Source organism: Schistocerca americana, chromosome 1 (assembly GCF_021461395.2).
Source record: "Schistocerca americana isolate TAMUIC-IGC-003095 chromosome 1, iqSchAmer2.1, whole genome shotgun sequence".
Taxonomy (NCBI): Eukaryota; Metazoa; Arthropoda; class Insecta; order Orthoptera; family Acrididae; genus Schistocerca; species Schistocerca americana.
In genome coordinates, this window is record NC_060119.1 from 837,999,321 (window position 1) to 838,576,036 (window position 576,716).

The 576,716-nt window shown below is 43.4% G+C and overlaps 1 protein-coding gene and 1 non-coding gene across 2 annotated transcripts; both read right to left on the reverse strand.

Moving 5' to 3' along the window:
* Positions 1 to 17,195: 17,195 nt before the first annotated feature.
* Positions 17,196 to 400,022, reverse strand: LOC124546658 (cytochrome P450 306a1). The gene is made up of 8 exons (XM_047125053.1): positions 399,928 to 400,022; positions 343,600 to 343,928; positions 134,410 to 134,555; positions 75,506 to 75,696; positions 45,935 to 46,226; positions 33,989 to 34,135; positions 26,153 to 26,327; positions 17,196 to 17,697 (listed from the first exon to the last, which is right to left on the reverse strand). Exons 2-8 carry the CDS (start codon positions 343,919 to 343,921, stop codon positions 17,519 to 17,521), a joined length of 1,452 nt encoding a protein of 483 aa, XP_046981009.1. The 5' UTR covers positions 343,922 to 343,928; positions 399,928 to 400,022; the 3' UTR covers positions 17,196 to 17,518.
* On the reverse strand, positions 246,281 to 246,355 carry Trnap-ugg. The gene has a single exon. It is a non-coding gene; the product is annotated as a tRNA-Pro (tRNA).
* Positions 400,023 to 576,716: the final 176,694 nt, after the last annotated feature.

Genomic DNA, 576,716 nt, shown 5'->3' on the forward strand with positions numbered 1-576,716 from the left:
AGTTAGCTAACTCCTGGAAGTAATTTTCTTACAGTAGTCCCAGTGTTTGAGTTACTGCGGCGTAGGGTTTTTATACGCCTCTTGTAAGAAAACTAATACAAACTCAACTAACTTTTTCCTAAATAAACCTTCTCTTCAGCCTAAACGTCTCTGAATGCTGTCAAGTAATGTAACAAGCATTAGGCGTGGTTCGTCTTAGGTAGTGCAATGAAGGATGTGAACTGCGTCCATGTTCCCGTTCGAACAGACTAAAGAAATAGCTCGCGCACATACATACACACACACACACACACACACACACACACACACACACACGAGAGCGAGGGACATACTGCCGATTAACGGTTTGGGCCGGATCTGAACTCTTAACTCGAAACCATCCATTTCTCGAATAACGTAGTTGTCGAATATCCAGGACAGGATATCTCGGATAGCGAGAGCATCTCCACTGAAGGGCAAGGGTTCTGGTTTGCTACATATTTTTAATCTGTCCGACAATCACGTAAATACAGCCAGATATTTTATTTTGTGAATGCCTGTTTTATATCCATTTGGGGACCGGAAACGTCACAGACGTTAAGATATACTGTTTCATCTTTGCTGGGTAGTAATAATAATAATAATTATTATAATAATGGGGTGTGACGAGGGCCTCCCGTCGGGTAGACCGCTCGCCTGGTGCAAGTCTTTCGATTTGACGCCACTTCGGCGACTTGCGCGTCGATGGGGATGATATGATGTAGATTAGGACACTTTTTTTTTTCACTAGCTGCTTATATTTTATGACCCACCGTCTAATTTCTTATGGTGGGTCGTATATTGCCACTTAGCCGCTGTGACTGGGTCCGGGGTCCGCAGTGACTGAAAGTAACACCACACCGGCTCCCGTCCCCACTCACACCGTTGCTGGTGTCCCGCCACGTGGGGGCGGGCTCTGTTTAGATCCATTTGATATCTTTTTTTTTGTGCAGCATTAGAAAAACTTATAACTAATACAAAATCAAGTAAGATATTAATAAACAAAACGAAATTAAATATTTAGAAAGAAGGAAGGAAGAGAACTGAATGGAGAAGTTATAGGTATAATATTGCCCGGTACCTGGTTGTGGGCGGCGCCCCGGGTCTTGGAATGACCCTCAAGACGCTGGCCGTTGCTCACCATGCCTTTAACATCTATCATCCTAAAAACTACCTTAACTAGAAGAGATTAGGGCACGTTAAAGCTAGAAACTAAGACTAAGACCTCCATGTCCAGCCTGCTAAACTATTTACGATATACAATAGAGAGGTAACTGATTTTGTGCTTGGCTCAAAGTTGCTAATGAAAGGGTACTCGTGGTAAAAGTAATAAGGTACCGACGTTAACGGTTTGTGTTGAGCCTACAAGGCTCCTAGTAGAGTACATCAGGCGCAAGCACCTCCCGGCCCCGCCGACAACACGACCTGAACGGTGGTTTTCCGCGATCTACCATAGGTATCCGTCGGGTTGGGCTCAAAAGAGAGGAACCAAAATTAAGATCCTTCCATCCAGGACGTGCGCCGCCTCTTACCAGGGAGGCGTAGGTCCCTTGAAGAGGTGCCCAACTTTAAGCTTCAGATGAGAAGTTCTTAGTATAATGGAGGTTGAGGTATAGGCTGTGTAGGTTGGTTGTACAAACAGTTCACACTGAGCCAATGAGACTTACAATGATACGTGGTGTGGCAGTTAGCACCTTCCGGCCCCGCCAGCAACACAGCCTGAGCGGTGGTTTCCCCGATCTACCATAGGTATCCGTCGGGTTGGGCTCAAAAGAGAGGGACCACAATTAAGATCCTTCCATACAGACTGTGCGCTGCCTCTTAACGGAAGGCGTAGGTCCCTTGAATAGGTACCTAGCTTTAAGCTCTTATTGGACATGGAGATGCTGTTAACTATTTATATATAAGGTGCAATCTGTTTTTAGGATTGTGTGTGACTTGTGCACCTCTTGTCGGCTGTTCCACTCTGTTCTTTGAATTTGACTTGGTTGACACTATGGATCAGCCGCGCTGGACGCTTCAATATCTGTGTTGGTGCCCTGGTCTGTATCTGTTTCTTCTTCATCACTCGTGGTGCTAATCATATCTGTGTCCCCCTGGGCATCGTGATGTCTGTTTGGACCGACTTGCCTACGGTAGGGTCTGTTGCGCAAGTATTCTATTTGTTGGATCTTCGAGATTTCGTCCGTTAGTTTGTTGAGTTCAGTCCACCTTTCCGGGTCGCGTATTATGGCATGTAGTTCGTTCTGTGTGTTCAGGCGATTTATGTGTACTGTGTGTCTTATGTTCGTGCGTTGTCCGCAGAAGAAGACAGTATGTTCAGGGGAACCTTCTTCCCCGCATGTGCATCTATTAGTCTGCTGCAGACTCACGCGGTACAGGTGCGTGGGATAAGGGCCATGTCCTGTGATGAAATGTACCATACCGCGGCTGGGATCAATATGTTTTAGTTTTAGTTTGGCCTCGACGTACAATGGTTCTGTTGGTTGAGAGATTTAACCTGTGGGCCCACGTACTGGCAGCAAAGCGTAGTACTGACTCGAAGAGAGCGCAATGGTATGTTCGTGTCACTGACAGGGGTAGTCTGAATTGTCCGAATTTAGCCTAGCCAGTTTGTGTAGTATCTTTTCTGCTTTGTTTGTGCATATTCGCATGTGTTCGTGGAAGTTCAATCGTTCATCAATGTATACTCCTAGATAGCGTGTGACTGCTAGTCTTTTTATGTTTGTGTCCCCTATTTTGACTATTGGGTTCCTGCGCAGGATACCCTTTAGCAATGTATAAGTTGTTTTGTTTCCTGCTATCTTTAATTTATTATCTGTGCACCATTGGGTTATTGTCCTAAGTGTTCCATTGGCTCTTTCTTCTAGCTGGGCACGGTTATTTGCTGAAACTACGACGAGTAGATCATCAGCATAAGCGACAGCTCCATCTGTCAAGATGTGCTCCTCTAGTAACTGTAGGAGCGGTTCTATAACTATGTCCCAGAAGATGGGGCCGCAGATCGACCCTTGTGGACAGCCTTTTGTAATTCGTTTAATCACTTTCTGTTTGTCCATTTGCCAAACGACCGTTCTGTCTCTGCAGTAGTCCATGAAACTATTATACAGAGACTCCGGTACCTGCAGGTGTCTGAGCCTCTTGAACAAGGCCGGCCACCAGAGGTTGTCGAAGGCACCTGAGATGTCTATCATAATTGCAAGTGTGTATTTGGAGGGTGTGTCGTGTACTATTTGGAGTGCTCTGTTAATTGCGTCTAGATTTCCCTTCCCTGAAGCCGTATTGGTGTGGTGTCAGTCCCCGTAGTGCTCGGTGTGCTTGTAGTCTTTTGCAGAGTAGTTTTTCTTGTACTTTACCGAGTCTATAGATAAGGCAAATTGGTCTGTATGACTTGGGGTCTGATAGGTCTTTGACTGGAGCTTTTTTGATGATAACCACCTTAGAGGTCTTCCACACTGCAGGCATACGGCCCAGCCTTAATGCATCGTTTAACAACGTTGTGAGAAACGGGGTGATCTGCGGTGCAATTTGTTTCAGTACCTCAGAGTGGATACCATCCGGTCCAGGCGCCTTTTTGTTTTTGAGTTCTGAGATCGCTGTCGCCACTTCTTCTTGCGCAAATGGACAGGTGACGGTTGGTGTGGTGTATACTGTGTCTACTTCGCGTCTCAGTGCTGCATGTTGTGGTGTGTCTGTGTCTGCGACGTCGTCGGGCAGGAGTTTGCTCAGCAGGAACTCCGCTGTGCGTCTCCAGCCCTTAGTCATCTCACCATCCTCCTGTCGCAGCGTTCCCAAAACCAGTGGGCTCTTAATTTTCTCTGTCACGATTTTGTATGGTTCCCCCCAAATATTTAGTTGTGTTTGTGCTGCTACGTGGCTGTTCCAATGGTCTTTCCTGGTCTTATTCAGCTCAGGTTTATATTTATCCTTGGCAAGCCGGTAGTCGTGCAGTCGTAACTGTCTTTCTCTATCTGAAATTGCTCGTTGGTAAAGTTTACGTTTACGTTTTGAGTCTTGTTTGAGTCGTGTTAATTGTGTAGTCCAGGGAATATTTTGGTGTTTTGTCATTCTTTGTGTGGGTATGCAGGTGTTCTGTGTGTGTGTGATGATATCTGTCAGCATGTGTGCTCTGTAATCAACACTGCCGGTGATGTCTTGCGGTATGTGCTCATGTATTTTTTGTCTGACCCTGTCCCAGTCTGTTTTGTCAAATAATAGTCTTTTTGGTAGTGTTTCTGTGTTGACGTTTGGTGTGCCACTTAAGGTTAGTGTGATGATGTTGTGGTCGCTAGCAGTGATCTGGTCATGTACGGTCCAGTCTCGTACGTGGTTGATGGCGGCATTATTAACGAGGGTGATGTCTATGTTTGATGAATGACCGTTGTGTCCGATGTGAGTCGGGTGATGTCCTTCCTTGGATGATGTCATTTATTATTCTACCTCTGTCGTCAGTTCTGTCTGAATGCCACAGGGTTGATCTGGCATTTATGTCTGCACAGATGAGAAGTTTTTTGTTGCCAGCGTATTGCGCAACATCTCTGATAAGGTCTGCGTATGGTTTGATGCAATGACAGAATTGGGCATACAGCGACGCGATGATCCAAGTATCCCCCTTGTGTGTGACTTCAACTGTAACTAGGTGCTCGGAACAGAGTTCTGTAATTTTGACTGGATGTATTTCTTTGTTTAGGATTATGACAGATGCCATGCAGCCTGTCCCCTCCGCAACTGTCACCGTACTTGGAGGAAAGTTGGGGATATGCCCTTGTCTAGTGTAGGGCTCCTGTATGCACAGAATGTCACTTTTTAGGTCACGTAGGACCCGTGGGAGCTCCAAATTTACAAGTATACTCCGCATAGCATTAAGGTGTGCTATTAGCAGTTTGGGTGTTTAACTGTGGCGTAGCACTGGCTGCCAGTTTGACTGTAATCGAAGTATGTTCTCCCATGAGCCCTTACGTGATCCTTGTAAAGCTTGTCCATATCGAATGGTTCCTCCATGCGGGCGCACACCTGCATGAGCAGGTCTAGTAGGCTGTCTGGATCTGTTGGAATATTCTTCGTTTTGAGAATCAGTCTATCGGTTTGCTCTGATGTCCGGAAACAAACAGATTGGCCGTACGGGTGTAGGGTGCGGATGAGCATCCGCTGTGCCGTCTCTAAGATGTCTCTTTTTTCTAGCCTACTTAATTTTACATTTATATCTAGCTTGTCGTAACTAAAACTATCGGTGTCGATGGCGTGTGTTGGCGTCTCTGCAGCCGTGACGTGTCGTGATGGTGTAGTGGCGTTGTTGTGCACCTCTGCGGGGGGCGCTGGATTGACTTCCTCGTTGGTTGTTGTGGGGGTTTCCTTGGGCGTCGGCATTGAGGTGGTTGGTTGGGAGGCTGCGAAGGTGTTGGTATCATCAGGGGTATGCACTTTCGTATCACTAGGTTTTGAGGCAGCCTGCGATTGCCGCGATTGGTCGTCACACGCTTTCACTTTCGGGACTCTCTTAGGCTGTTTGGGTTTTCTATGCGGTTTTAGTTTCCTAAAGGCTGCGATGATTCGTTTGTTTTTTGTGTGTGTTTCGTTTGTGCAGTCTTGATGTGTATCAGATGTGTTGGTTGTTTGTGCCTCCATTCTGCATTGATTTGACGTGATTTGGTTCCCACTTGACTGCTCGTCTACGCTACCTGTGACAGACATAACAGCTTTTGGTATTTTATGCGCACTGTCGCCTCTGTTGCCAGACCCTCCGCAGACTTTTGTTGCGGTTGTTGCTGCGGCTTTTTGTGTGGCATTCGTGGTGTCTGCCGGCGCTGTGGCCTGTTCAGGGTCGGTATTACGGTTTCGAATATCATTGTTATGAACACTACAATCTCTGGCGTAAGGGCAATAATAGACGTCGTCTTCTTCCTCTGTCAGTGAGTCAGAGAGAGTTATTTTGCGTTTGATTTGATTACAGTCTGAGGTGTCTGATTTGTCCATGTTTTCCGTTTGGACTCCAGTTGTGCTTGCTTGCGTTACGATTGTGTTTAGCACCGTTGGGTTCAAGGTCTCACCTTGTATGAATTTGATTGGTTTGATGCGTCCTTCGCATTTTGTAGTGTCGTATGTGCGTCGTTGTGCTGGAATGGACGGGTGATCTTGAGTGGTTAGCAACGCTGTTTTGTGCAGTTGCTTTGGTTGGTCATGTGTGGTATGGTTTTCTGGTCTGTCGGTATCAGGATTTGGGGTTATCATGTCTATTCTCAGTAGTTCGTCTTCGAGTTCGTCTATCCTGTTCATAAGGGTCGTCTGGAATGTCATCCAGTACATTATTTGTCTTTTGATTAGTTTGGCGGCAACACCCAGTCCCTGAGCGGAGAAAATCTCCAACCCAACCGGGAATCGAACCCGAGCCCTTATGATTGACAGTCTGTTGCGCTGACGACCCAGCTACCGGTGGCGGACTGCTGGGTAGTAAGTAGATATCTATCACACTGCTGGGCAGTGGCATGAATAGTCACCACAACGCTTGCTTATCTTATTTCGAAGGGGCACAAGAATGATTTCTATATGTGAGTTCGCACTGAATACATAAAACCTAGAGTATTTACATAGTACATCCATATACTGAATTTCATGGCTGCAGTTCGAAACATTTCACTTCGGCAAAGGATAATTCGATGATTTTTTTTTTTTTTTACGAATATAACAGGAAGTTGCAGTTATGGTAAAACGGTACGACGTAGGTGACAGGGTTAAGATGCTCTACTTTCGAGTTTTGTTCTGTGGCCTGCTGTTTCCACAGACGAAAACTGACATTCACTAGTAATTATATTAGCCTTACACGATGGGAAAATAAGTATCAGCTGTGTAACGATAGCAGAGCTGTACTCCTCTGTGATCTGATATTGGAGATTTGTTTGTACCGAATTACCATCTGTTTTAAGAGACTGTGTCAAGGTCTCTGCAATAATTTGTCTCTTTCACACTCATCTTACCTTCAGTTCTAAAATGTAAACGGTTCAGAATGTGCAAGTGTTTCACCGGGCATCTATAGCTTTGGTAGAAGTCCATGACGCTTTTAAAAGCTATCCTTAATTAGGGACGGAGACTACACTCTTTACGTAACTCCTCCGCGGGTTGCCTGAAATCTAAGATCATAGGCGTTGCTTCTCGGGCGGAGCACAACGAAGCAACAACTTTGAGGCATGCTAACTCAGTATCGCTATGGAGATATACTACAAAACACATACTGGATTAGTCCTTTGTTACTCATTTTAACTGGAAGCATCAGACATTCCTTCCGTCGTGGACGACGAAGAGGCTGTCATAGCGTTCCAATTGCTGCAGAGGTTGTATGAGTCATAACCCAGCTAGCTTTTAATTCAAACAGCACTGAATGCTATTACTGGAGAGAACGGAGGCTCGCGAGGCTGAACTTGCCTTTGTATCTTTTACACTGCGAAACTGAAGAAACCGTGCCTCAAACTGGCAGTCACCAATGCCTGAAATGTAAGAACATAATTCTGAATCTCGTGTGGAAATAAAAGTGAGCTGCAGTTTATTTGGAATTGCAGATTGGTAACTTAAAAAATTTACCACGGACACAACAAAGGCGCTGAGAGTATCTGAAACAATAGTTGGGACATCCATTTATAGGTACCCAATGCATATGGGGAACGCTCACCGCGATTCACCTGAAGCACTACTTTGCAATGCTCGAATGTATCTGTAGCTGCATTGACTGGCAAATAAGTAGTCTGTAGTACTCACGCTCAACTGTAAATCATCAGTAAACACTAGTGTGCAGGTGAGACAGGGTACCACTTACAGTATTCTCCCGTTTTGGTGCTCAGGAGCAACACGGCAAATGTTATCACAGAGGACAATTACTATCTCGTGAGCGACTCAATGAGAGGCCGGTAACTATCAGTACTTAACAAACCTTTCGCTGTAATCACGCCGGCGACGAATTGTTGCCTAGGATCCACGAGACATCAAAAGTGCTGAGAAGCCACGGCATCCTCGTCAGTAATCCATCAACTTGAAATGTACCACTCATCCGTTCCTCGGCGCTTCGGTGGCATCGCACCAAATCACAGAGCTCCTATATAATAGGGTGAATCGTCCGCCATGTTCTTCCCAAATCTGAGGATTCCGCCACGTTTACCTTGTGAGTAGTTAACCCATTCGCGGAACTTTTTTACAATATTTCTTATCAAATATTTGGTACTGAACGTATCTACATCTAGATTGACACTCCGCAGTCCACCTTACAGCGCGGGGCGGAGGGTATCTTGTACCACTACAGGATGGGTCCAATAAAAATGCCGTGGATGAGTGGATACGATGGGACGTGAATGTATGCATATAACCAATCCCTCCTTCCCCATGAACCATGTACCTTGCCGTTGGTGGGGAGGCGTGCCTCAGCGAAACAGATGGCCGTACCGTAGGTGCAACCGCAACGGAGGGGTATCTGTTGAGAGGCCAGACAAACGTGTGGTTCCTGAAGAGGGGCAGCAGCCTTTTGAGTAGTTTCAGGGGCAACAGTCTGGATGATTGACTGACCTGGCCTTGCAACATTAACCAAAACGGCCTTGCTGTGCTGGTACTGCGAACGGCTGAAAGCAAGGGGAAACTACGGCCGTAATTTTTCCCGAGGGCATGCAGCTTTACTGTATGGATAAATGATGATGGCGTCCTCTTGGGTAAAATATTCCGGAGGTAAAATTGTCCCCCATTCGGATCTCCGGGCGGGGACTACTCAAGAGGACGTCGTTATCAGGAAAAAGAAAACTGGCATTCTACGGATCGGAGCGTGGAACGTCAGATCCCTTAACCGGGCAGGTAGATTAGAAAATTTAAAAAGGGAAATGGATAGGTTAAAGTTAGATGTAGTGGGAATTAGTGAAGTTCGGTGGCAGGAGGAACAAGACTTCTGGTCAAGTCAAAACAGGGTTATAAATACAAAATCAAATAGGGGTAATGCAGGAGTATGTTTAATAATGAATAAAAAAATAGGAGTGCGAGTAAGCTACTACAAACAGCATAGTGAACGCATTATTGTGGCCAAGATAGATACGAAGCCCACGCCTACTACAGTAGCAGAAGTTTATATGCCATCTAGCTCTGGAGATGATCAAGAAATTGAAGAAATGTATGATGAGATAAAGGAAATTATTCAGGTAGTGAAGGGAGACGAAAATTTAATAGTCATGGGTGACTGGAAGTCGAGAGTAGGAAAAGGGAGAGAAGGAAACGTAGTAGGTGAATATGGATTGGGGCTAAGAACTGAAAGAGGAAGTCGCCTGGTAGAGTTTTGCACAGAGCATAACTTAATCATAGCTAACACTTGGTTCAAGAATCATGAAAGAAGGTTATATACATGGAAGAATCCTGGAGATACTAGATGGTATCAGATAGATTATATAATGGTAAGACAGAGATTTAGGAACCAGGTTTTAAATTGTAAGACATTTCCAGGGGCAGATGTGGACTCTGACCACAATCTATTGGTTAGGAACTGTAGATTAAAACTGAAGACACTGCAAAAAGGTGGGAATTTAAGGAGATGAGACCCGGATAAACTGAAAGAACCAGAGGTTGTACAAAGTTTCAGGGAGAGCATAAGGGAACAATAGACAGGAAAGGTGGAAAGAAGCACAGTAGAAGAAGAATGGGTAGCTCTGAGGGATGAAGTAGTGAAGGCAGCAGAGGATCAAGTAGGTAAAAAGACAAGGGCTAGTAGAACTCCTTGGGTAACAGAAGAAATATTGAATTTAATTGATGAAAGGAGAAAATATAAAAATGCAGTAAATGAAGCAGGCAAAAAGGAATACAGACGTCTCAAAAATGAGGTCGGCAGGAAGTGCAAAATGGCTAAGCAGGGATGGCTAGAGGACAAATGTAAGGATGTAGAGGCCTATCTCACTAGGGGTAAGATAGATACTGCCTACAGGAAAATTAAAGAGACCTTTGGAGAAAAGAGAACCACTTGTATGAATATTAAGAGCTCAGATGGAAACCCAGCTCTAAGGAAAGAAGGGAAAGCAGAAAGGTGGAAGGAGTATATAGAGGGTCTATACAAGGGCGATGTACTTGAGGACAATATTATGGAAATGGAAGAGGATGAAGATGAAATGGGAGATACGATACTGCGTGAAGAGTTTGACAGAGCACTCAAAGACCTAAGTCGAAACAAGGCTCCGGGAGTAGACAACATTCCATTAGAACTACTGAAGGCCTTGGGAGAGCCAGTCCTGACAAAACTCTACCATCTGGTGAGCAAGATGTATGAAACAGGCGAAATACCCTCGGACTTGAAGAAGAATATAATAATTCCAATCCCAAAGAAAGCAGGAGTTGACAGATGTGAAAATTACCGAACTATCAGTTTAATGAGTCACAGCTGCAAAATACTAACGCGAATTCTTTACAGACGAATGGAAAAACTGGCGGAAGCCGACCTCTGGGAAGATCACTTTGGATTCCGTAGGAATATTGGAACACGTGAGGCAATACTGACCTTACGACTTATCTTAGAAGAAAGATTAAGGAAAGGCAAACCTATGTTTCTAGCATTTGTAGACTCAGAGAAGGTTTTTGACAATGTTGACTGGAATACTCTCTTTCAAATTCTAAAGGTGGCAGGAGTAAAATACAGGGAGCGAAAGGCTATTTACAATCTGTACAGAAACCAGATGGCAGTTATAAGAGTCGAGGGGCATGAAAGGGAGGCAGTGGTTGGGAAGGGAGTGAGACAGGGTTGTAGCCTCTCCCCGATGTTATTCAATCTGTATATTGAGCAAGCAGTAAAGGAAACAAAAGACAAATTCGGAGTAGGTATTAAAATCCATGGAGAAGAAATAAAAACATTGAGGTTCACTGATGACTTTCTAATTCTATCAGAGACAGCAAAGGACTTGGAAGAGCAGTTGAACGGAATGGACAGTGTCTTGAAAGGAGGATATAAGAAGAACATCGACAAAAGCAAAACGAGGAATGGAATGTAGTCGAATTAAGTCGGGTGATGCTGAGGGAATTAGATTAGGAAATGAGACAAAGTAGTAAAGGAGTTTTGCTATTTGGGGAGCAAAATAACTGATGATGGTCGAAGTAGAGAGGATGTAAAATGTAGACTGGCAATGGCACGGAAAGCGTTTCTGAAGAAGAGAAATTTGTTAACATCGAGTACAGATTTAAGTGTCAGGAAGTCGTTTCTGAAAGTATTTGTATGGAGTGTAGCCATATATGGAAGGGAAACATGGACGATAAATAGTTTGGACAAGAAGAGAATAGAAGCTTTCGAAATGTGGTGCTACAGAAGAATGCTGAAGATAAGGTGGGTAGATTACGTAACTAATGAGGAGGTATTGAATAGGATTGGGGTGAAGAGAAGTTTGTGGCACAACTTGACAAAAAGAAGGGACCAGTTAGTAGGACATGCTCTGAGGCATCAAGTGATCACAAATTTAGCATTGGAGGGCAGCGTGGAGGGTAAAAATCGCAGAGGGAGACCAAGAGATGAATACACTAAGCAGATTGAGAAGGAAGTGGGTTGCAGTAAGTACTGGGAGATGAAGAAGCTTGCACAGGATACGGTAGCATGGAGAGCTGCATCAAACCAGTCTCAGGACTGAAGACCACAACAACAACAACCAAACCCAGCAACGCTCATACCACGTGTACGCCATCCATGTGATCCACATCGTTTCAGAGCGTAGTGCAGACTGTGTTATTGTGAGCGGAGCACTGCAAAGAGGACGACGTTACTCGCAGTGGAGCAGCGGGTGTTCGCTGTGGAAAGTTACGTGACAACAAAGTCGTGGGAACGATGTGATCGGTTGTTTGCTGAGACCTTTAAAGGTGTGAAAGTGACAGTAAAGAGCGCCATGCAACAGTTAATCCGAAATGGCGTCAAGCGGGGATCTGTTTTGAATAAGTCTGCTTTAGAGTTCTAGCGAAATGACCCGACGCCTGTCGCAAGACACCGGTATATCATGTCGATAATGCGGACGTATATTCGACCTGGACATGCATCCCTACCGAATGTCTACTGTTCATGCATTAAAACCAGCAGATGCTCCTCAGCGTCTCCAGTTTTGTGTGTGGCTGTTCACTGAGATAATAATGAATGGCTTGAATATGGATCTGTTCCTTATATCTGATGAAGCCTGGTTTCACCTGATTGATTATGCCTGCTCAGAGAATCACAGGTTCTGCGCAGAGAGAATCCTCATAACTTCCACGAAACAGCACTGCATGATCAGAAGATTGAGGTTTAGTGTTGCTGTGTCTGAACGCCGCATTGTTGGTCTCATCTTCTTTCATCAGACGCTGACTGTTTCGTTACATTGCCATTCTGTTTGCTATCGATTGATTTATCGTTCCCATTTTTTATATGTAGTTCACTTTTGCTATCTGAGTTTACATATTGTCATTTGGAGATAGTGAGTGGAGCTGTGGGCGCTAGAAAATGGAGTGCTAAGCGGACAAATCTGAACATTTACGACATATTCTTATGCTTGAGTTCAGTAGAGGGTTGAACGTAGCGTAGGCAGGAGAAACATTTGCGTCGTGTATTGGGATAACGCCTTTGAAAAGATCACGCTGCTACAAAGACGTGCTCCCTGCATTCCGCGCTGTGAGCGATTTTGTAACTGCACTGCTCGCCTGTGCAGACACATTGTGTTCCGACTGCTTTGACACTCTTTATCATTCGATTCCACAAAAACTATTTTGTTCAAAAATTAGATTTTTACCTATCTTCTTGACTGATACCTTCCCCCCATAAATGACTTAATTTTGTTTCGATGTTCAACGCAGTTATTATGCAGCATTAAATATAGTAAACCATTGCACGAAATTTTGAAGAGTTTGCAGAGGTAAAAGTCCATAGAGTATACTTTCCGGATAGTCGATTTTAGTTGCCACAATGTTGAGAATGAAATGTGGACAAGATACCTATATATTTAATTTAATTTAAGTACCACATAAGTGTCGTATGTAATATTGAGAAATATTCCACCTTTCGCGACTGTAACAAAAGTTTTACTTACACTGGGCACGTTTGGCTTTATTTTAAAGCACTTCAATCAATCAAAAGGAAGTAGACAAAATACATTAAACAAAACTGTGGACTTACAAAAACATTAGGACTTGAATATACCGTCTGTCAGTGAAGTGCTCAGAGCTATGTCAAATATAATTTTGTGTGTGGCACATAAAACAGCATTTATTTGCTAAAACACTGATGAGCCAACACAAACGTTGAATATTGTGCTACCGCAGCACAAAACTACGAAAGGTGACTTGGCAATGGAGGACACAAAATACATGATGCTTCAAAAGAGAGAAACGCGTCTGGTCTAAATAAGTCGCTTATTACAGTTGCAGAAGAGGGATATATTTCAATACCATTGGTAAAACTGCGACTGTGGAACAAAAACAAGAAAGAGAACATGAATACCATTGTGTATGTGCCATCCCTTTTACCGATGGAAGTGCTTTAAAATAAAGCCAAACGCGCAGTGTGTAAATAAAACTTTTATTACAGTCGCGAAAGACGGAATATTTCTCAATAATACATACGACACCTATGTGGTACTTAAATTAAATGAGATATTGTTATACAGTAAATATTATATGAAATTTAGGTATCTTGTCCACATTTCATTCTCAACATTGTGGCAACTAAAATCAACCATACGGAAAGTATACGCTATGGACTTTTACATCTGCAAACTCTTCAAAATTTCGTGCAATGGTTTACTACATTTAATGCTGCACATCAAAACAAAATTAAGTCATTTATGGGGGGAAGGTATCAGTCAAGAAGAAGTGTAAAAATCAAATTTTTTGGCCAAATAGTTTTTGTGAAATCGAATGATAAGTGTGTCAAAGCAGTGGGAACACCATGTGTCTGCACAGGCGAGAAGTGCAGTGATGACAAAATCGCGCACAGCGCGGAATGCGGGGAGCACGTGTCTGCAGCAGCGAAAAAGTTAATGAAGAGGCAAAGCACTAGAAATTTCATTCAAACGAATAAAATTCGTGAAGTAAGACACTCCAATATTGTTTTTAAATTAAGAAAATATTAAGCACCACACAAGGTTTGAACTCATAACCTTTCACTTGGCAGCCCAACACCTTAACCGTTTCACTATCTCACCTCATCAGACAGTGTAACTCCATAAGGACTCTTCACGCAACTACTTATAAACATTGTTGGTACGACTATGAATTACTCATGCTTCGTCGAAGTACGATAGGAAATAAACACTTACCGCTGTTGTTTATTGCGAAAAAGCAGTTCGTGAGATTGAAACAAACACCTTTCTTCGCTATCGCGTGAATTAGGAGTCTTATTGCTTGTTTGGTTTAATTAATAGAATATGAAGCAATTGGTATAAAGAATGCTTTTTCCAAACTTTCTATAAAAGAAAGTCTGCTATCAAGACATTACTTTTGTTCTATTACTTTATTTATGACTGAACGTTTCTAAAACTGAAGACACTCGTCCGTGCTCTGCACTGCAGTCGAGATGTGGCAACGTCGTTCTCTGTTCATTGGCTGACTGTGTTTTGTGACGTCAGATGCGCAGAACGAACCTAAACTCGGCCGCCAAGATATATGACGCGCACTTTAGAGGGTCGCCATACGTGCATCTCTGCTTGGTGTTCAGCACCGACCATTCCTATCCTGTATCGTTACTAGTGACAAGGAATTTCGTCTTTATGCTAACACAATGAAAGGAAAGGAATGTTCGAGCCCAAACAAAGCAGCCACTCCCCGTACAGAGATCTGCGAGCATCTATAGAACATAATGTTATGCGCCTATTGGAGCGGCGACGGTGTGCCTGTACTACCATTTCCTTTTCCGTGGTGTAAGCATCACTGCTGACATTTACTGCCAACAACTGATACGTCTTGCAGACGCAATCCTAGAACAACGACCAGGAACACTGCGTGAAATGATGCAACTTCTCAAAACGCCCGCTCGCATTCTGCTAGACAGACAAAGAGACAGTAGACAGGAATTGGGTTGGGAAGTCACTTCGCAGCCACCTTACTCATCTGACCTTGCGCCCAGAGATTTTCACCTTTTCCCCTCTCTATCGAACAACCTTCAAGCAACTTCCTTTCTGGATGAAAATGCTCACTGAATATGGTTCGACGAGTTCTTCGCCTCAGAATGACATGATTTCGTCAGTCGTGGAATTGAAAAGTTACCGCACAGTTGGAAGACTATTGTAAATAGTGAAGGACGGGATATTTTATTGGTGACTAAAGTCTGCAGTACGGGTGTCTACTGTGTTTATTAAACTTATGGGAAAACGTTACGAACTTAGGCGGCAGTACTGGGTGCATCAAGAAGAATCATCCTATTACAAAAATAAATAAATAAATAAATAAATAAAAGATAAAAAATTAAAAAAACGCAACTGTTATGTTATTTGAGATGTGTGCGTGAACAACGTACCGTTGGATAGAGTAAAATCTCGAGTTTTACATGGTTCCCGCTAGGTATCAGGATGTGAACGCACTTCAGCTCTAACAAGAATGGTGTCGGGACAAGAGGTAGCGTTTTGAGTACTACGTCTTGCGCAGTGCGGATCAGTAATAACTGTTCAGCGTAACTTTCATACTAGGTATAGTGTGGATCATCCTACAGAGTAGAGCTTTAGACGATGGAATTAATAATTCCGAGAAAAAGGTGGTTTTTGTGTGAAGGCAAATCGCCGGGCCGTCCACGAATGTCTGACACAGACGTCGAACGGATCCGATTCACATGGAGTCCTCAGAAATAGGTTCGCCGTGCAGCTCGACAGCTCAACATAGCCCCAATGTCCGTCTACCGTGTGTTGCGTCGACGTTTACACATGAAACCACACAAAATTCAGCTACGGCAAAGTCTTAGTGAAGGTGACAAACAACAGCGTATGGAGTTCTGTAATTTCGTTCTTGACAAGATGGGTGGATGACAGTTTTCTACTACGCTTAATGTTTAGTGACGAGGAAACATTCCACTTAAATGGAAAGGTGAACCGTCATGATGTGAAAATATGGATGGAGTACGGAACAACCACATGACGTTGTTTAACAGGTGAAAGGGACTCTCTAAAATTTAATGTATTTTGTGCAGTTTCATGGGAAAGGTGCATGGTCCATTTTTATTTGCCGAGAACATTGTTACAGGCAGCAAATATCTCTATATGCTTGAAAACTCTTTTTTTCCACGGTTGGAGACTGATTCGAACGATTTCATTTACCAATAGGATGGGGCACCGCCACACTGGCATCTGGAAGGGCGGGAGTTTTTAAATCAAAGGATTACTGAACGATGGACCGGTTGCACTGGACCAAATGATTCAGCCTTACATTACTGGCCTCCGAGTTCCACGGAGCTAACTGGATGTGATTATTTCTTGGGGGGAGGGGGCGGAGGGGGTTATAAAAGACTGTGTTTATGTGCCTCCGTTACCAACAGCAATGAATAAACTAAGACATCGCACAACAGCAGAGGTGGAAGTTGTAACTCAAGATATGCTCGCTGCAGTGTGGGAACAATTTCAGTACCACACTGATGATGAGGATGTTTGGTTCGTGGGGCGCTCAACTGCACGGTTATCAGCACCCGTACAAATTCCCAACCTTTGCTCAATCCAATCTCGCCACTTTCATGAATGATGATGAAATTATGAGGACAACACAAACACCCAGTCATCTCGAGGCAGGTCAAAATCCCTGACCCTGCCAGGAATCGAACCCGGGACCGCGTGCTCGGGAAGCGAGAACGCGACCGCGAGACCATGAGCTGCGGGCTAATACCGCAATGACACATATCGTGCATCTCAAGGTAGCCACATTGAACACCTATGAAATGGTACGAAAGAAAAAACTTTTTGAGTTCCCCATTCATCAAAAACCAAAATTCATTGTGTGTATTTATTAATTTCAGAAATATAGACGTGCGAAATCGGATGATTCTTTTTGATACATCCTCTATTTCTCATGCACTAGCCATGGGATATTGCAAATGTCAGGAAAAGGACAAAAAGTAATACAGTCAGTAAAGGCCGGGGCATGGATTTTGCGTGAAGATGGATAAGGAGTCAGTTCTTTTCCATTAGGTTGCGAATGGTAGGCGTTAATGTTTTTTGAATATTTACATAAACGTAAGACACAGTTAATACCATTCATTCATTGTACATATGTAGCGTTTTATTAAAGAAATGTATACATTTCGTCACAGATAAATGCTACTCTCTTCTTATAGCCTTGAAAAAATTGACTACTTGTCGGAGGCGAGGTAAAGAAAATCAAAAGAAAAGCTGTTTTTTTCTGTCACATGATGCTGTCATGGCAAAATATCCAGGGCAGATGTGGGATGTTGTAAAGGGAGTTTTCGGTCAAATACGATTATCGAGCCAGTGAGTGGATACATATGACTTTCTTTATTAAGCTATGAGAGAGAGAGAGAGAGAGAGAGAGAGGGCAGAGAAGATGGCGCGGGTGGAGGCGGTCAGCGGGGGGTGAAGCGCAGAGGCTGCGGGGGCGGCGTCAGGGTGATGCCGCAGGCGCCGCGCAGGTCCGGCCCGGCGGCGGCGTCGGGGGCGGAGACGCGCAGGCGCTGCAGCAGCGCGCCGCAGTAGAGCCACAGCACGACACGCGCCAGCTCCTCGCCCACGCACATGCGCTTCCCTGCAACACGCACGCACACAGCGTTCAGCGCTCCCACTGACAGGCTACAACAGATGTGGGTAACAACGCTGCGAACGAGCCAAGCGGCACCACTCCGTTTCTTTATGATGTATACACAGCACAACATGTCGTTCTGGAGCCTTGAAATGTACACAACTGTATTTTCTGGCGCTTAACCTAGCCCACATTACCACATATCCAAATCCACAATGCTGATAAAGACCCCAAGTTCGAGTCTCGGTCCAACACACAGTTTTAATCTTCCAGAAAGTTTCAAAACTGCGCACACTCGTCTGGAGAGTGAAATAATCATTTTGGCCACTTACCGCAGCTAATGTCGTTTCGTCCAGGGTTCCAGGTCTGAAGAGACATTGAATAATAAAACTTTACGCAATGTTTTCCTATCAAAATTTCCTGTCACATTAAAACAGTGTGCCGGAACGGCGCTCTGCCCAAGAACTTTGCCTATCGCGGGCAACTCTCTTACCGACTGAGTTACGAAGGCACACCTTCCTACCCGCCGTCACAGCTTTGCTTCTTCCAGCACCCCTCTCCCTTTCCGGACAACAGTAAGCTGGTTCAACTGAATGTACATTACAGATGTTACGCAGGTGTAGATCGTTCGACAGGACGTAGCAGCGAGAAGAGTGCATCGAACGAGTCCACCGATCCTCAGAGCTTACGTGGCGTGGCGTGAAATCCCACGACAGACAAATTACGTGACGTTTTATTCCATAGATTTACTCTGAGCGTTTCTTGGCGGACCCGAATTAATTCTCTGCCCCGCTACAGTTGTGCTGATGGGACGCCTTCCAGTACTCCAATGTTAATATGAAAAGCCCTGTAGCAGTTCAACTGCCTTCAGAAAGACTTCCAACTCTAGCCAGTTGACTGGAATCTCCATCTGACTCCTTGTAACTTCTGCCGAAAACATCCACGCAGCTATAGAGGAATACAGTTAAACATATACAGGTAAAAGACATGCGGAAAAACAGTTCTCTAATCACCAGACACAATGGAATCTATATGCTTAAATTAAATCCTGCTAGTTCCGTTTCGCTAAGTGAACACTACCTCTAACTAACGGTTCCACGCTCTTATACGGGGCGTCCCAGGAGTAATGGTTAGCATTCAGGGATACGACAGGAACGATCATTCGAACCAAATAGTCTAGTAAACACGAGCTCTGAAATACATAACTTAAGAGTTAAGAGCACTTCTTCATCTTCGATACTGTGAAACAGATCTCTTCTACAGTAAGCCCTTTGATTTCCGTATTTTGGGAGGAGGTAATACTCAGAAAAAACAGAAAAGAATTTCCAGTAAACATGGGCTCTGGAGTGCATAGCTTCAGAGCTATGAGCACTTGCTCAGTGGAAGAGAAGTTCTGCATATCAGCCAAGGTTGAAGCGCCACTGCTGTTTCGGTCCAGTTGTTGTTTTCATTAAATGGTTATTTGGTATCGTTAGCTGGGATATCAATAACCATTCTAATGATTATAAAGAATCCGCCTCGATTGCAAATAGAATTCGGATGTCGACCTAGGTTTCGCCGCGGATAACCACGCCTTCTTCGAAACACACTAAAACTACAAACTTCCTGAAGAGGCAATGTCCAACATTAATACAGAACGCCCAAAAGGGTAAAAGACTCGCATAAAATGTAAAATAAACGGTACGTGTGTACCATGTCAATAGCTGTACTTAGCTCGAACGTCAGAAGCGTGCTTCATCACCTCAGCCAACGTTCGATGGGCCGCGGGGTCTCAGGTGTGCGCGTTCCGTTCTGACATTCTCACAGCCTAGCTGCCGGCGCCACCTCAGTTTACTTGAGAACCCGCGGCCCACCGAACGTTGGCTGGGGTGAGGAAGCACGCTTTTGACCTTTGAGCTAAGTACAGCTGTTTGACATGGCACACACGTACTGTTTATTTTACATTTTATTCGAATCATTTGCCCTTTTGGGCGTTCAGTATTAATGTTGAACCATGCCTCTTTAGGCAGTTTGTGGTTTTAGTGTGTTCCGAAGAAGGCGTGGTTATCCGCGCCGAAACCTAGGTCGATATCCGGTTTCTATTTGAAATCGAGGTGTGTTCCTTATAATCATTAAATTATTCACGATTGCTGACGCGCTCCAATGTTAAAAGTTCTCAATAACCATTCTCCTTTTTATTGACGTACTACGCCTGGTGGCTGAAAAGGTGGCCTCTTTTGTGTTTAATTTACATGTAACGCTCCTTTTCTTCTCCGCTCTGCTTCCAGTCTAGTGTGTTTGAGTGTAAGAAAGTGAGAGATAGTGGTAGTAGAGTGGAGTTTGTACCAACTTAATCTTGTAAGCAAGTTCAGCAGAGGGAAACTAGCAACAAAGATAAACCAAGTTAGCAGAATAGAAGGTATCAGGATGGTCACTGCCGAGGAGGACCAACTCCCTCTACTCGGTCTGACTAGAGAACCGTTGCCCTCTAGTTTTGTCACACGAGGCAGTCTTGGGCTGGCTGGCGAACGGTGAGGACGTAGTAGCTCTATGGGGCTCCCCACATTACAGTAAATAGAAGGTACTGGAATGTGTTGTTTAGTCGTACAGAATGCTAATAAGTTTCTTTCAGAGTCAATTTGGTCAGAGTAACTTTAAATGATGTCTTAATTATCAAAATTTAGTGGATTGGATGGTAAAAGAAGGAGACTTAGTCGTGTGTTAATGTGTAGCGAGGACCGTAAGTTCACACTCTTATCTCGATTGCAGGGCGTTTTCTCAATGTTTCGTTTTGTGTGATCTCATTCTGTTGCTGGAACGGAATACTTTTGGTTCATTACCTTATCAATTTCAGGCTTTTCTTTGTATGCAGTTCTTGTCCATATGCCGGCTCCATTTGTCGCGAACTTGCCTAACGGTGCTCAGAGTTCAAGCTAGTGTGCTTCTGATTGTGTTCTAAAGTTTATTGAGTGAATATGATTGTAACCATACTATTTTTGTGAGGGGAATTTTATCGAATTTTTGGTGTTTTCTTTGTGACTTGTGTTCGACCATATGTTCTCGCCATTTGTCTATTCTAACGTGGCTCAGATTACGTTGGTAAGTAACTTCGTTCCAGTAGAAGCTTATTCAGTTCAATATTTGTCAGGATATAGCCGTTTTGCGTGGAAATTTTATTTAATTTGTGCCGGTTTCTTTGTGAATTTACCCAACCACGAGGGCACCCCAGTGCTACCTGTTAGATTAAACCTGTGTAGTTTCTGTCCCCATGTGGCATTTCGCACACTGCAAAGTTAAATAATAGAGTACGAGTACAGCCAGCGACCTTTTGTTTGACATTATTATTTGTTTTTTCTATGTATGCCACAGCAATGCCTCGGGGACGTGCATGGCGACGTCGCTGGCGGCGCAGCTATCCTGTGTATCGGAGTCTGAAGGCTATTGATATTGATTTGGCTGGACAGTTCAATAAACAACAGTTAATTGGAGGTCCGAATGTATTTCGAGGACTCCATTTGAACTTAACATGTGATGTACAAGCTGTATTTGGAGGGAGTACGTGGCTTACTCTAGCTAGATTGCACTCTGTCACAATCTGCTTGCATTACAAGTGTACGGAGAGAGATATTAGTGCACCAATAGGACCTCCCTCCCCCCCCCCCCCCCCCTTTCTCCCAATCGCCCCTTGTCTTCGTATGCCAGTATCAGATTCGGGTCCATGTGAGCAGATTTCATCGTGTACCTTCATGTTGCTACTGAATTTACTGGGAGAATATTATTCGGTTTAACGTAAACTGACCAAACAAATTTAATCAGTTGCATGTACTTCCACTAGTGGTTTCATAAAAAGAAGTGAACAGCGAAGGAATTAGATAGTACGTGTTTGCCAGCTATATATAGCCGAGTTGAGATCATACTTTACATAATTTGCTCGTAACATTACACAGTTTTTGGTACGCGTCCAATATTGCGCTAACCGCATAGGCGTGGATCTGAAGTAGCATGCTTGTTGTGTTAATGAGTGCAGTGTACGTATTTTACCCCCTGTCCCATCGATAACTCATATGTGACTACAGCCATATTTCTTTAGAGAACTAATTGAAAAGTTTTTGAAGGTCTTACCACTCTGTGGGCTTCAATATAGAGGCTAATTGTCACTTTAGTGTTTTTCCTGCTTTAGAATAAAATAAATGTGAATCTCAGCAAAAGTAAACTTTTTTAATTGCTGCTTCCCCTCAGCTAAACCCGAGGAAAATAATTTAACCCCATGATCATCGTTGTTGCCATTATTAATAGAGGTGTTATGCTGATTATTTAATCAAAGTAAGAATTCTAAGAAAAGCAATCTTTGGCAATTTCAGAAAGTGTTAAATGATGATGATGACGATGTTTGGTTTGTGGGGCGCTCAACTGCGCGGTTATCGGCGCCCGTACAAATTCCCAACCTTTGCTCAGTCCCATCTCGCCACGCACATGAATAATGATGAAAGGATGAGGACAACACAAACACCCAGTCATCTCGAGGCAGGTGAAAATTCCTGACCCCGACGGGAATCGAACCCGGGACTCCGTGCTCGGGAAGAGAGAACGCAACCAGAAAGTGTTAAGAGCTCCCGTCTTGTACGTACTGTCTCATGGTAATTCGCCAGTCTAGCGTTGTCAGTTGCGTTCCTAATTAATTTCTATAGTAATTTTGTGAATAGGTTATATTCACCTGTAAATAAAATAGATTACCGGGCCTATTCACTGAAATAAATTCGAGTTCTAAGCCATGGAACATAACGCGCAGTAATACAAGGACCACGCCTGGCAGTGGGCAGACATTCACTATCTGTAAACAGACGAACCAGGCGATAAACTTACAAGGTGTAAAAGTGCTCGTAGGTCTTAATATATGCAACCCATGTTTACTGGATATTTAACGAGAGAAGTGGCGCTGTAGTTAGCACACTGGACTCGCATTTGGGAGGACGACGGTTCAAATCCGCTTCCGGCCACCCAGATTTAGGTTTTCCATTGTTTATCTTACACAGGCAAATGCCGAGATGATTCCTTTGAAAGAGTGCGCCAATTTTCTTCCCCATCCTTGAAACAACACGAGTCTGTGCTGCGTCTCTAAAGACCTCGGCGTGGAGGGGACAATGAACTTCAATCTTCCTTTGTCAACGACATACCTACTGTACATTTTTCTTGGTTTGGTCCATACTACCATCTCTCATAATATGGAAACCAAATAAAGTGAAGAGCCAAAGAAACTAGTACACTTGCCTAATATCGTGCAGGGGTCCCGCTACCTCACAGACTTGCCACAACACGACGTGCCATGGATTTGACTAATGTCTGAAGTAGTGCTGGAGGAAATTGACACCATGAATCCTGCAGGTGGTCTATAAATCCGTAAGAGTACGAGGGGCTGGAGATCTCTTCTGAACAGTACGTTGCAAGGCATCCCAGAAGAGTGTTCCTGGAGCCACTCTGTAGCAATTCCGAACGTGTGGGGTGTCACATTGTCCTGCAGGAATTGCTCGAGTCCGTCGGAATATACAATGGACATGAGTGGATGCACGTGATCGGACAGGATGCTTACGTACGTGTCACCTGTCAGAGTCGTATCTAGACGTATCAGGGGTTCCATATCACTCCAACTGCACATAACCCACACCACTACACAGCCTCCACCAGCTTGAACTGTCCCGTGCTGACATGGAGGGTCCATGGATTCATGAGGTTGTCTCCATACCCTTAAAAGTCCATCCGCTCGATACTTGAAACGAGACTCGTCCGACCAGGCAACATATTTCCAGTCATCAACAGTCCAATGTCGGTATTGACGGGCCCAGGTGAGGCGTAAAACTTTGTGTCGTACGGTCATCAAGTGTACACGAGTAGGCCTTCACCTGCGAAAATCCATATCGATGATGTTCACTGAATGGTTCGCACGCTGACACTTATTGACGGCCCAGAATTGAAATCTGCAGGAGTTTGAGGAACGCTTGCACTGCTGTCACGTTGAACGATTCTCTTCAGTCGTCGTTCGTCCCGTTATTGCCGGATCTTTTTCCGGATCAGCGATGTCGGAGATCTGATGTTTTACTGGATTCCTGATATTCAAGGTACACTATGAAATGGTCGTACGGGAAAATCCGCACCTCATCACTAATTCGTGCGTCGACACCAAGTTCAAACTCACTGAAATCTTGATTACCTGCCACTGTAGCAGCAGTAACCGATCTAACAATTGCGCCAGACACTTGTTGTCTTATATAGACGTTGCCGCCCGCAGCGCCTTATTATGCCTGTTTACATAGCTCTGTGATTCTAAAGTCACTATACATTCTGTACTTAAACAAATTTTATTAACCAATATGTAATGGCACTGCAACTTATTTTACAATAGGACATAATTTCAGTGCATTTCAATGTGACCACCTTGCATGTCTAGGCACGCCCCCCAGCGCTCCACTGTAGAACAAAAAACCTTCCCAAGCATATCTGGTGTAATCTCAGCAGCTGCGGCTCGAATTCGCCGTGTTAAGTGTTCAGTGCTGCGGAACTTCACTTGGTATACCTTAGACTTAATAAACCCCCGTGCAAAAAAGTCTAAGGGTGTCAAGTGAGGATAGCGGGGCGCCCACATCCGTGGAGAGGCACAACCAATCCATCTGCCGGGAAATGCTTGATTCAGATAATCCCGAGCGACGAGGGCAAAAAGGGGTGGTGCATCATGATGTTGGAAAAACAACGGTATCCATCATGCCATGAGATATCAACTAGGGCTTCAAAAACTGTTCCAACATGTCTAGGTATGTGGTTCCAGTAACGGTTTGTTCTGTGAAGAAGGAGGCCCGTACACTGTTGACCTCGTTATCCCTAACCACACATTCACTTTTGTTGTGTCCCGTTGCCACTCCTGCAGCACACTTGGTTGTTCGTCTGCCCAGATTCTGCAGCTGTGTCTGTTCACATGTCAACAGGTATGAAATGTAGCTTCATCACTGAACAAGACATTTTGCATCAAATTATCATTTTCCACAGCTTGTAGCATGTCATGACACATAGCTTGTCTGGGTGCGTAGTTCTCCGCTTCAAGCTTATGTACGACCTGGATATGGTACGCACGTTTGTGCAGCTTGTAACGAAGAACTCTCCATACAGTGGTTTGAGGAATACCAAGCTCTCTACTAAGTCTACTAGTAGATATGGAAGGGCTATGTGCGGTCGCATCCTGCACACTTTGCACGGCGTCTGGCCGGCCGATGTGGTCGAGGGGTTCTGGGCGCTTCAGTCTGGAACCGCGCGACCGCTTCGGTCGCAGGTTCGAATCCTGCCTCGGGCATGGATGTGTGTGATGTCCTTAGGTTAGTTAGGTTTAAGTAGTTCTAAGTTCTAGGGGACTGATGACCTCAGATGTTAAAGTCCCATAGTGCTCAGAGCCATTTTTTGCACGGTGTCTGGCGTTATGGCCGGCCTCCCTGGACGTTCTTCATCTGCAACACTACCAGTACGCTGGAATTTATTGACTAGGGTCTTGATAGCAAGCCTGGTGGGGCCTGTTTTCAGGAATCGACGGGCGAAGTCTGTCCGCACCTGTTAATACGTCATTCCACGAAGAAGAGCAGAACCAACAGCGATTTGTTCTTCTTTGGTTAGCATTCTGTCGTAGTACTCGCAAGAAACAAATATTCCGTTACTATATCACTGAAATGTATAGTGACTTTAGAACCACCCTGTATTTGAGTACGCATGCCAATACCAGTTTCTTTGGCGCATGAGTGTAAATGTGTTTCACAGCATCGACGACGAAGAAGTGCTCATGTGCACTTCAGAGCCCATGTTTACTAGACTTTTTTTAGTTAGAATCATCGTTCCTGACTATTCCTCCTAGAACTCCCTTGTATAAGATGTCTCTTCCTATAGAGAATTTGTAAATTCACTAAAAGGCAACAATCGTCTGGAAAAATGGAATAGGTCTAAACAGAATTCTACCCCACAAACCGGAAAGTACTTCTGGTTCTTGTAATTCTTCAGTATTTAAATAGGAACTTTGGTGAGCGCGAAGGATCTCGTCAACTTCTGACTTCGCTCCTCTAAATTCCCGTAAAATCTAGCCGTTCCAACCAGTCAAACCCAAGATCGGGCGCTTCCATTGGCCGTTTTTTGATCTCGCTAATAGCTTTCTGTAAAGTGCTGTTCGCTGCAGGATTTCCATAAGCTTCTTTCCAAAAATGGGAAGTCAGACGCAATAGACCTCCTTCCAAATCCATTTTCGAGCATTAGGAAAAGATCAAGCCATCATCTCCTGGTTAGAGGGACCTTCTTTTCCACTGACCACGGAAATAGGCTCCGGCGCATGAGCAGCACGCAGACGAAACCAGGAAATGATATGTTGTGCAATGACTACCAATGTACACCCTAAGGTTGAAAAGGAAGGAAAGCCGAGAAACGAAAAGAAGGAAGTAGTGTGAGCAGCAGCTCCTCTTACCTGTCTGGAAAGGTATGAAGTTGTCGCGGCGCACTACGTGGCCGTCGTCGTCCAGGAAGCGCGCCGGGTTGAAGCGCTCTGGCTCGGTCCACGCCTTGGGGTCCATGTGGATGGCCCACAACAACGGCAGCACCATGGTGCCCTTCGGCACGTGGAAGCCGCCCAGCGTCATGTCCTGCGGACAGACACCGCACTCAGCGCGCTCCACGGTTCCCCCTCCACATTTACGTCATTAATACGAGGGTGATTCAAATGAAAAAATTAAGTATTTTTTGAAATATTATTTATTGTGCAGAAGTGGTACAAAGCTGTATCACTTTTCAACATAATCTCCCCCACGCTCAATGCAAGTCCTCCAGCGCTTACAAAGTGCATACATTCTTTTAGAAAAAATTCTTTTGGTAGTCCGCGCAACCACTCATGCACCGCGTGACGTACCTCTTCATCAGAACGGAAGTTCTTTCCTCCCATTGCGTCTTTGACTTGTCCAAACATATGGAAATCACTTAGTGATGAGGAATGGCGCCATCCAGACCACCGTAATGGACTTTAACTTGGCCACAACACCGACGACGAGTAAGGTAAGTTGTCTCCTTTGCAATTGCAAGTATTTTTGTAACCCTCTTATTTTGTCATTGCTGTAGTGACCACCGTAAACATACTCATAATGCCCGCCACCAGAGTTGCATGATTGATTTACGATCGCACGTTCGATATGTATCGTTTGGACCCCGCGGCTTCGATAGGCAATCATTCTTGCTGCTGTGACAATCATGCATCACCGTGCTTAACCTTCATTCGTCGATGAATTTCAATAGGTTTCACACCTTCGCTACGCAAAAACCTAATAACAGAACGCTGTTCTTCCCTGGTGCAAGTCGCAAGTGGGGCGACCAACTTACACTGATACTGCAACGGTATGTGTGCATCTGCACTATGCTGCCACCTACAGGCCATTCTGCACGCTGTTTGTAGCACGCTTACCAACTTACAGTATAACGGCGAGAAATTTCGATTTGTTATTACAAATTTAAGGTTTTCATTTGACTCACCCTCGTACTTTGTTGAGTAAGATCTGAATACGATATGGATCTGGCTACCCGTTGACTTCCTGAGGCGATGTTCAGAGATAAGTCATTTCTAAATGCTAAACTACTGCGATTTCACGTTGAAGATTTCATTTTCACGCACGCGGAAATTATTCCGAGCAATTAAGTACCTAATTTACAGGTTGGGACTACAGCTATGGAACGTTCTCTACTGAGCTACATTTATCGACATTTGTGAATGTTTCAATGGAAACCGCCCGAGTTCAGAATCTATCATCTCCTTAGTAAGCAACTATTTCGTACATCTATGGAATGTCATGTGCTGGACATCATCTATCGATACTCATCACCATCTTTTTGGAAATCGTCCTGCTGCTGCACCTTTTAAACAGCGTACGCCGTTTCCATAGAAACCGACAACATCTTAACTATTTTTCCAGCACGCCCCTAGAGAACAACCTATACACAACGAACGTGATGTCTATTTGTTTCATTTTTAAAGTTCTTAGTATATTTATTTGACAATAGCTGGAGTAACAAGCTGTTTCTTCTTTATTATACAATTATTCTACGTAATTTTGACGTTCTATTTACTAATAAATGCATCTTTTTGAATATAATTCTTTCAACTTATGCCTGATTCGCTAATGCTGACATCATGCTGTCAGCAATAGGCGGAGACTCCAGTATTTAAGAAATACCTGCGCTACCCTCTCCAGCGGTTAACTATGGTCATTCAGCGGTTCTTTTTCCGTGTACAGCTATTGTCCATCAATATGGGTAATATCTATGTTCTATAATTTTATAGCTAATTTTAAGTTCATTTTTTGTGTCTCTCTAATTTATATCCTATGTCATATTACAGTTTTGAAGGTCTGAAGATGATCATGTGGTGATCGAAACCGGTCACGTTGTATAAACGTCTGTTTAGATTGTTTTGCCGGCCGAAGTGGCCGCGCGGTTAAAGGCGCTGCAGTCTGGAACCGCAAGACCCCTACGGTCGCAGGTTCGAATCCTGCCTCGGGCATGGATGTTTGTGATGTCCTTAGGTTAGTTAGGTTTAACGAGTTCTAAGTTCTAGGGGACTAATGACCTCAGCAGTTGAGTCCCATAGTGCTCAGAGCCATTTGAACCATTTTTTTTAGATTGTTTTAATAATTAATTTCGAATTCAGTATCCGATTCGGGGCTAGTGGTCATGTACACGAATTGCAATCCGTAAGATGCAGCTGATATAGTTTTTTGCGTGATAAAACTTGTGAGAAGGAAGGAGACCGGCCGCTATGGACCACAGAAGTTGCCGTCAATAAGAGATGACGGACTCCGTATCTGAAGGCAGAATGCACCGTACATCTTTGTGTTGAATACTGGCACAATGTTGGAGTCCTCCTACAACTCTACTGTCGCGAAGGGTACAACGGATAAGAAAACAAATACGCTGGTTACTATGTATTGAAAATACAGTGGTAACTTCATTGGCAGCAAGTTGTTCATCTCTGTGCACTACAGTTGGAAGTGTGTTTCAACATCACATTGGATTAACGCATGCCGAGCCGGTCACTGTGGCGATTCTAGCCGCTTCAGTCGGGAACCGCACGACTGCTACGGTCGCAGGTTCGAATCCTGCCTCGGGCATAGATGTGTGTGATGTCCTTAGATTAGTTAGGTTTAAGTAGTTCGAAGTTCTGGGGGACTGCTGACCTCAAATGTTAAGTCCCATAGTGCTCAGAGCCATTTGAACCAGAATTGATTCCAGCTCTACCGGGGAAGCTGAAGGACACAACAGAAATTCTTCTTACAATACAGAGAGCTGTATTCTAACAGGCCAATACCAAGACGAAAAATGGAATTGTCTTGTAATAAATTTATGCCTATGGCAACCTACCCGAAAAAAATGATTAAAAGGTAGTCCAGAGGCTAAAAGAAATTGTCATCTATTGTTCATCCTGTTGTCTCTGGATGTTCCTCTAATTTTGTTGTAGGTAACTAGCTCCTGAGTTTGGTCGAGCAGTGAAAAAAGCTGAATTTTGTTAAAATTTGTGTAACACCATGAATTCCGACAACGGGATGATTCCACACTTTGAACTGCAGAGTCTCTTTTCATAGTACTGGCGTTTTTATAGAAAATCAATTTTGGTAATATTGGTTCTCTGTTGTGTAGATTTAATCATTCATTTGTATCATTGTTGGCCAATGCGGAATACATTTAAATCACATATGACAACAGTTTATATCGCAAGAATTTAAACGAGGGTAATCCCAAAAGTACAGTCTCCTATTTTTTTATAAGTACAGAACTCTGTTTATGTGGCAGTTGGTCACACAGTTATGAAGAGTGCTTCACGCGCTGTGTGTAAGCATGTGCACGCCGCGCTGAGGCGCTCAGTCGTGGCTTGGCAGCCGTTGAGAATGGAGCTCCCATTGGATGTTACCGTCAAGTGCGAACTGCGAGCAGTTATTAGGTTTTTGAACGCAAAGGCCCTGTGCCGATTGAAATCCATCGCCAATTGACGGAAGTGTATGGTGAGTCGTGCATGGATGTCAAAAACGTTCGTAAGTGGTGTAGAGAGTTTGCAGCTGGTCGGACCGAAATTCACGACGAACAAAGGAGCGGGAGACCGTCAATTTCTGAGGAGACAGTGTTGAAGGTTGAGTAAAGCATGTGCGAAGATCGGCTGATCACCCTGGGTGATTTCTGCACGTTGGTTCCTGAGGTTTCCCGAGGCACCGCTCACAGAGTTTTAACGGAAGCATTGAACTGCCGGAAGGTTAAAAAATGGTTCAAATGGTTTTGAGCACTATGGGACTTAACATCTGAGGTCATCAGTCCTGTAGAACTTAGAACTGCTTAAACCTAACTAACCTAAGGACATCACACACATCTATGCCCGAGGCAGGATTCGAACCTGCGACCGAAGCGGTTGCGCGGTTCCAGACTGAAGCGCCTAGAACCGTTCGGCCACACCAGGCGGCCTACCGGAAGATGTGCGCAAGGTGGATGCCACTCTTCCTGACTCAGGACCACATTCGGCAACGAGTTGATGCTTCCCGCGCATTTCTTCACCGCCTTACAGGACAACTTTCTTGACTCAATTGTCACGGGTGACGAAACCTCAGCATACCACTTTACACCTGAGACCAAGCAACAATCACGCCAGGGGCGTCATCCTTCTTCGCTGCATGACGGCGAGCTGGTGTAACATGGACATACAAAAACTGCCTCAGCGTCTACAAAAATGCATCGACAGAAATGGTGATTATGTCGAAAAATAGCTAAATGTTCAAGCTGTAAACTGATGTAAACCATTGTAGAAATAAACAGATCTATGTACTTATAAGAAAATAGGAGACCTTACTCTTGGGATTACCCTCGTAAAAACCCTAGTGTGTGATTTTTTTTACTGTAGTATTAATATCACTTAATGTAATTATAGATAATAAAACAAGTGCAAGAGCGTTTTATCTCTTTTAAACTGATTAGAAAAAGATTGTACCACCTGCGTATCAACGAACGTGTGTGGGCTTAAATGCAAGTGCAGCGAGGAATGAAAGAACAATGCTGAAAAAGCTAAAGCAATTAACGACACTGTGAAATAAAAGCAAACCTCTAAACAAAATAAAGGGAATCTGTTCGAAACTGCAAATATGTGAATTCAAAACTTGCTCTGGATATCATTTCTAGCATGTGGATCCAACTAGCATGCTGTCCTGAAAGGGCTCCTCGGGCTTGTCTCGGTCTTCCATATAGCGCCCTCTGAGATCTTCCAGTGTGCGAGGAAAGTTCCTACGACAATGCACAGCAAGTTTCAGCTGGTCCCAGTCATCTGCAATATGTTATCACTAGTTTCCCCGTCTTAATTTTACTGCAGTTAATTAAAGAGAATTTTGCATCACAGGTGTTTCGTATTTATTTACAAAACATATTCTGTAGTCTTTCTGAAAATATGGATACATATGTTTGTATGTTAGCACAGTTTGGTTGTTAGAGATTAAAAAAACAGTATTTCTTTATGAAGTTGGTATGTAATTTTTTTTACCATGTTTCTGTCTCTTATTCACATATTCTGCAAGCCAATGAACATGAGGCAGAAACACCGTAAATCAATTACATGCCAATTTTATAAAGAAACACTGTTTTTTAATCTTTAACAACCAACGTGTACTAACATACAAACATAAGTATCCATATTTCCAGAACGACTGGAGACGATGCTTTGTAAATAAAAGTGAAACGTATCTGGTGTATCAAGGCCGGGATACGAACCCGGATCTTCCGCTCTCGAGGCAGATGCACTGATCACTACGCCAACCCGGCACAGTGGCTTTGCACAATGTTACGGAATACCCTAGCACGCATACTCCTCAATATAAATTTCCATTCGCGCCTATGGACACTCGGAATTCCGTCTAAACTCGAACAAGATTGCAGAGGCTCCCCAGCTGTATTGGAATAGCGCCTCAGCATCGAACGATTGAAACTATATCGCACCAGGGACGTTTCAAGTCGCAAACATGTATGATGTGTATATGCAGCCTGAAGTGATGAATGTAATGGGAATTTAGATTTAGAAGGGAGGCGTGCTAGGGTATTCCGTGCAATTGTGCAAAACCACTGTGCAGGTCTGGCGTAATGGTTAGTGCATCTGCCTAGTGAGCACGAGAACAAGGTTTGAATCTCAGCCTTGGTACGAATTTTCATTCGTCGCTTCAGTCTGCATTTATACACCAAGTACAATGACGACTAAGGGAAACGCATTGCATTATGAATGATTTCAAGACGGTTGCATATACTATCAAATGGTTCAGTGTGTTCTCGTCAAATATTACTATAAAAACTCACAGTAAGACGACAAAAGTGCCCTCATTGCAAGGTGCAATAATATTGGGGACGACTCATAACTGCCTGGTGTAAACTTTTAATGACCCTTCAAGCGTGTTGACAGGACAGTGTACATAAGCCGCGTTGTGCCATTCAGAATTAGAGGCGTAGCACACCATACTGAAGTGCAGTAATGAGACACTTTCAGCTCTATTTCAGAGGAGGCTGGATGTAGCGTTTTCCTGTGATGAAAAGGATAGTGAAAAAAAGCCTTCCAATTAAAAGAAAAATGAGTCATGAGGGTGGTGCAAAACGTTTCAAGTAGCTTGTCTGAATAAGTCGTCATTCATATGAAACCTTTTTGCTCCTGCATGATGATTCTTTTATTTACTCTATTGTAGCACTTCGCCAATTTTTATAATGTTCACCAAGACAGATGACTGGAAATAAATTTATCGATAAACGCTGGGGTTACACATTGGAACATTTTGAAAATGAGCAACAGGAAAAGACAAGTAAATAGGAAAATGTACACAAACACTATAAACTTTCTCTGGAAACAACACGTGGTGATCTTATGCGCTAAAAAAATCTGTCGCCATATTTTAACACCTTGTTCAGAGTGGTATGGTTTCATATTGTTGTTAATTTCGTAATCGCTGTTTAAACTACGTCAAACAGACGGGAAAAGCAAATTACATGTACTCAATGACGGATTACCTCAGGGCTCTGTTCGTGTCCCAGTGTTATTCAACCTATACATAGCTGACCTGCCGAATTTGTCCTGCCGAAAATTTCAATATGCAGATGACCTGGCAATTTCATATCAGAGTGAAGACCTGTCTGAATGTGAAGAACTCTTAACGAACAGCCTTATTAAAATTTATGAGTATTTTGGGACATGGCGACTGAGACCAATGTTTTTAAAACCGGGGTAAGCCTGTTCCACCTCTCTAATCGCCTTTCATCAGCAAAGATCAGTCCAAAGTTCGGCCCTTTTGGCACAGTCAGATACAACGAAAGCCCAAAATACCTAGTAGTCAGTCTGGACAAGAAGTTACAAACATGAGTGAACCTTGTGAGAAAGCTGGCAGGCAGTACATGGGGAGCAACCACATTAGTCCTCCGAGGAGCATCCCTTGCACTGGTATACTCTGCAGCAGAATACTGTGCACCAGTTCGACTCCGAAGCACCCACGTAGTGAAAGTAGACGTCCAACTGAACTCAGTCATGAGTATAATTAGTGGTACAGTCCGGTCTACTCCTACTTGCTGGCTACCAGTGCTTTTAAACATCTGTCCAACAGACCTCCGTCGAAAGGCTGCTCTTTGCAGCCTCTGTCAGCAAGTTTCTGAAAACAACTCGATCCCTCTTCATGACGATTTGCTATCACTGCCCAGGAAACGCCTCAAATCTAGCACACCAGCATATGAAATGGGAGTCCAAATGCTATCCACAGGATTCGACCAGAATGCACAGTGGAAACGTGAGTGACAACTCGAAACCACGAACTTGCAGACAATCCAACAGTTCCAGTTCCAGGCTTCCACCAAGCAAGGGAGGTGTGGGTGCAGTTAAACATATCTGCCTGAGGAAGGTGGGTGCAAATACAACTTGCACAAGTGGGGCTTTTCAAGTGACAGTGTGTGTGACTGTGGTGACACCCAAACAATGAGCCACATTGTGAATGAATGTCCAATCAGACGCTTCCCTGGTGGCATTGTGAAGCTCCATCAAGCATCCCACGAGGCACTCCGCTGGATCGAGTCCATCAACATCCGAGTGTAGTATGGGCCGTTTTAAAGCTTTTGTACTGTATGCAATGTCACATGCTCATTTTTATACATATTTCTTTGTTCTGCTAAATGTGTATTACTGTAATTTATGCATACGATAATAATAATAATAAGAGTGGTATGGCGTATGGAAAGCGCGGCGGCCGCTGCCTTGTCGCAGCACTGTGAGTACCTGGAGGACGCCGTGGGGGATGCCGACGGGCACGACGGTGCGGATGCGCTGCGTCTCCAGGATGGCCGCCTCGAGCCGCGGCAGCGACCCGCAGTCCTCCAGGCAGGGCCGCCGGCCCAGCGCGCGCAGCTCCTCCCACACCAGCTCCTGCGGACACGGCACGAGGGCGAGGCACAGAGATCAGAGCTTTGCTTCCTGGCTACTTGCTGGTCGCTTCAGGGGGAGTGGGGGTGGTGAAGGACGGCGACCTTGACATTGTTTCTATTCAAACGTACTTCTATGTGGGGAAACCACAGTCACGACGCAAATAAGTGGATACACCTGCTCATTTGATTTTATGTTGACTATGCTACAAATATAGCACCATTCTTATCCGTCATCTATCAGAGATCATTAGAACGGCGGAAAGTTCCACGGGACTGGAAGAAGGCCCACGTCATTGCAATCTATAAAAAGAGTAGAAAATCGGATGTACATAATTACCGGCCAATTTCACTGACATCGATTTGTTGTAGAATCATGGAACATATTTTGTGTTCAGACATAACGACCTTTCCAGACTCTGAGAAGCTCATCTGCAGAAACCAGGGCGGTTTTAGGAAGCAGCGGTCATGCGAGACACAGCTGGCCCTCTTTGTGCATGATATACAACAGGCTCTAGATGCCGGCTCCCAGGTTGATGCCATGTTTCTCGACTTTCGAAAGGCGTTCGACTCAGTTCCGCACTGTCGCCTGCTACAAAAACTGATCGCTTACGGTCTATCCAATAACATATGCGGTTGGACGGAATGTTTTCTAACAGACAGGGAGCAGTATATCGTCCTGAACGGGGTAACTTCAACAGAAACAAGAGTAACATCAGGTGTGCCCCAGTGTAGCGTAATAGGTCAGCTGTTTTCTACGATTTACAAAAACGATCTGGTTGATGGTATTGACAGCGGCCTTAGACTGTTTGCCGATGATGCTGTAGTCTACAGGAAAGTAGTATCACACGAAAGTTGTGAGCAAATCAGCGAGGATTTGCAGAAAATAAATGCGTGGTGTAATGTCTGGCAGTTATCTCTCAATATTAGTAAGTGTAACCTACTGCGTATAACAAGGCGAAAATCCCCATTAATGTACGAGTACAAAATAAATGATCAGTCTTTGGAAGCGGTAACATCAGTCAAATATCTGGGTGTGACTATTCGAAATGATCTCAAATGGAATGATCAGATTACACAAGTAACGAGTAAGGCGAACTCTAGATTGCGGTTTATTGGTAGAATCCTGAAGCGATGCAGTCCTTCAACAAAGGAAATATCTTACAATATGTTGGTTCGTCCGGTCTTTGAGTATTGTTCGTCTGTATGGGACCCTTACCAGTTGGGTCTGATTCAAGAGACAGAGAAAGTCCATAGAAGAACGGCAAGATTCGTGACTGGTACATTTACCCATCGCGGGAGCGTTACAAATCTCATAGAAAGTTTGAAGTGGAGCACACTTGCAAAAAATATGGTTCAAATGGCTCTGAGCACTATGGGACCTAACATCTATGGTCATCAGTCTCCTAGAACTTAGAACTACTTAAACCTAACTAACCTAAGGACATCACACAACACCCACTCATCACGAGGCAGAGAAAATCCCTAACCCCGCCGGGAATCGAACCCGGGAACCCGGGCGTGGGAAGCGAGAACGCTACCGCACGACCACGAGCTGCGGACAGCACACTTGCAGATAGACGACACGCTAAACAGAAGGGGCTGCTCACTAAATTCCGAAATCCAATCTTCACCAACTTTCAAATCACGTAATGATCATCATTCAAAGATAAGGGAAATAAGAGCTCGTACTGAGGCGTTCAGACAGTCGTTTTTCCCTCGCGCGATCAGCGTGTGGAACAGAAGGGGGAAATATGACTTAAGCGCGAATTGTGCCCTTCGCCACACACCGCTTGGTGGCTAGCGGAGTATATACGTAGTTGGTAGTTGTAGATGTAGATGTTTTGTTTTTCCCGCACTAATCGTCCTCGAACCGGACGGATTTAATAATTTGCCAATGTCTTTGCTAACGTGTCTACTTTGCACTGAGTCCTTTCTATAACTCGCACCAAGCTAGTGGAAGGGTGCCAGCGCATTCCGTTGCGGAAAGCTGGGAGGGTTGTGACCTAATACGACCTAAGTCTGCGTTACTGTACTGAAGCGAGCAGGTTACAAGACGTCCAGAACGCTACTGCTCCCGGGCCTGGGACATTGTCAGTCCAGCGTGATACGAGGCCCGGGCCGCCGCAGTGGTCAGCTGGAATCACGCACACAGTGAGAATAATAATACGTTTCTTTAACAGAACTCATACATCAGCCTAAGGCATCGCTACAATGGCGTGTGATGTCTTCATGCAGCCGAGCTCACACCAGCATTAACACGGTGGCGTGCTAGACGTGCAGAGATGTCACCTGTCAGAGTTGCTCGCATCAGCAGCCTTAGAAACGAGGCAGCGCCAGTTTCTCACAGACAGCTTAAGACGCGGAAGCATCGACCACCAACACTCGGTGACAACAGGTCAGGAATGAAGCATCCTCAGTCTCGGTCGGTGGACCGAGGACCCTGGGAGTTATCTGCTGGCTGACCTCAGGCGATTCCAAGACACAACCCAGGCGTCTTTGGTTCACTGACCGAGTCCGAGGGTGTCTCATTCATAGCCTGCTTTCTCCTGGTGTTGGTGGTCGGCGCTTCCACGGCTTCAGTTGTTTGCGAGCCGCTGGTGCTCCTCCGGTTATAAGGCTGCTGACGCAAGCAACTTCGACAGCTGACATTCTTACACATCCAGCACGCCACTGTTGTTACGCCGATGCGGCCTCGGCTGCGTGAAGACGTCACACACCACTGTAGTGGCGCCTTCGGCTGCTCTATGAACCTTGTAAAGAAACGTATAGTTGTTGTCACTGTCTGTGTGATTCCTCGAGCACCGAAGAGATGATTAATCATACCAGCTGCCTTGTCTTCCATCCTGCATCAACAATGTGGCTTGTAACGACGTCAACAAGATTCGGAACCATCCTGACCCAGTTACAACTTCTTTCCTGCCTCATTTCTGTCAGTCTGTTGACACGCAGAAATCCAGTGGTGGTGATTATAAACGTACAAATTAGGGAAAGAGAGTAATAGTGCCTTTTCTGCATACAGAGGTATACCACAAATGCAATTATCTAAGCGTTGCAGATCACAAAGTAGTGAGTGTCGTGTTTTGCCACCATACTTTCGGTAGCAGATGTTACGCTGTTGGGCACAGGGAACGAAGGTTACATTTTAAGGTATCATCGACGGGAAGCGTATTAGAGACCGACCTTATGACAGATCTCGTAGGGATTTTTAAACATAATTCCATTTTACTGTCGTTCTGGGCGTGAGAAGTCAACTTAATATTCGTAGCTTCGACAGGAACAGCTAGCAAAAGCCGATCGATAGATATGAAGGAGTTTTCCGTCGACAAAGATCAGACGCGTCAGGAGCTAGTTGCAAGGCACAGAAGCAGTGTAAAGCAGCACGAGTAAATGCCACGTGGCGGGGCCTGGTGACAACTGACACCAAGGAGTATGGGTATCTGAAACCCCGCCCCGGTAGCTGAGTGGTCAGCGTGACAGAATGTCAATCCTAAGGGCCCGGGTTCGATTCCCGGCTGGGTCGGAGATTTTCTCCGCTCAGGGACTGGGTGTTGTGTTGTCCTAATCATCATCATTTCATCCCCATCGACGCGCAGGTCGCCGAAGTGGCGTCAAATCGAAAGACCTGCACCAGGCGAACGGTCTACCCGACGGGAGGCCCTAGCCACACATTTCCAACGTACCGAATTCGTCTATGTCAAGTATCCGTCAGAAAGTACAGTATGGAAAGACCTCTATTGCGATTACAGAAACGTGCACTATTGTTTTTAATGGTTTTACGTGTATTACTTTCAAATGGATATACTCCAGTACCATTGTTGATATTGTTAACGGGAATCAATTCAAAGTTAGTGATGATCTCTGAGGAGCGTGCTCATTGACTTTCTAACAACTGAGAAATTGTTTACTGAACTGAACATTGCTTTAGCTTCGATGATCAACGCTATGAATGTATGTATGTTTGCCCCAAAACTACAAACAGCAAATGAAAAAAAGAAAAGAGGAAGTTCGCAATCACCGGTTAAAGGTGTATCAAACAGCTGTCACTATTTGTATATTATACGGAGTGGTATGCTTCATTTTACATGAACTAGCTAAGAAGGAGCATTATAAAACAAGGGTAGTACATTTGTTGAGTGCAGACGGAAAGCAAATGCGAAAACTAATTTCTTCAGCCACGTACGAATAACATTTGAACCATTCTAAAAATAATTCAACTGGTATTGTGTCATTTTTTTTACTCTTTTGTGAGACCCGAGTGAAGTGCTTCACACCAGAAACGAAACAGCAGTCAACGCAACGGCTGTCTCCCAAAAGCGAAGGAATAAGCAGATTTCATCCGCCGGAAATATTATGACTTGTTTCCTCGGACGCAAAACAAGTCATCTTGTGGGCTGTAAAACAGTAACTGGTAAATTATGGGCAAATATTCCATATCAAATGGATAAAAAGAGTATGCGAGAAGAGGGGTGCATCGCAAAATTTAAAACTAATCGTCTGTAGTCAGTAAAATGCATTTGTGCACAAATGTACTTTGGAAACAGGTAAACTGGCTAATTTTCCATACCAATCGTTGACGCATCAATTCTATTCCAAAGAATACCTAGTATTTCATGTACATTTGCTGTCACAGAAATTTCTGAGTTGAAAACTTCGTAATCATGTATTTTGCACACCTTCCAGAATCACTTCTGAAACTGAATTTATTTGAGGAACGCTGTACGCAGTCCCTGCTGTAACAGGAAACTACTTCGAAAAATACGAACAAAGTTTTTCCCTGCCAGACAGAAAACGTTTAGCTTTGGCGATTGTGGTGATGCACGACGAAGCAGGTAGGAGGGGTGGTCATAAATTTTCAATGAAATTGGTAATCAATTTTTTTTGCAGGTCATCTTTTCAGTCCTGGTACACAGTGGGATTCATGCGCTACAGTTTCGTGACACACTTGTAGAGTAGCCAAATAAAAAGACCTTTCTTAATCTAAACCTAACGTCCCACTTATCTAGTACCCTGGCTGTCCCCATCCATCAAACAAAAACGTCCTCAAACTCCTTCTCTGTTGCTGCTGTCCGCCTCCGCAACAATCTCCCTGCACTCTGTACACACTTCAGTGCTCTGTTGCTTTTAGGAAGAAGCTGAAGCTCTTCATTATGTCACCACCGTAAAATTCCCCCAGGAATTAACGCACACAGACAGTTTTATCTGTGATTAACTTCTCACGGTCAGAGTTGACACCATGTAAAATTTTTTAAAGGACATCATATTCGCCGTTGACTGTAGAAGTTATTTGTTTCACAATAGTAATTTCGGCCTTTGGGCCATTTTCAAGTGGTACTGCAAACAATTTTCCTTCTTCACATGCCAGAGTTTAAAATCCTCCGACATGTATACTTGTCGTCGTCACAGGTATTTCTACAGTGAAGAGGCCTACTTCTGACGATGACATCTACATGACGGAGGATTTTTAAGTGTGGCATGTGCTGAAGCAAAATCTTTTGCAGTACCAGTTGAAAATGGCCCAAAGGCCGAAATTGTAATTGTGAAATAAATAACTTCTACAGTGAACGGAAAATATGATGTCCTTTAAAAAAGTTTTCCCACTGTCAAAACAAAAAAGCAAATGCTCTCATCTCTTCCCAGCTTGGCTCGTTTCTCATTTTATTATCAGTCGCGTCACAGTTTTTACCACTACTATCATTAATTGTGGTTTTATCTCCTCTCCCCCCCCCCCCCCTCGACCCCTCTCTTCCTCTTTCACTCTTTTCTCTTGTCCGCTACTGCTAGCGCTGCTAATTTAAATCTACCTTCCTTTAGTTCATATTTATTATTCTATTTCCCATACACGAATGTAAACATTGCATTTTTCCTGGACTATAGTAATTTATAAATGTTGTGTCCATACACATTATAAAAATGTATGTATGTATCTATGTATGTTCCACAACTCCTCTTAAACCACACGACCGATTTCAATCAAACTTAGTACACGTGTGATTTACTGTATCGAAAGAATCTGTATGAGGCTAAGAACCAAGTATCAAAGAGGTGGGGATGAAAAAGAAGTGTAGTCCACGACGCGCGAGTACTCACACTTTATTCATTCATTATTTGAGAATGAGAGGACATGGTGGCTTGCAAATAACTTTACACATAATTACAAAGCTTTATAATACTCTTTCTCGGTGACGTCCTACACTGAATGTTGAAAGGAAGAAAGTTTATCGCTTACTACATTTTTGATGCTTAGGCAGTAAAGCTGCCGCTTCGGGCACGACCTTATAATTCACACGAAAAGTTCCGAGTAAAAAGCACCTTGTAAATCTGTGGATCAATTTCAACCAAACTTGGTATCTGTAGTACTTACTGTCTGGAAAGAATATTGTGGAGGAAGAGCCAACAGCCTCCTACTGTGGTAGGAATGACAAAGTGGAGAGAGAAAGGGGTTGAAGAAGGTGGACAGAGAGAGGGGGAAAGAGGTTACGGAGAGAGGGGAAAGAAGCGGATGGAGAGAGAGAGGGGGGGGGGGAAGGATATGGACAAAGAAAGGAAAGAGCAATAATGGTCTAAGAGATGGGAAGGAGGACAGAGCGGCGGAGAAAATGTACAGAGAGAGGAGGAGGAGGAGGAGGAGGAGGAGGAGGAGGAGGAGGAGGAGAAGGAGGAGGCAGTGGGGGAGGTGGAATACGAGAGGGGTGCGCAAGAGATAGGCTGACTAGCATTAGTGGGGAGGGGGGTTGGAAGGAGGAGGTAGTGAGAGGGGGAGGAACGGATGGACAGAGAAAGGAATTAGGAGGATTCTAGAATAAAAACAGTCATGGTTGCGAAATTATTTAATGTTAATTACACGTTTAATTCCTTCGGGGCATCATCAGATGGTGTAAAATAACTGGATATGTACCCCATATAAAATGGAAAATGGACACAACAGTAGCTGGATGTGAAATCCAGCCGTCATAAAAACATATCCAGCTACTTCTGGGTTCCATTTTCCATTTTATATGGCTTGATGGGTTTTATATCATGCTACTTCAATCTGATGCTGCCCCAAGGGGAAAACGCGTCATTGGTACTAAATAATTTCGCAACAAAGACTGTTTTTACTCTGGAATAATTCGAAACTTGTTGGAGCACTTTGCCACAATGGAATGGAGTACTTTCTTGAAATAGGAGTAGGATTACAGAGAGCAGGAGGAGGAGGATACGGACAGAGTGAGGGGAAGAGAAGGTGGGCAGAGAAAGGAGGGAGGACGAGATGAATTAATACACTACTGGCCATTAAAATTGCTACAGCACGAAGATGACGTGCTTCAGACGCGACAGGAAGAAGATGCTGTGATATGCAAATGATTAATTTTTCAGGCCATTCACACAAGGTTGGCGACACCTACAACGTGCTGACGTGAGGAAAGTTTCCAACCGATTTCTCATACACAAACAGCAGTTGACCGGCGTTGCCTGGTGAAACGTTGGTGTGACGGCTCGTGTAAGGAGGAGAAATGCGTACCATCACGTTTCCGACTTTAATAAAGGTCGGATTGTAGGCTATCGTGATTGCGGTTTATCGTGTCGCGACATTGCTGCTCGCGTTGGTCGAGATCCAATGACTGTTAGCAGAATATGGAATCGGTGGTTTCACGAGGGTATTACGGAAGCCGTGCTCGATCCCAACGGCCTCGTATCACCAGCAGTCGAGATGACAGGAATGTTATCCGCATGGCTGTAACGGATCGTGCAGCCACGTCTCGATCCCTGAGTCAACAGATCGGGACGTTTGTAAGACAACAACCATCTGCACGAACAGTTCGAAGACGTTTGCAGCAGCATGGACTATCAGCTCGGAGACCATGGCTGCGGTTACCCCTGACGCTGCATCACAGACAGGAGCACCTGCGATGGTGTACTCAACGACGAACCTGGGTGAACAAATGACAAAAGTCATTTTCTCGGATGAATCCAGGTTCTGTTTACAGCATCATGATGTTCGCATCCGTGTTTGCCGACATCGCGGTGAACGCACATTGGAAGCGTGTATTCGTCATCGCCATACTGGCGTATCACCCGGCGTCATGGTATGGGGTGCCATTGTTTACACGTCTCGGTCACCTCTTGTTCGCATTGACGGCACTTTGAACAGTGGACGTTACATTTCAGATGTGTTACTACCCGTGGCTTTACCTTTCATTCGATTCCTGCGAAACCCTACATTTCAGCATGATAATGCACGACCGCATGTTGCAGGTCCTGTAAGGGCCTTTCTGGATACAGAAAATGTTCGACTGCTGCCCTGGCCAGCACATTCTCCTGATCTTCACCAATTGAAAACGTCTGGTCAACGGTGGTCGAGCAACTGGCTCGTCACAATACACCAGTCACTACTCTTGATGAACTGTGGTATCGTGTTGAAGCTGCACGGGCAGCTGTACCTGTACACGCGATCCAAGCTCTGTTTGACTCAATGCCCAGGCGTATCATGGCCGTTATTACGGCCATAGGTGGTTGTTCTGGGTACTGTTTTCTCAGGATGTATGAACCCAAATTGCGTGACAATGTAATCACGTGTTTGTTCTAGTATAATATATTTGTCGAATGAATATCCGTTTATCATCTGCATTTCTTCTTGGTGTAGCTATTTTAATGGCCAGTAGTGTACAAGATTGGAAAAAATAAGCACTCGGGTAACACTGACTACTAAGCTAGTTCTGTATTAAATCTAACGAATAAAACGGTATTCTCAATACAGTATTCATCTTTTGGATCTGCAGCTCTTGCCTTTCTTTCCGTGTTTACAGTTAAATTGTAGGGTACAGGTTCTGCCTTTTTGCAGACACACTGTTTTTACTTTTAGCCCAAATATGTTTCAGAATCTCTGTGGCTTCATCAGTGGGATTTGGTTTATTGAAAACTATTAAAAGTGGACATATTTTTGGTTGTAACTGATCTAACGACGAGAGGCGTCAAGAATGTTTTTGTCCGTTTTGCTTCTTACCGTGATTTTACATTATATCGTTTTGCAAGACCACCTGTACGATCTCCTGCATTGATATCTCGTCATCTGCAAAGCAAACGATGCAAACGTGAATTCATCGGCGAGTTAAGACATCCCTTGATTTTTACAAAACGTTTTGTTAAATCACGGTAACAAGAAAAACTTTGTTGGATCATTTACATCCTAAAATATATTCAATTTTTACAGGTTTGAATAAACAAAAATGCACTGATGATATTACAGAGGTGCTGAAACATGTTTGGAAAAAAATCAGTGTGTATGCAAAAAGGCGGAACCTATACCCTGCTCAATGTAACATTTAGGGTGGGGCAAATGAAAATGGCGTGGAGAACAGAGTTACAGGGTACAAAGAAACACAGCAGAAGAAAGAAAATTCATACTAATATGTCTGTAGCAGATGTTGAATGTGACCACCAACCATCTCTTGGCACTTCTAGTCCCTGGTCAGCAAGGCGGATAAAAGCTGGATTGCTAGAACTACTGCAGTTTCATCCGAAATGTTCTGCAGGCGTTCTTTAAGACCAAGTGGGTTACTGCGATACACCTTAGACTTGAGGGCTCCCCACACAAAGTAGTCGCACACTGACAGATCAGGTGACCTGGGTGGCCAGCTAGGGCCGCGACCAGACTGACCTCTGCTGACAACCCCTGTCAGGCGTGAAGGCTGTGTAAATGTGATTCTTGAAGTTTTCCCGGCGTATTGAATGTTCGATGAGATTTCGGGATTGCAGCCGGATCATGTTGACTTCTTGCCACGATATTTCGGCTGGCAAGAAGGTGAGAGTCCGTCACTGGAGCCTGCTAGTTCCCGGAGTCAACTTTATAGCAAAAAATTGGCACGAAAACGCATGCGCATTGGCCTCCATCACAGGAGCGTCCTCTATCGAAATCCGCGCCCTCTGGAGCTATTGTTCTATCTGTGGCGCGCAGGTGCATGCGCATACGTAAAGGTGAAAACTACATGTGCGTCCTCTGTCGGAATGCGCGCCTGCGTCGCTAAAAACAGGCGTCAGATGTCGCCAGACATTATGAATAAAATGTCTTCTCTCAGAGGAAATTAGAGAGAGATCACCTGGTCCCAAACCTTTTTCAGTTGAAAACCGCCATCACGATTTAGAAAATTTAGCGCTAGGCGTATCTCCACAGATTCTTTAATTACGGAATCCCAGAAAGTTTTCGTTGGGGCCAAGATTTTCGTGGCAGAAAAATCAGTAGCGTGTCCTGTAGTAATACAGTGCTCAGCTACGGCCGACTTACTGGGCTGCGAAAGGCGAGTGTGGCGTTCGTGTTCAACGCACCTTTCGTGTACTGTGCGGGTCGTCTGACCGATGTAAGCTTTGCCACATTGGCAAGGAATTTTATAGATCCCGGCCTTCCGCAGACCCAGATCGTCCTTCACTGAACCGAGAAGGGCAGTAATCTTCGCCGGTGGCCGGAAGATTACTTTAACTTGATGTTTCCTTAGGATTCTGCCTATTTTAGATGAAAGGTTGCCGACGTATGGAAGGAACGCCCTGGATTTGAATAGCTCCTTATTCTTGATTTTGTGGGTGGTTACGTTTCTTCCTTCTTAGCGCCGTTCTAATCTGATGTGGAGAGTAACCATTACCTCTAAACACCGACTCTAAATGTTCCAGCTCCTTTGTAAGGCTGTCTCCATCAGAAACAACATGATCCTGGTGCGCCAACGTTCTAAGGACGCCGGTAGTTTGTGCAGGATGATGACAACTCGACGCTCGCAGGTAAAGGTCTGTATGTGTTGGCTTACGGTAGACAGAAAGTCCTAATGACCCATCCGCTCTCTTAGTAACCAAGACGTCCAAAAACGGCAAGCAACCATCCTTCCCTATTTCCATCGTAAACTGGATGTTCTCGTGGACTGCATTCAGATGTTGTAAGAACCGTGACAGTTCTTCTTCACCATGGGGCCATACCACAAAAGTGTCTACATATCGCCAGAAAACTTTCGGTTTAAGTTCTGCCGGTTTTCAACTGGACAAGTCTTGGGACCCGGTGACTTCTCTACGTTCCTCATAGAGAAGAAATTTATTCATAATGACATGTCTGGCGAAATCTGACGCCTGTTTTTAGCGACGAGGGAGCGCATTCCGACAGAGGGCGGACATTTAGTTTCCACCTTTACGCATGCGCATGCACCTGCGCGCCACAGATAGAACAATAGCTACAGAGAGCGCGGATTTCGATAGAGGACGCTCCTGTGACGGAGGACAATGCGCATGCGTTTTCGCGCCAATTTTTTGCTATAACGTTGACTCCGGGAGCTTGCAGTCTCCAGTGACGGACTCTCACCTTCTTGCCAGCCGAAATATCGTGGCAAGAAGTCAACACGAACCGACTGCAATCCCGAAATGTCATCGAACAGTGTAAATGTGCTCCAGGTTCAGCTGTATGGGCAGTTGCTCCATCCTGTTGGAAGTAACTGTCGGTATTTTCCTACTCCGGTAACGCTGCCACAGATGATTTAAAAATCGTATCCACTCGTCCGGTCCACTTTTATTTGCCACACGTTGTAGAATATACAGGATGCCTGGTTAGATGCGAGAGGGTACTTGGTAACCCTAATCTTGCCAGGTTGAATAAATCAAAATAAATTTCTACCTAGTTTTTTGGGTCCTCTTGCGGCGTACTACGCTACAGTGTTGTCGGGATTATGAAGGAAGGGCTGCAACCAAACAAGAAATTAAGTGCGCGATTTTAATTTTTCGAGGTGACGATAAACTTTGACTACCCGTAGTACGCTCAAGGAAGAAGAAGTGCGGATGCGTGGGTGCTGACCTGCTCGTCTGGGTGCGCGGCCATCATGAGCAGGAACCAGCGCAGAGTGGTGAGCGTGGTGTCGAGGCCGGCGCCGAACATGTCGGCCATGAGGAAGTTGCGCTGCTCGTCCGAGTAGAAGTGGTGGCCGGGCTGGGCGTCGAGGCGGCGGCGCGCGCCCTCTGCCAGGAAGGCGCCCAGCAGGTCCCCCTCGTCCTGCCCGTGGGCCGCCGCCAGCCGCGAGTACAGCTCGTGCGTCTGCCGCTGGCCCTCCACCAGGAAGCGCACGTTGCGCCGCTGCTGCGGCAGGAACCTGCAGCGCGAAGGATTACCGTCAGCCGACTCAGTGTCAAAAAAATACAGTTACGAGTACCTCAAATTTAACTGTTTGGACTGCCATTAGCAGAAAACAAAACGTTCTTCGCCCCGTTCTCGAAGCTCCCTAGCCCGCATCTCGTGGTCGTGCGGTAGCGTTCTCGCTTCCCACGCCCGGGTTCCCGGGTTCGATTCCCGGCGGGGTCAGGGATTTTCTCTGCCTCGTGATGGCTGGGTGTTGTGTGCTGTCCTTAGGTTAGTTAGGTTTAAGTAGTTCTAAGTTCTAGGGGACTTATGACCACAGCAGTTGAGTCCCATAGTGCTCAGAGCCATTTGAACCATTTTGAAGCTCCCTACTTAGCAATCATATACAACCGCTCGCTCACCGATAGATCTGTACCTGCAGATTGGAAAATAGCGCAGGTCGCACCAGTGTTTAAGAAGGGTAGTAGGAGTAATCCACCGAACTACAGACCTATGTTATTGACGTCGGTTTGCAGTAGGGTTTTGGAGCATATACTGTATTCAAACATTATGAATCACCTCGAAGGGAACGATCTATCGATACGTAATCAGCATGGTTTCAGAAAACATCGTTCTTGTACAACGCAGCTAGCTCTTTATTCGCACGAAGTGATGGCCGCTATCGACAGGGGATCTCAAGTTGATTCCGTATTTCTAGATTTCCGCAAAGCTTTTGACACCGTTCCTCACAAGCGACTTCTAATCAACCTGCGGGTCTATGGGGTATCGTCTCAGTTGTGTGGCTGGATTCGTGATTTCCTGTCAGGAAGGTCGCAGTTCGTAGTAATAGACAGCAAATCATCGAGTAAAACTGAAGTGATATCAGCTGTTCCCCAGGGAAGCGTCCTGGGACCTCTGCTGTTCCTGATCTATATAAATGACCTGGGTGACAATCTGAGCAGGTCTCTTAGGTTGTTCGCAGATAATGCTGTAATTTACCGTCTAGTAAGGTCATCCGAAGACCAGTATCAGTAGCAAAGCGATTTAGAAAAGATTGCTGTATGGTGTGTCACGTGGCAGTTGACGCTAAATAACGAAAAGTGTGAAGTGATCCACACGAGTTCCAAAAGAAATCCGTTGGAATTCGATTACTCGATAAATAGTACAATTCTCAAGGCTGTCAATTCAACTAAGTACCTGGGTGTTAAAATTACGAACAACTTCAGTTGGAAAGACCACATAGATAACATTGTAGGGAAGGCGAGCCAAAGGTTGCGTTTCATTGGCAGGACACTTAGAAGATGCAACAAGTCCACTAAAGAGACAGCTTACACTACACTCGTTCGTACTCTGTTAGAATATTGCTACGCGGGGTGGGATCCTTACCAGGTGGGATTGACGGAGGACATCGAAAGGGTGCAAAAAAGGGCAGCTCGTTTTGTATTATCACGTAATAGGGGAGAGAGTGTGGCAGATATGATACGCGAGTTGGGAAGGAAGTCATTAAAGCAAAGACGTTTTTCGTCGCGGCGAGATCTATTTACGAAATTTCAGTCACCAACGTTGTCTTCCGAATGCGAAAATATTTTGTTGAGCCCAACATACATGGGTAGGAATGATCATCAAAATAAAATAAGAGAAACCAGAGCTCGAACAGAAAGGTTTAGGTGTTCGTTTTTCCCGCGCGCTGTTCGGGAGTGGAATGGTAGGGAGATAGTATGATTGTGGTTCGATGAACCCTCTGCCAAGCACTTAAATGTGAATTGCAGAGTAATCATGTAGATGTAGATTCCGTCGCGTAGCGCGGACTCTCAGTTTTGTCTGTTGCAAGAATCCACCCAGTCGTACAAGAAGCACTCCGTCTTCAGGCCACGAGTGGCCTATCGGGACCATCCGACCGCCGCGTCATCCTCAGAGGAGGATGCAGATAGGAGGGGCGTGGGGGCAGCACACCGCTCTCCCGGTCTTTATGATGGTATTCTTGGCCGGGTCGAATATAGAAGGCGAGGAAAAAAAGTTACTTGACGTCCTAATTAACAAGGAAACGTTTAACGGAGGACCCGAATGAATACTCGGTACTGCTGCACTTCTTTTTTCCTTTATTGTTATTTCATCCCCCTCGGCACATATGGGCAGGTGTTGGGCTCTTAGCGCCACAATATTCTTATTACGACGAAAATTCGGAATAACACAGGCACTGCAATAGCGTACTTATCCGCCGATATCAAGCAGGCGACTTTCAAGTAAAATGTCTCATCTGTACGGGAATAAGCCTAATCTATCTAAGAGTACAGGTTGTAGATGCATTGTTGACGACATATGGCAGTTTGAGCCAGGCCAAATGGTAAGGCGACCGCTCGCGGTAAGCGGGAAATCCGAGTTTGCGTCCCGGTCCGGCACAAATTTTCATTGTAGTCATTCCACTCTGATGGTTGTCCATATTCACAATAGCGAATACATTTAACTTACTTCATACGGCTGTAATCCCCGCAGTGCCTGTTCCTTTGGACGTTCATGCATGTCCAAAGGAACTTTGCATCATAATTCAGGATAACATAGGAACTGCAATATCTTAAAAGACCTGCGTTGGGTGAGAAGTTGAGAATATTTTTCATAGGGTTCAGGGGAGTGGGCAAAACTATAGGTATCTTTTAGGTACGAAAACTACGGAGGTCATAGGTTGGAGATGAAGTGGATAGTGGGAAATACAGGTGGTGGGAGAGACAGAGGGTCAGGAGTACTATAGTGTGTGACTACGGTAGTGGTTACAAGAGGAAAGGAATGGGGATGGGTGGAGAGGAAGGAGGGAAGAGGAGCATAGATGTGGAGTGGGAGTACTATCGGGGCAGGCCTCAGTGTGTAGGATAGTAGGATAGGGAGCTTGTGTAGGTGTAGGGATGGTGTAGGGTTCGGCTTGTGAAAGCGCAGCGAAGTACCAGGGTTGACGATCAGAAGAGAGACTAGAAGGTTATTGGAATCTAGTTTGCAGATAGTATAGGCAATGCACTACATGGTGTTCGAGGATTTGGAGGGAGTTACAGAACTTTGGTGCGACAGACTTCTATGCAACATCTGCATAGCACAGGATAGGTCACATAAGGGTTTTTTAGGTGAGAAAAATGTAGGTGTGTAATCCCAAAGTTCAGCCTGTAATTAGGATTAGTAGTTTTAGAGTAATAGCTTTCTGTCGAATGGTTAGTATGTGACGTTTCCACGTTAGCTGCCTGTTGAGGGTTAGTCCAACATATTTTAATGTGTCAGTTACCTGGTTAGGATGCTTGTAAACGGTAAGGTAGAGGTCATGAAAATGGAAGGTGCGGATAGTTCGTTAGATAATTGTGGCCTGGGGTTTGGAGGGGTTGACCTAGAGGAACTGATTGAGATGGATTTGGAAGGATCATTGGGATTTCTGGAGTGTAGGGTAGAGGCCGAGGGAAGTAGTGTCATTAGCATACTGAAGGAGGTTGACTGGTGGAGGTGGTGGGCGTATCAGCAGTGTAGAGGAGATAAAGAAGAGCAGAGAGGATGGGGCCTTTGGTCACGTCTGCAGTGGGATGGAAGGTACAGAAATTGGTGTTGTTAACGCGACAAAAGGATGGGCGAGCAGATCGGAAGGATGAAATAAGACATAGTTAATTGAAAGTGCATATGTCTGGAGATTGAAAAATAGATGCCATACACTATCGTAGTCTTTGTCTAGGTCGAGTGAGGTATAAATAGCGGATATACAAGAGTTGAGGTGGTGGGATAGGAGATGGATGAACTGCAGGAGCTGCACTTGTAAAAGCGCCTTATAAAACTACCTCTGCCTCACTTTGATCTACGAGAGCGTATAATGTTTTTGGTTATTTCGCCTTACGCCAAGATCTGCTGTAACGTTGTGCAATATAGGATAACTTGGCGATACATACTGTATCGTGACCACGCGCTGTATGCGTGGTCGATCGCAAGAAACAACGGGGAAGTGCGTTTCTGCTCTCGTATAGAGAGCGTGCGAACTCTAGCGGATAGCCTTGTGACAGTCTTCAGGGAGTAAATGGTTACGCAGCAAGCAGCGTGCTAATCTAAAGATGACTGAATTTAGAGCTTCAGGATCTAGGAAGGGTAACTGTAATTGTTCTGTCGTTTGTTGTAACTTCACATGTAGCAACTCTGTTGCTGAAAAGAAGTTCTCCTTTCCGAATCCAAAGCAACACGCAACTATACTGAAAGCTAGGAGCATGGCATTGAAGAGGAATACAGCTGATGGTAAAATATTGTCGCGGTTGTAGTCGTCGTTTCATTAACGGTGTGTCCGCAAGAGAATCAGACAGCTCAGAGCATGTACCAAAATTACCGTGGCTGGAAGGTGCAACAGAAAATATTACTGCGAGATACAAAAGAACAAAAGAGACACACAGCAGAAAAGAAGATTCTGCGAGAAACTACAACTATGTACTTCTCTGTGAATCTGGAAGATGCCAAGCAAGTACCCATACAGCGAACAGTAATTTAAATCCTTGTAGTAACATACACATTCTATTTTCTAGATTGAAAGGTAGCTGCGAAGCGGAAATTCAAACAATGTTTTAAAGCTTTAAAATATTGCTGAACTACAGACAGCAATAATAAATCCATTGCTCTCTCAGAGTTGACATCTGTCCATCTACAACATCAGAACATGTATGGATGAAGGCAATAAAGTCGAAATAAGTTTATATACCAAAATAAAATGTCATCAGCATACTATTTTACAATTCTCTACGTAACGTTCATGTCTCTCTCTATGTAGAATACCGGACTCATTTCCGTTTTACACTCTGAAAGCCACTATAACTTACGCTTATAGTCTCTGACGATGTACCCACGACTTCTCTGGACTCTGAGTGGCCAGTTCTGAGAACAGAGATTCCAGAACAGCCTGACACGAATGCTTGGCTTCTGTGTGCTGGTGGGGCGTGCGGTGAAAGTTGTTCGTAGTACGGTATCGTAGTCTCAATTATATAGTTTAATCAGCAATCACTCTGATGATGATGACGTATGGGGAAAGACATACATATTTTGAGAGTGTGTTATATTCTTTTTCAATTGTGTGCTTAATTCACAGTGCTTGTAATCAAGTGTGGTACACATTGCACTGCGGCAGTTAACGAAAGAAAATACACTCCTGGAAATTGAAATAAGAACACCGTGAATTCATTGTCCCAGGAAGGGGAAACTTTATTGACACTTTCCTGGGGTCAGATACATCACATGATCACACTGACAGAACCACAGGCACATAGACACAGGCAACAGAGCATGCACAATGTCGGCACTAGTACAGTGTATATCCACCTTTCGCAGCAATGCAAGCTGCTATTCTCCCATGGAGACGATCGTAGAGATGCTGGATGTAGTCCTGTGGAACGGCTTGCCATGCCATTTCCACCTGGCGCCTCAGTTAGACCAGCGTTCGTGCTGGACGTGCAGACCGCGTGAGACGACGCTTCATCGAGTCCCAAACATGCTCAATGGGGGACAGATCCGGAGATCTTGCTGGCCAGGGTAGTTGACTTACACCTTCTAGAGCACGTTGGGTGGCACGGGATACATGCGGACGTGCATTGTCCTGTTGGAACAGCAAGTTCCCTTGCCGGTCTAGGAATGGTAGAACGATGGGTTCGATGACGGTTTGGATGTACCGTGCACTATTCAGTGTCCCCTCGACGATCACCAGTGGTGTACGGCCGGTGTAGGAGATCGCTCCCCACACCATGATGCCGGGTGTTGGCCCTGTGTGCCTCGGTCGTATGCAGTCCTGATTGTGGCGCTCACCTGCACGGCGCCAAACACGCATACGACCATCATTGGCACCAAGGCAGAAGCGACTCTCATCGCTGAAGACGACACGTCTCCATTCATCCCTCCATTCACGCCTGTCGCGACACCACTGGAGGCGGGCTGCACGATGTTGCGGCGTGAGCGGAAGACGGCCTAACGGTGTGCGGGACCGTAGCCGAGCTTCATGGAGACGGTTGCGAATGGTCCTCGCCGATACCCCAGGAGCAACAGTGTCCCTAATTTGCTGGGAAGTGGCGGTGCTGTCCCCTACGGCACTGCGTAGGATCCTACGGTCTTGGCGTGCATCCGTGCGTCGCTGCGGTCCGGTCCCAGGTCGACGGGCACGTGCACCTTCCGCCGACCACTGGCGACAACATCGATGTACTGTGGAGACCTCACGCCCCACGTGTTGAGCAATTCGGCGGTACGTCCACCCGGCCTCCCGCATGCCCACTATACGCTCTCGCTCAAAGTCCGTCAACTGCACATACGGTTCACGTCCACGCTGTCGCGGCATGCTATCAGTGTTAAAGACTGCGATGGAGCTCCGTATGCCACGGCAAACTGGCTGACACTGACGGTGGCGGTGCACAAATGCTGCGCAGCTAGCGCCATTCGACGGCCAACACCGCGGTTCCTGGTGTGTCCGCTGTGCCGTGCGTGTGATCATTGCTTGTACAGCCCTCTCGCAGTGTCCGGAGCAAGTATGGTGCGTCTGAGACACCGGTGTCAATGTGTTCTTTTTTCCATTTCCAGGAGTGTATTATGGCGTCCCTTAGAGCTACGCAATTATTCGTTGCCAATAGCGTATCGATCCTCATTGCTGTCAAGTTGTTATCAACGGACAGACAATCGGGCGATATCTTCTGCGAAGGAGACACAGATATACAAGAGGTTTACGTGATCATACTTCAGACTTTCTGGGATGACGAAGGAGGGTAAATCACCAGATGCGACATAGTCGCGTATATGAACAGTGATCCAATACTGTCCAATGATTTTTATTCCAGTCTTTGATCACAGTATCAATTGTTTTGATGATGACCGGTTTCAGTCAGTAATGACCATCCTCAGATCTTGTCTACACCATGTCCTCAAGTGATAGGGCCGTAATTGCATCGTTAAAACATATAAATATACCCAGCACAGCATCGTCACATAGATCTAGAATAAGGTGAAGAATAGGCCACATCTTCCACACAGTCATTTTTGCAACTGATGCCATTACGGCCTTATCACTTTAGGACATGGTGTAGAAATGATCTGAGGATGGTTATTACTGACTGAAACCGGTTATCGTCAAAAGATTTGTATTGTGATCAAAGACCGGAATAAAAAACGTTTGTAGGGTAAATCAATGTGAGGTAAGGGAGTCTAGTCCGGAAACCACCGAGTCGAGAAACAGAAGCGAACTTCTACTCAAGTTCTGCCTCGCCGCTAAAACTTAGGACTCCAACTTTCGAACGTTGATCATGAAATGGAGAATTCCTGCTTAATTCTCCCCACCACCCACAGGAAGTCTCGCTTCTTGGTGGACTACTAACGGCGCGCGTACCTTGGCATCAAAGAGGCGAAAGTCCCAATTCTCTGGTACAATAGCAAAGAATTTCATTTACCTGCAGAAGTTTCACTAGGTGCTACATTTACAACAGTTGTTCAGTATGGTGTCCCCTAGGGTCAACGCAGGCATGTCTTGTTAAAACGAAGTTCTGACGAGTCCCTTTTAATATCCCTGGCGGCGTTTGGACAGTGCCGTAGGCAACGAGTATTCTTGCCAGTAGATCCTCCGCACTCTCGACAGGCACTTGATTCACAAGACTTTTCATATGTCCCCACAAGAAGAAATCAAGTGGGGTGAACATGTTGGCCACGAAACAGAATCTCTCCGCCTTTCCACCTTTCAGGGACCTTCATATCCACATGTTCACGAACCCTCAGCCCAAAGTGAGGTGGGGCACTATCACACTGGAACCACATCCGCTAACGTATAACAAGTGGGATTTGTCCCAGGAACATCGGTAATACGTCTCTGATAATCGGTAGATGGATTCCACTGTAAGAGGTATCAAAAATTTATAACTTTCGACTCGGTCGTTCCGGACAGGGTCCCTTACTTCAAATTGATACATTTACCCTTCTCCACGTCACTGACAGTTCGCTACATCCTCACAGAATCACCCTGCGGAAGACGCTGAGTGAACGAGCAGAAGTTTCGTGGTGTATCCTGATGCGTCGACGTCCAGCTGCAATGCCCACGTCTGACTGTTTCGAACGATCCACATTAACAGTTTTTGGCAGTAACTTCGAGTGAATTGCGTGTCACTATAATAATACCTTGCATCAATCCAACTGCTTTCGGAAATATAAGTGCTAACAATCAATACGCGCCTTCACCTAGTTTCTCACAATTTTCGCGAAAATCCCCACAAACGTAAATAAAGGTAAACAAAATATAATAATGTAGATTCACCCTTAAATCACAGATGTATTTATTTGCTTCAATGAGACATCAGCAAGTCCGCATGTTTCATCGAACTAGAGCTAACTATTGGCTACTCGACCTGATATAAGGCCTCTGGCTAGAGATCAAGCGCGCACACACAACGCTCTACTAAAAAAAAAAAAAAAAAAAAAAAAAAAAAAAAAAAAAAAACGGAAAACGATTAATCATAATTTTTCAGTGCTCGCAGCAACGCACTTGGTAATTCTTGTACGGTTTAGGTATTAGCAGAATAATTTATCGTCTACTGCGGATAACTAACCATCGAATTCGATAATAATAAACACTTCCGAAAGTCGCCCTCGCCCCATGCTGGCATCCCATACCCACGACGGCAGTCCGGCGACGTACAGATTTCGCGCCCCTAGAAAGTTCCGTTTCAACGTTACACGCAGATTGCAGCTAACCTCATTGTTTCTCTGTTATCACTACTCTGAAAAATACTGCCTCCTCGCAAAAGATCTGGGAAATTTTTTTTCCCGTTTCACACTTGCAGGATAAGAAACTGACGTCATGGAAAAGTCTCTAGTATGCTCTGACCACAATACTTTATGCGAGTTACGCAGCCGAACACGTCAGGTATGTGGTCACCCTCGCTCTGCCAATGGTCTCGTCAAAGAGGCCAGAGGAGTTGATACGCTCTTTCCCTTGGGGTGAGAAACTGCCCCTAAAACGAAGAAGAATCAGCAGTGGCCAACGACGTGAGGGTGCAGAAGGCAATGGCAAACAGTACTTCACAGATAGATAAGTTACACTTTTTAGCAGCCACTAGCGGGCTCAAGTGTAAATTCCAGAGCGAACTGCGGTCAAACCGTGACAGTATTTGACTTGACAGGCATATTCCGATGTGTTAGTGCATTTCAGAATTCGTGGCCAGTTCAAAAATTACACATTAGTGGAGCATTCATTGTAAAAACGCATTGGTGATCGACGAATTGAGAAGATGATACGTGACCTGGCAAAGGATAAATCTGACATTTGGGTAGAGATAATGTTATAACCAGGTTAAGGGCCGGCCGCGGTGGTCTAGCGGTTCTAGGCGCTCAGTCAGGAACCGCGCGACTGCTACGGTCGCAGGTTCGAATCCTGCCTCGGGCATGGATGTGTGTGATGTCCTTAGGTTAGTTAGGTTTAAGTAGTTCTAAGTTCTAGGGGACTTATGACCACGGATGTTGAGTCCATAGTGCTCAGAGCCATTTGAACCATTTTGAACCAGGTTAAGGCAGCAAATGTTATTATTATTTATGATATTTAATTATTTTATAAAGACAATGAAGTTATTGATGAATCCTTTGAGGTCAGAAAGTACCAGACGGTAGTGCACGTTTTGTACAACATTATGAATTTCAAATATGGCGTATAAGTGGCGATGCACACCACTATTGGGAAACACAATACATCAGACTCAGCAGCGTCAGAAAACATTAGCTATTGCGCGAGTGAGCAGAATAACTAAGTACTTAATTAAACAATCAAGCCTATCGTTGTTTGAAACATGAAACGCAAATTCGGCAGAGTAGTTGGTCTCTACAGGTAAGTACGCAGATAAATGTATAACTAAGTCCAGGCGACGCTGTACGGAGTGTTACGAGGTCTCTCTCTGGAACTACGGGAACTGATGGGTGCGCTCCTCGCAGTGTGGGTGACTTGTTGCTCCCTGCCTCTAGAGAAGGAAGCACAACGAAGTGTCGACCGATTACTGGAAAATCCGAAACTACGGTTTAGTCTCCGACAGCGGTCGTGGTGCTCGGCTACCTCTTATAACGAGACATTACCCACTCGGCCTCATTTTGTAAGGGGAAAAAAGCACCCCAGAGCTCGATCCCGCCCGAAAATCTGGACCATAATTCTGATAGCACGCGTTTATGTTCTTTCGACTGTACAGCTTTTAAATTTCAAGGGCACGGATAGTTTTCACTCGCTCAGTCCGACGGTTGAAGCCTAATGCCCAGAGCACGAAGTGCTGTATAGAGGAGCGAACAACACGTTTTTGAAATACTGCTGTGACATTGGTAACATGCTTTGTTCATTATGTGAAAGTGCACGGTTTCTAACTTGTAACTTATGCTAGAGATCTCTTTGCTTTGAACACTTCTGTGTTTTGGATGAAGTGTACAGGAATGAAACGAATGAATGTGTTATCAAGACATGGCTCTCATTCAAAGTGGTCGAAAATTCTGTTTTTCTTTTATTGTATTTTTTGAAAGGTATATGTGTCTAGGACGTTGGGACGAAAAGTTTTTTAATCCGTGTTTTACAACGCTTTCTAACGCCCATTGTTCGAAGCAGTCACGGCCGCAGTGTGGCGCTCGCAGCCGGAGACGCACGCCCGGCTCAGGTAGAAAACTTGTCGTGGCTTGACACACATTCACAAAATGATATATGTTTCAGTATGCATGCAAACATATTCGCCGAACGCAGTTTATCCAGCTCAGCCAGATCGTCTTTCCTCGTCAAGAAGAAAGAGGGAATTGCTCTCCAGGACCAATTCGAGTTGGAGGAAGGGTCGATATACAGTTCTGTAATTGCAGACTAAACGTAACGAAAACACTTTTTTGATCAAATTTTGATTGAAACTGCTGTAAACATAATTTTCGGTCCGCCATATTGGATTAGCTATTTTGAATTTTGAAAATCTAACTTCAGATATGTGTACAGCGACATCAAAATTATGTAATAACATGTTGTTTTTATGCAAACTGAACTAATAATACGTATAAAAGTATTCCCTATACTTTTTCTCGAGAACCGATTTTTTAAAACTGAGTGCAGCATGAAATAAAAGCGGTTCAACCTGTTAACGTCTGCCTTTGATACCCGAAAACTAAACACTTTTCTTGGAGGATTATCCCTATAATATATGGAATTTGCTAATATTACTATTTTTGTAAAGCCATAAAGAGTGAAAGAAACCTCCAAAAATCTATCTTATAGTTCCAGTTAGCACCATAAGGTTAAATTTAAGGTTATTCCATTGTGGTTAGGTATAACCTCCGCTAAATTTAATGTAGTATCGACTGATGCCATCCATTTTCGATTTTAGGTATCTCCTGAGGGTCAACAATGCACGCAGACTCTTTACTTCAAACTCGCAGGCCTTTGATCAAACCATAAATACCAGCGTCGTTTTGTTTCTTTTTTATTTAGACTACAAATCCGCTCTTTCTTTATCAACTACCGCCGGCCGAAGTGGCCGTGCGGTTAAAGGCGCTGCAGTCTGGAACCGCAAGACCGCTACGGTCGCAGGTTCGAATCCTGCCTCGGGCATGGATGTTTGTGATGTCCTTAGGTTAGTTAAGTTTAACTAGTTCTAAGTTCTAGGGGACTAATGACCTCAGCAGTTGAGTCCCATAGTGCTCAGAGCCATTTGAACCATTTTTTTTATCAACTACCCTGTTGTTATTATCTTCTGGATTTTAAGGCTGACAATGTTAAAGTGAATTACATACATACATACATACATACATACATACATACGTACATACATAATTACCTTTGCTTGGGTTTACTCATTTTGATTTTCAGGCGTATATATACAGGGTGGTCCACTGATCGTGAGTGGGGCAAATATCTCACGAAATAAGCGTCAAACGAAACAACGACCAAGAACGAAACCCGTCTAGCTTGAAGGCGGAAAGCAGATGGCGCAATGGTTGGCCCGCTAGATGGCGCTGCCATAGGTCAAACGGATATCAACTGCCTATTTTTAAAATAGGAATCCCCATTTTTTATTACGTATTCATGTAGTACATAAAGAAATATGAATGTTTTAGTTGGGCCACATTTTTCGCTTTGTGATAGATGGCGCTGTAATAGTCACAAACATATGATTCACAATTTTAGACGAACAGTTGGTAACAGGTAGGTTTTTTTAAAATTAAAATACAGAACGTAGATACGTTTGAACATTTTATTTCGGTTGTTCCGATGTGATACATGTACCTTTGTGAACTTATCATTTCTGAGAACGCATGCTGTTACAGCGTGATTACCTGTAAATACCAAATTAATGCAATAAATGCTCAAAATGGAGTCCGTCAACGTCAGTGCATTTGGCAATACGTGTAACGACATTCCTCTCAACAGCGAGTAGTTCACCTTCCGTAATGTTTGGACATGCATTGACAATGTGCTGACGCATGTTGTCAGGCGTTGTCGATGGATCACGATAGCAAATATCCTTCAACTTTCGCCACGGAAAGAAATCGGGGGACGTCAGATTCGGTGAACGTGCGGGCCATGGTATGGTGCTTCGACGACCAATACCCCTGTCACGAAATATGCAATTCAATACCGCTTCAACCGAATTCGAGCTATGTGCCAGACATCCATCATGTTGGAAGTACATCGCCATTCTGTCATGCAGTGAAACATCTTGTAGTAACATCGGTTGAACATTACGTAGGTAATCAGAATACATTGCACCACTTAGATTGCCATCGATAAAATGGGGACCAATTATCCTTCCTCCCATAATGCCGCACAATACATTAACCCGCCAAGTTCGCTGATGTTCCACTTGTGGCAGCCATCGTGGATTTTCCGTTGCCCAGTAGCGCATATTATGCCGGTTTACGTTACCGCTGTTGGTGAAGGACGCTTCGTCGATAAATAGAACACGTGCAAAACATCTGTCATAGTCCCGTAATTTCTCTTGTGCCCAGTGGCAGAACTGTACACGACGTTCAAAGTCGTCCCCATGCAATTCCTGGTGCATAGAAATATGGTACGGGTGCAATCGATGTTTATGTAGCTTTCTCAACACCGATGTTTTTTAGATTCCCGATTCTCGCGCAATTTGTCTGCTACTGATGTGCGGATTAGCCGCGACAGCAGATAAAACACCTACTTGGGCATCATTTGTTGCGGGTCGTGGTTGACGTTTCACATGTGGCTGAACACTTTTTGTTTCCTTAAATAACGTAACTATCCGGTGAACGGTCCGGACACTTGGATGATGTCCAGGATACCGAGCAGCACACGCCCGTTGGGCATTTTGATCACAATAGCCCTACATCAACACGATATCGACCTTTTCCGCAATTGGTAAACGGTCCATTTTAACACGGGTAATGTATCACGAATTAAATACCGTCCGCACTGACGGAATGTTACGTGATACCACGTATTTATACGTTTGTGATTATTACAGCGCCATCTTTCACAAAGCGAAAAAAGTGGTCCAACCAAAACATTCACATTTCTTTACGTACTACACGAATATGTAATAAAAAATGGGGTTTCCTATTTTGAAAAACGCAGTTGATCTCCGTTTGACCTATGGCAGCACCATCTAGCGAGCCAACCATAGCGTCATCTGGTTTCCCCCTTCAAGCTAGACGATTTTCGTTCTTTGTAGTTTTTTTTGTTTTATGCTTATTTCGTGAGATATTTCGCCCGGTCACTATTAATGGACCACCCTGTATATACAGGGTGAGTCACCTAACATTACCGCTGGATATATTTCGTAAACCACATCAAATACTGACGAATCGATTCCACAGACCGACCGTGAGGAGAGGGGCTAGTGTAATTGGTTAATACAAACCATACAAAAATGCACCGAAGCATGTTTTTTAATACAAACCTACGTTTTTTTGAATGGAACCATGTTAGTTTTGTTAGCACATCTGAACATATGAACAAATACGTAATCCATGCCGTTTGTTGCATTGTAAAATGTTAATTACATCCGTAGATATTGTAACTTAAAGTTGACGCTTGAGTACCACTCCTCCGCTGTTCGATCGTGTGTATCGGAGAGCACCGAATTACGTAGGGATACAAAGGGAACGGTGATGGACCTTAGGTACAGAAGAGACTGGAACAGCACATTACGTCCACACGCTAACACCTTTTTATTGGTCTTTTTCACTGACGCACATGTACATTACCATGAGGGGTGAGGTACACGTACACACGTGGTTTTCGTTTTCAATTACGGAGTGGAATAGAGTGTGTCTCGACATGTCAGGCCAATAGATGTTTAATGTGGTGGCAATCATTTGCTGCACACAATTGCAATCTCTGGCGTAATGAATGTCGTACACGCCCAGTACATCTGGTGTAATGTCGCCTCAGGCTGCCACAATACGTTGTTTCATATCCTCTAGGGTTGTAGGCACATCACGGTACACATTCTCCTTTAACGTACCCCACAGAAAGAAGTCCAGAGGTGTAAGATCAGGAGAACGGGCTGGCCAATTTATGCTTCCTCCACGTCCTCTGAAACGCCCGTCGAACATCCTGTCAAGGGTCAGCCTAGTATTAATTGCGGAATGTGCAGGTGCACCATCATGCTGATACCACATACGTCGACGCGTTTCCAGTGGGACATTTTCGAGCAACGTTGGCAGATCGTTCTGTAGAAACTCGATGTATGTTGCAGCTGTTTGGGCCCCTGCAATGAAGTGAGGACCAGTGAGGTGGTCGCCAATGATTCCGCACCATACATTTACAGTCCACGGTCGCTGTCGCTCTACCTGTCTGAGCCAGCGAGGATTGTCCACGGACCAGTAATGCATGTTCCGTAGATTCACTGCCCCGTGGTTTGTCAAACCCACTTCATTGGTAAACAGGTAGAACTGCAACGCATTCTCTGTTAATGCCCATTCACAGAATTGCACTCGATGATTAAAGTCATCACCATGCAATTGCTGATGTAGCGACACATGAAACGGGTGAAAGCGGTGACGTTGCAGCATGCGCATGACACTACTTTGACTCAGTCCACCGGCTCTCGCAATGTCCCTTGTACTCATGTGTGGGTTCATGGCAACAGCAGCTAACACACCAACTGCACCCGCTTCTCCTGTGACGGGCCTGTTACGGACCCGTTTGCGTGCTACGACCATACCTGTTGCATACAGTTGGCGGTAGATGTTTTGCAATGTGCGGCACGTTGTCCGGGTACCGTTCTGCATACACCCTGCAGGCTTCAGCTGCATTTCGTCGACACTCGCCATAGATGAGTACCATCTCCGCCTTTTCAGAGTTCGAATACACCATGGTCACAGTTCCTACAACACTACACTATCACAGACGTCTGGTAACACGGTGTACTACAGTTGGTCTGCGTGCGGAGACGAATGCAGAATAACAATGGCAGCAAGCGCTACATGCGGACACTGCGACAGCTAGACCAAACCACAACAGTGCACTACAGCCACGTTCGTAAACACGGTCGTCATCGTAAACAGATGCTGCTCGCCGACCGTGGCCCGTGTTTGTTACGACACGCAACTGAACGCCGGAGGTTTCAAGCGTCAACTTTAGGTTACAATATCTCCGGATGTAATTAACATTTTACAATGCAACAAACGGCACTGAGTATGTATTTGTTTATATGTTCAGATGTGCTAACAAAACTAACGTGGTTCCATTTAAAAAAACGTAGGTTTGTGTTAAAAAACATACTTCCGTGCATTTTTGTATGGTTTGTGTTAAACAATTACACTAGCCCCTCTACTCACGTTCGGTCTGTGGAATCAGTTCGTCAGTATTTGATGTGGTTTACGAAATATATCCAGCGGTAACGTTAGGTGACTCACCCTGTTTATGCAGAATATCAGTATGACAATACTATTAAATAATAATGGACGTATATTATTGTGAACCTGTGTACCGTTCTCATATTATTTACCTAATTTTCGGGTAGAGTAACACATGTTCTTGAGGAATATTTCTTAACACGTTGGTAGATGTGTCTACTTCCCCACTCCTCTTCCCCCGCCTTCAAGTTCCCGCGATAGGAGGGCTCTGGTTGTCAGTCCGCTGTACAGTACTTCTCACTGGGGCAATGGGAGACTGCAACAGCGCGAACACGGCGGACTGGGTTACGAACAGATAGTGGGCGTGAAGTTTAAAAGTTGTAACTCAGAAGGTTACAGCTGCGCGCTATCAGAAGTAAGGTCCAATTTTTCGTTCGGAATAGACTGCAGAGGCTGGTATATCTTGCAACTGTACGTTTTTCTCCTTAAAGTATGAGGTCGAGTTGGTGATGTTCCCTTGTTGAGGGCAGCGCCTTGTGTGGTGCCCAACAGGAGGTCACAGCACGCGGCAGCTCGCTGTCAGCCGTAAGGATTCGATGCGCTCGCAGCATATCAAAGAAAGAAAAAGGCAGTGCTTACCACCTGAGAGGCCGATGATCAAACCCTCGAGTCCGAAATCTGCAGTGTCTCTGTTCTGGTAAACTAAACAGAATAAATAATAGTAACTGATAACTATTCTGATTTCAGTTTGGAGAAAAAAACCTCTTATTTCCTCTTAGTCATAGTATCATACGATCACCAAGAGTTTGACGCTCTTAGTACATCTCTCAGAGATACAGTTGTTTTCTCAAGAGATCTTGATTATGTAATAAGAGGTCGTCGTGAGAGGAAGAAATTCCACTGATCAAGTGAAAAGTGGAGATCGAGAGCCCTCTCGGGCGCCTGTAAAACATGACGCTCATGCTGGCTGGTATTTTGGGAATGCGTTCCGTATTGTTAGAAGCTTTTGAATAGCTACGGAGATGCTGATTTAACTGTAAACTGCACTCCAGTGAGAGCCAGTTTCTTAAAGATACGTAATTTCTTATTGGTGGAGACTGTGAGCAATTCCTGTTTCTTAGATTGAAGGCTTAGATACCTTGCAGGAATAAATTATTACTTCGAATCGGCGCTGCCGCCGTGCAGCACATTGACCTCGTAATGGCGTCGAAGAAAGTTAACCGATCGTGATGTGAGATAATCATCTCGGTGGCTGTTCGCAAACTCCGGTACGGAAGCACATCGAGAGCATGTGTTTGTGAAAGGGTTGACAATTGCTGTATTATGGAGGGCAGTTTGTTGTTGCTTGTGAAAGCAGTTTCTCACCAGACTTGGAAATCTGTGTTACATAAGCCTTCTTCAAGTATAGGCTTCTGTAATGAAGCAGCGTGTGCAAACCTCGCGATCAACATAGACTTACCACAAAATACTCGTTTTCAGTGGAAGATAAATTAATGGGAAAATGCGAAGTTTCCTTGTATATAACTGAACTGTAAATTCAAAATCGATTTGAAATGGCTGAAGAGCAAATAATTAGAGGCCACTGTAGAGTGAAACTAGTGAGTAAACAACAAACCCGTACTCAGTGCGATATCTTTCAGCAACTCTTGTTTGTCATTAGTTCTATACTGCAGTTACCTCAGTACGTTATCTACTGTTTGGAGCTAATGACAAACACGAGTTTCTGAAAGTACTCACGCTGAATTCTTGCATATGATGAAAGGATTTTAAGTCTGGAAAGAGTTGATAAGGAGTTCTGTTTTTATATTTTCACAATTTAAATCATTCGGCTTACTCTTACCTCTTCCTTATCTAAAGGATTTTAGGAGACTTCATGAAGACTAATATCACACAGATCCTAGTAACCATCTTAGCGTCTACTACAGCCTGTTCCCATTTTATTGTTTATTTTTCTATTCATGTTACTATGCTGTTATCGAAAGACCATACTCTCTTTTCCAAGTCCGTATCAAAGCAGTTTCTATTTTGTTACATTTTTGTTTTCTTCGCATTTCGTAACCAGGCAACAAATACATTTCGCAACTTCTTACTACATACATCTTCCATTATTGTAATTTCAAGCTCCTAAAATTAATTTCAGTGTTTTTCGTCATCATCAACATGATTACCTACCGAACATCAAATACAGATTCATTCTGAAATCAATTTTTCATTCGTGAGTGGACTTGCAGTACATAGTTTCATGTGGTTTCTGCGTTCCTTATAAATGTTTCTGAGAGCATTAAAAACGGCAAACGGTTCCGCTAAAACACAGCAGGTTAATACATCGAAGTTCATACGCTGTATGTTACCAGATCTGAAAGTCAATATCGGTGATAAAATCTCTGTTATGCTGAGTATAACCGTTTATTTCATCGCTACCATTAACAGTCCCCCCCCCCCCCCCCCCCCCCCCCCATGAACCATGGAACCTAGCCGTTGGTGGGGAGGCTTGCGTGCCTCAGCGATACAGATAGCCGTACCGTAAGTGCAACCACAACGGAGGGTATCTGTTGAGAGACCAGACAAACGTGTGGTTCCTGAAGAAGGGCAACAGCCTTTTCAGTAGTTGCAGGGGCAACAGTCTGGATGGCTGATTGATCTGGCCCTGTAACAATAACCAAAACGGCCTTGTTGTGTTGGTACTGCGAACGGCTGAAAGCAAGGGGAAACTACAGCCGTAATTTTTACCGACGGCATGCAGCTTTACTGTATGGTTAAATGATGATGGCGTCCTCTTGGGTAAAATATTCCGGAGGTAAAATAGTCCCCCATTCAGATCTCCGGGCGGGGACTACTCAAAAGGACGTCGTTATCAGGAGAAAGAAAACTGGCCTTCTACGGATGAGAGCGTGGAATGTCAGATCCCTTAATCGAGAAGGTAGGTTAGAAAATTTAAAAAGGGAAATGGATAGGTTAAAGTTAGATATAGTGGGAATTGGTGAAGTTCGGTGGCAGGACGAACAAGACTTCTGGTCAAGTCAAAACAGGGTTATAAATACAAAATCAAATAGGGGTAATGCAGGAGTAGGTTTAATAATGAATAAAAAAATAGGAGTGCGAGTAAGCTACTACAAACAGCATAGTGAACGCATTATTGTGCCCAAGATAGACACGAAGCCCATGCCTACTACAGTAGTACAAGTTTATATGCCAACTAGTTCTGCAGATGATGAAGAAATTGATGAAATGTATAATGAGATAAAAGAAATTATTCAGGTAGTGAAGGGGGACGAAAATTTAATAGTCATGGGTGACTGGAATTCGAGAGTAGGAAAAGGGAGAGAAGGAAACGTAATAGGTGAATATGGATTGCGGCTAAGAAATGAAAGAGGAAGCCGTCTGGTAGAATTTTGCACAGAGCATAACTTATTCATAGCTAACACTTGGTTCAAGAATCATAAAAGAAGGTTGTATACGTGGAAGAATCACGGAGATATTAGAAGGTATCAGATAGATTATATAATGGTAAGAGATTTAGGAACAAGGTTTTAAATTGTAAGACATCTCCTGGGGCAGATGTGGACTCTGACCACAATCTATTGGTTATGCACTGTAGATGAAAACTGAAGAAACTGCAAAAAGGTGGGAATTTAAGGAGATGGGACCTAGATAAACTAAAAGAACCAGAGGTTGTACAGAGTTTCAGGGAGAGCATAAGGGAACAATTGACAGCAAAGGGGGAAAGAAGTACAGTAGAAGAAGAATGGGTAGCTCTGAGGGATGAAGTAGTGAAGGCAGCAGAGGATCTAGTAGGTAAAAAGACGAGGGCTAGTAGAACTCCTTGGGTAACAGAAGAAATATTGAATTTAATTGATGAAAGGAGAAAATATAAAAATGCAGTAAATAAAGCAGGCAAAAAAGAATACAAACGTCTCAAAAATGAGATCGACAGGAAGTGCAAAATGGCTAAGCAGGGATGGCTAGAGGACAAATGTAAGGGTGTAGAGGCTTATCTCACTAGGTGTAAGATAGATACTGCCTACAGGAAAATTAAAGAGACCTTTGGAGAAAAGAGAACAACTTGTATGAATAGCAAGAGCTCAGATAGAAACCCATTTCTAAGGAAAGAAGGGAAAGCAGAAAGGTGGAAGGATATATAGAGGGCCTGTACAAGGGCGATGTACTTGAGGACAATATTACGGAAATGGAAGAGAATGTAGATGAAGATGAAATGGGAGATTCTATACTGCGTGAAGAGTTTGACAGAGCACTCAAAGACCTAAGTCGAAACAAGGCCCCGGGAGTAGACAAAATTCCATTATAACTACTGATAGCCTTGGGAGAGCCAGTCCGGACAAAACTTTACCATCTGGTGAGCCAGATGTATGAGACAGGCGAAATACCCTCAGACCTCAAGAAGAATATAATAATTCCAATCCCAAAGAAAGCAGGTGTTGACAGATGTGAAAATTACCGAACTATCAGTTTAATAAGTCACAGCTGCAAAATACTAACACGAATTCTTTACAGACGAATGGAAAAATTAGTAGAAGCCGACCTCGGGGAAGATCAGTTTGGATTCAGTAGAAATGTTGGAACACCTGAGGCAATACTGACCCTATGACTTATCTTAAAAGAAAGATTAAGGAAAGGCAAACCTACGTTTCTTGCATTTGTAGACTTAGAGAAAGCTTTTGACAATGTTGACTGGAATACTCTCTTTGAAATTCTAAAGGTGGCAAGGGTAAAATACAGGGAGCGAAAGGCTATTTACAATTTGTACAGAAACCAGATGGCAGTTATAAGAGTCGAGGGGCATGAAAGGGAAGCAGTGTTTGGGAAGGGAGTGAGACAGGGTTGTAGCCTCTCCCCAATGTTATTTAATCTGTATATTGAGCAAGCAGTAAAGGAAACACAAGAAAAATTCGGAGTAGGTATTAAAATCCATGGAGAAGAAATAAAAACTTTGAGGTTCGCCGATGACATTGTAATTCTGTCAGATACAGCAAAGAAGTTGGAAGAGCAGTTGAACGGAATGGATAGTGTCTTGAAAGGAGGATATAAGATCAACATCAACAAAAGCAAAACGAGGATAATGGAATGTAGTCGAATTAAGTCGGGTGATGCTGAGGGAATTAGATTAGGAAATGAGACACTTAAAGTAGTAAATGAGTTTTGCTATTTGGGGAGCAAAATAACTGATGATGGTCGAAGTAGAGAAGATATAAAATGTAGACTGGCAATGGCAAGGAAAGCGTTTCTGAAGAAGAGAAATTTGTTAACATCGAATATAGATTTAAGTGTCAGGAAGTCGTTTCTGAAAGTATTTGTATGGAGTGTAGCCATGTATGGAAGTGAAACATGGACGATAAATAGTTTGGACAAGAAGAGAATGGAAGATTTCGAAATGTGGTGCTACAGAAGAATGCTGAAGATTAGATGAGTAAAGGAGTTTGTGGCACAACGTGACAAGAAGGAGGGACCGGTTGGTAGGACATGTTCTGAGGCATCAGAGGATCACAAATTTATCATTGGAGGGCAGCGTGGAAGGTAAAAATCGTAGAGGGAGACCAAGAGATGAATACACTAAGCAGATTCAGAAGGATGTAGGTTGCAGTAGGTACTGGAAGATGAAGAAACTTGCACAGGATAGAGTTGCATGGAGAGCTGCATCAAACCAGTCTCAGGACTGAAGACCACAACAGCTACAACAACAACCATTGACAGTTCGCTACTAACAGTTTCATTCAACACACTATGGTTCTCGTGCTGATGTTTACCCCTCAAACTACATTTGCACTCTACAGGATAAAGTTGGAAAAATCAGTGAAGTCCGACGTTTAGATTGCCGTACTTTGCGCAGATTATTTAGTCACTGTGAACGGCGCACTATCAACCATTGCACTGCACACTCTGGCTACGTCCCAAAGAACAATGTGGACCATCGGCTTATGAGTTGCGTAAATTTCACGAAGCGGAATGTTTATTCGTTAGTTTATTGATTGTGTAATGCAGACTCGCTTCAATTTAAATGGCTCTGAGCACTATGGGACTCAACTGCTGAGGTCATTAGTCCCCCAGAACGTAGAACTAGTTAAACCTAACTAACCTAAGAACATCACAAACATCCATGCCCGAGGCAGGATTCGAACCTGCGACCGTAGCGGTCTTGCGGTTCCAGACTGCAGCGCCTTTAACCGCACGGCCACTTCGGCCGGCGCTTCAATTTAGCAGGTAGCGTTACGTAATGATATATACTGATCTTATCCATTATAATGCAAATGACCGTGACTATGGTAACGCAAACTGAAGTATATATGCTACCTTTGTCACACAACAGCTTATTTAAAAGTATGCAGTATGCCATTACGGATCCTGTGGATCATCATCAGTTGCTTTCTTTCAGTGTCTACATGTGTGTTTGTATATCTTTTCTGGAATCTTGTAAATAAAACCAAAGTTTTATGTAGCACGCATAAAGAAGATATGACACTTACACGTCATTTCGTTTACAGAGATGCTATGATAACACTGAGCAGTACATTTTAATGTATACATTTACATAGCATTTACATAAATTTAAACATACAGCAAATTTGCTGAATGACAAAACTGCGTTATATATGCACAACTTTCTAAGCACCTTTTCGGAAGTGCTTCTGCTAAACAGTTAACGGTTTCGATAAAGAGAAGCTCTGAAACTAATAGAAATTGTGTAGACTAATACATAAAAGTCTACTATCACCTGTAAGTTTATACAGTTAAATATATCGAGATGTTGTGTCGCAAGCGGGCCGAAGTGGCCGAGCGGTTCTAGGCGCTTCAGTCTGGAACCGCGTGGCCGCTACGGTCGCAGGTTCGAATCCTGCCTCGGGCATGGATGTGTGTGATGTCCTTAGGTTAGTTAGGTTTAAGTAGTTCTAAGTTCTAGGGGACTGATGACCTCAGATGTTAAGTCCCATAGTGCTCAGAGCCATTTGAACCACTTTGTAAGGGCGTCGTGAATGACAGTAAAAGAGGTCCTGATATGGAATGAAATGGCACTCGAGACCGTCATCCCCGGTTGTCGGGGTGGGCGACAGTCAGATTGGTATCCCACCATTGCCTTGGGGTGTCTCCAGACACGTCTTCACTAGTCATCGGGACACCATTCGAAGACAGACTGATCAATGTAGACAGTTCTATTCCAGTCAGTGAGATTCCATACCGGAGACATGTATCGATTTTGATAAATCCAGGTTCAACAACCCTTATAAACAGTTACATGAATACTCCGTAAGAAATGCACCTGAAGATGGATCCAGAGGATCCGACGTGTCAGACTGCGTGATTTAAATAAAGTTATTTTGTAACTGAAGGGGTTATTCACAGATGTGGAGGCTAGTCATAAAATTACAATTATAACCTCATAAAAAGTCTAGTTACGTAATTGATGTTTTGTTTGTTTGTGCATCGATGCATATTAAATCCCTGTCCCACAGTACAGCAGCACGCCTCTGGAGGAGCCAGAACAAAACGCCACAGCCCGCTCATGAAGTGGAGTGGAGCGTCGTGCGGTAATTCGTCTTCTGCAATTGAAGGGGGACAACAGTGCAAAAATCTATGCTAAATTGGTAGAAGTGTACAGGAAGCATTCATCTCTATATGACACAATGGTTAGATAGAGTAGTGATCAAACATGTCTTGATGACGAAGAACGAAATGGCAAATATCTCTCTGTGAGGAAATAGGAGTGGAGGCCCTGGTGCCCCACTATCAGTGTGTCACAATAAAGGGGATAGCGTCTAACACTGAGGTAAAGGGGTGGATCCTTATTCTATGACAGAGCACAACTGTGTAAACTGTAAAGGTATTGGTTTTAATGCTACAATTTTATCACAGAAATACACGCATTTACACAGTAACAATGTTAAGACAGTTGTCAAGATAACACATCTCGTCCTCAGAAAGTGAAATAATCCTAAACACAACAATATTAAATTTTAACTAGAAGTTTCTTCACAAATTTATTCTTACAGCTACGTCATGATGTTGGCCAGTACTCTGATAAATCATTTGGTTCCGGTTCTGAGTTCGGTACTATTTAGGATGACAATCAAGTCTACAGAGGATGGTTAGTTTTGTGACAAGCTGAGCAAAAGATTACCCAAGGTCGCTCGAGTTTACAGTGGTCGCAAGCTGGTGAACCAACAAATTACGCATCTGCTCTTATATTTACCTTAGCTGCGATGAGCTTACGTCTGTATGGCTGCTCTCGTCCTCTGAAACCCCTATAAAAGCTAATAAAAAGTCTTTGCTGATTTTTTCAGTAGAAGCTCTCCTATGTTTCCCATTAGGCGAGAAAACATGTACTCATCCGTAATTTTGGAATATGGCGATATGCACGCGCACGGCTGGAGCAGCGTGCATATTACAATGCCCTCTCAGTTCTCACAAGAACAATTAACTAAGTGGCTGGTTCGTTTCTCCGCAGTTGGAGCTCAACGATGCTGTAGCTAATATCAAGCTGAATGTCAGCTGCAGTGAACACAGTCTTCACACAGATTTCTCCTCTGCGTCGTACAGAGCGTGATGCACCCCATTCTGTACTTGATGCCAGTTCAGAGGAGAGTCCCCGAAATTTTCGGTCTTGTCCTTGCCGTATTAAAACTGTCTCCCCACCAGTGTTGTTTTGTGCTCCACATCACAGCTTTTTCTGAACAATAGGAGCGTTCCTCTTGTTTTGTGGAAACTCTCTCTGCCACTCGCAAGGGTCCTACCATTAAACTGCATCGAAATCTCGGCACATTACTTCTTCCTAGTTCTTATCCGCCAATCGGAGATTTTGTGCCCACCCAGACGCCTAAATGTTACATGTGTACATCCTGACCGTACCATGCACTGTTTATGTGATAAACTGCGTCACAGATTTGTTCGTACCCATTTGGAAATTCCGAAACGCAGTTTTCTAAAGCTTCTTTCCGTCCTGTTCTGGTAGCTTGCTACTTGCTCTATGGTATGAGTCACCTGCTGCGCGTTCGTTGACTCCCGCCATTGGACGTCCCCCTAAGGGTTTTCCGTCGTACCGTCCGTGGTGCGTCCTTCACGCCTGCTTCCAAACAAAACGTCCTCCTGTTTCCCACAGCTGCTTGTTTCACCTTTTGCTCATTAACAAGCAGTATATAGGAGGTTTAGGACGGGTGGTAGGAACAGAGCATCAAGTGACATTATGCTGAGTGCACTATGCGAAAGTTACCTCGAGCAATTAAACACAGAACCGACTCGTGGAGATAACATCTTGGACCTACTGATAACAAACAGACCCGAACTGTTCGACTCTGTAAGTGCAGAACAGGGAATCAATTATCATAAGGCCGTTGCAGCATCCCTGAATATGGAAGTAAACAGGAATATAAAAAAAGGGAGGAAGGTTTATCTGTCTAGCAACAGTAATAAGAGGCAGATTTCAGACGACCTAACAGAGCACAACCAAAATTTATGTTCCGACACTGTTGAGTGTTTAAGGAAAAAGTTCAAGGCAATCGTAAAATGCGTTTTAGACAGGTATATGCCGAGTAAAACTGTGAGGGACGGGAAAAACCCACCGTGGTTCAACAACATAGTTAGAAAACTACTGCGAAAGCAAAGAGAGCTTCACTGCACATTTAAACGCAGCCAAAACCTCTCAGAGGACAGGTAGTTCCAGTTTTCAAGAAGGGTCGTCGAGAAGATGCGCAAAACTATACGCCTATATCTCTGACATCGATCTGTTGTAGAATTTTAGAACATGTTTTTTCCTCGCGTATCATGTTATTTCTGGAAACCCAGACTCTACTCTATAGGAATCAACATGGATTCCAGAAACAGGGATAGTGTGAGACCCAACTCGCTTTATTTGTTCATGAGACCCAGTAAATATTAGGTACAGGCTCCCATTTTCCTTGACTTCCGGAAAGCGTTTGATACAGTTCCGCACTGCCGCCTGATAAAACAAAGTAAGAGCCTACGAAATATCAGACCAGCTGTGTGGCTGGATTGAAGAGTTTTTAGCAAACAGAACACAGCGTGTTGTTCTCAATGGAGAGACGTCTACAGACGTTAAAGTAACTCTCGCGTGCCACAGGGGAGTGTTATGGGACAAATGCTTTTCCCAATATATATAAATGACCTAGTAGATAGTGTCGGAAGTTCCATGCGGCTTTTCGCGGATGACGCTGTAGTATACAGAGAAGTTGCAGCATAAGAAAATTGCAGCGAAATGCAGGAAGATCTGCAGTGGATAGGCACTTGGTGCAGGGAGTGGCAACTGACCCTTAACATAGATAAATGTAATGTATTGCAAATACATAGAAAGAAGGATCCTTTATTGTATGATTATATGATAGCGTAACAAACACTGGTAGCAGTTACTTCTGTAAAATATCTGGGAGTATGCGTACGGAACGATTTGAAGTGGAATGATCATATAAAATTAATTGTTGGTAAGGCGGGTGCCAGGTTGAAATTCATTGGGAGAGTCCTTAGAAAATGTAGTCCATCAACAAAGGAGGTGGCTTACAAAACACTCGTTCGACCTATACATGAGTATTGCTCATCAGTGTGGGATCCATATCAGGTCGGGTTGACAGAGGAGATCCAAAGAAGAGCGGCGCGTTTCGTCACAAGGTTATTTGTTAAGCGTGATAGCGTTACGGAGATGTTTAGCAAACTCAGGCGGCAGACTCTGCAAGAGAGGCGCTCTGCATCACGGTGTAGCTTGCTGTCCAGGTTTCGAGAGGGTGCGTTTCTGGGTAAGGTATCGAATATATTGCTTCCCCCTACTTATACCTCCCGAGGGGATCACGAATGTAAAATTAGAGAGATTCGACCGGGCACGGAGGCTTTCCGGCAGTCGCTCTTCCCGCGAACCATACGCGACTGCAACAGGAAATGGAGGTAATGACAGTGGCACGTAAAGTGCCTTCCGCCACATACGGTTGGGTGGCTTGCGGAGTATAAATGTAGATGTAGATCAGTGCGTTAATACTGTCGATTGAGTCTCATCTCTTTCCTTTTCATATTTATAGGCAAATCTGCTCCTTTCAAATGGTTCAAATGGCTCTGAGCACTATGGGACTTAACTTCTGAGGTCATCAGTCCCCTAGAACTTAGAACTACTTAAACCTAACTAACCTAAGGACATCACGCACATCCATGTCCGAGGCAGAATGCGAACCTGCGACCGTAGCGATCGCGCGGTTCCAGACTGTAGCGCCTAGAACCGCTCGGCCACTGCTCCTTTCCCCGCGAAGTAAATTAGGTGTCATATTCAGCTTCCCGTTACGATGTATAAAACTCTCATGTAAGCTGCGAAATTAACCTTCATTTTAATCTGGCACCTTAGAAGCGAAAAAAGAGGAAATCAGTCATGGATCAGTTTCAAAGTCTTGCACGACATTTTGAAAGTGACAAAGGTCGCCGCTCCCAGGGTTCAATTCAGGGTGTCAAGCCAATTCAGGTGACTTCCTTAGCCTCCTTGTTACAGTGGATCAGTGCTGAGTATCATCACAACCCCAAAGCAAAGTAAGCACTTGAAATTTTGATTCGCCACCGCTGAGAAAAGATAAGACTCGGCTGTCATTGGATGCTGACAGCTTTTTTTGGAACTGCTGTGGTGTGGTGCTACGCATGATTTTAATTTTTTACTTAAAATCTTCTAAAAAGCCTCCGGAAAACTGCATTAGCTGTTGATAATCCTTTATTCCAAGGTTTTACACGACCGGTGTCGAGATATTCTAATCACGAATTCACATGAAAAAAAAAACTGTAAAAATGTACGATAAGGATTCGCACAAATCAATAATAGCAAGAATGTTGAGAAGACCTACTTGTATCAGAAAAAGAGGCAGTGAAATACCCACATAGCTAATTTAATATGATGCCATTGAAATAGCACAGTCTCTCAACATTCGTATGGCACTTGTCTTCAGTATTGCCAGTTAAAATGGATGTTGATTAATTCACGAAAACCAAGAATTAGTGGTTGTATGCCGTATAACGGAACACTGCCAGTCACACTTATGGACCTAAAAATGGGTCATAGCATAAGAAACCTGAAAAACTGTAGTGAAATTAACTTTAGCTAAACAAAGGAATGATGGCTCACCAGTGCTGCAAAACATGTGTAAACAGAAAAAGCCACATGTAGTGACTGTGGCTGTGCCTGCAGCAGAAAGGTCGTACCACCACATAGAGGTCCAGAGACGGCCAAGTGTTGGGGAAAACTAACGTTGGGCAACGCGCCGCTAGAGAGCAAGTGAGAAGTAGCAGAATATGTCGATAGAGATAGTGGAAGAGGCGAGGAAATAGCAACGGTAGTTTTTTAAAGCCAGAGTTTCGAGCCGTTACATGAACAGAAATGTATACGTAGAAGAAAAAGGGCACAAGTAAAATAGGATGCAAAACCCGTATAAACAACCATCATTATATGGTGAGACATCATTTCTTTACTTTAGCTTAAGTTAATTTGCTTGTTGGTTTTCAGGTTTCTTACGCTATTAACCTTCTTTAGGTCTTTAAACGCGACTTGCAGTGTTCCATCATACTGCTTAAAAACCACTCATCCTTGTTTTTCATTTTCTGGATTGCTCAACATCTATTTTAACTGGAAATTCCGTGGATTTTATCCAAATCTGAACGTTGGCAGACCGTGCTATTTCAATGGCCTAATGTTAATTAGACATGTGAGTATCTCACATCTTCTTTTCTGATTTAGGTACCCCATATTTTTGGTTTAATTTGCTCCTTATCCAAATTGTCTCTAGAAGCCCGCTCTATAAAATCGTATGCTAACGGATTACGCTCGTATGTGACAATTCATGGCAGGGGAATACTGCCAAAATCTCCTAAGGGGTGTATCTGTCCAAAACAGTGTTTTTCCTCCAGAATAACTCTCCTGCTCGTTCTACAGAGGACACAGCCAAACCCCCTACTCCATTTTTGGGATGCACTATTCTGCCTCACCATACGTGTACTGGCACACAGCCTTCTTCTTCCTCTTTCCTCGGACGGTAAACCTATTCATGACGAGGCATTTACACAATGACGACTGGGTGGTTTCAAGATAGGACATTTATTGAACAGCTAACCAAGCTCTCCGCCAAGTCATTCATCGCTGTGAAAAATGTGGTGGTGGTGTTTAGTGTTTAACGTCCCGTCGACAACGAGGTCATTAGAGACGGAGCGCAAGCTCGGGTTAGGGAAGGATTGGGAAGGAAATCGGCCGTGCCCTTTCAAAGGAACCATCCCGGCATTTGCCTGAAACGATTTAGGGAAATCACGGAAAACCTAAATCAGGATGGCCGGAGACGGGATTGAACCGTCGTCCTCCCGAATTGTGAAAAATGTGTGCCATTGAAAGTTAACATGTATAAAATGTCCATCACCTAGTTTCGTAATCACAAATCGACTTTTTCGTGGTGATAATTAAAACTTTATGACTATTCCGCGTCCGTTCACAGCGAAAGGTATTAACTGGAGTCGCTGAGTAGCTTGGACGTAGAGCTCCCGTCGGCAGGCTACCTGAGGAAGGGCAGGAAGTTGAGCGGCCCGGCGACGCCGATGAGCCTGGTGCCCTCCTCCTGCAGGTGCTGCAGCCAGCGCCACACCGGGTCGTCCTCCGCGTAGGTGCGGCCGAACACGAGCGCGTTCATCACGTTGCCCACCGAGTGCTGCAGCGCCGACAGCGGGTCCACCGTCTCGCCCTCCAGCTTCTGCACAAAAACACCAGCGGGCGTTAGACATACAAGATATGCTTAGTGATAGGCAACTATGTCGTTCGTAGGGAGGCAATTCCTGACAGGGTAAGAAACAACTAACGTCTGATAGAATGATAATCTCTAAATTTACAATTTCCGTGACTCAAGGCACTGTATTCATGCAGGTACACCTCTACAAAAGACCCACTATCACAAAAAAGGTCTGATGAACAGTACTGCTGCCACCATGTGGAACAGTACCACCTTGTAGCAGGAGAAGGCGTGTTTCACCTGCTCAGATGTACTGCACAGGGTGATGCTTGATTTTAGTCACCCCTCCATCCCCCAACCCCTTTAATATGGAAACATAGCAGTGTTTTCCGTTATTACCTTAAACCTATGGCAGGTGACCTTATATCTATAATCACAATTTTTAATTGCATTATATACATAATCTATGTACAATAACGTGAGGGTACTACACAGCTGTGTTTTTTGAACTGTGGGCCTGGAAACGATGGAGGGACTTCACCCCGCCGTAGCCCTCAGTGGGGCAACAGGCCACAGCAGTCCACCCACCCCACCGCCGCCCACATTGTACCCAGGGTTATTGTGCGGTTCGGCAGCCCAGTGGACGCTCTATTTCTTTCGGTTGAGGATCCATGGCGCGAACAGCCTGAACAAGCTGGTTCGACAGATTCTCGATTGGGTTTAAATCCTGTGAGTGTGGTGGCCAGGGAAGTGCGGTAAAATAATCATAATGTTCCCAGAATCACGCACGTACACTACAACCTGTGTGAAATGTTGCACTGTCTTGGTGTTAGATGCCATCGTGCCGAGGAAAAACAAACCATACGCAGGGGTGGCTGGCTCTGAACACTATGCGACTTAACTTCAGAGGTCATCAGTCGCCTAGAACTTAGAACTAATTAAACTTAACTAACCTAAGGACATCACACACATCCATGCCCGAGGCAGGATTCGAACCTGCGACCGTAGCGGTCGCCCGGTTCCAGACTGTAGCGCCTAGAACCGCACGGCCACTCCGGCCGGCCCGCAGGGGTGAACATGGTCCCCAAGGATAGATACATGTACTTGTGTTGATTCGTTGTGCCTTCCAGAATGACGAGATTCTGTCTTTCGACATACAATAGTAGTCCCTCCTGGTTGACAGGTGTTTCCTTTCAGACTGTTCATGTCGCACACGCCAACGGTCATCTGTCTGATGGAGCATAAAAAGTGATTCATCTGAAAAGACCACCTGTCGCCACTCAGTGGACGTCCAGTTGCCGTATTGGCGTGCAAATTTCTGCTTTCGTCACCGATATACAGCAGTCAGCACGGGTGCATGAACCAGTAGTCTGCTGCGTATGCCCATACGCAGCACCGATCGCTGAACAGTCGTTCAGGGGACACTGTTGATAATCCCTTGGTTCATCTGGGCGGGCACTTGAGCAATAGTTGCACGTCTATTTGCCTGCGCGCATCTATGCAGTCATCGTTGCCACTGTTATCTATGTCCCATGGTGCACCACAGTTGCCTGGCGCTGGTCTGGGATAGTGCCATTTTGCGATGCATAGTATACGTTAACCACGGTGGCATGCGAACAGTTTACAAACTTAGCCGTTTCGGAAATGCTTCCACTCTTGGCCCGAAAGCCAATAAACATGCCCTTCTGGGCCTCAGATATATCGCTGCGTTTCCGCATTACAATGACTACAATATTTCTCTCCTCCGCCCCCCCCCCCCCTCCCTCAACACGCGTTATACGCCACCCACTGTTAGTGCTGCCGCCAGCCGTTTGTGACTGGTTATTGCACGTTGACGGCGAAAGCAGGTTGTGGTCACATTCATACGACAGGACCGTGCATATGACACTGAAGAGCCAAAGAAACTAATATCGTGTAGGGCCACCGCGAGCACGCAGAAGTGTCGCAACACGACGTGGCATGGATTCGACCAATTTCTGAAGAAATGCCGGAGGGAAGACACGATGAATCCTGCAGGACTATGAATAAATCTGCAAGAGTACGATGCGGTGGAGATCTCTTCCGAACAACACGTTGCAAGGCATCCCAGATGTGCTGACAAAGGTTCACATCTGGGGAGTTTGGTGGCCATCGGAAGTGTTTAAACTTAGAAGAGTGTTCCTGGAGCCACTCTGTAGCAATTCTGGACTTGTGGAGTGTCGCATTGTCCTGCTGGAATTGCCGAAGTCTGTCAGAACGCACAACGGACGTGAATGGACGGAGCTGATTAGACACGACGCTTACGTACGTGTCACCTGTCAGAGTCGTATCTAGACGTATCAGGGGTCTCATATAACTCCAACAGCACACGCCCCAAGCCATTACAGAGCCTCCAGCAGCTTTAACAATCACCTGCTGACATGCAGGATCAATGGATTCATGAGGTTGTCCCCATACCTACACACGTCCATCCGGTCGATACAATTTGTAACGCGACCAGTCCGCCCAGGCATCTTGTTTCCAGTTATTGACAGTCGAACGTCGGTGTTGATGGGCCCAGGCGAGGCGTAATGCTTTATGTCGTGCAGCTCAAAATGGTTCAAATGGCTCTGAGTACTGTGGGACTTAAACTTCTGAGGTCATCAGTCCCCTAGAACTTAGAACTACTTAAACCTAACTAAGCTAAGGACATCACACACATCCATGCCCGAGGCAGGATTCGAACCTGCGACCGTAGCGGTCGCCCGGTTCCAGACTGTAGTGCCTAGAACCGCTCAGCCACCCATGCCGGCTATGTCGTGCAGTCATCAAGGGCACACAAGTGGGCCTTCGGTTCCGAAAGCCCAAATCGATGATCTTTCGTTGAATGGTTCACACGCTCACACTTGTTGATGCCCAGCAATGAAATCTGCAGCAATTTGAGGAGGGGTTGCACTTCTATCAGTTTGGACGATTCTCTTCAGTCGTCGTTGCTTCCGTTCTTGCAGGATCTTTTTCAGACCGCAGCGATGTCGGCGATTTGATGTTCTCGGAACACTCGTGAAAAGGTCGTACGGGAAAATCCCCACTTCATCGCCACCTCGGAGATGATGTGTCCCATGGATCGTGCGCCGACTATAACACTCAAACTCTCTTAAATCTTGATAACCAGCCACTTTAGAAGCAGTGACCGATCCACCAACTGTGCCAGACACTTTTTGTCTTATATTGGCTATACCGACACAATGTGGGGGCGAGCTGCTAGATTTGTTACCGGTAGGTTCGAGCAACACGTAATTGGTACGGAGATGCCTGGGAACACAAATGGGAATCCCTGGTAGGAAGGCGACGTTCTTTTCGAGAAAAACTGTTGCCAAAATTTAGAGAAGCGGCATTTTAAGCTGACTGCCGAACGATTCTACTGCCGCCAACATATATCGCGCGTAAGGACCACGAAGATGAGATACGGGAAATTATGGCTCATACGGAGGCGTACAAACAGTTGTTTTTCCCTCGCTTTATTGGCGAGTGGAACAGGAGGGGGAAATGAAAAGTAGTAGTTCGGGAACCCTCCACCACGAACCATACGGTGGCTTGCGGAATATCTATGTAGATGTAGATGAAGATGTTCTTGGAGGTATAATTATTTGTCTGCAAATGAAATAAATACCGATGTAATGTCATTCAGCACACTGTTGTAGCCCGCCACGGTGGTCTCGCGGTTCTAGGCGCGCAGTCCGGAACCGCGCGACTGCTACGGTCGCAGGTTCGAATCCTGCCTCGGGCATGGATGTGTGTGATGTCCTTAGGTTCGTTAGGTTTAAGTAGTTCTAAGTTCTAGGGGACTGATGACCACAGCTGTTAAGTCCCATAGTGCTCAGAGCCATTTGAACCATACTGTTGTCAGTCATCAACAAAAATGCTCTTGTGTGGCTAACAGAGCATAGGTTCATGTTAAATTTCCCCAGTCAACCTATTGCAAAATAGGAGAGATTACGAACAGGCATGGGATCATTTTTAAATTGATTTCAGGAGAAGAAAAAACAGCAACTTTAGGTGATGCAGAATTTTGAAGGAAAGACACCATGTGTAAACTGGTAGAAAAATACAGTCCTGAAAACTTGTACAATGCAGATGAGACGGGATTGTTTTATCAACTGATGCTAGAGAATATGATGGCATTTAGAGGAGAATGGTGTAAAGGAGGGAAACAGTCTAAGGTACGCCTAACTGTTCTTCTCAGAAGCAACGAGTCAGGGACACATAAATTGACACCACTGGTGATCGGACGATCAGCAAACCCCCGGTGCTTCAGAAATGCAAGAAGCTTACCAGGTAAGGGGGTACATACATTTTATTTTACCTTCCTTCAACTTATAAGGCAATTCAATACGGTATAGCTTCAGCTCTAGTGTTTTGCAACAGTCATGTTGTAAAACTAATTTCTATTATTGCAGTCAATCACAAGGCAAATCGAAAAGCATGGAGGACGTCTACTCTTTTTAGTGAGTGGCTGCTTTCGCTTGATAAAGAGATGTCGCCGGCCGAAGTGGCCGTGCGGTTAAAGGCGCTGCAGTCTGGAACCGCAGGACCGCTACGGTCGCAGGTTCGAATCCTGCCTCGGGCATGGATGTTTGTGATGTCCTTAGGTTAGTTAGGTTTAACTAGTTCTAAGTTCTAGGGGACTAATGACCTCAGCAGTTGAGTCCCATAGTGCTCAGAGCCATTTTTTTTTAGAGAGATGTCAGATGGTTCAAATGGCTCTGAGCGCTATGGGACTTAACATCTGATGTCATCAGTCCCCTAGAACTTAGAACTACTTAAACCTAACTAAGCTAAGGACATCACATACATCCATGCCCGAGGCAGGATTCGAACCTGCGACCGTAGCGGTCGCGCGGTTCCAAACTGAAGCGCCTAGAACCGCTCGGCTACCTCGGCAGGCTAAAGAGATGTCAATGAATAATAAGAGAATTGCATTGCTGGTGAATAATTGTAGCGCGCACATCAGCATGCCAGCGCTGAAGGACTTTGAACTATGCCACTTCCCTCCGAACTGTACTTCAATTGTTCGGCCACTAGATATGGGGATAATTAAGAACTTTGTTTTAAAGTACCGTTCACATTTAGTTCAACACGTGATCGCAAACATTGAAAGAAAGGTGAGCAACCTCTACAGTTTCAATGTGAAGCAGGCTTGTGACATCTACATCTACATCTACATCCATATTCCGCAAGCCACCTGGTGCTGTGTGGCGAAGGGTACCGAGCTACTGAGCGTCTCTCCTGCAGAGTCTTCCACTGGAGTTTATCTATCATCTCCGTAACGCTTTCGCGATTACTAAATGATCCTGTAACGAAGCGCGCTGCTCTCCATTGGATCTTCTCTATCTCTTCTATCAACCCTATCTGGTACGGATCCCACGCTGCTGAGCAGTATTCAAGCAGTGGGTGAACAAGCGTACTGTAACCTACTTCCTTTGTTTTCGGATTGCATTTCCTTAGGATTCTTCCAATGAATCACAGTCTGACATCTGCTTTACCGACGATCAACTTTATATGATCATTCTATTTTAAATCACTCCTAATGCGTACTCCCAGATAATTTATGGAATTAACTGCTTCCAGTTGCTGACCTGCTATATTGTAGCTAAATGATAATGGATCTTTCATTCTATGTATTCGCAGCACATTACACTTGTCTACATGAGATTCAATTGCGATTTCCTGCAGCATGCGTCAATTCGTTGCAGATCCTCCTGCATTTCAGGACAATTTTCCATTGTTACAAAATCTCGATATACCACAGCATCATCCGCAAAACGCCTCAGTGAACTTCCGATGTCATCCACAAGGTCATTTATGTATATTGTGAATAGCAACGGTCCTACGACACTCCCCTGCGGCACACCTGAAATCACTCTTACTTCGGAAGACTTGTCTCCATTGAGAATGACATGCTGCGTTCTGTTATCTAGGAACTCTTCAATCCAATCACACAATTGGTCTGATAGTGCATATTCTCTTACTTTGTTCATTAAACGACTGTGGGGAACTGTATCGAACGCCTTGCGGAAGTCAAGAAACACGGTATCTACCTGTGAACCCGTGTCTATGGCCCTCTGAGTCTCGTGGACGAATAGCGCGAGCTCGGTTTCACATGATCGTCTTTTTCGAAACCCATGCTGATTCCTATAGAGTAGATTTCTAGTCTCGAGAAAAGTCATTATACTCGAACATAATACGTGTTCCAAAATTCTACAACTGATAGACGTTAGAGATATAGGTCTATAGTTCTGCACATCTGTTCGACGTCCGTTCTTGAAAACGGGGATGACCTGTGCCCTTTTCCAATCCTTTGGAACGCTACGCTCTTCTAGAGACCTACGGTACACCGCTGCAAGAAGGGGGGCAAGTTCCTTCGCGTACTCTGTGTAAAATCGAACTGGTATCCCATCAGGTCCAACGGCCTTTCCTCTTTTGAACGATTTTAATTGTTTCTCTATCCCTCTGTCGTCTATTTCGATATCTACCATTTTGCCATCTGTGCGACAATCTAGAGAAGGAACTACAGTGCAGTCTTCCTCTGTGAAACAGCTTTGGAAAAAGACATTTAGTATTTCGGCCTTTAGTCTGTCATCCTCTGTTTCAGTACTATTTTGGTCACAGAGTGTCTGGACATTTTGTTTTGATCCACCTACCGCTTTCACATTAGACCAACATTTCTTAGGATTTTCTGCCAAGTCAGTACATAGAACTTTACTTTGGAATTCATTGAACACCTCTCGCATATCCCTCCTCACACTAATTTCGCTTCGCGAAATTTTTGTTTGTCTGCAAGGCTTTGGCTATGTTTATGTTTGCTGTGAAGTTCACTTTGCTTCCGCAGCAGTTTTCTAACTCGGTTGTTGTACCACGGTGGCTCTTTTCCATCTCTTATGATCTTGCTTGGCACATACTCATCTAACGCATATTGTACGATGGTTTTGAACTTTGTCCACTGCTCCTCAACACTATCTGTACTTGAGACAAAACTTTTGTGTTGAGACGTCAGGTACTCTGTAATCTGCTTTTTGTCACTTTTGCTAAACAGAAAAATCTTCCTACCTTTTTTAATATTTCTATTTACGGCTGAAGTCATCGATGCCCTAACCGCTTTATGATCGCTGATTCCCTGTTCTGCGTTAACTGTTTCAAATAGTTCGGGTCTGTTTGTCACCAGAAGGTCTAATATCTTATCGCCACGAGTCGGTTCTCTGTTTAACTGCTCAAGGTAGTTTTCAGATAAAGCACTTTAAAAAATTTCACTGGATTCTTTGTCCCTGCCACCCGTTATGAACGTTTGAGTCTCCCAGTCTATATCTGGCAAATTACAATCTCCACCCAGAACTATAACATGGTGGGGAAATCTACTCGAAATATTATCCAAATTATCCTTCAGGTGCTCAGCCACAACAGCTGCTGAGCCAGGGGGCCTATAGAGACATCCAATTACCATGTCTGAGCCTGCTTTAACCGTGACCTTCACCCAAATCATTTCACATTTCGGATGTCCATCAATTTCCTTCGATACTATTCCACTTCTTATCGCTATAAACACGCCTCCCCCTTCACTGTCCAGCCTGTCTCTGCGGTATACATTCCAATCTGAGTTTAGGATTTCATTACTGTTTAAGTCTGGTTTTAGCCAACTTTCTGTCCCTAGTACTATATGGGCGTTGTGACCGTTTATTAATGAGAGCAGTTCTGGGACCTTTCTATAGACGCTCCTGCAGTTTACTATTAGCACATTAATATTGTTATTCCCTGTTGCATTTTGCCTACTCCTACCTTGCCGCGCCTCAGGAGGCGTCTTGTCGGGCCTAGGGAGGGAATTCTCTAACCTAAAAAACCCCCATGTGCACTCCACACGTACTCCGCTACCCTTGTAGCCGCTTCCGGCGTGTAGTGCACGCCTAACCTATTCAGGGGGACCCTACATTTATCCACCCGATAGCGGAGGTCGAGAAATTTGCACTCCAGATGTCCGCAGAATCGTCTGAGCCTCTCGTTTAAGCCTTCCACTCGGCTCGAAACCAGAGGACCGCGATCTGTTCTGGGAACGATACTACAAATAGTTAGCTCAGATTCCACCCCGCGAGCGAGGCTTTCCGCTTTCACCAACTCCGCCAACCGCCTGTATGAACTGAGGATGACCTCTGAACCCAGACGGTAGGAGTCATTGGTGCCGACATGAACAACAACTTGCAGTCGGGTGCACCCAGTGCTCTCTATCGCCGCCGGCAGGGCCTCCTCCACATCTCGGATGAGACCCCCCGGCAAGTAGACGGAGTGAACACTGGCCTTCTTCCCCGACCTTCCCGCTATTTCCCTAAGGGGCTCCATCTCCCGCCTAACGTTGTAGCTCCCAATCACTAATAAACCCCTCCCCCCGTGTGCCTGCTCGGACCTTGCTGAAGGAGCGGCCACATGTCCACTCACAGGCAGAGCGGGCGATGCCACACGGCGAGCTTCCACATTGACCCTCCGCCTCGTGCGCCGCGAACACCGCTGAACCCGCCACTCCCCTTGGGGAGAGGGTGGCCCAACGGCGCCCGGTACCGGCGAAGATGTCTCGACAGCAGGGACAGTGGGTGAAGCATGTAACACCTGGGGTGTACCATGCGATGCACCAGACTCCGCACTGCCGCTACACTCGGAGGCAGCAGCCTGAAGACGGCTGACCGCGGCCATCAACACGTTCAGCTGTTCGCGAACAGTGGCCAGCTTGGTTGGTTGGTTTTGGGGAAGGAGACCAGACAGCGTGGTCATCGGTCTCATCGGATTGGGGAAGGATGGGGAAGGAAGTCAGCCGTGCCCTTTCAGAGGAACCATCCCGGCATTTGCCTGGAGTGATTTAGGGAAATCACGGAAAACCTAAATCAGGATGGCCGGACGCGGGATTGAACCGTCGTCCTCCCGAATGCGAGTCCAGTGTCTTACCACTGCGCCACCTCGCTCGGTCCAGTGGCCAGCTCCTGCGTCCGTACACAGCAGTCACACATCCTATCCATCCTAAGAAATCAATTTACTGTAGAGAGTTAATCAACTTTTAACTAGACTGCTAATTCACTAAAGGCGGCTGATAGTTGACTAAACTGTGGTTACTACACACTTCTTGTAGAAAACAATGAAAATAGCACTACCTGTCTCTGGACTGTATTCAAAACAAACACTAGCACTACTGGCACTGTGGTTGACTAAAGGGACTCTCTCTGACTGTATTCAAAACAAACACGAAATCTATGGAACACTACTACTAGTACTCGACAATTAAAGTTTCCTAAAAGCAGAAACACACCGAAGAAGGAATGACAAGTAAGAAAAATACAGTTAATACTTAAATTAACGTAGCTCGCTGCACAGCAGACGTGACACAGACGGCAGTTCCTGGAACAGTGTACAGTCGAATGTGATTGTGCACTGCTGGAAAAAAGCAAGAATTTCCGAAAGTAAAGATGTTAATGAGAATGGTGTGGTGGATAAAATAACTCAGGATGATATTCAAAGTGATCTGAAGATTTATTCAGCAGTTACTGGTAAAACCATAGATGCTTCAGTAGTCGAATACTTATCAGTGAATGATGAGGCGTTGGTGTTTGTGGCAAATACAGACGAATTTATCATCGAACAGTTAAACGGTAATTCGACTGTTGAAGATTCTGACGACGACAGTGATATGATAAGTGCGAATCCCCTCATCTGATGGAGCTAATAGATCAGTTGGACATCATTCAGCACGTAGCATCTTCAAGTTCCAGTGTTTCAGCGCAGCAATTGATTGCGTTAGAGGATATAAAGACAATATTCCCAAGAGAATCCTTAAGAAGAAAGAAGCAAAGGAAAATAAGTGAATTTTTCTGTACACAAAAGTAAGATAATCTGCACATATTCTGAAGTGAACTAAGTGTGTTTCATTATTCGTCTTTTAACGTTATTTTTCGTCAGAATAGTGCGACAGTAACGTACTTCTCAGCCACGAAAACACGGCTCCTTGCTCCGAGTCACGATAACGAAATCGTCTCGTTCAAGCACAATGGCCGGGTTTTCTCTGTGTATATACCGATGGCTCCAAAATTCCGTAAGAAGAGTGTACAGGATGCGCTTTTTTCTGGCCTCAGATCCATATCCGCAAAACCTTCAAACTGCCTACGAGCACTTCCATTTTTACGGCGGAGACAGTGGCAGTTTTGGAAGCACTTAAGTTTGTCTCTGGCACTTCCTTCCCCAAGATATTGATAGTATCTGACTCGCAAAGCGTTCTTAAAAACATTCAGTACAGTCGATGGAACAAAACAACCGACAGTTATATCTTGGATGTGATATCTGAATATATTCGCAGCACACGCACGGGCCGGACGATCCATTTGTTGTGGGTACCTTCCCACTCTGGTATCCTCTATAATGATGAAGTTGATGCATTAGCCAGACAAGCGGCAACTTTAGGCACCGTCCTCGATCTGCACCTTCCTTATACAGACTACTTACGTGAAGTCAAGGATCAGGCAAGACAAAAACGGCAGGAAATGTGGAACGTTTCTCAACAGACAAAAGGCGGTTATTACGCAGTGCTACAATCTCGGATTCCTTCACAGCCGTGGTTCATGAGAACACATCTGGCCGGATCAACGATTTCTACCATCATAAGACTCCGCTTCAATCATGCCTCTTTCCCACAACATCTACATCGGATCAACGTTTACTGTTCACCAGCATGTGAGTGTGATCCTGAGTCGGAAGCTGATGTCAACCACATCGTATTTATGTGCCCCAAATTTGACCGTGAACGGTTGGTCTTTCTGAAGACATTGCTGAGTATGGGCTACCATCTTCCTCAATCAGCTTCTTCTCTTTTGTGCACTAAAGACGTTCGTCTATATAAATTGATAGTTAACTTCATCAAGAGTACTGGTTACAATCTGTAGGTTTTAATGGTGTACGTAAATTATAAATATGTCTTGCTGATGAAGATATTTCAGAATTGGTGTGAATTGTAAGCCAAGACACTTTTAATTATTTTACAATTCAATTCAATTTTTAAAACACTACGTACAAAACTGTAACAGTTAAGCTTTTTATTCTTGTAAATATGAATTTCTGTATTTGTTTATTGAATTATGTGTACATTGTCACTATGTGTTGCCGATGGCTAAATTGAGTACACACTCAAAGGTCAAATTAAAAAAAATAAAAAACCTCCTTATAACAATAACCCTGGTACAACAATTTAATTTTAATGGTCCCATGAAATTCGTTATATCGAGGTTTGACTGTATTGACAATGCACTCATGAGCCCGGGAGAAATTTATTAACAGTGACAAACGGCTGTGGAAGCCTACGCTTACATAAACTGCTTTCACTCCAGTTTCAGAAAAAAATTTAAATTTTGTCGGCTAATGTAAGCAAAACAAGGATAATGGAATGTAGTCTAATTAAGTCGGGTGATGCTGAGGGAATTAGATTAGGAAATGAGGCACTTAAAGTAGTAAAGGAGTTTTGCTATTTGGGGAGCAAAATAACTGATGATGGTCGAAGTAGAGAGGATATAAAATGTAGGCTGGCAATGGCAAGGAAAGCGTTTCTGAAGAAGAGAAATTTGTTAACATCCAGCATAGATTTAAGTGTCAGGAAGTCATTTCTGAAAGTATTCGTATGGAGTGTAGCCATGTATGGAAGTGAAACATGGACGATAAATAGTTTGGACAAGAAGAGAATAGAAGCTTTCGAAATGTGGTGCTACAGAAGAATGCTGAAGATTAGATGGGTAGATCACATAACTAATGAGGAAGTATTGAATAGGATTGGGGAGAAGAGAAGTTTGTGGCACAACTTGACCAGAAGAAGGGATCGGTTGGTAGGACATGTTCTGAGGCATCAAGGGATCACCAATTTAGTATTGGAGGGCAGCGTGGAGGGTAAAAATCGTAGAGGGAGACCAAGAGATGAATACACTAAGCAGATTCAGAAGGATGTAGGTTGCAGTAGGTACTGGGAGATGAAAAAGCTTGCACAGGATAGAGTAGCATGGAGAGCTGCATCAAACCAGTCTCCGGACTGAAGACCACAACAACAACAACAATGTAATTGTTCGGCAACTGGCGATGCACGACAACTGGTCTAAAACTATGACGACTCGTTGCTAATGCCTAACTGGTGGCGCCGTCTCTGGTTATTGCTGTGTGCTGCGTGTGACGATGTACACAGCAGCCATCACATTATAGATACACGTCTTTGAATATGTACATGAAACCGTAAAGTATTATAACTGGTAACACAGTGGAATACAAAATCATACTGCAGTTATACGCGATACGCTAATGGAAAGACCGTGTGTCAGAGGAAGTAAATGAAACGTTTAAGTTGCCTGCTACAGTGCTATTTCTGAACTACTATGCCGCGCAGGGTAGCCCTGCGGTCTGAGGCGTCTTGTCACGGTTTCATTTTAATGAAATTTTGTAAACTGAGATTTTAAGTGGTTAGTATATAAATGACCAAATGCAACTGTTCACGCATAGTTCAACCTTCTACTACTAATGGACGGTCAAAAAGTTTACGATTGAAGATTGTACAGTCCACAACCGGTACGTCAATCACGTGAAATCGCCGTGATCATTGAGCAATCATCATCTACCGACACAGCAGGTTCAAATTAGCCGTTTGGTGAAACGCCATGTCCTGCAGCGTGTACAAGTCTGTAACTGCCTGATGTACATCCTGCGTCCGACACGCTTTTTTTAAGGCACCGAAAGCGTGATAATAGCATGGGGAGCAATCGGGACTATAAACGGGTGCTTGAGTGTGTGCCACCTGAATTGGCGTAAATTCTGCGTCGCGACATTGCCGATATGGGGACGTGTGTTATCGTGAAGCAACAGCAATCCATGGTGCGCCATTCCTCAACGGTGATTTTCGACAGAAATTCTGCCCATACATATTGTTCACTATCCGATGGATGTCTGACGGTGTTTGTCCTTGGGCAGCCAAGAAGAGACTACAGTACGTTGCTCTTGTTTGGAAGCGTTTGCTAATAACGTCGCCATAGTTAACGTTTCCACATTTAGCGCACTCATGTCGGAGAGAAACGAACGTCACATTTCGGTGCTTATATACCCACATCGGAGTTTCGCTCAAACGATACTTCTGGGTACCTCCTGATACAATATACAAACATACACATTTAGAAAGTTACTTGTGGTGACAGTCACAAATATTTAGTTCTCCAAGGTATCACGCACAGAAGCATACACAATTTTCACATTATAATATACTGTTACATTATGCTGTAGGTGCTCTAGAGTTATTGTGTATGTAACTTAAGAAATGAATGGCACACCGGAAAAATGCAACACATCAGAAATAGGTGAAGAAACCGTCAATACATAATACGGTGGTCATGAGGAAGGACAATTACTGCGTCGAACGTGACTACCATGTACCCAGTGAGAATATTAGTCAATTTCTGAGCTGCTGAAAGTGAGCCAATAATCATGGTATGGACTCTGGAGCACTGCAATGGCAATTGCTCTGTATGTGGTCGGCTACCCTCTACATTGTCAACGTTACAGCTTGCATTCGGTAAATCGCTTTGGTGAGATATTGCACCCCGATTATTTAGAATCGTTTGCTGACGACTTACACAATTTTAATCTCTAAACAGTGCTTTATAATGGATGCAGAATGAATGCATACGCTATTTACTATTAAAGGCCACGTATTGTTTGTAATCATTCAGGAGTGTTAACTAAGGCTCATCTTTCCACGTAGACTCATCGATTCATCATGTCGAGTAATCGATCTTTCCGATCGAAATCTGGTTACTCCTTTGAAAGTCAGAATACATGTTTGAATACAGAGATGAATGCTCGTTACTATTCAGAAGGAACAGACATTAACACTCTCATCTGTGAGTTAAAAAGGCGTACCAAGTTGCACTCTGAATTTCATTAATCCCTGAGTTGGAGAAAAGCGGCTGACTGAAGGTCTGCCAGTTAGCGAACTGCACGTAATCACTTGGAAGAGCTCTAGAATCTGGGACAAGGTAGTCTGAGATGTCAGAAACAGGAAAAGATCCTCACGTCAGGTGTTAGATGTTCCGACAGTACTTTGTCAATGTCTGCATGTCTAGCAAGCTCAAGCGAAACCCCAGGGGCAGCTTTCCTTGTTAAACCGTAGTAACCTACTTGTGAGAGTAAGAGTAAAATTCTCCGTCCGTGCTGGAGCCTTTGTTCAGAACGCACTCACTTTAATTTCTAAGCTGCCCGCGGAGTGATACACAATTTGGAGCTGGACATGGCAACCTCTGGGAAGGACAGATTAGTCACACAAGTGTATCATTATGGCTATTGCCCCCTCCCCATGTCCCAATCTTCCAATTCCACGTGAACGAACTTGCAACAACGAAAGTACCCAGGATCTCCGAAAAGCATGAACGCATGCGTAGATTCACACACTTATCTACTTATTTGTTCGTTTTCTGCAAATCACTATGTGTTGTATGTATGTGTGTGTGTGTGTGTGTGTGTGTGTGTGTGTGTGTGTGTGTGTGTCGCACAGAGTGATTTTTAAGACACAAAGGAAATAAAGACATTAGCTGCCAGTGGGCACTGATTTATATCAACGGAGCAAGTTGAAATTCGAACCCAGTTCCCCCACTAACTAGGAAGATGCGCAGACCAGCAAGCCATCCGGATACCGTGGTCACCATAATCGCACGGACTATCCTAGCACGCCTCCCCTCAGACCCAAATTCTCAACTTACACCACATACTACTGACGTAGTTGTCCTGCTCATGAGACTCATTACTCGCGGCATCTCGCCGATTCCCGAAGAGTTCGAGCTCGTTGTGCAGCTCCACTGAAAGAGTCATTGGCCGTCACCTCGGTTCAGAGAGTTCCGGAACATGTACTGAAAATTGGAACAGAGTTGAACATAAACATCATTTCCACCCTTTTTATTGCTCATGAAAACCACACGTTGCATGTTGTACCACTATACAGCGAGACATTCAGAGGTGGTGGTCCAGATTGCTGTTCACACCGGTACCTCTAATACCCAGTAGCACGTCCTCTAGCAATGATGCATGCCTGTATTCGTCGTGGCATGGTACCCACAAGTTCATCAAGGTACTGTTGGTCCAGATTGTCCTCAACGGCGATTCGACGTAGATCCCTCAGAGTGGTTGATGGGTCACGTAGTCCATAAACAGCCCTTTTCAATCCATCCCAGACATGTTCGATAGGATTTATGTCTGGAGTACATGCTGGCCACTCTAGTCGAGCGATGTCGTTATCATGAAGGAAATCATTCACAAGATGTGCACGATGGGGGCCCTAATTATCGTCGATGAAGACGAATGCCTCGCCAGTATGCTGACAGTATGGTTGTACTATCGGTCGGATGATGGCATTCATGTATCGTACAGCCGTCACGGCGTCTTCCATGACCACCAGCGGCGTACGTCGGCCCAACATGATGCCACCCCGAAACATCAGGGAACCTCCACATTGCTGCACTCGCTGGACACTGCGTCTAAGGCGTTCAGCCTGACCGGGTTGCCTCCAAACACGTCTCCGACGATTGTCTGGTTGGAGGCATGTGCGACACTCATCGGTGAATAGAACGTGATGCCGGTCCTGAGCGGTCCATTCGGCATGTTGTTGGACCCATCCCTACCGCGCTGCATGGTGTCGTGGTTGCATAAATGGACCTCGCCATGGACGTCGGGAGTGACTTTGGGCATCATGCAGCGTATTGCGCACAGTTTGAGCCCGAACACGACGTCCTGTGGCTGCACGAAAAACATTATTCAACATGGTGGCGTTGTTGTCAGGGCCCCTCCGAGCCATAATCAGTAGGCAGCTGTCATCCACTGCTCTTGGGTGGTCTGAGAGAGGAATGTCATCGACAATTCCTGTATCTCTGTATCTTCTCCATGTCCGAACAGCATTGCTTTGGTTCACATCGAGACGCCTGGACTCCCCCCTTATTGAGAGCCGTTCCTGGCACAAAGTAATCATGCGGAGCGATCGAATTGCGGTATTGACTGTCTAGGCACGTTTGAACTACAAACAACACGAGACGTGTACCTCCTTCATGGTGGAACGACTGGAACTTTTGGCTTTCGGACCCCCTCCGTCTAATGGCGCTGCTCATGCATGGTTGTTTACATCTTTGAACGGGTTTAGTGACATCTCTGAACAGTGAAAGGTACTGTGTCTGTGATACAATATCCACAGTCAACGGCTGTCTTCAGGATTTCTGGAAACCGGTGTGATGCAAAACTTTTTTTGATGTGTATATAGTGACTTTTATTGCATTATATGTAACAGGTTCTTCATATTCCATTCGTTGCTGGAGCGCGGAATGAATGATTCTCTGTGTCTCATTTTTCAAACTATCGTTACTCTAATATTACCTTCACAGCTTGTACGGAACCAACCCAGAAATGACGAATATTTACAATTTCTGCAATGAAATGAGTTTCTTCAAATTTTGCGCACAGTTCTTCGCGAGAACTACATCTTCCTTCTTGAGCGTCAGCTAGCTAAAATTTTTCAGAATTTTCTGCGTTTTCTTATCGTGTGAGAAACGACTTTAATCCTAACGATCTGTTTCTAATTTACCTGAATGTTGTAGAACATTGTGAGCTGTCTTCTCGAAGCAGTGTAAACATATCGTGAAGCTTCCATTAAATCTGTCCAGACCTCTTTCTTCGTGATATCATGGCTTCGCGATAATTCTCACAAGCGATCACGCCGATGTCCAAGCGCTGCTGGGATGAAGTGCATGTGTGACGAATTAGGCGACGTGTATCACAGTTGATTAACAAGGGACTTTTATCGGCGTACTTGCATCAATCCTTAGCCCTGTCAAATTTGTAAAATCGTCTTGACTAGTGTTGGTACAGAAAGCTGGCTAAAGCCTGAAATAAGTTCTGCAGAAATTTTTACGAAGTCTCAGACGGTGTTCAGGAAAGGTAGATTAGGCAGAATTGGTGGTGGAGTGTTTGTGTCTGTCAGTAGTGGTTCATCTTGTAGCGAAGTCGAAGTAGATACTCCGTGCGAATTGTTATGGGTGGAGGTTATACTTAACAGCCGAACAAAGTTAATAATTGGCTCTTTCTATCGACCCCCAGACTCCGATGATATAGTTGCTGAACAGTTCAGAGAAAATTTGAGTCTCGTAACAAATAAATACCCCACTCATACGGTTATAGTTGGTGGGGACTTCAACCTGCCCTCGATATGTTGGCAAAAATACTTGTTCAAAACCGGTGGTAGGCAGAAAACAGCTTCCGAGATTGTCCTAAATGCTTTCTCCGAAAATTATTTCGAGCAGTTAGTCCACGAACCCACGCGAATTGTAAATGGTTGCGAAAACACACTTGACCTCTTAGCCACAAACAATCCATAGCTAATAGAGAGCATCATGACTGATACAGCGATTAGTGATCACAAGGTCGTTGTAGCTAGGCTCAATATCGTTTCTTCCAAATCCACCAGAAACAAACGCAAAATAATTTTATTTAAAAAGGCGGATAAAGTGTCACTAGAAGCCTTCCTAACAGACAAACTCCGTTCCTTCCAAACTGACTATGCAAATGTAGGCGAGATGTGGCTCAAATTCAAAGATATAGTAGCAACAGCAATTGAGAGATTCATACCTCATAAACTGGTAAGAGATGGAACTGATCCCCCATGGTACACAAAACAGGTCCGAACGCTGTTGCAGAGTCAACGGAAAAAGCATGCGAAGTTCAGAAGAACGCGAAATCCCGAAGATTGGTTAAAATTTACAGACGCGCGAAATTTGGCACGGACTTCAATGCGAGATGCCTTTAATAGGTTCCACAACGAAACATTGTCTCGGAATTTGGTAGAAAATCTGAAGAAATTCTGGTCGTATGTAAAGTACACAAGCGGCAAGACGCAGTCAATACCTTCGCTGCGCAGTGCCGATGGCACTGTTACCGACGACTGTGCCTCTAAAGCGGAGCTATTGAACGTAGTTTTCAGAAATTCCTTCACCAGGGAAGACGAATGGAATATTCCAGAATTTGAAACACGAACAGCTGCTAGCATGAGTTTCTTAGAAGTAGATACCTTAGGGGTTGCGAAGCAACTCAAATCGTTTGATACGGGCAAGTCTTCAGCTCCAGATTGTATACCGATTAGGTTCCTTTCAGATTACACTGATACATTAGCTCCCTACTTAGCAATCATATACAACCGCTCGCTCACTGATAGATCTGTACCTACAGATTGGAAAATTGCGTAGGTCGCATCAGTGTTTAAGACCTGTATCATTGACGTCGGTTTGCAGTAGGGTTTTGGAGCATATACTGTATTCAAACATTATGAATCAACTCGAAGGGAACGATCTATTGATACGTAATCAGCATGGTTTCAGAAAACATCGTTCTTGTGCAACGCAGCTAGCTCTTTATTCGCACGAAGTAATGGCCGCTATCGACAGGGGATCTCAAGTTGATTCCGTATTTCTAGATTTCCTGAAAGCTTTTGACACCGTTCCTCACAAGCGACTTCTATTCAAGCTGCGGGCCTATGGGGTATCGTCTCAGTTGTGCGACTGGATTCGTGATTTCCTGTCAGGAAGGTCGCAGTTCGTAGTAATAGACGGCAAATCATCGAGTAAAACTGGATTGATATCAGGTGTTCCCCAGGGAAGCGTCCTGGGACCTCTGCTGTTCCTGATCTATATAAATAACCTGGGTGACAATCTGAGCAGTTCTCTTGGGTTGTTCGCAGATGATGCTGTAATTTACCGTCTAGTGAGGTCATCCGAAGACCAGTATCAGTTGCAAAGCGATTTAGAAAAGATTGCTGTATGGTGTGGCAGGTGGCAGTTGACGTTAAATAACGAAAATTGTGAAGTGATCCACATGAGTTCCAAAAGAAATCCGTTGGAATTCGATTACTCGATAAATAGTACAATTCTCAAGGCTGTCAATTCAGCTAAGTACCTGGGTGTTAAAATTACGAACAACGTCAGTTGGAAAAACCGCATAGATAATATTGTGGGAAAGGCGAGCCAAAGATTGCGTTTCATTGGCAGGACACTTAGAAGATGCAACAAGTCCACTAAAGAGACAGCTTACACTACACTCGTTCGTCCTCTGTTAGAATATTGCTGCGCGGTGTGGGATCCTTACCAGGTGGGATTGACGGAGGACATCGAAAGGGTGCAAAAAAGGGCAGCTCGTTTTGTATTATCACGTAATAGGGGAGAGAGTGTGGCAGATATGATACGTGAGTTGGGGTGGAAGTCATTAAAGCAAAGACGTTTTTCGTCGCGGCGAGATCTATTTACGAAATTTCAGTCACCAACTTTCTCTTCCGAATGCGAAAATATTTTGTTGAGCCCAACCTACATAGGTATGAATGATCATCAAAATAAAATAAGAGAAATCAGAGCTCGAACAGAAAGGTTTAGGTGTTCGTTTCTCCCGCGCGCTGTTCGGGAGTGGAATGGTAGAGAGATAGTATGATTGTGGTTCGATGAATCTTCTGCCAAGCACTTAAATGTGAATTGCAGAGTAATCATGTAGATGTAGATGTAGGTAGTCTCGCTTTGATCCACAAGACAAGTTTAAAATTGTGGTCGCTTTATGGCAGTAGTATTGGAATTGTAGTAACCAAACTTCATTTAGGAATATTTCGAAGACAATACCACTGGGCAGGAAGACCTAAAAAACTAACAGACAGTTCCAATTGTATATTTCGCAGAAGTCTCCACAGAACTGAAATAGTATAACAGTTGTTAGCATCGTATGTCAAAAGTCAGTACAAAACCAAACCGCTTGAAGTTTCTGAAAAACATATGGAGATTGGTTACTTTAACTGTAACTAACCAAGTACGCCCCTTCCATCGAAGCTTCCTCCTGTTTACTGGTAACTCCGCAATCTGATACAAGCCTCGAGCTACCATTCACGCGCGCACTCAGTAAAGCCGCAACACTGCCATACAAAGAAGACGAAAAACCGAGCAGAACTCTCAAGTCCGCCGATCAGAACTCTCAAGTCCGCCCATCAGAACGTATTTTTAACCACCACCTTCGCTTGCGGCAGCCTTCTAGTTTCCTACAACAAGTAGGAGGGTTGCCGCCGATTTCGAGAATCCTTGAGATCTGAGCAACTTCCGTAAATAGAATTGCTTCGAGAACGTTTTTCTCCACACATGACATATCATTTGGCATCCCCCCCCCCCCCCCCTTCTTGCTCCGCGCTGCATCCTTCAGTCATAAGATGCCTTACTTTGGGCTCTTGATAAGACCGTTAAAAATAAATTCAAATCTAGTGATTGAGAATGTGTATTTTTTATTTGCAAAATAAGTACTAAATAGACAGTGCGCTGTGACAGAAATAAATTTATGAATCTTATTCCATTGCTAAATATTAACCGAAGACAGCTCATTTCAGCTTAACATAACTCCTGAGACTTTTAAAAGAGTTTAGTGAAAAAAACTTATTATTTCTACAGGGTGGATCACAGTTAATAGCGAAAACTGCAGAACGAGGTCTCATGAAAAAGTTGGTACCTCACGATGGCAGAAGTAAAGACATTCGCTGCCAAACGCAGCAATGGCGTACACACACCCCCAAGTGTTTCCTTACGCCGCCAAAGCCAGAATGTTATTTACGCCCGAGTGCAGCGCCTCTCGCTCCAGTCTGAATTTAATCAGCGCCAACTTGTAATCATTGCTTATGGCGAAAGCATCGTCAAAGCACAGATCCGGTTGCGTGCTAATAGAACATTTATTCTGAACTTATATCCAGTTAAAGACAATTGTACTTTGATATGAAACTACCATTCTGAATTGAACAAAGTGCATGTTTTGACAGCGACAGCATTAAGTACGTGTCACACCTGTGGACACTGTTTGCATGATGAAATTTTAATAAACGACTAGTCGTTACAGAGCTTTTGAAAAGGCCGCGCGCTGAATCGCGGTTGTGGGGGAGTGGGACAAGAAGAGGGGGGCTCTTAGTGCTCGGTAACTATACGAGTTACAGTGAAAAGTCAAACATAGTATACCAGTTTCTTTTGCGAGCAATATGAGGAAAAAAGTTCTTGGTTTAGCCCAAACCAACGACCATCTGTAAAGCCATTCGAGCATCTGTCTTACTGTAGCTATGTTACAGTATGCAAGGTTTGAACGACGAAACGGGGCTGGCCCCCGAGAAAATTGGAAGAACCGAGTAATTTCTAATTCAAAAAATTTTATTTTGGCTGAAATTAACATTCAGCTAACGGCACGACTTGTATGTGCACCGTTCGGATTTTATGTGCAAGAACAGTCACCATAAATAACTACGGACTGGAGCGAGTGTGACGGTTCGAATTTGGTCCATCGGTGTGTCTGACCTTGGTCTAACATGTTATAACCGTCTGAAAAAAATCTGAAAAGTCTTGCCTTGTTTGGATGTTACGTAAAAAAACTCGTTTATCCGTCGTTAGATACCATGGATTAAAGACGAGCTTCGAATTTTGTAAGGAAGTAGACAAATACACGCATTTATGGTAGTCCTGATTTTTGTGATAGATTTATCTGTTACACGATGTAAGCAAAATGTTTGAGAAAAGAAATCCTATGCCGGATCACTCGTCACCCGACTCAACAAAAATCTACATCCGGCTGCCAAGCTATAGCGTTCTAATGTCAGAATTATGGTAGAGTAAAAGCTGGGGAGTAGAATGAAAAACGCTCCTGTCGCAGCACAAAACGAGATGAATATGACCTGGTCAGAGTTAGGGATGTAAGAGATGGGAACTAGCTTTCCGTCTTTGTTGCCAGCTTCAAAGTCATTTAAATCGAAACATCTTGATGTATGTGCGCTTTTTTACTTGTTAGTATTAGTACTCATGTTCTGTAACATAAAGCATCGCGTCAAGTAAAATGGCTTGATACTTGATGTCATGTTGTGTAACATGAGACATTCCATCATATCATCAAATATGGCATGTCATGTCGCGCAATATGACTCAAAGTGTCTTTAAATTTTAGGAGACACGTGTCCACATTCTGGAATATAAGGGGCACTCAAAAAGAAACGAGCCGGAAGCATAATTACACAAACCAGTACCTCTATGTTAGAAGTATTGACCCTTGCTGTTCAGACACTTGTCCCACTGTTAGAAGGCGGTGAATGGCTGTCTCATCAAATTCCCGGGGCTGCGATGTTAAGCAGTTCCGCACGTACAGCTGGACGTCGTTGTCCGAGGTGAACCGTTTGCCCCTCAGAGCTTTTTTAAGGGGACCAAAAATAGCGTTATCAGAAAGGGAGAGGTCCGGACAGTATGGAGGGTGGCCGAGAACCTCCCATTGGAATTTCTGCAGGAGTGCCGCGACTGTGTTGGCCGTATGAGGCTTTGCATTGTCGTGGAGCAGAATAACCCCACAGGTGAGATTGTCTGGTCGTTTTGAGTTGATCGCTCGGCGAAGGATGGACCAGGTTTGCGAGTAACGCTGGGCATTCACTGTTCCTGCAGGAAGTGAATCAGAAGGGGGCCATCTTGGTCAAAGGAAAACGTCGGCATAAGCTATCCTGCACTCGTGTGGACGACGACATCCAGCTGTACCCGCGGAACTGGTGAACATCGCAGCTCCGGGGATTCAATGAGACAGCCATTCACCGCATTGTGTCACAGTGGTACAAGTGTCTCAACAGCCAGGGTCAATACTTCTAACATACAGGTACTGATTTCTGTAATTATGCCTCCGGTTCGTTTCTTTTTCAATGCCATTCATGCTTCCTATTAGGAAAATACCTTATAGGTATATAGGAATGCACCTTATAGGTGCATCTCCATTCTCAGGTACTCCTTATTGTAGATGCATCCTACTCTCTAGGAGAAAATAAAATTGTGTCTGTCTGTTCTTACATCCTTCACTGTAGGTGTTACATGGGGTGCATCTAAGAAAGCTCACTGTGATTGGGAAGTAGTGTTATCTCGTAGAAAAGGGCGAATATGTCAATACGTTTTGATTTAAAAGTCTTTGAAGCCACCAGATGTAAGTAGAAACGCTAGTTCTCTTCTTTTACGTCTCTGACTCTGCCCAGGACATATTCGCCTTTCTTTGTGTTGCGATAGGAACATTTTCCATTCATGTAATTTGTGTGTGTGTTGTAATATCTGCTCGAACTCCGCCCGAAGTACTTAAGTTGCTACAGAACACCGCAGGAAGTATAGGACAACAGAAGCAGAAACGCTCCAGTAAACATGGGTCCGTGAACAAACCGTTTGTGATATAGTAGCGAATACATGGAATTGCGAATTGCGCATAAATTGCACCCATGTCCTACCTTATCTTGCACAATGTTGGCAAATACGGCACAGCATAATGGGGCGCAGTCACATTTTGCTGCTGACAAACTACTATGTCTAACGTACCAATGTGGTCCGAGATGGATGCGTTTAACACAGCCCAAGCCACTATACCTGAACCCTTTGATTCTTCTGTCTGGGGTCATTTCATAAGCGTACAGAATTCCTTTTGCACGGCTAAAGAACTGGAGCAGCGAATCATACAGTCGTCACTGTTTACGAGATGATCCAGGGGCGTATGAAAGAATCCGTAATTCACTGCAGAGACGGAGCGGTATTGTATCCAGGTGTGAGGACAACAGCTACAAGTGTACATTAAACTGTACCGTGTACCGTGCTGAAGTAGTACTGTATGTCTTGTCGAGGAGGGTTTCGGGGGAAACATTAGGCAAATTCAGTGGAAACTAAAAATAAAACCTATTTAAGATTCATGTCATATCTCATAGTGAAGTCAGTGGCGCTAGTAACCACACTTTCGAAGGTATCTACCAAACGACTCACTGCGGTCCTATATTTACTCGAACATTTTTTACTTCTACGAGTATTATCACATATTTTCACTCGTTTCACTTTTCGCTAGTAATTATTTTTCATTCTGTACAACAATTTTACACTTGTCCGCCTCTAAAAATGCGGCGTTCCAAGAGGCCATTTATGTTGCTTGGGCGTTAAACTGGCCCTGCCCGTTTCATCAAATCAGACTGAGAACAGCTGCTATTCTCCGTAACGTGATATCTAGCAGTTGACGTCCACATTTATACTAGCACTTGTTTTTTCTGAGTCATCGGTCTTCTGACTGGTTTGATGCGGCCAGCCCCGACTTCCAGTCCTCTACCAACATCTCCACCCCAGATTAGCACTTACACCGTAAGTTCTCAATTATTTATTGGTAGTCCTCTCATCCTATTCCTCCTTCTTATCAATGTTTTCCAAATGTTCCTTTCTTCGCCGATTCTGGGGAGAACCTCCTCATTCCTTACCTTAGCAGCTCGCCAAATTCTCATCTTCCTGTAGTACCACATCCCACATGCTTCGATTCTCTTCTGTTTCGGTTTTCTCACAGTCCATGTTTCAGTACCATAAGCTGCTATGCTCCAATCATACATTCTCAGAAATATCTTCCTCCAATTAAAGCTTATTTTTGACACTAGTAGACATCTCCGGGCCAGGAGTGCCCTCTTCGCCTGCTGTTTCTGCCCTCCTTGCTTTTGCCGTCTGGGTAATTTTCCTTCCAAGATAACACAGATCTTTAACTTCACTTGCTTCGTGATCACCAATTTAGATGTTAAGTTTCTGGATGTTCTCACTTCTGCTACTTCTCACTACTGTTGTCTTTTTCCGGTTTACCCTCAGTACATACGAGTACTCGTTAAACTGTTCATTCCATTTAACACATCCTGTAATTCTTTTTCATTTTCACTGAGGACAGCAATGCCTTCAGAGAACTTTATCACTGATATCCTTCCACCCTGAATTTTAATCCCACTCTTTAATCTTTCTTTTGTTTCCATCATTGCTCCCTCGATGTAAAACCTGAACGGTAGGGCAGAAAGACTGCAACCTTGTCTTACATCCTCTTTTACTCAAGCACTTCTTTATTGGTCTTCTAATCTATTTGGTCCCTCTAGGTTCTTGAACATGTCACATATTAATCGTCTTTCTCTATAGCTTATTCCTAGTTTTGTCAGAATTTCGAACACCTTGCACCATTTTACATTGACAAAAGCTTTTTCCACGTCAAGAAATCTTGCGAACGTATCTTGAATTTCCTTCAGTCCTGGTTTCGTTATGAAGTGCAACGTCAGGACTGCGTCTCTGGTGACTTTGCTTTTCCTAAAGCCTAACTGACCGTCGTCTAACATATCTTCAATTTTCTTCCCCATTTTATGTATATTATTATCGTTAGCAGCTTGAATGCATGAACTGTCTGACTGATTGTGCGATAGTTCCCTAAATTACACGTCCAGCACTACGAAAGGTACAGGGTTCTCGAATTTTCTTTCCCGTTTGATGTTAGTGAGATAATACCTGATGTCACCAGAAAGCTTTTAACATTAAACAAGAGCCCAGCACCTTCCAGCATCAATACTCAGCAAGCGTTGTGAAGCTCCCAGATAACCAGTTTACTTGAATTTGTGGAAGCCAGCTTATCGTCTTCCGTATAATGACAAAAAAGAAGTTCCCCTGCACCCGGCAGTCGAAAGAGTACGAGGGAACAACTCATCCCAAGGCGCGGATATCTGTAGGGCAAGACGTAAATAAACATAAAATAATTGTCTTAGTTAAAATCCGAACCGGATAATTCCAAACAGTCATCGGCATATTTGTTTAGCAACTATCATCATTCTCTGAGACCTGCATTATGCCACGACCTTTCAGATTCATCTAGTAATCTTGCACGGTAGACGTATCGACTAGTAAATTTCAGAGAGCTCCCGGAAACTGAAAACGTAGTGTTAAGAAGTCGCCAAGTGTCTTGCTGCGATGTTATCGCAGGTTCCCCATCCGCTCTGAAGTTATACGCTCTCGGGGTTGGCTAGCATTACGATGGGTGACCATCCAGGTCTGCCGAGAGCTGTTGGCAAGCGCGGTGCACTCAGCCCTTGTGAAGCCAATTGAGGAGCTACATGACTAAGAAGTGGCGGCTCCTGTCACGGAAACTGACAACGGCCGGCAGAGCTGTGGGCTGACCACACACCCCTCCATATCCACGTCTAGCGACACTTGTCAGTTGGTCGGTACCGTGGGGCCCTCTGAGCCTAGTTCGGCCAGAGTTTGGTTTTGGTATTAACATGCTTATTGTTAAAGAGAACGGCTGGTTTCGTCACCATTGTGATGGAGAACGCTTTATCTCCCACTCCGACCATCGCAATAACTTCTGCAGACGTGGAAACTTGCCTGAATGCCAGTCTATACGTGACCTAGAGAAAATCCGTTGACCATCAAGTCAATTTCGGTGATGGTGCTAACGAGGTGGGCCAAACGCGTCTTTCACGTTGTGCTAGTAAACAGATGTCATGAGCCCAGTCAACAAAAGGACACAAATTCTGCGGCAGTATGCAGGTCTTCTGGCGTTCTTAGTCAACATAAACGATTTAGGAGACATCTAAATAACGCTCCTAGATTGTAGATCATGCTGTCGTTTGCCTCCTAGTAAAGTCACCCGAACAGCAAAACGAATTGCGAACTAATTTATACAAGATAGTTGTATAGTGCGAAAAACTGTCAATTGGCCTTAAATAACAAATAGTGGGAGGTGTCCACACGAGTATTACAAACAATTAGATTAAATTTCAGTTACACGATAATAGAAGTATAGATTCAACTTTATACCCAGCGATTACAATTACAAGCAACTTAAATTAGAATCATCACATGTAAATTGTCCTGTGGCACGAGATCCAAAGACTCTGTATTACGGCCAAAACAGAAGATGCAATTGATTTCATAAAGTGACTGCCTACACCAAGCTTGTCTGTCCTCTTCTGCCGTATTGCTGCGCGTTATGAGATACTTAACTGATGGGTTTAACGAAGGACGTTCAAAAAGTGTAAAGAGCAGCTAGCTTTGTATTATCGCGAAATAGGGGAGAGAGTGTCACGGGTATAACAAGCGAATTGATGTCGTTATCATTAAAAGAATGGCGTTTTTCGCTCCGGCGACGTCTTTTCTTGAAATTTCAAACACCGATTTTCTACACAAGGGGAAATGAACGTAGTAAAAAAGTTAGAGATGTCAGAGTTCTCACGGAAAGATTTAGGTGTTCATTTTTCCCACGTACTTTTCGAGTGTAAAACATTTGATAAATAGTCCGAACGTGGTTCTACGAACCCTCTGCCAAAGACTTAAGCGCGAATTGAAAAGTAATGATGCAGATGTAATACAGAGGCCTTCAACTTTACATCCGGATCGGATAATACAGTACTGGTAGTACAGACTGCTCTCGCACAGCCCTGGAATAACACGTTGCAGAAGGCTAAGTCCTACGTGAGCGACAGAAGCGACCGACAGCGCGCAACAGCTTTAGGCGACAATATACAACCGCAGGTGTACTGATCAGCCAGAACGTTATGACCGCCGACCCACTATCATTATACACTGAAGAGCCGAAGAAACTGGTACACCTACCTAATAACATAGGGTCCCCGCGTGCACGCAGAAGTGTCGCAACACGATTAATGTCCGAAGTAGTGCTAGAGGGAAGTGACATCATGAATCCTGCAGGGCTGTCCATAAATCCGTAAGGCTACGACGGATGAAAATCTCTTCTGAACAGCACGTTGCAAGGCATCTCAGATGTGCTCAATAACGTTATTGTCTGGGGTGTTTGGTGGCCAGCGGAAGTATTTAAACTAAGGAGAGTGTTCCTGGAGCCACTCTGTAGTAATTGTGTACGTGTGAGATGTCGCATTGTCCTGCTGGAATTGCCCAAGTCCGTCGGAATTCACAATGGACATGAATGGATGACGGTAATCAGTCAGGATGCTTACGTACGTGTCTCATGTCAGAGTCTTATCTAGACGTATCAGGGGTCCCATATCACTTCAACTGCACACGCCCCCACACCATTACAGAGCCTCCACCAGCTTGAACAGTTTCGTGCTGATATGAGGTCGTCTCCATACCCCTACACGTCCATCCGCTCGATATAATTTGAAAATAGAGTCGTCCGACCACGCAACATGTTTCCAGTCATCAACACTCCAATGTCGATGTTGACGGGCCCAAGCGAGGTGTAAAGCTTTGTGTCGTGTAGTCATCAAGGATACACGAGTGGGCCTTCGGCTCCGAAAGCCTATATAGATATTGTTTCGTTGATTGTTTCGCTCACTGACACTTGTTGATGGCCCAGCATTGAAATCTGCAACAATTTGCGGAAGGGTTGCACTTCTGTCACGTTGGACGATTCTCTTCAGTCGTCACTGGTCCCATTCTTGCAGGATGTTTTTCCGGCTTCAGCGATATCGGAGAGCTGACGTTTTACCGGATTCCTGATGTTCACGGTACACTCGTGAAATGGTCGTACGAGAAAATTCCCGCTTCATCGCTATGTCGGAGATGGTGTGTCCCATCGCTCGTGCGCCGGCTACAACGCCACGTTCAGACTCACTTAAATATTGATAACCTGCCATTTTAGCAGCAGTAACTGATCTAACAACTGCGCCAGATACTTGTTGTATTATATAGACATTTCCGACCTCAGCGTCGTAGTCAGTCTGATCGCATATCTCTGTATTTGAATACCCATGCCTATAGCAGTTTCTTTGGCGCCTCAATGTAAAACCGTCAAGGCAATAGCAGCATCTGACGAGGAATGACTGCTAGTCAGACACGCGCATGGTGAATTCTAGTATCATTGATGGTGCTGTCTCTATGTAGAATGAAGAAGGCACGCGATCTATCTGAGTTCGGCCGATGACAGACTGTCATAGCCCAGAGGCTCGGCACGAGCATTTCGGAAACTGCACGAATTGTTAGGTGTTCGAGGAGTGTGAGTGTCTTCAACACGCGGCGAAACCAAAGTGAAACCACGTCCAGGGGTCGTGGGATTGGGCGACCACCCCTCATCACACATGTCGAACGTCGTGGGACAGGTGCAACCTGGGACGGAACTAACATTACAATTTAATGCTGCGCAGAGTATAAGTGTGTCCGAACAACAAAGATCACCGATCACTCCTAACGATGAACCTCCGCAGCCGACGACCCATGCATGTACAAATGTAAACACTACAATGGGCGCTGGACTGTTGGCACTGGACGTTGGTTCAGTGGCAGATCACTGCAGGTCTGATGAATCCGGATACCTTTTTGATCATGCAGACTGTAGGATGCGAATCCGTCATCTTTCAGGGGAACAGTTCCTCGACATCTGTACGGCAGGGAAGAGATTAGTTGGCAGCGGCTTCGTTATGCTTTGAGGAACATTCACGCAGACACGCATGGGTCAAGCAGAGCTGGTGCAAGGCACCATAACGGCCAAGAAGTGTCTTGTGCGTAGCACGTACAAACTTCATGACGATTATTTTCCCGACGGCAGTGATATTTTTCAACAAGATAATGAGCCATATCACAAAGCCAGGAGTGTGATGGAATGGCTCGAGGATCACAACGGCGAGTTCCAATTAATGTACTGGCCCCCGACTAGCCATATCTGAACCCGATCGAACAGGTCTGGGATGTGGTTGTACGCGGTGTCGGAGCTCGTCGGCCCCCTCCAGGGAAATTGCGGGAATTAGGTGACTTGTGAGTGCAGATGTGGTGCCAACTCCCTCCAGAGATCAACTAAGGCCTCATTGCTTCCATGAAATGATGCGTCGCCGCTGTTATCCGTGCCAAACATAGACATACCGGTTATTGGGTGGGTAGTCATAATGCTCTAGCTGATCAGTGTACAGTTAAGGAAGTGTCATAGGTTGGTGATGTCCGTGCCACTGCTCTTCGTCCACTACAAAGGCGTCGTTTGAACTGAAACGTGTTTCAGTCTTGCACTGCAACACACATAACACGGACAGTGGCGGCTATGAGATTTCTGTGCGAAATGCTGGAGCTTGAAAGGTATGTGCTGAGATTCGATCAGGATAGAGCCAGTGAAAAATGTCGATAGTTCCCAACCCCAAGGTTGGACGAGTAGAACATCTTCGAGTAGTAAGATCTTTGACAGCTAACAGAGCTAGGCGCACGCGGTAAAAGTTTGAGGAGTGGTGAGGAGATGCGCACAGACAGCAGACGTGTTTCGAGTCGGAGCTAGATGCCTGCAGGAGGCAGCCGGGTCGTGACAGCATCAAAGTAAGAATTGGCGCTACGCTCATAATAAGCTATATATTGAGCGAAACTCGGCACATACCTGGGGAAACTAGAAAGAATAATTAATAAAATAGGTTTTCTTTGGTTAAATAATGTCTAAAAGCTAGATAGAAATCCCATTGTTGATTCAATAAGCGTTTTGTGAAACTTTCTCGTAAATCCATGCTATAGAAGTTTTTTTTAGTTTTTCACATGTGCCTTAAAAGTTTGAACAATAAATATTTTTTACATAAAATTAGAGTTTCATCTCACACCTTATGTCGTTATCCGCATCCTGTGCTTGCATTGAACCAGAAGGTACATTAAAGTAAGGTTCCCATGAATAAAGATAATAATTTCATTTATCAGAGTAACATATTCTATATGCCATTGCACAGTTGGCAAATTATTCAGATCAGGACAGAGGTTTTATTAAGTAACAAACAGGGCCAAAATGAGTAAAGTTATCTAGAATGACAATTTTATGCCATTGCACTGCGGCTGAGTTGAATATATGTTTTATTATCGGCTAAACGGGAAGGAGTGCACGAGCTAAGTCCACAGACGCAGTCAGATGCAGGTTGGTGACTTTCATTTATATTTACCACTAAACTTTCATGCAGTCAGATGTGTATTTTGAGTATTAATTTTCCAACAATATTTTCATGCAGTCAGATAAAGTTCAGTTCAGTTAAATACGCAGTCAGATGCAAGTCTTAAGAAAGAGTAAAGCAGTCACATGCAGTTCAGTCTAGTTTAAATAGAGAATTTTTGTTAACAACACTTTCAAGCTGACGAACCAGTTGTTATGAAATACTTATCATCTGATTTTAAGAGATCTATTTGGTGAAATAACTCGATTCTTCTGCATCTTGCAAGGACTGTGTCAGAACTCTCCATTATATTGAAAACAATATAATCAACTTAACGTTATTCTTCGCATTGTGTAAGCACTCAGATATCGATAGTAACAACGTGAGGGCGAAACATGAGAACACGATTCTAAGCATTATTCGGAGACGAGGTCTGTCACGCGAAAGTGGAAATACACTACTGGTCATTAAAATTGCTACAGCAAGAAGAAATGCAATTGATAACGGGTATTCATTGGACAAATATATTATACTAGAACTGACATGTGATTACATTTTCACGAAATATCGGTGCATAGATCCTGAGAAATCAGTACCCAGAACAACCACCTCTGGCCGTAATAACGGCCTTGATACGCCTAGGCATTGAGTCAAACATAGCTTGGATGCGTGTACAGGTAAGCTGCCCATGCAGCTTCAACACGATATCACAGTTCATCAAGAGTAGTGACTGGCGTATTGTGACGAGCCAGTTGCTAGGCCACCACTGAACAGACGTTTTCAATTGGTAAGAGATCTGGAGAATGTGCTGGCCAGGGCAGCAGTCGAACATTTTGTGTACTCAGAAAGGTCCGTACAGGACCTGCAACATGCGGTCGTGCATTATCCTGCTGAAATGTAGGGTTTCGCAGGGATCGAATGAAGGGTAGAGCCACATCTGAAATGTAACGTCCACTGTTCAAAGCGCCGTCAATGCGAACAAGAGGTGACCGAGACGTGTAACCAATGGCACCCAATACCATCACGCCGGGTGATACGCCAGTATGGCGATGACGAATACACGCTTCCAATGTGTGTTCACCGCCATGTCGCCAAACACGGATGCGACCATCATGATGCTGCAAACAGAACCTAGATTCATCCGAAAAAATGACGTTTTGCCATTCGTGCACCCAGGTTCGTCGTTGAGTACACCATCGCAGGCGCTCCTGTCTTTGATGCAGCGTCAAGGGTAACCGCAGCCATGTTATCCGAGCTGGTAGCCCATGTTGCTGCAAACAACGTCGAACTGTTCGTGCAGATGGTTGTTGTCTTGCAAACGTCCCCATCTGTTGACTCAGGGATCGAGACGTGGCTGCAGGATCCGTTACAGCCATGCGGATAACATTCCTGTCATCTCGACTGCTGGTGATACGAGGCGGTTGGGATCCAGCACGGCGTTCCGTATTACCCTCCTGAACCCATCGATTCCATATTCTGCTAACAGTCATTGGATCTCGACCAACGCGAGCAGCAATGTCGCGATACGATAAACCGCAATCGCGATAGGCTTATCAAAGTCGGAAACGTGATGTTACCCATATCTCCTCCTTACACGAGGCATCACAACAACGTTTCACCAGGCAACGTCGGTCAACTTCTGTTTGTGTATGAGAAATCGGTTGGAAACTTTCCTCATGTCAGCACGTTGTAGGTATCGCCACCGGCGCCAACCTTGTGTGAATGATCTGAAAAGCTAATTATTTGCATATCACAGCATCTTCTTCCTGTCGGTTAAATTTCGCGTCTGTGGCACGTCATCTTCGTGGTGTAGCAATTTTAATGGCCGGTAGTGTAGTAGTATCGGTCGAGAGCTCGGAAACAGAAGACGTGTCACACATCCCTCACGTCGCTGATGGAAGATCTTATTTCACTTTATGTAGCCAAGAAAGATTTAATAGGCTTAACTACGCTTGAAGATCGAATTCAGGGTAAAATTCGCAAGCATAGAGCAAAACCAATTGCAGAGTTATGCTCGTGATTGTTGGTCCGAGTTTGCAATAAACCCATGTTTTGCTTGTCAGTTAAAGAAACTTCCTTATCCTCCAAATAATAATAATTATTCTCCATATCTAAATAATATGCTGTGATTATTAAATGTTAATGTAACTTTGAAATTGAAATAGTCTCCAGAATGAGATTTTCACTCGGCAGCGGAGTGTGCGCTGAAATGAAACTTCCTGGCAGATTAAAACTGTGTGCCCGACCGAGACTCGAACTCGGGACCTTTGCCTTTCGCGGGCAAGTGCTCTACCAACTGAGCTACCGAAGCACGACTCACGCCCGATACTCACAGCTTTACTTCTGCCTGTACCTCTTTCAGGAGTGCTAGTTCTGCAAGGTTCGCAGGAGAGCTTCTGTAAAGTTTGGAAGGTAGGAGACGAGGTACTGGCAGAAGTAAAGCTGTAAGTACCGGGCGTGAGTCGTGCTTCGGTAGCTCAGTTGGTAGAGCACTTGCCCGCGAAAGGCAAAGGTCCCGAGGTCGAGTCTCGGTCGGGCACAAAGTTTTAATCTGCCAGGAAGTTTCATTGAAATAGTCTGTCAATCTGGCACTCAGCCATTATTGATACCCATGTCACTCTTATTGTCATAGTCTATTATTGGTTTCTGAAGTTTTAAATAGAATTCATTTATGAAATCCCTTCTCACAAGTTATTTAGTAGTTAACAGGACCCAAGCAAACTACTTTTTATTAAATTCATTCTTAGTAACAATAAGCTTTAGCCGCTGCTACTGCGTGCTACATCTACATCTTCTCTAGATGGATACTCTGCAAATCACATTCAAGTGCCTGGCAGAGGGTTCATCGAACCACCTTAACAATTCTCTATTGTTCCATCCTCGTATAGCGCGCAGACAGAACGAACACCCATATCTTTCCGTATGAGCTCTGATTTCCATTATTTTATAGTGGTGATCGTTTCTCCTATGTAGGTCAGTGTCAATAAAATATTTTCACATTCAGAGGAGAAAGCTGGTGATTGGAATTTCGTGAGAAGATTTCGTCGCAACGAAAAATGCCTTTCCTTTAATGATGTTCAGCCCAAATCCTGTATAATTTCAGTGACACTCACTCCCAAATTTCGCGATAGTACAAAACATGCTGCCCTACTTTGAAAATTTTCGATGTACTCCGTCAGTTCTATCCGCTAAGGATCCCACACCGCGCAGCAGTATTCTAAAAGAGGACGGGCAAGCGTAGTATAGGCAGTCTCCTTAGTAGATCTGTTACATTTTCTAAGTGTCCTGCCAATAAAACGCAGTCTTTGGGTAGCCTTCCCCACAACATTTTCTGTGTGTCCCTTCCAATTTAAGTTGTTCGTAATTGTAAGTCCTAGGTATTTAGTTGAATTTACGGCCTTTAGATTTGACTTATTTGTCGTCTAACTGAAATTTAGCGAATTCCTCTTAGCACGCATGTGGATGACCTCGCACTTTTCGTTATTTAGGGTCAACTGCTGTAATCCACATGGATAAAGGCAGTCATCTAAAGAAGTGAATTCAAAACTTAGGGCCAAACCAGAGACACTGACACACCACAAAATGTCATGTACTCTAATGCAGTCAGATTCTGTATCACTTGTAAAATTCTTGTTCAAAAACGCAGTCAGATAGCGTAGGTACACATTGTGACGGGTTCATTTGTTACTGTAGTTGTTCATATTTAAATACGGAGTCAGACAGCTTATCCAGCTGGTAGTTTTAAGTTTTTCATGTAACGACCTGTTGAGGGCTTAAATAACAGTGAAACCGACACTCATACAACACGCACACAGTGTTATGCAGGTTAGATTCCGTTTACTGATAGCTCAGGTTGCTTATCGAGTCCATTTTCACTGACGAACATAGGCAATATTGGTTATAGCTACGTTACATAAACATTACAGTCTCACAGCTTAATACCTTCGCTCAATAAAGGACTGAGCTTCTTTATGTTTTTTTTCGTATGTAATGAGCTGCACGAAAATAAGTAAACGACTGAATGAAATTTTTAAGAGTTTGCACCGGTAAAAAGCATTGCGTAGACTGTGTATCGCTTAACTTACGTCACGCGTTATTCTGTATGGAGTGTATTTAAAGTTTAGAGCATAATCTCTCTTTTTATTCTCGAGGTATAGGTTTTTATATCCGTAGATTGGTGTAGAGTGTGTTTCACAACGTTTTGACGATTTCAAATTTGAATAACGCGCGCTTAAAAACAAGATATATTGATGGTGGTGCCGCCTATTAGTAATGTGGAGTGTCGAGTTTCATTCCACATAACGGTCGATAATCAGGTCGCACTGGCTGAATCGACAGCGTGCGTTCGCGGAAGAATGCTATTTTTGCTACGGCGAATCTGTCGGGCACGGGCAGCATGCCTACCGTAAGAATTTCAAGATACAGCCGCTGTATGCAATTCTTGTTCGTAGAACAATTGACTTGAGTAATAAATTTCCGGAAGTGCCAGCGCATCGAATCGAAAGTCAGCTGGCCCTCGCAAAACCGACCGAACTCCCGAGAACATCTTACGTGAGCGTAGCGTTTTAATGGTTCAAATGGTTCTGAGCACTATGGGACTTAACATCTGAGGTCATCAGTCCCCTAGACTTAGAACTATTTAAACCTAACTAACCTAAGGACATCACACACATCCATACCCGAGGCAGGATTCGAACCTGCGACCTCAGCGCTCGCTCGGTTTCAGACTGTAGCGCCTAGAACCGTTCGGCGACAAGAGGCGGCCTACCGGAAGGTGTGAGCAAGGTGGGTGCCACTCCGGCCGGCCGTAGCGTTTTACAGGGAAGCCCTTCTTCGTTATGAAAACATGCCCAAGCACTGAACATGCCACACATTCAACAAGGTCTTCCAAGTTATCGATGAAACGTATGGTAACCGCGTAATTCAAAACGCGCCGTGTAGGATGGCCGCATCACTCACCTGATTTAACCATGCCAGACTTTTACCTATGGGATCATTTGAAGGTGAGTGTTTACTCCTACCGGCCGAGAAGCTTGCAACAGTTAAAAGATCGAATTCACGATGAAATTTCCATAATTCATCCTGCAGTTACGAGAGATGTGTGCGAAAACTGGGTGGAAAGCCACGAGTATTGTTTAACTTCGAATAGTCGTCGTATGTCTGATGTAGCATTTTCACAAGTAAACTTGAATGAATGTTGTACCTCGCGTAAAATGTTCGAATATGTTTCGCGATTAATATGTGTGTTATTCAGACTTCCAATCACCAGCTTTCTCCTCCAAATGCGGAAATATTTTGTTGATGCCGACCTACATAGGGAGAAACGATCACCGTGATAAAATAAGGGAAATCGGAGCTCGTACGGAAATATATAGGCATTCATTCTTTCCGCATGCTATACGAGTTTGGAATAATAGAGAACTGTGAAGGTGGTTCGATGAACCCTCTGCCAGGCACTTAAATGTGATTTTCGGAGAATCCATGTAGATGTAGAAACAGCTGGTTGGCTCTAGTAGCCATCTTGCAGCGAGAGGTAGTTGCACGCGTGCAGGCCAGCAGGCTGCGTGGCCCAACGCTGAAATGGAATGTCGCGAACCCAGACGTCGCGTGCAGTCGCTTGCTGCTGTCGCTAAGGAAGCAGGCAGTCTAGGAGCGGGGCGCGAGTGCAGACGCACCGGCGCCCACGCAGCCAGCTGGGATAATGCATTCCGCAGGGTGCCAAATCGTGCGGGACGGACTGAGCTGGGCGGGGGCCAGCCTCGGTGAGCGCGAGAGTGCGGATCGCCCGGGAGGCGCTGGCTGGCTCGCGCCGCCGCCGCATACAGATGCCGCGCCGCGCCGAGCCGTGTACCTTGCGTCGCGCCAGGTCCCACCCTCTGACTCATCCCCGCGCCACTGCTATCCTTTCCATCGGGTCAGCGAGACGCCACGCTGTCTTTCCCAGCTTAGACGCGCACCTGTTCCAGCGACTTGCGGTACACTGACGCTAGAAGTGGGGCCAGTTCCTCGGGAGCTCTGACCTTGCCTGTACCGTCCATCTGCCCAGATCATTAACTCGGTGGACAGACAGTGAGTTGATAAAAGTCAATGGATAGCGATATGCACATGTACAGATAGCGGCAGTATCGTGTACAGAAGTGTAAAAGAGCATTCCATTGACGGATCTGTCATGTATACTCAGGTGATTCATGTGAAAAGGTTTCCGATGTGATTATAACCGCACGACGGTAATTAACAAATCCTGAACGCGAAACTCCATTTCCCAAGTCGTAAGAGAACTCAATGTTCCGCGGTCCATAGTGTGAAGAGTGTGCTGACAATACCGAATTTCAGGCATTACCTCTCAATACGTACAACGCAGTGGTCCACTGCCTTCACATAACGACCAATAGGAGCGGAGTTTGTGTAGACTGGTCAGTGATAATAAATAAGCAACAATGCGTGAAATAACCCCAGAGTTCAATGTGGGACATTTGATGAACATATCCGTTAGGACAGTAAGGCGAAATTTGGCGTTAATGGAGAATGACAGCAGATGACATACGGGAGTGCCTTTGCTAACAGCACGACTTCACCGGTAGCGCCTCTCCTGGGCTCGTGACCATTTCGGTTGGACCCTGGACGACTGACAAACGGTGGCCTGGTCAGATAAGTCCCGATTTCAGTTGGTAAAAGCTGATGGTAGGGTTCGAGCGTGGCGCAGATCCCACGAAGCCACTTGCCCTAAGTGTCAACAGTGGTTTGTGGAAGCTGGCTCCATAAGCGACCTGGCTCCTCTAGCCCACCGGAACCGACCATTGACTGTTTGTCTACCTAGAGAATATTTGCAGACATTCATGGTCTTCATGTTCCCAAACAACTATGAAATTTTTATGGATGACATCCATGTCATCAGGCCCCATTAATTCGCGATTCATTTGAAGAAGATTCTCGACAATTCGAGCGAATAATTTGGCCTACCTGATCGTCCGAAATGAATCCCATCGAATATTTGTGAGACATAATCGAGAGGTCAGATCGCACACGAAATTCTGCACCGGCAATGCTTTGACAGTTAGGACTCAATATTCCTGCAGAATGACTCAGTATTCCTGCAGGGGAGCTCGTGGTCGTGCGGTAGCGTTCTCGCTTCCCACGCCCGGGTTCCCGGGTTCGATTCTCGGTAGAGTCAGGAATTTTCTCTGCCTCGTGATGACTGGGTGTTGTGTGATGTCCTTAGGTTAGTTAGGTTTAAGTAGTTCTAAGTTCTAGGGGACTGATGACCATAGATGTTAAGTCCCATAGTGCTCAGAGCCATTTGAACCATTTTTTCCTGCAGGGGACTTCAGTCGACTTGTTCACTCCATTCTATGTCGAGTTGCTGTGTACACCAGGCAAAAGGAGATCATATACTATATTAGGAGGTATCCTATGAGTTTTGTCACTCAGTCTAAATCACTAATCAAATTCAATATGAGTAAAATACTCGTCATCACAAAGGTTATTCTCCTCGCATTACACACATAGACGTTATTATTTTAGAACCAAACAGGCAGCATCCCACCACGAGATGTTCCTTTGGTCCGACTTTCTTGGAGCTTTCTTGATGTTGCGCGAATACTGGTGGTCGCCGCCTGCATCCACGCACTGTAGGGATGGGCGGCAAGCGAGTCCAATTATAGGACTTACTGTTTATGTAACTTACGTGAATGCAGCTGGGTGACGTCGACAACCATTGATATTTCGACAGGAGCATACACTGTCTTTTTCAAGGCAAAACTGCAGCAACTAAGCGCGGTGCAAGAGACTTCAAAGCCTAGGTTTACAGTGCAGTTGCGGAAAGATAACACACTCTCTCTCTCTCTCTCTCTCTCTCTCTCTCTCTCTCTCTCTCTCTCTCACACACACACACACACACACACACACACACACACACACACACATGGGCGCAGGCACGCGCGCACACACACACACACACACACACACACACACACACACACACACACACACACTGTAAACACTAGCGCCATCACATAATCAAAGATGAGTGACGTCAGAAGTTATCGATAGTGAATATTAATAACTAATGAGTGAGGTATCGTTAACGCTTTTTTACAAGGGTGAGAGCAGGATTCCATGCATAATTTAATCAAACAATTCCATCGCTGTTTGTAAGGCCACTAACCAATTAATTTCAACTGCTTTCTTAACAACGGTATTCCAAGAATTGGAAGAGCTTGCCAGAATTCCCGTACGTCAAGACAACGTTCCGCAATTTCGGATTTGCTCGGCTGTTGTAAGCGTGTATGAGAGGCTTATGCTCAGTACATCTGTCTTCCACGTTACCGATAATCGGGCCACTGTACGACAAACCACGAGTGCAAGGAATAGAATAAACCCCTTCGGAAACCAAGGTCGTCTTTTACGGAAATTAAAAGGCTTCTAATTTTTGATGGTGATCGAAACACACATTTCCCATCATATTTCCACAAAATACGACTAATACTGTTGGAAATGCCAAAAAGGCAAAAAATCGCCGTAGATCTTTGTGCCAAATTCTCACGGTGCACGGTTTTTCGACACATCAATGTACATCTGTCTTTCGATGCAACCGTTCTGACGAAAGGTGACTTTTAGATGTGATAACTCAGCTGACAAACTCTCAAGGACCGAGATTATGTATGCCCTATCTATCAACGTAAGAAGTACCGCTTCACACTTAGCCAGATGGTGACAACTATTAGCCTCCAGATACAAGTCAGTGTAAATTGGCTTCCTATAAACGCCCTGTCCCAATCTTCCTCTTAACTAACACATCAAGGCAGGGAAGGCAGTCATAATTTTCCACCTCCATCGTGAAACAGGTGTTCAAGTGGATTCAATTCAGGTGTTCTGAAAAGTAGTTCAAATTCTCACTGCCGTCAGACCGAACAACGAAAGTACCCTCTATGTATCTGTAAAAAGCTACCGACTCAAAGGCATGTCCCTCGAAGTCTTTCATGAACAAGTTGGCCAGAATACGTGACAAAGGGCTTCCCATTGCAACTGCATCTGTATGCTCGTAGTATAAAGAGTAAATGAAAGCCAACACGTGTCGAAATAGGTTCGTTAAATCAGCAACAAACCCAGTCTCAATGAACCGCAATGAATCAGAGAGAGGAACCGCGAATGAAAATAGAGACTGCATAGAAACTTACGTGAATAACAGACTCACTGAATAATTTTGTCCAATCGATATACGAAATCCGCCGAGTTATTAACGTGATGCTCACACTGACCTGCTAGAGGACTTAGTTGAGTTGCACGGTGTTTTGCTACACGACACGTCGGACCACCACTGTCACTCACATAGAAAGAAGGATCCTTTATTGCATGATTATATGATAGCGGAACAAACACTGGTAGCAGTTACTTCTGTAAAATATCTGGGAGTATGCGTGCGGAACGGTTTGAAGTGGAATGATCATATAAAATTAATTGTTGGTAAGGCGGGTACCAGGTTGAGATTCATTGGGAGAGTGCTTAGAAAATGTAGTCCATCAACAAAGGAGGTGGCTTACAAAACACTCGTTCGACCTATACTTTAGTATTGCTCATCGGTGTGGGATCCGTACCAAATCGTGTTGACAGGCTGGCCAAAGGGGCGATAGACGCCCCAGCTTTGGAGATCGGCCTTACGGCTCGCGACCAGCAGCTGGTGTTGCGCCGTAAGGTACTTGGGATGTGGGCTGCTGAGTGGCGTGGCATGACAGCCCCGAATAAACTACGGGCTGTCAAGGGGACGACCGATGTGTGGCGTTCCTCCCTGCGGGCTTCTCGCAGGGACTCGGTAGTCCTGTGTCGGCTGCGCATCGGCCATACCTACCTGACGCACGGCCATCTGTTACGTCAGGAGGATCCCCCCTTGTGTCAGTGTGGGTCCCGGCTGACGGTCGGCCACATTTTGCTGGAGTGTCCTCGACTGCGCACACTCCGGCAATCTTTTAATCTCCCGGGCACTTTGGCTTTGGTTTTATCCGACGATGCCTCCATGGCTGATACCGTTTTAAATTTTATCCGTGGTAGTCCGTTTTATGGTTCGATTTAGGGAGGTCCTGCGCCTTTCCCTTTCTGTGTCTATTGTCCTTGTGTCTGTTGCTGTTCTGGTGTGCCGTGAGATGGTTGACTCTTTCCCATTTTTGATCTCGTGGTCAGTCAACCAGTCTCCGGCCATCTTCCTTTCTTCTGTTTCTTTCTGTCTGGTGTTCCTCTGTCCTGTTCTTGTCTGTAGTGTTTGTTGCTGAATTTGTGTGCTTTTAGCGCCTGGGGGGACGTCTCCCCCCCCTTTGGTTTTTACCTGCTTCGTAGATTTTCGGCTCGCCTGATTTTGGAATGGGGGACTGATGACCTTCGCTGTTTAGTCCTCCTTAAACATCCAACAACCACCACCACCAAATCGGGTTGACGGAGGAGTTAGAGAAGATCCAAAGAAGAGCGGCGCGTTTCGTCACAGGGTTATTTGGTAACCGTGATAGCGTTACGGAGATGTTTAGCAAACTCAAGTGGCACCCTCTGCAAGAGAGGCGCTCTGCATCACGGTGTAGCTTGCTGTCCAGGTTTCGAGAGGGTGCGTTTCTGGATGAGGTATCGAATATATTGCTTCCCCCTACTTATACCTCCCGAGGAGATCACGAAAGTAAAATCAGAGAGATTCGAGCGCGCACGGAGGCTTTCAGACAGTCGTTCTTCTCGCGAACCATACGCGACTGGAACAGAAAAGGGAGGTAATGACAGTGGCATGTAAAGTGCCCTCCGCTACACACCGTTGGGTGGCTTGTGGAGTATAAATGTAGATGTAGATGAATCTGTCTTATGGACCTTGGGAAAGCCTTATAACCTGAAAGTAACAGCACAGAAACTGTTAAGACGGTTGATAATCTCCTGCGACAAGAAACTTTTCTTAGGGGTGCTGCTAATCTCTCCCTCAACACTTCTAGTCAGATCAGCACCGATCCTGCAATACGCTGGATCAAAGAGCAGACATAGCATCTTTTGAACGTAGTTCTGGTTTTCAAGAACAGCTGTAGAATTGTTCCTGTCCGCACGTAAAATAACAATACCCAGATCGTTTCTAAGTGAACCTAAAGCAGCCTTTTGAGCTTCCGTTATATACTGAAGAGCCAAAGAAACTGGTACACTTGCTTAATGTCGTGTAGGGCCCCCGCGAGCACGCAGAAGTGCCTAAACACGACGTGGCACGGACTCGACTTATATCTGAAGTAGTGCTGGAGGGAACTGACACCATAAATCATGGAGGGCTGTTCAAAAATCCTTAAGAGTACGAGGGCGCGGCGATCTCTTCTGAATAGCACGTTGCAAGACATCCCAGATATGCTTAATAATGTTCATGTCTGGAGAGCTTGGTGACCAGCGGAAGTTTTTAAATTCAGAAGAGCGTTCCTGGAGCCACAATAGCAATTCTGGAAATGTGCGGTGTTGTATTGTCCTGCTGGAATTGCCCAAATCCGTCGAAATGCACAATGGAAATTAATGGATGCAAGTGATCAGACAAGATGCTTATGTATATGTCATCTGCCAGAGTCATATACGGACATATCAGGGGTCCCATATCACTCAAACTCCACGTCCCACACCATTACAGAGCCTCCACCAGCTTGAACAGACCCCTGCTGATGTTCAGGGTCCATGGATTCGTGAGGTTCTCTCCATACCCGCACTCGTCCATCCGCTCGATATTATTTGAAACGAGACTCGTCCGACCAGACTACATGTTTACAGTCATCAACAGTCCAATGTCGGCGTTGACGGGCCATGGCGAGGAGTAAAGCTTTGTGTCCTGCAGTCATCAAGAGTACAGGAATGGGCCTTCGGCTCCGAAAGCCCATATCGATGATGTTTCGTTGAATGGTTCACACGGTGACACTTTTTGATGGCCTAGCGTTGTAATCTGCAGCAGTTTGCTGAAGGGTTGCATTTCTGTCAAGTTGAACGAGTCTCTTCAGTCGCCGTTGATACCGTTCTTTCAGGATCTTTTTACGGCTGGAGCGAAGTCGGAGATATGATGTGTTACCGGATTCCTGATAATCACGGTTCACTCGTGAAATGATCGTACGGGAAAATCCCCGCTTCATCGCTACTCGGAGAAGCTGTCTCCCATTGCTCGTGCGCCGACTATAACGCCACGTTCAGACTCACTTAATCTTGATAACCCGTCATGTAGCAGCAGCAACCGATCTAACAACAGCACCAGACACTTGTTTTCCTATACAGACATTGTCGACCGCAGCGCCGTATTTTGCTTGTTTATATCGCTGTATCTGAATACGCGTGCCTATGCCAGTTTCTCTGTAATCCGGCTGCATTCCCGTAAGTTATATATGCTGGTAGAAACTCACGTCTCACATGTGATGTATTGCTCTGCGGAATCAGTTAGAAACGTTTATTGGATGACCCGCATCAATCCTCCGTTCTGTTACATTATCAAGTCAATCTAAAAAGGATGGCCTCCCACGCTTTGATTCTAGAGACAAGTTCTCACTACTCCACTGTCAATATCAAAGGCATGTAGCAAGACAACAAAGTTCTGAAAGATTCCGAGATCTGGCCAGTGGACTGGCACACGTACACGACTTTCAGGTCTCACACCACTTCAAATTTACGCCGATAGTCTCCACACAAAAAACAGAAATACAATTGGATGTCAGTAAAGGAAAAGTTCCTACTGTGTCAATTCTTTAAATGTCCACGCAAACTAATGGAATTTATTTGAATTAAACCTCGCCAAGTCTGCGTCGTTCAGTGAGAGACCACCATGCGGTTAGCTACTGGCTTCGCTATCTGATGTAAGGACACTGCCTAGCGGGCAAGTGCTCGCTCATATAACGGCAACATCCGTCTAGAAAACGGAAAGAACCCTAGCATAAATCCATGCAGACACACAAGTACGCACATTAATTTCTGGTAGACTTTCCGAACTGTAAAAATGACTTGGTTGATCACTCAGGATCATCAGCCAGTGATATCAGAAACACATTTCGGAACACTACCTCAGCCCCAGACGGGACGCGACTTCAACACCACACGAGAGCTGCCGGCCCATCACCGACCTCGTGAACGAAAACTGTTTTATGGCATTATTTTAATATGCAGACCTTTCGTCCTTCGGGACAGAGTGTACTTCCATGGCCATTTCCTTTCAACATTCATAATTGTTGCTACCTGCCAACACTCTCAGAAGCTTCTTCTGTAAAACGTGGTAGGAAATATCAGTCATCCTGTGAAAGTCACTCGCTTTTGAAAACAGCATGGTCATTCCAGACCACCAGTTGCTCACATGGATGAAACAAATACCGCCCAATTACCTCCAGGCTGAAGAAGAGCCTCTGTCCTCTGAAATCTTAAATCTGGCGCTGGCGTTCACAGTAACGACCGGCAACAGCCGACGACGTGAGCTGGAAACCATACGTTACAGCTACGGCACACATTCTGTGGAATAACACACAAGCAAAGTAAATACCAGCGGAAAAATGCGCCTATCGAAGTACGAAATAGGCTGGTATGCTCCCGTTTGAAAGACTGCGAAGTGGGGTACCAGCTGCCTCATTCTATCTTCCCCAGCACCTTTAAAAAATTTTCCAAAAATTTTGTTATGTGAACATATTCGCACCCTTTTTGATATTCAAGCCACCTTTCACTCAGGCTACTGTAACTACAAATTACTCACACTCATCAGACCATCACTGTAAGTCGCTTATTCCCACTCACTCCCACTTGCCCATTCTCAATCACTCGTTCATCCCAACTCATTATCACTATTTCTTTGTGTCTTCCTGTCCTCGTCGCCTGTCTGATAGCCACAGTATCCTTCGTTCTCTGCTGCTAGTACTGTCTCCTCTCACTGTCAGTTTCCCTCTTCCTCTCTCTTACTGCTACTATCGCATTCATTCCTCTCCACTGCTGCTGTCTCTTCTCACAGTCACTATCTCTTCCTTCGTCATTGTCATTATCATACACTCGGTCTCTCAGTATCATTGGCTCTCACTCACTTCGATTTTCTCCTCTTTAATCCATCCTCATTACCACTGACTCCTTCACTCTTTTCCTAGCACTGTTCAGCCACTGTCAACAGTTCCATTACCATTGTGTCCCTCTCTTTCTCTGTCACTGCCATCGTTTCCTTCCCTCTCCCTATACTACAATCACTGTTTACTATCTTCCAGTATTTTTTACTTTCCCGTTACTTTCCAGCTGCCACTGATTCCTTCTGCCTAGGCATAAAAAAGCGAACATATGCTCGCATGAAAACGTTTTTAAAGGTGTTGAGGAAGGTACACTAAGGCAGCTGGTACCGTACTTTTCAGCCACAGTCTTTTAAACAAGACCATATTCTCTTTTTTCTGCTACTATAGATGCATTTTTCTGTTGATTCCCTTCTTTTCCCTGCTACAGCATACACCACACAAAAAGGAAGATGGAATCGGGTTTTAAATGTCCGGAGGCCAAAAACCGCATTTAAAGCAAAATTACATCAGTTTCTAATTGTTGTGATACTGGCGCAAGGCATCTTAAGTATCCTATCCACACTTTTCTGAAACAAGCTGAAATCGAGAAACAGTATGTCCCACAACAGATCTGAGTGTCTCGGGAATCACGTTCAGAATGGGTTGCGCAGTGCGTGTCTTCAGTTCAGATACGTTCGTAATTTGAGCACTGGACACATCTTTCAGATAATTCCACAGCCAAAAGTCACACGGATTAAAATCAGGTGATCTGGACGGCCAGGCTGTAGGGAAATGACGGCTGATAATTCTAGCATTCCGAAATGCCTCTTCAGCAGCCGTTTCACTGACTGTGCCATGTGTGGAGGAGCACCATATTACATAAAAACGATCCTACCCACACCTCCATGATGCTGAAGGATTCGAATGACGTTGGCGCCCAAAAGATCTCATAGTGTTTACCTGTGACGGTCCAAGTGACAGGAGTCACGGGGTTCAACTCCTCGAAAAAATACGGCCCAACGTTAAATGTCTTCGCCAACTAGCACCACACAGTTCAAAAAATGGTTCAAATGGCTCTAAGCACTATGGGAAATATCATCTGAGGTCATCAGTCCCCTAGAACTTAGAACTACTTAAACCTAACTAACCTAAGGACATCACACACATCCATGCCGGAGGCAGGATTCGAACATGCGACCGTAGCAGTCGCGCGGCTCCGGACTGAAGCGCCTAGAACCGCTCGGCCACAGCAGCCGGCGCACCACACAGTCACCGTGCAGAGTAAAGTGGTACTGGTTGATGTGAGTGCGAATATTCCGTTGCCCATGTTCTGCAATTCTGCGCATTAACATGTCCTTGGAGATGGAAGTGGGCTTCGTCTGTCCATAGAATGTTTCCTGGCCATTCTTGTCCACTTCCAAGAGAGACAGAAATTCCAGAGCAAACGTTTGTCTTTCTGGTTGGTCAGCAGGAAGCAGCTCCTGGACATTGGTGAGTTTGTGTGGATAGTAATGCAGGATATGCTCGCAGCCATATCCAAAGATCGGTCAGTTTACCATGCACTTCATGTTCCCACATCACTGCTCGACTACTCCTGCAATGGTATGGCCACATATTCGACAAACGTTGGATTAACTACTTCCTCCCTCTGCCACATTCCTCTTCAAAAGAAACTGTATTTTAGAATTCTGTAATCATTTCTCGAGACCCTTAGCTGACATAGGACCAATTATTTTTTTCCATATGCTTGAGTGCCTGGAACTTCTGCAAGGCTACCAGCGCACAGTAATCGTTTTTGTAGAAGAGCTGTACCAGCAGCGCGCCATCTTTCATGGAGACACTCATGCTAAGCGCCTCGGACCCAAGCTGACGAACAGCCGTGTGTCGTGCGCCTGTTGGTGCGCATATACTTGTAAGTAGGCTGTCTAAGTTTTTATGTTGGTAACGCCACGTAGCGCTCTACACGAAAATCACTGACTGTGCTGTGTGAAGGCTGTGGTTGGTTTGCATTTTGGAGTATATGCTATTGTAGTGTTGGGCAGTTGGTTGTTAACAGCGCGTGGCGTTGCGCAGTTGGATGTGAGCTGCCAGCAGTGGTGGATGTGGGGAGAGAGATGGCGGAATTTTGAGAGCAGATGATCTGGACGTGTGTCCATCAGAGACAGTAAATCTGTAAGACTGGATGTCATGAACTGCTACATATATTATGACTTTTGAACACTATTAAGGTAAATACATTGTTTGTTCTCTATCAAAATCTTTCATTTGATAACTGTGCCTATCAGTAGTTAGTGCCTTCAGCAGTTTCAATCTTTTATTTAGATGGCAGTAGTGGCGCTCGCTGTATTGCAGTAGTTCGAGTAACGAAGATTTTTGTGAGGTAAGTGATTTGTGAAAGGTATAGTTTAATGTTAGTCAGGGCCAAAGGGATTATTGAAAGTCAGATTGTGTTGCGCTAAAAATATTGTGTGTCAGTTTAAGCACAGTCATTTATAATTTTTCTAAGGGGACGTTTCATATGTCGACCCTTAGCTGAGGATACCTCACTGGCATCTTCTGATTTTTTCTTGTAGTTTATGTAATTAGTGTAGCTATTGTTTATTGCTAGCGCGTAATTATAGAGAGAATTTCCTTTGCAGTTGTAATTTTTCATTGTTGTACAGTAAAACAGTTGTGGCATGCATGTAGATTTGCACCAAATATTTCGCAGCTGTGCTTGCAATGAACTAGATATTTTCAGTGCTGTGTTAAGGTGTTTTCTTATTTTGCCCTTCAAATTGTGCTTTTCTGTGTTGTCGCGTGAAATATTGTGACAATAATGGCGTGTGAAAAACGTATTACTAGGTTCCAAAGAAAACTGAGAAATGATAGTGAAGACGAAAGCAGTGTGTCACCGCCACCGTGTAATGAATTAACACATGTTCATACTAGTAACTTGGTAATTGTGCATAGGGAAATGGAGCAGGCTGAAAATAATGGTGTGGACAGTGAAACAATTAGCGAACAGGGAAGCATTATCGATCGATCGATCGGCAACGGCTCGCCTCAGGAATCCGAAATGACAGGACACAATCTCGCAAATACTGTAGATTCAGGTTTTGGGTCCTCACCGTTTTCTCAAATAAGTCAAGACACATTTTTAGCTAGTCAAAATGTGAATGTTGCCGGTGCAAATTCACTGCCGAAAAGCATTGAGGAACATGTTTCAGACACCAGTGCATTGTTATTACAAATAATACAACAAATGGGACAAAAGCTTCAAAAGTTAGACACAATGGAACAAACTCTTCAAAAGTTAGACACGATGGAACAAAATCAGAGACAAATGCACAACAGCTTCAAAAGTTAGACACCAGACTTGAACAAACCCGTGAAGATTTAACTACTGAGTTACATAACATCGAATCGAAATGTCAAAAACTCTGTAATGATCTAAAAACACAAATTTGTGAGCATTTTCAGCCTATTTTTTCGCGGCATGAAAATGCATTACAGAATCACGAAGAAGCCATCAAAGAACTGCAAACTATTGTTCATGAAAATCACGAGACCTTGAGGACTAAAATTGACTCAGTTGCAACTACCGATTCGGTTACACAACTTGCAAAAACTCAGGAAAACTTAAAGGACACAGTAGATACTCTGAAAATTGGTTCAGAAAGACATATGGAGGAAATTAGTTCATTATCAGAGAAAGTAGTCGAACTTTCGGATCAGCTAAATAATTTATCTACGAAGGTAGATGATACTCTGAATGACACAAGACCGGTAGTCTTTAATGGCACTAAAGAGTATGAACAAATTAGAAAATTCAAACAAAATCAGAATCAAATCAATACACAGTACAAAAGAGAAATCCGGGAAGTACAAGATCAGTTAGCACAAGTAATACAAGAATTACATATTTCAGAGCACACTCGCGCTCCAATACAGGAAGAAGGACATCGAAATACGGAACAGCCACAAAATAATAACACAGGGCACTTCGGAAATTATGAAAGAAATTGGCAAGGTACACCGAATTTTGAGATGGAACCGCCGAAACGACGTAACAATGACCGACATGCGACTCGCAGACATGATGATTTTGACTATAAGTTGTTTATTACTACACGTAAGTTCAAAACATTCAAGAATTCTGGCAACGACATTCATCCACAAGCGTGGCTTCATCAATGCTCTCATTGTTTTCCTCCCAACTGGTCATTAGAGCACAGATTAGAATTTATGTGTGGCTATTTAGAGAATGAACCAGCTGTAAGAATGCGATCGGTCGTTCACGATTGTCACAGTGAAGGAGAATTTTATCATGCCTTCCTCTCAGCATATTCCTATGAAGCTACAGAAGACCGAGTAAAACATAGCATCATAATGATGAAACATTTCGAACAATCTGAATTTTCCAGTCTTGTAAAATATTTTGAAGACATGTTGCACAAGCATCAGTACCTGTCAAACCGATATAGCCCCTCAGAACTCATCCGCATTTGCTTAATCAAATTGCCTGAACATTTACGACATATTATTTTGGCAGGACGTTGCAAAGACGACATTGAAGCTTTTCAGCGACTATTACAAGAATTGGAAATTGACACTGACAATCGCGGGACGCGAAAACAGGAACACAACAATTACGGGTCACATCTGTCACAATTCCGCGATGAAAGAAATAATAACTGGACACGACAAGGCTATTCTTACAACGTAAATCGTGACCAAAAAAGACACCACCCATATGACAACTGTTGGCAGAGTAGTAATAATTACAGGGAAAGATCACCTCTCCGCGGTAATGATTATCACAGAGACAACCAGAGAAACAGACAATATGGGAACCAAAATAATTATTATCAAGGGTGACAGAATAACTTCAGGCGCAACGGTCCACCCCGCAGTTACGATTCCGGGAGAAATTTCTCCACCACATGACCGACAAACAAGAAACTATGTAAACTACCGACATAACAACAGACCTGAATTTCATCAGAACTGGCGACATTCAAACAGGTCAGGGCCTTCACGTCAAGGTGAATTTGTAGACGTCAGGTCTCCTAATCCTAATAACGACACGCGCCAACAAAGAGACAGACAATGACTCGCACCGCAGGCAGCCACGTGCGCCGGCTGGCTCAGCGAAAAATAACATAGACGCTAACCTATAGAAAATTTTAGCAATCCTTACCGACGTATACAACATGATAATTGCGTTGAAGTTGAAATTCTGCGTACTAGGAAGAGTAAAGGTTTACACCACATTTCACACGTAAAACCGTTTATAGAAAGATAATCTGCTTTTTAACTTTGTCTTTGCCATAAAACTTTTCACTTCACATTACTAGTATGCTTTGTCAGACTTAGAAACTGTGAACATGCAACAATGTTTGAAGTTAAATATCCAGTCAAGAACCAAGAGAACTTATTTAAACAGAAATTACGAATGCATTGTTATAGTGAACAGACGACATGGTGTTGTTATTTGTACACTCTTGCTTGTTAGTTTCACGATTACGTAACGACTATAAGGCTTACATACTTAGTACATATACTGCTAATGAAATTTTAATGCAACATTTTAGGTAACTTGAAAAGACATTCTTTATTTGAAGTACTTTCTGTGAGATTAAAGATGACTTACTATTTGGTTTCTTTGACAGCTACACGATTATATCACGACGCTACTAATGTGTGACACAATTACATTGTTGCTTTTGTGCTGTATCTGCTTTATATCTGCGCAGTTTTTCTGAATTCTTCTGGAAAGTAAAACAAGTTTTAGTAGTAACTTTTGTGGTATAGATACAATGAGATAGCCTTTTTCGTAGCACAACAATACGTTACAGTACAGTACTTTCTTGATCACAGTAATGTACGTAATAACTACGATATCTATACGCATAGCACTTCCCTTTAGTTTATTACGAGGTAAGTACATTGACTTCTGCAGAACTTTGCTTGCAGAGGACGATAACTACGACACTTCGACAGAATTATCTTACAAGACGCACAGTTTAGCGCTACAGTACACGTATTTGAGTGATTAATTGTGTGCTTAAAACATTTATTTTTAAATATTTTTGAATTACAAAGATACAGAGGCTTTCCGTGATATATTTCATTCCATTGCTGTAATCTGTAACACCTGAGGGTATAATTACATAAATGCTCAGGGGGGTACACGCTTACTTTGTGTACCATGTGTGTGGCAAGCACAAGGAGCCCTAGCTAATATGGTATTTGCTTATACAACTTTACACATCGGTACCATATATCTGTAAGACAGAATTACACAGCTATCTGATCATTTAACTGAGAGAGACAAACATTTTTTGTGCTACGCCAGTGACAGATGTTTACGTAATTACACAGCAAGGTAACTTCACACTTACGAAATTGTATTTTGTCTGTACTGTGTGAACTCTTCATATTTTTCGGAACCATTGTGATACTATGAGAGCTTTGAATGATGTATTTGGTATGAGATCATGATTTTTAGAGTTTGAGGTAGATGACACTATTGAAATGAGCAGAGAATTCTTTTTAGGTTTTGAAATTATTGCAGAAAACTACGACGATTTTGAGATTTGACTGAGGTGTTATGATGTTATTTTTACGACGACGATGTGTATTATGCTGTTGAGGTATGTTTATAACCAATAAGCTGATGCTATATGAGGAATCTGATTATACTACATATTTATAATGATGAAATACTGGAGAATGTCGACGAATATGTATAATAAGGTAAGGAATAATGAGTAGTGGTTAGGGACGCTGATTTGTGAAAAAAGGCCGGCCGCAGTGGTCTAGCGGTTCTAGGCGCTCAGTCCGGATCCACGCGACTGCTACAGTCGCAGGTTCGAATCCTGCCTCGGGCATGGATGTGTGTGATGTCCTTAGGTTAGCTAGGTTTAAGTAGTTCTAAGTTCTAGGGGACTGATGACCACAGATGTTAAGTCTCATAGTGCTCAGAGCCATTTGTGAAAAAGGATGTTGGAAACCAAGAATCGAGTTATGAAATGTGTGTAAATGCGTGAATGTATTACAATGCCGATGAAAATTTTTTGGACACTGTTCTATTTATAGGATTTTGTTTCTACACATTTGTAACGCAAATTGTCGACCTATGAAATATTTTTTATATGAGACTGTTACCGTAGTGCAAACTGCTGTCGTAAATACTTCGGTATGAAAGCCAAGTGACCTTGACGTAATGCACTGTGAGCGGCCAGCTGTGCCAGCCGCCTGGAGAAAAAGCGATTAGGTGGAGAAAAAGAGGCCATTAACCTTGCTATTGACATTCCTTTGTAGAAAGCATCCCAAATATGACACACTATTACTTGGAAAGATATGATTATACTGTGGAGCACGTACTTTGTGCTACTTGGTGATACGGTTATGAGTTGATGGGAAATATTCTTACATCTGCACACCTGATTATGACAAGTGTCTTTCCATGAGACGTGAGAGAATTTCTACTGACTTATGAAATGCCATACGGCTATTGAATGATGTTTTTACGCTTTGCTTTACATAGTTGCTTATTTCATTTGATATCTGGTTTCCAGCTGTGTTGCAGCATTAGTTATATAAAATGAAATTAAATGCATTTGCTAATGTGAACACTTTCTGTCAACAGATCTAGTAAATAATAATTTTATGATCCACATTCTTCGAAAAAGGAGCACTTGGAAAGGAAAGAACAACAAGAAGGGACTAATAACAATAACTGCATGTATAATTTTCTTTTCAAGCACTTGGTAATTTTTTGTACAATAACTTTTTGTGGTGCACCACTTTAATTACATAGACATTAAGATGTGAATGTACATTTCCCTTATCTGCATTGTTGTCGTTAGTGTACTGTTTTTTTCTGCTTGTGGGTTTGTCATGTTTAGATGTAAGTTATTGCATTTGCTGCTGCTGTTTGCCAGGCATAGCGCTACTGAATTTCACTTTGTGTTACTCTGTTAAGCCAGTTTTACTACTGATTTATTTTTCTTGTTGCTGCTCATTGCCTCATATTAGCTGTAATGTTGCGTTTGCTTTGCTAATTTAAATATGCTGCTGCTTGCTTTACCAATTTGCATTTTTTTGTCATTGCTGTTTGTGTTAATTGTTTTGTACTGCTGCATTGCCTCGTCCCTTAGTATATGTATCTGAGCTCAGTAGATTTAAGTTAGCTTAAGATGGGGTAGGCTATATAAAAGAATGAGTTGTGATGAATTGGAAGAAATGCGTTGAGAAGCTATAAGAAAATGGTTTGGCCAAAAAAAGTAGTGTACAGTGGAGAAAAACTATTTTTGAAAGAGGATGTGAACAGAACACAGAAAGCATGCTTGGGTAGGATTTTTTTTGGTGGAAACAAATGTTGAAATAAGAGGAAAGATCTATGGAATGAAGTTTTGGGTTGGACTGCAGTACCAAATGTCACACTGAAAACAAACCCTGTCCTGTACTTTTGTGTTATTACGCTATGTGAATTTGTGTTTTTCCTGTCTTTATGTGTTTAGCTAATAAGATTTATGTTGTAGAATTTTTCTAATACTAAGCTACATTCACTATGATGAGGAATACTGTTATCCTCAAATATAATTTGCATTAAAAATATGTTATTTACATTGTAAAGATGTTTAGACTTTATTTATTCTGTTTTGTTTTAATGCTCATGTGTGAAGTTGATGTTTCAAAAGTTATTCTGATCTTTTATGTATGTACTTATGTCATAATTCTTGTAACACTGATGTACATGTTTATTTCTATTCTTTTGTAAAGCCTGTTTTACTACAAATGTTATCTGTATTGTTATGATCTTTAATGATGTATTTTGTACCTTTGTTATTGTATTCTTATGTTATAAAATTGTAATTGACACCAGTTCATCAAATTAAGTAACTTGTAAGTTACATTTCACTGCAAATGTTTCTGTTGGTAATAGTATATTGACAATATGTGAGAAGTAGGGACTGATAGTGTTTGCACGTATGTTAATAATTCAGCGAGGGACTGGTTAACAGCATTGCTGGTTCTAAGGACAATTCCAAAAACTTTGTGAGTGCACAAGTGGTGGTTTATGGACTTGCGATATTGTCCGCAAGACTCTTCGATGGTGATTGTGCACCTGGACAGTCGCAACAGATGGCTGCTGACCGTCTCTACAAGGATTACAGCGGGTCTGAATCTTTGATGGCACACCAATACCATTATTTCTACAAGGACTGCAGTGGTTCTGCACTTCTGGTGGCCCACCAATACCATAATCTCTACGAGGACTACAGTAGGTCTGCTCTGTAATGACCTACCTACCAATATTCTTCAAAAGTTCGACTGACTCTGCTGTGGGTTTGCTCTATTGTGGCCCATTACCTGTCTGCATGTCAAGAGTCAGAACTGTCTTTCCGTTGGAAGGACAACACTACTTCTTCAAGAGTGCATGGAAATCCACTACTTTCGTGTGCATTTTCTTTTAATGCTCAGACTTTGTGCATAAAATTGTAATTAATACTGTGATGAATGATCAGTACTGTCTTTATGGACTGTGAGAAAATTTTAGCTTTTGACCAACATTGTATCAATAAGTGTGTGCATTGGATACCATTGTTATTGTAATTATGAAAATTTTCGTCAAATCTGTATTGGCCACTGCCCAAAACAATTTGTAAATTTTTTTTGTGGGGAGCATGGGGGCTATGTAAGTAGGCTGTTTAGGTTTTTATGTTGGGAACGCCACGTAGCGCTCTATATGAAAATCACTGACTGTGCTGCGTGAAGGCTGTGGTTGGTTTGCATTGTTGGAGTATATGCTATTGTAGTGTTGGGCAGTTGGCTGTTAACAGCGCGTAGCGTTGCGCAGTTGGATGTGAGCCGCCAGCAGTGGTGGATGTGGGGAGGGAGATGGCGGAATTTTGAGAGCGGATGATCTGGACGTGTGTCCAACAGAGACAGTAAATTTGTAAGACTGGATGTCATGAACTGCTATATGTATTATGACTTTTGAACACTATTAAGGTAAATACATTGTTTGTTCTCTATCAAAATCTTTCATTTGATAACTGTGCCTATCAGTAGTTAGTGCCTTCAGTAGTTTCAATCTTTTATTTAGCTGGCAATAGTGGTGCTCGCTGTATTTCAGTAGTTCGAGTAACGAAGATTTTTGTGAGGTAAGTGATTTGTGAAAGGTATAGTTTAGTGTTAGTCAGGGCCATAGGGATTATTGAAAGTCAGATTGCGTTGCGCTAAAAATATTGTGTCATTTTAAGCACAGTCATTTATAATTTTTCCAAGGGGACGTTTCATACTGACACTTATGACGCCATCTATTGGCAAAATTTTGGTTAAATTTTTTTGTGACATTTGCCCTGCTTAAATAATGTACTTTTCAAATTTGATGTCATTTTGAGCAGTTTTTCTCTTTCTACAGAGTTTGGAAACGGAATTTTAATTATGGACACCCTGTGTATAGAGCCAGTATCATATAGTTCGTAAAACGTATACAAAGGAAGGACAAAAGTGACAGAAGTATAAAATAAAAAAATGCTACTGAGAAAATGAATTAAAGGTAAGCAATGCAAGACATCTAATCGTAACTGATACATCAATTGTAAAATTACTGTTTATAATGGATGTTGTTTTACTATCATGTTTGTTGTTCGCCGTTATTTATCAGCTTTTTCACTTGTGCTCGCATGGTGTATGGAACAGTGGGTAGATTTATACCCCAACATGTATTTGGTTTCACACAGCTGGAAAACATGTTCCAGCATGTCACTGTACGTTGTTGAGTGGGTTCCATTTCCTACTTAAGCAGCACCGAATTTTCGTTTGTAAACTTTGATTAATAGATATCGTAACCACTGTGCATTTTGTTTCAAAATGCGTGGCAATCACCATGTGTGGAAACTGCAATAGCAATAAATAGTACTTTAACAGCATAAATCGGTATGACAAAATTCAAAAATTTCACTAACCTTGTGGATCCAGTCCTCATCAGATTTCAACATTCTCAGTCCGCTGTCTTGTTTCCACATGTATGACGCTACACACCACAACATCTACATCACGGGTGACAGCCGAAGCTCTTTTCAGTAGGTTCAGTTCACCCATTTCCTCCGAAACTTCAATATAAAACCTAGCGGGTGGGCCATCAGGTTTTGTGGTCTTTCCTTTAGCGAGTGATTTGAGCTGCTTTTCAATTCCGCGTTCATTTATATTACTATCTGTCAGTTATTGTGACATGGTGGATCATTGCCACCACATACTGTTCTCTACGATACTAACGAGTCTAGCACAACGTCTGCAGTAGGTTAGAAACCCTGCCCGAGTGTCTCCAGATCCTTCTGCCAGAGCTAAACATTAGCTGCTGATTAAACAGGTAGTTTCAGTTAAGGCGACACATTGCTCACATTCCACGCTACATTTTTCCCCTTTGCATCTTTTTCATAATACGTTCACCATCATAAATCCTGTGCTCAAAAAACTGAGTGAGGAAAATTTCATTGTAGTCTGATGCTATCAGTAACTAGCATACAGTACGGATTTCAACTCCCGTAAATCCAGCATTCAGCTACTCAGTTGGATAAATGCCTATTTCACATATCATTTACTGAATTTTTACCAATATAATGTGTACAGATCAGTTTAGATGCTAGCCATACCTAATACACTTTTGTGAATTTTTATTTCCCGCGTCCGGTGTCAGTCTCATTAAAACCCTTCTGGGTGTATTGCCCCGTCATCTTGTAAAACACTTGAAAGACTAAAATAAAGGGCATTTCGACCAAGTTTCAGCGGTCTACGTCAGGGGAATACATCCACAAGAATTTTCATGAGGTAATTTGTGTTTTGAATGGCGCTATGCTTGGGCATTTACCGATTACGAAATAGCACAATGAATTAAATGTTAATGAGCAGGTCAATCTTTTTCTTTTTCTTGTGCCTTTTTCCCGCATCGGCGCAGGACCGACATGGTTATTTACGGATTTGGCGTGATAATTTAAGGGGTGGCCGGATGCTTTTTCTGTCCAACAGATTACCCCCCCCCCCTTCCCTCATCCTCCGCCCTCTTCCGCATGGAACGTATATGTACTCCAAGTGTCTGCCTGTCGTGTTATGCATGCGAAAGTTTTCGAAGTGTTGTGTTTTATACGTTTGCTGATGTGTTACCAGCTTAAAATAAAAAATACAAACGTAAGACGGAAGGAGATATCCGTCTCTCTCTCTCTCTCTCTCTCTCTCTCTCTCTCTCTCTCTCTCCATCTTCAGGTTACGTGACCAAACTGAAATATGTCTACTTTTTCAGGTTTTTAGTGTGCACGAACGTCAGTGTGACTACCTCTCATTTAATACTGATTGCAAACAAAAGGTCTTTGCGGTGTCACCGCCAGACACTACACTTGCCAGGTGGTAGCCTTTCAATCGGTCGCGGTCCGTTAGTATACGTCGGACCCACGTGTCGCCACTATCAGTGATTGCAGACCGAGCGCCGCCACACGGCAGGTCTAGTCTAGAGAGACTCCCTAGCACTCGCATTAGTTGTACAGCCGACTTTGCTAGCGATGGTTCACTGCCTGCATACGCTCTTGTCTGCAGAGACGAGAGTTTAGCATAGCCTTCAGCTACGTCAAAATGGTTCAAATGGCTCTGAGTACTATGGGACTCAACTTCTGAGGTCACCAGTCCCCTAGATCTTAGAACTAGTTAAACCTAACTAACCTAAGGACATCACAAACATCCACGCCCGAGGCAGGATTCGAACCTGCGACCGTAGCGGTCTTGCGGTTCCAGACTGCAGCGCCTTTAACCGCACGGCCACTTGGGCCGGCTCAGCTACGTCATTTGCTACGACATAGCAAGGCGCCATATTCAGTTACTATAAGTACTATCTTCGAGAACGTCTTCTGAACAGATAATATTGTGACTCATGTACCGTCAAGAGCGACGATCATCATTAATGGATTAAAGTTAAGTATCAAACTAATTATGTCCTGTTTCTGAATTCTCATTCCTTGTCATGTTCCAGACCTCACGTCAGTATAGTTGTTCCCTCCTCACGCCAGCCTGCGTGAGCTAAAACGCGTGCATTTCGGCCTCCATTTGTAACACGGTGTTGGCTCTTCTGCTAACACGAAAGTCTTACTTACCAAGTATCGGAGCTGTGGCTATCCATCAAACCACATGATTCACCAACTCCATCTCTGTTGGTGCTGCCCACTTTTGCAACGAGCTACCCTCCACTCTGCGCACAATATACATAGATGTGTAACGAGGCTGACAAAATAATTTGCAAATCATTTGGTTTAAAGGAGGAGCACAGCCTCGAGACAAGGTAAGTGAGAACTTTTGTTGCAATCATTATGAGATGAGAGGTAGTGGTCCTGAGGTGAGGGCATAACAAGGAACCAAAAAAGTAGATATGTTTCAAGGTGTTTGAATGATATTTCCACCATTTGACTGTTCAAACTTTTTTTATTTTGTGTTACTGTCATGAATTCGGCCTTAACCCATTATAAAGTACAACAACGTTGAGTATAATTAGACTTTAAGTGAGGTCATCGTCAATATCTATTGAACTGCGTATGCCAGAGTGTAGATGAGTGCAAAATCACCGAAATTTGTGTACTTATCTACCCGCTGGGATACCCAGTGCAATATATCTCGACGATGGCTTCACTTAACAAAGTCTAACTACCAACCCTGCTTACTTGATAAAGGCTGAAGGCTGAAATCATAATAGTAATATAAAATAAAGAAATTCGTACAGCCAAATGGTGGAAATATCATTCAGACGTTGTTACATGACTCTGGCCCTAAAATACGAAAAAAAAAAAACATCGCAAGGTAGTCACGCAACTTGTCTGTCCAAAAGTATCGTAACTGGTCGTACGAAGCTCTGTGGTTGTTAAATAGACAGACAGAACGCATTCCTCGTTGGTGATAAACGTCTCTTAACGTGTTGAATTGCATGGCAGTTATAGGCAAGCAGTGGTGCAGGTTACGCACATTACACGTACCACCACCTCAGTGCAGGGGCGCACCTACCTGCAGACAGTAATCGACGCTGTCCGCTACGAGCGCCTCCAGGCGCTCCCTGCGAGGCCCCGCCTTCACCATGCCCAGGTTGCGCAGCGTGCTCGCCACGAACTTGCGCTGGTCGCGCCACAGCGCTCCCTCGGCGCAGATGATGCCTGCAACCGCCAGCCGGCCCGTGTAACAACCACAAGCAACGAAATACCGCTACAAAATAAACAAATAGCACCAGCAATTACGAAGGCTTTTTTTTCTCAACTTACGATCGGTCGCGAAATAGAAACCACAGTGAAAATCAAGAAAACGTTTATTTGCAACATTTAGCTACACTTTCGAGCTTCCTCTCTGCATAGCTAGCGTTCCGAATTAATTTATCGCAGCGTATTTTGAGCTTTCTAATACCCTCGTCACAGAAGACAGACGCCTGCAATATCCGCCAATTCGCGAAGCTGATCTGCACCTCATGGTCTGTGCAAAAATACTGTCATCATAACCAGCGGTACATGTGAGCGAAGAGATGAAAATCAGATGGAGCTGTATGGTCGGTGATCAAACACTTCCTACCGGAAACGCTGCTGGAATGTCTTTATTGCCCCTGCAGTATGCGGCAGATAAATGACATGAAGAAGGATACGCATGACAGTTATGTTATACGGGCTGCATGAAATCAGGCGAAACCTGTCAGCAGGACTTCACTGTTTCTATGCGTATTTACACTCTCACTGTGTACTCAGAATTGAAAAGTGCAATGTGACACAATAGGCACACATACTAGAAATACTACACAGTACATCACCAGATTTTTCTGTGGTAAAAAATACACAACCGATCGATGGTTGAAAACGAACTAGCTCTCGTATCATTCTCTTTCAGGTATACCTTTACACCATTATCTACTAACATATACATATACATCTTTATTGGGCTAGCCAGCTATGCGTTTTGCACAGTGTAGATTATACTCTTATCCAGAACGATTTGCGCTCATGCAGGCGATGCCAGATCAATCATTACGTCCAGCCCATACAAAGGAGCATATTATGAGTAAACACAACAAAATTCATGCCACAGATTACAAAAGATATTGCAGGAAATCGTGTAGATAATGTCGTCTGTGCAGCCAGATTACGAACGTATTATCTCCATATCGAAGAAATCATGTGGACTTTCGACTGCTAACTCCTGGGTTTCTTCCTCAAACGCCTCCACAAATATGGTGGCTACCATTAGTGTTAGAGGGTAGCCCATCACAAGTCCTTCTGTTTGTTGACAGCAGTTTTGGTCAAATGGGAGGTAGGTTCCCATAATGATGATTTCAAACAGGTTCATTAGCGCAGGCTCCAATTTTTCTCTGACAAGACCGATGCAGAGTCTCTCAGAGGGACCCTTGTAAAGGAAGACACCACATCGAAGCTCTCCATGAACCCTTCTGGCCCAATCTGAAGCTCTGCGGCTGCTGGATAAAATCCGCAGAATTCCGTATGTGGTGTTTGCAGTTGCCCACTAAGTGGCAGAGCATTGCTGTCAGGTGTTTTATTGCTTTATATGTTGGTACACCTATGTTGCTGATGATTGGGCAGAGTGGCATTATTTCCTTGTGTACTTTAGGTATTCCGTAAAGTCTAGGTGGCCCATGGACAGAAGCTCCGCACCGTCTTATTACCTCGGAATGTGTGTTGCACTGTCTACATAACGGCAGGATAGGATCAATTATTCAAAAACAGTCTTAATCGCATTTATTATTATTATACCGCCAACCGGTTTCAACCCCACGTAGGGGTCATCTTCTGGGTGTTTACACCATTGGGCGACTGCTGGTGGTGTCACAACGGCTGGAAACTAGTTTAGGATAGTTTCATGTCGTTATGTAGACAGGAGTGACACCACCAGCAGTCGACCAATGATGTAAACGCCCAGAAGATGACCCCTACGTCGGGTTGAAACCGGTTGGCGGTATAATAGTAATAAATGCGAGTAAGACTGTTTTTGAATAATTGATTAATCATACATCATCTCCACAACCATGTTGTCCAAAAAACAATGGCTTGTGGTCATCACGTAGTCCGTGACTAGCCGTGTGAAGTCGAGATGTGACGTCTTCCAGCCGGCTTCTAGCGGATGCTCTAGATCACACTGTGGGGCGGCGGCCTGTGTTACTGCATCCGCTATGTCTGCCAGCTTCGCCTCATGCCCAACGAGCATGGTGCGATACATCTGCGGCAAGCGAGACCCAGCCATATAGGCTACAGGAATGTGTCCAAGGCACCCGAACCGGCCAAGGGGCGGAGGTGTCGCAGGAACTGTGACGTGTTCTAGTTTCCTCCGTATATGGTGGCTGTCTTAAAGTGTTGCGTGTTACAGATGGAAACCCGCCGAATGAGCTCGATGTTTTATTTTTCTGGGGCTGCTGGGCTTGTGATAAGATCGCTAACCACACTGGCGGAGAGGCTATCCAATGCATGTGCGTATCTGGCGGAGTCTTGTGTTTCTTTAGCGGTGACGGAACGAATTTTGATACGCGTGGACCACACAGACGGACAGTTCGTCCGAACGGTTATAGCATTAAATGCCAGGAGTTTCATTTGCGCTGCTGGAGCAGTCCCAGGGGTGTAGCGGCAGGTAACAATACTAGTGACTACAGGCAGAGCCGGCCGCGGTGGTCTCGCGGTTCTAGGCGCGACAGTCTGGAACCGCGCGACCGCTACGGTCGCAGATTCGAATCCTGCCTCGGGCATGGATGTGTGTGATGTCCTTAGGTTAGTTAGGTTTAAGTGGTTCTAAGTTCTAGGGGACTGATGACCACAGATGTGAAGTCCCATAGTGCTCAGAGCCATTTGAACGATTTTGAACTACAGGCAGAGTCAAGCCCTGTGTGCAGACGGGGTTTCAGTTCTTCCAGACATGTCTGAGAGAACAGACACCACTTTGATCCTGCAGCCACTATGAATCAAGACACAAAGGAATTAATGATATTAACTGCTGGTCTGCATTGATTCAGATCAATGAGGTAAGTTGAAAATTTGTGCTAGACTGGGATTCGAACCCGGGTCTCCTATTTACTAAGTTGATGCGTTAAGCACTGCACCATCTGGACACAGTGGTTATCACACTGCACGGACTACCCTATCACGCCTCCTGTCAGACCGAATAGCTCAATTTGTCCACTCACTACTGACGTAGTGTCCCTTGCCCATTATGGCCATTGTGTCCAGATGAGGCAGTGGTCAGCGCACCTGTCTAGTAAGCAGGAGAGACAGGTTCTAATCCTGGTCTGCCACAAATTTTCAACTTTCCCCATTGATTTAAATCAATGCCCACTGGCAGCTAATGTCATTAATTCCTTCGTGTCTTCATTCATAGTGGCTGCAGGATCGAAATAGTGTCTGTTCTTTCGTACATGCCTGGAAGAACAAACACCACATACATAATTAAGGCGAGGACGACCAATGAACACTTCAATGCGGATGTATACCTCGCTAGAACTCACACAGGAATGGGCGAAATGCAGCTGGTAATGAGGGAAATAGGCAAGTGGCACTACATCAGTAGTGTGTGGGAAAGTTGAGAATTTGGGTCTGACGGGAGGCGTGCTTGAGTAGTCCGTACAGTTGCAATGACAAGTTGTCTGGATGGTGCAGTAGTCACTGCAGGAGATCCGGTCCCGAATACCAGTGCAGCACATATTTTCAACTAAAAAGACTAATCTTCCTTTTCTTCAGTTTCAACATTTTTATGGTACAGGACCAGCAATCTTTTTTAATATTTGATGAAGCAAACCTGTCATGCTATAACAAAGTTGCAAATTTCATTTTTTTTCCTTTACTCGATGACTGGTTTCGGGCCGGGACCTAATTTCAAATCTTCGTGGCAGTTAGTCAAAACGCGTTGTAACTGTTCATTTGCACTTCATAATACGTATTTATTTTTGACACGGTTTTTATATTTTTCGAAGTACAATTTGGTCTATCTGTCACGATGATTTGAAAATGGGTCCCGGCCCGAGACTAGTAATCGAGTAAATAGAAAAAATGAAATTTACAACTTAAGCTGGTTTTTCGTTGTACTGATTAACAGAAGTTGCTGACCTACAATCATTCTAACATGCTGGAAGTCTGTAAATCTGCCACAGTTGCATGTAGTACGTTTGGCGAATTCATTCTGAAGCCTGACCTACTAAGGCTGCACTGAGAATGCCTGATGTTAATAACAAACATGAACACTGCAACATATAATTTACAGAGTTATCGCAAATGACTGTCACAATCAACATGTGGCTACTTAGCAAGTCAGACTCAAGATTCTGACTTGCTAAGTAGGCACATGTTGGTTGTGACAGTCATCTGCGATAACTCTGTAAGGCATGTATTGCCGTTTAGAAGTTTGTTATTAAAATCAAGCACTTTCAGTGCAGCCTTAGTATGTCAGGCATGAGAAAGAATCAGTTGGCTCCGAACTATTCGCTAGACACATGAACCGTAACTATGACAAATCTGTTAATAAACAGGTCATGAAACCTTTCTTTTCCTATTTTGCTTGTTATCCTTCTGCTTTGCCTCCCCCTATTCACCACCAATGTCAGATCGTCATTCCGTTTTTCCTCTCTATCGTCCAACTTTATTTCTTTCAGTCTTTCATTTATACAAAAGTAAGTGAGATCATGTTAGATCAAATCATTTGTCGTGAACAAAAGAGATTTAAGCGACATCAGATGGGGTACTATGAAAATAGTGCCATTGTGGTACAGTATATCATATTGACAGAATTATAACTCCACCTAAAACAAAGCTACGTGACTCAATTTGATTTATTTGCCAATTATTTGTGTTGCCTTAATCATTTTCGTTCTTGACTCTGTAGGTGCGTAAAATGAGGTTTGTTTCTGAAGTATTTATGTCGCCACAACGTCTATTACCGATACGTTTTACTAAGTCACGTAAGACAACAATGTATTTTGACAATCTTTAAAATGCAGTACGCTCAAGTCCTCTTGGTCTGCTTCCTATCTTCCTCTCTCCTCCAGACTTGGGAATAGTGTTGTTTGTAGAATATGACACTTAGCGTTTCACTTTTCATTTGCACGAATGAATTTATTGGTTTCCCTGGCGAGCACTACACGGCACATTACTGCCCTCATCGCCAAACCGAAAGAGACGTTCGACTCACATTCGGGAATGGAAGGGTTAAAATCGAAGTCGGGGGAACCTAACTGGAGCTTTCCATGATTCCCCTAAATCGCTTAAGGCAAATGCAGGATGTGTTACTGCTGATATTTATGGTCCTAAGGGCATGGTCCAACACATAATTCTCTGCCTAACGTTTCATCTCCAAATGCTGGAGACATCATCAGAGACTTTAACGACTCACAAAGCTGCCACAAACGCAAAGCATCTCAGCAAGTCGAGCTGTTTATATGTATTCACGGAATGGCCTTATCCCCATGCTAAGCATCACGGATAGGTTTTCTATTGATATTTCGAGAGAACATTTTCTGGGAAGCGTCGGACAGCATGTTACTTCCTCCACATATGTCTCGCGAAATGACAACGACGAGAAAATTCGAGAAATTAAAACTAATATAGACGCTTACTAACAATCATTCTTTCCATGCGCTATTGGCGAGTGGAACAGGGAATGGGGAATCAGTTAGTGGTACCAGAAGTACACTTCGCCACACAACGTTTGGTGGCTCGCGGAGTATGATGTAGATAAATCAAATATCAGCAATGAATCAAATGCCGGCCTTTAAATCCTGCATTTTGTGATTAAATGCAGGATTATTCTTTTGAAGTCGGCCGCTGTGACCGAGCGGTTCTAGGCGCCTCAGTCCAGAACCGCGCTGCTGCTACGGTCGCGGATTCGAGTCCTGCCTCGGGCATGGATGTGTGTGAAGTCTTTAGGTTAGTTAGGTTGAAGTAGTTCTAAGTCTATGGGACTGATGACCTCAGATGTTGAGTCCAATAGTGCTCAGAGCCATTTGAACCATTGTTTTGAAAAAGACATGATCAATTTCTTTAGCCATCCTTGTCAGACAGCACCTGACTTGCGATCCGTCTCGAGAGGTTATATCCTAATCTTCATCATCATTCACACACTATGTTTGACCAAGGTATGCTGCCTATCTTGGTATCCCAGCTGAGAAACGAAAATGTGGCTACCGGATAAACAGAAAAAGGACCTCATATTTACCAACGCAGCTAATCTGCGTTCTGTGTAATTAGGAAATCTGCACATAGGGAATTGGAATCTGAGACCAATCCCGCGCAGTCTCAGAGTGATACGTTACAGTTTCTTGCCGACGTCTACTAACCACATATACAAGATTAACGACAGACGGCGGTGGTTGCTTTTTTTCTAGTGCCACCACAAGTAATGAAACTGCAATAAGGCTACAAACAAGAACAAGAACAAGAACACAGATTGATAATTCGTACAGCAAGCAAGCGCCAAAAGTCAACTCGCGTGGTGCAAACGAGGTGAGACAGCGATGGGTGTGGTTGCAATCCACTCTGTTTACAACTGCTGAAAGCAAAATCACGGCGCCTCGAGTTGGAAGAGGTGGAGATCTGCCCCCCGGCGTTGTGAATTATTCAGCCCACGCAACAGCAGTCGCGCCCGACTGTAGCCACGCCCACCACACCGGGAGGACTGCACAGATAGTGAACTGTTTTCAGGGTTGCGGCAGCCGTAAAACTCGCACCCACAGCAAAACAAAGCACAGTTCTCTCCTTCATGTCATCAATTGTTTTCCTACGAGGATAAACGCGTTGCAAACTCTACAGCACCGATGTGCTGGCAGTACATGCGCAAGTTTCTCGCAGACAAGTATTTCATATCTTGCGACTTTGACGTTGACATCATAACATACAGTGAAGCCTCTTTAAGCCGACAACTTGAAATTTTATTTTATTTGCAAAAATAATAAGTACGTACCTAATCCTTGAGGGTACTTAGTTCTGTCGTTGCCACTACAAAAATGTGTGATTTTTTTCACGAGACTCGTTTCGCTTTATTGAAGTAAAGCATCATCCGAGGTCTGTAATTAAGATGAGTTGATTTGTACTTATGGTGAATTTCGGTTGATTCCTCGCTTACATTGGGAAGTGCCGTCTGCTAGCACATCGTCGATTTTCTGCTTTAGACACTGGTTATTTTGGCCTAATTTTTAGTTGTTCTGCAGCACTATGCATTTCTTACGTTTCTCACAACACACTTTTATGCACAAACTGTATTCTGTTTGTTTTTGTACTTCGAAGTATGTGTTGTGGTTTGTGTTTTTTTCTTTGACCTACAACTTTTTTTAATTCGATTATTGCATGTGTGTAATTCCATTTAATTATGTTTCTGTGGAATTATGTAGTGAGCAAGAGTATGGAAGGAACAGCGATGGAGGGATTTTTTTGTGTAGGGGAGGGAGAAACCACGATGAGTGGACACAAGGGTACAGCAGTGTGGTGAAGTGTGAGTTAGGGGAGAAGGCGAGGAGCGGGAAGTAAAATAAAACGGTGAGTGGCGGAGGGGCAGAGTGCGAGGGGCTCAAGGATGGAAAACGCTCTTTGCTCTCTCATACAATTTCACCAATTTTATTTAAAGTCTAGGTTCCAATATTTATTTGGTCATTCGGCAACTGTTTATTTTATGTTAATGCTTTTTGTACGTGGAAATTTTCTTGGAAACGGAGGTGTCTGTCTTTACAAATGGTTCAAATGAGTCTGAGCACGATGGGACTTAACATCTGACATCAGTCCCCTAGACTTAGAACTACTTAAACCTAACTAACCTAAGGACATCACACACATCCATGCCCGAGGCAGGATTCGAACTTGCGACCGTAGCGGTCGCGCGGTTCCAGACTGAAGCACCTTGAACCGCTCGGCCACAGCGGCAGGCGTCTGTCTTAACATATTTTTAAAATATTCATATATTTTTCAATATTTTTTGGTCTATGGTGTTCTGGTTTTAGATGATCCGAAAATGTTGAATGACTTGTATCATATTTAAGTGTTCTGATGGGTTCTTTATTCCTTATGTCGACTGTTCTGCCAGTCACTCCAACGTATATCTTCTCACAATCTCTGCAACCGAGCTGATAGACACGAGATTGTTGGTATCTGTCTGGTCTTGATTTCAGTTTTGGGATGTACTTTTGTATGGAATAGTTTGTTTTGCAAGCTATGTTTATGCGCTATTTCTTGTATATGTTACATATTTTATACGTGAATTTGTAGTGGTACGTCATTGTACGCCATTTTTTGTTGTAGTGTATGTTGTATGAGTTGGTGTAGTTTGGTTAGTTTTTTTTCATTATTTGTTTATTTTTTGTTTAGTTTGTCTACCTTCTTCCTTTCTGTCCATTTTAATGCTATTTGTTTTATAATGGGTAGCTCTTTCTGGTAATCAGAAACGTTTAGGGGGATTCTGTTCAGCCTGTTTAACATGTATCTGATTGCTGCTTGTTTTAGGTTCTGTGGATGGTTTGAGGTTGCATTTAAGATAATGTCACTTGTTGTGGGTTTTCTGCATATGTAAAATGTGTGTTAATTATTATCTTTTCTTATGGTTATCTCTAGAAAGTTGAGTGAGTTTTCTTGTTCTTCTTCTATTGTGAACCTTATGTTTTTGCGCACAGTATTTATGTCTTTATGTAGTTGCTGTATTCTGCTTTTAGGTTCGTCTACGTTTAAGTAGTAAAAACGCGGAATCTGGCACCTGCTCACACTTTTCATATGTTTGTTTACAATGACATTCTCCTATTTCTTTTCCACCTTAGATAGTAAGTACATCAGTTTCTGGTTTGCAAGTTTAGAAGCAAGGGACTTGTGTCTAGCAATAGTATGTAAGGGATCGCCTAATCGGAACGCCTCTACAGGAATTGCGTCATTTTCGCTATCACTATTCTGGTTGTCACTACACAGAGAATCTGGGTTCACTCGCGCAACAAAATTTTCCCAATTATCACCACTGCTGAAGCATTCAGTTTCTTCCTTCGCTGTAGAAATGTCCAGTTCAATATTGGCAGCTTCGAAGAGTGACTGCGGATGATTATCGACTCATCGTCACCTTTTTCCTCTCCGGCGTCCACATTTTGCAAAAATTGAAAACCGCGATTAATGAAGCGTTTTCTAATTGCTTCGTTTTTCACTTCATTTCACGCACTCTTAATCCAGCTAACACCATCACCTACGGCCACACAACTAGCTAGGTCGCACACGGATGTGGCGTTGTTCATTTTCGCAACTAGGCAACGCAGAAGCTTTCTTTCTGTAACTTAATTTAAAAGACCGGATCACTCCTTGGTCAAGAGGCTGAGCATACGAGGTTGTGTTAGCAGGAAAAAAAATTACTTCTACATTGGTAACTTTTCGCTGCAATGACATATCTACGAAAAGTATGATTTTACGTTCCTGAACGCTCATTTTTGAATTTAAATTATTCCCAAGAATTAAAAATGTCTAATCATCCATGCATTTTTATTTCATGCCAAGAAACACCAAGCAAAGAAATGTCATTGTTTTTGAAGCACCGTCATCGATTTGCTGGATGTATCGCTAGTGGTGGTTCATCTACATCTACATTTATACTCCGCAAGCCACCCAACGGTGTGTGGCGGAGGGCACTTTACGTGCCACTGTCATTACCTCCCTTTCCTGTTCCAGTCGCGTATGGTTCGCGGGAAGAACGACTGTCTGAAAGCCTCCGTGCGCGCTCTGATCTCTCTAATTTTACATTCGTGATCTCCTCGGGAGGTATAAGTAGGGGGAAGCAATATATTCGATACCTCATCCAGAAACGCACCCTCTCGAAACCTGGCGAGCAAGCTACACCGCGATGCAGAGCGCCTCTCTTGCAGAGTCTGCCACTTGAGTTTGTTAAACATCTCCGTAACGCTATCACGGTTACCAAATAACCCTGTGACGAAACGCGTCGCTCTTCTTTGGATCGTCTCTATCTCCTCCGTCAACCCGATCTGGTGCGGATCCCACACTGATGAGCAATACTCAAGTATAGGTCGAACGAGTGTTTTGTAAGCCACCTCCTTTGTTGATGGACTACATTTTCTAAGGACTCTCCCAATGAATCTCAACCTGGTACCCGCCTTACCAACAATTAATTTTATATGATCATTCCACTTCAAATCGTTCCGCACGCATACTCCCAGATATTATACAGAAGTAACTGCTACCAGTGTTTGTTCCGCTATCATATAATCATACAATAAAGGATCCTTCTTTCTATGTATTCGCAATACATTACATTTGTCTATGTTAAGGGTCAGTTGCCACTCCCTGCACCAAGTGCCTGTCCGCTGCAGATCTTCCTGCATTTCGCTACAATTTTCTAATGCTGCAACTTCTCTGTATACTACAGCATCATCCGCGAAAAGCCGCATGGAACTTCCGACACTATCTACTAGGCCATTTATATACATTGTGAATAGCAATGGTCCCATAACACTCCCCTGTGGCACGCCAGAGGTTACTTTACCGTCTGTAGACGTCTCTCCATTGATAACAACATGCTGTGTTCTGTTTGCTAAAAACTCTTCAATCCAGCCACACAGCTGGTCTGATATTCCGTAGGCTCTTACTTTGTTTATCAGGCGACAGTGCGGAACTGTATCGAACGCCTTCCGGAAGTCAAGAAAAATAGCATCTACCTGGGAGCGTGTATCTAATATTTTCTGGGTCTCATGAACAAATAAAGCGAGTTGGGTGTCACACGATCGCTGTTTCCGGAATCCATGTTGATTCCTACATAGTAGATTCTAGGTTTCCAAAAACGACATGATACTCGAGCAAAAAACATGTTCTAAAATTCTACAACAGATCGACGTCAGAGATATAGGTCTATAGTTTTGCGCATCTGCTCGACGACCCTTCTTGAAGACTGGGACTACCTGTGCTCTTTTCCAGTCATTTGGAACCTTCCGTTCCTCTAGAGACTTGCGGTACACGGCTGTTAGAAGGGGGGCAAGTTCTTTCGCGTACTCTGTGTAGAATCGAATTGGTATCTCGTCAGGTCCAGTGGACTTTCCTCTGTTGAGTGATTCCAGTTGCTTTTCTATTCCTTGGACACTTATTTCGATGTCAGTCATTTTTTCGTTTGTGCGAGGATTTAGAGAAGGAACTGCAGTGCGGTCTTCCTCTGTGAAACAGCTTTGGAAAAAGGTGTTTAGTATTTCAGCTTTACGCGTGTCATCCTCTGTTTCAATGCCATCATCATCCCGGAGTGTCTGGATATGCTGATTCGAGCCACTTACTGATTTATCGTAAGACCAGAACTTCCGAGGATTTTCTGTCAAGTCGGTACATAGAATTTTACTTTCGAATTCACTGAACGCTTCACGCATAGCCCTCCTTACGTTGACTCTGACATCGTTTAGCTTCTGTTTGTCTGAGAGGTTTTGGCTGCGTTTAAACTTGGAGTGAAGCTCTCTTTGCTTTCGCAGTAGTTTCCTAACTTTGTTGTTGTACCATGGTGGGTTTTTCCCGTCCCTCACAGTTTTACTCGGCACGCACCTGTCTAAAACGCATTTTACGATTGCCTTGAACTTTTTCCATAAACACTCAACATTGTCAGTGTCGGAACAGAAATTTTCATTTTGATCTGTTAGGTAGTCTGAAATCTGCCTTCTATTACTCTTGCTAAACAGATAAACCTTCCTCCCTTTTTTTATATTCCTATTAACTTCCATATTCAGGGATGCTGCAACGGCCTTATGATCACTGATTCCCTGTTCTGCACATACAGAGTCGAAAAGTTCGGGTCTGTTTGTTATCAGTAGGTCCAATATGTTATCTCCACGAGTCGGTTCTCTGTTTAATTGCTCGAGGTAATTTTCGGATAGTGCACTCAGTATAATGTCACTCGATGCTCTGTCCCTACCACCCGTCCTAAACATCTGAGTGTCCCAGTCTATATCTGGTAAATTGAAATTTCCACCCAAGACTATAACATGCTGAGAAAATTTATGTGAAATGTATTCCAAATTTTCTCTCAGTTGTTCTGCCACTAATGCTGCTGAGTCGGGAGGTCGGTAAAAGGAGCCAATTATTAACCTAGCTCGGTTGTTGAGTGTAACCTCCACCCATAATAATTCACAGGAACTATCCACTTCTACTTCACTACAGGATAAACTACTACTAACAGCGACGAACACTCCACCACCGGTTGCATGCAATCTATCCTTTCTAAACACCGTCTGTACCTTTGTAAAAATTTCGGCAGAATTTATCTCTGGCTTCAGCCAACTTTCTGTACCTATAACGATTTCAGCTTCGGTGCTTTCTATCAGCGCTTGAAGTTCCGGTACTTTACCAACGCAGCTTCGACAGTTTACAATTACAATACCGATTGCTGCTTGGTCCCCGCATGTCCTGACTTTGCCCCGCACCCGTTGAGGCTGTTGCCCTTTCTGTACTTGCCCAAGGCCATCTAAACTAAAAAACCGCCCAGCCCACGCCACACAACCCCTGCTACCCGTGTAGCCGCTTGTTGCGTGTAGTGGACTCCTGACCTATCCAGCGGAACCCGAAACCCCACCACCCTATGGTGCAAGTCGAGGAATCTGCAGCCCAAAGGGTCGCAGAACCGTCTCAGCCTCTGATTCAGACCCTCCACTCGGCTCTGTACCAAAGGTCCGCAGTCAGTCCTGTCAACGATGCTGCAGATGGTGAGCTCTGCTTTCATCCCGCTAGCGAGACTGGCAGTCTTCACCAAATCAGATAGCCGCCGGAAGCCAGAGAGGATTTCCTCCGATCCATAGCGACACACATCATTGGTGCCGACATGAGCGACCACCTGCAGATGGGTGCACCCTGTACCCTTCATGGCATCCGGAAGGACCCTTTCCACATCTAGAATGACTCCCCCCGGTATGCACACGGAGTGCACATTGGTTTTCTTCCCCTCTCTTGCTGCCATATCCTTAAGGGGCCCCATTACGCGCCTGACGTTGGAGCTCCCAACTACCAGTAAGCCCACCCTCTGCGACCGCCCGGATCTTGCAGACTGAGGGGCAACCTCTGGAACAGGACAACCAGCCATGTCAGGCCGAAGATCAGTATCAGCCTGAGACAGAGCCTGAAACCGGTTCGTCAGACAAACTGCAGAGGCCTTCCGTTCAGCCCTCCGGAATGTCTTTCGCCCCCTGCCACACCTTGAGACGATCTCCCACTCTACCACAGGTGAGGGATCAGCCTCAATGTGGGCAGTATCCCGGGCAACCAGTGTCGTAGTCCGATCGGGGGATGCGTGGGACGAGCTGGCCGTCCCCGACAAACCCCCATCTGGACCCCAACAGTGATGCCCATTGGCAACAGCCTCAAGCTGTGTGACCGAAGCCAACACTGCCTGAAGCTGGGTGCGAAGGGAAGGGTTGTTCTCTTTCACAGCAGAGGTTAGCACAAAGATCGACCTTCAATCTATGTTTCGCCATTTTGTTGCCTTTGGACTGATTACCTTGTCTGGAACATCTTTAGAAAATAGACCAGTTTCATCCACGTCGTAAATATCACTATCACAGTAGCCACTTGTAATTACACTCTCTGCCTCCAATCGGATACAACGTCTTAATTAATTTCTGCCCTTCTCCACAGACTGCTCGGAAAACAATATTCTGTCGAACATGAAATCGGTCCAACTATCCGTCACTTGCATTGAAGTTAGGAATTCCAAGATCAGGGGCAAATTTAAGAGCTTTTTCCCGTAGCATCGGCCCATTAATAGGCAATACTTTGGCATGTACTCTGTTAAACCAATCTAAAACAGCAGTATTAATGACTTCAAGAGGTTGCCACCGTCTTTTATTTGAAACTTTGTTAGCGTTTTCTTCCCATTCCTTAACGTACATGCTGCTATTTGCAGTTATATTCTGTATTTGACTTTTTTCACAATTAAACTCACTCGATAACAGACGCTGAGATTTTTCTTTCTCTCTCTCATAACAGAAATACGCTGTTGTAGTGAACAACAATTTCTCCTTCTCTGTTCCCTACAGAGGAAAAGTCAGAACTGTTTGCTATCAGAAGCACAAATGACAATGAAGTGCCAGAGATTGTTGTGTCACATTGTCGACCAGAAACCTTACAGTAATACAGCATTGTAATTCCCTCTTCTATGGTTGTTTGGGGTCCCCTTAAAGGAAGGACATTGTTTATTAAAGATTGGTCGCTGGTCGACAAAAGCGGTGGTCATCTGAAAGGGGATCAAGATGTATTGGTCTTATGGAAGCTTATTTCCGTTCCTTAAAAATATGCTCGCCTAGAGAGGGGGTCGGCTGAAAGGGGTGGTCTTCTCGGGAGGTTTCACTATATGTGCATTTAATGGCCTTGTAACTTTGATGCAACGAAATTTTTGAGCGTGATAAAACTGAATATTATTATTCGCTGGACGTAGCTGTACCATGATTTAAGATCATCATAGTATCTGCTTCAACGATATAGTAAATAAGTATCTCACGTCTTATGGGCTGAAAAAATTTTTCTGCGCAGTAATTTATCATTTTAAACCGTGAAGTGGAACGTGAAGATCCAGCTGCAATTACTTTATGCATCACGATAGATTCGACAGCAGTTCACTTACACCTGACACATATTAATATTTTGGGACACAGATAATGTTGAACAGGCATATTTTAAAACTAAGCAGTATTTAATTTAACACGCTTAACTTGAATGTATACATAGAAGACGCCTGGAGATGCTGACAAGTTTCAGATAGATTATATAATGGTAAGACAGAGATTTAGGAACCAGGTTTTAAATTGTAAGATATTTCCAGGGGCAGATGTGGACTCTGACCACAATCTATTGGTTATGAACTGTAGATTAAAACTGAAGAAACTCCAAAAAGGTGGGAATTTAAGGATATGAGACCAGGATAAACTGACTACAGAGTTTCAGGGAGAGCATAAGCGAAATGGGGGAAAGAAATACATTAGAAGAAGAATGGGTAGCTTTGAGAGATGAAGTAGTCAAGGCAGCAGAGGATCAAGTACGTAAAAAGACGAGGGTTAGTAGAATTCCTTGGGTAACAGAGGAAATATTGAATTTAATTGATGAAAGGAGAAAATATAAAAGCACAGTAAATGAAGCAAGGAAAAAGGAATACAAACGTCTCAAAAATGATATCGACAGGAAGTGCAAAATGGCTAATCAGGGTTGGCTAGAGGAGAGGCTTATCCCACGAGGGGTAAGATAGATACAGCCTACAGGAAAATTAAAGAGACCTTTGGAGAAAAGAGAACAACTTGTATGAATATCAAGAGCTCAGGTGGAAACACAGTTCTAAGCAAAGAAGGGAAAGCAGAAAGGTGAAAGGAGTATATAGAGGGTCTATACAAGGGCGATGTACTTGAGGACAGTATTATGGAAATGGAAGAGGATGTAGATGAAGATGAAATGGGAGATATGATACTGCGAGAAGAGTTTGAGAGAGCACTGAAATACCTGAATCGAAACAAGGCCCCGAGAGTAGACAACATGCCATTAGAACTACTGACGGCCTTGGGAGAGCCAGTCCTGACAAAATTCTACCATCTGGTGAGCAAGATGTATGAGACAGGCGAAATACCCTCAGACTTCAAGAAGAATATAATAATTCCAATCCCAAAGATAGCAGGTGCTGACAGATGTGAAAATTACCGTACTATCAGTTTAATAAGTCACGGATGCAAAATATTAACGCGAATTCTTTACAGACGAATGGAAAAACTGGTAGAAGCCGACCTCGGGGAAGATCAGTTTGGATTCCGCAGAAATATTGGAACACGTGAGGCAATACTGACCCTACGACTTATCTTAGAAGCTAGATTAAGGAAAGGAAAACCTACATTTCTAGCATTTGTAGACTCAGAGAAAGCTTTTGATAATGTTGACTGGAATACTCTCTTTCAAATTCTGAAGGTGGCAGGGATAAAATACAGGGAGCGAAGGGCTATTTCCAATTTGTACAGAAACCAGATGGCAGTTATAAGAGTCGAGGGGCACGAAAGGGAAGCAGTGGTTGGGAAGGGAGTGAGAAAGGGTTGTAGCCTCTCCCCAATGTTATTCAATCTGTATATTGAGCAAGCAGTAAAGGAAACACAAGAAAATTCGGAGTAGGTATTAAAATCCATGGAGAAGAAATAAAAACTTTGAGGTTCGCCGATGACATTGTAATTCTGTCGGAGACAGCAAAGGACTCGGAAGAGCAGTTGAACGGAATGGACAGTGTCTCGAAAGGAGGATATAAGATCAACATCAACAAAAGCAAAACGAGGATAATGGAATGTAGTCGAATTAAGTCGGGTGATGCTGAGGGAATTAGATTAGGAAATGAGACACTTAAAGTAGTAAATGAGTTTTGCTATTTGGGGAGCAAAATAACTGATGATGGTCGAAGTAGAGAAGATATAAAATGTAGACTGGCAATGGCAAGGAAAGCGCTTCTGAAGAAAAGAAATTTGTTAACATCGAGTATAGACTTAAGTGTCAGGAAGTCGTTTCTGAAAGTATTTGTATGGTGTGTAGCCATGTATGGAAGTGAAACAAGGACAATAACTACTTTGGACAAGAAGAGAATAGAGGCTTTCGAAATGTGGTGTTACAGAAGAATGCTGAAGATTAGATGGGTAGATCACATAACTAATGAGGAGGTGTTGAATAAGATTGGGGAGAAGAGAAGTTTGTGGCACAACTTGACTAGAAGAAGGGTTTGGTTGGTAGGACATGTTCCGAGGCATGAAGGGATCACCAATTTAGTATTGGAGGGCAACGTGGAGGGTAAAAATCGTAGAGGGAGACCAAGAGATAATACACTAAATAGATTCAGAAGGATGTAGGTTGCAGTAGGTACTGGGAGATGAAGATGCTTGCACAGGATAGAGTAGCATGGAGAGCTGCATCAAACCAGTCTCTGGACTGAAGACCACAACAACAACAACAACAACAACTAGAATGTTACGGCCGGTGACGAAGAAGAAGGCGTTTGAGTATGAGATCGTTGGGCTATCTTTACACGATGGTTCACTTATCATTTACGGCAGAGGTGCGACATGATATCTGAATAAAATGGAAAAAAAGACGAATTTACAGTTCTGATTAAAGTTAGATTTGCCAGTGAGAAAAAAATTTTTCGTTTGGAATGCTGCCTTTTTCGACAGACAGAAAGCTGTTGTGATGTGATGATATTTCCAAGACAAATTAACTGTTTTCTTGTTACAGTCTGAGAAGGTACGTGAATACAGCAGTAATGAAGCAACAGCGGAAAAAAGTTGCCATGCTACTTCAGGTCAATATTAGACTAACGCAGAGGGGTACTTCTGTTAAACGCTGGACTCTACGATTAAGTGGATTTTCTGCCACCCCCTGCTCCAAAGGGTAGATCGGGCTGCTTGAAATCCAGTCCATCGGCTCTTTTCATCCAGGTACCCGGAAGAGAGTAGGGCAGACGGGACCTAACTGAAAGTAATTGGTAGCTACGACATTTGTCTTACAAGCCATGGAAAACTCTCGAAAACGTTGGGCGGAGCCGCAGTTTGATAGACACTTAAAAAAAGAAAAGTCTCCATGCACGTTTTCGCTGATCACAGTGGTTGAATTTGAAGCGTGACTCATCACTGAAGACAGTTTTACTCCAGTCAATGAGAGCTTGTAATGCCAGAAATGCATATCCTTCTATTTCCATCTATTGTACTATCGATTTTTCCTTATTTTGTCACCTGAAGATATGACATTTCTGTCTCTTTATATATTGTAATTGTTTTACTGCTTGTGTATATGCATTTATGTCGATTTATAAATGGTTTGTTTTGTGAATATTATTTGTATTTATACGCTGGGTCTGGCCTAGGGAAAACTATGCTATCGAACGAATACATCGTTAGGTCGTGTGGAGAACCAAAGTGTTTAGGATCTTTGGTAGTGTTAACTCTGTCGCGTGGAGCGCGGGCAGAGGGAGAGTCTGGCTGGGGTGATGCAGTGGAGCAGTTGTGTTGTGTGACGCTCCCGCGAGTTGCCGCGCTTTCGGGATTGGGCAGCATGTAATTGCGCTCGACTTGCTATGACAGTGTCTGACACGGTGTCGCGGACGGGAAGCATTAGCTGGCGCACATCAAGAGCCCGTTTCGCCTGGTGACTGTGTCGAGAAGAAGGCGCGCCAACATCCAGCTTCTGCAACAGCGACGGCCGACAATGAGTGACTGTCGCCACCTCCTCGATCGACGGCTTCAAACCTTCAATCAACCAACAAGGAAGACTGGAAGCACGTAAAGTTTTAGAACTGTATGGCAGACCTCAGCTTTTCAAACTGTTCCATTTTCATAACTAAATTACAGCAATGTAGCATGAACCTTTGTTGCTCATTGTCCCAATTGCATTACCAAGCAGGGTCCCTTCCTTTTCCGGAATGAACCCGAGTGTCGTTGAATTTCAAACGCCAGCATCATTCGATTTCATTGCTTTAATTTCAAAGTTCAGTTAAGGTATTCATAGCTGGCTACAATATTTAGATTACACAAGCACAAATTAAGAGTGCGAGTTTTGTTACCGTGTTTTAGCTTACCTGTGACTGCAGCTCAGCTTGGTACGTACTAAATTTTAGTATTGTTAATTGTTCAGAATCACTTAATTCAAGTTCAAAGTTAAATGTCTTATTTCTAAATTGCGTAGATTCAAGTAGCTTTTGAAATGATTGTTGAGGTAGTCCAAGACTAACCGTATTTTACTGAATTTCGATGTGCTTCAGAAAGAAAGCTCACTATTAACTTCAGTCACTAAATTAACTTTCGATATTCCGGTTTTATTAATTCTTTTGCTAAATTAAGTCAGAGTGTAGCGAAATTTATTACTTCTGATAAACTTTCAGTTTTCACACTACACGTGTCAACCTTCAGTTGCCACGCTTCTAGTGCTAATTGTGTGTGTAATAACCTTTCTTTTTCAGTTACTATAGTGATTGTCCTTAGGACTGGCGACCGTAATTTCCCCCAAATCTCAAATATCTAATTACCGCTAGTTAATTGTTAACGTAACGGCCGCACATTTACTTTCTTTATTAACTTTACCCCTTTTCAGAATTAATTTCCACCAGTTTCATTTGCATTTTTCCTTTCCTCCCTCTTTACCGACATTTTAACTTCGGTGACGATTGCTTTTTCCAAATTGCCATTACGTACACGCGGTTTAATTTTTCACTGTCATTAAGGTCGATAAGTGAGAGGGAGGTTACAAGCTCAGGCCAAATACTTGTGTGGAGACCCCCAGGACAGCCGGGATGTCAAACTTACTGTCGCCCGCCATACGACCCAACATCGAGGAGTGGTTGTCTGGGGTGCCATTTCTTTTCACAGCAGGACCCGTTTGGTTGTCATCTGCAGCACCCTTACAGCGCAGCGATTCCTGGACGTTATGACAATATTCTACACCCTCTACCCGTTTGATGCCATTCATAGGAAGCCATTCTGGGCTTACATTTCGGCAAGATAATGCCGCCCGCACACGGCGAGACGTTCTATTGCTTGTTTCCGTGTTTGCCAAACCCTACCTTGGCCAGGAAGGTTGGCAGATCTCTCCCCAATTGAGAACGGTTGGAGCATTACAGGCAGAGCCTTTCAACAAGCTCGGGATTTTGACGATGTAACGCACCATTCAGACTGAATTTGGCTCGGTATCGCTCAGGGGAACATCCAACGGCTCTATTAATCAATGCCAAGCCAAACATCTACTTGCGTAGGAGCCAGAGATGGACCAACGCGTTACTGACTTGCTCAATTTGTGAAGATCTCTCTCTTAACTATAACTTCCAATTTTTCTGAAATATTAATCATTTGTTTGTCTGTACATGTACATCACATCTATCGATTTCCATCCCACTCGGATAATTCCTTCTTGAAGCGTCAGGTTTTTAATATTTATTTATTTACGAGGGCAGTTCAATAAGTAATGCAACACTTTTTTTTCTGAAACAGGGGTTGCTTTATTCAGCATTGAAATACACCAGGTTATTCCCCAATCTTTTAGCTACACAACACTATTTTTCAACGTAATCTCCATTCAATGCTACGGCCTTACGCCACCTTGAAATGAGGGCCTATATGCCTGCACGGTACCATTCCACTGGTCGATGTCGGAGCCAACGTCGTACTGCATCAATAACTTCTTCATCATCCGCGTAGTGCCTCCCACGGATTGCGTCCTTCATTGGGCCAAACATATGGAAATCCGACGGTGCGAGATCGGGGCTGTAGGGTGCATGAGGAAGAACAGTCCACTGAAGTTTTGTGAGCTCTCGGGTACGAAGACTTGTGTGAGGTCTTGCGTTGTCATAAAGAAGGAGAAGTTCGTTCAGATTTTTGTGCCTACGAACACGCTGAAGTCGTTTCTTCAATTTCTGAAGAGTAGCACAATACACTTCAGAGTTGATCGTTTGACCATGGGGAAGGACATCGAACAGAATAACCCCTTCAGCGTCCCAGAAGACTGTAACCATGACTTTACCGGCTGAGGGTATGGCTTTAAACTTTTTCTTGGTAGGGGAGTGGGTGTGGCGCCACTCCATTGATTGTCGTTTTGTTTCAGGTTCGAAGTGATGAACCCATGTTTCATCGCCTGTAACAATCTTTGACAAGAAATTGTCACCCTCAGCCACATGACGAGCAAGCAATTCCGCACAGATGGTTCTCCTTTGCTCTTTATGGTGTTCGGTTAGACATCGAGGACCCCAGCAGGAACAAACCTTTGAATATCCCAACTGGTGAACAATTGTGACAGCACTACCAACAGAGATGTCAAGTTGAGCACTGAGTTGTTTGATGGTGATCCGTCGATCATCTCGAACGAGTGTGTTCGCACGCTCCGCCATTGCAGGAGTCACAGCTGTGCACGGCCGGCCCGCACGCGGGAGATCAGACAGTCTTGCTTGACCTTGCGGCGATGATGACACACGCTTTGCCCAACGACTCACCGTGCTTTTGTCCACTGCCGGATCACCGTAGACATTCTGCAAGCGCCTATGAATATCTGAGATGCCCTGGTTTTCCGCCAAAAGAAACTCGATCACTGCCCATTGTTTGCAACGCACATCCGTTACAGACGCCATTTTAACAGCTCCGTACAGCGCTGCCACCTGTCGGAAGTCAATGAAACTATACGAGACGAAGCGGGAATGTTTGAAAATATTCCACAAGAAATTTCCGGTTTTTTCAACCAAAATTGGCCGAGAAAAAAATGTGTTGCATTACTTATTGAACTGATCTCGTATTTTCCTATTTTGCCTTACAGTGTATTATTAACTAGCGACCCACGCCAGCTTCGCATGGGTAGCACTAAGTATGCACGGCCGGACGACTGATCTAATAGATTAAGGAGACAAACATTCCTCGTGAATCAGTCTATCTATCAGTGAAAACCTCATTACATCCCTTTTGTAGATCCCGAGATTAGTCCACTCATACAGATAGAACACCGCACCGGGCCGGGCGACTTTATAATATATATAGAAAGATAGAAATACATTTCTGAGATAATGTTGGGCATTGGGAGGTAAACCGATCACTCTTAAGTCATTTAGCACTGATTTTGTACCAGATGGTAGAGTATGATCATAACCTATCATATTTGCCTTCTGCAAAAGTTATAGAACGTTCGCTTATAATAATCACAGTATTCAATGGCATGATTCTTGTAAACATGATCTGTAACCAACATCGGGGCAGACGAAGTGAGCGGAGGACACGAGTTCTTTTGAGAGAGAACTAGAATGAGTTTACATGTTTTGAAATTAGCTATGTTAAGCTATTTCTGCGGTACATACGTAAGATACCCATAATGTGATATAGCAGTACATTCGTATACGTCGCTAGTTAGCAACGAGATTGGGTCTTCATAGAACGGAGTAATATTGGTGTGTATTGCTTGACCAAATAGCTTATAACTCTTTTTCAAAAGCTAGAGTCTCTTACAGTACGATGTTAATTGTTTGTGAAGTAATACGTTTTACATTTATCACACTTAACACAGACAACTTTCTGGATATTTTCACGAAGATGGCTCTGAGCACTATGGGACTTAACAGCTGAGGTCATCAGTCCCCTAGAACTTGTAACTACTTAAACCTAACTAACCTAAGGACATCTCACACATCCATGCCCGAGGCAGGATTCGAACCTGAGACCGTAGCCATCGCGCGGTTCCAGACAGAAGCGACTAGAACCGCTCGGCCACACCGGCTGGCTGAGATTTTCACTCTCAGTATCCTGTGCATTGACTATGTGTTCCTGTCTTCCTTACTAGAATAATTTCCACTGTCATTGAAACGTGAGTACTTACTTGCTAACTGCTCCATGTGAATACGTATACCAGTCAGTTGTACACATCAAAAATAATATTGGTAATTACTGCACAAACAGCTTTGTCCATGGCCATGCAACAAGAGATACAGTCAACTTAAATTTACGAAGAAAAAAATAAACATAAAACTGAAAACAGCATTTGCTACCAAGGAATAAAACTGTATAATAAATTACCAAAAGAGATTAAAGAAACTGCAAAAATTCACTTATTTAAAAAGGCATCTAAAATGTACCTGTTATGCAATACATTTTTACATTGTAGGATTACTTAGATAAAACAGAGCAGAGGTTTGATAAAAATGTTATACAAATATATAATAATAATAATAATTATTATTATTATAAGATATCCAACATGACACATAACACCTTTATGTTTTTTTCCTTCTTTTTTTTCCTTTCTGGAAATACTTACCCCCAAGCTATGCACGGCATAATACTAACACCTCTTTCTCCTTCTGAGCTCAGCATCTCACACATTACGGAGGGATGCTGACACAGTTTTTCAGTATAGCAAATGGGAAGTTGCGGTACATAAAATGGCGCAGAGATCACCAGTGTGTGTGTGTGTGTGTGTGTGTGTGTGTGTGTGTGTGTGTGTGTGTGTAGTGAGTGAAGTGTTATGAAACAATGTTTGTATAGTGTGTGCAGCGACTGATAGTGAGATATGAGTGAACAATGTGGCATTACATTATTTAATAAGTTATTTGTAAAAAAAGTACTGTGTACCAGGAGTAAATCTAATGATTTTGTCTCACTAGAAGACTGTAAATATATGTGTATACGAATTATGTTATTTTAAATTGATCTAAATTTGTAAATACTTTGACATGTCCTATATCCTTTTACCCCCTACTACTACTACTACATGATTACTTTCACTCTCTTGTCTCACATAACTACTACCAACCAGAACGAAATTCTTGTCGAAAGTAAAGTGTATCAGTTGTGTAAAAGAAGTAAAATGGAAACAGCGAACGCTCGAAGCTCAAGATATGTGGCGTCGAGTGAATTTCAAGAATCAGGGCGTCGTGGTTGAGTGGTCACGGTGTTGGACAGCAACGTGGGAGATTTGTGTTCAAATCTCACATGCCCTTTTCGTAACAAGATTATGAAAGCTCCATCTGATCACTGACGTGTCTATTCTCCTTCTGTAGTCGTGTCAGTTGTCATACTATATACTGGTTAAAGAATATGAGTCATGTTATAAGAATATGTTAGCATCGCAGGTAAATGTGATGAATACTGAGAGCAGGCGAGATGCCGCATAGACCCCTCAAATAATGAAAACAACAAATAAACGTGTGCAAACTACGTTACAACAAAGGAATTCAAGAGTCAAAACTTCCAAAACGGAATGCAAGAGTCATAACATGTGGTACTTGTGTAGAACTGTTAGGAGGTACGTACGTTTGGAGGTCCCATCCTTACATCTCGCTTTTACAAACGGACGTTACACAACGACACAGACACAAATTTGAATACAGAGAAAAACATGTCAATGACTGGACGGACAGTTCACAATTTTGTGGAAAACATATATGGGACCCAAAGAAGAGTTGAACACGGATCTTCCCCCTCACCGTCTAAAACCGTGACCACATAACCACGACGCCGCGGCCATTCAAGTTCGCTCGATGTTGCATACCTTGAACTTGGACCGCTCACTGCTTCGGTTTTGCTTCTTTTTTCACGGTTGAGCCCACTTCCTTCCTGTTTTCATGCTTGATCTATGTTCAGTTTTTGACGTGCTGTTCACTCGGCCATATTATTACTAAACGTGAAGGGAGGGGGGGGGGGGGGCATGGGGAGTTTCCCTTGTTAGAGGATGTTTCCAATCACCTACGCTATATTCATTTGTATATTTCGTCGAAGCTAATCTTTTTCTTAGTGAGACCAACGTATCAATACCTAAGGTATGACCAATTGCGTATGTTGCAGCACCAGAAGGGTATACATTAGAGTTGGAAACTTGTCAGTTATTTTCAGTACTTTCTCGTCGATCAGTTCAAGTTAGCTCCAAAAGTAAAGCCACCGTATACTAAAGGCGTCTTCTTCTAAAGGTGAAAGTGAAAGTAACCTATTTAATCTATTCACTTTCAAACAATAAAGCTGATCATCGTTAACCTTTTGGACATACTAAACACTGACATTATGCCAGGTCTAAGTAATGTTACGAGAATTAACTTCGATAAAATTTGTCTTGTCTGCGAAAGCTTATACCTCTACACACTAATGATGCTGTCGAAATAAGAAATTAGCATTGACTACATCTGCACTAGAGAAAAATCAAACTTTATAAATCGATAGCGCTTAGATACAATAATAGTTTCGCACTCATAAGAATCTCATCCTCGGTAACTGTTTGTCACTGGTCTGTTATCCATTGACACTGACCCGCTTTCCCTTTTCTACAGATTACGCAGAAATTTTATGAGTAGCCACAATGTGTATGATTTCTCGGTATTACAGAGTTGTCGTGTCGAGTCATTGACTTCCAAGGAAGGCAGCTTGCCGGCGCTCACTTAGCAGGTACATCCGCCATACCAACCGAGAATCTGCTACGGGTTCGAGGGCTACGGTGTTCAGCAACTAGACAGCACACATCGCCCGCTAGCGAACAGAAAAAAACTGAAGCGAACCATAGAGAGTATTAAAGAAGACTGCTACGTGACCGAAAATCGAGGTCACGAAAATGAATGACGAGTATCATGTGAGACTAGACTCATTGTATAAAGACGAGAATGCGATGGGAACTGCTTGAACAAAAGATGTGGCCTGATACGACGGGTCTGATTTTAAATTGCCGAACGTGTTTACATATGGAAAACACTTGCGGAAATATACAACCCCTACCATCGTCTTCAACGAGTGAAACATGTTGGGAGCTCAACAAAAATTACTTGGCGCGCATACTGTAGCTATCAGCAGATAATAAATTCACATCGAAAGGAAAGGTAACTAGTAATATCTATGGAATCATTGCAAGCCCCTTTAATCAATCATTAAGCTACAGATCTCGATTTCGCGCGCACAAACAAGCCTACCTTCTTCGGTGAATGTTGTACACGTTTTTCCCACCCGAAGAATTCCCTTCCACCAAAGTACGCCCCCTCAAACGTACGCGCGCCCGCACACGAACACGCACGCACACACACACACACACACACACACACACACACACACACACACACACACACACAGACAGAGAGAGAGAGAGAGAGAGAGAGAGAGAGAGAGAGAGCCGGAAATTACCTACTTGGGTATGAACATGAAAGGATATGTCTACGAAGGCATCTTTCACGACGCTTCTACGGTAGATTCGATGGCTTTAGAGGCAAAGTGGTTTTTACTGAGGACGCGTTTCGTAATAAAATACTGTAAAACGGTCGTGCATAACCTTTTATTCGTCGAGCCTTACAATACTTCACTCTCCTTTGTGTATCAGAAGTGGCCTAACTGGACATTAAGCAGGTATATGTTTTGCTTTGTTCAGTCTCTGCGACTACTCTCGGGATTTCGTGTATTACATCCGAACAGGTTAATTTGTCAACACTCTCATGGGTTATCAGAAGTTAGAAGACGCCAACGAAAAAACTTATTATTATTGTAGTAAATTCATGACTCCTAAGTGAATTTCTAAGGTAGTTGAGGATTCAGTGACCGTTTAACAAAGAAAGAAAAGGAATTTTGATTCATAAATTAGATGCATTGTGCTCCCACGTACTGCCAGGTACTCCATATCACCGACCTCAGTAATCATTAGACATCGTGAAAGAGAGCAGAATGGGGCGTTCCGCGTAACTACGGACTTCGAACTTCGAACTTGGTCAGGTGATTGGGTGTCACTTGCGTCATACGTCTGTTCGCGAGATTTTCACACTCCTAAACATCCCTGGGTCTACTGTTTCCGATGTGATAGTGAAGTGGAAACGTGAAAGCAAGCGTACAGTACTAAAGCGTACAGGCCTCGTCTGTTGACTGACAGAGACTGCCGACAGTTGAAGACGGTCGTAACGTGTAATAAGCAGACATCTATCCAGACCATCACACGGGAATTCTAAAGTGCATCAGAATCCACAGCAAGTACTATTACAGTTAGGTGGGAGGTGAGAAAACTTTGATTTCATGGTCGAGAGGCTGATCATAAGCCACACATCGTACTAATAAATGACAAACGACGCCTCGTTTAGTGTAAGGAGCGTAAACAATGGACGATTCGAAAGTGGAAAAAAGTTGTGTGGAGTGACGGATCGCTGTACGCAATGTGGCGATCCGATGGCAGGGTATCGGTATGGCGAATGCCCGATCAACGGCATCTGCCAGCGTGTGTAGTGCCAACAGTAAAATTCGGAGACGGTGGTGTTATGATGTGGTAGTGTTTTTCATGGAGGGGACTTGCACCCCTTGTTGTTTTGCGTGGCACTGTCACAGCACGGGCCTACATTAATGTTGTAAGCACCTTCTTGATTCCCTCTCTTGAAGAGCAATTCAGGGATGGCGATTGCATCTTTCAATACAATCGAGCACCTGTTCATAATACACGGCCTGTGGCGGTTACACGACAATAACATCCCTCTAATGGACTGGCCAGCACAGAGTCCTGACGTGAAACTGATAGAACACCTTTGGGATGTTTCAGAACGCCGACTACGTGCCAGGCCTCACCGACCGACACCGATATCTCTCCTCAGTGCAGCACTCCGTGAAGAATGGGCTGCCATTTCCCCAAGAAACTTTCCAGCACCTGATTGACCGTTTGCCTGCGCGAGTGGAAGCTGTCATCAAGACTAAGGCTGGGCCAATACCATACTGAATTCCAGCATTACCGATGGAAGGCGCCACGAACTTGTAAGTCATTTTCAGCCAGATGTCCAGATACTTTTGATCTATAGTGTATGCAAACAGGCAGAATATGGTGGTGTGGTCGACAACGCCTATATAAGATGACAAGTGTCTGGCGCAGTTGTTAGGTCGGTTACTGCTGCAAAAATGGCAGCTTGTGGAGATTAAAGTGAGTTTGAACGTGGTATTATATTTCACGCACAAGCGATGGGACACAATATCTCCTAGGTAGCGATGAAGTGGGGATTTTCCTGTACAACAATTTCACGAGTTTACTGTGAATATCAGGAATCCGGTAAAACATCAAATCTCCGATATCACTGCGACCGGAAAAAGATCCTGTAAGAATGTTGGAGATTTCTGTTCTGGGCCATCAACAAGTGTCAGCAAGCGAACCATTCAATGAAACATCATCGATATGGGCTTTCGGAGCCGAAGGCTCACTCGCATAAACTTAATGATTGCACGACACAAAGGTTTATGCCGGTCGCTATAGCCGAGCGATTCTAGGTGCTTCAGTCCGGAACCGCAGTGCTGCTACGGTCGCAGGTTCGAATCTTGCCTCTGGCATGGATTTGTGTGATGTCCTTAGGTTGGTTAGGTTTAAGTAGTTCTAAGTCTAGTGGACTAATGACCTCAGATGTTAAGCGCCATAACGCTTAGAACCATTTGAACAAAGCGTCTCTACAGTCTGGAACCGCACGACCGCTACGGTCGCAGGTTCGAATCCTGCCTCGGGCATGGATGTGCGTGATGTCCTTAGGTTAGTTAGGTTTAAGTAGTTGTAAGTTCTAGGGGACTTATGACCACAGCAGTTGAGTCCCATAATGCTCAGAGCCATTTTTTTGAACAAAGCTTCTGGACTGTTGATGACTGGAAACTGACGAGTCTCGTTTCAAATGGTATCGAGCGGATGGACATGAACGAGTATGGAGAAAACCTCATGGATCCGATGACCTTGCATGTCAAGCTGGTGGAGGCTCTGTAATGGAGTGGGGCGTGTGCAGTTGGAGTGATATGGGACCCCTCATATGTCTAGGCATGACTCTGACAAGTTACACGTACGTAAGCATCCTGACTGATCACCTGCATCATTTCATGTCTATCGTGCATTCCGACGGACTTGGGCAGTTCCAGCAGGACCATGCGACATCTCACACGTACAAAATTGATCCAGAGTGGCTCCATGAACACTCTTCTGAGTTTAAACACTTCTGCTGGTCACCAAAGTCCACAGACATAAACATTATTGAGCATATCTGAGATGCCTTGCAATGTGGTTTTCAGAAGTGATCTCCGCCCCCTCGTACTCTTACGGATTTATCGACGGTCCTGCAGGATTCATGGTGTGAGTTCCCTCCAGCACCACTTCAGGCGTTAGTCGAGTACATGCCTGTGGTGTTACGGAACTTCTGAGTGCTCGCGGGCACCCTAAACGATATTAGCCAGGTGCATCAGTTTCTTTGGCTCTTCAGTGTAAAATGTCTGAGTGAGCGACCGCCTCTATGCAAAGGGCCGTCCTGACTAACAGCACACTCGAATTCAAACTGTCTTACATGAAGTGTGGATGTCCAGGTCACTGTCCCCTTCTCATGGTTTCAAAGTTATCCGCCCACTTACAACAGATCCTAATTACAATGGCACGTGAATCCGTATTTGAGCAGGCCTTTTACGTGGTGGTCAGTGTCAGGCGCCTGGTAATTAGACCTGTCATTTCCTTTCTCAGAGCACTGCGCTGATTGTATGATTCCTCTGCATCACCATCACTTTGAGTGCCACTTCACATATCCTTTACAGAGAGGGGTGGTCTTAATGTTCTTACTGTTGAGAGAATTTTGGTCATGTCATCATTCATCGGAGGTATTATGAAAAGATGTTGTCTCGGTAATAGGACTCCAATACGGAAACAGTTTGTATGATTATGAATTGCGAAATTACAGACAAATTACGCCATGTACAGTAAACGATATATACTTTGACCACCATGGTTACTTTGTCCACTCATATACAAAAAGTTTTATAGTACTCTACTGACTGTCTGTTTGGTGGTTAAGTTCGGCAGTATACCACAAATGGCACCGATTTTCTTGCGGAAAAGTTAGCGAACCTGTTGCGACTTATAACTCTAATCGCGAAAGTATGTTAACGTCAGATTGTGCACATTCCACCGATATCATTTAACAGAAAAAAAACTATCGGTGTTCAGCTATATCATGTACGTTACTCGACTAATTCTCAAAACAGACGACTGAAGAGCTTTTTGTTCACATATTACGATTTCTGAGGAGACGTGCACTATTTCTCTGTTTTGGGATTGCTTTGATCACTGGTCATTGTTACCTCACGATTACACATACACAATTTATTAAACAATATTGACACCACTGACAGTGTGGAACTAAACAATATATACATTAAACATCGGTATAAAGACGAAGGCTCATTTCTAAACGTTAATCAGCTTACAACTATGAAAAACACATCTCGTCACATATTGCTCAAACTGCAAGCTGCGGTGATTCAGGTACACCATGTAATGTCAAATATTTCAGGAAACAAGGAATGGCGTTTTCTTGGTTATTAGTGCCAGATATTGTCTCGATAAATGAAGAACTGATACCGTTAATCTAGCTGCAATGGATCTTCGGAAATGAGGATTTAGCTCTAAAATGGATGAAATTGAAGGTATTATCTTCAGCAAAATTTGGAGCTACGTGTGTGGTACTCCTATTAGTACTTTTCATGGATGACACTCTTCGATTTACGTACCATACTAGGTTCTTTTTTTTCTTTCGTGAGGCTCAATAAAGCACTTAAAGAAACTTTAGATCTATGTAATTTATTTCTGGATAGTCGAAGTTTCATTGTGTTTTTGAAATACTGAACATAAATGGAATGGTAGCTGACAATCGTGGTGCTAACTTTGACCACATACATTTTCTTCCCATTACTTCCCCTGCATTTTAGAAAATGTATTGTACTACTTAGTCTGTAATTCTTTCATACAGGCCCCTATGTTCACTAACCTACATATCAATGAAATTAAAAAAAAGTCATGGTAATCAGATTTTAATCTGAAAATTGGTGCAGGTATTCTCGGTTTACGATAAGCATTTTGTTTCCTTGATTCAAATTATTAAATTGCTTGCTTCAAATTACACGCTTTTCTAGGGTTATAAAGCCTACTTGGTTTGTCCAGTTCTTTGGCTGTTTATCGGCAACTAAGAGCGCAGGAACAACCTTCAAGTAACTAGAACCTGATGAATCTAGAACCCGGTGAACACCGAAGCATCTGTTATAACTCAAGATTCTCGCGACATGTTTGAAATCCGAGGCGCCCTTAATGCATTAAGTAATGCGGTGGGGCGAAGGAGGGGGAGGGGAGGGGGGCTGCGACGAGATACGCAGCACGCCTCGCCGGTCTGGTGCGCTAGGCGGCGAACATTGCGATAGGCACGCGAATACATTCGCCAGCATGGGACAACGCGAGGGGGATATAGAGGGCGATCCAGATACATTTTGCATGAGACAATTGTGAAACAAGTCTACCGCCTCAATTGATGTACGTGATCCACGTAGTTTGCATCAAGTACGTCGCTCAACGACCTCAGAATTGAAAAGCACGACGCGGCAACCGGACTCTCAATGTTCAGTGAACAGATTTTCTCTTCCGCTTGTCATTTTCCGGTACACTTGCCCGTGTTGTTACACCTTTGTGACCTAAGAGCTAGACAGTTCATCCCCAGCATGAACTATTGTCCGTCGTAAATGAAAAATTTGTTGGGTCATCGTGCTCAGAATGCAGACGGAATATTTATCGGCCATAGTCTTCCCAAGGGATCGTTAACAAAATACAGGCGTCCCATTTATCTTGACCTACGCAAGTAACATTTTGTCCAGAATCCCTGCCGTCTTGGAACAACGGGCGAAAGTAGCATGAAACACTATCTCCCGTGACTACATCCCACACTACCCTGTCTAACGTAAGTACTAATTCTTCATTCATGTGGCCATAGCGTCTGTAGCTGCTTCGAAATTCCTGAAAGTATTTTTGTTCCGTCGTTCCAACTACAAGAAAATGCGTGTTTTTCGCATCGGACGCGTTTCGCCGTATTGAAGTGAAGCATTATCAGCTGCGTGTAATTACAGATATTTACAATTTGATTTATTTTTAAAATCGAAAAACAGTTCGTTAACAGTTTGTTGGCTTTTAAATACGGTAATTTCTGCTTGGTTTTCCGCCTACATCAGGAAAAGCCGTCTGCTAGCATGTCTTGTGTCTTCAGTAGACACTGATACTTGTAGTCTGATTTTTCGCTGATTTTCAGAAATATGCAATTTCTTCTGTTTTACACAGCACGCTTTTTCATGCAGTATTAGGTTGGTTCATGAGTTAGTAGCGTTTACCCACAAGTTCAATAAACGCAAAAGATACACAAACAGAGATTATAGTCATTAATAGTATGTTCTTCTTCACTGTTACAACAGTCTGCCAACGCTGGTGAACTTTACGATTCGCCGACTGTATAAATCACATGATTTTGAGGTGAAGAGCCACGTTCGGAGCGTGGTTTCATCAAAGAAGGAAGTTCCTTGAAGGCTGTTCGATAGAGAGAGGAAAAGGTGAATATCTGAGTGCGTAAAATCAGGTGAATAAGGTGGGTGAGGACTGACTTCCTAAGACAAATCCTGTACAGCGTATTTTGCTAGTCTAGGATAGTGCAGGCGGGCGTTATCGTGGACTAGCATCACTTCACGCAGTCTTTCTGTATTGCGTCTGCAAGACGTCTCAATTGTTGAGAACAAAAGTCAGTGAAGGTTACACAACGGGGAAGCAATCCGTACTACACCACACCCTCGCTGTTACACCAGATGGATAACATTATCGATTGTGGATCTACGCAGTTCTTTGTACGGGGAGCTGCTGCTTTGTTTGCGTTCAACCATTCCTTTCGTTTCCTTATCTTAGCATAAAGACACCATTTCTCGTCATCAGCAGCGATTACAGGATAGGTATCGTCGGTGTTGCTTACGAACCAACTGATGTCGAGCTACCAGAAATGCGCTTATCGCCACTCGCTGATTTTTGTGATTTTGGCTTAGAACAAGCGATACATGCACACCCTGATATGACGCACGTCGCTGTCAAGTGATCTTGTTCAGAGCGCGCACTATAATCGATTATAGTTCGCTTCTATGGTGCGGGTGGCGCTCCGGTGGTGATTTGCTATTACGTCGCTGGCGTGTGTCTGCGGTGGCCGGCGCAAAGCGAGAGGGTAGTCGTTTTCCGGGTATTGCACGGAACGTGAAGTTGGCTCTGCCTGACCTGCTGGTGACTAGCGCTAAGGTGGTTGTGCCTCGCAATATGAGCAGAGTGGTCTGGGGTGGAGGCGACTAGCCGCTGTGCTGGCCATGCGGTGGTGATTAATTGGAGTCGGCGTACTTGTTTTGCCTGCATGTCCGATGTGGAGGTCCGCTGGGGTTCTGTGATACTCTGGCCCGCAGACGACTAGTTGCGTTCATGTATGGTATATTTGGCATTTGATGTGTTAGGTAAAGTCTGCCTAAGAAATGCGGTTTTGGACCGTATATGCATAGTGAATTACTGCTGCTTGGTGTATGTGGTCATCTGGGACTTGAAAAACACGATCTCGTCAATTTGGTTTGTGTAACAGCATTTAGTGGTATGTTCTGTATTTTTATCTCCCTGTGTTATAATTAACTTGGTGCAACAGTCGCGTTTGGTGTCGTTAAGGCACTTCTGAGACTGTGGTTTGACTATTCATGTGCACTTGGCTTTTATTGTTCTGTTTTAAGAAGCGAGAATTGTTTATTAAGAATCGTGTGTGTGTTGGCTTCCGGCACTTGTTAAGAGCGCCCGAGTTAACAGCGCCGTGGTCATCATGTGCTGTCGGGATGTTATATTGTTATTTGATTTTTGCATTTGGAATGTTTATTCCTATAGGACAACTATCCAAAGATTTCCACCCAATAATATCCAAACTGCAGACTCTGTGCACAATTTATTAAATAGCCAATGCTAAACTCTTTTAAATAACAACAAATTCATATAACTTACCGAACTTAACGAATGGTTAAAAGAATGGGCTCTAAAAACAATTACGGCGGCTTGCCCCCATAAAATCAAAGAACCTTTTACAATAGTGGCGTCGAATGTAATAAGACCTGCACCAAGGTGGTCGGACCGTAAGTGGCCTCCCGGCCAATGACGCCAAACGCTCATTTCCATTACCTCAGTGCATGTTTGATATTTCAACTGGAAGCTTACGTCGTAGTCGGGCACTGCAATTCAGTTTCGGGTCGATAACCCGTGCCTTACGTAAGCTCATTCGATAAAAGGTAGCGCGAAGAAAACTCTGCGACAAGGCTGGCTTGCGTAAGAGTGGCCGCGAGCGGGGCACTAACAGCGTCTACGCGCCAGTAATGAGCGAGCGGGATGAGCGATCGGTCGCCTGCCTCTGCGGCGCTGCGCTGGACCGGACCGCGGGGGACCTTGGGGCGTGAGTGATTACTGGCTGCTCGGCAATTTGCAACACTCTTGCAAGTACAGCGCCAGACGCCGCGGCCGCTGTAGCAGCAGCTGCTATTTATAGCGCGGCCGCCGGTGCTGACGCAGGATCCAGACGTCTAACCCTCCAAGCTGGCGTTCTCCGTGTCACTGTTGTCAATATCTAGTCCATATGGACAGGAAGCACCTTATTTTGTAGTGAAAATATATATACACTCCTGGAAATTGAAATAAGAACACCGTGAATTCATTGTCCCAGGAAGGGGAAACTTTATTGACACATTCCTGGGGTCAGATACATCACATGATCACACTGACAGAACCACAGGCACATAGACACAGGCAACAGAGCATGCACAATGTCGGCACTAGTACAGTGTATATCCACCTTTCGCAGCAATGCAGGCTGCTATTCTCCCATGGAGACGATCGTAGAGATGCTGGATGTAGTCCTGTGGAACGGCTTGCCATGCCATTTCCACCTGGCGCCTCAGTTGGACCAGCGTTCGTGCTGGACGTGCAGACCGCGTGAGACGACGCTTCATCCAGTCCCAAACATGCTCAATGGGGGACAGATCCGGAGATCTTGCTGGCCAGGGTAGTTGACTTACACCTTCTAGAGCACGTTGGGTGGCATGGGATACATGCGGACGTGCATTGTCCTGTTGGAACAGCAAGTTCCCTTGCCGGTCTAGGAATGGTAGAACGATGGGTTCGATGACGGTTTGGATGTACCGTGCACTATTCAGTGTCCCCTCGTCGATCACCAGTGGTGTACGGCCAGTGTAGGAGATCGCTCCCCACACCATGATGCCGGGTGTTGGCCCTGTGTGCCTCGGTCGTATGCAGTCCTGATTGTGGCGCTCACCTGCACGGCGCCAAACACGCATACGACCATCATTGGCACCAAGGCAGAAGCGACTCTCATCGCTGAAGACGACACGTCTCCATTCGTCCCTCCATTCACGCCTGTCGCGACACCACTGGAGGCGGGCTGCACGATGTTGGGGCGTGAGCGGAAGACGGCCTAACGGTGTGCGGGACCGTAGCCCAGCTTCATGGAGACGGTTGCGAATGGTCCTCGCCGATACCCCAGGAGCAACAGCGTCCCTAATTTGCTGGGAAGTGGCGGTGCGGTTCCCTACGGCACTGCGTACGATCCTACGGTCTTGGCGTGCATCCGTGCGTCGCTGCGGTCCGGTCCCAGGTCGACGGGCACGTGCACCTTCCGCCGACCACTGGCGACAACATCGATGTACTGTGGAGACCTCACGCCCCACGTGTTGAGCAATTCGGCGGTACGTCCACCCGGCCTCCCGCATGCCCACTATACGCCCTCGCTCAAAGTCCGTCAACTGCACATACTGTTCACGCCCACGCTGTCGCGGCATGCTACCAGTGTTAAAGACTGCGATGGAGCTCCGTATGCCACGGCAAACTGGCTGACACTGACGGCGGCGGTGCACAAATGCTGCGCAGCTAGCGCCATTCGACGACCAACACCGCGGTTCATGGTGTGTCCGCTGTGCCGTGCGTGTGATCATTGCTTGTACAACCCTCTCGCAGTGTCTGGAGCAAGTATGGTGGGTCTGACACACCGGTGTCAATGTGTTCTTTTTTCCATTTCCAGGAGTGTAGATCAAGGAACAGTTCGTACTTACAGTAGATACAGGTAGAAGACACAGCGAAGAAGGTGAATTATTGTTATCTAGGTCTAGACGATATAGTCTGCCGGTTAATCAGACGACTCTACAAGTCAGAACTTGGTGTAAGGTGTCTTCTGTACCAATATTCCACTGGTTTGAAGGAGAGAAATATGCATTTGAATGCACCCCAACGCCTTCCATAATTTTTAGAAAATAATAGTTTTTTTCGGCGGAGCATGTAATTACCTAAACTATTAACATTTTAGTTTCGCTTGACACAATCACAACACGCTACAAATCCTTTACACTTTATTTTTCTGTACCGTGATCCCCATGCGAGAAAGCCGATATTGTTCCCGAGAAATTTTGCTGGGTATGAAACATATTTGCGGCAGACTATGATGTAGTCTTTGTGGCTCCATCGTATTACTTCCTACGATTTTCAAGTAATATCTGTTACACTGTACGGGCTATACCTACTCGTATCTGTCTCGATGCCAGCAACGCGTCTCTGATCTCCCGTGATGTCTTCTGTCACTCTGCACCATCTCACATTAGTAAGCACGTTCTGCAAACGATGTTCACCACTTACCTTTCGCACTTTTGAGAAATACCTCATTTGGTATAAGCTTCTGTCCCTTTGCTTTTTATTTTAGCCTACTTTTCGTACTTTGAACTTAATGTAAGTTCCCGGTAATGTTCTCCAGTCCCTTATTTGTCCCTATTTTTTTTAACTGTAATGTACTCGATTTTACATCTACTTAACTCTCCTAGTTTCTTCCAAGAACGTCCACCTCCTTTGTGATTTTGAAAGTTTGTGTTCGATATCGCTTCCTGCTACCTATTGTATAACTCTAAATGCCTATCACTCTTTAGTTTGTTTACGCCAAGCATTAACAGATGCCAGCAGTCAGCAATAATATTCGTAACTATAGTGCTCTCACTGTAACTTCTGTGTCAACCACACTTTCCAGTTACGACCAGAGGCATGTTACCCAGAGCACAATACAGCCATAACAAACCTGTGTACATCCCATAGCATATGGAATCTACAAATATCTCTCTTTCATAACGGCTTGTATTAACAATGAACGGTGATCGCCTATTCGGTTTAGCTTCATTATTACCTACCAAATTGCAGCCAGATGTTATATTGTATCTAGCAGCTGGTCCTCTAGATAGGAGATGCGGGTACTTATTACTGATGAGGTCCATCCACACGCATTGTGACCATCAGAAATAGACTGTAACTGCTACTAAGCACTGTTCCTTTATGTGAACAATTTCGCAACCGAAATGGATTACTTTATCATTCTCTGGTGCTCATGCTTTATGGGCAACTCGTCTTTCTGGTTATTGAAATGCATCCACACCCCACTTATTCATCGAAAATAAACATGCTCCCCATTGAAGATCTGGGCTCAGTCTACGTTAAGGAGGAGATAAATATGGACGCTAAATTCGACTATTATTTTGGTTTTTACTATGCCAAATTGTGGCAACCGACAGAAATTTTATCCTGTGACTAACAGAAATTTTAAACTCAAACATTTACACTCTAACAAACAGTGAAATTGTACAAGATAATACTTTTATTGGTCTCCTAATTAAACCAGAAATGCACGGGATTGGTTTTGTGGATACTGTCCTCGTCGTAACATGTTGTTTGGTATCCATCCACACGCTCATTCACTTCGTACTTCATGATCTTACTTGCCCCGATACTTTCAAACATCGCTAACGACGTATATTTTTATGCATGGTTCCTTGATATGCACACAAACCGGTGTGTTGTTTTTTTTCTGTGTCGGACAGTCTTCCCACAAACGCATCAAATAATTTACTACCTGATGTTTTCTTCACGGTCGTAACTGCAACACTAGGTGGAGTACGCCTGTCAGTATCGTTTTCCGTCCACATGTCCACACGTAAACACCTGACCTGCTACCCAGGAGAAAATAGGCATTAATGGCTTACTCTTGTCACATGCACTTGGAGGTACTAATAAACCTAAAAATGTACTACTCCTAATAGCTATAACTGGAAATGAAGTAAATACTGATGTGATGACGTTCAGTACACTGTTCTCAGTCATCAATAAAAATGTCTGCATTCATACTCGTTGCACCCTGTATATATGCATACAAAAACCAAGAGGGGACAAAAAAGAATGGAAGACCAAGACAAGTTCTCAGGCTAAAAAAGGCATAAAGCATTTAGATATCTTTATCCTCGACTGCTCAAACTGTACATTGAAGGTGTAATGACAGATATAACAAAAGGTCCCAAAGTAGGATTAAATTCGTGGCTAATGGCTATCAGTGGTAAGATTCGTTGTTGGTATTGCTATCCTTGGTGAGTGTAGGAAAGAGTTACAGGATTATTGAATAGCATGGTGTAGTAAGTGCAGCGTATGGAGTGACAGTAAATCAAAGGAAGATGAAACTAATGAGGAGTAACAGGTATGAGATTAGAGCTAAGCATTACAGCAAAGCTAGAGACAACGTAGTAGACAAAGAAAAATAATTCTGCTACCTAGAAAACAGATATCCGATAGCGGGCAAAACAGTGGACATATAGCAAGCAGACTACCGCACACAAGTATAATAATTTCAGACTATAATGTACGTCTGGAAAAAGTGAATCACCAACAACGAAGAAACTGGAAAACAAGGGAATAGAGCGTTTGACATGCATTGTTCCAGAATGCTTTTGAAAATTGAGCGTACTCACAAGAAATGTGGAGGTTCTCCGTAAAATCGACGAGGAAAGGAATGTGCTGATTGCAAGAAAGGACAGGATGACAGGGCATGGTTTAAGACATCAAGGAACATCGATTACTGAGAGATGCAGAGAGAAAAATTGTAGGGAAATAGATGTTTTTGGGCACATCCATCAAAAAACAGAGGTCGTTGGTTATAAGTGCTACTCTACGATGAGGAGGTTAGGACAAGAGCAAAAGTAGTGAAAGGACGCACGAAACCAGCCTGATGATTGATGAAGAGAAGGAGAATAAAAAGCTAAAAGTTGGCTGGACGTGTGGAGTTCACCGCTATTCGGTTCATGGAAGTGTAACTTTAAAGAGAAAACTTCAAATATTTTGAATTTAATACCCTTCTCTGATCTCATTTCTAAAACGTAAAGTTTAAGCGAATTTCTCAGAATCTACTGGTAACGTACTTATGTACTGTGTGGAAATCACATCAGCTTATACTAGACCGCATCTGTGATATATCTGTTCCGTAAAACTATAGCTCTAAAAATTTTACAGTTGTTTTCTGAAGAAGTGCTGTGCAGTCCTCGCGAATAGGGAGCATGTTTTCTTTATTTCATCTTCATTGTCTTGCGATTCGTACCTCATGGACCATGGACCTTGCCGAGGTGGAGTAGCTTGAGTGGCTCAACGATTCCAACGGCAGTGTCGTAGGTAGCAACCACAACGGAGGCGTATCTGTGGTCAGTTTAGCCTGTGGTTCCTGAACGAGGGTAGCAGTATTTTCCGCGGATTAAAGACAACAGTTTGGATGATTGATCTGGCCTTAGAGCATTAGAAAACAAGACCTTGCTATTTTGTTACTGCGAACGGCTGAACGCATACTGCAGTTGTTATTTTTTTCGAGGGCATGCAGCTCTACTGTATGGCTTAATAATGATGGTATTCTCTTGAGCGAAGTATTCCGGAGAATTTCTCATATTCGAATCTTCTTGCTTGGACAAGTCAAGAGGATGTTGTCATCGGCGAAAAGGAAGCTGCTATTTTACAGATCACAGCGTGGATTGGGGTTAGACACCTTAATCAGGCAGGTAGGTTACATAATTACAAACAAACGGAAAGGCATAGGTTTAAGTTATATATAGTGGCAATTAGAGAAACTGAACTTCTGGTCAGGTGACTACAGACAGGGTTCTAAATACAAAATTAAATAGGCACAATGCAGGAAAAGGGCAAACAACAAATAAGAAAACAGGAATGCAGAGAAGCTGCTATGGACAACGTAGCCGTGACAAACACGAAGTCAACATACACCACAGTACTACAAATTGATATGCCTAGTAGCTCCACAGCTGATTAAGAGATTTCAAAAATGTATGATGAGATACGGAAAATTATTCATATACGTAAGAGAAAGGAAAACCTAATTAAGATGGGGCCCGGCACTCCAAAGTACAAAGAGGTGGAGAAGAAAAAATAGTACACATAGTAATAGGGGATAGAAAATGAAATGATCGTGTGACACTGACAGTGGGCAGACCCAGCTGGGGAAGTTCGGCCGTTGAGTTATAATTCTTCTGAGCTGATGCCACACTGGAAGAGTTGCGTGTCGATGATAAAGAGGAGAGAAGAACACAACACCCAGTTCCTGAGCAGAGAAAATCTCCAACCCGGCTGGGTATCGAACCCGGACCCGCTGCATGGCAGTCAGACGCTCCGTTCACGATGCTACGGGCGGACGAGATATACGAATGAGAGTGTATGTCGCCTGGCAGAATTTCGCGCAGAGCATAATTTAATCACTGCAGATACTTGGTTTAAGAGTATGATAGGAGCTAAAATGTTTGTGGGATAAATATTGCATGGGATAATGGGGGCCTTAATATGACGTTGGTTTTTTGTTGCTAGGTGGGTCGCATCAGAGATATGAAGGTTAACTTTTTTTTTTTAAATGGGATGCTATAGTTTGGTACTTATTTTCTGATAGCGGCTATCGAGACGATTCCAGTGATGTTAACAGTAAGGTAGCAAATGTGGCATGAACGTCCATTTACAGAAGGTATTCGACGTGATGACCATTGGTGTCAATGCAGTGCTGCAATCTTCTTATCATTGACTGAGTGGTATTCCTTATCACTTCGGCACTTACCAAAGCACATGCTATGACAATTCTCGCTCTTATATCATGCAAATAGTAAATATTCGCCGAATACGGCGTATCCATCTAATGTACCATTGACATGTAAACATCATACGACGGTTTCGCAATATAACACTAATAGGAACAGTAAGACTAGTATCTTCGAATCAAGCGAATGTGAATGATGTATTCCTTCGAAGAACAAGTCGATATGCTTCTCATTTACGGATAAGGCCAACGAAGTTCAGTGAGAGCTAAAGAATTACACGCTGAAGATATCCTCAACGTACTCGCCCTACACGTCGTACATTTAAATATGTGTATGATAAATTCAGAACAACTGGATCTTTAACGCTTCGGAAACACATCCGGCAAAGGAAAGTTACTAACGGGGACACGGGAATTGGTACTCCTGCCACAGTGGTTCGAGATCCTAAAGTTAGTTCGCTCAAATCGCAAGGGAATCTGGCATGAACCAGATTAGTGTTGTTCGTGTTTTGCATCGCCATAAATATCATCCTTACCATATCAGTCTCCGCTAAGTATTAACTGGTACAGATTTTAGTAGTGGCATTGAATTCAGCCGATGGGCTCAACTTCAGATTCAGAGGGATGACACATTTACTGATTCGATTTTATTTACTGACGATGCCACATTCACGAACTATGGAAATGTTAAATTGCATAGCAAGCATTATTGGGCAACTGAAAATCCATGTTGGCTGCGGCTAGTTGCACACCAAAAACCGCGGTCGGTGAATGTATGGTGTGGGAATCTGGAGGACAGAATTATAGGTCCCTATTTCATCGAAGGAAATCTTAATGGTAGGAAGTACGCCACATTCCTGCAAGAAACATTAGATCTGTTATTGGAAGAAATACCTTTAGGAAGAAGGAACGGGCGGCCGTTGTGGTCGAGCCGTTCCAGGCCCTTCAGTCTGGAACGGCGCAACGGCCACGGTCGCAGGCTCTAATCCTGCCTCGGCAATGGATGTGTGTGATGTCCTTAGGTCAGTTAGGTTTAAGTAGTTCTAAGTTCTAGGGGACTGGTGACCTCAGATGTTAAGTCCCATAGTGCTCAGAACCATTTGAGAAAGGAACAGAATGTGGTATCAACACTATGGGTGTCCCACACACTTTTCGCTGATGGCTAGAAATAAGTTGCAGAGACAATTCCCAAATCGTTGGATTGAGGCGGAGGAGATGTGTCGTGGCCGGCTCGTTCGCCAGACTTGACGCCTCTGGATTTTTTCTTGTGGAGATTCGTAAAAGACATTGTTTATAAAGACGTTCCAACTACACCTGAAGACATGCAAGAGAGAATTGTCAGAGCATGTGCTTCGATAGGTGCCGCTCATACCGCCTTTGTGACCTTTGTTGACCTTCAATAGACCTTACTGTTAACATCATTGGATTCGTCTCGATAGCCGATATTAGAAAACAAGTACCAGACTATAGCATCCAATTTAAAAAAACAAATTTGTCCTTCATATCCCCAAATCGAACCCAACTAGCAACAAAAAACCTATGTCGTATTATGGCTCCGTTGTATCATGCAACTTTTGTCCCACAAAGTTTTCAACTCCTATCTTACTTTCGGAGCTATTCTTGGTGGTAATAGTTAGTGGCTCACGATGTATGTTAACGAGACAGACTTTTCGAAGCCGTATTATAAGCTGCAAAATATTTCCATGGCAGATGTGGACATGTGGACTCTGAGTAGAATTTATTTCTCGTAAATGGGAATACAGACCTTTAATAACTGAAACTGACAGAAAGAAAATTTCTATGCAGGTAAGGCTACAGAACAAATGAGAAATGCAGGACTCTAGCAGCAAGTATAACTATGGAAAAAAACAGATGCTCCCTATAGGACTGCTACGGTCGCAGGTTCGAATCCTGCCTCGGGCATGGGTGTGTGTGATGTCCTTAGGTTAGTTAGGTTTAAGTAGTTGTAAGTTCTAGGGAACTTATGACCTAAGATGTTGAGTCCCATAGTGCTCAGAGCCATTTGAACCATTTTTTGCTCCCTATAGGAAAATTAGAGAGACCCTTGGAGAAAAGAGAAGCAGCTGTATGAATATCGAAAGCTCACACGAAAAGCCAGTACTAAGCAAAGAAGGGATGACTGGAACGTGGAAAGAATGCATTGAAGGGCTGTGCATGGAAAATGAGCTCAAAGACAATATTATAGATAAAGAACAGGATATAAATGAAGATGAGATGAGAGATTTGATACTGTGAGAACACCCTGACAGAAAACTGGAAGAACAAAGTCGAAAGCAATATTGACAGAACGATATAGAAAATAGGTTAAAGAAAAGCAAACGTACGTTTACATCAGACCTAATTTTATAGTATTTGTAGATTTAGAGAATGCTTTTGACAGAATTGACTTGTCTGCACTCTTCGGCACACACAAGGAGCGAAAGGTTATCCACAGTTTGTACAGAACCCAGACCACAGTTATAAGACTCGAAAAGCATGAAAGGGAAAAAGTAGTTGAGAAGAGAATGACACAGGGTTCTAGCTCCTCCCCATTCTTATTCAATTTAAGGAAGCTATGTGAAGTCAGAGACCTTTTCCGGTCCCAAATATCGGTAATGTGTGTATGCAGACTGAAGTGAAAAATCAAATTTGGTACCATGACGGCTTGGATCTCCAGCTCAATAGGAAGATGCGCCAAGCACTATGCCACTACACAGTGGCTTGGCACGACTGCATGGATCACCCTGACACACCTCTCTCCTCGGTCCAAATTCCCATTCACATCTCAGCATACTCGTTTCTAGCCCTAGAGGCTCTCGAATTGTATTGGAATAGCAAATCAGCATCGAACAAAACGGAGGGGGTCCTGCCTGAAACCCAGTCATAGATGCTTTAATCAAGTGAAACTGTACAGATCCAAAGGCCTTTTCAAGTCTCAAACATAATGGAGGATCATGCAGACTGAAGCGAGGAATAAAAATTTGTACCAAGGCCATTATTCTAGCCTGGGTCGTTTGCTCGCTAGGCAGATGAGCTAATCATTATGCCAGCCAGGCACAGCAGCCTTCCACAACTGCACGGACCAGACCAGCCCTCGTCAATCCAAATTCCCATTCAAGTCTCAGCCCAGTCGGTAGTCCCCAAAAACTCGAACGGTATTGCAGAGGTTCTCCAACTGAAATAACACCTCAGCATCGAATGAAATGGGGGGACCCTGCCTAAAATCCAGGCATAGGTGCTTTAATCAAATGAAACTATATGAACCCAGAGACCTTTTCAAATCTCAAACATCTATGATGTATACATGCAGATTGAAGCTATGAATGAAAATTTGCACCAACGCCGGGATTCGAACCTGAGTCTTCTGCTCACTAGGCACGTTCAATGTGTATGTTTCGCAAGCAGCAAAACATACCAAAGGGAAATTTAGAGAGAACTTACATTCAGAGAGAAGAAACAAAAAAACTGATGTCTGGTTACGACATCGAAATTTTGTCGAGGGACACTGAAGAGCAATGGCTACTGTCTTGCTAAGACTTCGTAAGATGAACATCAACCAAGGTACAATAAGCCTACTGGGATGCAATGAATTTAAATCAGGCGATGCTGAGAGACTTAAATTAGGAAATAATACACTAAGAGTAGTAAACGGAATTTTGTATGTGGGCAGCAAGGTATGGCTGAAGTAGCGAGGATGTGTCAATAACGACAAAAGCAATTCTGAAAAAGAAAAATCTGTTGACACAGGTTTTAAATTTTAATCTTACGTCGTCTTTTCTGAAGGTATTGGTCTGGAGTGTAGCACTGCCCAAATAACCAGTTCAGGAAAAAGAGAATAAATGAATTTTGCAATTTGGTGCTACGGAAGAGTGCTGAAGATTAGATGGCTAGATCGAGTAACTAGTCAAACGCATTGAATCGAATCTGGGATACAAGAAGTTCATGATATAACATGACTAAAAGTAGGGCTCGCTTGACAGGATACATCCTGAGGCATTAAAGACACACCAATTTGGTGATGTAGTGCAGTGCGTGGTGTTGGAGGGGGGGGGGGGGCGAAAAATAGTAGAAGGACAAGGGAGAGCAGGTGAATAGATTAAGCAGGTTCGACTGGATGTAGCTCGCAGTAGCTGTGCAGGGATGAAATGAGTTGCACAAGATGGATTAGAGTGGAGAGCTGAATCAAACCTGTCTTTTGACTGAAGACATATCAAAATATTCTGACGTGAGCATATTAATCTTTTGATAATGGGATTGGTCTCCGTGGTACTTGTTGTGGGAAGAATATTTCCGTAGATGGATTGTTATTAGTGGCTCTGTCCATACTGATTACCTGAACGTGAAAATACAGATCCCTGTTTGACCTATAGACCATAATTTCTTTCCTATTTCCTTTTATCATCACACATACTTGATATTTTCCGTATGGATGAAGGTTTCCAGCACCCAAAACGTCAGAAGTTCTTGTAACTATTCCCTTAAAATCGTCTTCGTTGTAACACTGAAAAGGTTGAAAGTTTTTAACCTACCAACCGATCCCTTCTTCTAGTCAAGTTGTGCCACAAGCTCCTCTTCTCCCCAATTCTATTCAATACCTCCTCATTAGTTATGTGATCTACCCATCTAATCTTCAGCATTCTTCTATAGCACCACATTTCGAAAGCTTATATTCTCTTCTTGTCTAAACTATTTATCGTCCACGTTTCACTTCCATACATGGCTACACTCCATGCAAATACTTTCAGAAACGACTTCCTGAAATTTAAATCTATACTCTATGTTAACAAATTTTTCTTCTTCAGAAACGCTTTCCTTGCCATTGCCAGAGAGCTGCACCAAATCAGTCTTAGGACTGAAGACCACAACAACAACAACAACAGCGTTGGTTAGTCAAGCAAAGCCTCGCTGAAGACATAATCACGTTTTCATTTGAAGTGATTTACTGAACCAGAAAAAATACAATTCCAGATGGCCAAAGCGAGATTATAGTGCCATCCCTTCCATTGCCAGACTTTAAATTGCTGTTCTTGCTGCACTGGACCAGATCAGTACGAGCTACTGTTCCGAGAATTGGAACAAAATAGACAGAACGTACCATTATAATTGCTTACAGGCCAATGTCACAAACTGATGATGAAGTGAGGTAAATACGAGTATACTGCTCATTTGAGGCAATGTTACAGTCCACACAGACTTTAGCATTGTCTTAGGAAAAAGACTATAAAATTTAGAAAAACTATAACTTTGTTAAGCAATTAATAACCTTTATTGGGTATAGGTACTTTGCGTTTCAACAATAAACGATGATGTCAATATATGAACCAAAACTATTTTTCCTGTCTTGTTGCATAGTTCATTACTTTATATTCCATCGCTGACAGTTCTTTAGCTTATTTCGTTTCAGACTATTTCATTCGTGGACATATCACGTTTATAGTAGGAGCTCAGCTGTACTGTCTAAAGAGCGACGAAACCAATGGACATGACTGCCATCTAGTAGCCGTTTCCTGAAACTCTACGCCTCGTGTCCCTCGACCTGACGCAGCCTACACCCAGGAAACTTCGCTTTACAAACACCGCTGTTACTTCATTTTTACCTTGATCGTGTAACGCTTAACGTATCATATTATTTATGCATATTACGTCCATGAATAATATAAAGAAGAAAACCAGTACAGTAAAGAGATATAGTACCTAGACTTGTCGTACGCTTCTCGTGGTGTAGTATATAGTATATGAACACACACACACATTCCTACTGATGAAGTGAAATATAAATAGCGAAATTTGATTCACGCTGTAGTGAGCGAGTGTGGATGTGAGAGTGTGTTAGAGTGTGCCTGAGTGTGTGTGTGTGTGTGTGTGTGTGTGTGTGTGTGTGTGTGTGATACAGCAGATGGTTAATATTAGTAAGGGGATCGGAGGGGAAAGAATACAGAAACTAGTAATTAAGTACACGTCTGGTAAGCTGGGGCATTGACAAGAAAGTTTTCAAACCACAGAGTGAAAGCTAGTAAGATAAATAATTGAGAAAAATAAGAATGAGTTAGAAGAATGAACAGAAATGCAAGAAAACCTGAGAGAACAGTAGCAGGAATAAAAAAGAGCGACGGGAAAACAGCACTACAGGAACTGTGAGGACGATCGTGACTTACCTTGGAAGTCATAAATCGTGATGGTGATGTAAGTTCCTGCACTTATTCACGGGAAGAAATAGTATGTCATGATCTTTGTCACATTCTCAGTCTGGAGAAAATCAGGCTTACTAGAGTTCCCAGTTTGCAGGTTCTCGACATTCATCCAGCAGAGTGCTCAAACTTTAACTACAATAAAATATGGCTAGAGATCCACACCATTAACTATTATCTGTTTTACAAACTCTTTAGTTTTATTTAATGATTTAGACTATGGTGTTCAACATTGTCAGTTACTATTACCCGAAGAGAGTTCATTGAGCTTGAGAAAGGAGAGGGTAACATCCCGTGTCGGCACATATTCCACTACTCTCGAATAGCGTCAAGGGACCGGTATGCTCGACGTCTCCAACAGAAGGAACTGTCACCCTCAACGTATCACACGCCCTCACTGCATGAGATTCTGCGAAGTGATTAGGAACTTAATGCAGGACACTGGCGCAGTGTATGGTGACCTGGAACATCACCCAGTCACCTCTCCTCCCCTCGAAGACTTTTAGTGGAAATTTCTTCCACCACCAGGATTCTAATCCACTAAAACCGAGTCGAGTGCCACCGAATAGAGGCCAGGATTCTGGGGTTCAGATTTTTGCGAAAGGAAACAGCAGCACATAAACGCTACATACCAATATATTCTACTGGAACCTACACAGCTCCGTTGCCTATTAAACTGCGCGGAAAAGCGCTATCTGCCATAAAAATACCTGCACTGGTGCTAGGAGAAATTAAAAGTATGTGTTCATGCACGCTCTTCTCTTACTTAACTACCAGTAGTTGATGTTAAAATAGAAGACGGAGACACTGTAACTTGGTATCGGCAAGAATAACTGTTAATCTAAATTTGAAAATCTGTAAATTAGGTGTAGTAGATGTAAGGGAGATGTGATGTTAATTTACTTAGGCAACATATTTTTTAAAGTGAGTTCCATTTTATGCTTTTGTTGTTATTAGAAGGTTCACTGTTTAACTGTTTACAAATTTCGTTAAGTTTCTTAACAGAAATGTTCATGACTTTCATGCTATATATGCTACAGCAGCTTAGTGAAACGAAGCCTGACGTCCTACCGTTAATTACTAAAGTCCATTACATTTTGCTTCATATCTTAAAGCACAAATTTTCGACAGAGGATAACGCAATTTTAAGTACTGTAATAAACATGTTACACTAATTGTGTGCCTCGGCTGGTAATCTACGCCGGAAACTGAAACTTTTGAGTGTGATTTAGTCAGTAGGAGCTATTTTGAAACGTTTGTCCAAATGAGCGTGGAGTGTAGATTTAAGCTCCTCTGTTCACACACCTTATTGTGTGTTTGTCTTTAACCTCCTGATTCAGTTCTCCAAGGTTCTTACAAGCAGGAAAGGATTCCCTTCTTTGTTATTTATTTGGTGTACTATTTGTAATGAGGCATTTCACTAACTTTGAGTGTAATATGAAATTCACGGCTGTTGGTTATTGCTTCAAGGCAGATCGGGACTCAGATTCGCCTGCAGCGACAAGTATCCATGTTTGAGCGCCAGTGCAGTCACCATTTCAGTCCTTCAGGATAACTCATTACTGTATAGTGAGCGATGAAAAGGTATGACCAAAATTTCAGTAACATTCCACAGTACGATAAAATGTGTTTATGGACATGCGTCCGGTTGGTTCAAATATGGTTCAAATGGCTCTGAGCACTATGGGACTTAACATCTGAGGTCAGCAGTCCCCTAGAACTTAGAACTACTTAAACCTAACTAACTTAAGGACATTACACACATCCATGCCCGAGACAGGATTCGAACCTGCGACCGTAGCAGTCGCACGGTTCCGGACTGAAGCGTCTAGAACAGCTCGGTCACCGCGGCCGGCCATGCGTCCGGAAACACTATTTTCGTGTCAAAACTCTTTTCTAATTCTCTTCATTATCACATTAATCATGGGAAACATACACAAACAGAACGTTCCAGTGTTACATGGAACGTTTTCTTACACGAAATGCTCAAAATACCTTTCAGGCTTAAGCATGGGAAACACGCAGAAACCACGAACGTACCAGTATTACAGGAAACGTTTTCTGACATGAAATGTTTACCCTTCAGATTACGTTTGGTTGAACTGTATCTTAAGGTTAGTAGTATAGTAAGGAGAGTAGTGACGCAGGTTGATGGGATTTCCCTAGCCCTCCCCCCTCTGACAAAGGCCAATTGCCATGTCTAAAATGGTGGGAAATTAAAATTTTGACGAGAAATTCAAAAATAGCAAGATTGTGTTATTGTGTTTCCTTTGGAAGCAGAGCTGTTGTTCTAAACATAAATTACTGGCCACTTCAAAATGGTGCATTGTCATATAGACTGACTTGAAATACTGGCCTAGCTCTCTGACTTCACAGTGCGAAACTTGAAACACGAGCACCAGCCTAATTATGACGTCAGAATCCAAGATGGCTGACCTGGAATACAAGATGGTGATCGATCAATGGCGACCAGGGCGTAATGGTATTGTTCTGTGAAGCCAGAAATCAGCTCAGACCTGTTGGGCTGTTTATACAATATAAACATGTGGAATTTTGGACCAGACATCAGATACTGTCGTGAGGCTACTATTCACTCAGAACACTCGTCTTTATTTTAAAAAACACCAGGAGAAACAGACCATCGGGAGACAATCAAATACGAGTTACTGTTGCTGACCAAAAGATCTGGATTTCCATAGATGAAACCACTGACGGAGGCCCACATTATGTTGCAAATATTGTTGGTCCTCTAAAAGCTGACGAGCCTGGAGAAGTGTTCCTAAGGTGTACAACTGTCGGGAGAGTGAACAAATCGACAACTGCTATTTTATTTGACAACTCTATGAAACTATGATGGCCGGATGGTGTGCACAGGGATAATCTAACAGATGATGCTTCATACATGGCTCAAGCAGATAAGGGGCTTCAGATTTTCTAGCCAAGTATGGTGTACATCATTTTCCACTGATGTGGACAAGTTAATTTCCAGTGGCAAGAATTTTTGTGAAAGCCACGTAACGAGTGCAGAAATTCAAGGAACAACCATCTTCATTACCCCCATCCTCCCCCTCAGCTTGTTCTTGCACGATGGGTTCTTTGGCTTACTGCCGCTGAGTATTGCTACACCAACTACACTAAAATAAACATAATTTTTTGTGAGCCTGATAGCGATGAATTAAGTGGTATCAAAACTGTGAAGGAGGTCTTTACAGATACGTTGTCTGGAAACTTGGTATACATGAACACCAACTTTCCTACGGTATCAAACGCCATCACACGAATGGAAGCTGCTGGTACTCAACAGTTCGATGCCCTGGATATTGTGCAACTTGTGCAGAGTGAGTTGGGTTGAGCTCGTATTATTGTGGCTGACAAAGCATCTTGGATGTTCTATAATGAGCAAAATTAGTGACAAAGTTTCTGCGAATGCCACAACATTTGAAGATAATTAACCAAAGCTGGCCTGCAGTGACCTCGCCCGCTTCATATACGCTATTGTGGCGTCCTCTGATGCGGAGAGGAGTTTTCCTCAGTACAAAACTGTCTTCAGGGTCAAACGCAAATCTTTGAAAATAAAAACCTGAAAATGGAACTTATGACCCATCGTCACTCTGCAGAAATTGAAGATTGACACCACTTCCAGAATGAGATTCTCACTCTGCAGCGGAGTGTGCGCTGATATGAAACTTCCTGGCAGATTAAAACTGTGCGCCCGACCGAGACTCGAACTCGGGACCTTTGCCTTTCGCGGGCAAGTGCTCTACCATCTGAGCTACCGAAGCACGACTCACGCCCGGTCCTCACAGCTTTACTTCTGCCAGTATCTCGTCTCCTACCTTCCAAACTTTCGCAGGAGAACTTCTGTAAAGTTTGGAAGGTAGGAGACGAGATACTGGCGGAAGTAAAGCTGTGAGGACCGGGCGTGAGTCGTGCTTCGGTAGCTCAGATGGTAGAGCACTTGCCCGCGAAAGGCAAAGGTCCCGAGTTCGAGTCTCGGTCGGGCACACAGTTTTAATCTGCACAGGAAGTTTCATCGACACCACTTATTAACTAATTAGGAATATTTTAAATAAGTGGTGTGCATTAGCAGAAACATAGTTTGATTATTTGGAGAGGTGTTATTGTTCTCACTCTACTTCGTGTCTTTTCAGACACATGCCGACATTTCTAAAATAAGTGCTACTTAGTTTCAAACAGTGCCAAAAGTAAGTACTATAGCCACAGTTCGTTCAGAAGTGAATTTTATATCACACAGTACATTTAAAATATCAACTTACATAAAGCCTTATTTTATTTTTAAGGTATAACATTTCACTGTTTTTCAGATCGCAAAAATCCGGGTCCTAGTCATGACATACCACATACATTGTCATACAGTGACAGAACGCCATTTTAATTTGCGATAATATTTCTGAAGAAGTGAAACAAATCACACTGTATGCATTGGCCACACTGATTTAGGTTTCTGTGGTTTTTGTATTTCAAATTTTCAAATGTGTGTGAATTCCTAAAGGAGCAAACTGCTGAGGTTATCGGCCCCTAGACTTATACACTGCTTAAGCTAACTTATGCTAAGAGCAACACACACACACACACACACACACACACACACACACACACACGCCCGAGGGAGGACTCGAACCTCCGTCGGGAGGGTCGAGCAATGGCGCTGCTTTTCTATTTCATTCAAATTGAACATCGAGATGTTTTCTTTCGAAAGGACATATCCGATTTCCTTCACATTGCTTGTTCTATCTCAGGATGTTGTATCTCTTCCTTTAACAAAACGGAATGTAAGAAAACAACTGACATCTTCAGAATTTAAGTTATCAGCATTGCTTCTCGGAAGAACTTTTGAAGCCAGCTGGTTTAAAAATTTTGACTCCAACAATAAGCGTATTTCACTGCGGTTACCTCACGGGTTCAAACTCAACCCTGATTACGTACCGTAACATCCACTCGCCTATCACGTCCAACGTTGCAGTCGGCAGTTACTATGCTATCTGTGACGTTGACCGCAGGCCGGCTGTTTACATTGTACTGGGGCACTTCGCGGAACAAATACAGATTACGGAAAACCTTGACCAATCGGGTACTTTCACAGCCGACCAATATTGCTGGACGATACATTACCATATGGAAGAAACATTTAGTAATCCATTTATTATTAAAATAATACTGGAGTATTATTTTGAATAAAATTTGTCTCGCAATAGCTCAAGAAACATTTACCGCAATAAGAATCGATACACATTTCTATTCCTGAAATTAATTAAAAAATTTGCGTTATGGCAAGCAAAATACATTGCATACAGCTACTACTATTATTTATTTGTTCCGCGGCGCTTTTTGATGATTTTACTGCCTCATCTTCAAAATGGTGCAAATGGTTCTGAGCACAATGCGACTTGACTTCTGAGGTCATCAGTCGCCTAGAACTTAGAACTAATTAAACCTAACTAACCTAAGGACATCACACACATCCATGCCCGAGGCAGGATTCGAACCTGCGACCGTAACCGTCACGCGGTTCCAGACTGAAACGCCTACAACCGCACGGCCACACCGGCCGGCTGTCTCATCTTCAAATGGACCATCTTTTACAGTATGAGATTTTCACTCTGCAGCGGAGTGTGCGCTGATATGAAACTTCCTGGCAGATTAAAACTGTGTGCCCGACCGAGACTCGAACTCGGGACCTTTGCCTTTCGCGGGCAAGTACTCTACCAACTGAGCTACCGAAGCACGACTCACGCCCGGTACTCACAGGCTTACTTCTGCCAGTACCTCGTCTCCTGCCTTCCCAACTTTACAGAAGCCCTCCTGCGAACCTTGCAGAACTAGCACTCCTGAAAGAAAGGATATTGCGGAGACATGGCTTAGCCACAGCCTGGGGGATGTTTCCATTCCAGGAAGTTTCATCTTTTACAGTGTTGAAAAATGAGCGACTTCGATTTTAAGGTCTTTCTGCCAAGTGCTGCTTGTGTATTTCATATGGCCACTACAAATTATACTAAAAATATTAGTATCCATGAAGAAATGATGTTACATCCACGCACGCACACACGCACGCACGCGCACACACACACACGCACGCACACACACACACACACACACACACACACACACACAGACACACACAAACTGTATTGTTTACTAGATGATAAAGGCAAAGAACTTACTTATGGGGTATACCGGCAGGGTTAATCAAGGATTAGAGCACCTCTGTCGACAGTCACAAGTTGTAGGTACATAATGAAGATTACAGAAATCATCGAACGATATCTTAGCATACTATTACATCATTACACTTTTTACAACATACTTGAGAAGATATACAAAATCAGCGTCACTGACTCTTCGACAAAGTAAAATGATTGTCCGCTTGATGATGAAGGAATAAAACACTCTAATAAAGAAAATAAATAGCAACAGTGACTATATACAGCGAGTTCCGTCATTCGAACTGTAACAGTCGCAGGCTCAATATCCAGTATCGATGATAGTAAAAAAAAATAATGCCTTAGGTTCTCAGACAATGCACGACGCGATATTTAAGTCTTTGGCTCAAAAGGTTCAAATGGCTCTGAACACTGTGGGACTTAACATATGAAGTCATCAGTCCCCTAGATTTAGAACTACTTAAACCTCACTAACCTAAGTACATCACACACATCCACGCCCGAGGCAGGATTCGAACCTGCGATCGTAGCGGTCGCGCGGTCCCAGACTGAAGCGCCTAGAACCGCTCGACCACTCCGGCCGCATTTAAGTCTTTATCGACACAAGTTCCCAGGTGTCGCATCAGATGGAGTTACTAAAACCCCGATGTACTTTTGTTACAGCATTGTATGAAACGCCCAAGGACATGAGCCACAATGGACAAAGTTAACAAAGTCTTAAGCATAAGGCGTGAACAGCAGGTAAAATTCTTCCAGAATGATTACAGAAGTGTTAATAGGAAATTAAAAGTCACTCTGTGTGAGCCACAGCAACTTCAAGTGCCACTTCAAGTTCCACACGGAGAGCTGTGTGGAATGTGACGTCACGACAAGGTGCTGCTGGCCCAGCCTGCAGTAGGCGGCCTTCCGACGGCTTCGTGACTTCCGGCTGCACAAACAAAACAAGGATCACGGTCGTCAACTCCGTCCTTAATACCCCTGCCAAACTGTTCTCACTGCATTGGAAAGCTCTGCTCGTTAGCGAATTCATTCTAGGTCTACGTCGCTTCGATGACACTATATGGAAATTATTACAAACAGAACAAACAACTGAGTAGTACAGACGTTTAGTCTACACTGAAAATTGCTTGCACTTTATGTAAAGAGTGTTCTGACGTTCTACACTGTTGTGTAAGTGCTACGTTGTAAGTCTATTCCAAGGAACTAGCTTCACTTGCATGACGTTGTGCTTTAGGTCTTTATTGTTTGATGTGAGGTCCGACAGTTATGCAAAACACCGTTTTTTTCTCAGTACCCAAACATATTTCGGCACCACTGTGCTATCATCAGTGGGTTTTCGCTTTTATTTATTCTGTAATGTGAACATTTTTGTTAAATGATTATAAAATAACGTCGATGTTTGGTTCAAACAATAGATCGTTTCTTTTTGTAAATACCTTCACAACAGGTGTGCATGAATTTTCCGTATCACTTGTGCGTTAATTAGTACAGGTAGGTTGTCATTTACAACCAAACGATGTTGATGAGAAAGTTTTTTCTGGGAGTTAATCTCATCAAGATTAACAGACAAGTCATCCGGAAAATTCATGCACACTTAATGTAAAGGTATTTACAAAAAGAAACGATCTATTGTCTGAACTAAATATCGACATTATTTTATAATCATTTAACAAAAATGTTCACATTACGGAATAATTAAAAACGAAAACCCACTGATGGCAGACTGGTGCCGAAACATGTTTGGGTACTGAGAAAAAGCCGGCCGTTGTGGCCGAGCGGTTCTAGGCTGTTCAGTCCGGAACCGCGCTGCTGCTACGGTCGCAGGTTCGAATCCTGCCTCGGGCATGGATGTGTGTGATGCCCTTAGGTTAGTTAGGTTTAAGTAGTTCTAAGTCTAAGGGACTGATGACCTCAGCTGTTAAGTCCCATAGTGCTTGGAGCCATTTGAACTAAGAAAAAACGGTGTTTTGCATAACTGGTGGAACTCACATCCAACAATTTTAACTGCAAACACGGCCAACACAAGGGGCTGCAAATCAAAATGATGGAGCTCTTTATTGTTATTTTATACTTTCCACCTTCTGTATTTGATGCTTTTTTATACTTTTTAAGAATGAATAAAATTTTAATCATATTATTTGTTATATTGAACAACACGCATTTAGATTCCCAAATTCCCTGTTTCCGGATAATCATGTATATATTAATGTTATGGTACACTAATCTGTGACCTGTGCACCATATGGTTGCATAACGTAGGCACATATATCGTCACAGTATTCATTAGAACAATATATGTATTATGGTCCTCACATCGTTACCTTTCAATACAATTGCAACTTCAAGTTGCAACTGAGTCGTGTTAAAGTAATACACTCCTGGAAATGGAAAAAAGAACACATTGACACCGGTGTGTCAGACCCACCATACTTGCTCCGGACACTGCGAGAGGGCTGTACAAGCAATGATCACACGCACGGCACAGCGGACACACCAGGAACCGCGGTGTTGGCCGTCGAATGGCGCTAGCTGCGCAGCATTTGTGCACCGCCGCCGTCAGTGTCAGCCAGTTTGGCGTGGCATACGGAGCTCCATCGCAGTCTTTAACACTGGTAGCATGCCGCGACAGCGTGGACGTGAACCGTATGTGCAGTTGACGGACTTTGAGCGAGGGCGTATAGTGGGCATGCGGGAGGCCGGGTGGACGTACCGCCGAATTGCTCAACACGTGGGGCGTGAGGTCTCCACAGTACATCGATGTTGTCGCCAGTGGTCGGCGGAAGGTGCACGTGCCCGTCGACCTGGGACCGGACCGCAGCGACGCACGGATGCACGCCAAGACCGTAGGATCCTACGCAGTGCCGTAGGGGACCGCACCGCCACTTCCCAGCAAATTAGGGACACTGTTGCCCCTGGGGTATCGGCGAGGACCATTCGCAACCGTCTCCATGAAGCTGGGCTACGCTCCCGCACACCGTTAGGCCGTCTTCCGCTCACGCCCCAACATCGTGCAGCCCGCCTCCAGTGGTGACGCGACAGGCGTGAATGGAGGGACGAATGGAGACGTGTCGTCTTCAGCGATGAGAGTCGCTTCTGCCTTGGTGCCAATGATGGTCGTATGCGTGTTTGGCGCCGTGCAGGTGAGCGCCACAATCAGGACTGCATACGACCGAGGCACACAGGGCCAACACCCGGCATCATGGTGTGGGGAGCGATCTCCTACACTGGCCGTACACCACTGGTGATCGTCGAGGGGACACTGAATAGTGCACGGTACATCCAAACCGTCATCGAACCCATCGTTCTACCATTCCTAGACCGGCAAGGGAACTTGCTGTTCCAACAGGACAATGCGCGTCCGCATGTATCCCGTGCCACCCAACGTGCTCTGGAAGGTGTAAGTCAACTACCCTGGCCAGCAAGATCTCCGGATCTGTCCCCCATTGAGCATGTTTGGGACTGGATGAAGCGTCGTCTCACGCGGTCTGCACGTCCAGCACGAACGCTGGTCCAACTGAGGCGCCAGGTGGAAATGGCATGGCAAGCCGTTCCACAGGACTACATCCAGCATCTCTACGATCGTCTCCATGGGAGAATAGCAGCCTGCATTGCTGCGAAAGGTGGATATACACTGTACTAGTGCCGACATTGTGCATGCTCTGTTGCCTGTGTCTATGTGCCTGTGGTTCTGTCAGTGTGATCATGTGATGTATCTGACCCCAGGAATGTGTCAATAAAGTTTCCCCTTCCTGGGACAATGAATTCACGGTGTTCTTATTTCAATTTCCAGGAGTGTACATTAAAAGGCAAGTGTAAGAATCGTGACTTGCATCATTTTGTTGCAAATTATAAAAATAGCTTACATGACAGTTAAGAGTCAAAACTATACTCACTGTGTTCATAGTTAGTTTTTATTTATTTCGTTATCTACCTGATGGATAATATTTACAGTCGAGACCACATTATATCGATTTAAGTCCGATCCACTCAAACAACAAAATTCTTTCTTTTTACTACATTCTACTCCCGTATAAATTTCCGCAAATCAGTGAATAGGTAACACAATTTAAGCTAATAATGTATACATAGCGCTATTAGATATTATCTGGAATATATCAAACGCCCATACACTAATTTTATCAAAGCCGTCTGAGCCGTCTTTAAGTTTTAAACAATTTCTTGGATATAATAGTTCCTTTCAATGGTGTATTTAACAACTGAACTGGAGAAAAGAAAAGGAAATTATACTACAAAAAACGATCAAAAATTTTCCCTTTGAAACTCCAGAATCGGTATGCCAGTCAGGGAAAATCCCCGCGAGCCCTGAGGCACTCATACCACGTACGCACCAGATTGAAGATAACCGATTAGTAAAACACTGTGTCCTGCTTTGTGAAGAAGTCCGTAACTGCCTGATGCACATCCTCGTCCGACAGGAACAGTTGACCCTTCAAGGCCTTTTTTAAGGGACCGAAGGCGTGATAATCTCATGGGGAGAAATCAGGACTAACGATGGGTGCTTGACTATGTCCCACTTGAGTTGACGTAACTTCTACGTTACAACATTTGCGATATGGGGGCGCCTTGTGTAAAACTCCAACCAGCACGGAACTAACTGCACCAATCAACAACGGTGCTTTTTGACGACGCGTTAAACCATTGCCATTTTTCATTCTGCGAAGGATGTCTACCGGTGTTTGTTCTTCGGCACGCAAGAGAAGGATAACAGCACGTTGGTCCTGTGTGGACGAATTTGGTATTGGCGTCGCCATAGTTCATGCTTACGCGTTTGCCGCATTTGCGTCGGAAAGACACGAATTCCATACTGATCCCTTTTCTATATGTCGGCGCTTATGTACCTGCATCGGAGTCGCGCTACGTTGCACATATGCTACTGCAACGCCCTTAGACGGCAACTTTTTGATCCCTCCTTGTAGCCTAATTATTGGCAGGAGGAGTGAAGGAAACAAAACAGAAGTACTTACAAAAACTATTCAAAATTATTATTGAAAAACTATTTTATTTATCAGCAAACATATTAACGCTACCAATTTATGACAAGTATATACTACATCCAATGCTCTTAACGGAAATAGTATAATTTGTGTGCGATTTCTGCATACTATTTTCCTACCAGGCTCTAACGTTTAACAGACTAAGATTTTCTGTATTCATATTTTCATTTTTTTAGCAGTACTGACATTAGTTGGTAACACGACGGATAAAACATCGCAGATTTTAGGTACGATGCTAGCGGAACCTTTTAGAACCTAGGGCATTTCCAGAATTACAAGTAGAGTAGCAGCAATAGCTAATAGATTTTATACTGAATCTGTACGCCTCTCTCTCTCTCTCTCTCTCTCTCTCTCTCTCTCTCTCTCTCTCTCTGTGTGTGTGTGTGTGTGTGTGTGTGTGTGTGTGTAAAACCATTTGCGCAAACGTACCGTACCTGTTCTACGACGTTTTCAATTCAGATGTTTACCTCATGCACTTGGTTCAAGTGGCTCTGAGGACTATGGGACTTAACATCTATGGTCATCAGTCCCCTAGAACTTAGAACTACTTAAACCTAACTAACCTAAGGACATCACACAACACCCAGCCATCACGAGGCAGAGAAAATCCCTGACCCCGCCGGGAATCGAACCCGGGAACCCGGGCGTGGGAAGCGAGAACGCTACCGCCCTCATGCACTTCTCCTTGGGGAATTGAATTGGGTGTGATGGAGTACAATAATTAGGTAAAACTTTGAAAGGAAAACTAATGGGACATCCATTTATCACTTAAGCATATTTTTTTGTATTAACACTTAAACATTACGAGTTTACATTATTCCAAGACAAAAAAGAAACCAGCATGCTGTACATACAGAATTGTGATCGTTACATAGGTTTGGTTACTGATGATAACTTGACACCAGTGCCTCCGAGTTTAATTTGTACACTATAGCACTGAAGATGATCACTATGTGATTGGAAGTCTATTTTACTTTCAGTAAACCGTCAACATTACGGCCAACGCTAACCTTCCTTCTAATTTAACAGTAACCGTTTCATCTCGGTAACTGGTGAGTGCATTTGTAGTGCAGTATAGTGTACTACCTGCGTTGTTGTTATTGTTGTTGGTGCTGGCGGTTTTGATTAAGACGATAATGAGGGAAGCGAGAACACGAAAAACGGTGGAGGAATCTGGTATTTAACTCGGGACGCTGGCGCAACGTTTTTCGATATCGTCTTCCCTTTCCGCCCAAATTTTGAGGATGACTGCTCCGTACTGTACTATCTTCAGCTATTCTCATCTAAGTTTGGTCCTCTTCTTTTCTTTCTGTGACGAATCCATTTCTCGTATGGTTCTGCTCTAAGAATTCTCTTACTACAAGGAATCCAAAAAGGAATTTTCTTCTTTCATCTCCCATCTTTTCGTCTCGTTACGTGCCCAGTTAATCTCTATCTGTTTCGTAACAGCCGCTATTTGGTCTTCAACTCCTTTCTTTTCTCTTATCAGTTTGTTTCTTTTTCTATATCTTCTTGTTATGCCCATATTCCATAATTTATTTCACTTTAGGGAATCTTTGACTTTTGAGCTGTTTGCGCATTTAGCGTGAGTTTCTAATTTTGTTAGTGTTGCCAGTATACACCGATTACAGACTTAATGATACGTTGCGAATTTACTTATGAGTACAGTACTCAGCTTCTTAAACTGACTCCGCGCCTTTTATTTCTCCGAGTGACTATCCGCTTGCTGTTTACGGTTACATTAACTATACAAGTTCGTCAACCATTTCTATGTATTCATCTTCACTATTTTCCTGTCGGCAAAATGACTGATAGTATTTTGGCTTTATTGTAATTAACAATCAGGCCTACTGACATGCTATCTCTGTGCTGTCCCTCCATTCCTTACCGATCTGCAAATCGATGTTGGTTAAAATAAGATATGTTTAAGACTATTCCTATTTCACCCCTGGTTAATGATCTGGAACATAGTTTTGGTAAAATACCTTACCTGACTCCTGTCTCACTTCTTTGCAGTCTCTCGATACAATCAGCTGGAAGCTGTAGCCTAGTTGTATATATTCTTCAAGAAACTGCGATTTCATTGCACATTTCTCAAATTCATAGCGAGTTTCCTGGAGCACTTTCGTTTATTAAGAATACAGAATGTTTTGTGAAGATGACACATTATCTTGTAGTATACACTTCCATGAAACCACAGGAGAGTATGCAAAGTAACTGACAAAGGCTTGCAAAAATTAAAGTCAACTTACATAGATTGTAAAGCTACATCATAGGTGATTTGAGGGAAAAATCGTCGCAGCTGTAGTTCGTGGTAGTAAGGTGGTACATTGAATGGGAATGGTATTAATAAATAAACATGAACTTTGGAACATATATTAAGCAAATTAGATGCTGAAAATCAGTGGAAAGGAAACGTCTCATACCCTGTTTCCCACACGCGTCAAGCAAGTTAAAATACATCAGTATAGACAGAAATTTCAAGTTTTGCCATCGGACCAATCATAAAATAATTGCTTTTAAAATTCGTTTTAGCTAAGCTAGACCACTGACGAGTATGTGTGATGGTGTTATGGTAAAAGCAGGCTTTCGATGCATGTAATGAGGTGAATGGCACCACATTTTCTAACGGCAGAACAAAATGTAGCTACTCGAGTTTTCAATGAACTTTGGCACACTGGAGCAGTGCTTAGTTTCTACTGAGGATGTAAACAGACATTATGATGTTGATTATTTAGGATTTATTCTGTTCCCAGTGGAGTATAGTTATGTTTATATAATATGTACACATGTCTGTGTTCCGCATATGAAAGTATGGTGAAATTTACGTAAGAAGTGCATGTATTCTCTATGCTCACAAGAGAATGTTAAGACATTTGGTACATTTTCGCCCCGTAACTGGGATTGAAACTGTTGTTACTTGTAGAAGAATCACGGTAGCTGACATCTTTGCTTCTATGGGAACTAACCCTCGCCCTCGCTTGCAGCATCACATATAAAAGCGGCAGCCAAATGGAAATAACACAGACGGAAAGAATTTGTATATATTCCTGACATTGTCCGTGTGGGAGCGATGTGCAGTGGACGATAACTGAAGACAACTTCACAAGCCAAGATCGCTAAAAGAGTATTTCAGGGGACGACTGGTTTCGACAGAAGTGTGCTGTCAACATCGGATCTTGCCAGCAAGTGGTGAACATGAGCACTTGTAATCGAAGCAATTTAATATTTGTTTGTACATAATAATTTCATATGTGACACGCTGATATGGAGGAATCTTCATGGTAGTGGGAAATGCATAAGCAATGTGAAGTGACTTGCAATACTGATGGACAAGGAATTTAATACATAAGATCCGATGATGACAGCATAGGTCTGCTGGAACCGGGCGTCCAATAAAATTATCAAATGGAAAAAAGGAAATAAATTGTTTATTATTTCAAAATTAATTCCCGTAACTGTTAACGCATTTATTGCATTGCGAGACAAGACCGTCAGTGCGTTCGTGGAAAAATGTTTGCGGTGATTTCCATATATTTTGAGCCCTGAAGAAATACATTCGTGGCCGTCGATTCGCTTCGCACGAGGAGTTGTACGCCTAAGTACAATCATGGTTCCATAGGCAACCGCATTTTTTTTTGTTTTGTTTTAAGGCATCGACCGTCTTGTCGCACAGTGGGATACATGTATTAACAGTTATGGCGATTACTTGTGGAATAAAGAACAGTTTACTTACTTTCTTTCCACCTCTCTCGTTTTAATTTGACTGCCCCTTTCAATTAAAGCGTGTCGTGGTGTTGCATAAACGCAAACTGTGTAATTGGATTGGTTTGTAACGAATAACTACATGAAAAACTGTGTAGACGGACCTTCGAAAATCGGCATCCATTGTTATATGACATTCCCTCCGTTAAAAAAAAAAAAGGGGTCATGTTCTTTCAGCATACCGGAACCCCTGCACTGCCCAACAGTAATGAAAGCAAATTAACTTTCTCCGGAAGGCAGATCGCCCGTAGCGGTCACGCTCGCCACCCGACGAAGTCTCATTCTTTCATAATCTAGTCTCTGCATACAGGTGCTGAAGTACGTACACAGAGTAAAAGTAAAACAGAGCAGAGACTGGCTGGTCTGTGTCTATCCTGTCGAAGGCCAGTCCAATCACTACTAACTGAAGGCACGCTAATTGCTGATTTGCTAGATGACGTCACCGGTCTGGTAACGTCAATTCCGTTGACTGACTGCATGAATGACACCATCTGAAACGGGTAGTGGAGTGTTGCTCCGTTTCGTTACGTGAAGTCTACTGTAACATAAATCGACGTTTGCTCACCAAATTGTGGAAGAATTACCTTACGTCAAGAAACGTAACACTTTTTTCTTCATTGCATACGCAACGGTACTGACAGTCGTTATTTCGGCTTAACTACGAAAAGACTAAGAATGAGGGAATGGTAATAACACTATGTACCTATCTTCCACGACGTAATGCAGGGCGGTTTGCCAGCAACTGTCACAGATGTACACAACGGGCAAAAGTTTTCGATCACCCATAATAAAAACTTTATATTTTATTTCAATGTACAAACACGTGACACGAACAAAATAGAGAAAAAAATTGAAAATTTTCTCTCTCTATCGTTAAGTACAATATCATACGGTTTAGATTTTACGATCTTTGAAGTACCCACCCCTCGCTATCAAAACAGCTGTTCTAATTCTTGGCTTTCTCCACATCGGTTTTTTTGCAGGTATTGCTATCCAACGTGTTTGTAAATTATTCTGTAGATCTTCAACATTAGATGACCTCAGTTTCCTGACCTTCATGTAAAATTCGTTCAATGAGATTTAAGTCAGGTGACTGACTTGTCAAAACCATATTCTTCCGTTCCACAAAATTCTCTTTTTTATTGGTACACCCTCCTCACAATTTAAAAGCATGTTTGGGATCATAGTCTGCCTGCAGAATAAATCCACGATTAATAAATATCTTGCGCAATGGATCTGCATTATTAATTGGTATCTTATGATATCCTTCCTTCTTAAATGTTCTATTATCCTCACTCCGTCACCGACTTCGTCACCCGCAAAACGTTCCCACACCATGACCGACCCTCCACCATGCTTCATTGTTACCGTCACACACTGACTCTTCATACGTACACCACGAAGCCGACGAACAGACATTCGATGATTGCTTCCAAATACTTCACCCTCAGATCCATCCATGAATAACATTCTGGACCATTGCTACAAGATCCACGTTTTATGTTGCTATACCCGTTGTAATCTTTTCACTTTTTTTTTCTTTGCATAATACAAGGTTGTTCTGTCGCTATGCACCCCTTCAACCTTGTTCTGCCGCGCGGGGTACCCATGCGGTCTTGGGCGTCTCGCACGGTTCGCACAGCTCCCTCCGTCGGAGGTTAGAGTCCTCCCTCGGGCATGGGTGTTTAGGTTGTCCTTAGCGTAAGTTAGTTTAAGTTACATTAACTAGTGTGTAAGCCGAGGGACCGATGACCTCAGCAGTTTGGTCCCATGGAACCTTACCACAAGTTTCCAAAATTTACAATCTTGCTCGCGAACACGGCGCTGCCATTTTGGGACAGTGTGGAGTAGCTCGAGTAGTATTTACTTCCTCTTGAATTTCAGGTGCAGGAAGAGTCCTTTGGCGTTTACTCAGTACACGTCTGAACTGATCTTCCCTCTATGACGTTACTCGTGGTCTTCCAGATCGCGAAACACTTGCACTGGCACCAGTTTTCTTGAACCGCTGCAATACACATGCCACTGTAAAGTGAGCTAAGGCAACTTGTATCGCTACTGTCTTACTAGAACAGCCTTCTGATGCAGAGCTAAAATTACAATATATTTTTCAATTATTGTGTCGTCCTTCTGTCGCATTATGACGTATGAAGTATGAAACCAAGCAAGTATACAAACACACTGCTAGATGCACACAATGTACAATAAACTAATGCGAATTGGTTTTTACAAAGACAGATTGACGAATGAGGCCTATGCCAATAGAACCGTCATAGGTGAAGGTAAAAGTAAAGGTAAAGGCACGTCAGTGCTGTTATGGATAACCAACCGTGTCCCTCTACGAGCAATCAGACAAATACACAACATAGGCGCTTAATCTTCACATGTTTATACTTGTTTATTATCAGAACGGGGATATGCTACAATATTCAAAACAAAATTTGTGTTTTAACCACAAATCCGTAGTTGTGATAGGTAATCGAAAACTTTTGAGCGGTTGTGTAGATAGTTACATAAATTATTCTAGGTGAAACAGCCGACACTGCGAAATATTTTTGCCAAATAGTGCTTTACAGCAGGTAAAGACTGCATGGAACTCATAACGCGTAGACACACACAGGCAGGCGCTAAGTGAACCGCTTTTATTTAAAAAGCAGTTTCGGTATTTCTGACCATCGTCAGATAGAAAAAACATGACCACATTGTATATATGTTTACATTCTAGGCTCACTATACAAAATATTAGTCACCTTGTTGAAAGACAAAACTGATCCATCGGAGCGCTGCAAATGGTTTAGGAATGGGATGAAACACCCATGTGACATTCTATTGCTGACGTTAGCCATGGCAGTGAATTGGAGTGCATGTGCCTAAGGACTGTATGGAATCAGAGCAGTAACATGAGACGTGACAATGGCAGGAAGGAGCTATCGTGTTTGGACGTGTTCATGGACGCAGCGTGAATGAAGTTGGCCTGTCAGGCAGGGCTGACCAACGAGTCTACAAGGAACGGTGTACCACTTGCAACACGTAACACTGAAGGAAGGAAGACGGAGTACAAGAGGGGATGGGGAAGGAAATCGGCCGTGCCCTTTCATAGGAACCATCCCGGAATTTGCCTTCAGCAATTTAGGGAAATTGTGGAGAAACTTCCTGGCAGATTAAAACTGTGTGCCGGACCGAGACGCGAACTCGGGACCTTTGTCTTTCGCAGACAAGTGCTCTACCAACTGAGCTACCCAAGCACGACTCACGTCCCGTCCTGACAGCTTTAATTCCGCCAGTACCTCGTCTCCTACCTTTCAAACTTCACAGAAGCTCTCCTGCGAACCTTGCAGAACTCGCACTCCTGGAAGAAAGGATATTGCGGAGACATGGCTTACCCACAGCCTGGGGGCTGTTTCTAGAATGAAATTTTCACTATACAGGGGAGTGTGCGTTGATATAAAACTTCCAGGCAGATTAAAACTGTGCTTTGAGGATGGGGCGTGAGTCGTGCTTGGGTAGCTAAGTTGGTAGAGCACTTTCCCGCGAAAGGCAAAGGTCCCGAGTTCGAGTCTCGGTCCGGCACACAGTTTTAATCTGCCAGGAAGTTTCATATCAGCGCACACTCCGCTGTAGAGTGAAAATTTCATTCTAGAAATCATGGAGAACCTAAATCACAACTGATGGAACTTACATACCATAATATTACGCAAGGTGTTATTAGAAAATTAGAATTCATATTAATGAAAGTGCACATGACTGCATTAGCTGTTTATTGTAGTCCTTTCAAAGGCCCACGGCAGCTTTCGCACCTTAAAAGTGCATCTTCGGGTTCATTTAAGTAATCACTTCATGGCTGATGAGAATTGCGATGTTCCAAAGTGTAGCTATATACAAAAGTGAGTGATACCTCAAGGGTAGTCATCAGATTAAAATGTTGTTAACCACCGATTGTGAACGTCCTAAATAAAATCCATAAGCTGAGAAAATGTGGAAGTTACAGTAAGTGGAATGAATTCTCACTGGAATTCGCACAGCAACGCATACAGTTAGTTGGACGGTAATGCGTGTACAAACTCGGTAATGACCTTCGTCGGCTGGATCACATACGTTCACGATGACGGGACGGGGATTTCAACAGTTGTCCTCCAGAATGTGAGTCCAGTATGCTAACCGCTGCGCTGCCTCTCTCGGTACGTAACACGATGTAAGAACAGCATCCGTAAAACGATCCTAAAGAACAGCACCGGAGAAGGGTGACAGTCCCCATGTCTGATAATCGGTTTAAAGTACTACGGGAAACGCTCTGTCAATGAGTGTGGGTCCATTTCAGCCAATTTCCGAGCGAACATTGCGAAGGGAATTGTAACTGCATGCAATGGTCATTTGGAGTTGGGTACATAGCAAAGAAATAAATTTTTATTTACATGACCACACAACTGTCCAACATGTTCATGGTAAACATATCCGCCACAGTTGTAAAATAGTTTTACTGACCGAATTCCTACTCGACAGAAGATGCTGTACACTAACACGGCGTATCTGAAATATAAATTAAAACATATTCCATTAAACAATTAAGAAATTTAAAGAAGTGAAGTTTATAAATTTTAAACTAGAAAATCTACGAGATGATTGTTTTTTAATCATACGACGTTATGTCTATGCCCAAACAATTGCCGTAGGTGGACCGTCATAATAACATCCCAAACTGTGACTGCAAAGTACCCCAACTTTCGTACACGGCCTGTGAAAATGCATCTTGTCCGAAAACTGCCAACGGGAGCGCATCGAATCTATGAAAATAAAGCCATTATAGGACATTATGTGGAAGTCACGCGCTAGACCAAAGTTAAAACACGTAACGACACTGTGCTGCATAAATCGCGACTCAGCTCTATGCCTGATATGGCGAACAACAAGAAAACGCTTAGATGCTTGTCCAGCAGTTACCGAACGCTGATTCACCGCGCCTGTGTGACCCGTATCGCTACGGCAAGCGAACTAAGCAGTAGTGTTGCCGGCCGTGCTTGTGGTAAACACTTAGAAGGGGGTATAATAATGAGGCGTGGAGAGAAACTACGGTACGCGCAAGTACGAACGCCGAAAAAATAGACTGAGGTGACAAAAGTTATGGCGTCATATCACTCTGGGAAAATATGGACAGTACATCCGATTGTACGAGATGACAACGAATCGCAGGGAAAGTCTAGGAAATTATGCTGAAATATGCTGCTTTGAATGTACAGAAGTTTAAAGTTTCAGAGTATGTTTTTTTTTGTTTTTTTGTTTTTGTTTTTTTAATACTGAAACTGAACAAAACTTTGCCAACGGCCTTACCGCAGTGGTAACACCGGTTCCCGTCGTATCACCGGGCTATCACTTGGATGGGTGACCATCCGGTCTGCCGAGCGCTGTTCACGAGCGGGATGTACTCAGCCCTTGTGAGGCAAACTGAGGAGCTACTTGATTGAGAAATAGCGGCGCCGGTCTCGGAAACCGACATACGACCGGGAGAGCGGTGTGCAGACCATATGCCCTCCATATCCGCATCCAGTGACACCTATGGGCTGAGGATGACACGGCGGCCGGTCGGTACAGTTGGGCCTTCATGACCTGTTCGGGAGGAGTTTAGTTTAGTTTTAGTAGAGCAAAGCTTTAATCGGCAGTGCCAGCACCTGACGGCTGGCCTTTTTTCGCCGATGTCCCTCATTCGGATCTCCGGGCAGGGACTACTCAGGAGGACGTCGTTATCGGGAGAAACAAAGCTATCCTGCTAGGAATCGGAACGAGTGATGTTAGATCTCTTAATCACGCAGGTAAGTTAAAAAACTTAAAAAGGGGCCAGGTGAATACAGGATTATAAACACAATCAAGTAGGGATAACGCAGGAACAGGTTTAATAATTAATAAGAAAAGAGGAATGCGGTAAGTTACTATGAACAGCGTAGTGAATGCATTGTTATAGCCAAGGTAGGCACAAAGCCAACATCCACCACAGAAGCACAAATTTATATGACAGCAAGATCCGCAGATGAAGAAATGTATGATGAGATAAAAAAAAATATTCAGATAGTTAAGCGAGACGAAAATTTAATTGTGATGGAGGACTGGAATTTTACAGAAGGAAAAGGAAGAGAAGGAAAAATTGTAGATGAATATAGACTAGGGGAAAGGAATGAAAGACAAAGCGGCCTGGTAGAATTTTACACAGAGCATAATTTAATCATCGCTGACTCTTAGTATAAGAATCGTGAAAGAAGATTGTAACACAGAAGAGACTTGGAGACACCGGAAGGTTTCAGATTGGTTCTATAATGGTAAGACGGTTAACTCGGAACCAGATGTTAAATTGTAAGATATTTCCTGGGACAGATGTGGCCTCTGACTACAGTGTATTGGTTAGGAACTGTACATTAAAACCAAAAATATTGCAAAAATATAGGAAATTAAGGTGACGGGACCTGGATACGTCGAGAGAACCAGAGGTTGTTGAGAGTTTCAAAGGGAGCATCAGACAACGATTGACTAGAACGAGGGAGGGAAATACAGTATAAGACGAATGGGTAGCTCTGAGAGATGAAATAGAAAATGACAGCAGACGATCACATAGGTGAAAAAATAAGGCCTATTGGAAATCCTTGGATGACACCGCCGAATTTATTTGTTGAAACGAGAGAATATAAAAATGCAAAAAATGAAGCAGATGAATGGAAATACAAACGTCTAAAGAATGAGATAGACAGGAGTTGCAAAATGGCTGAGCAGGAATGGCTAGAGGACGAATGTAAGAATTTAGAAGCATGTATCACTATGGGAAAGATAGATACCACCTACAGGAAAATTGAAAGAGGCATTTGGGGAAATGAGAAGCAGGTGTATGTATATCAAGAGCTCAGATGGAAAGCCAATCCTAATTCAAAAAGAGAAAGCTAAAAGCTGGAAAGAGTGTGTAGCGAGTCTATGCAAGCGAGATGAACTTGAACACAATATTATAGAAATGGAAGAGGACGTAGATGGGAGCGAGATGGCAGATATGATACCGCGAGAAAAAATTTGAAGAGCACTGAAAGTACTACGTCGAAACAAGGCTTCGGGAGTGGACGACGTTCCGTCAGAACAACTAACAGTCTTGGGAGAGCCAGCCATGAAAAAACTGTTCTATTTGGAATGCAAGATGTATGGGAATGGCGAAATAGCCTCCAAACTTTAAGAAGAATTTAATAATTCAAATTCCAAAGAAAGCACGTGCTGAAAGGTGTGAACATTACCGAGCTATCAGTTTAATAAGTGATGGTTGCAAAATTCTAAACGAATTCTTTACAGAAGAAAGGAAAAACTGGTAGAAGCCGACCTCGGGGAAGATCTGTTTGGATTCCGGAGAAATATAGGAACACGTGATGCAATACTGACACTGCAACCTACCATAAAGGATAGAGTAAGGAAAGGCAGATCTATCTTTATAGCATTTGTAGACATAAAAAAAGCTTCCAGAATGAGATTTTCACTCTGCAGCGGAGTTTGCGCTGATATGAAACTTCCTGGCAGATTAAAACTGTGTGCCCGACCGAGACTCGAACTCGGGACCTTTGCCTTTCGCGGGCAAGTGCTCTACCAAACTGAGCTACCGAAGCACGACTCACGTCCGGCACTCACAGCTTTACTTCTGCCAGTACCTCGTCTCCTACCTTCCAAACTTTACAGAAGCTCTCCTGCTTTTAAAAAAAGCTTTATTGGAATACTGTCTGTGAAATTCTGCAGGTAGCAAGGGTACAATACAGGGAGCGAAAGGCTATTTACAACTTCTACAGTAATCAGATGGCAGTTATAAGAATCGAAGGACATGGAATGGAATCAGTGGTTGAGAAGGGAGTGAGGCAGATTTAGAGCCTATCGCCAAAGTTAATCAATTTGTACATTGAGCAAGTAGTAAAGGAAAGAAAAGAATAATATCGAATAGAAATTAAAGTTCAGGGAGAAGAAATAAATACCTTAAAGTTTGCCTAAGACATTGTAATTCTGTTAGAGTCAGCAAAGGACTTAGGAGTTGAACGGAATGGACGGTGTCTCGAACGGAGGATGTCAAGATCAACAAAAGAAATACAGGGATAATGGAATGAAATCCTATTAAATCAGGTGGTGCTGATGAATTAGATAATGAGATGCTAAAGTAGTAAATGAGTTTTGCAATTTGGGCAGCAAAATAACTGATGACGGTGGAAGTAGAGAGGATATGAAATGTAGACTGGCAATGGCAAAGAAAGGGTTTCTGAAGACGAGAAATTTGTTAACATCGAATGAATACTAAAGAGATAGGAAATTTTTTCTCCAGGTATTCATCTGGACTTTGGAGTTCAGCCATGTTGTTGTTGTTGTGGTCTTGCAGCTCTCCATGCTACTCTATCCTGTGCAAGCTTCTTCATCTCCCAGTACCTACTGCAGCCTACATCCTTCTGAATCTGCTTAGTGTATTCATCTCTTGGTCTCCCTGTACGATTTTTACCCTCCACGCTGCCCTCCAGTACTAAATTAGTGATCCATTGATGCCTCAGAACATGTCCTACCAACCGGTCCCTTCTTCTAGTCAAGTTGTGCCACAAACTCCTCTTCTCCCCAATTCTATTCAATACCTCCTCATTAGTTATGTGATCTACCCATCTAATCTAGCACCACATTTCGAAAGGTTCTATTTATTGTGGACTGGCAAGACAGCCAATCCACAGTGACGGGTAACCGAAAGGCACGCGATTAACTCACGCAGGCTGGCGTGAGGTCTGAAACAGGATGCGTAATGAATGCTATAAAGAAAAGTACGTAGCTGCTGGAATACTTAACTTTAATCCACAATTGGTGAACATTGATCTTGTTACTGTACATGCTTCATTAGATACATAGCAAAGGATAAATGGCGCCTTGCTAGGTCGTAGCAATTGACTTAGCTGAAGGCTATGCTAACTATCGTCTCGGCAAATGAGAGCGTATTTGTCAGTGAACCGTTCCTAGCAAAGTCGTCTGTACAACTGGGGCGAGTGCTAGTTAGTCTCTCTAGACCTGCCGTGTGGCGGCGCTCGGTCTGCAATTACTGACAGTGGCGACACGCGGGTCCGTCGTATACTAGCGGACCGCGGCCGATTTAAAAGCTACCACCTAGCAAGTGTGGTGTCTGCCGGTGACACCACACTATTCTCATCTTGTCCAAACTATTTATCGTCCATGTTTCACTTACATACATGGCTACACTCCATACAAATACTTTCAGAAACGACTTACTGACACTTAAATCAATACTCGATTTAACAAATTTCTCTTCTTCAGAGACGCTTTCCTTGCCATTGCCAGTCTACATTTTATATCCTCTCTACTTCGACCATCATCAGTTATTTTGCTCCGCAAATAGCTAAACTCATTTACTACTTTAAGTGTCTCATTTCCTAATCTAATTCCCTCAGCATCACCCGACTTAATTCGACTACATTCCATTATCCTCGTTTTGCTTTTGTTGATGTTCATCTTATAACCTCCTTTCAAGACACTGTCCATTCCGTTCAACTGCTCTTGCAAGTCCTTGTATAGATGTGAAACATCGACGATAAACAGTTTAGACAAAATGAGAATAGAAGCTCTTGACATGTGGTGCTACAGATAAATACTGAAGATTAGATAGGTAAATCATGTAACTCAAGAGGAAGTACTGAACAGAATTGGGGGAAAAGAAATTTGTGGCAAAATTTGACTAAAAGAAGGGATCGGTTGATAGACACGTTCTGAAACGTCGGGGTCACCAGTTTAGTACTGGAGGGAAGTGTGTCAGATTCGGGGGGATGTAGGTTACAGTGGTTATTCGGAGATGATGAGGCTTGCACAGGATGGACAGACAATGTAAGCCAATAAAAAATTGTGCTAAAGAAAATCTCCCCCTCCCCTCCCCCCCCCCCCCCCCCTCCTCAAAGCGAAATCTTCAGTGCCGCGCTACGGTGGACAGCGTGATCGTACTGTGCGCGGCAGGAGTACGGTGTCAGCTTAGCCTGGTGGTCAACGGCCGGAAGCGTAGAGGCTGCAGCGTGGGTCGCGCTTATCTGTCGCTCTGCTGCTGCCTCAGCGGCGGCGCCGAGCAGTGAACTGCACTGCCCGCAGGGCGAAGGCGAAGGAGGCGTGCTGACGCGGCGTGGCGCGGAGCGGCGAGTCCACGCACACAGGGGATCGGCTGGCGCGCCCTGCCGGGATCAGCACGGCCGCCTGCTGATAGCGGAGGCGCAGTTCAGCGCCCGCTGCTGCCGGCCGGACCTTGGGCACGCATTCCGCCGCCTCCGCCGCCGCCGCCGCAACCGATCCGTCGCCAAGTTTCCAAAAGTCAAGGCCGGCCAGCGGCCTGGCCCATTGGCACATTTCCCGCAAGGCCGCGGCCCAAGGTCACTCGCAGGCACGCGGGGCATCGACACTTTTGGACACACTAATAGCAGAAAATAAACAATTTTTTTCAGCCTTCAGTTGCAAGGTAATTTATACTCGTTTTTACCTAGGTTTCGATTCCAGTAATGGAATCTTCTTCAGAACAAAAAATTAAATTATTTTGAGAGCCAAACACAGTCCATGTCACAGATTAAAAATTAAAACAATAAAGACGCTTAATCATAAGATTATGTCTGTCAAAATTAAAACCATTAAGGCGAACGTAGACGGAGCTACGCCGGCCAGAAATAATGACCACACGTGAGCAGAGTTTCCGTGCCGCTCACGTGTGGTCATTATTTCTGGCCGGCATAGCTCCGTCTACGTTCGCCTTAATGGTTTTAATTTTGACAGACATAATCATATGATTATGCGTCTTTATTGTTTTAATTTTTAATCTGTGACATGGCCTGTGTTTGGCTCTCAAAATAATTTAATTTTTTGTTCTGAAGAAGATTCCATTACTGGAATCGAAACCTAGGTAAACGAGTATAAATTACCTTGCAACTGAAGGCTGAAAAAATTGTTTATTTTCTGTACATTTCACGGTTGCTGACACGCTGCAGTATGTTAAAGATTTGTACACTAATAGCACCCTCGTGACCTACGGCCTCGTCTCCCTCTGGAGAGGCTGATCGATTCATCTCTTGCGAAGCGGCGGCTCTTCGTAAAAGAAACGACATTAGGTGTTGCAGCCACGCACGATCGATTGAAGTAGGAGTACCAAAGGTGCCGTGTTAGGCCCCATCCTGTCCGCTGTTTACACGAACGACATCCTTAAACACGTCGGCTGTGAGATAGCATTCTACGCCGACGATACCGCAATATGTAAGAGTTGTCGCAGACTTTTCTTCATTCACAAAATTGTTCAAACGGCTCTGAGCACTATGGGACTTACCATCTGAGGTCATCAGTCCCTTAGACTTCGAACTACTTAAACCTAACTGACCTAAGGACATCCATGCCCGAGGAAGGATTCGAACCTGCGACCGTACCAGCAAAGCGGTTCCGGAGAGAAGCGCCTAGAACCACTCGGACACAGCAGCCGGCTCTTCATTCACACGTGACTGCAGTAGCACCTGGACAAAATTACACATTTGGAAGGTAAAAATTAATATTTCAAAATATCGAGCTACGTATTTCACGACCAAGAAGAAACAGCCGGACTCCAACTGTCTGTTGGTAGCCGAAATTTACTTTGGCGCGACTCGGTGATCTTCATCGACGTCTAGCCTGGAACAATAACATTAGAAACATTAAAAAACCAAAATTTGTGCCGTCTAATTTCAATTATTTTCTCGCCTGAAGAGTGGAGAATTAAGTGTGGAATGCAAGCTCCTCTTTTGGCGTCAGGTTCTACTTCCAGTGGTCTACGCTGACCACTCACAAACACCTCCAAACCGTCCAGAAAAAAGCGGGTATAATAATCTCAAAAGCCGACAAATACGTCTCAGACACATACATCAGAGAGCTTTAAGGACATCCCCAGCATTAAAAACAGAAGGGCGTATTAAATTTTACGGAGAAATACTTCAACCCATTTTTTCACTCAATACTTTGATAATGAATCCCCTGGAACTTCGTACGGACGTCCAGAACTTATTTGACAACTCACTTAAAGGGTTAAAAAGACACGCAAACAATGAACACAAACAGTTACATTAACCCATTCCTAGCCTCTCATTTTCTAGGTCAGCCTACCGCATTCTGAAATCAGAAAGTCACACCGCAGTCGACTTAGAAACTAAAAATTCCATATTTGGTGATTTAGTGAGTACGCTCGCTTGGTGAATCTAGCGGCGAGTATTCTGAAGATTGATCACTTTTCAGCCTCGAAGTACGACCCACCAGATCTGTATATCAATGAAAATGGAGTGCAAGCATTCAACATCAGTTGTGAAGCATGATTATTTACTGTATCATATCAGACGAATATAAAAATTGTGTGTATAATTAATAGCATGTACCTTTGATAATTTTGTATATATTTTCTATATTTCTCTCGTTTGGACCATATAAAATGTAAATAAAAATGTTCTTAATTATTTATTAGCAATTATGTGGAATTACGTATCTCTGTTTTATGCTATAGACAAGACGATAATCCGTCAACCGCCACAGTGCCACCTGGTGGACGTACACGGCGACAGTTGTGTTTACACCACTTCTCTGTCAGACGCCATGGGTGGTGAACCTGAACACTTGTAATCGGTGCAATATATGTAGTTATGTTTCTGTTAGTTCATAATACTTTTATATTTGACACAACGCTGTGCAGGGACCTTCATGGTAGTGGGAAGTGTTTATGCAATGTGAAACAACTCACAACACTGATGCATAATATGTTGCAAAAGTTTTAAAGGATAAGGTATGTTATAAACCCATAGATTACGTAACAAAACAGATCATCAAGTTGTAGTATCACACAGTACTGCCCTGTGTACATTTGGTATTCATATGTTTGCTTCTAAAAGTCCTATGTCGTATATTGATATTCATGGCATTCACCATGCATTATTTAAATAATGACTAATGTAAAGTGGCGGCTTAAACCATTTTAAGGCTTTCCGTGAAGCTATTGACAGTCACCTTCCACAAATTATTTCATTAGTCAAGCCAATGCATCTGCGTTTTTAAGAACAGAAATTCGTCCATGTAACAGGAGGAGTTGTCTCGGAGAAATGATTATAGGTTAGATTTAAAATTTGCATTGCTACCTGTCAGGTACTTTATGTTATTACTCAAAAGATCAAAGACTCCTTTCTGAGCCACTGACAGCTTCAATAATGGCTAATAAAGACCATTTTTCGTTATTAGTTTTACAGGTATGAACCTCACGGTTCTTCACAAATTGTGATGGGTTATTTATAACGAATTGCACTAGCGAATGTATGTATCGTGATGGACAATTAAAATGCCTACCCCCATGGACAGCTACCTACACGACGTCTGTGGGTGAACGCCACATATTATTCTTAATGCTCGTTTTTGTGCAAGTAATACGTTTTTTTTAAAGTGGTGATTTCCCCAGAATATTATTCCGTAAGACATTATTGACTATCAAAATGCAAGATACATCAGAAGGTTATATCATATGTTGCCAAGATCAGCAATTATCCAAAGAACGAAATTAGTTAACTTAATTCTATGTTGAGTTAAGTAACATACTTCTTCCAGTTAAAGGTTTCATCAATATGTACACCCAAAAATTAGGAGCATTCTACCCGATTTTCTGACTCTTGTTCATGAGCCACACAACTGTCGGCAGAACTGTTTGTCATACAGAACTGAATATCGAACTTTTTTTCCAAAACTTACAGGAAGTCGGTTTTCTGAAAACCCCTGAATGTTTTTTTAAAGCATCATTTACACTCTCCTCTGTCGCTCTCTCTATAACACTAGTATTATCTGCAAAAAGTACCAACTCTGCTTGTTGAGTGTTAAGTGGAAGGCCATTCACGTATATAAGGAATAGGAGCGGACCCAAAATTGAACCCTGTGGAATTTCCTTTGTGGTTTCTCTCCAATCACTAAAATTTTCTAGCTTCCAACATTGCTCGAATTATTCAGCACAACTTTTGTCATTCTGTTTGTTAAATATGATTTAAGGCAATCGTCTTTAAAGATGTCAGTTTTTCTAAAAGAGTAGCATGTTCTACACAAGAAAAAGATACGCCTTGGAAAGATAGTAAGAAATAACAAATTTGTTTTACTTTATTGTTGAAGGCTTGTACTATTTGATAAATGAATCTATAAACAGTATTCTCAGTAGAGCAACCCATCTGGAATCCAAACTGTGATATGCCAAGTTAATCCTTTCAACACTCTTGAGTATTTTACTTTCTTACCTTTTCAGTAGTTGCAGGGGCAACAGTCTGGATGATTGACTGATCTGGCCTTGTAACGCTAACCAAAACGGCCTTGCTGTGCTGGTACTGCGAACGGTTGAAAGCAAGGGGAAACTACGGCCGTAATTTTTCCCGAGGGCATGCAGCTTTAACGTATGGTTAAATGATGATGGCGTCCTCTTTGGTAAAATATTCCGGAGGTACAAGAAGAAGGGACCGGTTGGTAGAACATGTTCTGAGGCATCGAGGGATCACCAATTTAGTATTGGAGGGTAGCGTGGAGGGTAAAAATTGCAGAGGGAGAGCGAGAGATGAATACACTCAGCAGATTCAGAAAGATGTAGGTTGCAGTAAGTACTGGGAGATGAAGAAGCTTGCACAGGATTGAGTAGCATGGAGAGCTGCATCAAACCAGTCTCAGGACCGAAGACCACAACAACAACAGCAACAACAACAACAAATATTTTGGAAGCCGATGTCAGTAATGAAACTGGATGACAATTGTTTAGGTCTTTCTAGTCGCCTTTCGTGTGAAGAGGTTTAACAAATGCATATTTTAACACTGTCTGAAAAAAATTCCCTGCGCCAGTGACACATCACAATATCACTCAGGGCACTGTTTATTAACCTGAAACAACTTTTCAGAATTCTGTTTGAAATTCCATCAACACCACATAGTTCTTATTATTTGATTTATTTATTTTTTTTACAAATTTTATAATTCTGTTATATTCAGTGAATGATGTTGGTGCCCCTTCTAATTGCTTGAAGTTTTGTGGAATGACGTTTTTTAATATACAGGGTGAGTGACTAACTATTGCCACCTAGAATAACTCCGAAAGTATGATAGTAGGTGAAACGTTTGTGGGACGAATGTTGCATGGGACAACGCAGGCCGTAATGTGACGGTGTGTTGCTAGGCGGGGTCGCATCGGAGATATGAAGGTCAACTTTGTTATTTAAATGGGATGCTATAGTTTGGTACTTATTTTCTGATAGCGGCTATCGAGACAAATCCAATGGCGTGTAACAGTAAGGTCTTTGAAGGTCAATGAAAATCACAAAGGTGGCACGAACGACCATTTACAGAAGTGTTCGAAGTGATGACCATTGGTATCAACGCAGTGTTGCAATCTTCTTATCATGGATTGAGTGGTATCCCTTATCACTTCGGCACTTACCGACGCACATGCTCTGCCAGTTCTCTTTCGTATATCGTCCAAATACACTACTGCCCATTAAAATTGCTACCCCAAGAAGAACTGCGGGTATTCATTGGACAAATATATTATACTAGAACTGACATGCGATTACATTGTCACGCAATTTGGGTGCATAGATCCTGAGAAATAAGTACCAGAACAACCACCTCTGGCCGTAATAACGCCCTTGATACGCCTGGGAATTGAGTCAGAGCTTGGATGGCGTGTACAGGCACAGCTGCCCATGCAGCTTCAACACGATACCACAGTTGATCAAGATAGTGACTGGCGTATTCTGACGAGCCAGTTGCTCGGCCACCATTGACCAGAAGTTTTCCATTGGTGAGAGATCTGGAGAATGTGCTGGCCAGGGCAGCAGTCGAACATTTTCTGTATCCAGAAAGGCCCGTACAGGACCTGCAGCATGCGGTCGTGCATTACCCTGCTGGGATGTAGGGTTTCGCAGGGATCGAATGAAGGGTAGCGCCACGGGTCGTAACACATCTGTAATGTCCCCTCCACTGTTCAAAGTGCCGTCAATGCGAACAAGAGGTGACCGAGACGTGTCACCAGTGGCACCCCATACCATCACACCGGGTGATACGCCAGTATGGCGATGACGAACACACGCTTCCAATGTGCGTTCACTACGATGTCGCCACACACGGATGCGACCATCATGACGCTGTAAACAGAACCTGGATTCATCCGAGAAAATGACATTTTGCCTTTCGTGCACCCAAGTTCGTCGTTGAGTACACCATCGCAGGCGCTCCTGTCTGTGATGCAGCGTCAAGGGTAACCGCAGCCATGGTCTCCGAGCTGATAGTCCCTGCAGCTGCAAACGTCGTCGAACTGTTCGTGCAGATAGTTGTTGTCTTGCAAACGTCCCCATCTGTTGACTCAGGGATCGAGACGTGATTGCACGATCTGTTACAGCCATGCGGATAAGATGCCCATCATCTCGACTGCTAGTGATACGAGGCCGTTGTGATCCAGAACGGCGTTCCGTATTACCCTCCTGAACCCACCGATTCTATATTCTGCTAACAGTCATTGGATCTCTACCAACGTGAGCAGCAATGTCGCGATACGATAAACCGCAACCGCGATAGGCTACAATCTGACCTATATCAAAGTCGGAAACGTGATGGTACGCTTTTCTCCTCTTTACACGAGGCATCACAACAACGTTTCACCAGGAAACGCCGGTCAACTGCTGTTTGTGTATGAGAAATCGATTGGAAACTTTCCTCATGTCAGCACGTTGTAGGTGTCGAAACCGGCGCCAACCCTGTGTGAATGCTCTGAAAAGCTAATCATTTGCATATCAGAACATCTTGTTCCTGTCGGTTAAAATTCGCGTCTGTAGCACGTCATCTTCGTGGTGTAGCAATTTTAGTGGTCAGTAGTGTAGTAAATATTTGCCGAACACGGCATATACATCTAACGTGCCATTGACATGTAAACACCATTCGACCGTTTCGCAATACAACACTAATAGGAAAGGTATCTTCGTAACACGTGAATGTGAACGATGTATTACTTCGAAGAACAAGTCGATATGCTTCTCATTTACGGAGAATGCCAACGAAATTCATTGAGAGCTAGGGACTTATACGCTGAAAGATATCCTCAACGTACTCACCCTACACGTCGTACATTTAAATATTTGTATGATAAATTGAAACAACTGGATCTTTAACGCATCAAAAACATATCCGGCAAAGGAAAATTACTGACGAGAAACGGAAACTGGTATTCTTACCACTGTGGTTCGAGATCCTTTTTTAGTTCGCGTCAAATCGCAAGGGAATGTGGCATGAGCCAGAGTAGTGTTGTCCGTGTTTTGCATCGCTATAAATATCATCCCTACCATATCAGTTTCCACCAAGAATGAACTGGTACTGACTGTAGGCGTCGCACTAAATTTTGCCCGTGGGCTCAATTTCCGAGGAGGAGGAGGAGGAGATTACTGTTAAACGTCCCGTCGACAACGAGGTCATTAGAGACGGAGCACAAGCTCGGATTAGGGAAGGTTGGGGAAGGAAATCGGCCGTGCCCTTTCAAAGGAACCATCCCGGCATTTGCCTGAAGCGATTTAGGGAAATCACGGAAAACCTAAATCAGGATGGCCGGACGCGGGATTGAACCGTCGTCCTCCCGAATGCGAGTCCAGTGTGCTAACCACTGCGCCACCTCGCTCGGTCAATTTCCGATTCAGACGGATGACAGGTTTATAAATTTGTTTTTATTTACTGACGAGGCTACATTCACGAACCATAAATATGTTAATTTGCGTAACATGCATTGTCGGGCAACTGAAAATCCATGTTGGCTGTGGCAAATAGCACACCAAAAACCGTGGTCGGTTAATGTATGGTGTGAGGTTCTAGAGGACAGAATTATAGGCCCCTATTTCATCGAAGGAAATCTTAATTGTAGGAAGTACATCACATTCCTGCAAGAAACATTAGATCTGTTATTGGAAGAAATACCTTTAGGAAGAAGGAACACAACGAGGTATCAACAACACGTGGGTGTCCCGCACATTTTTCGCTGATGGCTAGAAGTGAGTTGCAGAGACAGTTCCCAAATCGTTGGGATAGACACGGACATGTGTCGTGGCCGGCTCGTTCACCAGATTTGACGCTTCTGGATTTATTCTTGTGGGGATTCGTAAAAGTTTATAAAGACGTTCCAACTACACCTGAAGGTATGCGAGACAGAATTGTCAGAGCATGTGCTTCGATAAGTGGCGATGTGACAAGGAGTACCACTCTATCCATGATAAGAAGATTGCAATACTGCGCTTATATCAATGGTCATCACTTCGAACACCTTCTATAAATCAACGTTCGTGCCACCTTTGTGACTTTCATTGACACACCATGGGATTCGTCTCGATAGCCGCAATCAGAAAATAAGTACCACACTATAGCATCCCATTTAAAGAAACGAAGTTGACCTTCATATCTCCGAAGCGACGCCACCACCGTTGTCCCATTCATGTTTTGTCCCACAAACGTTTCAGCTCCTATCATACTTTCGGAGTTATTCTTGGTGGCAATAGTTAATGACTCACCCTGTATTCTCTTGCTTCTTCAATTGAATCACTTAATCCTATTTTTACCGTTACATCCTGAGAATTATCCGTCAAAACATTGTCATTTAGTTTGTCATGGCAACATGTACACGACTGCCCGTCCTGTCTCCCTTTTCAACCCCATACAGCTTTAATCTTATTGCCTGCATTATTAATTTATGTCAGGATGTGTGTACTTCTTGACCTTTTAACGATTTTACTTAAAATGCTACAGTATTTTTTGTAGTATGCAATTAATGTAGGATCTTTATTTATTCTGGCCGTTATATAAATTTCCTTTCCCTTCTTACATGAGATTATACACTGCGGTGACAAAGGTCGTGGGATAGCGATACGCACACACACAGATGGCGGTAGTATCGCTAAAACGAGGTATAAAAGGGCGATGCATTACCGGAGTTGTGGTCCGTACACATGTGATTCACGTAAAAAGGTATCCGACATGATTACGGTCGCACGACGGGAATTAAAAGATTTTCAACGCGGGATACCAGCTGGAGCTTAACGCTTGAGATATTCTGTTTTGGAAATCGTCAGGAAATTCGGTATTTCGCGAACCATCGTGTTGAGAGTGTGCTGAGAATAGCATATTTCAGGCATTACCTCTAATCACGAACAACGCAGTGGCCTGGCCGACGGCCTTCACTTAACGAACGAGGGCAGCGGTGTTCGAGTAGTTAGTTCTAACAGACAAGCAACGCTGCGTGAAAAAAGAACAGAAATCAATGTGGGACACACTACGAACGTCTCCGTTATTACAGTAAAGGCGTACTTTGGCGTTAATGGGCTATGGCAGCACATGACCGACGCTAGTGCCTTTGCTAACAGCATAAGATCGCCCGCAGCGCCTCTCCTAGGCTCGTGACGATATCGACTGGACTCTAGAAGACTGGAAAATCGTAGCCCGGTCAGATGAGGCACGATTTCAGTTGGTAAGAGCTGATGGAAGGTTTGTACTTTGGTGCAGTCCCCATGAAGCCATGGACCCATGTTGTCAACAAGGCAACGTGCAAGCTACTAGTGGCTCCTTAGTGGTGTCCACGTGGAATGTACTGGGTCCTCTGGATGTTCGTTTACTTGAAGACCATCTGCAGTCATTCATGGACGTCATGTTCCCAAACAACGATAGAATTTTTATGGATGACAAGGCACCATGTCATCGAGCCAAAGTAGCTCGGGATTGGTCTGAAAAAACATTTTGGACAATTCGAGCGAACAATTTAGCCAACCAGATCGCCCGATATGAATCCCATTGAACATTCGTGGGACATAATCCAGAGGTCTGTTCGTGCGCAAAATCCTGCACTGGTAGCACTTTCGCGATTATGGACCGATATAGAGGCAGAATGGCTCAATATTTCTGCAGGGGAGTTCCAACGTCATGTTGATTCCATGTCACATCGAGTTATTACACTATGCCGGGCAAACTGCCCCTTAACATAGACAAATGTAATGTATTGCGAATACATAGAAAGAAGGATCCTTTATTGTATGATTATATGATAACGGAACAAACACTGGTAGCAGTTACTTCTGTAAAATATCTGGGAGTATGCGTGCGGAACGATTTGAAGTGGAATGATCATATAAAATTAATTGTTGGTAAGGCGGGTACCAGGTTGAGATTCATTGGGAGAGTGCTTAGAAAATGTAGTCCATCAACAAAGGAGGTGGCTTACAAAACACTCGTTCGACCTATACTTGAGTATTGCTCATCAGTGTGGGATCCGTACCAGATCGGTTTGACGGAGGAGATAGAGAAGATCGAAAGAAGAGCGGCGCGTTTCGTCACAGGGTTATTTGGTAACCGTGATAGCGTTACGGAGATGTTTAATAAACTCAAGTGGCAGACTCTGCAAGAGAGGCGCTCTGCATCGCGGTGTAGCTTGCTCGCCAGGTTTAGAGAGGGTGCGTTTCTGGATGAGGTATCTAATATTTGCTTCCCCCTACTTATACCTCCCGAGGAAATCACGAATGTAAAATTAGAGAGATTAGAGCGCGCACGGGGGCTTTCAGACAGTCGTTCTTCCCGCGAACCATACGCGACTGGAACAGGAAAGGGAGGTAATGACAGTGGCACGTAAAGTGCCCTCCGCAACACACCGTTGGGTGGCTTGCGGAGTATCAATGTAGATGTAGATGTAGAAAAGGAGGGTCGACACGCTGTTAGAAAGTAACCCGTGACTTCTGTCTGTTCCTTAGTTTAACAGACTTTCTAATGGATCTGGTTAACTTTTAAAAAACGAGTTTCAAATACTGACACAAATTTACTATGGAATAAATTGAATTTGACATTGGCATCTTTTTTGTGTGTCTCACTTCCACCTTTGTCTTAAAACACTGTTTCCTGTTCTCACTCTGTATCATTTAAGCCAATGATTCGACCATTCTCAAAGGATGAAGGATGATAAGGAGCAACGTAGACTTTCGCTGAGCATTCTGTGGTCCGATCTCCATATGAATAATAACGTTAGACGCACGCAACAGTTATCATGTGTTCACACGATGGTTTATCTGCAGGAGCTGCTTTTTATGTATTGAAAAGAAGCACTCATAAGAACGACATTTTTAATCAGCATTATCGACAGGCGTGGTAAACAAAAATGCGGCAGTCAGCATGATGTGGGTAAGCGTTTCCTATCAGGCGCCACCAGCTTTTAGACACGCAGCCAACAATTCTGTTCGTCGTCCGCGAAGAGAGATTAACTGTGACATCACAGTCAATGGACGCCAATTTTAAAATCTTTAAAGAAAGGTTATATAGTAAATACTTATTTGGTAATGCATTCAGCGTACCAAGAAAGCACGTTTTGCAAACTAAATATATACTTTTTGAGATACTGGTGTTTTTTCGATGTGTTATAACCACTAGACATTGTGTTCGAGGACTGTAAATCAACGGTAATGTGTATTTTATGGACAGCAATCGTAGTGATACACGGTTTTGGAAAAGTATAAGGTTACTACTGCAGCTGAAATTAAATCTTCACGAGTTCTTTCAGAGCCTCACTATTGACTATGTTACAGTTTTTAAAAAATTCTTATGCGTTTCTTTTACAGATTCGGGTGTTTGTTTTCACTAGGATTCACCCAGGAAAAGATCTTCGAATGATAAAAATTATCAGTCCGCAGCAGAGACCGAAGTGGAAACGTTCTGAGTGATGTAGATGGTCAGCTAGATCACAATTTGATTGGGGCAGAAGCAGCCACTAGTGAGTTGAGTGCGCGTGTATCGTCGCCATTCCGCCAGATGAAAGTTGCAAACAGAAAAATTGCTTAAAAAGAAAGTGATTGAGTAAGTAACACAATCAAGGTATAATGCCAGTATAAAATCATGTCAAAACTGGCAGCGTGGTCAACGTAACCCCAGGGTTCTAAATTATTCCTGAAACAGTAGAGGTATCTTATTTTGTGGAAAAATCTATTCCTTCAAAATGTGATTTGGCTGAAATCGAAAGGGGCGGTAAATTTGAATTTATTCGCGGTTGTGTATTAGGTTTGCTCTCGAACTTGATCCAACTGGATAGTAGTATTTCTTGTTGCTGTAGGTCATGTGTGCAATTTGAGCTCAATCAGACAGGGGCTTAAGAGGAAATGTCAATATTTGCACTAACGAGTACAATATTTGATACAGAAGTCAGTGGTTGTTCGAAACCACACATCCGCAATTATTTCGCAAACGGCTCCTGCGCAGACTCAGGTTTGCTGTAAGTTTTTTGCTGTTGTTATTGTGTACTTTCACTCGCGTCATTTTTTAGCTATCAATTAGGGTACACCCCGCTTAATCGACAATTCAGGCACTGCGACGTAACAACTCCCATCGACGAATTTAAGGAAAATTTTCGGTTAGATGTAATACGCACATTTGTATAGAAGCTACTCTTCGCTGACGTTTTTTAAGACTAAGGGACACATCACTTATTGACAATGCGTCTCACAGACATTTAGACATGAATGCTATAGCGTTGGTGACATTATTTTCGATGTATGCTTCATCTCAGGTGCAGCAGTATGACGGTGGGAATGCTGTAAATGAGTAAATGAACAGAGGATGTCGGTTAAGCCATAAATCAGACATTGTTCCAACAGTTTTTCTGTACTGCATCTAGATCATTCGTCAGAGATAACTAGTTCTTGTTAAGAAGTCTGTCATTTTTCAGGGAAAGTAAGTGGTTCGTTAACGTGCTAGTTAAAGCAGTATTCCTAACTGGTCGCTAAGTACGTTAGTCGAGGGATCAATTAGCAGGCCGACTGCCCTAATTATGCTAAGTGGTATGACGCCGTGACAGTTAGCACTACCATTCTGCATAACGTACTTCTTGGGAAGGAGGAGTATAATTGGCAGTACGAACGGTTCGTCATCTTCTTACTGTTGCAATATAATGATATTAAAACTACGCTTTGCCATGAGAGTCAAATTTGTTCCGGTGCATATAAGAATGGGGCCCTTAACTACTACTTGATCTGTTTGGTTATATGCGTGTGACACGCATGCAAATACTTATTTGGTTACGTATAACCAAAATATGTTACGAAACCGCAAGAAGTTGTACGGAATTGTGAACAACAGACTTCCTTGAAATCGCCAGGTCCAGAGCACTGCGCTATGTGAATTACATTAACTTGTAAAAATTAGTAACATCATTAAGGTATGTCCGCAGCTCGTGGTCGTGCGGTAGCGTTCTCGCTTCCCGCGCCCGGGTTCACGGGTTCGATTCCCGGCGGGGTCACGGATTTTGTCTGCCTCGTGATGACTGGGTGTTGTGTGATGTCCTTAGGTTAATTAGGTTTAAGTAGTTCTAAGTTCTAGGGGACTGATGACCATAGATGTTAAGTCCCATAGTGCTCAGAGCCAACCATTAAGGTGTCTCCGGAAAAGGCCGCGATTTTCAGATACATACAACCACATTATACAAGAAAAATTGGTAACCTTCGGATCGCTAACAAAGGAAATAAAATTAATCTCTTTGGACAAATGAACATTAACCGTTCCAACCCGCCACGTCTCAATCTCAATGAGTGAGTAGACTCGACAAACTATCAATAATTTCTATGCAACATTCTGTAACTTACTGTTCTTTCTCAACTACCTGTTATACAATCTTTTATTGTCGAACTCCTTGGCATATAATGTAAGGACATCTAAATTACTTGTTTTATATAAATCCTGTGAAAGCCCATCTTACTTCAAGCTCAGTGTCTCATTTATGGATATATTTTTAATTAGCTTTATACAGCGAGCTTGAAAACATCTTTTGCAGGCTCCGATGCGTTGTGGGGGGCGGACTTACTACACAAAATTTTCATGAAGAACCAAGGAACTCATGTTCAGAAATGTACCATTTGGATGTAAAATAAGTTGTTTGAATATCGGATCACTTTCAAATCTCCCACTGTGATACCAATGCAAATAGGCCTAATCGTAAATGAAACCCGACAATAGGACATTATCTTCAAATAATTCAGCTAATAACAGCGCTGTTCAACATAAAAGGAAGTTTAGTTTAAGGGCACACGGTTCTGCGCATACATCATTTTATGGCTGTAGCTCGACAATGCTGTATTTCCGACACATAAATACCTAGAAAATTTTGTTGGATTTACCGTAATTGTACGCTGATATTATTATCAGGCCTTTTTCTCCACACTTTAAGAAAAAAAGGAGGCACACGAAAAAGTTACGCTGAAATGGAAACGTCAGCACAAAACAAAATTAAATAATAAGAAGCTCTAAATGTACCAAAACGCCTGATGCTTTTTGGAAATTAGTTTCCGAACGAAAACCTAAGGTGCAGTTAAGAGGGAATAAGGGAGTCGGTGTGGAACTTTATAGCCAAGCTTCATGTTCAGTTTGTCATTAATTACGCGTATCTCTCAGACTGGAGGCTATACTAATTGATTCTGCGGACCAACGAGTGATAAATGTAAATTAATGAGGGCACGAAAAGTAAAAGATAAGTCTTGCCTCTTAATCCTTTTAAATGGTTTCAGTTGTAATTCACATGAATTAGTAAAGACAGATTTTGTGTGTGCATGTGTGAATGGTTTACAGATCTCAAATTAGAAATGTTGCATACTGGCGAAATTTTAATATTGAACGTTATGATCCATATATACGTTATGGTACCTATATATTCAATTGTTTGTAAAGTAATTCTAGAGGAAACAGTCAGTTTTTCTATGGTCAGGGGGCAGTATGTCCAGTGTATCGCAGTCGTGTCACTTGTAAACATTACAGTACTTGTGCTGTGTGTTACTACGAGAGTTGTGTTGCATCAGGATGGTTTGGATAACAATAATGTGTGATCGAAGGCTCCGTATAGTCACTCCTATGAAGCAGGGAATGAGGCAGAGTGTTGTCTGTAGAATCTGGGACAAGACCGGTTGAGGATCGTCGCAGAAGCAAACCAGTATTTGTGGACTAGGCAACAGAGGCACCAAACGACCTTTCCTGACGAGATCCGTTGCAGTCTCCTCTTTAACGTTACTGATATTTACACTGATGAACGAAAACATTATGACCAACTGCTTAATAGCTTGTTTGTCGGTCTTTGCAACGAAACACATCACTGATTCTGCGTATCAAGGATGCGATAGCTTTTTTGGTAGATTTGTAGAGGCGTGTGGCATCAGGTGTCTACGCACAGGTCATGTAATTCGCATAAATAACGAGGTGCTTATATGAGTACGCGGTGATGGTGCCCGATAGCGACGCAGATGGGTTGCATAGGATTTACGTCAGGCGAATTTGTTAGCCGAGACATCAACACGAGTTCACTATAATGCTCCTCGAACCACTGTAGCACTATTCTGGTTCCGAGGCACAGGCAATTATACTGTTGAAAGATGACATCGCCATCGGGGAAGACATCAAGCATGAAGGGATGCAGGTGGTTCGCTCCTTTCAGTGTTTCTTCGATTACTAACACACCTGAAATACAAGCCCAGGAGAATGTCTCCCACAGCATAATGATGTTCCCATTAGCCTGAGTCTGTGGCGCGCTGCACGTTTCAAGCTGCCGTTCACCTCGATTATGGTTCAAATGTCTCTGAACACTATGGGACTTAACATCTGAGGTCATCATTCCCCTAGACTTAGAACTACTTAAACCTAACTAACTTAAGGACATCACACACATCCATGCCTGAGGCAGGATTCTAACCTGCGACCGTAGCAGCAGCGCGGTTCCGGACTGTAGCGCCTATAACTGCTCGGCCACAACGGCCGGCTCTCGATTATGGCGTTTCTGGGGAGGACCATAGCCCTAGTGTAGCAAAAATGTGATTCACCCGCAGAGTCGAGACGTTTTCATTGACCGATGGCCAAATCCCGATGATCCCGTGCCCACTGTAATCGTAATTGACGACTGCATTGGGTCAACATGTGAACACATGGGGGTGGTCTACTGCAGAGCTCCATGTTCAACAATGTATGAGAGTGATGTGCTCCGAAAGACTTTTGCGTGCACCAGATTTATGGTCTTTCGGCAGAGATGCCACAGATCACCATCTATCCTACTTTACAGAGCAGAGAAGCCTCCAAACCCCACGTTATGTGAATGGTCGTGGACGTTCAACTACTTAGCGCCTAGTGGGAGTTTCATTACCCTTCTACTTCTTTCAGTAGATGTTCACGACAGCAGCACGTGAACATTAGATCCGGTTTCGCCGTTTCCGAGATACTCGTTCATAGGCTCTGCGTAATAATAACCTATCCTTTGCGAATGTCGCTTAACTTAATAGATTTCCCCATTCACCGTTTCAGAAATGTTCACAGTTTCTGCTTAATAATAATCTGCCCTTTTTCAAACTCGCTTATATCAAGGGATTTCCCCACTTGCAGCCCGTATCATCGCTAGGGCCATCTCCCGTCCTTGTCTGTTCTGCTGTACTTTTTTTTACCGCGTCACGTGCCCGCAACGCCACCTGGCGACGTCCAACTTCGCAGTGAGCAATGGTCATAGTGCTTTGGCTGATCAGTGTATGTCTAGAGGCAGCGAAGACATTTATGTCGTAACTGTACCGTACACTGCCGACTTTATCGAGGCGGTACAGTCATGTCTGGGATGGAATCATGTAAGACCGCAGAAAACCCCTTGTGCATACACAAGAGGGAGGTGAGTGGTGTGAAGTATTGGAACGACTTCCTAGGATACATCGTGGAGGAAAGCAGCAGTCGGATGGAGTTGGCTCCAAATTCCCCAGATCTCAACTACATTGATATGGCACGAGTCATCCTAAAATAAGCGGTTTGCAATCGTCATGTACCACCAGAGGCCCTACAGGGCATCATACAGTATGCTACGAAAGAATTGGACAATATTCCACAGGCTTATCTGATTTTTGGTAAGGAGTATGCCTAACTACATTCAAAAGTGTCTCCAGTTACGTGGAGGACTGATTGGTTTATAAATAAAGTAGTATGTAAGGTGCAAGTGAGAAGAAGCTGTAGACTTTGCAGCAGAATATTTTGTAATTTTTTGTTTTTGTTGCTTTGGGTGTGAAATCTTACGGGACTTAACTGCTAAGGTCATCAGTCTCTAAGCTTACACACTACTTAACCTAAATTATCCTAAGGACAAACACACTCACAGACCCATGCCCGAGGAAGGAGTCGAACCTCCGCCGTTTTTGTTGTTTTGTTTGTGTTTATGAAATCTTTATTTTTGTTTTCTTGTGATTGTAGTTGAAATGACAAAATCGATTTTGTTTCCGATTATGTCCAGTATTGACAAAGTAATATGGTTCAAATGGCTCTGAGCACTATGGGACTTAACATCTGTGGTCATCAGTCCCAAGAACTTAGAACTACTTAAACCTAACTAACCTAAGGACATCACACACATCCATGCCCGAGGCAGGATTCGAACCTGCGACCGTAGCAGTCCCGCAGTTCCGGACTGAGTGCCTAGAACCGCTAGACCACCGCGGCCGGCCGACAAGGTAACATGCAACATTTATTTTGACCACAGTATTTTGCGATATTTATTCACCGCACACCGTTAGCCGCCTTACAATCAGCTCGATAGGCAGCAGGCAGCGAGAAGACGGGCATAGCGTCGCTGGTGTCGGATCGGATCAAGGTCGAGACACTGTGGCGTCGCGGGGCGGGTGTTTGTTGCTGGCGTGTTCCGGCAGGAACTGGGCGTTTCAGTGACCTGCTTGTACTCGGCTGAACTTGCCGGCGTCGGCGATACTGGAGCCAGGGCGCCATTCAGCGCAATCTCGAGAAGCGGCCGTGTCACCCGACCGACGCGGGAAAGCTGAGCTGAGCTGCCTCCTCGCCCGAGTCGCGCGACTCTTCCGGCGGCGAACATGCCGGCAGCGGGAAAACGTCGCCGGCGGACGCGGCCGATGAGTAAACAAGCCGTACGGCCCAGGGTCGAATGAACCCGAAGTCCTCAGAGCAGATTAACAGGAGCGTGCCGGCTGCCTACCTTTGTGTTATGACGCTACAGAAGTAATGTTTGAGACTAGTCTCTTTCTCATAGACCAGACGGAATTCTGGGGCCAGCCTGTGGTGGAACAGTATTCCGAGGGTTTATCGTGACACCACGGGATATTTTCTGGCCATTGATCCTAGTTTACTAAACCCTCGTAAAATTTACGGTTGCCATTTGTACCAATCCACGTTTCTCGCCATTCTGGTATTGTCGGTATAGTGTATAAAACATGGGCTGCGCGGTCTAGGGTGCCGTATCACAGTCCGCGCAGCTCCCTCCGTCGGAGATTCCGAGTCATCCCTCGCGCATGGATGTGTGTGTGTCGTCCTTAGCGTAAGTTAGTTTAAGTTAGATTCAGTAGTTCGTAGGCTTAGGGACCGATGACCTCAGCAGTTTGGTCCCATAAGACCATACCACAAATTTGCAAATTTTATAAAACATGATATCTTGTACTGCAGACCTTATATGTGTAATTATCTAGCGCATAAACTATAAATTATGACTTCCTTTGGATAAAATATTGAGTAGTTTGAACACAACAAGAGTTGAGTGCTATTGACAAGAAATTTCAGATCGATTCCGCATTTCTGGATTTCCGGAAGGCTTTTAACTGTTTCACACAAGCGGGTTGTAGTGAAATTGCGCGCTTACGGAATATCGTCTCAGTTATGTGACTGGATTTTTGATTGCCTGACAGAGAGGTCACAGTTCGTAGTAAATGACGGAAAGTCATCGAGTAAAACGGAAGTGATTTACTGGGTTCCCCAAGGTAGTGTTATAGGCTCTTTGCTTTTCCGTATCGTTTATAAATGATTTGGGAGACAATCTGAGCATCCGTCTTAGGTTGTTTGCAGATGACGAAAGATCAAAACGAACTGCAAAACGATTTAGAAGGAATATCGAAATGGTGCGAAAATTGGGAGTTGACCCTAAATAACGAAAAGTATGAGGTCATCCACATGAGTGGAAGGAATTTATTAGACTTCGGTTACGCGATAAATCAGTCTAATCTAAAAGCCGTAAATTTAACTAAATACCTAGGTATTACAATTACGAACAACTTAAATTGGAAGGAACACAGAAAATGTTGTGGGGAAGGCTAACCAAAGACTGCGTTTTATTGGCAGGACACTTAGAAAATGTAACAGATCTACTAAGGAGACTGCCTACACTACGCTTGTCCGTCCTCTTTTAGACTACTGCTGCGCGGTGTAGGATCCTTACCAGATAGAACTGACGGAGTACACCGAGAAAGTTCAAAGCACGGCAGCACGTTTTGTATTATCGCGAAATATGGGGGAGTGTCACAGAAATGTTACAGGCTTTGGGCTGAACAACATTAAAAGAAAGACGTTTTTCGTTGCGACAGAATCTTCTCACGAAATTTGAATCACCAACTTTCTCCTTCGAATACGGAAATATTTTGTTGACACCGACCTACATAGGGAGAAATGACCACCACGATAAAATAAGGGAAATCAGAGCTCTTACGGAAAGATATAGATGTTCGTTCTTTCCGCGCACTATACGAGATTGGAGTAATAGAGAACTGTGAAGGTGGTTCGATGAACCCTCTGCCAGGTACTGAAATGTGGTTTGCAGAGTATCCATGTAGATGTAGATGCTAGGTAAGTAAACTGTTTCTACTTAAATTTGACTAAATCCCCTTTTCGAGCATTTTGGAAAATGATGGCAGTAAAGTAACTGGATGATAAATATTTAAGTCTTTATTGTCATATTTACTACAAAGAGACTTAACAATTGTGTGTTTTAATCTGTATGGCAAAATTTCCAGTGTCAGTGATTTATTACGTACGTTAATAAGTATACTACATATTAAGTTACAACAATTTAAGGAATCTGTTTAAAATTCATAACACCATGTTTATGATCCTATTAATTTCAGCGAAGGACGTTGGTAATTCTTCTATTTGCTTAAAGTTTTATGAAATGCCGTTTTTAATACATTTTCTTGCTACTTCAGTTTAACCATTAACTCCTACCTTTGCTGCTACATTTAGAAAGTCACTGCCAAAAAGTAGTTGCAGTTTGCGAATATCAGTCACAGGATCGTTATTTAGTGTAACTGATACGGTATCTATTTTTCTGACTGGCTGCCCTGTCTCCTGTTTGACAATATGCCAAATAGTTTTATTCTTATAATATTAATTATTAATTTCTGTAAGAAGCTGCATATTTCTGGAATTTTAGTGACTTTCCTAAAACATAATAGTATTTTTTGTAGTATGTAAGTAATGTAGGATCTTGATTTACTCTGGCTTTTATGTAAATTTCCCTTTTCGTCATACATGAGAGCTTAATTCCCTTAGTTATCTGTGGCTTATTTCTTTTCAAATGCATTTTCCGGAAACTCTTTTGGGAAAGCCATTCTCAAGTACTGACACTAATTTAGTATGTAATAAGTTGAATTTGACATCCCACACTACCTCTTTTTAACTTACTCTTAAAACAAAGTATCCCATCCTCACTAATGATTCTCATTACTTTGTGTGAACTTGCCTCAACGTGTAACATGTACTGTTTATTTTCATTAATTGTGCATCATGATTGAATAGTTCAAAAACAATTGAGTACCCGTTAATTGTTTTGACCTGAGCACTGTCTATAAAAACATAACCATGTCACTGGATGTCACATGAGCAACAAATCCATCAGGGGCTTGTTAAGACTTCTAAAGCTGCCCAGAGAGACTGTTGATGACGATAATGGGAAGCGGAAAACAAAGGAACAATGATAGCTAAACCAAGATCTGGCAGACCTCATGCGCTGACATAAGCGAAATGTATTTGTGGTTGCGAATATGTACTACCATCACGGACTGGAGACAGTTGAAATTTGTGCCGGACCGGGAATCGAAATCGGATTTCCCGCTTATCGCCTCACCGTTTGGTTACTCGAGTACGACTCACGGTCAGAACCAAACTTCCTTATGTCGTCAACCTTTTGTCTACAACCTGTACTCGTACAGCCATGTGTATTGCCGTACAGGGGAGACATTTTACTTGATAGTCCCTCGCTCGGTATCGGCAGGTAAACAATATATTACTGTGCCTGTCTTATCCCGAATTACGATCTTAAGTTTCTTCGTACATGCATGCATGTCCGAAGGAATTTTACATTCTAATTCGGAATATCACAGGCACTGCAATCTCCTATCGTATCGTATGTATACTGACGGACAACGACCGTCGAGCATAACGTAGGGGGTTTGTAAAAACTCGTATGAAATCAGGAGAAGGAATCACTCGTGAGTTCCAAAGTGCTACCAACAGTACAGCTAGCACGACGACTGCGTTGAGAGTTAAAAAAAGAATGGGGTACAGTGCTCGAGTAACTTCTCATAAGAAAGCCATTACTGTAATCAGTGTTAAGCGATGCTTGAGATGGTGTATATGAGCGACGTCACAGGACAGTAAGTGACTGGAAACGGGTGATATGAAGAGATTAATTAAATTATGTCAATCCTTCGGAGAGGTTTGGGTTTGCCGATTGCTTGAAGACCGTTTAGTGCCAACAGTGAAGTATGGAAAAGGTACTGTTACATTTTGGGGGTGATTTTCATAGTAGAGTGTGATCCTCTTATTGCGCTTAAGAAACTGTAAATGGCGGCCGCGGTGGTCTAGCGGTTCTAGGCGCTCAGTCCGGAGCCACGCGACTGCTACGGTCGCAGGTTCGAATCCTGCCTCGGGCATGGATGTGTGTGATGTCCTTAGGTTAGTTAGGTTTAAGTAGTTCTAAGTTCTAGGGGACTGATGACCATAGATGTTAAGTCCCATAGTGCTCAGAGCCATTTGAACCATTTGAAACTGTAAATGCGGAAAGATATGTACACATTTACAGTGCTGTGTACTGCGTACAGTAGAGGTGCAGTTTGGAGATTATGACTATCAGGATGATAATGTACCCTGTGATACGGCAGCATCTGTGATACAATGGACTGTGGACAAAAACATTCCTAGAATGGACTGGTCTGCCCAGAGTACCGGCCTGAACCCAGTGGGACAATTTCTTGATGAGTTAGAGCGATGATTTCGCTCCAGACCCTAGCGTCCAACATAACCGCCTTCTCTGGTATTAGCTCTTAAATAAGAATGGGTTACTGTGCCTCGACAGACATTCAGACACCTCACTGAAAGTGTCCCCAGCATAGTTCAGGTCATAATAAAGGCGAAGCATAGACACACCCCACATTAATGTTCAATGATGGGAGTCGGGAAACTTTTGATCAAATGTGTACGTAAACTGCTTCCACAATAATGGGGATTTCTCAAGAATAACTTTGAATTATTTCACACAAGTCGATGTAGCTCCACCGAAAGGCTTACTGAACAAGGTTTGAACATTGCAGACGCGGATTTCGGCGGAAGTGGAGAAGATTAGATAATTCGAAATATATCTGACACTTAACTAATGCTCCCAAAGGAACTACTTGTAGCTGTCATGAAGGAAATTTCCAAAAGTTTCCTTCCATAATATGCAGCCTATATTATATTTTCATTTCATTCACCGTGAAAATATTTTATATGTGGCGAATTTCATTCTGAATCACACTGTATTTATGGTGCTTCTTTTTCTCTTGCTTTAGTTGTTGAAATTACGCGGCAACTGTTAATAGAATTCGAAGTATAAAGTGTTATGCCAGTTATCGCGCACAGAATTATATGCACCGCATAGTGATGGAAATACTGAATTTCGCAACTTAATTTTTCAGGAATGTCACAGAGCAATCATATTTATGGAGCGTGGATGAAGAACAGAGCAAAACATAATTTTTCTCGCCGACATACATTGCCTCTAAGGCATGAACAGTAACTGTTACTATTTCACGTACTTCGATTTGCATCCGCAGCAGAAATAATTGTTACTAGGACAGAAATGTACAAAAACTGTACAAAAACGAGTTTCATTAAAGATTCCAACGCTTCAGATGTAAACAACAGCCAATCACTAGAAGTCACGTGACCTTAGTCGTTTACTGTTCGCAGCACGCACAGTATGCTCTGCCTTTCCCAGCTCACAGATATTCCTACCCAAGAAAAAGTTAGCGATCATGTTACGTAGTCTACTGTCTGTGATTATTCGCCGATTAACGGTTTAATTTGAGTAGTGACAGAATGTGCTTGCACATTCTCGCCATATTGTGCCATGAGCTTTCGAACAAATAAAGTCAAAGTAGTAGTAAATCATCGCTTTATAAGCCGGAGAAGACTGTTTGAGTGTACTATGATTGATAATCATGGACTGCTATTGTGGCATATACGACGATTCCGGGAGAGCTTCAGTTTGCCGATGATCCTCACTATACAGTAAGTAATCTTTGTTATACAGTTTTCTCATTGTAAAAGCATAGAATTAGCTTCGCAAGTGCGTTTTGACTAATAGACAAGATTTGCTGTCCAACGAGTTAAAGTATCTTCGTTAAAGCAACCAGTTATGTAGTTGAAAGCATGATAACATGAATTTTAGATTTGGCGAAAGGTATAGCACTTTAAATTGAAGAATAACGACAATATTTAACTCGCTTGTAAATATTTATTTAGCCCAGAACGCTAAAGGAGAGGTTGGGACATTACATTGCTGCTAAACCGTCGTAAATTGTACGACATCAAATTTTGCTCAAAGGAAGTCATAATTGATAGGTTGCACATTAGTTAATTACAAAATATCCTGTTTTATAACTTACTGCAATCGTAAATTTTACAGTGGTTTAGTAATCTAGGGTGAAATTACTGACAGAAGGAGGTGCTGCTTAATTCAACTTTCCACGATAGTCTGTTCTGCGCAAGTCCGCTAATCCTTCCATAATTGCAATAATGTTCATGCTCTTGAAGGTGCTTACCGTAGTTAGGTCTTGGTGTCTTCCTCTCCCCTCTCTCACACGTTTATGTAGACACTTCGCACCGCTACCAAATTAACTATTTCTTGATGCTTTACCGTATGTCGTATCAACTGATGTTTTTAATCGAGCTACGACATACATTTCTTTTCTCCCCAGTTCGATTCAATTTCTATTCTTTACTTGTTACTTATTTAATCTACAGCGTTATTTTGTTGCATCACATTTCAGAGCAAGTGTGCTATGTACTTTTTACTGAGTTTCGATATGTAAGTCTAAGGGTTCCCAGAACTACAGAAGTATCAAACGTTATCTACAACGACTCTCAGCCACGTTGATTACGAGAGTAGCTGTGTCGACAACATCTGAATAGAATCGACCATTATTGACTTCTTTCTGATCACTGAAAATGTTAACTGGCGAACAATAATGTGTTCAGTGCGTTAGAAGTGACACTGGAGCGCTCACTGAAAGGATGTGAGTAGTTGAGTCTGTCTATTTACTGAACTGTTGGCGCACTGAACACTGTTTGCTACCAAGAAGTTCAAAATGGTTCAAATGGTTCTGAGCACTATGGGACTAAACATCTGAGGTCACCAGTCCACTAGAACTTAGAACTACTTAAACCTAACTAACTTAAGGACGTCACACACATCCACGCCCGAGGCAGGATTCGAACCTGCGACCGTAGCAGTCGCGCGGTTCCGGACTGAGCGCCTAGAACCGCTAGATCACCGCGGCCGGCTGGAGAGAGTTACTGGTGAAATGAGTGCGTACTTTCAGAGAAGAATTGGACAACATATTACCGCTTTTAATATATGTATCGCAAAATGAGCACGAACGGAAAGAAAAACTGGCGCGTATAACAAAGTTTAATGAAGTCTTTCCCACGCACAATAGAACAGGGAAGGGAGAAACGCCGTACGGTGGCTCCTGGAGTTTATATCTAGACTATAAGTTTCCTCTCATTTACGTCTATGGTCACAGAAGTTTGTTAACAGATTACCGGTTTCGGTCTATAATGACCATCATCAGATCTGTTTTTATAAACAGATCTGATGATGGTCATTAGAGAACGAAACCGGTTATTTGTTAACAAAAAGTTTGTGATCCTAGACGTAAATTAAAGGAAACTTATTGTATATACGGGTCACTGTTTTATTCGCGACAATGTCGCAGCTTATATCTAGACGTTGAAGAGGTTGCCACGGTAACCTTAGAAATGTTTCGCGCTCATTTAGTAATAAAGAACATGCCTCTCAATACACAACGGCTATTACACTCACCAGTCTCATTAACGTGGCCACGTGTTAAAAGCCTGAGTAACCACCGCGGACCGCTGCGAGACACGCAAGAAGAGTGTCAGTGAGGGTATGGAAGGTACCGACAGGGATATGGAGATCTGCCGACTCCAATGCCGTAACCAGCTGCGCTACGTTTTTCGGTTGAGGATACATGGCGCGAACATCCCGATCGAGGTGTTGTCACAGATTCTCGACTGGTTCCGGGGAATTTGGTGGTCAGGGTAGTACGGTAAACTCATCCCGGTGCTCTTCAACCCAAGCACGTACAAAATGGCCCAAGCACTATGAGACTTAGACATCTGAGGTCATCAGTCTCCTAGACTTAGAACTACTTAAACCTAACTAACTTAAGGACATCACACACATCCATGCCCAAGGCAGGAGTCTAACCTGCAGCAGCGCGGTTCCAGACTGAAGCGCCTAGGTCCCCTCGGCCACAGCGGCCGGCAAGCACGTACACTGCGAGCAGTGTGACACCCTGCATTGTCGTGCTGGTAGATGCCATCTTGCCGAGGAAAAACAGACAGCATGTAGGGGTGGACATCGTCCCCAAGGATAGATGCGTACTACTGCAGGTCCACTGTGTCTTCCATAGTGATGGCACCCAGATAATGCCACTAAAACATTCCCCATACCATAGTGCTCATCTGCAAGGTCGGCTGCTGAACAGTTGCACGTCTATTCGCCCACACACATCAGCGCAGCCGCCGTTCACCCCTGTCATCTATGGGCCGTGGTGCACCATACTTGCCTCTCAGAGCTAACGTACTAATCAAACTAGGTAGTCATTTAATTTTTCTTGTCGCAGTACCATGAATTGCTTGAGAGTGACCAGCGTACAGATCTTGACGGGACTCTTTTTGGAACGAAGGTTCTGAAGCCCAGCTCACGTAAGCCGGCATACCAGCACAACTGGTTGCGACAGGGCAGAACGTGGGACAGAGGGCATCGCTCGCGAGAGCGTCTGAGTGCCGGCGTTTCGCTATTTGGCTCTCGTCCATCAATACGTAACCTCCATTTGCGGATGAGACCACCTCTCAAGCGCTGGTCGGTAACCAAACAAACATGCCTTCTAAGTGGAAAGATTTGGCAGTCTCTTGCAGGGTCATGCCTCATGTTGAATGAGAAAGTTCTAGCGATGAGGAAAGGTTAGAATGTCCAGTTCATTTTTATTAAAAATCAATGACTAAAGAAGTTTAGAAAAAAGACTGGGACAATTAAAGAAAGAAGGGGACATAAACTGCAGTGATAAAATTTAATGGGCATAGAAGTTTACTTTTTCATCATGAACTCTGATTATCCCAAATGATTTTTTTTTTCAATTATTCAGCCGCACTCTCATATTACTTTTTCGTTTCATGTATTTTATCAAAAAGTGCATTTTCTTTTAACTTTCTATCATAAAAGCAGCAAATTATTTGGCGTTAGTGTATTTTGACAGTTAACAAAGGCTTTAATGATTCAACATTTTTTTATCCCTGGTAACAAATAGTTCGCTAAGGAAAACAACTGTCAGACAAAACTACTCCAAATGAATGTTTCTCATGTTGATGTTTCTACTGCTGAAGTAGAGAAACATTTTATACAACTTTTCACAAACAGTTTCATTGTCTCATTTATTTTTTATGAAGTTCTGTACTCATGAAAATTCATCAAACAGTTCGGTTTCGTCAACAGAATAATTTGGAACAATACGTTTAACAAAAGCGCAACACCCCTTAATATCCTTCCACCGAAGCCACTTCTTTTCACAGATCGTCCAATCAAATGCTTTGAAAACACCGTTTATTAATGTACTCAACATAAAAGTCATAAATGCCAGCATAACCATGAAATTATTCTTCAGTAATTTTCCTCTTCTACCAGCATTCTCAGCTGATGTACAACAAATGTGAGAAATCTTTGAGACTTTCTATTTGTTTATTTCTGGGTACACTTTCATTACTGTTACTTCTTGTTTCTCAAAACATTTAGTAGTTGTTGGGAAATATTTTAGCTGGGTAACAAGAAAATGTTGAAGAACGTTAACAGATGGTTTTCAAAGAATCGTTGAAGGATAACAGGATACTTATTCAAGGAAATGAAATAGGATTTCAAAGAATGAAATATCTGTATAAGTCTTTCCTAAGCTAGTAGCAGAGATAACCATGTTTTTTTTATTGTTATGGTTTTAAGGCGCAAAACTGCTACGGTCATTAGCGCCCTTCTCTGGCTTAGGTTAAAAAAAAAGAGAGAAAAAAAAAACGCCCGCATCTCGTGGTCGTGCGGTAGCGTTCTCGCTTCCCACGCCCGGGTTCCCGGGTTCGATTCCCGGCGGGGTCAGGGATTTTCTCTGCCTCGTGATGGCTGGGTGATGTGTGATGTCCTTAGGTTAGTTAGGTTTAAGTAGTTCTAAGTTCTAGGGGACTGATGACCATAGATGTTAAGTCCCATAGTGCTCAGAGCCATTTGAACCTTTTTTTTTTTTTTGAGAAAAAAACACTGGGAATCAGCAGCAATGGAAGTGAAACTCAAAAAAGTGGGTAAACTAAAAAACAGAAGGAATGCTTAGAAAATCACTATAGATAACCATCTTGTCTTGCTGTGCCCAAGTATTGTTTTGTGTTGCCAACTGCCTGTCCATTTCAGTTATTGTATTTAAGCTTACGAAGCAGTCACTCGTACTTTTATATGCTCTTTTCCTTTATACGTTCATGCGATGTTTCTTCATCTTAATGTGATTCATAATCTCTCACTTCCTATCACGGCCAATAGCAACAATGTACATTCTACAGTTTCCCCACTACCAGTGTAGAAGGAAACTCACTTTTCATATTGCTGTTAAACCTACACTTTCGTTTTGGCGTGTTGAAACGGTGAATGCACAGATTTAAAATTGTTACATACCTAAACTAATTGAAAATGTAACGTAACATGTGTCGGTACATTTAACAGAGTAAAACACTGACACTAAATAAACAAAGATTGCGGAGCTAGCTGTACAAGCGGCACTTCCTGTACTTGCGTAATAAAATGCAAAACAAACATGTAGCAGCGTACAATACCATTGGTGTTCAATAAGCAACACAACAATTTTTTTCTGAAAGCAGGTGGGTTTTATTAAGGATTCCAATACACCATATTATTTCCCACTCTTTTTGCTACAAAACCCTATTTTTCAATACAATCTCCATTCAATGAGGCGGCCTTACGTCACGTTAATATGAAGGTTTGTAAGCCCGCATTGGTAACACTGTACTGGTCGACTTCGAACCAACGGCTTTCTTCATCAATACCCTGCCCATCATCCATGTACTGCTTCCCGCGGAGTGCATCTTTCATTGGGACAAACAGACGGTAGTCGGAAGATGCGAGATCCGATGTGTAGGATGGGCACACTCCTTTGAGTACTCCAGCAGATAGATGAGTCTGTCAGTGCTACCAACAGAGACGCCCAGTTGAGGAGCGAAGTGTTTGATTGTGATCCGTCGATCACTTCGAATCAGAGTGTCTGCACGTTCCAACATTGTAAAAGTAATAGCTTTATGCGGCAGGCAGGCACACGGAAGATTGGTTGGTTGGCTGATTGGGGTTTAAGGGACCAAACAGCAAGGTCATCAGTCCCTTGCTTCAAAGGTGGTCCATTCGGACGGATTTACTTCTCGGAAGAGTCATAACGATAAATGTTAAAAGGCTAAAAAACGTAAAAGTGCAGTCATGGTGTCAATGGTGAAAACAAAAGGAGGGAAGTCAGCAAGTGGGCAGCCCCAAGGCTATGCTAGAGGCAGGAAATATCCCACCTCTGATGCAGTACAGGTAAGAGCACCTGCTATTCAAAAGCGTTCAGCTGCTAGAATGTAAAAGTGCGTATTGTAAAAGGAGACTAACCAAATCTAAAAAGCGATAAAAACAGAGTAAAAGGGAGAGAAAAGAGAATCTTGGCCAGGGAGGGGTGTCAGGAATCTCCAAACACAGTATAAATTGGGTGACACTGCAACCCTCACTGCCCTGTCCCTACTCCACAAGGAGATTAAAAACCTTAGAACTGAAAATAAAAACCACTTACACTTAGGAAACTGAGAACCAGTTCAGCCCTCCGGGAATCGTCTGCCAATATTAAAGGCAAAGTGTGGGGAAGCCTGTACTTAGTACGTAGAACCAAAAGAAGGTGGCAGTCCACCAAAATGTGGGCTACTGACTGGAAGGCCCCACAACCACAAAGTGGGAGTTGCTCATTACGCAAAAGAAAACCATGGGTCAGCCTGCTATGGCCGATGCGGAGACGACACAGGGTGGTAATCTTTTCAGGAGAGACGGAAGGAAGAACGCCACGGGCCTGGTGTCACCTTAATCGCACGAAGTTTATTAGACAGGGGAGTAGCCTCCCAAGAGCTGGCCCATGATTGTGCGAAGTGGGATTTGATATGAAGCCGTAAATCCGCCGCAGGAGGGGGGCGGGAGAGGTGGGGGGGGGGGGGGGGGTAGGTGACTACCTCCCCCATTCAACCCATCCAAACGATCAGCAAGCTCATTACCTGGGATACCCACATGGCCAGGGACGTCAGCGGAACAAGCAGCATGGTGAAGATCAGCGAGACTCTCATGGATGGTGGGAAAAACACCGGTCAATAGCCTGAAGGCCACTCATTGAGTCTGTACACAACAAACCGCAGTTGAGTAGGGACTGGGAAATTGCCATAAATTCCGCAGTAAACACACCACATGCAATTGGCAGAAGGTGATCTTCCATGCCAATAGAGGAAGTGAAGGCATATCCCACACGATCAGCAGATTTAGAGCCATCGGTCTAAAAAAAAAAAAAAGCATCCCGGAACTCCCACAAATTCGGCGGTAAAAACAACGGAACACCATCGGAGGAACGGAATTCGGGGCCGAGGAACTAACCAAGGGGAAGTGTTGGGGAAGGAACGAGGGAGACAGGACAAAGAAGGAAGCCGAAAAGAGACGCAAGGCGGAGCCCAACCGGTAAACCCCCCCGCGGGCGGGAATCAAGTGGGCGACGTCCTTGGTCAGCGAACAGGATAACATAGGAAGGATGAGTGGGAGAGGAACGGACAGCAATTGCATAAAAAACCAGAAGCTGGGACCGCCAAATAGAAAAAAGGGGGGGGGGGATCCCAGCTTCAACCAGGAGATTATCAACAGGGCTAGTAGGAAAAGCACCGGTGGCCAAACGTATTCCATGATGATGGACCAGATCCAGAAGGCGCAGTGCAGAAGGAGCAGCCGAACCATAAACTTGACAACCATAGTCCAAGCGAGACCATACTAAATCCCGATAAAGGCGAAGAGTAGAATGATCCGCACCCCAAGAGGTGTGGGCAAGGAAGCGAAGGACATTGAGTTTACGGAAACATCCTTTCTTCAGAAGTCTGAGATGAGGCAGCTAAGGGAGCTTATTATCGAAAAGAAGACCCAGGAAACGAAACTGTGGGACCACAAGTAATCGTTGTGCATCGAGGAAGAGCTCTGGATCGGGGTGGACTGTAGTGCGGCGACGGAAGTGGACCCCACGCGATTTTAAAGGAAATAATTGACACCCGTGTGAGAGGGTCCATGCAGGGGTACGCTGTACAGCTCCCTGGAGCTGCTGCTCTGCAGAGGCCATCGAAGAGGAGCTAACCCAAATGCAGAAATCATCCACATACAGGGCAAAGGCGACTGAAGGACCGACAGAGGCCACAAGTCCATCGATAGCAATGAGGAAAAGAAGTACACTCAAGACAGAACCCTGTCGGATGCCATTCTCCTGGGTCCATAGAGAACTAAAAACAGTACCAACCCGAACCCTGAATGACCGATGGAACAGGAACTGACGGATAAAAATCTGGAGTGGGCCCCAAAGACCCCACTCATGAAGCGTAAGTAAGATATGATGGTGCTAAGCCGTGTCATAGACCTTGCGAAGGTCAAAAAATACTGCAACCAAATGGCGGTGCTGGGAAAAAGCCTGCCGAACTGCGGATTCCAAGCGAAGTAAATGATCGATTGGACACGGCCCCCTCTCGGAAGCCATACTTTTAAGGGGACAATAGAGCCCGAGATTCGAGGACCCAATTGAGCAAACGGGCTACCATCCGTTCAAGTAACATGCAAACGATGTTTGTCAGACTAATTGGCCGATAGCTTTCGACAAACAGGGGGTTCTTACCAAGCTTAGCGTCGGGAACCACGATGCTGTCCCTCCATCGAGAAGGGAAATCACCCTGGAGCCAAATACGGTTAAGACCTGGAGAAGATGTTGTTGTGGAGCACTGAGATGTTGAAGCAATTGGTTGTGAATGGAGGCTGGGCCAGGGGCCGTATCATGAGAAGAAGAAAGTGCAGAAAGAAGTTCCCATTCAGTAAAAGGTTCATTGTAAGATTCTGACTGACAATGAGTAAAACATAAGGCGGAAGCTTTGGCCCACTGTTTCTGGTGAAGGAAAGTAGCCGGATAGGAGGTAGATGCTGATGCTGTTGCAAAATGGGTCGCAAGATGTTCCGCGAGAATCAATGGGCCCGTGCAAAGGCCATCTGGGAGGGCAAGGCCCGGGAGGGTAGACTGCCGATGGCAACCTCGGAGAGAGCGAAGTGTAGCCCAAACCCGTGACCTAGGGACAGTAGAATCCAGGGAAGAAACAAATCATTCCCAACACACCGATTTGCTCCGTTTGATTAAGTGATGGGCTTTGGCGCGAAGGCGTTTAAAGGTAGTAAGATTGGCCTCGGATGGGTGCCGCTTAATGGTGCTGCAAAGCTCAACGGCGATCACGGATGGCAATGGCAATGGCCGTACTCCACCAAGGTACTTGCCGGCGGAGAAATGGTCCAGATGAGCGAGGGACAGCAAGGCTAGCAGCGCGAACAATCGCATTAGACACGTCGCGTAGGATGTCATCAGTACAACCCGACAAAAAGGGATAAAAACGACATGTGCAGTATATAGAGGCCAATCGGCGCGTTGGAAAGACCAACGAGAGAACCTGTCCATCGGGGATCGGGAAGGGAGCGAGAGAATCAACGGGAAGTGGTTACTATCGCAAAGTTAGTCGTGTGGCGACCAATGTAATGAAAGGCGGAGAAAGAGAAAGATCAATGGCAGAAAAGATACCATGACCGTCACTGAATTGGGTAGGGGAGCCATCATTAAGAAGGTACAAGTCGTAGTCTGCAAAAAACTGGTCTATGAGAAGACCCCAACTAGGTGGAAATGCACTGCCCCACAAGGGATGAGAACATTAAAATCCCCGAGAAGGAGGAAGAAAGGAGGAAGTTTCTGAAGAAGGGCAATTAAGGAAACAGGTGTAAGAGTCCTGTCAGGAGGGAGATAAAGATTGCAAACTGTGACCCCAGAGTCCAGGTTGACCCTAACAGCAACAGCTTCCAATGTAGTTTGAAGAGGAATCCACGTGCTAGCAACATCTGTACAGACCAATGTACAAACTCCACAAGAGGCCCGCAGGGGGCTGATCCGATTTCGACAGAAAGCACGAAACCCACAGAGGGTTGGTGAGTGATCATTAGTAAAATGAGATTCATGTAGAACCACACAAGCTACAGAGTAGAACGAAATAATGGATTGCAAGTCCAGAAGGTGACGGTAATATCCATTACATTTCCACTGGATGACCACAGGACGATGATTCAAATGGGGGATGAACAGGCTACAGCCAGTCATGCCACTGGGTTACCGACAAGGAGGGGGCGACATCCATGAACAGCAGGACAGAGTCAGGTTGCGAAGGTGGGGACAGGACCTCTGGCGACACCAGAGGCTCCTTGTCCCAGGACTTATGTTTCTTCTTCTTTTCTGTTTGAGAACGAGGAGGGCTGTGCTGCAAAAAGGACCCCGCTGCAGCAAGATCTGGAACATAAATAGAGCGGGCGACCTCGGGGCCCACAGACCGTGGTTTTGGTGGTCGTCGTGTGGCAGCAGACCTTTGACCTGAAAGGTGCCAGGAAAGGGGTCCCGGGAGGGGCGCCCTTGACCAGCACAGACACCGTAGAAGTGGAACACTTCCCCAGCTGGGGAGGGGGACCGGCGCCTGGAGGGGACGGTATGGGAACTGCAGGGGTGGGTGGGAGGAGAGGGGTTCGGGACTGGGGGGAGGAAGGGGAGAAGATGTTACTAAAGCATAGCTAGACGTCATTGACACACGATGAAGACGTGCATACTTCTCACGAGGCTCAGTGTAGGTTAGACGATCAAGGGACATACTCCTGTACCTTCTTTTCATCTACATCTACGTGATTACTCTGCTATTCACAATACAGTGCCTGGCAGAGGGTTCAATGAACCACCTTCAAGCTGTCTCTCTACCATTCCACTCTCGAACGGCAGGTGGGAAAAACGAGCACTTAAATTTTTCTGTGCGAGCCCTGATTTCTGTTATCGTGATGATTTTTTCTCTTTATGAAGGTGGGTGCCAACAGAATGTTTTCGCATATCGGAGGAGAAAACTGGTGATTGAAATTTCATGAGAAGATCCCGCCGAAACGAAAAACGCCTTTGTTTTAATGATTGCCATTCCAATTCACGTATCATGTCTGTGACACTATCTCCTCTATTTCGCTATAATACAAAACGAGCTGCCCTTCTTTGTACTTTTTCGATGTCATCCGTCAGTCCCACCTGCTACGGATCCCACACCGCACAGCAATACTGCAGAATAGGGCGGACAAGCGTGGTGTAAGCAGTCTCTTTAGTAGACCTGTTGCACCTTCTAAGTGTTCTGCCAATGAATCGCAGTCTGGTTTGCTCTACCCACAATATTATCTATGTGATCGTTCCAATTTAGGTTATTTGTAATTGTAATCCCTAAGTATTTAGTTGAATTTACGGCCTTCAGATTTGTGTGACTTATCGAAATTTAGCTGATTTCTTTTAGTACTCATGTGAATAACTTCACACCTTTCCTTATTCAGGGTCAATTGCCACTTTTCACACCATACAAATATCTTATCTAAGTCATTTTGCAAGTCGTTTTGATCATCTGATGACTTTACAAGACGGTAAATGACAGCATCATCTGCAAACAATCTAAGATGGCAAAATGGAAATATACGCGCCCAGTCAGTAAGGATATCACATTATAAAAGTTCACCAAATCTAAGATACTCACTTTTGACACAGAACGTACTTAAGAAATTATTTCTGTCAATTTCGTAAGAAGGTCTCACTACCTTTTGGAAACCACGAATGTGTTAGTAGCTTCTTTGTACTTTGTCTTATAGTCTTCTGAATGCTTTAATGGCCGAAATTTTAATAATTTCTATTTAATTGTAACAAATCCTAACAAAAATAACGTTTTTCATGAATATTCAATTTGCCGTTACCTTAAATAACTTAACTCTGATAAAACGTGAGTTTAACGTGATAACAATTAAATATGTCAATTCTTTAAGCACAAATATGACGTTTCTCGTCATTTTATTTCACCAAATCGTGCCAATACAGTTTCGCTCGCGAGACATTTCAATGTGCTGGTGTTTAGAAACAGCATCGTAGGGAGAGTTCTTAGTTCCTATCGGTTCTACTTTACGCGACACGTCGCCGAAATATCGCAGTACTTACCTTGTGACGTAATGGCTCCTCAGCGTAAAATAGCAGCTAGTGACGTCACAAAATTCGTAGAGCGTCACGTTAACGTTAGCTAACTCGTCCCGTGTGCCGACTGCTTTACGCTGCTTTGCTACAGCGCACAGGCACCACTGGCGGTGATGCCGCATAGTTCAAGAAGGGAGAGATTGTGGCTCGAGATCGTTGGCGCGAAGGAGTGAGTCAGTCGAGCCGGAACATGCTTACAGGGCAGATCCCGAGTGCCTGCGCTTCTAGCCATCGCACGTAAAAGTGAAAGATTTTACTGATCGTCACACGGGAGTTGCAACGCGAGTAGAAGGTGTATGTGTGTGAGCAAAGTTTGAATTTTGAAGTTCAATCTTAAATGCGCATCCGAGACAGTTGTTATGTAACGAAAAGGCGAACGCACAGTAATGAAACGTTAATAGTAAAATCATACAAGAGCATGTTAAAAGACAGACTGCAATTGTAATGTAAATACAGTCTGAACTAGTATGGACGTGTTACTTGAATTTAAAGTCAATAAAGTGACAGTATCGTACAAAAGTGTTCACCCATTAAGATCTGTTCATTATTAATAGAATATTCTGAAAGTAACAGAATCATAGAACATTGGGGGGAATAGATAGGGCATGCTTCGTAGGCTCACGGTCAGAACTTTAGTTATCGGCGCATGTATCTTGGGACTACGTTATAATTAAACTTTCCTAATTAACACGTTATAACACGGAAACTAATTACTGAACGAGAACCAGACTTGGTAGCATTAATGTCAATGACATGGGGAAGAGAAACAATGCAGAATCAATTGAATTGAAGTACTTTTAATGTGCTACTACGGTACATCACACCATTACATACCGGTACCATTACTACTAAAAAGGGACTCAGTGTCCAGAAGAAGCTGAAAGCGCAGGACTGCATTCTGGACAGCAGAGTGAAGCATGTCCGTAGATATGCTGGCTAACACTCTTGACATGCTACGCTTCAGAATAGCGCATGTGTGAATGTTCCCCTGGTAAACCTTGTCCTTCAGGTAGCCCCACGAACAGTAATCACATTGAGTGGGATCAGGTGATCGTGCCGGCCAAGCATTTGGAAACGATCGGCTGATAATTCGATCATTTCCAAACGAGTTTCGGAGCAGGCGATGTGCGGTGGGACCCCATCTTGCATGAAAACCATTGAGTTCAATGCGTCTCTCTCCTGTAGAACGGGTATGACACTCTGGCGAAGCGTATCGCAGTAACGTTTGCCAGTCAAATTACACGTCTTTGATCCTCGAGCGCCAACATGTTCAAAAAAGAGTGGGCAATGATAAACGTAGCCGTAAAGCCACACAATACGGTGACACGTTCACCATACAGAGGAACTTCACCCACAGTGACTGGGGATGAAGATCCCACACTAGGCAATTCTGTGTGTTCACCTCGACCGTCAGAGAAGAAAGGAGCTTCTTCTGTTCATAGGTTGGTCCACAGCCAGCCCTCGTCAACTTCAGTCCTTGCGGGAAAGTGGAGAGCGAAGTCAACATGTCGTTGTGCTTCCTGTAGTGCAAGCTGCTGTACGATATGGATACCATTTGAGAATGGTTCGAAGCACCTTCCGTACAGTGGACCACGGGATGTTCAACTGTCGTGACATAGCACGCGCCAACCTGACGATCTGGAATTGCGCGCAGCGTTGTCTTCCCTAGCAATAGCGATCTTTTCAACCACCTGTAGTGCAAACGGTCGTCGGTTTCTTCCCAGAGCAACACCCAGTTTTCCAGTTGATTCGAACTATTTCTTCACCTTGCGCACGGCAGGTGGAGAAAGAGGTCGCTTCCTTTCATCCGGCGATATTCTCGAAGTGCAGCTGCAGCATTACTGTTGTTTTGATATTAGAGCTCCACCAACAATGCCCTGCTCCTTTGGTCCAAGCTCATGTTGACACGTCAACAAGTGCACTATGACTGGTCAGGTGTTTGAGACTATGGGTCACTATGACTGATCATGGCACTTTGTCACCATACTTGGAACTGGAAGGTGGCGCTGTGAAGCATGGAAATCATACACCCCATACTCTGGACTTTAATGTTACCAAGTTTGATACTCGTACGCTAATTATTTCCGTGTTATAACGTGTTTTATAGGGAAAGTTTAATTATAACCACCTATATTCATGGGATACAGCAAATAAATGGTAGAGATGGCACACAGGGCTTACGTTGAATTTGAGTCTAGGTAGTTGGTGACAATCGAAATGTTTACACTGCAAATACATTTGTACGAGGTACATCCAGAAAGTAAGAACACAAGGGCTGTGTAAGCCGCAAGAATTTTTTTCTGTTTTCAGAGCTGGTACCCGTGATGTGTAGAGCGGCTCGTATCGGTCGAATAAAGCCATTGAGCGCCTCAGTTACGAAACGTCTTCGCAATAGCATAACACGTCATCCAGTGCCCCCTCCATTCTCCCCACCTGCATCAGGTGTGAGATTCCTTCACCCATTCGGTTCCTCACTTTGCGTAAAGAATCCATCGCTAGTTTGTGGTCACCTACCGATCCGAAGTAATGAATCGTCAGAATGTTGCCAAGTGGTTAAGCATGGCCGCACCGACATCCACGAGGAAGATAGAAGTGGGAGACCGTCTGTCATTTCAGAAGAGGTTGCGCAGCGGGTTGAAGAAGTAGTTCGCGATGATCGTCGTATGACTCTTGACTCCCTCAAAGAAACTTTTACACACGTTCCACGGCGACTCGTGGGTTAAATAGTGTCATAACGACTTGGTTTTAAAGAAGTTTTGTGGATGGTGGGTGCCAAAAGTGTTCACTCTGGAACACCGCGAAAATCGTGTGTCGGCTCCAAGCCAGATTATTAAACGTTTTCAAACAGAGGGTGAACTCATTCTCGACTAAATTGTGACAAAAGACGAGACGTGGGTGTGTCACTACACTGTTGAGTCAAGAAGACAGTCTCTGCAGTGGCGCCATACACATCCTCCAAACAGTTCAATCTTGAGAGAGGAATAGTGATCTTCTTGGATGATTTTATGCCCAAAGGAACCACCATCAATAGTGCCGCAACGACACAGGTAGGAATGCTCACCGGCCATTTGACCATCTTCTGTGCGGATGCACAAACAGAGCCCGAACTCTTACGGCAAAAAAAAAAGCAGCAGTAATGAGTATAATGTGCAGGGTCACTATGAATATAGTGCGGGACAATAAGTTGGGGATGTGGGTCTCACGGAAGGCGTGCGTGCCAAAGATAAGTCCCTGAGTCGCACTATCCTCGGTGGCTCAGATGGATAGAGTGTCTGCCATGTGAGCAGGAGATCCCGGGTTCGAGTCCCGGTCGGACCACACATTTGCAACTGTCCCCGTTGACTTATATCAACGCCTCTATGCAGTATTCATTTCACTGTAATTGTTTGACTTTGTTGATGGAGCCACAACCTTGCCTCTGCTTGCACCGCCTCATCACTATCAAAGTGAAGTCCTGGCAGGTGTTCTTTGAGTTTTGGAAGTAGACGAAAGTCGGTGGGGACTGTACAGAGGATGACTGGTGACAGTGAACCCAAGGCGTCGAATTATTGTTACAGATGTCTGAGCGCTCGTGTGTGGTGTGGCATTGTCATGCTGAAGGAGAGGGTGCTCCATGAGTGGACTAAATCTTCGAATTCGAAACTCAGTTATAGCACACTATTTCTCGCGCAGCGACATAGTTACGTTACGCACCGCCATGCTGTACGCTACTGTTCAGAATCCTCTCGTGGGAGAGAGCTGCAAATAAGTAGACATGAAGAATAAGCAGTAGAATGTTAATAACGTTTGTTTTAGTTAAAAAGTTTTGAGAGTTTTCATATAACAAATTCGGAGGAATTACTTTTAAGCACGCCCTCGCAGTTTGGCACGTACCACGTCAGTTTCGTTAAAATATATTCAGTTTACGATTTTTGTATTCTTACTTTGTGGATATCCCTCGTATTATTAGGGGCAATATTTCATAATGAAGTCAGTGGTGGCTCGTAAGAACAGATTAGCAATTATCTTGCAAACGGCTTATTTGTGGATCCATGTTACATAGAACGGTTTTGCCCTGTTGTGTACTTTTCACTGTTAATTATAATACACATAGAGTATAATAAAGTCGCCATCGCCTCGCGATACCAGGTGGGGGAGGGGGATGGAAAGGGAGGGGTTACTTTATGCCCTCCTTTCGAAAATATCGCGATCTACGTACGTAATGTATAAATAAAAATGTTGAAACAAATATTGTTTTAATTATCTATTATACCAGATTCCGCAATTGTTTAAAATTTCTCACTAAAATTTAACCCAAAACTTTCAGTCTTAGTAGTGAATCTGAGTTTTCGTAACAAAAGTCTTATTTCTACTTTCATGTTCAAGACCTTTCCTTCTTATCTGTCTTTAAAAAGTATGTTGTGGATAAAAGTCGAGCGACACCTAGCGACAGTGAAGTTTTTGTTTTTAAAATTTTTTGTGGCGCTCAGAAAGTACCCCTCACTTTAGAGTAAACATTACAGAAAATACGTTGGTAATGCTAAGAATGTGCTCAAAGATATTTCCAGGTTCTGGACCATACTTAGCAAAAGTTAATAACAGTTAACGAAATTTGCTTTTTTTCAGTTTTTTGTGGTGAGAATAAAGTACCCACAACCCTCTTCTGCTACTCCGTTATGGAAAATGCGTTAGTACCCATCTGCATAACCAACGCGTTAAAGCGCGCTTCCGGGACGAGGAGGAGAGCCAGGTTCGAATCCGCCTGGCTGTGTAAGGGCGAGGGCCGGTGTGCGGACCACTCTGGATGTCGTTTATGGGCGGTTTCCCACAGTCCATTACGTGAATGCCGGCCTGGTACCCAAATACCGCCTCAGACACTAGGTAAGTAAACATTTAAATAACATCCTCACTCTTGCAGACAGAATTTACTTTAAATGTAGCCAGATCGGGTACACGGATTCCGGCCTGAGGGACAAATAGCAGATTTATGACCTTAGATGTCTAGTCTCCTTCAACCCTTAATCACCAGCAGCTGCAGCTTAATAAGTTTAAAGAGATTCAGAAATTAGCTGATCTGATGAACAGTACGAATTTCGACAGAATACATTCAGATATATGAAAGGTTTAATTTTCTCTACCTTATAATGCGTGCCTTGTAAGATGCGGATATTTTTAGGTCTAAACTGTAAATCGCTCGAAAGAGAGTACTACGATATGAAACAAGACGCTAGTTGTCTATCAAAAGAATAAGGTCTCCCACTTTTTCTAACACTATGTTATTAACTATTTTTAGCATATTGCTGTTACATTTTTAGATGTAGAGTGGTAACATCATGAATTCTACTGATGTAAATTTAGTCCATAAGATATCAACGAACAGAAATAGAACAATGGATGAATTTAGTATATAGCTTCCCTAAACATTTGAACAATGTGTTACGTAACATCGCTGGATATGCGTAGCATAAATGCTGCAGTTTTTGAAAACCTAGAGCGATTTCCATTTAAAGAAAATCATTGAATAAAAAGGAAAACTGAAAAGAAATTAATAACTATTTTGATCTAATAACCAACTGTTGGAATTTCTTCAAACACAAACATTAGTGTCTCATGCGCTGGCATGCCGGAATAGATTATTCTCGGTAAATCGTTAAGATTTTATTCAGATGGTTCAAAAATGGTTCAAATGGCTCTGAGCGCTATGGGACTTAACGTCTGAGGTCATCAGTCCCCTAGAACTTAGAACTACTTAAACCTAACTAACCTAAGGACATCACACACATCCATGCCCGAGGCAGGATTCGAACCTGCGACCGCGCGGTTCCAGACTGTAGCGCCTAGAACCACTCGGCCACTCAGGCCGGCTAAGATTTTATTGGCTTTCGTTAGTTCTGCTTTGGTGGGTAACATATAAAAGAATGGAAAGAAGTTTTCGGCTTGGCACAGAGATGACGCAGATGTTTTTGTAGTTTTGTTCTTTTATACAGACACACGGAGAGCAATAACTAAGTAGAATAGCAATCTGATTTTCTGGGTAGTTGTTTATAAGGCTTTTTGGAGTAAGAAATTCTGAATCTTCTTCCAAGCGGATAAGCTGGATACCAGTCATAAAATTCTTTGTTTCGGTCTGTATATTGCCAACAGAAGTTCATGCAATAGTTTCAAAATGAGTAACTGATTTCAGACACGTGGGGCCGCTCTTGTAGGTAGTAGATGTGAATGCCGTCCCAAAACTTAAATCAGAGTGAAACGCCGAAAAATTGCACAAAAGGGAACTGGCCGATACCCGATGAAAGGTGTATCAAACAACTGACTCCCCAGGCGTTTATGATGGAAAAGTACATAAAGAATTTACATTGATCAGCCAGAAGATTATGACCACCTATCTAATAACCTGCATGTCCGCCTTCGGCACGGATAACAGCGGCGACGTAACGTGGCATGGAAGCAGTGAGGCTTCGGTAGGTCGCTGGAGGATTTGGAGCCACATCTGCAAACACAAGTCACCTAACTCCCGTAAATTCCGTGGAGGGGGGTGGGGCGATGAGCTCTGACGCCACGTTCAATCACACCCCTGATGTGTTCCATCGGTTTCATATCTGCCAAGTTGGGCGGGAGGGGGGAGGGAGGGGGGATGGAGGGGGGAGGGGGGGGGGCAGCACATCGATTGGAACTCTCCACTCTGTTCATCGAGCCACTATATCACACTCCTGGCCTTGTGACATAGCGCATTAACTTCCTGAAAAAATGCCACTTGCCACTGTCGTCAGGAAACATGATCGTCATGAAGAGTATGCGTGGTTTGCAACCAGCTTTTCTTCCAGCTGTAGGGGTGTCAAGGAGCTGTTCCACTGAAAGACGACGAATTCGCGTCCTCCAATCGGCATGATGAAGAAGGTGTCGGGATTCATCGGACCCTTCAACGCTCTGCTACTGCGTCAACGTCCAGTACCTATGGGTCACGTGCCCATTGCAACTGCAGTTGCTGGTGTCTTGGTGTTAACTTTGGCACAGGCATGAGTTGTCGGCTGCCGAGGTCCATCGTTAAGAGCATTCGGTGCACTGTATGTCCAGTCGCACCTGTACCACCTGTACCTTGCGCAGCGTTAAAGTCCGATGCTAGTTCCGCCACAGTTCGCCGCCTGCCCTGTTTTACCTGTCTGCCCGGCCCACGACGTTCGACATCTGTAATGAGGGGTGGCCGCCCAACCCCACGACTCCTGGAGGTGGTTTCGCTTTGGTTTCGCCACGTGTTGAAGACACTCGTCAGAGCACTCCTCGAACACTTGACAAGGGGTGCAGTTTCCGAAATGCTCGTGCCGAGCCTCCGGCCCATCACAGTGTGTCCTCGGTTAAACTCAGATAGATTGCGTGCCTTCCCCATGCTACACACGAAGAGTACGCTCACTGACACTACACGTACCGTGCGTGTGTCTGACTGGCAGTCATTCCACGCCAGTTACGCTGCTATCGCCTGGACGGGTTTATATCGATACTAGGTCGGTGGTCACAATGTTTTGACTGATCAGTGTATTACACCCATGATGGAAACCGAGCGTTGACTGCAGGAAAGATTAAAAAACGAATTCTGAGTTTAGTTTTCACTGTGTTAGAAAGAATCCTAATATTTTACAACGGAATAATTATGTGAATTATATGTAGGAACATCAATTCACACTAGAAACAACACAGAAGTTGTTGTTTGATGCGGTTCTGTGCGGATAAAATGCGTAGTTGATCTTACCCGCCGAAAAGTCTAAAGTCTGAGTAATGTGGGATACCAAAGGGATTTTTATAGTGGATTACGTTGCCATGAATAAATATTAGGGGATAATTCCGAATTTCTCTGGACCAAACTGATGCAAAAATGTGAGAGAGGAAGTCTGGAATTCGGTCTTCTTGCATCAGAAAATGCACTTGCCTACAATGGTGATTTCGCAAAGAAAGATTTTGCAATTTTTGGAGTATCCACCCTGTCCTGTTCAGCACATAATTTCCTCTGATTTTGATCTATTCGAAAATCTGAAAGAAAATTGCAGCTGGAATATCTTTGGAGACCAGTGAAGTGGTTGTGGCTTGAGTAGACGGATGTTTCGCAAACCTTTAAGAATCACTTTTCAGAATGAAATATGCTCGTAGGAAAAATGATAGACATAATGCACATGTCTGACGGAGCAACTAAATTTGAAAATACATGACTATGTTCACCTAATACACCCAGCACTTCACTGTCAGGCGGTGAAATTTTCTCCCTGTCCTTGGAAATATGACTTCTCGCGTATCCTCGTTCTACCCAGTAAGGGTGAACCCCCTTAAAGTCTACAGGTAAAACCAAAACATTTCACAATTTTAATAAAATTTGCAATAAATTATTACAAATTGTCGAGAAAAGTGCGAATTAACTTACACAGTGTGTCCACGTAACTTGTATACCCATATTATATCTAATATTTCATTACATGAAAAAACTTTTTTTGATTTAAGACAATATACATAGGAGCTGGCGTTTTTTATATGGTTATTAAGAGAAATGTTTTATTTTTTACTTAACGATTCTAGAGTGTCTGAAAAAGGGAAAGCACAATGATACAATGCTTTTTACTCTTCGCAGTGAAACTGTTCACAAAAAAAAAGTAAAAATTTGGGTACTATACTACCATACTTAACTATGGCAATACGATGAGTAGACAAAAAGTGCACACTTACCTTTGTCTAGTCAGTCTGGTGCCTGAAGAGAATCTCTATGATCTTTTAATTCACGGTGTACGCCAAATACGAACTTGTGCTGCGAGTATCCGACCACATGAGGGGTAACAATAGCAATAGTTTGCGTAAATTTAACCGAAGTGTGACTAAGTGTATGAAAAAGAAACGTGCTAACTGCTAACCGAAGCGGGACGGTTTTCTCCAACAGTTTATGCGATACTGGGAGAAGCTGGAATCGGTAAGCGCTCTTGTAACAAATCTCACGCTGGTTATCATGCCTGACTCACGAGACAGTCTAGAACTCCGAGGGATGAATGTGGATGATAGCAGATGCGACTGTGTGCGCGGTACATACAACTGTGGGAGCATTGACATTTCACTGGTACGGCGTCGAGCTCTGTAAAACGGCAGACAGATGACTTAGATCGCTGTATCTTCTTGTCTCAGCTTCCTCCAACGGAATATGGTAACAGCTGTCGATGCTGTATAGTAGCCTCTACAAGAGGAAGTTTACACTTGACTTTGGGATGGATGCTCGCTGGCTTAGTGCCTCTGACTGGTAATGTGACTTTTCATAACAAGAATGCTTTTGCTGTTTCCATAGATGTAATGTCTATTTTGCTATCTTAGCAATCATTAAGCCAGATTTTGTACGTTCGGCGCTCACTGAACTGGATCGCACATACCAAATGAAACATTTTGGTGCTGACGAAGGCGCCACAATGAAATAGTGTCCACTGTAGCGGATACTATCCTAATTGGAAGTACATAAACTTCCTGTTACCGGTTATATCACAATAGTAAAGAAGCAGTCATCGTCACTTAACGCACTGCAGTTCAAGTCCATGTGATAGGATACTGCTGACGTGGTTGAAAATGCTGAAATTGGGAACTGATTTTCTGCAAGAGTGAGCAGATCTACGGATTTCTCCAACATTTTTTTTTCTTCGTCTTAGACTGAACTATAACATTTTAGATTTGACAGGAGCTTCTCAAAGTGATTAGTAATGCGCAATAAACAGAAAAAAATACTTTTTGAATCGCTACGGCAGCTTCCCATGGCTTCTTTTAATAACGTTTGTCTATATTTTTCTTTCGCAGTCGTGTTTACTTATCTTAAAACGTAAAAAAAGGCATAAAAGGACAGGACAGGAACTAACTGTTGTATACGCTATTATCCAGCAACAAAATATGAAAGAATTCCTTATAGACTGGACACTGTATAGTCATGTACCTTACTCGTTTGCTGTCAGCTGCTTCAATTGAAACACAGAATTGAAAAAATTTCATTTCTTCGAAAATCAATAGATACGTTTTTCACACTGAGAATGACAGTTATCTACAAAGCACTTCTATCTTTGACTAACTAGGAAATGACTCCCATAACACAGGTTTCTGTTACATACTGTGTTCCGCCCTCGGTGCCAAATTCTACACTTAACTCCAGTGGCTGAATTCCATGAGAGCACTTTCGGTAAGCATTTTCCGGAGGTGAGAGCTTGTTCCTTACTACTGGTGTCACGACCATTACACTACTTGTTTGGTCTCGACTGGAGAGTTGGCCACAGAGTTCCCTCGACTTATATTGCAACATTAGATCAGTACGTTTCAAAACATCGGCTAAAAGTTTTGCTTCGGTCAAAAAATTATATTTAGTCTGAATAATTCACACTTCACTTGCTCCAGAGCCTGTACGAAGTTCATGCGCTTGCTGTTAGGCAACAGGAAATTGCGATCTGTATGACTAGGTCTGACATTATTTAAGTGAAACTTCGCACAAAAGTATTCGAGAATACGGATAAATTTGAGATCAAGCCAGCTGACACAAATGAACCTCCATTGTTACGGGTTGACGTTAACACCCAATATGAGCTTGAAATTTGGCTGTGCGAGCTAAATTTGTACTCACATTTCGCGTACTTCCCAAATCTTTTAGCGGGTATTTCACTGCAAATACTAGCAAAGAATATTTCTATATAATCGTCTTTACTAGAACTAACGAATGTCTATCAGTCTGTAATGTTCCTCCTCGTTCCCTCTTCTTACGGTACAAACCTGTTGCGACAGAATTGTCTTTACGACCGTCGACGCGCTTTGAGCAAGGTGCGGCGCGCGCCAGTTCTCTACGTAATTACCCCACAGGCAGTGAAGGAAACATTAATCGAAAACCCAAATCAGCGTCCTGCAAACTACACTTACGAAACAGCTTTGGTAAGAGTCGCCAACTTTGCAAGGAACCACGAGATCAGGTTAAATAGTCACAACTCTTACATCACTGCCTGTAATCCTGAAGCACTCTCAGTTCTCATTCGGCCACAAGATCCGGAAAAATACACTGAGAACAGTATCCACTTGACTTCCAAGCTGATTCCTCATGACTTTTTTTGCATCTTCATAAAAGTAGACTCCATATGTAAGAAATGTTAGTTACGACAATCAGGCATTCAAAATAAAACACTGTTTAGAACAAGTTAAGGGAATGCAGTCAGGTAACGCTTCGACAATCGCCGTTATTTAAACAAGTAAACACCCCATCATTTTCAAGACAAATGCAACGAGTGTACGAGCGCTGCCAAGGAAATTTAAACTCTCGGTAGAGGGCGCTACTCCAAGAAGCGGGGCTTAAAATTCTTTGTACAGCGTTCCCTCACTGCATTTATACATTGATAATGACGGTGTGTTCATCTGCCGATATATCGGCGGTTATCGAAAACGTGACCGAACCGTATTCCTGTAATTTGCTTGATCATTTTATAGGCCTCACAGTGGGGCCAATCGCTTCAAAAACTGGACAAATGGGTATAAAATCATAAAAAACTATGTTTTTTCAGATTCTTTGGCTCGCTGATTAGGAATCCGATGTCTGTACTGCATAATTCAAAATGGCGGATCAAAAATTATAATTTTAGCGAATCTGAGTAAATGATCGGATATCATGAAGCCGCTGACAGCGAATTAGAAGTTCCAGTTGACGTATCCAAATGTTTTATTTCAAATTTTACATTTTTGGGTGGAAATCGTAGTCACATTCATCGCTTGTGTCTTTACTGCTTTCAGGAGGCTCGCTGTCGGGTTTCCACTGGGAGATTGTTCCAAAAACAGATCATTTCCCTTTGGTGGCATGTGTTTGTTGTTGTTGTGGTAGAAATATGATCGTCCACTAAAAACCTGAGAATACGTGCACACAAAAACATTTGAACTCGGTAACTATACCATTAAGGTGGGGAGAGAGACGCAGAGCAAAATTTGTAGTCAACGATTTCGGATAATATCTGTAGTAGTTTAGTTATAAATTGATTTACGTCACTACAGCAGTTAAAAATGTCTTCTGGAGTGCTTCCCACCTTATTTCATCCTGACAACTAGGCAGGATCGCTGTCATATATTAAACAAGCCACATAAACAAATTCCGAAGAATGTGTCGTTATCTTATTCGCTGTTTACCACCAACTGCCACGTCACGTATCCCATCGACTTTAGACCAGAATGAACCCGCAGTATTGGGCAAGTATTTACCAATCCAATATGCACAAGATTTCCCGGGACTAAAGTAAAACGTGCACCTTTTTCTGTTCTGTCCAGGTTTTGAAGAGACTTGGCCCACAGTGTGCCGGAAGAAACTCTTTCGTCGTTCATCTCCTCCTAGAAGTAGCTGTTAAACACTTACCTTCGAAAATAGGCATCGCCCCTAAGTCTCTACACGCACGGAAGGGTATATAACTGCGATTTCATGCTAACCTCCGAAAGTGACACATTATTCTTCTGAACATAGTGTCTTGTGTATCTTACCTGTAGAAATCCGAATATTATGACTTCTGCGTAACTCAAAGTGGCTAGAAGCCTTCTGAACTTCTTAAAGACCCACTAACGAACGCGTGATTTTCCTCGCGGCAAGCAACTCCACCAAATTTCTTGAAATTCCGGCGCTTCTTAGAGACGTGGTTACAATTATATTCGGGGCTGTGATACGATGGTCGGATGAATTTCTTCTTGAAACCTAAGGTTTCGTCCTCGTTTGCGAATTACATTTTTGTGAGGAGGGAGGGAGGGCAGTTGCAGCTTTTTCGAAGATCCGATGCGTACCATGGCTCGCTATTGTGAATGCAGCCGGGTGATGACTTGGCCAACCGCCGATACTTCGGCAAATAAACTCGTACTGATAGCGAGTCAAGTTGTGCATCGGCCCTTCGTAAAAGTTACAACCTCCCATGAAAAGGTCATCTGCAGACTGTGATGGGACTATAGGTTTCAAGAAGACATTCATCCGATCACAGAATTATAGCCTGGAACATCTCAGTAAGTGACTTCCGGTCGTAAAAGTTTACATTTTACAATGAGAGCTAAGGTTATAAACTGATTAGCTTTCACCTGAATCATTGGAATTTCTATTCGTTCAGCCGCCTCTGTTGGTAATTCACTTCTTGGTAGGGTGCTGCCTCATAGGATATCCTCTAATATTAAGTTCTTCTATCTAGATCAAATTCTCTGAGGTTTTGGGAAAAACACTTCCGACACTTTGAGCAACCCACAAGCATTAGCAACCGCATTCGGTGTTCCTTGGAAAGCTCACCTAAAGCCCAATATACTATAATTACGGAACGTCCATCTCCACTATGTGGTACAGTATACATAACTTACAAGGACGACCAGCATGAAAGCTGTCAAGCCACAATTAGTGTAAAAAATCTTTTGATATGCCATTTGCTCATCTCCGTGACAGCTGAAAACACTTACATATATACTGCGGTGACCTCATGTGTTGCCCATAAAATGACACTGCACGATTTAAAATCTAGAGCCGCGCGGAGTGGCCGCGCGGTTTGAGGCAACATGGTCCCTTAGATATTCACACACATTTGATTTTTAAAATATAGATCGAATGTAAATTCTAGGAAAGCTTGTTCCTACAGTAAAATTTAAAGAAAATATTTTGGATGGCTTACGAGAAATAGTATATCTCCAGTTGGCCACCCTGACAAGACGTAGATTTGCTCGCGCCATTTACCGCATCTTATCGGACCAACGTAGTATGCCTTTAGTTCAGTATAGAACGTTGGCACAGTGCAGGTGAGTATTGAGGTGGTGGAAGAGTTCTGCCGTGGAAGAGACCGCCATTTCCGTCAATATCCAGGGGGACAAAACAACAGCGTGAGATGAGATATGAAGAGTAATGGATCTGAAAAGACAATTCGAACGTTGGAAAATATTCTACGAGTTCGTGTTGCTGTGCAACGAAACCCACAGAGATTTGTCCATCGTCATTTCAAAAGATTGCAAATCTCTAGCATATCTATGCGGAGGATTGTGATTGACTAATTGAAAGGGGTTATGGGACCAAACGGCGAGGTCATCAGTCCCGAGATTCCGAAGTGAGTCACAGAAGAAAGAGGGTGTGCTAAAAGTGGGCGGATCCAGTCAGAAGAGTCAAATTATAAAATAGTGAACATTAAACACACATAGTAAAGGCGTAAATGGTGAGACCAAATCTAAAAACGGGGAAAAAAGGGGGGGAGCGGTCATGGGGTCACAGACAGAGAAGACTGCAATAGAATGCAATTTTGACATATGATGACACGACGGAGACCGTGGTGGTTGTTTGAAGGCAAATGTTGATGGTGTTGGGACAGCAACCAGCCACAAATTTACTTTCAGTTCCTTTATTCAAAGGGTACCGTTACCGGTTTCGAAACGTTGTGATTCATCCTCAGACGGTTTACACACCACATGTCATAAAGAAAGCGTGTAAAGCGTCTGAGGATGAATCACAACGATTCGAAACCGGTAACGGTACCCTTTGAATAAAGGAACTGAAAGTAAATTTGTGGCTGGTTGCTGTCCTAACACTATCAACTGTAAAAGAAGTCCCAACCACAACCAACCTGCCCCTGGCCCAAGAATAAAGGAGAACCTTATATCTGGTGGAAATGAAAACCACTTTCACGGAAGAAACCGAGGACCAGTTCAGCCATCCGTGGATCTTCTGCTAATATTAAATTTAAGGAATCGGGAAGACTATACTTAACACAAAGGGCCGAAAGAAGGGGACATTCCACCAATATGTGAGATATCGTCAGTCTGGCTCCACAACCACATTGTGGTGGTGGGTCCATACGTAGGAGGAAACAATGGGTGAGCCGTGTATGACCAATGCGTAAACGGCATAAAACAGTGGATTACTTCAGAGAGGAGCGGAAGGAAGAGCGCCAAACTGCAGTAGACGCCTTGATTGTGCGGAGTTCATTACTATGAGCAGTAGCGCTCTAGATGGTATTCCACTTTTGGACAAAGAGAGATTTGACGTAGCTCCGCATATCCGCAGCTGGACACTTATCCGTTTCTACTCATATGTTATTACCCAAACATGTACATCTCGTGATTATCGTAGAGGTTTTAGAATCAAGACAACGAGAGAACATAGACTGTCGTCATTTTCGTCACAGACTCTTCTTCCCCTTATGAGTATTTATAAATGATAAACTGAAGTTTCAAATACTGAAATTTGTTCCTGAAATTCGACTTAATGTTAATAGGTATAGATGTACTACATAGAAAATTTCAATAATGAAAACCGTATTTTGTCATTAAATATACATATATACAAACCGAAGAAGGGCCTGCGACAAAGATGAAAACGACAGTCTAAGTCTTCTCATTGTCATGATTCTAAAACCTCCACGGGAAGCAAGAGATGTGCCAGTGCGGGTAAATGAATTTATAATTAAGAGACCAAATAAAAAGGTGTGTGACATCTGGAAGTTTGGGTATATCCGTTGCGTTTGCGTGAGTGTGTATGTATGTGTGTGTGTCGCCTAATTCTGACGAAGGTCTTAGTGGCCGAAAGCTTTATTTGTGACAGTCCTTTTTTTGTGCCTATCTGCGATTCAGCATCTCCGCTATATGGTGAATAGCAACTTTCCTTTTCACAATATTGTTCCTTTCCATCCTGGATGTTCCATTGTTTGAATCAGCAATAAATTCCATGTATGAAACTGCAATTCTTCATCAGATAGGAATAAACTTGTATTTGGCTTTTCACTAATGGGAGTCTGTGTAGAACTACGATCTGCAAGTTATATTGGCGTAAATATATGCTAAACCTGCTAATAACGAAATGAAAATTCACTACATCTCGCAGACTACCGCGTGGCTTATGCAGTGTTTCATTACATAGTCACAAGTATCAACAATATCTCAGAATTCGCGCCCTCCTTCCTCTACTACAGATTGTCGAAAACTTTTGTTTCCAACCGCTTATGAAGTATCAGACGCGTCCACGAGAAAGACACGTCGTGGAGTATACGTCACAACACGTGACACTGCAGCTCACACGAGTGACTGTAGCCGTGTCCGAAGGGGACCGAATAACTATTTCAGTGGAGTTTAATAATTCTTGAGTGGGCGTTTAAATGCTTGCAAGCTCTCGAAAAACGTAACCCCTTTAATAGGTACCTTTACAACTACGTACTGGTTTCCCTTGGGCGCTACACGGATCCAAGGGTGGCAGACGAGCCGACTAGTGTGACGTCACAAGTTCTTTGCGAGGCCCGTATTATATCTCGTGGGCCGCGAACACCATGTGTGTGATGGGTTGTAACAAGTTTGCACTAATACGAGTACAACCTAAAGCGAAATCATCTCTCCAGCTTGTAATGTTACTTGAATTACGTAACCATTAAGGCACCTCACCTCAATCTCTCGATACCAGCAATATTGTACTGTGTTTCTGTAAAATAGTTAACATATTTCTGTGACAACATTCAGATTTGATTTCATTAATGTAGAGGTACTTCGATATATCGATGTGTATATATTGCAATGACATTATTCTTATGTGCATTCTTTTGTCACAATGGTCTTTGACGTACTTGTAACTCTGATTTTTGGGCGCGTAAGCTGATATTAGAGTGTCAAGCTTTGGTCGTCATGTTACGAAGACGCCAATTGTAGTTAGTTTACGAAATGTGATCTTTAACAGTGAGGAAGATATTTTCAAGTATGTTTTATATTGTGAAGTGATGTTTTGGGACGAGTTACGTGATACTGCAACAAAAGTAATAAAAAAGAAGTGTAACTTAAATTCGGAGTGCTGATTAATTTCTTACATCACCATTGTCCAAACTTGCAAAAGTTTAATCTTCAAGAATGGTTTATGAAACACATCTATAAAACTTTTGAATATCACAGAATAAAACCTAGGGCCTCTTTGGATACGAGCTTGGAATCATCACTACCTAGATTTTTGACGATTGAGCCACGAGTTCATAACGAGACCAGCGTGGGAAACACGAAAAGATGAGTGCCTAGTTTATCCATTATTTCAAGAAATGACTTTATTAACTGTGCTCTAATGACACCTGCCACATAATGTAACTTTGTTGTTGCCCGAAAATGCAATATTTAGCAGCGTAAGCAACACTACAATCATAATTAATTTTTGACCTTTGTTGTGGTAGGGTTGTTAGAAGCTCTAGGATGCGTTCCAGTGGATAATGTCGCCATAAAAAGTCAGAGCAGCCCCTTCCGAGTCGTCCGCGCAGCCAGTGTCGGGTGGGCAGACGCGACTGCGCAGTTGCCACGTCCCGTGGGAAGGCCGGTGGCGCTACGGAAAGTGAGAGCGTCCGTCAGAGGCGGATCGGCGGCGGCAGGGCCGGGGTCAACGAATGGCGCGTGTGTGGAGGTGGCGGAAGCCGCGCCCGCCAACAGGTTGAGGCAGGCGGCCTCGGCGGCGGGCTGGCCGCACCTCCCAGATTTCACTTTCGCACACTTCGGTCGCCGACCCGCGCCCCGCGCCGCAAACAAACAGCGCGCCCGCTGCCGCCGCCGCTCCGAGTCCGCCTACGTACTGTGCGCCGTTTTAGGCCGTGGGTCCCGCGCGGAGGGCGTTCAGAGCTCTGCCTACGCCGGAACTCGTGTCACTGTTGGATAACTGTTCTAGTAAGGGGACAATCTGTAACACCAGCCAGGGTAGCCGTGCGTGCTAAAGCGCCGCTTACGGGACGCTCAGGTTCACCCTCCCCGGATCGAATCCGCACGGCGAATTAACTACGAGGGTCGCCGTGCCGGCCGATCTGGATGTGGTTGTTAGTCTGTTTCCCACATCCGAATAGGTGAATACCGGGCTTGTGCCCAGACCCCGCAGCAGTTACACGATTCACAAAAATTTATGAAAATTTCGCACTCTTTCGCATGGATAACACCGCACAGACTTCTGGGGTACACATATTCCCTCCCGGAGAGGGGTAACGATAACAAGAAGAGCATCCGATCACCCCTTAATTAACTATCAAATACGTGGTAAACACTTCTTGAAAGGAGGGTATAAGATGAACGTCAACAAAAGCAAAACATGGCTAATGGAATGTAGTCGAATTAAGTCGGGTGATGCTGATGGAATTAGATTAGGAAATGAGACACTTAAAGTAGTAAAGGAGTTTTGCTATTTGGGGAGCAAAATAACTGATGGTGGTCGAAGTAAAGAGGATATAAAATGTAGACTGGCAATGGCAAGGAAAGCGTTTCTGAAGAAGAGAAATTCGTTAACATCGAGTATAGATTTAGGTGTCAGGAAGTCGTTTCTGAAAGTATTTGTATGGAGTGGAGCCATGTATGGAAGTGAAACATGGACGATAAATAGTTTAGACAAGAAGAGAATAGAAGCTTTCGAAATGTGCTGCTACAGAACAATGCTGAAGATTAGATGGGTAGATCACATAACTCATGAGGACGTATTGAATAGAATTGGGGAGAAGAGAAATTTGTGGCACAGCTTGACCAGAAGAAGGGATCGGTTGGTAGGACATGTTCTGAGGCATCGAGGGATCACCAATTTAGTACTGGAGGGCAGCGTGGAGGGTAAAAATCGTAGAGGGAGACCAAGAGATGAATACACTAAGCAGATTCAGAAGGATGTAAGCTGCAGTAGGCACTGGGAGATGAAGCTTGCACAAGATAGAGTAGCATGGAGAGCTGCATCAAAACAGTCTCAGGACTGAAGACCACAACAACAACAACAACAACAACAACAACGTCGACCCTGCGTAGATGCTGGATTAATGCAAAGAAAATGAATATCGGAAGAGTGACAATATTTCTCTAAAAGAATGAAGAAGAACGCTAAAGAAATGAAAGATGAGATGAAGATGGGATAGACTGATGATTATCGTCATGTGATCGATGACAAGATGATAGTGACCGTGACAGGATGGAATTACGAAATTACGATTGCAGTGATGGGACAGAATGACCAGGCGATTCGAGTGACGGGACTGAATGACGTGATGATGATTACAATTATGGGATTAAATGACGAGATGACAACGGCGGCAATGGTATGGAAAGACGATGGAGACAGTCGAAGATTATTAGGACACTGATGGGTTGACAAGAAGAATATAGTAATTGTTTCTTAAGTTATGCACACCATTCGTTATAAGACACAAGGAGTATGACTGTTTACGTGAACATAAATTACACTGTAAAACACCGAGACGTGTCATTTTATCAGATGTAGTTTGTTTGTTTAACTGATCCTACTCCAAGATAGATCTAATGAAACTAGAATGTGATTAATGTGTTACACATCCTCGAAAACGTACAATCGTAAAGTGGAGTAGCAGATGGGAAATCTGTATGAAGTTCTTAAAACTATTAATTCTGTTAAATACTGAAACCTTTAGTCCTAGTATTCTCCATGTTCAAATGGCTCTGAGCACTATGGGACTTAACATCTGAGGTCATCAGTCCCCTAGAACTTAGAACTACTTAAACCTAACTAACCTAAGGTCATCACACACAGTCATGCCAGAGGCAGGATTCGAACCTGCGACCGTAGCGGTCGCGCGGTTCCAGACTGAAGCGCCTGGAACCGGTCGGTCACTACGGCCGGCATTCTTCATGTTACTTCAAGCTTTTCGTCAAAATTTTAAATTTTTATTTATTTATTAATAGATCTACATGTTACAGCTGCACCTGCCCTAGCACTCAAGACTTTCATGAAGCTAGTTTTGCTAATGCATATAACCAATTTCCCAGAATTTCTGTTTTTAAGATCGAGAAGCCTGCGAGCCATGACGATTGGTACGAAGCTCCAATTGACACTAACGCTTTATTATTCATTGGTAATGAAATAGTACGTGACAAATTGTTTACTTGACATCTCAGTGACCTACTTTTCTCTACTGAACACATGACTTTCTTTTTTCCTAGACTTGTTCTTAAGCTGAGCACTTCCTTGCCCTACAATGTCCCCGTTGCGAACCATACGTCGTCCCCCACTCCCTCCGCCATATGTCACGAGCTGTCTAATGGCATATAGCCTACTCATATCTTTGATTCGTGACTTGTAAGATTTAAAGCTCCACTACCAGTTGTGACATTTGGCAAATACTTAGCCTCAAGGCTCATTTGGTGGTCGCCAGTGTTCGATTGTGTTTGCATACTGTGGCAACCACCTTTAGCTCAGGCGCCAGTGATTTATCTGTCACTAAAATTTCATTTATTTATTTATCAGATTATCTCACCTCGAATTTTGTTTTCAGTAGTGTTAGTTGCACTTAAGTAGCGAAGCAGTATGCATGAGTTTACGAATGCAGTCTGCAGGAATACTTGAGCGTGAGCACGTTTGCAGTGTTAAGAGTCGATGAAAACTTATCCTTTACTAAATAGATTCACCTTCCATATTACAAACATTTGCACAAGTATACAAAGGAATAAAACAAGAATACGGTTTAACTACGGTTTGCGATGAGGTTATTTGACATGAAACACAAGTACAGGGAAAGAAATCATCCGTCTCAATTTCAAACAAAGCAGCCTACAACCCCTCTTAATCTGTTTATAGCTATTTGGGAAAACGTAAATCTGGATAGTCGGATTACGATTAGATTCTCGCTCTTCCCGCATGCAAGTTCACAGCCGTAATCTCTTTGCTACGTTGCTTGGTCAGAGGAGGACACCTATTTGTTGCAACAAACCGAAAGAATCACTCTGTAACGAGAAAAAGAACAATGCCTCAATGTACAATAGCAATCAGCAAACTATTCCGATGAACCTTATGAAGTTTGTTCAGACCTACCGTATAGTTTTAAATTTCTCTTTCGACAATGGTCGCCGCTTTTCACAACACATTAAAGTTCTAGGTTTAGTTCCTACGCTGTTTACCGTCACAGACTTATATGAAAGTATGGTCTCCTCTAAATAACTAAAAATTAGAATTTCGTCATTTAGACAGATGACGAACGTCGTCCTTTGGACAGATGACGAATGTAAGTAATATATGGAGGGTAGCTCCGTAACCTTATTTTTAGTGTTGTATGCCACTACAGGGAAAACAGTCTAATGGCTAACACTGAGGTTGTCTTATTCGAAATGCATTGCGAATCTTTTTTAGACAATATAAGTACTTCCTCTTATATCAGTTTAGCATCACTTTTTCATTAATGGATGAAATGGATAAGACTGTGAAATTTACCGCATTTTACTTATAGCTACATGCCTCCTTCCAGAGTATGTCAGATCGAATTCTGTATCAAAATGTTCACGGTATATGTTTGTTCTAACACAGCAGACAATATTCTTATCCGTTTCACACCCCAGAGCAATCCTCACAATGGCCGGCCAGTGTGGCCGAGCGGTTCTTGGCGCTTCAGTCCAGAGCTGCGCGACTGCTATGGTCGCAGGTTCGAATCCTGCCTCGGGCATGGATGTGTGTGATGTCCTTAGGTTAGTTAGGTTTAAATAGTTCTAAGTTCTAGGGGACTGATGACCTCAGCAGTTAAGTCCCATAGTGCTCAGAGTCATTTGAACCAATCCTCACAATGCGGGCTGAGACACCAATCATCAACAGGTTTGGTGCAGACAACAAGTGACCAGGATTCTTCACATACATACGCCTTACTCGATACGTAATTAAATTATTTTCATTATTACGAATGTGTGATGTACGCCCTACGTATAACACTCTGGAGAACGGAAAATATTTTGAATGTCTTGCAACAGAAATAGACGTGGTGAAAAATTGCGTTGCACACATTAATGAGAGCATGAATTCAAATCTATGTCGGGCCATCTGGACTTGAGTTTTCCGTCTTTTTCCCAACTTGCATAAGCCAAATCCCAACATCGTTAGTTTTGAAGGACACGTTTTTCTCCCCTATGCTTCCTCAATCCAAGCTTGTGATTTATAAGTGTAATGACCTCGTTGTCAACCCGATGTTCGCACCTTCATATCGTGACGAGTAGGTTTTACTTCGCGACTGAAGCGCTATGCTCGTAGTAGCGAACTGTGTTCGGCTGATTACCAAAGACTACAAAATATTGGTCCATTGGCTGCTTCGCTCAAGCGTTGAAGGAGAGAGCAGCGATAGGAGCCGTTTTCACAAACTATGACTAAGTTTCAAAAAACCGCTAAAGAAACACCCATACACTTCCAAGGTTGAGCTTCACGTTGTCGCTTTCTGTACCAACGCACATACACACACATAATCCCCTTTGTCCCCCATACATGCACACATAAGCGTACTACTATTTTTGAAAAAGTTGCGACAATTACAGAACAGAAATTTAACAGACCAGATTAGACAGATTTACTGAGATTTCAACTTAAAGGAAAAGTAATAGGAATGATTTCAGTCCAACAAGGTCTTCTGTACACTGTTAAGTGCAATGCCTGAAGCCAAGCAGCTAGGTAACGCAGACATTCCTGTTGTATTTTCCTATACTCGAAAATAGTCTCTTTTTTGTTGAAGACCATTTTTACTACGAGACATGTAACATTGTTACAAAGTGGTATTTAGTAATGGTTGTAGGTTTGTTTTTCAGCATAAGCATATCTCTTTCAGAAGTTTGATGGCAACTGAGTCCACAGCCTTTGCGAAATTATAAATGAAAAGCGTTTGTTCTAATGCAGCAGACACTATTCTAATATCCTTGATACATCTTTGCCGCCTTTGTGATCCAGTTACCACGATTACTACAAGACATTTAAACTTCAGTGTTTACGTCATTATTTCACCAGATCTGTAACGTATGTGGTATAAGGAACAGTTGATAAATTCACAACACCCGATGCTATTCCTCTTACACAGCATGGCACAGCTTTGTACACTAACGAGTCAAAACGTTATAACCACCTACTTAACTGGTTGTTGGGCTGTCTTTATAACGTGATGTATCACCTGTTCTGCGTTTCATCGATTCTGCAGCTCGTTGGTAGACATGTGGATCTACGTGGCACCACGTGCCAACGCACAATTCATGTAATTCCCTTAAATAATTGGTCGCTGATTTGTGTACGCGGTGATGACGTTCGATAGCAAGCCAGTTGGGAGTCGTCAGATTCACTTCAGGTGAAGTTGGTAGCCAAGACATTAACGTGATTTCGCTGCCATGCTCCTCGAACCACTGCAGCACTATTCTGGCTTAGAGACACGTACAATTATACTGTTGAAATGTGACTGTCGTCAGGGAGGAGATCAAGCATTAAGGGATGCAGCTGGTCCGCAGCTGACCTAGTATCTTCGATTACAACCACAGATCCCATGCTAGCGCTGGCCAGTGTCTGTCATAGCACAATACTGTTCACACCAGCCTACGACCGTGGCGCGGTGCAAGTTTCGAGCATGACGGCATTCGTGGAGACGACCATCGACCTGACGTAGCATAAACGAAATTCGTCCGCCTAGCCGACAAGTTTACAATGATACACGGTCCAATCCCGAAGATCCTGAGCACACTACAATCTTAATTGGTGAACATGACGAGTGCGATGAGCACTTAGGGGTCGTCTGCTGCGCGCTTGTTCGACAATATGCGCTGAATGGTGTGCTCCGACACATGTGTGTCCACCAGCATTGTTCTCTTTCGCCAGAGACGCCACAGATCACACCATCTATCCTCCTTTGCATAGTGGACAAGCCTCTAAACCCCACGTTGTATGAAGAGTTGTGGACGTCCAAGGACTTAGCACTCAGTGGTAATTCCAGTACCCTTCTACCACTTTCAGTAGATGCTCACGACAGCAACACGTTAACATTAGACCAGGTTCGCCGGTTTCGAGATACTCGTTCGCAGGCTCTGCGCAATCATAACCTGCCCTTTGCCAATGTCGCTTATCTCAGTGGATTTCTCCATTTCCAGCGCATATCTTCGCCATGGTAATCCCCCATCCGTCTCTATTCGGCTTGGATACTTTTCTTACAGCGTTACGTGCCCGCAAAGCCATCCGGAGGCATCCAGCCTTGCAGTGTTCAGTGGTCATAATGTTTTGGTATGTTGTTGTTGTTGTTGTTGTGGTCTTCAGTCCTGAGACTGGTTTGATGCAGCTCTCCATGCCACTCTATCCTGTGCAAGCTTTTTCATCTCCCAGTACCTACTGCAACCTACATCCTTTTGAATCTGCTTAGTGTATTCATCTCTTGGTCTCCCTCTACGATTTTTACCCTCCACGCTGCCCTCCAATACTAAATTGGTGATCCCTTGATGCCTCAGAACATGTCCTACCAACCGATCCCTTCTTCTGGTCAAGTTGTGCCACAAACTTCTCTTCTCCCCAATCCTATTCAATACTTCCTCATTAGTTATGTGATCTACCCATCTAATCTTCAGCATTCTTCTGTAGCACCACATTTCGAAAGCTTCTATTCTCTTCTTGTCCAAACTATTTATCGTCCATGTTTCACTTCCATACATGGCTACACTCCATACGAATACTTTCAGAAATGACTTCCTGACACTTAAATCAATACTGGATGTTAACAAATTTCTCTTCTTCAGAAACGCTTTCCTTGCCATTGCCAGCCTACATTTTATATCCTCTCTACTTCGACCATCATCAGTTATTTTGCTCCCCAAATAGCAAAACTCCTTTACTACTTTAAGTGCCTCATTTCCTAATCTAATTCCCTCAGCATCACCCGACTTAATTAGACTACATTCCATTATCCTCGTTTTGCTTTTGTTGATGTTCATCTTATATCCTCCTTTCAAGACACTGTCCATTCCATTCAACTGCTCTTCCAAGTCCTTTGCTGTCTCTGACAGAATTACAATGTCATCGGCGAACCTCAAAGTTTTTATTTCTTCTCCATGAATTTTAATACCTACCCCGAATTTTTCTTTTGTTTCCTTTACTGCTTGCTCAATATACAGATTGAACAACATCGGGGAGAGGCTACAACCCTGTCTTACTCCCTTCCCAATCACTGCTTCCCTTTCATGTCCCTCGACTCTTGTAACTGCCATCTGGTTTCTGTACAAATTGTAAATAGCCTTTCGCTCCCTGTATTTTACCCCTGCCACCTTCAGAATTTGAAAGAGAGTATTCCAGTCAACATTGTCAAAAGCTTTCTCTAAGTCTACAAATGCTAGAAACGTACGTTTGCCTTTCCTTAATCTTTCTTCTAAGATAAGTCGTAAGGTCAGTATTGCCTCACGTGTTCCAGTGTTTCTACGGAATCCAAACTGATCTTCCCCGAGGTTGGCTTCTACTAGTTTTTCCATTCGTCTGTAAAGACTGAGTGGGTTACAACATTGCGCTATGCTTGAAAATGAAAACGTATCGAAATTGTTATCGCAATAAATGTTTTAACAGCCAAACCACTGCCGGCCGCTGTGGCCGAGCGGTTCTAGGCGCTTCAGTCTGGAACAGCGCTGCTGCTGCTACGGTCGCAGATTCGAATCCTGCCACGGGCACGGATGTGTGTGATGTCCTTAGGTTAGTTAGGTTTAAGTAGTTCTAAGTTCTAGGGGACTGATGACTTCATATGTTAAGAACCATAGTGCTCAGAGCCATTTGAACCATTTTGAGCCAAACCACTGTACCATTATTCTGGCAGTGAATCCATTTGAGAGCGGCGTGTTGCATTAGCTCACGACGAATTGGTCCTGAAACAGGCGTATCAAGTGTCTTATTAACATGTCACTGAAGAGAGACTATCGACATTTTTGCTCTTCTCCAGATAATGCGCCCCGTACAGAGCTCCCTATATCCATAGAGATCATCAGTATGACTTTCCTACTGAATGCTAATTACTTTTAAATTTCTTGACTTTAGGTGGTGGGTGTTTTCATTTTATCGAATATCTGTCTGGGCTGTGTGGATCCATGTTTCAAATCACATAGTGCGTTCTTGGTGTCCATGTGTATGATGATTAGTAATTTGTGCCCAAAACTAGTGTCTTCCCACTATTCGCACTACATGAGAATCCCCTTCATGCACGTAACGCTCCAAGCACTCCTGGGATGGTATTGTCCGCTGCACAGTCCAGTGTACTTAGAACAGACGTCTCGCTTCTCTCTGGTTACATTATGTCGTACAGCCAAGGCCATCGTGGGTCATACTTGCATCCCGTATTCCGTGGCTTTTTAATAAGAACGTCAAACTTGTTGACAAGCAATTGCTGGCATTATATCGTCGGTATTTTAATCTGTTCGTTGATTCATACAGTCCTTCATTACTTCAATAACTGTAGATTTTAGACGGTTCATATATACTGATGTACTTGCGCGATCATGTCACATGCACTATTTCACAGGGATATACTGTAATATCACTGCGACATCTTGGCGCCTTATTATTAAGGGATCACTGTTCGTCACGTAAACCAATACTTCGTTGTATGTGTATGACAGCTGATACAAAATACCTGACTTGCGTATATAGTAACGCTGTGTTTGCCACATTGTACTGAGTGACTGTAACTGAGCACTATTATTTACCTTTTTTCAAGTTTTTCGGTCTATTTACTGTGAGATTTCTTTGTTGGTTTACCACTGAAAACTCGTTTCCGTACGAAGGAGACACTTATGAATGGCATTCACCTGTTACATAAAGTCTGGAGGAAAGCGGAATGTAGAGAGCAAGCCTTGGAGCGAACTATATCCTTTAGGAATTGATGGGCAGTTGTGGATACAGCGAATTACGGAAGATGTGGCTGGCTCTGAGCACTATGGGACTTAACAGCTGTGGTCATGAGTCCCCTAGAACTTAGAACTACTTAAACCTAACTAACCTAAGGACATCACACACATCCATGCCCGAGGCAGGATTCGAACCTGCGACCGTAGCAGTCGCTCGGTTCCGGACTGCGACGGAAGATGTCCTGCACCGTGTGTGGCCATCACCGTTACTCTACTTGTAGCGTGCTGAGCTGACGGGAGTACAGCAATTCCAGAGAATAATCACGCCACTGAGTAGTTACAACAAAGGTCTTCTAATATCTTCGAATGTATCATTAGAGTAGGAATCGACAGCAACACAACCGCGTTTCTGGATGTCAAGTCTCTGGACTTACCAATAAACCACAGCGCATGCATGCAGGGTGTGTACAGCCCAGTCACGTTCCCATCTGATTTTTAAATGAATATTGTCTATGTCACATTCAAGCATCATGGAGCAGTTTGAAATTAAAACAGTACTTTGACCTATAGCTGCCGAAAAGGAGCATTATACCAACATCTCTTATCCCTGTGCCAGATACTGCTACTGAAAATTTATTCGACCGTTATAATTCGACACTTTTACCTCTAGATGGTGTTCCACTACTCTAGTCTAGGCTAGAACCCCAGATTACGGAATCAGGTAGCACGCTTAGCAAGCGTACGATCACGAACGTCGTGACGGTACTACCCGACAAAAAAAATTAAAAAAAATACACGCAGAAGAAATGATCATACGTCAATGTAACTTCTTAAAAAAGAAAGAAGAAGCGTGGTTCTCTGTGACAGGTAAATCGGCCGCCAGAGTGTATTAGGATTGTTCGTGTTTGGTGGTGTAACCAGGCCTAGTAGGGTGCGAGGGGCGTTTGAAAAGTACGTGCAAAAATAAAAACCACTCTCGTGTTTGGGGTAAACCAATTTTATTTTTAGACATAGTCTCCTTTCAGACTTATATACTCCGTCCAACGCTGTTCTAATTTGTTGATCCCTTCCGAATAATAGGAATTGCCCAAGTCTGCAAAATAGCTAATAGTTGCTGCAATCACCTCCTTGTTTGAATAAAATCTTTGTCCCGCCAGCCGTTTCTTGAAATTGGGGAACAAATAGTAGTCCGAGGGAGCCAAGTCTGGAGAATAGGGAGGGGGGGGGGGGCTTATTAACTTTACGACCACAATTGCTGAGGTGTGTGCTGGTGCATTGTCGTGATGGAAAAGGACGGTCCAATAACGATGAATAATATTCACCTGTAATAGTTTTACCCTTTTCCAGATAGTCGATGAGGATTATCCCTTGCGAATCCCAAAATGCAGTCGGCACAACCTTTCCGGCCGAAGGAATGGTCTCTGCCTGTTTTGGTGCAGATTCTCCCTTGGTAAACCATTGTTAAGATTGTTGTTTTGTCTCAGGAGAACAGTGACGGAACGACGCTTGAAGTCCTGCGGATTCTTCAAAATGGTTCAAATGGTTCTGAGCACTATGGGACTTAACAGCTGTGGTCATCAGTCCCCTAGAAGTTAGAACTACTTAAACCTAACTAACCTAAGGACATCACACACATCCATGCCCGAGGCAGGATTCGAACCTGCGACCGTAGCAGTCGCGCGGTTCCGGACTGCGCGCCTAGAACCGCGAGACCACCGCGGCCGGCGCGGATTCTTCCTGAACAGCTGCAAACCATCCTTGCAATACTTCACACATTTCTTTTTTTGGTCAAGCGTGAGCAATCGTGGAAGCCATCTTGCGGATAGGTTTCCCGTGCCCAAATGTTTATGCAAAATATTAAGTACCCGTTCATTCGAGATGCCCACAGCACTAGCAATCTCACGCACCTTAACTCTTCTGTCATCCATTACCATATCATGGATTTTATCAATGATTTATGGAGTCATAACCTCCACAGGGCGTCCAGAACGTTTAGCATCACTTGTGCCCATATGGCCACTCCGAAAATTTTGAAACCACTTATAAACCGTTCTAACCGAAGGTGCAGAGTCACCGTAATGTTTATCAAGATTCTCTTTAGCCTCTTGAGGCGTTTTGCCTTTCATAAAGTAATGTTTAATCACCATACGAAGTTCTTTTTCGTCCATTTTTCGACAATCACTCGACTTCCTTGATTCACACGAATGCAAACACAAAGAAATAGACCAATATGGCTGAAACTTGGTGTGCGTTCTTTCCAAAGATGCTACAAACGAAACTTGGCCTCTATACGCGCCGGTGGGGCCATCTCTCGGATTTTGCACGGACTTTTCCAACGCCCCTTGTATAAAAGGGCTGAGACCACTGAAGGACACGGAGATGCCGCTTACTCGTGAGAAACAGCGTTATCAGCATAGGACAGATTTTCAAAGGGACCTTATTGGGGGTTTCCATTTGGGCGACTGGTCGAATTGTGCAATATCCAGATATGTGGAACATTTGGATAAGACATTGGCCTGATGCTGGATTGCATGGGGACGTGAAGGCAGTTTACTCGGCATGAAGGTTCCGATCGCCGGCCGCGGTGGTCTCGCGGTTCTAGGCGCGCAGTCCGGGACCGTGCGACTGCTATGGTCGCCGGTTCGAATCCTGCCTCGGGCATGGATGTGTGTGATGTCCTTAGGTTAGTTAGGTTTAAGTTGTTCTAAGTTCTAGGGGACTGATGACCACAGCAGTTGAGTCTCATAGTGCTCAGAGCCATTTGAACCATTTGCAGGTTCCGATCGTGGCCCTTTCATATTTACACCTCTCATCAAAGAACAAGTAACGTACTCCTTGGACACATTCTGTGTCATCCTGCGCCATTGGTCGAACAGCAGCTGGACTGGGGAATTACTGTCCCATGCGTAGGCTGTTGTTAACATCACAACACAAACGGCTGCGTTTGGAGTGGTGTTCTGACCGGAAAGTATGGACTTCTGATGAATGGAGTCGCACTGTGTTCAGCGATGAATTGCGGTTCTACACTACATCGGATGACCATCGTCGTCGAGTATGACTGCGAGTGGGAAGAGGTCTCATTGTTCCAATGTTTTGGGGACGCACAGCGATGTTACTCCTGGCACCGTGTTGTGGGGAACCATCGAGTATGACTTCCAAGTCACCGCTGGTAATGATGGACCGAAGTGGGACGGCACAATGGTACGTCACTGTCATCTTCATGTGCTACCTCTCATGGGACAAAATCGTGGGGCTAGTTTTCAACAGCACAACTGTCGTCTACACATGGCAAGCGTCTCTATGGACTTGCTGCGTGATGTTGAGGTGCTTCGCGGCCAGCTAGATCCGCCACGACATCCAATCCGTCCCGGTGCCGGTATCCAGTATATCTAGCACCACTTACAACAGTTGATGACTTTGACAACTTTCTCCAACTAATTACTGCTTGCATCCAGACCAGAGGTGGTACAACGTCATACTGGTAAGTGATACCACACTGTCAAGTTCTTTGTAAATTAGACGATCTTGTGAGCACTGATATAACGTCAAATACCCTCTCAAAAGGTGACGTCTAATTTCGTTTCCACTTCCCGTTCTAAGCGCTTCACTTTTTTTGTCAGGCAGTATATTTCTTTATATGGCGCAAACAAACTAAAAATTTTTCTTGTCGTGAGATCCTAAAGTTAACACAGCGTTAACAATTCCATGAACAACCGCAGTATATGGAAGTTATAGCTGATAGAAGTTGTGAATCTAAAGCACTCACCTAATGACCAAGTGGAGGTCATAGGAAACGATTTCGGTTCTTAAGAATTCTCACAGTATCTCAGTACAGTATCCAGTTGCATGGCAGGATTTGGTTTCCGTTTTACCTGAAGATTTTATGAACGATGCATGTGTTATTCACAAATCGCTGTACAGTGTATGGCGGTAGGCAACTATAGAACGGTAGCAATTGCCGCTTCACAAATTTTCTCGCAGATATTGCGCGTAGCGGACGTCTATCGGTATACTTTTTTACGAACCTAAATTCCTCTCACTTCACTGCCGTTGTTATTACGTGAAATAAAATAATTCGGACGAACTGCGTTTCTTGACGCGTGTGGAAAATTCGCTCCGAGAAATTTAGAAGCAAACCGTGCCGTGATGTCCAAATTCCTTTTTGTGGCGTCTCACGATGAAATTCGTGGAACAATTCTGTGATGCTCTTTAATTAAGCCCATGGTATAAACTAAAGACAGTACTCAAGAATTGGTGAGACAGGTAGTTTATAAGCTGTCTCTTGGATGAAACGCAATTTCTTACGATTCTTGTAATGAATGTCAGTCTTGGATCTGCTTTCAGAAAGGCAATTCGATTAAATAGATCCAGACGAATTTAAACAATGACAATTATTTGATCTATTTAGGGCTATTATATTACACTGGATTGTCTTAAGGGTCTGACTTGTCACCAGTTACAGTTTTTCTGCAGTTCACAACAAATTTGTTTATCTCCCTGTATCCAGCTGCGTTGGATACTTTTGCTTCTGTATGATAAATTCTTTTCCACACATATTCTGTTTCAGTGCGGAGAAAGCAGAACTTTATCGAGAGCTTTACTGGAAGTAATTAATCCTGCTGATGTATGCACTTCTAAGAGAGTAGGCGGAAAGACACAAACGTTTAGCTTCAATGTACAAATTATTTCACTTTTCGAAGCAGGTGGACCTTGTCCAATATTTTCTAACAAGTATATTGTATTCCTAAAGTAAGATTATGGAATGTTTGCTGCAAAAGCCACACTATTTCGCTCAAGACTATTTTGCAGTGTAGACGTGTTGTTAAATATCGGTTCACCCATGAGATCGAAAAGACATACGTAGTACATTACTGTTTTACCCACCTAAACTCCCTATCTCATAACAGGAAATACTGGTCATAAACGTACTCGCAGACAACTTTGTGATACAAGGCCAATGAGATCCAGCCACCGCGTTTATTGTTGTTTAATGTATGGAGTAGGTTGTTAGGACCTAGTTTCCTCCACAGTGATAAAACAGCGCACTAAATCAGTTAAATTCTTTTATAACCCGTCTATATGATTTGTTTTTCCTATAACTGAAAGAAACTTCGCAAGCTAAGATCGCTAAAAAGCATTTTATTGGATGACCAGGTTCCACAGAGTTATGCTGTCATCATCTGATCTTATCCTCTAAAATTTTTACATCGTAATGTAAATTCACGTAATTCAGACTACATTCTTTCTTCCGGTGCGTCAATCGGATCAGCAATTACATGCGTCGATAGTCGAGTACCAGCTGTACAACTTCTCGATATTTCCATTGAAGATTACAATGTTATAACGTTTTTTAACCAGATTGTCTTCAAGACAAATATGTCCAAGTTTCGATTCACTCATCCATTTCCTGCTTATGAAAGCGGTATATAAATTTTCTTCAAGTTCAGATGAAACTCTAGCTTTGACGAACTTTCTAAATCTTAGAATTTTATATTTACTATAAAAACAGACTTGATCACGATTTATTTATTAAGGTGACCGGGTGACCGGTATCGACCACTACTGTGGTCATCTTCAGACCTACAAGTCGTATACAAAGCTTTAATTAGAGAGCTACATACATTAGAGAAAATACATAAAGTTATAAAGCTATAAAACTTGAATTACCATTGAATAGGAACCTCTTTCTGCTGGAGAATCACTACTGGAGAAACCAGTGCACGTCTTACTATATATAATGGAGACTCCGCTTACTTCTGACGGCGTGATGTCATTGCTAACCAATGAGTTATAAGTCGAATAACAATGTAAAATTTCTTAGTTAAAAGAACATTGTCAAGAAATAAAAATAAACACACACTAAACTTAGCTTATTAAACAGCTATTGTCGATTACGAAGCGTTAAAAATATTTAAATATGTAGGATAAATGAACTTCGGTTTGGCAGTATATGGGTTGCCCTCTCAAGGCCTGTTAGTGAATCATTTGGAACCGCTGGTTGCTTCATCGTGATCAAGACTGTTTTTATAGTAAATATTTGTAACACATTGATCACTGTCACTCCCATAATGTGTTCAAAAGTGATTAGAATTTTATGTCGGCACAGGCAGTTTGATTTCTCCACGTACAATTCGTAAAATATTATCTCGTCGCCTCTCAAGTTAACTTGGCCTTCTTTCACGCAGAAGATGTATCAGCATAGCATAAAAACGATTAAATTGATATCTTCGCTGTCTCTGTGCCAGGTTGAGAGCTCTTCGTTTTTTCATCCAAAACTCAGGCTGATCAATGTCGGGCAGGAAGCGGAGAGAAAGGGGTAGCTATCCGTGTTTCAGCTTTGGGTGGGCGCCGCAGAGCGTGTAATGCTTCTGAGACGGGGGAGAGTAAAAACATGTTGAGCTCAAGACTGCTCACTAATAGCGAGAGGTGAAACAAAGACTGCTGTTGTTGCTACGACGGCTGCAGGGTAAGGGGTGTCCGCTGCGCAGGGCTGCCAGCGGCCACTGGACGGCGAGCTGCGCCCCGGAGCGGCGGCGCCTCACGTGCTGGCGAGGTTGTTGCACCCTGGCGAAATTTCGGCAGAGCGGGCGCCGCGCCGTTGCGCAAGGTAGAAATCGCGAGTCGGCGCTGCTCGGCGCTGTGCGCCGTGGCTGGCTGGCTGGCTGGGCCTGCCCAGCAGCAGGACCCACCGCCTGCACACGCCGCGTGCGAGCCGCGCCGAGCAGCGCACCGCCTTGCGTAACGCCGCGCCAGACACGCCACCAGACACACGCGCGCCGCAGCTTTCCACGGCGGAAGACGGCGCTCCTCCGCACTTCCCTTGTCCTATCTCTTCCATTGGAACTACTGACGGCCTTGGGAGAGCCAGTCCTAACAAAACTTTACCATCTCGTGAGCAAGATGTATGAGACAGGCGAAATATCCTCAGACTTCAAGAAGAATATAATAATGCCAATCCCAAAGAAAGCAGGTGTCGACAGATGTGAAAATTACGAACTATCAGTTTAATAAGTCACGGATGCAAAATACTAACGCGTATTCTCTACAGACGAATGGAAAAACTGATAGAAGCCGACATCGGGGAAGATCAGTTTGGATTCCGCAGAAATGCTGGAACAAGTGAGGCAATACTGATCCTACGGCTTATCTTAGAAGTTTGATTAAGAAAATCCAAACCTACATTTATAGCATTTGTAGACTTAGAGAAAGCTTTCGACAATGTTGATTGGAAAACTCTCCTTCAAATTCTGAAGGTGCCATGGGTAAAATACAGGGAGCGAAAGGCTATTTACAATTTGTACAGAAACCAGATGGCAGTTATAAGAGTCGAGGGGCATGAAAGGGAAGCAATGGTTGGGAAGGGAGTGAGACAGGGTTGTAGCCTCTCCCCGATGTTTTTCAATCTGTATATTGAGCAAACAGTGAAGGAAACAAAAGAAAAATTCGGAGTAGGAATTAAAATCCATGGAGAAGAAATTAAAACTTTGAGGTTCGCCGATGACATTGCGATTCTGTCAGAGACAGCGAAGGACCTGGAAGAGCAGTTGAACGGAATGGACAGTGTCTTGAAAGGAGGATATAAGATGAACATCAACAAAAGCAAAACGAGGATAATGGAATGTAGTCGAGTTAACTCGGGTGATGCTGAGGGAATTAGATTAGGAAATCAGACACTTAAAGTAGTAAAGGAGTTTTGCTATCTGGGCAGCAACATAACTCACGATGGTCGAAGTAGACAGGATATAAAATGTAGACTGGCAATCGCAAGGAAAGTGTTTGTGACGAAGAGAAATTTGTTAACATCGAGTATAGACTTAAGTGTCAGGAAGTCATTTCTGAAAGTATTTGTATGCAGTGTAGCCATGTATGGAAGTGAAACTTGGACGATAAATAGTTTAGACAAAAACACAATAAAAGGTTTCCAAATGTGTTGCTACAGAAGAATGCTGAAGATTAGATGGGTAGAGCACATAACTAATGAGGAGGTATTGAATAGAACTGAGGAGAAGGGAAATTTGTGGCACAACTTGACTAAAAGAAGAGACTGGTTGGTGGGACATATTCTGAGGCATCAAGGGATCACCAATTTAGTGTTGGAGGGCAGCGCGGAGCGTAAAAATCGAAGAGGGAAACCAAGAGATGAATACACTAAGCAGATGCAGAAGAATGTAGGTTGCAATAGGGACTGGGAGATGATGAAGCTTGCACAGGTGCATCAAACCAGTCTCTGGACTGAATACCACAACAACAACAACAACAACAACAGCAACAGCAACAACAGCATTGTATACTGAAGAACCAAAGAAACTGGTACACCTGCCTAATACTGTGTAGAGCCCCCGCGAGCACACTAAAGTGCCGCAACACAACATAGCATGGACTCGACTAATGTCTGAAGTAATGCTGGAGGAGACTGATAACATGAAACCAGCAGGGCTGTCCATAAATCCGTAAGGGTACGAAGGGGTGGAGACCCCTTCTCAGCCGGCCGCGGTGGTCTAGCGATTCTAGGCGCGCAGTCCGGAACCGCGCGACTGCTACGGTCGCAGGTTCGAATCCTGCCTCGGGCATGGATGTGTGTGATGTCCTTAGGTTAGTTAGGTTTAAGTAGTTCTAAGTTCTAGGGGACTGATGACCACAGATGTTAAGTCCCACAGTGCTCAGAGCCATTTGAACCATTTTTGAACCCCTTCTCAACAGCACGTTTCAAGGCATCCCAGATATGCTCAATAATGTTCAAGTCTGGGGAGTTTGAGGCCAGCGGAAGTGTTTAAGCTCTGAGGCGTTTTCCTGGAGCCATTCTGTAGCAATTCTGGAACTGTGGGGTGTCGCATTGTCCTGCTGGAATTGTCCAAGTCCGTCTGAGTGCACAATGGACATGAACGGATGCAGGTGATCACACAGGATGCGTACGTATGTGTCACCTGTCAGTCGTACCTAAACGTATCAGGGGTTCCATATCACTCCAACTGCACACGCTCCACACCATTACATATCCTCCACCAGCTTGAACAGCCCTCTGCTGACATATAGTGTCCATGAATTCATGAGGTTGTCTTCACCGTACACGTACATCCGCTCGATAGAATTTGAAAAGAGACCCGTCCGACCAGGTAACATGTTTCCAGTTATCAACAGTCCAATATCGGTGTTGACGGACTCAGGTGGCGTAAAGCTTTGTGTCGTGCAGTAAACAAACGTACATGAGTGGGCCTTTGGCTCCTAAACCCCATATCGATTATGTTTCGTTGAGTGATTCGCACACTGACGATGATGACCTAGCACTGAAATCCGCAGCAATTTCCGGAAGGGTTGCACTTTTGCCACGCTGAACGATTCTCTTCAGTTGTCGTTGGTCCCGTTCTTGCGTGATCTTTTTCCGGCCGCAGCGATGTCGAAGATTTGATGTCTTACCGGATTCCTGATATTCACGGTACACTCGTGAAGAGGTCGCCGGGAAACTTCCCACTTAATCGCCACCTCGGAGATGCTGTGTCCTATCGCTCGTGCGCCGACTAAATCACTTAAATCGTGGTAACCTACCATTGAAGCAGCAGTAACCGTTCTAACAAATGCGTCCGACACTTGTTGTCTTATATAGGCGTTGACGACCACAGCGAAGTATTATGCCTTTTCACATATCTCTGTATTTGAATACGCATGCCTACACCATTTTCTTTGGCGCTTCACTGTAATTCACAGATAAAATTTCAGGCGTTACCGCTCATAACGGCCAACGCAGTGGCCGTCGGCCTTCACTTACCGACTAAGAGCAGGGTCGTGTGCGTAGTGTTGCCAGTGCTAACATACACGCAACACTACGTGAAACAACCGTAGAAATCAACGTGGCACGTACGACGAACGTGTCTGCTAGGACAGTCCGGCGAAATTTGGTGTTAATAGCCTATGACAGCAAACGACCGAAACGAGTGCTTTTGGCAACAGCACAGCATCCACTGCAGCGCCTCTCCTTACCTCGTGACCATATCGATTGGGTCCTACCACGATTGGAAAATAGTGGCCTGGTCAGGTGTCCCGATTTCAGTTGACAGGAGCTGATGGCAGGGTTCATGTGTGGCGCTGACCCCTCGAAGCCATGCACCCCAGTTGTCAGCTAGGCACGTTGCAAACTGGTGCTGTGGACTGTACTTACACGGTTTGGACTGGGTCCTCTTGTGCACCTGAACCGATCATTCACTGGAAATGATTATGTTCGGCTACTTGGAGGCCATTTGCAGCCATTCATGGACTTCAAGTTCAATTATATCAAGTCACCGGGCCACAACTGTTCGTGGTTGGTTTGAAGAACATTGTGGGCAGTTCGAGAGAATGATCTTGTCACCCACATTGCCTGACAGATATCCCTCAGATACAATCGAGAGGTCAGTTCGTGCACAAAATCCTGCAGTGATTTTAGCAATTATGTGCGGCTATAGAGGGAGTATGTCTCAGTGTTTCTGCAAGGGACTTCCAACGACTTGTCGAGTCGCAAATCATGAGCGTATGTGCGTGTGTGAGTGATTCAGTATGTATCAAAGGTTGGATGAGAGGCAAAAAGAAAAGAAAAATACACACATGATGTACATGTTTAGCTCGTGTTACAGATTTCCTCTTGTGATGCCTAGGGAGAACTCTGATATACTGTTGAGACCCGTTGCCGCAATTCTTTGTCACGGACTCTTTATTGCAGCCAGAATAGTGGCCACATTAGCTTTGATTCAAGGACGGCTGAAAGTTGAATTATATGCTGCGCTGCTGAAAGGACATCCTGTTTGTAAATGAAGCAAAGTTGCTGAAGTTGGTCAGGTAGTTTTTTGGAAAACGATTTATTCGTAGCATAACAAATAAAACAATGCATATATTGAATTCGCATGTTTTTTGCTATAGGACTGTTTCAAACGATTCCAGGAAAACTATTGATTTAAAAAAAATTATTTCAGACTGTAAGTATCACATCACAGCCTGGTAATGTGATGTTTATCTTTTCTTTACTGGCCATATTTATTACGACAACTCAAAATGGAGTAACCTGCTACCGGTTGTTTGAAGAATTTGCAGTGAATTAAAAGTTGGAATAGCAATGCTAGGTTAAAAGGAAAAGTGAAAAAAATGAATCAGCTGAGATTTAATCCCACATACTTATGATTTTCCAACCATGCACTCTACCGTTAGAGCACCACACCAAATGCAAGTACGACCTTGCTTGCTGCGCTCAAAAGCACTGCTGCTCTCTCGACTTGTGGCAGTTGTTTACTAAGTGGCAACGACGTCGTTTCCACGACTCAACTTTAATTCATCACTATTCTGATAATTTGTACGAAATATTTATAATTTAGGTCAAAATGTTTTCCTCGTGAATCATTCTATCATTTAGCCAAAAGAGGATTAAAATCCCTACAGCAGTTCATGAGATTAACCTGCATATACAGACGGACGTGAGCAAGCGACTTCAATTTTTATATTGATACACCTATACCAGAACGTAGGAAGGGAGTGGAAGGCTTCGGAGTAGAAACTCCTGAGTTGCTGACAGATCCACTTTTCCACGGTGACCTCAACTTCCTTGTCACAGGTGAACCTCTGAACTTTCAGTGATAGGACCAAAGATATGCGAATCACGTGGAGAGCTATAGAGGCTGTAAAAAGAATGTTCCAGGGCCGACCATCGAAATTTTTGAAGGAGCTCGTGGGTCTTCTTGCCACATGTGCCTTAGCTTTGTCCTGGAGAAGAACCAACCCATTCGAGAGCTTGCCCTGCACCTGTTCTTGATGGCCTCTTTGAGCCTTAGCAATGTGCAATAATGCTGCTCAGTGTTAACTGTTGCATCCCATGCTAGTCAGTCGATGGGTAAAGGTTCTTCTTCGTCGAAAAGTACTCTCCTTTTACGGCCTTCGGGACAGAGTGGACCTTTTTGGACGAAGAGACCCGAAATTCCGCCACTCCATGATCAACCGTTTGAAGGCAAGGTCGAAGTGGTGACACCACGTTTCATCACGTGGCACAGTCCGAGCAATGAAATACGATCCTTGCTTTGCATATTATCTCAGCGCATGAGTCAAGTAAGCACCCATTCTCGTAGTCTTCTGATTCTCAAAGATGCTTGGGCACCCACTGTGCATAACCTTTTCCGTAATGGAGATTCTCGTAGATTGTGTGTCCGTATTAGCTTCTCCACAGTCAACTTTGTGGTACTGGTGGAGACAGGGTGCGCCTGACCAGGGTGTGACGTGTCCTTGATGTTTACACGTCCCGCCTCGTAACGCAGACACCACCGGAATACTGTGCATCGTGCGAGACGCTACTCTCCGTGCCCTTATTTCATCATGCAGTAGATTTGTGAAGAATGCTCCCCGTTTGCACGAAGGAATTGGATAACCGCTCTTTGTGCTTATCGGGGGGAATTCATCACGGAACGAACTGCGGGAACAAGTCTTCAGAAATGGGGAAACTGCTGCGAAGCCGTTAACTCCGCTTGTGCAACTGGGAAGACAAAACGCCATCTCTCAGCAATCGCTTTCAACTAGTGGGATTACATATGTACAACGTCGCTACAGCGAAGGTCTCCTTTTCAACTGGGCATACCTTATACGTATGTTACTAAGCGAATAACGTGGGACATTTTTTTGCAGGTTGCCATTAAAAGGCTTCCACGCGCAATAAAAATTTGTTTTTTAACATTTCCTACAGTTATTGACCGAATTTAAAAATTTAAAATGCTGTCATAATCTATTTATTTAGAGCTATAGTCTTGTGTTAAAGTTTTAACACAATAAGTCAAGTACTATGTTTAGAAACTGTGTGCATCTTTGAAGGCACCGTAACTCACGGCACGCATATTCACTAGACATTATTCATCCCGTGTCCGAGATGGACGGCACTTAGCAACTTTTATAACTTTTTTCTCGCTTATACGCTTAACGTTAAATGTTTAACGCGTTAACTCGTTTGTAATAAGAGATTTAAAGGTGTTTTATGCATGAGAGTTCGATTCTTTAAAGAAACGGGCGTTTCTGACTCTGTCCTATACCGTCTTCTAGCCGCCAAACTCAGCCATCTCCCTCCACCTCCTTTGTCACTCTTTCCGTCAGGTTATTGGTGTGCCCTGTTAAGAGCTCGTTGACGCATAACAATAATTTAATCCACTCCGAGTGATTTAGTAGCTACATGCGTTCCAATAAAATCACTTAGCCGAGACCAAGATGGTAGTTCAATAGATACCGGCGCCCAGGTTTATGCCTTGTTCCTTGACTTCCGGAAGTTCCGCAGTTTCCAAAAGAATAAAATTAAACCACCTGAATACCAGACCAGTTTTGTGAGTGCAAAGATTTAATAGGAAAGGAAAGATAAGTATTATCTTTAGACATAGAACTATCTTCAGGCATTCACAATATGAGTATTAACACGGAAATTACTGTTCACAGTATACATGTTATTTCATTTATGTCGGCCAGCCCAAATAACTCTTCCCCCGGAAGCAAAATGTATCAATAAAATTATGTCTAGTTACCGAAGGGTACTTAGCAGCATAACTGCTTTTATTGTAGCTTGTCCTCTACGAAGATATGGAAAATAGTGAAACTTTTTTAATTAGTACCCTATATTTTTCATTCAGTAATGCACTTCCTCTCCTCAATACCTGTTGAAAAACATCACAGTATATCAGTCACGTAATCATGACGTTATTAAACAGTAACATGAGATTAACATTAACTCTCTTTTACTACTATACATTGCAGGGTACTCGGGGTAAGGCAAGTCTTCCACTTTCTGGAGCTGACAGTCAGCAAATGGGAACACAAGGGAAAGTAATTTACAGAACTCTTGTTCGACCGTTGCCTGAGTATTGCTCCTCAGGCTGGGAGCACTTCTATATAGAACTGCTAGGAGAAACTGAGAAGATCCATAGACAAACTGCGCACTTCGTCATGGGTTCATTAAATAAGTACAAAATCGTCCAACTCCAGGGGAAGACCCTGCAAGAGAGGCGTTGTACACCGTGGAGAAGTTCACGTCAAAATTCCGAGAGTGTGCTTTCCCGGAACAGTTAACCAGCATATTGCTTCTCCTTGCATATATTTCGTGAAAATTCGATGGGGTAAAAAGATATTCGGGCTCATACGCAGGCATACCAACATTAGTTCTTCCTTCGCAGCGTTCTCAGATGTAACCGAAAAGGAACGTGGCAGTGGTACAGCTTCCAACGCTGCATACCCTAAAGAGGCTTGCAGAGTGTGGATGTAGGTTTAGTCTAGTGGCGAGCACTTTAGTAACAAGACTCGTTGGGACAAAGTCATCTAGCTTAGTTGTTTATGACAAAACGGCTTAGTACATTGTTTTAGTACACGAAAAATAGACAGTCGAGCAACAATGCTCCAGCAAAACAATTTCATAAACGAGGTAGAGTATTTTAGCGCGTTTTTATTAGATCGATTTCTTTTCTGTCTTCTCGGTAAACATTTTGCAGTTAATTTTAAGTTAACTTCCCTATGAGCTAGAGACTTGAAATTTGAAAAATAGGTTAAACTGACTGGTACTGCAATGTTAGCTCGCTTTCTTGTCGGACTGTTCAGTAAGGGTTGCGATGAAAAACGTTAACACCTGGCATCTCAGCTACCCTGCAGGACCAGCGTGTTGTTTGAGTAGTACCGAAATCCATTACAGGTGGTATGCAAGAGGATGGGCATGGCTGAGCTGAGAAAGAAGAGGACAGAGAGAGGGGAAGGAGATGTGTGCGTTATATGCGACATACACGTACATGAATGTAAGTGCAGGTTGGGCTGTAAGTTCAGATATTGTGATCATTAGTAACTTAATATGTACCCACTTAAGTGTATTAGTTGTTTTCTCTCTGCCTCTCAGTATTACTGCAAGCATGTCACATAATTTACTATCCGATATTTTCTGCACAGTTGTAATTGCACTACTACGTGGACTATGCCTGTCAGTATACACTAATCATTTTGCGTCTGTGTGTCCACATTATGACACTTGACCTGCTGCCAACGGGAAAACAAGCATTAACAGCTTGCAAATGACAAATACTAATGTAATGTTGTTCAGTACATAGTCCTCAGTCACCAATAAAAATATCTGTTGTTATACCCCTAAGCATCTTACAAGTATTGTCCTAGGTATTAAAAATTCACGAACACATTTTTTCTGGTCTATCTCCACTGGGTTAGGAATCTGTATGCGGCTAGCGGAAATTATTTTGTAGTTGATAGTCCAACTTAAAACGTGTTACGTTAAAAATTTATTTATATACCCATAATTATTTTCTGCTTTTTAGTCCTGAGTGTGTGTGATTGTATATATAATCTGATCAAAATGTTTAAAATAAATTATGACATTTTTAAACTCGACTAACAAATACAAAATAATTCCTCCTAGGCCCATACAGATTTCTGATCCCTTAGAAATAGTCCGGAAAATTTTTGCTTGTATATTTTTAATACCTAGGATAATACTTGTAAGATTTATAATAAAAACGTAGGGTGCGAGCAATAGATAATAGTGACGAGATTAACTATTCATAAATGAATTATGTATTGAAAAACGGTCGCTGACCACGCAGCCATGTTCAGAGCGTTAGTTATGTATTGCATGCTCCCCACGTTTTTTGTAATAAACATTACAAGTATTGTCATAGCTATCAAAAACTCAGAATCACAAATTTTCGAGGCTATCTGTATGGGGCTAGGAATCTTTATGAGGCTAAGAGAAATTATACTTTTTAGTCCCATTTAAAAACGTGTTATATTAAAAACGTATTTTTATTCAAATAATATTTTTTTTGCTCTGACCATATTTCATTTAGGTCATCTCCAGAAAAAACTGTCGAGAGGTTTGTTACTACCACCGGTATCAGTTGGGGTGCATAGTCAAAACTCACCAATGGGGCCTCACTCAACAGGTAAGAATACTAGAGAAATTAATTCATTTGGAAAAGTGAATGGAATTAATGGAGATGAATTCACTGAACCTGTAAGTAGTGAATACCTCGTGAAAAACGAAAATGAATGTCTCTTAATCATCGCTACCAGTCGCCTTTGCAATGAAGACTTTGGAAGGTCTCCAGGTTCGATACAGACAGTAAATTTCTTTTATGTTTTCTGCCCAAAACTTACGAAAACTGTAACTAGATGTTCTTGCACGAAGTATGGGGAATAATACCACCGGGAAAATATGTCTGATGTGAAGTCTGGACGATATCACAGACCCATGGACATTGATCTCCATAGGAATATTTTAATCAAAGAAACAAACTAAATCAGTTCACAGATGTACGCTACTGGCCAATAAAACTGTAAGCACCTTGAAGGTGGCGTGCAACAGACGTAAAACTGGCATGAAGTTGTAATCTTACTCTCCCACACATCACTATCAAAATTCTTTCTATAAAAGTTTCGAAAGCTTCAAGAGGTATAAGATATACAAAAGAGCTTTTTACTTATCTTCATTTTTTCTTCTTGTTGGCTCCAGTTATTGTTTCTAAGGGTACATTCTTGCGGCTGAAATTTTGATTTAACGTTGTGAGTTCCTGATGACTAAATAACTGATGAAGTATTTTCTGTTGCTATGACTTTCTTTTGTTTTATCCCATTCTTCTATATCACACTGACTACACGATCTCCATTTCAGAACACTAATTCACACTGTTGTTGACAAAATTAGAAATATAAATGCGTTTCCATCAGAGACATGCCAACCACTCCTACGTTCTGCAGTTCTCACAATATGCCAAAGAGTCTACATAGTTTATTGACAAAAGAAGAATATTTACTAAGCCACATAATTATTTTATAAATGAATCAAGAAATAAATTTAATAATTAGCGTTAGATTGTGCAATTAATAATATGAATTTATTATTCATATATGCCAGAATTTCTAATTTTAAATATTTCTAAAATAAGAATAATTTTAACTGTTGATACATATAGATTGTAACAAATTAAATTCTTTTTATGAATTTTAGCCTGAAATATAATAAATCGTATACAAAATCAAAAGAAATTCTTTCAATGAAACAGCCGAGAATGTTCACCTATACAAGAACCGGCAGTATACATGATATCGGTTATTTCTATATTAAAAAAAAGGTAATGCTGGATGAGGGCGTCCCATTACTAAGTGTACTACACGATTGGGTATGTAAATGATTATCATTTCAGCACAATATCACAAAGTAGGTAACTGCAACTTACAATCTGTATGTATGGGGTATTACATACCTGGTTTTTTCACTCATAAATTGCATTTGATAGTGTTAAACCTGTGTAAAGAGAAACGTCTACTTTCACGTGTGCCGGCCGCTGTGACCGAGCGGTTCTAGACGCTTCAGTCCGGAACCTCGCTGCTCCTACGGTCCCAGGTTCGAATCCTGCCACGGGCATGGATGTGCGTGATGTTCTTAAGTTAGTTAGGTTTAAGTAGTTCTAAGTTCTAGGGGACTGATGACCTCAGATGTTAAGTCCCATAGTGCTTCGAGCCATTTGAACCATTTTTTTTTACCTTCACGTGTAAGAATTAGATAGCGGCGTGATCGTGGCCTGATGAGACTGCAGCTTATTTCGTTGGTGGGGTTCTCACGGTTGTCGTGTGAATACGTAATCGTCGTGTTCAAGAGGACCATACTCAGCGCCATGCAGCCCATTGTGACTAGCGTTCGAGAGTACAAACATACTGTTTACTCGATCTTGCAGGATCGTACAGGCACTTCAAGTAGCTTCGGTCAGCAAATGGGCTTGTTTCCAACAAGCTAAGTGTCGCCAAAGACAGTGCGACGACGTCTGGAGCATCACGACTGTCAGAAAGGTGACCATAGGTGTGAATTTCCGTACCTTAGCGGCATAGCGCTGTTCTGCCTTCCCTTGACGTGGTAGCAGATAGACAGATGTTCGCCCGATCACAACACTGGTCACGGGAATAGCACTGTGTCGTCTTTTCGGCTGAGTCCCGGTTCTGCGTGAGGTATCACAACAGGAGTATCCGCGTGTAGAGTCTCCGAAGAGAATGAACGCCGTCAGACTACAATCGTCATTGTCATACAGGCGTAGCATTTACGAAAATCATTTGGATGGTTCAAATGGCTCTGAGCACTATGGGACTCAACATCTTAGGTCATAAGTCCCCTAGAACATAGAACTACTTAAACCTAACTAACCTAAGGACATCACACACACCCATGCCCGAGGCAGGATTCGAACCTGCGACCGTAGCAGCCTCGCGGTTCCGGACTGCAGCGCCAGAACCGCACGGCCACCGCGGCCGGCAAAATCGTTTGGATGCCACTGGGTACACAACACGATAACTTCTGGTTCGAATAGCAGATTGGACTGTAGCCGTTTTCGCCCTAATATGTTACGGCCGGTGACTGTGTTCTGTCTTCAAGGTCTCAGTGACGTTACATAAGAAGACAAATTGGAGACGTACGGTTTTTAGATAAAGGATACTAGATCAGTTTTAATGTTAACGTCTGTTTATGGACACTAAATCAAAGCTCATTACTTGACATTCAATGTCAGCCAGACTTGTTTTTGAAAAGTAACGTGGTCGAGTTGATGTCCATTATTTCGAATGCACGATTCAAGTGCCTTCTCCATCACACGGACCAGTGTCTTTGTAGGGATGACAGCATTGTCTTGATTGACTGCATTTTTGAATTGGTCTAAATTTTGCTGAGCCGTGCGCGGCTCGTGTTCATGCCGTTTATTGCTTGTCATCTTGTCTTTACGGTACTTCCGCCTCGTTTCTTACTCGATTCACTGGTGTCTCTAAGTTGCTGGTTTGCTTGCCTGTGAGTGGAGCGACCGCCAGTATTTCCGGGTCGTCCTCTGTCGAAGTTCAGTCGGGATGGAGCTACAGTGAGGTCTGCACAGGCAGTACTCGCCCGACCGCTGGCGACACACACACACTGTCCGACGCTGGAGACTTGAGCGGGGACGACCGTTGGTTGGTCGTCTCATCGGGCGACGTGTATTTGGTGTTTCGGTCGCTTCTGGGCCTCTTCAATTTATCATCTTGCGGAACGTTGGTCTGTTCCTTCCTTGTGCAGAGATGTCGGGTGGCCAATGGGCCGGTGTTCCTTCTTCACGGTTGGGTCCGAGCCAGTGTCTCCGTGATGTCGTCCGTCCGAAGGGAGTCGGGACGCAGCGCCAGTGAGATCTGGACAGCCAGTGCTCGCCGGCCACTGGCGACACACATGAACTGACAATTGACCGAGGAAGGAGATTGGAGCGGGAACGACCGTCGGTTGGTCTCTCATTGGGCGACGTGTATTTGGTCTTTTGACCGTTTCTGGGCCTCGTCAGTTGGTCATCTTGCACTGTGTCATTCGCAGTAGTGCCTGCGTCTTCAGTTACCGTTCTCAGCCTAGTTTGAAATCCAGTGGGGGGGCCAGCCGATGTGCGCGCGCTCCAAGGTCTGGAAACAAGGTCTTTGACACAGAAATAATCCCATTGTCATCAAACTTCCGGTTTAAGAGCTGCTAAAAACATTCGGCTCAGCCCTCGTAATTTCTGACATTTCACATTTTTCAAAACATTGCTGTTATCAACAGGAACTTATATTAACTTCGGATAGCACTCAACATCCGTTTAGTCCCAGAAAGCATCAACTTGTTGCAAAAACTGGTAACAATTTCTTGATACAAGTAAATGTTTAATGGTGTACATCACGACACGTAAACATTCTGAAGTCTGTAAGTACGCCGATAACTAGTGACGTCATTTATATTAAATTAATATATGTTTGTAACAACACGTAGATTCAGCTGTAAATGCAGAAACTTTCGGATCTTGATTGATCTGTATGCCACTATGGCGCTGCTGTTTGTCTGGGAAAGGGATGGATTACGAAATATTACCGCCTACACCGGAGCACTGCAGAAACGCGTGGGATGAATACCACGTAAAGGCTAATATAGAATGCTAAACATATGCAAAGATAATTAAAGCCCTTCTCTGAAGTGTGTAACAAATGCTAATACATCTCAACTGTCAGATGTACTAAGAAAGACTGCCTATTTATATTCTCTGAGGAATTAATTAAAAACTCGAAGAACCGGTTCATAGTGAGGAATATTGTGTTCAGTCATCTATTATTCGTGTCCCCAGAAATCAGTGGAAAGGAGAAAAAAATCGCTTACGTAATAGCTTAGAAATCAGTGTACAGAGTCTGACAATGACCGACGGTTTGAAAAAATGAAACAGAAAGTAACTAATTGCTGGTAATTCTCTACAGTTTTTAATCTATATTAAATCCGTGAAAGACATTTTAGTTTTTCTTACCTCAGGGGCCAGTCCAGCAATAAGTTTCAGCTGCTCATTGTACAGGTGTGTCCATTCAGTTACACGGACCGCGTACGATGGAAGTTACATCACGCTACTATCTACATGTCAGTTGCTACTTAGATCTCGCATGTTAATGCGTCAGACGAAAATGGAAAATGGTGGGCGCAGTACTTCAAAGATAAGCACCAGTCACTTTTCGTTGCGCCTGATTGTCTTCTGCTCGATATTGAACGATGAAAAACGAATCGTGTTTGTGCTTCAAGCACTGTGACTTAGTTCTGAATTGTAGCACCAAAAAAGTAAAGTCACGTTGGTATCCAATAACGAGTAAACAGGAAATGGGTGAGGATTAAACAAAAATTTGGGTCATGTTAGCTGGATTGACGATGGAGGGGGTAGGAGGGGGGGGGGGCGGGGGGAGGGGGGGGCAACGCGGAAGTAAGGGCTAAGTACCAATTACTGTAACTACATCACTGGATATATTTCTTAAAACATGCACGTTACACTTCTTACGGCATACAGCTACAATGGCACGATAGTTTGTTTAAGCATCACAGTTATATAGTACTTTAACTCATCATAGGTGATATTAATACCGTTCTCTTTGAACTACACTCCTGGAATCTGAAATAAGAACACCGTGAATTCATTGTCCCAGGAAGCGGAAACTTTATTGACACATTCCTGGGGTCAGATACATCACATGATTACACTGACAGAACCACAGGCACATAGACACAGGCAACAGAGCATGCACAATGTCGGCACTAGTACAGTGTATATCCACCTTTCGCAGCAATGCAGGCTGCTATTCTCCCATGGAGACGATCGTAGAGATGCTGGATGTAGTCCTGTGAAACGGCTTGCCATGCCATTTCCACCTGGCGCCTCAGTTGGACCAGCGTTCGTGCTGGACGTGCAGACCGCGTGAGACGACGCTTCATCCAGTCCCAAACATGCTCAATGGGGGACAGATCCGGAGATCTTGCTGGCCAGGGTAGTTGACTTACACCTTCTAGAGCACGTTGGGTGGCACGGGATACATGCGGACGTGTATTGTCCTGTTGGAACAGCAAGTTCCCTTGCCGGTCTAGGAATGGTAGAACGATGGGTTCGATGACGGTTTGGATGTACCGTGCACTATTCAGTGTCCCCTCGACCATCACCAGTGGTGTACGGCCAGTGTAGGAGATCGCTCCCCACACCATGATGCCGGGTGTTGGCCCTGTGTGCCTCGGTCGTATGCAGTCCTGATTGTGGCGCTCACCTGCACGGCGCCAAACACGCATACGACCATCATTGGCACCAAGGCAGAAGCGACTCTCATCGCTGAAGACGACACGTCTCCATTCGTCCCTCCATTCACGCCTGTCGCGACACCACTGGAGGCGGGCTGCACGATGTTGGGGCGTGAGCGGAAGACGGCCTAACGGTGTGCGGGACCGTAGCCCAGCTTCATGGAGACGGTTGCGAATGGTTCTCGCCGATACCCCAGGAACAACAGTGTCCCTAATTTGCTGGGAAGTGGCGGTGCGGTCCCCTACGGCACTGCGTAGGATCCTACGGTCTTGGCGTGCATCCGTGCGTCGCTGCGGTCCGGTCCCAGGTCGACGGGCACGTGCACCTTCCGCCGACCACTGGCGACAACATCGATGTACTGTGGAGACCTCACGCCCCACGTGTTGAGCAATTCGGCGGTACGTCCACCCGGCCTCCCGCATGCCCACTATACGCCCTCGCTCAAAGTCCGTCAACTGCACATACGGTTCAAGTCCACGCTGTCGCGGCATGCTACCAGTGTTAAAGACTGCGATGGAGCTCCGTATGCCACGGCAAACTGGCTGACACTGACGGCGGCGGTGCACAAATGCTGCGCAGCTAGCGCCATTCGACGGCCAACACCGCGGTTCCTGGTGTGTCCGCTATGCCGTGCGTGTGATCATTGCTTGTACAGCCCTCTCGCAGTGTCCGGAGCAAGTATGGTGGGTCTGACACACCGGTGTCAATGTGTTCTTTTTTCCATTTCCAGGAGTGTATTAACCGGTTTAGGAATTTACTTTAAATGTATAAAGCAACTAAAGCATAACTTTACAAATTTCAGAACTTATTTTTTGCATTGTGCATGTTTCGTTATGTATTGACCTCTTACTCTGAGTGGGACTTACGCCTTATATCTCTAATTACTATCCTCAAACTAAATGAAATGAGGCACCAAATGTTATTGTTAATCAGTTATCGATGCCCTGGGATTCATCCATATTACTCCGCCTACCTGGTTGAAAAGGCTCTGAGCACTATGGGACTCAACTGCTGTGGTCATAAGTCCCCTAGAACTTAGAACTACTTAAACCTAACTAACCTAAGGACATCACACACATCCATGTCCGAGGCAGGATTCGAACCTGCGACCGTAGCGGTCGTGCGGTTCCAGAGTGTCCGCCTACCTGGAATCTTCCGTGATATACAGTTGTTTCTCATGTTTACATATTAAATATAACATTTTGAATGTCTTCTCAAATAGTGATGTCCGTGCTTTTCTTGTGATAAGCGTATCATCTTTATTTTATCTGAGATCTAACACCTTGAGACATGGCAGTGTGATGAGCACGACGCTGTAGTTTAGTACTATTTTTAATCTGTAACAAATGTAAATAAGAGTAATCGCTCATTGGAGAAGCAATTTCGGTCGTTGTCCAAGCAACGAAACAGAACTTACAGCGATTTTAATTAAGAGGCCAGAATCAGAATTTAGTTTGCTTTTGGGCGTGAGGCGAACCGGCGCGGATAGCGTGGGTGGCAGTGCCGAACGATTACGGAGTGAGCCGATTCGGGGGTCGGCGAAGAGCGCTGTGAGGTGCACGAGGAAGGAGGCGAACGAACACGGCCACGGAAGAGGCGGACAAGACATAAAACACAGTCAATAGGCAGACACCTCTCCACGGCGGGTAGGGTGGATCGATCCGACCAGCTCTCTCCGGCAAAGACAAAATAGTTCTGCCGCTAGATAGCTAACTTAAAACAAAAAGCAGTGGCAATAATCACATAAAGCCGTAACTCCATAATTCGAGTGCTAAGGAGCCAGGAAGGACGATTTAAATACAAGCACGTTTATTTTCACAAAAAGCCGAGGGTGACATCACAGCGGCATAGTGAGGGGAAGTGAGGCAGGACCGCCACTGTCGGGCACTTGAGTTGTGGAGGCCAACGGGACGGATGGGTGTCAACGTCAATGCAAATCTCGGAAATAAGTGTCGCGTTTTGTTCGGACCCAGTCACAGTGTACGAACTGACAAGTAGGTGTGCAGTCTTATTACTGTGAATTGAAGCTTGATTTGGACTGACTATGACAGAGGCCTAGACGAACGTAAATTGACTTATCAAAGTTTATTCTGTGCCAATAGCGTCGGACGTGCTAAGTCAGCTGCTCCGCTTTCTCCCGCTACTGTACTTCTAGTTTGTGGAGAAGCAGCGATCTATGATAACCCTGTTGGTTACGGTCGCTGCTTTTTTGGGTTGTGGGACTTTTGGAGCTGGACTGCGTAGCTTCGTATCGTTTCTCTGTAAAAGATCCTGGCTCTGTATAGGGATGGTCTGCGTGGCGAAAAGAGCATTATTCTCGTGTGAGCGCAACTGGGATTAGCCTAACTGTGACAAGATTTATTAAAAATCTTTACTAGACGGGGGATTGCACAAGTGGAGTAAGGGTCACACGCAGGTACATAACCATACGTCCAACAGCATAGTGGATTCTGTGCAGTACGGTAGCAGTCGTGTTTGTGAACCTGTGTTGGAAGATTTTTTAGAGGCCAAAACGCCTCAAGAATATACTCCATCATTGATTCGTTACAATCCTCTTCAATCACACAATGAAGGCTTTCACGACCGAATGTTTCAGCTGCCGAGAATTCTTCCTGGTTGTATGGCCGTGGTCCATGGAACTCTTCTATCCCTGACGTTTCGTCCAACGCTTCCTTGGACATCTTCGGAGGTGCTCCTGGTTGTGCTGAGTCTTGCAACGCGAAACGTCAGGGATAGAAGAGTTCCATGGACCACGGCCATACAACCCGGAAGAATTCTCGGCAGCTGAATCCTTCTCAATGATCGTCCGTCATGAGCACTGGGCACTCACTTTCATCTGGGTTGTGACTTGGCGGACGATGATTTCTTGCTTTTCCTCTGTCCGGTATCAGTCTTAGACAGGATGCCTCTTGAACCAACGAACCCGTCAACTTCATTGGTTATGGAACCACACGCACAACAGGCACCAACAATTCGCTCACTTTCTAATTCACTTATTTGCGACATAATACAGTCAGAACCACGCAGAACACTGCTCTGACCACGACTGACATTTGCAACGCACTGAGCACATTGCACAGGTAACGTTCACGGCCAAACACAACGGCGCAATCTGCGGGATGGCTAGCATCTACACTTATGTTCAAGCATGCTTCTCTCGCAATTTTTGCACAATTTTGGCCAAGCCGGTAACGCCGCAAATGCATATCCTCCTATTTTCACCTATTGTATTATAATTTTTTCCTTATTTTGTTACCTGAAGATATGAGATTTCTGTGCCTTTATATACTGTAATTGTTTTACTATTTTATTTACTATGCATTTATGTCGACGTATAATTGGTTTGTGTTGTAAATATTATTTGTATTTTTACGCTTGGTCTTGCCTAGGGAAAACTATGCTATCGAACGAATACGTCGATAGGTCGTGTGGAGAACCAGAGTGTTTAGGATCTTTGGTAATGTTAACTCTGCCGCGTGGAGCGCGGGCAGAGCAGAGAGACTCTGGCTGGAGTAGTGCAGTGGAACAGGTGTGTTGTGTGACGCTCCCGCGAGTTGCCGCGCTTTCGGGGTTTGGCAGCATGTAATTGCGCTCGAATTGCTATGATAGTTTCTGACACGGTGTCGCGGACGGGAAGCATTAGCTGGCGCACATCAAGAGCCCGTTTCGCCTGGTGACCGTGTCGAGAAGAAGGCGCGCCAACATCCAGCTTCTGCAACAGCGACGGCCGACAATGAGTGACTGTCGTCACCTGCTCGACCGACGACTGCAAACCTTCAATCAACCGACAAGGAAGACTGGTAGCACGTAAAGTTTTAGAACTGTATGGCAGACCTCAGCTTTTAAAACTGTTGCATCACAAAAATACAGCAACTTAGCATGAACCTTTGTTGCTCATTGTCCAAATTGCATTACCAGGCAGGGTCCCTTCCTTTTCCGGAATGAACCCGAGTGTCGCTGAAATTCAAACGCCAGCATTAAAGTAACATCATTCCATTTCACTTCTTTAATTTCAAAGTTCAGTTAAAATATTCATAGCTGGCTACAATATTTAGATTACACAAGCACAAATTAAGAGTGCGAGTTTTGTTACCATATTTTAGCTTACCTGTGACTGCAGCTCAGCTTGGTACGTACTAAATTTTACTATTGTTAATTGTTCAGAATCATTTAATTCAAGTTCAAAGTTAAATCTCTTATTCCTAAATTGCGTAAATTCAAGTAGCTTTTGAGATGATTGTTGAGGTAGTCCAAGACTAACCTTATTTTACTGAATTTCGTAGTGCTTCAGATACAAATATCACTATTTTTCAGTCACTAAATTAATTTTCAATTTTCCGGTTTTATTAATTCTTTTGCCAAATTAAGGCAGAGTGTAGCGAAATTTATTACTTCCGACAAACTTTCAGTTTTCACACAACACGTGTCAACCTTCAGTTGCCACGCTTTTAGTGCTAATTATATGTGCAATAACCTTTCTTTTTCAGTTATTATAGTAGTTGTCCATAGGACTGGCGACCGTAATTTTCCCCAAATTTCAAATATCTAATTACCGTTAGTTAATTGTTAACGTAACGGCCGCACATTTACTTTCTTTATTAACTTTACCCCTTCTCAAAATTAATTTCCACCAGTTTCATTTGTATTTTTCCTGTCATTTAGATGTAACCCTTTCCTCCCTCTTTACCGACAGATTAACTTCGGTGACGATTGCTTTTCCCAAATATCCATTAGGTACATGCGGTTTAATTTTTCACTGTCATTAAGGTCGATAAGTGAGGGGGAGGTTGCAAGCCATCTAACTGACTTAACTAATTTCATATTGGATGCAAAAGAGCATTAACCTGTCCCAGCCATCTTGGTACGAAGTATACAAAGTTTTTTTGTATTACGTCTAAATACGAATCTGGTTTAGCACTTGCAATAAGATTACAGGTAAGTTTCCCGTCCGTCCATGACAATCCCGTCTTAACAACGCAACTGGACCACATTGACTGACTGGTGCAGTAAGTGATAGCTTTGTAGGAGTGTGTGGCGACTTACCTGTACATTAGCACTTTCTCGACTTGTAAATTACCTTACCTTAATCTCATTTGATCCATTATAAATTGTTTTGAAAGATTGGGACTGTGAAAATAGAATCTTTATAAACAATTCTTCTGCTACTAGTCACGATTTTCTGTATTACATTTCAAACGACACGTTTTGGGAAATGATTCCCATTTCAAGTGCGTTATTTGTGTGGATTATGGCATTTCTATGTGATGTCGATGTGTGCGAATCGACGAAATGAAGTAGACTCGCAGACATCAACATCACATAGAAATGGCATAATGCACACAAAAATCGCACTTGAAAATGGGAATCATTTCCCGAAACGCGTCATATGAAAAGTAAATATAGATAATCGAGATTGGTAGCAGAAGAATTTTATAAACAAACCTATTATTACATACCCTTGCCTTCAATGCAGCCACTCGTGCATCGTTTGCCGCCTTGTGAATTCTGTCTCTCTACAACAGTGAAAACCTCATGCTTCAAAGAAGTGGAAGAAAGTGACAGAATTCTGGTAAAAATGGAGTATATTCTTGAGGCGTTTTGGCCTCTAAAAAATCTTCTAACACAGGTTCACAAACACGACTGCTACCGTACTGCACAGAATCCACTATGCTATTGGACGTATGGTTATGCACCTGCGTGTGACGCTTACTCCACTTGTGCAATCTCCCGTCTAGTACAGATTTTAATAAATCTTGTCACAGTTAGGCTAATCCCAGTTGCGCTCACACGAGGATAATGCTCTTTTCGCCACGCAGACCATCCCTATACAGAGCCAGGATCTTTTACAGAGGAACGATACGAAGCTAGGCAGTACAGCTCCAAAAGTCCCACAACTCAAAAAAGCAGCGACCGTAACCAACGGGTTATCACAGATCTCTGCTTCCCCACAAACGAGAAGTACAGTAGCGGGAGAAAGCGGAGCGGCTGACTTAGCACGTCCGACGCTATTGGCACAAAATAAACTTTGATAAGTCAATTTACGTTCGTCTAGGCCTCTGTCATAGTCAGAGTCCAAATCAAACTTTAATTCACAGTAATAAGACTGCACACCAACGCGTCAGTTACTTCGTACACTGTGGCTGGTTCTGAGCAAAAGTCAACACTTATTCCAGATCATCTCATTTAAAAATATTGATGTCATATTCCGTTAAAAGGAAAGGAAGAAAGAGTTCAACATCTCGTCGACGATTTCATTGAGGAAGAAGCAGGCATAGCTCTAAGACGAACACGAAAACTGGTCGTGTGTTTTCAAAGCATTCACCACATGGAATTTGGAGAAACCTGAAATATGTAAGTATTTTTGGGAAACAAAGAAGGGTAAGCTGCGTTTGATGAAGCCAACTGTCCAGTTGTGGCTAACATACAGCCTTTTAATAATATACTTATTGCCTAGACTAGTGTAAGCTTTTCGGCTGGTAGTATTTAGTGTGTTCTAGAGCAGCTGGGTTATTGTTTCCTAGTCCAGCCAGCACCAGTAATATTTTATTTAAATATGTACTGAATTTTTCAATCCTGTCATGCGTAACCATGAGTTTATTTGTTAAGATATATATTTTACCTAGCAAGGTTTTATCCGTCGTAATGATAACCGCGCCTTAAGATTTTAACATGGGTGCTAACGATCTCTACTTCCTGTACCCAAATAAACCTGTTACCATATTAATAGATTTTACTGTCTCTTTCTGGTAGAACAATTTCGAATTCACCGGTGAAAAACAGTTGCGTTTCGTTCGACGAGTATTTATAACTAACAAGTTGTTGGCTTATTAGTCATCGTTAGATAATACAGAGGTTGGACAAAACCATGTAGACACTGAAAACACAACACACAACCATGCCTAATACTCTATAGAAAACCCATTGGCATTTATTGCTTCTCCTGTTGGGATGTCGGTATTAGGTCTTATTTTGTTTTTAGCCACGTAGGAGCAGAGAGGTGTTCTCCATCACAAAAGGCAGTACTTTTTTTCATTTTATTTATTAACTTGAATTAGGCTGTGCGACTTCTTTGAAGTTGAAATCACTCACGATTCTCTCCTAAATGAGACCACAAAGGTTTAATAATATTGAGATCTGGGTACTGTGGTGGCCAGGACAGATGCGACAATCCATACTCTTACTCACAAAACCAGTCCTGGATGATGCGAGCTGTGTGAGCAGGGTCCTATCGTCTGCGAACACTGCAACACGGATGGGGAACACTGGATCACAGGATGGACCTGACCAGCCAAAATGGTCGCATAATCCTTGTCGGTAATGCGACCTTGCAGAATAACTAAGGGGCCAGTGGGATACCACAATATGGCTGTCCAAATCACCGAATCCGCACCGTAAAGTCTGCCAGAATTCGAAAACAGTGTGAAAGAATATACATCCGACCAAATGACTTTCTTCAACGGCTCCATAGTGCAGGTTTTATGGCTTTGGAACGATGTTTTCGTGTTACAGGAATCTGCATAACTGACGAGCAGGTTGGAATTTCAGCTTGCCTTGCAATTCCGTGCTTATGAAGCTCCCTGTGTGTTGTTTTGGTGGTGACAGGGATCACAAGTGCCATATTCACTTCTGTAGTGACTTTTGTAGCTGTCCTCTTATTTTTCGCAATTTGTGTGTTGCAGGATGAATGGTATAAGATCCCATTGAAAACCGTACAGGACCTGCAGTCATCCATTGTGAATCGACTGGAAGCTGTTTTGAATGCCGTCCAACTTATTTTCCGTCGATGACTTCAAAGAAGTCGCACAGCCTAATTCAAGTTAATAAATAAAATGAAAAAAAGTACGGCCTTTTGTGATGGAGAACACCCCTCTCCTCCTACGTGGCTAAAAACAAAACAAGACCTAATACCGACATCCCAACAGGAGAAGCAATAAATGCCAATGGGTTTTCTATAGAGTATTAGGCATGGTTGTGTGTTGTGTTTTCAGTGTCTACATGGTTTTGTCCAACCTCTGTATTATCGAACGATGACTAATAAGCCAACAACTTGTTAGTTATAAATACTTGTCGAACGAAACGAAACTGTTTTTCACCGGTGAATACGAAATTGTTCTACAGAAAGAGACAGGAAAATCTATTAATATGGTAACAGGTTTATTTGGGTGCAGGAAGTAGAGATCGTTAGCACCCATGTTAAAATCTTAAGACGCGGTTATCATTACGACGGATAAAACCTTACTAGGTAAAATATATATCTTAACAAATAAACTCATGCTTACGCATGACAGGATTGAAACATTCAGTACATAATTAAATAAAATATTACTGGTGCTGGCTGGACTAGGAAACAACAACCCAGCTGCTGTAGAACGCCGGCCGAAGTGGCCGAGCGGTTCTAGGCGCTTCAATTTGGAACCGCACGACCACTACGGTCGCATGTTCGAATCCTGCTTCGGGCATGGATGTGTGTGATGTCCTTAGGTTAGTTAGGTTTAAGTAGTTCTAAGTTGTAGGGGACTGATGACCTCAGCTGTTGAGTCCCATAGTGCTCAGAGCCATTTGATTTTGCTGTAGAACACACTAAATACTACCAGCCGAAAAGCTTACACTAGTCTAGGCAATAAGTATATTATTAAAAGGCTGTATGTTAGCCACAACTGGACAGTTGGCTTCATGAAACACAGCTTACCCTTCTTTGTTTCCCAAAAATACTTACATATTTCAGGTTTCTCCAAATTCCATGTGGTGAATGCCTTGAAGACACACGACCAATTTTCGTGTTCGTCTTAGAGCTATTCCTGCTTCTTCCCCAATGAAGTCGTCGACGAGATTTTAATACTAAGCACTCATAATCAATTCGGCATCACACAAAAACTCTAAACGAGGATTTTTCTTGCTCTTCATGAATACAAGTAATAAGTTTAAAATATTCAGAGATTTTAGGAAAGCAGCTCTCAGGTACGGTTGAAAGCTAATGCTAGCCTCAAAATCTCAGCGGTTTTTGTTTTTTTTTTTTTTGACAGAAGAATTTCTCATTAGCCCTACAAATATATTAAGTGTAGAACGCTAATTGTTGACAGCCGTAAACCTTTTTCCACCTTTGAGTTACCGAAACTTACAATTATTGGCTGCAACTAAATGCAAAGAACTTTTTACAGTGGAGATCATAGGACAGCCATGTATTAGTCACGACGGTCAAAAATGGCTTCGCCGACTTCATATTGCGATGGATAAAACTAGGGCCGAAAACAGATGGAAACTTCACTTCGTGCAGCGTGGTAGGCCTTACCACTGTCAAATAACCCAACCATCAGGCGATCCCCACACAGGCAAGACTGTTGTCTAGGCGACCTCAGCAGGATTAGGGTACCAAAGTGAAAAGACAGTAGCTCGGGGCTTATCCGCATTCAAAGATCCACACAGTACAATAATTGACCATGCACTTCGAGGTCTTCCCTCCGCAGCGGCTGAGAAGAGGAATAAAATAGAATCATTCCGCAAGTTGGAAATTTATCCCGTCACTGTGTTCTGGTTGGTACGCAACATACGTGGCAACTGGAACAGATACACTCATGAACCGAAGAGTTATCAACACAAGTTTAATAGCATGATGGTTCACCATTTAATCGCAATACAATAGCGATTTTGCTTGGTATGGATTCGACAAGCTCTTGGTAGGTTTCTGGAGGTATGTGCCACCAGATGTCTCATAAATTACGAGCATAGGGTTCGTGGGCGCGGAGCTGGCACCCGATAATGTTCCATATGTGTTCCATTGGGGGTCTGATGGGGCAAAGTTGGTGGTCAAGACATCAACGAGAGGTTACTATTAGGCTACAGAAACCACTGAATGACGAATCTGTCCAGCTGGAAGATACCATCACGCTCGGGGAAGACATCAAGCGTGAAGGGATGCTCGTGTTACGCAATAATGTTCACATTGTCTACAGCTCCCGTGGCGCATTCCATCACTGCCACAACTTCTATGGAAGCCCTACTGAATGTCCCTCACACTTAATACTTCGCCTATTGGCAGCGTCCGTGACGCGATGCGCTTCGAGCATTCGTTCGTCTGGATCGACCTGTTGTAACAAGACGCGCGTTTCGTACGACCAGGTGACTCTTTTCCGTTGGTCCACGCTCCAATCGAAGCGGTTTCAGTGCCCGCTGCGGTCTTAGTTGCCAATGTTCTTGACTCAACATGGAAATAGACAGAGGTCGTCATCTACAGAGCACAATGGTCGAGAAATGGCGCTGAACGGCGTGCTTTGAGACACTGTACCTGCACCATTACTGTACTTTGTCGTCAGATCTTCCACAGATCGCAGCCTGTCCCGCTTTATTGACGGGGCCAGTCTCCGACCTCCACCTTCTATGATGGGTCGTGGGGGTCCAACATCTTGTAGCCTATTCGTTGTTTCACAGTCCCTAAACAACGTTCCATAGATGACATGGTACTAGAACGGCAACAACCGAATAGCTTCGCCGTTTCTGAGGTCCCAGGCAGCAGGCAATAACTGTCTCCCATTTTCCAAAGTAACTGATGTCAGTGGGTTTTCCCATTTGCGGCTCGTATCATTGCTACAAGGACGTGCTGAAAAGAATGCCTCTTAATTTTTATTCGACGAACGCATTTGTCCCAGTGAGACCAGTTTGCTGATACCGTCACTGTAGAATGTCTCACTTTGTTGACGGAGCCACAACCTCAACTCTGTTTGGACCGCTTCTTCACTATGACAGCAAAGTCCTCGAAGGCGTTCTTTAAGTTTTGGAAACAGACGAAAATCGGATGTGGCAAAATCGGAACTGTATGGAGAATTATCAATGATAGTGAAACCAAGGCGTCGGATTGTTGCAATATCGCAGCGCTCGTGTGTGGTCTGGCTCCGTCATTCTGAAGGAGAGGGCGCTACATATGTGGACGAACTCTTCGAATTTGAAACCCGACTACAGCACTCTTTTTCTCAAGCACCGACTTAGTTGCGGTACACACCGCCATGTTTCGTGTTGAAATCCGGAGTACTCTAGTACAAGAGGGTTGCAACTTGAATCAGCGAAGTGGAAAAAAGTCGACCGAGTTATATGCATGACAATGTAGTAACGCAACAGATACTGAAAACTGAGTTTAAAAAATCGGAGGCATACTTTTCAGCACGCCCTCGAAGAATGACCCCCAATTCGTCTCTGCTCTGCTTATGTACTTAACTTACCGTCTCACTTGCTCACAAGACAACACAAGATTTTTTAAAAATGTTGCAGTTATCTGCAGTATAATAAAGTACTGTCTGGTAGAAGTTACATAAATATTGAGTCAGACCTCACAAGATTTCGAAGTGCTGCAAAGATTGGCAACTTTCTTTAAATGTTGAGAAATATAAAACCATGCACTTCACAAAACGAAAGAAACTTAGTATCCTATGACTATAATATCAGTGAGTCACTGTTGGAATCGGTGGACTCATACAAATACCTGGGTGTAACATTTTGTGGGGATATGAAATGGAATGATCACATAGGTTCAGTTATGGGTAAATCAGGTGGCAGGCTTCGGTTTATTTGCAGAAGTGTGGGAAAGTGCATTCAGTCTACAAACGAGATTGCTTATGTATCACTGGTGCGACCGGTTCTAGAATATTTCTCAAGTGTGTAGGACCTGTACCAGATACGACTAACAGGGGATATTGAACGTATACAGAGAAGGGTAGCACGAATGGCCGCAGGTTTGTTTAATGTCGCTGAGGTACTGAAGGAACTGAACTGGGAGACTCTTTAAGATAGACGTGAACTACTCCGAGAAAATCAATTAACAAATCTTCACGAACCGGCTTTAAATAATGATTCTAGGAATATACTACAGTCCTCTACGTATCGTTCACATACTGATCGTGAGGACAGGATTAAAATAATTACTGCACTCACGGAGGCATTCAAACATTCATTGCTCTCACGCTTCATACGTGAATGGAACAGGAACAGCCCCTAATAACTGGTACTGTTGGGTGTACCCTCTGCAATGCATTTCACGGTGATTTGCAGAGTATATATGCAGATGTAGACCAACACGAGGCGCCATTCAGTCTCGTAGAGATCAGCGCTCGTGATGCTTTGGTTCGTTAGCGTATGTGGATGTAACTCAGATACAAATATAGATTCAAAAGTTTGGATGACCTTGAAGAAATAATAGCACGTACTGATTTCAGAGGCGGTGGGCGTGGGCGGCTTATCTCCCCACTCATCAAGTCATTATTTCTACTGATCTCTAGCCGTTGCAGTCCGGATTGGTAAGTAGCCTGTCATAACGTAAAGAATTCCGGCTTCTGTAATACTACGAATTATATCAGTAACGTCCCTAAAGCCCATAAACCACTTATAAGTAAGTTGCTAGGCACCGTAAATTCTTGTGATGTTTATTATGTAAAAAGGCCAAGAGGATCGAGTCTGACTCGATACTGTTAATGCACGTGCGTGTGTTGCAAGAGGATGATACTATTGCTCTTTATACCCTCAGCCAAAACAAAAGTTTATTATTACACTTGGAAGATTTCCGAAGCAGTTACAGACACAATATAGTTATTCAATGATAGAGTGATTCATTAGTAAGTGTTGAATTGTACTGCAGTGTTCATTCATATAAATAACCAGAGTCCTAGTGAGAAAATAATAATACGGATTAAGAAATAAAAGGATCTGTGTTGGTGTGTCAACACACCGTCTGATCCAACATTTTTTAATATCTCTAGGTGCCAATGATGGATTCGATTCCTTTCGACGGAGAAAGAAGCTTGTAAATGAAGAATGTTAGAATACAAAATTTTCTTTTATGCCTATTCGCATTGTATTACAGTACATATTACACAAAATTCACTGTTCATTTTTCCAGTAGACGCAGAGCCCGCGAATGTCGAAGAGTGATCGTACTTTGTCAAGTTGCTTCCTTTAAGGGAAGCAGCCAAATTATTGCTTACCAATGAACCCTATTCAAGAAACGAAACAAGCTACACATGCTGCAGAAACCCAATAAAACTACTATAGTAAAAGAATTTAATAACATTGTTGAAATGTATATTTTCTTAAAACAATCCCGCCTTTAAATACAAGCCATTAACGTTAGCGTCAATTTCATTGCGTAAAACCTTTAATTTTTTATCCAGATAAAATAATCATTCTTTATCACGCCTTCGTAAGATTTCGCCTTTGGGTTGTAAACACGCTACCTCGGCTTACAAGGTCCCAAAGACTGTCGCCAAGCGAATGTATTTGAGAATAAATGGGACGTGACTTCCGTCGACACTAAAGACAGGCGCCAGTGGCGTTAGCTGGAACACATTTCTTTCTTTCGTACTCGTATGCAGGGTTGTCTTATTGAAAACTCGGTGCCTTAAAGGGACTACAAATCAGTCACTATTCTCTTGTTATATTGCAAACAAATACAGCATATCACATGTTGTAACATGACATACATGCTCAAGAAAGTCCAACCAGCTAAGTTAATGCCTTAAAATCTTGAGAGTACGAAAGTACTGTTTTACAAATTTAACATAATGCAGCGCTTCAGCAAACGTGAATTGTTCAGACAATAAGAACGTCAGCCTTCAGTTGAAAAAAAAAAAGAAACCTTGCAACTGAAGGCTGAATTTCTTATTGTCTGAAAGAAGTACTATTTGGCTACGGTGACGACGCTCCGGCCATCAGCTTGAGCGGCGCCGGACCGTCGGTTAGCGAGGTGGTGCAAAGGACTGGTCAGAGCAGGAACAAGGCGAGCAATTCCAAGCTCGTTAAAGGGACAGCGAAGGACAGGGTGTTTCGCCAGTGCTAAGAACTGTTACTTTTGAAAGTGAAAGAATACCCTAATATTAGACACTCAATAGTAATTCAACCGCTCTTCGTAGAATTAATCTGAGTACACCAAAATCACCAAGCAGTAATAGCGCTTCTACTGAAATACTGGTATCTTCGAGATCTCCAATAATATGGAAGTTAGCTTTTTAATGTGAGACTACTAGAAAGTTTAACCATGAGTGCTAAGCGCGATCTCGACAGACATCGTATCAGTTTGTAGCTTTGAACTCTTAACGGCCGGCCGTGAACGCTACAGAGCCAGCATCAATCTAGAATTAAGTTATAACGTAGGCTTAGTGAACACCAGGGTCAGATCATCGTGTCCTGCACTTGAATCCAACACAACACTTTCATCATGGATCAGTCATGCATTCTAGTTGTTAATTATTTCTCTAATGTGCGAAACCATGCTATTAATGACTTACAGTAAACTCTCGACTGTCCGCGTTAATTGGAGACATGAAAACCGTGGGTAATCGGATTCCGTGATAAACCATAATCACATTACACAGTAATGTAATACAATTGTTCGAAAACAAAAATTAATTACAACACCTTACTGAAAATCATTTACTAATTTTTATAATAAATTATGCTGTAAGCATTATAGCATACGAGAAAATTCGGTGCCAACAACGAATATAGTACGATGCAATTTCACATTAAGTTACACTACTGTGAAACAAAGTGCAGTGGGAGAAATACGCCGCGAACAATCCGTAAAGCGGATAATCTGCCAGCTGATAAACGATATTTATAAGAGATAATTGAATGTAATGTATGTTGACTCGTATCGTTCGAAAGAACTGAACTTCTATACAGGGTGGTCCATAGATCGTGACCGGGCCAAATATCTCACGAAAAAACTGCAAAGACGAAAAAAACTGCAAAGACGAAAAAAACTGCAAAGAACGAAAAAAACTGCAAAGAACGAAAAAAACTGCAAAGAACGAAAAAAACTGCAAAGAACGAAAAAAACTGCAAAGAACGAAAAAAACTGCAAAGCACGAAAAAAACTGCAAAGCACGAAAAAACTGCAAAGCACGAAAAAAACTGCAAAGCACGAAAAAAACTGCAAAGCACGAAAAAAACTGCAAAGCACGAAAAAAACTGCAAAGCACGAAAAAAACTGCAAAGCACGAAAAAAACTGCAAAGCACGAAAAAAACTGCAAAGCACGAAAAAAACTGCAAAGCACGAAAAAAACTGCAAAGCACGAAAAAAACTGCAAAGCACGAAAAAAACTGCAAAGCACGAAAAAAACTGCAAAGCACGAAAAAAACTGCAAAGCACGAAAAAAACTGCAAAGCACGAAAAAAACTGCAAAGCACGAAAAAAAACTGCAAAGCACGAAAAAAAACTGCAAAGCACGAAAAAAACTGCAAAGCACGAAAAAAAACTGCAAAGCACGAAAAAAAACTGCAAAGCACGAAAAAAAACTGCAAAGCACGAAAAAAAACTGCAAAGCACGAAAAAAAACTGCAAAGCACGAAAAAAAACTGCAAAGCACGAAAAAAAACTGCAAAGAACGAAAAAAAACTGCAAAGAACGAAAAAAAACTGCAAAGAACGAAAAAAAACTGCAAAGAACGAAAAAAAACTGCAAAGAACGAAAAAAAAACTGCAAAGAACGAAAAAAAACTGCAAAGAACGAAAAAAAACTGCAAAGAACGAAAAAAACTGCAAAGAACGAAAAAAACTGCAAAGAACGAAAAAAAACTGCAAAGAACGAAAAAAACTGCAAAGAACGAAAAAACTGCAAAGAACGAAAAAACTGCAAAGAACGAAAAAACCTGCAAAGAACGAAAAAACCTGCAAAGAACGAAAAAACCTGCAAAGAACGAAAAAACTACAAAGAACGAAAAAACTACAAAGAACGAAAAAACTACAAAGAACGAAAACTACAAAGAATGAAACTTGTCTAACTTGAAAGCGGAAACCAGATGGCGCTACCATAGGTCAAAAGGATATCAAATGCGTTATTTTTTAAAAAAGGAACCCACATTTTTTATTACATATTCGTATAGTCCGTAAAGAAATATGGTTGTTTTAGATGGACCACTTTTTCGCTTTGTGACAGATGGCGCTGCGATAGTCACAAAAATATGGTTCACAGTCGGCCGAGTGACCGTGCGGTTTTAGGCGCTACAGTCTGGAACCGAGCGACCGCTACGGTCGCAGGTTCAAATCCTGCCTCGGGCATGGCTGTGTGTGATGTCCTTAGGTTAGTTAGGTTTAATTAGTTCTAAGTTCTAGGCGACTGATGACCTCAGAAGTTAAGTCGCATAGTGCTCAGAGCCATTTGAGCCTTATGGTTCATAATTTTGGACGAACAGTTGGTAACAGGTAGGTTTTTTAAATAAAAATAGAGAACGTGGGTAAGTTTGAACATTTTATTTCGGTTGTTCCAATGTGATGCATGTACCTTTGTGAACTTATAATTTCTGAGAACGCATGCTGTTTGAGCGTAATTACCTGTAAATACCACATTAATGCAATAAATGCACAAAATGATGTCCGTTGACCTCAATGCATTTGGCAATACGTGTAACGACGTTCCTCTCAACAGCGGGTAGTTCGCCTTCCGTAATGTTCGCACACGCATTGACAATGCGCTGACGCATGTTGTCAGGCGTTGTCGGTGGATCACGATAGCAAATATCCTTTAACTTTCCCCACACAAAGAAATCCGGGGACGTCAGATCTGGTGAACGTGCGGGCCATGGTATGGTGCTTCGACGACCAATCCACCTGGCAGGAAATATGCTATTAGATACCGCGTCAATCGCACGCGAGCTATGTGCCGGGCATCCATCATGTCGGAAGTACATCGCCATTCTGTCATGCAGTGAACATCTTGGGTAACATCGGTAGAACATTACGTAGGAAATCAGCATATACTGCACCATTTAGATTGCCCTCGATAAAATGGAGGCCAATTATCCTTCCTCCCATAATGCCGCACCATACATCAACCCGCCGTGGTCGCTGATGTTCCACTTGTCGCACCCATCGTGGATTTTCCGTTGCCCGATAGTGCTTATTATGCCGGTTTACGTTACCGCTGTTGGTCAATGACGCTTCGTCGCTAACTAGAACGTGTTCAAAAAATCTGTCATCATCCCGTAATATCTCTTGTGCCCAGTGGCAGAACTGTACACGACGTTCAAAGTCGTCGCCATGCAATTCCTGGTGCATATAAATATGGCACGGGTGCAATCGATGTTGATGTAGCATTCTCAACACCGACGTTTTTGAGATTCCCGATTCTCGCGCAATTTGTCTGCTACTGATGTGAGTATTAGCCGCGACAGCAGCTAAAACACCTACTTGGGCATCATCATTGGTTGGCGTTTCACATGTGGCTGAACACTTCCTGTTTCCTTAAATGACGGCGAACGGTCCGGACACTTGGATGATGTCGTCCAGGATACCGAGCAGCATACATAGCACACGCCTGTTGGGCATTTTGATCACAATAGCCGTACATCAACACTATGTCGACCTTTTCCGCAATTGGTAAACGGTCCATTTTAACACGAAGCAAACACCGTCCGCACTGGCGGAATGTTACGTGATACCAAGTACTTATACGTTTCTGCCTATTACACCGCCATGTATCACAAAGCGAAAAAGTGGTCCAACTAAAACATTCATATTTCTTTACGTATTACACGAATATGTAATAAAAAATGGGGGTTGCTATTTTAAAAAACGCAGTTGATATCCGTTTGACCTATGGCAGCGCCATCTAGCGGGCCAACCATAGCGCCATCTGGTTTCTCCCTTCAAGCTAGACGAGTTTCGTTCTTTGCAGTTTTTTCGTTTGATGCTTATTTCGTGAGATATTTGGCCCGGTCACTATCAATGGAACACCCTGTATAGTGTAAATACTTTTCCTTGTAATGTATATAATTTAAATATTTTCTTTGTAATAGTATAAGACAAATTGTGTTGACGCATTTTATTAAGCTTTCCATTTTATTAAGCATTCGATTTAAGAAAGACTGTCTGTTTGAAGTAACACATAATTTAGCCCACTTGCGTTGACCACTACTATACGGTGTGAACATTAATAAAATCGACAAACTGAACGGACGCATTGCTAACTGGAAACGGAAGAAAAAAAATGACCTATGAACACGTGTCCGGAAATGCATCGTTGCAGGAGTATGTGTCACTGACGAATGACATTTCCTCTGACCACGGGCCGTGTGTTCCTTGTGTGTTGCAGGCTGTGTGACTGAGGCAATGTACTGTAAGCAGAAGGCATTCCGGTATTCATCTCGGGAACACGCCGAGATGGTGTTTGTGTACGGCCAAGCAGGTGGAAACAGCCCAGAAACACCACGGCTATGTCAAAACAAGTACCCTCACAGACACCAATTGGGCGTTAGTGTGATCGTGGGGCCTTCCAGACGTACGTACGTACAGGAAGGCGCTGTATTGTGCTTACACCAGATTTTAGGACCTGGTTCCACAGGATATTGAGACGAACCGTAGTACAATCTCCTGGCAAGTGGTCCGCTAACATGATGTAAGCCAAAGTACAGTTATGTGTAACCTTCATGACAACTGCTGTATCACCTGCGATCCCATGGAGGCTACTTTGAGCATATGTTGTAACATGAATGCGATGCAGCTCTGTACTATGTTGCGGACCGATTTGCTGTCGTTGCACGCACAGCGTGCATTTCCGGACACATATTCGTAAGACCTTTTCCTACATTTCCAGTCAGGAATCCGTACCTACAGTCTGTCGATTTTATTAGTGTTCACCCTGTGTAACGTCCGAGTGCTGTGTTCTTGCGCCGCTAGTTTCATCAGATTCTGTAGAAGCAGTTGCAGTCAGTGACCGGTTAGATGTAGAGGTACTTTTATTCAGTGCCGAAAAACATCTTGTATGCACTCGGGTGGACGACGGTTCAATCCCGCGTCCGGCCATCCTGATTTAGGTTTTCCGTGATTTCCCTACATCGATCCAGGCAAATGTCGGGATGGTTCCTTTGAAAGGGCACGGCCGACTTCCTTCTCCGTCCTTCCCTAATCCGATGAGACTGACGACTTCGCTGTTTGGTCTCTTCCCCCAAAAAGCGCAACCCCATCTTGTATGACGACGGACACAGACACACAAAAAAAAAACTGGACTGATACTGCAAATTCGAGTATGTTCGGAACTTGCGGTCGCCTTCAGAGTAGACTCAATTTAAGTCGAGAAATGTCTGCGTGGGTTATTTTCATAGCGCATAACGTATCTGCTTGTTGTCTTCCGTAAGACAGAACAGTAGAACCACTGGTTTTGCCTGCTACTCCAGACAGTGAAGGAAAAGCAGGGGAAAAATTCGTATAGTCGCAAATATTTGTACAGTGTTTGGTGGGAGTACCATGAATAATATGCTAGAAATCCTGACCTGTGGAGTGTGAGCGTGTGAGCATGAGTGCGTTTAAAGGTCACTTTTTTATGTTGTACTTGATAAACTCGGAAACGAACGTTTCCCAGTACATAATTAAACTGCGTTTTTCTCTAGGTCTAATAGTTTCCACGTTTTAGGGAGTGGAGAGATCGTGGATTATTAAAGATGGTGTTTTAACGGCACAAAATTAACGTTTGTTGTTAAATAACGTGAGTTAAAAGAAATAATAAATGTGTGTACCGCGTCTTGGTCCAGTGCAGCCGTATTAAGGGATAAATTGCGTTCCGCAGGTGTAATAGGGGGGTGGCAGGAGGGGGAAGGGAAGCGTTTGGAGAGTAGACGCGTGACGAAAGGTCGATCGCCGGATTGTGGTCATGCAGTTCCCTCCTTCGTCGTTCTCCGAACTGAAGAGCGAGCAATCGATTCCCACCTCTCTCTACTCCACTCCGTCCCTAGAAACAACTACAAGATGTTTCACAAACTTATACAGACCCTCCCATAGCGAGCAGTATGATTCAGAGGCGACGCAGTGGGCAGACATCCATGGGGGTGTTTATTTTCCTCAAAGTGCGTTAACACTAGGTGGAATAAAAATATGAGCTACTAATAATAATGATGCAATAAACTCATACTGATAGAATCTACGTAAATCTCTGCACATTGTTCCACACTGCCAGAGGGGAAACGGATTCTTAGTCATCCTGTATGGCAGCTGTAGATTCCTATCTCGAAAGGCGACTTCCCCCACCACCAGCGCTGCTCGCTTTTTCTTTTCCAGACGAGATATGTCCCTCCCCTCCTCCCTCCCCCCCGGAATTTCCTGTTCAGTTCTCTTATGTGAGTAGGCAAAACGACTTCAGTAACATTGTATTTATACATAGGAGTTATTTTCAGTTTATTAAGTGAATATTTATTTGCAGTTTTTAAGTGAGATGCTACGTAAAACAAAGCTAAACTGCTGAAGTTGCTAACTATCTACCACATTAAGTCCCTCCCCCAAGAGTAACATGCTGCCAATACACATTCGACAATGTCGGTTTAGTTGTCTCCAATGTCATTGGCTGGAATACTTTTCATAGCCTTAGGAGTATCAAATGCGTCACCCCATCCACAGCTTCCCCAACATCTGAAGAGGCGCAGAGGCTTATAATGGCTCCCTGTGCATCAGAAGTAGGTCACCTCAATGTTACGGAATTTAGGACATTTGAACATAAGTCAAGGAATGTATTACAGCTGATAAGTGTTCTAGATTTGAACATGGTAGATCCCAGTCCCTAAGACATATTAATTCCTTCCTAGCAGGGCATAGCCAGTCGTGCAACTGTGTTAAATGGCTCCACTCAGTGCAGTCGATTCTACAAGTGCTAGCAATTCATGAATGGAAGTGATTTATGCAGTCCACCAGTAATACAATTAATGGTGAGAGAAGTGCAGTAACCATTTTGTCATTCTTTAATTCCCAACCGAGTGTCTACAACTTGGTTACACGGCTTTACAGTACGCTGATGACAATAGACAACAGCAAGATGGCACATTTACCACTTCAATCCCTTTTCAACCAACACTACATAGGTTGGTAACAGCATCACATTTACAAAGGAAAGACTTCTCTGCTATTGTTTATACGAACGTATTTTACATAAAAGCTCACTTAACAACTTCAAATAGATACTCACTTAATGAACTGAAAGTAACTTCAATACATAAACATGAGCTCACTGAACTCAACAAGTTTGCTTGTGTGGCCATCCTCTTCAGCAAGCATATAAATACTTGTTTTGTAAATAAAACTGTCTTTTCCTGCTGCTAGTAGAACTAGCGTCAGGAAAAGGCAGTTTAAAAGTTAGTAGAAGTAGCAGCAGGAAAAGGCAGTTTTATTTACAAAACAAATGTTCACCGAACTTATTTTGTCTGCTCACATAAGAGACCTGGACAGGAAATGCTGGATACGTATAGTCTGTCCGTAACCTGAAAAGCGGTGCTCGTGGTGGGAAAAGTTGCCTTTCCCGGAAACACGCTACAACAGCCATACAGTATGACTAAGAGTTTATTTCCCCCTAGCAGCGTAGAACACTCTACAGAGATTTACGTAGATTCTGTTCATGTAAGTTCTTGCCTTAATATTGTTAGTAACCCTTATCTGCATTCCATGTAGAGATAACGCACTTCGTGGCAAATAAACACCCTCCTGATTACCTGCATACTGCGTTGCTTGTTAATCATAAGGCACTCTACGGAAGAATCGGTATAGCTTTATGTAGTTTCTGATTGACAGTTAGCGGGGTAAAGCTAGGGGAGAATCGCCTGCTCGCTCTTCATTCTTCACCTCTATGAAGGAGCGAACTGCATGACCACAATTCGGAGACCCACAATCCCAAGTGGGTCTACCCTCCATTCTCACCACCCACCTTCTCCTCCACTCAGTTACACCTTCAGAACACAATTTATCCTTATTCGGTTCTACTGCCTTATACGTCGTACACGCATTTCATATTTGCTTTTAATCCCCTTCATTTAACAATAAATATTAATGTTATACCGTTACAATAGCATTTTTAGTAATTGCGTTTTTCTGATCCATCAAACGTCATAACTATTAGCCCTAGAAAAAATCAATAGGATATTTTTTGTAGGAAATTTAGATAGTTCACTTTTTTCTGTACTTTCACGTTATTAAAAAAAAAACATAAGTGACGTTTAAATGCACCCCCATACTGACGCCCATACACCACAGGCCAGGATTTTTTAATATATTGGTCAGTCACTCCCTCCTACCACTGCACAAAAATTTGCGACTACATGAACTTTCTCTCCTGTTAGACATTTGTCTTCGTCGATTAGGTTATGCTTCCAGAGTGAAAAATTAGGTGTGTAGTTAACATCCACTGCCGGTGAGCTGATAGATGATGATGAACACTGTCAGAGTGAGGCCGACCATTGTGGTCGAGCGGTTCTAGGCGCTTCAGTCGGGAACCGAGCTGCTGCTACGGTCGCAGGTTCGAATCCTGCCTCGGGCACGAGTGTGTGTGAGGTCCTTAGGTTACTTAGGTTTAAGTGGTTCTAAGTCTAGGGGACTGATGACCTCAGATGTTAAGTCCCATAGTGTTTAGAGCCATTTGAACCATTTGTCAGAGCTAAAGAACACAATTCAAGACTGAAAAACTTAAACGCCATCACATGTAGTTCCTTAGTAAAAATACCTTATTTTTTCTGAAAACGTATGTATTTTGTCGCCTGCTTAACATTTAATCTTATTTTCTTTATTTTGTAAGTACGACATTGAAAAGTGGGCATGAAAGTATGTATAGGAGCAGTCAGTATGGGTTTGAGTTCAGTTAAGAAAAGAATAAGCCTGCTATTACTTTACTGCCACTAACTGACTTGTCAACTTCTGTCTCCTATATATTTCAATGACTGTTACTTCACTGACGCTGCTGCTGTTATCTTGCAGTTGCCGGCCAGATTTCTGTGTCGTTTCCGGGTTTCACTTCATTAATCTATAATTAGTTTATCTTCAGACTATCTGTCTCAGCTTCCCAGTTGTCTCGTTTCGGTAAAATATTAAAAATGCTAACAGTCGAAGCTAACGGAAGCTAACGGAATTCTGCATCTCTAATGGCTCTGAGCACTATGTGACTTAACTGCTGAGGTCATCAGTCGCCTAGAACTTAGAACTAATTAAACCTAACTAACCTAAGGACATCACACACATCCATGCCCGAGGCAGGATTCGAACCTGCGACCGTAGCGGTCACGCGGTTCCAGACTGAAGTGCCTTTAACCGCACGGCCACACCGGCCGGCTTCTGCATCTCTGATAAGTTCTACTGATGCTCACTAATCAGGAAATGTTAGTAAATAATCGATCCTTGTCCAGTGAAGTGTTTGTCACATAACTGCAGACTGTGGACACAGTTTTTATTTTTTCATATAGGGGTTTCTGTTGCTTTCTGCTATCAAGAATACATCTGGCAGAAATACCTACGCCGGCTCTCGGCGAAATACCACGAGGAAAAAAAAAAAAGAAACAACCTGCAGTAACTTCTATGTTGCTATGATCTTCAGTCCGGAGACTGATTTTATGCAGTTCTCCATACTAGTCGATCCTGTGCAAATCTTTCCATCTCAGCATCAATACTGCAACTTTCATCAATTTGAACCCGTTACTGTATTGGAGAGACTGTCTCCCTCTGCAGTTCTTAACCACCACATTTCTCTCTCTTACCAAATTAACAGTTCCTTGATGTACCACGGTGCGTCATATTAACCGATCCCTTATTTTTGTCAAGTTGTGCCGTATTTTTTTTTTCTCCCTGTTCCATTCAAAACCTGCCCATCCATTTTTCAGCATTTCAAAGGCCTCTCTTCTCGTATGAACTGCTTATCGTCTATGCTTCACCTCGGAGAAGGCTACATTCCAGAGAAATACCTTTAGAAAAGACATCCAAACACTTAAGTTTATATCCGATACTGACAAATTACTGTTTTTGAGAAATACTTTTCTTGCTCTTTCCGGTGTGCATTTCATATCCCCACTACTTCGCCCTCATTAGTTTCTTTGCTGTCCAAATAACAAAACTCATCTACTATTTTTAGAGTTTCTTTCCTAATATAATCCCCTCAGTATCACTTGAGTTATACAGTTGCGTTAAATTAGCCTCGTTTCACTTTCGTTGAGTTCGCTTACAACCTTTTCTCAAGACAGTAACCATTTCTTTCAACTAATATCCACGTTATTTGCCGTTTCTGACAATTACAATGTCGTCAGGAACTCCCAAGGTTTTTATTTCTTCTCCGTGGACTGTAATTCTGGTTCCAGATGACTCTTTGTTTACCTTTACTGCTTACCTAATGTACAAATCGAAGAAATCGGGGATAGGTTACAACCCTATCTCACTACCTTTTCAATTACTGCTTTCTTTTCATTTCTCTGACTCTTGTAACTGCAGTACTTTGCAAATATGATTTATTAATCTGAGAGTGCAGTAATATCCACACCTGTCAGCACCTGCCTTCTTTGTAATTGTAATTATTGCATTTTTAGTGACGTCTGATGGGCTTCTGACTCAAAAATCTTGCTTACCTGGTGGATCAGTTTCGTCGTAGTCTCTCCCAAAGTTTGTATACTAGATATGATTCTTCCTATAAGATTTTATGTAACTAATTATGTCAGTCTCTGATGACCAGCGTCCAGAAATCTTGACTGTATTCTTTTAACTATCATCAGCGCATACGTGATGCTGGAAATTTACATTATCCGCAAAACTGGGTGATCCGTCCGTTTCCGTTCTATTAGGTTTTGAGATAACCGCCATCCACATGTCAAACTGCTGTTAACTTCTTAGGTTCTTCGACCGACGTTTGTTTGATGATTTTTCTGACGTTTCGCCAGCACGAGCATTTTCAAAGCTTCACCCTCCATTGCTGGCCGACGAACCCGAGACAGAAGCCAAAAGGCAGTTTGTCAACAAGCGACAACGAAAGCCTTAACATTTGTGTTCTCATTGTACCACACAATATTAGCAGTGAGCGTCTTTTCATTATATTATGGGTCATTATTTTGACATTCACTTGTGGATTAATGTTAGTCATAAAACAGCACATACATGGAAACCTGTACAGAATACATTTTTCATATGCGAGGGTTGGAACTTTAATAGCGGCAGCTATTCATTTACAGCTCATACAAAATAGATACGTGCTTCAAAGTTTTACTGACCTTCAAAGTAGTCACTAGCATTGTGTATAACCCGTTGCCAGTGATGTAGAAGTCGTAGCGTACTCTTAGCAGTGCCAATTTTGTTGACAGTTCAAGCGCCGCGATTTATTGCCCGACAAATCTGTAGCAGTTCTGAAGCGAATGCCCTAAAGTGTTTCCTTCAGTTCAGAAATCGAGTTGAACTCACGAGGGCTTACGACAGGGGAGTGCAGTAGGTGGTACAGCACTTAGCAGCCCCATCAGTCAAACAAATCAGTAACAGCTTGCACCGTACGTACTTGAGCATTGTCCTGTAATATAATGGTAAGGTCCTGCACAAAGTGTCATCATTTCTGTCTCTATGATGTTCAGTTTTGGAACACAACCTACGATCAGTTTAGAGACAGAAGTGATGACACTTTCTGCAGGACCTGACCATCATTCTACAGGAAAATGCTCAAGCACCTACAGTGCAAGCTGTTACTGATTTGTTTGACTGATGGGGCTGGTAAGTGCTATTCCACCTACTGCACTCCCCTGACGTGCGCCCTCGTTAAGTTCAACTCGATTTCCAAACTGAAGGAAACACTTCACGGCATTCGCTTCAGAACTGCTACAAATTCGCCGGGCAATAGAAGGCGCCGCTTGAACTGTCAACACAACTGGCACTGCTAAGAGTATCCTATGACGTCCACATCGCTGGCAACGGGTTATACACAATGCTGTTGACTACTCTGAAGGGCAGTAAAACTTTGAAACACGTATCTATTTTGTACGCGCTGTAAATAAATAGTTGCCAACCCTCGTATTTGCGAATTCATGATTCTGGAAAGGTAACTATGTTACCCACTCTACGATCAAGGACATTATAACACCAATTAGTTATCTTATTTTCGTAACATTATTTTCAAATGTGCAAGGATGTTAGTCTTACAGTCGATAACGATTAGGTAGTCAGCTGCACTGTTGCAATAAAATATATACTTAATGAATTCATGTAGACTGGGCTGTGAGTAGCAACAGTCCTGCACAGTCAGCACAAGTAAGGAATCGAATTAAAATAATGAGCACACTTACCACATTAAAGCCAAACTGACCATTAGGAAAATCAAGAGTTCAAATGGCTCTGAGCACTATGCGACTCAACTGCTGAGGTCATCAGTCGCCTAGAACTTAGAACTAATTAAACCTAACTAACCTAAGGACAGCACACAACACCCAGCCATCACGAGGCAGAGAAAAATCTCTGACCCCGCCGGGAATCGAACCCGGGAACCCGGGCGTGGGAAGCGAGAACGCTACCGCACGACCACGAGATGCGGGCGAAAATCAAGAGTATTCAGAATAATTTTGGTGTGGCGTTCCTAACGGAAGATAAATTGAAACTAGTCGTGTGCAATATCGAATTATATCGACTGCAGTTATTGGATGTTTCAAGTATGTGTGATCCAGCCTACGTGATCCAGAACCCAATACCGTTAGACCTCCAACACTTCCCAGTTATTACTAAGCCATCTTCGATAAGAGCTTTAGTTTGAACGATGAGTGCTTTACTAAGCGTGGTCTTATTGGAACTGATATGGCGTTGCCTTTCTCTGACCCTTTGAACTAAATTGCTCAGTCGGCTAATGCAGGAACTTAAATGTAATGGAATCCGAAATGCAAATATAGTTTTATCACGCCTCAACATTTTCCGTTGCTGATGACTTCTTAAAATCGCAGATCAGTTAAAACATGCGCAAGTATACGAATGAATATTGGTGAGGATTCAATTAGATCTGTCAGGAACGCTGGGACTGGACCAGAGCATATTAAAATGAGAAATGTAAAACTAATGACGGAATTCTATTACCTTTCATTAATGATGTTACACCAAAGTGTATAATGTAAAAAAATAGCCTTAGGGATTGATTTTTCAATATACTGATGATATAAAAATTTTCATTACAATAAATTTCATATTGTGAATAGCAGGTGCCCACACTCCAAGCCAGGCCGTAACTGAGCACGACTATCCGTAACAGAGACGCGAGAGCCATCTGTCGGTATCTCTGCGTACCCTGAACGCGGCGTGTCGCAGAAACACGTTCTGCTGCGGCACGTCACTCTCAAGCATTTATGCTACAGTGGCCGAATGGAAATCCGAACCGTGAAACCATTACCTGCCTGGCCAGTTGTCTGTGTCTGGCTTGCAGGCTCATTAGCTCGCATGGTATCTCTGTCGGTTGCTCTTTCGTCACTACAATCACTGTTGAAACAGGAAAACTGGAGTGGTAATGGTTTGAGGAGTAAGGAGGGGAGTGAACTGCTAACTTTCTTCATATCTTTCAAAGTTTTTTTACAGTTTTGATGAAATTTGTGAATTGAGTAATAACTCCTTGTTTTTCAGCATGGCGTCCAAAACTTGACACATTGGATAGTATTTGCGGGATGGTTCTCTCTTTACATCTCAAAGAAGATATGGTAAGTTAACGTCAGAAGTACTGAATAGTCAGTTTGCTACTTCTTGAGTGCCAAGTACTGAGCAAAACACCAAAGAACGGCAAAATTCCTCTAGATTAGTCTCCAGTTTTCTGAATGGTGTTATGCACGCCGCCACGACTTCCTCTGTGGTAATCTCTTCACGAAGTACTCAAATAATTGTTGGATATATTCCAATATTTTCGGGCCCCTACAGTTTTTATCTTCTGTGGCTTCCCGGGAGTAATTCCTTGATGTCCTGATAAATGTCCTGTTGCCCTGTCTATTCGTATTGTCAATGTTTCCCATACTTTTATCCCTAGTCTATTCTACAGCGAACCTCTACATTTGTTATCTTTTCAGTCCACGTAATTGTCAACATTATTAAAATCTCTTCTTTTCTAATTTCCCCACACTGCATTCCTCAAATTAAGGCGTGTGTTTGATTCTAGTAAACCTAGACTTTTTCAATCAGAAATGCCCTCTTCGACTCTCTAATCTGCTTTTTATGTCATTCTTGCTTCGTCCGTCATACATTATTTTGCTTCCAGGGTAGAAGAATACCTTAACTTCATCTACTCCGTGATCCCCGTTTCTGATACAAAGTTTCTCATTAATCTCACTCACTATTACTACGCTTAGCAGATCGATCATTCCATTTAGTATGTCCTGCAGTTCTTACTCATTTTCATTGAGGATAGTAACATCAGCGAATCTAATCGTTGACATTTTTTCACCCTCAGTTTTAAACCCACTCATAAAACTTTATTTCCGGCATAGATACTTCGATGTGCCAAATAAACAATATTGGCAAACACTGTGTTTGGTCTCCCATTCTTAATGTTCCTTCTTGGTCCTTATGCACGATTGTTTGTTATTTGTCCCTCCTCATGCTTTACACCTATTTTTCTGAGAATTTCGACACCTTTCAGAGCTTTACGATGCAGAACGCTTTTCTAGGTCGAAAATCCTATCAAGGTGTTCTGTGTTTTCTTAAATCTTGCTTCTGTTATCAAGCGCAACGTCACAACTGCCTCTCTCCTGCCTCTACCTTACCTAAGGCCGAACTGATCATCAGCTGACAGACCCTCAATTAAGTGCCACAACACAACGTGGCGTGGACTCGACTAATGTCTGAAGTAGTGCTGGACGGAATTGACACCACGAATTCTGCAGAGCTGTCCATAAATCTGTAAGAGTACGACGGGGTAGAGATCCCTCCTGAACAGCACGTTGCAAGGCATCCCAGATATGATGAATAATGTTCGTGTCCGGGAAGTTTGATGGCCAGCGGAAGTGTTTAAACTCAGAAGTGTGTTCCTGGAGCCACTCTGTAGCAATATTGGACTTGTTGCGTGTCACATTGTCCTCCAGAATTTGCACAAGTCCGTCGGAATGCACAATGGACCTGAATGGATGCAGGTGATCAGACAGGACGTTTACGTACGTGTCATGCGTCAGAGTCGTGTCTATACGTATCAGCGCTCCCATATCACACCGACTGCACACAACCCACGCCGTTACATAGCATCCACCAGCTTAAACAGTCCCCTACTGACATGCAGGGTCCATGGATTCATAACGTTGTCTCCACACCCGTACACGTCCATCCGCTCAATAGAATTTGAAATGAGACTCGTCAGATCAGGCAACATGTTTCCAGTCATCAACAGTCCAATGTCGGAGTTGACTGGCCCAGGCGAGGCGTCAAGCTTTGGGTCGTGCAGTCATCAAGGGTACACGAGTGGGCCTTCGGCTCCGAAGGCCCATATCGATGGTGTTTCATTGAATGGTTCGCACGCTGACACTTGTTCACTGCCCAGCATTGAAATCTGCAGCAATTTGTGGAAGGGTTGCAATTCTGTCACGTTGAACGATTGTCTCCAGTCGTCGTCGGTTCTGTTCTTGCAGGATCTTTTTCCGGTCGCAGTGATGTCGGAGATTTGATATTTTACAGGATTCCTGATATTCAAGTTCCATTCGTGAAATGATAGTACGGCAAAATACCCACTTCATCGCTACCTCGGAGGTGCTGTCTCCCATCGCTCGTTCAGATTCACTTAAATCATGATAACCTGCCATTGTAGCAACAGTAAGAGATCTAACAACCCGACACTTGTTGTCTTATGTAGGCGTTGTTGACCGTAGCGCGGTATTCTGCCAGTTTACATATATCTGTATTGGAAAACAAATACGTATGGCAGTTTCTTTAGCGCTTCAGTGTAGTATTCTTGTCAGTAACACGTATAAATGAGGTATTAGGCTGATTGTGCAATTCTCTTATTTATCTCGCCTTTCTGTCTTCTGTGGCATGGAAAGTCGGGTGGAATTTCTCCAGTTTCATACAATGTACGCATCCACTTGAATAGCCACTTGGTCGCCATTTCCTTCAGTGACTTCAAAAATTCCGAAGAAATGTTGTCTCTTCCGTCTTCCATATCTGAACGCAAGTCTTAGAGGACTCTGTTTAACACTAATGCTGAATCCCCTACATCGGGAACTTCACAGCAAACAAACATAGCCAAAGCCTTGCAGACAAACAAAAATTACGCGAAGCGAAATGTAGTGTGAGGAGGGCTATGCGAGAGGCGTTCTATGAATTCGAAAGTAAAGTTCTATGTACTGACTTGGCAGAAAATCCTAAGAAATTTTGGTCTTATGTCAAAGCGGTAGGTGGATCAAAACGAAATGTCCAGACACACTGTGACCAAAATGGTACTGAAACAGAGGATGACAGACTAAAGGCCGAAATACTAAATGTCTTTTTCCAAAGCTGTTTCACAGAGGAAGACTGCACTGTAGTTCCTTCTCTAGATTGTCGCACAGATGACAAAATGGTAGATATCGAAATAGACGACAGAGGGATAGAGAAACAATTAAAATCGCTCAAAAGAGGAAAGGCCACTGGACCTGATGGGATACCAGTTCGATTTTACACACAGTACGCGAAGGGACTTGCCCCCTTTCTTGCAGCGGTGTACCGTAGGTCTCTAGAAGAGCGTAGCGTTCCAAAGGATTGGAAAAGGGCACAGGTCATCCCCGTTTCCAAGAAGGGACGTCGAACAGATGTGCAGAACTATAGACCTATATCTCTAACGTCGATCAGTTGTAGAATTTTGGAACACGTATTATGTTCGAGTATAATGACTTTTCTGGAGACTAGAAATCTACTCTGTAGGAATCAGCATGGGTTTCGAAAAAGACGGTCGTGTGAAACCCAGCTCGCGCTATTCGTCCACGAGACTCAGAGGGCCACAGACACGGGTTCACAGGTGGATGCCGTGTTTCTTGACTTCCGCAAGGCGTTCGATACAGTTCCCCACAGTCGTTTAATGAACAAAGTAAGAGCATATAGACTATCAGACCAATTGTGTGATTCGATTGAAGAGTTCCTAGGTAACAGAAAGCAGCATGTCATTCTCAATGGAGAGAAGTCTTCCGAAGTAAGAGAGATTTCAGGTGTGCCGCAGGGGAGTGTCATAGGACCGTTTCTATTCACAATATACATAAATTACCTCGTGGATGACATCGGAAGTTCACTGAGGCTTTTTGCAGATGATGCTGTGGTGTATCGAGAGTTTGTAACAATGGAAAATTGTACTGAAATGCAGGAGGATCTGCAGCGAATTGACGCATGTTGCAGGGAATGGCAATTGAATCTCAATGTAGACAAGTGCAATGTGCTGCGAATACATAGAAAGATAGATCCCTTATTTACCTACAAAATAGCAGGTCAGCAACTGGAAGCAGTTAATTCCATAAATTATCTGGAAGTACGCTTTAGGAGTGATTTAAAATGGAATGATCATATAAAGTTGATCGTCGGTAAAGCAAATGCCAGACAGATTCATTGGAAGAATCCTAAGGAAATGCAATCCGAAAACAAAGGAAGTAGGTTACAGTACGCTTGTTCGCCCACTGCTTGAATACTGCTCAGCAGTGTGGGATCCGTACCAGATAGGGTTGATAGAAGAGAGAGAGATAGAGAAGATCCAACGGAGAGCAGCGCGCTTCGTTATAGGATCATTTAGTAATCGCGAAGACTCTGCAGGAGAGACGCTCGGTACGGGCTTTTGATAAAGTTTCGAGAACCTATCTTCACCGAAGAGTCAGGCAGTAAATTGCTCCCTCCTACGTATATCTCGCGAAGAGACCATGAGGATAAAATCAGAGATTAGAACCCACGCAGAAGCATACCGACAATCCTTCTTTCCACGAACAATACGAGACTGGAATAGAAGGGAGAACCGATAGAGGTACTCAGGGTACCCTCCGCCACACACCGTCAGGTGGAGGAGGAGGAGATTAGTGTTTAACGTCCCGTCGATAACGAGGTTATTAGAGACGGAGCGCAAGCTCGGGAGAGGGAAGGATGTGGAAGGAAACCGGCCGTGCCCTTTCAAAGGAACCATCCCGGCATTTGCCTGAAGCGATTTAGGGAAATCACTGAAAACCTAAATCAGGATGGCCGAAAACGGAATTGAACCGTCGTCCTCCCGAATGCGAGTCCAGTGTGCTAACCACTGCGCCACCTCGCTCGGTTCGTCAGGTAGCTTGCGGAGTATGGATGTAGATGTAGATCTTGCGCATCGACTGTCATTTGTCGCTCAATCACGTCATCAGACATCTCCTCCTCCTCACTGAGACCTCCAGTGAACTCTCTCTCCAACCACCTATCCTCTCTCTTCACCGCTTAACAGAGAAATTTCCATTGCACTATTAATGTTGACGCCTTCGCATTTCACCGGTCTTATCCATATGTTAATACAGTCCTTCCGATCATGTCTTTATCGATTTCTTCACATTTTCCTGCAACCATTTCAACTGTGCTTCCATGCAGTTCTTATTTATTTCGTTCCTAAGTCACTTACGTCGCTGTACTTCTACATTTTCCTGAATATTTTTGTGCGTCATTCTTTCGTCGATCAGTTGAAGCACGTTTTCGCAATTATCTTCCTTGTACGTAAGTGTGTCTTCCTTTATTAGAGACGTTCATTGCTCTTCAACTGAACTGCCTCGTGTGATATTTACTATCGCAGTGTATACACAATGCCTCATCATTTTACAGTCTTCAGTACTCCATTTCTTTCCACATCGATTCATATGGACGATTCTTTTAGACTTCAACCTACTCTTCGTCATTATTAAATTGTAGTCTGGGTCTATATCTGCTGCTGGGTGCATTTTACAATCCAATACTTGTTTTCGGAACCTCTGCCTGACCATGATGTCTCCAGGCCTCTTCCAAGTATACCTCCTGCTCTTGTGAATTATGCATAAGATACCCGCAATTACCAGCCGACTTTTACTGCATGCAGAGCTCCGCCAATCTTTCTGCTCTCTCATTCCCACTACCAACTCCATATTTTCCGGTAACTCCGTCTTCAATGCCTTCTCTTACCACAATGTTCCAATGCGCCGTTTATTCAAGAATGAATTTTCTCCGTGCACTCATCTGAAATTGTCTGACAGGTTAAAACTGTATGCCAGATTGGGACTCGAACGTGGAACCTCTGCCACGCAACAGAACTCTGCGAGTTTGAAAAGTAGGAGATGAGGTACCGATGGAAGGAAGGCTGTGAGGTCGTGGGTCATACTTGAAGAGCTTAATCAGAAGATCACTTGCCCGCAAAAGGCAGAGGTCCATGTTCAAAAATCAGTCCAGCACACAGGGGCCTACATAGACATCGTGCATCTGCTAGATGCCCACGAAATACGAAATTTTGTTTTGAAGCTGACAGACAATTAGAAAATAGGTGCAAAAATACTATTGGTCAGTTTTCAAGCAGTAATGGCGAACAGCATCAGCTGGTAATATACGTAATTTTATGGTAGCTAATATTACTGCACAAAAAATAAAATATGTACTCCCTCCAAAAGAAGTTACACACAAACATTAAAATAAAATTATGATGAGCAGCAAAATGTCTGAGAATAATTTTGAAAGAAGATTATTAATTGAACTTTAATTTGGCGGGTTTTCAACACTGTCAACAAGACGAAATAATGGAAAGGATATTTATTGAAACAAACAAAACTGAACCTTGAAATTGTGACAGTATTTTTAAAATCGATAATTTAACTGTAATTGTCTTTAATTTTGAAATGAGAGAGTGCGTAATAATTTACTTTTAATGTCTTAACTGCTGCTGCTGGCAGTGCGATGACGTCGGCGGTGGTCGGTGCGGACGATGTGTGAAGGTAATCCTGGTTCGTGGCGTGAAGATAATTATGGATCCTCCTGTTTCATTACTATTACAGTTACGGCGGTGGTCCACGTCTCCGTTGTAGTCGAATCAGCTGGCAGCACTGGCGCGATAATAATAGTTCCAGTGTGTGCGTTGTTACGTGCGCGAAGTCTTATTACTAAAAGTTTATTAATCACGCGGTGCGGGTAGGTCGGAATTATGCAACGTCTTTAGTATTTACGATATATAGCCGGTTAATGCCAATACTTCGCACAGTTCTTTCACCATGTTGCCACAGGACAACAATCACATGTGTATCACTGTAACAGTCCGTTAAACATCAGATCAATTTACGTCGTCGTCTTTAAGACAGTTTGGATGATATAGTATATGTTTCTTGATCAAATCACAGTACTGTTCTTTTACTTAACATTTTGCTTTGTTCCACTTTCACGCAATTCTAACAGTTAGTGTCCCCATACGACAATGGTGTCTGGTTCACGGCTAATTGTCACAAGTTCACACAGTATGTAAAATCGCCACCGCAAACACTCGATATACTTTTCAGGTTTTACTGTTCACTTAATAATGCACGATCTCATATTAACACCACGGACGCACTGTAATTGATTGTTCCTCCGCGTATCACCGTCTGTCACGCCGAACTTTGCAACGTTTCTCCACCCACGAACTGGCCACGAAACGACAAAAACTCGCACGCTCCCTATCGATAGTCGTTCGCGCTCTCTCTCTCTCTCTCTCTCTGACACAGTACTTCTCCTAGCCTAACCAAAGATTTACAAAGCATATAAAACCAGAACATTCATATTCGTACTATATAAAATATAAAACAGCAGCAAAATGAATGAAGAAACAATGTGACGTATTAAGAAATAAAGAATAGTTGAAATAAATGATACATACATTCTATGACAAAGTAATGCATAAAAGACAAAAAAATTATCGACTTTCGGAAAAAGCAATGTCTTCCCCGACTTACCCGTTCATTGCCGTCATATACTACTCTTCGTCTTCCTTGACGGTCCCCTCCGGAAATCCGAATGGTAGACTAATTCGAAGTCTTTTACCAATGAAGAGGTAAATTTTTTCCAATCATACACCACTCGTTCTTTGCTTATACAAAATGTGTATTGAATGCAGTGATTTCTGTTGCCTTGTGCACCCCTATGCTGTTGATAATTACTGATTCTTGCATTTTTAGGGGCATTATCTCACCGCAAGAGCAATAAGATGCCCTGAACCTCCGTCCATACTTCAATCTCTTTGTCATGGGCGTTGACGGAACACGAGTGACTCCTTGTCCCAGAAGTTTTCGGCCTTCTTTGCTGATAATGTTTGTTCAAAATGATAGTATTGGCTGGGTTCGAATCCGAGACCGTGGAAGTTCTGATTATCACTGAAGCTCGCTACCCTCCGCCCCCCCCCCCCACCCTCCCCCTTTTAACAATAAATGCTTGACTGTGGTACAGGACAGAAGCAAAAGCAAATTTCGATGAATGGTTGAGGAACGAAAAGAAACTGGAATAAAAAATGAAGGATGGAGGATAATTTTAAGGTACTCCAGCTGACACTTCACATTTCCTTTAGAAATATTAATTGTAGACCGTAATGAGAAGACTATTAGTTAAATAATTCGAATTCCAAATGAACGAAATAAGGGACGGCGTCTTATGGAGCAACAGAATCACTTATATCGTACAAATACGGCGAGGGGAAAAACACAGCAAACGTTGGGTGTAAAAGTTGTGTAATATGATTATACTTTATGGTCGTGAGTAAGAATCTTTCTCACATCATTTTTGCACAACACAGACAACTGAAAATTCATAAAGCGGGCTGCTGGAACCCTTTGAGAGATAGAAGGGCAAATTACGGAATGAAGTGGTCCCACGGTGTGCATGAGAAAAGTGTCTGTGAGAAAAATTTATGACAATAACAGTGAAAGGCATCTGCAGAATTACGGCAATTGTTAGTGAAGGAATCAGCGAAGTATAAAAGTGACTATTAAATACATTTACCAGCAGACATGAACAATCCCATAATTTTGAAAATTCTGATACCTGGAAATTGAAGTTGACATAGGAAAATAGCTTATCAAACAATGGAAACTAAAGACAGTTAGGAATATCAACGATGTAGGCAAAGACAATTTACTAATTAGCGTAAAGAAGAGACGTAAAGTTGCAGACAGGCACAATTATAAAACCCTTACATAAAGCTTGATTATCACTCAAACTCGCCAGCTCTCGACCACAACCTAAGATCAGTGCACCCACAGAAAAAGGTAAATAATTTAGTATGCCTTTACTTCCACAAAATAGGAAAGTAGTACTATGCCATGTTTTTAATAATTCAAAGAACAATGAAAAATACTTGACTGTGTTATACAACAAACGCAAATTTCGATGAATAGTTGAGGAACTAAAAGAAACTGAAATAAAAAAATGAAAGACAGAGGATCAGCATCTCGGCCGCCGCGGGATGCTGGAGTTGCCGCTCGTGTGTGCGTGAGATGTGACTGCTTGTATGTGTGATTTGTCTTTCTTCACTATGGCTGGGTGTTGTGTGATGTCCTTAGGTTAGTTAGGTTTAAGTAGTTCTAAGTTCTAGGGGAATGATGACCATAGATGTTAAGTCCCATAGTGCTCAGAGCCATTTGAACCTCTGGAATCTGCCAAATCTGAACTAAACAACCAGATGTCCCAAATCTAGAGAACTGAAATGAACTAACTCACAGCTTCTGAGATTCTATTAATTTAATACTTTTCCTCGTAAGAAACTGAAAATTTGGTACTTACAACATTCTTTGGTTACAGAATGTGTGCCAACCTCAGCAATACATTTTCCTCTCAAAAACATGTATTCACAATATTCACCGTTACTATACTATCGGTCAAGGAGTAAACAATGGCAAGTCCAAGTCAAAGAATAAAAGATGAGAAATAATAAAAGATGATAATCCAAAGAATAGAAGATGGCAAGCCAAAGTTACATAACCAAACGCATTCTAGTGATGCTATGACCACCGGTTGGCACTGGCTGTTCTGGCAGTGAGAAACATGGAAGGCCCTTCACCAATTTATACAACGGTTTCTGTTGCAAAAAATACTTCGGCGTTTATAAAATGACGTTGGTTTCTCCGGAAGCCACAATGCGTCGTTTGCACTGAACACACTTTCGTTGTTCTTACATATAAAACTTGGTATATTACCTAGCGGATTACGTAACATATTGCAAATTCATGAAAAACTGAGATTGGTCGTTCTTGCATTTATCCGTAGGTTTAATGGCTACTTCAAAGCTACTTGCTATCGGTTTTGTTACTCAGGGAATACTCAACTCAACTTGTTAACATAAATAAGTAAATAGGAAGGACTTTTAGAGTGTGTCTACGACGAGGTCAAGAGAGGTTGATGACACACTCTTATTGCGAAAGAAAATCGACTGGGACCGTCTCAGTGGACCCGACCCTGGTACTCCCACCCGGGTTTCCCATTTGTATAGTCCGTGGTCTCCTTAACCACTTCGGCTGTCCGAGCATATTTCTGGGACTGACCCATCGCTCGCAACTTTGATCTTATTGAGGCTTGTAATACTTAAACAATGTCTAAATAGACAGACACTGGAATCTAAGTGAAGTTGCGGGCAGTGTCTTCGTAGACAGTATGACATATGGAGACTTGGGTCGGTCCTAGAAGCGTGGTCGGATAGCCAGATTGGTTAAGGACACCATTTACAACAAGGGGGAAATCCAGGTTCGAGTCCTGTTCTGACAAGTTTTCGTGTATCGTCAGTAATTAATATCTTCATACCTAATGCAGCTAATCTCAGAAAGATTTCGCAAATGAGAATAAATTTCGAAATGTATGTTTCTTTGGACACTGTTAAAAATAAATTCCTAAGGATGTTCAGTAAAAACATGTGAGTGCATATTGCGTACGATCGCGTTGGTACTGCGTTAGAACGCATTCAGATTCTTTTAATTTTAGGTTGTACGCTCCTGGAAATTGAAATAAGAACACCGTGAATTCATTGTCCCAGGAAGGGGAAACTTTATTGACACATTCCTGGGGTCAGATACATCACATGATCACACTGACAGAACCACAGGCACATAGACACAGGCAACAGAGCATGCACAATGTCGGCACTAGTACAGTGTATATCCACCTTTCGCAGCAATGCAGGCTGCTATTCTCCCATGGAGACGATCGTAGAGATGCTGGATGTAGTCCTGTGGAACGGCTTGCCATGCCATTTCCACCTGGCTCCTCAGCTGGACCAGCGTTCGTGCTGGACGTGCAGACCGCGTGAGACGACGCTTCATCCAGTCCCAAACATGCTCAATGGGGGACAGATCCGGAGATCTTGCTGGCCAGGGTAGTTGACTTACACCTTCTAGAGCACGTTGGGTGGCACGGGATACATGCGGACGTGCATTGTCCTGTTGGAACAGCAAGTTCCCTTGCCGGTCTAGGAATGGTAGAACGATGGGTTCGATGACGGTTTGGATGTACGGTGCACTATTCAGTGTCCCCTCGACGATCACCAGTGGTGTACGGCCAGTGTAGGAGATCGCTCCCCACACCATGATGCCGGGTGTTGGCCCTGTGTGCCTCGGTCGTATGCAGTCCTGATTGTGGCGCTCACCTGCACGGCGCCAAACACGCATACGACCATCATTGGCACCAAGGCAGAAGCAACTCTCATCGCTGAAGACGACACGTCTCCATTCGTCCCTCCATTCACGCCTGTCGCGACACCACTGGAGGCGGGCTGCACGATGTTGGGGCGTGAGCGGAAGACGGCCTAACGGTGTGCGGGACCGTAGCCCAGCTTCATGGAGACGGTTGCGAATGGTCCTCGCCGATACCCCAGGAGCAACAGTGTCCCTAATTTGCTGCGAAGTGGCGGTGCGGTCCCGTACGGCACTGCGTAGGATCCTACGGTCTTGGCGTGCATCCGTGCGTCGCTGCGGTCCGGTCCCAGGTCGACGGGCACGTGCACCTTCCGCCGACCACTGGCGACAACATCGATGTACTGTGGAGACCTCACGCCCCACGTGTTGAGCAATTCGGCGGTACGTCCACCCGGCCTCCCGCGTGCCCACTATACGCCCTCGCTCAAAGTCCGTCAACTGCACATACGGTTCACGTCCACGCTGTCGCGGCATGCTACCAGTGTTAAAGACTGCGATGGAGCTCCGTATGCCACGGCAAACTGGCTGACACTGACGGCGGCGGTGCACAAATGCTGCGCAGCTAGCGCCATTCGACGGCCAACACCGCGGTTCCTGGTGTGTCCGCTGTGCCTTGCGTGTGATCATTGCTTGTACAGCCCTCTCGCAGTGTCCAGAGCAAGTATGGTGGGTCTGACACACCGGTGTCAATGTGTTCTTTTTTCCATTTCCAGGAGTGTATTTTGCTGTTTCGTGATTCCAGCATGTGTATAGCGAAATTTGTTTCATTTACTTATTGAAATGTCTAGCCGAAGGGACGTGAATTCATTCTAGTGCATTCACAGTTTTACTAATGTCTTACAGAGTCGTACATAATTTTATTTTAGCTTGACTAATATTATACAAGGTGTTTCATGTGCGACTGACACTTTTCAGTTGTGTGTCCGCCGTTGAAGGGAACCAGTGCTGGGGAGGCAGGCTGCTCACTGGCACTTTCCTCAGACTCAGTTTCAGCCAGTCTAGACGAGGAACGAGCGGCCTCGAAAAGGGTATGTTGTTCCTTCATGTAGTACTGTCCAAATTAAAACTGAACGAGCTTATTAAAGCTATCCTCGTAACACTGTCGCAGATGCATTCGTGGTCCACGTTCTTGAAATGTCCAGTATCTAGCCGCAGGTGTTTCGTTATATGTTGATCCCCTGAAGAAAGGTACACTATCTGATCAGAAGTATACGCACAACCTGTGTAATGCGGCACTGAACACTTGATGTGACACAAGGCAGACCAACCACTATAAAAGTAGACGGGAAGTATTGTGTTGTCAGTTGAGAAGCAGTAACAGTAGAAGCAATCAGTCAACAGAGTTCAGTGATTTAAAATGTGGACTAGGTATTAGATGCCACCTGAGTAACAAGTCAGTTAGGGATGTTCAACCCTTCTAAAGCTGTCCACAAGTTGATTGTTGTGTTGCCAGGAGAGCTTCTGTGAAGTTTAGAAGGTAGTAGAGACGTACTGGCGAAGGTGAAGCTGTGGCGGCGAGTCGTGAGTCGTACTTCGATAGCTTAGTCGGTTGAGCATTTGCCCACGAAAGGCAATGATCCGAGGTCCAGCTCCGGTGGGCAAATAATTTTACTCTGCCAGGAAATTTCAATTTTATCCGTTCACACTGAAGGCGCAAGTGACAATCATTAAAATTTAAGCATTTCGAAAAAACTTCGAAGTTACTTAATTCAATAAACGAGGCATTCAAAATAAACAGTATGCAGAAAAGTGTGACGCTTTAGTGTCTGTTCACAATGTTTCTGAAAAACGATATACACTGTAGCACCGAAGAAACTCTTCTAGGCATGCGTATTCAAGTACAGAGATACACTATGTGATCAAAAGTATCCGGGCACCCCAAAAACATACTTTTTTCGTATTAGGTGCATTGTGCCGCCACCTATTGCCAGATAATCCATATCAGCGACCTCAGTAGTTATTAGACATCGTGAGAGAGCAGAATGGGGCGCTCCGCGGAACTCACGTACTTTGAACGTGGCCAGGTGATTGGGTGTCACTTGTGTCATACGTCTGTACACAAGATTTACACACTCCTAAACATCCATAGGTCTCTATTTGCGATGTGATAGTGCAGCGGAAACGTGAAGAGACACGTACAGCACAAAAGCGTACAGGCCGACAGTTGAAGAGGGTCGTAATATGCAATAGGCAGACATCTGTCCAGACTATCACACAGGAATTCCAAATTGCATCAGGATACACTGCAAGTACTATGACAGTCGTGTTTTTCATGGAGGGGGCTTGCACCCCTTGTTGTTTAGCGTTGGCACTATCACAGCACAGATGTTTTAAGCACCTTCCTGTTTCCCACTGTTGAAGAGCAATTCGGGGATGGCGATTGCACCTTTCAACACGATCGAGCACCTGTTCATAACGCGCGACCTGTGGCAGAGTGGTTACACGACAATAACATCCATGTAACGGACTGTCCTGCGCAGAGTCCTGACCTGAATCCTATAGAACACCTTTGGGATGTTCTGGAACGCCCTCTTCGTGCCAGGCCTCACCGGCCGACATCGATACCTCTCCTCAGAGCAGCACTCCTTGAAGAATGGACCGCAGTTCCACCAAGAAACCTAGCAGCACCTGATTGAATGTATGCCTGTGAGAGTGGATGCTGTAATCAAGGCTAAGGGTGGACCAACCCCATACTGAATTCCAGCATTACCGATGGAGGGCACCACGAGCTTTTAAGTCATTTTTAGCCAGGTGTCCGGATACTTTTGATCACATAGTGTATGTAAACAGGCAGAATATGGCGCTGCGGTCGGCAACGCCTGTATAAGACAACAAGTGTCTGGAGTAGTTGTTAGATCGCTTATTGCTGCTGGAATGCCAGGTTATCACGATTTAAGTGAATTTGAACGTGGTATGTGTTATAGCCGGCACACGAGCGATAGGACACAGCATCTCCGCCGTAGCGATGAAGTGGGGATTTTCCCGTACGACCATTTCACGAGTGTACCGTGAATATCAGGAATCTGGTAAAATATCAAACCTGCGACATCGTTGCGGCCGGAAAAAGATAATGCAAGAACGGTACCAACAACGACCGAAGAGAATGGTTCTACGTGTAGAAGTGCAAGCCTTCCGCAAATTGCTGCAGATTACAATGCTGGACCATCAACAAGTGTCAACGTGCGAACCATTCAACGAAACATCATCGGTATGCGCTTTCTTAGCCGAAGGCCTACTCGTGTGCCTATGATGACTGCACGACACAAAGCTTTACGCCTCGTCTGGGCACGTCAAAACGGCCATTGTACTATTGATGACTGGAAACATATTGCATGATCGGACGAGTCTCGTTTCAAATTGTATCGAGTGAATGGACGTGTACGGGTATGGAGACAACCTCATGAATCCATGGACCCTGTATATCAGCAGGGGTCTGTTCAAGCTGGTGGAGGCTCTTTAATGGTGTGGGGCGTGAGCAGCTGGAGTAATATGGGACACTGGTACGTCTAGATACGACTCTGACACGTGACACGTCCGTAAGCATCCTGTCTGATCACCTGCATTTATTCGTGTCCGTTGTGCATTCCGACGGACGCGGGCAATTCTAGCAGGACAATGCGACACCGCACACGTCCAGAATGGCTATAGAGTGGCTCCAGGAATATTTCCGCTGCCCACCAAGCTCCTCATACATGAAAATTATTGAGCGTGGCCACGTGCTGTTCAGAAGAAATCTCCACCCTCTCGTACTCTCATGGCTTTATGGATAGCCCTGCAGGATTCGTGGTGTCAATTTCGTTCAGTTCTACTTCAGACGTTAGTCAAGTCCATGCCATGTCGCGTTGCGGTACTTCTGCGTGTTCGCAGTTGTACCAATTTCTTTGGCTCTTCAGTTTATTACATAGTGAAGACAGATGATCATTTTTCATCTACATATCATAGTAAATTCACAGAGAACAAGACCTGGCAGCGAACTCCACGCAGCATGCTCTCAGTGATAACTATCTTAGTAGGCATCGGATTCCTTTTATTGCAAGCATAAACTGGTCTGCTTATGGCAAATCGAATGTTTCTCCCTTATGCTGGGTGGTCAGAAACAGTTGGAAAAGCTTGTAAGTGTACAAAGTAGGGTGTGCTGAGAAATAATTAGTAAGAGAAAAATTAGATACCTTGCACCATTTGTGAGTTAATTAGCACAGATGTTAGCCAATCAGGCAGTTGCGCGCGCAAATTTGAGCGGTTCGCCAGACACGGTGTCTCCGGACGTGTTCTCCTTCTGGCTTTGTAAAACCGAACAGGACAGCGACACAAAAGTTGTACATGTGTCGGTATTAAGGATCGAACCCGAGCTAGAGACTGAGCAGTCTCGTGTGCTATCATTTACGCTATGAGGACAACCGACACTAACTGTATCTGGCGGGCCGCTTTAATTTTCGCGCGCAACGGCTTAATTGGCTAACTTCAATGCCAGTTATCTGTGAAACAGCGCGACGTCTCCTTTTTTCTTAACAATTGATTATCCCACAACCTACATCCTTACACGCTTTTAAGACTGTTTTGAGTACCCTATATAACGGCCTTGGCATCCCTACCGAGAATGGGTTATAAGAAAGTGCCAACCGTCGGTGTCAACTGAAATAATTAATTTCCTCCAGAAAAGGACTGGGTGCATTTGGCGTGGAGCTGTGCTGTGTTTATGTTGCATTTCCAAAACCCACAGATTTCAGAAGTCTTCATTAAAACTAACGCGAACTGGGTATTTTTGCTATTACAAGTTGCGTAAAGATATAATGCAGTACCAAACAGTCAATGCGACTGCTTAATGTAGGCTGATTTGCCTGGTCACAGTAGAGACGGCGGTGCTGTGCCTTTGTGTTTGTCGTTTCTCTTCAGTCTTAATCACTTACTGATGGAAAGGTTTTAATCACCGATTGCCGTAACAGCGGCCTTCACATTCTTTGTGGGCGTTCTTTCAATGTGCTGCACTGTTCACAAGTGTTGGTGTATTTGTACGAAGGAAGAAGTAAAAGCTGACAGTCATTCTTATATAACAATAGATAACAGTTATTATATAACAATTTTCAACATTCAAATATAGCGCAATATCAAAACGTTCTCTTTAGATAATCTGAGATCAAGGAACGTGTATTTCGCTGCGTCACTTGCCGTCGCCCCAGGGTACATGCGCTGTTCGAAAGCCATTACCTCTCACTTTTTTTGCCAGGGCTGCGGATCTGACTCACCAGACAAGGGTGTTGTTCCAAGATAGCATCTCCACCTACTTTCTCCAGACTGCAGCGGAGTACTTATCGTCACTCGAGGAGCGTGGTTTAAGTTCCGCAATAGGTAGATGGACGTTCAGAGCGATCAGCAGCTTCTAGACAATAACACGAACTTCTGCTGTACTCTTATCAGAACATTTATGTCTATCTTTGTGAGGAAAAAAACAATGAAAATTTTATCCCAAAGAGCTACCTCATTTGCCTAGAGTTTATAAACGCAGGAGTGCGGACCTGACGAGCTTGTTGGCTGAATAAGATTTTACTTCTTACTCACCCCTCCAGTGAATCTGAAATAGGTATCTACTCCAGGGAAACTTCTGCAGTGACGTGAAAGTACAGGGACTCTACAAGCATTGCATGACGCTCCTAGCGACTAGAAAAAAGCGTGGGTCATTCCCGAAGAACGATCGTAGGTCAGATTCACGTAATTTAACGCCTTTATCGCTGACGTCAATCCTTTCTAGAATTATGGAACATATTCTGTCCACACATATTATGACGTTTTTGGAGAACGAAAATCTGCCCTATAAAAATCAACACAGATTCCTCAAACAGAGATCTAGCGAAACAGATCGCTGTGTTCCTCCGAAATCCACAGTGCTGTAGACATCAGCACTTAAGATGATGCCCTGTTCCTAGGCTTTAGGAAGGCGTCTTACATCTTCCCAAACGGTCGTTTAGCGAAAAAAAAAAAACCGAGTTTATCGAGTATCGGGCCATATTTTCTCCTGGATTCAGAACTTCCTTGCAAATAGAACTCAACATGTCTCCCTTAACAGAACAAAATCGACAATGTAAGGGTGATTTTGGGGGTATCCGAAGTGTGATAGGCCGGTCATTGTTTGAAACATACTTATAAATGTTCTTGTGGAAAATGTCGGGAGCTCCATAAGACTATTTGCAGATGATTTGGTTGTCTTCAAGAAGATAGGAAAGCCAGAAGACTGCAGCGATTTGCGAAAGTACCTCCAGAGGGTGGATAAATAGTGACACTCGGCCTCGAACGAAAATAAATTTAAAGTATTGCGAATACATAGGAGAAGAAGTCCAGTACTGTGCAACACTGACGACAAACTGCAAAAAAGTATCTATCGTAAAATATCTAGGAGCAACCAACCGGAGAGACATTAAGTAGAAACACCGCTTAAATCAATTAATATAAAAGCACGTGTTATATTCACAGGAAGAATATTAAGAAAATGTAACTCATCCACGAAAGAAGTGGCTTAAAAAGGTTCGACCGATTCGTGACTTGCTTATCACTTTGGGACCCTTACCAGAAAGGACTAATAGAAAGGATAGAGAAGACCCATCGAAGAGAGGCACATTTCGTCATGGGATCGTTAAGTCGGCACCACAGCATTTCAGAGATATTCAACAAACTCCACTGGCAGACGCTACAAGAGAAGGGTTGTGCATCACAGTGTGATTTACTAATGAAAGTACGAGTGGGTACGTTCCGTAGATAATTGGACAACGTATTCATTGCTCCCACACACGTTTAACGAAATGACCACAACGAGAAAATTCAGGAAATTATAGCTAATGCAGAAGTTTAGTGACAATCATTTTTCCCACACACCATTCGCTAATGGAACAGGGAAGAGGGAATCAGATGGTAGTACCAGAAGTACTTTCCATCCGTCAGGCTTCTTGAAGAGTATGACGTGGATGTACATGAAGTACTTGAGGTGAACGGCTTTACTTTGCTTAGGAGTGGTGTATCTCTCTGATCAACTGAGAAGCTGATTGTATTAAGAATTTACTGCTGGTACTACTGAATGAACATTGCTGAAGCGGTATCACTCATAAGTCTTCCAGTAGAAAGGGCAACCAGCCGCTCTTAGATGTAAACAGGTCTAATACAGGTAACTCCCTATCTTGTGCTACGTACATGGTGCAACCTATCAAACGTCACCAGGCCAACAGATTTCGAACTATCCGAACCGACCCGAAGAGAGACTCAGAAGGACTTATTAAAATACTCCAAGAAACAAAATTGCTGTTAAATAATGCAGTTAAAATTTATTTTCTCCTAATACACGAGGAACAACTAGTCCGAACAATAATGTTTGAATTTCGGAAATGTCCCAACTATGCATACCACATTTTACACTGTGTAACACTTAATAAAACTGTATGCAACTAACACCTCCGACAAACATCGATCATTTTTTGATAAATATATCGATATTTTCCCAACACCTCTGTAGAGAACCATCCACGTGAAACGACTCTCCTTCAAAGAAGGAAATCATGTTTTGCCATGATTTCTTCGATGGTATTGGTTCAAATGGCTCTGAGCACTATGGGACTCAACTGCTGTGGTCATAAGTCCCCTAGAACTTAGAACTACTTAAACCTAACTAACCTAAGGACAGCACACAACACCCAGCCATCACGAGGCAGAGAAAATCCCTGACCCCGCCGGGAATCGAACCCGGGAACCCGAGCGTGGGAAGCGAGAACGCTACCGCACGACCACGAGATGCGGGCTTCGATGGTATTCTTCCCAACATGGCACAAATGTTTCGAGATGTCTCTGATACCTTCGCACCTCTCTTGAACACAAAGACACACACACACGCACACACACACACACACACACACACACACACATGCACTGTGCACATGCGCACACACACACACACACACACACACACACACATAGCGGTTTGGCAACACGCCAAACAAAAACACTTAAGTTTTTCACCAACCTAATATTTTCATGAAAATTTTAGTCTTGGTGACAGTTTATATACCCCAATATTCCTCAGGCCTCATGATGCACGAGCAGCTATTTCGCTGTTGAATATTGCACGATATTCGCCATTTATCGTAGATATTTCGCACAGAAACTCACACTACAACAATATTGAGTTTTACGCTTTTCCCAAAGCGTGAGCAGTAAGATGCGCTGTATATCATAGGTGCTACGTGCTCTGCGACGCACACACCTAGCCAGTGTAATGGTACGATCCTACGGTATTTTTAGCCGCAAGGCCCCACCTGGTGTTGTTCGGCCACCTAGTGCACTTCGACGACTTGTGTGTCGATGACGATGAAATAATGATGAAAACAATATAATATCCAACCCTGAGCGGATAAAATTCCCAACACAGCGGTGAGTCGAACCCAGACCCCCTGCATGGCAGTCAGCCGCGTAGCGCTGATCACACAGTTATGGAGCACATAGCCAGTGAGTGGTCACCATAGGCTGCTGGCCAGTGCCCGCTGCATCGAGCGCAGTGCCTCAAGCACAAAACGTCCTGATGTGGACAGTCTTACGTCGTCGGCGTCGTCTTCTCCGCAAATTGCACTTAGAAGGATTGAATTTTGTTCCTGCGCCATACATTGTACCTAGCGAGGAATTCATTGGTGGAGTGGAGCAGGCGATGCGGCATCTCTCACGAGACGACGCCGATAACGTAAGACTTACCACCAGGCCCCAGCAAAGCCGCCCAAAATCCAACATGAGCAGAACAGAGAGAGAGTAACTCAATTCATTTCGGAAAGATGAAGATCTTGTGGTACTACTGTGGAGGTAAATTCCGTGATTGTTCTTCATGCCACTGAAAACCACAGCAAAGTGGCATCGTTGTTGGAAGATAGCACATACAAATGCATAAAATGGGACCCAACTTTGTCATACAGCAGAAAAACGGTGGATCTCCTGAAGAATCATGATCTAACTGGGGATAACATCAAGAATGTCAGAGCACGAGCTTCTAGACCCAAGGTTGTACAGACTACCTAAGGTCCACAAGCAAGTTATTGCACTGAGGCCAATTGTTAGAGCCATTGGTTCTCCTACCTACAGGCTGGACAAAAATTAAACTAAGTTGATGACTCTAATAGTGGGCCACTCTGAACACGACATCAAAAATTCTTGTGAGTTCATTGAGAAAATTAAACAAATTAGAGTTGGCCCAAACGATATTTTAGTCAGCCTGGATGTGCTCTTATCATTTACAAAAATTATTGCGGAGGACACATTGAAACTGTTGGCAGAGCATTTCCTTCCTGGAACGACAGAGTTGTTAGACATGTTATGACGACCACTACTTTTTGAACGGCAGTAAATTTTATGAAATCACGGGTGGAATATCTATTGTTTCTCCGTTGTCTCCAGCAATAGCCAATTTTTTTATGGAACATTTTGAGGGATGTGCATTAAATTCGACTCACCTTCGTCCATCTTCATACTATCGTTATGTTGACGACTCCTTTATGGTTTGGAGACACTACATAGAAGCTCTTGAGCACTTCCAGGAACATATAAACAGCATGCATCCGAACATCCAGTTCTCCGCCGTGACAAAGAGGGAAGGCTGCCATTTCTAGATGTTCTGGTACAGTGGAAGTCGGATGGACGTCTCGACCACTCAGTGTACCGCAAGCCGATGCACACTGATTTATATCTCAGGGCCTGGAGTTTCCGCCATCCAGTCCAGAATAGAGCAGCTTTAAATACACTGGTACACAGAGCAAAAAGCTGGCAGATTAAAACTGCATACAGGACCGACACTCGAACTCGGGACCTTTGACTTTCGCGGGCAAGTACTCTACCAACTGAGCTACCCAAGCACGACTCACGACGCGTCCTTGCAGCTTCAATTCTGCCAGTACCTCGTCTACTACCTTCCAGCGCGGACGTTGACATTATCTGGGACAGCATGACTTACATATCGACCACTCAGGAGCCGTCTTTGGGCTATCGTAAAGCCACCATAGGAGCAGTTTTGACAGTCAGTTGTTCCTGGCGAAGACGATGATGGAAACCGTTGAAAGCTTGAGGCTTTACCCTGAATTAATGCGGCAAGAAGTCCGAGAACGTTTTGTACTACAGAACACGCCGTATTTATAAAAGCATTGTTTGGAGCTTGTCTGCATGTACGTAAACAGGAGAGACTGATGTGGCTGTAATCACAGGTAGTGTTTGGCAAACGGTGGTGTCTGGCGGCACTGCTACCAAGCATCGGAGCAGCGGTGAGACACAACATTGTTAGCAGACACGTGACTCGGGGGTCGAACTGGGCGGACGTGTGGTTGAGTGGCGCTATAAGCTTTGTTTGGGCGCGTAGTGTGCTAGTAACGTAATCTAAATAAAGTCACGCAGGCAGTGAACTTTAATAATGTGAAATATATTTCTGCTGCTGGCGAACTGTTGGCGTTTAGATGTGAATAGTTCATGAACAAAGCTTACGGCATGTGCGATACATTCTTCAGTGTGTTGGGGTAGGTGATCGCGGAGTACTGGCGACCTGTTAACACTCAAGTGTTGTACTGTCGTTCCCGGTGGCCCTCTGGTCACGATTCGTAATTTGTGAGCTTTGTTGACTCGGAGACTATCATATTAAGTACTTACGTCTTTCCTAAATATCCTGGCAAGGTGTGAGACGTCCGCCGCGCGGAGTGGCCACGTGGTTTGAGGCGCAATGTCACGGACTGCGCGGCCGCTCCCGCCGGAGGTTCGAGTCTTCCCCCGGGCATGGGCGTGTGTGTGTGTTGTTCTTAACGTAAGTTATTTTACGTAGTCTGTAAGTCTAGGGACCGATGACCTCAGCAGTTTGGCCCCTTAAGAATTCACACACATCTGAACATTTTTTTGTGAGGTGTCCCACGAGGCAACATATCAACTCTTCTGTGAATGAAGTTTCGTGTGCACTATTGGTAACGGCACACTCACGTCCGAGTAAACTCTTTGAACTCTGGGAGGCGACGTCTTTGAATTGGTGTGGATGTAATGACGAATGTACAACCACTTAATTTGAGGACACTAGACCCCCAATATTCAAGAAAGGCAACAGGGATAATCCATTAAATTACAGGCCCATATCATTAACGTCGATATGCATCAAGATTTTGGAATATATATTGTGTTCGAACATTATGAATTGCCTCGAAGGTAACGGTCTGTTGACACGCAGTCAACATGGATTTAGAAAACATCGTTCTTGTGAAGCATGGCTCAAATGGCTCTGAGCACTATGGGACTCAACTGCTGTGGTCATAAGTCCCCTAGAACTTAGAACTACTTAAACCTAACTAACCTAAGGACATCACACACATCCATGCCCGAGGCAGGATTCGAACCTGCGACCGTAGCGGTCGTGCGGTTCCAGACTGTGAAGCATGGTTCTTTACTCATAGTAAGTGTTGAACGTTAATGACCAAGGATTGCGGATTGATTCCGTATTTCTAGATTTCCAGAAGGCTTTTGACGCTGAACTACACAAGCCGCTTGTAATCAAATTGCGTTCTTATGGAATATCGTCTCAGTTATGCAACTGGATTTCCTGTCAGAGAGATCACAGTTAGTAGTAATTGACAGAAAGTCATCGAGTAAAACAGAAGTGATTTATGGGGTTCCCCAAAGTGGTGTTATAGGCCCTCTGCTGTTCCTTATCTATATAAATGATTCAAGAGACAATCTGAGCAGCCATCTTCGGTTGTTTGCAGATGACGCTGTCGTTTAGAGACTAATAAAGTCATCAGAAGATCAAAACAAACTGCAAAAGATTTAGAAAAGATATATGTATGGTGCGAAAACTGGTAATTCACCCTAAATAATTTAAAGTGTGAGGTCATCCACATGAGTGCTAAAAGGAATCTGTTGAACTTCGGTTGTACGATAAATTAATCAATCCTAAAGGACGTAAATTCAACTAAATACCTAGGAATTACAATTACGAACAGCTTAACTTGGAAAGTACACACAGAAAATGTTGTGCGGAAGGTGAACCAAAGACTACATTTTATTAGCAGAATACTCAGAAGATGCAACAAATCTACTAAAGAGACTGCCTACACTACGCTTGTCCGTCCTCTTTTGGAGTGCCGCTGCGCAGTGTGGGATCCTTACCAGATAGGATTAAGGCAATGCATCGAAAAAGTTCAAAGAAGAGCAGCATGTTTTGGATTATCGAGAAATAGAGGAGAGAGTGTCATGGACTTTACAAAGGCTTGGAGTGGACATCATTAAAACAAAGGCATTTCCGTTTCTGCAGGATCTTCTTACGAAATTTCAATCACTAACTTTCTCCTCCAAAAGCGAAAATATTTTGTTTACGCCAACCTAAATTGGGAGAAACGATCATCATCATAAAGTAAGCGAAACCAGAGCACGCACGGAAAGATATAGGTGTTTTTCCCGCGCGCTGTTGCAGAGTGGAATAATAGAGAATTATTGTGAAGTTGGGTCGACAAACCGTATGCCAGCCACTTAAGTGTGATTTGTAGAGTATCCATGTAGATGTGGACGTAGATGTAGTGTTATTCCACCAGAATTAGTCTCCCTTTATTGGTAGCTGTATTCAAAGTGCCGAAGTATGGTTGTGTTGAAACATTAAATAGGCAGACTTCTCATGTTGAAGCGCCATGCGCTGATAACTGCAACAGACGTAAGTTTAGGTGAGTTTCCCATGTTGGAGCAATTCCGCTGGCCGGGAAGGACACAGAACTGGCAGCTAGGTCAGTATTAACACAATGCCAATCACCCCAGTAAACTACCGCGAGTTATGTCCGACCGTACATTGTCAAGTAAGGTTTGTCATTCCATGTTCTCTCAACGTCGTCCGATGTAATATTTTTCTGTCCTGCACCAACACAAAGGTTCCATTTACTTTGAAAAGTAATCTGACCGTGAGATGAAATCGGAAATGTTAAAAGCTCGAACACAAAACAAAACATTCTGCAGATATTGCCACATGCGAGAGAAACAAAACTATTTTTTGCTAATTTTGCGCTGTTAAAATTCACAAACTTTTGAGGTAAAATTTACACAAACATAATTTTTGAAATTTATAAGTTAAAAAACAAAGTATGTGTATATTCGAGTGAGGAAAACACATGAGCTCCAAACGGTTAAGGCTAAGTTGGTGGCATGAGACGTATGCTCCGTACCTTAGATCGCTTTTGTGTCAGTTTGAGGATATTTCCTGGCTCCATACAACACAAGTGGCCTTTATCAGATTGTTCGTCTCGACTTCCCATACACCACTGTGGTAAGTTGTAAGCAGATATCGTTTACACCGTACAGAGTGGTTCTCTGGAGAGTTATTGTACTTTGGATGTCATTCAAAAATTGTTAACTATACAAGGTCTATCGTTGTTCAGTTGACGTTGTGTAAACGAGTACTATATTTGTAGAACAAAACGCAATTTGATTGCTTTTCAACTTTAAATACAAGGTGCGTCTGGAAAGTTCGGCGAATGGTCTCAGTAAACAAAGGAGACAAGAGTTACAAGCTAACTACATCTACTGGCCTTCAAGGTTATCACCATTAATTACAGCACTCTTCTGACATTGGTTGACTTGCCGGCCGTGGTGACCGAGCGGTTCTAGGCGCTCAGTCCGGAACCGCATGACTGCTACGGTCGCAGGTTCGAATCCTGCTTCGGGCATGGATGTGTGTGATGTTCTTAGGTTAGTTAGGTTTAAGTAGTTCTAAGTTCTAGGGGACTGCTGACCACAGATGTTAAGTCCCATAATGCTCAGAGCCATTTGAACCTTTTTTTTGTAAAGCTTTTGAAAACTGCTGGCGAGCGCTCCTTGGGGAATCACTCAAAGCACCGTGGTCAAGCGATGTTGTCCGCGAATGTTCGTGAACGCCTGTGCTTACACTGTCTTTGCTTACCTGCATCCCTTCTGCTCTCATTCTCAAAGAGCCGGCGACCATCCGCAAGCGTTCGTTGCACACGGTCGGAGTTGTTTTGGGATAGTGCGTTCTTAACCTGAACGCGTTTCATCCTCGACACTGTCCTTTCCTCCTGTAACGCGTTTAAACCACAGAAATACATACTTTTTACTCACTGCTTCAACACTGTGCACGAGCAGTAACATTCATGAGTCTCCGTCATCATTTCCCCTAATCTGAACCAAAATGCATGTTGATACGTTTCTCGATTTTGCGCTCCATTTTACAGTGACGGGTGTGCGACGGATGCTTGTGGATGATAAGCAAAGAGAGTGTAAGCACTATTGTTCACGAACATTACAGACGTATCGGATATCCAACAACGCTTGACCGTGTGGCGTGTTTCGAGCGATTCCAGAAGAAGTGTTTGCTGACTGTTTCCAACAGCTTTACAACCGATATCAGAAGTGAGCTGTAGCTACTCGTAATTAGTCTGAAGACCAGTAAAGGCATTTCCATTGTAATTTTTTGCTTCTTTTATTTTATGAGACCATTCACCGAGCTTTTCATATGTACCTTGTATGGAACTGTTGTACCAAGAAGCGACGGATGCACTGACAAACGTGAGCACTACAACATTCGCCATTTAAGGGAATGACTCCATGAACACTACTTCAGTCGCACCTTTAATTTCTGCTTGCATTACATTCTAGGCTGGGCACGTTTAACGTCGTAAACCGTAGCGCCATTAACAATTCGGCCTCGTCAAGTGAGACAGTAAAGTTAAAAAAATGGTTCAAATGACTCTGAGCACTATGGGACTTAAAAGCTGTGGTCATCAGTCCCCTAGAACTTAGAAGTACTTAAACCTAACGAACCTAAGGACATCACACACATCCATGCCCGAGGCAGGATTCGAACCTGCGACCGTAGCAGTCGCGCGGTTCCGGACTGCGCGCCTAGAACCGCGAGACCACCGCGGCCGGCAGTAAAGTTAGTTGGACACATCTTCCATAGATAATCTAAACGATTCTTTTATCGGAATGGTTTGGAACAAGTCAGTTTACAGGATATGTAAACATGATTAGTGTTAACATTAGTGAATACATTATTATTTTCAGTCCTTCTCATTCAACCACATCTTTTTTATTGATTAGCAGTTTTTAAGTAGAAATTCGTCAATGGAATAGAAGGAGTTGTCCAGGAGGAATGATTTTAAATTAGATCTAAAACTTGCTTCTCTGCTCATCGGATTATGTTATTGGGTAAATTATCAGTTTTTGTTGTTGCATATTGAGTTGTTTTCTGAGCCACTGGCAGTTTTAACAATGGGTAGTAGCGGTCATTTTTCCCTCTTACGTCATAGGTATGGTCACCGCTGTTCTTCTCAAATGGTGATGGGTTATTTACGATGAATTTCATTACTGAATATATTTATCATAACGGCGCAGTTAAATGAGTAGCTCCTTGAAGACGTGCCTACGTGACGTCCGTGGGTGAGCACCACACATTACTCTTACTGCTCCCTTTTGCGCAATCAATACTTTCTTTGTAAGTGATGAGTTACCCTACAAATTATCCGAAAGACATCATTGACTGTAAATATGCATAACATGTCAGGATGTTCTTAGAATTGTTTCCAAGACTGCCTACTATACGAAGAGCAGAAGCAGCTGGACTTGTTTCATAAGCTCAGTAATATGCTTCTTCTCTTAAAGTTTTTATCAATATGTACACCCAAAAATTTGGAGAATTTTACCCTATTTACTGACTACTGCTCGTGTGCTACATCAATTGCTGAAATTACTTTATTCGTTGTACAGAACTAAATGCAGTGTGGTTTTCTTCCTCTTTTTTTCAAAATTTACAGAATCCATTTGAAGAGAACTGCTTAATAATTCCTTGTAAAATGTCATTTACTAATTCTTCTGCTCCTTCTTGACTGATACGATTTATTACAACACTAGTGTCTACATCTACATGGATACTTTGCAAATCACATTTAAGTGCATGGCAGAGGGTTCACCGAACCACTCTGACAATAATTCTCTATTATTCCAATCTCGCACAGCGCGCGGAAAAACGATCAGCTACGTCTTCCAGTGCGAGCTCTGATTTCCCTTACTTTATTATGACAGTCTCTTTAACAGATCTTTTACATTTTCTGAGTGTCCTTCCAATAAAAGGCAGTCTTTCGTTAGCCCTCCCCACACAATTTTCTCTGCGTTCCTTCCAATTAAAGCAGTTCGCAGTTGTAATTCCTAGACATTAAGTTGAATTTCCGGCCTTTAGATTTGACTTATTTAGCGCCTAACCGAACGGATTCCTTTCAGCACTCAGGTGGATGACCACACGCTTTTGGTCAATTGTCAATTTTTGCACCTTACGGATGTCTCTTCTAAACCGTTTTACGGTTTGTTTTGATCTTTAGATCACTTTACTGGAGGAAAAACGACTGCCAAAAGTACCAATGTTTTTTGCTGAAAGTGGAAGGTCATTACATACGTAAGGAACATGAATGGACACAAAATTGTGATCTCCTTCCCCCCCCCCCTTCCCCCCTCCCACCCCCCACTCCCCAGTACCTAAAATTTTCTACCTTTCCGATATTGTCTGAACTGTTCAGTGTACCTTTTGGGTTCTGTTGGTTAAGTATGCTTCAAACCAGTTGGGCGCAGAGCGATCAGTTCCATAAATACGGCGAGCGACTCACCCTTGCCCTTCATGATGCCGTGCGTGAGGTAGAGCGGCGCGCGGCCGGTGCACGCGTCCTTGGCGAAGGCGTCGCGCACGAGGCGGGCGTCGGCCAGCACGACGGTGGGCACCGAGCCCAGCCGCAGCGAGAAGATGGGCCCGTAGCGGCGCGCCAGCGCGCTCAGCGACTCGTGCGGCGCCGCGGGGTCCAGCAGCAGCAGGTTGCCCAGCAGCGGCAGCCCGCGCGGCCCGGGAGGGCTCGTCTTCTGCGTGCGGGGCCGCATCCACAGCCAGAGCGCCACCGCCGTCACCAGCGCCGCCGCGCACAACCAAGTCTCCATCCTCTGCCTGCAACCGAGCCGCGCACCCGCTCTGGATCTCCGTCCGTACCATCGCCTTGCGTACTGAGTAACTTACAGTGATCAGAGGAATAACCGTTACGAGTCATACAGCCAAGATTTTTGAAAGAATTTTACGTCGAATAAGTGAAAAGATAGAAAAGGAGGTGAGTGAAGAAAAGCATGGGTTTCGGAAAGGAAGAAGCACGATCGACCTGATATTTTCTACCCGTCAACTGATGGAAAAGAGTTGGGGGTACAACAAAAGGGTGATACTGGTTTTTATATACATCGAAAAGGAATATGACTCAGTTAACAGGGAAAGACTCTGGGAAGAAATGAAGAAGACAGATATAGAAGATGGATACATTAATGTAATAAAGGCAATGTACAGAGAACACCATTGGGGAACTCTAAGTACTTCGAAATAAGACAAGGAGTTAAGCAAGGAATATCCTATCTGTGCTGTCACCGCCAGACACCACACTTGCTAGGTGGTAGCCTTTTAAATCGGCCCCGGTCCATTAATATACGGCGGACCCGCGTGTCGCCACTATCAGTGATAGCAGACCGAGCGCCGCCACACGGCAGGTCTAGAGAGACTTACTAGCACTCGCCCAGTTGTACAGCCGACGTTGCTAGGAAAGGTTCACTGAGAATTACGCTCTCAATTGCCAAGACGATAGTTAGCATAGCCTTCAGCTAAGTCAATTGCTACGACCTAGCAAGGCGCCATTTATCCTTTGCTATGTATCTAATGAAGCATGTACAGTAACAAGACCAATGTTCACCAATTGTGGATTAAAGTTAAGTATTCCAGAAGCTACGTACATCTCTTTCTAGCATTCATTAAGAATCCTGTTTCAGACCTCACGCCATCCTGCGTGAGCTTATAGCGTCCATTTCGGCTTCCTCAAACAACACGGTGTTGGCACTTCTGCCGACACTTCACTATCTCCTTCACTTTTTAATGTTGTGATGGGGGGAATGAGTTGGGCAGTTAAAGATACAGGAAAAGAAAAAGACAAAAAGATGATTTTTGCAGATGATATGATAATATGGGGTGATTAACGCGTAGATGTACAGTTACAACTGGATGTGTGGAAGGAAATAATGAAAAGGTATTGATTAAAAGTAAATAAAGAGTGAAGTAATGGCATTTGAAAGACAGAAAAGGATCAACGTAAACATTACCTTGAATGGAAAACCCCTCAAAGTGGTAGAAAGTTTCACTCATTTAGGGAGTGAAATATCTAGGGATGGAAGAATAACCAACGAAATCAATGAGGAGGTTATAGAAGGGAGGCAATTTCTACGAAAAGATAAAACTCCTGATTTGGAATAAGAAAGTTTCAGAAAAAGCAAAACGCCTTATGTATAAGAATTATTACTTCCCTATTGTCACCTACGGAGGAGAAACACGGACAATGACAGAAAGGGACTGGACCAGTCTGCAAGCACGGGAAATGAAATTTCTCAGCGCAGTTAAAGGAAAAACAAGAATGGACAGAGTAAGGAATGTAGAGATTAGAAAGGACCTTAAACAAGAAAGTATGAGAGAAGAAATTGAGAAAAAGAGATTAAGATGGTATGGGCATGTTAAGAGGATGCATGGGTACAGACTCCCCAAAATTATGAAAAAACTAAAGATGGATGGAAAAAGGCCTAGAGGGCGCCCAAGAACGCGTTGGAAAATGGGAGTGAGAATATCTGTGGAGAGGAGAGGCGTGACCTGGCAGCAAGTGGAGGAAGGAAACTGATGTGAGGACCGAGACAAGTGGAGAGGACTCGTCAGCACCCAGACCCGGCAGTAGCTGGTGCGGGATCCGGATATACACTCCTGGAAATGGAAAAAAGAACACATTGACACCGATGTGTCAGACCCACCATACTTGCTCCGGACACTGCGAGAGGGCTGTACAAGCAATGAGCACACGCACGGCACAGCGGTCACACCAGGAACCGCGGTGTTGGCCGTCGAATGGTGATCGTCGAGGGGACACTGAATAGTGCACGGTACATCCAAACCGTCATCGAACCCATCGTTCTACCATTCCTAGACCGGCAAGGGAACTTGCTGTTCCAACAGGACAATGCACGTCCGCATGTATCCCGTGCCACCCAACGTGCTCTAGAAGGTGTAAGTCAACTACCCTGTCCAGCAAGATCTCCGGATCTGTCCCCCATTGAGCATGTTTGGGACTGGATGAAGCGTCGTCTCACGCGGTCTGCACGTCCAGCACGAACGCTGGTCCAACTGAGGCGCCAGGTGGAAATGGCATGGCAAGCCGTTCCACAGGACTACATCCAGCATCTCTACGATCGTCTCCATGGGAGAATAGCAGCCTGCATTGCTGCGAAAGGTGGATATACACTGTACTAGTGCCGACATTGTGCATGCTCTGTTGCCTGTGTCTATGTGCCTGTGGTTCTGTCAGTGTGATCATGTGATGTATTTGACCCCAGGAATGTGTCAATAAAGTTTCCCCTTCCTGGGACAATGAATTCACGGTGTTCTTATTTCAATTTCCAGGAGTGTAGATAGTGATCACAGTTCCGACATGCACTACGGTGAAAAATGTTCAAATGTTTGTGAAATCTTATGGGACTTAACTGCTAAGGTCATCAGTCCCTAAGCTTACACACTACTTAACCTAAATTATCCTAAGGACAAACACACACACCCTTGCCCGAGGGAGGACTCGAACCTCCGCCGGGACCAGCCGGACAGTCCATGACTGCAGCGCCCGGGCCCGCTCGGCTAATCCCGCGCGGCCACTAAGGCGAAAGAGGTCATCAGGTATCGATATGCACCTATTTATATGGCGGTAGTATCGCGTACACAAGGTAAAAAAGGGCAGTGCACTGGTATAGTTGACATTACTACTGAGGCATTATATGTGAAAAGTTCCACGAAGAGATTATGGCCGCACGACGGGAAATAACAGACTCTGAACGCGGAATGAGAGATGGAAGGCATGAGCCATTCCATTTCTGAAATCGCTAGGGAGTGCACAGTATCAAAAGTGTGCCGAGAATACCAAATTTCACGCATTACCTCTCAGCAAGGACAACGCAGTGGCCGACAACACTCACTTAACAACCGAGGGCACCGGCATTTGCATAGAGTTAAAGCGAGATTTACTATCTTTTGGTCCAAAAAATCGATTTTTTTAAATTGCATTTTTGGATCCATAAAAGTGTTTAGAATCCAGCCCTGAAACGGTTTTTCCGAATACGGAACGGAAGTGATTGGTATTCGAGGTTGAACAAAAAATGCACCTGCCTGAAATCGGCCTTCTTCAAGCACCAGTTTTTTTTTTTTTTCTTTCGGAGGTCGAGTTATTGTACCGTTGCTTGGGAGGAAACATACAAAATTCAAATGAAGGTTTGAACGCGTGTGTTTGGAAGTTAGCCCTCAAGCATTTGCATTCTGGTGGAAGACTGTGGAGATTGCGACTTTCCTGGCAGTGAGCAGCTTCAACGAAGTGTATTCAGCAATTATGAAAACCGTGACAACGATGGACGTTACCCTGGGACTCTATTCGAAGCAGTTCGCCAAGCATTCGGACGACCACCGGATTCGAGAGGCCGAAAACCGCTTGTCACCGGCCGTACGAGCGGCTCTGGAGCAGCGCAGGTTGGTCCAGATCGAGCAGAAGGCCCTCTATGAGGAAGACGAAGGACGAGTTTATGGACCCTGAATAACAGATTGAACGTGAGGTGCATAATATTGCATTTATATGTAGTCAAAACTTGAAACGCGTTTTTCTCGAAATGACTTTTTACCGCGCGGTATGGTAACATGAAATCTACTTAACCGATTGACATGATTCTTTGTTTCCGACGAAGCTAACTAAATCGTCTAGGAGTTGTACCACATATATTCCGATCCATCAACTGTAAATATTTTTACTTGGCCGAAGAAGTCGAAAAATCGTAGAAAATAACCCTAATTTTTTCAAATGGCCACTATTTTCTTTCCTATGGTCCAAATAATTTAAGCGAGGTACAACTCCGAAAGAATCTTATATACTTCACTAACGTCAACTCAGTTTTGATTCCAGACGAGCCGGCTGACCTGTGACATACCGCGCGTGGAGGTCTACATCGAAATTTTGTTTCGTTCCGAAAGCACTTCCTCCTTTGTTCTTCGACATTTCCGGTAGAAAAAATTCCAGTTTGTAGAGGAAATATCAATAAATATTTTGATCCTATTTGATATTAATATCTGTAACACGTCCCGAGAAAAAATTCTCAAACGACGTGCTTTTTTCGGGCCAAAGATAGTAAACCTCCCCTTAAGAGAATCAACACCGCGTGAAATAACAGCAGAAACCAGTGTGGGACGTACGACTAGCGTATCCGTTACGACAGTGTAGCGAAATTTGGTGTTAAGGGGCTATGGCAGCGAACGATCGACACTTGTGTCTTTGCTAACCGCACGACATCACCTGTACAGTCTCTCAGGGCACTTGACCATATCGATTGGACCCTAGACGACTGTAAAACAGTGGCCTGCTCAGATAAGTCCAGATTGCAGTTGCTAAGAGCTGATGATAGACTTCGAGTGTGGCGTAGGCCTCACGAGGCCACGGACCCAAGTTTTCAACAAGGCACTGTGCAAGCTGGTGGTTTCTCCATTATTATGTGGGCTATGTTTAAATCGACTGAACTGGTTCCTATGATCTAACTGAACCAATCATTGACTAGAAATGGTTATGTTCGACTAGATGCAGGCCATTTGCAACCGTTCTTGAACTTCATGTTCCCAAATAACGATGGAATTTTTATGAATGATAATGTGCTGCGTCACTGGGCCACCATTGTTCGTGATAAGGTTGAACATTACGAAAAATTCGGGCGAATGATTTGGCCACGCTTCGAACATTTATGGGACATACTCGATAAGTCATTTCGTGCACAAAATCCTGCACTGGCAACACTTTCGCAATTATAGACGGTCACAGATGTAGCATGAACTTACTATTTCTGCAGGAAACTTACAACAACCTGTAGAGTCCATACCACATCGAGTTTCTGCACTACGCTGGCAAAATGAGCTCCGGCGCGATATTAGGAGGTATTCATGACTTTTGTCACCTCAGTGTACGTAAGCGTAGACTACGTCAGTTTTCCTAATAGCTATGGTCAGTTAAGGTCGTATCTGCGCTCTCTCTCTGTGTGTGTGTGTGAGTGAGTGAGTGAGTGAGTGAGTGTGTGTGTGTGTGTGTGTGTGTGTGTGTGTGTGAGTGTGTTTTCCATACCTAACGGGCATCACTACATTTATATCGCTTTCCTTAGCATGCAATCAGTGTCTTACTAAATTTCCCCAGAAACCGGAAGCCTTGAACTGTCTAGACAATGAGTGACAATGTATAAAGGGGTGGGTAACCTACAGAACATTTTTGTTCTACGTAACTAACCTCCTGTCTGTTGTTACTTAAGAATAAACAGCATTTATAGCAAAACTGAAACTGTCAATGTTTAATTTAGATTTTAATCGAAAATTGTTGATTTGTAATTTGAAATAGGGAGACGTTGTGGTAAAAATTATATACACTATTGGCCATTAAAATTGCTACACCACGAAGATGATGTGCTACAGACGCGAAATTTAACCGACAGGAAGAAGATGCTGTGATATGCTCTGAAAAGCATTCACACAAGGTTGGCGCCGGTGGCGACACCTACGTGCTGACATGAGGAAAGTTTCCAACCGATTTCTCATACACAAACAGCAGTTGACCAGCGTTGCCTGGTGAAACGTTGTTGTGATGCCTCGTGTAAGGAGGAGAAATGCGTACCATCACGATTCCGACTTTAATAAAGGTCAGATTGTAGCCTATCGCGATTGCTATTTATCGTATCGCGACATTGCTGCTTGCGTTGGTCGAGATCCAATGACTGTTAGCAGAGTATGGAATCGGTGGGTGCAGGAGAGTAATACGGAACGCCGTGCTGGATCTGAACGGTCTCTTATCATTAGCAGTCGAGATCACAGGCATCTTATCCGCATGGCTGTAACGGATCGTGCAGCCACGTCTCGATCCCTGAGTCAACAGATCGGAACGTATGCAGGACAACAACCATCTGCACGAACAGTTCGACGACGTTTGCAGCAGCATTGACTATCAGCTTGGAGACCATGGCTGCGGTTACCCCTGACGCTGCATCACAGACAGGAGCGCCTGCGATGGTGAACGACGAACCTGGCTGCACGAATGGCAAAACGTCATTTTTTCGGATGAATCCAGGTTCTGTTTACAGCATCATGATGGTCGCATCCGTGTTTGGCGATATCGCGGTGAACGAACATTGGAAGCGTGTATTCGTCATTGCCACACTGGCGTATCACCCAGCGCGATGGTATGGGTTGCCATTGGTTACACGTCTCGGTCACCTCTTGTTCGCATTGACGGCACTGTGAACAGTGGACGTTACATTTCAGATGTGTTACGACCCGTGGCTCTACCCTTCATTCAATCCCTGCGAAACCCTACATTTCAGCAGGATAATGCACGACCACGTGTTGCAGGTCCTGTACGGGCCTTTCTGAATACAGAAAATGTTCGACTGCTGCCTTGGCCAGCACATTCTCCAGACCTCTCACCAACTGAAAACGTCTGGCCAATGGTGGTCGAGCAACTGGCTCGTCGCAATGCGCCAGTCACTACTCCTGCTCAACTGTGGTATCGTGTTTAAGCTGCGTGGGCAGCTGTACCTGTACACGCCATCCAAGCTCTGTTTGACTCAATACCCAGGCATATCAAACGCAGATTCCTGAACAAAAAAGTAACATAAAATAACTCCAAAATAAAAATATATCAAACGTCTTTTCAGTATCACAGTGAGGACTTTCGCGACTGAACGTCATAGTTGCTGATGAGTCTTACGGGATGTATGGCCGCGATCGAAGAAACTTGTCAGTTCCTGATGTTTCGTCCAGAAGCCACGAAACTCATTGATATACGTCCAGTGACTACGCAGAATCGATAGATATGTTTTTTGCTTGACAGGTGACTTCCGATAGTTAAATTTTATTTCTGACAAAGACTATCCCTGCTGATGAAGTGTAAACTCGACCCTGCACACTTTGCACAGTATTTATGGCGACGTCCGACTCGTTAGTGGGCAAGACTCAACGTCACCAGGAGCCTCTCCGAAGATGTTCAGTGCAGCTCTGGACGTAATGCGAGGACTATGGCCATACAGTCCGAAAGACTCATCAGCAATTGTTGCTGTAATGCTTTCGTCGAACTTTCTACTGAGCACAGAATAAGAACAATAATATGTTTTTGTTTGTGCGTGTAAACTGTGCTTACAACAAAAGTAATTGCTTTGATTATATAAAAGGGCGTAAGTTACGCCATCTACTAATTTTTATTACTTATAGGTATATTATTACTTACTAGGTCCAGTGTGCAGAGGAGCATGAAGGTCTAGATGCAAGGTATACTGAAGGACTCAATGAAGTTTAAAAATTGTAGAACAGTGTGTGTGTATTGGAGTCTGAATGAGGTACAGCAAATGGAAAAACTATGTAAAGTGTTCTGGCTAACGCAAGACCTTTTTAAAACTGACTTGGCAGGATTAATTCGGCCTGTAGATTTCTTGAAAGATTTTAGGGAGACGGTTTATCTAATGATTAGAATGAAAGCAAGAAGATATCATTCATCAGGAGCCATGTGGGTGGTGAACCTTTAATTGACGGGTAGAAGCTTCTGACTGTTTTTAAACAATTAAGCAGCTTGCTTGAAGCTCTCCCTCACAGTACTGATCAAAAGAATGCTAGTAGGCAAGAATTAGCGACTGCGCTTCAGTCCGGAACCGCGCGACTGCTACGGTCGCAGGTTCGAATCCTGCCTCGGGCATGGATGTGTGTGATGTCCTTAGGTTAGTTATGTTTAAGTAGTTCTAAGTCTAGGGGACTGATGACCTCAGATGTTAAGTCCCATAGTGCTCAGAGCCATTTGATCCATTTTTGAATTAGCTTCTGGGTTATGAGCAATATGATTCAAGGATTTGTATGTAGTAAGAGGGCTTTCTATCATATATGGACTCAGAAAATAAAAGATTTGATTAGCAGTTCGGTTCCTGAATGGCAGTTATGAGGTCCGAACAGAAGCTACCATCACATCGTTAGAAGTTTCAGTTTTTTTGGAAAGTTGCAGCGATCATATAGAATGTTTGAAGGACATGTTACAGAATTCAGTCAAGGATTTAGAAACGTCAATGGTTGTTACGGGCTAAACAGAATAAGATGGAAAAGTCATATGCCAGTAAATAAAAGGAGTGACGGAAGCTACCATTGTTAAGGGAATACTCAGTATAGACATAACGACAGTGGCAATGAAAGGCGATTTCACATAATGTCCAGCAGTTATCAGGAAACTGAGGTATGCCTGTATTAAGGTCCAAACTGAGGCAGGTGCAGAAGGACCGGAAAGCAGTCAAGTAGAGTACCTGAAGGAGGAAAAAATAGGAATACGAATGGTATGCACCTTGAGTTACAGTTGAAGACCTCTAAAGATAGTAACGTTGAAGACGAACATCTTTAAAGGGAGTTATTAGATTTTATGTATATTGGTAAGGGGTCTTTAGCCGCGAGTACCGAGCACCAGAAATGTGTGGAGATGATACAAAATGTCATAGACAGAGAAAAATAAAGGATAAATGCAGCGTAGTGGTGATAACAAGAAAAGGAACGCGTGACACCAGTGAATGTAGGGCCGAGCAGAGCAGGGGAGGACAAGATCAGAAACTTGAGCAGAAACTAATCAATCTGGAATTACTGGCTGAAGCAACCACAATTAGTATGGAGGTGACAGTTCATTCAGTTACTGAGTTACGAGTAAAGGGTGCACGAAATATGAGTTTTACTGGAGTTAAACTGAAGCGTGTCGTCTTTTACTGGGAGTCAGAGGTCATAAAAAGCATTGCCGATGCGGTGAACTTATTAGGGGCCATAGGGAGATCCATGTCAAGTGGTTAGTATTCTTTTTCTTTATAATTCAAGGGCCCACAATGCAACATCAGTTTCTATTCATTCATGGGCTTACAGTAGATGTGTTGTTAGTGAGAAACTGTTTCCACAAATTAAAATAAGTAACTTGTCATCTGGAGTCATTGAATCCAGTAATTGTGATATAGACCAATAGGTGCTGTTCTTAGCGATCGCCAAGGATTGTGAGAAATTGGAGTACCCTGCAAGGTGCTTACCATGAATAACCAGAAATTGATGTTCCACTGTGTGTCCTTGAATCATAAATGATAAGAGTACTAACCACGTTAGAGTCTTTGTGGACCTCCCTGTGGATCCTACCAACTCCACCCCAACGACACTGCCGTTTATGATCTCACATCCCCAGTGAAAGACGACACACCTGAATCCATCTGTACAGTAAAACTCGCATTCGTCCACCTCTTCAATCTTAGTCACGAACAATTGGAGGGTATGCCGAATGAGAGATGTGGGGACTAAAGTGAATGAGAGGATAAATATTAGTAAATATATGAGAACGTAAACGTGACTGATGTCTTGGATGGCAGGCTGCGTACAGAGTTGATAGGTGTATTATTACAAAACAAAACAGCTTTCACAATGATAAATCTAGACTTGTGAGATATCTTTATTGTCTGTTGGGTGCAAAGGAACGCGATGCTTTCTTAGCGTGACCGTATAAGCTACCACTGGCTAATCAGGAGGCAGACTTCAAATGCGATATGTAGGTTTGGTGAAGATCAAACGGATATTCAAGTAAATAAATCAACAGACAAAGAAATTCTGGATGATTTATGATGGACCCTTTGACGTAATAGGTAATACACATGAGAATGCATAGAGGTTGGCATATCCCTAATCAGGGAAATAGATGGAGACCAGAAACATAATGCACCTGAACTTCTGTATGCAAAGGGGTAGTCTGATATCCTAAAGCGTCTTCACTATGTGACGAATACAGGGGGTGGACAAAAATATGAAAACATCGAAAACACAAAACATTAACATGCCGAATACCGTGTACGAAATCCGTTATCGTTCAAAACAGCTTCCATTCATCTCGGAATGGGTAAACACAGGTCCTTTATGGTTGGCAAGAAAATCTTACACCAGAAAACAGTGGCAAATTAAAGTAACAATGAGGAGGTGGATAGCGATCACGCACCCTTCCATCAAAGTTAACCGTAAACATTGAGACCTGGTGACTGTGGTGATCAGAGCAGATGCGACAATTCATCCTCACAAAACCAATTCTGGACGATGCTAGCTGTGTGAAGAAATGACCATCTGGGAACAAATAATGGATCTGCTCAGCTAGAATGTTCACATAATCCTTGACAGTAGTGGTACCATGGAAAGAAATCACCGGGCCGAATATCTCGATATGGCTGCTCAAATCACCACCAAACATCCGCCATGTTTCACTCTTGGGACGTAAACTCGGCCAGAAGTTAGAAACAGTGTGAAACAAGACTCATCCAACCAAATCAGTCAGTTCCATTGCTCCATGGTCCAGGTTTTATGGCTTCGGCACCACGATTTCCTGCTAAGAGCATTTGCATCACTGATGAGCGATTTTGGAATTCCAGTTCGCTCTGCAGCTCCCTGCTTACGGAACTCCCTTCTTGTTGCTTTGGTGCTGACAAGGTTCGTGCGTGCGATACTCAGTTCCGCAGTGACTTCTGCAGCAGTAGCCCCCTTTTTTTTTCTCCACAATCCTCTTCAGTGACTGTCCTTCACGATCACTCAACACACATTTTCGTCTGCGTTGTGACTTAACTGATGGTATTTTACCGCTCTCCCTGCATGTTTTGTGGTTTCTTCGATATGGCGCCTCTTGAAACACCAAATACTTCTGCTACGGTGGTTACGGAAGCATGCACCATACCAGCACCAACAATTTTGCCATGTTCGAATTGGAATTGATTTAGGTTCGGCATTATACACTCAGAACTACATAGAATACTATTCTGACCATGAATGGCACTTGCAACGTGCTGAGGACATCGCACGGATACCGTTCGTGCTCGGGTTCAACAACTCAAGCTGCAGGCTTGGCTAGATTCTTTACTTCTGTTCAAATCCAGTGGCTCCATATTTTCGTCCACCCCTGTACATCCGAGCATACGTCTCTCGACCTGGTTATGGGATTTTTTTCTTTTGGTGATCGGCAGTCCTCCTTCGTTTACTATCCTGGGTGGGGAGGAGGGAGCTGAAACCTTTGTGTGTTCCAATTCTTCTACTTTTGTTTATTCATGCATGTAAATAGGATGTTCATTTCGTTTTACTAAAAGAGAGAACATTTTAAAATGCGTAGAAAAGACCTGGGGCAGTTAAGGAATAAAGGGAACAAATTCTACTGGCATAATTTAATAGAGATAGAAGTTTACCTTTCTGTCATGCATTCACATGACCACAAACGGATTTTTACAATTATTCTTCCATGCTTCACCGTACTTTCCTCTTTTATGTATTTTATACAGACATGCATTTTTTGACAATTTGGCATAGATGTATGCACATGATACACCAGTGAGGTGTGTTTTGACAATGAGCAAGGTATTTATCGTTTCGCCCTTCATTCTGATTTTTTTCATTTGACCAAAGAAGAGTTCATTCAGGGAAACACACTTTCGACAGCAGAATTTGTTACTGAAATTGCTATACAGAACACCAAATGAATCTTTTTTTTCATGCTAACGTGATTCACAATGTCAGATCTTCCACCATGTGTAATAGGAAAGTTGATTTGCACAACGTATGTTTTAATTTCTCCAATACGAAAAATAACTTGACATGAATTGGTACTACCAATAGTGCAAAATATTAACAATGAATAAAAAAAATTATGTAGAGCCAGATGTTCAAGTGGCACTCCTTAGCTCAAGTCAAACACCCGGTAGCGCAAAATACTCAACCAAGCGAAATAAATAGGAAGGAAAAAAGGACGAGACATTTTAGCGCCCTGAGCGCCCCCAAAAAGGTGGAACGGGACACATTTTCGAAGAGAAGCGCACTGTCCCAAGATAAACGAGAGGCATGAACACCCTCTTGCACTGGCACTTGGATGGGTGCCGCTTGAAGCCGGATGAAGAGGGAAGAGAGATGGGAGGAGAGTCTTAGACTCATCAGCGTTCAAGCTGGAGGACTGACTAACTAGCGGACGATCCAGACAGAGCAGTCGGGTCTTGAGCTCTGAGCAGCGGCGTGCGGTGGATTTGATTCCGGTGACGCCAATGGACGAAGCCCGAAGTTGTCTTGTGGATACTAGGCATTGTTCCTGGTGGCCTAAGTGTCTTAAGCATGGTAGCTAACGCAGTATGGTGGTTGCCCGCGGAATAGTTAAAGACACTGAGTTGTTGGGGAGCCAAAAATGGGATACTTTCTCAGAGATGGTACTCCTAGGAGCTATGGGACCTCACAACGGTCAGCGCAGGGCGTGGCTGCTGTGTGGGCGGGCACAAACAACCCAGTGAGGAGGTTGATGCCTTTACCGGACGACAAGACGCCGATTCCAGTGGAGACGCGGACAGGGCCTTCCAGACTGCAAGAAGGGAACTAACTGCCTGCTTTAGTACCCGTCAAGGAATGTTAAGAAAGGTAGGGAAATAGTTTCGTGTAGCAAGAGTGACAGGATACAAATTGCGAAGTACCTGTGTAGTCAACAACAAATATTCACTGCTGTGGATGGAGCAGAAAAGCATCGCTCATATGCCTTAGACAAGTATGTTCCGGGCCAGGTCTTAAGGAGTGGGAAAGGTTGACCGTGGTTTGATAGCTGTGTTAGAAAACTTCTATGTAAACAAAGAAAGCTTCATCATAGGTTCAGGAGGGGTTAAAACATAGCTTACAAACAAGAGCTGGAAGAAACGGAAATGAGCATAAGGTGAGCAATGGGACAAGGGTTCAATGACTCTGAAAGTAAATTTTTGCAAACGGATCTGACTAAACTCTAAGTGGTTTGGTCTTACGAGAAATCAGTAACAATATTGGCGCCGAAATGGAGGGTAACAGAGAAAGAGCGAAATAATGAATTCGGACTTCCGGAGTTGTTTCACCACAGAAGATTGTACTGTGGTTTCTCCTTTCAACCGTCGCACGAACATCAAAATCGCAGGTATTGAGATACAGTCGTTTCGTAGCGGAAAGGCGTCAGGACCAGACTAGATTTTACTAAGATTATGCGAAAATACTTGCTCTCCTTCTAGCAGCTGTTTATCGTACTTCGCTGGAGCAACGAAGGATACATAGCAACTGGAAAACACTGCGCAGATCATTCCCATTTCCAAACAAAGGTCGTAGGACAGATGCTCGTAATTATTCGTATTATGGAACATGTTTTATGATAAAGAATTATGACTTTTATCGAGAACGAAAATCTCCTCCATAAAACTCAACATCGATTTCGCAAACAGAGATATTGCGAAACTCAACTCGCTCTGATCCTCCATCAGATCCATAGCTCTACAGACAACGGCACTCAAGTCGATTCGAGTTCTTTGACTGCAAGAAGGCATTTGGCAGCGCCGTTCAATGAAAAAGGTGCGAGCTTGCCAAGTACCAGACCAGATTTGCGATTGGACTTCCTTGCAGATACAACTTAACGAAACGGAACGGAACTTAACAGAACGGAAGAAAATCGACAAATGCAAAGGTAATTTACGGCGTTCCCCAAGGAAGTTGAGTAGAACCACTAATGTTTTCGATATATACAAGTGATCTATTAGAAGGCGTCGGAAGCTCTTTAAGACTGTTCGCAGATGATGCGGTTTATCTGTAAGAAAGCAGCAAAGGCGACGACAATATCTGTTCGCAAAATGACCGACAGAAAATTGATGAATGGTGCATGCTCTGGCAGCTGACCCTACACGTAAATAAATGTAACATTGTGTCTACTTTTTTTTTTTTTTTTTTTTTTTTGGTCATCAGTCTACTGACTGGTTTGATGCGGCCCGCCACGAATTCCTTTCCTGTGCTAACCTCTTCATCTCAGAGTAGCACTTGCAACCTACGTCCTCAATTACTTGCTTGACGTATTCCAATCTCTGTCTTCCTCTACAGTTTTTTCCCTCTACAGCTCCCTCTAGTACCATGGAAGTCATTCCCTCATGTCTTAGCAGATGTCCTATCATCCTGTGCCTTCTCCTTATCAGTGTTTTCCACATATTCCTTTCCTCTCCGATTCTGCGCAGAACCTCCTCATTCCTTACCTTACCTTCGTGACCCTCAATCCTGATGTTAAGTTTCTCGCTGTTCTCATTTCCACTACTTCTCATTACTTTCGTCTTTCTCCGATTTACTCTCAAACCATACTGTGTACTCATTAAACTGTTCATTCCTTCAGCAGATCATTTAATTCTTCTTCACTTTCACTCAGGATAGCAATGTCATCAGCGAATCGTATCATTGATATCATTTCTCCTTGTATTTTAATTCCACTCCTGTACCTTTCTTTTATTTCCATCATTGCTTCCTCGATGTACAGATTGAAGAGTAGGGGCGAAAGGCTACAGCCTTGGCTTACACCCTTCTTAATACGAGCACTTCGTTCTTGATCGTCCACTCTTGTGTATGACACGTCTCTCCCTATACCTTACCCCTACTTTTTTTTTTCAGAATCTCGAACAGCTTGCACCATTTTATATTGTCGAACGCTTTTTCCAGGTCGACAAATCCTATGAAAGTGTCTTGATTTTTCTTTAGCCTTACTTCCATTATTAGCCGTAACGTCAGAATTGCCTCTCTCGTCCCTTTACTTTTCCTAAAGCCAAACTGATCGTCACCTAGCGCATTCTCAATGTTCTTTTCCTTTCTTCTGTATATTATTCTTGTAAGCAGCTTCGATGCATGAGCTGTTAAGGTGATTGTGCGATAATTCTCGCACTTGTCAGCTCTTGCCGTCTTCGGAATTGTGTGGATGATGCTTTTCCGAAAGTCAGATGGTATATCGCCAGACTCATATATTCTACACACCAACGTGAATAGTCGTTTTGTTGCCACTTCCCCCAATGATTTTAGAAATTCTGATGGAATGTTATCTATCCCTTCTGCCTTATTTGACCGTAAGTCCTCCAAAGCTCTTAAATTCCGATTCTAATACTGGATCCCCTATCTCTTCTAAATAGACTTCTGTTTCTTCTTCTATCACATCAGACAAATCTTCACCCTCATAGAGGCTTTCAATGTATTCTTTCCACCTATCTGCTCTCTCCTCTGCATTTAACAGTGGAATTCCTGTTGCACTCTTAATGTTACCACCGTTGCTTTTAATGTCACCAAAGGTTGTTTTGACTTTCCTGTATGCTGAGTCTGTCCTTCCGACAATCATATCTTTTTCGATGTCTTCACATTTTTCCTGCAGCCATTTCGTCTTAGGTTCCCTGCACGGCCTATTTATTTCATTCCTCAGCGACTTGTATTTCTGTATTCCTGATTTTCCCGGAACATGTTTGTACTTCCTCCTTTCATCAATCAACTGAAGTATTTCTTCTGTTACCCATGGTTTCTTCGCAGCTACCTTCTTTGTACCTATGTTTTTCTTCCCAACTTCTGTGATGGCCCTTTTTAGAGATGTCCATTCCTCTTCAACTGCGCTACCTACTGCGCTATTCCTTATTGCTGTATCTATAGCGTTAGAGAACATCAAACGTATCTCGTCATTCCTTAGTACTTCAATATCCCACTTCTTTGCGTATTGATTCTTCCTGACTAATGTCTTGAACTTCAGCCTACTCTTCATCGCTACTATATTGTGATCTGAGTCTATATCTGCTCCTGGGTACGCCTTACAACCCAGTATCTGATTTAGGAATCTCTGTCTGACCATGATGTAATCTAATTGAAATCTTCCCGTATCTCCTGGCCTTTTCCAAGTATATCTCCTCCTCTTGTGATTCTTGAACAGGGTATTCGCTATTACTAGCTGAAAATTGTTACAGAACTCAATTAGTCTTTCTCCTCTTTCATTCCTTGTCCCAAGCCCATATTCTCCTGTAACCTTTTCTTCTACTCCTTCCCCTACAACTGGCCGGCCGCGGTGGTCTCGTGGTTCTAGGCGCGCAGTCCGAGACCGCGCGACTGCTACGGTCGCAGTTTCGAATCCTGCCTCGGGCATGGATGTGTGTGATGTCCTTAGGTTAGTTAGGATTCAGTAGTTCTAAGTTCTAGGGGACTGATGACCACAGCTGTTAAGTCCCATAGTGCTCAGAGCCATTTGAACCAGCCCTACAACTGCATTCCAGTCGCCTATGACTATTAGGAGAGCTGCATCAAACCAGTCTCAGGACTGAAGACCACAACAACAACAACAACAACAACATGACTATTAGATTTTCGTCCCCCTTTACATACTGCATTACCCTTTCAATATCCTCATACACTTTCTCTATCTGTTCATCTTCAGCTTGCGACGTCAGCATGTGTACCTGAATTATCGTTGTCGGTGTTGGTCTGCTGTCGATTCTGATTAGAACAACCCGGTCACTGAACTGTTCACAGTAACACACCCTCTGCCCTACCTTCCTATTCATAACGAATCCTACACCTGTTGTACCATTTTCTGCTGCTGTTGATATTACCCGATACTCATCTGACCAGAAATCCTTGTCTTCCTTCCACTTCACTTCACTGACCCCTACTATATCTAGATTGAGCCTTTGCATTTCCCTTTTCAGATTTTCTAGTTTCTCTACCACGTTCAAGCTTCTGACATTCCACGCGCCGTAATCCTTTCGTTGATTATTCAATCTTTTTCTCATGGTAACCTCCCCCTTGGCAGTCCTCTCCCGGAGATCCGAATGGGGGACTATTCCGGAATCTTTTGCCAATGGAGAGATCATCATGACACTTCTTCAAATACAGGCCACATGCCCTGTGGATACACGTTACGTGTCTTTAATGCAGTGGTTTCCATTGCCTTCTGCATCCTCATATCGTTGATTATTGCTGATTCTTCCGCCTTTAGGGGCAATTTCCCACCCCTAGGACAAGAGAGTGCCCTGAACCTCTATCCGCTCCTCCGCCCTCTTTGACAAGGCCGTTGGCAGAATGAGGCTGACTTCTTATGCCGGAAGTCTTCGGCCGCCAATGCTGATTATTTATCAAAATTTAGGCAGTGGCGGGGGTCGAACCCGGGACCGAAGACGTTTTGATTATGAATCAAAGACGCTACCCCTAGTCCACGGGTACCTGTGTCTACATACGGAATCAAATCTACTACTGTAGAATTACTTTTTTTGATGAGAAAGTACTGGAAACAGTATCTACCGTAAAATATTTAGGAGTAACTATCCAGAGCGATGTTAATTGGAATGACCACATGAAGAAAATGTAGAAAAGTAGATACAAGACGGATTCATGGGAAGAATCTTAAGAAAATGTAACTCATCCACCTAGGAAGTGGCTTACAAGGCGCTTGTTCTATCGATTCGTGAATGTTCTCAAAAATTAGTGTTGTACAACAATTTGGGACCCCTACCAAGTAGGGCTGATAGAAGATACAGAGTAAATCCAGCAATGAGCGGCACGTTTCGTCACGAGAGCGTTTAGTTGGCGCGAGAGCGTCACAGAGATGCTCAACGAACTCCAGTGGCAGACACTGCGAGAGAGGAGTTATGTATCACAGGGAAGTTTACTACTGAAATTTCGCGAGAGTACTTTCGGGGAGAGTCGGACTACATATTGCCTCCTCCCTCTCGCGAAGTGACTACGACGACGAAATTCGAGAAACTAGAGCCAATACAAGTGCTTACGGCCAATCGTTCTTCCCACACGTCATTCGCGAGTGGAACAGGTAAGAGTCCATCAGTTAGTACTACTAGGAGAATTCTCCGCACACACCTTCAGGAGGCTTGCGGAGTACTGATGTAGATGGTAACAGCAGTTATGACGTAACATAGTGTACTGTGAAGAGTACAGGTTGTGCATTGTGTGTCGGCTGGTCAGTGATTACACACGGAAAGTCCGTGGGTACAGCGCATCGTGTTAAGCTTGTGTGATGGCGCGCTGAGCCTGCGGATGTTCTCTCTAAAATCGATAACCATTTTTTCTTATTTGTAGGCCGTGAGCGCAATTGATTAGGTATGTGCCATTGTACAGAATGTGATATTATATTGTGAGTGTGATTTTGATGACGCCAATGTGCCGAAAATTGTCTTGTTATTTAACCCCGAAAGAGTAGTGTGTTATGTACGCAATACTGTATAGAAGCCGACTGCTAAAATTCAAGACATACAATCGACTCAAAATGGACGATGTCGACAGATAACCGAAAACTGAGCACTTTTCATCGTAGTGTAAGGGGTCGTCAAGAGTATATTTTCGTAGAACTTAAGAGAAGAAACAGTCTGACTGCCGTTTACGTCACCATAAGGTAAACGGTGTTTAACGAAAGCGCCGGTTGTGTAGCGACCAACGCATCTGGTTGGAGAGCACTTCCAAAATGCATTCCTTTTTTTTTTTCATTTGCTTTTTTTCCGTTGCGAAATTGATGTGATTAGGAAGGTTAATAAGGTAAGTAAAAAAATTAAGAATAGTAACAAGATAGGCAAATAAATTTCTCAGACGGCTTGGATTGGGAAGGAATTAAAATTTGGATCCTCGTTACATGGAAATAATTCCGAGTAGAGTGCTCATGTCATCGCATAAGGGAGAAAAGCAAAGACTTTTTGCAGTTGGTCCATAGCGTCTGAATAATTTTTGTTAACATTTTATAAGAAACTTATAATTAATTTGGTCCTCGGAGCGTCGATGATGTCAGTTGTTTAACCAACTCTTTTGTAAATTGTTTACACACCAAAGCCGGTACAATGACAAATTAAATTTTCAGAACATATCTTGGGGACATTTTAAAATCACAACCTGCTGGTAAGAAGTTTTGTCTGATACTGGATTCCTGCGGTGCACAAATTAATACCATCATGTATGATATCATGACCAGTGTCGACCGTCTTTCACGATAGAAATAATACCGCCAAACTGCACAGTTGTTTGCCAGTCTTGTGTTTATCGCCAGGTTAAAAACTTTATTTCGAGGCAAGCACAGTGCTGCTGGAAACACAGTGGGAATTGCACAACCGCGCGGGTCCAGTAAAGATTCAAGGCATACTTCATGGTCAGTTTCCAGCTACGATGTTTCAGGAAATGTGAAATGTGCAATACGATGAGCCGAATGCCCAGGCTCTAGCCCAGAACTACTTTTAATCTGTAACGTATGCAAATAAAAGTAATTGTTTATTCGAGCGCCAAATGGGGTACTGAACGAGCAACGGAACAGAAGTTGTAACTATTTGTATTAAGAGGCACGAATCAGAATTCAGTTTGATTAGGGGCATGAGGCGAGCCTGTGCGGGTCGCGTGGCTGGCAGCGCCGTACGATCACGGAGTGAGCCGAGTTCGGGTTTCGGCGCAGTTCGCGGTGCCAAGGGAAGCAGAGGAACACAGCCGCGGAATAGGGAATGAGGCACTTAATGTAGTACATGAGTTTTGCTATTTCCTAATTACCTCAGCATCACCTTATTAAGATAGTTAAGGGAGATGAAAGAGGAACACGCCTGGTAGAACTTTTGCACAGAGTATAATTTAATCATAGCCAAGACGTGGTTTAAGAATGATGAAAGAAAGTCGTATACGTGGAAGAGGCATGGAGACACTAGAAGGTTTCAGATAAATTATATAATGGTAAGACAAGAGATTTAGGAACCAACTTTTAAATTGTAAGACATTTCCAGGGGCAGATGTGGACTCTGACCACAATTTATTGGTTATGAACTGTAGATTAAAACTAAAGAAAACGCAAAAAGGTGGGAATTTAAGGAGATGGGACTTGGATAAACTGAAAGGACCGGAGGTTGCAGAGAGTTTCAGAGAGCATTAGGGAACGATTGAGAAGAACGGGGGAAAGATATGCAGTAGAAGAAAAATGAATAGCCTTGAGAGGTGAAATGAGGATCAAAGAGGTAAAAAGAAGAGGGCTAGTAGAATCCCTTGGGTAACAGAAGAAATACTGAATTTAATTGATGAAGGGAGAAAATATAAAAATGCAGTAAATGAAGCAAGCAAAAAGAAATACAAACGTCTCAAAAATGAGATCGACAGGAAGTGCAAAATGGCTAAGCAGGGATGGCTAGAGGACAACTGTAAGGATGTAGAGGCTTATCTCACTAGGGGGTAAGATAGATACTGCCAACAGGAAAATTAAGGAGACCTTTGCAGAAAAGAGAACCACTTGTATGAATATCAAGAGCTCAGATGGAAAACCAGTCCTAAGCAAAGAAGGGAAAGCAGAAAGGTGGAAGGTGGAAAGAGTATACAGAGGGTCTATACCAGGGCGATGTACTTGAGGGCAATATTATGGAAATGGGAGGGAACGTAGATGAAGATGAAATGGAAGATATGACACTGCGTGAAGAATTTGACAGAGCACGGAAATACCTAAGTCGAAACAAGGCCCCGGGAGTAGACAACATTCCATTAGAACTACTGATAGCCTTGGGAGAGCCAGGCTGATAAAATTTTACCATCTGGTGAGAAAGATGTATGAGACAGGAGAAATACCCTCAGACTTCAAGAAGGATATAGTAATTCCAATCACAAAGAAAGCAGGTGTTGACAGGTGTGAAAATTACCGAACTATCAGTTTAATGAGTCATGGCTGCAAAATACTAACACGAGTTCTTTACAAACGAATGAAAAAATGGTAGAAGCCGACCTCGGGGAAGATCAGTTTGGATTCCGTAGAAATGTTTGAACATGTCAGGCAATACTGACTCTACGTATTATCTTAGATGATGGATTAAGAAAACGCAAACCTACGTTTCTGGCATTTGTAGACTTTGGAAAAGCTTTTGACAATGTTGACTAGAAAACTCTGTTTCAATTTCTGAAGGTATAGGGGTAAAACACAGGGAGCGAAGGGCTATTTACAATCTGTACAGAAACCAGATGGCAGTTATAAGAGTCGAGGGCACGAAAGGGAAGTCGTGGTTGGAAAGGAAGTGAGACATGGTTGTAGCCTATCCCCGATGTTATTCAATCAGTAGATAACGGTATATATGTTATTCAATCAATTGCGGTAGAGGTAACAAAAGAAAAATTTGGAGTAGGAATTAAAATCCATGGAGAAGCAATAAAAACTTTGAGGTTTGCCGATGTCATTGTAAGTCTGTCGGAGACAGCAAAGACCTGGAAGAGTAGCTGTTCGGAATGGACAGTGTCTAGAAAGGAGGATATGATATGAACATCAACAAAAGCAAAACGAGGGTTATGGAATGTAGTCAAATCAAATCAGGTGATGCTGAGGGAATTAGATTAGGAAATGAGACAGCAAAATAACTTATCATTGTCGAAGCACAGAGGATATAAAAATGTAGAGTGGCTATGGTAAGGAAAGGGTTTCTGAAGAAGAGAAATTTGTTAACATCGAGTATAAATAATATAGATTTAAGTGTCAGGAAGTCTTTTCTGAAAGTATTTGTATGGAGTGTAGCCATGTATTGAAGTGAAAGATGGACGATAAATAGTTTAGACAAGAAGAGAGTAGAAGCTTTCGAAATGTGGTGCTACAGAAGAATGGTGAAGATTAGATGGGTAAATCACGTAACTAATGAAGTACTGAACAGAATTGGGGAGAAGAGGAATTTGTTGCACAACTTGACTAGAAGAAGGGATTGGTTGGTAGGACATGTTTTGAGACATCAAGGGATCACCAAGTTAATATTGGAGGGCTACGTGGAGGGTAAAAATGGTAGACGGAGACCAAGAGATGAATACACGAAGCAGATTCAGAGTGGTGTTGGTTGCAGTTGTTACTTGGAAATGAAGAAGCTTGGACATGATAGAGTAGCATGGAGAGCTGCATCAAACCAGTCTCTGGACTGAAGACCACAACAACAACAACAACAACAACAGACGTGAATTTAAATACAGAAGTTAAACAGATACTAGTTAAAGTCCCATAACTATACAGAATCTGATAAACTGAAATAAGCATACTGAAGTAGACAAGAAAGGGTACATACAAGTAAACCTTATATTAAATTGTAACAGATTATAAGTATATGAATATACAGGCCAAAATAGTAGACCAAGTGAGCACTGGCACAGACTGCCATGGTGCATGAACAAAAACAGAGGTTGGTGTATGTGATGAAGGGAAAAAGAAAAATGGGGAGGGCGCATAAAACTCGTACGGTGAGAATGATGTTAAACTGCTGCTACTACTTCAGCAAGGGTGAATGGAATTGTGTTTGATCATTATAGGTTAAATCCCCATTCTGTGATCGGTATTTATTGATAGCCGAAACTTCCAGTAATGTTAGTTTTATGCCTTTATTTGATGCAAGGAGAAAACCACATTTAATAGCGTAAGTTTGGAATTCATTCAGAACGCGCTCAGAAAAGGTGGAATTAGCATAGTAGACAAATATTATGGCAGACATTCCGCCTCTTGTGACTGTAATGAAAGTCTTACTTCGAACGGGCAGGAGTAGCTTTATTTTAAATCATCTTCAGTGGTCATTGAACAATCTTTGCTTTTCTTACAAACCGGTTTAGCAAGAACAGACAATCCTCCTGTTTTAAACTACTCTTTCTGGCTCCTACTTCACACACTTGGCACTGTCAAACTGGAGCGCCCCCTCAGTCGGACGCGGCGGTTCCTTATTACAACACCAACTTCCGCATAAGACAGCAATCAATTTGATGTTCGGAACAGATAAATCCTGTATCTCAATTGTAGCTATAATTGCTATAGTAATTTCTTCGAATCCTTTTAAAGGGTTTCGAAGAGGGAAATGCGACTGGTTTTGAAGAGCCCTTTGATAACAGTAGGAAAAATTACTAGAGTTCCACTGTAAAAAGCGAAATCGATACCGACGCCTCCGTAACTGGTATAGCAATGGCCAGACTATACACCTCCTAATGAGAAATTTTCTAGAAGTCATTGGAAAAAATGAATTACGACATCTTAAACAACTCTGACACTGTTTCGGGTGAACGGCTTAATAATAGTGTGTAAGCCACATTATTGACGAAGTATGATGCAACAGTTATGCTGGAAGGCTGGCAACCGACGGACAAGGAGGCAAGGAGACCTGCTTCAATCATAACTTAAGACTGATCAGTGAAACAACAAGAATTATTTTCGTGTTGTGCACAGAGGAAGATGTTTAGGTGTAAAATTTAAAGAGCATCCACTGCCTATTGAAAGCAACACGTAGATGGCCTCTCCTCTTGAGGTTTTACATGGTGTATATGAAGAACTCGTGTGGCTCAAGACCTGGTGCGAACGTTTTTCTAACTGACGTCATTTTTACGTGGTTTGCATCTCATGCGTCCTAACTCTGACCCGTTTAGTTGATTTTAGTATGTGTGTGTGTGTGTGTGTGTGTGTGTGTGTGTGTGTGTGTGTGTGTGTGTACACTCTTGTGTTTGTATTGTGTGATTGTTACAGAAAGGAAAGGGTGAATGCAGCACACTCCTCTCAAATAACATCAAGAGAGCCGCCGAGTTCAAGGTCCGTGCGACACCAAGGAGAGCTATGGATTTCAATCCATGACTGTGGCATAAGGTATCACGGTACCCCCTCCCCCCCCTCCCTCATGCCCTGCCCCCACCCCTCCGGGCCACAATAGCCAGCCAATCGGTGTAGTGGTGAAAATTTCTTCTGTCACCATGCTTGGAACTGGCTTGCGTCCTAGAAGAGCCGAGCTTCACCAAGAAGGCATGCATAAAGGACTTCAGCTATGGAGTGGGTTTATAATAAATACTGAATGAACTCCTAGGAAGAGATCGTGATTTACTGTTATTTCAGTAGATAACCTTAAACACTTGAGGGAACGGACTGCAGTGTGAGTCACGTAAGACTTAACACCCCTTTTATTACGTGAACTGTTACACATATCGAAACGCGGTTTTCGGTAAATGTTAGAGCGTCGAGGAGCGCGCATGTTCTGTGTTTGGTTAATGTTTTTAGCGCTGGTGTCAACATGGATACTAAAGGAAGTACCTTTTATTTATGGAACCGCATACTTTTTATAACTGCAGTCGATAGCTCTTGAGAAGACAATTACAGCGATACAGCTTTTGTTAATGTTGACTTTGAAACCTGTTGTAAAAAAATTCGAGAAGTGTCCTGTAATTTCAGAGTACGGTGGCCGGAATCGGCATTAGCGGTGCAGACCGCGGCAAGCACAGCTCCCGTGCTACGCTGCATCAGAATGTCAACACATTTGCCTGTTTACTTGTCTGCACTGCAGGTCGCTCATTCCTGCTTCAACATTCGTTGCGTGCACACACATATACCAATGAGGAGAAGCTTGATATACTACTTTCATGTGGTGAATGCAAAAGAAATGCCGTAAAACGGAGCGTTATAGGGCTACTATCCGGATCGCCTGTGTTCGACATACCAGCCAGTTGCGCGAAATATTACGACGCTTAGGGCGGAAAGGCTGCTTGAACGCCAAAAAGAGGACGAGAAAGAAGACTGCAACTGAAACAGAAAACGAAGAAGCTGTTCTGGCTACGACACTAATGAATCTGCACAGTGGAACGAGACTTACTGTCAAGGAATGTGGAATCAGCCAGGCGAGTGTCATTTGCATACTGCATAGACTGAATTTCCATCGCTATCGTCTGTCACTTCATCAGGCATTCGACGACCGTGATTTCTAACGTTTTACAGAATTTTGTCGGTCTGCTCTTCAAAAAGTGAGAGACAAACCTATGTTTCTACAACGTGTGCCCTTTACCAATGAAGCAAGGTTTACTGACCAGGCTAATGTAAATTTGCGTAACATGCACTACTGGGCAGCTGAAAATCCACACTGGCTTCGTTAGTTGCAACATCAACGGTCGTGCAGCGTGTACGTATGATTCGGCATCATATAAAATTGCATTGTGGGATCTTACTTCATCTCAGACGTTCTAAATGGAACGTTCTAACGAACACTTCTTCTGGAAGAGGTACCATTGGACATTCGACAGTGTACGTGGCTGCAATATGATGGTTGTCCAGCTCACTCATCCCGTGTTGCAACCCAAATATTGAAGATAACTTTCCTGGTCGATGGACAGGACGAAATTCTGTTGTCAAATGGCCTGCGAGGTCCCCCGATTTGACTCCTCTTTATTTCTTTCTTTAGGGAGCACTCAAAGATGCAGACCATGACGAAGCCCCAACTACGCCAAACGATGTGTGTCGTCGAATCGACAGTGCACGCTGTATCGTGTCATCCACTGTACTTACACTTTTTCATTGTTCTTTCGAACGACGAGTGCAAATGTATCATTCAATCCATGGCCAACAGTTTGAACACATGCTTAAATAAAGGATACCGTTATTTTTTGGAAGGCAAAATTTACGTTATGTGATTTGCGTGGTTACCAATTCACTGTTAGTTTTTATTTCATTTACTTGTGTACGAAATTGCACTGCAAAGTCAAATAAGTCGACAGCCTGGTAATACTGTCATTCCGCGCTTACGTTCAGCATGAAAAAACATTCCGTTAAGAAGAATATTTATTTTGTGGTGTAGAGATGTCACCAAAGTATCCTTAGTAACACGTTTAGTTCAGCGAATGTATACCGTAAGATATAAACAGAGCAGTGCAGGTGGGAACAGTTTTTACCTCGAAGAAGAACACAGTGAGGTACAGGAAAAGATAGGTCAAATCTTCCTTCCAGCCTATAGGTATTTAGTCAGTAGTTGCTTTTTGCAGCGTATAAGACCTCTTTATTTTTGAAAAATGAACAGTTGATTTCACTGTTTCAGCTAACGTAAATCTAGGAGGATACACAAATGTGAAATAGTTTTCCTTAGCCCTTTTTGATAGACTAGATTCTAGCCCATGTCATATTTCCATATACAGCATTCATAGGTGAACCTGCGTCTACATCGTAAGATGGTTCAGGGGAAAATAAAACTATTTGCATAGCGCAGGCCTACCTTACGGTATACAACTACACAGCCTGGTCCGACACACCTGCTTGGCAGTGCTTGCGCCGCAAATGCCTTTTCTGGCCATCGTGCTCTCACATTCTAGGACATTTCTCGAAGTTTTTTACGACAAGTTTCAACGTCAACATTAACAAACGCTGTATCACTATAATTGTCTTCTCAAGAGCTATTGAATGCAGCTAAAAAAGGTACACGGTTCCATTTAAAGAAACGTACTTACTTAAATAACTCAGTTAATACCAGCGCTAAAATAATTAACCAGACAAAAATATATGTGCCCCTCGACGCTCTAACATTTGCCAAAAGCCGTTTAGATAAGTGTAACCGTTCACGAAATGAAAGATGAATTACTTTACGAGAGACACCCAATATATTGAGGAATAGGTTGTTCTAAAAATAACTCGAGGGCTATTTTCCTGAATATGATGTAATTGTCGTGTTTAGTTAACCATATGTGTTTGTGGGACCTTCCTAGCGTACAAAACGCCTCAATTTTATTATTTTAATAGTAATAAGTATGTCTGTCAATCAAGAAGGACAGATTACCTGATAAATGTTCGCCTTTCATGTTGGTGAGATATGAATGATAATTTATTGTTATTGGAGAACTAAATATCTGGCAGAGGGTAATCGAAAAAGCAAGCATGAAAATAAGTTTAATAAAAAGTGAAGTAACGGAAATCAGCAGAGAAAATTAAAAAAATTAAAGACGTAAGCAGTAACGGAAAAATTATTAAAGAAGTAGATGCTTTCAAGTAGCTAGGAAGTATCCTAACCAATATAGGAAATATTAAGGAAGAAATTTCGGTGAGGATAGAAAATTGCTCAGTATTTTATTACTGTGTATCGGACATAATGAGTAATCGGAAAATCTGCCAAAGCAAAGATCATGATATTTAAATCACATTATCTATAAATTTTGATCTATGGATCAAAATGTTGGACATGGACGAAGAAAGATCTGGCACAGGAACTGTCCAATGCGACATGTCGAAATCAGTCAGGACGGATACACAGAAAGAAACAGTGTCAAAATTTTAGCTCCTCAGATACACTGGAAGTATGTTGTTAAAATATTGAACTTTGCCAAATTCGTAGTTCGCCAGACAACTGGATAAATGTTCATCCCTGCTGTAGCTGCAGAAGACAGCGCATGCGCAACACGGCGGGCATAACAGCGCTGCAGCAAACAGATAACACAGTACAACGCGGTTGTAATTTATAGGGCGAATTTTAGTTTCCGTTGATAGTTTCTGTGATAAAATTGTTCGCAGATACTGTTTGCTCGTCTTTCCAGCTCATTTAATATCCGTAATAATTATCATTTGCCTTTGCGGTATCGCTAAATGTGAACAGTAGGGGAGTGGCCGCGCTGTTAGGGCCGCCCTGTCACAGATTGCGCAGCCCCTCCTGCCGGAGGTTCGAGTCCTCCCTCGAACATGGGTGTGTGTGTGTGTGTGTGTGTGTGTGTGTGTGTGTGTGTGTGTGTGTTAGCACAAGTTAGTTTAAGAAGTGTGTAAGTCTATGGACCGATGACCTCAGCAGTTTGATCCCTTAGGAATTCACACACATTTTTAAATAGTGAAGATAAAACTGAATTAATTTTCTTTATGATTTTTTGGCATATGCTTGCCAGTAGCAACCGTCTTTGTGCAAGCTCCAGCGCTTTACAGTGATGTGGCATCCAATTAATGTTTTCAACATTGCAAAGATGAAATATAAAGAACGTAGTATGTAATCGAAATGACCCACTCCTCCTGAAGACCTATAAATGTGTTATTTAGTAGTTAATTGGTTCAAAATGGTTCAAATGGCTCTGAGCACTATGCGACTTAACTTCTGAGGTCATCAGTCGCCTAGAACTTAGAACTAATTAAACCTAAGTAACCTAAGGACATCACGCACATCCATGCCCGAGGCAGGATTCGAACCTGCGACCGTAGCGGTCGCTCGGTTCCAGACTGTAGCGCCCAGAACCGCACGACCACTCCGGTCGGCAGTAGTTAATTTCTTGGATATTTATTATATCTACGTTGACATTTCGTTAGAAATTGTTCCTGTTTCGTTTCATAAAATCTGAACATGAATTGTAAAAAAGTAAGATTTACACAAAATACGAAATAGGTGCCAAAATTAAATTCGCAAAAGTGTGAAATAACTGTTCGAAAGATTTAGTACTTCTTATGAGAGTCACTGCACCATTATCAAGGGAGATTTATGAGACTGGACGCCTAGAATACCAAGTGAGATGAAAGTTACTGATTTCCATGCATTTTCGACCTGGTTAAAGAGATTCAAGAAATTACACGCAAAAGGAAGTCGCAAAATAACGAAGTTTACCTCAAGTAAACGAGTAAAGGTGATGTCATTAACATGTAGTACTATAGACAAATTTGTAGCAGGCATGAAGGCGAAGGTTTGTGGTATCCCCTAAAAGCTGCATACAAAGCCAATGAACCAGCTTTCGTATCAGCCGCAATTTATCGTTTCGAGCGTAAAAAAGAGTCGCTTGTGCAGATGACAGATTCTTTGTCATTTTAGGTTTATCAGCGGAACAGTATTGTTACACTTTAGTCATTCCTGAATTTTCTTTTGCATCACCAAATTTTACGAATTTGATCAAGTATGCCTGGTATGCAGCACAATACCCAAATTATCGACAAGATAATTTATTATACCATTCATTTCTGTTTAAGTAAAACAAGTGAAGCGCCTGGATGCATTAATTTGACTTATCAGATTTCTTAGTGTAAGAAAAACTTTTGTTTTCAACATCCACCAAACAATTTGCATTTTATAACTGCTACAGGAAATAAACAAGGAGCTGTTTCAGTGTTTGCAGAATATACATTATTCCAAAATTATCATAAGAACTGTACTACAGGAACTATTATAAAATATGATTCTTCAGTTTCCCCAGGCGTATTTCTTGCTCGAACAGTCCACGGGTGTACTGCCGGTCCATAGTGTCCAACGGCCACAATATTTCGGCGATCAGACATGTCACCATCGTCAGATGCGCTGACGCTCCTGAAGGCGGACGGCCGAATGAAATCCTCACGAGGGTTGGGGATTTAATACGGCCTGGTACGTATTACCCTAAAATTAAATTTAAAGTACACTGCTGGCCACCGTAAATGCAACACCAAGAAAGACAAAAGGTAGCACAACAAAATTTATTTTGTAGATAACATGTTGACCAAGTATCAAATAATTACGTTTACAGACGTCTGTGACATGTGGTTCCTGCCAGAATCAGCAGCCAGAGTAGCCGCCATTGTTGGAGATCACCGCTGCCACACGTCTCGGCATTGAGTCAAAGAGACGTTGGATGTGTTCCTGGGGTAGAGCAGCCCAAGCAGCTTCCACACGTTGCCAAAGATCATCTGGTGTGGCAGCTGGGGATGTAATCTGGGTCACTCGTTGAGCACCCATGGACCACATGTTTTCTATCGGCGAAAGATCCGGAGAGCGAGCCGGCCAGGGAAGCACTTCAATCTGGTTATTGACGAAGAACCCTTGGACAATGCGTGCCACGTGTGGTCGCGCATTATTCTGTTGAAATATGGCTGTGGCCGAGCCCTGAAGGTAAGGAAGGACAACTGGCTCCAGCACCTCGGATATGTAGCGCCGGCTATTTAAAGTACCGGCAATGCGTACTAGAGGCGTGCAAGTGTAATATCCAATACCGCCCCATACCATAATACCCGGTGCAAGACCAGTGTGGCGGTGCATAATGCAGCTGTCCAGCATCCTCTCTCAACGGTGTCTCCACACTCGAATCCGACCATCGTGGTGCTGCAGACAGAAGCGTGCCTCGTCAGTAAAGACAACGTCATTCCATTCTGCCGTCCACATCAGTCTGTCATCACACCATTGGCGACGGAGACGTCTGTGGTTCTGCGTCAATGGTAGACGAAGCAATGGACGTCTTGCGGACAGACCACTCTGCCGTAAACGGCGTCGAATGGTACGCGCAGACACTGGATGATGTGTTACAGACGCAATGTGCTGTGCTATGGTTCGGGATGTCACTGAGCGATCCGTCATTGCCATGCGCACAATTTGCCTATCAGCACATGCAGTGGTGCACCGAGGTGAATGCGATCGACCACGTCGGTCCGTCGTACCCTCCTGCATCCAACGGTCACATATCCGCATTACAGTTGTTTGGTTTCGTCCAACACGACTAGCTATTTCTCTGTATGATAATCCACAATCTCGGTAAGCCACTATCCTTCCTCTGTCGAACTCGGATACTTGATCAAAAGATGTTCGCTGTTGTCTACGAGGCATAACTGATCGTCTTGTGAAACAACCACAAGGTAAACACACGGTCCGAACGTACACTCGTCGAAATCGCCAAGCCTTAAATGGCGCTATGAGGTGGCGCCACAGGCGCGCGTGATGTGCGTCTGCGCTGAAATTCTAATCAGTTCCATATCTCATCGCTGCAAACTAATGGTGTAAATTTCACTCGATTCGGATGCTTCCTTCAGGGTGTTGCATTTACGGTGGCCAGCAGTGTAGTTTCCATCTTTGCTTGTAAGGTGAGTGGCGGAACTAGATATCCTTTCCCAAATGAGAATGCCTCTACCGCATTGCCAGCACATAGGGCGAACACACACACACACACACACACACACACACACACACACACACACACACACACACTCGAGGTCTGATAGACCTTTCAGTCGACGAGGATTTCGAGCTTAAGGATGGTGCAAGAACTGCCAGTTGCAAGTTGCCTGAGAGGCTTCTAAATAGGTGCAAGTCACTGTGCTGTTTATATTCTCGTTGCGGTTCAAATGGCTCTGAGCACTATGGGACTCAACTGCTGCCAGAACTTAGAACTACTTAAACCTAAGGACATCACACACATCCATGCCCGAGGCAGGATCGAACCTGCGACAGTAGCGGTCGCGCGGTTCCAGACTGTAGCGCCTAGAACCGCTCGGTCACTCCGGCCGGCTGTTGTTGCGGTCTTCAGTCTCAAATTTCTACACCTCTACATTACTGCTGCAATCTAGCCCCCAGTTAGTAACATGTAAAAAATGTGCGCAACTGGTAACATCCGTTTGGAAGACTACGATTACCAAATTTTGTAGTTTATGTCCACTTTAGTGAATATCGAAAATAAATAACAGTTTAAAAGTGTGATGAAATAATTCTAAAATTTTTATTGTGTTTAAATTATAATTTGCGTCACAATATGCAAAACTTATATATCTTTTCTTCGTTAAATAGTTTATAACGTTGATTATTCTTTTGCAAAATTTAAAAAATATTGGTGTTTCCACTGAAACAGTTTGTAAAGTGGACGTGTTTTCTCAGACGTATTGACATATATGGAAGTAAAGAAAAAATTACAAACTTCCTGCACATATTTTACAAATTTTCATGGAACACTGTAAGCAACAGAGTTTATCACATTTCACGCACTTGTATGCCGTCATTATGTTCATTGTGTAGGGGCAGTAACAACAGTTTCTCTTTTCTGGCTTGTCGCTACTATCTCTTTTTGTCGGATCACCATCTCGCTGCCCTTCACTCAAAGGAAAAGATGATCCTGCAGCAGCTGTGGCCAACATTTTCAACATTTTTATTTCCAACTGTCATAATTTACACTCTATTGACGCTAATCCTTGTGCTGATGAGAGTCTAATTCCATTTAGAGGCGGATGCTAATTCAGAATATATATGCCCATGAAACCTGCTACATATGTTAAATATGACATAAATTTCATGCCTCTCACCAATGAACACTCGTCATATTTTCATAATGCTTATATTTATGTGAGCAAATACAGCGACGGAGCAACATTATCAGAAGAAGAGAAAAGGTTCCGAAAGCTGACTCAGTCTGTGATTCGTCTTTCCAAATGTGTATATGGAACGAACAGAATACTACAGTAAACAATTGGTTTTCGTTCACTGAATTGGGTAAGAAGCTGCTGAAAAACAAGTTCACATATGTTGGAACTTTAAAATCCAACAAAAGAGTCGTTCCAAAAGAGTTTCTTCCCGACACAGAGAAAGAAGTGGGCTCGACTATTTACGGTTTCAGTGAAGATCTTACACTACTGTCTTTCGTTCCAAAATGCTTTCTTCAATGCACTACTCTGAGTATACCGACGACAAAAGCAACAACCAGAAATTATTAATTTCTTTAATGCCATGAAATCTGGCGTAGATGCTCTAGAAATGAAGTGCAGTAACTACTCAGCTAACCTGCGAAAGAGGAGATGGGCACTGGCAATATATTACTTTGTAATATCAGTGAGCTCCGCAAGTGACTATGTTACGAATTTACATAAGGGTACAATGTCAAGATTTGAGTTCATAAAGACCATAAAAGCTTAATCAGAAGTGATATATACAGTATGCTCCAGATTCCAAACTTGCCGGGTTGTTAATTAATTTAATTAAAAGTAATTAAATCTTTAATTACTGATCTCTTCCTTTGTTCGCGAGTAGGTGCGTTATCAAATCTGAGAGCCACCAGTAAAACTTCACATCGTTTTAGAGACATGACTGCACGAAAAATTGGACGTCCGGTACAGTCATTTGCAAAAAGTGATGTCAGTTTTTCATGACAAGACTTGAAAATCAAACATAGCACCATCAAATCAATCAACGCCTCTGTTTCAATTTTGTCTATATCTTATTACTGGAGGAAGAAAGATACTATAATTTATTCTTGACGACTTGCAGTTTTGAGTTGATATGTACTACAGTGTCATCCAAAATTTCAGAGTTGAGAAACAAACCCCATATTTCTTCTGGGTCTCGATCGTTACCTGGTTGACAGGGCGTAACCGTGACTACAATCTAACTTTTATTATATTTTTGTGTGGTGTCTTAGTGCCGTAAATGGGTTCTCTGGAACTGCTAGTGAAATAGTTCATCTTGCCATGGTAAGTTATGTCAGTTTCAATGTCATCATTTCCCCTATTCATCAACACTATCTTTCTTATTTTTGGACGAGATGAGATCATCATTCTGTCTGTCTCAGATTTACTGTTATGGCCGGCTGCGGTGGTCTAGCGGTTCTGGCGCTGCAGTCCGGAACCGCGGGACTGCTACGGTCGCAGGTTCGAATCCTGCCTCGGGCATGAGTGTGTGTGATGTCCTTAGGTTAGTTAGGTTTAAGTAGTTCTAAGTTCTAGGGGACTTATGACCTAAGATGTTGAGTCCCATAGTGCTCAGAGCCATTTTTACTGTTATGGTCTGAATCTGATAGGCGATCTTCCTCAGGAACCCAAGAATCGTGTGAATGATGAACATCATCGCTCTTCTCAAATTGCTCTTAAGCCATCTGTACTCAGGGTGTATGCGACCCGGCACAACCGGGAGATCAGGGAAAAACGAGGGAATTTTTTCATCCGGGAGAAAACGGGGAAAAACCCGGGAATTTTTTAGAATTCCGCGAATTTTTCATTGTTTAATTTTCAGTTAAATTTTTTGTAATTTTGACTGATAAGAACCGAGACTCTAAAAAAGGAAATTACTGTATCCTGCTACTGCAGGATAATATTTCAACAATAAAACAAACGAGAGAAAAAAACGAAAATAACTTAGATTCCAAAGGAAATGCGCCATATACAAAGACACACAGTGCTCATGCAAGCGTCTGAAATCATCAAAGTGTGTTAAAGGCTTTATGAAGACTATGCAATGCTTCATAACAACAAATTGCCTCCGATGAGCTTGAAGTCACAACTGCTTACATTAGATTCGTTTTAGCAGTTACGAGCGGGCTCATGGGTTGGGTTGGGTTGTTTTGGGGGAGGAGACCAGACAGCGAGGTCATCGGTCTCATCGGATTAGGGATGGACGGGGAAGGAAGTCGGCCGTGCCCTTTCAAAGGAACCATCCCGGCATTTGCCTGGAGTGATTTAGAAAAATCACGGAAAACCTAAATCAGGATGGCGGGACGCGGGATTGAACCGTCGTCTTCCCGAATGCGAGTCCAGTGTGTAACCACTGCGCCACCTCGCTCGGTGCGGGCTCATGGGCATGCGCAGTTGAGTCGCGTTTTGAGTAGTAGATTCTCCCATTTCTGACTACAGGAATGTGGCTGTTTGCTTTGCAAGCAGTCGCAGCAAGCAGCTAGATGCTACCAGGAAAAGGGATCGCCAAATTCATATTCTTGAGGAAAAATCTTGTTTCACATAGCGCCTAGCATCCAGCGCACGTTGATCTATCGATCATTCATATAATTTTGAAACGCATCCCTGTTGGTCTTTTAACATTTTTGAACATATTTTAAGTTGATTTCTGAATTAATCGTAAGTTGATTTTTGAACGCGTGCATGCTGTACGCGATGTCTGTCAGGAGATTCCTCGTTGCATCTAGAAATAAACTTCCCTCAGATCAAAGGGGACGGGGCTATACGAGCTGAAGCCGAACGGATGAATGCCAATCGCTGTCTTATTGTGTAGTTGATTGGGTTTGCGAATGATCAGCGTTGTTATAATTACTAGCGAAAACCATAGATTTAGACAGCCAGAATGGAAATAGGAATAACACGTGAGAAAGATTACGTATTATCTTCTCGATGTATCCAAGAAAATGAAATTTTTACAGAAAATTTTTGGCCAGATCCCTACACTAGTAAGGAGCAGTTGTACAGTCCCCGGCTAGCAGCCGCTTAAGTTCTATTCTGGAAGTAACGCAGGAAACGTGTTGTACGAACGTGTAACAACGCCTAACCGGAGAATAATCGCGGGATAGCTAAAACGGTGATTCTGGCAGGGTTAGTGAAGTTCAAAAAATGTTCAAATGTGTGTGAAATCTTATGGGACTTAACTGCTAAGGTCATCAGTCCCTAAGCTTACACACTACTTAACCTAAATTATCCTAAGGACAAACACACACACCCATGCCCGAGGGAGAACGAACCCCCGCCGGGACCAGCCGCTTAGTGAAGTTAACCGGCAACAAATTTTGACTATGGCAGGAACACCTACAGAATTGGTGATGACAAGATTGTTTTGCTAGGACGAGGAAGGAGATGAAACGGGGACATCACACAAATTATGGAAGAACAAGACGATTCCAATACTACTTTTCGAACTCATGCTTGAGAAACTGGTGTGTATGAATGAAACGCGAAACTATTTCCTAACATAAAGCTTTTTGCTTGTAGTAGGCCTAATAGGCATTTGATATTGGTACCTCGTGAATCATATTCTGTCGTGTTATGAAAATGACCATTTGTGCCAAAACAGTCTCGTTTATTTGGTGTATGTTACAAAACTGCTGCAAAATTAGAAAAGCCTATTTTGTTTTATCTAGCAGACAGTGACAAAATAGACGTCATCAGATCGAGAAACCACATCAGTCTTGGGTATTAACAGCTTTTGAGTATTAGTTAACATTTCGATTTTTCATGTAGCAAAACGTTTGATGAACTTTGATGAGGTAATAGATTCTTTCGCAGAAAAGAAAGCACGCCAATTAAAGCTGTAGCAAGGTTAAAGAGAAAAAAAATGCTAGGAGCTAAGGATGGAAGTAATGTGTAATTTCTTGCTTGTCTCTTGTCTTCATTGGTTTTATGTATCCTATATTTAATTTTATGTCACACAAAACAGCAAGTTATTAGCTAATAGGCAATAAAGAGTGCAAATTTTCTGAAGAGTTCTTGTTCTCCCGATTACAAATAATCCCATCCGCTATTAATTGTGAGATTATTATTTTATTTTTCAAAGAGGAGTAGGTTGTCAAACCGGCCGACTGGGAGCAGGAGAGTCACCACAGAGCATTTCAATTTCCACTGTCCTGAAAATAGTCTGATGGCATCCAGTACAAAATATACACGTTTCAGTTCCACAGAGCGAAATACAGTGACGTGCGATAGAAGAACGCTGTATGAAGAGGCGTGGCAATGCACTTTGGCACACTTACTTATATTTCATTTTATCTGTTTCTACAATCGTGTTATAATTTCATGTATTGACTCGTTCCATGACCATGGAGACTTCTCCTAAATGTGGTCCCACGGAACAATAAATAAAAAAAAAAAAAAAAAAAAAAAAAAAAAAAAAAAAAAAAACATGTCTTACATTTCCTCGAACACATGTTTTATGTTTCAGAATTTTCAGAAAGATGTGCGCTACAAGATGCACATATTTGTGAAAATTGGATTTTTCTTTAGTATTGACACGGATCGCTAATATCGTAGATCCGGGATTAATGCGCAGAGCTGTTTGAGTTATAGTGGGTAGTCTCCACGTGACCCGTATTTATATTTAGTGATTTTGCTGTTTCCCCTTCGTTTACTCTCATGTCAGATGAAAACAAAACGGATATCTGTGGCCGGGAGCTATCAAGTGAATTAAAATACATTGACATAATTACGGAAGGCTAAAATATGTTATTAGTTTCAGATTTTTTTTATTTCCACCTTTCTGATAGTCAAGCATTAATCGCCTTGCAGAAGAATGAAGTTACTTTTGTCTTTTTGCCAAAGAAATTTGACATTTATTAATCTCTTCCGCAGGGGAAGTCAATGTATTTGAAAGGAAATATTTAATTCCACAGTACTGGCTATTATCAACTGATCGCTGGAAAAAAAAAAAATGGTTCAAATGGCTCTCAGCACTATGGGACTTAACTTCTGAGGTCATCAGCCCCCTAGAACTTAGAACTACTTAAACCTAACTAACCTAAGGACATCACACACATCCATACCCGAGGCAGGATTCAAACCAGCGACCGTAGCAGTCGCGCGGTTCCAGACTGTAGCGCCTAGAACCGCTCGGCCACACCGGCCGGCCTTGTACGCTGCATTTCAAGTGCGCGTTTTCATCTTCTAGCACGTATGGCATTATGCCATAATAAAGAACCAAACATGATATAACACAGTACTGGTGTTCCAAGAAAATTTACATCCCGAAAAACCACACTGAAAAGCTTAATATCAGGTTGAGGTCTACTTCACTGAGAATCTGGATATACAAAGGTCCACTTTAAGTTGCAGTTTAAATGTACACATTTTAGTATGGTTCACGAAATTCTGATGATTTTGGAGTATCCTGTGAGGTTTTGCTTGTTTTATGACATAATGTAAGATCTTTTAATGTTTTACACGTACGTACATACGGACTTCCTAGGTCATCGTAGTTGCGTAAGCGCGTAGTCACCTGTTATCTGCTCTCTGGCAACTGCTGAAACGAACCTATTTCTAACAGGTTGCGGGAAAATATTGCGAATGCTGGTTTGAAAAGCGTTACATTCAAAGTAAATATCCTTGTACGGAAGTTGAACTATGTGCGAGAATGTACCATGAATTTCTTAAATCACAGAGCGTTTTACTCCCATTTAAAAATCAACTCTTTGATAACGAGCCATTTAGAAGAATTTCCAACCCTGAAGATCAGACACTTGTCATTATTAAAAATTTTACTGGAATATTTGTGTGATATCTTAAAGTGTGACACGCGCAGAAAAGATCAACATTAAATGCGAAAGCTTAGCTTCTCTTACCGCTTATTTACCTTAGACCCCAATGCTAACATGTGAAAGCCCGCATCTCGTGGTCGTGCGGTAGCGTTCTCGCTTCCCACGCCCGGGTTCCCGGGTTCGATTCCCGGCGGGGTCAGGGATTTTCTCTGCCTCGTGATGGCTGGGTATTGTGTGATGTCTTTAGGTTAGTTAGGTTTAAGTAGTTGTAAGTTCTAGGGGACTGATGACCATAGATGTTAAGTCCCATAGTGCTCAGAGCCATTTGAACCATAACATGTGAAAGCTTTTCTTTTCTTGTAGCGACACTATGTATTTTAATTTAAACCATTAACTTGTGTGTTCACGCTACTTAACAATGATGTTGCTGTTGGCTGACTACATCACGTGTCCTATGCTCTGAATATTCGCTGTCATTGGCTGGCGAGATCACGTGAAATGAGCTATGACTGGCTTACAAAAGCGCATCGCAATCTCGATTTCAATGTCTCGGAAAGTAACATGCCTTGTTTGGTGGAATTCCAATGTATACTTTCGTAATACGAAAATACGCAGCGAACATGTTGCTGCACATCAGGTATTTCCAAAACGTGTCTTTTTCCCTGAGTTTAGATTTCTAAAGGGCCAGGAAATTCTACGCCCATGTCTAAAACCATAACCATTCAAAGGATTGATATGTTTTGCAGTTCCGAGGGAAAATATACTGTCACTTAACACGGAAAAAGTGTTTTCACCCGGGAGAAAGTGTATTTTTAACCGGGAAATCCGAGAATATTTTTTCCTTGTCCGCATATAAAATGGTTCAAATGGCTCTAAGCACTATGAGACTTAACTTCTGAGGTCATCAGTCGCCTAGAACTTAGAACTAATTAAACCTAACTACCCTCACACACATCCATGCCCGAGGCAGGATCACGTATCCCCCCCCCATTTACATATGCATATGTAAATAAAGAGATATTTGGTAAGTAAGGAGTGAAACAGAAAAAATCGTACACGTTTAAAGTAATATACGTCGATCAGACCGAGGTAAATTCTTACCTTTACAGTAATATCCGCCTGTGAGGCAACATGACTGACGTATGTGCGCAAGAAACACAATACTACCGCAGAAATGAAACAATGACGTTCGCAGAATAATAAGTTCAACACACGACTGAAGCATAGTCGGAATATCAGTTCAAATTAACACCGCACGTTCGCCAACAATGCGTTGAGGAATTTTATATCTGCTTATGAGACGGATATTACAATCTGAGGATTAGATACTCTTGAAACTGCTTACAATATTCAAGAACTGGTCTCTTTCTATAATGTTTACCTTCTACACTAATCTCCTTTACCAAAGTAACTATTCCTTGATACCCCTGGATGTATCCAATCAGTGCAGCCCATCTTTTCGTAACGTTGTGTCCTATATTTTTTACTCGATTCGGTACGTCTTCATTAGTTACGCAGTCTATCTGATATTCAGCATTCTTCTGTAGCAACAGATGTCAGAAGCTTCGACTTTAGCCTTTTTTTCATCAATGATTTTTCGTGCTACTACCGGTCAGCATGTATATCCCCTTTAAAGCTGCTACCGTCAGTTACTTTGCCGAACAAGTAACAAAACTTGTCTACTATATTTAGTGTCTCATTTCCTAATCTAATCCACCAGCATCACCTGATTTAATTCAACTACACCCATTTATCCTTGTTTTACTTTTGTTGATATTCATCTTATAACGTCGTTCCAACACATTATCAATATTTGTCAACTGATCTTGTAACTTCATTTTGTCCGTATCTTTTTTTTTTTTTTTTTTTTTTTTTGTCATCAGTCTACTGACTGGTTTGATGTGGCTCGCCACGAATTCCTTTCCTGTGCTAACCTCTTCATCTCAAAGTAGCACTTGCAACCTACGTCCTCAATTATTTGCTTGATGTATTCCAATCTCTGTCTTCCTCTACAGTTTTTGCCCTCTACAGCTCCCTCTAGTACCATGGAAGTCATTCCCTCATGTCTTAGCAGATGTCCTATCATCCTGTCCCCTCTCCTTATCAGTGTTTTCCACATATTCCTTTCCTCTCCGATTCTGCGTAGAACCTCCTCATTCCTTAACTTATCAGTCCACCTAGCTTTCAACATTCGTCTGTAGCACCACATCTCAAATCCTTCGATTCTCTTCTGTTCCGGTTTTCCCACAGTCCATGTTTCACTACCATACAATGCTGTAGTCCAGACGTACATCCTCAAATTAAGGCCGGTATTTGATATTGGTAGACTTCTCTTGGCCAGAAATGCCTTTTTTGCCATAGCAAGTCTGCTTTTGATGTCCTCCTTGCTCCGTCCGTCATTGGTTATTTTACTGCCTAGGTAGCAGAATTCCTTAACTTCATTGACTTCGTGACCATCAATCCTGATGTTAAGTTTCTCGCTGTTCTCGTTTCTACTACTTCTCATTACCTTCGTCTTTCTCCGATTTACTCTCAAACCATACTGTGTACTCATTAGACCATTCCGTTCAGCAGATCATTTAATTCGTCTTCACTTTCACTCAGGATAGCAATGTCATCAGCGAATCGTATCATTGATATCCTTTCACCTTGTATTTTAATTCCACTCCTGAACCTTTCTTTTATTTCCATCATTGCTTCCTCGATGTACAGATTGAAGAGTAGGGGTGAAAGGCTACAGCCTTGGCTTACACCCTTCTTAATACGAGCACTTCGTTCTTGATTGGCCACTCTTATTATTCCCTCTTGGTTGTTGTACATATTGTATATGACCCGTCTCTCCCTATAGCTTACCCCTACTTTTTTCAGAATCTCGAACAGCTTGTACCATTTTATATTGTCGAACGCTTTTTCCAGGTCGACAAATCCTATGAAAGTGTCTTGATTTTTCTTTAGCCTTGCTTCCATTATTAGCCGTAACTTCAGAATTGCCTCTCTCGTCCCTTTACTTTTCCTAAAGCCAAACTGATCGTCACCTAGCGCATTCTCAATGTTCTTTTCCATTCTTCTGTATATTATTCTTGTAAGCAGCTTCGATGCATGAGCTGTTAAGCTGATTGTGCGATAATTCTCGCACTTGTCAGCTCTTACCGTCTTCGGTGTTGCGTGGATGATGCTTTTCCGAAAGTCAGATGGTATATCGCCAGACTCATATTCTACACACCAACGTGAATAGTCGTTTTGTTGCCACTTCCCCCAAAGATTTTAGAAATACTGATGGAATGTTATCTATCCCTTCTGCCTTATTTGACCGTAAGTCCTCCAAAGCTCTTTTAAATTCCGATTCTAATACTGGATCCCCTATCTCTTCTAAATCGACTCCTGTTTCTTCTTCTATCACATCAGACAAATCTTCGCCCTCATAGAGGCTTTCAATGTATTCTTTCCACCTATCTGCTCTCTCCTCTGCATTTAACAGGGGAATTCCCGTTGCCCTCTTAATGTTACCACCGTTGCTTTTAACGTCACCAAAGGTTGTTTTGACTTTCCTGTATGCTGAGTCTGTCCTTCCGACAGTCATATCTTTTTCGATGTCTTCACATTTTTCCTGCAGCCATTTCGTCTTAGGTTCCCTGCACTTCCTATTTATTTCATTCCTCAGCGACTTGTATTTCTGTATTCCTGATTTTCCCGGAACATGTTTGTACTTCCTCCTTCCATCAATCAACTGAAGTATTTCTTCTGTTACCCATGGTTTCTTCGCAGCTACCTTCTTTGTACCTATGTTTTCCTTCCCAACTTCTGTGTTGGCCCTTTTTAGAGATGTCCATTCCTCTTCAACTGTACTGCCTACTGCGCTATTCCTTATTGCTGTATCTACAGCGTTAGAGAATTTGAAACGTATCTCGCCATTCCTTAGTACTTCCGTATCCCACTTCTTTGCGTATTGATTCTTGCTGACTAATGTCTTGAACTTCAGCCTACTCTTCATCACTACTACATTGTGATCTGAGTCTATATCTGCTCCTGGGTACGCCTTACAATCCAGTATCTGATTTCGGAATCTCTGTCTGACCATGATGTAATCTAATTGAAATCTTCCCGTATCTCCCGGCCATTTCCAAGTATACCTCCTCCTCTTGTGATTCTTGAACAGGGTATTCGCTATTACTAGCTGAAACTTGTTACAGAACTCAATTAGTCTTTCTCCTCTTTCATTCCTTGTCCCAAGCCCATATTCTCCTGTAACCTTTTCTTCTACTCCTTCCCCTACAACTGCATTCCAGTCGCCCATGACTATTAGATTTTCGTCCCCCTTTACATACTGCATTACCCTTTCAATATCCTCATACACTTTCTCTGTCTGTTGATCTTCAGCTTGCGACGTCGGCATGTATACCTGAACTATCGTTGTCGGTGTTGGTCTGCTGTCGATTCTGATTAGAACAACCCGATCACTGAACTGTTCACAGTAACACACCCTCTGCCCTACCTTTCTATTCATAACGAATCCTACACCTGTTATACCATTTTCTGCTGCTGTGTCATCACGACACTTCTTCAATTATAGGCCACATGTCCTGTGGATACACGTTACGCGTCTTTAATGCAGTGGTTTCCATTGCCTTCTGCATCCTCATGTCGTTGATCATTGCTGATTCTTCCGCCTTTAGGGGCCATTTCCCACCCCTAGGACAAGAGAGTGCCCTGAACCTCTATCCGCTCCTCCGCCCTCTTTGACAAGGCCGTTGGCAGAATGAGGCTGACTTCTTATGCCGGATGTCCTCGGCCGCCAATGCTGATTATTTATCAAAATTTAGGCAGTGGCGGGGATCGAACCCGGGACCGAAGACGTTTTGATTATGAATCAAAGACGCTACTCCTAGACCACGGGTAACTCTGTCTGTAACAGATTTATAATGTCACTGACAAATATCAAGGTTTTTATTTCTCCTCCCCGAACTTCACTTTATTTCCCAAATTTATCCTTGGTTTACTTGATAGCTTGCAGACTGAACAGTTTTGGAATAGACTACAACCCTGTTTCACTCCATTCTCAATTACTTTGACGTCCTTTATCTCTTTCAGCTATATGAGTGGTTTCTGTACAAATTGCAGATTATCTTTCGATTCCTGTTTTATATATAACTTCCGAGTTTCAAAGAGCGTATTCTAGTCAACATTGTCGACCTTTTTTGAAACCTACAAATGCTATAAATTCAAGTCTTATCTTTCTTCAGTCTATCTTCTAAGATAGAGCGTAAGGTCGGTATTGTGTCGGGTTTTCCTGGAGCCCAATTTGATCTTCCCCGGATCGGTTTCTACTAATTGCTCCATCCTTCCCTATATAATTCTTGTTAGTACTCGTATTTTACAACCATATCTAGCTAATGGGCAGCCGAAGGCTTCCGGCATAAGACGTCACACTCATTCTGTCAACGGCCTTGTCAAAGAGGGGGGAGGAGCGGACAGAGGTTAAGAGCACTCTCTTGTCCTTTGAGTGGGAAACTGCCCGTAAAGACGGAAGAATTAGCAATGATCAATGGCCTGAGCATGAAGAAGGCAATGGAAACCACTGCATTAGAGACACACAATGTGTGGCCTATTCCCCCATTCGGATCTCCGAGAGCGGACTGCCAAGGGGGAGGTGACCATAAGAAAAAGACTGAATACCAACTACGGGATAACGTTCAACGAGTCGGGGCGTGGAATGTCAGAAACCTGAACGTGGTAGGGATGCTAGAAAATATGAAAAGCGAAATGAAAAGGCTCAATATAGATATAGTAGTGGTTAGTGACATGAAATGGAAAGAAGACAAGGATTTCTGGTCATATGAGAATAGGTTAACATCAACAGCATCAGAAAATGGTATAACGGGAGTTGCATTCGTTATGAACAGGAAGGCAGGGCAGAGAGTGTGTCCTGTAAACACTTGGATAAGGTTGTTCTCATCAGAATCGACAGCAAACCAACACCGACAACGATAGCTCAGGTATACATGGCGACGTCGCTAGCCGAAGATGAATAGATAGAGGAAGTAATTGAGGATGTTGAAAGGGTAATACAGCACATAAAGGGAAATGGAAATCTAATAGTCATGGGGGACTGGAATGCAGTTGTAGGGAAAGGAGCAGAAGAAAAGGTTACAGGGGAATATGGGCTTGGGACAAGGAATGAGAGAGGAGAAAGAGTAAATGAGTTCTGTAAAAAATTTAAGTTAATAGTAGCGAATAGTCTGTTCAAAAATCACAGGAGGAGGAGGTATACTAGGAAAAGACCGGATGATAAGAGAAGATTTCCGGTTGATTGCATCGTGGTCAGGCAGAGATTCCGAAATCAGATACAGCATTGTAAGGCATACGCAGGAGCAGATAAATACTCAGATCACAATGTAGTAGTGATGAAGAATAGGCTGAAGTTTAAGACATTAGTCAGGAAGAATCAATATGCAAAGAAGTGTCATACGGAAGTGTTAAGGAATGACGCTATACGCTTGAACTTCTCTAAGGCTATAGATACAGCAATAAAGAACAGCTCAATAGGCAGTACATTTGAAGACGAATGGACATCTCTAAAAAGGGCAATCATAGAAGCTGAAGAAAACATAGGTACAAAGAAGGTAATTGCAAACAAACTATGGGTAACAGAAGAAATACTTCAGTTGACGGGTGAAGGAAGAAAGTACAAAACTCTTCAGGGAAATTCAACAATACAGAAATACAAGTCGCCGAGAAATGAAATAAATAGTAAGTGTAGGGAAGCTAAGACGAAATGACTGCATGAAAAAAATGTGAAGAAATCGAAAAAGAAATGGTTGTTGAAGGACAAACCGAGCATACAGGAAAGTCAAACCAATCTTCGGTGAAATTAAAAGCAAGTGTGATAACATTAAGAATGCAACGGGAATTCCACTGTTAAATACAGAGCAGAGAACGGATGGGTGGAAAGAGTACATAGAAATCCTCTATAATGGGAAAGATTTGGCTGATGTGATAGAAAAAGATACGAGAGTCGATTTAGAAGAGATAGTGGATCCAATATGAGAATCATAATTGAAGAGAACTTTGGAGGACTTAAGATCATATAAGGCAGAAGGGATATATAACTTTCCATCAAAATGTTTAAAATCAAAGGGGGAATGGCAACAACACGACTATTCACATTTGTTTGTAGAACGTACGAGTCTGGCGACATACCGTCTGACTTCCGGAAAAATATCGTCCACACAATTCCGAAGACTGCAAGAGCTGACAACTGCAAGAATTATCGCACAATCAGCTTAACAGCTCATGCATCAAAGTTACTTACAAGAACAATGTACAGAACAATGGCAAAGAAATTTGAGGATGTGTTACATGACAATAAGTTTGGCTTTGGGAAAGGTAAACGCGCCAGCGAGACAATTCCGACGTTGCGGTTGGTAATGGAAGCAAGACTAAAGAAAAATCAAGACACGCCCATAGGATTTGTCGACCTGGATAAAGCGTTCGACAATGTAAAATGTTTGAAATTCTGAGAAAAATAGGGTTGAGATATAGGGAGACACGGCTAATATACAATAAGTACAAGAGCCAAGAGAAAATAATAAGAGTAGACGACCAAGAACGAAGTGCTCGTATTAGAAAGGGTGTAAGACAAGGATATAGTCTTTCGCCCCTACTGTTCAATCTGTACATCGAGGAAGCAATGATGGAAATAAAAGAAAGGTCCAGGAGTGAAATTAAACTTCAAGGTAAAAGGATATGAATGATACTGTTTGCTGATGACATTGCTATCCTGAGTGAAAGTCAAGAAGAATTGCATGATCTAAATGAGTGTTGAATATGGACTGAGAGTAAATCGAAAAAAGACGAAAGTAATGAGGAATAGCAGAAATGAGAACTGCGAGAAACTTATCAGGATTGATGGTCGTGAAGTAGATGAAGTTAAGGAATTCTACTACCTAGGTAGCAAAATAACCAGTGACGGACGGAGCAAGGACAACATCAAAAGCAGACAAGCACTGGCGAAAAGGGCGTTCCTGGCCAAGAAAAGTCTACTAATATCAAATAGCGGCCTTAATTTGAGGAAGAAATTTCTGAGGATGTACGTTTGGAGCACAGTATTGTATGGTAGTTAAACATGGACTGTGGGAAAACCAAAACAGAAGAAAATCGAAGCATTTGAGATGTTGTGCTACATACCAATACTCAAAATTAGGAGCTACGGTCGCAGGTTCGAATCCTGTCTCGGGCATGGGTGTGTGTGATGTCCTTAGCTTAGTTAGGTTTAAGTAATTCTAAGTTCTAGGGGACTGATGACCTCCGATGTTAAGCCCCTTAGTGCTCAGAGCCATCTGAACCATTTTTTGAAAATTAGGAAGGACTGATAAAATAAGGAATGAGGAGGCTCTGCACAGGATCGGTGAGGAAAGGAATATATAGAGATCACTGACAAGGAGAAGGGACAGAATGATAGGACATCTGTTGAGATGGAATGACTTCCATTGTATTAGAGGGAGCTGTAAAGGGCAAAATCTGTAGAGGAAGACAGAGATTGCAGTACATCCAGCAAATAACTGAGGACGCAGGTTGCAAGTAGTACTCTAAGATGAAGGGGATGGCACAGGAGGGGAATTCGTGGGGGCCGCATCAAACCAGTCAGAAGACTGATGAAAGAAAAAAAAACTAGTTAAATTGATGGTTCGGTAATGCTTACACCTTTCAGCACCAGCATTATTTGACGTTAGGGCTACTACAGTTAAGTTAGTCAGAGTATTCCGTCTGTCTCATCCATCTTGTTTACCAGATAAAGCAATTTTATCACGGTCCAGTGCATGTCGTCTATGACTGGCGTCTTATTTCAACTTAGATCCTTCAGTGTTATGACAAATTCTTCTTGTTATACTGCATCCTCGTTCTCATCTTTTCCCGCTTCGTCTCTTTCCATAATAGCTTCAGGTTTATTTGCTTTTTATAGCTATTTTCCTTTTCCACTTTTCACACTTCCATCGTCTGCTAAGGATTAGCGAACTATATGAACTTTATGTTTGTGCTGCTGCTAATCCAGGGGTTTCTTTAATTTTCCTACATGCGACTTCTGTATCTCCTGAGTCATGCACGCTTCTACAGGTTTGCATTTCTCCTCTAGCCATTCCTGTTTTATTGTTTTGTGCTACTTATCACTCTCACTATCCGTCGTCTATATTCCATTTTGTTCCTTTCATGTGTTGCATTTTTATATTTTTTTCTCTTTCATCAATTAAATTTCATATACCGCGAGCTATGAACAGTTTCTACAACGTCCTGTGTTTTCCCCTAGTCGTTCCTCTGTTACCGTCGCAAATTCAGCTGTCAGAACAACCCATTCCTCTTCCATTGTATTCTCTTTGCCCTGTTTCAAAGAGTCATTGCCTAACGCTCTCTTTAAAATTCTCAGCGATTTCTATTTGTTTGAACTTACCCAGGTTCCATGTTTCCTTACCTTTCTGCAATTTCTTCAGATTTAATCTGCCTTACATAAATAATACATAATGGCCGGGGAATAGATTCGCTCCTGGGAATGTTTTCAGTTTAAAATTGATTTATAAATCTCTGTTTCAGCATTATTTGAAACATCTGAAAGCTTCCAGTGTCCCTAGGTTCCTTCCAAGAATACAACCTTCCTTCCTGAGCTTAAATCAAGTCCTTCCAATGATTAAATTGTGGCCTTTGCAAAATTCTATCATCTGACTTCCTCTTTCATTACTTCAATTATTTCCTGCCAGTCCGTGTTGCCCTACAATTTTTCCTTCCCTTCCTTTTCTCAGTATCGATACCCAGTTGCCCAATCAAAATAAACTGTTACCGCCCTCAAAGTAACGAATTATTTCTTGGATCTCATTTTTTTTTTTCAATCTCTCCATCATATGCAGAAGTAGAACGTATACAGGATGGTCGATTGATCGTGACCGGGCCAAATATCTCACGAAATAAGCATCAAACGAAAGAACTACAAAGAACGAAATTCATCTAGCTTGAAGGGGGAAACCAGATGGCGCTGCCATAGGTCAAACGGATATCAACTGCGGGTTTTTTTTAAAATAGGAACCCCCATTTTTATTACATATTGTGTAGTACGTAAAGAAATATGAATTTTTTAGTTGAACCACTTTTTTCGTTTTGTGATTGATGGCGCTGTAATAGTCACAAACGTATAAGCACGTGGTATCACGTAACATTCCGTCAGTGCGGACGTTATTTGCTTCGTGATACATTGCCCATGTTAAAATGGACCATTTACTAATTGCAGAAAAGGTCGATATCGTGTTGATGTATGGCTATTGTGATCAAAATGCCCAACGGGCGTGTAGTATGTATGCTGCTCGGTATCCTGGACGACATCTTCTAAGTGGCCGGACCGTTCGCCGGATAGTTACGTTATTTAAGGAAACAGGAAGGGTTCAGCCATATATGAAACGTCAACCACGACCTGCAACAAATGATGATGCCCAAGTAGGTGTTTTAGCAGCTGTCGCGGCTAATCCACACATCAGTAGCAGACAAATTGCGCGAGAATCGGGTATCTTAAAAAAGTCGGTGGTGAGAATGCGACATCAACACCGATTGCACCCGTACCATATATCTATGCACCAGGAATTGCATGGTGACGACTTTGAACGTCGTGTAGAGTTCTGCCACTGGGCACAAGAGAAATTACGGGACGATGACAGATTTTTTGCACGCGTTCTATTTAGCGACGAAGCGTCATTTACCAACAGCGGTAACGTAAACCGGCACAAAATACACTATTGGGCAATGGAACATCCACGATGGTTGTGACAAGTGGAGCATCAGCGATCTTGGCGGGTTAATGTATGGTGCGGCATTATGGGAGGAAGGATAATTGGCCCCCATTTTATCGATGCCAATCTAAATGGCGCAATGCATGCTGATTTCCTACGTAATGTTCTACCGATGTTACTACAAGATGTTTCACTGCATGACAGAATGGAAATGTACTTCCAACATGATGGATGTCTGGCCCATAGCTCGCGTGCGGTTGAAGCGGTATTGAATAGCATATTTCATGACAGGTGGATTCATCGTCTAAGTACCATACCATGGCCCGCACGTTCACCGGATCTGACGTCCCCAGATTTATTTTTGTGGGGAATGTTGAAGGATATTTGCTATCGTGATCCACCGACTACGCCTGATAACATGCGTCAGCGCATTGTCAATGCATGTGCGAACATTGCGGAAGGCGAACTAATCGCAGTTGAGAGGAATGTCGTTACACGTATTGCCAAATGCATTGAGGTTGACGGACTTCATTTTAGGCATTTATTGCATTAATGTGGTATTTACAGGTAATCACGCTATAACAGCATCAGTTTGCAGAAATGATAAGTTCACAAAGGTACATATATCACATTGGAACAACCGAAACAAAATTTTCAAACGTACCTACGTTCTATATTTTAATTTAAAAAACCTGTTCGTCTAAAACTGTGAGCCATATGTTTGTGACTATTACAGCGCCATCTATCACAAAGCGAAAAAAGTGGCCTAACTAAAACATTCATAGTTCTTTACGTACTACACGAATATGTAATAAAAAATGAGGGTTTCTATTAAAAAAAAGCAGTTGATATTGTTTGACCTATGGCAGTGCCATCTCGCGGGACAACCATAGCGCCATCTGGTTTCCCCCTTCAAGCTAGACAAGTTTCGTTCTTTGTAGTTTTTTCATTTGACGCTTACTTCGTGATATATTTGGCCCGGTCACGATCAATGGACCACCCTGTATATACGCCTTTACTACAATAGTCGATCGTGGCTTCTTGTCTGTCTTGGCTACGATAATCCTTTAACCATGTGGTTCGTAGTAATCTAACCACATTTATATTATTCTGGTACGTATTAGACATCACCCTGATACTGTGTTGATAACGCTTACTCATCTGATTATATTAACAAATTTTGTTCTTCTTTCCTATTCATTTATCTTAGTTTACATTCTGTATTTTTATATTTTTGTTTTTTCATCAATCAAATTTCATATCCTGTGTGTCATCGAAGGATAATACTCCCTCATAACTTTAACCTATCGCTTTCTTTTTTCTAGTTCTCTAACATGCCTACTTGATTAAGGAATCCAAAACACATCTCTTCGACCAGTAGAAAACCTGATTTTTTAAAACACAGTTTTTTGTTGTGTGGCCCATGCGTGAAGAGAGAGATGGGAGACTACTTTAACTCCGGAATATTTTACTCAATGTACCGTCATCATCAAACCGTACAGTAGCGTAGAAAATAATCTGAAAATTTAATGACTGTAGTTTCTTCTAGTTTTCAGTCATGCCGCAGTACCAACATTTTAGTGGGTAATGTTTAGAAGTCCATACCAGTCAATCATTCAATCTGTTCGCGTGAAACCTCTTGGTCTTGTTTCTCCACAGATACCCCCCGGATGATGTTCCACCGACGGTACGGCTATATGTATCCTTCGCACCCCGCCACGCAAAGATGGCATTTTTGTCAATTAAATTTTGTTTTTGTTGTATTGGTACAAGATGAGCAACAATTTAAGTGATTCATCAAATGGATAATCTGGAGCGCAGTGCCGTCACCACTGTGATATGATTTGTTTTGGACTCGTCCGCTATATTGGAATGTGGCAGTTTTTAATCCATGACATACCGTCTTTTGGCGGTGTTCTGTATTTGATGGACAAAGAATTTTGCGAAAAGAGAATCTGAGTCTTTTCCGCACTAATGTTTTAATCATATGTCATCTGAAGATGTGGCTTTAATGCCAAGAAACCGGTAGTGGTACAGTAATAAAAGACCAAAATACAGCTGATGCGGTTATTTATACCCTAGACAAAATTCTTCGTTTCGAACGGTTTACCGCAAACCACTCTTTATCCAAAATTATGAAGCTTTCTAGAAATCTGTTACATCGATTGCAACAGTTGGAAATGAGTTGCTGTATTATAACTTGCCGTACTTCTCTTGTAGATAATTCATAGCAAGAAAGACATAGATGGAAACACGAGAAACTGTACAATGTGGTATTGCACGACCAGTTATACAGGTGTGCGAAATACTCCTGACTGACTCCAAAGGCATAGTAAAAAAAAGGGTATAGTACTTTTCCATGAAAAAAATTCTGATTTAGTGAATAATTAACAAACTCAAAAGCGAAAACAAACTTGTCAATGATATTTGGACCATTTTTAAGAACGATCCAAGTGATATTATGCACCGATTGCATAGTGCAGAGCACGGGTACGCAACTGAAATAAAAGTACTTTCCTCTAAGCGATTACTTTGCAATGAGCAAAATAGTAACTGACAAATACTATGTATGTCTTTCAACCCAACTTGATGAAATATACGCGAGACGAGATCTGGACTGCAAACATTGCTGTTTCATTATAGAAATCTCGTACCTACAGAAGGCTTCTGGTCGTCGGAAACTACAGCTCTGAAGTGTGAAATGTTAGAACAGCAACCCTCTGCACTAGCTTTGGCACATTCTGTCTCCTGTCGTTACAAGAAAAAATGACTAAATGTAGTAAAGCTGTGACTTCTTTAGAGAGGCATCCTGTAGACCTTCCAGAATTATTCTGGCCTCGGACTGTGGATAATTTGACAGTAACGTAGATGTAAAAATTAGCTCGTGTTTGAGAGTGGCCAGAGTGGTTCTTAAACAATAACGAAGCTTAAGATTAGTCAGAGCTAGACACTCATTACACATAGAGTATTTTGTGTGTGTGTGTGTGTGTGTGTGTGTGTGTGTGTGTGTGCTCGATATTGATCGGAAGGGTTGAAGGTCCTGTCGACGTGATGTCATTAAAGACCGACAGTTGCCTTGATTGTTTCAGGAAAACCACGGAAAACTTACATCTGGTTGGGCTGACTTGTATTTGAACTGCCATTCGCCCGAATGTGATTCCAGGCTCTTACTACTGCGCCACTTCGCTCGGTTGTTCGACCGCAAACAAGTGCATCCTGGTGACAATGAATAATATCGATACGTTTCAGCAATCAATTTTTTGTCTGTTTCGAAATTTTTTCACCATCTACTCTGATGAAGAGCACGTACTCTGATGAAGGCAACATTTATTTCTTGGTACCTAAGTCTCAGGTTTTTTTGTTTCATCGTTTCATGAAGTGTTTTCTTCAATAAGAAGAGCCCCGGTCAAGGCTGATGTCTCACAGCTGTTAACACTAATGTGACATATCTTCATTTTAGGCTTTACTATGTCCTTAAATTGTTTCCTCTGATCTCCCACACATTGTTTGCCAACTGTCAATCCAAAGTAAAACACTTGTTTTGGAATGCGGTTATCGGGCATGCGGACTGCATGCCCTGTCCATCGTAACTATCGACTCAAACCTATCGCCGGCCGGAGTGGCCGAGCGGTTCTAGGCTCTTCAGTCTGGAACCAGGCGACCGCTACGGTCGCAGGTTCGAATCCTGCCTCGGGCATGGATGTGTGTGATGTCCTTAGGTTAGCTGGGTTGAAGTAGTTCTAAGTCTAGGGGACTGATGACTTCAGATGTTAAGTCCCATAGTGCTCAGAGCCATTTTTAAGTCACCAGCAAAGTCGGTGTCGATGGTAGATGCTGTCATATCTGGGTGGGCCAATTTCAAGATGGCAATATGTTTATATGAAAAACTGTATCTGTGCTTCCTCTAGAAGGTCTGGAGCCGCGATGACACTAGGAGTAATTTTTCCAGTAAGGGCATAGCGCGAATTGCGTGAAATTTTTCTAAACTAGACAGTAACTGCATTCCACGTAGTCATCTCCCTTCTGAAATATGGGAACCACCAGAGTATTTCTGATATCAGGAAGCATTTCTTCTTCGTTCCAGATTTTGACAACGAGTTCACGTATGTGTCGTGAGTTGCTCACCACTTTCTTTAAGAGCTTCCCGCTGGCATACAGTCAGGACCAGTGGGGGACCTTACGTTGCTCACCGTTGCGGATATTCTTTCAACTATCGCAACTCTATCACTTGGTTACGACCAAAAATCATAAACATCAGTAGATATCCTTCGATTTTTTTCGACTTAACGTAGACATATGTAATGTATTGCTAATACATAGAAAGAAGAATCCTTTGTTGTATGATTATATGATGGCGGAACAAACACTGGTAGCAGTTACGTCTGTAAAATATCTGGTAGTATGCGTACGGAACGATTTGAAGTGGAATGATCATATAAAATTAATTGTTGGTAAGGCGGGTGCCAGGATGAGATTCATTGGGAGAGACCTTAGAAAATGTAGTCCATAAAAGAGGTGGCTTACAAAACACTCGTTCGACCTATACTTGAGTATTGCTCATCAGCGTGGGATCCGTACCAGGTCGGGTTGACAGAGGACATAGAGAAATCCAAAGAAGAGCGGCGCGTTTCGTCACAGGGTTATTTGGTAAGCGTTACGGAGATGTTTAGCAAACTCAAGTGGCAGACTCTGCAAGAGAGGCGCTCTGCATCGCGGTGTAGCTTGCTGTCCAGGTTTCGAGAGGGTACGTTTCTGGATGAGGTATCGAATATATTGCTTCCCCCTACTTATACCTCCCGAGGAGATCACGAATGTAAAATTAGAGAGATTCGAGCGCGCACGGAGGCTTTCCGGCAGTCGTTCTTCCAGCGAACCATAAGCGACTGGAACAGGAAAGGGAGGTAATGATAGTGGCACGTAAAGTGCCCTTCGCCACACACTGTTGGGTGGCTTGCGGAGAATAAATGTAGATGTACTCCATCCGCCACATCGCCAATAGCGACCGACTGTGCGAGATCTATCTTTCATCCGAATTTGTCGCGTAAATGGAAGTGTACTCACGGTGGCATGAAAACAGCTGCAACAATTCGTCCGTTCATTCGGCTATTTATTACACACCATAAACTGATTAGGACATGCGCGGCAAGGGATGCTGTGACGTTCCACCGACGCGCTACTAGTCAGCAGCCGACCCAAGACATTATCAGCAGCTGTGTTCCTTTGAACTGCAGGTTTGACAGCGTCAGCTTCTAGGAGCGGAGAACAAGAGGCCGCTTCGCTTCCAAGAAACTGCGTGACGCAGTGCGCTGAACAAAGGACGCAGCCTGCTTTGACAGTGCATTCTCCAAAGGAGCATTTCCAAGCTGCCGTTATGATATGCATAGTAAGGTGTTACGGAACTGCTATGCTGCGTAGAATTTACGTTGCTCGTTAAGCCTTAAATTTAACAGGAAGAACGGTATAATCAAAAGGCGTGTCAGTGTACAGTCGGGACCACTTACATGGTTCGAAAGCTGAAGATGAGTATGCTCTCGATGTAATGCGTCACCCAAAGCCTCCTCAGAGGTCAACGGTGGTGACCTCGCCGTAATCTGAATGACAAAGCAGCCAGCATTAGGTTCACAGATTGTGGAGAAGTGACTGGCCGAGCAGCTCACGGCACTGCTTTTGCCTCGGCAACCTGAAGTTCAGGCTTCAAGGGACCGCCTGACGCTCAGACGAAACAGCTGCTGTGGTCTAGTAGCCAGACTACGCCGACTCGTCTACCACTCGTGGACTCCTAGGGACCTCTGCCATATGACGATCTCGACACTTGTTCTCGCATCTGAAGTGTTCCCATATTCATGATTCTCGCATTTTCTAAATCGCCTGATGGATGCACAAGTATTAATGGGTAACGAGCATTTAAACGGATAAATTTCCTTGTGACGCGATTAGATGTATGATGTAATACTGGTTTCATATACTCTTTCGTTGTAAGAAAAGTCAGTAGGCGGGCCTCTTCCAGACTGAAATCTCCCATTTTGCGTATATCCTGTTACGAACAGCAGAAAATATTACGGAAGTCGGCGAACTGTCATTCTTCTGATATGACGCAGCAAACATTAAGTCTTTGTGTACCTGCTGTCCCAAAGGAACACCGAGAAGCTTCAGGGACAGGTTGCTTACACCAAAAACAAACAAAAATAATAATAATTGTAGTGAATATGGGCTCTAGAACGCATACCTTAAGAGCTGTGAGCACTCGTTCATTTTCGATGCTATGAAATACATGTCTTTTGCTTCAAGTTCTTTGCTTTCCACATTTTGGGAGAAGGTAGTACGGACCAAGACAAGGAAAGTTTTTAGTAAACATGGACTATAAAAGGCATACCTTAAGATCTATGGGCACTTATTCAGTAAAAGAGACGTGTTTCACAGTTGCGAAAATGAACAATTGCTCTTACAGATCTTACAGTATGCATTTTACACTCCATGTTTATTGGACTTTTTTTCTTGGTTTGATCTATACCAGCTCCTCCCAAAATATGGAAGACAGAGACCTTGCGGTAGAAGAACAAGTGCTCATAGCTGTTAAGGTAAGCTATTTAGGCCGACGTTTATAGACTTCTTTCTTGTTTTGGTGTAAGCAACCTGTATATTTCGACTGAATATCCATACTGCGTGCGAATGGCATTTTGATTATGTACTTCTACTTAAAGTAAGCCATGTCACTAAGTATATATGAAATAGAAAAACATTACGAGGCATTTTGTATTAGTCTCCAGTCGCCTTAGTAGGTGAGAAAACTGTTTCTTTTCACATAGATTACAACCATCTGGCGTCACAGTATGCATGCAGGTCATGCGTGTAGACTAAGTGGGGACCCTGCTTCGGCAGACTGCCTCCATATGGAAGATAATTTCAAACCCAGGGACAGCCAGCTTGCGAGGAACCGTCCACTGGCGGATAATGAATGCGCCCGAGCTCTCCGCGGAAGATATAACAAAAGCAGAACGCAGCAAACAGCTTTACCATAACCCCTGATAGCCTGAAAGTTAACTTTATCCAAACAAAGCTGCTGAAATACTATATGTTATAGGAGACTGAAGTCATGTTGTTCAGGACTAAATTTTCAGTTTTAAAAAGAATGGTCGAATTAGGGAACAGGCAAGTTTTCAGATTTGAAATTGAAAGCGATCGATGTGTATGAAGTGAGCAACGTATTGTGAATGTATGTTAAACAATAAGAAATCAAAATATAGGAAGTAAAATCCATGATAGCGAATATTAAGTCATGTTGATGAGATTCTTCAATTTATTTTGGCTCGTTGTAAACTATACATATCATTCGGAATGGTGGACAGTTGGACTCCTTCGCATGAGTTCTTCAAATTATAGTATTTGATTATTTTCCAGAGGTTGACCGCTTTCGTCAGAACCGTGAGCCACTTATCACCAGTCAAATTTTTCACTCGGGCCACCAAACAACAGAACTTCAGCTGCATTATTTCTAAAACGAAATTAAATGTTTCCTCTAGTCAAGTACACATGCAACAGATTACGTAGAGTGAATGGGTACGATCATTTTAGTTGAAGTGGAATAAGGATTGCCACGTATATAAACTGAAACGCACAAAACACTTCTAAGCGCAAAGTGTTTAACAGTTCACGTGCTATAAAGGTTTTGTCTTTCCAGGCCATTTACAGACAGTCCTAGAAACTGCAGATAAAACCGTATGCGAAAACTAAATTCATGATGTTCTAATGATAAAGACGTCCACCTGAAGTGGAGGTGTAATACCCCGAAACACTCAGCAAAGTTATAAAAGAAAATTTACCATTAAAAAGCATTTTGTGTTGGAGAGATGAAGGATTTACTAAATGTTACTCACCCGCGATTAATATGAAGTGCGTTGGTGTGACCGGCCGGTGACTCCGGATGTTGAGGTTATGTGTTGACAGCGTCCAGCCGGGAGATGCCTGCGGCGGCCACTGGTCTGCGTTCGCGCGCTCAAACCAACGTGGCGGCTGCCGCGCGCGCTGCAGACAAAAGAGCGTCGGCGGATGGCGGACGCGCCATGTTTGAGAGCACGCTGCGCGCAGCCTCGCCGCGCTGGTGCGAGGAAATGTCGCACAGAGATGGTGCTGATAATAGTGAAATTGGGTACTGCCTTAGGGGAAAGCAACGTACTTTTCTTTCTTTTTTTAAAAATTTTAATTGAGTGCTTCATCGTCAGCTTACTCAAGTGACAATATTACTGGCGCAACACCTCAAACGAGAAATGCAACACATGGAAACTGTTCTGAGGAGCAATACTCCACAAATTATATTAGAAGTGCAACAGAGCTAAACACTCGGCGAAGTAAGGAACCAGAAAAAGAAATGTCGGGTACGGCCTTTCTGCCATACATTCCCAGAGTGACGGACAGAATCGGCCGTATATTGCGCAAACATGGCGTAAAGACGATTTTCAAACCGACAAGAAAGATCAAAGAGTGTCTTAGATCGGCGAAGGAGAAAAGAGACCCACTTGCAATGTCGGGAATATACCGTATACCATGCACATGCGGAAAAGTTTATGTCGGAATGACTGGACGATCAATTAACACCAGGATCAAAGAGCATAAGCGATATTTCAGGTTGGGGCAGGTGGAGAAATCAGCCGTGGCAGAGCACGCACTGAATGAGACCGACCACGTAATAAAACTCGCCGTCACGGAAGTTCTGGCTCTAGAGAAGCACTATCACACGCGCTTGTTCAGAGAAGCTGTAGAAATACAAAAACACGCGAACAGTTTGAACAAGAAAGAGGAAAGCCTTAAGGTAAACTGCAGCGAACGACCGTCGCAGGTAGCAAGAGAACTGCACCGGAAATGACCGCGGAGAAGCCCTCGGACGTTGGCGCGCCAGGTACATATAGTCTGCGGCCGCGAGCTCGGCTCCAGTTCACCACCGGCAAAGGAGGGTGAAGCTTTGACAAAGCCAGTCACTCGTGCTGGCGAAACGTCAGAAAAATCATTAGATGAACGTCGGCCGAAGAACCCGAGACAGAAGCCAATAGGCAGTTTGTCAATATTACTGCTGTCGATTTTTTACCAGTAGTCAGATTATCTGCTAAAAAAATTCGCCAAGTGCGTGTAGGATCCGCTCACTGAGGATTCGGTACACTCTTAGTTATCTCAACGATTTTTGTCTGTTATCGGTATCGATACTGGCAAGGTATTGGTCCTGGGAATTTCAAAACCGTAACAAAGTCTCTACAGTAGTTCCTCAGACTAGCCTGGAGTTACAAAAAGAAGTGAGAGCTAAGAACTTCGGTTTATATATGCAGAAATAGAAGATTTATTAAAACATTTTGTATTTACTTACTAAAACATGACTATTGCTAACATTTTGTATTTGCATGTATTAATGTTCGTCTATTATGCTTTTGACGGATGATTAATGCAGTGTACGTTCAATTGGCTAAAAGATATCTTTGACGTAACATAATTACAGTTTTACACGTTTCAGATTTTGTACTTTACTTGTACAGTGAAACCTTGCTTCTTGCCGAATTTCATGATTCTAGGTCAACGGCAAGTACTCTATCGTTTTTGATGAGTGAGTTTCGAGTATCAAAATATGTCACGTATATGGCCGTATCTTTTGATTGATTTGACTTAGAAGCTTAAAATTTGTACGTCAACAAGACACCATAGATTTTAATATGTAACAATTTTGAACGTGATACTTCTATTTGTTCCTGAGGAAAAGGATTCTTAACAGTCGAACAGACAGGCAGACAGACAACTCGGACGCACAACGAAGCGGTCCCTTAAGGGTTCTGCTTTTACAGACTGAGGCACGAAACACTAGAAAAGGTGATAGTAAAATACTATGAAACTGAATTACTAAACAGATTAACTTCTATGTACAACCACAAGTTTTCAAATACGCTGTATGGCTTCTCGATAACTGAAGAGACCCGGAAATGTGCTCACAATGCTAGTTCTCACTTAAAACACTGCGAACATAAAGTAGGATGCATTGATCAGCATCTTAATATCTGTCATTATTTTCCTAGAGGATGCTATTTGGAGTCACTTGAAAAACTTGAAATCTTTACTAATTAAAAAAAATTGCCCACTTCAGTTGCTAAACGAACAAAGCAATTTCCCTGACAAAGCCTTTTTCGAAGTGTTTTCTTATATGTTATAATGTCTCTTCTCCCTGCTTCTTCTTCTGCCGGTTCCCGCTTGTTTGACAGTAGCTTGATTTTGCAGTTCTTTGCACTGGTCCCTTACGCGAAATACTAGTTTACACTGGCGGATGGCGCCTGCTAGGGTCGTCATCTAACCTGCTTCTAGTGCGCACCTAGTTTCTTTGTGCGACTAATTAAGTACATTCCTGACATTGTGCTGCAATGAAGACGATCTGCAGTGTAATAAACTGAAAAGAAAAACCTTCAAAAGGCCAAGATCGCTAGTAAAGCATTTATTTCGATAACCAGTTTCGTAGTCTCACTACTTTACTAGCGATCTTGGCTTTTTTACTTTTTTTTTCTTTTGACTTTACTAATAAAGTACTTGTTTACTGTGTTGAAACTTTCCATCGCTGACAGACCCGCAGAACACATTCGTATGACAAATTGAGAGTAACAGCGAATTACCGTCAGACTGCAGTTTTGATTTTCATTTTTCTTGCTGTTGTAACGTGATCGATTTCAATGTTAGTAGCTTCCTCTTCAAACGTACCTGATACATTTACATCGAATCGAAATTCAATAAGTTCTTCTTTGGACCATGTCCTGCTGTCGTCAGTTGTTCTGCAGTAACGTGCATTGTCAACCCAGGCCGCGCGGCGCCACTGATCAAGCGAATCTGTAGCCGCCCACCTATGGTTCACTTGGTCACGGTTGCCATGGATCCTGGTTTGACATTGCACGATACCGGGGGACAGCTGACGACAGCAAGTCATGACCCTACAGTGTATCCATTTGAAGAAAACGCACCCAGTGACAGTAATACTGTCCATCAAAAACTTTTTGGTTTTGGACAATTGATGACAGAAATTCACACAAAATTGGTGAACCTATATAACTAGTTTGCTCATTAGTTTTCACCTCTTAAGAAATGAGCTACTGATTGAAACCTGACTATATTTCAACAAAAATGATCCATGCGAAGTATGCACACGTCCCAAAACTGCAAGCAGAGACGAAAACATAGACAAACAGTAGAAAATGTGGGATTGGACGATTAACGATCTGAAAAAGAAGTTTATGATGCAGTATCACATCACCGACGAGGCTGTTAGAGACAGAGACAAATTTGGACAGCGCAAGGGTGGCGAACAAAGAACTGTCATGCCTTTCGCCTTAAGTTATTCAGCGAAATAAAGGGAAACCTAAATCTTCATGTTTGGAAGCTAAATTGAACCTTTCTGCTACATAATGCGAATTCAATGTATTACCTGCTCCATCACCTAGCTCAGTAACTATAGAAAAAAATAATAATTTACACCAAAGGAGTATGAGAAAATGTATGTCCATGTATTTATACGCAGAATTAACTACCAGAAAACTTTGTGCAAGATCAGTTGTTGAATTCTTACTAAATGCCAACTAGGAAACAGAAGTTGGTAGGCTACAGTTTTAAATGGATCCAAATGCCGCTTTGCGCCGATTAGTAGCTGTTTATAATATGCAGGTCCACAACTTCGGACTAGTGGACCAGCAATCAAAACAGTAGGAGAAAGCAGGTGACTTTGCACCAAAACGGCGAATTCCATTTCACTCCAGGGAAATAATGACAGTGTTTTGACTAACGTAGAAGGGATTCTTCTCATCGTCTATATTTTAAAACGTCAAACAATAAATACTCTACGAATCTTCTAGAGCAACTGAATGTGGAAGAATGTAGAAAGGAGCGTGGAAAAAAGGTAGGTCGAAAGTCGGAAGACACCGCACGGCAGTCCGTTTTCACCTTAGTAACATGCGAGATAGTTCTGAAAGTAGCGTCTGAAAAGTACTTCGAGCAGATATACTTCGAGGAGATAGTTGAAAAACGAACGAGTGAATTAAATGTCTTCGACTTCTTAGTAACTAATAACACCGAACTTTCCGAATCAATTAACATCGAAGAGGGACTCAGTGATAACAAGGGCATGGTAGCATCAATGACTACGGATACTACAAAGAATATTTTAAAAAGTAGGAACATATTTTTGGTTAAATGAAGTGACAAATTGAAGAGTATGCAAGTAGTCAGAATCAAATATTCGATTCTGAGGACGAAGATATGGAGCACAAATTAATAGAAATCAAAAGCATTGTACAATATGCCTTAGACAAGTATGGGACGATTAAGGTTGTGATGGATGTAAAAAACACGCTGTGGTTCAGAAGGCGTATTAGAAAGTTGCTACGTAAGCAAAGAGAGCTACAACACAGATTTCAGCGAAATCACAGCCTAGTTGACAAACAAAAGACGAATGAAGCGAAAATTTTTATAACGAGAGCAGCCTGACGAGCGTACAATGAGTCTGAATGTAAAATTTCGCCAACCGATCTGGCTAAAAAGCAGAGACACGTTTGGGCTTAGGTAAAGTCAGGAAGCGGCTAGAAATCATCTATTGAGTAGCTCAGTGACCATACCGTTCCGGAACGGAAGATGACAGAGATAATGCGGAAATACTGAATTCGGCCTTCCGAGACAGTTTCACCGCGGCAGATCATAATACGGCTCGTCCCCTCAGTCATCGTACAAACACTTAAATGGCAGATACTGAGATAATGATCGAGAAATAGAAAATCATGTAGAATAGTTAACTAGTACAAAGGCATCTGCGGCCGGCCGTGGTGGCCGAGCGGTTCTAGGCGCTACAGTCTGGAACCGCGCGACCGCTACGGTCGCAGGTGCGAATCCTGTCTCGGGCATGGATCTGTGTGATGTCCTTAGGTTAGTTAGGTTTAAGTAGTTCTAAGTTCTAGGGGACTGATGACCTCAGAAGTTAAGTCCCATAGTGCTCAGAGCCATTTGAACAAAGGCATCTGCATCAGATGAGATACCGTGAAACAACACAAATGTTGTGCCTCTGCTTAGCTGAATGGAAACGTGTTTGCCTACAATGCGGGTCCGGGTTCGATTGCCAGCCTGGTCGGGGATTTCCTCTGACAGTGGACTGGGTGTTGTCATCATCATCACGGGCACTCAAGTCCCCCAATGTGGCTTCGACTGAAATAAGGCTTGCAACTCGGTGGCCGAACTTCCCAAAATGAGGACTTCCAGCCAACAATACCAAATGATCATTTCATTTTTCTTTTCTACAAAGATTATAGGAAATATCTTGCTTCACATCTGACAGTATTGCGTGCAGTCATGGAGTGTGCGGCTGGTCCCGGCGGAGGTTCGAGTCCTCCCTCGGGCGTGGGTGTGTGTGTTTGTCCTTAGGATAATTTAGGTTAAGTAGTGTGTAAGCTTAGGGACTGATGACCTTAGCAGTTAAGTCCCATAAGATTTCACACACATTTGAACATTTGAAGTATTGCGTGGATTATTGGAGTAACTGGAATAAACCACTTGCGACTCCCGTCTTCAAGGAATGTCAGAGGACAGATGCATACAATTATAGGCCTACATACCTGACGTCAGTCTGTTGTACATTTATGGAAGACGATTTATTTTTCTCTGCCTCGTGATGACTGGGTGTTGTGTGAAGTCCTTAGGTTAGTTAGGTTTAAGAAGTTCTAAGTTCTAGGGGACTGACCATAGATGTTAAGACCCATAGTGCTCAGAGCTATTGGAATTGGAACGATTTATTCTTACGTATTATCACGCTGTTGGAAAAATAAAATCCGCTCTACAAAAATTAATGTACTCGTAGATTCCGCAGTCTTGATCTTGTGAAACTCTGATCACTCAGTTCGTGTATGAGATCCAGAGCGACGTAGACAACGTCGCCCTGATTGCTGCCGTGTTCCTTGACTTCAGAAAGGCATTGAATATAGTTCCCCACTGTCTTTTAGTGAACACAGCACGCGCTTCTCGAGTATTGCACCCGATTTTCAATTGGATTTAATTATACGAGGGCAGTTCAATAAGTAATGCAACACATTTTTTTTCTGAAACAGGGGTTGTTTTATTCAGCATTGAAATACACCAGGTTATTCCCCAATCTTTTAGCTACACAACACTATTTTTCAACGTAATCTCCATTCAATACTACGGCCTTACGCCACCTTGAAATGAGGGCCTGTATGCCAGCACGGTACCATTCCACTGGTCGATGTCGGAGCCAACGTCGTACTGCATCAATAACTTCTTCATCATCCGCGTAGTGCCTCCCACGGATTGCGTCCTTCATTGGGCCAAACATATGGAAATCCGACGGTGCGAGATCGGGGCTGTAGGGTGCATGAGGAAGAACAGTCCACTGAAGTTTTGTGAGCTCCTCTCGGGTGCGAAGACTTGTGTGAGGTCTTGCGTAGTCATGAAGAAGGAGAAGTTCGTTCAGATTTTTGTGCCTACGAACACGCTGAAGTCGTTTCTTCAATTTCTGAAGAGTAGCACAATACACTTCAGAGTTGATCGTTTGACCATGGGGAAGGACATCGAACAGAATAACCCCTTCAGCGTCCCAGAAGACTGTAACCATGACTTTACCGGCTGAGGGTATGGCTTTAAACTTTTTCTTGGTAGGGGAGTGGGTGTGGCGCCACTCCATTGATTGCCGTTTTGTTTCAGGTTCGAAGTGATGAACCCATGTTTCATCGCCTGTAACAATCTTTGACAAGAAATTGTCACCCTCAGCCACATGACGAGCAAGCAATTCCGCGCAGATGGTTCTCCTTTGCTCTTTATGGTGTTCGGTTAGACAACGAGGGACCCAGCGGGAACAAACCTTTGAATATCCCAACTGGTGAACAATTGTGACAGCACTACCAACAGAGATGTCAAGTTGAGCACTGAGTTGTTTGATGGTGATCCGTGGATCATCTCGAACGAGTGTGTTCGCACGCTCCGCCATTGCAGGAGTCACAGCTGAGCACGGCCGGCCCGCACGCGGGAGATTAGACAGTCTTGCTTGACCTTGCGGCGATGATGACACACGCTTTGCCCAACGACTCACCGTGCATTTATCCACTGCCAGATCACCGTGGACATTCTGCAAGCGCCTATGAATATCTGAGATGCCCTGGTTTTCCGCCAAAAGAAACTCGATCACTGCCCGTTGTTTGCAACGCACATCCGTTACAGACGCCATATTAACAGCTCCGTACAGCGCTGCCACCTGTCGGAAGTCAATGAATCTATACGAGACGATGCGGGAATGTTTGAAAATATTCCACAAGAAATTTCCGGTTTTTTCAACCAAAATTGGCCGAGAAAAAAAATGTGTTGCATTACTTATTGAACTGCCCTCGTACCTTGCAGGTAGAACTCAACACGTCACTCTTAACGAAACAAAATCAACATACGTAAAAGTAATGTCAAGAGTACCCAAAGGAAGGGTGATGGGGCCCTTATGATATGAAATATGTGATAAATATTCTGGTGGATAAAGTAGGAAGCCCTACGCGGCTGTTCACAGACAGTGCAGTTATCACAAAACGGTGGTGAATAACAGGAAGATCTGCAGAGGATCGATGGTTGTTGCAAGGACTGGCAGTCGATCCTGAACATAAATAAACGTGACGTATATAAATAGCTGCAGAAATCTACTACTGTTCGATTATAGTGCAGGGAACAATTCATTGGAAAAAGTTAACCACTGTGAAATATTTAGCAGTCAAAAAATGGTTCAAATGGCTCTAAGCACTATGAGACTTAACATCTGAGGTCATCAGTCCCTAGACTTAGAACTACTTGAACCTAACTAACCTAAGGACATCAAACACATCCATGTCCAAGGCAGGATTCGAACCTGCGACCGTAGCAGCAGCGCGGTTCCGGACTGAAGCGCCTAGAACCGCTCGGCCACAACGACCGGCTCTATCAGTCCTTCTGGGGAGACTTAAAGTGCAATGACAACAAAACAAATTGTAGGAAAAGTAGATGCCAGGCTGATATTCATTGGAAGAATTTTAAGGAAATGCAATTCATCCACGAAAGAAATGGGTTAAGAAACCCTTTTTTACCGATTTTTGGGTATTGCTCATTAGTATGAAATCCTTACCGGGTTGGTTCCTCCGCCCCTTAGCTGAGTGATCAGTGCGTTTGACTGCCATGCAGAGGGCGAGGGTTCGATTCCCTGCTGGGTCGAAGATTTTCTCCGTTCAGGGACTGGGTGTTATGCTGTCATCATCTTTTCACCATCATCGACACACATATCTCCCAGTTTGGTGTCAACTGAAAAATCTTGCAACCCGGCTGCCTAACTTCCCATGGAGGAGACTCCCGGCCACCAATGCCATGCCATCAGCAGCAGAACCAGCAACAACAACAGGCAGGTTGATTTGATGGAAGATATGGAGAAGTTGCAACGAGGAGTCTCAGGTTTCGTCACGGTATCTTTTAGATGGCACGAGAACGCTACGGAGATGTTCAGCGAACTCCTGTAGCAAAAGCTTCAAGAGTGGCGTTGTGTATCGCGGAGAAGCTCACTTTTGAAATTTCGAAGATGTTCCTCATGGGAAGAGTTGGGTAATATATTACTTTCTTCCACACACGTCTTGGGAAATGGACAGATCGACAAGATCATAGGAAACAGAGCTAATGCAGAGGTTTACGAGCCACCATTCGGCTTACGCACCATTCATGAATGGAAGAGGGAAGGTGGGAAATAAGTACCCTTCGCCACACAACGTAAGTTGGCTCGCGAAGTGTGCAACTACCATGTAGGTAGTAGTGGGAGACCATCAACTTCGACAGGTGAACCGAATCGGTATCGAACGAACATGATTCGCGTGGAAAGACATGTCACGACAACAACTGAACGACGGTCACAGTGCCATACAGGAAATGCAGCAAAGCTAAAAGTCTCGCATAGTGTGTGCGAACCTTTAGAAACCAGTAAAGACTGTTTATTTCGCTCTGGCGACAAGAGATGAAAGAGACATATCTTTAAAATCCCGAAACGTAGCATCGCGCAACAGAAATACACCTTAGTTAAGTTCAAGGTCATGCAACCACTGATATAACAAAAATTTTTAGAGACTATTATTTTAGATGTTGGTCTCCAGGAGACTTATTTTAGATGATGGTTTCCTTAATTTTTTAATTTTCTGGATAGCTGTGCAACCAACAACGAATGTAACATGAGGCCATTCAGTTTCGCCATGAAAAAGTCCGACGACTGACCACCTCTCTGGTAGAAAATCTGGTTATCAACCAGCTGTTTTGTTTCTTGATGCCCCATTCGAATCGGATGTCTTCCGATACACCTATCTTTGATCAATTATGGACAGTCTCCAGGAACAACTGATTGATTCAGACGATGTGAAAGTGGCTATGAAGGAAAGGAAACGACGCCATACACTCGATGTGTCACAAAGAATTTTAGTTCAACAGTTACGTAAATTAATAATGTTGTGGGTTGGCAGGAGAGCCAACACCGGTTTTGAGAGGAAGTCGAAAGGCACGCGTTTTAGCTTACGCAGGCTGGCGTGAGACCTGGAACAGGTCAAGGAAATCAGACTTTAGCAAAAAACGGTCGTAGTTGGTGGAATACTTAACTTTAATCCATAAATGATGAGCGTCGCTCTTGACTGTACATTATTTACAATATCAATAGTAACTGAACATGGCACCTTGCTAGGTCGTAGCAAATGACGTAGCTGAAGGCTATGCTAACTATCGTCTCGGCAAACGAGAGCGTATTTTGTCAGTGAACCATCGCTAACAAAGTCGGTTGTACAACTGGGGCGAGTGCTAGGAAGTCTCTCTAGACCTGCCGTGTGGCGGCGCTCGGTCTGCAATCACTGATAGTGGCGACACGCGGGTCCGACGTATACTAACGGACCGCGGCCGATTTAAGGCTACCACCTAGCAAGTGTGGTGCCTGGCGGTGACACCACAAATAATGTCTTGAGTAGCAGCGTGGTGTAGAGGAAGAGTCATTCCATGTGCAATTTGAAAGCTCTATGTAAGTTAATAAACAAGTTATGAATACTTCTGCATTGCTTTCTGCACAGTCCATCTTTAATTCTCGATTATCTGTGTTAATTTATATCACTGACATATGGACAGTATTTTCGTGCAAGACATCCAAGCAGTTTTTCGGCACACACTATCGGGAACATTACTGTAACCTACAAATCAACCAAAGGGTATTGTTTGTTTGAGGTCGACTGAATCTGTATAATGCTGTATTCATTAAAAGGATCGTAAAAGTAAATGAAATACTTCTCCAGAGTCAGTGTATACAGAACCTACGTACAAATTTTAGTGTTACTAAGTCTAACATTTCCTTTATCCATATATTTTAGGATGAAATGTTGAAGAGAGTGAATTGACTTTCGCCTTATCGTTGTTTGGAGTCCATACTGATTGCAACGATATGTTGTTAGGCTTGAACTGTTCTACAATTCTGGAGTTGACTGGCGTAAGTGGTACAGAACAGTAACTCTGTTGCCTCTTTGGGTGGCTTTTTCGATTACTGCCTTCCAGTCATTATTCAGTGATCATCCAGAACATTATGACCACCTATCTATTAGCCAGGGCAACGGCCTTGCTGCGGTGGATACATCTGTTCCCGTGAGATCACCGAAGTTAAGCGCTGTTGGGCGTGGCACTTGGATGGGTGACCGTACAGCCGCCATGCGCTGTTGCCATTTTTCGGGGTGCACTCAGCCTCGTGATGCCAATTGAGGTGCTACTCGAGCGAATAGTAGCGGCTTCGGTCAAGAATACCATCATAACGAGCTGTGTGCTGACCCCATGCCCTCCCTATTCACATCCTCAACTGAGGATGACACGGCGATCGGATGGTCCCGGTTGGCCACTCGTGACCTGAAGACGGAGTGCTTTTTATCTAATAACCAGTATGTCCACCTTTGGCACGGATAACAGCGGCGACGCGTCGTGGCATCGAAGCAGTGGGGCCTTGGTAGGTCGCCGAAGGAAGCTGGCACCGCATCTGCACACACAATTCTCGTAAATTCTTGAGCTCTGGCGCCACGTTCAGTCACACCCCTGATGTATTCAATCGGGTTCAGATCCGGCGAACTGGGAGGCTAGCACATCAACTGAAACTCGCCACTGTGTTCCTCGGACCACTCCGTCACAATCCTGGGCTTGTGACATGGCGCATTATCTTGATGAAAAATGCCACTGCCGTCGGGAAACATGATAGCCATGTAGGGGTGTACGTGGTCTGCACCCAGGGTACGATACTCCTTGACCGTCATGGTGCCCTGCACGAGCCACTGGACTAATGGATGCTCATGCGAATTTTTCCCAGAACATAATGGAGCCGCTGCCAGCTGTTCGCGGTGTACAGAAGTCAAGGAGCTGTTCCTCTGGAAGAAGACAGAATCGCGCCCTACCATCGACATAATGAAGAATGTATCAAGATTCATCATACCATGCAATGATCTGCCACTGTGCCAACATCCAACGCCAACGGTCACGTGCCCATTTCAGTCGTAGTTGCGGTTGTTGTGGTGTTAACATTGGCACATGCATGTGTCGTCAGCTGCAGAGACCCACCGTTAGGAGTGTTCTGTGCACTGTGTGTTCAGACACACTTGTACTCTGCCCAGCGTTAAAGTCTGATATTAGTTCCGTCACATTTCGGCGCTTGCCCTGTTTTACCTGTCTGCCCAGCCCTCGACGTCCGACATTTCTAATGAGCGGTGGCTGCCCAACCCCACGCCGTCTGGACATGGTTTCACCTTGGTTTCGCAACGTATTGAAGAAACTCCCTATAGCACTCCTCGAACAACCGACAAGTCGTGCAGTTTCCGAAACGCTCATGTCGAGCCTCCGGGCCATCACAATCTGCCCTCGGTCAAACTCAGATAGATCGCGCGCCTTCCCCATTCTGCACACGGACTCCACGATCACTGATACCACGTGCATTGTCGTGTGTCTGACCAGCAGTGATTCTGCTATCACCTGGACGAGTTTATATCGCTAGTATGCCGGTGTTCGTAATGTTCAGTTAGAAGTGTTCCATCTTTTAGCATTGCTTTGTATTTATAAGGAAGATCTAACATAATTCGCTTGCAAATTTCCATATAGAACCAGATAGGCGTCAATGTTTTGTTAAGTATTGGCGATTTAGGCGGTCTGCAGAAAGACTAGTAGAGATATCTAAAACGCTTATCGTTCCAGCCGTACAGAATGAAGTTATGTTCCTCATTATTTCTGTGCGAATGAAGGTTTAAAAACACGCCATAGCGTTTCAGTTTCCTAGTTGTAGGTTTCTTGGTATGTATTAGATACACTCGCACGATACCTCTTGTCTAATTATTGAAGCCTTCGCACATCATTTTTCCAATAAAGTTAATTTCAAAACAGTTTCATAACAGTGAGAGAATGATTTTAAAAAATGAGTTTTACTCAAGTGGGAATAACAATAAAAATCTAACTGATACACAGGATAAGGTGAAAACGTTTCGGGCTGAACGAATATAAACACGGAAAAAATAAAATACACACACCCCCAGTTCTTAGAACTTCTGAAGATAGACGTTGACTGTGGATATTGTATCACAGACACAGTCCGTTTGACTGTTCAGAGATGTCATTAAACCCGCCCAAAGATGTAAATAACCTTACATGAGCAGCGTCTATCAGACGGAGGGGGTCCGACAGACGATCAGTTTGTCATTTCACCAGGAAGGAGGTACATGGCTCGTGTTGTCTGTAGTTCAACCATGCCTAGACGGTCAATACCGCGGTTCGATGGCGTCCGCTTTGTTGCTTTGTGCCAGGAAGGGCACCCAACAAGGGAAGTGTCCAGGCGTCTCGGAGTGAATCAAAGCGATGTTGTTCTGACATGGAGGAGATACAGAGAGACAGGAACTGTCGAGACATGCCTCTGTCAGACCGCCGAAGGGCTACTACTGCAGTGGATGACCGCTACTTACATATTATGGCTCGGAGGAACCCTGACAGCAACGCCACCATGTGGAATAATGCTTTTTGTGCAGCCACAGGACGTCGTGTAACGACTCAAACTGTGCACGATAGGCTGCATGATGTGCAACTTCACTCCCGACGTCCTTGGCGATGATCATCTTTGCAACCACGACACCATGCAATGCGGTACAGATGGGCCCAACAACATGACTACTCAGGATTGGCATCACGATCTCTTCACCGATTAGTGTCGGATATCAACCAGACAATCGTCGGTGACGTGTTTGGAGGCAACCCTGCCAGGCGGAACACCTTAGACACACTGCTCAGTAAGTGCAGCAAGGTGGAAGTTCCTTGCTGTTTTGGGGTGGCATTATGTGGGGCCGACTCACGCAGCTAGTGGTCATGGAAGGCACCGTAACGGCTGTACGATACGTGAATACCATCCTCCGACCAATTGTGCAACAATATCGGCAGCATATTGGCGAGGCATTCGTCTTCATGGATGACAATCCGCAACCCCATCGTGCATATCTTGTGAATGACTTCCTTCAGGATAACGACATCGTTCGACTAGAGTTGCCAGCATGTTCTTCAGACATGAACCCTATTGAACATGTCTGGGATATATTGAAAAGGGCTTTTTATGGACGCCGTGACCCACCAACCACTCTGAGGGATCTACACCTAATCGCTGTTGAGGAGTGGGACAATCTGGAACAACAGTGCCTTGATGAACTTGTGGATAGTATGCCACCACGAATAAAGGCATGCATAAATGCAAGAGGACGTGCTGCTGGGTATTAGAGGTATAGGTGTGTACAGCAATCTGGATCACCACCTCTGAAGGTCTCGCTGTATGGTGGTACAACATGCAACGTGTGGCTTTTATGAACAATAAAAAGGGAGAAAATGATATTTATCTTGATCTCTATTCCAATTTTCTGTACAGCTTCCGGAACTCTTGGAACAGAGGTGATGCAAAACTTTTTTGATGTGTGTAGTAGCCTATTTAATACTCTACATTACACTGCTATCACTCAGATCCTAACTCAGCGTGATTAATTTCGGACTCTCCTTGCAACTCTTATCCAGAGAAGGAAAGGCCAAAGCTCAACATCCCTAGTGTTTTTATTTCTTGTTGGCAGTGATGCAGTGGCTGTAGCTGATTTACTCCTGAATATCTCGCGAAGCAATTCAGTTACAAGATACTAATAAATATGCCTAATGTTTAGAAGTTTCACTACAGTACATGTTTTTACGAATAATTAACCCAACGTTGGGTTGAGGATTTCACTCGAGAAGAGAACTTCGTAATTTGCTCCAGATGTTAACTGATTCTGCCATTTTTTCAGTTGGAAGAGTTAGTCTTGTGGAGCATCTTCCTTGGCCAAAAACGTCTAGGGAAAGAAGTTCTGTTCCATTGGGAACCAGCGTTTGTTGGAATCAGGGAAAACGAATTAGAAAATACAGCAGCCAAAGAGCAAGCCAGTATCTACGGTAATGTAGTAATACACTTGGTTGCCATTATTAGAACGTACTTTATCTTGACTAGAAGAAGGTATCGGTTGGTAGGCCATATTCTGAGGCATCAAGGGATCACCAATTTAGTACTGGAGGGCAGCGTGGAGGGTAAAAATCGTAGAGGGAGACCAAGGGATGAGTACACTACACAGATACAGAAGGATGTAGGTTGCAGTAGGTACTGGGGGATGAAGAAGCTTGCACAGGATAGAGTAGCATGGAGAGCTGCACCAAACCAGTCTCTGGCCTGAAGACCACAACAACACAACAACAACAACAACATTTTATTGAGACTTGATTCATAAGACGTTAGTCATACTACACGTTCTCGGAAATGTATCGGCAAAGTCTATCGTGACGCTCTTGCACTTAATAACCTAACCATTGATTAAACGTGTTTCTCTTGTTTATGTACATTCTATCTTCTTCATTAAGCCGACTTATAATGGGGCCACATTGACGACCAATACTCAAGAAACGTTCAAACGCGAGTCTTGGACGCTGTGTAGTTCATGAACGAATGATATTATCTCAAGATTCTTCCAATGAATGTCAGTCTGGCTCCTAATTTTTCTAAGAACACTTTATGAAGAAGTTTCACTTTAAATCATAATGAACGCATAATACTTTGAACTTAACGCTTGTGAGTGTTTACATTAATTGCGTGTCAATCGCATTATAAATTAATAAAGACCCTTTACGCCTCTTACGTGTAGTACCAGATTTGATTGTCGTGACTGTAACATCTCAGAGCTGCTGGCCACAAGCACGCCCGACATTTTCGACTCGGTCAACGTAGAATACGGAATCAGTCATCACAAGTTCGTTGTAGCGTCACTGACCAAGGGTGACAGTAGGAATGTATGGAAGGTAGGAAAATATTTCTTCTTAGCAAGTGAAAAAAAGAGAGATTTCAGAATTTCAGAGTAGGTAACATCAAATACTCATCTCTGGGACTGAAAATATTGGATGTAACTGTATAAAGTTCAAAACTATTGTCCAATAATCCTTACACAGTTCCGTGCCCAGCAATCCCATGAGGTTGCGCAAAGATCCGCCGAGATTCGACAACCGCATCAGAAACCTGCTCCGAAAACAAAGAGTATTTCTCCGCACATTTAAAAATAAACAAAGCTTATTATACAAAAGACGAATGAAGCCAAAACTAGCGTTAGGAGAACTACGAGCGAAGCGTTGAGCGAATTATAAAGTAAAGACTTGTTACCGATCTGACAGAAAATTGTAAGACATTTTGGTCTTAACATAAATCAGTAAACAGATCAAAGTTATATTTCAAGACACTCAGTGACCATAATGCAATGGAAAACGAGAATGAAGAGAGATGGCCGAAATACTAAATTCCTTTTTACCAAGTTATTTCACTGAGGATGATCGTGTTGCAGTTCACCATTTCAATATTTGTACTAACGCAGGGCTTAACAACTGGCCGGTTTTGAGCGCGAGTACTCGCGTCTGCTCAGGCACGTGCTCGCGAGCAGGTGCAAGGTCGCGGAGTAGGGAGGGAGGGGAAATGCGCGTGCACGTTTGAATGTGAACTCGCGTTCGTAGCAGATTTAACTAGCCATCTGAATGCTTTGAACATTTTACTACAAGGTGAAGATCTGCTAATTACTCATTTCATAGATCGAATACGAGCTTTTAAAATGAAATTGACACTTTGGGTGAGTCAGCTGGAAACAGGAAACCTAGCTCATTTTCCTAAATTATCTTCCATGCAAGATGTTCACAAAGACTGTGAACGTTATTCACATAGTTTAGTTGATCAGCGCTTTCAAGATCTGACAGCACTAGACAGTGATTTTGATCTGTTCTCTCCATATTCAGCGAATATTTAAGAGATTCGTCCTGAGCTGCAGCAAGAAATTATTGACCTGCAGTGTGACAGAGAATACAGAGACAACTTTCAGAACAAGAAAAACATTTTGGAATTCTACAGACACTTCCCTCAGGATAGATTTCCTCGTTTGCACAAACTGGTGGCTACAATAATATCAATGTTCAGTTCCACGTATGTTTGTGAACAACTGTTCTCTGCAATGAAATGTAACAAGACGCGCCTGAGAAACGCATTGTCTGATCGAAATTTAATCTGCACGCTAGAATCCCACACTTCGATGACACCTTTTATTGTGTAAAAGTTCACAAATTAATGCGAATGTAGAGGCATACACTAAGCTAATGAAATTATGTGGCATGTGTACATTCTCCTTTATTTGTTTCATTTGTCGCAGTAATAATTCGTGAGTGATATCCCTGCAGGTGGCCGCGGATTTACATTGACTGGCGGCGGCTATTGTGTGCCCCACGGGACTTTCCCCACTCTCCGCTCTGGCCCGGTAGTGGGGGTAGCGTGCTCGCGCTGCTCCGTGCTCGCGCCTTGCTGCCCACAGCTTGCTCCGCGAACACGTATGTTGTGAAGCCCTGTACTAACGTTAAAATGTAACGTATAGGAACACATGACCGCGGAATACGAAACCAACTAAATTCACTCAACAAAAGAAAGGCGACCGGCTCAAAATGGTTCAAATGGTTCTGAGCACTATGGCACTTAACTTAGAACTACTTAAACCTAACCAACCTAAGGACATCACACACATCCATGCCCGAGGCAGGATTCGAACCTGCGATCGTAGCGGTCGCGCGGTTCTAGACTGAAGCGCCTAGAACCGCTTTTTTTAAATTTATTTATTCCACAAAAACAATAACAAAAGTGGCTACAATGAATGACATAAATACGTGACAGATAATTGCAGTCATAAATTACAACATTCAAACAATGTGGAATCATATTCAGTCTTTAGCAGTAGCATAATGTAGCACCTTCACTGTCACCTTCAACTGGTGGCAGTTCAGCATGCACATTTTCTTCTTCTGCAGCCTGAGGTTCCTCATCATCACTTCCCAGACCCAAATTAATCATTCAGCAAACCCTTGGTGTGTGTTCCTTCCAGAGTAAATTACGTGGACAGAAGAGCAGTCCCGAACAGCGACATCGCAAAATCCTTCACTGCCTTGTTATTGTTGTCAGTTGCAGCCTTCTAAACGCATCCTTAGGGAGTTCGAGATCTTCCTTTATATCAGACACCAGATGTTTGTCGCCATATTATTGTATCTGCTGTACTACTGATTTATTTTTCATGTGTGAGCTGCAGGTGAGGTTAGGGTCGGGAACGTGACCCAACCCATTCCCTCTCTACTAGGAATCCAGTTCCTAACCTATACCAATTCTGTTGAAGACAATTCGGAGCATGTTACCATATTTCTTATTGTGATTCTGATATTTAAGTATTTTTTCGAATTCATTTTCCATATACATCTTGTATTCAATATGTTCATCGCTCCCAATATTGTCAAAACCATAACTTGTATATTTTCCCATTAACCAAATCACTGCGTTATTTTTTCCTGAGGGTAGTAACTTTCTTCTGGTCTGAAGAAAATGTTAGTCGGTACATTGTTTGCTGAAGTTCTTGTTATTTGAGCAATTTTCTCCCTGGTCCACCTCAAGTTGATAATCCGATCTCCACATGTGTAACGATGAGGCACACTATCAACGAGGTTGCATTTGCTGCAGAGGTTAGTGTCACTTAAACCGATGGCAAAGAGACGCTCATTAGTGCTGATAATGTTATTGTCTACCTTGTACCATGCTGTTCTCATGTTAGACGAAAGAACATAACTACTGATGTTTTTCCAGACCACATTCCATGCTATTCCAGCATATTTAGTTTCTATGTTATTTTTCCTTTCATGTTTCCGTCTTTCAGCTAAAATCGCCTTTGCTGTAACGTTTTTGGAGTCTCGGCCACTCCGGCCGGCAAGGCGACCGGACCCGACGGAATGACTTTAAGTGTTTGAGACACACATCCGAGGGGACACTCGGTAAAAGGTGAAGCACACGATCAAGTCTAAAAGCCCACGAAAATTAACGGACGGCATCATTCTCTTGCAGAATATTGCCCATCCACATGTTGTCAAGGTTGTTTTGAATACGCTGCAGAAGCTTTGCTGAGAAGCACTTACACATCCCCCATAATGTCCAGATCTCTCCCTGTACGATTTCCGTATTCTTGGAGCACTGAAGAAAGACATTCGTGGCCATCTGTTTGCTTCGGACAAAGAGGCGCACGCCTGGACACAACCATTGTTCCGTACACAACCGCATTTTCCTTAAAGGCAGTGACTGGCTTATCTTACTGTGGAATAAATGCATGAACTAGTATGGCGATTACTTTTGAAATAACAAACAGTTTACTTTTTTTCTATATGTGTCGTTTTCATTTGCAGAGTGTACAAAAGAACTGCTTCCAACAATGATCTATCGTTGGTCATTGTAGGAACGAAGCGTTCTCAGTAACTGGAACAATACCTAGATCATTGATGTTTTCAAGCAGACGTGCTAAACTAGAGGGAGTGGACAAAAATATGGAAACACAAAAGAAACAACACATTACCATGCCTAATATGGCGTAGAAAAAGCGTTGGCATTAAAAACAGCTTCCAGTCGGCGCGGAATGGATATGGTTTTCAAGAGGCACTTACACCATTCTTCCTGCAAAACAGTGGTTCAAAAACGGTTCATATGGCTCTGAGCACTATGGGACTTAACTTCTGAGGTCATCAGTCCCCTAGAACTTAGGACTACTTAAACCTAACTAACCTAAGGACATCACACACATCTATGCCCGAGGCAGGATTCGAACCTACGACGGTAGCGGTCGCGCGGTTCCAGACTGAAGCGCCTAGAACCGCTCGTCCACACAGGCCGGCGCAAAACAGTGGCAAGTTCAGGCAACGACAATGCTGGTGGATAACGATCACGTACCCCTCTCTTCAAAGTAGACCACAAAGCCTGAATAATATTGATATCAGCCGCCTGTGGGGCCAAGGGAGATGCGACAATTCATACTCGTGTTCAACAAAACCAGTTGGGGACAGAGAGAGTTGTGTAAACAGGGACTCTGTCGTCTTGGAACACAGCATGAACATTAAGGAACAAACATTGTACCATGGGATGGTCAGAATAGTCACATAATCCTTGGCAGTAGTGCTGCCTTACAGAGTAACCATTGGGCGCACGGAGTACTACGATATGACTGCCCAAACTACCGGAGACCCGACATATTTTATTCTCGAGACGTAAAGTTGGCCAGAAGTTGGGAACAGTGAGAAACAAACTACTTTCTCCGTTCTTTTTTTTCCTTTTTTTTACAGAGTTCGCAAATGTGACATTTGTTGTGGTTGGCAGGAGAGCCAACACCGTGTTACTAGAGGAAGCCGAAAGGCACGCGTTTCAGCTCACGCAGGCTGGCGTGAGGTCTGGAACAGGACAAGGAAATTAGAATTTAGAAAAAACGGACGTAGCTGGTGGAATACTGTACTTTAATCCATTAATGGTGAACGTCGCTCTGGACGGTACATTATTCACAGTATCAATAGTAATTGGTAATGGCGCCTTCTAGGTCGTAGCAAATGACGTAGCTGAAGGCTATGCTAACTATCGTCTCGGCAAATGAGAGCGTATTTTGTCAGTGAACCATCGCTAGCAAAGTCGGTTGTACAACTGGGGCGAGTGCTAGGAAGTCTCTCTAGACCTGCCGTGTGGCGGCGCTCGGTCTGCAATCACTGATAGTGGCGACACGCGGGTCCGACGTACACTAACGGACCGCGGCCGATTTAAAGGCTACCACCTAGCAAGTGTGGTGTCTGGCGGTGACACCACAACATTCAGATCCGCTGTGACTTTTTCATCTACCGTCCTCAATTTTTCGCCCCAATCTCCTCCCGTCACTGTCTGTCAAGATCACTCAACACACTCTTTCGTTCACGCTGTGACTCAGCTGATGGTGTTTCTCCGTTTTCCCTGTATGCGCTATGAATCTTTCCTCTTGAAACACCAAGCACTTCTGCTACCTTTGCTACGCACACATACACCATATGAGCACCAATAATTTGACCGGGTTCGAATTCATATAGCTCTGACATAATGCACTCACAAATATACTGAACACTGCCGGCCGGAGTGGCCAAGCGGTTCTAGGCGCTACAGTCTGGAACCGCGCGACGTTACGGTCGCAGGTTCGAATCCTGCCTCGGGCATGGATGTGTGTGATGTGCTTAGGTTAGTTAGGTTTAAGTAGTTCTAAGTTCTAGGGGATTGATGACCACAGCAGTTAATTCCCATAGTGCTCAGAGCCATTTGAGCCATTTTGTAACAGAACACTGTTCTGGCTCGACTGACACTTGCAACGTATTGAGGACATTACATAGGCGCAATTCATGATCAACTGTAACGGTGCAACCAGCAGGCTTTGCTAGCATCAGGATTTCTTTTTGAGGATGCATATCTTGAGGTTTTTCCATATTTTTGTCCGACCCCTGTATGGTTCTATATGGCTGACACGTTTCCAAATCGCGTATTGTGAGCTTTACGGAGATCGAAAATTTCCTCTGCGTGGATTCCACAAACAATGAACGTGTGTAAGCCAGTTCGTTCTGTTAGTCCACAAGACGCAGAGGGTAACGGAACTGGAACCCACACTAATTCACGAGAACATCGCAGAAATCCTCATCAAGTCCAGTGGCAGACGCTATAAATTATTCATTACGCATCACTGTAGGGGAATTACTGCCAAATTTCTGATGTACCCGCCCGTTGTAGAGTTCCCAATATGTTACGTCCTCCTAGTTTTATGTCGTGAAAAGACCATGGAAATCAAATAGATAGACGCTGGCTCTCGCAGAGGCACACCAACAATCGATCTTCCAACGCATTTTTCGTGACTGGAATAGGAAACAGAAAAGTGACAGTGATTCACAAAATACCCTCTGCATATAGCAGTAGGTGGCTTGTGGAGTGTATATGTAGATGTAGCAAAATCACCAGCGTACAGACTCCGGTGTTATCCAACAGGTTACGTAACATACAGGGATTGGACAAGAATGTGGAAACAGCACGAGAAGTGCGTGCTTGAATACAAATGCAGATTCTAGCCAAGCCTGCAGGTTGCGCCAATGCATTTGACCATATGCCGTTGTATCTGACCATGAACTGAACCTGTGCAATAGTCTCAATCCATTACAAGTTCAGCCAAGAGAGTGTGCTGTGTAGTTGTGAGTGCATTATGTCAGAGCTAAGTAAATTCTAAAGTGAGCAAATCGTTGGCGCTGGTATGGCGCGCACTTCCGTAACAAAGAGAGCTGAAGTGTTTGGCGGTTCAGGAGGCGTCGTATTGAAGATTTAGGCCACACACAGTAAAACAGGATAAACGCCATCTGCTAAACCACAATTCAGACGAAAATGCGCGTTCAGAATGAGATTTTCACTCTGCTGCAGAGTGAAAATCCCATTCTGGAAACATCCCCTAGGCTGTGGCTAAGCCATGTCTCCGCAATATCCTTTCTTTCAGGAGTGCTAGTCCTGTATGGTTCGCAGGAGAGCTTCTGTAAAGTTTGGAAGGTAGGAGACGAGGTACTGGAGGAAGTAAAGCTGTGAGGACGGGACGTGAGTCTTGCTTGGATAGGTCAGTTGGTAGAGCACTTGCCTCCGAAAGGCAAAGGTCCCGAGTTCGAGTCTCGGTCCGGCACACAGTTTTAATCTGCCAGGAAGTTTCAAAAATGTGTGTTGAGTGGCTGTGAAGGTCAGTGATTGAAAAGGATTGTGCCAACAAATAAGAGAGCGACAGCCGCAAAAGTGACTGCAGAACTCAATATTATCCAGTCTTTGATGGTCTCCTTTGGAGAGTAGTCCACACGATCGTTATCCACCACCATCAACTTTCCCTGAACTAGCCACTGTTTTGCAGGAGAATGGTACAAGGGTCTCTTGAAAATCATGCGTGACCTGTATTTATTCATTCCGAGATGACTGGACGTTTTTTCAAATCCCAACGGTTTCCGTAAACCGTATTAGTCATGGTAATGTGTATTGGTGTCTCCAAGCTACATTTAGAAGAATACTCTCAGCCTTTCACTAGTCACAAGCCATAGGTCAGGATCTTCGTAACTGATAAAGAAGCAAGTACAATTTTTAGTAATTTAACATATATTTATTAACGTTTTTTCTTCCGCCCCCTTCTTATGTAATGACCAACATTACATTATTTTACTCTGTGGCAGCATGTTTTCACATTCAATTCCATATTTCGTACCAACAGCTGCACGGAATGCAAAGCTAATGTGAGCAATGCTGCCAGTGGCTGTAAGCCGTGCTGTAAAGGGTATAACTAAATTCCCTTTATGAACTTCGAAGACAGGTTCCTTACACCAAAACCAGAAAAAATGTCTGGTAAACGTAGGCTCCAAAACGCATAGCTGAAGAGCTATGAGGACGTGTCCGTCTTCACTACTGTGAAGCTCATCTCTTCTACTGAACAGGTATGCGTTTTGGAGCCCATATTTACTAGACTTTGTTCTTGTTTTGGTGTAAGAGATCTTTCCTCTAAGTCTGTAAACAGAATTTATTTACACACAGTATCGCTGCTGTAGGCACTGTTGCTTTCCATTGAGCTTGTGAGAATAAGTTACGTTTTTTTCAATATTGTAGCAGATCTTAGTTGTAATGACTGAATTTGCACGCCGTTTAGCCGGAGATTAATCTTAGCAGCAGTGAGATAGATTGAACTATGGAGAAACAGATATTTCGTGAAAATTTCGCTAGCGAGCATTCAGAAATGAGAACAAATAGTCATGTCTACGCATCACAGAGATCATTCATGGTGGTCTGTTATAGCTGTGAGATGTGAAAGTATGCGAAAAACTATTCATCACTAGTTAGAGACAATTATTAGCACAAGTGCTTTTGGTAGGGCCCGATTACAACATTCAGGTCCAAACCATTCTATTAAGTCATAGCAACAGTGAATAAAGTAGTAGATTTTCTTATTAATTACATGTATAGGACTTTTGGTTGCATTGAGTCATAATTTCATTGATCTGGGCAGAAAGGAAACGAAATGTCATAACTTAAATCCCATAAAGCTTGGAATTAAAAACATCATAGAAGATTTGCATCACCTCATTTCCGAGAGTTCTGGAACCTGTACATAAAACTGGAATAGAGACCAACATAAACATCATTTGCGGCCTTTTTATTGCCCATGAAAACCACACATTGCGTGTTGTACCATAATAAAGAGAGACCTTCAGTGGTGGTGGTCCAGATTGCTGTACACACCGGTACCTCTAGTACCCAGCAGCACGTCCTCTTGCATTTATGGATGCCTGTATTCGTTGTGACGTACTATCCACAAGTTCATCAAGGCACTGTTGGTCCAGATTGCCCCACTCCTCAACGGCGATTCGGCGTAGATCCCCCAGAGTGGTTGGTGGGTGACGTCGTCCATAAGCAGCCCTTTTAATCTATCCCAATCATGTTCGAAACCGTTCACGTCTGGAGAACATGCTGGACACTCTAGTCGAACGATGTCGTTATCCTGAAGGAAGTCATTCACAAGACGTCCACGATGGGGGCGCGAATTGTCGTCTATGAAGACGAATGCCAATATGCTGCCGATATGGTTGCACTATCGGTCGGAGGATGGTATTTAGATATCGTACAGCCGTTACGGCGCCTTCCATGACCAGCAGCGGCATACGTCGGCCCCACGTAAAGCAACCCCAAACCAGCAGGGGACCTCCACCATTGCTGCACTCGCTGAACAGTGAGTCTAAGGCGTTCAGTCTGACTGGGTTGCCTCCAAACACTTCTCCGACGATTGTCTGATTGAAGGCATATGCGACACTCATCGGTGAAGATGCCAATTCTAAGTGGTCCATTCGGCATGTTGTTGGGCCCATGTGTACCGCGCTGCATGGTGTCGTGGTTGCAAAGATGGACCTCGCCATAGACGTCGGGAGTGAAGTTGTGTTTTATGCAACCTATTGCGCACAGTTTCAGTCGTAACACGACGTCCTGTGGCTGCACAAAAAGCTTTATTCAACATGGTGGCGTTGCTGTCAGTGTTCCTCCGAGCCATAATCCCGGTAATCCACTGCATTAGCAGCCATTGGGTGGTCTGAACGAGACATGTCATCGACAGTTCCTGGCTCTCTGTATCTCCTCTATCTCCGAATAACGTCACTTTGGTTCACTCCGAGACGCCGGAACACTTCCCTTGTTGAGAGCCCTTCCTGGAACAAAGTAACAATGCGGACGCGATCGAACCGATATTGACCGTCTATGCATAGCTGAACTACAGACAACACGAGCCGTTTACTTCCTTCCTGGTAGAATAACTGGAACTGATCCGCAGTCGGACCCCCTCCGTCTAACAGGCGCTGCTCATGCAAGATTGTTTACATCTTTGGGCGGGTTTAGGGACATCTATGAACACTCAAAGGGACTGCGTCTGTGATACAATATCCACAGTCAGCGTCTGTCTTCAGGAGTTCTGGGAACCGGAGTGATGCAAAACTTTTTTGATGTGTGTATTGTTAATGCCATTAATGTTCATTATAACCGATTAACTGATGAAGCGTTTCTATATTGCACTGCCCTGACGCGGTTGCCCCACACGCTTTTCTTCAATGAAACAGTGCGGGATTCAGTCCACAGTTGGTCCTATGTTTTTTTCTGTCTTTTACCGCAGAAGCAAACCCAGCAATGTGCAGGACATAGCAGCTACCGCAAGATCCAAAACAGACACACACACACAAAAAAGGTGTTTATAGTGACATCCTCTATCGAACAGTCGAGTCCCGTAACCATCACTAAAGAGATAGGCGTACAGAGACTTGGTGTATCGTCAGGTCAGCCAGTCATGATTTCACAATACTGACAACAATTACCTGCTGATGAAAGCCGACCTCAGGGAAGATCAATGTGGATTCCGGGAACACCAGAAGCAATACTTGCCCTACAACTTACAGTATCTTTGAGTAAAGACATATCTAGATTAATAGCAATTCCAGTTGCAGAATGCATTGCTTGAAATTCTGAACTCATCAGCGATTAAATATAGATATTTACAACTTGTGTAGAAACCAGACTGCAGTTATAAAAACCGAAGGACATGAAACGTGCGTAATTAAGACAAAAGCTAGAACTGTAGACTATCCCAAGTGCTTTTCATTCTGTAAATGAAGGAAAAATTTGAAATTGGAAGAAAAGCTCATAGAGAGTAAATAAAAACTACAAGGTTTGCTGATGAAACTTTAATTCTGTCAGATACAGCGAAGGATTCGGAAGAGCCCATGAGCAGAGTGGATTTTGTTTCAAAAACAGATTGTAAAATTAACATCAACAAAAGTAAAACAAATGTAATAGAGTGTAATCGAAATGAATCAGGCGATGCTGTAGGAATTAGATTAGGTATTAAAACACTAAGGCAACGGACTTGCCGCAGTGAATACACCGGTACCCGTCAGGTCACAGAAGTTAAGCGCTGTCGGGCGTGGCCGGCTCTTGGATGACCATCCAGGCCGCCATGCGCTGTTGCCATTTTTCGGGGTGCACTCAGCCTGGTGATGCCAACTGAGGAGCTACTCGACCGAATAGTAGCGGCTCCGGTCAAAGAAAACCATCATAACGACCGGGAGAGCGGTGTGCTGACCACACGCCCCTCCTATCCGCATCCTCAGCTCAGAGTGACACGGCAGTCTGATGGTCCCGATGGGCCACGTGTGGTCTGGATACGGAGTGCGCAAAATTAAAACACTAAAAGTACTGTAAGAGTTTTGATATTTGGGCAGGCAAAAGTAGAAATGGTACAAAATACAGCATGGCAATGGTTAACATCAAATATAATTTAAAATCTTAGGGACTCTTGTCTGAAAATATTTGTCTAAAGTCAATCCTTGTAGGGAAGTGAAACGTGAATGTTAAACAGTTCAGACAAGAGAGAATAGTATTTTTTGAAATATAGTGCTATAGGACAGTTCTGAAAATTAGTTTGGTAATTAATGAGGTGGTAGTAAATCATATTGTAGACAAAAGAAACTAGCGCCACAACTAGACTTAGAAGAAGGGGTCGGTTAATATGAGTCTATCTGAGTCATCAAGAAATCATTAATTTGATACAGGAAGGTAACGAGGTGGGTACAAATAATAAAGGAAGTTCAAGGCTTAATTACAGTAAACAAGCTAAAATGAATGTTCTCTGCAGTAGTTACACATACAAGAAGGGACTTGCACAGCGCAGAAGGCTGCATGAAGTCTACACTGCTGGCCACCGTAAATGCAACACCCTAAAGGAAGCATCTGAATCAAGTGAAATTTACACCATGGGTTTGCAGCGATGAGATATGCAACTGATTAGAATTTCAGCGCAGACGCACATCACGCGCGCCTGTGGCGCCACCTCATAGCGCCATTTAAGGCTTGGCGATTTCGACGAGTGTACGTTCGGCACGTGTGTTTACCTTGTGGTTGTTTCACAAGACGATCAGTTATGGCTCGTAGACAACAGCGAACATCGTTTGATCAAGTATCCGAGTTCGACAGAGGAAGGATAGTGGCTTACCGAGATTGTGGATTATCATACAGAGAAATCGCTAGTCGTGTTGGACGAAACCAAACAACTGTAATGCGGATATGTGACCGTTGGATGCAGGAGGGTACGACGGACCGACGTGGTCGATCGCATTCACCTCGGTGCACCACTGCATGTGCTGATAGGCAAATTGTGCGCATGGCAATGACGGATCGCTCAGTGACATCCCGAACCATAGCACAGCACATTGCGTCTGTAACGCATCATCCAGTGTCTGCGCGTACCATTCGACGCCGTTTACGGCAGAGTGGTCTGTCCGCAAGACGTCCATTGCTTCGTCCACCATTGACGCAGAACCACAGACGCCTCCGTCGCCAATGGTGTGATGACAGACGGATGTGGACGGCAGAATGGAATGACGTTGTCTTTACTGACGAGGCACGCTTCTGTCTGCAGCACCACGATGGTCGGATTCGAGTGTGGAGACACCGTTGAGAGAGGATGCTGGACAGCTGCATTATGCACCGCCACACTGGTCTTGCACCGGGTATTATGGTATGGGGCGGTATTGGATATTACTCTTGCACGCCTCTAGTACGCATTGCCGGTACTTTAAATAGCCGGCGCTACATATCCGAGGTGCTGGAGCCAGTTGTCCTTCCTTACCTTCAGGGCTCGGCCACAGCCATATTTCAACAGAATAATGCGCGACCACACGTGGCACGCATTGTCCAAGGGTTCTTCGTCAATAACCAGATTGAAGTGCTACCCTGGCCGGCTCGCTCTCCTGATCTTTCGCCGATAGAAAACATGTGGTCCATGGTTGCTCAACGAGTGACCCAGATTACATCCCCAGCTGCCACACCAGATGATCTTTGGCAACGTGTGGAAGCTGCTTGGGCTGCCGTACCCCAGGAACACATCCAACGTCTCTGACTCAATGCCGAGACGTGTGGCAGCGGTGATCTCCAACAATGGCGGCTACTCTGGCTACTGATTTTGGCAGGAACTACATGTCACAGACGTCTGTAAACGTAATCATTTGATACTTGGTCAACATGTTATCTACAAAATAAATTTTGTTGTGCTACCTCTTGTCTTCCTTGGTGTTGCATTTATGGTGGCCAGCAGTGTATGTTCTGACTGAAGACCTCAACAGTAGTGAGAATGGCTAATTGTAAGAGGAATAATATTGCAAATGGTACAACGTTAATTGATGCTTTTACAACCCACACCCAAACTGGATTTTCAGTTGCAAGAAGGAAAGTGACGAACGTTGAAGTATTCTCAGTTTTGAGACTTCACAACAAATTCCACTGTGTACACTTCCTACCAGTTAATATCCGATATATTTGTTCTGATTTTCTCAAAGATAACACTGAATTTGGTTTGTAAGTCTAGGGTCCGGTGACCTCAGCAGTTTAGTCCCTTAGGAATTCACACACGTTTCAACGCTTGAACATTTCTAGTCAACTTTCTCACTTCTCCTGTCGAATGGTAGGCCTACGTACCCTCTGACATTTTCTCCGTAGACGATAAATAGCCTTAAGCGCGACAGTCATATCATGGTCACCTCACGTCAACTACCCTCTAATCTCCTAGTTATCTAGCCACATTTACGTAATACCATGTCAAGGAAGGAATAATATTTAATAGCCAATCAACGAAGAGCTCGTAATGAACAGGGACGAGAAAGGATTTCCAAACTGTGGGAACTTAAATATACACTACTGGCCATTAAAATTGCTACACCAAGAAGAAATGCAGATGATAAACTGGTATTCATTGGACAAATACACTCCTGGAAATGGAAAACAGAACACATTGACACCGGTGTGTCAGACCCACCATACTTGCTCCGGACACTGCGAGAGGGCTGTACAAGCAACGATCACACGCACGGCACAGCGGACACACCAGGAACCACGGTGTTGGCCGTCGAATGGCGCTAGCTGCACAGCATTTGTGCACCGCCGCCGTCAGTGTCAGCCAGTTTGCCGTGGCATACGGAGCTCCATCGCAGTCTTTAACACTGGTAGCATGCCGCGACAGCGTGGACGTGAACAGTATGTGCAGTTGACGGACTTTGAGCGAGGGCGTATAGTGGGCATGCGGGAGGCCGGGTGGACGTACCGCCGAATTGCTCAACACGTGGGGCGTGAGGTCTCCACAGTACATCGATGTTGTCGCCAGTGGTCGGCGGAAGGTGCACGTGCCCGTCGACCTGGGACCGGACCGCAGCGACGCACGGATGCACGCCAAGACCGTAGGACCCTACGCAGTGCCGTAGGGGACCGCACCGCCACTTCCCAGCAAATTAGGGACACTGTTGCTCCTGGGGTATCGGCGAGGACCATTCGCAACCGTCTCCATGAAGCTGGGCTACGGTCCCGCACACCGTTAGGCCGTCTTCCGCTCACGCCCCAACATCGTGCAGCCCGCCTCCAGTGGTGTCGCGACAGGCGTGAATGGAGGGATGAATGGAGACGTGTCATCTTCAGCGATGAGAGTCGCTTCTGCCTTGGTGCCAATGATGGTCGTATGCGTGTTTGGCGCCGTGCAGGTGAGCGCCACAATCAGGACTGCATACGACCGAGGCACACAGGGCCAACACCCGGCATCATGGTGTGGGGAGCGATCTCCTACACTGGCCGTACACCACTGGTGATCGTCGAGGGGACACTGAATAGTGCACGGTACATCCAAACCGTCATCGAACCCATCGTTCTACCATTCCTAGACCGGCAAGGGAACTTGCTGTTCCAACAGGACAATGCACGTCCGCATGTATCCCGTGCCCCCCAACGTGCTCTAGAAGGTGTAAGTCAACTACCCTGGCCAGCAAGATCTCCGGATCTGTGCCCCATTGAGCATGTTTGGGACTGGATGAAGCGTCGTCTCACGCGGTCTGCACGTCCAGCACGAACGCTGGTCCAACTGAGGCGCCAGGTGGAAATGGCATGGCAAGCCGTTCCACAGGACTACATCCAGCATCTCTATGATCGTCTCCATGGGAGAATAGCAGCCTGCATTGCTGCGAAAGGTGGATATACACTGTACTAGTGCCGACATTGTGCATGCTCTGTTGCCTGTGTCTATGTGCCTGTGGTTCTGTCAGTGTGATCATGTGATGTATCTGACCCCAGGAATGTGTCAATAAAGTTTCCCCTTCCTGGGACAATGAATTCACGGTGTTCTTATTTCAATTTCCAGGAGTGTATATTATACTAGAACTGATACGTGATTATATTTTCACGCAGTTTGGGTGCATAGATCCTGAGAAATCAGTACCCAGGACAACCACTTCTGGCCGTAATAACGGCCTTGATACGCCTGGGCATTGAGTCAAACAGAACTTGGATGACGTGTACAGGTACAGCTGCCCATGCAGCATCAACACGATACCACCGTTCATCAAGAGTAGTGACTGGCGTATTGTGACGAGCCAGTTGCTCGGCCACCATTGACCAGACGTTTTCAATTGGTGAGAGATCTGGAGAATGTTTTGGCCAGGGCAGCAGTCGAACATTTTCTGTATCCAGAAAGGCCCGTACAGAACCTGCAACTCGCGATCGTGCATCATCCTGCTGAAATGTAGGGTTTCGCAGGGATCGAATGAAGGGTAGAGCCAGGGGTCCTAACACATCTGAAATATAACGTCCACTGTTCAAAGTGCCGTCAATGCGAACGAGAGGTGACCGAGACGTGTAACCAATGGCACCCCATACCATCACGCCGGATGATACGACAGTATGGCGATGACGAATATATACTTCCAATGTGCGTTCACCGCGATGACGCCAAACACGGATGCGACCATCATGATGCTGTAAACAGAACCTGGATTCATCCGAAAAATGACGTTTTGCCATTCGTGCACCCAGGTTCGCCGTTGAGTAAACCATCGAAGGCGCACCTGCCTGTGATGCAGCGTCAAGGGTAACCTTAGCCGTGGTCTCCGAGCTGATAGTCCATACTGCTGCAAACGTCGTCGAACGGCTCGTGCAGCTGGTTGTTGCCTCGCAAACGTCCCCATCTGTTGACTCAGGCATCGAGACGTGGCTGCACGATCCGTTACAGCCGTGCTGATAAGATGCTTGTCATCTCGACTGCCAGTGATACGAGGCCGTTGGGGATCCAGCACGGCGTTCCGTATTACCCTCCTGAACCAACCGATTCCATATTCTGCTAACAGTCATTCGATCTCGACGATCACGAGCAGCGATGTCGCGATACGATAAACTGCAATCGCGATAGGCTACAATCCGACCTATATCAAAGTCGGAAACGTGATGGTACGCATTTCTCCTCCTTGCACGAGGCATCACTTCAACGTTTCACCATTCAACGCCGGTCAGCTGCTGTTTGTGTATGAGAAATCGGCTGGAAACTTTCCTCATGGCAACACGTTGTAGGTGTCGCCACCGGCGCCAACCTTGTGTGAATGCTCTGAAAAGCTAATCATTTGCATGTCACAGCATCTTCTTCCTGTCGGTTAAATTTTAAATCTTCGTGGTGTAGCAATTTTAATGGCCAGTAGTGTAGATCATCAGATATAGATTTGAAGCCCATTCTTCGTGAATCACTGTCAGTGCTTTAACTTCTCATTCTGTTAATGACATAGAAGTATCAAATTTTATTTATGCTGATTCTGCGTTTGATGCAAACTGTGCACGTCGTAAATACCACCATCTCTTTCACTCTAATGCAATTTTAGACTTCCATTTCACGTTACAGAAATCCAGGTGTTATTATTTACTTCCTACTTCTTTTTTACTTAAGATAAGCGTAAGAAGTGGGTTTGCACAACCGGACTAAGCGTTAGTATACAGCCTGTAGTTCACATATATGTTACTGAGTGACAATGTCACGTTTTCGTATGTGCAAATTCAGTTAATTTTCATGTCTTAAGTGTTTCATGAACCCCCCCCCCCCCACCCCACCCCACGAACCATGGACCTTGCCGTTGGTGGGGAGGCTTGCGTGCCTCAGCGATACAGATGGCCGTACCGTAGGTGCAACCGCAACGGAGGGGTATCTGTTGAGAGGCCAGACAAACATGTGGTTCCTGAAGAGGGGCAGCAGCCTTTTCAGTAGTTGCAGGGGCAACAGTCTGGATGATTGACTGATCTGGCCTTGTAACATTAACCAAAACGGCCTTGCTGTGCTGGTACTGCGAACGGCTGAAAGCAAGGGGAAACTACAGCCGTAATTTTTCCCGAAGACATGCAGCTTTACTGTATGATTAAATGATGATAGCGTCCTCTTGGGTAAAATATTCCGGAGATAAAATAGTCCCCCATTCGGATCTCCGGGCGGGGACTACTCAAGAGGACGTCGTTATCAGGAGAAAGAAAAATGGCATTCTACGGATCGGAGCGTGGAATGTCAGATCCCTTAATCGGGCAGGTAGATTAGAAAATCTAAAAAGGGAATTGGATAGGTTAAAGTTAGATATAGTGGGAATTAGTGAAGTTCGGTGGCAGGAGGAACAAGACTTTTGGTCAGGTGATTACAGGGTTATGAATACAAAATCAAATAGGGGTAATGCAGGAGTAGGTTTAATAATGAATAAAAAAATAGGAGTGCGGGTTAGCTACCACAAACAGCATAGTGAACGCATTATTGTGGCCAAGATAGACACAAAGCCCATGCCTACTACAGTAGTACAAGTTTATATGCCAACTAGCTCTGCAGATGATGAAGAAATTGATGAAATGTATGACTAGATAAAAGAAATTACTCAGGTAGTGAAGGGAGACGAAAATTTAATAGTCATGGGTGACTGGAATTCGTCAGTAGGAAAAGGGAGAGAAGGAAACATAGTAGGTGAATATGGATTGGGGGGAAGAAATGAAAGAGGAAGCCGCCTTGTAGAATTTTGCACAGAGCATAACTTAATCATAGCTAACACTTGCTTCAAGAATCATAAAAGAGGGTTGTATACCTGGAAGAATCCTGGAGATACTAAAAGGTATCAGATAGATTATATAATGGTAAGACAGAGATTTAGGAACCAGGTTTTAAATTGTAAGACATTTCCAGGGGCAGATGTGGATTCTGACCACAATCTATTGGTTATGAACTGCAGATTGAAACTGAAGAAACTGCAAAAAGGTGAGAATTTAAGGAGATGGGACCTGGATAGACTGAAAGAACCAGAAGTTGTAGAGAGTTTCAGGGAGAGCATAAGGGAACAATTGACAGGAATGGGGGAAAGAAATACAGTAGAAGAAGACTGGGTAGCTCTGAGGGATGAAGTAGTGAAGGCAGCAGAGGATCAAGTAGGTAAAAAGACGAGGGCTAATAGAAATCCTTGGGTAACAGAAGAAATATTGAATTTAATTGATGAAAGGAGAAAATATAAAAATGCAGTAAATGAAGCAGCCAAAAAAGAATACAAACGTCTCAAAAATGAGATCGACAGGAAGTGCAAAATGGCTAAGCAGGGATGGCTAGAGGACAAATGTAAGGATGTAGAGGCCTGTCTCACTAGGGGTAAGATAGATACTGCCTACAGGAAAATTAAAGAGACCTTTGGAGAGAAGAGAACCACTTGTATGAATATCAAGAGCTCAGATGGCAACCCAGTTCTAAGCAAAGAAGGGAAGGCAGAAAGGTGGAAGGAGTATATAGAGGGTTTATACAAGGGCGATGTACTTGAGGACAATATTATGGAAATGGAAGAGGATGTAGATGAAGACGAAATGGGAGATAAGATACTGCGTGAAGAGTTTGACAGAGCACTGAAAGACCTGAGTCAAAACAAGGCCCCGGGAGTAGACAACATTCCATTAGAACTACTGACGGCCTTGGGAGAGCCAGTCCTGACAAAACTCTACCATCTGGTGAGCAAGATGTATGAGACAGGCGAAATACCCTCAAACTTCAAGAAGAATATAATAATTCCAATCCCAAAGAAAGCAGGTGTTGACAGATGTGAAAATTACCGAACTATCAGTTTAATAAGTCACAGCTGCAAAATACTAACGCGAATTCTTTACAGACGAATGGAAAAACTGGTAGAAGCGGACCTCGGGGAAGATCAGTTTGGATTCCGTAGAAATGTTGGAACACGTGAGGCAATACTAACCTTACGACTTATCTTAGAAGAAAGATTAAGAAAAGGCAAACCTACGTTTCTAGCATTTGTAGACTTAGAGAAAGCTTTTGACAATGTTAACTGGAATACTCTCTTTCATATTCTGAAGGTGGCAGGGGTAAAATACAGGGAGCGGAAGGCTATTTACAATTTGTACAGAAACCAGATGGCAGTTATAAGAGTTGAGGGGCATGAAAGGGAAGCAGTGGTTGGGAAAGGAGTGAGACAGGGTTGTAGCCTCTCCCCGATGTTATTCAATCTGTATATTGAGCAAGCAGTAATGGAAACAAAAAAAAAATTAGGAGTAGGTATTAAAATTCATGGAGAAGAAATAAAAACTTTGAGGTTCGCCGATGACATTGTAATTCTATCAGAGACAGCAAAGGACTTGGAAGAGCAGTTGAACGGAATGGACAGTGTCTTGAAAGGAGGATTTAAGATGAACATCAAGAAAAGCAAAACGAGGATAATGGAATGTAGTCAAATTAAATCTGGTGATCCTGAGGGAATTAGATTAGGAAATGAGACACTTAAAGTAGTAAAGGAGTTTTGCTATTTAAGGAGTAAAACAACAGATGATGGTCGAAGTGGAGAGGATATAAAATGTAGCCTGGCAATGGCAAGGAAATCGTTTCTGAAGAAGAGAAATTTGTTAACATCGAGTATAGATTTAAGTGTCAGGAAGTCGTTTCTGAAAGTATTTGTATGGAGTGTAGCTATGTATGGAAGTGAAACATGGACGATAACTAGTTTGGACAAGAAGAGAATAGAAGCTTTCGAAATGTGGTGCTACAGAAGAATGCTGAAGATAAGGTGGGTAGATCACGTAACTAATGAGGAGGTACTGAATAGGATTGGAGAGAAGTTTGTGGCACAACTTGACTAGAAGAAGGGATCGGTTGGTAGGACATGTTTTGAGGCATCAAGGGATCACAAATTTAGCATTGTAGGGCAGCGTGGAGGGTAAAAATCGTAGAGCGAGTCCAAGAGATGAATACACTAATCAGATTCAGAAGGATGTAGGTTGCAGTAGGTACTGGGAGATGAAGAAGCTTGCACAGGATAGAGTAGCATGGAGAGCTGCATCAAACCAGTCTCAGGACTGAAGACCACAACAACAACAACGTTTTTGTTAATAAACAGATTAGAGTCCTGACATGTTGCGTATCAAAGAACCTTTTTTTTTTTTTTTTGTATTTCTGTTATTAACTTGAAATTCGTTTTGCGTATAAGTGTCCCTACGACTAAATTTTCACCCTCAAAAAACTGATGAATATCGAAACAGCTCAGCTATTTGTAAGCAAACACGAATAAGTGCAGCTGCTATGGTAGACGACGTTATGGGGTGAGGGAAGGGGAGGGAGATTCGTTTGAGTTCGTGATTTTGTTATTGGTGACGGAGGGGAGCTGTTAGCTGGAGGAGGTTTTGGATGGAGAAAAAAGATTCAACGAGGATTAATTTCTGTGAATAAACTGGACACGTAAAGTGTATTACTTTTTATGTGACGTTTGACCTGCTGGCTTTGCACTGTTATTCAGTTGAAGTATTGGCATCCAACAAATATCGTTATGAGTAATTTAAAATATCATTTATACACTGAGTTTGACATATTACAAAATTTGGTTACTTCTCATATTATACTATACACCATCTACTAAATTATACACTGCTGGCCAAAACATTGTAATGCTAAGAGGGAGTCATAACCAAACGTCAAACTGGTATGACGTGTGTTACATGCTTGGGAAAGCAAATGATTAACATTTCAGTGCAGCCCTACGAAGTGGGAAGGATATATTATGCAGCAGGTTTCTCGTTCAAAAATTAAATCTTAACGTTGGTTGTTTTTTAGAAGAATGTGCTGTCTGTCGTTTAATAAGAAGAAAAATGTCCCAACTGTGTTGGAATTCAACTGCGGACCGGCAGGGTACAGGTCAGATGAGAATGTGGTTTATCATGCTCACTGCTAATGATCAGTATCGTGCTGCATGAGGTAACTTACAGTACGTGGAAAACCACAGTGGTTATAAATGAAAATCGAATTGTAGAACGCAAGAACTAGTCCAAAAATTCAGAGAGGAAATATCTACACAATATGCCCAGTGCTAATGAAAAATATAGTATACGCTGATATGTAGAGTTAGCCTCTAGCAAAACTACCAAAGGCATTTGACCGTATAAAAATAAATGTCGTGTGACGAGGGCCTCCCGTCGGATAGACCGCTCGCCTGGTGCAAGTCTTTCGATTTGACGCCACTTCGGCGACTTGCACGTCGATAGGGTGAAATGATGATGATTAGGACAACACAACACCCAGTCCCTGAGCGGAGAAAGTCTCCGACCCAGCCGGGAATCGAACCCCCGCCCTTAGGATTGACAATCTGTCGTGCTGACCACATTTTCTTAGTAACATTTTTAATTTTTTTAATTTATGGATTTATTTTCGTTTCATTACAAAAATAGATCCTACAACCGCCGTAGTCGAGCGTCCGAGTCAGAATATGTCCTACCAAACAGTCCCTTCTTCTTGTCTATTTGTGCCACAAACTCCTCTTCTCCCCAATTCTGTTCAAAACCTCCTCATTAGTAATGTGATCTACCCATCTAATCTTCAGCACTCTTCTGTAGCACCACATTTCAAAAGCTTCTATTCTCTTCCTGTATAAACTATTTATCGTCCATGTTTCACTTCCATACATGGCTACACTCCATACAAATACTTTCAGAAACGACTTCCTGACATATAAATCTATACTCGATGTTAACAAATTTCTCTTCTTCAGAAACGCTTTCCTTGCCATTGCCAATCTACATTTTATATCCTCTCTACTTCGACCATCATCAGTTATTTTGCTCCCCAGATAGCAAAACTCATCTACTACTTTAAGTGTCTCATTTCCTAATCTAATTCCCTCAGCATTACCCGACTTAATTCGACTACATTCCATTATCCTCGTTTTACTTTTGTTGATTTTCATCTTATATCCTCCCTTCAAGACACTATCCATTCCGTTCAACTGTTCTTCCAAGTTCTTTTCTGTCTCTGACAGAATTACAATGTCATCTGCGAACCTCAAAGTATTTATTTCTTCTCCATGGATTTTAATACCTACTCCGAATTTTTCTTTTGTTACCTTCACTGCTTGCTTAATATACAGATTGAATAACATCGGGGAGAGGCTACAACCCTGTCTCACTCCCTTTCCAACCACTGCTTCCCTTTCATGTCCCTCGACTCTTATAACTGCCATCTGGTTTCTGTAAAAACTGTAAATAGCTTTTCGCTCCCTGTTGTTTACCCCTGCCACCTTTAGAATTTGAAAGAGAGTATTCAAGTCAACATTGTCAAAAGCTTTCTTTAAGTCTACAAATGCTATAAATGTAGGTTTGCCTTTCCTTAATCTAGCTTCTAAGATAAGTCGTAGGGTCAGTATTGCCTCACGTGTTCCAATATTTCTACGGATTCCAAACTGATCTTCCCCAAGGTCGGCTTCTACCAGTTTTTCCATTCGTCTGTAAAGAATTCGCGTTTGTATTTTGCAGCCGTGACTTATTAAACTGATAGTTCGGTAATTTTCACATCTGTCAACACCTGATTTCTTTGGGATTGGAATTATTATATTCTTCTTGAAGTCTGAGAGTATTTCACCTGTCTCATACATCTTGCTCACCAGATGGTAGAGTTTTGTAAGGACCTGCTCTCCCAAGGCCGTCAGTAGTTCTAATGGAATGTTGTCTACTCCCGGGGCCTTTTTTCGACTCAGGGGGGCGGGAAAACCGTCCAGCAGCTCGTCATAGTCACGTACGTTTCGCGAATCTTCCATGTACAAGATCCCATAGTGTCGGGCGAACGTGTGCGCTATATCCGTTTGCGTCACCACTCAGCTACCGGGGGCGGACATTTGACCGTATCAATAACTGGCAGAGAAAAACCTAATCATGAGTATGATGAAATTATTTTGAAGATATGTGACAAACTGATCATTGACAGCTCCAAAACTGAAGATACTTTCAAAAATGCTTCTCTGTCACTAACGGATAACTTAGATTCTATCATTTCGTTAGTGGATGACCTATAAGTCCGATAAAAGTTGACTCCATCCCACATCACCAAAATAAATTTTAAATATCAACAACTATCTTCAAAATAAATTTTCTAGTGTTTGCTATTAAATCAATACTAAGGTACACATTTTTGTGTGCCTTCTTTGTAAGACACTAGCCTACTTACTTAATGAGTCTTCATAACTGTATTGTACCTCAGTGGTAAAATTTATAAACAGCACAGAAAAGCGTCCTTGGTGACTAAAATGTTTGTATTTCAAAAGGGAGTCTCAACTGTACATGCTAGGTCCTATACCCATTATGACAAACTATATACTGAAATTTATGAATCATAAATTTTTGCCACAGGGAGTATTTTGTGACTTATGTCAGACTTTTGACTATGCGAATCGTAGTATTCCCAGACAAAAGTCAAGATATTATCAAACAATAGACGTAGTAGGCTCACGATTTTTTGTCTGCTTAATAACAAGTATGATGTATCAGCTACAAGTGAATCACACGGCAATCAGACATGGTGTTCAACATACTTGTATTCTGGGTCCTGTGGTATTTCAGATGTAAATAAATGATCTTCCTCTTATTTTTTTCTCTTGTAGCTGATACAAGTTACAATTAAGGAAAACGTAGCAAGTTCAAATTGACTCCGTATTTCTAGATTTCCAGAAGGCTTTGACACTATACCTCAGAAGCGGCTTGTAGTCAAATTGCTTGCTTATGGAATATCGTCGAAGTTATGTGACTGTATTCGTGATTTCCTTTCAGAGAGGTCGCAGTTCGTAATAACTGACGGAAAGTCATCGATTAAAACAGAAGTGATTTCTGGCGTTCGCCAAGGTAATGTTATAGGCCCTCTGTTGTTCCTTATTTATATTAGAGGTTTAAGAGGCAATCTGAGCAGCCGTATTAGGTTCTTTGCAGATGATTCTATCGTTTTTCTTCTAGTTTAATCATCACAAGATCAAAACAAATGCAAAATGAATTAGCAAATATATTTGTATGGTGCGAAAATTGCTAACTGACCTTAAATAAACAAAAATGTGAGGTCATCCACATGAGTGTTAAAAGAAATTCGTTAAACTTTCCTTACACGGTAAATCAGTCAAATATAAAGGCCTTAAATTCAAGTAAATACCTAGGAATTACGATTACGAACAACTTAAATTGAAAAGAACACACAGAAAATGTTGTGGGGAAAGCAAACGAAAGACTGTGTTTTATTGGCAGAACACTTAGAAGATGCAACAGATCTACTAAAGAGACTGCCTACACTATGCTTTTCCTTCCTCTTCTGGAGCACTGCTGCCCGATGTGGGATTCTTACCAGATAGGATTAACAGAATACTTCGAGGAAGTTCAAAGAAGAGCAGCGCGTTCTGTGTTATCGAGAAATAGGGATCAGAGTGTTACTGACAAGATACAGGATTTGAGGGGACTTGATTAATACAAAGCGCGTTTTTCCTTGCTGTGGTCATTGTTTGTGGGTTCATAGACATAAGGAGTAATCAAATGAAAACGAGACAGACCGAGTAAACTGCTTATTATTTCAAAATTAATAGCCGTAACTGTTAAAAAATTTGTTCCTCTGTGAGACAAGACGGCCAGTGTGCTAATGGTAATATGTTTGCGGTTGCCTACGGAATCATTGTCGTGTCCAGGTGCGCACCTCTTCGTCCGAAGGAAATCGACGGTGACGAATGTCTTTCTTCATGGTTCCAAAAACATAGGAATCGCATGGGGGAAGATCTGGATTGAATGGAGGATGTGTATAAGGGCTTCCCAGCGAAACTTCCGCAACGTGCTCTAAACAACCTTGACAACATGTGGGCGGGCGTTATATCGCAACAAACTGATGTCGTTTATCAACATTCCTGGGTGTTTGGACTCGATGGCGCACTTCAATTTTTGCAAAGTGTCCGTGTACCGCTGTGCTTTAACTGCGGTGTCGTGTTCCAGAAAGTCAGTGAGTTTCGGGCCCATGCAGTCAAAGGTACAGGTCGTCGTGACTTTACAGGAGTTGACGTGTCTATTGTTTCTACTACGCTGCAGAAGTTTCGGAGGGAAGACCTTACGCCATCTCCATAACGTTCCGATATCTCCCAGTGTGATTTACATATGTTTGGAGCCCTGAAGGAAGACATTAGTGGCCGTCGATTTGCTTCGGACGAAAAGGTGCGCACCTGGATACAAACACAGTTCCGTAGACAAACGCCAACATTTTTTCATCAAAGCACTGGCCGTCTTGTCTCACAGGGAGATAAGTCTATTACAGTTATGGCGATTACTTTTTAAGTAGTAAACAGTTTACTTAATTTTTTTTCCATTTGTCTCGTTTTTATTTGACTGCTTCTTATAGATGAAAAAACTGAAACTCGTAATCATGAATTAAAGAATCTACATTCGCAGTACACATGATTGCTCTACACAGTTACACGAGCGTCGAGGGTCGACGGAACTCACCTAGTCGTGTCCAGCCTTATGGCCAGCCTTACGGTCAGCCAACGGTCCCCTAGGAATTGGTGGTGGTGGTGGTACGCCTCATTTTCAACAATTTGGTAGCGAAGACGCAAGTGAGCTTTGTTTACTGGCAGATTCCACACTTGACGCCTGATCCTAGGAGGAAGTGGTGGTCGGGTGAATGAGGTTAGTACAAGTGCCCTTTCTTTACCCGCAATTTTCTTAGGCTGGTAGCGAAAGCGCAAGTGAGGTTTCTTTACTGACAGAATTCAAACTCGGCGAGTGTTCCTAGGATGAGATGTCGGTCTGGTCCTCGAAAAGTAGTTGTAGTGGTTGGCGAACGGTCGGCATCGACAGGTTTGAACGTGCCCAGGAAAACAACTTTCGCGCCAAAAGTGTGGCAGGGTGTTTTTTCTGGAATGGCTGACCATTGTGTGATTCAGCCCCGACGCAAACGGTTTTGGCGGGAAACGTGCGGAGGCGACGAATAGGCCTGGTGAACGGACAAGGGACTGCTGTGACGTCAAACTCGACAAGTTCCAGCGTGTCCAGCGAAAACATGTTTACGACGTGGGAGCGATCGCCGGTCCAGCGGCTAGGGCGGGCCGCTGAAGCACGCCTGCAGTCCAGGAAGAGCGGCCGCCTCACGTGACAGGCGTTGGCAGTGCTTCCGCGTGCTGGCCGGCGGGGCCACGGGGTGGCGAGGGTTTGAACTAATTCAGTTGGAGCGCGGACGTCGTGGCGACTGCACTGCGATATCAAAGGTGTGTGCTGATTTTGTAGGAGAACAAGTGATGACCATACTGCTTAAAATAAAGACCTGAGTCCGTTTCCCCCCGCAAACTCAAAGGACGTGACTTAGGTTACTATAAGTTCACTTTATTATTTGACGCGATTTTGATAGGTTAGCAATGAAAAAAGATAAGTGATGGCGAAAGTTCGTATGTGTAATAGATTGTGGTATTGGAATTTGAACTTGTGGCAGATTTTTTGCTATGGATGTAACGCAAATGGCTTTCTTCCCACCGAAATCATACATCTTGAATCAATAATAATAAATGATGATAATAAACAGAAGTACAGTTTTCGAGACATTATCGTGTTGGAATTTGAATTTGGAGCGAATTTGCTAGTGGAGGCAGGCCAATAATAATTATAAATAATAATAAATGATGAATGATAATGATTTATAATCAATAATAATAAAGACAAGTACGGTTTTGCAGCCATTGTTGTGCTGGAATTTGAATTTGGAGCGAATTTGCTTGTGGAGGTAGGCCAATAAAAATAATAAATAATAAAAAATGATGAATGATAATGAATAATAATCAATAATAATAAAGACAAGTACTGGTTTGCAGCCATATCATGCTGGAATTTGAATTTGGAGCTAATTTTCTAGTGGAGGTAGGCCAATAATAATAAATGATAATAATTAATTATAATGAATGATAATAAATGATAATGAATGATAATAAATGATAATCAGTAATAATGAATAATAATAAAGACAAGTATGGTTTTGCATGCATTATCCTGTTTTAATTCAAACTTCCCGCCATTTTTTTTTATGGAGGCTTAGGTTAGTGGACATAGAACAATTGGTCTATTTTCCCACCAAAATTCAAACTTCCCGCCATTTTTTCTGGAGGTTAGGTTAGTGGACATAGCACAATTGACCTATTTTCCCGCCAAAATCCGCCATCTTGGATAACGTAATGCGCTGTTGCCAAGTCTACATGCCGCCATCTTGGATGACGTCATCGCCACCATCTTGAATAAATTTGGCAACAATGGAGAGTGGGGTGACACGTAGGTTGCCCTACTACTGTCGAGATGGTGATTGTGTTCGGCCAAGCAGACAGATACGGTCGAGAGGAAGGACCTGGTCCTCAAACCTGGTGTACGCAGAGTCCGTCTGAAACTACCCATCATCACACAAACGCCCATAAAGGGCTTGGAATGTTGTGTAATGTGGTTGTTGTCTGGGAAGGTTTTTGTTTTGGTATAGCCGTACCGCCCCTCGATCGTTTCCATCTGCTTGGCTGGACGCAAACACCCTCTCGGCTTACTCCCGATATGAATACCGGACCATTCTCCTGCTTACAATACGCTGCGTCAGCCACACAGCCTGCAGCACACAAGGAACACACACGGCACGTGGTCAGAGGAACTTTCTCGTCAGTGCCATATACCGTGGCAACGAGGCATTTCCGGACACATGTTTACAGAACATTTTTTCGTCCATTTCCAGTCAGGAATCCGTTCCTGCCATTTGTCGTTGTTACTAATGTTCACCCTGCGTTGCTGTCCCGCGAGGAGAACTTTATTCACCAGTCATAGTATCCTTAAGTCTCGCTTCTTCGTTTTGTACCTGGATAATTTCACCAACGATTCAGTAGAGCCCAACGGTAATTAAATATTAACGTTCACTTACAGACGCTCAATTATTATGGCGAACTAGGTCCCTCGCATCCGCTTTTTCACAAACCGGAAAAAACCTACCCCAGCGTGGTTACAAATAGGTAACGGTACTATCTTGTAAAATAACATTCGATCATACAGGCGTCGTCTTGAACAGCAGACATTTCATTACAGAGAACAGAAAGCTCCATCATCCAGTGTTATCCCGTAGAGAACCCTTTGGTGCCATCGCTTTTCTAGGAGTTTTACTGTGGTATAAGGCATGTGTTTGGGCCTGACATTTCATGTCTTATGCGGAGACTCCCCCAGAGGCGGTGGAGACGTAGGTGTTTGATTGTCTAACATAAACTGCTTTTAAAAGCGAATGAATAGGTGTCGTGTAAACTGCGCCCTGTGAAATATACGTCCGGAATACTTGGCGGAAATGTCTGCTAATCGCCACTTCCGATCTCCGGAACCTTCCCGCCACGTAGAAAAGCCGGGAGTTCTTAAGGCGCGTTGGCACAGGCGTCATTTTATGGGAACGTGTGCTCGCAGTAGCGTTTCTGCCAACTATGCTGCAGTGTGGCTGCAGTACAAGTCAATATTGCTTCATGGCCGGGAAATAATGCTGATGGAACAGACTGTTTCAGGTATCTACCGATGTACTGCCGAGGTGTGCCAATATTGTCCACCAAGGGTCGATAATATTTCGTTCGCCTTGGCCTTAGCTGTCTCTGTCCTTATAAACTTGCCCCTTACTCTGTCTTGCTTCCTGTTCCTCAACACTGAGAGCATTGAAGTGACAAGTCACGCGAGACAGTATTATTTCGCTTCTGTTCAAAAGTTGACAAGTTTGCGTAGAGTCATTCAATTTGTTTGTTTTCTACAGAATTGTAGATGCCAGCAAACGAGACAACCGTGGATGTGGTACTTATGTACACGAGCTATGGAACATAGAAAACAGTATATACGGCGTGAGGGGTAGCCGCCCGGCCTGGGCGCCCTGTAACGGTCCGTGCGGCTCCCCCCGTCGGAGGTTCGAGTCCTCCCTCGGGCATGTGTGTGGGTGTTGTCCTTAGCGTAAGTCAGCTTAAGTTAGATTAAACAATGCGTAAGCTTAGGGACCGATGACCTCAGCAGTTTGGTAACATAAGAACCTTACCACAAATTTCCAAATATATACAAAGACCAAGATCTGAAAAAGGACATTCTCGCTGTTACTGTCTTAGTAGAACATCTACAGTAGTGAAACATAATTTTATTCTACATCAGTTCTTAAGACGTCTAAACGGTTTTGAAGTTTCATCACGTGGTTTTCATGGGCAACAATCTTCAAACTTTTCAAAATTTTTGTTGCGGTGCTTATGTATATTACTTTTCACACCCCACATCTTTGGTTTACTCTTTATTTTTTATTTACACGCCATGTTCCGTAGGGCCAAATTGAGGAGCAAATCTCCAAGGTCATGGAACGTGTCAGTACATGAAATTACAACATAAAAGTAATAAGAGATCAAAATGAATGTTCATGAACCCGAAAAATGTCAGTCCGTAAGTTTAAGTAAACGCAATCAACAATGCGATCCTGAAAGTGGGCTTTCCACGACAGCTTCCTATATATCTGAACACTTAGAAATTTGAACGGTTCAGTTTCACTAATCATATGCCCGTTCTATGAAATTAAAACGTCAGGTTTTGTTGAATTGCGTGTTAGAAACTGTAAAAACTGAATCTTACTGTGATTTAGCGTTAGTTTATTTTCTACAAACCATGAACCACGAACTTAGGTCATATACTGCACTATTTGAAACGGAGCCAATGTTGCACACAACATCCTTTACTACCAAATTAGTGTCATCAGCAAACACAAATATTATATAAGAACAAATAAGCCCTCGGTCACAAATATTAAGTCAAAATTGACCAGGTTTCGACGCTACTATGAGCGTCGTCTTCATAATTAAACTAACTGTTCTAAAACATAATATGTATATAAGACATTAATAAACTAAAGTGTGTACTGACTGGAAAGAGATGCAGTACTTACAAGTCACATTCTAAAAAAATCTAAGCCGGAAAAAGGACGTCATGAAAAGTTGTAAATAAGGTAAGAAGGCGAGCCGCTAAGGGCTGCTCGTACCTGAGTGAACACGGGTTGCAACACGGTTAGCAGCTATGTTCAAAGTTTTATAATATGCTAAGCGTTCGAAACCCTTTGTTAACCCATCCAGTACCTCACAGAGAAAAGATAATATAGCATTTGCAGTTGTTAAACGACTTCTAAAGCCGAACTGAATATTTGATAGCAAATCGTGCGATATAAAATGATCGATTATCCTACATACACGGCCTTTTCAATAACTTTTGCAAACACTGATGGCATAGATATAGTCTAAAATTATCTGCATTATCCCTCTCTCTCTTTTTATAAAACGGCTTTACTACTGAGTACTTTAATCGCTCAGGAAACTGATCATTCCTAAAGGAAAAATCACAAATATGGCCAATTACAGGGCTAACATGTGCAGCACAGTACTTTAATATTCTGCTAGACATTCCATCATAGCCATGAGAGTCCTTAGTCTTCAGTGATTTAATTATTGACTCAATCTCCCTCTTGTCTGTATCACAGAGGACTAATTCAGACATCAATCTCGGAAAGGAATTTGTAAAGAAAGTTATATGATTTCCTGTAGAAACTAAATTTTTATTTAATTCACCAGCAATGCTCAAAAAATGATTGTTAAATACTATACATATATCTGATTTACCAATAACAGAAATATTTTTACTGAGAATTGACTTTATACCGTGGACCTTGCGCTGCTGGCCACACACTTCCTTCACAACTGACCATATGGTTTTACTTTTATCCTATGAATTAGCTATTCTATTTGCATACCACATACTCTTTGCCTTTCTAGTAACATTTTTAAGCCCCTGTTTGTAATGGGCTACTGTAGCTTGATTGTGACAACTTTTAACATTTTGATACAATTCCCACTTTGTTCTATAAGATATCGTTATCCCACTAGTCAGCCACCTGGGCTGCCTATTACTGCTAGTACCCCGTTTAGAACGTTCTAATGGAAAGCAACTCTCAAAGAGCATGAGAAATGTGTTAAGGAAAGCATTGTATTTATCATCTATGTTATCGGCACTATAAACATCCTTCCACTCTTGTTCCTTGACAAGGTTTATAAACTCTCTATTGCTTTGGATTAATTTTCCTACGGAGTTTGTAATTAAATATGACACTGGTTTGAGTACAAAAGCCTTTTAGTGTTAAAATTTGTGCATCATGGTGTGAAAGGCCATTCACGCTTTTACTAACAGAATGCCCATGTAGTAATGAAGAAAGAATAAAATTACTGTCTATGGCTGTGCTACTATTCCCCTGCACCCTAGTTGGAAAAAAACAGTCTGCATCAGATCATATGAATTTAGGAGATCTACCAACATCCTGTTTTTTGCACCATCATATACAAAATTTAAACTGAAGTCACCACATATAACTAGTTTATGGTACTTCCTACAGAGAGCTTGAGCAGAAATGCACTGAAGTCGAAGTTAGGGGACCTATAAAGAACAACAATTAGAAGTTTAGTTTCACTAAATTCAACTTCCCCTGCACGAGATTCAAATATCTGTTCAGTGCAGTGTCGTGATACGTCTATGGACTCAAATGGAATACTGTTTTTTATGTACATAGCCATTCCTCCAACCCGCAATGAACTCCTTGAGAAACAGCCAGATAATCTATATCCTGGTAAAGGAAGCCCCTGAATTTTCGTAGATATATTCCATTTGTGAAATGAATAGTCCTCTTCAGAGTGATGGAAAACTTTAATGAAACAGTAACATAAACATCTGACTTTTATTTCAAACTGCTTTAATGAATTCTTGGAATCTCTCCACCAGAAAGTTCAAACGCCATGTACCTAGAGGAGTATCGATGGAAGATGCACTTTAAAGAGGTAATTCAACTTTCTCTATGAAGCATCACTAGCCAAAGACTGATGGGTACTAACTTGTATACAATCAATCATATTGGTTCTGGTCTTACCAATCCTCAGACGAATTGCTTTTCCACGATATGTTCAAAACGTTTTTCAGTCTTCTGGAAAAGATATGTATAAAATATATAAAGTATCAAGTCACGAGTTAAAGTATACGTAGCAGTTTGCTTATTTAAAAAAAGAGTAGGTCCATGAAGCTCGTTTTTTCTTTTCATTGCTCTCTTTTTTGCTTGTGGAAAACAAATGCAGGAGAGCCGCACTTACTTCCAGTATTCCACTTTTGTTCATTTCGCGGCCGAAGTGTCCTGGACCGGAAACGATTTACGACAAACATTACCCGGCAGCATTGGCAGACAATGCTGCCGCACAAGTGGCTGCAATTCTTGTGACCGCAACGTTGCCAGACAAAACATTTCCGTGCTATATTGTCAGCAACACATAATTTTTATGGCCCATGTAAACGTAATACACATTCATCCCTTATATTTTCTTGTTTGACAATTTTTACTTATGACAGTATCTTGAGAAATTAAAATGGAGAACATAAAAACGAAGCTTCGCACATCATAAAAATCGTATCTTTTCTACTTGAGAAAGAATACTTTAAAACAAACATGAAATAAAATAGGGTCCGTACCTGTAGATCAGCGTATGGTAAATGAAGTGTACGTTAGATACGTCGTCATACAATTATATGTCCAGGAATATTCGCCTATATAGGTGAAATAACCTGTACATAGCCCTTCCTCTCGCTGCTAGCATTACATGCGTGTGTCCCCTGCATATGACTTCAAAACAGGAGCACACTTTTCATCATCAGCTTTGTTTTGTATGTCATTGACAGTAATGTCACATGGAATATACGAATATATGAGTATTATGAAGTTGTGAATTAAGTAAGATCTACATTAAAAAGGCGGAATATGCGTCATAAAAGAAGAAAAACAAGATTTATATGTTAAAACGACGGAAACCAGTGCAGTATTCGTTTGTAAGAGAACATATCATAGGCGATTATGTCCATCATTGGTGGGGCTCTTCTTCTTCCGGCAGCAGGTTGCTGCGGTGCTGGTCATTGGCATAGCGGCGTCGACACGGCCAGGACAGGGTGGCACAACGCATCACTACGCGGCAGGAGCCAACTCCAGCAGAAACAAACCGCAGCACTTGGCTTACTCGAGCAGATAATCGTATGTGCTAAAGGAGGCATTACTAGTATATTGAATTTGCTCCTCTATTTTTGCAACGTAGCTATCTTCAACATCTGGTCGCCTGCCTTTTTCTGTTTTGTCCATCTACATCTACATCTACATTTATACTCCGCAAGCCACCCAACGGTGAGTGGCGGAGGGCACTTTACGTGCCACTGTCACTACCTCCCTTTTCTGTTCCAGTCGCGTATGGTTCGCGGGAAGAACGACTGTCTGAAAGCGTCCGTGCGCGCTAGAATCTCTCTAATTTTACATTCGTGATCTCCTCGGGAGGTATAAGTAGGGGGAAGCAATATATTCGATACCTCATCCTGAAACGCACCCTCTCGAAACCTGGCGAGCAAGTTACACTGCGATGCAGCGCAACTCTCTTGCAGAGTCTGCCACTTGAGTTTGCTAAACATCTCCGTAACGCTATCACACTCACCAAATAACCCTGTGACGAAACGCGCCGCTCTTCTTTGGATCTTCTCTATCTCCTCCGTCAACCCGATCTGGTACGGATCCCACACTGTTGAGCAATACTCAAGTATAGGTCGAACGAGTGTTTTGTAAGACACCTCCTTTGTTGATGGACTACATTTTCTAAGGACTCTCCCAATGAATCTGAACCTGGTACCCGCCTTACCAACAATTAATTTTATATGATCATTCCACTTCAAATCGTTCCGCACGCATACTCCCAGATATTTTACAGAAGTAACTGCTACCAGTGTTTGTTCTGCTATCATATAATCATACAATAAAGGATCCTTCTTTCTATGTATTCGCAATACATTACATTTGTCTATGTTAAGGGTCAGTTGCCACTCCCTGCACCAAGTGCCTATCCGCTGCAGATCTTCCTACATTTCGCTACAATTTTCTAATGCTGCAACTTCTCTGTATACTACAGCATCATCCGCGAAAAGCCGCATGGAACTTCCGACACTATCTACTAGGTCATTTATATATATTGGGAAAAGCAATGGTCCCATAACACTGCCCTGTGGCACGCCAGAGGTTACTTTAACGTCTGTAGACGTCTCTCCATTGATAACAACATGCTGTGTTCTGTTTGCTAAAAACTCTTCAATCCATCATTTCCATTCCCTACTCAACGTCAAAATTCAAATCTAATGCAGTTTTGGTGTTATCGTATTTTTTTTAAATCGTATGTTGAAGGACCGTCTCGTCTGGGCAATGAAAACCTTGTCACAATGATGACGGGACGTTTTATAAATCCCAGAATTTGCATATTGTCTTCCTTTCTACGGAGATAGTAATGCATTCACACTTCAAGATTAAGGCCTATACGTTGTTCTAAATTCAATTTCAACTCCGTTCCTCGAGAAACACGCCGCCCGCTGTGACCGAGCGGTTCTAGGCACTTCAGTCCGGAATCGCGCTGCTCCTACGGTCGCAGATTCGAATCCTGCCTCGGGGATGGATGTGCGTGATGTCCTTAGTTTAGTTAGGTTTAAGTAGTTCTAAGTCTAGGGGACTGATGACTTCAGATGTTAAGTTCCATAGTGCTTAGAGCCATTAATCTTCGAGAGTCTACGTTTTAGTTTCTCTGGCGGCTTATCATTTGCTACATTGTTTTAAAGTTACAAGTAGGGGACGTACGAATGTAAAGGTGGGAATGGCAGGACAAACTACGTGCAGCTTATGTCACTTAGATGTCACACCGTGGCAAGGACACTGCATAAATAAAAAATGCCATACCTGAGAAAACTCAAATATTTATAATATTAGAAGCGAATATCGCTTTATTTGAAATAATTTATTTCACGACCAGCTCGGATAGTAACTATCCATCATCCTCAGGTTTACAATGTACGGATAGAATAACGCTAATGTAGTAATCAGCATTATCTTACAACAATTACACACAACGTACCACGCTATCTGTATGGTAGAAATTACGTTTTCTTCCGTTATTGTAATTTCAACTCCCCGTCAGGGGCGGGCTGGCAGTAGCATATAGGCAGTGCCCTTCAGCCTAGAGATTTTACAATGGTGCAGGAGGACATTTAAAATAATAAAAAGGAGAAACATGGCTGAACATAGATATAAACAAGGGGAAATATGCAGGGAGAACATATACCAAAAAAGGGTGACTGTAAAAAGGGGTTTAAAAAAATAAAAAGAGAATTTTTTTACACAAAAACTGCACACTGTGAGAATTAAAAGACAGAGCCAGACACAAGTCCAAGTATGGCAGGAACATGAAAAGTCGCATAACGATTAAAACAGTCATGTGATGGGTGGCGCAGTACTGAAAAACCAGCGACGTCAAAACTAGATACAAGTCGAGCACATGAATAAAAACCACACCTCTTCATGAGACTTCAGAATTTCACAGAACAGAAGACGGACACAGCACACATGACAGTGAATAAAATCTAGAAGGATCCGCTAAGGGTGGGGATATAAGAGGAATAGGGAGGAGAGGGCATTGCTAGAAGAGGGGAGGGGGATGGGGGATGGGGTAGGGGGCGCACCAAAGGGGCTGGAGAGGGAATGGACGGGAGATGGAAACAGATGAGGAGGGAGTGCAGAGGCTTGGGAAGGAGGAAAATCAGCTTAGGGGGAAGGAGGGGATGGGAAATGGGGGCTCTGGGTAGGAGGAGGAGGAGCGGAACAAGGCCAGGATACAGTTGGTAAAAAGGGTAGATGTCACAGTCAAGTTCATCATCTGGCAGGGAGATGCTGGAAATTGCCCTCATGAAGGATATGGAGGTTGTGGAGATGGAGAGAGTGTAGGATACAGTTATAGAGGCGAGGCAATGGCAGGAGGGTGTAGAGGAAGAGGGACAACATGGGGTGGGGGGGATCAAGCCTGCAGTATGTGTAAAGGATTTGGATACGTTGGAGGAAAAGGAGGAGGTGGTGGAAGGGGATGAATTCGTACAGGGTCTGTGTGGGGGATGGAAGGTGGATAAGGAAGCCAAGGGGAAGTGCATGGCATTCAAGGATTTAAATGACTTTATAAAAGTGGGGGCAGGGCATGTATATCCAGGTAATGCTGGAAAAACAGAGGATAGGACAGGTTAGGGATTTGTAGGTGTGGAGGATGGTAGAAGGATGCAATCCCCATGTCCAGCCAGACAGGAGTTTCAGGGGCGAAGATAGGTATGAGCTTTCTGTTGGATGGTCAGTAGATGAGTGGTCCAGGTGAGGTGACGGTCGTGGGTGAGGCCAAGGTATCTTAAGGTAGGGGTGAGTTATGGAGACGGAAGAACAGGGTGGTGCGATCTGTGATGATTGCCTGCGTCTTGGAGGGGTTGATACGAAGAAACCACCGGTTGCACCAAGTGGTGAACTGATTAAGGTGGTTTTGAGTCAAGGTGGGTTTGACAGAAATTACGTATCTCTCAGTAATATAATTACAAGTCATTCTCGTCAATATACTGCGTAGGTCTCTAGAAGAGTGTAGCGTTCCAAAGGATTGGAAAATGGCACAGGTCATCCCCGTTTTCAAGAAGGGACGTCGAACAGATTTGCAGAACTATAGACCTATATCTCTAACGTCAATCAGTTGTAGAATTTTGGAACACGTATTATGTTCGAGTATAATGACTTTTCTGGAGACTAGATATCTACTCTGTAGGAACCAGCATGAGTTTCGAAAGAGACGGTCGTGTGAAACCCAGCTCGAGCTATTCTTCCACGAGACTCAGAGGGCCACAGACACGGGCTCCCGGGTAGATGCCGTGTTTCTTGACTTCCGCAAGGCGTTCGATACAGTTCCCCACAGTCGTTTAATGAACAAAGTAAGAGCATATGGACTATCAGACCAATCGTGTGATTGGATTGAAGAGTTCCTAGATAACAGAACGCAGCATGTCATTCTCAATGGACAGAAGTCATCCGAACTAAGAGTGATTTCAGGTGTGCCGCAGGGGAGTGTCGTAGGACCGTTGCTATTCACAATATACATAAATGACCTTGTGGATAACATCGGAAGTTCACTGAGGCTTTTTGCGGATGATGCTGTGGTATACGAGAGGCTGTAACAATGGAAAATGGTACTGAAATGCAGGAGGATCTGCAACGAATTGACGCACAATTGAATCTCAATGTAGACAAGTGTAATGTGCTGCGAATACATAGAAAGAAAGATCCTTTATCATTTAGCTACAATATAGCAGGTCAGCAACTGGAAGCAGTTAATTCCATAAATTATCTGGGAGAAGGCATTAGGAGTGATTTAAAATGGAATGATCATATAAAGTTGACCGTCGGTAAAGCAGATGCCAGACTGAGATTCATTGGAAGAATCCTAAGGAAATGCAATCCGAAAACAAAGGAAGTAGGTTACAGTATACTTGTTCGCCCACTGCTTGAATATTGCTCACCAGTGTGGGATCCGTACCAGATAGGGTTGATAGAAGAGATAGAGAAGATCCAATGGAGAGCAACGCGCTTCGTTACAGGATCACTTAGTAATCGCGAAAGCGTTACGGAGATGACAGATAAACTCCAGTGGAAGACTCTGCAGGAGAGACGCTCAGTAGCTCGGTACGGGCTTTTGTTGAAGTTTCGAGAACATACTTTCACCGAGGAGTCAAGCAGTATATTGTTCCCTCCTACGTACATCTCGCGAAGAGACCATGAGGATAAAATCAGAGAGATTAGAGCCCACACAGAGGCATACGACAATCTTCCTTTCCACGAACAGTACGAGACTGGAATAGAAGGGAGAACCGATAGAGGTACTCAAAGTACCCTCCGCCACACACCGTCAAGTGGCTTGCCTAGTATGGATATAGATGTAGAGGTACAATACACTGAGGACTTGCTCCATTTATAAAAAATACAGCTTTAATTTGTACAATTTTGGTAAACATTTTTGGAAAGCAGTGATCAATTAATTGTTATATTTTGACTAAAGTTCAGTCTTGATCACGTCATGTATGTTTTAATGATACAGGTAACCGGTTTCGGTTCTTTCTACAAAACCATCATCAGACCCATGGCTCCCTTAGGATGGTAGGCGGAGCTCTCCTCGCTGCTACGCAGTCAACTGCTGAGTCAATGTGCTTTAGAGCCCATGTTAAGTGGTTTGAAGCTTGGTCGCCAGGCGGTGCCATTGCACTAACACAACTATGCGTACATTTTTATTTTGAAGATCATACTAACCAACTATTTACATAAAAAATTTTAAACCATGTTACATAACAAAACCATAGACGAGAACATAGTTCCAACTGGACAATGAACGCTGACACAGCACACAGCACAAAAAGTTACATAACTAGGCACAGGGTCCAAAAAACTACAGATACTGTATTTATGATTACAGTTATTTAGGTATTACACGTACATAATGGTGGGCTCACACCTAGATCAACTTACGTAACTGACGATCTGTTTTTTTATCATACAAAACGTTTATTTCTGCCAAATACCATATCCAATTCTGTGTGGATGTGTATTATCATAATTGGAGTAAGTTCTCACTAAACTGACGAGTCTGACGTGTAATTATATTTCTGGGAGGTATGCAATTTCTGCTATTCAGATAATATGATTCCTAGTGCATAACTGTTGTACGATCACGCGTATTACCACATTAACGTTATTCTATCCACTGTAGATCTGAGAATCTGAGGATGACGTCTAGTTACCGTCGAAACTGTTTCACATCAAGCTATCTTGGCTTCTAATATTAAAATGAAAACGATACGTGTAAATTATTTTCACTTACAGAATTAATTCTTTGAGATCTATATTGGAACAGCATAGGTTTCCTTTAAATTTCAAATACGTATTGTAGCAGTTAATTTCGTTGTATTTCTTGTGCACGTTGGGATTACTTTTCATTCACATACTAAAGATGCCGTTTCTCGATTTGTCATTTTTCTTGCTGGCGTGCTACATGTGCATAGTACTGATGTTTTATTTAGCATGACAACACATCTTATGTAAATCACACTACATGTGCTGTTCTTAGGTATGAACCAATGTAGTACGTTTTGTCAAACGGAAGTGATACGATTTTTGAATTCCATATTTATAGCTTGGTTTACGTGTTTTCCGTTGTAATTTCTCGAGATACAGTTTTTTTTCTTAGCTTCGTAATTTTTACTATTTTTCCAGCCTTTTATCAAGTTTCATGTAAGTTGTGTTCTTTTTTTGTTTGCCTTTTATGCTTAAGTCTGGTCTTATTAATGCACATGCTGAGTTCTCTGCTTCTGTCTTCATGCACTTGATCTCATCTTTAATTTCAGGGTTTTGTTTTCTAAGGAATTTGTTAGTTTTGTTGTGCCATCCTTCTACATTACTGATGGGACGACAGTGCCGCCACTAACAGCTCCAAAGAGTGATCGGGATTTCTTAATTTTCCAACCATATATCTATAAAATAGTCAACAAACTGATAAAGCTTTGCGACATCCGGTGCACGTGAATGTACAGGATGTCCATAAATCAGATTTACAAATTAAGAATTTTAATAACTTTACGTCTGTACTAGATATTAGCAAACATGTGATAACAAATACATTTTTTTTCTTTGCTTCCAAGTGACGCAGTATTGATGCAAAACTGAACTTGAAAACCTGACAGAATGTAGACGGCTCAGGAGAAAGGTCAGTGTGCGGCCACTAGGATCCTCTGACCTCAAACCACTAGACTTCTTCCTGCACCGTTTCCTAAAGGATCTGGTGTACCTTCCCAAAGTTAGAGACCTGTAAGGCTTGAAGGCTGTGCATTTGAACGTGTTACCGTGAAAGACCTAGACTCGTAAGGGAAAGAATTGGAATTCCGACTAGACATTATTCGTGCCACTAAATGTGCACACATTCTGGTATATTAGCGATCATATTGCGGAAAAGATTGTTACATGTCTCTTTTATTTTGTTTGGTAAGAACTCAAACGCCACCGTACACGTGGTTGTTTCATTTTTTGAACTTCCGAAGTCTGCATGGATAATGTGCATCTGAGAAAATTTCCTCCTATGGCATTCCAAGATATACTCCATAAAAATGTCTTGTTTGCTCCTTAGAGCATCCCTCCCTTCTTTTCCACTAAAAACTATGATCCTATCCCCAAAGTTGTCATAACCTAAAGGAAACTGCTACCGTCATTCGTGGTTAGTACCCCTCCTTGAAGATCATCTTCTTGCACTGTTTCTGCTTCTTTGTGATTTCCGTGTGATTTGGCCTGATGGTTGTTTAATGCCCTCTGCGTTGATTGCTGTTCTGGTATTTCAGTAACAAAATCATACCTTGGTTTGCGGTCACCTAACTATTTGGAATGTATCTTAGGAATCGAAGTCTCTTTCTCTCGTGATCTCTTCTTTGCCTGACTCAGAGTCTTTTGTACATCTTAGCAAGTGTCATCTGAAGCTCCACGTTGATGCTCATTTGAGTCACCAACTTACACTCTTCTGTCTCAAGCATTCCTCACCAGTATCTCGATTTCTGTTTTGAACAGCGCCGTACCAGAGCCCCTTTTGTTTTGGTTCTCTTTCTGATAAACGAGTAATGCTCATGCTGGTCACATGGCTTATCACGGATGGTCGTTGACATTCCCATACCGAACCTATAAGCAAACACAAAAGCCGCATGAACTGAATACTTCCTAAGTTAGTGTCTTACTTAGTGTGGTAGTCGAAGCGGTCCCCTAGGGAGGACGAGGATGACGGAGTACAGGTAGACCGTGTCTCACGAAGAGCATTTCAAAAAAATGGTTCAAATGGCTCTGAGCACTATGGGACTTAACATCTGTGGTCATCAGTCTCCTAGAACTTAGAACTACTTAAACGTAACTAACCTAAGAACATCACACACATCCATGCCCGAGGTAGGATTCGAACCTGCGACCGTAGCGGTCGCGCGGTTCCAGACTGAAGCGCCTAGAACCGCTCGGCCACTCCGGCCGGCGAAGAGCATTTCCTGTGGGCGTGGATTCTAGTGGTGTAGGTAGGTCGTGAACGTCAGCAAGCTGGCGTAGCTTTCATGTATACAATCAACGTACACTGTCCGAAACAGTCAAACCATTTATTCGAAATGAGACAACGGTGGATTCATGGCGTCATCTGACCGGTGCTTGAGATCAATGAGTTGCGCCGAAGTGTGTTATGGAGCTTTTGTTATTGCTATATTTATCACTAAAGTCCACAACTTGACTGTGATACTAAATTATTACTAAGGAACAATAATTATCGTACATAATCTCATAAACATGAAAACAGTTCTGACAAAAGAGGACTGAAGTTATACTCGTACTAGTTGTGGCCCTTAGTGCTAAAAAAGTAAACAGCGTCAGCTCTCCCCCCCGTAAAAGCTTCACATTATGCGTCGGCACGACGACCGAGATGTTTTACAACCGTCATTGACGTTCTATGACTTTTCACCCCTTTATTTAGCCACCTAAATAAAGATATTCGTATTTAGTGGCGTATTTCTGCCTTCACCTCTCCCCAGTACTTCTAACTGAAATTATTTAGGTCTCCAGCCTCACTCTGAAAGGTCAATTTCGTGAGAGAATGGTAACTTCTTAAATGGGTTTCACATGTTCCTCTGACTGACGAAGACGCAGCAGCCGATCGTAGCATCGGTGCACTGCAGGGATATCAGCACCGGAAGACTGACAATAATAAATAAAATTAGATCACATCTCTTCCGTTCACTTAAATCTATCGCACAAAAAGATTACGACGCGCTCTGAAACAGAAAAAACACAAGGTTTTCGAAGACACTTAAAGAGTAGAAGACTAAGTATTACAAAGAACACGCCAATATAAAATAAAAGAGAAGGTTTTTTATCACACGCCGTTAATTAGCGTCTCCAAACTTTTACGCACTTCGAAACGTAACGTTTAAATTGAGTTCAGTAACGAACTAAGACACTCCGAATCCTCCTCATTGTTAGTTACCGTCACAGAAAATAACGTGTTTTCCACCGAACAGACCGTAAGTAAATTACAGCGGTACTTTACCTTTCGCTGCGAACACTGCATCTCTCCTCTCTTAGCTACTCCACGTAGAATTCCTAACCTTTTCCTCCGTGCTGATTCCATCGCCTCTCGACCCAGTTCGCACTTACCTTTCATTCTTGCGACCGCCGACAACAGACTAAGCAGTTCGGCAGTTTTCGGCTAACTGAGAAGTTTCTACATAAATCGATTCACTTTATGAAGCGGTTTATATCGACATACATACTCCTCAAGCCACCTTATGATGCATGGAGGAGGGTGCCCTGTAGCACTACTAGTTGTTTCCTTCCCTATTCCACTCTCAGATAGAGCGAGGGAGAACCGACTGCCAGTAGGTCTCCGTATGAGGCCTAATTTCTTGGTCGTTACGCGAAATGTATGTTGACAGTAGTAGGATCATTCTGCAGTCAGCTTCAAATGCCGGTTCTCTAAATTTTTTCAGTAGTGTTCCTCGAAAAGAAGTCGCCTTCCTTCTAAGGATTCCCACTTGAGTTGCCGAAGCATTTCCATAGCACTTGCATCTTGTTCGAACCTATCGGTAACAAATCTACCAGCCCGCCTCTGAACTGTTTCGATGACTTTCTTTAATCCGACATGGCGCGGATCCCAAACACTCAAGCAGTACTCAAAAATAGGTCGTACTAGCGTCCTATATGCCGTCTCCTTTACAGATGGACCGCAGTATCTTAAAATTCCCCCAACATACCGAAGTCGATCATTCGCTTTCCCTAACACAACCCTTACATACTAGTTTCATTTCATAACGCTTTGCAACGTTGTTAAGCAGGACACTACTAATGATGTATCTGAACATTGTGGGTTCGTTTTTCCTGCCCACCTTGTCCGCAAGACCATTTGTGTATACAGAAAATAATAGCGGTCCTATCACACTTTCTGAGTGCGCTCTTGACGATACCCTTTCTCCGATGAACATTCGCCATCGAGGACAACGTACTGGATTTACTACTTCAGAAGTTTTCGAGCCACTCACTTATGTGGGAAATTATTCCATATGCTCATACTTCAACAGCCTGCGATGGGGTACACTGACAAATGCTTCTCATCAATCTAGAAATATGGAATCTGCCTCTTGTCCTTTATCCATACTTAGCAGGGTAAGCTGAGAGTCACATAAGCGATGCTTTCTAAAACTGAGCTGATTTATGGACATAAGCTTCTCGGTTTCTAAGAAATTTATTGTGATCGATCTCTGAGCCGTGTTGCGGCTCGCGTTGGTGCCGTTGGTAGGTTGTCATAATATAATGGGGATAGTGGCGTCTCGTTTTCTTCTCGTGTTTACTGGCGCCACTACTTTTTCTAGAGTTGTCTGTCCATGAGGGGCAGCAGCAGCAGTTATCGATATCTAGTACCCTAGTACTATCTTTGGAAGGGCGTCATTTGTTTTCCAGATTCGAGTGTGTGAGGTAGTTCGGTTCGAATGGAGCAGCAGTGAGGTCTGGCAGTGTGAGGACGTGCGGGGACCGCTGGTGGCATGCAGGCACTGCCAGTGCCGGATCGAGGGGCTGTAGTTGCGAGGGCGACAACCTCGTTCTCCACCGGACCCAGGACGTTTGAGTTGAGTGAACATTAACCAGTAGTGAAACCTCGACTGTTATGAGATCACGCCGTTTGTTTGTGTGTTGCTGCATGCAGGGTCTCTGAGGCAAAGACCAATGAATGGAGTGTTTGGAGTTGGCGAAATTAATTAGCCATCCTCTGCATTACTAATCATTTGATTCCTTGTGTTTATTGATGAAGTTCAAGCAGCGGTATTTTCCTGCCTAGTGGCCGCTAATGCCCCAGTTACGTGCCCTGGAGGTTAGCATATTTACGCGGCAGTGCACCTTTCCTTGCCTTGCTGCTGCTGTCCGGTAAGGCGTGTAGTTCGACAGCCTCCTTGATTGTGGTTCGGATATTTGTTCCTTTGGTCTGCTTTGGTCGAAGTAGGTCTTTCTCCTTCCAGATGTTTTAAACACCGGATTCTGAAGATGCAGTGCTGTCCGCCGGTTCCACCTTGCCTGGGTTATTCCATCATTGTGTTGGTTATCAGACGTTAGGTAGATGTTACAAGAGTGTTGGCCTGCATTTAAACTGTCACTAGTTTGAGTTGCCATCCGGTTAAGTGACTACAACTCTTGCCTGCCTGTCTCATCGTTTATGAAGTTGAACGACTTTCCCTGGAGCACGGTCTGAGGTCCACTTCTCTCTTGATTTGGTCAGATTGTAATAATTGTCAATAAGACCTTCAGCCGTGAATGCAATTTGTCTTAAGAATTTTTAATTAGTTATTGACTCTTAATAGTGAAAAGTTGATGATTGTCCTTTTCATAATATTTTAGTATCTCTTGGAGAAGTTTAACTGGTTCTTAAGAATTTGCTATCCAGGCCTTCAGCCGTGAAATTGTTTTTTGAGTTATTACTATTGGGGCCTTCAGCCGACAAATAAGTCGAATTTCTGGTCAATAAGGCCTTCAGCCGTGAGTGCAACTTGCTTAAGAAATTGTTTATTAGACATTGTGCCTTAACAGTCAAATTTGATAATTGTTCCTTATTGTCAACCTTATTTGCAATTGTTTTCAAATAAAGCGCACATGATTACAAAAAAAGACTGAGTAACCAACGGTAATGAGTACGGCCCCGTCCACACTGAATGCTGCCTTACCCTAAGTACCACGTTCCAATCTCAGAATAAGTTCTAGAAATCTGCAACAAACCGATGTTAAGAATATTGGTTTCTGATTTTGCGAGTCCGTTCTTTTATTTTTCTTGGGGAATAATCTGCCTCCATACCCTCTGCTTCTGAGGATCTTTCCCACAGCGGGAAACGAAACGTCAAGCACAAAACTGTCTCTTCGACAAAGACATAATTCCCAGGACAAAGATGTAAAGATTAACTCTGAAAGCCAGCATTCTATGCTCACGTAGAGAATATCTGAGATAATTCCGCGAACCATGATAATGCTCGCAGTTGTCCTTCACCGCACTCGAATACCTTTACCAAAAAGGTCATTTTCTCTTAAGGATGAAGGCCGACACACGGTACCTCTTCATGGGACAAACTGCCGGCTCAGGCACTTGCAAGTAAAGATTAAAGATATCGTGATGAATGTGTTATATTGCAACTCTTGATAATCACAGTCGGTAAAGAAAGTCCGTATATTCTCTATCAATAACGACACTTGCATTTTTGCGCCTAGAACCGCTCGGCCACTCCGGCCGGCAAAAATGGTTCAAATGGCTATGAGCACTATGGGTCTTAACATCTGAGGTCATCAGTTCCCTAAAACTTAGAACTACTTAAACCTAACTAACCTAAGGACATCACATACATCCAAACCCGAGGCAGGATTCGAACCTGCGGCCGTAGTGGTCACACTGTTCCAGACTGAAGGGCCTAGAACCGCTCGACCATAGCGGCCGGCTATTATGAATCATCTTATCATACAGTCAGTTGGTTTTCAGCTCAAATTAATATCGTAATACTGACACGTATCTTGCGTCACTCTGGAACAATGGCTTTAGAAGCTATAGGTTAAAATACGATGCCCCAGATGATAGTGGACAGTGTGCGCCAAGTACAGGCAGTAGCACGGCGCGTGTCACACGTCACGCTTGTGTAGCCAACAGCGTGTCCATTGACGTATTTCATGTCTGCAATACTAATTTCAGCCTAATTTTTAATATTCTGCCAGTGATATGTTCGAAACTGAGTCATAAACAATACATTGTGTTCAGCAAAATTTAAATTTATCCAGTGGCTAACAAACGAAAGACTTCAAAACTGAAGAGAAGCGGTGGACTGTTCTTGTAAGGGAGGCTACAAGTCAGAAGACTAAAAAACTCAAGTTTGATATTCACTAAAGTCATGGATTTGTTAATCTAGAAAGTTACGTCGATGGGGGTGAAATACAAACAAACGTTAGAAAGACCCCAACCAATTTAGCGTTTCAGTAAATGAAGGATAAAGCCAAACGGTAGCACAAAGTTTATTGTAATACACCCTGACCAGGTTTCAGTACGACTAAGGGTATCTTTTAGAGAAGGAATCAAGTCATATAACTTATATTTCGCCGGCCGCAGTGGTCTAGCGGTTCTAGGCGCTCAGTCCGGAACTGCGCGACTGCTACGGTCGCAGGTTCGAATCCTGCCTCGGGCATGGATGTGTGCGATGTCCTTAGGTTAGTTAGGTTTAAGTAGTTCTAAGTTCTAGGGGACTGATGACCACAGATGTTAAGTCCCATAGTGCTCAGAGCCATTTAAACCATTTTTGAACTTATATTTCGTTAAAATTATAAGCACAAATTATAAGCTATAACACTCACGTCACGTAGCAGAAATCATACATTAAGTCCTCCATGAAAAACAGTAAGAAGTATGCCACAGGTACAGCTTGTAATCAGCTAGTAACAAAACCGTGCATTGAGTTCAGTGTCTGTTCATATACAGGCTATACCTGTGGAATAATTCTTGCTGGTTTTTATGTAAGACTTAATCTATGATTTCTGCCACTTACTTGAGCGTTTCAGCTCACAATGTATGCTTATAATTTTGACATGTAAGGTGTGCTACTTTACTCTTGCTGAAGAAGGTACCCCTAGTCGTATTGAAACCTGGTCATGATTTATTACAATAAATTTTATGCAGCTGATTTGTTGTACACTTCATTTATTGAAAGTACATTTACGGTTGTCCGATGTCATCCATGTTTAAATTTGTGACATTTAGCGTCTTTGTGAACAGCTACCAAAAACAAAACAAAAAAACAAAAAAAAATTCCGAGGAGGTGTAATGTGGACTAATGGGAAGTTCTGGGTAGAGTGAAAAAACGTTGCCACATAAAAAAGCACTGAGCCGTGAATATTCACATATATATATTCTCTTTAATACTGCAGCTGAGCTATCGAGCTGGCCGTCCAGTTGAGTACTAGCATCGAGGAAAACCGGATTCCAGTCACCGTCAAAGCATCCAGATTAATATTTTGGTTCCTCCAAATTACTTGAAGCAAATGTCGAGACTCTTCCTTAAACAAGGCCACGGTTCATTTCATCGCTAATAATTCGGTCTTGTTCTCTATCTCTGATCACGTTGTCTTCGATGGGACACATCTCACTGATGAATGACGTGTAACGCCGCCATAAATGACGCCTTGAAACTTCCTAAAACACTTAAAACTGCATGCCAGACTGGGACCCTTGCCTTTCATAGCCACTTCACTCCTCCACTTGATACCTTCCAGCTGCTCAATGACTCTGCAATACCATAAGTATTTGTCTTTAACGATAACATTGAGCCGGCCGCGGTGGCCGTGAGGTTCTAGGCGCTCCAGCCCGGAGCCGCGCTGCTGCTACGGTCGCAGGTTCGAATCCTGCCTCGGGCATGGATGTGTTTGATGTCCTTAGGTTAGTTAGGTTTAAGTAGTTCTAAGTTCTAGGGGACTGATGACCACAGCAGTTGAGTCCCATAGTGCTCAGAGCCATTTGAACCATTTGCTAACATTTACATAATTTAGCAACCAATACACGTGTAAAATAACCAGGTGTGTCTATTGTATTTTGCCCCTAACACTATGGATCTTCCTAAAACAACTAAACTGCAAGCTGGACGGGAAATCAAATCGGGATTCTAGCCTTTTGTGGCCAGTTCACTCCTCCAGTTGATACCTTCCAGCTGATCAATGACTATACAGTAGGACGAGTATTTGTCTTTAATGATAAAATTCATGTAATTTAACAATCAGTATACATGTAAAATGACTCGACTGAGTCTATTCTCTTTTGCCCCTATGCGTAGCTAATCAAGCTACGCACTGATGTTGCCACTGGCTGATTCCTTGTACGCTAAAACTTCTGTTGCATTTTTTTCAGGCTTAATCGTTCCTAATTTTATATTTTCCATTTTTTAATGTTTGCCGGCCGGGGTGATCGAGCAGTTCTAGGCGCTACAGTCTGGAACCGCGCGACCGGTGCTGTCGCAGGTTCGAATCCTGCCTCGGGCATGGATGTGTGTGATGTCCTTAGGTTAGTTAGGTTTAAGTAGCTCTAGGTTCTAGGGGACTGATGACCTCAGAAGTTAAGTCCCATAGTGCTCAGAGCGATATGAACATATTTTTATGTTTAGTTTAGACAGACTGTCAGGTTGTTACATTAAAAACCACTTCAAATCAAATCCTACACAGACAAAGGTATGTCCCTTTCATCTTCGGAGCAGAGCATCGAGACGAAAAGTGCAATCTGAATGGCCAGAGTCTCAACCACAGCTTGTGAACACTCCAAAATACGTTGGAGCAACATATGTTTTGTTCTTACTGCTAGGAAACAATATACGAGTAACAAAAGCAACAAAAGAATATTTCCAAATGAAACAAAATTATTTCGAGACTGACAAGGTCATAGTATGGCTTGCACACACTGCTAAATCAGGCATCGGCAATGGCGTGTCTATATCTAACGCTGAATGTGTGTTCCCACACTGGTACGGACTATCTTGTACTAAACATGTGAACAAAGATCCCGACAAAACCTGTACGTTGGCTGCATGTCACTCGGAGCTTACTGCCAGGCTTTATTTCCTACACGGGACAATTCTGGTCCCTGTATGTAGATGAAGTACAGCGGCTTGGGAGTGGAAGCGGATAGCAGCTCTTGAGGTCGCGGTGAAGCTCCTGATGGGAAGCTACCCCCAAGCCAGCGCGACAGAAGCAGAAGGCACCTCACTTCCGCAGACGTAGGTCGATGGCCGAACAGTGAACATTGAGCACAATGGATACTGGCTGCTGTGGCGCTCAGTTACTTACAGTTTGGACTGTGATTATAGACAACAAGAAGCAACAAGACACATGTTACAATGCCGCCTGTAATCAACATCGTACACAGAGGATGATTTCCTGCAAATCATTCCGAGGTCCTCGGATCTTATACGGTTCTGACAAGTGCAATCCATATAAATAAAAATACAAATGTTCGTTTGTTCAACTTGTACATATCCTAAAGTTCTTCACCGATTACTCTGAAATGTTGGCATAACGCTGCATTCGAATACGCTCGTGTTTTTATATCTAGCTGAGCTACACCTCTATACTTCATCTACATACAGCACTGTGTACGAAGTAAAGCCTGGAAGTAAGCTAGGAGTAACACACACACATATATATATATTCCCCCCATGAGCCATGAACTTTTCCGTTGATGGGGAGGCTTGCGTGCCTTAGTGATACATATAGCCGTACCGTAGGTACAACCACAACAGAAGGGTATCTGATCAGGTAAACGTGTGGTTTCTGAAGAGGGGCAGTTTGCCATTTCAGTAGTCGCAGTCTTTCCCAGTCTATGAGTGTTCTCAGAACTCTGGTACACAGAGCACACATCATTTCTGACGAGGAAAATCTGGAGGACGAGTTCTTGAAGCCAGCGCGCGTTCTCCACAGCATATACGTAAGACACTAAGCAGAAAACCAAAGATGAGCATAAAGAATGCAGAAGAAGACACGGAAAGTTTTAAATCCATGACTGTCCTGCCATATGTGGGAAGCATATCGTCAAAAATACGACGGATCCTCAGCAAACACAAAGTAAAAGTGATTTTTCGCTCTCCATCAAAGGCAGCAGCACTCCCGGACTCCAACAGCAGCACTCCCGGACTCCAACAGCAGCACTCCCGGACTCTATTTAAAGATGATTTGGTGCTTCGGAAACCTGGGGTTTACAAGATCCCCTGTGAATGTGGCTCTTCGTACATCGGAAAGACGGCAGGAAAAGTCCATGAAAGATGCGCGGAACACAGCATGTTCACCCGGCTCTTAAAGCATAATAAATAGTCGGTGGCAGAGCACGGTATTAGAACAGGACGCTCTATGTTGTACGAAAACGTTGAAATTTCGGCCTCGACTTCATCTTTCCCAGACTGAGTAGTGAAAGAAGCAATTTAAATTCGGTAGGCGACGAATTTAATTAACAGAGACAGCGGTTTCAGCTTGGATAAATCATAGAAACCGTCACTTCCCGTAATAAACTTGTAAAGTTGTAGCCACAGTATAGCTCGCTGTGATACATTGGTATTTCTGCGTGGATCGAATGCGCAGCCACAGATCTTATACATGCATACGTTGTACCTCTTTGCCGCAGATCAACGTCTCTGGCGCCTTGTGAATCTGTGGCAGCACGCTCAGTGGCGCGGTCCGCGAGTTTAAAAGGACAGAGCGTGGGCTGGGGCGCCAGACATTCGGCTCACTCCAAGATTACTGAACAATACATAGCCGAAATATCAGTAGAAGAAGTGAAATATGAGACTGCACGCCCCAAATTTTACTGTAGGAGTAACGGTCCTATTATACCCGCCCGGCGCTCTCCGGAAATCACATTTACTTCTGTGGACTTTGTTCCTTTAAGAGCGACTTGTTGAATTCCGTTTACAAGGAAATCTTATATCCAGTCGCAAATTAGATCCAATACACAGTAAGTTCGTACTTTTTTCACTAAACTGCAGTGAAGGGCTGTGTCAAATGCCTTTCTGAAGTCAAAGAAAATGGCATCAACCTGAGCGCCGTTGTCTACAGTGCTATGTGTCTCATGGAGGAACGGAGAGTGCTGTGTTTCGTAAGATTCCAGAATGAGGTTTTCATTCTGCAGCGGAGTGTGCGCTGATACGAAACTTCCTGACAGATTAAAACTGTGTGCCGGACCGAGACTCGAACTCGGGACCTTTACCTTTCGCGGGCAAGTGCTCTACCAACTGAGCTACCCAAGCACGACTCACGGCCCGTCCTTACAGCTTCAATTCTGCCAGTACCTCGTCTCCTACATTCCAAACCTCACAGAAGCTCTTCTGCGAACTTTATCCTTTCTTCCAGGAGTGCTAATTCTGTTAGGATCGCAGAAGAGCTTCTGTGAGGTTTGGAATGTAGGAGACGAGGTACTGGCAGAATTGAAGCTGTGAGGACGGGTCGTGAGTCGTGCTTGGGTAGATCAGTTGGTAGAGCACTTGCCCGCGAAAGGCAAAGGTCCCGAGTTCGAGTCTCGGTCCGGCACACAGTTTTAATCTGTCGGGAAGTTTTGCAAGATTACTGTTGGCGGAATTTCATGTTTATTCTTCTAGAGGAATTTAGTTCTCCAAAAACGTCATAATACGTGTGCACAAAAAAGGTGCATAATTCTACAACTGATTGATGTGGACGACGTAGGCCTGAAATTACAATGATCACCCAAAACATTATAATCACCCGCTAAGTAGCTTGTTCGTTCGTCTTTGGAAGGGAACACATCTCTGGTTCTGCGTATCATGCATCCGACAGTTTGTTGGTATGTTTGTGGAGACATGTGGAATTAGATATGTAGGGACAGGTCATGTAATTCTCGTAAGTAAGTAAGTTTGGGTACGCTGTGACGGCGCCCGATAGCGACCCAGACGGGTTCCATAGTCTGGCGAATTTGGTCGCCGAGACATAAAATTGAGTTCACTATAAGTTTCCTCAAACCTCTGTAGCACGGTTCTGGCACCGAGACACGGACAATTTTGCTGCTGACAGGTAACATTGCCTTTGGCGAAGGCATCGAGCATGAAGGAATACAGGTGATTCGAAGCTGTCAACGTGTCGTCGATTACTCCACAGGTACCATACAAGCGCAGGAGAATGTCTCCCATAGCATAATACTGCTGCCACCAGCCTGCGTCCGTGGCGCGCTGCACGTTTCGAGCCGACAATCGGCCTTGTGTAGTAAACATGTAATTCACTCGCGTGTCCACTGTAATCGTAATTGATGATTTCGTTGGGCCAACATGTGAACGCATAGGGGTGGTCTACTGCAGAGCTCCACGTTTAATACTGTACGATGAACGGTGTGCTCCGAAATCCTTGCACGTGCACCAGCATTGTGTTCTTTCGGCAGAGATGCCACAGATCACACAATCTAACCTACTTTACAGAGCAGGCAAGCTTGCCATGCTCAGGTTCTGTGAAGAATCGTGGACGTCCAACCATTTAGCACCTAGTGGTGGTTTCACTGTCCTTTATCTGCTCATGACAGTAGCATGTGAACATTCGAACAGCTTCACATTTTTCAAAATATTCGTTCACAGGCTCTGTGTAACAACAATGTGCCTTTGGTCAAAGTCGCTTATCTCAGTGGATTTCTCCATTTGCAGTCCATTCCTTCGCTAGGCTGACTCCCCGTCCGTGTCTGCTACGCTTACACACAGTACTTTTATTACCACGTCACGTGACCCTTCCGCCGCCAGTCGGCATCCAACTTCGCAGTCGGCAGTATTCATAATGCATTGGCTTATCAGGGTATGTGCATCTGTCCTGCGACCCTTCCTTAAACTTGTATGACCTGCGTTTTTTCCAGTCGCTAGATACCCTTCGTTGCTCCAACGATCTACGATAAAATGGTTCAAATGGCTCTGAGCACTACGGGACGTAACTTCTGAGGTCATCAGTCCCCTAGAACTTAGACCTACTTAAACCTAACTAACCTAAGGACATCACACACATCCATGCTCGAGGCAGGATTCGAACCTTCTACCGTAGCGGTCGCGCGGTTCCAGACTGTAGCGCCCAGAACCACTCGGCCACTTCGGCCGGCTCTACGATAAACTACTACTAGATAGGGGGCAAGTTCTTACGTATTATCTTTGTAGAATCTATTAGGTATCTCATCTGGTCCTCACGTCTTTCCACTACTAAGCGACTGTAGTTGTTTTTCTATTCGGTAATCGGTTATCTCAATACCTTCCATTTCGATTTGCTAATAGCTATAAAATTCCTCGGAGATCATTGGTTTCCCCTTTGAAGTGCACTGAAAGTCTCGTCGATCCGCGCAGGTGATGTGCATATAAAGGTCAGAAACTGAAAGTGTCGCGTGCGTGGGTGTTGGCAGCTCCGGAGGAGTGGCCGGGAGTCGGTGAACCCGGCTGCCGGCGGCCGGCGGCTCGACCTTGCGGGCTGGGCCGTTGGCCCCGAACGGTGGCGGCTCACAGCCACTTTCTGGAGGGTGCTCTCTCCACGTGGTCTGCACGCGCACGCCCGGCCTGTGGCGGTCGCTGACCCCGCCAAGGACACCACCGCCCGTCGCATCCATCAGGGTGACTCGCTCCTCTCCTGGCCGCCGGAGCCATCGACCGCCTTCCAGAAGCTTCCAGAAAGATCGCCCTCGCCTGCTACTGAGTCACGGCCACAAAAAAAAAGAGCCACTGCCTCTACAGCTGGACATCATTCAAAAGAACACCAACGGCGCTGTCGCAACGCCAGTGGTTCTAAAGGGATCTATTTTTACATTGCCACACACGGACGACATAATCTCGCAAATATATCTATCTGTAGCATCAGGATCAGATACCACCCAGTTTGTGGACTAACGTGGTTCCCGCGTTTCTTGCGAGGCTGTTGCTCGTGGAACATCGAAACCTGTTCCTACAGCGCTTGCATGGTACACAGGCACGTGAGCCTGACGTGATTCGGACGGAGTACGAGATTAACTACTATTGGTCAGACGTTAGTGTGAGTTCATTCATACGAGTAAATGGGCTGGCTCCCCATATCTGCATCACTATCACTAATAAACAGTTAAAAAAGGAAAAGACAGACTAGAGTTTCTTATTTTAGGTGTGACTGTAGTAGATCCAAGAAATCACTTTGATTAACTGTAGACTGTCGAATCAAAACACATTTCAGCCGTCTAAATTTCCAATTGTTATTTAATTGAGCAATGAGTTTCGGCGCTATATTATGCCATCTCAGACCCCCTGATCGACGAGTAGAAAGATTCCCACCTCTGGTACAGCCAAATAGGGGCCACCATTCAGTAAGTGGTACAGGTAGATTGTTGACACAACGATCCCTTCGATCATCGCTTGCCCTATTCAGACTGGACCAGATGTGTAACTCTTCCTATACGTCGGTCAGGGGGCCTGAAGATGGCGTAATGTAGCTCCGAAACTGATTAATCATATAAAATATCGACTGGAAATTTAGACGGCTGAAAGATGTTTCGATTCCACAGTCTATCTTCAATAGCCGAGGTCCCGCAGCCATCTGTTCAAATGGTTCAAATGGCTCTGAGCACTATGGTACTTAACATCTATGGTCATCAGTCTCCTAGAACTTAGAACTACTTAAACCTAACTAACCTAAGGACATCACACACATCCATGCCCGAGGCAGGATTCGAACCTGCGACCGTAGCAGTCACGCGGTTCCAGACTGAAGCGCCTAGAACCGCACGGCCACATCGGCCGGCACGCAGCCATCTGTATAAAGATGGACATACAGAGACTTGATGAATTGACTATATAAAACCCTCTCAACAAAACTGGATAACCACCTTAGGTTTATCTATATTTTGTAGCTTTGAACGTGACAGCATTCAATACACAGGTAGTCTGAATCAGAACGCATTTCGTTTAGTGTTTGTTAAATGAGCTAACAGATTTCGCTAGTCATAGTAATTTCAGTAATATTTAAGACTTATGGTAAATTTATTCCTTGCATCGTCACCTTTTGAATCTCCGATCTCTGACACTGTGTGATAAACTTCATCTTTGATTACATCAGGTTAAGCTACAAGTGCTTTTAAACAGTTATAAACCCATTTCCGCCTTGAGTGACGTGATGTGCGACGACAGGATAAATAGGCTAACGTATTCTGATCTCAAAAGTTTACAAATGTTCGCCGACCGAAGTGGCCGTGCGGTTAGAGGCGCTGCAGCCTGGAACCGCAAGACCGCTACGGTCGCAGGTTCGAATCCTGCCTCGGGCATGGATGTTTGTGATGTCCTTAGGTTAGTTAGGTTTAACTAGTTCTAAGTTCTAGGGGACTAATGACCTCAGCAGTTGAGTCCCATAGTGCTCAGAGCCATTTGAACCATTTTTACAAATGTTCTTTCTTGTTTGGTAAGTTTTTCACCATTTTTTTTCCACTGTTTGTCACATATTTGCAACTCGATTCACGAAATTCGAAGTCTCACATCTTACTTCCTCATAACGGAAAAGCGCGTTTCACCTTACTCAAGACCAAATGTAAATTATATATAAGCGATTTGCACCCGAAGATCGACTCACAGGGTCACAATTACATCGTGCAATTTTATAAAACAAGAAAACCTATTTACTCAAACTGCCTATGGATAGCCACTTATCTTCACATTACTCTAAACGTGTTTCTAGAGACGTTGTCCTATAGCTCAAGCCAGTAACGAAAAGTGGTGTAACTAGTAATCACTGTGAATGTTTTAAGAAGCATAACTGTAAGATCAGATGCATCTCGGCGTTTGGGGTTATAGTGCAGACGGACACCTAAAAGCAAGAGTTATCAACTGGAATTAACAAAAAATGTTTGGTAAAACTACTGAGAAACGTATTCCGTACGATGTATGAGTTAACACTCGTGGAAATGGCGCGTCAGATGTTCTTCATTAACTATACAGTGAGATGACGATTAAAACGAGCATATTTAAAGTGGCAATGGGATTCCCCATTTTGTATTGGTCCTTTAGCGGCATGCTACGATATTACGGCGACGTGGTTTCAGTGTGCCAAAAACAAAATATTAATTACGTATCTTTACTTTTTTGGAGGTGCTAATTAAAACTTTATGACTACACTTGTGCGGAAACAGCATTAATGAGAAACTGTAATCTCATATACCAAAATACTTTCAGTCCACAGTTCATTCTATAAATGTTTACGCCAAATCCTTCTGTGTTGCAAGCACTCGACTATACCGTAGAACGATCTGCTGCGTACGCACCATTTTCCCACTCTCAAACACATGTCAATGTTTCACCTTTTGAAATAATTTGTCTATGAGTTCATATGCAACACAGTGTGCAGAGTCAAAATTGTTTTCTAAAGACTTAGGTATTTTTAAGTTCTTGCTTTGCTCTTCTTTTTTATCTGCTGCGTTTCTTCTTTTCTTTCAGTTTTAAGCCTTGAATTTTTTTATTGTAGTATAATAAAAGTACGATAATCATTCTGATGATAATGTACACATATCAAATAAAGTTTTGCATCACCTCCGTTTCGAGAGTTCCGGAACCTGTACAGAAAATTGGAATAGAGATCAACATAAACATCATTTCCGCCCTTTTTATTGCTCATGAAAATCACACATTGCATGTTGTACCACAATACAGTGAGACCTTCAGAGGTGGTGGCCAAGATTGCTGTACACACCGGTACCTCTAATACCCAGTAGCACAACCTCTTGCACTGGTGCATGCTTGTAATCGTCGTGGCATACTATCCACATGTTAATCAAGGCACTGTTGTTCCAGATTGTTCCTTTCCGCGACAGCGATTCGGCATGGAGCCCTCAGAGTGGTTGGTGGGTGACATAGTCCATAAACAGCCCTTTTCAATCTATTCCAGGCATTTTTAATCGGGTTCATGTCTGGAGAACATGCTGGCCACTCCAGTTGACTGATGCAGTTATCCTGTAGGAAGTCATTCACAAGATGTGCACGATGGCGGCGCGAATTGTTGTCCATGAAGACGAATGCCTCGCCAATATGCTGTCGATATGTTTGGACCAGCGGTCGGAGGATTGCATTCACGTATCGTACAACCGTTATGGCGCCTTCCGTAACCACCAGCGGAGTACGTCGGTCCCACATAATGCCACCCCAAAACATCAGGGAACCTCCACCTTGCTGCACTCGCTGGTCAGCGGGTTGCCTCCAAACACATCTCCGACGATTGTCTCGTTGAAGGCATATGCGACACTCTTCGGTGAAGAGAGCGTGGTGCGAATCCTGAGCGGTCCAGTGGCATGTTGTTGGGCACATGTATACCGCGCTGCATGGTGTCGTGGTTGCAAAGATGGACCTCGCGATGGAAGTCGGGAGTGAAGTTGCACATCATGTACCCTACTGCACACAGTTTGAGTCGTAACACGACGTCCAGAGGCTACACGAAAAGCATTATTCAACGTGGTGGCGTTGCTGTCAGTGTTCCTCCGAGCCATAATCCTAGGAAGCGGTCATCCACTGCAGTAGTAACCCTTGGGCGGCCTGAGCGAGGCGTGTCATCGACAGTTCCTGTCTCTCTGTATCTCCTCCATGTCCGAACAACATCGGTTTGGTTCACTCCGAAACGTCTGGACACTTCCCCTATTGAGAGCCCTTCCTAGCACAAAGTTACAACGCGGACGCAAGCGAACCACGGTATCGACCGTCTAGGCTTCGTTGAATTACAGACAACACGAACCGTGTACCTCCTTCCTGCTGGAATGACTGGAACTGATCGGCTGTTGGCCCCACTCCGTCTAATAGGCGCGGCGCATGCACGGTTGTTTATATCTTTGGGCGGGTTTAGTGACATCTCTGAACAGTCAGAGGGACTGTGTCTGTGATATAATATCCATAGTCAACGTCTATCTTCAGGAGTTCTGGGAACCGGGGTGGTGCAAAACTTTTTTGATGTGTGTGTTATAAGCTCTCATATCCTACCACAGTATTACGTAAAAATACGTATAACTGCAGTGTCAAATGTGAAGCGTAGAGTGGAATGCAGGAGGGCGTCTGAAGCCATTAGTGGGGACAAGGTAATGAAGCTAAAAAGTAAATAAATGCTTTAAAATAGCAACATTTTTGTAAGAAGTTCGCAATGTGTTTGATGAAAGCAGTTGATAGCATAGAGTCTCCTTGATGACAGCTTATTGGTTTTTTGTGGTACTGTACTTGTCTTACGGCATATTTTGCCGTCCTGAGAGCCAAAACTTTTTAGTTGGCCATCACGCACCGTTTAAGTTCATGTTCTCTACGCATTTCTTACAATAACGTGAAATATGTCTGGGACTCTACTAAAAAAACTAATAGTGCCATCGCCCTGTTTGCACACGCAGCACTAGTAAACGGCGCCAGATATCAATTTTTGCCACATTTCTCTTCCTGGGCTGCCTAACAGGCATATTGGAATGTGTCATGTCTGTGTTATTTAATTTGTTCTTACAGAGTTCTTTTATCCATCTCTATAGCTTGTTACAACTGCTGGAAAACTGAGACACACTGCCGAAACACTATTACTGATGCGTATTAGCGTTTCCACTCGTTTCGTTTTCGAAAGGTCGATAAATTTTTGAGCTAGTTTTTTACATCTAGATACATGAGTGAAGTCTCTCAACTTCTTTCGTTTAATGTAAATAAATGATGAATGTGTATAGAATGTAAAGTTGTGTCGGTGTGGATTATGACCAAGACAGTGGTTGCATTACGCTGCTGACTTACAGCCTAGTACTGTCGAACAGAAGCAACGTAGTCGCCGAACTTAATGCCTCCATGTGACACACAGATTGATACTGCCAGACACAGACTTCTGACTTGGTGTACAGTACGTTTATTAGTTTCTGCGTAGCACTATTTTCACATTGCTGGCAACATCTCGGTCATTAACATTTCTTCCACGTCATATTTTAATCGGCTCCCTGCTTCTCGAGAGCTACAACAAGAACTATCACTATTACAAATTTGGTGTACAGCAATATGATAAAGTCTTTAAGCCTGAAATGAGAATGTCTAACGCTTAATCGTTCGACAATCCGTCGCATCCAGACTGTACGAATTCATACAGTACAAGTCGATCATCGCGCACTGTATGCAATTCAACATCAGAATGTTATGAAGTGTAGAGCTTATTATATCGTAAACTGTTCCAGATACTGAAAAAAAAAGTTTTCAAAATGTGACAACAGTCAAATGCATGGTTCACATTCGCTGTGTTTAATCTGTCGTAACGTTGAAGCAAGTATGCAATTTTTTAAGTGAAACAATTGCAATTTAACGCCAGCCGCCGCCCATTAAAACTGCGATGAAAACTTGTGATAAAGATTGCATTGCAGCACATCATAAAACAGGCGCCAGTTGTGGTAAATGTGCAAGCCATGACTGCCGGTGCCGAGCTATTTGGTTTCCACCTCCCAGTAAAAATCTCATAACCGGGACGCCCTCTTTACAACATCTCAGACCATAAAAGTTGGCATTTCAAACTTTCTTGTGACCTGTGAACCTCTAGCGGCATATAAATTTTTTTTAAAGGTTCTCCCTTTCTCAAACGGTGGTCGTTAATTACTAGCGCTGGAAGTTGCTCTCAGCACTACAGCACGCGAGTGTCACGAGAGTTTAATTCGGGATTTCAGCTATAAATATACAAATACATTGTTTATCTGAGGGCGGAATGAGTAATTTGCTTAAAAGAGTATTCGAATCCGTGCAAAAATTACTTCTGGGCCAGTGTGACGCCGTTATATCGTTTGCTATCTGATGCAAAGAACTGAGTGGTCTCTGGCTCAACTATCTGTGTCAGAAGAAAACAGTTGTCTCGTCACGCTCACCGAGCAAGGTCGGACGCCGGCCTCTGGTGACGAGCGGGACAATCCATGGTATGTTACTTCTTACGGCATTCTTATCATGGCCCTTTCAGTGTTTCGGTTTGGTCTTTTTAACGTTTGTCTTAAACTTCCCTTCTCTTTCATTAAACAAATAGAGCATGGAAACGAGAAACTTCCTTGAGACTAAGCTGCACATATATTTATGTTAATTTAGGATTGAATTTCAAACAAATTAAATTCAACCCAAGAACAGCTAGTAACACAAGAGAAGGGATAAAAAAAAGGTTGAAATGGCTCTGAGCACTGTGGAACTTAACATCTGAGGTCATCAGTCCCCTAGAACTTAGAACTAACCTAAGGACATCACAGACATCCATGCCCGAGGCAGGATTCGAACCTGCGACCGTAGCGGTCGCGCGGTTCCAGACTGAAGCGCCTAGGACCGCTCGGTCACACCGGCCGGCAGGGAAGCGACAAAATCACGTTCAAATTCGGGAGTGGATAGGAACCTAATCCAGAGGCTACAATCTTGATTACAACCTTTTATACGAAAAAATGACCGGAACCAAAAAAGCATTGTTTATTACAAAGGCAGTTACACGCCCCCAGGCCCCCCTACATAGCAACAGTGGCCGCCTGCCGTATCATTAACACTATGATTACACGATGGTACAGGGAACTGCTAAAACAAGAACGAACATACATGTAACAACAAACATAATTATGTCACGAGCCACAACCTGCCCCGAGCTCAAGATTGTACAGCACAAATGGTAATAACTATAATTAATAAAATATTTTCTTAAAACTTTAAAATCCAGTTTTAAATGTGAACAGCGTCTGTTAATGGCACCGCCAAATTACTTAGCGGTTACTTTATATGAGAAAGACAATACACTCTACCAATAATCGTCCAACAACAAAAAATTGGTGAACAGTTATTGTGATAACCTAGTGAACCAATGATTGCCAATTTAAGGTTGTTGAACAAGAGAGTGTTTCGGTAAACTCCGCCCTCTTAAGATAACTCAAAATGGAACTTTAACACACACATGAAAATAAAAAACCTGTTTTTTGAAAAGCAACCAGCACTTTGGCTTACAAAATTCACATAAAGCTAATAAAGCTCAGTTATGTTAGGAGCAGAGGAAAACATACTAAACAATTAAAGCACAGGGAAGCACAAAGTTTCGAAGACTTACAGATGCTCACCCATATCATGCCGAACAAAGCTCAATTCTGTTCAGCCTCATAGAATAGCTATTCATCAGCGCACAACGCCTTCCCAATGTGACAGCAACTAAAAGGGCCGATCGCCGTCTCTCCATGGAAGCCCGTGTACGACGGCTTAGTAACACGTCACAACTCTGCTCGCCTACCAATACTGCCTACAACAAGTACACTGCGGCACCACACCAGCTCGTGCCTGTCGTAAACTGAGCTTCGACGAATCACTGCAATCCGCTAGGCGGTAAACCACCACATTCACTTGCACGTCCACCACCCTCTTCACCGGTCAGTGCTTTCCTCCATCAGGCTTCGGCGCTGCACGCTTGCCACCTCGCGGCGGGCGGTATATACAGTAGCCGGCCGACAGCAAGACCCTCTGTAGTCGACTAGGGACCCCCTCAGTCTCATTTACTGCTGTTAGGCCTTTTCGATGTGGAATCTCGAATAGACTCGGCAGCAATCTGGCATCGAAGAGTCTCCTTACGAAAACTGTCTCTGAATAGTATACTGGTGAGAAAATTGGATTGGAGTTGGCACTTTCTAAGAGTGACTGCATTATTTCGTGTGCGTAGACACGGAGCGACAGATCGATTATAAGAGGTTAGTATGGTGGAAGAAATCAGGCACGGCCTTATTCCAGTATGTGTCTTAAGGGGACCACAAAACATCTGAATTAGGACCATCTTAAGGTAAAGCTCTCGCCTGCCTGAAAATTAGTTTCAACACCACTATGCTCTGCTTGGCATGTTCCTTTTCGAGATGATATGTTCTTACCTTCCTCCGGCTTTTGAAGATTCTTACTTATCCAGCCAGTTATAGGGGACCAATAGTTTAACGTGAACTCTAAATAAGGGCGCAACTCAGCGTTTTTCACTTTAACAAAGAAGTGAAATAAGTGATAGTGATGGGTGAAAATCTTGCAAATGAGTGAGGTCGACCCTCATGCCAGATACGTATTCTTGTACTAATTACTGAGCTACCGAACAGGCATATAGGTTCCAGATCCTCCCGAATATTAGTCCCGTGCGTTACCGTTGCACCATCGCGCTCGTTTACAGTCGCATGACAAACTCGCCTTCTACACATGCTGTAAATTAGAGTCCCTCGCTATGTTTTTCTGTCTGTGGCAGATAAACCCAGCAACTACTGTAGGAATATTGATACAGTTTTCACTAATACATAGACTAATTCAAGGGAAACATTTGCGTATATCACTACATGTTATAAATATGTCGTCCAGCCATTGATACTTACAAGGGAACATCCCCATCGCACCCCCCTCAGATTTAGTTATAAGTTGGCACAGTGGATAGGCCTTGAAAATCTGAACACAGGTCAATCGAGAAAACAGGAAGAAGTTGTGTGGAACTATGAAAAAATAAACAAAACATACAAGCAGAGTAGTCCATGCGCAAGATAGGCAATATTAAGGACATTGTGAGCTCAGGGGCGCCGTGGTCCCGTGGTTAGCGTGAGCAGCTGCGAAACGAGAGGTCTTTATAATGAAGAAGTAGCCGAACTGCTGATGCAGAACAATGACAATATCATCATTGGAGGAGATTTTAACTGTGTCGCCGCAGCTGAAGACCAAATACCTGTAGCAAACATGTGCCCAGAACTGCAACAACTGATCCGACGACTGAAAATAGAAGATTCGTGGCGCCTTCTCCATCCAACACACACTGAATTTACATACCACCACAAAAATGGTAAAAGCAGACTGGACCGTATATATATCAGCAGAGCAGCAACTAAAAATGTTGCGCACGTCGAAGTATATCCTGTCATATTTTCGGATCACTGCAGCTACGAATGCAGCCTGCATCTCCAAAAAGGAAAGAACGTCAGCAAAAGAAGCACGTGGAAGCTAAATACGGAACACCTGCAGGACGCGGAACTGCGCAAGCAAATAGTGGAAATGTGGCAAGAATGCCTGGCACAGCGCGCACGCTACAGCAGCACGACCGAGTGGTGGCTGGCACGAGCGAAGCCGACAATGCGCAGCCTGTTGATAAGATACAGCGCGGAAAAGTCATTCTGGAGGCGAACCACGGCCGAATTCTACCAGCAGTGCCTGAAAGACGCACTCGACGCACCAGCAGACGACCAGCAATACCTGCCGCGAGTGAGGAGAATCAAGGCAAAACTCCTTCAAATAAAGAAACAGCAAATAAGAGGCGTCCTCACAAGAAGTAAAACATATGGCGATGTGGATGAAGAGCCACTCACCATGCACCACCTAAATAGGGAAAGGGAGAGAGGCGCAGGAAAGTGCGTAAAAGAGCTTCAGGACAAGCAAGGGAAGACGCTCACGACGAAAACGGAGTTAACAAAACACATCGAGGACTATTTCCGAGACATGTTCCGTCGAGAAGCGACAGACGACGCGGCAACTGCTGAAATCCTCCAGCAGACGAGGAGCGTGCTCACAGACGCAGACAGGGCGTTGCTGACAGAAAATGTCGACGTGGATGACATCAAAGAAACGATGAGGACCAGCGCAAGAGGAAGAGCACCCGGCGCCGACGGCATCCCGCTCGAGTTCTACCTCGCATATTGGGACGTGCTAGGAGAGCAATTCACGGAAATGGTGAACGAGATACTCGATGGGGCGGAAATTCCACCTGGGCTGACCGAAGGGACCATAACACTCATCCCTAAGAAGAGAGCCGCCCGCCGCATTGAAGAGTTTCGTCCGATTACGCTCCTCAACGCCGACTATAAAATAATAGCGAAATGCATCGCAAACAACCTGAAATCGATGATGAGGAAAGTCATCAGTCCGTGGCAAACATGTGCGGTACCAGGGAAAAATATATTTGACGCCACATGCACCTACAGGGACATAATAGCACAGGCAGCCACCACCAGAAGCGCAGGTGCCATAATTTCGGTGGACTTCAACAAAGCCTTCGACAGGATCGACCACAAATATCTCGTAGAGACACTAAATAGACTCGGGTTTGGGCAAAAATTCATCGCAATCATCCATAAGATACTAAGTACTGCAAGATCGACAGTAATAATCAATAGTTGGGAAACAAAACTGATAAAACTGGACAGATCCGTGAGGCAAGGCTGTCCATTGTCAATGGCTCTATTCGCTATAGCACTGGACCCACTCCTGCGGAAACTCACAAACGACATCAGAGGCTTCTCCGTAGGAGGCAAAGCAGTAGCATGTGTAGCCTACGCTGACGACCTAGGCATCTTTATTGAAGACCAGGAAGATATTGGGAGAGTAGAAACCATCATGAATACATTCCAAAAAGCGTCAGGCGCCCAAACCAACCCCAAAAAAACAGTGCTACTGCCGATAGGGAATCAACGACTCAAACCAGACAGCCAATGGTATAAAATAGCAGAAAGCCATAAAGTTCTTGGAATATATATACAGTCTTGTCCACTTAGAATGGCCGCATACAACTGGAGGGACGTGCTACACACCATAAGAGGTCTCTCCAGACAGCACGCGAACCGGAAGCTAACAATCCACCAGAAAACAGAACTGATAAACACGACGATCCTGTCGAAAGCTTGGTACCTGGCGCAAATCTTAAGCATCCCGACAGAAATTGCGCGAGCACTAACGAGCGCAGTGTACTACCTGTTGTGGCGTCGAAATATATTCAAAGTGGCGCAAGCAACGTGCTCGCTGCCAACAAAAGAAGGGGGACTAGGTCTAGTTGATATAAAGACTAAATGTGCAGCCCTTCTACTGAAACGAACGCTCGCCATCCAGGACAAAAACCCTGACAGCGTCACAGCCAAGATAATTGGAAGATACAAGCCCGCATCACAAGAAGCGCCGGTCGACACGAGACACATTCCCTGCAAAATGCGACACGTCAGGCTGCACTACGCCAACAAAAGTTACGTTCTGGACACCGTGGCGAATCCCAGCCACAGAACAGCCAAGAGAATATACTGGGCCCTCAGGGGGAAGCCGGAAAAAAACAAAATTGAACAAAAACTCCCGCAATACAATTGGAAACAAATATGGGGGAACGTCTCAGAAAACGTGTTACCTAAACATGCGAAGGAGACGTGGTACAAAATAATTAACAGAACGGTACCAACCAACCAAAGACTGGCGGAGATAAAACTCGTCGCAAGTGACAAGTGTGACGTATGTGGCATGATCGACACCCTCGAGCACCGATTCACGTGCGGGAATGCCATCAACATCTGGGAAGCGTGCCAGCAGATGGTGGCCCACATCAACAGAACGGCGCCGGGAAGCATCACAGTGGAAGCAATCACCGCCCCAGACTGCAACCCATTTCCACGACCCAAGCGACTGGCGACTCTCTGGATCCTCGCCATGACGGCACACGCCATCGTAGCGCGGAGGCAGACCGACCGGCTGGCCTTCCTGATGGACCTCTGGGAGGAGAACAAGACGGCCCAGCAGCACAGGCGATACCACGAGAACTTCAAAAACTTCCTGCAGATTCCACTGCAGACAGCAATCGCCAGAGTCCTCCCCAGCCTGTGACCCCCAGCACCGCCACCAGCCACCTCACCGCACTCACCACAAGAATAACGTGTGCAGTGATAGTGAACAAGTGCAACACAAAAGATAAAGAGCTTTCTCTTCTCGCATCAAATAGTGAAGTATAGTACTATAAAGTGTTCCTTCCTAGTGGAATCAGTGACACAAAGTGCTCCCTAGTGGAAAGTGCCAACTACTCATTATTATTAGATATTTGATTTCCTTTACTTTGTGCCTACAAAATTCTATTGATTACTCACACTATCCTTTCTGCTTCTCTTATGTAATATGACAAAATTTTCTCCCTTCTTCAGTTAGGTATATTCTGTAGTATATGTAAAAAAAAAAAAAAAAGTTTCTTCCACTTCTGCTCCATCTATCATGGTGACGCTCCTTCATACTGTCCCACTAAACAGTGTAACTAGAGGAAGAGATCAAACCAGAATACACAATGTGCCTATGTCATCACAAGTGCATCACATACAGAAACATAAACTCAAATCAATGCAACGATGCCAAATATAAACTGTTATGCCTGTCCTGCAATGTCTACCCCCCTCAAAAAAAAAAGACGACAAATGGCCATGTAAAAGGGTTTAAGGAACAAACAATAAGAGAAAAACGAAAAAGGAAAATATAAAAACGAAAACATATAAAATGACAATAATATTAACCATCACTAGGATAATAGATTAATAGAAAAATGTCTTTTTTTTTTTTTTAAATGTATCGTTGTTAAAATATTTAAATAAATATATATGGTTACAAAAAAAAAAAAAAAAAAAGTTCAAATCTTCCCTCGACTGAAAATTTTACTTCCTTTATTTTCGCAAAGTTATGATCTGTCCGTTCGTTCATTGACGTCTCTGTTCACTGTAATAAGTATAGTGTCTGTGTTTTGCGACCGCACCGCAAAACCGTGCTATTAGTTGACGAAAGGACGTGCCTCTCCAATGGGAACCGAAAACATTTGATCGCAAGGTCATAGGTCAACCGATTCCTCCACAGGAAAACACGTCTGATATATTCTATACGACACTGGTGACAGCATGTGCGCCACATGACAGGAATACGTTGTCGACCCACCTAATTAGTACATTTGGCGAATGGGTAAAAAGATTCTTCTACCTTGCCCGATTTAGGTTTTCTTGTGGATGTGGTAATCACTCCCAAAAAATTGATGAAAATATAAGAGTTTGTCACATAAACTGAAAATAAAAAGTTAAACTTTTCACTCAAGGGAAGACCTCTCGTTCTGCGGCTGCTCACGCTAACCACGGAACCACGGCGCTCCTGAGCTCACATTGTCCTTAATATTGCCTATCTTGCACGTGGACTACCCAGTTTGTACATTTTGCTTATTTTTTCATAGTGCCACACAACTTCTTCCTGTTTTCTCAATTGATCTGTGTTCAGTTTTTCAAGGCCTATCCACTGTGCCAACATATAACTAAATCTGAGGGGGGTGCGATAGGGAGGTTCCCTTGTTAGTAGTACCTGTGCGAAGCCGGGGCGGTGGTCGCTAGTTTATTATAAACAGTTGTCATGAACCATTCCGCTCTACTTAGCATACGTTCCATCTATATCATTAGAATTTACAGAATAGATTCCTGTTTCACATGTGTCGGGATCTTATAAACGAAATCCAGTGGCGGAGCCAGTGCTGCTGCTATAAATTTCAAAGAAACTCCAGATAATTCATCTTAGGTGTTATGGAGGCTGAATCCATTGCCCCCACCGAAGTGAAATAGGGTTTAATTTTCTATGTATGTATCAATCCCTTCATTTTTCCTTTCATATATATTGCAGCCTGCCACTACCTTGTTTATCGTTATGGAGACACATTATTACCACTACCGCCTAGAAACGTGACATATGTCTCGTTATACATACTGGTGTACTTATATGGAAACGTACAGGCTGTCTACCCCTGATTCACTACATGCTATCACGGATAAAGGAAAGGATTCATCCAAGAAACAAAAAAAAAATATTACACTAAAATAAGACAGTCACGGTTGCGAAGTTGCTTTTATTACAAATAAAGCATTTCGCCGTGGTTGCTGTATAAATCAGCCCACGATGGACTGGAATGAATACTGTAAAAGGAATGGAGCGTATTGGCTGTCGGGCCGTGGGCCACAATGTTCCCGAAATTGAACTTTGTAAGATCCAAGAACTCCTATTTAATGAATGTGTACCGTGAGTGCAATACTGAGAACATTAGCCGTATAATATGGGAACCTCCATATGCCACTGACGTCCGAAGTGAATGACGACAGTGGCGGTGCCTGAAGACCAATCGACGTACTAACAGTGGGTGGCGCTCCACATAAGTGAACAGTCTTACTGGTGTTCGTTGCAGCAGGTGGATGGTGTGTACAACGACACTAACATACGTACGTCACCGAAGGCACTTGTGTACGCTCGACAGAGAGGAAACTGAATTCCAGTTACATGAGAAAAAGTACCACCACAGCTGTGTTTTGAGAATATCTTTATTCAATCCCACGACTAGTTTCAGCGGCGTATTGCCGCCATCCTCTGGTCCCGCCACTGACAAAAGAGTATTTGATTTCCTTGGTGTATATACTGTGAGATCCGTGTTACTAGCTCACGTGGGCTGCCTTTCATCAGGAGACTATACTCGACACCGTGTTGTCTCCAATTGGAGTAGTAGGTGGTGATTCCCTTTCAGGTATGAGTACTGCGGTTTAGGAAATGTTTCCAGATAACTGAAATAATATATTAAATACTGAAAAGTACGTACTTGGTCTCCAAGTTCGCCGAATCTCTTACCGATTTTAGCATTTGTGGAACCATCTCGAACATCCTGTTCGCAGTGTGGATTCCTCACCGAGCCCTCTCAGCAGATGTGGGGAGGCTCCATTAGCATCTCAGTGACTCACTTTCAGTTCTCCTAGCAGTCGACGGTAGCTCTTGGAATTTGTTTTATTGTATTATCTGTATTTCGAGTGGTTTGATGATGCACACCACGATCTCTCCCTCGAGCCAAATTGTCCATCTCGGCGTAGCATCTATACCAAACATCCTCAATTATTTTTCCACATACTCTAGGCTCTGTCTTCTCCAATGTTTCTCTTCCTCTCCAGCCCACTCTAGCACAACTGAAGTTCTTCTCCGAGGATGTCCTAATAAATGTCCTATCATACTATTTATTCTTCTAGTTCGTGTTTTATACTTATACACTTCCTCATCGTTTCTAAAGGAAACCTCTTAATCCTTTTTTCAGTCCACTTAATTTGCAGATGTCCTTCTGTTACACGACATCTGAACTGCTTTATTTTCTTCTTCTCTCATTTTTCCATGGTCATTTATTCACTTCCGTACAATCTGTACTCCAGATGTATACTTGCAGAAATTTCTTCCTCAAATTAGACTGGTAGACTTCTTTTAGCCAGAAATGCTCTGCATCAGTCCGCTTCGTACACATTCTTTGCTTCGTCAGTCGTGCGTAATTTTGCTTTCAAGATAGGGCAATTCCTTCATGTACTACGTGGTCCCCAATTTAGATGCTATGTTTGACGCCAGTCCCATTTCTGGTGTTCGTCTTTCTTTGCTTTACTCTCAGCCCATATTCTGTACTCATTAGAGTATTCGTGTCACTAAACAGATCTTGCAGTTATTCCTCAGTTTCAAACACCACAAGAATCTATCACTGATATCCTTTCATGTTGAATTTTTATCCCACTTCTGAATTTTTTTTCATTTCTGCTTACCCGATGTGCAGGTTGCACAACAGGAGCTTTCAATACAAGCACTGCTCTCCTAATATTAAATTAGTTCTGTTAGCTCTTGGTTTTGTGCACATTCTATATTACTCATCTTTGTTTATGCCGTGTCTCTAGGGCCTCCCGTCGGGTAGACCGTTCGCCTGATGCAAGTTTTTCGAGTTGACGCCACTTCAGCGACTTGCTTGTCGATGGGGATGAAATGATGATGATAAGGACAACACAACACACAGTTCCTGAGCGGTGAAAATCTCAGACCCAGCCGGGAAAAGAACCCGGGCCGTGAAGTATGACATTCCGTCGCGCTTGCCATTCAGCTACCAGGGACGGACACCAGTTTAGTTTATCTACCCTCTTTCAAGATCTCTGTTTTATCAGACGGTAAAAAGTATTACACCTAAAACATCGCTTCCCCTGTTTTTCCTCGAAGTTCGAGGCTTGTTGTGAAAAACTTACAAAACATTTTCGATCCAAAGCACTGATCATAACTGGCAACTACTTTCTCCCATTTTTCGACCAGCTTACGAATCTCGCGGCGGAAGAACCGAGGAGATCCATGAACAGATGAGATGCAATTTTGCACTTGTTCATGCGACCAGAGCTCCTGTTCAGCCAAGTCATGTACCACTGATCGAAAGGATGGTAGTCAGAAGGAACATTATCTGGAGAATACGGCGAGTAGGGTAGACTTCCCATTTCAACGTCTCCATGTATGTTTTGTCGGGTCTTGGGACAGGGAGCCGCGCATTGTCATGCTGCAAAAATCACCCTTCCGTGTCTGTCGCTATGCTGTGGCCGTTTGTCTTCCAGTGCTCAGCTCAGATACATCAATTGCTTTCGATAAACAACTCCTGTGATTGTTTCAGTCCGTTTGAATAGCTTAGAAATACTTTTCTCTTCCGACGTCAACCGGCCGTTGAGGCCGAGCGGTTCTAGGTGCTTCAGTCCGGAACCGGGATGTTGCTACGGTCTCAGGTTCGAATTTTGCCTCGGGCATGGATGTGTGTGATGTCCTTAGGTTAGTTAGGTTTAAGTAGTTCTAAGTTGTAGGGGACTGATGACCTCAGATGTTAAGTCCCATGGTGCTCAGAGCCATTTTTCCGACCTCATGCCGGTCTTAGTCGTCAAAATCACCGTTCCTGAAGCATTGAAACCATTCTTTGCACGTTCATTCACTAATAGGTATCTCACCATAAGTCTTACCCAGCATTTTATGAGCCTCATCCGCAGATTTTTTCATGTTAAAGCAGAAAATTAAAACTTCCCGAAAATTTCTATAACTGGGTTCGTACGTTGATATATTCACTTGAGAATAACATTATGAATAACGTTTTGATGGTGTTATGCTACAAATATCTAATCTTATTGTATGAGACTTACGAGTCCCTCCACCACCACTTACCACTGCTGAGATCTACACTGAGCTGACGAAAGTCATGGAATATCTCCAAATATCGTGTCAGACCTCATTTCGCCCGACGTATTTAAGCAACTCGACGTGTCATGGACACAACAAGTCTTTGGAAGTCTCCTGCAGAAATGTTGAGCCATGCTGCTTCTAGCCGTCCATAATTGTAGAAGTGTTTCCGTTTCAGTATTCTGTGCGCGAACTGACCTCTCGATTACGTATCATAAGTTTTTTGATGAGTGGCCAAATCATCCGCTCGGAAGTCCAGAATGTTCTTCAAAATCAATTGCGCATAATTGTGCCCCAGTGAGATGGCGCATTGTCATCTATAAAAATTCCATCTTTGTTTTGGAACAAGAAGTCCATAAATGACTGAAAAGAATCGATTCCATCGGACCACAGGACGCAGTCATCCCATTTAAACGTAGCCGTCACCATTATGGAGCCACCACCAGCTTACACAGTGCCTTTTTGACAACTTGGGTCCTTGGCTTCGTGGGGTCTGTGCCACAGTCGAACCCTTCCATCAGCTCTCACCAACTGAAATCGGGGCTCACCCGACCAAGCCACGGTTTTCCAGTCGTGTAGGATCCAACGGATATGGTCACGAGCCCAGGAGAGGCACTGCAGACGATGTCGTGCTGTTTCCAAAGACACTCGTTTCGGTCGCCTGCTGTCATCGGCCATTATCCTAACGGATACTTCGTCGTACGTCTCACATTGATTTCTGCGGTTACTTCACGAAGTGTTGCTTATTTTTTAGCACTGACACTTCTACGCAAACACTGCTGCTCGCGATCGTTAAGTGGAGGCAGTCGACCACTGCGTTGTCTGTGGTGAGAGACGATGCCTGAAATTTGGCGTTCTCGGCACACTCTTGCACTGTGGATCTTGGAATATTGAATTCCCTAACGATTTCTGAAACTGGATGTCTGATACATCTATCTTCAACTGCCATTCCGCATTCAAAGTCTGTTAATTCCAATTATTTGGCCATGATCACGTCGGAAATCTTTTCACATAGATAACATGAGTATAAATGACAGCTCCCCCAATGCACTGAACTTTTATATCTTTGTACGCGATACTACCGCCGTCTGTATACGTGCATATCGCTAGTCCCTGACTTTCGTCATGTAGTGCTAATATAACGAGACGACGCTGTACGTTTTCTCAATTGCAGAATGCAGGACATCGCTTTAATCTACCCTCAAAGTACGCTAGATAAGTGATTTTCATGAGTTATCTTGTCCTTTCTTTCTTGTATTCGTGGATTTCGTAGCACTTCCAAGCACACAGTGTTTGTGATTAGAGTAGCTCTTCGCCTTAATTAGTTAGTTAGCTACATGTTCCATAGGTTATTTGAACGATTATCTTTTTGGAAATGATGTTGAACAAATCAGTCAACAAGATATGTATACGTGGTTACTGTTTACATTAATGAACACATTATCATTTTATTTCTACTCGTGCAAGTACACTTAAAAAAGTTTGATTCCTTTCTCTTTTAGTGCAAATCTGTCAAAGGAGTAGAAACAGTTGTCCAGGAAAAATGATTTTAAATTAAATTAAAGCTTGGGTCGCTACCTGTCAGACATTTCATATTACGCGGCAAATGACCCAAACATTTTTATTGCTGCATATTGAACAGCTTTAACAGTGGGTAATGAGGGTCGTTTTTCCCTCAGTTGTTGTATGTGTGTACATTACCGTTCTTCTCAAATTGTGATGGATTATTTGCGACCAATGACACGGCAGGCAATAACAGTTATATTTCGAAAGCCACAAGTCTCTTTATAAGGCGAAAGCTTTCGACTCCAGGCATATGTCTGAAGCTTGGAGTGATGCTCATATTCGTTCGGAGAAACAATCTCTTTCAGCAACTATTCAGTAGCAGAGTATTTAGGGGCTGCGGTAAAACAGGGGCCGCTGGTAGGGCGAGTCCGTGCGCGGCAGTTCGCTCCTTTGTGGGCGCGAATCTGTCGCCGGGACCCGGTGCGACCGGCTCTTTTGTCCGCGAACGCCGGACCAGCAGCAGCGGCCGCCCACCGCCCACGCCGAGTCAGCGACCGGGGTTCAAAGCTCCCACTGGCAGCGCGGCGCGCCGTCCTTGACCCCACTTCGGGGCCTTCTTCTTCTTTTGTCCGGCCCCGTTTCCGTCGCCGCCGGCCGTTCACCTCGCAGCGGGCCGAGGACGCGCCGCCGCAGTCTGCACCGCTGCCGCCCATTCACGGTGTCGCCTGCAAAATCTGTCGCTATCGCTGCTCTTTACTGGATACCACTAATCAATAAGTACACAGCCGTACACGGCCACACCAGCACATGTGTCCTATTCCATAACTGGGTTACCTCTCTCGACACTTGGACAAACTGCGGCGTTCCGGATTCGTTGCATGATGCAGTAGCCACACTCGGCACCTAATTACCAAAATTGGAGTGTGTGGAGGGCTACCAACCGACTTAAAAACTAATACAGCTGCCGGTAGGACACTTGCGGATCCCCCGTTTCGCATTTATACACCTCAGATTTGCCCGTGTGAACCAAACCAAGCACCTTCGCTACATTTTCAGTGCTAAACAGAGAAGGTAGCCGATCGACCATGAACCAAGCTAAAACGCTACAACGAAGAGGGGCAGATCGCTACTTCTCCAGTATAATGCACTAGAAATGACAATGCATGTGTAGCACAGATAAACACTACGTAGCTAGTCGGCTGGTCCAGACTGTGCGAGTTTTTTGTATCCGTCGCTAGGCATTCGCATCGCACTTTAAAATTCCAGGCACAGAGCACAGGCGTGGCTCGCCGCATAGCGCGGAAGAAATCGAAAGTGGACACGACGTTGCTGGCCCGACCGCTAGGTGCCAGCAGCGCCGTCGTCAGAGCGCGCTGCTTCAGTCACGTGATACCTGGGGTCTTGCCAGAGCAGGCCGTGCCTCAGAGGGCGAGAAGCTGTTGGAGCGTTAGGATGTAGTTGAGCTGTGTAGCTTCTGTTCCTCCACTACATATCCATGGCATATAGCGGTAGTCAAGTGACATTACAAGCTGTGCCTCACTGCTGCAAGATTTTACTTAACTGGATTACTTTCATAAACTAGTTAACACCTGCAAAGCTTCAAATATCTGTGTCTGAACTTAGCTTAATATCACTAGCAAACACCTATGCAAGTTTATTCGAATCTATTCAACAATAACTTTTGGATTTTACTTTGTTGTAGGAGTTAGCTAAGGTGCCACGTTGTGACTGAACAGAAAAGCTAGTGATGGTGTAGTCAGTGGCGGACCTATATTCTCGAAACTAAGGTATTGTTTCCTCAGATTAAATTAGTACAGAGTAACAAGTAGAGCCTGCATATAAATCCACACAGAAATTGAAGTACCATTTCATATTCATATTTTGGATGTGTTCTGTCAATAGTGGTGTTTATATTCACAAAGAAGAGAAGTGACCTACATTCAGAAATGAATACGAATACCTTAATGAGTTGAACAGATATTTACTTGCCTCACATAATTCCAACAAGAGCTTTCACTTTTGGAATGCTGTAGCGGAACACAGTCGATTTACATTTTTGAAGGACTTTTAAGTATATCGTTACAAAACAGAAATAATTTAAAATATACTTTGATGATTATGACATTGAGACTGCTGGTTTTCATATCATTATACATGTTTAGGGTTTAGATATTTCTAAAACGTTTGTTTTGGGCGCAAAAGAAGCTGTTCATAAGCTCACAAAGTAGCTTTTTCATTGGGAATTGATCGGAAATCGAACAGTTCTCTGCGACTAACATAATTATTTAGTACTGTGATCGCTACATCACCTTCATGAGAGTACTGTTCGATGAATCTGCGATTTATCGAGCATAACTTTCGTGTTTCAGTGGGATTGGTAGATTACTCTTGCAATATTTAAGAGAGGAAACATCAGTTGCGTTATTGCAACCGTATTCACGTCCATATGTGGCAATTCAGAGAACTCCTGAGATTGTGAATCGAACCGCAGGTTCTACCAATGTTTCTCAGCATGAATCAAACGTATCAACGTCACAACTTTCGGTTTGTTTCTTCTTCACTGCATTATGAGATTCAGTTGTGCAAAGCAATTCTTGTTGATGATCAATAAGATTATTATCAGATAAAAGCCTTCTCATAACACTTGGAATGAAAGCAAGCCAAAAATTTTGACTGTTTTCTCTTTGATTTTGAGATTTGAAGAAAATTTTGTATCGAGTTAATATGCGAGAGTTGTTTTATCTGGTAACTTCAACGCAAAGGTAAGAGACGAACCCATAACAAGTAAATGTTCCTGTGGTTCAGAGCTGCACCCTGTTCCTCATTATTCTTCGTGTCTCTCACTCTTTTCATGGTTTTTCCCTCACTGCATCAATAGCTCCAATGTCACATTTTTCTGTGCAAATAAGTCTCTCCTATCAAAATAAAATTATCTTTAATTAAATACTTTTTTATGCACAGCGCTTAGTTTACAAGGGTGGTGTATTAGAAAATAAGATAGCAAGCGATTATTTACTCCGTATTACTTACTAAAACACTGGTGTTTTCGGCTCTTCATTTCTTCGTAACGTATCTTACGGATGAAAAGTGAAAAAAGATGCTTCGTTATCTTTAGGTAAGCATGTCTTTTTTTTCCTGCTACTTGCTTGTATATCTACAGCTATATACTCTGCAGACCACAGTGAACTGCATGGCAGATGTTACTTCCCACTGCATCAAATGTTTGGGTTTCTTCCTGCTGCATTCGCTTCTGGGTCGCGGGAAGGATACTAACTGCTTAAACGGCTGTGTGTGTTTGAGTAATATTGTTTTGCAGTTCCTGATGGGCCATACGTAGCGGGCAGTAGTACTCCTCACTTGGTACTATGACATTGTAAGCAGGCTTTCGCGGGATAGTTTGTCTATCTGGAAGCGTCTGCCAGTTCAAGTTTTTCAGCGTTAATGTGACGCCATCCTGTAGGCCAAACATAACAGTGAACAGTCATGGTGCCTTTCCGTATATATGTTCAATATCCCCTGTCACCCTTATTTGTTTTGTGTCTCATACATCTGAGCAATATTTCAGGATGCAACGCACGAGTGTTTTGTAGACATTTTCTTTGTAGACTATATCTTCCCAGTATCCCACGAAGGAACCGAAGGAACAGACGACTGTATGTGATCATTTCATTCAATACCTCAACAAATCGTCACAGCCATGTATTGGTGAGACGGCTGGTTCCAATTGTGACTCGTTGATAGGGTCATAGAATACTACGTGTCTAGGTTTTTTGGAGTGTACAGTTTTATATTTATCAAAATCTAAAGCAAATTGTTAGTCTCTGAAATCTTATCTATGTCGGACTGCGTATTTGTGCAGTCCTTTTCAGACAGTACATTTATTAACGATCTGAGGCTACTCCCATTATTGTCTTCCAGCTCAATATTGTACAACATGAAGAGCGAGGGTCCCGACACGCTTCCATGGGGCACTCCTGAAGTTGCATCTGCCAGTAACTCTCCGACCGAGATAACCCGCATCGTCCTCCCTTACTGATAAATCCGTAATCTAGCTACAAATTCCCTTTGGTACCCCGTATGACAGCACTCTGAATATGCGTGGGACGGTACTGAGTCATGTGATTTCCGGAAGTCAAGACATATAGCATCTACATGATTAGCTTGGTTCATGGTTTTTGAGGATATCATGAGAGAAAAAGACGAATTCGAGTAGCCGATGTTTCTAGAATTCTTGATGCTTGTCACAGAAGAGAGAATTCTGTTCAAAATACCTCTTTACGTATGGACCCAGAATACGTTCTAATACTGTGCAGCAGATAGATAATAACGGTACAGGACGGTATTTTTGTGGCCAGCTGCTGTTAACCATCTTGTTGAGGGGTGAGATTCCTTCAACATACTGGCCACTGTTATTTAGGGTATATTCGATTCAAAGACAGGCTAACTCAGCCGTATATTTCATATAAAATTTGTCTGTGATTTCATAGGGTCTAGAAGCTTTATTTAGTTGTAGTGATTTCAGTTGCTTCTCAACGATACGGACAATAATATCCTTATATTCATACTTATTGGCTGTTGGCCTCGGTAGTTGCGCCGTCAATGTGAGGGAGAGACGATAATTCAAATGGGCTTGGGCTCCATTCCCAGCTGAGTCGGAGATTTTCATATCGTCGTAATTGGTATTCCAATTCTGAGATGGCTGTATGGGCATGTTCCGACATTTAATTAAAAATACTGTAAAATGTGGAAGGTCCCTCTAAATGAACTGTTCTACTACGTACAGTCTTAGACATAAAAACTGACCGCCGGCCGGCCGCGACAGAGACTAAGTCCGAGTCGTTCACTTACGGTGGCCAATAAAACTGGCCGCTCCTGACAACTCTAAGTCCGGCCATCTGCACAATCTGCCAACACTTTAAGATGCGGTAGTGTTAGGAGGAAGTGTTGACTACTTCCGAGGTGTACTCGGGTTGTGTGAGCCCGTGGTCTAGTGGTAATAGTCGTGAATTTAAACTTATAGTCACCTGTTCGCGTCCACCTGTTTTTTTTTCTTTTTTTTTACTACATTTCGGCCCTCGTCCAAAGTTATGAGTCTGATTGAACATCAAACATAATTCGCTTGACATTCTACCCACCAGCAAGTAGTCCATAAACAATTCCGCAGGACAGTTCGTGGCTGCGTCGCAATCATAACAGCTTACGCTCTAGCGTTTCCTCGCGCTGCAGCGGCTACCGGCCACCGGCCAGACGCCACACGCCGCCTGAAATCCGGCGCCGCCCACGTGAACGCGGCGCGACGCTGTCAGTGTATGTATTAACTGTCATTTTCGAATTTAAAGTTCTAGTTATCATTTTGCAGTTATGCAACTGTGTGTGGAGCGAGTGCTTTTGGGAAAAATACGCCAGAATAAAGATATTCTTGTTTCAACAAAGATCGTTCTGACTTGAATGATTTTCCACATTAACGAAGCCTCGACTACTGACATATGTGATAGATTACCATTTCACCATCATGCGATATTTTCGTTCAACAGGCAAAGTTCAGAAGTCTGGCGTAGGACTCTAATTCGAAACAACAAAAATCATGGAGTGACTATTATTGAACGTCATCAGGTCGCTCATTGAGAATTCGTAGGCAGTACTGTTATTGGTGACGTGTTATGATGCCTTTATCGTTAACTTCCTCACAAGAAATGAAAGGCTGAGCCCCACCAAAAGACGTAAACTCGATCAAAGAGTAATGTGAACATAATATTTTACATCTGATAGCTCCAAAAGTGTGTTTTGGGCTACGAATTCTGCCCCAAGGGGTGTGTGCAACACAGCTGGAATTTGTTGCCAACAACTGAGAGACCTTTCGGAAGCACTGTAAGAAAATCGAGCAACGCAACTACATCACCTGTGCTACTGCATGATAACGCGCTCTGTTGGTTTGAGAAACAAAACTATCCAGGAGATTGGTAGGAAAGTCGTCTCTCAGGCATTTGTATTGATAGGGAAGAGCTCTCTCAAGCACTTGTCCTTCTCGTCATATATTCGTAAAATTGTACCTTTCCCGCTCTTGATTGATCAACCGTCAAGGCAATTCATTTCTAGACGAAAATATTCTTAAAACACACTGGTTAAAACCTAAGTAACCTAAGGACATCACACACATCCATGACCGAGGCAGGACTCGAAACTGCGACGTACGGTCGCCCAGTTCCTGACTGTAGCGCCTAGAACCGCACGGTCACGAAGGCCGGCTCTGGCTTTCAGCGAGTCTCGAAACCCGAACGAAAGTACCTTGCACCTTGCAGCCAAGCATGTTACCTGGTAGCTGGTTTTTTCCCAAAGTGGGGAGACTTCCTTTTGAGGTTGAATTGTTGGCAAATGTCAGTCAGACATGTGCCATTGGTCTAAGCGTTTCGGTGTGTTGAATTTGTACCAATGATTTTTCTAGAGGTTTTTTTCTGTCGCAAATAGAGTGTTGAAGTCTCCCATCAGTATTTTCACGTCATCTTGGTGAATTTTGCTCATAGTATTTTCGAGTGTGTTCCAGAATTTTTCGACATTTTCGGTGATTTTTTTATTTTCGGTGTTGGTGAAGGCATGTGCATTGATGAGTGTATGTTTTGTACCGGGGCTCTGAATGAGCATAGTCGTAAGTCGGATGTGGATGGGCCGGCCGCGGTGACCGAGCGGTCCTAGGCGTTTCAGTCCGGAACCGCGCGACTGCTACGGTCACAGGTTCGAATCCTGCCTCGGGCATGGATGTGTGTGATGTCCTTAGGTTAGTTAGGTTTAAATAGTTCTAAGCCTAGGGGACTGATGACCTCCACTGTTAAGTCCCATGGTGCTCAGAGCCGTTTGAACCATTTGATTGTTGATGGGTGTGATTTCTTTGACAGAGTTGATAATAGATCTGTGTTCGAGAAATGCAATGCAGAAGATAGGTACGCCATACGCTACCTCTTGTTGTATTTTGCTCTTGAAGATTCAATGGTTTCCATAACGCAAGGTTACAATTTCAGTTAGTCGTGCTTCTTGAAGAGCAAGGATTAGAATTTTTTGTCGGTCGATTTCTTATGTGAGAATATTTAGTTTTCGTGCTTGGATCAATGTATCGATGTTTAGCTTTCAATTGCATGTTTTCTGGTTGTAGGCAAATTTACCAGAGATCTTCGATATTGGTTCAATTGGTTCAATTGGTTCAAATGGCTCTGAGCACTATGGGAAAATGGCTCTGAGCAGTATGGGACTCAACTGCTGAGGTCATTAGTCCTCTAGAACTTAGAACTACTTAAACCTAACTAACCTAAGGACATCACACACATCCATGCCCAAGGCAGGATTCGAACCTGCGACCGTAGCAGCCGCGCGGTTCCGGACACTTCGATATTCTCTGCCATGCTAACCTGGACTCCCCAGAATCCGAAAATCCAACTGCCGCCTGTCGACAGGCGGGTTGTGTACCACCAGGGGTAAAGTTGACTTTTCTTGGATAGTTCATGTTTGCTTGTGTCTCATTGGTTTCGCCTGGGTGATTCCAGGACCGGACAGGGCCATAGGGTGTTGAAGCCTTTGTAACCAAATATTTTCAGCCGAGCTCACTGAGCTAACAGACGGTGAACAGAGTACGCTAAACATATGGGGGAGGGTTTCCCCTATCCGCCACACGGGACTATTATTGTCATTATGCTATTAGCAAATTCGATATGGTGTATCTTCGAACCACTGAAATGGATGTGTATTGTTCGATTCAGTATGTCCATCACATAACTATGGGCTATAATTATATTACATTGCTGCTATTAGACATATTTCTCACTTTATCTTAGACAGTTGCTACCTGTTACTCCATCATAGGAATTTATGTGCGCAGCATTGTTGCAATACAGTCGTTCAAATTATACGGCTTCTGTAATTCCATTTCGATATTTGATCGTTCTAATCGGATTCAGCCAGTCAGTCTTAATGTGGATATCCGACTACGACTCTCATCATACGATAGGCTGGGTAAACCACATTCTTAACAGGACTGTTGAATCTAGATCACTTATCTATGACAGGGACTGTATTCTTAAACACTGTGGAAAATAATAATGCAGTGTGCTTATTACAAACACGTTATTTAAATATAAATATATGAACTAACGAGATAACATCCATCATAGCAGAGCAGTGCGATATTGGTTTCAGGGACGAGAGAGTTTGTTCCACGATCACCGAAGATCAGCCAGATAGAGAATGTTGTTGTTGTGGTCTTCAGTCCTGAGACTGGTTTGATGCAGCTCTCCATGCTACTCTATCCTGTGCAAGCTTTTTCATCTCCCAGTACCTACTGCAACCTACATCCTTCTGAATCTGCTTAGTGTATTCATCTCTTGGTCTCCCTCTACGATTGTTACCCTCCACGCTGCCCTCCAATACTAAATTGGTGATCCCTTGATGCCTCAGAACATGTCCTACCAACCGATCCCTTCTTCTGGTCAAGTTGTGCCACAAACTTCTCTTCTCCCCAATCCTATTCAATACTTCCTCATTAGTTATGTGATCTACCCATCTAATCTTCAGCATTCTTCTGTAGCACCACATTTCGAAAGCTTCTATTCTCTTCTTGTCCAAACTATTTATCGTCCATGTTTCACTTCCATACATGGCTACGCTCCATACGAATACTTTCAGAAATGACTTCCTGACACTTAAATCTATACTCGATGTTAACAAATTTCTCTTCTTCAGAAACGCTTTCCTTGCCATTGCCAGCCTACATTTTATATCCTCTCTACTTCGACCATCATCAGTTATTTTGCTCCCCAAATAGCAAAACTCCTTTACTACTTTAAGTGCCTCATTTCCTAATCTAATTCCCTCAGCATCACCCGACTTGATTAGACTACATTCCATTATCCTTGTTTTGCTTTTGTTGATGTTCATCTTATATCCTCCTTTCAAGACACTGTCCATTCCATTCAACTGCTCTTCCAAGCCCTTTGCTGTCTCTGACAGAATTACAATGTCATCGGCGAACCTCAAAGTTTTTATTTCTTCTCCATGAATTTTAATACCTACTCCGAATTTTTCTTTTGTTTCCTTTACTGCTTGCTCAATATACAGATTGACCAACATCGGGGAGAGGCTACAACCCTGTCTTACTCCCTTCCCAACCACTGCTTCCCTTTCATGTCCCTCGACTCTTATAACTGCCATCTGGTTTCTGTACAAATTGTAAATAGCCTTTCGCTCCCTGTATTTTACCCCTGCCACCTTTAGAATTTGAAAGAGAGTATTCCAGTCAACATTGTCAAAAGCTTTCTCTAAGTCTACAAATGCTAGAAACGTAGGTTTGCCTTTCCTTAATCTTTCTTCTAAGATAAGTCGTAAGGTCAGTATTGCCTCACGTGTTCCAGTGTTTCTACGGAATCCAAACTGATCTTCCCCGAGGTTGGCTTCTACTAGTTTTTCCATTCGTCTGTAAAGAATTCGTGTTAGTATTTTGCAGCTGTGACTTATTAAGCTGATAGTTCGGTAATTTTCACATCTGTCAACACCTGCTTTCTTTGGGATTGGAATTATTATATTCTTCTTGAAGTCTGAGGGTATTTCGCCTGTTTCATACATCTTGCTCACCAGATGGTAGAGTTTTGTCAGGACTGGCTCTCCCACGGCCGTCAGTAGTTCCAATGGAATATTGTCTACTCCGGGGGCCTTGTTTCGACTCAGGTCTTTCAGTGCTCTGTCAAACTCTTCACGCAGTATCATATCTCCCATTTCATCTTCATCTACATCCTCTTCCATTTCCATAATATTGTCCTCAAGTACATCGCCCTTGTATAGACCCTCTATATACTCCTTCCACCTTTCTGCTTTCCCTTCTTTGCTTAGAACTGGGTTTCCATCTGAGCTCTTGATATTCATACAAGTCGTTCTCTTATCTCCAAAGGTCTCTTTAATTTTCCTGTAGGCGGTATCTATCTTACCCCTAGTGAGATAGGCCTCTACATCCTTACATTTGTCCTCTAGCCATCCCTGCTTAGCCATTTTGCACTTCCTGTCGATCTCATTTTTGAGACGTTTGTATTCCTTTTTGCCTGTTTCACTTACTGTACATATGCGGACAGAAGTAACAAGGTCATTGCCATGTGGACCTACAAATGCAAGCGACCTTTGGACGAATATAGAAAACGTATGGTGGGAAGTAAACCATCACACTACACTGTCGACAACTTAATGAAATCAATGCTCCTACGCCTGCGAGAAATCTCACGTAATGATCGTTGGTGGGTTGGTTACTGAAAGTGCACTCGTCCACAAAACCCATGTGGACAATTGTCTGATAATCGGCCAAGCTTTGCTTTATCGCAGCTCTTTAGCATACAAGTCCATTTACTTTCAGTCTCCTCCTTACAATTCTTGCAATGCAAGGTGATTGAAAAATCTCATCCTCTCGACTCCAACTGAGGAATAGACTGGTGCATGTGTTGTTCAACACACAGTAGTTGTCACCCTCACTGGAATCAATGGCTGTTTGTGCGTGCGTGCGTCCGTGTCTGTGTGTGTGTGTGTGTGTGTGTGTGTGTGTGTGTGTTGTGTGTGGGTGTGTTTTCGTATTCACGCACAATCTGAATCAATACTGCTAACAGTAGAGAGACAACCAACAATAAATATTGCATCAAATATGACAGTAAAGTATTTTAATGCGATGGGAAGCTACAAACTGAATATTTACCCAACCCACGTCCTGCGTATTACGTTAAGTAAGACCCGGCCGAAGTGGCCGTGCGGTTAAAGGCGCTGCAATCTGGAACCGCAAGACCGCTACGGTCGCAGGTTCGAATCCTGCCTCGGGCATGGATGTTTGTGATGTCCTTAGGTTAGTTAGGTTCAACTAGTTCTAAGTTCTAGGGGACTAATGACCTCAGCAGTTGAGTCCCATAGTGCTCAGAGCCATTCGAGCCATTCGTTAAGTAAGATGTAGTAACTCCATAACATCGTTAACAGAGACAGCGCGCTCTTGTTGTCGAGGCTCACGACAAGTACAGCGATTAGCAGTTCCCAACGCCGCCGCGCTTTGTTTATGTTGGTTGAACGTGGACACTGCAGCAGACGCTTTGCCATAGTCAGAAAGAAATCACGTTGGCTCTGACTGCAGTGAGCGAATATCACTGCCTGCGTGTTCTTATAGTAACCAACGTGAGACTCTACTCACAGGTGCCATGGAGCAATTGCAAAGGGTATCATGTCATTAGTCATCTGAATATTAATCAGTGTGGCCGGCCGTAGTGGTCGTGCGGTTAAAGGCGCTGCAGTCTGGAGCCGCAAGACCGCTACGGTCGCAGGTTAGAATCCTGCCTCGGGCATGGATGTTTGTGATGTCCTCAGGTTAGTTAGGTTTAACTAGTTCTAACAAGGGGAGGCCGCCAATTGTGAAATTCAGATTCGATTCATACTGCGCATAATAAAAGCTCATGGCCAGAGGTGTAATGTGGCAAAGCACCAAGATGTACTTCTCAGCCGTTGTCGAGAAAATCGACAGTTAAAAGAAACCGTTGCGGTGAAATACTCTCTACGATTAATAATTCTCTACAGCGTCGTGGCGCAGCGGTAAGCGCTCCGGTTCGTAATCCGAAGGTCGCCGGATCGAATCTCGCACTATGCAACCTTTTTTTTTTTTTTTTTAGTATTTGTTTTTTATAATTCAAATATATATATAATTCCCGGCAATAATACTTGCGAAGCAAATCATGTGAACTAACACTTCACCAACTTGTTGGGAAGGTGGAAAAAACACTACCCTTTCTGGATGCTCTCTGTGTCTTCCTGGATGTCGAGGGGGTTCTAGTATTACGACCTTCGAGTAAGTGGTTAGAGATGCAGAACCTAGTGGCGAATGAACTCATAGATGAGCTGAATGCGAGAGACTACTCTTGCATAGAATAAGTAGACGATTTATTCATAGTAAGACTCAGAAAATTTGCTAGTACTGTTAAACCTATGTGCACTGAACATTGTGAAAAAGTATTTAAAGACGAGCCCCACAAAAATTGGTGTAGAATTATTTATGGGGAAGCATGTCCAGCACACATACTGAAAAATTATGTTTCTCGATGAAACTTTAGAGAGAGTTGTAGTGTATCTAGAGGTAGCCCTGGATTTAAAACTATTAAGAAACCTCACATAAAGAATATGTTCCACTGTGAAAGATAATCTTATAAGCACTAAAAGCTGCTGTATGGTAAACTGGGGTCTAAACCCAGTACGTACTGGATATACACCTCTGCAAAAAGACCAATGATAATTCATTGGCCTATAATATGAACAAAGTCGAACAGAAGGTGGCTGCTAGGGAGTCTAACAAAGTGCAGAGACTACCCTGCTTTCACAAACAGATGGCATTAGCAAGACATCCACTCTTGAGATGGATATTATGATAGACATGCCTCCATTACACCTGTGGCTTAAAATGGAGGCAGTGGCAGGGACATAAAGGCTAAAAATTGGAAATAACTGGATATAGTTAGAATATACGGAATCCCAAATCAGTATGGCGATGGCTGGGGAAATGCCGACTAAGTATACAATAACTTCTAGCTGTTTCAATAAATCTTGCCATGTAACAATTAGAAGCAGGGAGCAATGGAAGAATTAACCACTATACCCTGCAGGAGCCATAATATAGTGTTTTACTGACAGGCCGAAAACAGATGAAAGTACTGGGTCTGGTGTACTACCTAGAATCTCTTTAGGGAAAATGGCCACAGTATTACACTCTATCTTCTATCAGCATGTGCACGGAGGAGAATTAGAGTAGACCCTACAAAACTCGTAGCATCTACTTTTATTCAGACAGCCAAGCAGCTCTGAAATCTCTATCAGCCCCTGCAGCTAGATCGAAGGTAGTTGCAGGATGCCAGAAGCATTTTCTTTCGGACATGTCCGAAAGAACAGACACCACACATATATCCATATACAGGGTGTTTCAGGAGGAATAGTAGATATTTTAGCAGGTGGTAGTACAGACGAATTGCATAAAAAAATTCAAATAAATGCGTCCACTTTTTATTGAGTATAGAGATACAGTTGTTAGTACGTAACCCTAACAGACTCAAAAGCAAAGGCAAATGAGGGAGTTCAAAGTTGATTTTCAAAAATTCCCACACCAACTTCAATGCATATTTGAGTTCTCTTGATATCACCACGTGTAGCTCTTGTGAGGTCGTCTTTGCGTTCTTTTATGAGGACTACATTCTTCATGATCCGAACGATCAAATCGGCTCTTGGGTTTACTTCTTCTTCGTAGACTTCACCTTTAACCATTCCCGCAGGCAAAAATCCAAAGAGATAAAGAGATAAGGTCCGGGGGCCTTGAAGGCCAGAAAAGTGCCCATATCTACTGATCCATCTTCCGGGAAATGTTGGGTTTGGATACTGTGTCACCTGATGGCTAGAATGTGCAGGAGCCCCGTCATGCTGGAGGAACATACGCATCCTTCTAGCCAAATGAACCTCTTCCAATAACGCTGGAAGTTCATTTTCAAAGAAGTGTAGACAACTGGGTCCTGTAAGGACCAACATACGAAACGAAAATGCATTGAACCCAGCTATATGTACGCAATAATAATTGGACACGTGCTATATGGCATTTTTTCTGCAATTTGTCAATACTACCATCTCCTTCAAGATTTTCTATTCCTCCTGAAACATCCAGTATAATTACTCAGGCCTCGACAGGTCATCGAACGTTTTCAGTCCTAGACGCCCGTCATGGTCCAAAACCACGCGGGAATACAGTGTGGCCGCGAGAGAGTGGAATAATGGACCGGGGGAATTCACGTCTGACGAGGAGTGTGTGTAGATAGGTGCTGCAGAGAGGTTGGCTGCTGTGTCCCGATTGTACCCACCGTCGGGGGTTCGAGTCCTTCCTCCGGCATAGGTGTGTGTTGCCCATAGAGTAAGTCGGTTTAAGTTAGATTAAGTATTGTGTAAGCTTAGGGACAGATAAACTAAGCAGCTTGGTCTCATAAGTTCTTACCAATAATTTACAATATTGTAAATCCAAAATACTGCGTCTCGGTTCTTACGATATTGCAATAGGTGCGCACTGGGTAGATGTAACTGAAGAGAGACTCCAACTCGGATTGTTGTTAAGGGCGAATCCCAAGCGCATGGCCACGAACAATTGGGAGCGGAAACTTAATGTCATCGGAACCTTGTTGAAGGACCATGACTTGCGATGGTTAGACCGACTGCAGAAAGTTCAGTTTATAGATACATACACACTTAGCAAAATAAATCATGTCGCAGCAGTCTCACCGATACCGCAGGTCACTGCACATAAAATATTAGCTGTAGCCTCTTGGTATGTGTGGAAACAAAATATCTTCAAAAGTTTCCTTCCACACGGCGACATAGCAGAGGCAAACCGGAGGACTTGGAATTAAAGACGTGCTTTTAAACAAATACATGCCACTAAGACAGACATCACGAAACTTCTGTTCGTCTCGTTAGATCCTGGGGATAGGAACGCTCCTGTTACTGTAGAATGCCAGCCTAGATTTCGTCCGAAAGTACTATGGCGATTGGAGCTGTATAAGACCTCCGCCAGTACAAAGCAACTTTAGCACCGTCTGTGATTATTATATTACCAGACATCGTCCTCACAAACCAATTCCGGTAAATTAACCTACAAAAAACTGGAGGAACGTTAGGAAAAATATCAACAGTAAAATTCTACCAACTAGAGTCAGTGCCGTATGGTGCGACGTTGTAAACGAAACTATACCCTCAGCGGAACGATTATGTAAAATCAGATTGAGACCATCTCCATACTGCGACAATTGTCACCTTGTAGATACTGTAGCGCACATCTTCTTATGTGAAAATAGAATCAGAATTTGGAACTGGACTAGGAAGAAATTAGCTCTATCAACAAAACCGCAGAAAGTCATATACCGATTACTGAAGCTTTACAACCCGACTGGAAATGTTACCCACCTGCAAAGAAAAATAGTTATTCGTGGCTTCTGCGACCGTTTGTGTTTTACGTCGTAACAAGCAAAACTTAGAAGAGTACATGTTTTACATTGCAGAAGAACATTTTAAGCTGAAGAAGAATAACAAATATAAGGAATGGTTTCAAATTTTTTTATCTATTGCTTTATGTGGGCTACAAATAGGGGGACAGTTTTTTTGGTTGGATGCAGAATACTATTCTTTCACTTTTTTATTCCTGGAATATTCTTTTACGTTGGTTCTAAAATCAGAACTGTTCTAATTTGGTAAAACCCCTCAGGCTCGGTAATTTTTTTTCATTTGTTGAAAAATATATGGCTTCCTTACAGATCTCATATGCATCCAGTGCATAATAACGTAAATTGTGAATATATTTCTGAATGACACGTTTATTATGTATTTTGCCGTAACCCTTTTCACTGTTATAAGTTGTGCTCTACAAGGAACGCACACCATTGGAGGCGGCAACTGTGATTTATTTTACCTTAATTACTACTTCAAATTAAAGGAATATATTGGTGCAAACATGGAATACATGGGACTAATGCAGCTGCTCAGTGACAGGTATGGGGGAAGCATTGTGGCGAGGCTTCGGATCTTCGACCCCTGCCCTCTTTTCCTCCCCCTTCCTGGTGCTGAAACACTTATCAACCTTAAAAAAATAATAATAATAATAGTGCAGTGATCAGCACGTCTGTCTAGTAACCACGAGGTTGAGGTTCGAAGCCCAGTCTTCACAAATTTTCATCTGCCGTCGTTGCTCTATTTCAACGCGCTGTGACAGTGTGGACGTCGATCCTTCGATATTTAAGATGCAATTGTTTTTTGAGGAAACAGAGGAGATTTGCGAACATTTGTCTTGCCATCAATGTAACGGAACTTCAACGGCATCAAACCCTTAGTCATTGCTTTGTGCCGGGACTAACCCATGTCATATATATGGGAATCAGATTGTAGTTCATATTTAGTCAAATAACGAAGGGCCAGTATACAAATATGCCGCACAGGTGGCCGAGCGGTTCTAGGCTCTACAGTCTGGAACCGCGTGACCGCTACGGTCGCAGGTTCGAATCCTGTCTCGGGCATGGATGTGTATGATGTCCTTAGGTTAGTTAGGTTTAAGAAGTTCTAAGTTCTAGCTGACTGATGACCTAAGAAATTAAGACCCATAGTGCTCAGGGCAATTTGAACCATTTTTCAAGTAAACAAGTATTTACGAACAGTAGAAGCAGGATTGCAGCGAAAAGATCACTTAACCAAATGCAACATAGAGTACCTGTGTAATGAGTAATCCCAGCTGCATAGCTGAGGGTAATATCTGTTAAGCAATTCATTGCAGAATTAATGTAATACCCGCACGTTGATATCTGTAGTCATACTGTATTATTAGCAGCTCGCGAACGGTGTACTATGTTCGTAAAACTGTATTACTCAAGCTGAGGCCAAATAAAGAGAAGCGACGACACCACAATTCTATCTTTACTTAAGCAGGTAGCCGCCGGCCGGGGTGGCCGAGCGGTTCTTGGCGCTACAGTCTGGAACCGCGCAAACGCTGCGGTCGCAGGTTCGAATTCTGCCTCGAGCACGATTGTGTGTGATGTCCTTAGGTTAGTTAGCTTTAAGTAGTTCTAAGTTCAAGGGGACTGATGACCTCAGAAATTAAGTCCCATAACGGTCAGAGCCATTTGAACCGTTTTTAAGCAGGTAGTCAGCCCTAAATTACGTGCGCCACTATTAACGTTACTGTAAGCAGTTTGACAGCATAACACCACCAAAACTACTGACAACCTGAACTATTATCATCACGCAGTTGTAACTCGCAGTGATTACAAGTTGCTGATGTTTGTCAAGAATAGCGGAAAGCGCCTCTGAAGTTCCATTTGTATTACTACTATGACGGAGAGAATCCTAAATAACAGTAATAGGTCACCCAGCTAAGAGAAGAGTCCATGTATTGTCTCAAGTTCTTACAGTTTGATACTAATGCAGCTCCAGATGGTTTCACACTAACCGGTTCTTTTGGCTATTGGAATACTCATATTGGAACTATGAAAGTGTAATTGCTAGAACGCTCAACTACCTTAATAACAACTCATTCCCTGGACTGAATACGACTCGGAAAGCGATGTTAATGTGACATTTCCATCCATCTTCTAACGTCTTACTGTATGAAGTCTGAAGCGCACGCACAGTTGTGTTGCCTGCCGCATGGATTCTGTGAAGTATTGTGGCAGCTGGCAGTCATTGCTGTATACAGACATGTGCAAATATCCTCACTGCTTTAGGGGAACTCGTCTTTGTTGCATTTTTTCCATACCGTAATTAGCACAATAACATGAAGAACTTGATGCCCACAAGTCCTTAAATAAGAATCTCCTAGCCAGAGTAATGCATGAAAGGGAACAGACTGTTGGACAAAAGAATGGACAGCTCCCTGTTTATGCGTTTCCGATAGCGCCTACGGTAAGAATCTGGTGTCATATTATGCTTCAGAACCCTAAACTATTTATTTTCTTACTTCATACTAAAACAAAAGTTATGATATGAGAAGAGGTAATGACTTATATGCTTCTCAGGAACTTTAGTTTTTCGTGTTTATTTTCTCACTTCATACTAAAACAAGGGCGTTAATATGAGAAGAGGAAATGAAATATACGCTTGCAAGACATTATATTTCCTTGTGTGCTACTACTGCATACATGAAAGCCCTGCGGTCAATTTTTGTATGTTGGATAAATTTTGATACCACCTCACATTCCTTTGTGAGAAGGTTCCTATTTTCGTGGGATTCAAATAGAGTGGACATTTCATCACTCGTTAATGGTTCAAATGGCTCTGAGCACTACGGGACTCAACTGCTGAGGTCATTAGTCCCCTAGAACTTAGAACTAGTTAAACCTAACTAACCTAAGGACATCACAAACATCCATGCCCGAGGCAGGATTCTAACCTGCGACCGTAGCGGTCTTGCGGTTCCAGACTGCAGCGCCTTTAACCGCACGGCCACTTCGGCCGGCCACACTGGTTAATATTCAGATGACTAATGACATGATACCCTTTGCAATTGCTCCATGGCACCTGTGAGTAGAGTCTCACGTTGGTTACTATAAGAACACGCAGGCAGTGATATTCGCTCACTGCAGTCAGAGCCAACGTGATTTCTTTCTGTCTATGGCGAATCGTCTGCTGCAGTGTCCACGCTCAGCCAACATAAACAAAGCGCGGCGGCATTGGGCGCTGCTAATCGCTGTACTTGTCGTGAGCCTCGACAACAAGAGCGCACTGTCTCTGTTAACGATGCTATGGAGTTACTACATCTTACTTAACGTAATACGCAGGACGTGGGTTGGGTAAATATTTAGTTTGTAGCTTCCCATCGCATTAAAATACTTTACTGTCATATTTGATGCAATATTTATTGTTGGTTGTCTCTCTAATGTTAGCAGTATTGATTCAGATTGTGCGTGAACACGAAAAGCCGGCCGCGGTGGTCTCGCGGTTAAGGCGCTCAGTCTGGAACCGCGCGACTGCTACGGTCGCAGGTTCGAATCCTGCCTCGGGCATGGATGTGTGTGATGTCCTTAGGTTAGTTAGGTTTAAGTAGTTCTTAGTTCTAGGGGACTGATGACCTCAGAAGTTAAGTCCCATAGTGCTCAGAGCCATTTGAACCATTTTTGAACTCGAAAACACACACACACATACACACACACACAACACACACACACACAGACGCACACACAGACACGGACGCACGCACGCACAAACAGCCATTGATTCCAGTGAGGGTGACAACTACTGTGTGTTGAACAACACATGCACCAGTCTATTCCTCAGTTGGAGTCGAGAGGGTGAGATTTTTCAATTACCTTGCATTGCAAGAATTGTAAGGAGGAGACTGCAAGTAAATGGGCTTGTATGCTAAAGAGCTGCGATAAAGCAAAGCTTGGCCGATTATCAGACAATTGTCCACATGGGTTTTGTGGACGAGTGCACTTTCAGTAACCAACCCACCAATGATCATTACGTGAGATTTCTCGCAGGCGTAGGAGCATTGATTTCATTAAGTTGTCGACAGTGTAGTGTGATGGTTTACTTCCCACCATACGTTTTCTATATTCGTCCAAAGGTCGCTTGCATTTGTAGGTCCACATGGCAATGGCCTTGTTACTTCTGCCCACATATTCTCTATCTGGCTGATCTTCGGTGATCGTGGAACAAACTCTCTCGTCCCTGAAACCAATCTCGCACTGCTCTGTTATGATGGATGGGGCTATGATCCTGTAAATAAACTGTTATCTCGTTAGTTCATATATTTATATTTAAATAACGTGTTTGTAATAAGCACATTGCATTATTATTTTCCACGGTGTTTAAGAATACAGTCCCTGTCATAGATAAGTGATCTAGATTCCACAGTCCGGTTAAGAATGTGGTTTACCCAGCCTATCATATGATGAGAGTCGTAGTCGGATATCCACATTAAGACTGACTGGCTGAATCCGATTAGAACGATCAGATATCGAAATGGAATTACAGAAGCCGTATAATTTGAACGACTGTATTGCAACAATGCTGCGCACGTAAATTCCTATGATGGAGTAACAGGTAGCAACTGTCTAAGATAAAGTGAGAAATATGTCTAATAGCAGCAATGTAATATAATTATAGCCCATAGTTATGTGATGGACATACTGAATCGAACAATACACATCCATTTCAGTGGTTCGAAGATACACCATATCGAATTTGCTAATAGCATAATGACAATAATAGTCCCGTGTGGCGGATAGGGTAAACCCTCCCCCATATGTGGAGGGGCGGGTGTACTGAGGAAATCAAATACTTGGGGTGAACCAAATACTAACACAATCCTGAACGGTTACTCAATCCGTTGAACCCAAAATCCAGACACGTCTTAGTGAAAATCACCGGTACTCTGTTCAACGTCTGTTAGCTCAGTGAGCTCGGCTGAAAATACTTGGTTGCAAAGGCTTCAACACCCTATGGCCCTGTCCGGTCCTGGAATCACCCAGGGCAAACCAATGAGATACATGCAAACATGAACTCTGCGAGAAAAGTTAACTTTACCCCTGGTGGTACACAACCCGCCTGTCGACAGGCGGCAGTTGGATTTTCGGATTCTGGGGAGTCCAGGTTAGCATGGCACAGAATATCGAAGATCGGTAAATTTCCCTAGAACCAGAAACGTTGCATTACGGAATCCATTGAATCTTCAAGAGCAAAATACAACAAGGGGTAGCGTAAGGCGTACCTATCTTCGGCATTGCATTTCTCGAACACAGATCTATCATTAACTCTGTCAAAGAAATCACACCCATCAACAATCAAATGGTTCAAACGGCTCTGAGCACTATGGGACTTAACAGTGGAGGTCATCAGTCCCCTATACTTAGAACTATTTAAACCTAACTAACCTAAGGACATCACACACATCCATGCCCGAGGCAGGATTCGAACCTGCGACCGTAGCAGTCGCGCGGTTCCGGACTGAAGCGCCTAGAACCGCTCGGCCACAGCGGCCGGCCCATCTACAACCGACTTACGACTATGCTCATTCAGAGCCCCAGTAACAAATATACACTCATCAATGCACATGCCCCCACCAACACCGAAAATAAGAAAAACACCGAAAATGTCGAAAAATTCTGGAACACACTCAAAAATACTATGAGTAAAATTCACCAAGATGACGTGAAAATACTAATGGGAGACTTCAACTCTCTATTTGGGACAGAAAAAACCTCTAAAAAATCATTGGTACAAATTCAACCCACAGAAACGCTTAGACAATGGCACACGTCTTACTGACATTTGCCAACAATTCAACCTCAAAAGGAAGTTTCCCCACTTAAAAAAAAAAAAAAACAGTTCCCAGGTAAAAAGCTTGGCTACCAGGTTCAAGCTGCTTTCGTTTGCCTTTCGAGACGCGCTGAAAGCCAGATTTTTAAATCTTTTGTAGCAGAGCTACAAGCAGGCAGATACAAACTCAATAAGGTAATCGTAAGAGAGCACTCCAGCAAAATTCGTCTTGCTGCTTTCAGTAATCCTTAGTGTCAGAACGAAAACCTTACGGTAGTATCAAATTCATAATGCTACTTTTGTTTTCTGCCGACATATTTTTTGTTGTTGTGAATACATAATTTTATCTATGAAATGACACATTTTCATAATAATTGCGAATGATACACGAAATGAGGTAAATACAGACCTTTTCGAAGTCAAATGTCGGTAATATCCTACTAGTTCGTGTTAAAATAGGCTCAATCGTCTTATAGACACTTAATGTTTTATTAAGATAGACTGCCGTCGTGATGTTACTGTAGTAAGCTGAATTTAATTTGTATTAGTACAGTGATTATTTTAATTGCATTTTTCATTAGTTTATTAAACGCATCAGTAATCGTCAAGGAAAAATTAATCAGGAGCAGAATTTTCGTTCACGATATCTAAAACTGTCTGACAGTGCTAATGTTGTTTACAAATTCTACGCCCGTAGAAACCCACTGGTTCTAACAATGTCATTAAATCAGTGTAGTTTCAAGAGTATTTTCGTCTAGAAATGAATTGCCTTGACGGTTGATCGATTAAGAGCGGGAAAGGTACAATTTTACGAATATATGACGAGAGGGACAAGTGCTTGAGAGAGCTCTTCCCTATCAATACAAATGCCTGAGAGACGACTTTCCTACCAATCTCCTGGATAGTTTTGTTTATCAAATCAACAGAGTGCGCTATCATGCAGTAACATAGGTGATGTAGTTGTGTTGCTCCATTTTCTTACAGTGCGACCGAAAGGTCTCTCAGTTATTGGCAACAAATTCCAGCTGTGTTGCACACACCCCTTGGGGCAGAATTCGTAGCCCAAAACACACTTTTGGAGCTATCAGATATAAAATATTAAGTTCACACTACTCTTTGATCGAGTTTACGTCTTTTGGTGGGGCTCAGCCTTTGATTTCTTGTGAGGAAGTTAACCATAAAGGCATAATAACACGTCACCAGTAACAGTACTGCCTACGAATGCTCAATGAGCGACCTGATGACGTTCAATAATAGTCACTCCATGATTTTTGTTGTTTCGAATTAGAGTCCTACGCCAGACTTCTGAACTTTGCCTGTTGAATGAAAATGTCGCATGATGGTGAAATAGTAATCTATCACATATATCAGTAGTCGAGACTTCCTTAATGTGGAAAATCATTCATGTCAGAACGATCTTTGTTGAAACGAGAATATCTTTATTCTGGCGTATTTTTCCCAAAAGCACTCGCTCCACACACAGTTGCATAACTGCAAAATGATAACTAGAACTTTAAATTCGAAAATGACAGTTAATACATACACTGACAGCGTCGCGCCGCGTTCACGTGGGCGGCGCCGGATTTCAGGCGGCGGGTGGCGTCTGGCCGGTGGCCGGTAGCCGCTGCAGCGCGAGGAAACGCTAGAGCGTAAGCTGTTATGATCGCGACGCAGCCACGAACTGTCCTGCGGAATTGTTTATGGACTACTTGTTATTGCTGGTGGGTAGAATGTCAAGCGAATTATGTTTGATGTTCAATCAGACTCATAACTTTGGACGAAGGCCGAAATGCAGTAAAAAAAAAAACAGGTGGACGCGAACAGGTGACTATAAGTTTAGAATGCACGACTATTACTACTAGACCACGGGCTCACACAACCCGAGTACACCTCGGAAGTAGTCAACACTTCCTCCTAACACTTCCGCATTTTAAAGTGTTGGCAGATTGTGCAGATGACCGGACTTAGAGTTGTCAGGAGCGGCCAGTTTTATTGGCCACCGTAAGTGAACGACTCGGACTTAGTCTCTGTCGCGGCCGGCCGGCGGTCAGTTTTTATGTCTAAGACTGTACGTATCTATCTAGTGCTTCTTCAACTACGAGCTTGTACTACGTGCTTCTGCCCAGAACTTAACGTTTCAGTTCCTCCATGAGATATTACATTGTTGCCGCTTTATATACACTCCTGGAAATGGAAAAAAGAACACATTGACACCGGTGTGTCAGACCCACCATACTTGCTCCGGACACTGCGAGAGGGCTGTACAAGCAATGATCACACGCACGGCACAGCGGACACACCAGGAACCGCGGTGTTGGCCGTCGAATGGCGCTAGCTGCGCAGCATTTGTGCACCGCCGCCGTCAGTGACAGCCAGTTTGCCGTGGCATACGGAGCTCCATCGCAGTCTTTAACACTGGTAGCATGCCGCGACAGCGTGGACGTGAACCGTATGTGCAGTTGACGGACTTTGAGCGAGGGCGTATAGTGGGCATGCGGTTGGCCGGTTGGACGTACCGCCGAATTGCTCAACACGTGGGGCGTGAGGTCTCCACAGTACATCGATGTTGTCGCCAGTGGTCGGCGGAAGGTGCACGTGCCCGTCGACCTGGGCCCGGACCGCAGCGACGCACGGATGCACGGCAAGACCGTAGGATCCTACGCAGTGCCGTAGGGGACCGCACCGCCACTTCCCAGCAAATTAGGGACACTGTTGCTCCTGGGGTATCGGCGAGGACCATTCGCAACCGTCTCCATGAAGCTGGGCTACGGTCCCGCACACCGTTAGGCCGTCTTCCGCTCACGCCCCAACATCGTGCAGCCCGCCTCCAGTGGTGTCGCGACAGGCGTGAATGGAGGGACGAATGGAGACGTGTCGTCTTCAGCGATGAGAGTCGCTTCTGCCTTGGTGCCAATGATGGTCGTATGCGTGTTTGGCGCCGTGCAGGTGAGCGCCACAATCAGGACTGCATACGACCGAGGCACACAGGGCCAACACCCGGCATCATGGTGTGGGGAGCGATCTCCTACACTGGCCGTACACCACTGGTGATCGTCGAGGGGACACTGAATAGTGCACGGTACATCCAAACCGTCATCGAACCCATCGTTCTACCATTCCTAGACCGGCAAGGGAACTTGCTGTTCCAACAGGACAATGCACGTCCGCATGTATCCCCTGCTAGCCAACGTGCTCTAGAAGGTGTAAGTCAACTACCCTGGTCAGCAAGATCTCCGGATCTGTCCCCCATTGAGCATGTTTGGGACTGGATGAAGCGGCGTCTCACGCGGTACGCGGTCTGCACGTCCAGCACGAACGCTGGTCCAACTGAGGCGCCAGGTGGAAATGGCATGGCAAGCCGTTCCACAGGACTACATCCAGCATCTCTACGATCGTCTCCATGGGAGAATAGCAGCCTGCATTGCTGCGAAAGGTGGATATACACTGTACTAGTGCCGACATTGTACATGCTCTGTTGCCTGTGTCTATGTGCCTGTGGTTCTGTCAGTGTGATCATGTGATGTATCTGACCCCAGGAATGTGTCAATAAAGTTTCCCCTTCCTGGGACAATGAATTCACGGTGTTCTTATTTCAATTTCCAGGAGTGTAGTTTACTGAACATGTCATCTTAGTTTGGTATTGCTAATCTTTGACTATAAAAAGATTTGGGAGAGTGTTTTTCGTTTTCTTCTCTGAGACTTTGACAAAAATACAAAAGTTATTGACACAGAGAGATTAGATCCGCAGACCTATAATTTTCATGTTTCAGTAATAGAAAGTTAATGTCCTGATCTCGATGACGTTATTAGAAAGTAATTAAGTTTAACAGAAACTAATAACGATGAAACCTGTCACTGTGCATGGGAGCTTTCCGTCGCTATGCTCCCAAGGGATGTGTGTTTTTGTGTAGATATATTGATTCAGATGGCAGCGATTTGCCGAGGACACGGAAAAATAACGGGAAACTATTGTAATTGTTCTCGGCCTTCGATATCGCCGTGCATGGGTGCCCACTAGAAATAAAGAAGTAGTGCTTGTTTTAGCAGGAACAGTTCCGTATTTTCCGACAAATGAATCGTTACTTACTTTGAGCGGATTAGCAGGCGTTTTGAATAGAAAGTTGCCTAATACTGATGCTTCATCGTCTAAATTGCGTAATTGCGCTTACAAGACGTAGTTATTTCACAGACATGTGCAGAGTGGGTATAATTAAACTTTCGCTACTTGAGAAGCCCCCGAGAAACACGAGTAATCATCGGACAATGAAACTCTGAGGAAATATTTGTAAGGACATGTGGAAGAGAATTAACGAATAAACCGTTGAAAGAATTAATAACATACCGTTGTTCCAGGTTATAAACGGCGCACAGTGAGCCGATCATCTGTATTCACGACAGCCTGGAACCGCACTAGAGATATTATTTCACAGTTGTTCGGGACACTTTTCGAACGGTTCAGCTGTCGTGACGCTGTTCGTGAACAGGTTGAAGATCGCACACTGCGTCCAGCATTCTACCAGTGACGACAACAACTTCTTCAATCAACACTCTTTGGTGGAATTGGCCGTCGGCTTCTCCCAGGAGCAATTTCCAAATCGCCAGTTAATTAAGACTTTCGAATTATGTCCTTCAATCACGGTGCCGAAACAGGGCCTTCTTTATAATGCGTCGATACTCGTGAAGAGCATAGCAGCAGTATTGTTGTTGTTGTTGTTGTTTTGATAAAACAGGTTTACGAGTAAAGCCTTGCTCACTTGTCCAGATGCATGTTGACTTCCTGCAACTGTAATACACGCTGTTACGTGTGTTTAGCGCTACGGCGCCATATCAGTACCGGCGCTTAATGGCTAGTCGAAACACTAACACTACTAACAACGCAAATCCTGCAGCGCACCGTCTTAATATCATTCCTATAAAGTTGGGTACCCATACGGTTAATAGTTTTTGATCTACGATGGCTCAAGTAGCGAAAATTTAATTTTAATTTCAAAAATGGTTCAAATGGCATTGAGCAGTATGGGACTTAACGACTGAGGTCATCAGTCCCCTAGACTTAGAGCTACTTAAACCTAACTAACCTGAGGACATCACACACATCCATGCACGAGGCAGGATTCGAAGCTGCGACCGTAGCAGCAGCGCGGTTTCAGACTGAAGCGCCTCGAACCGCTTGGCCACAACAGCCGGCAAATTTTAATTTCTTGGTAAATCAATGAAACTTGATGGGATGCAGCAAATAAACTTCTGTTAATTTTTTTTATTTTTTTTGCTCTTGTAATTTGTACAGCGAAGCTTGCGATAGTATGATCATTTCCTTTTTTAAGTTTTTAGTAGAATTAGGATTTTAATTCAGAATTTCCGTTAAACAGATAGTCAAATGACCTGTAACGCACAGTCATAATCAACGAGCAACTGTCGCTTACAAATATGTACAACAAAGAGCATGAAATATGAGTAATTACATGAAGTGATTTGCTTACGCTCAGTTACGTAGACGTTTTATTTCAAGGAAAAGATTTAACAGGACTAAAATTACTGCACCTGCAAATACTTCAGCGAGTACTATCATTTTACAGCTGGGTCTCCAAGAGATCACACCCTGCGTCTGAACGCGTTCACCATTTTCTAATGGAAGCCTAGCATACAGCATCGTGTCACTTGTACACAGCGTGCCTGTTGCAAGCTATGTTGTTACGCTCTGTCTGTGAAATGAGAAAGCTGTTACCCTGACCGAAGTTTCGGCTGACACATACTCACGATATTTGTTTAACCGCGCAATGACCTCATCACTCAGTTCAAAGTAGTTCAATGTCTCCACGCTGCTTATCTTTATTTATTTTTTTTATTTTTATTGGCTCTGAGCACTATGGGACTTAACATCTGAGGTCGTAAGTCCCCTAGAACTTAGAACTACTTAAACCTAACTAACCTAAGGACATCACACACGCATGCCCGAGGCAGGATTTGAACCTGCGACCGTAGCAGTCACGCAGTTCCGGACTGAAGCGCCTAGAACCGCTCGGCCACCGCGGCCGGCGTTGCTTATCCACTAGGTGTCCCGTTTTTTTCAAATTTTCCTTTTGATGGCGATTATGTGTGTTGGCAACATTGCTTGTACCTGACGGTTGTAATTAAAAGTGTAGCTACTCACAGAGGTCCAGTGTCGGTTGTAATTATCATATGGCAGCGCAGCTTGATAGACATTCGGATGAGTTAATGTGGAAACGATTTACGCTGGTAAAAATTAGTTCCAGTTTTGTTCACCAGGTGCAAACCTGACGCTGTGAATGCAAGAAAGACGTTTGGAACTGTTTCCACATGTAATGGACTAGGAACGGGACATGGACAGAAAAAGACAAACAAATGAGAAAGGCACAATGTTGATTTTATTATAAACTGCTGTTGGTCAATATGAGCACCGGAGACGTCGACTAGATGCTGAAAGCGCCACATTTGCACATGGTGGCTAAAAATGGAACTAATTTTTTTTCTGATTAAGGCATTAGAAACCTTTCGCTGCCTCACGATAATAACAGGCCACGCTGGATCATCATGAGTAGTCGCACTTTAATTACAACCATTAGGTGTTAGTGACCAGTGTGGGTTACCTGTATGAAGGCATGTGCAGTGGTGTGGTGTAGTTGGTTGGTTGATTTGGGAAGACGGGACCAAACAGCGAGGTCATCGGTCCCATCGGATTAGGGAAGGAAGTCGGTTGTGCCCTTTCAAAGGGACCATCCCGGCATTTGCCTCAAGCGGTTTAGGAAAAGCACGGGAAACCTAAATGAGGATAGCCGGACACGGGATTGAACCGTCGTTCTCCCAAGTGCGAGTCCGGAGTGCTAACCACTGCGCCACCTCGTTCTGTTTTGTGGTGTAATGAAGAGGAGGGGGCTGCTGGCAGTGGACAGCGTGGACGAGCCTTCGAAGGTGGGGCACCGTGTTTATGTTTACCAGCGCCGTGTGCCGTGCCCCCGGGTCGTTACTCTATTTATAGTTGTGTAGAAAGCTGGCGGCGGTTACGTGCTCCGGAGTAAGGAGGACGCGATGGCGCTGCCGCGGCCGATGCCGAGGCGCCGCAGCCTCAGTCCGGGCGCGTGCCTGTCTCTGGGCGCGGGCCGCTCTCCTCACTGGAAAACAACGAGCGTCCTCCTAAGGCAACTCAGATGATGAGAAGCGATTGAGATGTGCACTGTAGAACGGTTCTATTCGGCCGTCTGCTGCATCCTAAAGTCCGGTCTACAACAGCGCCTTTCATGTCTCAGTCGACTATTTGTGGAAGTCCACAGCAGCGCCCCTGTGGTGTTGTTCCTTTACTGAGCTTCCCTTGTCACGAGTGGTCGTTTGTGTTTACCTTCGACCATAAATGTAATAGACTGGCCCTGACGTCATTTTCGTGGCTCCAACATCTCTGGGCTAAAGTCACGTGGATGTTGGCGAAACATGGTTGTTTCGTGTTGCACTTATGGCTATACTCAGCGTTTTGTTGGGGGAAATGGCATTACATTTCACGTGTGTTTGTATGATAGTACAGATGTGTTTATTGAAATCTGCTGAGGTGACTTTTATATGTTTTTTTACACTTGAAATAGAGTATCACGTAAATTAAAGTGTTGAAAGTGATGCCTGTAAAGTCAGACTCATATTACATTTTGGAAAGTAACTGTGATAATTCGGTTACAGAAGTGCCGGCCGGTGTGGCCGTGCGGTTCTAGGCGCTTCAGTCTGGCACCGCGTGACCGCCACGGTCGCAGGTTCGAATCCTGCCGCGGGCATGGATGTGTGTGATGTCCTTAGGTTAGTTAGGTTTAAGTAGTTCTAAGTTCTAGGGGACTGGTGACCACAGATATTAAGTCCCATAGTGCTCAGAGCCATTTGAACCATTTTTTTGGTTACAGAAGTAAGTATAACTGTTTCTCGGTCCTACTTTTAGGTTCACTAAGAATCAAAACCGAAGGCAGCTTTGGATACAGGCCCTGAAACGAAAAAACTTTAAGCCATCTGCACATACGCGCCTTTTTGTATATACAAGTGAGACTATAATAAGGTAAGAGCATCTATAGTCGACACATGAAGAGAATTTTTTTCTACCTTCTAATACTATTAAATAAATGTAGGCTCCAAAATTATTTTCTGAAACTTCAAAGTCTCACCTTTCATTTAAAATATATATATATTTTTTAAATTGATAGTTTAAAGTTTTGTAAAAATAATAGGAACTCAACCTTTGAAGTGCACTTAAAATTGATACTCTAAAATGGATCTGCTCCTAAAGTCGACAATTTTGGCACCTATAGCTGACATAATTCCCATATCCCATCTTCTTTTATAATTGACTAGAGCTCAAAACGCGGCGAATCCAATATTTAAAGTTTTAACACGAGCCCAGTCTTACCGTTTAAAAGAATTTTAACGACATTTTATATTAATTGATAGTTTACAGTAATTTCGTCCCGCTGGCCAGCAGAGGGGGTTCGATGTATTTGTTAGATTTTATAAATGGTACTGTGAACAAATCCAGGTCAAACGCAGTTCTGACATAATTTTTCGCAAATAAAAAAGTAATTTTTGTTGGAAGCGTTTGGCAGTCAATTGAGAAATGTGGGTAAAATACGATACAAACATAGGGTGGCAGACCGCTGATTTGAAGTCCTGCCACGTTTTGCCAACAGTCACGTGGTTTATGTTGGAGCCACACCAGCCCTATAGCTTCTGCACAGCAAGGCCAGTCTACTAGTATCTATGGTCGAAGGTGTTTACACGTCAGCGCCAAAACTGCGTGTGTTCTGACTGGTGTTTCTCGACAATTTGGAACCTTTATGATTAGTGTTTCACTAACCGTTAAAAGTAGGGAAATAGTGGACTGTACATCTTTAGAAAAAGTCGGAAAATAGTAACAGAGCTAGCGATGATAGTAATATGTTAATGATCAAAGCAAACATTCATTGAGATGTTTCTCGCCAGTTCTCTACTCTACTGACAACAGAAAAAGGTATCAACCAAAAGTTTCCATACAACAACGTGTATATATATTGGTTGAAGCACAAATCGTCTGACAAACATTCAGAGTTGATAGTATGGATCAAAACAAGAAAAAAATTTCTAGTACACATGCACTCGAAACTGAATACCTTCCTCATTTTCGCTACTGCGAAACACATCTCATCTACTGATCAAGTGTTCATGGCTTTTAAAGTATGCATTTTAGAGTCCATCTTCACTATACTTTTTTGCATCGAATGATCGTTCCCGCATCATCCCTGAATATTGAGCATTCCTCCTGGACACCCTGAGGAGCGCGCTCCTTCTAAGAGCTGTCAAGCGTATTTCCTCAGGAGTTTCGGAAGATATCTGTAATTTCGATTTTGTAGTGTATAGCTGGAGTTATCCCAAAGACATACTGATCATCATGTCCTTTATGCGACTCCCAGTGTCGACGGTAAGCGTCCATTTGTTCCTCCTTACAACAGAATGATTTTGAAAACGCAATTTTACGTGCCCTTTACTTAGAGCGGTTCAAAATTAGTGTATTGTGATACTATTTTTAGAGATGTATATTAACAGAGACAGTAACACAAAAATAATAACGAATATCTGAGCAGCGACAGTACCACCACAGCCGAGCAGTAGCGCTGCTGGCGAGAATTGTTTAACTTCCGACGTTAGGAGACAACACCACTATTCCCCGTTTCTGCGCATGCGCAGTCTTCGGCTATCAGAGGTTTTTATAACCCGACATTTGCCGCAGTCAACTGATCATTGACGTCACTGACACAATCACGACGTCGTTGACGTCAGTTTTACACGCAAGCGTATGGCAGGCATCCACCACGAGCAGTCCATTTACACGAAGTCACTTGTATAAAACGTGTAGTAGTAGAGAGTGGAACAAACGGGCAATGAATGGGTCGCACGGATCAACTGAAAAACCTAAAATTCTGAGTTTTTCTAAAGAAACGTACTAAAACAGCCAAGGATTTTTTTCTGTTCTTTGTAATCTAATAATACAAAGAAACTGTAACAGAAGGCTCCACAGTACGTTCTATCTGTTCTTCAGATAATGCAGAACAACAAAATAAGGATTCTAAATTTATGATTTTGAAAATTTAGAGGCTCGTCTCGCTCAATTTTTAAGTTGCGACATCCAGGCACCTTGTCACGGTCCGTGCGGCTCCCCCCGTCGGAGATTCGAGTCCTCCCTCGGGCATGGGTGCGTGTTGTCCACAGTGTAACTTAGTTTAAGTTAGATTAAGTATTGCGTAGGCTTAGGGCCCGATGACCTCTGCAGTTTGGTCTCATAAGACCTTACCACACATTTCCGCACACATCCAATACCGTCTTCAACAGTAGTGAGTTAAATTTTGAATTGTTCGTGTTAGTACGACTATAGAATCGGAACTGGGACCCTCCTTACCTAAATCAGTTCAGCACAATATTTCCCAAAACTGCTACTGCTGAAGCCGTTCTAGAGTTTTGTCTCGTTTCTAACTGGGCGAGGTAGCCATAGATACTAACATTTGAAGGTAGTGAGGTTCAGTTACTCGTACGAGCCTCTCCATTTAAATACCCAGTGGCTTCCCGTAAGTATCGAGACGTTCCCTTTGATTATGCTTTCAGTATCGCTCTACATCGGTTTTAGTGTTACGTAACTAATTGTCTCGTTACAGTGAGTGGCTAAACTCTGTCGTTCCTAGGTTGGACATTCTCATGTATTGAAACGTCCCCTTTGAACAATTATACATGACTGTGCTTAAACTGACACACAATATTTTGTTAGCGGAACGCAATCTGACTTTCAAAATTCCCTACAAAAGAATGGCCCTGACTAACATTAAACTATACCTTTCACAAATCACTTACCTCACAAAAATCTTCGCTACTCAAGCTACTGCAATACAGCGAGCGCCACTACTGCCAGCTAAATAAAAGATTCAAACTATGGAAGGCACTAACTACTGATAGGGATAGTTAGCAAATGAAAGATATTAATAGAGAACAAACAATGTATTTACCTTGATATCATCATATATAAATATAGCAGTTCATGACAAATTTCAAAACTCCGCCATCTCTCTCCCCACATCCACCACTGCTGGCGGCTCACCTCCAACTGCGCAACGCTACGCGCTGTTCACAGCCAGCTGCCTAACACTACAATGGCGAGTATTACAACAATGCAAAGCAGCCACAGACTGCACACAGCACAGCCAGTGATTTTCATATTGAGCGCTATGTAACGTTGCCAATAAGAAAACATAAACAGCCTACTTACATTGATATGAAACGTCCCCTTTGAACAATTATACATGACTGTGCTTAAACTGACACACAATATTTTGTTAGCGGAACGCAATCTGACTTTCAAAATTCCCTACAAAAGAATGGCCCTGACTAACATTAAACTATACCTTTCACAAATCACTTACCTCACAAAAATCTTCGCTACTCAAGCTACTGCAATACAGCGAGCGCCACTACTGCCAGCTAAATAAAAGATTCAAACTATGGAAGGCACTAACTACTGATAGGGATAGTTAGCAAATGAAAGATATTAATAGAGAACAAACAATGTATTTACCTTGATATCATCATATATAAATATAGCAGTTCATGACAAATTTCAAAACTCCGCCATCTCTCTCCCCACATCCACCACTGCTGGCGGCTCACCTCCAACTGCGCAACGCCACGCGCTGTTCACAGCCAGCTGCCTAACACTACAATGGCGAGTATTACAACAATGCAAAGCAGCCACAGACTGCACACAGCACAGCCAGTGATTTTCATATTGAGCGCTATGTAACGTTGCCAATAAGAAAACATAAACAGCCTACTTACAGTATCATGTGGAGAACTTCTGTGAGTAGTCTTCTGAAATTAGTAGTTCGTACCAGCCTTGGAGGAGTTGTCAGATAACAAATGGTACAAATGGCTCTGATCAATATGGGACTTTACATCTGAGGTCATCAATCCGCTAGGCTTAGAACTACTTAAACCTAACTAACCTAAGGACATCACACCCATCCATGCCCGAGACAGGATTCGAACCTCCGACAATAGCATCCACGTGGATCGGGACTGGAGCGCCTAGAACCGCTCCGCCACCGCGGCTGGCGTCAGATAACATAAATGTTAAGCTGACTGCCCGCGAAAACAGGAAATCCCGGTTCGAATCTTGTTCAGACCCAAATTTTTATTTGTCACAAAGCAAATTCTAGCCGTAAACTGTACCTCCAGATTCAAGGAATACTCATAATCACTTACTAACAACCCCGACGTGGTCCTCCGGCCTAAAACCTATTTCCGACAATACGTGATACTGTACAGAAACTTTGACTTCGACGCTCGGCTTTAGATGCACTCAATACATGTGTAAACTAATTTGATTTTATATGTTGACTCTCTAGCTCGGCGTAATTTTGATGTATTTTAAGTACAAGTGTTTGCTAATACGGAGATAAAAGTGATAAGATATCTAATCCTAAAATTACACACATTTCCTCTTCTTCGTGGAGTTCCCGTCGTTGACGAAAAGTTGTACACATCTCGCTGGAAGTAAAGCACTTCCGTTCCCACTCAGCTCCTTTCAACATATCCTACTAACAGTTACGAACAGCTTCGTATGACCAACAGACGATTTGTTTTGCATGATATCTCTTCTCACATAATAAAGTCACAGTGAATTGTACGAAGCAATGCTAAAAGTGTAAGGGAACGTAAGTTCAAAAAGAGTGCTCGAAAAGGTCTCCGCCCAACAGCTTGCGAGTATTAATTCACGCGTTTCAGTGTGATAAGCTTAAACACTAATGAAAATAAATACTATATGGGAGGCATTATTCCCCGCCCCCTCTTCCGATTCAGTGTGTAGCGTGAGTTAAGGCGAGCAGCGGAAAAGTGCGCAGCAGTGTATTCGGGTCCCTCCGACCTACTGAGGCGCTCCCCTCGCATCATATCCGGAGGCCAGCAGGAGAAACGCCATGACTCACACCGGCAGCACTCCACGCCGCCTGCTTCACGGTTCGTCGAGAGCAATCATAATTATGACAAACGAAAGGGCAAAAACAGTGAAGTGTCCTGTTTGCCAGTGTGAATAAATCAACATCTAGCGCGCTTGAGATTTAGCGTATAAAATAGAGCTAAAAAGCGATTGAAAGTAAGTTAAAACACACTTGCTATGCACATCTCTAAACAAAGAGGAAGGGCAGCTAACTGTTGCCTTCATGTCCTTCCACGCTGACTGAAACCTTCAGAAATTTTATGAGAAAAAATAATCGATGATGTTACATGCACCGAGATAATGCTTCATCAGCAGGGTCCTTGCGTAGCGCTAAATTAATTAGCTTGTTTTCATAAAAATGCATTACGATCATAGGATGTTATGAATGGAAGTGAAATCGAATTACACTGCAGTTCCTTTCAAGAGCCATGAGGAAGGCCTCTCTGTCAGTGGTTTTCAAGTATTTTAGTTTTTAACTACGACTGCTGTAATTAATAGCCGAGAAGGTAGGTAGGGAACATCGTGGAACACCAAGAGAAAGAAAGATCGAGTACTCTGGCATTCTGGATTCTTGTGCACTCAGTGACTGTGTTCCATTAGAGGTGTTGGGTTGGGTTGGATTGTTTGGGGGAAGAGACCAAACAGCGAGGTCATCGGTCTCATCGGATTAGGGAAGGACGGGGAAGGAAGTCGGCCGTGCCTTTTCAAAGGAACCATCCCGGCATTTGCCTGGAGCGATTTAGGGAAATCACGGAAAGCCTAAATCAGGATGGGCGGACGCGGGATTGAACCGTCGTCCTCCCGAATCCATTAGAGGGAAACCGCAAACACTCAAAGAGAAATTTCACGTTTCATACAATGAAGAAATTCAGCTGAAGGTACATCAGAAGCAATGTCTGTGTTGGTGAGGGAGGGGGGGGGGGGGGGGGGGGAAGATTTGATATTGTTTGATTTGAGAAATTTTTAAGAGAAATAGTTCTTGGCGCACTTGTTCCATTGCATGGTCCACCGGACTTGAGACTCCAGACGGTTCCTACATTGATACATTTCTATGTGGTAGGACAGGGTGCGTGTTCGAAGAAATATTTTTTTCTATTCACGATTCAGTTATTTGAAACTTTAAATTTCTGGCATTGCAGCGATTAAAATCCTGAATTTTTTTCTTTCTTTATTTATTTATTTATTTTCTTTTTTACAAATTACGCTTCGTAAAAAGTCTTTCCTCATCATTTGGCACAAAATGTAAAAGTCTTCCATTTCTCGCTTCTTGTCTGAACTGTGCATATGTGCATATGTGTTATCTTGCTAGAGCTTCAGATATTCAGAAAATTACAACCCTAATTTGCAGACCTCTTCAAATTTCCTTTATTCGAAAATCACAATGACCGGATAGAATACGTAGGGTGAGCAACATAAAACTGGGCCGGAAAATACGCCATGCAACTTAAGACAGGCTCCTGAGGAGCATGAAGTGAGCCGAGTTGACTATCTTGAGCTGCGAAAAATATTTTTCAGGGTCAGTTTTATTTTCCCCACTTTGTATCAACCCCAGTTCTCTAAATTTGGGTCTAGTAGTTAATCATTTCACAAATTTGTTTATTAATTGGCTCAACAGATTCATTGTAAATTTCACGATATAGGGTGAATGTATTAAGCTTTGATGGACATTTACATCCATAGAGTGGGAGCAATGGCTAGAATTACAGATTTGTGATTCTGCAGTAATTTACACCTACGTCCACCCTCATGTTCTAAAAGCCAAGAATCGTATCGCGCCCTCCCCACCTTCCTCCTTCTTTCATGAATGGTAAGGTGAAACATAGTTGCCGTACAGCCCCGAATTTCTTCACTCTTATCCACGTGGTTATTAGCAAAAATGTAGGCACGAATAGGTAAAAAAAAAGGTGATCGAATGCCACTATTACCCAGGGGGACACCGTCAGGACTTGTTCAGCCGCCTGCACGTCTATTTGACGCCACTTCGGTTACCTGCGCGTCTTTTTGATGAGCATGAGATTAAATGATTAGGAAAGCACAAACACCGAGTTCCGGAGTGAAGGAAACTGACCCAACCGGAAGTGAACCCGGGACCGTGCGATCTAGAGGCAGCTACGCTAACCAGTAAAACATGAGACGCGGGCTTCATATGGGTAATACGAGGTGCATTCAAGTTTTAAGGCCTCCGATTTTTTTTCTAATTAACTACTCACCCGAAATCGATGAAACTGGCGTTACTTCTCGACGTAATCGCCCTGCAGACGTACACATTTTTCACAACGGTGACGCCATGATTCCATAGCAGCGGCGAAGGCTTCTTTAGGAGTCTGTTTTGACCACTGAAAAATCGCTGAGGCAATAGCAGCACGGCTGGTGAACGTGCGGTCACGGAGAATGTCTTTCATTGTTGGAAAAAGCCAAAAGTCACTAGGAGCCAGGTCAGGTGAGTAGGGAGCATGAGGAATCACTTCAAATTTGTTATCACGAAGAAACTGTTGCATAACATCAGCTCGATGTGCGGGTGCATTGTCATGGTGAAACAGCACACGCGCAGCCCTTCCTGGACGTTTTTGTTGCAGTGCAGGAAGGAATTTGTTCTTCAAAACATTTTCGTAGGATGCACATGTTACCGTAGTGCCCTTTGGAATGCAATGGGTAAGGATTACGCCCTCGCTGTCCCAGAACATGGACACCATCATTTTTTCAGCACTGGCGGTTACCCGAAATTTTTTGGTGGCGGTGAATCTGTGTGCTTCCATTGAGCTGACTGGCGCTTTGTTTCTGGATTGAAAAATGGCATCCACGTCTCATCCATTGTCACAACCGACGAAAAGAAAGTCCCATTCATGCTGTCGTTGCGCGTCAACATTGCTTGGCAACATGCCACACGGGCAGCCATGTGGTCGTCCGTCAGCATTCGTGGCACCCACCTGGATGACACTTTTCGCATTTTCAGGTCGTCATGCAGGATTGTGTGCACAGAACCCACAGAAATGCCAACTCTGGAGGTGATCTGTTCAACAGTCATTCGGTGATCCCCAAAAACAATTCTCTCCACATTCTCGATCATGTCGTCAGACCGGATTGTGTGAGCCCGAGGTTTTTTCAGTTTGTTGTCACACGATGTTCTGCCTTCATTAAACTGTCGTACCCACAAAAGTACTTTCGACACATCCATAACTCCATCACCACATGTTTCCCTCAACTGTCGATGAATTTCAATTGGTTTCACACCACACAAATTCAGAAAACGAATGATTGCACACTGTTCAAGTAAGGAAAACGTCTCCATTTTAAGTATTTAAAACAGTTCTCATTCTCGCCGCTGGCGGTAAAATTCCATTTGCCGTATGGTGCTGCCATCTCTGGGACGTATTGACAATGAATGCGGCCTCATTTCAAAACAATGCACATGTTTCTATCTCTTTCCAGTCCGGAGAAAAAAAAATCGGAGGCCTTAGAACTTGAATGCACCTCGTACGTCTCTTGATTACAGAATATCAAGAGTGAAGCATGCCTATTTCGTGCTATCCCCACAAGAGTGTGTTGATAATTTCCTCGGCGCTCTTATGCTGACCAAGCAAATTTATGAAGAGTCGCGCAGATGTTATTGACTTTATCTGTGTCTTCTATTAATCCACCTCAGTCTGAGAAAGAGTACTAATGAACTGCAGAAAACAGATAACCAACAGCCGTAAACTTATGGAATAATTTACGGGTGTTGGATGTCTGTTTTTTGCATGTCATCGACGAGCTGCGGTCTCGGTCTTCCATTTATATAACATGGAATTGCAGATACTAATGAATTTGGTCGAACGAGTGTCTCGTTGACGACCTCCTACGGGAGTGAATTAAACTTCCTTGGGGTTCTCCAGATTAATCATAGAACTGTTTTTGATTTTCCCACTTCTGTATATATGTTGTCGTTCCAGACAGACGGTTGTACGTACTTGGTAACTATGACTGACTGTAGTAAGTAATCTCCGATCGTGTAGTGATATCCTAGAGTGTTAGTAATTGACCACTGTACACCACCAGGTCTTTCTCGTACATCAGTCCATCAACAGCCAGTATGGCGCCTTGGCTCCCTGCTACACCAATCGCGCAACTTGGCACTATCCCTTGGCAACACGGCGGAGACAAAACACTGCGAATTAATCTTCTGCAAGTGTGTGAACATCAACACAGGTTTCGTTTTACATATCGTGATATTATGCTTCAAATAGTGCCATAACCATTTGCCTCGTCGCCAGAACATGTTATGGTTGCCAGCTCTATGGCATTAAACTACTGGATATTGATAGGTAGGGTGTGTGGTTTTACTCCCACTACAATTCCACAAAGGCGTTATCCGAAAGTTTGGAACTTTTACCCGTGTTCCTTGGGTCTCCGTTCCTCCCGCCAGTGGTCACGTCCTGTAAGGTCCCTAACGTTCTGCTCTCCGCCTATTACTCCGCATCTCAGTACCTTCTCCCCACACTCATCCTTCACCAGCTAATAACTTTCCAGTTATTGTCAAATTTCTAGGAGACATCAGGCAATGCTTTAAATCGGAGAAACTTGACCATCCCTTCACCACGACATCCTTTCTCAAGGTAACTGTAACGTCTCCCGCTTTGTGGAGAAGAAATACGTTTCTTCATCCTTCCTACCTGTTATAGTTCAGTTCTTTCCTATCGCCCACACAAAGCGAGACTACAGCACTGTCTGCGTAAACTGGATCTACATCTACATCCATACTCCGCAAGTCACCTGACGGTGGGTGGCGGAGGGAACCTTGAGTACCTCTATCGGTTCTCCCTTCTATTCCAGTCTCCGTACTTGATAACTGTGACTGACTGTAGTAAGTAACCTCCGATCGTGTAGTGATACACTAAGGTGTTAGTAATTGACCACTGTACACCTTATAAGGCAAAAATTGAGGAGTGTCGAGAAAGAACAGTTTTCCTGTATATAGTCTTTGGAAGGATTCTGTGCGGTCGAAGAGGGGGTGAGCACCCACAGGAGAGTACAGAGGAGAGCGGCGGGTTGCCGGGTGGCTGGGAGAAGACCTTGCTGAGAGAAACCGGGGTGAACGGCCTGCCGGCTGGGCTCCGCGGGAGAAAGTGTGCCCGCGGCCCAAGGCCGGCGTGCGGCCGAAGCGGCAGCCGAAGCGTGCCGAGCGCAGCCGAGGGCCGCCGGGGTCGACGGCCGCGCGCCTCGGCTGGCCCACTGACCCAGCACGCTGCCGCAGCCGCAGCCGCCAAGCGATGGCGATCACCGCGCTGCGCCGCCGCCGCCGCCGCTGCCGCCGCCGGACAGCCTCTTCCGCCCACGCGACCAGCGGCCGGCGGCGGCGCTCAGCAAGCGGCTCGCTGCTCGCAACGGGGCCCGCGGCCGCGCGTCTGCAAATCATCCCGTCCCGCAGCGCAGCGGCCGCGGAACACTCCCACCTACGCTCGCCGGTCTCTCGGAAGGGGAGCGTTTGTATACGGCGTCTCACCATCCGTATCCTTCTTCCTTTGTCTTGTTGCTGAGCACTTGGAGCGGGAACGTGCAACACGTTAATAAATGGTTGAATTTTAAAGTTTTTTTAAATGAAACAAAATATATAAAGGTTCTACATCTTTCTTCTTCATGCCTGCATACGAGTGTAATTTCAGAAGTCCTGCCCACTGTGCAAGCGCGACCATTACGGTGATCCGATCAAGTTGAAATTCATGCCAGTTGTGAAGGAGATTTTAGACGTGACGATCGTATATGTGTTTGCTGGTTTGCATGGCTGCCTCGTGAGCAGTTCAGTTTTAAAATGCAGCTGAAACTGAGTCGTGTCGGATGACGTGTAGTGACCAGCGTTCCTAGACTAATGTCGAATCCTTATGTCGAAACAAACAGATGTAAATTTACACTACTGGTCATTAAAATTGCTACACCACGAAGATGACGTGCTACAGACGCGAAATTTAACCGACAGGAAGAAGATGCTGTGATATACAAATGATTAGCTTTTCAGAACATTCACACAAGGTTGGCGCCGGTTGCGACACCTACAACGTACTGACATGAGGAAAGTCTCCAACCGATTTCTCATACACAAACAGTAGTTGACCGGCGTTGCCTGCTGAAACGTTGTTGTGATGCGTCGTGTAAGGAGGAGAAATTCGTACCATCACGTTTCCGACTTTGATAACGGTCGGATTGTAGCCTATCACGATTGCGGCTTATCCTATCGCTACATTGCTGCTCGCGTTGGTCGAGATCCAATGACTGTTAGCAGAATATGGAATCGGTGGGTTCAGGAGGGTAATACGGAACGCCGTGCTGGATCCGAACGGCCTCGTATCACTAGCAGTCGAGATGACAGGCATCTTATCCACATGGCTGTAATGGATCGTGCAGCCACATCTCGATCCCTGAGTCTACAGATGGGGACGTTTGCCAGACCACAACCATCTGCACGAACAGTTCGACGACGTTTGCAGCCACATGGACTACCAGCTCGGAGACCATGGGTGCGGCTACCCTTGAAGCTGCATCACAGACAGGAGCGCCTGCGATGGTGTACTCAACGACGAACCTGGGTGCACGAATGGCAAAACGTCATTTTTTCGGACGAATCCAGGTTCTGTTTACAGCATCATGATGGTCCCATCCGTATTTGGTGACACCGCGATGAACGCACATTGGAAGCGTGTATTCGCCATCGCCATACTGGCGTATTATCCGGCGTGATTTATGGGGTGTCATTGGTTACACGTCACGGTCACCTCTTGTTCGCATTGACGGCACCTTGAACAGTGGACGTTACATTTCAGATGTGTTACGACCCGTGGCTCTACCCTTCATTCGATCCCTGCGAAACCCTACTTTTCAGCAGGATAATGTACGACCGCATGTTGCAGGTCCTGTACGGTCCTTTCTGGATACAGAAAATGTTCGGTGGCTGCCCTGTCCAGCACATTCTCCAACTCTCTCACCAATTGAAAACGTCTGGTCAATGGTGGCCGAGCAACTGGCTCGTCACAATACGCCAGTCACCACTCGTGATGATCTGTGGTATCGCGTTGAAGCTGCATGGGCAGCTGTACCTGTACACGCCATCCGTGCTCTGTTTGACTCAATGGCAAGACGTATCAAGGCCGCTATTACGGCCAGAGGTGGTTGTTCTGGGTACTGATTTCTCAGGATCAGTGCACCCAAATTGCGTGAAAATGTAATCACATGTCAGTTCTAGTATAATATATTTGTCCAACGAATATCCGTGTATCATCTGCATTTCTTCTTGGTGTAGCAATTTTAATGGCCAGTAGTGTACAACGCTTTGAGAGAATTGTGTGGGAATAGTGTACTGGATCGGAGCACAGTATCACGACAGTCTGCTCCTTTCCGTGAACGTCGAGTAAGCACTGAAAACAACAAAAGAAGTGAAATACCATCAACTGCAACAGACTACACTTCTCAGGTTATTGTTAACAACATTTTAAGAGAGCATCGAAAAAAACGCAAGGAAATTGGATATGGTGCCAGAATGTCTGTCTCTACAGTTTACAGAATCAAAAGTTAAAGATGACAAAAATTGCTGCCAGATGGCTTCCTCGTAATCTGAGTGAAGAACAGAAGAATTGCTTCAACGTCATCGTAAAAGGAGAGGTCTCTAAAAAGAACTGTTGCACTTGATGTAACCAGGATAGGAGATTTTGAGCGAGAACTGAAGTCTCGGGCGTCGCAATGGAAAAGTTCCGACTCCTCACGCCCGAAAAAATTCCACCGTCAACAATCAAAGGTGAAACTCATGATGATCTTTGCGTATGACACGAATGGAGTCATACCTATAAAGAGAGTGCATACGGAAGGTCTGTAACAGGTGCGTACTACATGTTGTTTTGCAAAATGTTTTGCGCCGGAAAATTTGTCAAAGAACAGGCTTGTAGCTATAGTCCTTATTTAGCACGTTATCGCAACATCACATATTACCCTACCAGTGAGAGAAACACTCGACAAATATGGATGGGAAATCACCATTCACCCTACAGTCCTTATATGAGCCAACGGACTTTGATTTGTTTACAAAGGTGAAGGAACAACTCCGTGGAACACATTTTGATACAGACGATGAGGTGATTCAAATACTCAGACAGCTCAGCAATGAAGGTGCCCTGCCCAGAAGACAAAAGCTGCCAAAACGCTGGAGAGCTCTCATGAGCAAGAAAGGAGACTGTATTCAAGGCCTGTAAAGGCATTTGTAAAACAAATTATTTTCTTCGGTTCTGTAGTACAGTGTGCATTACTTTGGAAATTACCGTAGCATTTATTTCTCAACACAGTCACCTTGGCAACGAACACATTTCTCCTAACAAGAGGCTAGTTTGTTAGCATTGTCAGTGCAGAATGTTTGATTTTGTTGAGCGAGCCACAACCGTACCACTGCTTGCACCACTTGCATCACTATCGAAGTGAAGCCCTCGATGGTGTTTCTAAAACAGATGAAAATCGGATAGGGCCAAGCTGGACTGTGTGGAGAATGATCGATGACAATGAACCCAAGGCGTTGGATTGTTTGAAATGTCGCAACGCTCGTGTGTGGTTTGGTATTGTCATGGTGAAGGGGAGGGTATTCTATGTGTGGACGAACTCTACGAATTTGAGCTTCTGAGGGTCTCGCAGTACCATGCACAGCTTACGATGGTGTTTTTAGGCATGAATTACAAATGCACGACACCTTGAACGCTCCCCTGCTGATGGGATTGCCTCGAATCTTTTGCCGTCGATGAAACTTTGTGGAGGAACTTCAGTGATGCTCTCTTGTTCTCGGGGTCAGAATAGTGAGTTCAGCTTTCGTCACCTGTCATAATGTTGTTAATAAATCGATAGCCCGCATGCTCAAAACGCAAAAGAAATTGTCTGTAGCGCAGTTCTGTCGTGATGTGCCACACCTACTAAGAGCTCAGTCTGTGTTATCCGGCTATTTTCTCTGATGAGTTCATCAACCGGATTCCTGTGAGTCTCGTCGGTTGCCGTACGCTGTCATTCATTTGAGTTGTTGTCACACATGTTAAAATTAGCACCACCGCTTCCATCATTACGAGCACGAACAACACAATGTCATGTATTAACGATGTCGATGCAATCATTAGCACACTCAGCTTTCATTCTTCTATGGGTTCCAATTGTAGACATGTTTTCTCTGGTCAGAAACTCGATTGCAACACGCTGTTTCTGACTCAACGACATAGTTACGTTACACACCTTCATGTTACACCCTTATATCCGGAGCCCTCCAGTAGCAGAAGGTTGCAACTTGTGAGAAAGTCACCCGAGTAATATGGATGACGCGTAATACCTCAATGTGCACTGACAACATAATAAAAAATTTGGAGTCATTACATTTCAAGACGCCCTCGTGGAAGGAGCTCCCCAGCCATTTGCCTTGAAGTGATTTTGCCCAGTCAGAGATTTGAACGCCGCTACTGACCGAGCCCAATACTTAAACTGTGCTGCATCTTCCTTAGTAGCAAGTTCATCCTCATTCTCGCATCTACGAGGCCCTCGTTCAAACCTTGAAGGCCAAAATGATGTCTCCGGCCACCGTGTCATCCTCTGCCTTGCAGCGTCACGCGGATTTGGTATGGAGGGGCGTGTGTCAGCACACAGTTTATCAGACTGTGGAGCCGCTACTTCTCACTGAAGTAGCTCCTCAAGTGGCATCGCGAGGATGAGTGCAGCATCTAGCAGTCCTCCCACCGCAGAAAAAACGTAGGCAGTACCGGGAATCTAACCCTGGTCCTCTGCACGACACACATTTGCGCTGACCACTCGTCTACGGAAGCGGATGCTGGCAACTTTACTGTGGTTTAAATTATAAGGAGGCGATCAAAAGGTTTCCGTCTGAGGGCGTCGCTGCAGCGTATATGCAAAGTAGCGCGACTCCGATGCGGGTGTATAAGCACAGATAGTGTCGTTTCGCAGTGTGCGCAGTAAATGCGAAAAAGTGAACTATGGCAACTTTATTATCAAATGCACGCAAACAGGGCCCACGTGCTGTTATACTTTTCTTAGCAGACGAAGGACAAGAAAATCGACGGTAGGTCTTTTGTTACGAATCGTTTACTATGTACAACATTCGGTGAAGGGAGTTTCAAATTCTGTCGACATTTAATTATGAGCAAATATGAACTTTGGAGTCTCTACACAACAGTCATGTAAAATTTCTGAAACTGATGCACATGGTGAACATTAATAAAAAAAAACAACAAACTGCAAGGACGAATTCCTGACTGGAAATGGAGGAAAAAAGGTTCAATGAAAAAGTGTTCCGAAATGCATCGCTGCTACAGTAGATGGCGCTGACTAATGAAACTTTCTCTGACGACATGCCGTGTGTTCCTCGTGTGCTGCAGGCTGTGTGTCTGACACACCGTTCTGATATCAGTAGAATGGTCCGGTATTCATGTCGGGAACAAGCCGACAGGGTGACTGTTTACGACAAGCGGGTGGGAACAGTCGAGAGGCAGCTCAGCTGTAAAAAAGCAATTACCCTCAGAGACACCAACAACATCGCATACCATTTCAAGCCTTGTTCGCTCTTTGAGTGATCATGGGTCCTCCTACACAGATAAACGTGCAGGGAGGCGGCGAACTGTGTGTACACCAAGTTTGGAGGACTAGTTTCCACAGGATATTGAGCCGAACCCTAATACAAGCTCTAGGCAAGTGGTCCGCCAAAATGGTGTAAGCCAAAGTACGATTATGTGTATCCTCCATGACACTGCATCCCAAGGAGGCCACTTTGAACATCTCTTGTGGCGTGGATGCGATGTGGCTCTGTATTGCGTTCCGGGACGATTTGTTGTCGTTGCACGTACGCTGTCCATTCCCGGACACATGTTCATAGCACAATTTTTCCTCAATTTGCAGTCACAAATCCGTCCCTGCAGTTTGTCGGTGTTATTAATGTTCACCTTGTATTTATCGACATCTACAGTGTTTCTAAGTATGTACAAAATGTGTTCTCAATTTTAGTTAGAGCCGTAATTAAGATATTTTCTTGAAATAGGCGTAAATTTTGCGTCTGAAAACGTTTCCTACTTGAGAAATCAGGCACAATGCCTTGCGCAGCGGAAGTAGTAACAAAATGGAAACCAATAGTACGAATCTCCCACTGATGTGTTGTAACCTCCCCACCGCAATTTTTTTTATAAGAAAACATAGCAATACTTAATAGAAATGGGGGCCAAGTGTAACCTCCCCACAAAAATTTTAAAAGAAAATAACGATACTAATTAGAAATGCTGATGGACATGGCTCTATGCGTAACCTGCCTACAATCAAATGTACTGACTATCGCAACAAATGTGAAATTCGCAATCTGACTCAATTATAAATCCTTCAAAAAATTAAAGTCCATTCAGTGACAAGAAAATTCAATTAAACCGAAATATCGGTTTTTGGCCCTGTGTAAAAACAATCAGAATTAAAGTCTTACCTCAGAATAAATGGATGTCACATATCTGCTCTTGTTGTTGTTGCGCACCACTTGGAGGAACTACATTGCAAATAATAATATTCTCCTTTTTTTTGTAATTCTAGTGAAATTTTTCTTCAAAAAGAAGTGGAATGAAATGGGAAGTGCAACGAGATCTTTAGTTCAAAAAAATTAAACTTTTGAGAAAATGCTTTTGAAATAAAAAATTATTATTGGGAGACTTGTTGGAGAATAATTACAATAAATAAAATTTTTCATTATCTAATGATTATATTAATTAACAGTATACCTTATTCCTCATCTTGACCATTGTTGCCGACCGCCTACATCACACAACCGCACTGGGCTGCTACTACTGACCGACCGCTCTGCATGACGACTACAGACTGAGTACTGCTCTCAACTAGACAGAGCTACAGACTCGCAACGACTGAACTGACAGACTCGCAACGACTGACTGACTGCTACTCTGCATAGCGACAACTAACTCGCAAAGACTACTACTGACTGAGAACCGCTCGCAACACTCGCGCGATCAAGCGCATACTCTCTGGTCACAGATGCTACAATGCCTCGCCATCGCTGCTGCGTTACATACGTGTTTCATAACCCTCCACTCGGGGGGCAAAAATTTGGCAGCGATGGTGAGTCATTTGGACTTGCCAAGCGCGGTAAAATTTTTCTTTAATTAACAAAATCCTACAACTTACAGAATATTTAAATGTTGTGCACACGCACTAAGTACAAAATATATCAGACAAGGACAAAATGTGAATACTAAACATAGTAGCAAATCAGAAAAAAGTATATACAAACTTTTTGACAGATAAAGTGCACAGGCACTGAAAAAATTCTTTAGCATATGCAGAACAAATAAACAGACTGGCAAGAATAATTAGATGTAGTACATAAAGTAAATGTTGTGCACACGCACTAAGTACAAAATATATCAGACAAAGACAAAATGTGAGTACAAAACATAGTAGCAAATCAGAAAAGTATATACAAATTATTTGACAGATAACAAAGTGCACAGGCACTGAAAAAATTCTTTAGCATATTCAGAACAAATAAACAGACTGGCAAAATATTATGTTGACAAGTGTACATGCACTGAAAAATGTCTTTAGCATTTTCACAACAAATAAACATAATGGCAAAAAAAATTCATGTCCAAAGTGCACATGCACTGAAAAATGTCTTTAGTATTTTCACAACAAATAAACATAATGGCAAACATCATGTCGACCAGTGACATAAGTGTACTCACACTGGAGTTTAGCGAATCGAAAAATGTATAACCTATGAACATAAATGATGTTACCAAAAAAAAATTTTTTCTTTATGTGACAAGAATCAGGATAGGAAAGGGAAGGATTGCATCATGGTTGTAGCACTTTAGATTGCACACAGCTGCTCTGAAAGTCCATATCTTTCCACAGTAGTACAACACCAAGTGACACAACTTGAAGTTCTTTTCCCATCAGAATTTATCAGTGTAGCCAAGACACTGAACTGTCGTAGTAATGTTCCATGTTTTCATTTTGGCAGTACATTAGGTACACCAAACAGTGGGACCATAATAATGTCTTCATCGCTCATGGTGGTGGACAGCATGTCGTGTCAACACCACACTCTTACAAGGCACACCAACGTAGAATTAGTGCAAAACCAAATATAGTGCTCCATGATCACTGGGATAAACAGGACAAATGGACATTGCAGTAATTCAGGGTAGTCAGCTTATGAGGTGAAGGACATCAAGTCACATAATATTGACAATTACAGTCTTCATTGATAGTTCGTGGCATTCATAGCCCAGTTATTGAACATTTCTGTACCAAGTATGTAGTATTACAGAAAAATGTTCATTAATTGTTTTACATAGAATCAGTAGCCTTCTTTTCCTGGTTACAAAATATTATGAAATAATCGCATTCTTTTCAGTTACAGAGTATAATTAAGAATCATTAACCTTTTCCTAATTACAGTTAATTAATCATTTGTCATTAATTAATCATTTGTCTAATTACAGTTAATTAATCATTTGTATAATTACAGTTAATTAATCATTTGTCGTTAATTAATCATTTGTCTAATTACAGTTAATTAATTAATCATTTGTAGCCTTAATTAATTACAAAGCATTATTAAACAGTACCATAGTTAATTAATTATGTGTCATTCCAATCTATTAAGAATCATTAGTCTTTTCCTAATTACAAAGCATTATGAAACAGTCACATTTATTTCCAATTACAAAGTATGAACATTGAAAACAAGAGTTAATTAATGGCATAATTAATAACAATTTCGTTGATTGACATTAATTATTGGCACTCAGTGGCCATCAAGTATTGAATAGAATAAAACATAGTTCATCATTCAGTATTATTCAGATCATTACAAAGTCATTATTAAAAATCAGTTAATTACAGTCAAATCATTAGTAATCACAGGCATTACAATAAACAGTGGCAGTTATTAGCTAGTGACAAAGCATTATTTTGAATATAGTCTCATTAAGAGGTCATTACTCGAGTGACATGCTATTCAGAGTTGATCAGTATTATTCAGAATTATCATAAACTAGTGACATTATGTGGGACTGGTAATACATTTTTTTGGTAGCAATGCATTGCGTTGGGATCGATAATTAATTGCTGAGGCATAATACTTTTTGCTTTTGACCTATTGCTGCAAATGAGGATAGGTAACGTCATTCGTCATGAGTCAGCTGTAGCAAGATTATGTAACAAGGCAGTACATGTGATCACATTTATAAATGATAAACACAAATGGGTAAAAAATATAAAAATGCAAGTACTAGAACAGGTATAATAAGTAACAGGTTTAGTAAGTGTCATGAAAAACTTCTCCTGGAAAAAATACAAAAACGGATTATTGACCTGAAAGAAGAAACGCACACTATGCTGAAAAGTAGTGAACTTCGAATTAACAAGTAGTGAAATGTGTATAAAATGTGTTCCATAGCTGTCCTTTCCAAAACTTTCCGTCATCCTACTATGCAATGTAACACCTGCTGTCAAAGCAAACCGCAACAAATACTTAAATAACTACGTAGCATAAATACATAACTTCAACATTATCCTCATCTGTAAAGAAAAAACTTCATTATCCATCACTTCATTATCCATATTATCATAACTTCATTATTATCACCACCTGTAAAGAAAAACTTCATTATTCATAACAGCATATCCTTCATCATTATTCATCAGTATTCATTATCATCTGCAAAAAATCACTTCATTACTCATTACATAACTATTCCTTATCTCTAGCATATTTCATCACTAAAAATAAGATGTGTAGTTCTCTCTGACAGCCTGCATCAATCACCTTGTATTCTGAAAGAAAAAATTAGTTAAGACTGCTATTCTGTGATGAGTATAGTATAGTCTTGTTAATGCTTGTTAATCCTGATCCCTTTACTCTTCCTCATAAAGTTATTGCATCTCCTTTCGTTTATTCCGTAGGTGAAATTCCCATTTATGTTAAATTTATTTCTTAGAATCATCATTCCTTTCTGAAATTGATGAACAAAGATTAATGTCTTGCATTTAAATCCTATACCCACTAAATAATGACTGGTTTATGGTGACACAATTAACCATACAGCATAACATGACAGAAAACGTAATATGTCCAAGACATTGACAGTGTTCGGATGCGAAAAAATGTACACAGAATAATACAATGCAGTAGCAAAAAAAAAATGTGAAACAGTCACGATGTTGAGATGTCATAAGGCAAAAAAAAAAATGTCAAAGTCGACTGGTGTGTGTTATCTCTTAACTATTTCATAGTGCATACAAACAAAACTGGAGTACAGTCATATACACAAAAAAATGGAAAATGTGCACGGTCTGATGTGTAACGACAAGAAAAGCGACCTGCTAACCTTACCTTGCCGGGCACTTGCCAAGAAAAAAAATACGATAATCATCAATAAGTAGTCACATAAATATAATTGCAGAAATAGTCGTAAATGTGTAAATTCATCTGGAAAAATATGCACGGTCTGATGTGTAACGACAAGAAGAGCGACCTGCTAACCTTACCTTGCCGGGCACTTGCCAAGAAAAAAAATACGATAATCATCAATAAGTAGTCACATAAATATAATTGCAGAAATAGTCGTAAATGTGTAAATTCATCTGGAAAAATATGCACGGTCTGATGTGTGACGACAAGAAAAGCGACCTGCTAACCTTACCTTGCCGGGCACTTGCCAAGAAAAAAAAATACGATAATCATCAATAATTAGTCAGGTGAATTAATTGCATTAGTAAATGGCATCATAGTGTGTTGAATCATACAGTGGTTTCACTCAATAAACGGTTTAATGTTTGAGATATGGTGATTGCCTTTCGATTTTCTGGTTCTCAAAGTTTCGACGTGTACAACATTGGGGTGAGGGATGCTGCGAATCCGATACGGACCTGCGTATAGAAGTTCAAATTTACTGCATTTACCTTTTAATTTGCTGGATAAATAGTGTGTACGTACTAATATCTTCTGTCCAACGTGAAAGTCGCGGCGTGTACAAACCTGTTTTTGCTGTCTTCTCCGGCGCTCTGCGGCACGTTTGATGTTGTTCAGCGCAATGTCAATTATTTCGTGGTGTCGTAGGTGACGATTTTTGGGGAATTCTATTAATTCTTTAATTTTGTTCGGTGGTTCAACGTTTTTCAGTATAACAGTCGGAGATAGCATAGTGGATTCATTTGGAATGGAATTAATTACATCTTGGAATGAGAGTATGTGTGTATCCCAATCAATATGTCTTTTGTGGCAGTATATTCTGCACAGCTTACCAATTTCCTTCATTAATCTTTCACAAGGGTTCGAAGAAGCGTGGTACTTGGATATATAGATCGGAGAAATGTTTCTAGCTCGTAACATGCGTGTCCATACACTACTACGAAATTGAGATCCATTATCAGAAATTACTTTCATTACATGCCCTACATGAAATAGAAAATGTTTTACAAATGCTTTCGAAACAGTTTTAGCAGTAGCTTTGCGTAACGGAGTGAAAGTAACAAATTTTGAAGTGAGCTCAACAGCGACAAAAATGTAGCAAAAACCTCTGTTAGTTCTCGGAATCGGACCAAAAATATCTACTGCGGCCATGTGTCTTAATTTCACAGGTATAATGGGATATAAAGGAGGAATATGTGAAGTGGTGTCTGATTTAGCTTTCTGGCAAATTTTACAAGACGCTAGAACTCGTCGTATACGTTTTTCCATGTTGGTAAAATAACAGTTCTGTCTCAGTATAAGAAAACATTTTCGTGCTCCGTAATGTGCGTAACTTAAATGAGTGTACGAAATTAGTTTGTTAACCAGTTCGTCAGGAATGCATAATAACCAAATGTTGCTGTCAGGATGAGAGCGGCGAAACAGAATGTCATTGCGTACAGTGTAGTGGTTCCTAATCGTAACATTTTTCCTATCTTGCCAAAGGTGTTTAATTTCTTTCCACACATTGTCCTTATTTTGTTCTTGTGCTATGTCCTGTAATGACGATGAAATAAAATTTTCAAATGCAACTTGCTGAATGTACATGACACTGAAATTTGTTTTGCAGAAGTTGGTTGCTACGTCTTGCTGATTGTTGCCGAGAGAACGCGATAGTGCGTCTGCTATAACATTTTGTGTGCCTGGAATGTGAACTATTGTAAAATTAAATTCCTGTAAATATAGTTTCCATCTGCTTAACCTGTCGTGAGTGAATTTAGCTGAAAGTAAAAATTGTATCGCTCTATGGTCTGTGTAGACGGTGGTATGTCTGCCGTAAAGAAAGTGCCTAAATCTCGTGAAAGCCCATACAACACATAATGTTTCAAGTTCTGTGACGGAATAATTTCGTTCAGCAGGTGACAAAATGCGACTTGCAAATGCGATGTTTTTAATTACTGTAGAACCATCTTCTTCTATTTCCTGGAAAATGTGTACGCCTAAAGCGGTGTTGGAACTGTCGGTGGCAATGGAAAAATTTCTAGTAAGATCTGGGTGCGATAATAGTGGTGCATTCAACAAAGCATGTTTCAAATAACATTCTCGTGAACAAAATTCTGCGTGTCAAAAGTAATGTTTGCGTTTCTGTAATATGCAATCTGTGCTGTATCTGGTTAAAATCTATCGTACGTGTTATTATTTACGGGAGAATGTTGTGGCATATCCACTATATGAACTGTTCTTTTATTTCTTACTGACGTATTACGCTATCGATGACACCTATTGTCTGGATCATTCATGATAATGTGTTGTTGCTGATGTTCTTGCTGCTGAAAAGATCGACTGTTATTAAATCTACGCTGAAAATTGTGCTCGTTATTTTTACGTCTGTCATGATAGTAATTTCTATACGGTACATTGCGATGCGAGTTGAAATAGTGTGTTGTCTGTACGTAGTTATTTCTTTGCTGCCATGCGTTACCATTTGTTGGAGCTGGGACTATACGTGCACGCGGCGAAACATTAAAGCCTGGTTGACCTTGTAGACTGCATTGTTGGTTACGTATGCTAAGCGGTTGACTTTCATGCTATTGTGGTGAAAAACATCTATTGTTACCAAAAAATGCGTTTGCTGTTAATTTTACTTTTACACATACTGATGATTACGATTTTATCTGTAATTAAAATTACGGCGGTAGTTGTCATTACGGGAGTGCCTACTGAAAATTGTCACATTCGGTAAAAGTTTGTCACATCGGATATTCATTACATGTTTCTTAATACTACAAAGAGCAATAGTTAAAGAGCAGTTTGGATAGATATAAAGGATAGTAGAAGAGAAGGCAGCAGTGCAGAAAACTAAAGATGAAACAGCACTACTACAGCTCGGGGCCCTATGCTCGCTACGGCACATATTCATTAAAGCGTAATGAATCCCCTGAGGTCATTTACGCACTGCAAATAAATTTTAACTTTTGTGTTACAGGCAATAGCGGTAAAATTTCAAAGGCAAATTGTTGTATTCGTGCTAATTCAAATTTCTTCATTACAGGCAATGCTGTTGTAAATACAAAAATAAATTGTCGCATCTGGTTCAAAGCTAGTTTCTCCATTACAGATAATAGCGGTGAAAGTACAAAAATAAATTGTCGTATACAGTGCAAATCGTGTATCTGTGTTCTGCCATTATTAAATTCCTTACATTTTCTTACAAATGCAAACTGCTTATTATCAACGTTCTCGTCACTGAATTTGAGAACACGTTCGGGTTTGTGTGTGAATCTGTTCGTCTCTGTCATTTCGGTTTTCAAGTTGCGTAGCTTTTCAGATTTTAATTCGCGTGGCTTTTCGGATTTTAAGTCGCGTAGTTGCTGTAAATTGCTCACATTATACACGCTGCGTGACTCTGACAAATGTTCATAAAGTGGCGTCTGTTGTGGTATGTTATTAACTGAAATGTTTTTCATCTCTGTTACTTCTTGTTGTAAATTTGATAACTTCCGACGTAACGTGTTGTTAGATGAATCGATTTCATTAATTGTCAGCTGTAAATTTTGAAATTCAGGTGTTTGGATAAATGAAACCGGTGCAGTATCGTCTGATTTATTGTCATTAGTATTTTCGATAACATCAATACGACTGGCCAATTCATCACATTTTTCAGTCAGTATTTTAACCTGATCATCGGTTTTAGAATCAGACGCATTAATCTGTTTTTGCAACTTGCGCGTAGTTTCGCTCAGTTTTTTAACATCAGCTTTGATGACATCGCAATCCTGTGTTAGATCTAGTTGTTCGAATCTATCTGTCACTGTTTGAATATTTACTGTGTGTGTATCCGTTTTTGCTTTAAGATCAGAAATTTCATCCCGTAATTCCGCGTTCAATTGTTCTATGGTATTAATTTTGTCGGACACTGTAGTAATATTATTGTCTACATACGTCTTCGCTTTCGCGAATATTTTACGTTTGTCCTCTTGTCTCTGTGCAGTGATTGTTTCCATGACTTGTCGTTTTACTTTGTTTTGATCTTGAATAAATCTGCGGAAACGCGTATCACTGTTCTGTATGTGCTGACTAAAGCGCTCGTTAATCTGAGTGTTCTGCTGTTCGAATTTCGCGTCTATCTTTGCGTCCATAGTGCGCGAAAGTTCTACCGTCATTGCTTTAAACTCGTCCCGTAATTGTGCAGCTTTTTCAGAGCATTGTTTAGCGACTCCGCTAATTTCGTCTCTGAGTGTTTCTGTTGCGGCTGTTTGCATTTCTCTTAATTCTTGCGCAACAGACTTAATTTCTTCGCTATTTTTTTGAGAACAAGCCTCAATTTCCACGCGCAATTGTTCCTTAGTGTCATGGCACTGCGCGGCAACGTCTCTAATTTGTTCACTAAGCTGTCTGTTATCTTCCCTAAGTTGTTTGAAATTTTCACTCTGTTGTTTATTATCTTCCCTAAGTTGTTTGAAATTTTCACTCTGTTGTTTATTATCTTCCCTAAGTTGTTTGAAATTTTCACTCTGTTGTTTATTATCTTCCCTAAGTTGTATCAGTATTGCCATAATTGGATCCGAGCCAAAATTACCATTTCTATTATCTGTACTGTTCAATAGTGGATCTGGAATTGTTTCACTTTCTGTAACCATTTGGTCATTCTGAAATTTACAAAAAGGTTTGTCAGTCAAATGTATACTATCAGTCATTGTTTCGGAATTAAATACATCTGTCCTACTTTGTGTGATCTGTTCATTTTCATTAGACAGATTTGACTGTACATTACTTGAATTTTCCAAATCGGGTGTGTTAAGCTCTACAGCGCTCATTACCATAGAGCATTCTGCGTCATCAATTGTCGTCAAGTTAACAGACGAGACAATTGAGTTCGTTTGTTCATCATTAAGGTGAAAGTCATCATTAGTGGTTGGAATGCACTGATTGTTAGTGAACGCAGGATTGTCATCATTACGTTGCGTATCACAATTACTATCGGTCACGTTGTTTAAGTCGGTAATTTCATTCACAATACTTCGCGATACACTATTCACAGTCTTTCGCGGCATTTTTACAATAGTCAAAATTTTTCACAAAGCAAATAAGCACAATGCAAAAGCAACACACAAATACAACAAAGCAGCAAATTGCCGTTGACCTGTAGAAAGAAAGTCACAATATTATTAAAAGCGTTGCGCCAAATCCTAATTATCTAAGCAAATAAGAGCAGATATCTGACTGTCGCTCAAAAGACTCTCAACGAAATACGATCCTGGACTGGGTGTCGCCAAGTGTAACCTCCCCACCGCAATTTTTTTTATAAGAAAACATAGCAATACTTAATAGAAATGGGGGCCAAGTGTAACCTCCCCACAAAAATTTTAAAAGAAAATAACGATACTAATTAGAAATGCTGATGGACATGGCTCTATGCGTAACCTGCCTACAATCAAATGTACTGACTATCGCAACAAATGTGAAATTCGCAATCTGACTCAATTATAAATCCTTCAAAAAATTAAAGTCCATTCAGTGACAAGAAAATTCAATTAAACCGAAATATCGGTTTTTGGCCCTGTGTAAAAACAATCAGAATTAAAGTCTTACCTCAGAATAAATGGATGTCACATATCTGCTCTTGTTGTTGTTGCGCACCACTTGGAGGAACTACATTGCAAATAATAATATTCTCCTTTTTTTTGTAATTCTAGTGAAATTTTTCTTCAAAAAGAAGTGGAATGAAATGGGAAGTGCAACGAGATCTTTAGTTCAAAAAAATTAAACTTTTGAGAAAATGCTTTTGAAATAAAAAATTATTATTGGGAGACTTGTTGGAGAATAATTACAATAAATAAAATTTTTCATTATCTAATGATTATATTAATTAACAGTATACCTTATTCCTCATCTTGACCATTGTTGCCGACCGCCTACATCACACAACCGCACTGGGCTGCTACTACTGACCGACCGCTCTGCATGACGACTACAGACTGAGTACTGCTCTCAACTAGACAGAGCTACAGACTCGCAACGACTGAACTGACAGACTCGCAACGACTGACTGACTGCTACTCTGCATAGCGACAACTAACTCGCAAAGACTACTACTGACTGAGAACCGCTCGCAACACTCGCGCGATCAAGCGCATACTCTCTGGTCACAGATGCTACAATGCCTCGCCATCGCTGCTGCGTTACATACGTGTTTCAGTGTTTGTGCAGTGAGCAGTACTCGACTACCGGTATTGATGTTCGTTTCCACCAAATGACTGATATCTGCTTGATTTCTTATCCAAGTCAACAGCCTACACACGTGCTTCAACTATGACTTGAACAAGACCGTATACTCTCCTTCTATGCGTCGGGTTTGGTGCTCACGTAAACAACGGAAAGAGCCAGGGTGAGATTTTCACTCTGCAGCGGAGTGTGCACTGATATGAAACTTCCTGGCAGATTAAAACTGTGTGCCGGACCGGTAGGAAAGTAGGAGACCGGTTGTAAGGTAGGAGACGAGGTACCGGCGGACGTAAATCTGAGAGGACGGGGCGAGAGTCGTGCTTGGGTACCTCAGTTGGTAGAGCATTTGTCCGCGAATGGCAACGGTCCCGAGTTCGAATCTCGGTCCGGCACACAGTTTTAATCTGCCAATGGAAAAGTGCTTGCTTGGAGACTGTAATGTTGCGGGATCGAATCTCGGTGAGACCGGAAGGTTTCAGTTTGTCTTTACACCAGCCTTCACCTTTCAGTGATTTGAAGGTAGGTCGGAACGACACGTAGTTCGGATTCCGCTGTAGGTTCGCCTTTCCCCATATAGAGCGAGGTGGCGCTGTGGTTAGCAGAGTGGACTCGCATTCGGAAGGACAACGGTACAAATCCGCGTCCATCATCCAGGTTTAGGTTTCCTGTGATTTCCCTACATCGCTCCTAGCAGATGCCGGAATGCTTCCTTTGAAAGCGTACGGTCGATTTCTTTCCCTGTCCTTAAAATATTCTGAGCTTGTGCTCCATCTCTAATGACCTTAATGTCGACGGGACGTTAAACTCTTATCTTATTCGTTCCTTCCTTCCTTCGATAGGTTTGCTGGGGCCTGTTAAGGGCGCGGAATTGTCTAAGTGATGTCGGCGCTGGAGAAGAAGCAGGTGGTTGAATATATCTCTCTCAAAGGACTCCCATGCCATATCAGTGCCATTAGAAATTACTTCGCTTTTCCTATTATCCTTTCTTCATGCTGTCTGTGCCATTGAGTTTTTCTTTTAAATGATAATATCTTGTTTAATATTATCCTGAAGTACAATCACATCATCAGTTTTTTAACATCTTCCAGGCTCCTTAGCTGAGGTCGCTAACGTATTACAACGGTTTGTTTTATCTGGAATTTCCTTCTTCGAATCGTGGCGTTCCTGTCTCGTGGGTCCCTACCACCATGGCACAGCGCGTCCCCAGGTTGCGGATAGGGGATACGGCCTGCAGATATGAAGCGTAGCTGCGAATACAAAAAATAAGCTGTCGCGGACAGCCGGTGGGGAGCAGGCGATGGCGTGATGAACCATCCCTGTTTCTTCTTCTCTTACTATCAAATCTATTCATCAAGAATCAGCAACATTAATGGGCATGGGTCCCTTTGAAGAAAAATATTCCGGAGGTAAACTAGGTTCCCATTCGGATCTCCGGGAGGAACCTACTACGAAGAGATTCAGGCCGAAAGGAACTTTCAGGTTGAGAACATGAAATGTTAAAAGTTTGAACAGGCCAGGAACGTTCCAGACATTATCAGACGAATTAGATAAATACGATGTAGACATTACAGCTATTCAAGAAACTCGGTGGCAGGGGGAGGGTAGCATAAAGAAGGGTAACTATACATTTTCCTATGGAGGTGCGGAAGCTCAGTTCCGTAACAGGTTTCACAGTACAGAGAAAAGTGCTTCACGCAATCAAAGATGTAAGGTTCATTAGTTATTGTGTCGTCCGGCAGGTGGAATAGACTAGTAGTAATTAATGTACACGCACCAACTGAGGACACTGAAGAGGTTGTTAAAGACGGCTTTTACGAAGAACTAGATCAACTGTGGGATGAGTTCTCCTCGTACGAGGCAAAATTAATCATAGGTGATTTTGGATAGAATTGCAAGGAAATCAGCATTGGCCGTATTTTGTTGTTTTATTGTCAGCAAAATAGATTTTCAGTCACTTAGTGACCATCCTCAGTGCTATAATATACAATTAAAATTGGTAGGCACTGGTATCAAGCTATAACCACAAACTTAGAGTGATCACTCTAAGAACTTCATTTGTCTCTTTCTGATGTCAATTTCATGTTCGATACTTTGTATCCATCTTGTATGCATCGCGGTCCCAGAAGTTTTCTAATTTTGACGGTCTTATGAGACAGTTGTACAGTATTTGGCATGACAACCCTCAGGAGGATATCCAACAGCTCTGAATCAGTACCAAGCCAAATAATTGCTTGCATAAGGACTAGAAGTGGGTCAGTGTGTTACTGACTTGCTCTTCAATAAATCATGCAATTTTCACGAAACTGTTATTTGTTTGCTTCTACAGGTACATCACATCTATCGATTTCCGCCTCTTTCGCGTAATTCCTTCATAGTGCGTTGTTTTCCTCTGTCTTAGAGCATACATTCATTAAAGTCCTTTGTTGGGTGTACTAACATTTCGGCATAACGCCTGCTATATTTTGTGCACCGGAGATGCCGCACAGCAGCTTTCTCATTCAGATATAATGTTTCAGTGTTGGTTGTTTGTCAGAAAATCGTGTTGTCTTTCGTGTAAGGAGATAATTCGACAGCGACACTCTCGTGGCCTAACACGAATGCAGCTTATGTTTGGTCATGTTGCTGTGCATTGAGATCCAACGAGTGTCATGTGAACGTCGAATGAATGGTTTCAGAAGACTCTTACTTAGCGCCATGCAAGATCTCAATGATCCCATGCGGCTATCGCCCGAGAAGACAAACATATTTGTTCATCGGTCACGTAGGATAATATAGGCGCGTCAGCAAATGAGCTTGTTTGCAGCAATTACACGGAAAAGCGGATATTTTTTACTAGCGCCACGTGTAGGTAGGGCTGCGTAGATTTCTTTCGTCTCCTCTTTAACATGTTATTTAATTGCAACCGTTTTAATTATATATTTTTAAAGAAACATACATGCATTTGGAAGTTTTCAACTATAAGCTGGTGTTACATTTTAAAAATAAAACAAAAAGGAGACAGGAAAGAACAGAAATAGGTGTCCGTTTACCAACACCACCCAAGAAACGGCACTTGGTATTGATCTTCGAGTCTGGCGTCCCTGTCTGGTGCTACCTGTGTCATTATTACCCTCAGGAATATTACGCTTCGGAAAAACTCGATTTGCTCAGTCAATAAGCACCTTATCAAATTTATTTTGGTGTTGTTTGTTGGTGTGCTGTGTTTGTTGATGCCTGCTGGATTACAAATTAACTATAACTACTACATTGAAGCGCCAAAGAAATAGGAATATGCCTGGGTGCTCAAATTCAGAGACATATAAACAGACAGAATACGGCGCTGCGATCGGCAACGCCTATATAAGACATTTAGTGACTGGCGCGGTTGTTAGATCGGTTACTGCAGCTACAACAGCAGGTTATCAAGATTTAAGTGAGTTTGAACGTGTGGTTGCAGACGGAACACTAGCGATGGGACACAGTATCTCTGAGCTAGCGATAAAGTGGGGATTTTCCCGTACGACCATTTCACGAGCGTACTGTGAATATTAGCAAACCTGTAAAATATCAAATCTCCAACATCGCTGCGGCCGGAGAAACAACCTGCAACAACGGGACCAGCTATGACTGAAGAGAATCGTTGAAGGTGACAGAAGTGCAATCCTTCCTGCTGCAGATTTCAATGCTGGACCATCAACAAGTGTCAGCGTCCGAACCATTCAACAAAACATCATCGATGTGGGTTTTCGGAGCCTTAGGCCCACTCGTATATCCTTGCTCACTGCACGACACAAAGCTATACACCTCGCCTAGGCCCCTGAACACCGACATTGGACTGTTGATGACTGGAAACATGTTGTCTGGTTGGACGAGTCTCGTTGCAGATTGTATCGAGCGATGGACGTGTTTGGGTATGGCGACATCTTCACGAATCCATGCACCCTGCATGTCAGCAGGGAACTGTTCAAGAACGTGGATGCTCTGTAATGGTGTAGGGCGTGTGCAGTTGGAGTGATATGGGGTCCCTGATACGTCTAGATATGACTCTGATAGGTGACACGTACTTAAGCATCCTGTCTGATCACCTACATTCATTCATGTCAGGCCGCGCGGAGTAGCCGGGCAGTTAGAGGCGCCATGTCTGACTGCGCGGCCCCTTGCGCCGGAGGTTCGAGTCCTCCCTCGGGGATGGGTGTGTGTTGTTCTCAGCATAAGTTAGTTTAAGTAGTGTGTATGTCTAGGGACCGATGACCTCAGCAGTTTGGTCCCTTAAGAACTCACAGAAATTTGAACATTTGAACATTCATGTCAATTGTACATTCCGACGGACCTGGGCAACTCCTGCAGCACAATGCAACACCCCACATGTCCAGAATTGCAACAGAGAGGCTCCGAGAACACTCTTCTGAGTTTAAACACTTGCGCTGGCCATCAAACTCCCCAGACATGAAACTTGTTGAGCATATCGGGGATGCCTTGCAACGTGCTGTTCACAAGAGATGTACACGACCTCGTACTCTTACCGATTTATTGACAGTTCTACAGGATTCATGGTGTTAATTGCCTCCAGCAGTACTTCAGACATTAGTCGGGTCCGTGCCACGTCGTGTTGCGGCACTTCTGCCTGCTTGCTGGGGCCCTACACGATATTAGGCTGGTGTACCAGTTTCTTCGGCTCGTCAGTGTAGGTTGGTAAGGAAACGTATTTTTCGTGGCTTCAGAACAATATCCTACCACTATTTAATGTAACTTATGTAGTGATCTTTTGTGGCTCGCGCTGCTGCTACGGTAACAGGTTCGAATCCAGCCTCGGGCATGGGTGTGTGTGATGTCCTTAGGTTAGTTAGGTTTAACTAGTTCTAAGTCTAGGGGACCGATGACCTCATATTTTAAGTCCCATGGTGCTCAGAGCCATTTTTGTGGCTATAGAAAATATAACAGCCACAAAGTAACCTAATATTATTACTCTGTTAGTATGTACATGTACAATAACATTGGTTTAAAATAGCATACTTGTTGACCTCTACATATTGACCAGTCGATGATGAGTCAGTGTTGTATAGTTACACTGTTGGAACTACTGTTCTGTATTTTCTAAGGTACTTTGTACGAAATTTGTGTTACATTCATACTATTACATTTACAATGATTTGTGCATTTATTTTACTGTACCGGTTTAACGTGGATTATAGAACAGCAAGCATCCACAGACTACTGTAGTTACTTTTAATTACTTGTGTATGTTGTGAGAAATAAATTGTTATCGTTGATTAATGTTCAAGGTAACTGTTCTGTATGGTTTATGTAGTGTGTGTTTCGTGTATCTACTTCGTGCCAGTGTCACTGCCACTCGTTTAATCCTCAGTACTGGAGCCATTCGAACTGTATATTACCGTCCTGTTGTCTCCTGTGCCTTCTGTATTGACAGCTCGTTTAATAACTTATGCCATGAGGCTGGGTCGAGTGCATGTAGTCTGGAAAACAGTTAACACGTGCTTATTACAAAAGCCTCACATAGGGATCCATCTCAACCAAAACTGCTTGTTAAATACATTGGCTAAAGTTCATGAGAGGCTTCTGTGTAACCATCTCCAGGATCACACGAATAGTAGGGCCCTAGTCAACACCATTTTGGCTTTAGACGGGGAAAATCAATTGACGACACAATTAATCAGGCTTTTCAAATTGTAGAACAGACACCACGGAAGTACGCAGTGGGGATTTATAGTTGCTGGCGCCTTTGATAACCTTTGGTGACCAGCAGTTTTTCTGCAATTTTGAGAACAATAGTTTCAGACACTGTTGTGGGAACAGAGTGGCAAGAAGGCAACCGCAAGGTTGTCAAAAGGTTTGCGAAAGGATATTCACAAGGCTCTATCAGTGGACCCATCTTCTGGGATATCACATTTAACCCTCTCTTGAATTTAATCGAGGGAGATGGACGTTCAGATGGGATCGATCGTTGCGTATGCTGACTACCTGTTAGTTCTGATATCAGCCAACACAATAGCAGTTATGGATAATGGGGGCAGCGGTGTGCTACAAACAATACAACAATGGTGCAGAACAAAAAACGGCATGCATAAAGCTCAAAGGAACTATAAAAAGACACCCGGAAATCAAAATTAACATCACACACATAACACTCAAAGCAGAATCGCAATACCTAAGGGTACACATTGACGAATTAGCTTCAACGAACACATACGACTGATCGCGAACAAAGCGGAAAGAACACTTTCACAAAGTAGTGAGGTTAAATTAGCCACGATACAGACTACCACTTAAACACGTAAGATTGTATCACTGAATCTGTGATGAGCTTTGCATTTGGTACATGGGCGCACAGACTCGCTCTCGTCATAAGCAGGATCACCGTTAGGCGACAACAGAGAAGTGTGTTACTTAGACTACCTGGGCCTTTCATCACCACAGCAACCGATTCGTTGAGTATCGTGCTTGGAATAAACCCTATCAATATGACAATCAGATATCGGGCTGCAACAGCTGGCTGAAGACGGGTAGACCTAAGAGAGTGTTGCAGGACATTGAACGACACGTAGAAGACAGACGCCAACTAAAAAAATTGGCCTGTGGGTACTTTGCAAAAAGAGTAGGACGAAAGTAATAAGAGCTACCGAAGCTATTCACTTTCCCTCAATGTGCGGGAGGGGTTACGGATGCGCCATGTCAGTCTCAGCCGAGGCATGGTTCATTTTGTGACTGGGCACGGAACTAACGTTCACCACTGCGGGTGTCGCTTTCTGAAAGCAGTTTCCCTCTGGAATGCGTTAGATGCAGGCACACGCCTAAGAGTGTAGAACACGTAACAGAAAATACACTACACGACACACTGATCAACCCAGATACACGAGCCGGCCGCGGTGGTCTCGCGGTTAAGGCGCTCAGTCCGGAACCGCGCGACTGCTACGGTCGCAGGTTCGAATCCTGCCTCGGGCATGGATGTGTGTGATGTCCTTAGGCTAGTTAGGTTTAAGTAGTTCTAAGTTCTAGGGGACTGATGACCACAGAAGTTAAGTCCCATAGTGCTCAGAGCCATTTGAACCAGATACACGGACACAACGGATCACAAGCACTAATAAGCACTAAGCACTAATAACATCTCAAAATCAGAACACAACATTCATAAAATGACTCATAAGCCCAAACGGACAGTGCGACAATCTCAGGAGCAACCACACGCTTTCGGTAAGGTGATAATTGTTGCAGCTTCACTTCACGCGGCAGCAGAGAGGTGGGCCGATAAAGACGGATCAAATTGCACACAGAAGTGGTACCACACGTCATGTCTGGATACGTCCTGGTGGATGTAACATGTGTAGAAGCTCCGAAAAGAACTAACGTTGCCGTTTGCATTCGTCAACAGCATACTGACCAAGTAGCTGGTATGATGGTGCGGTGTGCCATTCATTACACAATAGAATCATATCTGGTTCGCATAGCTTGTAATAGCGTATCTGACATGTTAGGGCTGGTGACTGTTGCCTATCTCCGTGAAAAATAAGATAACACATGGCCACATGTTTCATGTGCCGCACCGACTTACCTCGATATTGAGGGATTTCGACTGTTGCCATAATCAGAAGATTCTCCGGTTCACTCACCCACTGAAAACATCTGGCATAGGTTCCCGAGAGACTAAAATGTCACCACCCGTCCGCCATTCAGACAACTTTGGCATACAGTTGAGGGAGCACGGAATGGTATACCATGGTTTGGCGTCCATTTCATTTTGACTCGATAAAAAAAGGTGCACTACTAAGGAATTATCCGAATGGGGCGGAAGTCGGTACATACGATGTACATGTTCAGACAGACAGGTGTCGTCGTCCCGTAATTTCTCTTGTGCTCAGTGGCAGAACTGTACACGACGATCAAAGTCATCGCCATGCAATTCCTGGTGGATAGAAATATGATACGGGTGCAATCGATGTTGATGCAGAATTCTCAACACCGACAATTTTGAGATTCTCGATTCTCCCGAAATTTGTCTGCTACTGATGTGCGGATTAGCCGCGACAGCAGCTAAAACACCTGCTTGGGCATCATGATTTGTTGCAGGTCGTGGCTGACGTTTCGCGTGTGGCTGAACACTTCCTGTTCAAAATCGTTCAAATGGCTCTGAGTACTATGGGACTTAACTTCTGAGGTCATCAGTCCCCTAGAACTTAGAACTACTTAAACCTAACTAACCTAAGGACATCACACACATCCATGCCCGAGGCAGGATTCGAACCTGCGACCTAGCAGTCCCGCGGTTCCGGACTGAGCGCCTAGAACCGCTAGACCACCGCGGCCGGCCGAACGGTTCGAACACTTGGATGATGTCGTCCAGGATACCGAGCAGCAAACGTAGCACACGCTCGTTGGCCAGTTTGGTCACAATAGCCATACATCAACACGATGTCGACCTTTTCCGCAATTGGTAAACGGTCCATTTTAACACGGGTAATGTATCACGAAGCAAATACCGTCCGCACTGGGGGAATGTTACGTGATACCACGTACTTATACGTTTGTGACTATTACAGCACCATCTATCACAAAGTGAAAAAAGTGGCCCGACTAAAACATTCATATTTCCTTATGTACTACACGAATATGTAATAAAAATGGGTGTTCATATTTAAAAAAACGCAGGTTATATACGTTTGACCTATGGCAGCGCCATCTAGCGGGCCAAACATAGCCCCATCTGGTTTCCTTCAAGCTAGACGAGGATCGTTCTTTGTAGTTTTTTCGTTTGATGCTTATTTCGTGAGATATTTGGCCCGGACACCATCAACGGACCACCCTGTATAAACGGTGATGGCTAGAGCGTGATATCAACTTCGCTCCTGTATTTTGCGTGTTTGGTATCTTAAATACGGCCGGCCGAAGTGGCCGAGCGGTTCTAGGCGCTACAGTCTGGAACCGCGCGACCGCACGGTCGCAGGTTCGAATCCTGCCTCGGGTTTGGATGTATGTGATGTCCTTAGGTTAGTTAGGTTTAAGTAGTTCTAAGTTCTAGGGGACTGATGACCTCAGATGCTAAGTCCCATAGTGCTCAGAGCCATTTGAATCATCTTAAATACGGCCCTCCGTGTTCCGCGACACGTGCACGATTTTCCCGTTGACTCTGAAAGGATTTTGCCCTGAAATTATGAACGTATGAAACCGAGGGTTATTAATTCTAGCGGAAAATAGCTAGCAATTAAATTACGGAACTCGTCAACTGCGCTTTGAAATAACGGGTTACGGAAGTTGGACACGTAGATTGCAAAAGCCACTGAAACCACATTCTTGAATCCAGCGCTATAGCTAGTGGAAAATTGATCTGAGACAGTCAAGGCTATTAGTGAAAATCTTTGCCGCAGAACGACGTGCTTTCGGTGTCCCACATTCCGCACAGCAGCTCAAATGACTTCAGTAAAATTCATCATTTCACTTATTTGTACAACGTAGAACGCCTTAATTTCCGTTATCTTGTTTCATAAGGTATCGCTTATGATAAATAAACGTATACATTAAGTCAGCCAAAAAAAGTGCACAGAAAGCACTGTAAAATAGAAACGTGGGGATTCATAATTCTAAGCTGCCAACAGCTGTTGATATACATCAACAGGTCTTGCGCTATCTGGTCTTTTTTCGTTATCTCATTTTGTTCTATATTTTTCGTTGAATTTGTTTGGGGCGAACGTCTGATGACACCCGTTTACGTTCGTCGTTGATCCGTTCACAGAGGGCAGCTAACGCTCTGACCGAACACGCTGAACTACAGTGCCGGCGTCAATCTCAGCCGCCGAGGGCACAGAGGGTAGTGTGACTGCAGGGACTTATCCCTTGCACGCTCCCCGTGAGACCCACATTCCCAACTTAATGTCCGCACACTACATTCGTAGTGCCCCTGCCCATTACTCTCATTACTCCCGGCAGGCAATCTTACCGAGTCCCGTAAGAGTTCGGGCAATACGTGTGCATCCGCACAGAAGAAGAACGTCAATGGCCGGTTAGCTTTAACTATATGAAGATGGTATCTGTTCTTTCGGACATGTCCGAAAGAACAGATACCATCTTCATATATCATAAGTTTTAAGAAAGAGTTCATACTGTTTGTCAGATGAAGAATTCGTCGTCGTATAAAGCAGAAAGTTGCCTCCGAATAAAAGAAACTTGGAAGTCGTTTATGATTGTATCATTAACGTGACCACCTGTCAAAAGTCTAACTACACTTTGCGCAAGACGTGCAGCAAAAGTCTTCCAGTTCCTGGAAGGTATCGACAGGGCTGTGGAATCACGACAAGTTTGGAGCTGTGGCCGGCTGTGCTAGGTGTCTCGGTTGAGAATCCATGACGGGAACAGCCTGATCGGAATGATCCCACAGATTCTCAGGTGGGTTGAAATCCGAGGAGTGCTGGCCGGTGTGGCCGAGCGGTTCTAGCCGCTTCAGTCTGGAACTGCGTGACCGCAACGGTCGCAGGTTCGAATCCTGCCTCGGGCATGGATGTGTGTCATGTCCTTAATTAGGTTTAAGTAATTCTAAGTTCTAGGGGACTGATGACCTCAGATGTTAAGTCCCATAGTGCTCAAAGCCATTTGAACCATTTTGAATCCGAGGAGGTTGCCAGGAGAGTGTGGTAAACTCGTGCTGGTGCTATTCGAACGACGCACGTACACTGCGAGCTGTGTGTCACGTTGACCTGCTGGTAGATGTCATCATGCGACGAAAAACGAACTGCATGTAGGCCTGGACATATTCCCAAAGAATAAATGCACGCTCGTGTTGGTCCATTGTGCCTTCCAGAATAACGAGAATGCAACGAAAATACTTTCCAGACCATAGCTCTACCTTCTTCAGCCTGGACACTTCCGACGACTAACTCAGGCTGTTTGCTTTCAGGTGTAGCACGCCGTACACGCCTACGGCTATCGGTCTGATGGAGCATAGTGATTCATCTAAAAAAAATCCATATATCGCCCTCAGTGGACATCCAGTTGGTGACGATCAACAACAGTCAGCATGAGTGCATGAAGTAGGTGCCTGAGGCGGAGACCCACAGGTAGTAACGTTTGCTCAAGGGTCGTGGAGTTGGCATTAGTGATAGCCCCATAGTTCACCTGGGAGATCAGTTGCTCAACAGTTGCAAGACTATTCACCCATCATTAAACCTTGCCACAGTTGCCACAGTTGCCTCGCGCCGGTTTTGTATAACGCCATTTTGCCATGCACGGTATAGTTCAACCAAGACGGCACACAAACAGCTTACAAACGTAGCCGCTTCCGAAATGCTTCCACCCTTGGTGCGAAAGCCAATTATCGCTCAGTTCCCGCATTATGATAATGAATACATGGTTTTCCGTGTACCTCCACCCCCCCCCCCCCCGCACCCGCCCCCACCGCCCTCCCGGCACTATCCAGGTACTAGTGCTGCCATCTGACGTCTGTGTGTGATTGCTCAACAGTTGCAAGACTATTCACCCGTCGTTAAACCTTGCCACAGTTGCCTCGCGCCGGTTTTGTATAATGCCATTTTACCATGCATGGTATAGTTCAACCAAGACGGCATGCAAACTGTGGTGTCACCGCCAGACACCACACTTGCTAGGTGGTAGCTTTAAATCGGCCGCGGTCCATTTAGTACATGTCGGACCCGTGTGTCGCCACTGTGTGATCGCAGACCGAGCGCCACCACAAGGCAGGTCTCGAGAGACGGACTAGCACTCGCCCTAGTTGTACGACGACTTTGCTAGCGACTAGACTGACGAAGCCTTTCTCTCATTTGCCGAGAGACAGTTAGAATAGCCTTCAGCTAAGTCCATGGCTACGGCCTAGCAAGGCGCCATTAGTCTTACATAGTTTGATAGTTATCGTATGAAATGTCTCATCAAGAACGATGTATACAACAAGGATAAATTAAAAGTTAAGTATTCCAGCAGCTACATACTTTTCTTTATAACATTAATAAGTATCCTGTTTCAGACCTCTATCTAGCTTACTTGAGATTACGCGTGCCTTTCGGCTACTTTAGTGTGGCTTAGCTGTCTTGTTACACCACAACAGTTGGCGACGAGACAACGGAAAGGGTCTTGTTCTTTCTAATTGCTTACATTTACTTGTGTCATGGCTTCGCCACATTCTCCAGATGTACTGTCCGAATTTTATCGCTTGCAGAATCAGCAGACGCAGGCGTTATTGGATGCCCTTGGACAGCTCGTCCAGGGTCAACGTGCACTGCATCATGATGTGGCAGCCCCCACTTCACTGCTACCGCAGCCACAACATGCAGTTGCACCGCAGTTTCGCAAGTTTGACCCAACCCAAGAGACATGGACTGAGTGGTCACGCCAGTTTGGATTTCATCTCGCCGCCTACAGAATTCAAGGTAACGAGCGGCAGCCTCACTTATTGTCTTGTGTTGGTGTGCAAACGTACCGTGTGATAGTGAAATTATTTCCCCGACGCGACGTAGCCACTCTGTCCTACGAAGAAATTTTGTCGGCATTGGACACCTATTTCAAAGAAACAGTCAATGTCGTTGCAAAAAGGTATACTTTCTTTCGTACAAAACGTACGGTCGGTCAAACTAATAGGGAGTGGGTTGCAACATTGCAAGGCCTTACAAGGGATTGTGCTTTTGAGTGTGAATGTGGACTCCCTTATTCAGATACAATGGTACGTGATGCAATAGCACAGAACGTTTCTGATGTTCATATAAGGGAGCAAATTTTGAAACTGTTCAATCCCTCCCTTCAACAAGTGATAGACATATTGGATAGACAAGACACGCTTGACTTTGCTCAGGAATCATTTGAAACTTCGCCAGCCGTGTGTAGTGTGTAACATTAACCGGCCCGCCGGGCGCGTTGCGCGGCCCGGTAAACTGCCCTCGAGCACGTCTGCGCAGCTGCCGCCACGCTCTAAACCAGGTGTGCCGCGACAGCATACAAATGCAGTGAAATCATGCCCATGGTGTGCAACTAGACATTCGCGTGAACATTGCCCGTCACGCCAAGCTATTTGCTTTTTCTGTAATAAGAAAGGACATGTTCAAAGTGTTTGCCAGAAAAAGCTCAGATCAGACACTCTTAATCATACCAGGCCCTTTGCTTCGCGCCGGAATCGAACCAAAGACACTCAGGCTCGTGGACCTTCCCCCATGGACATCCATGTAGTTAATTCCACTTCGTCCAGTGCCACTGTCTCTAATAGTGACTGTGTTCGTCCCACAAAAAGTGTGCGTCGACGTCGCCGGAAATCACGTCGATTAGCAAGTGATTCTGTACCAGTGTCTGTTCAAATTGCACAAAACAGTCGCTCTTGTCGTCAGCAGGACAATAAACGTTTTGTAGATTTGGACTTTAATGGCAAGGTCATACCATTCCAGCTCGATACCGGAGCTGCAGTTTCATTGATCAATCATGACACGTACAAACAACTGGGCAAACCTCCGTTGCGTTCCGCAAATGTTAAGCTCACTACATATTCAGGACAGCGGATCCCTGTGTTAGGACAGTGCACTCTTCTTGCAACATACAAGGGACAAACAAAACTTGTATCATTTTACGTTCTTCGTTCTTCTACTGCAGTGAACTTGTTTGGTTTAGATTTATTTCAATTGTTTAACTTGTCTATTGTAAATCAGGTCCAATCAGTGTATCAGACTGTGCCTTCAGACAGTGTTTCTCGTCTGTGTGAAGAATTTGCAGACATTTTTGCACCGGGCCTTGGATGCGCTAAGAACTATGAAGCACATTTGGAACTGAAAGTCAACGCGCAACCGAAATTTTTCAGAGCGCGCAATGTTCCTCACGCATTGTGTGATGAGGTCGCAAGAACATTAAACGATTTAGAATCACAAGGTGTAATTGAACGTGTGCAAGCTTCTCTCTGGGCCTCACCCTTAGTAATTTTGCCAAAACCTTCCGGAAAACTGAGACTTTGTGTGGACTTCAAGGCAACAGTGAATCCAAAACTCGTGATTGCAACTTTTCCCTTACCCCGCCCGGAAGATCTTTTTGATAAACTGTGCCCGGGTAAATACTTTTCGAAGTTAGACCTCGCAGATGCGTATTTGCAAATCCCAGTGGACGCCGAATCCCAGTGCGTCTTGGTGGTTAACACGGATCTTGGTTTGTACCGATTTAAAAGACTGCCATTCGGGTGTGCATCCGCCCCTGCATTGTTTCAGCAATATTTACAAACTGTTTGTGCGTCGGTCCCTACTGCTGCGAACTATCTGGACGATATTGTGATCTCCAGAAAGACAGCCGACGAGCATTTAGCACACCTACGAACATTATTTCAGGTATTGCGACAAAATGGTCTTCGCTTGCGGAAGGACAAATGTGTGTTTTTTGCTCGTGACTTACCATACCTGGGACATGTCATCAATGCCCAAGGCATACATCCGAGTCCAGAGCACCTCCGTGCCATACAGGACTTGCCTTTGCCGCAGAATGTGAAGCAGCTACAGAGTGTGTTGGGTAAAATTAACAATTATCATCGCTTTCTGCGCAATGCCTTTTCCATTTCAGCTCCGCTTCATAGCTTACGCCGTAAGGGTGTTCCGTTCGTCTGGACGACGGACTGCGAACGCGCCTTTCGCCAGTTGAAATCGGCGTTGCTTTCACATACTTGCCTTACGCCATTCGATCCCCAGAAACCCGTTTTGTTGATGGTCGATGCATCGGATTTCGGGATCGGTGCTGTGCTTGCGCACAAAGTTGGCTCGCATGATCGTCCTATTGCCTTTGCGTCAAAATTGCTCTCGTCTGCGCAAAGAAATTATTCACAGATAGAGAAAGAAGCTTTGGCTCTCGTGTTTGGTGTTACTAAGTTCCATGATTTCTTGTATGGTCGTCACTTTACCATCATCACAGACCACAAACCTTTGACGTCGCTTTTTCATCCGAACAAGCCTGTACCTCCGCGTACAGCGCAGAAATTCATTCGCTGGTCTATTTTCCTCTCGCAGTACCGCTACGATATCTTGTATCGGTCCACTGCTCAGCACAGAAACGACGATGCGTTGTCCCGTTTGCCTGTTGCTGAGGATAGAGCATTCGATTCTTCCGAACTTGCTTGCATGTTCATTGATTCGGAAACCGATGAAGTGGTCGAATCGTTTCCGATTGATTTTCGTCGTGTAGCTACAGCCACAGCTGCTGACCCTGTCCTTGCTACCGTTTTGCGTTTTGTTGCTACGCAATGGCCTTTGTCAAAGTCTCGGATCGAGGATCCGTTGGTTCGCCGATTTTTTGCTCACCAGGAGAGACTTTTTGTTCGATGTGGTGTTTTGTTGTTGCGTTCTGATAATGATCAGTCCAGAGTCGTGGTCCCACGTTCGTTACAGTCCTCTGTCTTACGGCTTCTTCACCAAGGACATTGGGGTATAGTGCGAACGAAACAACTTGCTCGTCAGCACTGTACTTGGTTCGGAATCGATGCTGCGATTACGAATATGTGTTCTTCTTGCATGGCGTGTGCCGAACAACAATCCGCACCGCCGCGGAAAGTCTTTGCATGGCCAAAAGCCACTTCCCCTTGGCAACGCTTGCACATCGATTTTGCTGGTCCATTCTGGAATGCTCGATGGTTGGTTCTGGTAGATGCCTTCAGTAATTTTCCTTTTGTTGTCCGGATGTCTTCCACGACGTCCTCTGCCACCATCCAAGCGTTGTCTGCTGTCTTTTGCATTGAAGGTCTTCCGCAGACTATTGTTTCCGACAATGGCCCACAATTCATGTTCGCAGAATTTCAGTCATTCTGCAAGGCCAATGGTATTCAACATCTGACATCCGCGCCGCTTTCGCCTCAGTCAAATGGTGCCGCTGAACGATTGGTCCGGACTTTCAAGTCACAGATGTTGAAGTTGAAAGAGTCGCATTCTCGGGAGGACGCATTGTTGCTCTTTTTGTCTTCGTATCGCTCTCAGCCCCGAGATGGTCGCTCGCCGGCTGAGTTGCTCCACGGTCGTCCTCATCGAACCTTGATGTCTTTGCTGCATCCGCCGCATCAGGTTCCTATGCAGCGGCAGACTTCTGCTTCTGCTCCAGGCGACGCTGTATTCTATCGCAACTATCGAGGTTCACGGCGTTGGCTCGCAGGGCGCATTCTTCGCTGCCTCGGCCGCGCGATGTATTTGGTTTTGGGGGCCTCTGGTGAGGTGCGTCGGCATCTCAATCAGCTGCGCCTCTGTCGTCGCACAGGTTCTGCCGCTCCCCGTCTGCTTTCAGCGACGGTGCCGTCCGGTCAGCGCCCTGGGGACCCATCTACTGGCTCGCCTCATCCCCAGGTGTTACCGACGATGCCTTCCATTATGCCCCATGGCGACGCGCCGCCGCAGCCGCCGCCGCCGCCGCCTGTCCTCCAGCCGGCGCCGCCCGCATTCGACGCTTCGCGGCAGCCGCCAAGCGCCTCCCTGGGTCACGCGCCGCCGATCGCTTCCCGTGACCAGCTGTCCTCCGCCATGGAACTCTTGCCCGCTCCGGACCACATGACATCATCGCGCGTCGGGTACCCCGACGCAATGGAGGTCGACCCTTCGGCCCCTTCTGTCTCTTTACCGGCGCATACACCGCATGTTGACGTGCACCCTGGACTAGGTTTTCAGGCGTTTCCTAGCTCCCCTCGGACCGAATGGCCGGGTGCGAGTGGCACAGTCTCGCCTGTTGTTAGGCTCCCCACCTCATCGCATGCGTCAACATGGGGTCCTCCCCACGGCGGGCGGAAGCCTTATAACACGACCGTTCGCCGATTTGCGGGGGAGGAATGTGGTGTCACCGCCAGACACCACACTTGCTAGGTGGTAGCTTTAAATCGGCCGCGGTCCATTTAGTACATGTCGGACCCACGTGTCGCCACTTTGTGATCGCAGACCGAGCGCCACCACAAGGCAGGTCTCGAGAGACGGAGTAGCACTCGCCCTAGTTGTACGACGACTTTGCTAGCGACTAGACTGACGAAGCCTTTCTCTCATTTGCCGAGAGACAGTTAGAATAGCCTTCAGCTAAGTCCATGGCTACGACCTAGCAAGGCGCCATTAGTCTTACATAGTTTGATAGTTATCGTATGAAATGTCTCATCAAGAACGATGTAGACAACAAGGAAAAATTAAAAGTTAAGTATTCCAGCAGCTACATACTTTTCTTTATAACAATAATAAGTATCCTGTTTCAGACCTCTATCTAGCCTACTTGAGATTACACGTGCCTTTCAGCTACTTCAGTGTGGCTTAGCTGTCTTGTTACGCCACAACACAAACAGCTTACAAACGTAGCCGTTTCCGAAATGCTTCCACCCTTGGTGCGAAAGCCAATTATCGCTCAGTTCCCGCATTACGATAATGAATGCATTGTTTTCCGTGTACCTCCACCCCCCCCCCCACCCGCCCCCACCGCCCTCCCGGCACTATCCAGGTACTAGTGCTGCCATCTGACGTCTGTGTGTGATTGCTCAACAGTTGCAAGACTATTCACCCGTCGTTAAACCTTGCCACAGTTGCCACAGTTGCCTCGCGCCGGTTTTGTATAACGCCATTTTGCCATGCACGGTATAGTTCAACCAAGATGGCACGCAAACAACTTACAAACGTAGCCGTTTCCGAAATGCTTCCACCCTTGGTGCGAAAGCCAATTATCGCTCAGTTCCCGCATTATGATAATGAATGCATTGTTTTCCGCGTACCTCCACCCCCCCACCCCCCACCCCCACCGCCCTCCCGGCACTGTCCGGGTACTAGTGCTGCCATCTGACGTCTGTGTGTGATTATTGCTTCTTGGAGTCGAAATAGACAGTCGTCACATTAATGTGACTGGATAGTGTACCTTAATGAAGTAAGTACAAGCTACAGTGGACATTTCGCTGTCAGTTGCGTTGGGACCGGTCAGTGTCGCCGAGCGGTTCTAGGCGCTAGAGTCTGGAACCGCGCGACCGCTGCGGTCGCAGGTTTGAATCCTGCCTCGGTCATGGATGTGTGTGATATCCTTAGGTTAGTTACGTTTAAGCAGTTCTAAGTTCTAGGGGACTAATGACCTCAGATGTTAAGTCCCATAGTGCTCAGAGCCATTTTTCAGTTGCATTGGGGACTTAATTAAAACTTTTTCCAGAATAATTCTTTCATTTTTCAAGTCTGTGCGTTGTTTTGAAACTTACTGGCAGATTAAAACAGTGTGCCGGATTGGAACTCAAACGCAGATCGTTGCCTTTCACGGACGATGTCCTTATCAACTGAGCTATTTTCTTTTTTAACTTTCTTACTTTTTTCTATTTTTTTATCTTTTAAGCCTCCGCCCATCTTCACACATGCCAAAAATCTTCTTCTTTTTCATGTTTTGTATTTGGTCTTGTTCTTCTCATTCGAATTTTTCCTTGAAAAATCAACATAAATGGAAATATATGTCTTCTGCGAAACTAATCTTTCTTGAACTGCAGATTCTTCATGGAAATTCAATATCCTTTGATGTCTGCAATTCTTTGACCGTAGCATCTCAGCTACCCAGGCACGACTCATGACACGCCTTCATACCTCTATTTCAGTCACTACACCTTTTCTACTTTCCGAACTACACATAGCTTCATCTGATTACCTTGCGGGCTTTGCGCTCCTAGAAGAAAAGCTAATGCGGGGAGATATATATTTTAGTTACAATTTCCTTTTTTCTCAGTGGGACGTTATTCTTTCTTTGGTGGTGCTTACAGACAGATCGTCTACTACGACTGAACAGTAATGAAATAATTCATTCGGGAAGGTTTCATTTCAAAAATAGTTACACCATTCATCTGAAACGGCTTAAGGAAATGGATGGAAACTCGGGTTACGGCGACTGACTTCAGATTCAACCGCATTCATGACGCTAACGATACTATCCATCATTTTGCCTTTGTAAACTGAGAAATCGCTACGTTCTACTTCGATAACCTGTAATTTCGGGCACGTGAGCTAATCAAGCTCGTGATGGATCGTATCGTTACTCCATATTGCATGCGAGCGGAACCTGAAGCACTGAGACTGTTCTTAGTCACGCTGTTACGAAGGTGTACCGTAAGTGCATGTTTAATCAACGACCGATATTGGAATACCGTTTTCGGTCCTGTTATAGTTGCACTAAGTGGTATTTAAGAAATGCCGTACGTATGCTTAACAAGGTGAGCAACACTGGAAATCGATGAACAGCGGTCCAATAGCGAACGATAACAAGATCATTAGAAGCCAACAGTCGAGACAAACAATGGCTATGGTTTGTATCACCAAGCGTAGCACTGTTGTGCATTACACTATCGAACAGAACCGACCTTAACCAGACACCGTAACTGCTATGCCCTCATCGTCTAAGTGGTAGCGAACGATGCGTCTGGAATCGCAGTTCGCTTGCTTTACGCTAGATTGGCGCGAGCGAGTTCGCTGTGTGACGTTGTTATACGGTCGTGGGTGGCGGAAACATGAATGGGCACGCCTCATTAACTTTCACACCGCTAGACATACATAATCTAAAAGTTAATGCCTTGTCAACTTATCTGCTCTGTTCCGTCATTGGATACTCATTTTATTTCCATGTATTTGTCACAACCTATCCTTGTCGCATCATATTCTCTTCTCGATGTATTTTAAATACTTATTCCTAGATAGCCCTCTTTCATTCTTTTCTTGCACTTCTTCTTTCAAGAATGTTAATGACGAAAGTGTTTGATCGATCAAATGTCCAATCAGTGTTATCATCCTTTTTTTCCGTTTTCTTAATAGTCTTCGCCATTCGTTGACTATCCTTTTGGTTTTTCTGTGCGTCCACCAAGTTCTTCTCATTTTCCGTGACATCGACATTACAGCAGCTTCTAATCGATACCGCTCCAGTCCACCCACTGGCTAACTTTCACTCCGTAGAACAGTGTACTCCATACAAACAATTTTGCAATGGATTTTGCAACATCCATATTCATACACTTGCTGTTAAAATGTTATTCTTAGTCGTAAGTGCCTGTTTTGCCAATGTAATCCTTCCGTTCATTTCCATTAAACGTCTATTGTCCTTTTGAATATACTACTGGCATAATGAAATTATTTCACCTGATGCACCTGATTCCGAAGTCATCAATTTTTATATTGATTTTAATTTCTTTCACTATTTTCCGTACTACCATTACCATCTGTTCACTTTTAACTTAAAAAGATCAACAATGTGTGATAGGATTTGCAGAAATCTATTCGTTTCTTTTTCGGATTCTTCAATTGTTACGATGTCATCAACAAATCTGATACAACGTATCCTTTCACTCCTTTGATTTTTATTCCATTTTCCTTCCCTTTAGGTTCTGATTAGCTTCTTCAATCAACACATCAAATAAATAAGGAGGTAGGGGACATCCTTGTCTGACTCTTTTCTAATCCTGGCCTCATCCTCCGCCTTAATTTTGTGCTGCGGTTCTGTACGTTGATTAATCATTCTACTGTTCTTCAGTCAGACCTATTTTCTTCATAGTACTCAATATCAAAAGATTTGTCTAAGTCAATGAACATACGTTCATGTATTCATATTCAGTTTCAGAGAAGCCTAAAGGATTTATTGGTGGCCAACTACTTCTACTCCATGGACGAATTCCTCAGTAGAACCAACTGATTTCTTTTTATGTGTGTAATATATACACTCCTGGAAATGGAAAAAAGAACACATTGACACCGGTGTGTCAGACCCACCATACTTGCTCCGGACACTGCGAGAGGGCTGTACAAGCAATGATCACACGCACGGCACAGCGGACACACCAGGAACCGCGGTGTTGGCCATCGAATGGCGCTAGCTGCGCAGCATTTGTGCACCGCCGCCGTCAGTGTCAGCCAGTTTGCCGTGGCATACGGAGCTCCATCGCAGTCTTTAACACTGGTAGCATGCCGCGACAGCGTGGACGTGAACTGTAAGTGCTGTTGACGGACTTTGAGCGAGGGCGTATAGTGGGCATGCGGGAGGCCGGGTGGACGTACCGCCGAATTGCTCAACACGTGGGGCGTGAGGTCTCCAAAGTACATCGATGTTGTCGCTAGTGGTCGGCGGAAGGTGCACGTGCCCGTCGACCTGGGACCGGACCGCAGCGACGCACGGATGCACTCCAAGACCGTAGGATCCTACGCAGTGCCGTAGGGGACCGCACCGCCACTTCCCAGCAAATTAGGGACACTGTTGCTCCTGGGGCATCGGCGAGGACCATTCGCAACCGTCTCCATGAAGCTGGGCTATGGTCCCGCACACCGTTAGGCCGTCTTCCGCTCACGCCCCAACATCGTGCAGCCCGCCTCCAGTGGTGTCGCGACAGGCGTGAATGGAGGGACGAATGGAGACGTTTCGTCTTCAGCGATGAGAGTCGCTTCTGCCTTGGTGCCAATGATGGTCGTATGCGTGTTTGGCGCCGTGCAGGTGAGCGCCACAATCAGGACTGCATACGACCGTGGCACACAGGGCCAACACCCGGCATCATGGTGTGGGGAGCGATCTCCTACACTGGCCGTACACTACTGGTGATCGTCGAGGGGACACTGAATAGTGCACGGTACATCCAAACCGTCATCGAACCCATCGTTCTACCATTCCTAGACCGGCAAGGGAACTTGCTGTTCCAACAGGACAATGCACGTCCGCATGTATCCCGTGCCACCCAACGTGCTCTAGAAGGTGTAAGTCAACTACCCTGGCCAGCAAGATCTCCGGATCTGTCCCCCATTGAGCATGTTTGGGACTGGATGAAGCGTCGTCTCACGCGGTCTGCACGTCCAGCACGAACGCTGGTCCAACTGAGGCGCCAGGTGGAAATGGCATGGAAAGCCGTTCCACAGGACTACATCCAGTATCTCTACGATCGTCTCCATGGGAGAATAGCAGCCTGCATTGCTGCGAAAGGTGGATATACACTGTACTAGTGCCGACATTGTGCATGCTCTGTTGCCTGTGTCTATGTGCCTGTGGTTCTGTCAGTGTGATCATGTGATGTATCTGACCCCAGGAATGTGTCAATAAAGTTTCCCCTTCCTGGGACAATGAATTCACGGTGTTCTTATTTCAATTTCCAGGAGTGTACATATATTATCTTATAAATTAAGAAAACATTTTTCTTTTACAGAATGTGATTTTCACTCTGCAGCGAAGTTTCTGTAAAGTTTGGAAGGTAGGAGACGAGAGACTGGCAGAAGTAAAGCTGTGAGGACGGGGCGTGAGTCGTGCTTGGGTAGCTCAGTTGGTAACTGCGTGCGTTGATTACCGAAATGGCGCTTCTGGATACCTGGGAACTGCAGCATGGTGACAGACCGGGTTATACGTTTGTCACGGGACACTTGGCGAGTAGACTTGATAGAGTGTACGTGACACGATCTCTACGGACGACGATACTGGATACCGAAATCTGGCCAGCGGCTTTTACGGATCATATGGCGTACGTCTGTACGATTTCACTAACGCGTCAGAAGATATGGCGGAGTAAAGGTCACTGGAAAATGAATTGTGCACTTTTACGTGACACTGAATGTCACCGGTCGATAGAGGCGGCCTGGGAGACCTGCGTTCGCCGCCAACGAGCATACACCTCGGTTCTCCAGTGGTGGATTAAATGCGCAAAACCAACGTTACGGAGAACGTTGATACGATACGGGCAGGACAAATCTCAGTGGAACCGCACAACGGCTGATTTTTATTTTACAGCCCTGAGGGAGCTGATGACCCAACAACCATCGCCGGAAAGGCACACGGCCATGCGCAGGATAAAAGCCAAGTTATTACAGCTGACGAGACTAAGAATGGAAGGTATAATGGTCCGGGCGAGATTGGCGGACACAGTTGCTGCCGAAACCCCCTCCATGCACCACGTGGTACGTGAACGCCAACGACGACGCAGGACATTGATCAGGGAACTAATCTCTGAAACTGGCCAGCAAGTTGTGCACCAGCGTGATATTGCGCATGTGTTTACCGACTATTTCCGCCAGTTATATGGACCTGTACATGTGAACCACGAGACACTACATGATGTCATCTCGGAAATGCCAGATAGAGGATCACCACTGGATGCAGAGACTTTCATCACAGCGATAACAGAGGACGAGCTGACAGACGCAATTGCCAGGGGGGCTCCGAACAAGTCCCCAGGACAGGTCGGCTTCCCAATTGAATTTTACCGCGCCTTTGCATACTTCATGGGACGGACCTGGATTCAGATGTACAACGAACTCCTGTTACCGCAGACTGAGATACCTGCCGAATTCACGGAGGGTATCATCATCCCAATACCCAAACCACGCGGTGGCAGAAATCCAGGAGATTATAGACCACTCACTCTCTTGAACTGCGACTATAAGATTTTCGCGCGCATCCTTGGGGCTCGCCTGCGGTCTTCACTTTCTGATAGACTCCTCATAGATCAAACTTGCCTCGGCGGTAAGAGCAACGTACATACGGCGCTCAGTGACTACCGAGATATCATCGCATTCGCAGCGGCATGCCGAGTGCGTGGGGCACTCGTCGCTATTGACTTCGATCATGCATCCGACAGAGTGGATCATACCTTTTTGCATGCGGTGATGGGCAGATTGGGAATCCCACAGGCCTTCATCCTAGTGATCATGCGACTGTTACACGGCGTACGATCAAAGGTCTCGGTGAATGGGCGGGGCACTGACTACATTGTTATTTCAAGGTCAGTTCGTCAAGGTTGCCCCCTTTCGATATTTTTGTATGCAATGGCTTTGGAACTCTGTCTATATGGTCTCCGAAGACGATTGGAGGGAGTGCCGTTGCCACAACTGACCTTTCATTGCCGCGCTTATGCTGACGATATGATGCTGGTGGCACGGACAGGCGAAGAAGTACGTACGGCGTTGGCATGGATACAGCGATATGGGATGGCGGCAGGAAGCGTGCTTAATCTACAAAAAACACGCTGCATGAATGTCGAGGATTACAACCGGGTGAGGAAGGCCCGCTCATCTTGGTTAAGACCATAAAATGCCTAGGTATTACGTTCCACACGGATGTGCAGCGGACAGCAACGGATAACTACCGACGCATATTGAAGCTGATGCGGACAATGGTGCTGTTACAGAAATTAAGAGCGTTGGATATGATTCAGAGGGTGACCTATGCTAACGTATACCTAGCACCGAGGCTCACTCACGTAGCGCATGTCCTGCCTTTAACGCGCACAATGGCATCACGGATACAAACAACTTTCGGAACCTACGTGAGTGTGGGACACCTGTTTAAGATCCGATACACAACGCTTACGCTACCACCTGGAGAGGGTGGACTTGGTCTAGTGAACGTATATGAAAAGGCACGGGCGTTATTCGTCAGTACGATTTTCCGACAGTGGCGCGGTCAATTTCGCAATGTCTCGGGTGCGTTGGCCGATGTACTAGCGCCCACTTCAATGCTGCCCCCAGTCGATGTGGGCCATATTTCACCGAAGCTGTCACATTTCAAGTCTTTTTTTTTTGGAGCTTAGCTATGTCAGAGATTCCTTCCCAACAACACGACTACCGACGACGCGAGACGTATACCAACTCTTACTGCGCCGGTGCCCCAGGAATACCCTGGAAAAGAAGTACCTAGACAAGAACTGGCGACAGATATGGCGCGTTATACGGAACGTTTACCTCCCAACGTCGATACACTCAACATGGTATGTGGTGATAAATAGGAAGTTCGCAACGAATCAACGGCGGCACGCGATTCATTTGGCCGACACTCCACTATGTTTAGGCTGCGCAACAGTGGACACTGATGAACATCGTTTAACATGTAGTGGGACGGCTCCAGTGTGGCACTTGGCACAACAGATATTGGCGTTCCTGTTACGCTCCGCCCCTCACACAATTTCATCAGACACACTTTTTTTCCCCCAAGAATATTATTTCCCGGTCCAAAAAACCAATGCAGTGACATGGGTGCGGGGAATGGTGGTGGGCTACGTGTATAACGAATCGGAAAAGGACAAAATTGATTTTTGGCATTTTCTCCTGGATGGACATACGAAGCTGCAACAGCATAAGAAATATAGACAAGACTTCGCCAATTACTTGCGACTTACATTTACCGACCCGCCGGCCAGATGGGGTGTGACGGGTGAGAGATGAGATAGACGAAGAAGCCGAGACAGACATCGATCACACTTACGGACCCTTAGTTAATTTCGAGAAGACGACCCAGTCTTACACCAACGTATGGAAAACGAGTCGATAGATGGCTCTCTTGCTCTATCGAACGTCGGGTCGTGAGCAGGTGTCGCCCCCGACACGAATTTCATTTCATTGCTACAGGAGCATGTTTCTTTTGTATTTGTACTATCCGCAATGTCTTCATGTCTTTCATTTGGGAATTTTCAGTTTTATTCATTTCCTTAATTAATTAATTTTCTAATTAGCCACTATTTGTCAACATATGGACTTTGTAGACACTATTTATGCGATAGTAAAAAAAAAGAAAAAAAAAGTTGGTAGAGCACTTGCCCGCGAAAGGCAAAGGTCCCGAGTTCGAGTCTCGGTCCGGCACACAGTTTTAATATGCCAGGAGGTTTCATTTTTCTTTTAAATTTTCAATTCAGTGCGTTAATGCGATCTTAGTAAATGAGTTTTGTAAAATGATATTTTCATATAGAGATCATTAAAAAAATGACGATCATTCCACTTGGGACTTGTGGAAGGTACATTAGCTTATTTGTTTTAGTTGTAAATATTTGTCATGCATTATTGTTTTTCTGACATGTTCTACATCCTGAAGGACCTCCTCACTACTGTCAATTGGAATGAAAGTAAATCTAATCTAATCTATCCTCCTTCTCTCCAATAGCACCCGCAAGGCCAAATTACTTCTCTTGTTCCTCTGCCTTCTCTGGGTCCAAATTGGTCTTCTCCATTATACTTATCTACCTTTCCTCTTTAGCCTGCTCTTAACAAAATCAGTGAGTATGTTGGAGACATGTGATAACATTCAGAGCATTTTATAACTGATGCAGTTAACTGCCTTCCTTATTTTAGGTATGATAATGTCTCTGCATTGTGTAAAGTCTTCAGGCACGATTTCTATTTCGTAGCAGTCATTTGTTACTCAGAATAATCGGTCGTTCACGTTGTTACCTAAATTTTTCAGCCGTTCTGCATTTATGTCCACAACGTCGGTTACTTTTCCTTCATGAGAGAGTATGTTCAAATTCATGCCTCGTAACTGCATTTCTCTTTTACACTCACTGATGTTTTCTTTCGGATTATTTTCATTCTTGAAGTCCTTATCATCGTACAGTTCTTCTGCAGTTTCCACTGCTGCAGATTTTGTTCTATGTTCGTACTGAAGAGACTTAGTTTTCTTATAAAATTGTTCCTATTTCCCTTTCTCCGATCTGCCTCTACCTCGTCAGCAATGATTTTGGTTCATTCTTCATTTTCTTATTTGCATTTGGCTCTGATGTAAGTTTTGACTCTTTTGTAGACACCCAGATTGCTTTCCTTCCTGACCTTATTCTTCTTGTGAATTGGGTTTAGCATTTATCCTCCGCCTGATAGAATTTTGCACAGAGCATAATTTATTCATCGCTAACACATGGTTTAAGAATCATGAAAGGAGGTTGTATACGGGGAAGAGACCTGGAGACATTGGAAGGTTTCAGATTGCTTATATAATGGTAACACAGAGATTTCGGATCCAGATGTTAAATTGTAAGATATTTCCAGGCTCTGATCCGGACTCTGTCCATAATTTATTGGGTATGAAGTATAGATTAAAGATGAAGAAATTGGAAAAGGTAGGGTATCAGAGAAATGGGACCTGGATAAGTTTCAGAAAGAGCATTAGGAAACGAGTGACAAGAGCGGGGGAAAGGAATACAGTAGAAGACGGACGAATAGCTTCGAAAGATGAAATATTGAAGGTAGCGGAAGGTCAAATGGGTAAAACGAAAAGGTCTAATAGAAGTAGTTGGATAACGCTAGAGATATTCAATTTAATTCATGAAGGGATATAAAAATTCAGCAAATGAAGCAGGCGAATGGGAAGACAAACGTCTAAAAAAAATGAGATTGACAGTAAATGCAAAATGGCTAAGCATTAATGGTTCAAATGGCTCTGAGCACTATGGGACTCAACTGCTGAGGTCATTAGTCCCCTAGAACTTAGAACTAGTTAAACCTAACTAACCTAAGGACATCACAAACATCCATGCCCGAGGCAGGATTCGAACCTGCGACCGTAGCGGCCTTGCGGTTCCAGACTGCAGCGCCTTTAACCGCACGGTCACTTCGGCCGGCTAAGCATTAATGGCTACAGTACAAATGTAAGGATATAGAAGCATATTTCACTAGCGGAAATATAGATATCGCCTACAGGAAAATTAGAGAGGCTTTGGAGAAAACAGATGCAGCTGTATGACTATCATCAGTCCTAAGCAAAGAAGGAAAAGCTGAAGGGTGGAAGGAGTGTATAGATTTTCTATACAAGGGAGATGAAGGCAATATTAAAGAAATAGAAGACGATGTAGATGAAGATGAGATGGGAGTTAAGATACTGCGAGGAGAATTTAACAGAGCACTGAAAAGACATTAGTCGAGAAAAGGCCCCAAGTGTAGGAGACATTCCGTCACAACTACTGACAGCCGTGGAAGAGCAAGCTAAGAGAAAACTCTTTCATCTGCTCTGCAAGATGTATGAAACAAGCGAAATACCCTCAGACTTCACGAAGAATATAATAATTCAAATTCCAAAGAAAGCAGACGTTGCCAGGAGTGAATATTACCGATCTATCAGTTTAATAAATCATGGTTGAAAAACACCAACACGAAGTCCTCACTGTGGATCGGAAAAACTGGTAGAAACCGACCTTAGGGAAGATCAGTTTGGATTCCGGAGAAACGAAGGAACATAAAAAAGCGAAGCAATACTAATCTTACGAATTATCTTAAAAAGTAGGTTAAGTAAAGGCAAACCTACTTTCTTAGCATTTGTATACTTACAGAAAGCTTTTGACAATGTTGTCTTGAATACTCTCTTTAAAATTCTGAAGGTTGTAGGGTAAAATACAGAAAATGAATGACAATTTACAACTTGTACAATAACCAGACGACAGCTATAAGAGGAGCGCGAAGAGGGAGCAGTGGTTGGGAAGGGAGTGAGACATGGCTGTAGCCTATCCCCCATGTTATTCAGTCTGTATATTGAGCAAGCAGTAAAGGAAACAAAATAAAAATTTGGAGTAGGCATTAAAGTCCAGGGAGAAGAAATAAAAACTTTGAGGTTTGCTGATGACATTGTAATTCTGCCAGAGAAAGCAAAGGACTTGGAAGAGCAGTTGGACGGAGTGGAGTGTGCCTTGAAAGGAGGCTATAAGATGAAGATCAACAAAAGCGAAACAAAGATAATGGAGCGTATTCGAATTAAATCAGGTGATGCAGAGGGAATTACATTAAGAAACAAGACACTTAAAGTAGTAGATGCGTTTTGCTATTTGGGCAGCGAAATAACTGATGATGACCGAATTAGAGAGATGAAATGTAGGCTGCAAATGGAAAGAAAAGCGTTTTTGAAGAGGAAAAGTTTTTTTAACATCGAATATAGATTTAAGTGGTAGGATGTCTTCTCTGAAAGTATTTGTATGGAAGTGAAACATGGATGATATACAGTTTAGACAAGAAGAGAATAGAAGCTTTTGATATGCGTTGCTACAGATTAACGCTGAAGATTAGATGGGAATATCAGGTAACTAATGAGGAAGTGCTCAATAGAATTATAGAGAAAAGAAGTTTGTGGCATATTCTGACTACAGCAACGGATCGGTTGACAGGACACATCCTGAGACATCAAGATGTCACCAATTTAGTATTGGAGGGAAGTGTGCGAGGTAACAATTGCAGATGGAAACAATTAGATGAATATAGTAAGCAACTGCAGAGGGATGTAGATTGCAGTATTATTCGGAGATGAAGAGGATTGCACAGGATAGAGTAGCGTGGAGAGCTGAATCAAACCAGTCTTCGTACAGAAGTCCACGACAACATTTTTTCCGTCGTACAAGGTTTTCTGGGCACGAGTTTCATTTTTCCAAAAACGTCATTTGTTGCTTCTTTATATTATTCCACTTCACTAGCTCATAACTTTCAATAGCAATTTTATAGGTTCATTCTTCAGGAGCGATCTTTGTAACTCCTTCTTTCAGTCCTTCGACTCTCCATTTCGTTTTGCCAGAGCTCTTGAGCCTCTTAATTTAGTGTTGTGCAAGTGTATGGTCGATATCTACGGCTTGGCCTGGTAGCGGTGGCATGATTTTATATGATTCCTGTACGTTTTCTTTATTAGTATATAATCTAACTGAAATAGTCTTTTGTCTGGCGCCTTCGTCTAAGGGGAACTTCATACAATGTTTGTAATAACCATTTAATTTTGACTGGAGAAATCTTCCAGTTTTTCACTTCCTTTATTTGTTTCCCACAAAGTTTTCTGCTGTCTTATTGCTATTACGGGGTCTCACTGCTACATTAAAACCGCCCAACATTGCGGCAGTAACATTTACTTCGTCAGATTTGATGGTTCTTCAGGAGCTTCATACACAGTCTGCACATCTTTCAAGTCATGAGCCGATACTGAGAAACATGTCTGAATTATTACCAAGTCCACTGGTGTACTGTTTATCTTAACCATCATTAACCGGTCGCTGACAAGGAACGTATTACCAACATAATTTTACCATTTTCGTCTTATTATATTTACCACTCCCTGCTTTCTTGCCGGCCGGTGTGGCCGTGCGGTTCTAGGCGCTTCAGTCTGGAACTGCGTGACCACAACGGTCGCAGGTTCGAATCCTGCCTCGGGCATGGATATGTGTGATGTCCTTAGGTTTGTTAGGTTTAAGTAGTTCTAAGTGCTATGGGACTGATGACTACAGCTGTTACGTCTCATAGTGCTCAGAGCCATTTGACTTTGCTTCCTTCTTTTCCCATCACCACTATAAATTACTCTACACTCGTCGCTAGAAATCTCAATTTCCTCCTCAACCTGCCTCACATAGACCTAATATATCGCTCTCATTATTCTTCGTCTGGTCTTTCACTTCATTATGTTTTCTCTCTTTCATTGGCGTTTACATTCCATGTTGCCACCTTCATGGCAGTTTTAGAGACATTTCGTTTGTTAATGAGAAGCGCTCTTACCTCTTCTATCGGATCTTGGGTTCTGAAATCCGTAATCAGTATTAATTCCCCATTGATAACTACCATGTTTGCATTCTGCTTATAATATTCTTAAGATCTTTTATGAAATGGTTTCCCAGTGTTCTCTCCATTCTGTGTCGTTGAACAAGGTTCGTTGGTTCATACGCCCTTGCCTCACCGCAAAGGCAAAATCGAGCCCTCCCCTCAAGTCGCTCCTCCACCCTCGGAGAGGCTGCTGGTGACATCGTGGGCCGCCATTTGGGTTCCCAATTAGTTAACGTGGATTAGATTGCCGTGTTTTATTGTATAAGCTCCCCCCTCGTATATTCCCCTTCCCTAAGATTATTCATTAATATCACTCATAATTTCCTCTTCCGTTTCGTTCTTACTGAAGCGGCCTTTAAATAATTTGACAGTGAACAACAATGGACACAACCGTACTTGGTATAAAAATATTTCCATTATCACAGCATACCGTAAATTTTAAAGGCGAAGTTGCAGATGTATTTCTAGGTCAGTTTGTTACAATTCGTCATAACGTCGAAATATTGAAACTACACCGAAAATTTTAAATTAACTGTGTTATCTTACACCGATAAAAATGGAGTGAAAGCTGCAGGAAGACATTTATCCGTTTATCCTAATTCAATACGGTATTATTGATGGACAGAAAAGATAAACTCATGGCTGCAAAGACAAGCTCCAAATCTTTCCGCGGCGCTAAAATAGGCAAACATCTCAAAATTCATAATAGTATAACTGCTTGTGTCAATGAACCTCTGATAATTGTGCTGTTTCTTATGAAATGATTGAGAACAAAAGCTCGCGAGATGGCAGTCCGTTCAACACTGACACAAAGCATTTTAAAGCAAGCGTTGGTTGGGAGATTCTTTTCATGAGACAGGAAAATCTCAATCTACGAAGGAGAATACATTTGTGCTAGCGTTTACCTCGAGACCACACAGATAAGGTAACGCTGACTAGACGTCAGTGTTTTTTGATATGCCGCATGACACCACAGTGGCTCCAACTAGCAAAAAAAATGCCCTTATCAAGACGACTGGAGCGGAGAAACTAAGATGCTGTGATGTACATTACAGCAGGCGGCAATAAACTGCCACCGTACGTCATCTTTACAAGGAATACATTATGAAAGGACACTACCCCACATGTAATTCACTTACGAGGTCAGAAAAAGGGCTGCATGACAGCAGCTTTGATGGTGAATTGGTTGCAGAAAGTCTGGGGAAGACGACCAAGGGTATTATTACAAAAGTCCCTTCTTGTCCCCGACCGTTTCCGGGGTCGCTTTGTGGAAGCTGTAAAGGAGAAAAATGGATCAAGTCCCATCCTGTCATCATCACTGGAGGTTAACATCCACTCTCCAACCTTCAGATGTCAGCGTCAATAAACTTTTCAAAGAACATCTTCGACGTCTGTTTTCAGAATATATGGCGGCACAATCTCATCAGGTGACTCCAGGAGGAAGCCATCAACACGGACGATGTGCGAGTGGGTAATCCGGGCATGGGAGAAAATTAGTGTCGATATTGTTAAGAGAGTTTTTAAAAAAACTGGAATTACTTGTTCCGTTGATGGTTCCGCGGACGACATGTTGCGGAATAGTGAAAATTATGTGTTATCTGGGCCTGAAAGTAGTGATGATAGTGACGAAAGCGAGGTCGAGGAATAGTAGGAGAAAAGAAACAATGAAACAGTGCATACTTAATTCCTAGAAGCACCACTCTACTATTTGCATAATTCCTTAGTGTTTTCAATTAAAAAAAATAAAAAAGGAGGAATGACGCGATAAAATATGGTGCAGCAGGTGACTTGTAACCCGCTACCCACACGGGCAACACTGCTATGCTCGGGCAGTATTTGTTAGATGAAGGTCGCTGGCCATGCTTCGATCCACGAGACAAGCTTACACTGATACACCTCCTCCGCTCTATTTTAACGCAACACTTGCGTTCTTTATACTATACTACTGTTCCAGACTGCGGCTGTCTATTAAAGTTACGCCTACTCCCACCAGACTAGTAAACAATATGTTGTGGTATTCTTGAAATCCATACGCAGTTACGACTTCTTGTGGCACACGACTGCTGTTTTACCTACAACCGTGCACAAGATCAGTGGAAACAACTCGCCTGGTGCACGCCATTTGGACAGTTGACAACTGTAAGAGAATGGTAGCTCTCTGTATCATAGATAAAAGATAGTTATTACAATTTTAAAATTAATCCTTGCACCTGCGGACAATATCGCCGTAGGGAATTTTATCATTGATTAGATTTCCGTGGCAGTTGCCTGCACAAAACCAAATGTGAAGGCATTTGTATTACTCCAGTGATGACTGATCACGGTGCAAGCAGAAGAGCTGCGTAGAATTTCACAAAGTGCACTCTGTTATCGCTTCAAATGGACGCTTCGTGAAACTGGGAGGCGGTCACTGTAGTGCACTGAATTTCGCTCTGACCGTCGCAACTAAACTAACAGAACAAAACTTAGTGTGAGATAACGCGGAAAACTGGACGAAGGACGAAGTGTGATGAGTGTAGCCCGGGAGCTTGGTATTGTTCACAGAAATGTTTCACGTGCATGGGCGACGGTCCAAATCACAGTAACTGCTGCCCGAAGGGGAGGTGGTGGTCGACCACAGTCAACTACAGCAGCGGATGACCACTACATTCCACTACATTGTGCAACAGGCAAGAAGACACCCATGTCAAGTAGCGAGTGGAATTGCAACCACACTTAACAGAACTGCAAGATACGTAATCTCACGCGCCACAGTCGCACGGAAACTGCATGGAAATGGTATCTCTGCCCGACGACCAGTACTTTGTGTCCCGTTAACATCTAAACGTCGGCGGCACCATTTGCGATGGCGCCAAGACCGTAGGGACTGGACCGACAAGGAGTGGGATTGTGTGCTCATCTCGGATGAGAGCTATTTCAGTTGGAGTAGCAGTTCTGGACGTACCCCAATACCGCGAGAGGTCGGAATAGGTAAGTCACCCAGGAACACTGTCGAACATTATCGTTTTGGCGGTCCAGCTGTTATGGTGTGGCGAGGCATAATGTTTCATGGTTGTACTTATCTCCAAGCCTCTGAACACTGTGCACTCCCTGGTTAACGTTTTTGTGACACTGGAAACGTACTCTCCCTGTATGTGTGCGTTCGATCCGGGTCTAATATTATGGAAGACAATGGGAACCACATCGGAATGCGCAAGAAGTAGACCTCTTGGTACGAGAGAATATTCGGTGAATGGACTGACTTGCCATTTCCTCGACTTAAATCCCATCGAGCACGTGTGAGACACGTTGTGAAGAAGTATTAGAGCACGTCCACATATACCAACGACCGCGCACCAGTTATCAACCGCGCTGGAGGAGTGATGGAACGCCCTACCACAATGAGCCCTCGGCAAAACTGTGCCTAGCACGGGAGCACGTGGCAGAGCATGCATTGCCGTCCGTGGTGATCACACAACCTATTAAGACCATATCCTACCTCTAGTAATGAATTAAGCGTAATTACTGTCTTTAAATAAAAGTGTCATATCTGTTCGTCTCATTGCGTATTTCTTTCAGTTACATTCTGTACTACACTGGAGCAGCCCACCTTCTATGTATTTCATCGATCTATGTTACTCGACAGTGGCATATTATACGAAAGTAGCTTTCATCTTAAGTTTTGCACACCAGCATAGTACACTTACTACGACAGCGTGTACATTAGTTCTCGTTCAGCCATTTTTATTTGGTATGCTTTGTATGCAAACTATCCACATGAAACTGCAGCTGTACAAGAAACCTCTTCTAATTCGTGGCGATCATGTGGTGTTTTACAAATTTAGCTTTTGCAGAAGTACTTTTCACACGAGCTCACCGCTGAGAGATGTGCTACAATTTATCGATGTGTATGGATATTTACTCACAACACTGAAACTACACACAAACAGTGAATCAGTTGTCATCCGCGACTATAACTTCAAGAACTATTGCTAATTCGTCACACAAATGAATTACTTTCGTGTATTTTACTTTCTTACCACGAACTGCCATTGCCTCCGTGGACATCTGCCTTCCATTTTGTCTTGGACTCTTATGAAGATGTTAGCGTTCTTCCTCGCAAGTGTAGGGTACTTTCTCAT

Coding starts and splice junctions, on each gene's coding strand:
- LOC124546658 (XM_047125053.1), bottom strand. CDS start 343,921: ATGGAGACTTGGTTGTGCGCGGCGGCGCTGGTGACGGCGGTGGCGCTC. Junction 26,328..33,988: donor TCCCCCACGGCGTCCTCCAG/GTACTCACAGTG, acceptor GTCTGTCCGCAG/GACATGACGCTGGGCGGCTT. Junction 17,698..26,152: donor CTTCATACCTTTCCAGACAG/GTAAGAGGAGCT, acceptor TGCGTGTTGCAG/GGAAGCGCATGTGCGTGGGC.